Source organism: Dromaius novaehollandiae, chromosome 2 (assembly GCF_036370855.1).
Source record: "Dromaius novaehollandiae isolate bDroNov1 chromosome 2, bDroNov1.hap1, whole genome shotgun sequence".
In the NCBI taxonomy this organism is placed as follows: Eukaryota; Metazoa; Chordata; class Aves; order Casuariiformes; family Dromaiidae; genus Dromaius; species Dromaius novaehollandiae.
Window position 1 is genome coordinate 62,837,259 of NC_088099.1, and position 576,716 is coordinate 63,413,974.

The following is a 576,716-nucleotide window of genomic DNA, read 5'->3' on the forward strand; positions in this document are numbered from 1 at the left end:
TTATTCCAGCTACTTTCTAATGACAGATGTTCACATGAAGCCTTATGTCAAAATAGTTTTTCATTTACATTCACAGTATCTGAAGCAGTCTTGTTTACTTGGACGCAAACATACACAGCCCTAGTAAGCATTACTTACGTACTTTATTTTAAATTCAGTTTCATGTATCTGACTTTTTAATTAAAAAACTGGCATTCTGATTAAGGTTTTTTTTTCCTGAAAAGGTTTCGGTTTCTGCCTGTCATTACTATTATGTCTTTATAAAAAGAATGCATCCTATTATCCAAAACCAGTATTTTGAATTATTGCATGAGCCCTATTATGAGTTACACTTTTGAGCAACTACTAGCTGACCCTGCTTTCCTAGGGAAATGCAGCTCCAGCAGTTCCACTGCTCCTTGAATAGGTTGTGAACCAGACAGTATATATCCAAAATGAGATAGCTAAACTATGAGATAGAGGATCTTTTTCTAAAGCAACCTTGGTATCTAAGGCCAGGAAGGTGCCAAAAAGGTTCATCAAATGTTTTAAAGAGTTCCAGTAAATAATAAGCAATCTACATGCCTGTAAGCCTGACATGCAGTGAACAAAGCCATAAAAAAGGAACCGAATTGGCAAACACACGGCTAAATATGATACGCCTTTACACACACACATCTTTTGAAAAGGGAAGTCTTGTCTCGCAGAATTATTAGGTCTCTCTGAAGGCATCAGCAAGCATGTGAGAATGCTTCCTCTGGTTGATATGCTGTTGATACTTTGCCTTGGATTTCCAGCAGGCTTTTGGGAAGATCCTCCCTTTCCAGTTATGGAATAGTAAGGGAGGTCTTTGCAGTTTTACACACACATGCAAAAAAAGTGCCTTTTTACAGTGACGCATCCCAGCTTCTTCACAAACCCCTTTGTGCAACTGGTCTTTTCCTCTATCACAGAAGTTACTTAGCAAGTTAGTAAAGAAGGTGGTGTACTAGCCAGCTTCCTCACAAATGTGCCAATAACCTCATCTTAAAAGGCAACGAGGAAGAAGGAAAATGCACAGCAAGTCTTTTACTCATAAGATGGCTATAAGATTAAAGGAAACCTGAAGCCTCCAGCAAGGAGGAGGATACTCAGGCTAACAAATAAAAGTCAAAAACAAAAACTCAGCTATATATAATAAATATATATAATAAGTAAAAATATAATATTATATATAAAAATATAATAATAATAATAAACTCACACCTAAAATTCCCCAGGGATCTCTGTGGCAGGATTTAGAGTCATACAAGACAGGTAGCAAGAGAAATCCTTTCAAGAAGTTACAAAACAATTTTTCTCATTATTCATCTCTTTCAAGCTATTATTCATTTCATGTTTCTAGGGCAAAGGTTCTCACTTTTTTTTTTTTTAATCTGATCACTGTGAAAGTGATGGACATAGTACTACCCACACCATGCATTACAATTCACAATTGCCTAGAGTACCTCTGTGGTTTTTAGTGTTGCACACCATTCCTGTCGAAATGGCACGAACAGCTCAAATAGGAAAACATTTAATGAGTTCTCCAAACGCCATTGCACAAGACGACACGACCAAGCACGACCTCCCAGCCATGGTTTTGCAAACAGCAGCGCTCTACGGAGCGCATCCGCTCTGCCTTGGTAGTCTTGCATGTGGTACCAGGAAGGAAGGCTATTGCACGACACAACGAGTAGTGAGATGTTTGTTTTTCCAGGTAACTCACTTCCACCATAGGAATAGTGAAATTCTCCTCTCGCAAGTCAGGCTGACTTGTTCACCTGCAGGTTATGTTGAAGGACAAGGATTTCGTCCCCAGACCAAGCAGTACAAGTTTAAAACATTATGTCCCAGAAAGTCTTTCTACCAGCTTCCTTTTTTTAAAAAAGGGATATGGGGTTGTAGAAAAAGCACAAGATTTTCCAGGTTTGAAACTAGACTGTTTTAACCAAGTCTCAATGAAAAATATTTTTCCCCAGGTGATAATTTTGGCCTCGCAGTTACCATAAACATGATAAATGGGGTCTGCTGTGGATTTAACGCACTTTTGTGGTGTGATTGTTGAACCGTGTTTTGGGACGATGGCTACTCACAGTTGCAATTTTTGTTGTTAATGCTGTTGTTTGAGAAGGAAAGCTGCATCCTGTTTAAATCCTGGATGATCTCATGCTCAGCTCTTGGAAGCAGATATTATTTCATTCATATGGAGTTAGTTCTTCCTGGAAGGCGGGGAGAGAAGCAAAGGCTGTATCTGCTCACAGCAGGCAACCCTGATTAACTCTGGAGACACACACCTGGAAAGCAAACAGCACTTTTGGGGGACACAGCCAGGCTGGATCCAGTCAAACACAGCAAGGGGCAGGTCTCTCCGTCAGCAGAGATTAGAGGCAGCAGAGGAATAAACCCACCTTCCCTCTAGGGGAGGCAGAGATGGTAACTAACCAGTTCAGGGTTTGGGGCAGGTTGGGGCCTTTGGGCTCATTTCCCATTGAAGGTGCTAACGAGTGGGGTGAGGGCCAAACGGGGCAGCACAGCGCCCCCAGGGCAGCCATGCCCTTGCCCCCAGCACCATCCCCAGGGCTGGGCAGAGCTGGGGCCCCAGCAATGGCCCTGACACTTCAAGGGGACAGGCCAGGTCCAGAGTCCAGCCAGGAGACAGGCCCAGGCCCGAGGTGCAGGGCTGGGCAGACCAGCTGCCCCCCGCCCTCCAGCCCCCAGACAGAATGGGGCACCAGCTGGGGCAGGCCCTGTGAGGCCGCTCAGGGCCTAGCGGTGCGCTCCAGGCCCCGACACCACATAACACCTGCCATAATTTTCTTATCGCTGGATTTTACATCTTTCCATTTTGGATTCGACTTCTGACAAGAGTGCTAGAGCCCCAACAGAGCCCAGGGAAACCATTAGATACCCCATCATGAACAGGCTTCCCAGTCACGCAGCGCATGTCAAAATGGCTGCTTGTTCATACCACAGGTCAGACTCTTTTTTTAAGGAAAAAAAGTTTTAGAGCATAGTCTTGACATAATTGCCTTCTCCCAGGATGCCCAAAGGAAACTGACTGAGCAGCACAGCAAATTTTCCGGAGTACCCAGGCCATTCCTTGTGTCTTACCAGAGCAGGCGTTATCAGTGAACTGGGGCATGAAGGGCTGAAGAGAAATCAATCACTTTCCTAAAAGCTGATTCTCAGTCTTTTCTTGTTAAATTCATTAATTTCTCACATGTATCCAAGACTATTTATTTATTGCCTGACCCTGCAGTTCTGGGTGATTCTAAAACAGAGACAAGAAATCATCTGAAATACCAGCAATGTATCCCATCATCCTAGATTCAGACAACAGGGCTAGCTATCTTGGGGTTTTGTTCATAAAACTTAGCCCTTATGTGTTTTAGTTAAATTATTATTTATTTGGTATATTTGATTTCATTTGAAAATCTGCAGGAATTGTAGAAAATATACAGGAAACCTAGCTTCTAGAAAAAAGTTTCAGTTTCTAGAAAAAAGGGGTTTTTTTTCAAGAATAATGCATGAGCAGTAAGGTTTCAAACAAGAACTAGAAAAATAGGTCTAGGCTAATGCCAGACAACTGAGCTTCAATATCCACCCATAAAGTGACCAAGTTGCCCACCTCCCACTGACCAGGCTCCACAAGTCTAAACATTCAACCCAGGAAACCCCTGTTCTACACTGGTTTGCAGGTATCATGCATAAACTACAACTACACTGGTTTTCAGGTATTGTACAGAAATAACCCCCTTTCTTCCAAGGCACAAAGAGGAGGAAGACTATCAGGCCCCTAATTTCTCCTCCTCTCTTCTTTTCCTAGAAGGGACAGGGGAGGAAGGAGAAGCACCAGGGCCTAATCCAAACAACAGAACAGCTTGAGCCTAGGTTTAGGTACCATCAGATTTACTGCTGTATTGCTTCTGTGTTCACTCAGAGGCAACTGCAGCTAATAGCCCTTCTCCTCAGCTGATACTAGGAGTAGGAACTGAAAGAAGGAAGACTAGGGAACTAAGAAGTCACCTATTCCCTTCCTGCAGAGCAGATTTCAGGACAAGCTGAGTGCCTCTAGGCACTGCTGCCTTGCGTGCAGCAATCGAGTTCCTCAGGGAAGCTGTGATGTCAACTAGACAGCAGTGAGGCTAGCTATAGATGCTCCTTGCTGAAAGCAACAGAAATGCAACAAGTGGTTCTCCAGGCCAAAGCCCGGGGCTCAAACCCAGGTTTAATATATAATTTTGCACAAAGTCTAAGTTTAGAATGTTACACACTTAGGTAACTAACTGAAACTTATAATAAGAATTTCTTTGTAAAGTTTTCATTTTATTTGTTGGTAATGTATTTTAAGTAAACTAGAATCAATTTTCGCCTCTTGTTTTTGATTCTTAAAACTCTCAGTAACAACAGCTGTAGTGATGAATACTTCAAATATATTTGCAATAGTTGTTAATAACAGTTAAGTATATTAGCAAGGAAAAGGCCGTGACACTTCAAAAACCTTCACTAACATCACCGAGCAAAGCTCTAAGAGACAGCATGTTTGAATACATTCACACAAAAACTCCCTCAGGTATTTTGCAGAATCATCAGGGTTAAAAAGGATCTCTGGAGGTCAAGTAGTCCAAATTCCTGCTTAAAGCAGGTAGCTCAGTGCCCTATCTATCCAAGTTCTGAATATCTCCAAGGATGGAGATTCTACAGTCTCATGGGACAGTCTGCTACAGATCACCCTCCTGGCAAAATTTCTTTGTCCAATTGGAATTTCCAATGTTGCAACTTATATCTGCTGCTGCTTCTACTGTCACCACACACTTCTGAGAAGAGTCTGGCTCTATCTTCTCTACATCCTTCAATATGTAGTTCATAGACACCAATAAAATCTCCCTTTAGCTGCCTCCTCAGGCTGGAGGGACCCAGATCTTTCAGCTTTTCCTCATATGTCCTGTGCTCCAACCCCCTCACCATACCTTGGTGGCCCTCCCCTGGACTCACTCCAGTATACCACTGCCTGCCTTGTACTGGGGAAGCAAAGTTGGGCACACTGCTCCATACGTGGTCTCACAAGTGCCAAATAGAGAGGAAGAATCTCTTCCTCAATCTGCTGGCTGCTTCCTTGCTAATGCAGTACAGTACATGGCTGGCCTTCTCCACAAGGGCACACTGCTGGCCCGCTTCAACTTGTTGTCCACCAGAACCCCTGGTCCCACAAAGCTGCTTTCCAGATAGCCAGCCCACAGCCTGTACTGGTGTACGGGGTTACTCCATTCCAGGCACAGGACTTTCCATTTGCCTTTGCTGAATAAGCTGAAGTCTGCTGTCCTGGAGTCCAGCACTGTAACTCCACTATTTGTCTTGCTCACTTCTCCCAGGATTTTAAACTCAACTGCCTCATTGCCCCTACAGCCAAGGCTGTCCTCAACTTTCACCTTGTCAACCTTTCTTTGTTTAAGAGTAACAAGTCCAGCAGAGTTAGAGCTAGCTGGTTTGTTCACCTGCATCAAGAAATTATCTTCAACAGACTCCAAGTATTTGGACAGCTTGAGTCCAATCCTATTACCCTTCCAGCAGATATCAGAGCAGTTAAAGTACCCCAGAGTCTGCAATGATGAAGCTTCCTCCAGCTGTCCAAAGGAGGCTTCACAGACTTCCTTTTCCTGGTCAGGTGGTCAGTAGCAGACACCTGTGTTGTTTTGTCCTCTGGCTCATCATAAGATCCAAAGCAAAGCTCTGAGCATTTAAGCTACTCCTTTGCACAGTGTGCAACTCCTTCCTCACCTTCTCAGCCTGTCTTTTCTGAAGAGTTGGTATCCATCCTTTTCAGCATACCAGTTGCATATTATCTCACCCCTTCTCTGTAATCCTAAAGAGGTCATAGCTCTGCAGCCGGACACAGACTTCTAATTCCTTCTTTTTGTTTTCCATGCTTTTATCCATGCATTGTCCCCAGTCATGCTGTTATCACAGGGGAAATTCAAGAGACTTCCCAGCTTGCTGCCCCCAGGCACTTACTCACTGCCCTCGTGCCTTCACTTCTCTTTAGGTCATGACAACCCCTCCTCAACATACATAGTTTAAAGTTCTCCTTACAAGGTTTTAGCAAGCTTATTTGCAGAGACAAACTTGCCCCACTTTGTCAGGTGAATCCTATCCCTGCTCAACAGTCCTCGTTCCTCAAAAATAGTCCCATGTTCCCAGAAGCCAAAGTCCTGCCCTGCGAGGCATGTAGCCAGATGTTAACTGCTGGTTAAAAAAATACATTAAAAAATTCAGCTATGATGAGAGGCATCTTTTATTAAATCAGGGCAACACTGCAGCTAAAAACCAGCCCAGCCATAGAGCCATCATTGAGACAAGGAGACAGCACCTCTTTTCCTAGGCCCACTGCTCCACAACCCCAAGATTTTACCACTGAAGCCTAGTTTTTGCCAAATAACCAGACTGAACCCCATACCTGGGGGGAAGAGGGGGGGGGAACAAAACAAACAAAATTCCCAGCTCCTTGACTTCTGTTCTGAAAGCAAGAACTAAGCCAAACTGCCCTTTCAAGACCACCTACACTCTGAGTGAGGGTGTTCACCACAGTGCAGGGAGAGAAGGAAACAAACTTGCAGCACTTTGTGTCCGGGTCCAAAGTAAATATGCAAGAACATGGCTGCTTAAGATCCAAAAGGGGAACATCTGGAAAAATATATCCTCGAACATGTAGCGTCTATTTTTCTTAAGCCATCTCCCATATGTAGGGCATTCAAGAATTCAGTTCTTACACCTGTAGGTGACACGGCAGTATTCTAAGTACTAGCTTTATCTGTGGATATCTCTGCAGCTGGGAACATCTCCATGGCATTATACAGGAATACAATTTTCATTAAGAGGCAAATAGCAATCTACATTGAAGATGCCAATTATAACTATAACTTTTAAAACATTTTTCTCTATCTGGAAAAAAGCTATATAAAATCTTATCTGTGAACTTTTCAGTTCTCAGTAGAAAGACATGTTGGAACTAAGTCAGTTACAATTATAGAACAGTTGTTCGTGAGCACAAGCCACAAAGAACATTTTCTTTCTCAGAAAACAGTTTTCTTGTATAAGCCAATATATTCTTTTCATCTCCTCCGTTCTCCCTCCCCCAAACACATACAAAAGTCCAGTTGCTATCCAGCAGTTTTGTGCTCCATTTTCTGGCCACCCACAAACAATGGCATTTTTCCCCCCTATCATCTAGTACCAGCAAAAAACTCTTAAGCGACTAACTGTTGAATTCAAGACCAATATAATCTACCAATGGCTGCCCTCAATATGAAGATATAACAGTCATAACTTCTTCAGAGCATTTCTTTCTAAACTGAATCAGTTTAGTCTTACTCACAGCTCAAGTCAATTGACATAGACTACAGGACATGATGTTGTGTTGCAACGTTTATTTGTTTTCTTTTGCTCATGGCAGAAAATTATGTTTCAGAGTTTTAGGTTATGATAAAGATATTATAGTAAGTAAAAGAAAAGTTAGTTAAGTAATAGTTACTTTATTAAGCAGGTCAGTATTTTAATTAAAACCCAAACCTCATTCAGGACACCACCGAAAAAAAGGGCAGTTTTCTGTTCTTTCCAAATATATTCTAAAAAGCATTCACAGCAGAAGGTTGAGCTACAGCATTAGGACATGTTCACAATATTAGCTGTGTTTACTTTCCCCCAAAGTGCCTTCATATTGACAATAAAAATCAGATCAGAACATAGGTTTGAACACCTTACCAAATATTCTAATTGTTTAAACCATAATCCAAGGTTTCAACACCTAGCCTACCCTTTTTTTCAAAGCCAAAAGGGCCCAGACCCTCACACAACAGCCAGTCATCTCTTTTAGGCAATATAAGTGAGTAAAAAGTTAGTCATAGCTCCTCCTCCAGCTTTCTGGGGCTGGGGAAGACCAGGCAGAGAACTGCTCTCAGAAAGGACTGGGAACAGCCTGGACAAGGTAGGCAGTGCAACAGCTGGGAAAGCTTTATCCTTCATCTTTCCAATATCAGAGCTCAAAAACAGAAGGGAAGAAGGCAGCTCCGCAGCCAGGCCACACTCAATAGCTCACCAAACAAGGGTGTGGGGCAGAAGTTCAGAAATAACACAGCAATTGCTGGGCGCCCAGGGTCCCCTAAATGCCATCCTTGACACAACAGGTTCTAGGGAACTGTATCATCAGTCTGTAAGACCAAAAGCTATAACTCTCCACTGCTAAAGCAAAAGAGCGGGAGAAACCAAGAAAAACGGTATTTTTCTTCCTTCTGTGAACATTGAAAGGCGAAGATGTCTCTGAGTAAAACAAAAACAAAAACATACTTCTCTATGTATCTGAGCTGAAAACTTTAGCCAGATTATTACGATAAAGATATGTAAACAGTTAACTCCCATAAAAGAAATGTAAATATGGCAACTGGATGCCAAAGAACTTTATTGGGAATTTTAAATTCAAGTAGGATTTTATAATCTTTATCTGTGACCTGTCATCAGATAAAGTGTAATAATGAAATAGCCTTTAAAAAAAAAAAAAAAAAGAAAAGAGTGCAAGTTAATTGAACAATAGATTTTAACTCATTTTTAAGCAAATTTTAGAGAAAAGTAGATAAAATAGGAAATAAGACACCACCTCCATCACAACATTTGTATGTTTTATCCTTTTTCCTTCACATACATCTTGACTTTTAAATCATAAACTCTGCTTTGGAATAAGCTATTTTACACTAGGAAAATGCAGCTGAAATTCTGTACAAGATAGATAACAGCTGCCCCTCTTATTTTGTTTTCTGAAGCCTCAGCCTGCTAGGAGATCTAGCAAGATGGATAGCAGCTACGTGGTCAGGAGCAAATATTTTTTTCTTTTGTTTTATTGACATTATAAATTACATGAAATAATTTGTTCCTAATGAATCAGATAGGCTCACTGTGGTCTTCACAGAGTAGTATTCAAAGTTAAAATTTTGGGGTATGTATACATTTCTTCACACTTAAGAGCTCATTTTTTCCATAAAAGTTTCAAGAATATTTTAGTCTATAAAATAAGATTGAAAAGGATGTATTGGTAATATGATCCAGTCCAAGGTTACAGGAGATCCATCAAAATGGAGGGAAGCCCTTCTGTCTGCTCTGCCTTCCCACAAACCCCTGAAATGGATGTTTCACCAACCCCTACCCCAATGATGTGTTTTCCTAAAGGCTGCCACAGTGAAAGTAAGAATAGAAATAAAGAACAAGGTCGAAAATACACATAAATCTTTATTTCCTCCCCGTTCTCAGTCATTTCCAAATAAAGAGACAAAATGTTCTAATTCTTTAATGTACAAAGACATGCACTTTCACAAGACCGTTGGGCTAACAGCCACATAAAACAAGTTTGAGGAGCATTAATTGCCTATTTACAGCTAATTTAGGACAGCTTGTTTCCCTAAGCTTCTTTATGCAGAGATGAAAGATAGACTTCCCTGGAGATGATTCAAATCAGAACCCAAATTTGGCTGCTCTATTTCTCAATAGGGAAAGAACCCATGTAAAATGAACCAGTATAAAACTAAATTTAGCTGCAGTGTTTACAGCATCAACACACACAAAAATTTTAGAGAAACACATGAACCAGGAAACTAACATCAAAACAGAGGGAAAAGTCAATATGCCTTCTTAACTTAGCTTTTAACTTTTCCTTCCAGTGATCTATTTCAATTCTATAGCCTACATCACAAATCTAGATCAAACCTTTTGGTCTCAAATAGACTGGGATTCCAAACCACTCTGGCAAAATGGATCCATACCGCTTATTGTTACGTATTTTTGCCTGTCACTTTACTTCCTAACCCCCAGCTGTAATGAAATTAAAGCAAGAGTACAACACAGAATATTTGAAGAAAAATCCTGCTTTCATAAGATTTCCAGCATGTGCAGTCACTTACAGAGCTGAGGTTTCATGAAAGGTATTTGAAGATTCTTACAAAGCATATCAGAGCTTGGCAGAGGTTGACAAGGAGGGAGGTACTGGGGAATAGTGTTAATAGTCAAGATCTGAAATTCACTCATTACAGATCACCATTAAGTAATTTGATTCAAAAAAGCTTAAAGACATCTGTTTTTAAGAATGAGTCCTGTATGTTTCTCCCATGCTTAAACTTGGACACATGTAATTAATCTTAAGTTTGTGCTTATATATTTTGCTTAAAGACACTTATTAAAAGTGAACTTAATGCATTTCCTTGCAACAAATCCCTTCACAATTTCTGCTCTAAGCCAAACAAATAAACAAAAAAGTTCTATGGTGGAATTTTTAAAGGAGGAAAATATTTAATATTAAACTTTTAAGTCCACTTTTAGGCATCCAGCTGTCCTCAGTGGACATTACTAGCTGCTCAGTACTTTCTAGATGTCTACCAAATTTTTTTTCCTCTGTCAGTAAACTACTAAGAATAGTTTTAATGCATGAGTTATTCATTTAAAACATTGCAAGTCTTCACCGATTATACCATCACAAAAAATGTCACCATGTCATCATATTATCACCATAGCAGCATTCATATCCAAAGCAGTTAAGTACTATTCTAGTACCTTGCATAAACAAAAGATACTAACAGAAAAAATACTTATTCTGCAATAGCTGATTTTTCACCTAACTAGTTATAGCCCCTTCTCATATCTCAAAGAGGGTATAGTACAGCTAGAAAGGAGACAGATATGACCAAAAGAAAGAGAGGTGACGAAAGCTACGAGGTTTGTAGAAGTGTGAATAGTAGAGATGTCTACACAGTTCACTCCTTCTCATAACTAAATATTATTGCATAAAAGTATCAGATATTCTTACAGAAGAACAAATCTTTTTTTTTTTTTTTTTTTTAATGAGTAACTAAACTGCTGAATTTACTGCCACTGAATATCGTGAATAACCAGCACTTAGGGACTTGGGGGGGGGGGGGGGGGGGGGAAGGCAGGGAATAAATTCACCATTAAGCTTATGAAAGGCTATTGAACACAAAGGTACAGATGCAGCCTTCAGCATCAAGATACCTTAAACCCCAGCATGAATAGCTGGCAGGCTATACCAGGGAGCATTATTCTATTCACGCTGACCTTTAAGCTTTCCCTAAGCACCTACTGCCAGTGACCAGCAGAGGCAGAATCTCAGGCTACACAGACTTGTGTTCTGAACCGGTATGAGCATTTGTAGGTGGGAGCTATCCTGCAGGCCAGATGTTTTAGAAGTGCTGAAATCAGATCATTATCCCTTCTTCTTCTTCCATTCCTACTTTCAAGATAGATCAGTTTAAACAGTTCTATTGCAATGAAATTATGTTATTCAGTACAGATGTAGATTCCTAATAAGTGCGAGTTGGTCTTAGAGTCCATCAAGGAGTTTGTCTGCCCAGTGAATAATTTCAGATTTCTTTAGAGCAGTCCATCACTACTCATGGTGAATGGCACAGCCAATACAGTAACACAGCCTTACAAGCCACCGTTGAAGATTGTGGCTTTGAAGATGTCTTGGATTTCAGCAGCCTCAGTATTCCTGATGACGAGCTTCAAAGGTTTTGCCCTCAGGGATGCAGCAAGTAAACCAAATATATCAAATGGGCTGAACCCTTCTTGTCCTATCTGTTGTTACTTCTCTTCTTTTTCATCTCAGACCTTAATAGCAGAAAGAAGAAGAAGAAGAAGAAGAAGAAAGAGACCAAATCCAGGCAGGTGGATGTCCCAAGAAAAACTACCTGCTTGTATTCTTGGCCAAGAATGCTATCAGAAGTGAAGCTTTTTTCTGTTCCTCAAATACTGCAGAGATCAGCGCCCAGATCTCTCTTCTGTATGGGTTCTCTTCTCAAGAGGAACAGGAGCAGCTGATACAGTCACAAAGGGAGAAAGTAGACCTTGTATACAGGCAGTACCAAGACAGAAGAATATGCTATTATTGAACAGCATACCATTAGGTCTTTCCAAAGACCAAAGCTAATCCTAGTGGGCTTCAAGGGGTTACAGAGGTAGAATAGGTTCAACTTCTGGAAGCTGAGAGAGATGAAACTGATGACACAACAAGCAGACCAAATCATACCTAGAATACAGGTCTCTTCTAAAGTGAAGTAGCATCATTTGTATCTGTTCTTAGTGGAATTAAGTCAAGACAAGAAAACCAGAAATAAAGATTCTGCCACAATAATATGATCTATATAAGATCTGATCATTGAGAGGGAGGTAACACACTGAGCTAATGAATTTTATTCTTTGCCTACCTTTAGTGTGGAACAATGATAACCGTCTTTTAAGGAAGACTTAGCTAAAGATTAGCAAAAGCCAGCAGAAGGCTACCTGGGTTTGTTAGCAGCTGAGAAGCAATGCACACTTTCCTGAACCTACAAAGCAGCAAAAAGGTAGTAGGGCTGTTTGTTCTACCCAGTGGCCAGAAAGGAGATGCTGGATGGCTAATCAGAGAAAATACGGTTCCTGGGCAGCTGACTGGCCACCAGTCAGACAAGTGTCCACACCAAAACTCAGATGTTGCTTTCACTGTCAGTGGTACAGAATTAAGATATTTTTGAAGATTCAGAGATATATTTCGAAGGAAGACATAGAAGAAAGATGTTAGGGTTTTGCAGTAGGAGGAGGGGGAGAAAAGGTAATGTCGTATGTCAGTAAATTGAATTGCCACCAGCACAATCCTCTTCAGTAACAGGCTCCAACTCTCTACCACTGGCAATAAAAAGGAAACTGAAAAAGGTCTTGCCATTCAGGAGCAAAGTCAGAGATGTATTTGTCCCAAAAATGGCCCATTTGTGACTAATGTGACTAATTACAAACATGTTAACCCCTGCTACATGTCCACACACCTCCAACTTTAAACCAATAGCTTCCAATTCAACTATTTCATATCAAAGAAGAAAAAAAATATAACTTATTTTATCTAAAACCATTTCTAAAGAATGTGAAGTTCCTATGACTCTACGAAAATAATGTTGAATGCAGAGCTAAATTTTACTACTGTAGGTTTTTCAAGTACTATGACTAAAGAAGCCAGCCCCCCAAAAATCTGCTAGGTATCAGCTGTAGAACTGGCTTGACAGCCAAACCATCTGACCAAGATCTGGTACAGGAGAAGGATCCTAGTCCTATTCTGCATAGCCAAAGATAACAAAGGTTGTGTCCAACCTAGATTCTTCTACCATTACCCCAGTGACTCTGAGACATCACCCAGTTATTTATATCCATGTGAATTGTGCTATATGCATACAAACCTTTACATTTTATAGAAGTTTGCAACAGCTGCCTTCAAATTGAAGCTTTTTAATCAAGCACATTTGCTATTTATGGACATTCTTTGTGCATTTCTGCAACTGTGTTTTGACAGTCTACCTTGCCAAATATGCATCATACGAATATTCATTGCTTCTGCAATGGTAGATAAACACTGAAAGTTGCAGCAATTGCAAAAAATTATAATCTCTGTGTTAGTTTATTTATCCTTCCAAGTTCACTGTGTCAGTTTTATCCCCAGGCTTTTTCCTATGTCTCTTTCTTCAATAAGAGTAAGTTTTGGCTAAGTTTTGAGAACTCCGACTAAATTTCCCATCATCTTCTAATTGCAATGATTTACTTTGACTACCACTCAGCTCTATGCTATATCTGTTGAAGAAGATTCACCATAGTATTTGTCTGACCTAACTTTAATGCAGCTTCTCAGCCTGTTGGAAATAATCACCACAGAAGCGTGTGTTTATTAGAAATGATGGAGCACTTATAAAACTCCAATTAGAAGATCTGGAATGGAAAAGATGATGATTTATTATACCTCTTCACCTTTTAGCAAGGTGAGACCAATAGTTCTACATGGCAATGAGTCCTGTGTTGGCAGTGCAGCATCTACATAGGCAAGTATATAGAAAAAACACAAGCAAGTGCCAATTGCTGGTTGAGATTTTTAAAATGCTTGATCGTTTAGGTTTGGATTGCTTAACTAATTTCTTTAGAAAGAGTACAGAGCATATCTGCCGTTCATCTTTCAGCTGTCTGGCTTGAACAGATGTGGAATGGGTTTCTCAAGCCACATTTTGACCATTACTAATGGACTTCGAGCCTCATGAAAAAGGGTGAGAGGGTTATTAAAACAAGCAGATGTCTAAGCATGTCTAATGGATTTAAGCCACCAATCTGAGAAGCACTGTAGCTGCATCCCTGAGACTGCTAGTGTCTCATAGTCTGTTTGAGGTTTGGACATTTTCCAAAGCTTCCTGCTTTGACAAAGGAGATACATTCCGAGGAGTTTGAAGCAAAGTGTTTATCAGCCTGTTAATTTTAGGATAATTGTACTTGGAAAAAGTCTTTTTCAGAGACTAGTTTACAGCAATCCAAAGACGAACATCCGAGGGAAGGGAGAGAGGGCAGGAGCACCGACAAAAGATCTGCTTGTATAACCAAAGCAAAGTTCAGCTTACATGAAAATCACCCTGCTGCCGCAGTTTGCTTTTGCTTACATTTCCTTCTTGTTTTGCACATACACCAACTGTGTGGCAGTAATCAGAGCTGTGTGAACCTGGAAACTTACTCCTTACCAAATTCTTGCCAGAGCACTCAATGTTCTTATTTAATTGGGTCATATTATATTTGCCAGCCCTCTTCCCATCCAAAAACCCTATATAAAGGGGATTTGGAGCCAACTTGCAGCCCAAGCAAGAGAAAGTAAGTCCTGGAGGAAACTCATTTAAGCCCCGGAATACCCCGAAGGAGGGGGCTTCTGCAGTGGTTCTCTGCCAGGGAAGGTGAGGTTGCCATGGGCCAGGTGGAGCGCAGGCAGATTACAGCCACACATCAGGTTTTCCTATGTGGAAAAGGATAAAAACAAACTTCAAGGTCACCAAAGACTGCACACTGTAGAAATATCAAGGGTAAGCAGAGGGGGAAGAGGGGAAGGGGTGGGAGAGAAAGAAAAAATAAAAATAAAAAAAATGAAAAGGGAAGGTATAAAAATATTGCCAGTATAGTTGTTAGGAGAGATATGGATGGCACCAAAAGCTTAGTATAATTTTGCTAAGCAAGCAGGAATTATGGACAAAGAGATAAATGTTCATTTTGCCTTTTTTGAAGATTTTTGATTTTTTCCCCCTATATCTTAAGTAGCCTTCTAAAGCTCTGACATTAAGGAGTTAGTTGTCTCTCATTAATAACTGCTCCTGCAGCAACTTGGCCAGTTTGGAGAAAGAATAATTATTTTGAACAGAGAATTTAAAAAGAATATTTGCATTAAAAAAATCAAAACATTTTGGCCCAGAAAAAATTAACTGGAAAAATGTCTAGGGTTTTTTCCATTGGGCTATGTTTTAATTTACATTGGATATCTAAGATGTTTGCTGTTTCAAGGGACACTTTCTTTAAAGGCATGACAAGGAGTCAGTTCTTCATGTGCATTACTATCTGTCTGTCTTCTTAAACCAACTATCTTCATTTTCTGTGGGAAGACTGGCAGCATTTAAAAAAAATTCTCCTCACTTTTTCCCTCTCTTGATCACTTTCAGTATAGCTGAATCTGAGCACAAAACACTATGGTGTTATCTAGAGCTGACTATCTCTTTGCAGAAAAAATAAATAAATAAATAAATGTCACAGCCCACACCCCCATATTAGGATTCCTGTGCTTGGGTTTAGAAAATTGCCATCCCACCTCAGGATTATATTCCAGGCAGTAGCTTTACTCAGTTCCAGGCACTGGCAGGATCCTAGCCCATTTTCTGTCAGGGTATGAATATACTGTAATCCAGTATTCCTCACATCTTGAGAAACTGTGGATTTTAATAGGACAAAAGGATAGTTAAGAACTGTTAAAACTGGTAAGCTAGTCTAATTACTGACTGCAGAAAACCAGAAAATTGCATTTAATTAATAACAACTCAATTCCAAGATTAAATGATAGTTTTGTGCTTAACTCATCTAGTATAATAAGATAATTTTAGAACTAGCCTAGGATAAAAGTATAGACAGTCAGCAAAACAGGAGTAAAAATTAGATATGGTATATGCCACCTTGGCTTCAGTAAGGGAAATAATATAACTGGGAAATACCAGAGGTGAGAAGATTCAGGAGGAGGTTGTGGGCTGATGGCTTTCAGAGGCAGAGGTCAGAAAGCCATCTGGCCAGAAGAGCCATCTGCCGTATGCATTCGTTTTGTACAGAACAAGGCATCTTCTCATTAGCAACAGCTACCGTTTGCCTCCGTGCAGTCAGGCTCCAAGCTGGCCAGAGCTTTGAAGTGGATGTGTCCAGGTTTCTTCCTCAGAAACGAGTGCACCAAAAGGACATGTTTATACATAACCCAACACCTTCTCTCAAAATTAGTCTCTAACTTAAGTTAGGTAAGAATTCTTCTCATAAAATTGGCTCTGTGTCAGCAATCTTCAGTGTAAACCTTGAGTTCTCATTTAAACCTGTATTTTCTTATTTTTCCCTCTTGTTCATGACCCATTATAATTACAGATTTCATAACACTGTCATAGTAATCTTCATATTTTTTATGTGTTATGTAATAAATGAACACAAAACAGTAGATGGTGAGATTACTAAGTGAAATATTTCTTACCTGCTACTCTGAGAGTCTTTTTCTCTCTAGGGTTAGTTCCTTGATCTCTGTTGCTACCCAGCTCATATCTAGGGAGCCAATATACAATGAAAACTGCTTACACCTGTAGCTAGTAGTAACTATCAGTTCTTACTCCCCAGCCCTAGAAAATGCCCTCCCAGAAAAGGAAGAACTACGTACAATTTAAAGTTTGAGAAGTAGTGTAATCTGAAATGTGTCCACAGCATGGGGAAGCATACCCAAGCCAACCAAAACACCCAATATTATTTAAGATGTTCTAACACAAGTTTCTGAACAATTCAGCTTCTGAAGGCTGCAGCTTCAGAATTTGCAGGAACAATTTAACAACTCACTGCTACTAAAGCGGGGTGGTGAAGTCCTGTTCATGCTACCCACCCTCACCTATCTCAGTCATGAACTCATTCCTGCCCCTGCTGTACTACTACTCATTCAACCTCTCCCTGGGTTGATAACATAGCAAGGCTTACTTCCCCCATTACACAGGAAACTACTTGTTTGGGGGAAAATTGGAATCACGACTTGGCAACAGGAGAGAGCAATTAGATAGGTTTAAGATGTCTGTGAAACTGAATCCTCAGTAAGACTAGCAAGCCCAGGCAGGCTTGCACACTGTTGCAGAAATCATTTCTACTGCTACCCAGATTAATACAGGCTCAAATAGCCCTACCTGCGCTGTGCTTACACTTTTAGATAAGATGGTAGGCATGCCCTTAGACTTTTTATATTGGTGTGAAGTGATATTTCCTCACAAGAATTCCCAGAAGCCACCCAGTTCTGGATCCAAATGAACTTTTAAGAGTCAATCTGGAGACAGCTCTTTGCTTCGTGTCTTTCTTACCTTTTCCTCCAGGCTAATATATGCATCAGTTTACTCCCAAAGTACTGTATTGCCATTTAGCCAGTAAGTGGCCTTAACTACTGCTTGTTACTTATGCCACCAGAAGGTCACAATCAGAGGAAGTTTCACTCACATCAGTCCATCACACACACATACTTCAACAACAAAAACACAACACGCCAGTCATTTGGTCACTAAATCAAAATTTGGACTTTTTGCTTAAAAGTCTTTTTAAAAGCTTTCATTAAAAACTTATTTTGACCAAGCATTTGTTTCACAAAACTACCATGTCAGAAGATTTCTTTATCTTTACAACCACATATCTTTTAAAGATCACTTATGTTAATTACTTCATAATTATAGCTACATAACTGCTGAACCTGACTAAAATTTAGTTTTAAGATTTCAAATGAACTCCAAGAGAAGCTCATTATCAACTAAATTCTTAACAATCCTCGTGTCAATATAGCACTCCATATCCCACTATTTAATGAATTTATATTCATAAATCCCCTGTGAGGTCTCACAGGGCCACTTGTCCCATTGTATGGGGGAGTAGAGGCCAGATGCAAGATGCAATATAAATTTCAGTGATCTGGGCTCCACTTTACTGAAGACAGGAGAAACACCAGAGATCCAGAGTTCTTCCATGCAATGAGTAGATTACTGTAACCCTTAATAGCCAGCTCATTAGCTACACTGACTACACATGATGGGGCTCCAATTCAGCTACAGCTTCAAGGCAAATCTGTCTAAGCCTTCCCTTACAGCAAGCTGCCCAAAAGAGACTGGACAGTTTTCCATCTCAGAAAAGACATGTTTTATTAGATGATTGAATAGGTTATTTTGATGTAAGTGGAAAAAAAACTCAGTGACTAGGAAAACAGAAATTAAAAAAAAAAGAAAAAAAAAGGATTAAACATCAATCTGTTTGTAGTATCCTCAAGTCCAGGCCTCATTTCACTTAATACAATCTCTTTGAGTTGCAGCAAACTAAGCACAGCCCTCTCTGACCCCTAGGAAGGCATTTCCCTAACTTTCAAGTCCTGACTGTTCACTCTCTTCTCTTCACAGCAGAGTCTCAGTTTTTCCTGCACAAATAGCAGGCAGGAGCTCCCTCTTGTAAGTCTGGTCTATGCTATATCCTGCAGGCTTCTGAACCTCCCCTCCACTAGCATAGCCTCCCAAGGGACAAGAACAAGCTCCTCCTTTCTCCAGGAAGGTCTACTTAACTAGTTTCTTCCACAGGAAGGTTAACCCAGACTGAGAACCAAGCCAAGCATATAATCCGTTGCACTATAAATTGTACTACTCTTGATGGCCCAAGTGGCTATGCAACTGGAAGTATCAGAACACCATCACAGGCCTTCTTGGCCTTACTCCATATGAGATAACTTTGCACAGGCTGTATATTGCAGTAAGCAGGTTTTCAGGCTCCATTTAGCATCTGAGTAAAATCTGTTAGAGATTCCCAAACTGTGTTTCTTCCACAATAAAATGAGTAAGGCAGTAACTGCAGTTCTCACCTTTCACACCACTTGTGCTACAGCAGGTTGCATACAGCAGCATGCCTATACTTAACATAACCACAATTTAAAAAACCTTGTTCTTCACACCAACAACTCCATTCTAGTCTTAAAAAACAGTCACATTTCCTCAAGTCATAGACAACTTCAATTTCCCTATTTTTGTCAAATTATAACCATCTTTGAACTGAAGAGAAGTAGAGTCATCTACAAATAAAATATACAGAAAGTATTTTAAGGAATACAGTAACAACCCTTTAAAATTAAGCAAACAAAGATCTTTCATCTATCTTGACTCTTTTTAAGATGTGTGAACAGACTTATAGTCAATGAAAAAGTAGGCATGCTTTTAGGCATAAAAGGCATATCTTACCTGTACTGAGGAAGAGAGAAAAAAGTCCAAAAAAGGTTACATCTACAGAAGAAAAGATGCAGAAGAAAAAACTACAGCTCTACCTACACAGCATACATGAGAAGACAAGCAACAGCAGTGAAGCTGTTGTTGACCTGCTGCTGCTACACATGCAGGGGCTTATCAACTAGATGAAGAACAGCTGCCAATCATCACAACAAAGTCAGTCACCTGATGGCACCTGAAGTCTTAATAAGCCAGCTGACATACTATTTACAAAACAACAATGCTTGCCTTGAATGTTGGTAAATATTACTTGATGCTAGGAAGGAAGAAATAATCACAATTTGGAACCTGGAAAATACCAAGTTCTAGCACTGGCTTTAGCCAAATCACTCAAAGAATTTCCCTGTGAATGAAAAATATGCAATTAATGCACATATTGTAAGAATTCAGGGCCAGATCCTGAAGACTGGAAACTCACCTGGACCACTAGGTTTATTACCATCAAGCTTCAGCAGGATTTGAACATCTTTCAAGAGGTTTGTAGACATTACTTACAAAGATTTATGTAACCTGTGTTGTGATACTAATTGCACAAATAATTTGGATGAGACAACTATCAAATATACCTATGTATTTAGTTGAGCTTTGTTTCTGTGAAGTAAGTCACAGACCTCAGTAGGAACAGTTACATCATCAGTTATGTATGTTAAATACTTTTAAAACAACATTTAAGAGATTTATTTAGAATAGAGTATTGTGACCTTTTGTTAACAGAGTGAAGATGGAGTAAAACCATTATTCCTTTCCCTTTCTCATATTCAGACAACTTGAAAATAGGTGGGGGGAAAAAAGCAGTCTGTAGTTTACAAATAGATCTCTTCTCAATTATGACATTTATCATCTCCTGACAAAGGCATTATGACCTTATTTTTACAGTACTAAAATGTTGTCACTGGTATTGTGGCATTTTTGCATAGTAGTAGCAACATTTACCACTTTTCTGGATGAATTTGCCACTGAATGTTCTCATGCTTCAGTGACATAGTGATTTCACAATTACATGTGAAATCATTCAACTGTGGATATGTACAATGGATGTGAACAGTCCCATTCTATGTCTTGAGACTTGACGTCAGCACCAGGCCCCACTTGTGTCATCACAATTTGCTGCTGAGACTTTTGCAAATGCTTCCATCAGCTAAATGGTGAGCCAGAGGACATTCGTAGAAAACATATGATTCGATTCTGCCTTCAATTGGAGTTTATTCTCTTTTGTAGATACTACTAAATCATGTAGACAAGTTGGCCCTCAGGAACTAGGAAAATACTTCTGCCTAAGTAAAAGAACGCATTGCTTGAGGTATCACAAACTCTTAGGCACTGCTTCTTCTGCAGAAAATGGCATGATTTAACACTCTTAAATGTGATTCTACTCGACAAAATTGTTCAGCTGCAAATGTGGACATTCGCAATAGCTTCATTATGAAAGATGATCTGCCAAACAACACCAGTTATGAGAAAGTATTTTTAAGTGGAGCAAAATATCCCAATTACTTGTTTTTGCACAGCCCCTCTTCTCTGTAGCAAAGCAGCTGCAAAGCAGTTAAGTGCTTTAAATCAAAAGACATATCTGTGTCACAGAACATGACACCATGCTGAGATGTCCGAGTTAATGCTAGTTAAGCTAGCCATCAAAAACGAGGCTAATGAGCCCAACAATAGGTCCATGCTGACATGGTTATTTAGCCACTGAAATCCAAGCTTGTGTCTCTGCTTTTTACGGCAGTGTGCTTCACAGACATACCAGATCTTTTGGTACCTCCTCTAACATCTTTATCACAGCACTGCAACATATAGATGAGGATAAAGGTGACAGAGGATAAAGATTGGAAGGATTTCCTGAGGCAGTAGAAGGAAAGAGAAAACTGCAGCTGTCATGGACGTGGGCAGAACATGCTCTTGTAAAGATGTGAGAAATGCCTTTTTTTCAACCTTTTTCATAGCTAGGCAACTGCTAGTGCATGTGTCTAAGCTAAAAAACACAGATTTGCTCTGGCATTAGGCCCTAGAGCAGGCTGTTCCTGCCAGATGGCAGCAAGAGCACAGATGAAGGAGGAGATAAGAACAGAAGGAATTTGGTGAGGAAGAAAGATGGAGGTGTAATTCTTTTGGGGCTGGAGCAAGGGAAATGTTACAGATGTCAGGAGCTGGTGGATGAAGAGATTCAGGAAGAAGTGCTACTGGTTCCTTGGCTGACAAAAAGTGCAAGGGACTCTGAACAGACAATGCTTGCACAGCAAAATTCCCTAAAGCAATTACATATGTATCTTATTCCCAGTGCTGGAATATTTTAAATTCAGCTGCCCTTATATTTAAAAATACGCATTTGTGGGGCATGGGATCTGACTGCATGTCAGAATCATTTTCATGAGTTTATGAAAATTGCAGGTGTTCTCACAGAGGAACAGGCACATGAGGTGGGGAGGATATAGCGCAGAGGAAAGCAGAGATGTCTTCCTTTCACTTTACTTCTTGGGAAAGAAATAGAAAGCTAAAAATAGAAAGGAATCAGGAAGGCAATAAAATCTTTTAGTTCTCCCCCTTTAGAGGTCAGAGGAGAGTAGCTAACAACTGCACTTGAGCAGCAGCAGAAAGACATATGTTAAGAGTAGATTTTTGAACCTGAAGTTCACACACATTTGGCTCTCACACACATTTGAAGAAAAGTATCATAGAGCTCTATGTCAGATTACACGTTTCTGTCCCTGCTTTACTGCCATTCCCATTTGCAAATTTTCCCAGATATCTAACCTGAATCTTCCTCGCTGCAATTTGAATCTACTAGTAGTAGTCCAGTTCACCACGGCCTTGGATTTCCTTTCTCTTTGCACAAGGTTTTTGTGTGCATTAAGACTATTATTGTGTTTCTTCCCTCAGCCTTCTTTCACAAAGCAAAGCAACCCCAATTCCTTCAGCCCTTTTGTGAATGCTTTGCTAAAGCTATGGTCATCCTTGTTGCTCTCCTCAGAACTGTCTCCAACAGGGCTGCATCTTTCTTGAAGCATGGGAGATTAAAGCAACAACAAAATCAAACTAGGAGATAGGAACAGAGTCTTCATTATAATGGGATTTTTGGTTGTTTTTCTGGTGGTTACTTGCAGTAGCTCCGAGTGATAGATTTTTATTACATGTTTTTATCACCAAATTTAGCCAGATAAGTCCTTATTCCTCCAACAATGCATCACTAAAGATATGCAAACTTTCATACATGAAGCTTTATCAGCAAAGAAAAGAAAGTTATTCACCAAAGGGAAAAATACTTTCCTATGTTTTATTTTTTACATGGCTTCCTAGAAGATTCTTACATATAAGTCCTGTTTGTTAATCCAGCACCATCTTTAATAACTTAGGGAACACAACAACTTTCCAATGCTACATTTTAAACTTTAAAATGTGGAAGGTCACTATCATAAATCAGCTGGTCTAGTATTAAAAATTTGTTCTAATTCTTGCAGTACAGTCTGCAAACAGAGCAAGCCAGTGGAATTATATAAACATTCCTGAAAGCAGGAAGGTTGGAAAACTATAAATCAATTAGTTAATGATCATGAATAAATTGTTCCCCAAAATGCGGTGAATTTTGAACTGCTTCATCTTAACTATCACATTGCCAAGTAGAGATGCCAACAAAAGGGCCTTGGCACAGCTTTCTCACAGTTGTTCTTAGTTTTGGCCTTAGAGTCTCTTTTTCCATCCTCTGTTTCGCTACCCCCACATCAAGAAAATCATCATCTTTCCTGGACTTACTGTGTTCTGACAGTTCTCTTTTCTGATCAGATATTTCAGTTTACGTCCATTCCTTAAGAATCATGCAGTATATAACACCTCATGTCTATTAATTTTTAGATAAAAATGTATTAATTATAGAATATAAAATGTAGCTCTTCATTTCTTCAACACATTTCAATCACTCTATCATGTTGAAACATACTTAATGTCAGAGTTTGACTGCGTAAGTACAATAAACTGACAGCTGGGAAGCATTTACCTAGCCCTGTCTTTATCCCAACTAATACTGTCATTGATACCTCCACTTCTCTCTTTCTCTAAACAGTCTCACAGAATGTTCAACTGCAGAACTAATTAAAATAAAAGACTCTGATAAAACTATAATACAAGTTCTGAATGATATTCTTTTAGGACTGCTATTATTAGGTATATGAACACACAAAAGCCTTTATCCAAGTATGCCAATGTCATTAGGATAGGCACTACAGAAAATCACAGAAGATTCATTGGGTTTATTTTTCAAATATATAAGGCCAGAAAAGGTTGAGAAGTCAGATGACTGAGATCATAAGAGACATCAGCACCATCACCAGAAATAAAAGCCAGATTCCAGTCCACACCATAACCTACACTGAATCTGCTAAAAACCATACTGTATGAATTGCAACACAAGGCTGGACTTGATATAAGATTAAGTTAGTATCTCATCTTCAAAAAAAGATCATGTGCTTCAAAAGGAGGATTTACTAAAAAAGTTAATTAGGTTTGCTAATGAAGCAAGCCACACTAAAATGTCATTATCAGAAATCATTACAATCTGCAAAGGACATTTATATCATCAAACCTATGTGGCTAAATTGGAGTCTTCAAACAAGCCTACACCATTCCATAGTTGCTCAGCCCAGAAAAGCAGCCTCCTCAACAGCAATTTGAAGTACTGAACTGAAGATCTTTCTTCTCCAAGACTTTTATTCTCTTCTTCTATGAAAGGCCATCTGTTTCCTGGACTTTACCAATAGTTTTAATAAGGTAGGGCTTGAACTACAAGTTGTCTATGAGTAGAAATAGAAAATAACAGCTATTACAGTTTTCCCCATTAAAAATTGTTCGTATATCTTTTTTTAGGGAATAACAAATTCTGCTCTGTAGCCTTCTACCACATCAGTCAGTAAAGGCATGTTCTTCTGAGTTCAGTTGTCCCAAAAATTCATCCATGATAAATCCCTAATTCAATAAACGTTTACTCTGAAAAATAAATTGAAAGGAGACAACATCCTTTGGCAATGATTTTAGATTTTATACTCCTGAAAAATCAACTGACTATAAAATTAGCACAGTACTCCTTACAACCAGCCTAATTTTGAATACACAAGATGATGAGTTAATATTTTATGAAGATACCTGGGACATCTTCCCACAGTATATTTTTAAATGCTTGCCAGTTTGTGCAAGGTCATTCAAAATGGAAAAAGAAGTGTTCCTAAGCATTTTTATGAACACCTAGGGATCAGCTGTATCTGGCTTGGGGAGTTTAGCTTTATCCGGAGAGGAGAACTCCAGAAGACAGGGAAATCATTTCAACTCCCTCTCTTTCAATTAGGTGATGGAATTTATATGAGAGCCCAAGCACTGTGTTCAGCTCATCACCATGCTTGGTCTCACAGGAGTACAGCACAACCAACTGCAAGAGCAGCAAACGCTCCCTTCTTCCTGAAGCAACCCACACACAGGAGAATCAAGAGGCTCCTTTCATTTATATTTACATGAGATAAATTTGCCTAATTGTAACTGAAATAAAGCTACACCAAAATAAACCTATGATGAGACCAAACCCAATGGAAATGGTAACAGTTATGAACAAGGCAGAAGAAATAGATTCTAACTTAATAGCATTTCAGATCATGTCACAAAGTCATGAAATATGTCCAGTGACTTGTCACTCACATTCCCCTCTCCAGTAGTACACTGAAGACAAGGATTAGTGTTTTCATTGATGTGCTTGATTAGGGCTGAAGATATGCCAGTTCATTTTCAGCTCCTCAGAGAACTGTGGGAAAGTCATATAACTACTAAGAACTCAGGTAATAATAATCAAGATACCCTCAGTGGAAAAGATAAATAAATATTGCTGCTGTTTTAGTAAGTCACTCATTTTAGTCTAATTTGACTGCTCTACTTATGAGAAACCTAGTCCTCCCCAGGAAATTTTTTCCATCAAAAGTCAGAACTTGGTATCTTGTAAGCCCTTATAGTAATTTTTAAAATCATCCTGAGTCAAACACCATCTACCAATGTCAGAAGAATAACTATGTGAAAATCTATTTTTGTTGGAAGTCCATTAGTGGCTATTTACAGGTAAACAAAAAGTGAAGGAGAGCAGGAGAAAAGCAGTAGAGGCAGAGAGACTTCAAGGCCTTTTCAGGGGCCAAGAAAATCAATAGTAGAACCTGAAGGTTCTGCTCTGCCTCATGACTCCCAATTCTATTGAATGGCACTGTTTCATTTAGAAAGTCCAAAGGAACATGAACAGAACAGAATCAGAGGTATTTTTCAGGGCAAAACTTATCTTTCTAAATATGTCGTTTTTAGTATGCAGTTATTTACCTTTCAAGCTACTCTATGATTACCACTTTCACAGCAGTTTTGTAATCTAGCATTTCTTTCATTTGTTGAAGCTCACAAAATGGCCAAAAAGTTTTAGAAATCTTTTTTTTCTCTGCAGAATAAGCTGCACCTCAGTTTTGAAATGCAGCACAGAGAGGACATTCCCAGGTATTGATAGTTTGAATGAAACTGTCCTGTAGTAGGTTTACCTGAGTTCTACACATTGTTTCTCACCTAACATGAGCAAAGTGGTTATTCAGTCAGCCATTGCTACCTCCTTCTGCAAACTACCCACTCCCTATTGCTTACCAGATCACCAGCAAAAGACTGAAGTGGCTCCTTAGCAAAACTGCCTCTGCTCTTTGGTATTTTTATTCTAATTGTTGCACTTGAAATTCAACAACAGTGCAATTATAGACAGAGACTGTTCTGGGCAAAGGCTCTAATTACTGACACCCTAATATAAGCTAAGTATCAATCCAATGTCACAGGGTGTTCTGAGAATCCCAGAAAGTTAGCTGTAGTGGCATTCCTACATCTAACAGTGCTACTAATCTACAGTTCAGCATTTTCACAGTCCTTCAAAACCTATTAGTGAATGTGATGCATTCTTCTCTTAGATCAAGTCAGGCTTTGACCATTTTTACCCTGGGGGGGGGAGGGGGGCTTGTCCTTGCAGATCACATTTAAAATATGTGGCATTGTTATGTCTATAAAAGCTGCAATGATGAGGAAATATTCTCATTTCTCTAGGCATAGTTTCTGGCAGTCAGTCATCAGCACACCCTGGGGAAACAAAGTGGACATCAATCTGATATAAGTAGGAAGTTAAACAGTGTTTTGGCATCACTGAAGTAGTGTGCTGGTGAATCTGTTCATTATAAAACACAGTCTATTTCCCCATGGGTGAAAGGAAATAAAAAATAATGTGGAAACACTCCTCAGTGGCAAGCAAGAAATATGTACTTCATTACTGTGCTGCTCCATGAAGCAAACTCTACTTCAAGCTACTTAACCTTCCTTCAAATGACCCAGTCTTCAAACATAGCTTGACGCCTAGCTCCTCTTCAAGTCAATATGAAGCTCTAAGCCGTAGCTGCAGTTCACATCTTAGTCTGTACTAACTTCACCTATCTCTTATTTCAGTGTTTTTCTGCCAAGATTTAATAGCTAAAAAGAAAGTAATCAAACAAAACACTGTTATTCTGTCTCAGTGAGTCAAAAACATGTCTGTGCCAAAGACTGCAGTGTAAACTTTTAACAAGTCAGCACAGGTACCAAATCATCTTACAAAAAATGTTTCTTTGCCACAGTGAGATTTCTTTAATATACGAATTTAGCTTTAAATGAGCCAAGTCAGGTGGTTCTATGCTAATCTGTCATTTAAATTATTGACGTATAATTACTTTTGCTTTGTATTATTTAGGAGGAGATAAACATCCAAATCTACTTGCAGAACCTGTTGAAAGGACTGAGCGTCTAATAAACTCATAAGTAATAAAAAGCCAGTGCTAGAATACCTCTAAAAATAGAAACAGATCAACTGATATAGATAACATAAAGTCTGGGTTGCTAATAGAATTATTTGTTCTTAAAATGATGGGTTTAAAAAAAAATCAGTGCTCGAAAGTAGCAAAGGGTAGAAGCTACCAAAGTAAAAGGAACATGAAACACTCTAATAGTCTTCAGAACAAAAGGCAGACTGATGGCAGCAATTACCAAAGCACAAGTCTAGCTGGGGGACTGTAGGACCCATATTAAAAAGAAAAGTCATTCTTTTATATCCATGCTCCACAGAGAGACACATGTGCAATCACATTCTCATTTAGAGCGATTATAACAAGAATCTGTCATTGATATTACTGTCTTCCAGGTTTGTGACAACACAGTTCTTAGGTCCATGTTTCAAGACACTAATTGGACTATGGTTAGCAAGAACATATGTGTAAGATTGTATAGAAAAACAGTAGGCATAATAAAGAATATCTGATTTTTTTTATTAAATATCTGAGGCAGCATTACACAATGTTGCCTGTATAGCTAATTCAGATTGTCTAGGATATGAATATTAACTACCAAAAAGGTTGCAAATCAGCTGAGGCAAAGCAAGAAGAAAGCTCTTGGGCTGCAGAATGAAGTCCACTGTAGAGTCAGCTAATAGCCAGCTCTATTTCACTTGTTCACTAGTAGCCAAAAAGAATTAAATACTGTATTTATAAATGAAACTGCTGTTACCTGATAGGCAAATGTTGCAAAACTGGAATGAAGAAAATACCTGTGGTAAATATGGAAACAAAATAATCTCATTAAATTCATTTATATGGAAACATAAATTACTTATTCTGGGAAGGGAAAAATGAAACAGTCTGAATTGGGAAGATACCTGGAAATGGAGGTGACAAAAAAAAAATCAAAAAAAAACCAAAGCTGAGTTATGCAAAGAGTATTTCCTAAGCTTCTAGTCAAGAATGACACTGGAATGTCCTCAGCACTGTGCAGACAAGTACAGCGACACCAGTCCCAGCCTCTAGAGGTTTGCAGTTGCCTTGTCAGTAAGGCAGATGTGTTTAAACACAGAAAACTGTGAGTGAATTGAGGGAACAAGGTAACAATAAAACAAGAGTTTAGCAGAAAGGCAGCTATATCTGTATTAGATGTCTTTGGTAGAGGAGATGTGAAGCGCCAGCAATAAATGAACTATCCAAGCTGAGGGTGCCCACTGCACTTCCAGCCACAGAGCAGGAAGGCAGGGAGTCTCACTCTGCATGTCTCAGCTGAAAAAATCATTTGTGGAACAATTGGAAGGGAGGAATAAAACCCAACAGCTGAAATGTCTTCATTTTCTAGCATCTGAAAAGGAAACAATAGCCATCCCATTGGTTGTGACTTATAGCAAGAGACTTTAATGCGCTGTAAAAAAGAACTATAATGATTCATTCTTCACTGGCAATGGGGTAGGTTGGAAGTCTCATGGCAACTTATATTGACTTTATTGTGTATTTCCACATTTTTAGAATGGAAATGATGAATGCAAGTAGTTATACATTTACTCTCCGCCACTGGATGTTTTTGGTCTACTCTTCTGGAGGTACTACAAATTAAAGATTTAAGATTTTAAAGATTTCCAATTAAAGATGGAAAAGACATTATTCTCTGTATAGTCTAATAAGTTTTCCTCATACTTTCCAAAACAGCAGATATTCCTTCACTGTTAGTTCTGCCCATCATTTAAAACAATTTGGCCATGACTTCACCAGTGCCTGTTGGCACTTGCTGTTTTAATCACCATGAGCAAGGTTTACCAGGGTCCTATCCCAGCAAACATTAGCCTTTATATGTGCAGCTACCAACCCATCAACATGAGGTCGTGTCTCAGACTCATGTATACAAAACAAGCCACTGTTGGCCTAATCTCACCCATATTTTTGCAACAAGAGATCACTGACTTCTGACTCATTTATCAGCTGCTGAAGTTCTGTTTGTTTGTTTTTCCCTTTATTGTACCAAATGCTTCTTAGATGTCTGCAAACTTTGCTTTTCAATTTGTTTATGTTTTCTGGAAATGTGTTTTCCAACAGAGGTTTCTGAAGCAGTCATCATCTGTTCCTTCCCAGATCTTTTTGTTTTGGGACACAAAATTCAAGTAGTGACCTGTCTACTGCCAGATGTAGGATATCACATTATGTGTAGCACAGGGAAAAAATATGCCCAGAACCACAGATTTCTAAGAATTTCAGTCACTTATTCCAGGAATAATATTCATGGTGTACACCATCCTGAAGCCGTGACCGCTGGGTGCTTCATTTGTTCACATATGCTCACAGCATGGACAGCACTTCTGCAAGCTGTACATTATTAGATCCAGTCAGTTTGCCCACTTACTAAGTCATTTTTTTATGGCTTGTGTCTGGCACTGCTACCCTTTGAAAAACCATCTTCCCACATTTGCTTCATGCCCAAATCACCTGAATACAATTGTCTGTCCAAGACTCCCCATTATACCAACCAGTACTTGCTAACAAAAGCTTAAGATACTTCACTGAACTCATACAAGAGAAAAGGAATGGTGGTTCAAGAACAGCACAAAAAGACAGAGACAGATAAAAAAGATCAGATATTCACTTGATTGATTAGTATTACAAAAACAGTGGCTGAAAAATGCTAAGTTAACCCATTGTAAGTCAACAGTATCACCATGCAAGACATACTTGTGTGATGGATTAATTCAAACAGAATATAATCCTAGAAAGAGAGAGTTCCCTCTATTCAATAACATGAGTTCCTTATAACTATACCTTGTCACCACTCTGGCAACATCCGTAAAATATAGCTGCATTTTCTGAAGTGCAAAATAATTTGCTATCAATTTTATCTCCCTTATGTTGATCCCTGAGGTTAACCATTTCAAACCTATCAATCAAGTCTGTCTACTGTATATGATAACTGAAGTCCTTTGAATAAGGCAGTGCTCTTATTTTTGCAAAATTCTTCCCAAGTAAAGACAATTTAATTATTTCTTACATATACAAGGGGAGACAAGAAACACAAAGAAATCACCAATTTACAGAGGAAATTCATGGCAGAGCTTAAAGCTAAGCCCAGGTTTCTGCCAAGCCACTGTTCTGAGTCTGAACCTCATAGCCCCCTCTTTCAGCTACACTTTTATAGTCAAAAGTATAGTCTATTTAAATACTTAGCATTTATAATATTTGAGCTAGATCCCAGCCACTCTTCTTCCCCACTGTGCTACCATGACCACACAAACAGGGACAAAATGTTTCCATTAGATTAAGGCTAATTAAGGAACACTGAACAACAATAAGTGACTACACTTCTGATTTCCTTTAGTGGACTCTCTCTGGGTGGAAAGATGCAGCCAAATTCAAACAGGTTCCCTCTCATCACCTATTCTGAAGGAGAAAAAGGTGACACGTGCCCATCTGATACACATTTGCTCTAACATCTTACTGGAAAATTAGAAATTTCTAAAAAAGATTTTGAGATTTTTTTCATGTCCTACCAATTTATTCATAGAAGCGTGTGAATGATTCCTCTGGCAGAGCATAATTTAAATACTGAAGTACCAAAGGCAGCAGCCAGATCTGTTCAGCTGCCTAAAGGTGTGAGTAGGAAAAAATATGGCATAGCATCTACTTAAGAAAATAAGGCAAAAAAAGACAAGTGATTCAGGGCTCAACCTTAAACAAAAGCAAGGCACTGCAGCAATCTCAGTTTGCCATGTAACAATCTGCCATCAAGAACAGAGGATAAGACGATCACATGGGAGTTAATCCTACGTATCACCATGTCATAGATGGGGGGGGGGGTATGTAACCCTGAAAAATGCTTAAGATTTCTACATTTTTGCACAGAATATCCCCCTAAATGAAATCCAGTGTAGCCTGTGTCTTGAAAATTAGAAATTGTCCCCTCCCTCTTCTCAACTCAAGAGAGCTTGCCCCAAAATTATATGAGCAGATTCAAAAGTAAGAAGTGAACTATGAGAAAACCTTCTGATATCAGGGAAAAATTCCCTTATTTCCAAACTGCCTTTCCCCTGTAACCACATTCCATATGCAGGCTGTCATAGGAATAACGTGACAGCCAAATGCTCACGAGAGAATTCTTTGCAGGATTCTTGCTTGTATGCAGAAGTTCCTGTGTCACAGATTGGGTTCCATTGCTCTGTTTAGCTGTTTATTTCCATCTCAGATTCTGATGCTATCAAAATACAGGATGCAGGTAGTAGGGAAGGTTCTGGTTTTGCAAAGGGAGTTGTTTGCTGGGTTTCATTTAAAATACTCTTTGTTGTTTTCAAAATATTTTTATAACGATAAATTTCAGGGGAATTGTCTGTAAAGAAACACTGCTGCTCTCCTAAGTGCTTCAGACTGCTGACTGCCAGAAAGAGGGGGTGGAAAGGGAGGAGTTCAGCTGGCAAAAATATGTGCCATGGAAAAAATATTTTCAGTAAAACACTAAACTTTTTTTTCAGTTTAGTACAGTCTTTAATCTTTGGAGAGGTATTCAATGCTATTTTTCATTCTCTGACCCATTTGTAATGTCCTGGAAAGATCTCTTCTGTGTGCTGAAGTAGACCTTTGGCACAATAGAGAAGTCGATCCCTCAAAAATTTATCCCCAGCTGAGAATATGTGTATATTAGGAAAGGGCTTTGGATGTTTTCAACCCACATTGGCCTACATGTAGGCAGCAGCCACATGCACGTAAGGAGAGGGGTAGTCTAGAGGGCAGAATCCTGCACATGCATTCAAGAGACAAGAGGTTCATCTATACAAAAACACTACAAAATAGTGTCAGGCATGAATTTACAGAGCAGTGGCTTCTTCACCCTAGTGCTACACACATATTTTCAGCCCTTTGACAAACATTTATCAGTGAATTAAAATGAGATGGCTAAACCAGTTGCTGATGGCAGGTAACTGACAGAACCCTGCCTGATGGCAAACCCTGAAAGCAGAAAAATTTTCAGCATAAGGTATTAAGAACATTCAGCAGCCGAGAGCTTACCTTGATATGCCGGGCTGCCCCAGTTCATCAGCTGGGCTGTGAAGGGGTTGGGTGTCTGGCTTTGGGCAGCAAGATGTAGTGGGAGATGGGATGTGAGGGTCATGAGCAGCAGCCACTTTGGGGGAGTAGCTAACATGCTGCTAATTCACACTCTGACTTACTGAAGTAACTCTCCAGCATAGACAAACATGAAATTAATTTCCAGGTTCCACCTATGACTGAAGTGAATTTGCTCCATACCTCATCGGTACCCTTGTTAAAAGGAGATAGTGTTATTCTTACTTAGTGGGATGCTGTAAGGATAATTCCAGTGATGTTTGGATGAGGTCATGATGATAAGTCATCAAGGATCATTGGATAAATCCAGATGGAAGGGATCTCGGAATGTCATGTAGCTCAACCTCAGGTGATGAGATGGATAATCTTAGTGCATGGTTAAATCAGGACCTCACTTTCAGAGCATACAACAAAGTTCAGATCCTGAACTAGCGATATGACAGCTAACTCGTTTACTGGTGAATATTGACTCATTCATTAAAAACTTCTTGAACCTCAACTATAAGTATTGGCTCCTAATTCCAAACTTAATTTCATCACCTAACAAAAAACAAGAGTGAAACATAAGCTACACTCCCAAGAAAATTGTGAAACTCTTCTAGTAACTCCATAGCCAGCATTAGGAAACTTTCCACAGTAAACCTGATTTTTCCTGACTTCCCACAAGTTATAAAAATAAATGGCCTTTTCATCTAAAATGCTGCATATATGGAATCCTGAAAAAAGCAAATAAAATTGCCTGTGTCACATGAAGTGAACTATAGTCTTCATTTCCAAATCCTTGGCATCTTTTAGAAGACATTTTGTAAGAATTTGGAGAAGCTTCAGATTATGCTCTTGATAGATGAAAGTAACTCAAAAAGTTATTCTATTGCTTTGATTTAATCAGGTGAAGGACCCACCCCTTCAATGTAAGCGACTAATGCCTACAGTTGGTCATCATTAATATCAAATTTTTAGACATCTGCAGAATAAACTTTCTTTAAAATATATTCTAAATAATTACAGTGCTCACAGCATTACTTAAAAATTAATGTTTACCAGTTGCCTTCTGATCATCTCTGATCTCATACAAAACACCCTTTTTCTGGTTTAAATTATTTTGTCTCTGTACAATGAAGAGTATCAACTTTGAGAAATAACCTAAACTTATCAACGCAAAGTGCCTCCTAGTACACCAACTAGATATTAAGTTCTGAATAGAAAACTGTGTTCAACAAATACAGGTTTTTTAGATCTATAGGATTATTTGGGAACACTTCAAATCTCTGAAAGACCAAATTGCTAAAGAAAGACTCAGTGGAACTTGCTGGAGCAAGAACAGGATAAAATACACACCTTCATCCTAAAAACATGGGAATTTCAGTGACCTAAGTGAAAATATTCCTCTTCCTGTTTTTCCATTTAAGCCTAGCTATACCACACCATCAAAGGTTAACTCCAGTCCTGCGAAATGCCAGGCCTCATGCCCCATGGCTGTGAGAATATAAGGGCTATATAGACTTTTTTCTAACATCCAGAAGGAAATTATATTTGCATAGAAGAATTTGAATTACCGGGGTCTACAACGTCTTCTATCTGTGCTATTGCTCGTGCTGGGTCAAAAAGAGAGAGCTATGAACTGAAAAACAATGGGGGAAAAAAAAGAAAGGGGAAGGTAGTTTCAACACAGCATGGTACATGAGAGAAAGCAGTTTCTATCACCTAGAAGATCTTGGAAAGGTACCAGAGGAAACTGTTCCAATTTGTTAGATTTCTCTTTTTTCCATCCAGACTTTTTACATTTGCAAGTGAACAGAAATATATCAAAGATATGTCTCCTTTGTCACTCTCCCCTCCTACCTACAACAATGTACAAGGCATCAGGCTTAGAGCTAGCAATTCAGGTCAAAAGAGGTAACAATATTTACGTAACAACGTACAATGCCATAGAATATAACCAGTTCTTTCTGTTCTTTACTATTTTACGTCCATTATATTTGACATGATGGTGAATTCAATGAATCATTTATTTTCTCAAATGATTTTTCACTCAGAGTGTGTTGTCTTTTTCATTAGTGTTGAGCTTGATCAAAGTCCTGCTGAAGAGGATGAAATGGCATGGCTAGTTCAAGGGGCTTTGGAATAGGTCCATATTTCCAAATTATTTGGTTGAGTCTCATTGCAAAGTAATTCTGATTTTTCTTTGGTTTAATATTAGCTTATGCCATAGTAACTTCTCTTTGGCTTGCTGCTTAAATAGTATCCATTTTAAGATAAGAGTATGTACTTGTTTGAGATTCATACTGCTATTTTCAGTTATCTATTTTGTGCTGGCTTTTCAAGGTATATTTCCTTCTTCAATTTATGGTTCTTGTGAAGAATACAGTTTGTAGTTTTTGTATTATTTGACAGTTATCTCAGGATTAGCTAAGTTGCAGAACCTTTTCCTTTGGTTGTGATTATTTTCTTTTGGGTAAAATTTTTGAGCAAAGTGGAGCAGCTGTGGGGGAGAAGAATCTGAGTGATGTAGATGTACTTGTGCATGTGTGAGATGAGCAGATCCAGATTTTCATAGGTATTTAGGTGTCCATGTATACAGATTAATGTCTCATCAACACTATCCAAACAGTTGAAATGTTACTATGTGATTCTACATATACAGCTATGAAAATCTAACTTTTTTGTATGCAATTTTCTGACATTGTTTCCTTCCTCTCCTCCCTCTCTCCACTTCTCTCACTTTGTTTAGGAAGGGGGGGGAAATGTCATCAGCCCCCCTACCAATATGAATTAGCAATCATTTTTTGAGATAGCTTTAGGCTATTGCTGGTTCTTTGTGTGGCTGGCTCTTCAGCATGTTAGACTCTTAAAAGACAGAGTTAATAATGAAATATGCAGTAAATTTCATTATATTTTGAAACAGTGACCTGTAAATCAATATTTTTATTTTCACAAATACCCAGTTAAATGTTTTTCAAGAGAGAATATTATTATGCCAAAGAACATTTTTCAACAATTCTATAACTGGCTGTTGGCCAGAGATGTATCTGAAATAATAAGGGTTATCGTAGTTTATACTTATTAGCCAAACAGTTAATGATCCCCATAAATAATCATACATCTGTTTTGCATTTTGAAATCAGTATTTCAATCACAAGATTTTGTTTGTCTGGAAGAGAAAGCAAGAAAATTGTGTTCAGCTTTGTCTAAGGTATCTTTTCAATTACGGAAACATTTAACATTTTATTCATCAGAGTGAGAATCTTATTTTCCATACCTTCTTAAATCTTTCAACAGAATCTTTCAAATGTGGCAAAGAAAACATTAAATATCTGCTATAAATGTATCACACTGTAATCTTTCAAAAGCTGATGATATTTTTATGGCTTGAAATACTACAGGTACTTCAGAAGTACACTAAATTACATTCCCTTACCCTTGTGACACCGAAAAAATATCTTATGCCTCTAAATTAAGTTCGACCCCACAAAACCAAAATTAAAAAGTCCTATTTCAGTAGCCATTGGATCAAGCCCTTAGGACAAAGTTCATCTGCATTGGAGGAGTTTATGTTCATGTATGATCTACATGAACACAATAATTCATTATACTCTTAAACTCTATAGGTCCTCCCACCCCAACCATGAACATTTCCCTGAATTTCAAACACCTAAATCTCTGCCTTTTCAATAATTCTCAGGAGTTTCTTTTTCTAATGAACAAATACATTTTTACTTCTGTGACAGTGATGGATTTTTAATCATTGGTGGAAAAGGTTTTAGAGTTACTGCCTCAGCTGACAAATACAGCTGTAATCCCCAAACCCATGCTTCTGGAAAAGCTTGAGCATTCTTCCACTTCTGTTTGTACCTTAGGCCCAGTTTATGATGTTCATAGCATAAACAGAGAAAACGTCTTACAAACACCATAAGCAGATTTCCTTCCCTGTCAAGAACTCTACCTTACCTGTCATAAACACTGAAGAGTTTCACATCTAACCATTACTTTCTGCAGTCCCCATCATCATACCCATTCTGTCTCTCACCTTAAATCTGCTTTTGTCTATTTTCTTGCCTCTGCCACCTTCTTTAGCAATATAATCGTGTACAGTACAATAGTCTCTCCCCTCCCAAAGAAACTCACATTTGATGAGACTTTCCTCTCTCAAATACCTCCTCTTACTCATCCCTAAACTCAGAGAAAGCATTGCCTGCATAAACTGGTGTTTTTCTCCAGCTTCATTCTGTACTTCTCATGGTTTGGCTTTTTTCATTTACAATCAGCTAAAAACACTCTTAAAGTCCCTGCTGACTCCTTAGAATCATCTTGTCCCTTCAACTTTAGCACAGGTGATGACCGTGCACACTGTTTTTAAAATCTTGTCCTTCCTTTATCTGCGCATGTTCTCTTTGCCTATTTCTATAATGTGATCTTTGTCAGATTTTTTCTCATTCTCCTTCATTTTCTGAAAAGGATTTCAAGGGACTGCCACTAATTCAACTCCATCCTCTTTCCAGATCACGACCGTTAAGGACTCAATACTGGGGTAGACCACAAGTCAATGAAAAACAGTGCCCCATTTCCAGCAGCAGCTGAACACAAATACTAGAATAAAGAAGCAGGGTTTAGCCCTTCCCCCGAGCAATCCCCTCTTTGCAACTGAGGGAGCCAGACATATCTTCTGTGCATTTAGTAGCCTTCAGTAGATTTCTGTGGCATATAATAATCCTGCCTCCCACATAACTGTTACCCATAGGATGTTGTAAATGCAAGGAGCTCCACAGCTTGACTGCATACTGCATGAGGAATTACCTCCTTCTGTTTGCCTTGAACCTGTGACCCTCTAGCCTCCCACTGTGCTCCTAGTTCTTGATTACAGCCTTGTCCAAAACAATCATCCTCTTTCCAAGCCACTAATGTTTTTATACACATCTATCATATTCTTCCTCACTTATATCTTTCCTGGAATGAAGAATCCTAACTCACTTGTCCTGTAAAAGGAAGATATTCCAAAGTTTTGATCAGCCTCGTCACCCTAATTCTCTTCTGTTACCTTTCCAGTTATTCTGAGATGAGAGCACCAGGTGAGGGAACTCACTATTCAAAATATTGGCTTATATAGGTTTATATGGGAATATAATGGGGTTTTGTAATGAGGTTTAGTTTGCTTTTCCTTTCCTAATAATTCCATGTTTTTAAACCACACCTGAACACTTTTTCACAGAAATATTTATCATATACCTAAAATCTTGTTCCTCAGTGATCATAGCCATCTCAGGATCCATCATTTTATACATGAAGATAAGATAATTCTTCTCCTTCTTCTATGTGCATCATTTTACATGTATCTAGACTGAACTTCATCTGACATTTCACTGCTCAGACAGGCAAGTTCCTTTGGCAGTTCTTTGCACTATTGGTCCTCATCTTTGCTACTCTGAATAGCTTAGTAGGATAAGCAAGTATTGTCATTTTACTACTCACCTGCTTTTCTAGATGATTTATAAGAACACTGAACAGCAGAGCTTCCTGCAGAAGTCCACTGACACTGTGCCCCCCACTGATAGGTCTTGATAAAACTCATTACACTCAGAGAATCTGCAAGAAACGGTCCTCTGACCATCAAGATAAGCCAGTCTCTCATCTCGCGCCACTACCATTGCACCACTCTTCTCTAGCCCTGACAGATGCAAACTTAGATGGCAGTTGACTTTCCTCCCTGTTCCTCCTTGGCCATCCTTTTTTCTCCTTCCTTGTTATACCAGACGAAAGCTCTCCTTCCCTACGCATACCATCTCTCATTCCACTACAAGAATCAATTTCTTCCTTTGAGGGACCAGTGAAGCCTTTATCACTTCCTTGATTCTGCACTGTCATGTTTGCTCTGGGCAGAAAAGCTGCATTTAAATGCAGAAAGCCAATCTTAAATAATTCCTTTTCCATAATGCCTCCAAAAAAAACTTGCAGCCAACTTTCTACATAAAGAGTGTACCAGTAGTCCAACTGTCACAGCCTATTATGTTGTCTACAATATCGCCCCATCATTTGACTTCTTTGCCCTACTTACTCCCTTCTAGCTATCTCCTCTCTTACACCAAAGGACAATTGCTTTGCAGAATACAAAGTGTGGGTAACAGGTTCCTAATCCACAGCTGGAATTCCTTGGCACCAGAGCCCATATGAAGGTATTTATGAACCTAACTTTCCAGTGATGTCAGAGGGGAGAAAGGCAACTAAATATTTTTATGGCCTGGATTTATTGAAATAGCGCAGTAAGATACATTTTAAATTTCTTGTATCATTGAAGCAGTTTCAGCCCTATTTAATAAATAGAGGTTAAGAGTTTACATATCAAAGCACTGCTTGTTTTTACTGTTTGTTGGTATGTGCAAGATAGACAAATCTTTATATATCATTTGCATTCTGACCATGTTACTGTCAACCAGCTGATGGATGTCACATGAACCTTAACTAGAAACAACAACAATGTTTAAAATCTGGCTTCTGCCAAACACACATCTGGGTTATACAAAGTATAAATACATCAAACAGATGAAACATCTGAAGGGAGTTCAAAGTCCTCCAGAGGACCCCTATGGCCTTCCATCAAGCTCAGCACCCTACTGTTTAGAAACATATTAAATACTTGCTCTCCTTCTAATGTTTTGCTGTAAAGATTTTATCTGTTTGACTCCTTGACAGTACCTAGTTGGTGCTGTCATTCTCAGCCACAAGAGACTCAAACCAAAGATTAAGTTTATATATCCTTCCTTTAACAGCTGTCTTAGATTTTTCTGCATTTTACAGATTTTTGTGTCTAGTCTTAAAGTTTTAAATCTACCACCCGCTATCTGCACCACTTGAAAAGCTTGCTGTGTATGCAGCCCATTTTCGCCTCACTTCCTTGCTCTTCCCCAACCTGCAGACAATAGCAGCTGAATGGTGAAATGCCCTATTTCATCTCTGGCATATTTTACTGAATATCAAAGATCAGGAGTTCAAATAGTCACACTGTTTGGAAATGTTTTTGTGGCAAAAATTGTCTTCTTCCACCCACTCATACTAATATATTTATTGGTATTTTGGTATCTTTCACGTGTAGTTCTCCCCTTTTTAAAAGATGTTGCATTGTTTATTTTTATTTGCTCTAGAAGAACAATTTCATAACGAACTCATGGACTTCAACAGCATGCCAGATGAGCATTACTGATAGTACTTTTTACAGAAATAAGGAGCTGTGGCTTCAGTGATTTCTAAGTTTTCTTAATGGACATCAGAAGCAACTGCATTTCAGTAGAGCACTTTGCACTTCATAATTAATTAAAAGCTCTTTTTGCTCTGTTAGCAAGTCAGTATATATTGTTACAGTTCATACTTCAACAGAAAGTAACCACACCTGCCACAGGTGGTTCACAACAGATCTGATTATGAATTCAGAGGAGCCTCACTCTTGAAATACTCTATTTTCAGTATCTCAAGTTTATAAAGAAACATGCATCAGATCTGTTTTCTCTCTTTGCCATGTTACATAAGTTATTTGTGGTTCTATTACTACTCAGTTGTTGCTGTGTGTAAAACATAACCATTTATTCTTTGAGGGCCTTTCCTGAAACACACATGTTCGGAAAAATTCAAATTGCCTCTAGCTTTCTCATAAATCCAATGAAAAGATAAGAAGTAATTGAACTGCCTCTGGGACAAAATAAATAATATTGCATTACATGTAATATGCACTAATCAGTCAGATTAGGACAAGAGATAAGCAAGAATTTTTATTACGTGACATAAACAGCAAGACAGAACAGAGACAGGAAAAATCCACCTTGCCCTTGGCATGGTCGGGGCTAAGCTGCTACCGGCAAAGCCAGTCCTTGGGGCTGTGCTTGAGACTTTTTCTTCCTGCTCTGGGACGTCACAAGAAAGAGTATATTTACTGTAACTTTATGATGTCTTTTTAGTAAATCACAGTGGGCTATGCCCTACAATGTTCAAAAGTCTTTATAATATTTACATTTCACCTCAATAACTGTAAGATAATATGTACATGACAGAACCCCTTCTGTTGACATTTTTCATTGTTGTGTCCAAAAGACAAATACTTTTCACAACATCCATTTGGACTACATTTGTTTCTTTCAAACTAACCAATATAAACACTGTCTGGGAGTGATAATCCTGAATTTAAGACTTGTTTTTAAGCACTCAGCTTGAAAACAGGTCATTTCCCTTTCCAGTACATCCTCTACCGTCACCACCATGTGCTAAATATTTTTGGGTATTTATTTACAACACAACTAGAAACTATTTTTGTTCAAATGCTTAATAAGGAACATGGCGAAAAAGTATCCTAATAACACCTCAGGAAAAAAAATTGCTCTGTTGTTGTGCTCTCAATATTAAGAAATATCAAGTTCATTAAAAACTGCTGAGCTCCAAAAAGAACTAGATTCTGTCTCAGCCCTCCCCTACAGGGTGCAGTACTGCAAGCATCAACCATATGGTTTCTGTTTGTATGCCCAAGCCAACAAGTATTGCAATGGTGTAGACCACAAGGCATTTTTCATGTTCTTCTCAGATGCAGGAATATGCACCAAAACTCAAGATCATCAGTTCTACAATATGAGAAAGCGCCATTAGTTGACAGCATCATTGATCTCAATATTTTAGAGTAACTGTTGATAAGATACATACAAAAATGGGAATCAAATCTTCAAGATGTGTTTTTAAAGATATTTAGGCACCAAAAAGATACTGAGTAAGGGCTTGAGCAAGTCTGCAAGTACCACTGAAAAAACTAACTCTACACCTAAATCATGCTACAACTCTTGTCCCTTTTTCGTAGTATATTCCTATGCTTTGTCCCTGGAGTGAACATTTATTAAGCATATATGCTATAGCAAACAATTTTCCTAATATGGTATACAAGGTTTATGTAGATTTGGAGATATTTCCATGACCTTATCCACAGAGGGAAGACCTGTGGAAACTGTAGAGCAAGTGGTCACTCTACGTGTGGCACCAGGGATGCTGGGATGCAGAGACTTAGTAGGGTACCCCTACCTACAGGCATTTCATGTCGTTTGAGACGACCTTCCCACCTTTGGCCCACCTGTCTGTTTGCATCTTTCCTCCTCCACAAAACCATTTCATTTGAGCTGTTCTCACCTGGCCTCCCACTGCCTTCCAACTTCTCCTTTTAGCCTTTCTTTATAGAAGTTCAACTCCTTTTTACAAAAACCCAGTCATCATCCCCAGCTCCTCGCGTATTATCATAACATTTGCAGTTGACATATGGTTCATTCTGTTTGTATACACAAGCCAGTGTACTCCTGCTGCTTTACAGACTGAAGTGTGCGTATCTTTCTCTATACTATACAGAGAAAAGAGCAAAACACCTCCTCCACTTTGTTCATGTTCAAAGAGTCTATAGGCTGAATAGATGACATGGGCACAGCCTCACTACTCGGGGACAGCACTTTGCACTGTGCAGTCCCCTTTTGTTAGTCCCTATGCCATTTCATAATAAACATATGTTTATTTCCCCCATTTAAGCCGTAATTTTTCCCATGCACAAATCCAGGACCAGACACCTATTACCATGTTTAATAGCACAGGCAATACTTGAGCTTGCATGAGTAAGACACTTACTGTGCCAGGCTGGTGAAGAGTCTTGAGAGGTTGCTGTAGGTACATGATCTTTGCTGCCCAAAGATGAGGACCTGGGGTAGACTATTCATGTTGTGGGACATGGGACAGAAACCTGCAAGGACAATCAGGCTGCTTCAAGGGCCGTAAAGGCGAGTCAGCAGTCACAACAGCTGGGACACGTTGTCCCTTCCCAAAGGTTTCCTTCACTGCATATTCCCAACTCTAGACTTTTGGCAGAAACTGAGAAGCCAGAAATGACTACTTTCTGGGCTTTCCCACCCCTAGCTTCCTGCCACCCTGGGCAGCAGCCTTCTTTGCCTATGCCTGCAGGCAGCCCCCAAGCCTAGGGTGTATGTAAACGGTTTAAATCAACACTCAAAAGGCACAGGTCATATGGAGCAATGCAATAGGAATTCATGTCCTAGGGAGACCTGCTTCTTGAGCTCACCGTGAGGAAACAGAGGTTCAGTGTTGTTGTCTATCCATCTTTGAATACTCTATGAGTAATCAATGTGCACAGTAAAATGGAGGGTTTTTTTAAGAGAACAGTGCAAAAAGGCTAAAATTCAGATGTTAGGAAGAGAATTTCCCTTAACCCCCTCCGAAGGATTTCTTCCATCTTTTTCTGAAGCATCAGGTTTTAGTCAGGCTTCTGAGGGATGCATTTGGATAGACTGGGAACATAAAGGGGCTTTATTGATCCAATCTCACAGGTCTTCATACCCTTCTGGATTTTTCTTTAATTGATTTAATAGGTATCACAAGTTTAATAAAATCTTATAATATTCTAAGCATCCTTCCAGATGACCTGATGATTAGTACTACTTCAACCAGCCAATGAGAGTGTCAACATTGTAACACCTTCACCCACGGTGCTCTCCAGAAATTGTTGATTTTCTTTTGCTTGTCCACTAGGTGGTACTGCTGGTCCATGGTGAGAAAATGGACTTCATGGGATTTTAGCAGTCTTAGTAAATGGTTCACAGACACTCCTTTCCTATGATTGCTTGCATTCTCAAAAGAAAACAAATAATAATAACAAAAAGACTGAGGCCTTTTCAATTCTTGAGATGGAGAAAATCAGTCGAGCTCACCACAAGCTTTTTTCACCCACGTTTCATGAAAGGGCAGGTGGAGAGAGTTTATTTTAGCTTATTTTAGGGGGGGAAAGGTTTCTGTGACAAAGTGATGGGTTATTTTGCCTAGCTGGTAGAGCCAAGTAGATGCACAAGACTTTGGTTATCGGTCTGGGGAAAACAGAAGATGAGGTCCCTGCTCTCCTTCGGTCACCTGAAGTCAGGATGAGCAAGGCAGGTGGGATCCATCTGAAGTGCGCTGAGCCAGCATTCTTCATTGCAAAAGAGAAATTACACCTCTCTGCCTTATGGGGTAACAAGACAGAACAGGAATGAGCCTTGCTCTTGAGCTCAGACTTTGAAAGCGTACTTTTGCTTTCAGCACACAGGAGGGGAAAACAACCTGAGAGATGCTACGGGGAAGCTGAGGCCATTTCATCTGGGCTGGACTATATATCTTACGAAACACCAGTGGGTCTTGTTTAACATGTGGGTGTAAGGGCAAAAGCGCAAAAAGCCAACATAAATGAGGTAAAACAGAAGTTTGTGACTAAACGGGTTGCTCAAATTGGAAAACTGGTATTTCTATTGAAATTCTAGTGCTGTAGCACTAAGGATCTAATTCACTTCCAGCAATAATTGTGCAACTGAAAAATCTCTCCCATAATACATTAGCAAAGGGTGGTAAACATGACAGTGAAAGCTACAGGGGTGGAGGGAGGAGGAAAGGTGATATTAAGACACTGGTGTGTAAAAATGGTATGTAGATAGGGTCAGTGACTTCAGCCAAAGAAAAACACAGAAGTGAAGGCTTTTCTGAAAATCTAAAGCACAGCCCCAAACACATGTCAGTCAAGCACCTGCTATTCCCACCATGACTGCAGCAAGCCCTGAGGTCTCAATGACCAATTTTCAACTGAATTCAGTTTGGGGAGAAAACCATACCATGGTATTGAGCCTGTCATGGATTAGATCTTCAGAAGAGCTTGTTTCTGAGACCAAGGTTATCTGGGTTCTGATATCCTGGGTGGTTTCCAGGTCAACTCTCCAGGGGTTACTTCACCTCCTATTTGACAGTTATTTTGCAACCTGAATGCTGCTTTCAGAATCTCCACATTGGGGTTATTTTTTTCTTGCATCTGATAATTATCCCCAAACCTGACATGTCCATACAGACCCTGACCAAAAAAAAAAAAAAAAAAAAAAGGTGTTTCAATATACAGTTGAGAATAAATGTTATCTTTCCTAAGCTGCTGTGGAAGAAACAATGAAAGGGAGATTCCCCCCCCCCCCCCCCCAGCCACTCCAGCAGTTCTAATTAACTTTTTACACTGACATGCCACATTTACTATTCTTCTTTAATTACAAAGTTGAAGTAAACATCCCATGATGCCATGGTCTGTGCTGATACACGCTGCTCAATTCTCTCCTCTGCAAATAGGATGAGAGCGTGAGGAGGAATTAATCACACAGATTGTCACAAAGGCGCTTCCAAAGAAGTGAAGTGGTTACCTTGCGATCTGGAAAAGATAGTGGAGAAAAACAATAACACTCTGCTTTCAATGTTTGGCAAGCAAAGGCAAAGCTGAGCAGCTTTAATCAAGATAGCATTTATTATCTTTGCTGTGGTAATGCCTGGGAGCCCTAGTCTTGGGCTGGTGGCCACCATTCCTGTGTTTCACTCATTTCTTGCTAGGTCCTTACCAGTGCTCATGTTCTGACTGCTGTTTTCAAGTAACCTTGGAAGGAGGCAGAGAGTCCTCATGCCGCATTTGGGGGGCATTATTTTTAGAAAAACAGCATGGTTCTTTTAAAGAAATTATTATAATGAACTTCTTTTCTTACAGCCAACCTAATCAGCTGGAAGACTGTTAGAACAATAGAGAAGATTGGCATTGAAAAGGAATATAACAGGAAAAGATGGGACTTGGTTGGGGGGAGATGTTTGTTTCTTTGTTTTAACTTTGCTATTATTATAAGCTGTTAATCTGTTATGGTCTCTCATGCAGTCCACCTAACACGCAGTCCTGGGGAAGGGCATCTCTTGAGGAATGCATCCAGTGTTACTTTAACTGTATCAGATGTTCCAGGCCAAATCTTCTGTATATTGGCAGAGCTTCAGTGGAGCTTAGCCAGTTTATATTCAGCTGAGTATTTGACCCAGTTAATAGTTTGATTAATACCAGCTGAAGATTTGGCCTCCCATATTCAGTGTTCTTACCTCAATGCAAAGCACATTTGCAAGAACTATCACTTCTCTGATAGGAAACAGTATTTCTGGGGAAAAGAGAGGAAGCAACTGAATTAATTTTAAGTTAGGTGCCATATACCTCCTGTCTAAAGGTAATGAGCAAGCCCAGTTCTGTTGCATAAAATAAAGAAACATCTTAAAATAATAATAATAATAATTGCCATAGACACAGTGACCCAGTTTATACTGAACAATGAAAGCTGGTGTGCTTCACAATTGTATTCTACTGGCTATTGTATAATTGAACATTATTCTCATTTAAACACTGTGTGTCTGTGTGAATCCACTAGGTACTTTGCTTTTCTTTATCATAGCAGAGGGGGCTATTAAAGCAAAAAAATAAAATAAAATAAAATAAGGTAAAATGTTGCTTGTACAATGTTTTACAAAATAAAACCACTCCTTACCAACAATGTCATTTAGAATAAGTGATTATTGGCAGCACCCTTCTTCCTATTGTTTAGTGCTTTCTCCTACAGCTCTTAGTCCCCTCTGTAAAAGAAAAAAAATGAGGGCCAGATTTTACTGTCTGCTGTCATTGCATTGCCTTGTTATTTGAAACTCTTCCATCTCTTCTATATCCATTTGAAAATTAGATTTCCAATTCTGTATTCAAGATGAAGTAGCCAACTCTCTAATTGCTTTCATGCTCTATAATTCTTTCATTGCACTGCTTTACAAACTGCCATTTCTGATTGCTGCCGTACATTGAGCAGCTCTTTCCGCTGACCTGCCTACAGTGTGCTGCAACTGTGAACACTCAGATAACATCTACAGCCTGTCCAAAACCAATCAGTTCAAACTTTGCTCTGGAGGTTGTAACAGCTTCATTTCTGCATTGAATTTAGTGTACCACTGGAGAAAACAGCTTAGGCTAATGACTGGAACAACAATCTTCTGTTAATCACATGTAAGTGAAGACTCAATATAAAAAGTAAATACATTATCTGTGATTTCCTTTGCTGGTGCATCGTGACTAATTTCACTAAGTGAATAGTATTTACCTAAACCATTAATATTTTCCAAAACTTCTGTCCAAACAAATAATTCATTTTCATGTGATTTACACTCCCACTATGCTTGCCTTTAATTAACTTTTTAGAGAAATAGTTTAGTAAAAATGATACACACATGTTGATACTATTTCTAAGCTAAAATGGAAAGTTGATTTTAAGATTATAAAATCTTAAGCCTTAGGCAAGACCTACAAGACCAATTCAGAATTCTTGATGCAGCTCATAACTTATTTTTTCATATCAAGCCTTCACAAAGAACTGCCTGTACTTCTGCAGAAATGAGTACTTAGTTAATAATTTGGAAGAGATTGTAAGAAATCTGATTACCTTCCTAGCTCTCACGAAAAAACTATTAAGTCGGTCCAATTAGTTTTCTTGATCTTCAGAACAGTCTGCAAATATAGACGCCCTTAAAAACTTGTGACATGGATAGGTATCACACTACTATTGTATAGATGAGCAAGCTACACCAAAGAATTTACTTAATGCACCTGAAAGGGCGGAAGAGTGAGGATCAGTAAAGCTATAAGGAGTCAGGAACCTTTTACATTGAAATTTGTCAGCAAATGCACATATCTGTTGCTGTAGCCCATTGATTTTTCTTTACCGCCTGATGCGCAGTCCACTGCAGTGAATGGCAGTCTTTCCCCCGGGCTCCTAACTGGGAAGTACAGTTTGGGAAAAGCGCCTGCAGCCACACTGTATGGGGAAGGCTGGAACAGCTCCAGCATCAGAAGCAGCTCATCCTGGTTGTCAAAGAAACGCCCAGTAATCGGAGCACCACCAGGCAAGTTTGCTGGGGCTGAAACAACGGGGCTATTCAAGTAGCGATTAGATGCACTTCTGCAAGAAATATCTAAATGAAAAGGGATAAAATCTCTAAGGTGGCAGCTTGCCAGATAATCTTTTGGGTCCTAACACTTGTTCCCATGTTTCTTCTGGAAGAAAAAGCAAGGCATTTGGGCACGGGATCCATAGAAAATCTTTAGCTTCAATAACTACAGCAAGTACTAGATTTGCACATTTCATCCTCATAAAAAAAATAAATAAAAGAGCACAAACATTACCAAAGTTGGCGATTGGTAGGTAAATCTCCTGTTCTGGTCTGTAAGGCCAAACTGCAAGTAGCATGAACAAAGATGGATGCAGAGAACTTGTGCCTGGCAAAGGGTCTGACTCCCCCAAAGGGGCAAAGTATGGTGAGGAAAAGGCTGTGCCCAGCGCTGGCCAAGCTATATGTTAATTGGCAGAGTGGCCGCAGGCAGGCACACTGTGCTAACTGGGTTTTCAACTTTGCTGACCTCCATTCTAGAACAAATCCAAGTCAGCAAAAGTTCCCTGGTGGGGATACCAGCTGTAACATCTCATCTACACACCCGGATCACTGGCTATGGCTTTGAGCCATATGTGGTCTTTTTATAATGTTTTATTGGCATAAATACCTCTAGTAATACTACTTTGGCCCGTCAAGTCTTTGCAAATTATTTATTAAACTATTTAGAAAGTTATACAAAATACTATTTCTAACTCCTTGTAACTGATGACATGATGTCAAAACTCAGCTCCTATGCATGGTCGAGTGAATAACTATAGGAGCAAGCAACCTGGCTACATGGAGCTTGCTGGCAGATAAGGCGCTCATGAAGCAAACAACAGCAACTCTACTCCAACTGGGAGCTCAGTACAGCTCAAGGAAAACAAAGTTCAAATCCAGGAGAGGATTAGGAAAATATCCTCTAAAACCATTTCCATGGCTTTAATAGAATAGGAGAACAAGAAGGGGCAGCCTTCAAGTGGATCTGCAAGGGCCTATTACAAAGATTAATAGAAGCTAAGTTATTTTAACTTAAAACATGTGTGTGGCAATGTAAATCTACAAAAACAAGTTCAACTTATGAGGCACTGCTGGACAGCTGCAACCAAACATAGCTTTTTTTCACACGTACCGTGCAGCTATATTTTCACTCAGTAGAGTAAAATCTTTCCCATTGTAACTCCTCTTCTGTACTACTGGTTTTTGGATGAACAGGAACCCATGTCTATCTAACCCTCTCTGTTTTACACTGTATAAGCACAACCCAAACCAAAATCTTTTAAGTACTCTCCTGCAACCAGAAAGGTTATGTGTGGGCCACATCTTCCTCACGTTTGGCCCTTTCAGGTTTCAGAGAGTTAACAAATGGCTTCCTTCCACAACCATTGCCAGCAAGCGCTCCTAAATAATACATTTGTTTCAATTTCTGAGAGAGCCTACATTTTTAAGTAATGCAATAAGATTTGATCAAGATTAATTCTGGGACATTTCAAAGCTTGGAAATGAAGTGACAGCAATCATTCTGATTATCAAAGTCTTCTGTGCTCGATCCTGGACTTGCAGTAGCTGTATACAAACTCTCTCTTGGAAAGTGCAGTACGAAGAAGTTGAGTAGTGACTACACTGTTTTCCTCCTGAGGTTTATTCACAGATTTTGAGGACATCTCCCATGTAAGAGCCATAAAAACTGTACAGATGTGGCTTAGGCTACATTGCTCTGCTAGAGTGGATGGTTTCTCTTTGGGGGGGGGGGGTGGCTCATGTGACAAAGCTGAAAAGCATCCACTCACACATCTGCATTTACACTCTGACTCCATCTTCACAGATGAGAGGAGTCAATGACAGCAATTACAACGTGGAGCTCTCACTGCTGAGTCAATATCTCCCGCTTTCTTTCACGAAAAAGCAACAAAAGTGAGGCAGATGTTGGATTGTTCACAGAGCATTTTCCACTTGCCACAAGTCTGTAATAGAGGACACGATGGGGAAGGAAGGTGGCTATTCTAGCCACAGGCAATTTTTTCAAATATATTTGTAAACTCCGGACTTACCATTAAGCGGCTCATGGTATCAAGAGTTTTACTGTATGTTCAACCCACATACATAGTGACTACTCATATTAGGAGGCAGCATTGCAACTTAACCAACTTTAATTCCAACTTTAATTTCAGCAAATACCAGCTTTTCATATTTCTCATGAATTTCTATAGTTGGCATTTGTACATGCCAACATTGTAAACTCACCAGAAGGGGTAAGTGATGAAAGCAAGAAGCAGTACAAAAGCATACTCAAAGCTTCCAGTTTAAAGTGTAAGAAGAGATAAACAACTCTAATATATGAAATTTCAAAGAGGTAGTTACAAAGGCCTGCATGCAGGATCAGGAGAGAGCCCTGCAGTTGCAGTTTCTTAATTCTGCAGTACGTGTCACAGAGACTTCTCACTTATTTTACCACAAATCACTTCTAAGGCACTGAATATGTATGCTATACACTAATATAAATTTATTACATAAAAAAGAGCTGAGAAACACAGTTTTAGGTCAATGTCACAACTTAAACTCTGTAGGCATATTTGAAATTTGTCAAATGAGTTGGAGCAAATACAGCCCGGTCGTAATCGCATACATAGCAGACAAGAAAAACTTGCATCTCTATAGTAAGGTACTTATTCCTGTTCATAATAGATTTTTCTGCATTCTGTAACACTGGATACATTTTCCTTACCCTTTTGCAGAGAACTTAATAAATTAGTGGTCACTTCAATGACTTGTATCAAGACCCCTTACTACAAGGAAAATTCTGCCACAACTTGCAAAAATCCTTGAATTTTTAGTGAAATTCATGTAGGTGGCTTCTACACATGAAGAAGGTCTTGTCTTCTATTTGTCCTCTTGAATCCACATATTTCATCACTTCTGGTTGTTTTCATAGCAATGAAATCAAGACAAAGCAACAACAAAAAAAAGCCTGCCACAAATTCCTTAATAAACAAAGCCAAAAAACACGGCTAGGGAATACCCACATCATTAACACAGCAAATCTGACTAAATTTCATCTAGGCTTTAGGACCCTCTAGCTTCAATCCCTCCAAACAGTGTTGAAGAAAACAAAGTTTTTTCAATTTGAACAGCACATGGAATATGCAAGTTCATAATTGGCTGTAATTGCACAATAGACTACGACTTTCCTCCAAATGTTGTGAGGCATTTCAGAATAACATCTTGCACAAACTCTGCTCAAAACTCATTTCTGAGATGCTGGGGTTTTTCAATAATTCTAAAGTCTTTAACAAGCCATGCTATGCCAAGGCTTTTAAAGGAACAACCACCTGTATGTCAGGGTGTTCTGGTAAAGGAAAGCTGATGGATTCCAGGATAGAGGCTAATGATACAGGAGGAAGAGTTGTACCCCGTCTCCCCACAGTCCTTTTGATTCCCTCTGGGAACCTCCAGGTTTGACCCTGAGCGGGTGGAAGGAGAAGCACTGACGCAGCTGGCAAGGGCACAGTTCCCAGAAAAGGGGCACCAAGAGCCCAGTGTCCTCCCAGAAAGTTTCTGGCCCCCATTCAGACTCTATTCACTGCCAAGTGTACCAAAACCACCTCCAGCATTTCCTTCATTTTAGAAAACAAGCAACAGAACTCAGCTTAAAGGAAATCGTGAAGTTCTTAAAACACAACTAAAGAGATTATGCTGTACAAAAGGACTATCGCCTCCAAGGACACTAGCAGAAACCACGTTTCTCAGGTTTTCTATGAAACAAGAAGTGTGTGCATATATCAGTGTAATAAATACTCCATGCAATCTTATCTGGCTGCACAGTACCTAGAAAAATGTGTTTTAACTGAATGTAGTTCTCGGTTCCCAAGTAGGTCTCAGGCTCTGTGCAATCATGCCATCTGCTGGGCAGAAATTTTAAGCTCTAAGTGAATGCTCTTCCTGCCTTCCTTCTGGGCTGGTTCTCTCCGACAGCAGGGAGCCAGCCCCTAAAAACAAAAACAAAAGATGAATCTAAACCACCTAAATACCTGCCCAAGTGCTGCCAAGCACAGACAGAACGGTAAAAACTATTCACAGGAAAGAGTTCTGCTTCCAGCCCCACATCTTCTTCCCAGCACGTCCCCTCAGCGGTACTGAAGGCAAGGGCTCCAGCAGAAGCGAGCAGAGACACAGCTGGGCACTGGAGTAATATGACCGCCAGCAGGACTGTCGAGGGCTCCAGAAAGAAGGGCTGGTTTTGGCTCTGTCATCACCTTGCAAGACCAGACTCCTTAACTTTTCCACATTTTTGTTTACCACGATTTCAGTATATACAAAAATATAATACAAGAAATACATATAAAAATATAACAATAATAATCCATCTAGCCCATGAATGACATCTCACACGCAGCGGTCGCCACATCCACCAGCGATAAGCCGCCAGAAGGTGACGGCCCCTGCTGCCCTGCCATTCCCTTCAGCAGCCCACTAGTCTCTCCAGGCTGAACACTTGCATCTCCACTTCACCCATGATGTAACACACAGCTTCCACAACTCCAGCCCCCGTGAGTGAGTACACTGCTCCGTTCCCTGTAAGGGCAGAAATCCTGCTCAGAGCGCCTAAATCCTAATCAAAAGGAAAAACAAAATGGTTAAAAGCTGAGGTGTGCTCTGCCCCCTTAAAGAAATGTGATGTGTCCTTCTGGCCTGTGAGAATGCAAGAAAACAAACTAATTATGTCCTCTAAGATATCTTCTTTATAAAAGCAACGTTTATGACCATGGCCCTTTCCCTGCAGTAGTACTTCCCCTCCGTGCTCATTCCTTTTCCAGGACAGAGCTGTCCAGGTTGTAACAAAAATCCTCAGCTCCTCTGGATAATTTACAATTATCACATGATAGCTGCGCTGTCAGTGTCACATCGTTAAGCACCGATTAGCAGGAGCTAATGGAATAGCTACAGTATAATCAGCCGCTGATGGCAACAATTAAGACCTTCTGTCTACGTGCAGTTTTGAATGGCAGTTGGCACGGGAATCCATGCCTGCAGCAGCAATAAGCAGCACGTGCACAGCCCAGTAAGTTTTAAAGGTAAACAGACAGACATATATATACACCTATACAGATTTGATGCAATTGTATGCATACAATGTGAGAATATTGCTGATGTAGCAGAAAAACGCTGTAATCAAATAGATTCTCTTTGGTACTGTGAAATTTGTATAGATACATGCAGTGTGGCTTCAAGCAACTGAGTCCCATGTAATTGCCTTTAGGACCGAAGTCTGGTGATTCAGGGCATATAACAGTCTAACCTGGCCCCCGACTATGTTTGAGCAAATAGAGATAAACAGATTTGGTTATCATAAATAAAAGCAGTCAATTTCCTAGTTTATTTACGTGTCAGCTTTCTTGCTCCACTGTAAGAGCATTGTAGAGGAGATTACTCCAGGACTACTACAGCTTCTAAGCTCACACCTTTGCCTAGGCCAGTGTAACCCTCCTACGTAGGAAACACCAAGAAAGATGCTTCATATGGGCAGAGGGCTTTTGCTTTACGCGGTTTAACACCTTTTCTAGATAGGAATAAGGGTGAAAAAAAGAAGAAAGAAAAAAGATGCATCTATGCCTTAGCAAAGCCTCACGCACCACTCTCTCACCTCCCTGCATGCTGAGGGACTCTGCAGCACCCACTGCTGTAACAAGACTAAAGGCCTCGTCTCTGGGGTTGTATAGTACCACATTCAATCTGCAGATGCAAATAGGAGCTGCACAGTCTTAAGAGCCTGTTTTGGTTCTAGAAAAACCCAAAGCACCAAATTTTTTCAGGTTTTCCAAACTGAGTATCATTCAAAAACAATCTTTTCTTTTTTTAAAAAAATACTGATGAGATTTGGCAAAGGGTGCAGAGGAGCAGAACCAGTCACCTCCCATTCACATGCAGCGTCCAAACTGCAGCAGCTAGTTATCTCAGGCCGCTTTGGATAGAGAAGGAAAAGAGGCGAACCCGGTCACACCCTCCCTTTGTTTTTCTTGCAGGAAGTTGACTACTCTTTAGCAATCTTTGGCCCTCCAATTTCCAGCCTCATCTAGGCAGCCCATCGAAAAAGCCTCTCAATGCCTGATTTTCAGAGACGCCCCCTTTTGTGCAGGTGTGAGGTAGGTCAGCTCCCTCTTTGCAAAACAGGGAGGCCAAAGAGCAGCACAGAGCTACGCGGGGTCTGGCTGGCCCCTCCCCTGCCCCCTGCCTCGCCGCCCGCGCTGGTTGTTTCTCCCTCCCTAGGCAGCTCCCGCGGCCGTCTGGCGGGCTCCCAAAACCCTCCCGCCCGCAACCTTGGGACCAGCACGCCACGTGCCCGCACCGCCGGAGCCAGGAGCGCTTGCTGAGCGTGCATCTCCACCGGCGCCCATCGCCTCCCGCCTGCCAGGCGGCATCGAGGTCCTTTATCTTGACTGCCGTCCGATACGGGGCCGCACGCGGACTTAGCGGGGAGCTGGAGCAGGCGTGGGTCCTCTCGCACCCCAGTTCACATACGCACAGGCAAGAGTGTAAGCAACATTATAGTAGATCATCCGAGGTATAGTGTCATGCATTGATCTGTCCGGTATAATTACTTGTCTGCATATTTCTAAATATATCCCATGGGATCAGAAAGAATTTCCAGTGACAAACGCACATAAGTCAGATGACTTTTTTTTAATGTCATCCAATTCTGGAACTGATTCAGCAAAGCAATTGAATGTGCTCATTATCTGCTATTCTGTCTTTGTACAGCAAAGCACTGAACCAGGAACTCCAGAGTTGCCATCCCATTAGTATACCTTAACATGAACTAGGTTTAGAATTAGTTACTATTTTACTTAAAAACCCAGCTCCTGGATTATTTATTTATTTATTTTTAGAAAGCTCTCACTATACATTCTAACAAAATAATTCTTCAGTACTTAACCATTAAGATACACAGCTATGTATGACTGTCCTATTACATCACTTTCTGCCATCAAGAAGAAGGAGGTGAATCTCTTTAGCTACATGGATGTGACTATGCATCATATTTACCTGGTGAAATATGTAAACACATTCCCTCATAGTAGGTACCTGAGCTTTGGTATAGATAAGCTGCTAAATGCTATACTATAGAATCACCAGTAGATGGAAGCAAAGTTCATCCTTTGGGTCTTTGCAGGCTCATTCAGAGAGAGCTGGAAGGCTGTTTATGCGGAGAGACCCGCCTTTCTACTGCTCGCGAAAGTGGAGGGAAAAAAAGTTCTTCCCATCATCACGTGAAATGCTGTGAAAGAGAAAACTTGTAAACATTCAAAAAAAAAAAAAAAAAAAAGTAAAAACAGGAGGTTTGAGGCCATCCAAACACTTCAGAGTCCTAGCTGCAATAATAGGGTTGTGAGGAACCATAAGGCAATACTTAATTTAATCCTGATGAGGCAAATTCCAGCCATTTTCCCCTTTCTTCTTTCCACATTTCCACAAAAGATGAATAACAGAACCTTAAAATCTCTTGAATTCATCGTCAATAAACTATCAGATTTAATTAGTTCATTTAGTAATTTCTGAATTCAGTCTGCCAGCCAAACCCTGTGGTTGCTTAGAAGACTTTGCTCTGCTGCCTTTATTTAAAGTCATCACAAAACTCCTGCCCCTCCTTAATAGAGGGGATTTTCTAGTTTCTTCCCTCAACTACTACTATTCCTGTTCCTAATCTATACTTCTTCTGAAACTGCAATTCTATGTTATGAAAAGCCTGATGGCTGCAGCCTGCAGCTGCCTCCATTGCCCTGGTGCTCATCCCACCACCCTTCCTGCAAGGGGCCCAGGCATCCACCTCCATGGGAGCACATAGTGATAGTTCAGGTCAGGAGGAGACAACCAGGCCAGAAAAAAAAAAAGAAAAAAGAAAAAAAAAAGACAAAAAGTTGGTATTTCCACTACTGATTTTTTTAAATTGTAAATATCTGACACAAGAGCAAGTAGAAAAGCAATGCCTAGTCACATGAGCAGCACCCCACAGGACAGTTTCCAGGTCAGGGCCGGTCCCTGACACTCTCTAGGCACACCCAGGGCTAGGGCAGAGTTTACAGGGATGTGAAGCGGAAATGCAAGCCTGAATTCCAGTACGTGCTGTAGGTATCCCATAAATAGCCCCATAAACAATGCTACTGGACTCTCACGATGTTATCAAAGGTCTCATGGTGCTTTGGCTTGCGTTCCCATAAAGGCCTTGCATTGGCAAATTACATGAGAATCAGCTTTCATTTTTAAAAAACAAATACATTTCGCAACAAGAACTCCTGAACATCCAAACCAATAAAACAAACAACATAGAGCAACTTTTAGGAAAATCTCCTGATTTCTTGAGGCTTCATTATTTTTCAGTCCTGAAGGTCAGCAGTTCTTGTCAACCATGCAAGTCTTTTATCTTTTCCTTAATGTCTTGTTTATATCTAAATCTTCTACTGTATTTTTAAGTGTATTTTCAGCTTTTTTTCTGTATTACTATTATTATGTTGACATAAAAAAAATAAAACCTCATATATTCTCCCTTTTTGCCACAACCCACTTTCCGCAAACCCCACACACAGTCCTGTTGCCTCCTCCTTTCCTATGCCCAAACCCAGATGCTTCTCCACTGCATCCCTTGCTGAGCAGTACCCCATCACCACGTGCCCCATCTAGACCACCAGGAGCTTTGAGCCTTCGGTGGTGCCCAGGCTCTTCCCTTTCGGCAGCCTCTGCATGGGGAGCCTCGTGGCCAGGGTGTCCTGACACACAGTCAGGGGGTTGCGATGATCATGGACTCCATGTAGTGTTAGTGATCTGGGCTACAACCTTTCTTTTTCCCACTTTCATGAATATGGCAGGAAGGCCAAGCCCCTCATCTCTCCTCTCTTTTCTTCCACTATTGGCACCAAACAGCCTCCATTTTTGCATCCTCCAGCAACGGGCCACGGAGCTCATGCCCGACGTCCACTGCAGCACACCCCTCACTAGCCAGCTCCAGCTGCCAGAAAATCCTGATAGACCTCAGAGGGCGCAGAACGGTGAATCCATTTTTTTTCTGGAGCATAGCCTGGAAATAATGGTAAAGCTGAATTTTTCAGAAAGTAATTTAAGTAAATATTCATCTTATTCTTGGGCCAAAGTAGCATACATACACATACACACACATTCATGAATTTACTCTGACTGTATGAATGAAGTTAGAGTGTGTTACAACCACCACTGGTTAAAAACTGGTTAAAACCATGGCTTTTAAACAGCTCTGGAACCTACCCAATATGTACAAACATGCATTCAAGCACTTCAGCTCCAGAGATACCAGATCAGGCTCAGCTATTATCATTTCACATATGAGAAACAAGTAAAGATAGGCCAAGGGCCTGATTTTCCAAAGGCTTATACTCAAGACTTTACTACCAACTCAGAAATCAATGCAACAATTCATAAATTAAGCAGGTATTAATGTTTGCAGGCCCAGGGCTCAAGGGATTGGCCAAGAGCATTTGGCACGTTTAGCTTACACAGATGAATTTGAGATTGGATTTTTCAAACAGCAGTCTAAAGTTTTAGACATCATTAATCATCTTCCCTAGGAAAAACTCTGCTAAACGAAGTTTCTTTACAGTGCTTCTCCTTTATGGCAATTCCCGTCATTTCAAAATCCTATAGGATCTTTTGTCTCTCTCCATTGCTTTCTAAAAACCTTACCTACTGCATCTCAGCAACATACCGCTTAAGTCTGAAAACACCTGTGCATTTGTATAGCCTTACGGAGAACGCGCTCCTTACAAAAGTACTCTCAGTGTGACTACTTACCTAGAAAAACATATATGCAGGCTGCATGTCACTGGGCAAACTGGATTCAGGTCCAGGCCTGAACTTAAAAGAGATCCCAAGTCTAACAAATTTATCAGACAGGTAATGACAAGCAAAATTCTGAGATCATCAACAAGTTATTCTAATGAAATGAGGCATGGGATTCCTAAGTTATCATGAAACATGGATTAACTGCTACCAATTACAGAGATATAAACCATGATGTTTGTTCTGCTTCTTCTGAGAGATAAGGGAGATCCTAAGAAACAGCGCAGAACATACACAACCAAACTGTCAAACTCGGATGTTTTCCAGGTCACTAGACAATGCAAGATCAAATATATATTTGACATGAACAAAGGCACATCTACAAGTCTTAATACGTGTGTATACTGTATACTGCTGGCCTGTCACTACATTCTCAATACCACCTTCCAGGACTTTTTAGGCAACTCCCTTTTGAGTCAAGGGCCTGACACATCTTGAGCTTGATTTCCTCATAAAATCCTTCACGGCCTTCGAATTGCTACTTCAGAAGCCTGGTACTTCCTATGAGAAGAGACTAAAGAGGACGCTCAAGTTGCTTGAGAGCTCCCGCCAGATCACAGGGACAAGGATTTCATGTTGCAGTTACTTTGGTGGGGGGAGAGGGGTTGTCCTTCCTTGTCACTTGGAATAAAAGCTGGTTGTACGTGAGAGTACGGCTCAGAGTTTGCCACAGCCCTGAGTCATATTGACTATTTTCACATGCAGGGAGAACTTACAGGTTTGGGGTGCTGGGAAAACTCCAGCTGAGGTCTTAGGGCCAGCTCTCACCACTTGTATATCCTGGATACAAACAGCTATCATCCACTTCAGTGGGAATTTCACATCAACTTGCAAATGCAAAGGCTGGGAACTACTGTTTCAATATACAAAGCAAGACAATTTTGTTTATTTTTATAGCTGGATTATTCCATTGCTGTAAACATAAGCACGCAAATTTGCTGGACCCATTCCACCCCACCTTTCAGTTCCCCATCCATACTGCATTCCTTCTAATAATTTGTTTTCCTACAGTTTCTTTCACACCTACCGTCTGCCTTACGAACAGATCACAACTTGTATGTAACACAGGTGGCAGCAGGAAAAAGCCCATAACTCAAGCTTAATCAGGCAGGATATGAATAGCCACAGATTTAAAAAAAAAAAAAAAAAAAAAGGGGGGGGGGACAATATGTATCCAATACAAGGGAAAAAAAGAAAAAAGAAAACTTGTGATGTAAAAAGCTAATTTTGCTCTTTCAAGAACTTTTTAACAACTCTTTACCCAAGATGTAAGAAGCTTCTTACAACGATGAAAATGCACTTTAATGATTTACAGAAAAGATCTGCTTTTTCCAAGGATTACAGGGAGTGCACAAGCAGTTGGTTGCAGCTGGGAACAGTTTCCATACAGTGTTGCCAAGCTCACATACCTAAGAAGGAATCTTTAAGGTGTGAAAATAGGGGCACAAACATTTGCGCTTTATGCAAAAAGTTAAGACATTAGATGCCTTCAAAGGAAGGGCCTGGTACTAACTTGATAGGCCTTTCAGTGACATATACTGCAAATTATTCAGCAAGATCTTTAAATTCCATCATAGCTCCCCTTTGCCCTCTTGCAGTCTGGCAGAACTGCCAAGTCTCCAGCAAGCTTCCTGTTTCTGATGTATTTTTTGAGAACGTCTTTAGCTATTTGCCCTTTAGTTCCATGTGAAGCCTCACCATTTCCTCTGTGCACGCTGCTGGGGTCGTTCCTGCTATTGTAACCCTCGCACAAGGTGTCAACAGCGGTAGCAGAGGAGGGGTTCACTCTGCCCATCCGGTGGGCAAAGTTTTTTTGCTGTTGTTGTTTCAAGAGTTTTCTAACATAAATATTTTAAAATCGCAGAACAGCAGCTTGCACCCCTTTTACAGAATCTAGCCGTTCACTTCAGGGTCTTCCAAAGAAATTATTTAACTGTTTGATAAAGAGACTAAAAAAGAACAGGCCTCTGCACCCTTTCAAAGGCAAAACTGTGAAGGCTGAGCGCTGGCTTGTGGAGCCTTGCCAAAGGAAGACTGAGGGATGCAAGGGGGGATCTGATCTCTTGCTATAAATACCCCAGGGAGAAAGAGCAGTTATTTATGCTGACAGACAATGCTGGCATAAGAACAACCGAATATGAACTAGCTGTGAATACATTTCGGCTGAATACTGAAAGAACATTTTCATCCGCTGGAGGACAGATCCTGGTGCAGCCTTCCAAAAGGAGTAAGAAAGAGCAGCTCAATGCGCGCACACACACAAATGTAACCGAGTTTAAGGACTAAGAGAGATTTATTATTTTCTGTCAGAACAGGAGACTGGACTCTGGCTCAGAAGACTCACGTTATAGTTATGCCCTTGCCGACTATGTCGCATTGTACGTGATTCTGATAAAGATTCATACATTTTGTGCTACGCCTATGCACAGAGCACATGCATGATGGTCTGCAGCGATGATGGACGTTCAGCCACACCGGACGAGGAATTTCACCCAGCCTACACCTCAGAGAAAAGGCATCAGCACGACATACCAGAGTTTATCAGTCTCAGAAATAATCCCCGCAAAGCATGCATATAATTCAACCTTTAATGGGTGGCTGACACACAGATTTAGTATTCCGAGAACTACTGCAGTTCGGGGTTGGATTTCTCGCCCCCCTCACACTCCTCTGGAAGTTCTTCCAGTGTCGTCACAGTCATACTGTTACAAATATCATCTCCAAGGTGACATCACATATTCATCCTTCTTATACTGACCTAGACAAGGCAGGCAAAAGGCACTTCTATGCAACTCTACTTGCAAATAAACTATGAAAATCACATACTTTACCTAAAAGTGGACAGCTAAAGCAGACGAACCTGTGTATAGTCAACGCCTTGAAAGAAACCTTTTAAAAAAACCCAAAAAACCAGAACCCTGCTTCAGCACTTAACCTATTTTTACTTCACCAAACAGCCCTCCCTCACTAACTGGTTTTGAATGTAGGAGGCCTGTCTCTCAGAACAGAGTGCCCTGTAACGCTCTGTGGTGAGATTTCACATTCATAATTTTATTATAATCTGAATAGAGGTGATATCTGAAGAGCAGAGAAAATGACTATACAAAGAATTTATGGAACATTCATTTACATACTGGAGACATTTTGTTGCTTCTTTACAGTTCAAAGAAAAAGGCAAAAATTTTCACTAATAGGTAAATCCAAGAAGGAAACATTAAAATTTTAATGATACTGTTGGATACATGGGAACCATTTAATTAAAAACATGGCTTTTAGCATTTTTGTAGTTTAACACTGTAAGATTATAGTAGTACATTTAACAAGCAGGTTAATAGGAGCTAGGCTAAATATATGTGTCAACTTGCTGGCATTATGTATGAGACTGCATATACACATCTACCAAAAACCGTGGAAAGAAAGTGCTGTATTAACTATTTAGTCATGTATTTGCCATGAACATAAGTTCCATGAATGCCTTTCTACATACACTACACAACGGTACTTACTGAACTATTTTGCTTTGTGCATTTTTTCAATTCATTAAAAAGCAAAAGCATGTGGTAATATACCATCCAGAGGAATGCATAATAGAAAAGTTCCCTTAGAAACAGGGCAACCTTTTCTTTCCCACTTAGCAAGGAGAGCTAAACTCCCAGGAAACACCAGCAGGAGTGTTAGCCTTGAATTCCTTGTGATCCTGAATTCAGCAGGCCTGGACAACACACAGGGAATACAAAATAAGGCCCCAAATGGAAATGACAATAAAAGGAAAAAATGACACTAGTTTCAGCCCAAAGGCCAACACTTGGTGTTTAACAACACACACTCAAGTATCACCTACACAAGTGGAAAAGATATAACCAAAAATTCCTCCTCATTTGAATCCTCATAACATGTCAGTTTTATCACACATGATTTTTCTTGTAGGAAATCTGACTTGACTCTAGTTGAGATGTCAGCAGAAGAAATTCACTGGGCTCCAACCGGCCAACTAGATCAGGCAACTGGGTTTCTGGTGCATCAAAAAACTATTTAAAAAATAAGTTAAGTCCTACTAAGGAAACCCATTTCTCACATTTCAAAAGAATCAGAGTTGCTAAAAGTAAGAACCGCATTCTCTTTTGGATGGTACATAAACACTGTTTAAATAATATACCTCTGTGTAAGAAGACTACAAGTATTTGGTACAAATCAGAGGCACTTGCCTTTGTTGCTTCAACGGTAGCTACGATGCTTTGGATTGCTTAACCCTTCTATGTACATCCAATGCCTATTTTTACCACTATGCCATTTCCTCATCCACAGACATTATACTTCAAATCTTTCTTCTCTCTCTCTCTTTCTCCCCCTCCCCTTCCCCTTAAAAAGTAAAAAGTTATTTACACGAAATTCATCATTATACAAATCATGTGGTAACATTTTTGGCCATGGTCACTGAATAAGGTTTCCATGGTTCTAACACTTTAGGAAAAGAAAGAAAAGAGCTATTAATAAAAACCAGATCATCATCTATACAGGACAAATACAGTTTAGATGGGTGGAACTTTTTTATTGTATAGCCCAATCAGAGTTTTCCATCCTTTTTAACCATTATTTAGGAGAAGAGATTGAAAGGAGTCTTCAAGACTCCAAATCTAACAATTACTAGTTAATCCAGTGCCTCACGCATCTAGCATGCAGCATTCAGCATGTCATCTTATTGCTCAGATTATTACTGTAATTACTGAAATTAATGTAACACCCACACATCAAAGAAATCGAGGCAATGAAACTTCTCAGCACTGTCCCACTGCAGTTGTTTTATTACCTTCTATTTTGATATGGGGTCTAGGGCTGCTCTTTCTGGAGCAAATGGGAATTATAACAGTAGACCTCAGATGGGTGTCCTTCTTCATAAAGGTTTCCACTGTAACCTACCATATACGTTTTCTGTAATATATAATCGCTGTAAAGCTAACAGTTATGCATTTAAAATACAGACATGCTTATAAAGAGAGAGCGATTTGTACAGGTGTGACAACTGTACAAATCATGACACAAATGCTCTCAAGAAATGGGATAGAGTAACGAAATAAATTCCATTCCCTTTTGGATTTCCTGACTCAAGAAATTATTAAAACACAACTATAAAACATGAAAACAGTCCCTACAGATGAAAAAAAGCCAAAAATCCCCAAAACTCCAATAAAAAGGGGGCCAAAAAGAACCCACTTATGTATGTCGTTATTAGATAGGGGAACAAATGTTACAGCCAAAGCATTATTGCAAACAGACAGTAGATGGGAAGTAGGTCATCACTGTAAGACAAAAGTCAAAATATGAAACACTATTCTCTACAGCAAGGCACATGCAATGCGCTTTTACTTACGCAAAATAGTGCTAAAAAGGCAAAGCTCGACAGTGGCCTAGTAAAAGAATATCCATATGATATACCAAGATCTGAGATCTACTATAAATAATCTGGCATAGGCAAAAATATATAAATTATAAAATTTTCCTCTTTGCTTTTCCCTCATTTTTATCCTGCAATTATTAAAATACAGTATCTTCCCTGCTTAGTTCTTTGTATAAAAAATAATAATACAAAAAGAATTATGGAATACATTTCCATGCAACCATTTTTGGTCTGTCACCTCTCCCCTATTTAAAATTATTCAAGCTAAAACTGCCCAGCCTTCTTTACACCAAATACAGAGAAATCTCCCTGAATATTCCACGTTGCTGTTCCTTTCTTAACAGCAATCAACTTGCACAAACCTTCTCTTCACATACATCTTCCCTTTCTCCATTCAATTCCCACCACTAATCACATAAAGACAAAGAGAAGAGCAAATAGTCCTCCTCAGACCACCTTTCTCTTAAGAGCATATGCTTGCAAGGCCTATAGCTACCATTGATGCAATTATGGCAAGTGTCTTTGTGGTGGTTCTAAGAAACATTTTCTGCACAAAAGAGTAGCACAGCCTAGTGAGTGGGTGAATATTTCTGTTCCAATAAATGTCGAGCAACAGCATGTGAAAATATATTAGAAACCCCTCAGGGGAGAAGTTTTTCATTTATGCTGCATTCAGGTATGGGCTACATGTGTTTAGGTGGCACCCAACTTCTTTTGCTTTGTCCTTTGATATAAAAAGAAAGAGATAATGCTTCGATCGGTCAGAGGCATCTTCAAAGAAAAGACTGTACTCTTCTGAACTTAATGCAGACACACTGTCCTCTGCTTTCCTTCTTGGGAATGACAAGCTTCAGACTTTGCTGCTGAATAGTCTTTCTGCCTCTCACGCTGCTTTCCTTCAAGTCAGTGAAGAGCTCTGAGTCGAGGCTGGAAAGGCATCAGATCTTCTTCTGAGATCCAATCATGACCTTTGATACAAAGTTCACAATGGCACTGGCAGGTTGCTCGGGATCGTGCTCTGCAAATAGGTGGCACACGTTGTCTGTGGCACTGCCTTGCTTCCTGGCAACAAACCCAAATACTCTGCAAAGGCAAAATCACAGCATATTAGAGAACTGCGACACACACATTGCCTCCTTTCATAAACCAGAAAGGATACTGAGGCAACCAGAAGCACAAAGGTCAAAGGGGTTCAAATTGTGCTTTGGCTCTTGCGGAGGAGAAGGTCCTGCATGGCTACCAAACACAGTAGTCCAAAAACGACAGCCAGCTCAGGAACACCCTGAAAGGCTGAGGATGGCCACAATCTGGGCAAGGATAATACTGTCCTGTTTCTTCAGTTCTTTCTACAAGCATCCTGTACTGCTCACTGTCAGAGACATACTTACCGACCTGGGGAGATATTTAATCTGATTCAGTACTGCTCTTATCTGTCTTGCAGATGTGTGTGTGTGTGTGTGCGCGTGCGGGAAGGGAGGTGGGGGATGAATGGCTGGAGTGCTCAAAAAGAGATTTTGAAGGCAACACATCTCAGTGGATGAAGTACTTGAGATCTCTTTCTGTTCCTTTTCAGAGATCAGCATAACCCTGACCAAACGGAGAGCACCTCTCTCCATTCAGGCTTTTTCTTTCAGTAAGAGGGGAACAATGATGTTGGTCTTCGAGAGAAAACACTTGGAATCCACTGGTAATTATAAATTATGCCAGACACCACTAGCATCACTAGGGATTTTCTCCTATGGGTGCCAAATGTGGGATTTATTTTAAAAGCTATTAGTCCAAGTGAGAAGAGTAAACCTATCCAAAGCTTCTGTTAGCACTGTTTGACAAGTAGAGCACAAAACTGAGCGGCAAATGGTTCTGTTTTCATTTCTGAAACTTTAGGTAAATCACAGACCTGCAATCCAAATAAACCACACTAACTCTGGTTCCAAATAGCCCACCATCACATAATTAGGCCCTGACTTGCAGAGGTGCAGATGAAGTAAATCAAGTGTAATGACAGTGGCCAAAGAGACTTTTACTTCTGAATAGCTACTTTCTCTTCTACGTCTCTGACAAAGATGACAGCTCATAATTTAGAAGACTAACAAGCTCATCACTGTAATGATACTCTTAAAACATTCAGTTAAAATGACTGGGACAGGTGTCTACTTACTTTGCAGAAAGGCCATCTTTCATCCATCTTGTTGTCCACAAGAAAGCAGATAAAAAAAAAGCAATGGAGAAATAAAAAGGACACATATGTTAGTTTTCTGAGCTCAACAATATGAAGAACATATTAGAAATAGTGTTTATCTTCCTTACTTTCTGTCCTGTGGATCCAAAGCACAGAAAATAACAGTGTTGACAGGATAATGTCGCCGAAAAAAGAGCCTGGATAGGAAAAAATAATAAAAGTTTCAGGCATACTTAAGATGCTTAAAATTTTAACACTAAATGGAAGAAAAATAAAGACAACAGATTTCTAAATTTAATAATGACAATATATTCTTTTTGCTATCTCTGAGTGACACTTCAAAAACTATAAGATTTGCCCCAACCAAATAAATCAGTATTTAAAATAGGAACATCAGGTTTTGGATGCAAGCTAAGGAACAGAACTAGAAGCATCAAATGCATCTTTCTAAACACTGGCCACTCAGCTACAATGCCAGCGGGAAATGAAACTTCTTGGAACTTGTGAGAAATGGAGTTATATTAAGTTTCTGAATGTAAACACTCCTGGAAATTGTGATTGAAAGTCTGTCCTTGACCTGTTACAAATGCTTGCAGGTTCCCTGGAATTAGCAAGTCTGGCTTTTACCTAGTCATCCCTCCTTTATAATGCCCAGTTTTCAAATCTAAGGAGTTTGCAGTAGCCTTAATAGCCTTAATAGCATTCACCATCATAATAGTTTACAGGCATTGGACTATCCATAGCAGTAATTCAAATACTTGGAGGTACACAGTGGCTGCTTAGGCCAACTCTGCTCAGTGATGTTGATAATGGCTATAGTGAAGATGAATTATTTCAGTGAATAGGCTGAATACCAAATGTTGGCAAAGCCAGTGAAACTTCTTTCTCTTTTTCTAAGAAATAACAACAATGAAAAAAATGCCATGGCAAAGTGACTTTCCAGAAACTGCCACATGGAAGAAATGTTCATAGCTTAAAATATTCATCCTCCAGCACTGCAGATGGTCCGCACCCTGGAAGAGGGAGCAGCCATTATCATTCTTTGGACAATCCTGTTAGTTATCACCTGAGACAGAGACTGCAAAATAAAACTAGGAAAAACAACTCAACAGCAAGTGACATTTGCCTGGGACAAGGCCCAGTATTCTCTTCCCATCCCTCCTTTGCTTACTTTCTTTGATTATCTGTCAGTGTGATTCCTTGCGCAGACACCTTGAAATGGACCACGGTTGAGATGGGCGAAGGATCTTGCATCAGCGTCAGGCTCAAGGCTTTCTGCACTGCCTGGTAGCCTGTGAGGGACTCCATCTCCACCGAATTCAGATACCAGACATTACACGCTGTAAGAGAGAGGGGAAAGACCTTGAGGTCATTACCCAAACAAAATCAAACAGGAATCTTCCGAACAAAACCAAACAAAAAATGAATTTTCCGCCTGCGTAAAGTGACAAGGAAGGCTGACAACAAACTACCAAATTTTCTGTTTATTTGTGCTTCATCTTGTCCCACTGTTGCTTCATAGCTTAAGATGATAATTTCAGAGGGTATAGGCCTTTTACTGTCCCTTTGGTTTAATGCCTTTCATTTAAGCCAATGACCATATGTTACCTTTGACCCATAGATGCTCCTAAAATTTAAATAAATACCAGATAGTAGCAGAGAGAGAGGCCACTTATAGCTGCTACTACAGCAAATGCAATCCTGATGGGGAAGAATGGGGATACTTTGCCTGTAAGTTCAATTACAGAAGCTAAGAAGAAAATACACATTTTTGCAGCACCAGCTCACAGATGTTCACACTTTCAAATGGTGTTTAAACTACCTTTAAAGGAAACTATTCACTTTTTTGGCAAGACAACATTTTCTCCCCACAAAGAAGCTGCAAAGTTCACTTCTCATTATTTCCATAGTGCTTTGAACATTGAGTAATTTTAGAGCAAACAAAACTTCCACAAAGAGGAAAATTAATTACTTCTATATTTTTATGTCTATCCTTTACCTCAGCATGTTTTAAATTTAAGAGCCCTATTCCACTCCCAATGTGATATTCACAAAGCCAGTAGGTTGGGAAAGAAACCACTCTGATTTGTGTTCATATTTGGGACCAGATCTAGATGAAAATCCAAGTTATCGTCTCTGAATTTCAACGCCTAGAGATATTAGAAACTTCTGATATGTCTCTTTACAGAGCAGTTCATTGGTTTCTAAGGCTCCTAAGCAGTTAACCTAATTCCTGGTCTGCAGCAAGCACTGGGACACTACTCAGGAGATTATTTAATAGGAATATTCACATGCTTAAATACTTTGGGCCTGTGATATAAAGTCAAATTTACAAGCAGATTAAGAACATTTCTGAAACTGAAAAGCCTTCTTAGTCTTACTCTACAACACAAGCAAGCATTATTAAACACATCCATGGCTAAATACAGCTACCAACAGACTTGGTGTTTTGGTAAAAACATTTGTGTAGGTGTCCAGGACAGAATTTATAACTCTGGCAGCTGATGTGTGCAAATTAGCTTGCTAATATTTGACTTGTTAACAGTTTAGCATGGCTCACCAACCTTATTATGAAAGCAAAGATTAAATTAAATCTAATAGCATCTCCTTTGATATGGCTATTCTGTAATTTGGGGAAAGCCTTCTCCTACTATTATCTACATAAAATACACAGCTAGACTATGCCACTTGCAAAACAACCAAGCAGCCAGACAGCTGTAGACTGCACGAGCCTAAGTTTGATTCCAGTACGACTGTCAGGCAAATTCTACGCTTGCTTCCAGCCAATAACTCCAAGCTCTGGAGGCTGTCAGTGAGAAAAGGATTTGAATTGTAAGTGAAAAAAATTCCCACACGTTTGTGCATTGGTGTTCCAGTCTCAATAACCTTTGCTTGAATTAATTATCATGTGATTCATATAGAGAGGGATTTAAGAAGCCAAACTCACTGAACGTCTTTCTGTCATGTCGGTCCAAGATTGTAAATAACATTCTAAAGTATAAACTTTCTTCTTTTCACATCATTACTGTATTCACTTGATACAGATCTAAAGCTCTTCATTATCCTGTGAATTTTTCCCACCACAGGAAGCTTGCCTTGTTTCACAGACACATTCCTAACCACTTCTGAGGCTCTTATGAAGGGATTCCCTTCCCTTTGTGCCAGGCATTGCTCTGTTGTCAACAGATTGTGTTTAGGTTTTGTTTCTAAACAAAATAGCTAACCCCTTATTCTAGATTGTCCTCCAATGCGGCAGTTCAAACACAGTCACTAAACACAGTACATGATTCTACCTTCTATTGAATGAAAAAGAATTGATTCTTAGAAGTGCTGGAAGGCACAAAAATATGTCAGGTTAAAAAAGAGATTGCAGGAAAGTGAAGGTTATGGGAAAGGCTGAAAAATTTCTCTTTTAAGAACATGCATATTCTAATCTAGGCAGCTGACATGGAGAATTGAATGGCAGTGATCCCACAGAAACTCTGTTCAAGGCAAGAACAAAAGGAAGAAGTCTATGAAACAGCAACTTTCCTGTAACATAACCATCCCCATCTTCCACAGCTGCTGTCTTGTAAGTCACATCGGTACTAGCAATGACAGCTACACAACGTGGCCATCTTCAGTATCCCATGCTAATTTTAGCTTGGGAACGTAGCTTTGTTTGGAGTGGTTAGTCCCTTGACTGTAGTAGCATATTACAGCGGAAACAGATACAAAGCACTGGGATTTATTTGGGGCACCAATTTTTGCTGCCAAACAAGGCTAGTAAAACAAGGTCTGTTTGAGGGAAAAGCGACTTATGTGTACAGTTCCTAGTCTTCAGTTGTCACTCTCTGGGAAGCAAAAGATTTGTCAGTTAGTGTCTGTATTTAGATAAGGACTGGAAATGCTCATTAGGTTTTTCAGACAGCTATAGAAATGCTTATTCTAGGCCTGCACATCTTCATTTTTTCACTTGTCGAGTGGTGGAAGGTTGGGATAATGTAAGGTTGTGTGGCAGGGAAAAAGGGCATCTGCTTTGACTAAATTGCGGTTCCTCACACAAGCTCCAAGGCTTGGTAAAGAAACAGTCTACATGTTCAGGATCTGAGCGTCCATGTTGAACGCCACACTTGGAAAGTCTGCATGACTGGAGAGAGATGTTTGAAATATGCAAAATCAGTGGGAAATGATGTGTCAGGGCAAAATGCTCTGAAAATGTTTCCTAGCTAACTTCTCTATTCAGGTTCCAAAACCTTGTTTAAAAACAAAAGCAAAAAAAGCTTTACTGTTACTAAATTCCCCAAACAATCCTTGATTTGACAGCCCCCATATGGAGTGATCTGACTGCTGCCCCAACTGAAGTCAAAGAGTTATTTTTCTTTGACGAGCCTTGCCTGAAGAAGGAGAAACCAGCATTTCTCAAAAGACAACACATGCCTGTTCTGCTGAGTTTGTTTACAGAACTTTTCCTCTCTATTTCCTCCTCCTTGGCTTTTGCCCTATTGGCTGCAACAACCACCACCGGCACTGGCGGACTGAAATGCCCACACGTGCTCACTTCTAGCACAGCCTCACCAAGGCTAGCCATTGCCTCAGCCACACATTCCTGCTCGATTACAGCATTTGAAGTGGTACTGCAAATTTTAAAGTCAAAACATATTGCTGCACAAGCAAGGAACAACTCTCCCTCACTTCAGAGCTGCTCCGATTGGCAAACCACCCCCAAGAAGTGCCCTACGAGGGATCAGGGTAACAAGGCAGCACTTGGGTAAAGGCATGCTTGGCCACAAAGCTTTTGCTTAGAGCTTCAGTGCTAGGTTAAGCTCAAAGGACAGTGGCAAATGTAGCATACTCTGCCCTACTAGGGCTAATCGAGTGGACAGACAGATCCTAAGGTGGAACTCAGAGCAGCCTGAAGGCCAGGGTTCATGGGAGGACAGGGACAAGGTCCCCTGGATGTGCTGGCTGTACAGGGGAATAACACAGTGGCTGCATCCATACTAAGGGCAGCCTTAAGGCTACCAAAGGGTACTGTGTCCGATAGTGGTCAGTGATGCCACCAGACTTTTACAGACAAGTTATTCACTAGCCATCTATAGGCCAACTGCATGCAAACAAAGTTGGTGAGAAGCAGAACACACACCTACACAGTTGCTGCAAATACCACTCAGAGTGGTACAGATGGTGTCAGTATGTAGCATTGCACTGTTTGGAAGTAACTTTGTCAGGGCTCTTCTGTCACACCAATAAGCTCAAGGCAAGACAACTTAATTTGCCAGAATGGGATGTGGGTGCTGCAGTACGCTTGAGGATCCCTAAAACAGCATCCGATGGAAAAGACATGGAAAACTTCACTTCCTAACAACATGCGGCACCAAATGAAACACAGGGCAATGGTTTTCAATGTTTTTTCCAATTTGTGGGCTAGTAAGCATGTTCCTGTGGCAATGTTGACTGCTACGCTGAGAATTTAACCCTACTCAACACTTTCCCCAGTCGCCTTTTGCAGACCTCTTAGGCATAGTCCATGAAGTTCTGCAGACCACTTAGGCATAGTCCATGAAGTTCTGCAGACTACAGGTTGAAAACACCTTCTGTAAGTTTGTCAGTTACAAAAGTAATGTCACTGTGTACAAACTGGTGTGCTGGACACAGCCTCTGGGTACCTCATATTCCCCCAGGAGGCAGCACTGGAAAGCAAACACTGGATTGCTGAGCTTGCAAAAAACAGAAGGAACTTGGTACCTATCTTCACAGTGCTCTTTACACTTCTACACAGCACTCTAAATTTAAACTGCTCCCTTTAATCATTTTTCAGCCCGATCTGAGCCTCATGTTTTCCCAGCCTGTAAAATACATAACTTTGTGACAGTCAAATGCAAGGGAAGTTTACCAACCTGCACCCTGTTTGAGAAGCTCTGCTGCTGAGTTTGCAGCAGTCTGTGGAGAAGTTTCTGCTATCTCCTCCAAGGGATCTGCAAATAGAAAACACCATCCACATTTTGATTGTACTTGAATAGACAAATCAATGCCTGTGGTCAAGTTTAAGTCTAGCTCTTGTAATTGTGATCTCATGTACCGGACAACTCTTGGCCAGACACATTAAACAATCTTGTATCTGCAGCAGTAAGCACTCATGCCATATGGTTTTTGTGCTGCATCTCTTTTTTCCCCCAGTGCTACAGGAGGGATGCTTAACTCTTTACCTCCAGACAGTGAAAGATAAAACTATGTACTGCTGAAGGGACACGTGATACTATGTTAAAACAATATCAACTATATTCCCTCATCCATTCTTTAAGCCTTTTAACTAGTACAAATTTAATTATCTAATTTAATTTGTATAATTTACACTAATTTAAGCACAAAGACCAAGATTTTGTAATGAAATCAATTAATTTATTTTGATTCAGAAACTGACAACTTAATTCTTCTTTCTTCATGCATACGTAAAACACAGAAACTTCTGAAGTATACAGACAGCAGTGGAACATTTGCTTCCAAATCTGCGGAAATTAGCGAGAAAACTGCACGTCTGTGTGTTATCTCTGTTATATAAAAGTTAGTAAAAAAATATCTCATTAGGGCTGTATTTGATACGACATAGGCTCTCTTTGAATACATTCGAATGAGCAAGGGTGAGGCAATAATACTAAGTGCAACACTATGCACACTTGAAGTTGTCCACATGCTTTAAATGCTGTGACCTGTGTCTAGAATCATTAACCACCAGAACATCTTTTTAAAACGCTTGACCTTATCAAGATTCCAGAATAAATCCATTCATTTCAGCGCAATATGTTTGTCCAGGAAAAGGCGAATGTTTCAGTCCTGCACCTCTGCCAGAACAGAAGGAACTTTCCATTTTAGGTGAGGAGGAGAAGGGGAAAAAACCCACCCACCACACTGGTTTGCCATATAAAGAGATCTCTGGTCACATCTATGATAGCACGTTTTTGTGCTAAAATGGTTTCATTAATAGATTTGCATAATTCAAGTGCTATGTTTGAACACTGACACATGGCCTTTAAGAAAAGTTTAAAGAGTTCAGTGGAAAACCACAAGAATGTTTAACATTTCAATAATACATCTGGTGTTAACTTCATGTGGGAGAATAAACAGGCAACTGAATTATGGGGCAAGAGCTGCATAACTGCATTCTGCTGTTGTCCTAGAGTGGTTTATGAAGTCGTCAAAACCAAAATTAGAATTACAGTCCCATGATGCAACACAGGCTCTTCGACCATTTACTGAAACAATATTTGGACCTCTGTAAGCTGCTGCTTGTTTCCTGTCAGCCTCACACTCAGGACACCTGCTTTTCTTTATCCATCTTGCTTTCCCTAAGGCCTTTTGCCACCCAGACCTGAAGAGTGGTTAAATCTAACCATACATGGGCATAATTTCATGTCTGAGAAATGATTTCTTTTTTTCCTAAATGCTGGATTACTGCGCTAATTTCCATGACTCATATATGTTTATGATTGGAACATCACAGTACTAGTCTGCTCACAACTGCAGCTTGGATAAGAGCCTGCAGCAACACTGAAGAGCCACTTTAAAAATGCAGCACCCTTCCTTGTGCACTCTCGTTCAGATCTTGACTTCTGACACGTTCACCTGCCTTCAGACACCGGCATTTTGGAGCAGAGCCTTGGCTGGGACATACCTCTGTCTGGGATGAGCAGCTTGCAGGGCAGCGCCAGGGGAGTAATGGAGTGCTGATACACCAGAGCCGTCAAACTCCCTGCAGTCAGAAGAGCAACAAGACATGCAGGATTAACTTGGTGGGCAAAAGCAATGCTCGAGAGTTATACTTGCTTTCAAGTGTTTTATAAGCAGTTCCCCCCCATCCCCCTGGTCCTCCCCATAAGCCACTGTAACAACTATCTTTTTCAGTTAACTTTAATGGATTCATGTTCCCCAGCACCATCCCAGTTGGCTGTACTTTGACTAACCACAACCATATACTCCCCTTCCCTTCCCAACACACTGCTTGAATCCCAAAGTAAATGGCTTTGCTTCAAATGTAGAAAGTGCAAAGATGACAAAAACACTAGTGCATGCATGTTAGTAAATTCCATTTGATACTCTTAATGTGTGCTACATTAAATGTAGTAGTACCTTGTGAAGAAGGTAAGAGCACAAGGGGTTGATGCTACGTGTAGGCAGTGAAAGAGCTAGCAGTTCTGTTTCTTTGTCATCTTCTCTCCACTGTCTAGCTGTTAGTCTACATGTACCTCTGTTTTGTGCTTTTAAAAACATAAAAGTTGGCCTAGAGAAAACCTCCTCCACTCAATATGATGCTGACATACATAACTGTCTCTGTTAAGTTATTCTTCTTTTAACCACTGCTGTAAAATCTGATTATTCAAAGCCAATTTTCTAATCTGCACCCAGTTTCAATTAAAAAAATTAAATGTTAGTCGTCATCATCATCATGGTAGACCATACTTTGAGGAGATGAACGGACAATATTCATCTGTCTATTTGTACAAAAAGTTATCCTTCAGTTCCATTTGCTTGCAAATATTGAACGCTCTATTCATGATAAGTTCTTGAGAAAAATCACAGTTCAGACAATCAATCTCATTTTTACAGCCCATCAAAAATTGCTTTGAAATGGAAAGATGACTCAGTTCTGCAAGGGTCTTGCTGACATTTATATTATTAGTGCTTCAGTGTCACAAATGCCTGATACTGCCTTCCTACCAAGTGAAGCAGTTTGAGGCTGTACACATTTAAAAACTAGGAGATGCTCAGACTAAATGAGTAGTACAGCTACATATGCACCATAAACAGATACTTCAAGATAAAGGTAGGACTGGGCTAAAACCTCCAATTTGAAATACCTCTCATGTCAAACACTGACAAAATTCAATCCACCTTACTTCAAACATAATTTGCCATTCTATACCTTCTTTTTATGGTAGAAGACCTTTCACAGGCGATGTGCTTCTGTTGCATTACATTATGTAACCTGATGCAGTATAACACACTTTTTACTATATGAAAAAACCCATTCTACTCCAGAGTCATTTTAGCTTGCTGCTATACAGTCTAAATATAGTAAAAAGACAAAATCAGCAGAAGATCCTGAATAAATAAGGCTACCTACAGTCATCTAGCTGAGCTCTGTGCCATTGCAGCTGTGCATTGCAGCTTGAAGCTTGCTCCCGTGCATCCATGCTAGAGTGCACTGCAGAGATACTTTAGGTAAATGTGAAGAAGGCTGCTATTACAACAACCTCAAAATGGTCTCCTACAGAAATCTTCAAGACTTAAGCAAAATATTCTCTCATTTCCATTCCATTCAAGTCTATAAAACAGCTCTGGCAAATGCAAAATATTTCCATTTTCTGCATCTCTGCGATGCACAGTACTTACCAAAATATGGTTCATTTGGGCATCCTTTCAAGCGCACCCCCTTGTGAGTGCATTCAATCAGAAAATGCCTTACAAGTTCATTTGACAAATCTCCAACTGTTGCAAAACAGAAAAAGAAAGCACATAAAGAGAATCAATGAACAGACAAGTCTCACAAATTAGAAGGTCTTTATGAGGCAGCTTTCCACATTATCACCAAATGTTTTATACACAGCAGGCAAAGAATGCATTAGAGTTGTTCTGCTGCAAGGTTACAAGCTGGAGTGAAAAGACTATTCTGTAAAAAAAGCAAACAAACAAATAGCCCACTTTAGATAACCAGAGGCAAAGATTCCATCAACAGAAGTAACTGACATCTAGACATATAGAGGTGTCCAAAATGTCCAAGAATGGTCCCAACTATAGATAGGAACAAAAATTTGAAAACCAAAGGGCTAGAAATTCTGGTGTACTTGCCAGTTAGAAGAACCTGTATCCAGTGTGACAACAAGGGGCCAAAATTATGACAAATTACTCAGATTTCTAATGACAGGACCAAAAATTGCTCACAGAAATTTTCCAGATCAGAAGAATAAAAGATCTAGTTGCACTAATGTAACGCTGCCAAGTCTGTTGGTGAATCTGTAATTTTTAAAATGTTTGCAGTCTTCTTATAAGCCTTTGCTCCTGGAAACAAGTGATTACATAAGACTCAGGTTTCTGTAGCTTGCTAGACCTTTTAAGAAAGTTTATATCCCTCAAGGCTCTAGGACAAATCTTTAAACTGTAAGCTGGGAGATAACACAATGAGGAGATTCAAAGTCCGTGAGGCATATAAAAATTCCCTCGAGATCTAGCATTTTTATAAATACACACACACGTGCAAATAATTAAGACAAAATCATTATTTCTCCAAAGGCTTGTTCGCAGTATTTCACACCTGACTACAGACTGGAGCGCTCTCCAAGAAATGAAAGTTAACTCATAGCAATAGGGCAACGCTGCCTGAACATTCAAACCTCAACTAAAGACCTGTAAACACTCTCTTTGACTCTGATTTTTGTCAGCCACAGCCCAGAGGACACGTGACATCAAGGGCCAGTACAGATGAACACATTAGCCTGGACAGCAGGAAGTTCTGTGTAAAGGAAATATTGCAAAGCTCACCTTTTCAAACAGCTTACTGTTTGCCCTTATCCTCTCACAACATTAAAAATAAATGAATATAAGGATATGTGAGAAGGAGAAACCTTGAACAAGAAACTGTGCATGAGATGAAACAAACTTGTGCTCTCCAGGATGAAACAGCGGGAATTAAAGAAGTTAGTATCACAGAGCAAGAAGTGGAGGAATGTTACAGTCCTGAATAACGTTTTCTCTTGCTGTCACCAGTGGTAGCAGCGCAACCAACCAATTGGCTCTTAAAGGCTGATAAAGTTTGGATTTCCATGTCTTCCTGGACTTCACTGGTTCCAATGAGAAAAAAAGATTAATAAGTGCACCTGCAGCCATTCTCCATTTGTCTCCTTATTGATGCTATCACCAGTGCACCTCTATTGCCTGCTTCAAATAAGACATTACACTGGTTCTGCTGATGTTTCTGGACAATAAAAAGAAGGATTAAATGGCATTTTTTTAATTAAAAGTTGTCTTAATATTCCAGGGTAAGTGTACAGAATTTGAAAGTGTTATTGTAATTGAGGCAGACTACTAACCTTGCCCCAGAGGGAGCTGAGTGATCTTTGAAAAAAAGAACAATGGACAAAATTGCATTTCTACAAACAGCACTACGATGCTTTCCTGTCATCTCAGTTCCTTACCTCACCAGGCAACACGTACCAGTGGAACCTTTGTCAAAGGAAAATAGTAGCAGTGAAAACCACCCCACTGCCCTTGTAGTAGCTACCAATGGAGCCACGAACCCTACCGATGCTGCGTTCTGAGTTTCCATACACCGATTAATGCTTTCCATATGCTCTTTTCATTTTTCCTTTCACAGCTAACAAACACAAGTTATACATGGAGGCAATGGAGCTGGGAGAGTAAGTCTATTCCATCTTTCTCATTAAACAGCTATCATTTTCCCTCAGGGATTTATTTCTGATGTAAAACTGTCTCAAAACAAAACCCTGGGGTCAAAAACATTCAACCTTCCAGCCAAGTGAAAACTTTACATGCTGGTATTTGGATCAAACACAGACTTGCTAGTGACAGCCCATTACTGAGATGACACTGGTTTTCTATTAGGTTGATAAGGCACAATATATGAAGAGCCATAACGTGTATACATTTACAACCCGTTGTGAAACTATCAAATACCACAAGCTTCTTATCTGGTCACATTCAACAAGATACATCTGCAAGAAACCAATGGAGCCCTTGACTCAAACTGTATTTACTTGAAGAGGAGTCCCCCAGACTACTACACAGTGATAAAGACTTCCCATCGCGCGTGCCTGGTTAAAGGGTAAGTAGAAGGCGTACAGTACCTTTCTTGTTTAACTGCAGCACAGAAGGAGGTGGCGTAGCAACTTTCATTGCTAGCCCGTAGGCTCCCCGGAAAGAATGACTGTCTCGAACAATGAATGACCCAGGCTCCTTGTCCTTGAGAACAGCAATGGCTGTAAAGGATGCAGGGACAAAGACAGAAAAACATTTCCAGAGCCACATACGCAAAGAAAAGTACAGTTCCAAGTCTACAATTAACAGGATAGTACGGAAAAGCAGAACATCCTCTCTGTCTCCATTGCTGTAGAACAGACATACATCCCCCCAAGCATATTTGGGGGATTGGAAGGGAAACATCTTGTGTGAACCTCACATATGGCAAGTAAAGCCTCATGGTACCACCCACTAGTGATTTTTAACTGAGAAGAATGTGCAGGTCCCACCAGGATTCCTGCAACCAGCGCTTTCAGCAGCAAACACTGGGCCTCTGCTGGTAAGCTGCTGCTATACAGAAAATTAATCAAAATTTATCAGATTAATATTGCTCACTAGTCTGCCAGCTGATCATAAGTTGATTTTTTTACACAACAGCTTTAGTCTGTGCCTTGGGTCAGGTAGCAAATGGTACCCAAGGAAATTAATAGCGAGAACTCTTGGGTAAAGCCTTTCATTTTTGTCCCATGGCTTTTCACGTATCCAGAGTGCTGTGCAAACATTGGTTAATAATTCACGTTGTAGTGCTGAACTAGGTAAATATCAGCAGTAGTAGAAGATAGGAAAAATAAAACCCGAAGACTTTAGGTCTGAGAATTTTGGGGCATATGCATATATAAACTTCCAGGCAGCCAGAGGCAGTTTCAGGCTGACAGTGCTAATGTAGGCTCCCAAATGAAATTAAGTTCAAGTTCACAGCAGAGTATTACCCCTCCCTTAAAAGAAGCAACAACAACAACCTGACCTCAAAAGCACTTCTAAGGCTTATAATTGGCCAACATAGTAAAAGATAAAGAGCTTAAATGTTTTTTGTCCTTGTCTTTCTTTCTGATAAGAGTGATGAGATCAAAGCAAATTCAACAAAACGATGGCAGACTGGCAAACACTGCACCTCACTGGAACACACACACATGCACACACACGTACGTCCAGGCAAAGGAAAGGTGTCCCTCTTCCCAGTCCCTCTGGCCCTGCCTTTTTTTTTTTTTTTTTTTTTTTTAAGTGAAGAGGGAAAATTGATTCCTGCTGATATTTCATCTGTCAGTTCGAAGCATGACAGGGAGCAGAGCTACAATTCCCAGCCGGGCTGGACAACATCATTTGCTTTTCCTGCACAGTCTCAACAGCGGGAGCACAGCGGTTCTCAGACACCACCGACTTCCTGCCCCGCAAAGCACTTGCGCCCTCCCGTTCACTTGAAAGCGAGGGAAGGGATGTAAGCGGTATTTGCCCTCTGAGCACCCAAACACTGAAATACCTTTACCTCTGTATACTGTGGTCGCTGCTTGCAGACTGATCCGGAGTCCCCTCCACCCAGGAGTAACATTTACAGGGAAACTGCCCCTTGCTTTGCAGGAGTCTGCTACGGACTCTGCAATCTGGCAGTCAAAATCTTAACCTCTCTTCAAAAAAGGACAAACAGGCCATCTAATGAAGTGTCAATTCATCTTAACCCATCATATAACTTTAGTACATTTCATTATCTTTTTTTTTCCCTTAAACATTCTGAAAGTACCTGTGGTTGTTTCCAGAATTTCTAGTGATCAGCAAGCCTTCAAAGAAACCCCGGCAAAAGCCCAAACCTGACCCTAGAGTCCTTAGTTGTCTGTATACACAGAACAAGGACATTGCACATTTTGGGCATAAAGCCACATTTTACAAGGCCTGAGGAATGGTTACATCATAAACATATATACAGATATGCACCTGTGATTTTTTTTCCCCCATGAAAAACAAATAACAACAGAAAATGAGGAAAACACAGACACAATTGTCTGGTGTCCTGTTTGAGCGAGCAGAGCAACTGTACGTACAGTCTGCTCTATTCTTCCATAACATGGTGAAGGGAAGAAAACAACTGTTTGTACAGTAACCTATCACATACAGAGAGGAGGAGGAGGAATATATAAAATCCTGCAATTCAGCAGAACTTGCATAATATGTCTAAATCTGCAAGGCAGCAGGAATCATTTGTCACATAAGCAGTAGTGAAGGGGAAAAAACAAAAAACAAAAAAAATACCACGTACTCCCTCTCCTCAGCAACAGCATTTAAAGCATTTTTTAAAGAGGGATTTTACTTGGTCGGGTGAAAAAGGCATACTGAAAGGTTGGGGAGACTATTTTTCTTTCAAGCAGCACCATGCTAGGTTTAATCTTCCTTTATGATCTATTCCCCTCTTTGGACTTGCATCAAGTCAGGAAACTTCCTTTGCACATTTAAACCCTCAGTGCTCACTCTGGGTCAGGGAGTAGGCAAGGCGAAGAGGATTGGAGTGAAAGGACCAGTAAAACACCATGCAAAGATGAACAAATAATCTGTTTTCTATGACCTTCTATTCCCCTGTGCTCGTATTTACCACTACACTATAAGAGGCATCCTCACAGTTTGGGGAACTATGCACCAGACAGACACAGCAATTCATCATTTGCCAATAGCTGAAGGCTATTTTGGTTCTAGTTCAAGCTTGACAGGGTGAATTCCCTTCAAAACGCAGAACTACACTTCATGATGTTTCCTTTTCAACAACCACATTTTAAAAGTCCCTGTTTGAAATTTTGTCGTAACCCGTTAAACACAATCCAGTATACTTGACTCTTACAATACAGACGCAAGGACTGTCAGACCAATTGTATTTGCAAAGCACCCAGCATGGTTTATTTATCCGTTAGTGCAGGGACAAAGAGTAAGTGCGTATGTACACATTTCCACATACGTAATAAAAGCTTTCTCCATCTCACTTGATAACACATCTATATGTAGATGTATTATATCTGTTTAGCACATCATATAGATGTTATTCTGTGGGAGTATTATTTTGTGATCTTTAGAAATAACATAGCTCACTTGCACCTGACAATGAAACACAGGCTACAGAACAACTAGTAGATACATATGCTTTTATGCCAAGTTCTGGCTAATGAAATACTCTGGTATTTAACACCTCTCAACTTATCTATGCAGGAAAATACACGTGGCTGAGCTCATGCCAGAGCAGTACATTTTGTACCCAAAAGGTTTCTAAGACCAGCCCACTGTTTGGCATTACTTCATGCATACCTGCCTTTCCAAAACCTGGAGGCCAAAACAGTTCTGCCAGGCAAGCTGCTGAAGACTCAGCATAACACAGGACTGCACTGATAGAGCATTTTCTGCTTGCCTAATCTCCTTTTTCTTTCAGCATACATTAAAATGACTTTCACTGCTGTGAGGAGGGAACAGACAAACCAGCTTTTCAGTAAATCAAACTTTCAGCAGCTACCACAGGCAGATTTAAATTATTTTGTGGTTAGTTCAGCGAGGCTAATAATTTGTCTGATTAACAAGACTTATTTTTAGGACTACTCAACTGCCTTGCATCCTCAAATTCAGTCTTTGGCCAAAGTAAGTTAGTAAGGTTAGCTCTTGTTCTTATAGGGCTAAGACCAGGTTAGGTTTTGCATTTACTTTAGATGTCAGGTGGGCAACAAGTTTTTAAGGAGGATTCACCATCCAGCCTTTCTGTTAGTGAATATCCCAGAATATACATCAATTGGTATACCTTGTTCTCTTGAAATATCTGGCTTATACCAAAACTTGGACGTGTCCTGGACAAATTTTACAGTCACATGTTTATCAGCTGTGTTTTCTGTGAAATAAAAGGGGGGGGGGGAAGAAATCAAGAAATATTCTAAATACACAGGATATTTTTTTCTTTTCTTTCCCACTTCCAAGCATGTTAATCACTTTAAAAACTCACAGTTAAAAGTACAGTCTAGAGAAGTTCTGAACTGTCTTAGAACCAACAAATGTAATACGTATATTGCCTAAGACTCTGCAAGCCCTCTTAAAGTTTCATTCTGCTCCAGCTATAAAATATAAAAAAAACCCTCTTACCTTTATAAAACTATATTAACTACAAAGCTTTTCAATGGGACTCAATGAATACATACTGAATGACCCCAGCTACATTTTCAACTGTTCTTGACATGAGTCTAGCAAAGATTTAGGAAGAAGCCAGCCTTTATTAAGAGAAGTTGGACTGCACACTGCTTGCTTGTGGCTTGGCAGCTGAGGAGGATGGTTGCCCTTGGCCGACATCTAGTGAAGCGCAGAAAAATCTCTGCAGTTTTGTCCTTAGAACGGATACATCTAAAGCCAGTGACCTGGCGCCTCTTACTGCAAACATTCAAGTCCTCCCTGCCATTTTCATTCCATTTCTTTTTTTTTTTTTTTTTTTCTTTTCCTCCCCATTTTTAAAATCCCCCAAAATGCTTTTCATAATCTCAGACAAACTCTAATATATTACGCATTTCTCTGATGTAAAACCTACCCGGCAATGGGGAAGTGCTTAAAACTTTTGAGAAATCTGGGAGGACGTTTGGGAAGGGGATGCTGATTGTGCTTCCACTGTGGGGGCTAGAGAAGCCACTTGAAGAAGGTGAGATGGAGGCAAAGGAACGGTCTCCTTCAGAGGACCTCTTTTTCTCTGGAAGAGGTGGCTGAGAGTGCAGGTTCCCTCCATGGTGCTGTTGAACCATGCTGTTCTCACCGTTGTGTCCGGAGGCCACCGTAAGAAAGTTGTGCGGCAAAAAGCCATTGTCTTCTGCACTTGCCGCTGATGAGCTCATGGTTTTAGGAGAGAGGCTAGTGTTGGCCATGAAAGTAGCATGCTTCTCCTCTCGGGGGGAGCTGCTGCCCATGTTGCCCCCACTGTAGGTGAGGTAGGCCCGGGCGCTGCTGTTGACAGCAGGTTCTTGCTGCTGCTCCGCTGGTGAATTCTCCCGGCTGCTCAAGGTGACTACTTGCAGTCCTGGGGTTTGGAAATGAGACAAGAGAGAACCATCTTGCATAGGATTTGAAAATTCGGAGGGCACAAGGTAACTTCCTCCTGGCCTGCTGTTTCCCATTGGAAGTCGGAGCGCCGGGGAAGATTTAGGGCTGCTTTCAAGCCAAGGCCGATCTGTTGCAGAAGAGCTGTCAAAAGACCCAAAAATCAAACACAAAAATAAAACAACAGCCAAATCGTTTCCTTAAAATGTCAGCATATAACCCATACTGCAGTCATCACTGAAGGCAGTAAATCACCTTTCTCAAGCCAGTACCTGAGGGTGGCATTTGACAACATGCTCGATTTGGGTGATGTAGCTGACTGAAGAAATTCCTGCCCCACCATGACGACCCACTCCTGCAATGTAGCTCATCCCTTTCTGCCTCATCCGCCCCTCCACCCAACCAGGCTCACACCACTGGTTCTGGGTTTGCACTGTAAACCACACCATCACATTGATCACAGTTAAAAACACTCTTCCTTCCTCCCTTTTTGGAGGGTTATTTTAATATGAATCAATTCAGTGATCCTGCTCACAGCACTGCCCCATAGGCAGTGGTCCTGGAGATGTATACCATGGTGAGCTGCAGGGCTGGCTGGAAAGGAGCAGTGGGAGGCAAGAATTTCTTAAGCCGAGGCTGCCATCAAAGGCAGAGGCTTATGGAATAATACTGCCACCACATTTCTTACATGCAGAATCTCATTGTGTTCATTTTGAAAGAAAACAAACTGAGTAATAAGCTGAGGAGGGAATTGTACACCATCATACAATAAATAAGTAACTATGGTAAGAACACAGTCCAAAAGACCCAACTCTTAGGCCAGGCCCCTTTCTAATATAATTTATACCTAAGAAGGAAAAGAGGCAGGTCCAGTCATTAATTTATGTCCATGGGAGAAAAACAGGACACAAGGCAATAGACACTACCAGAAACACTGACTTTTCCAAGCCTCTTTCTGACTGACAGAATTAAACACTGTAACAGCAGGCATCAGATTTTCCAGTTGGTTAACAGTTCCACCTGCCCAAATGCATAGTAATAAATATCCTTCTAAGCAAGACATGCTAAGCTTCTGACAGCGAAATGCCCTTAGATCATGGCTGGAAAACGTTACCAGCAAGATCTGATGTAGGGAGGAGAAGGGGTTATGAAGAGAGATTGTGAGATTCATTTGTGTAATGCGAGACTCATTGCGAGATACAAAGGGAAAGAGCTGACTTGAGAGAGAAAAAAAATAGAAAAGATTTATAATTAAAAGGGAACTGTGGAAATGGATCTCAGTAGATTTGAGCATATCAAAGCAGAAGGACTATAAAAAAATGGAAGCAAAGCACAGGGAAGAAAATATCATTAGGGGAAAAAGAAAGCAGTTGCAGCTATCTGCTAGTTGAAATGAAAAACAACAGAAAAAAAGAAAAGTATTGAGAAAGAAGGAAACAAATCTTACTAGAGAAAGTTTAAAGTAGGAATGTAAACTTGATAATTACTGTATTGTTGGATGCTTAGCTCTTAACTCTACCCGTTTATAATGAAATGTTACATACAGGTCCATCTCAGAAAACACTCCTAATATATTTTGTTTAGGGGATTATGATTCACATTCATAATCACAAAACAACATCATCTTTTACAGTCCAAGCACTGACAGAAAATGAAACCAGTTAGATGGGAAAAGAAATGGGAAAAGGAATCGACATCATTTGTTTAGGTCCTTACTGAGAGTTTGACACATCAACCAACAGGATTCCTTCCAAATACTTACTTTGAAAAAGCAGCCAATTATCCATGAATAATAATAGGATAACTAGACACAAAGGAATACTGGAGAGGGCACCTTTCCTTGCAGGAGGAAACCCAGTGACCAGCTGTAATCATAAACCTCATCTATTCCTCTAGGAAAACCTTTATTGAATAGGTAAATAATAATAGGGAACAGCTAATGACGTGTACCACTGATTGCCATGCTCTTCTGAATCTTCTAATAGTTACCTGGGATCCCCCATCTGTTTGCTGTGTTTCCCACTCTCCTCTTAAACTCGAATTGCAAGCTTCTTGGGACAGGAGGGGGTATTTTGCAAATTTATACTTTTCAAGCTCTGGTTCACAGCCCTACATGTTTATGGTGATACAAATAGGAAATAATAAAATCTCTCAGCTTGTTGGGCAGGTGAAGGGGAGCGAGCTGTTCACCACCAGGAACAAATCCCCTGATATTTTACTGACTATAAATGCATTTGCTACAATGAGCAGAGTGTTCCCTCTCTCTAAAATACATACTTGGATTTCTTATGAAACAACTTATTTCCATCTGAAATTTCACAAAACACTTTTCAGTAAAGCACTAAAGAAGCTGGTTAAGCACTTAAGAAAATATGTACGAGCTTGTGCTAGCAGATAATAAAGTACCTCAACTATGAACTCCTGTTTAATTTTGCATTCCTACTTATTTTCAAAGCTAAAAATGTTTCTTGGACATATAACTGATATCTGTGTATGCAGTAACTTCCAGCTGGTAGGCAACATCATCAAGTGTCACAACCAAAGTCAAAGTCCTTGATCAGACGCTGTGCAATGAAGATGCAAGCATAACATCTCAGCTGGAAACGAGAGTGATGAGAACTAAACGACAGTCAGGAGGATCGGTTCCTACCTTTCTCCCCCTGGGATAGGACTGTTACTTGAAACAGTACACGAAGATGCAAAAGCCCGCTGAAAGGAGGGATCTGGCTGCATGTTGGTCCTCAACAAAGCAGGGTTGGTGCCCATGGTGCTGTCAGACATCACAATAGAGTGGTTAAGGGCTTCTGTGTAACCTCGCGATTCTGCAGCAAAGGAAATGAAATAAAAGATACATTCAAAAACTCACATTTTCACAGACTTTGTACTGCCTAGAAGAAATGTTTATAAAATGGCCTGTTCTTCTCTTAGTAGGAGTATACAGAAGAATTTTTCCATGTATTTCACAACATTACACTGACTGCTGAAAACATCCACAGGAGAACAGCAGAAGGGATCAAGATTACAAAATTGCACCAAATTGCTTGATCAATTCTCCAGGGTATGTTCGCTAGCCTGAAAGATGGGAACAGATAAGTCTATTTAAAATTCTTCTGCATTCCTCAGTCCACAGTGTAAGACAGATATGTCTAATCAAGTTTCCTACATAACTGTACACATAAAAAGATCTCTTATTCAGTCAGTATGCACGTAAATACCAAAATGATAGGAAACGGAAATGTTAATTGTTTCTCTTGCTATTGCTGTAGAATCCTGCTCATATGAGGACAGAACCAGGGTTGAAAGGTAGCTGATGAGGACAGAGAAAATATGGGTTTAGTTACCAGCACAGCCATGCAGATTTCAGGTGTGCTGTTGTTCCCATCATGCAGGGGGAAAAAAAAAAAGGTAACTGTAAACCTTTCTTTCCTAATACCTTGCAAACAGCATTGGTGCAATTGGTTGCTAAATTGATTTAAGTCCAAACTATGTGCAATTTAATTAGTGGCCACAGATACTATGGGAAATCATTAAAATGGGATATACTTGGATGAGGAACAATGTGGATGCAATTATTAAAGGGCTTGATAATAGTACAGTTTACTCTCTTTCTTTATAGTCACATTGTTATAACTAGTCAAGCTCAAATATGGATTAGATTTAATTATGGTGGTTTTAAGCCAGTATAGTCTAAAGCAATACAAAAACTGTCCAAAAAAACCCAGGTTTAACTGCACAATTTTCTACCACAGACAAGGCCGTGCACTATGATCTTGCAAATGCTTAAGCATCTGAATAGCTTCATACACATGAGTAGTTCCATTGACCTAAACTCTTGCAAGACTGAAACCTAAATAAGGAGATTACAGATGAAACAGCATCTAATTACTGTCTCTTGAGTGAAGAAAGGAAAGTAAAAAAAAAAAACCAGCAGAGAGCTAGGGAACAGCTCCAGCTCTGGAAAAAGTTAAGGTGATCTTAACACATGTTTTCCATAAGGAAGCCTTTTTAACGCTGTAAAAAGGAGGAAGGTTCCCACTACTTCTGTGAGCTCCACTGAAACAAGTCTAAATAAATCTTCCTTTCTCTTCAAATCATGGCAGAGCCTGGCCTGAATGGAGAGGGTGTGAGGTACTTAAAAGAAATGCCTGAGATAAGAAAATCTGCAAATCGGTGCTCTGACTGAAGACTATTTGAATTCCTCACATAGCACACATACTGTATGGAGAAACCATTTAGCAGGATGAGGAAAGCATTAGAAAGCTACCATGCTTTTAACTGTACCGTTCACTTTCTTTTAACCATACCCATATCAGCCTTTAAAGTGAACTCTAAGGAAATACTACAGAAGTGCACATGGTGGGGAAGATCTAGCAAAGTCTGACTCTGTATCTGTCTAACACAGCAGATGTATTACAGTCATTCTCATACTGGTGCAAACACAGTCAGAACACAGCTGCCTGTATCAGCCCATGACTTAGGCCACACTCCTACTAAAATCAGTGGTGCTTGTTTACCCAAGCATTATAAGATTGATGTTAAAGCCTTCAGCAGTGATTTCAAAATATGGTAAAGTAAAAATACTTTAGTATTATAGTAAAGTAATAATACTTTGTCTTAATTATTATGTGAGAAAAAGCTGATCAGTAGAAGGCGGTTTGCTGAAACACCTCACGTCTGATGACCACTACAGCCACCCAAGAAATGCAACTTTCCCTAGGCTAAAAGTAGATAGATCTGAGTGCAGCATCTGTAAGACAAAATATTGTAAGAGCTGCAGCCTCATCTCTGCACAAGAACCTGTGGATGCCTCCCAATTATACCGCAGCCTAGGATGACGCTGCTGCTCTACGGGTGAGGCTAATGCATTCCTTGCAGGCTTGGGAATAACAACTGGAGGCGGAGGCGTAACCCCATATGATCGATCATTTACATGCTTCTGGGCCCATTCCCTTGATATAAGACTATGTAAGGGAGTCACTGGGATCCAGTTACATAGAAGCTGGGGGGAGGAAGGGGAGGGGAATTCCTCCTGAAATCATTTAAAAGCCTGTCCCACTTTTATGCAATCTCAGCTATGCACATGAGAGCTAATCTAAAGCATTTATACATAACAAAGACCTCTCCCTCCCCCCCAAACTAGTAACAGCCCTTGTTCAAAGAAATGAACCAAGACTTGTTTCTCCCCTTCCCCTGTTTTGGGCCTTGGACTGTTGCTGTTATCTTTACAACACTGAACATCACGTGAAGGAAGGACTGCCATCATGCTGATAGAAGCAGCATTTCTTTTTATACTCAATTTTCACAGGTGTAAAAGATTAAAATAAGAGAGAAAGGCTGCAGGGAGCAAGGCTTGTAACCTGCAGAAAGAATGCAAACTTTATACAACTATTCCCAGGCCAGAAACAAGTGCATCTGAAAGGCACTTCCCATGAAGGCAGCTTTGTTTATATTTCAATTAAAAACAAGCTTGCTGAATATTTCAGCTATGTCCTCTCTATTGTCTGATAGAGTCCACACTTGCCATGTCAGCTGTTAACCCTTTATCTCATGGAATCATAAGTTTCTGCAATCTTGTATCTTCTAGGAGATTTCTGAATGCATGGTGGGAACTCCCACAGTATTTGTTTGCTGCAAAGCACTGGCACTTCTAGCTGCAGGCACCTGCTAAGTCTATGCCTTGGTCCTATCTGCAAGAAGGTGAGAGAACCAGCATCTTCCAACCTGCTTTCTACCGCTTGAAAACTCCCATAAGATCCTCAGTTACTCCTTTTGGGGAAAGGGAGCTCTAAGTCACTGTTCAGCTCCCCCAAACCTCAGCTGGCCTCCACCACACTCTCTAAGGGTAACCTAAAAGCTGAATGCACACTGAAAAGCATACCATACTAAAACAAGCCAAAATAACTGGACTAGAAGCAAAGCAAAGTGCAACAGAAGGATAAGAAACTTCCTGTGATACTTTCAAATTTGGCAGTCGCTTCTATTTCTTGATCCAGCCTTTGACAGCTTGCTTCAGCAATGACATAAAAATACAGCCTAATGAAAGGCTTACCAAAAGCCACATCAGACACATCTGCAAAATGTTCCCCATCTCAATAGCCCCATTTAGACTGCACATGGAAACAGGTTCCTCAGCTTTCATCTTTCACTGTTCATCTTCAAGCTGACAAATCCATCCCTTTAGACAGACTTCCTGACAAACTCATCTACAAAGACAGAACTGAGAACACTAAAGTGTAACAGAAGAGTTACATTGGATTTTCTCTGTCCCCTGTTAAAGTAATTTCTTTTTTGGAAGCTTCCATTTCACTAAGAGTAACAGCAACAACTTTTCCTCCCCAGCAAAAAGGCCACATTCTATGAACTTGGTATTTGTTGTTCTCCCAGGGCTCCTCCTGTTACCAGACAAGCATTCGCAAGACCTTCCTCTTCCCTTTGAAACATGTCTGAGAAAAGAGCACAATACGCCCCAGTGTTTAGCACAAACTCCATGTCACTTTGCTGCTCGTCGTCCAGCTGGCTCCAGCTCCCGACTGGCACTGCCAAAGTGAACTCCGCAGTGCTGAGCTGAACCACTGCCATACGGAGACGGGCAGAGAGCAGGGAGCTATGGGGGTGATAGGTTTCACTCTCTCTTTCCCACACCTGGGTAAGAGTTTCTATGACAAGAGTCCCTGCTGGCACAACTGTATTTTTCCCAGGAAACAAAAGGTGAGAAGATGGCCACTGCCCATTTCCGAGATTCATCTTGATTTCTTATTAAGCAAGTTACCCTGCCACCCACCTGAATTTCTTGCAGAAAATTTAGGCTCAAGTCAGAGCTGAGGCATGATATGTACAAGGAAATGTAGAGCAAGGATCTAAAAATGGAAGACTATGCTAGCCTTTAGTATTAAGCATCAGAACAAACTATCTAAAGACACAGTGGATGCTCCATGACTTGAAGTGTATCAGTAAGACAAAACATACAGGACAATAATCTTAGGCACATTTTATGAAAGAAGCTTGTTTAGAAAAGTTTCTTTCTAAATCTTAGAATCTATGAAAAGAAAAAGTAGAGAGACCTTTATTAGCAAAAGAGGAAGGAACTGTAAGGAAGTTTTGGGATACCAAAGGAAAAAAAATCGGGCATTCAGGCAATCCACCTGTAATAAGTTCCCTTTAAGCTCAAGGCCCATTGCCTGAAGTCACATGGAAGGATGGAGAAAAGGAACAATGAATGAAAGCAAAACCACCAACGTGTAAAGTACACAGGTAATGATACACAATAGGCACAATTTTTGCTCTTCTAAGATCTCACATATTTTGCTAATGTTTCAGTGAAGGATTTCCCTTGTTAAGGGAAAGAGTATTTGCAAAATTTACTGTATCAAGAAACAGTTTCAGTGGAAGAGGAGTACCGACGCAAATTTCAGTGACAGCAAATTGGACGGAAGTGAAAAGGAGCGCACAATTGTAATCGCACAGTTTGAGTATGGGGTAGCAGAGGCTCATGTTACTATGTAAAGCCAGAAACCGTGGAAATGGTGAATTCATGACAAAAGGATTTCATTCCCAGGAAAAAGTGTTCCTCCAAGGGCTGACAGAGTGCTAAGAACAGAACTGGCAAGCCTTCCTTTCTGGGAAGCTCTACAAAGCTCCAGGGAACATCAAGATTAAAAAGCCTGCGTATGGAAATAAGAGACAGCAAGATGGCCCACTTAAACCCATTTACAAGATAACACCTTTCCAAATCTGTTAGCATTGTAAGGTTCTCCTGCAGGAGCCATCTTCTCTTTCGCTATCTATCTTTCTGCTCTTCCAAACGTTAAGCTGTCAGAATTAGTAAAACAGACTGAGGTAACGCTGAAACTCTCTCTTGCTTTCAATTAGTCTGCAAACTATTGCCTTTACTGGAACTTTGCTGTTTTGTACTTACTATATTTTGCTTTCAATTTCACAACAATAAATTAATTCCACATTAATTCCTTGCATAAAAACTACCAACTTTGGACCCATTGTTCTTTCCTTTGCACTGAACATGTGAAATGTGACCAAGTGGCCTCAATGAAAGATGCTGAAGGTCTTGCCTTCTACAATTTCAGCTGCCAGGGAATACCTTTATCATCTCTTTCGCACACCATACACTGTCCTTTCCAACATAAGTTGTTCCACCTTTCATCCAGGACTCGATGCTGTTGCCAGCCAACTTCCATAATTATTCTCAAGTGTTTCAAACATGTCTAAGAGCCTTGAGAACAATAGCCAATTTACTGTATTACTATTTCTTCTGTTTGAGAAGAGTTAAACACAACAAGCTGAGGTAAGCCATTCACATAGAAAGCAAAAACCCTAACAAGTCCAAGCAGCAACAAAGCACCTTCCTGTTCATTGTCCTCAAAAGTCAAGTTATTTGTTTTATGCTCTCCACATTTGTGACAAAATAGATTTGGAGTTTTTAAATGCTTTAGAAAATGGGAATCTGTTAAGATGCTTTCCACATAAGAACCCATAGACTGAGAAAATTTCTGTTGTCGTTAGCTTACTTTTTGCCTCAAACTCCCCAAAAACCTCAAAAGCAAAAAAACACTGAGTCTGCATGCAAATCTGTAAGAGTTTCCAAAAGTAGATTTTAGAAATGAACCGGATTATATACTATAAAAGTAGTCCCTTCGACTATGACAACAGGACCCCAATTCTTCCCAGTATTTCTTCAACTCTATAGGTTAAATGATGTAGAAAAAAAATCTAAAATCTAAAAATAATAACGGGTTTTATCTCCTTTTCACATTTGCACTTTTCATTTCATCTTAGACTTTGAAAACAAAGGAATATCAAGTAGAATATAAAGACCTTGTTTTGCTCAGATGAACTTCCCTTCCCTGACTGAATACTACTAATTCAAAAGAAACCTGGAAATGAACATTTTTAAATTTTCTTAAGAAAATCTAAGAACTTAAAACAAGGGGTAACATCTATAGCAATTCTTCTGCTTCACTGAACCGCACTGATAACTGGAAACATGATAATATTAAGTTCATGTTTAAGAATGGCATTAAGGAGGATATGGGAACTGTAGGCTGGTCAGCCTCACCCCAGTGCCTGGGAAGACCGTAAAGAACAAGGAGGTGATCAGGAACAGTCAGAATGGATTTAACGAAGGCAAATCATGCTTGATCAAACAATTGCTTCTACGATGAAATGAGTGGCCACTTATACAATGGGAGTGCAGTGATGTTGTACACCTCAGCCTTAAAAAAGGCTTTTAATGGTGCCTGCCACGGCTTTCTCACTCAGAAGCTGAGGAATCATGGCCTAGAAACATGGGCCGAAAACTGGCTGGATTGCTGGGCTCAAAGGATTACAACTAATGACTTGATGTCCAGTTCCTGGGCAGTAACAAGCAGAGTACCCCAGTGGTTGGTAACAGGCCCTAAATGGTTCCGTATGTGCATGAATGACCTGGATGACGAGACAATGCACTGTCAGCAAATTTGTGGATGATACTAAATTAGGGGGGTGGTTCACACGCTGAACGGTAAGAGGGACCATGACGAACTTGAGGACTGGACTAACAGAAATCTCATCAAGTTCAACATGAGATACAAATCTTTGTACCTGGGGCAGAACCATGCCTTGGTACAGTACAGGCTGGGAGGCAATCGGTGAGAAGCAGCCCTGCTGAAAAGGATCTGGAGGTTACAGTGCATATCAAGCTGAATGACAGTCATGAGGTTGCTCTCCTCACCGGTGAGGTAGACTGCATATGGGGCTACATCAGGAGGAGCATGGCTAGCAGACCAAAGGAAGTTATTACCCCTTTGTACTTGGTTTGGTGAAGCTGCACTGGGAATATCCAGTTTTGGGCCCCCAGTTCAAGAAGAACATGAGAAACTGGAGATGGCCCAGTGGAAGACTAACAAGGCCTACAGCACATGGCCTACAAGGAGAGAAGCAACTAAGTGGGGAATCTAAAAGCAGCCTACAACTACTAGAAGAGGGGGTTAAAAGACAACAGAGAGAAACTCTTCTCAGTAGTGACGGATGATATAAAAAGGGTAACAGCCCTTCAGACTTGTAAGCGCACACTGGACGTCAGAAAAAGCATTATCACTAAGCGGTAGTGCAGCTCTGGATGAGGTTAACCAGAGAGGTGGTGGAACCTCCATCAGTAGGGGTTTTCATGACTCAGACAAAGACAGATCCAGTAGCCCTGTTTTGAGCAGTGGATTAGACTACAGATCCCCCAGAGGCCCCTTCCAACCAGCATTTCTATCTTTCTATCATAACACTAATATCTTCGCTGTGCAGAAAAGTCTAATGCACTATCAGAAGCAGCAGATATGTTGTAATAGAATAAAGTAGTGGTTTGTTGGTTTGTTTTTGGTATGGATGGAACACGGACAGTTCCTCTTTTGCCCTGGAATCTGCCTTCTTTTATACATATCCATAAACTCTTCTTCACAGCTGCCTATCTTCTTTCACAGGGAGAACATGCCACAAGCCTAAAATACTCATCATCCCTGCGGCAGTTGTTTTCAAAGTATCTTTCCCCCCCTTTTCAAAAAACAACCACTGGCAATCAGATTGCAATTCCTACATAAAAGACTAAAAACATAATAAAGCGGGGTGTTTTTCCTTTTCTAAACCATCATTCATGCCTGTGAAAGAAGACAAAGCTACTACTGCTTGGTTCTGCTCAATCCTGTCAGAGTGGATCAACTCCTTTTTGTAAGCAATCAAGCCAAGTGGGATGAACCTGGAGAATGAACAAAGCAATGAAGATGATGGCGCTAACATCCACACACTAACCTCTCCATACTAGGAAGGCTTGCTCTGGACACCTCATTAAACGCTACTGACAAGGAACTCAATAGAATATGTGTTGTGTGCTTAGCTCTTACAGAAAACACAGCAACGGTGGCTGGCAATCTGGAAATCAAACTGCAAATCTGGAGAGATGGTAAAGGATCTCCCCAACAGAGACATGTCTTTGGTGGAATAAATAAGATGTTCGGCAGTTAGTCTGAACCCAAACCACTACTAATTAAAGATAACTTACCCTGCTGTACTGAAGGCTTCTAACTTCATGCAATTATTTATCATGCGTGTTTAGAAAGTGCTCACTGTATTTTGGGAGCCTTCCAACTGTATTTAAAGACAGAAAATCCATTCTTGCCTTACGCCTAAAGAGTGCTGTAAATCACACACACTGCTCCTTGAGGAAATATCCTTGGCAAAGTGGCCCTCCCCAGCAGGCAGTGGGTGAGCAAGGCTGGCTCAATGCCACCTCCGCAGGAGACTCTGGCCTGGGAAGACTAAGTACACAAGTGGGTGCACACTGGGACATTCCTACGGCCCAGCAACTTCAAGCTCACAGGACGGTCCACAGAGGCTCCAGCCAGAAACAAACAAATGCAGCCTCTGAAGCTGTGCCAGGGGTCTGCTTATCTCCAGGCAACCCCAGCATCAGGGAATTAACTGCACTTACCCTCAGCCCCTGTCTGCACAGAGATGAATAATATCAAAAGGATGATCTACCAGACTCCACTTTCCCTATCCACATGCCCACCCACAGTCCCTGCCCTGAAGATCTTACAATCCAGCTTTTCTAATAAACATCCTACTGACAGACAATAAACTACCCGTACACTGTTTAACCTTCCAATCACAATTTAGACACACCATATCACGGATTCATTCAAAAATGCCAAAATATATGTCAGTCATATTTGCTGAATGGAACTTGGAATTCATCATCTTTAAAGCAAGTAAGAGCCATATCACACTTTTCTGAAGTAGTTTTATGCTTATTTCGGTTTTATTTCCCCAAATAGTACCAGGAAAAAAAGAGCTTTCCCCAGAGGCTGAAGCAATCTGTCACACATGTCTTCTCATGTATTTTAAAAGATCTTGCAGATGCGGTGCTACTGACTTCAAGCATAGCTTTGCTGTCTTAGGAATGCAAGTCAGCTGCTAAGGCATCTCCTCCAGTCATTCAGGTCACGTGCAGACATCAGATGTGGTGTTTATTAAACCACTCTTCTTTAGGAGAGCCACTAATACAGTTGTCAGTCCATAATGCATAAACAAGAGCACTAGTATTCTCCTTTTAAGTAAAAGGAGATCATTCCTATTTGAGCAGCCATGAACAAAAACAAATCCAACAAAACAAATAGAATATAATTATTAACATGCCTGCACTAGATGTTCACAGCAAAATAGTTAAGTGCCATCAGAAACAGCCAATTCCATTCTTATCCTGGCTTATCTTGTACTGAAATTTCAGATATTCACATTAGCTCGTATGACAATTCTCACCAAATTGTAATGTTAAACTACAAATACTTTTACGGAAAAAAGTTTAAGAATTGGACGTGTACTGATATCTTCAGAATGAACAATTGTAATTTTTCAGACAGAATGATCGCAAAGCCTGAGCACACTTCAAGAAAGGGGAATGAGGAAAAGGTCTGCTCTGTGCTCTAAACTTCATTAGTTACTGAAATTGCTCGAGACATGGGAGATGCAGGTCTGGATCATCTCTGCTAAAATGAAAAGAAATTCAACTCTTTATGTCTATTGACAGACCCACTGCAAAGACAACACAAAGGGGAGATAAAGGCAGAGCAAGTATATTGAGTGAGCAAAGGAGGGACTGAGCCCAGGAGTGACCTGCCATCCCAGAAGATGAGAACCAAGGCTCACCAGTCACATCTTCAACTTCACAGTATGATCCTATCTACTCTTCCTGGGGTGGAAAGAGGGACAGAGACCTAAAGCTGGGAACAGTGACTGGGAGTTTGAACTCCCCTTTTCCTTTCTCAATCCAGTTCCCTGGTGCCTGCGGCAGCCCAGAGAGACCCAAGGATGCAGTTTTTGATGTCCAAGGAGTACTTACCTTGTCTGAGGAGTGGAAGCAACCAAACTGACATTTGGACCTTATGCCAAGTGTCACACTATGGCCCTGCCCCTCTGCTGGAGCCTGCCAGAGAAATTCTGCCCAAATGTGACTCCATTCAACCTGTTCACTTTAATGGGATCACTTGCTTGTAATAAATGGCTCAACACAATTCACTGCTGTCTGAATGCCAAAAATGAGGGCTGTTTTTTAGTTTTGGAGTAGGATACCTAAGCCATTTTCACTTTAGAAGTTAGAAACCCCCAAAAGAAGAACTGATTTTCAGAACCTGCTAAGAACAAATTCAGTTAATTTTTAACATTGTTTAAAGTTGCGTAACATAAGAATGAAAGGTGAAGCTATTGGGTGTTTTCTTGATCCCATTCTAAAAATAGATGATTCAGTAACTCTCCTCTTTGTGGGTTTACACTGGGTGGATCCCTCCAGTCCTTACACAAGCATCTGCTGCTACTGACTGAATGGAAAAATTGTTTGTATGAAGGCTGTAAGAATTAGGCCATTTAAATTATCCTGGTACATCCTGCCCATCACAGCATGCAAGAGCTGCCCGCTCTAAGACTGTATTTTATTTTGATGAAAAATTCAAAATATGAAATAAAGGGTATTTTACATGTGACTCTGAATACTGCCTGAATTCACATGCAACTCAGGGTACTGCCTGAATTATCCTGCCAATGCTAGTGGCACAATACACTGTTCTTCTCATTAAGCAAGAAGGCAGGGAAAATAACTGATATTCCTCACTCAGAAAAGACTTGTAGCATTTACAAAATCAGTTCATTTTTCATGCCTTTGAAAGTAAATTTAATGCTGCTGTAACCTTGCTAGGAACCCCTCGGGGGAGGAATAAGAATCAGTCTGGACAATGTTTTTGGATGGAGTCAGCAATTGTGTGTGCTCCAGGCAGTCCCCATTCCTTCTATTTTCAAAAAGAACAGAAAGCAAAAAAAAAAAAAAAAAAAGAAAAAAAGAAAAAGAAAAAAATCTCCCCCAAAGAAAAAAAAGCTGCACGAAGCTCATGTGCCCTGCCAGCTGCCCTCTGCCACTCCATTAATGATCGCAGATCAAAACAGTCAAATCTTTGTCTGTAAAGCTTCACAACCTCTCTGTGGACTCCAAATACTGCCACACAACCACACAAGGCATAATTCTTTCGCCTGTTTTTTTTTTCCACAGCTTGCTACCAGTACGTAAGCATACAGCATGTGCTAAGCCCAGTACAAACTGCACAAGCAGCCTCTGGAAGCCCGTACGGCATGCTGTACTGTTGCAGAGCTCTACCACTGAATTGCCAAAGTGTGTGTGTGTGTTTTTTTTTTTTAAACCCCTCACTTCCCCCCCACTGCACACACACGCAGACAGACGTACACCGCAGCACAGATCATGTTTCACTGCCTCCTGCGCCAGGCTAGGAACACAGCCAAGGAAACGGAAAAGCTCCAAAGTGAATTTTCGGACCAAGGAAAACTCAGAAGAAAGAGGGAGAGCAGGAAACCGAGAACCTACCTATGGACGCCGTCATGACAGAAATTCTCTCATGGAGTATGGGCTGTGCAAAAACTTTATTCAAGACAGAAAAAAAATGAGCTTCCTTCTATCGAGCCAATCGCATTGCATTCTTTCTGCCGCTTAAAAGAACGCTGCAGCCAAGCTAGCTGCTCCGCTACGGAGGGGCTGCAGAAAAGCTATTTCCCACATGAGCTAGGAGTACCATTGGCTTTCCCCAGCGTATTAAAACTTCACAGCAAAGACGCCTGCGACGCCTGCACTGAACTAAAACCAGGCTCTGACTCTAAATAAAGTCATTCAGCTGAAGACAGTAAGAGCCCACTCCATCCAGATGGAAAATAATCCACTGATTGTTCAGGTCCGCTTTGCTGCTTGCTGCTCCAGCTGGACTGCCCATTCAGTGCATTCATGCTCTGCTGACTCCACCTCATTTGAATTTGACTTTTTTTTTTTCCCCTCCCGAAATCTCCCCTCTCTCCTCCCCTGCCTCTCACACTCTCTCACACTCGCACACACCCAAGTGCGCACACGGCTGGGCTCCTCAGCTTCCCCAGCCGTTTTCTGCAGTCAGCATGCAGCACGGCGGCCCATGGACTGTAACGGCCCCGTGGGGATTAAATGCTCTGTGCCCTTTTCTTCACTGACCCCTGCCACACAAACCATAACTTTTTTTTTTCCTCTTTATTAAGCTGACCCCCACCTCCCCATACCACTTCACTTCACAGCTCAGCTTTGGTTCTTCCAGAGAGGCGCGGGACGTTAAATGTGGTACCTATGCCTGCTTTTCAATGCGGACCAAAGCCCAGCTGTTTTACAATGCCAAACTGACTCTACGCTCACGATAAATTTAGCATCGAGAGCTCTGAATAAAGTTTGACTCACTTCCCAGGGCTTCTTTGACAAAACACCACGTGCAGCCGTGGCGTGTTGCGTTCACCGTCGCCCTATCATTGTTCAGAGGGGTTTTTATTTACAGGCCAGGAAGATGAGTGGAAGCAGTGCAGCACCACGATGGGCAGCACACTTCCTCCTCAGATTGTTCCTCAGTGGCCCAGGGCACCGGATTTTCTCAAAGGACGGCTATAGGAAATGACTTGATACGAACAGAAACAAATGCTATGATTTAAAGCTTTCCTGTAATGAATTACCCAATTGCTTTCTAACAGCAGTGTATTTTCAATATGCACGTTAAGGCATTTTGATAGTCTGAAAATGCACAAATTGGCTCGAGTACAGAGATGAGTACTGGTAAATTAAGTAGAACTTTGCTTTTTTTTTTTAATAGATAAAAAGGTAAACTTCATCAAACTATTCCTTTATAAGAATATGCACTTCTACCACTGTTTTTTTTTTTTTTTTTTTTTTTTTTTTTTTTTTTATAGCAGCTATTCCTATTGCACAATTTCATAATGGTAGCACTCAGGAGACCCAATTAGGTATCAAGGACTGATTGTGATGGACACTATACTAACATGTAAAAAATGTGTAAAAGAACCATTGTCATGAGGCAGAATAGTTATTAATGCAGCAATCCAGAACAGCCATTAATTAATTTGATTAGTTTATTATACAGTTGCACTTTCTCTTTGTCTTGGGTGTTTCCTGACAAAGACAAATGCAGTTGAACACACTCCTTAAATTCCTATAAACAATAATTATTAGCGAAAATTGCTCTCCATAGAAAGCATTCCTGGCTCTGCATAAAAAGCACAGTATTCACAGGAAATCTTTGGATGTCCCATTTCCTTCCCGGTTTTCAAGTCTTGGAAACCTTGCTTGTTCAGCTATTTACATTTACCAAATTAGAACAGATCATGGAGGATAGCATCTAGACCGAGAAGATGAGAATTTTCTAAGATACCACAGGAAGGTTAGGTTGGTGAAAAGTATGCATTTTTGAAGTAATGAATGAATGCAATATGAGTAAAAAACAGGTACTTAAAATAGTTAATATATTTCAAACATTAAGGGTAGGGGGGAAGGGCTATCAGAAGGAAGAAGTGGAGCTTTGCGTAATACAATAATTATCTTCCTGTAGTTATATGAGATAGTCCAGGAATAAACTCTGAAGTGGCAGGAAAGTATTTCATTTTTCTAAGATAGCATTAAACAAGAAGTCCATAACAAATTATCATCTTAATTCCACAGGCATTTAACCATGCTTCCTTGCTGAAGAGCTTCAAAAAAATCCCCAAATTCTTTATCTAAAAAGTTATCAAAAACTTCCCTAAAATAACTTGCATGGGACTTTCTAACAGAATCAGACTTAGTTATACTTATGGAGTTGTTAATAAATGAAACCTCTTTGACACAGAACACTTAAATGGCAAACAAAAGGCATGTTTTGGTTTGTTTCCTGTGACATGCTCAAAGTATCAACCACCTGAGATGAGTTCCAGGGAGTTCGAGTCTAAGGTGGGGAACATTTCAGCTTTAGATGAGTGCAGTTTCTGATATGCTGCCATCCCCAAAGAGGAAGGTCTGTTATTGGGCAAGGACAATTGGGCTGTGCCCAGCTGGGCAGTTCCTCCACTCTACCTGCTGCTAGGTGGTAGTATTTACCAAAAAAACAAGCCTGTAGACAGTTCTCCTAGGTAAAGTGTAGCAGCTGTCCAGTTTCATCAAAGCCATCACATTGCAAAGTCTAGCCAAAGTAACTTAAAATGCAGGGCTTGAACTGTAATGTAAACTTTTCCATAAAAGCTTACCTGGAGTCATACACACAGGGTGCAGCTCCAGTCCATCACTATGACATTAAAGGTGGCAATAACCCACAGGCCCTATTGCCCACTGAATGCAGCAAACCAGAAGTTCGCAGGCATTCAACCAAGGGATCACTTTAAGCCATTATTTCTTTCGAAGAAGTGCAGTTTTTGAGCTTTCTTCGCCTTCAGCCTTCCTTCAAGCTACATGGGCTACTCTGGCCTGTCGCAGTCACTTAGTGCCACATCATGGCAGGAGGCCTCACCCTGGAAAACTTGAAAAAGCTTGTTTCATGCAACCGCAGCAAGGGAAGTGGTTGTTTCCAAGGACTTTTGTTAATTCAAGCTTTTTCAGACAAAAGGACAAGTAACATCTCATATAAAAATGCATGTTACTCTCGTGTATTGTTAATTTTGATCAACAGGTGCACGTAAAAACAATGCACATCTGCAACAGACTGCCTGCTCATTCAATCTTGTGTTTCTATTAAACTGCTGATAAATTTTTGCCTATGGCTTACCTCTTACATCTTCAGAACAAGCAGTAATTAGTGGTGGATTACATCTTCAGAACAAGCAGTAATTAGTGGTGGAAGTTCTCTCATACTCAGATTCTTCTTCCCTTTTTTTATGTAAGATCTTACCCAAATACACTTTCAAGAACACATACATAGCTAGTTATTGGTCAAATGACAGACCTGGGGGAAGTGCATGCATATTTCCCACTGAAATGGAAAAACAGAAAGCAAACTCTCTAAAACTAAGTGTTCCAAATCTTTCTTTTGTTCAGTCATCAATTGCTCACTCATTCTTAAGAAAGGAAAAAATCCACCAGCGTATTTTCCAGGTGTACTTCAAGTTTAACTGAAGAGGCATATCTACTTTGAGACCATGATTAGGAACTACAATGCAGAGGGCTTGTTTAAACATGTTTTTTCCTGTATAATAATAATTTGATTACATAAACAACATTTCCTTGGCATTTACAACTTCAGAATTACACTGTTTATATTATCACCTCAATTTTAGATGTGATGAGCTCTCATAGATACAGTGAAGACAATGAAAAATGCTATGTTCAGCACCTCTGGAAATGACACAGTCTTTCAAACTCATAGGTGCTTATTCCAAGTACAGTCAGTTATCCTGGATAGCAACTATAAAAACCTTAAATAAATAAATACCAGATAATGCTACTGCTTTCTCTCAAGAGAAAAGGCTTTTGGACTAGAGCCACAAGAACGATGCAAGTTGAACACTGCACAATTAAACTTTCAGACATACTGCTGCTGAATGGAATTCAAAGCCCCAAAGCACATGCCTGGATTTGCCACGTAATAGATGGGAAACGTTAGCTTTGGAAGAATCAGGTTAATTTGGTCACCTAAGGCTAGGTAATAAAACACTGCAGAAGGGAGATTTTACACTCCCTTAGAAAGTTAGCTGACAATTCTGGACCAAAGGAGCATTTTTACACCAGCTTTGCACTCACAGACTTTAACTACTCTATTAGGGTTAGTCGTCTACTCCATTCTGAGGACTTCTGAAAGCCCACAGGTTTGAATTCAACTCTTCCTCCTTTGAGAAGCCTGCTCTAAACCCTGCAATATACGGCAGTTGAGAGGAACATTTCTGTCTATTTTTGAGGAGACTGCTCTACTGTTATTCTCTCTTGTATTAAATAGTACTGTATCTTAATTGAGCAAGAGAGAGAAACCTGGCTCAAAAGCCGCACCGTTTTCACATTTATACAGGAAAGCTGGGTTTGAGTCCTGCTGAGTACAGAGGAGGAAGATGACCTCGGACCTCTCATGTCACACGTGAATTACTCTGACCAACTGGCTATTAGATATGCATAGGAAAGTCTCTTCCTCCTTCTAAATGTGATTTAGAAAACATCCAAGATTTAGGTCCAGCAGGTAGAAAACACAGAGGACAGTCAAGTTTGTAAATCCCACTGGATTTAGCAGCACGACTGCTCAGAGATGTCAAGACTAGAGTGGTCACACACATCCGGCAACAAAAATGTTACTGCATTAAAGTCGCAATGTTTATTTTGCCTGTTACCGCCCTCCATACTGGGCTGTAAGTCAGCAGCAGTTTGCAGATTCTCTCCTTTGCGCCAAGGTGCCCAGAGCTGTGACCTTTGCAGTAGTAACTCCTGCCCACGTCGGTACTTCTCCTCTGGCTACCAACAGGCCTTTTCTGACCTGCTTTTCTCCCCAGATAGAGTAACTCGACCTAAAGTTTCCAAAATACATCAATCCTGAATGACTTCTGAAAACAGTTCTTTGACGTGCAAAAGTCTGTGTGTGTTTTAGTTCAGCTGCTTGGTAGGAGGACTCAACTGCTCAGCAATGATCAAATAGATTGGTTATACTGCACGCTCCCTGACAGAGCAAGTATAAATTGCAATACAATTTCTAGAACAAATATTGCATACAGAAGTGCATATTTTGAACATATTCAACATTCTCTATTTTGCTTTCTACTGTTTTCTTAAACTCTGCCTTCTTTTTCAAACATTCTTTGTAATAAATTCCCCTGCCAAAATATTTGTGGCAACTGAGCACAGGCAGGCAGTTTTCAAACTGCTAGGCTGCCACCCCGACACTGAAATAAATGGCAAGATTAAAAAAAAGAAAAAATCTAAGCACAGAAGAAATGAAGCTTTCTCATTAATATTATACTTCGCTATTCCATATAGTTTTTTGAACTTGATCTTCTTACCGCTTCAAGCGAAGTGGATGTGGGATGACATCCTTCCTACTCACACAGGTTTCAGATTTCACTGAAATGCATAGTTTATGCATACCTTACTAGTAGACAATTTTAAGAATTCTCAGTGATATCTCCCAGCTGGGAGTCAAATTAGTTTACAGAGAATGAAAAGTGACAAACAGCCTTCAAAACTACTGAATGAAAGGTATTAATAATATACTCTCTTGTTACCAAACAAGAAAGCAGCAACATTACAATGTTACCAAAAAAAAAGCCGCAACTGATATGCAATCACAAGCTATCTTTAAAAATTCCCAGCATTTTCCGTAACAAAAATATTTTGATAATCTTTGGATAACCTTTTCTGTGACCAAGTGTAGAATGAGTCTATTAGCTCATGTGCACTCTCTTGGGAAACTATGAGCTGCATCTATTCACTACATTCTATATAGTGGGGTTGTTGAGTGCTCAGGAAGAACTTTTTCTTGACATCATTTATTCAAATTTTTACATTAAATAGTTTTAATTAAAACAAAATAAACACAATATAAACTCTTCTCTCATTTACATGATTCAGCTTTTTGATTTTGGTGGGTAAAATGTAGGTAAATGAAAGTTCAGCTTAGCCCCAATAATTAAAAGCATCTGAATGAAAGCTCCTTTCACCTTCTTAGAAATTCCATTAACTTGTTCTCCATTTATCCATAAAATCTTCCAAGAAAAAAGAAAAATATAAATAAAAATCTGAATAAAATAAACAATAACAATCAGAAATCACAAAATTTTTCAGGCGTTTAAAAAGTGATAAAAATTACATGCTGCAATTTTATCTTCCTTATAAAGCCTATATAACCTTCCTATTACCATTTCTGCTTCCTAAAAAATTATCATCTGGTACACAGAACATTTTAGGAATTCCAGTGACTTTCCCACAGATCCAGAACACCTCAATTGCCTCTGCCCACTAGTAGGCTACTATTACAGTATCTTCACAGCTGGTTTACAGTCTCCTAGCAAAACATTTCATTTTCATCTACTTTTTTCTTGAAGCTTTTTGGACAAATTCTTAAAAGAACATGAGAGCAGTGACACAGACTGATAAGATTTAGGAAATCCAACAATAACAGGTGCTAATAATGTGCTAGAAATACTCAGATTGCCTTCACATTTTTTCCCTGAGATGCAGTACTATTCACACTTAATTTTATTTACTCAGTTTGTACTTTAATACAGTATTTGATGAAGAACTGGAAAAAGCAAGAATCTTCTCAGCTTTCAGTACTAGCTTTTCTTCCTCTACTTTCATCATTTCCATCAATCATAGCTATAGTCATTGTATTCCTCCCTGGCTTCCTTTCCCCCTGCTCTTTACCCCCCGCAACACACACACACAGGCATACTTTTTTCCTCTCTGGGAACTGTTTCTCCCACTTTTCCCGTTCCAAGTGGCGAGCACTCAGCATATCACAATGTTAAATTCTCGTAAGGTTTGATCCCACAGCCTGGCATCCTCAGGAGCAAAAATGCCATTTCAAATGCATTCACTATTGACATTCAGTCATCATCTGGATTACACTCCAGCAACACTTCTGCCATCTTTTACCCACACAAAGAAAAACTCCTGATCACATACAACAAAGTGGGATTGCATGCTTAACAGCATTCAGGACAGAGACAGTGAGAGGTAAGTGGAACCTAGGGACCTGCTTTTCTTTTACCAGTTATTTGAATAGGAACCCACAGCAAGGAACCGTACCAATTCAGCTCACTTTTTTTGCCATACTGGCTTTGAAACTCTCTTGTGCTGTACCTCCTACTATCTGCACGTTTTCTTTGCTTTACATTTTTTGGAAGCTCAGTGAAAGATGCATGGGTTTTAAATTTTAAAGGCTGCTTAGCATGAAATAGTTTGATTGAAATCTGAACTAGGAGCAGTTGAAATCAGACAATAAATGACAATTAAAAAACTAAGTATTCAATAAAAGCTGGGAAAACTTCCTGGTTTGGGAAACAACATAAAATTGATAAGACATTGTTCACAAGCCTTCCTTGGAATTTATATATTACACGGAAGATGCCAAACCACAGACTAATAGCTCACACCCAACCTCCTGGGAGAAAAAACAAACAAACAAAAAAACACCCTCCAAAACCCAACATACCTATGGCCCCCTCAGAGATCCTCAAGCCACTTGGAAAAAGTTAGAGAAATCTCATATACCAATTTTTCAGCTGCGCATGGCCGGGGGGAAGGGGAGAGGGGGCAGGCAGTGAAAATAAATGACAGTCAGCTCTGACTATCCCAAAGGCTACTAAGAGAATTGTGTGGTTTTTGGAAAGTCATGACTTTTTTCAAAGTAAACAATACACAGACGCTAAGGATTGACCTTATACTCAATACTTCACCCAGAAATTTTAATGGTGTGTTGTAATTCTCTGTTCACTGAACAAAATGCCTGTGATGCAATTAGCAAAGAAAAGTCACAGCACCACTTCATCCATTTACAAAGAAAAAGGTTTGATGCTGATGATCATCTTCCTGAACACAGAACTGTTTTTGCAGAATGGTAAACTGAGAGAGAGGAAGAGAAAGCATGTGAGAGCTTGCATGTACACGTGAAAGAGTCAGCAAGCAAGCAAGTGCTGACCACATAATTTTGGTGCAATTTACTAACCATAATGGCAGGTATCTTGTACAAATTTTATTTTTACAGGAACAAAAATATAATAAAGATGATGCTCTAAAAGCTAGATAATTATCACTTGGTAAGCTTAAAATGGATCAAGCGACACTCTCCTAATCATCTAGCATACTGTTTTTCATTTGCTTTCTGAATTGTCAGAAAAACCTGTCATTTATGTTTTGAAAAGTTTTTATTGCAACTCATAGATGTATTCAGCATACTTATTAATAGCGTATTTATGACCTTTAATTGGCAATGTTGACAACATACCGTGAACAGAGATTAACACAACACAGCCTTCTCTATCAGTCAAGAGCTTTTTTTGTGTCATTTTGCAATGGTGGTAAGTCTTCAAATTGCCTATTTCTGACAGCGAATTCAAATTATGAGGACTTCTTAGTCTGTCTCATGTTCATTCTGCAGTCACCAATGCAGTACTTCATCACAGAAATATATGAGAAAAAAATACACACAGGAATTCATATCCCACTTGCACAACTTTCCCTATAGTGTTGGGAGAGTTTTTTCATTTAAATGTGTGGTCACAGAGGAAAATCATGCAGAAGCAGCATGCTTTATAATTTGCTGAGAACGTGACAAGGCTTGTGGTCATCCTGTTACTCACTGTGAGTAAATCCTACACTTGTGGGCCACCTGTGGAGAAAAATCTGTCTTCAGTCCTCACTAGTCTTACTTTTGTGGTAGGCACTTCCATCGTTTCAGCAGAACATAGCTACATGGGGCCTTCAGGGTCAGCGAGGACCTGATCCTTGCCTTCTGAAGAGCTGGGGGCCACCTGCACAGCAGGCTTTGAAAATGAGATCAAAGCCTACACATGATGTGGCGATCGACTGCCAATATACACAATGAAGTAGTGGGGTGATAAGTTTTTTGTGGACTATGTTGCCAAGTATGTGGGTGCTGTGCTTTTTGCATTGCTGCTGGGTTGCAGGTTTTTTTCAGTTAATAGCGCCTTTTGAAAAAAGATAGTTGTTCCATTTTAAGTCTACGGTGTTATAAAAACTGAGCCAAGAGCTAAGAAATGGTAGACAGACTGGACTAAAATGAAAGTGCCCCAAATACAGGATGAAGTCTACAGACTGGGCCTACCTGAAGGAGAACCTATTCATCACCATTAGTTTACTTGCTTTAATGGTGTAAGCGTGCAGTTGAGGAGGTATGACTACAGTCAGACCTGTTGAGCTACCATTGATAGAACACTTATAACATGTAAGAGACTAAAGATATCCCCAGGCATAAATATTATTACATCTGAATTCCTGTAGAACAGCATTTTCATCAGATCTGCCATCCATTTAACAGACATCAACATTTGACTTGAGCACAAAATTGGATGGTGAGAAAGTTCAGAGATTCTTTCCACATTTAAGATGCACCCAACCCCTCCATTTGGCTACTCACTTCCCAGTGAGAAAAGTGAAATCCAGTTTACATTCACTATTTTATGGATCAGAGGATCCCATTTAACTTTTCAGCAGTGTCTTAGTTCAAACAGATAATAAGGAAGCCTCACTAGCCTGTTGGAGAACTGTTGTCTTTTTCTTTTTAAATGGACAGCCTCAGTATTTTCATTTGCTTATCAGTCAGTACTTTTCCCACATGGACTGAAAAGTCATTCAGTAAAAACAAGAAAAAGAGAGAGCAATGTGAATGTGAAGCACGTAGTATAAACCAGAAAAAGAATTTTTTTTCCAAAGCAGTGAGCATGATTTCCCCTGCAGGACAGACAAGATACAAAATTTCTGATTTTGTATTTAAACAGTATGTTAAGGACTCTAATCAGTGGTGCAAAGTGAAGGCAGTCTTTGAAAATTATTGTCAGTCTGTGACAATGCAGACTGCCAAAAATATATCAAATCATCTCCAAACTCTGTGCCTTAAAAAGTTTCCCTAAAGATTAGTTTTACTGAGCTAAGTGTGTCAAAACAAGTAATAGAGGGAAGAAAAGGAGTGATACAGTTCATAACATACTGCATTGACTTCAGTATTTACATTTGGCAAGAATTTGGTTCCTAATGTTTTTAATAATGCTTTACTGAGTTCTGTAATGTCGTTCTTTCCTGCAAGGTTTCTGCAAGAACCTAATTAAATGCATGTTGGTAGAGTCCCAACAGGAGACCTGAGTCCTTTCATACTTACTCCTTTCGGCTGTGGAGGCTAAACATACACTAGTAAATGGCATACTTTATCATACTTAAGAAACGTTAGCTGTTTCACTATAAAAATATTATGGAGGCAAGCACTATATTTTAGCCATGAGATAAACACGGCAAGGTCGATTGCAGGACAGTGGAAAATGTAACACAGACCTCGTCTAACTACCTTGTAATAAACATCATAAATTTCTTGTCTCTACTTGTGATTTTTATAGTGTTTTAATAGCCTTACTGTAAAATAAGAAAAACAAAAAACAAAACACACCTTTGTGTCCAGGAGGACAGAGCTTACGACAAGCATCCACTGAAGTGGATGCACTGATGTACTAAGTAAATAAACCCAGATGCCTGGAAAAGTCCCATACCTGTCACAACTTGCTCTTCATCTTGCCTTGGCCACATATATCTTATGTACACAGGTAAGGGCAAGAGAGGTATGAAAAAAATTATATAAAACCTTTCATATTGTGAAGAATGCTTTTGCACATCATAAACTGCTAATTTTTCCCCTCTCAGAAAACAGCATCACTTCTATCCCCTGTGCTGCTAACCTTTCTGACATGCACAAAAGCTTTCAATTCAGAACATGGACACTTTTTTACTGAATAACTAAGCAGTATGGCTCATTTCCCTTGAAACGCAGTAATGAGAAGAAATGACAATCATGGAGCTACAGTGTGAAATTACAATTAGTAATAGATTTCTGCACTAACACAGAAATCTACTAGGTTGTGCTTTTGCCTTCCAAGAGATTTATGAAACATTCATCACTTCACTGGGTGATGTAACAGAATAAGCATACATGAGTCAATTGGATGGAACTTAGGATTTCAGTGTCTCTGTCAGATAAAAATACAGACTGTGCTAGGAAAAGGGTGGAAATACACCAGTGTCTGGACTTGAGGAGTACTATAACAGCATGAGGAGAAAATATGACCTTTTGACAATTTTTAGAGAAGGTACAGCTTGTACATATACTACATGCATGGAGTGCAGCACCTGGGCTAATGTCAGTGGGCATGAAAAGAGAGGGCCGTACGCACACTTACAGGCTTTGAGATTCCTCATCCTGGCTGTCATTCCACTGCATGCATGACTTGAACTACACAGGCTATGTTTGGAGAAGATGGAAAGGCTATGTTTGGGGAAGGTGGAAACTTAGGCTTAGGCTGTCTAGAGAAGATGGAAAGCCAGGCCACCATGTCTTCTCTTAAACAGTACATGGATAAAGAGTTATAGATAATCTTCCCTTGTTCCACTGTCCAGGGCTTCTGCTGCAGGACACTGCCTATTTGTGAAGGCAGATTTTCTGCAAAGCTCTGTTACACTTTGGCCAAGGCTGAGGAAGGGGCAGCTTTTCCCAGACCGCCGGAGGGAGAGAAGGCAGGAAGTCCCTGAATGTGGATGGGGTGGTGAGCCAGAGCTCAGCTCTCTCAAAAGAGCTTGCCATGGTTTATTTGGTACTTCTATATACAAAGGGACTCAATTAGCTGTATGCTGTGCGAGACAAGAGGGCCTTTATAAGCTTCAAAATGGCCTACAAATAGGGCTTCTGTTCTTTCACTGATGCATAGGACTCTCCCCTTGGATATATAATGACTGTTATGTTACCAGGAGACTGTATCTGTGTTCTCACTATTTGGATCCTGCCTTTTTTGGTGAGGTATTTATAAAACTAACCAATTTATAGACGGCTTAAGTTTGTCTTAAGAAACAATTTGTCTTTCAGATGATCATTTAGACTAAGCTCCACAGGTGCTATATTGCTTGCAAGCCACACAAAGTAAGGAAAAAGGACAACTACGGCAGCAAGCAACAGCACTGGAACAGCAGCACTTACAGCAAGGAACTGCATGCCTCGACACAGAGCGACGAAGGTGAAACCTGCTCACTTCTGAGAACAAAGCGCTGAACAGGAATGTGGTCACCTCTAGTCAATGCAGGCAGGAAGCCTTAAAGAAATTTACGGGGAAAAAAAGAAGAGGTAGGACACAGCTAATGGAAGGGAGATACGTAACAGCACTGAACTGACTTTCCCTAACAAAGTGGTTTCCCCAGGAAAGAAAATTAAGGTTTCTGGGGGCATTTTATACAGGGTTTTGTCAGGTTTCATGGAAGACAGTGCCTTTCACTTGAATAAATAGTTAAAGAATCAGAATTAGAAACATTCAAGAAATAAGGTGCCCAGTGAACAGCAAGAATAATTCACCAAAGAAACAACTTTTAAAAGAACAGATAATTTTGCCACTTGATATACGTGAAGACTGGATGCCACTGTAATTCTTGAATATACTATACACAAAAACATATTATTCTTTCAAAATACATACATCTATTACTTTTCCAAAAACAGTCTTCTAGCCAGTAGTTCTGCCTTGATATGCCAAGTGCTAACTATACTGAAAGTTGTTCTCTACAAGTACATAGGGAGGAAATAAAACCGGAAGACATATAGGAAAATAAGAGGTAATTGGCAACCAGAAAGTGATGGCATCCTCACTGCTATCTTGGAACACAGATGAGTAGCAAAGCCAAGATGTGGAACACAGCTATTTTGAGGTCAAGCGTTATCTGAACTGAGACAAAAGGGACAAAATCTGAATGGTAGAAATTTCTGCCATGATTCCAAAGCCCTCAACTTGTTGAATATCTCTGGATGAGTCAATCTGTTTCCCAACTTCTACCAAAATACAAGCCATGAGAAGCGTTTAAAAGAAGAGCAAGACTTCAAAAGGAAGTACTTGAAATTAGGAGCTGTCAGAATTATTTGCAACTTGTATCATGATGTGAGCATCATCCTTCTGGCATGTGCAATAAAAGTCTTAACCACATGAAACGCTACTTTTGTTGCCTTCAGATTCTTTGCCTCATTCAACGCACAAAACAATGCTCTTGGCTCTAGCCATGAATCAGAGATACGTAGCAAAGGTAGTGGGGAGATGTCTGCTTCACTTCTGGCCAAAGAGATAAGATGCATAAGCAAGTAAATACAGTAAATGGATACTGTAGATATAAGCAGTAAAGCAGAATACTGAAAGGGAATGAAAAAAAAAAAGTGGTTTTATATATAAGGTAGGATTCCAATGTTGCCTCCAACAAAGATGTTTCTGTGCTATGGTGGGAAATTCACCCAATGAATGTTTTTTAGAGATGCTCACTAATGCTATGTTGCATGTTTTCTGGATGTCCAACTGCATACCTTTGATCTTACTGTCAAAGTACAGTGTTAGCAGGTAAAAATCAAGCCAAAGGGAGCTGTGCACTTGGCTCATAACATGCTGTACACAGTGACATACACAGGTGTACTTCTGTTTCAGTGGAAGTATCCTAAAGAGACAAGCTGTCTCCCCCAAATTAGTGGCCAAGCACCATGTGAACGCCTTTTCTCCCTGTTTCAGTATTCCAATGGCAAGATAGGGGTAATATATCCTCAAAAGTTGACAGGAAGTGCAGTAACTATAAGCCCCTTCATATTTGTGATTCACCAAGGTACTACAAAAATTGTAGGCCACACGAGTCTACTGAGATACCAATAGTCATGGCTATAGCTGTGTTTTGGAGAGCGTACACTAAGGCACCAAAGGCTCCCTACACATTTAAAATAAACCAATTCATATAATACCATCCAATCTGTGCCCTGAAAATGCCTACTGAGTAGTATCAGGGAACAAGCACATCTGCCACACCATTTATTACTACTGAACACATTCCCGCCCAAATCCTATTGTCCAAGACTTGACCCCCTCTACTTGATATTTACTTTTGCTAAATATCTCAAACCAACACACAATCATTTCCAAGCAGAAAGCAGACATAACATATTAGAAGAACTGTCTGTCTTTCAGTTCTCTTCTTCTGCCCATCTTCATGGTTGTACTATTAGTCACATCTCTAAGGAAGAATATTGTCATACAGGAACAGAAAAGCCTTGTTATGTCATCTGGGCTCAGCTCAGAGTTTCCACCTCTCTCCTAGAAGGCCTTGACAGTCATTTTTAAAGGGACAGAAAACAATCCTTATTTTTATGTTCCAAGAGAGATTTTTCTGCTTTGTTCTAAGCTAGTCATTATTTTCCAGGGCCACCTTAACTGAGAATCTAAAGCCAGTATCTAAGAGGTGACAGCACTTGGAATTAAGGAGGAGAATCACCAAAAAAATAGAGAAATACACTGAAAAACACTAATCCTTCCAGGGCAAGTCCCAACTGTTAGCAACAGCACTGGAAACCATTTAACAACAACAACAACAAAGTATTCAGTAGGTTAATTCAAGGAAAGCAAACTGTAATTGATTTGCTGAAGCTGACCTCAGGAGTATATTTACTTCAAATTGTTTAAGAGCTGAGAGAGTAAAGGTCAAAGCCACAGCAACTGAACCATAAACAGACATCTCAAACAGTGTAGAAGATTGCTTTATTACTAAAGATAATTTCATTCTGTGTTGATGTTATTTGCTTTTGCTAACTATTAAATGAGGAATATTAAAGAAGGCATTTTTCCAAAGTTAAAGACACAATACTATAGCTATTATTGCATCAAAAATGACCACATCCAACTTACTGGAAACTCTACTATCAAGAGCCTACCTGAAAAGATAGTTGCAGTTTAGGCAATATAATATACTTTATATTTTTATATACACATATACAAAAATATAAAGTGTGTGTGTGTATACACATATATATATATTTATATATATGAATTATTTGAACATCTTCCAATGCATACAAGTTAAATGAATGTTTTTGATTTTTATTAAGGATTTAAATAAGTTATATGAGCATCCTATGACCAGTACTTTGATGCAATCATGTGAAATACCATTTTCTGGTGCAAACTGATTTTAAGACTGTAAGTTTTTTTGGTTTTTTGTTTTTTTAAAGTAAGACTTACACTTTTGTCCAGAAAGTTACAGCTAACAACTTTTTAAATTCTTTTAAAGCAAGAATAAAAAAGTCTTACAGGAAAAAAAAGGCAACACTACAAATATCACGCAACCTCATTATGAAAAAATCCCAAAAAAACAATCCTTTGAAGAACAGAGGAAAGAGTAGGTGACATATATCCTATGTGTGCCAGCTAACACCCACCATTATTATGTTCTCCAATCTGCCCAAAGCCTAACAGCTCAACAGAGGGCACTCTGGCAATCACTGATGAAACTGGAGTAGTAGGAAGCTGAGCTGCCCTCACCTAAGCCATGACACTATATAAAGTTTTTTGCATTAATCTGCTTATACACTTATACAGAGGTAACACAAAACATTTGGAAATTCTGCATTCATACTGAGTGAAATGATTACAGAACAAAGATAGTAACTTATCAATGTATGCTTAGCAAAAATAATGCATGAATTTTGATTCAGAGTTAGAGAGGATACCTGGTGAAGGACATACCATCATATTTTCAGCAGCAGAAAGTTAAGGCCAGCAAGAGTAATTCTTTACTGGCAATTTGCAGCTAGATCACATTAACCCTTTTAATGCTACTTATATAATTACCTATTACCAACTACTTTGAGGCTTGCATATTTACAAACGGTGTTGTGGCAAAAAATAAACCCCAAACAGCAAAAAAAAAACCAAAAAAACCCAACCTGAACATTCATTCTTTTAACTAAGAAACTTCTTGACTTGAGCACAGCTATTGCCAAGCTCTACTGTCAGTTGCAGAAGCATGGCAAGATGGCATCATGGAGCTCACTGCTCTTTGCTCAGATGGAGCCAACACCAACACAAAAATCACAGGGAAATCAAATCTCTTGACAGTACTATTTTGATAGCAGAGCACTACAAGTCTCCGTGGGAAGGCTAAATTCTGCTTCTCCGACTTGCATATATCTACATTCACCAGGCACATGCCCATATGTTTATAAAGGAATAACTACTGTTTGGTTAGTTGCCTTCATACACAGTTCAGTTTCAAATTATTTACGTGTGGGGTTCTTACCAGGACCAGTTCTGTACAGCTCAGATGGGCTGCTGGTCTTTTGACTGGAGGAAATCCGTTGATGATATAGCGGAGGTGTTTTCACTAGAAGAGGCGGAAAAGTAAAGTTATTCTTCAATAACAGGTAAAATGCTAAAAGCACTATGAAAGGCAAAAACAAATGATGCAGACATTTCCTTACCATATGGTGTCTCTGGTGACAGTGGAAAAGCTGGCGTGGATGAGACAGTTTCATTTCCATTTTTGGTTGGGGAGAAGACTCCTCCATCTATTTCATCTTGGTAACATGCCATAGCCATCTAGGAAAAGCACAAAAAAGCAAAATCACAGTGTGAAAACTCCAACTTAATCCTACAACATAGTGGGGTATTTTTCATCATCAGATTTTAGAAGATTTCATGTAATCTGATCCACTTGCCCACCAAAGAGATCTGAAACCACATAAACACATACAGAAGATAACAGCAGGGCAGTCTGCAACATTGAATTATATTTCTGAGCTAACTATGGTCACTCATTCTTATTGCCAGGATGCAAATGCAAATTGTTCCACACTGATTCCACACTGAATATGAATGTGGGGCCCTATTGGCCATTCACTTCACTAAATCTTTCTGAATAATTCTTCACTGTTTACCTCTTTGGTCTCCCCTACAGCAATTAGCGATCCTGGATTTACAGCCTGGTCACCAGCAGGAGACTTCATCCATCCACACCTGGTGTATGTTGGCTGCCCTGGAACATCATTGTCATATTGTCCAACACTCAACTTTCTGATCCTTCCTCCTGATGCATCATCATCCTGCAAATCTGTTGCTGAAAACAAATACATGAACCAATTAATAAATTACTCTCTTTTTTTTTATTAGAGCTGGTGCAAACATGTTACTATTGTACCTTTAATGATTCTGCTCAAGAATGAGATAATTGGTTTCCTAAGTGCTTTGTAAAATCATACAGGGTGGGGGGAGAAGCAGTTGCAATTAGCCTTGTGGACACAGGTGAGGAACATATTTGGAGTACACTGATTTCCAGAGGAAGGAAGCAGCAGAGTTGCTGCTGATGCTCATTTTGGAAAGAGAGGTTAGGTTCATGCTGCTGGACAGCCTGCCAGCAGAGGCCGCTACGGGCAGCCAAATGGGATAACTTGTCCATATTTCCAGCCATAATACCCAGTGGGTTTCAGAATTAAAACCACAGCAGCTTTCCAGGACTGCACTTCCCCAGAAGGAGCAGCTTCTTTTTCAGCCAGCACAGCGCCCAACCCTTATGAACTGGGAGCCAAACCCAGCTCACTAGACACCTTTTGTGGCATACACGGCACTGCACTCCATCACAGAAATTAGATATGATGTATGCAGGGGAGCTGTAACCTTTTGGAGCCCGAGGAACGGAGCGCAGAAGAGTAAGCCGAGACAGCAGAACAATCTGAGATATTCAGGGGAATAAAGTGGTATTTGTTTTCAAAGTCGCTATTAAGAGAGTGTCGTCAGACACAGCTTTTATGATTAGCAGGACTTTATATTTAGTCATCCGCTGCAACCAACAGCTGCTTTCAGAAAATTTCTGCAGCAATCGCTTTTTTCACCCCTTTTGTAAGAATAAGTCAATGCAGAAAGATGCCAACAAAAGGATTCCCCAGCAGTCTTTACTATGGAGCCACAGCACAGTACAAAAACACATGTGTAGCAGCACTTCAGATACTCCTCTGTCTAACAGTTTTTATTGTCTGTACGTGCAGAAATATCTTTAAGAATTAGTTCTTCCTCTCAAAGAGCTGAAAAGTTCTAACAGAGCTTATTTTCATTGCTTGGTCTCACTTAAACTAGGATTTCAAAACCTAAGCATTTGCTGGTTGAAGCAAAGCATGCCGCCTATCCACCGTGACCAGGGAGCTGTAACACAAGGAGCCCAAAGGGTGTCCTCCATCGACACCAGCAGCAGGTCTGAAGCAGTCCCTTTGGCAGAGAAGGACGACAGTCGGCACCTCCCCGCTCTGTCCATTTCCTCATCTGAAGCAGCTGCCAGTAACCACGGTGCAAAATCTGGCATGCAGTGGAACTGCCTTTACTACGGTATACTTTACATTTCACCATGATAACACAGCACAACCATTGCGCATCAATATACAAATAGGTTTCCATACAGGAGAACATTTTTGTTCAAGACTGACAGGAATTTCACTCTAAAACGTACAGAATTTAAGTGAGATTCTGCATTGACATATATATATATATATATATATATATGCCGACTTTTCATGAATTCATTGGCAAGTAGTGACTAATTCTAAAAACATTAACTAATCTCTTGTAAAACTATAAAATTAGACACTTTCAAAAATCCAACCCTGCTACCATCAAAGTCAGTATGATAGTAACTCCTACTACAGTCAGTTTAAAAAAAAATAAATAATAAAAATTGGAAATTCCACTAATAGGGTTAAATTCCAGTGTCCAGACTTAGCCAATTATTTACTTCATCTAGTCAATATAAATATACCTGAAGCTTTCTGGAAAAGACACAGCTGAAATTTTGTTTTTAAGCTATGACTTTGCAAAACTAAAATAACATCCACATTTTTAGGACCCGTATTTTAAACATGTATTTAACCTCTCTTTTTTCTGACTAGAAACTGTATCTGTGGTCTTGCAGGTGAGGAGAACCTCTGAGTACATTATGAGGAAACAAGAGACATCAAACAAAATCTTGCAAGGCAGCAAAGGACATGAAATCACAAGTATCTTCCAAACTATTCTTAAGTGATGCTGAAAGGTCTTGACGGTTTCTATCAAAATGGAAGATACTTAGGACTGTAGAGTTCACACTTGGAAACTTACTTCTTGTAATGAAGGAAGTTTCTGTCATGCCTGTAACAGTACTCCAGAAAATTACCAATTTTTTTGCATTGAAACTTAATTTGGGGCAGGGAGGTAATTTTTTTTTTTTTTTTTTAAACAAAAAATGAGTGGGAATAACTGTATATAACTTTAAACTACTAAAAGATAGTCTGACACCAGGTGCTTCCAGTTCCACAGGCCCTCCATAGGAGGCAACCCGAGAGACAAACACCACAAAAGAGAGACTCACTCTACTCTTAACCAAGTTTTTGAGGTACAGACCTTTTTTCCTGAAACTGTCTCTTTCTTCTACTTAACATGGCCACATAGACAACTTTCTGAGACAGAATGCCTAACTTTTATATGGCTAAAAATGGACATTAAGATGTACTGCAGATTTTGCATGGGATATCCATAAGAAGGCTTCATCATCAACAGTATTTATACACTCATGTCAGTAGTATTCATATACTCGTGAAGACTGTAAATTTCTATGAAGTTAATAATACAGTTTTCAGAAAGCTGCAAATGGATATCTCAGGAAAACCGGACATTTTCTTTAAATACCCTTGAAGTGCTTTACTTATCAAACTCCCAGCAAATGTTGGGCAATAGAGAAGAAAAGTTGAGCTGAATAAATCTTAAAGCAAAGAGCTTGTGTCTAAGGCGGAAAGCTACGTGAAGAAGCTTGCAAAAAATGACTTTTACTTAGTTTACTAGGTCCATGAATGTATTTCAGAGCTGCCTCATTAAAGGCAACAGATGTTTCTTTAATAATTATTGATTAAATAAGTGTTTTTTACAATGAATAATGTAAAGCATCACAAGCCAAGACTTAACTATAAGTCAGCTCGTTTCTTTTCATTCCTATAGTTTAGCTTAAAGTTTTGGCAGAACTTCATACATATCCCTGGAGCACATTTACTTCTTTGAAAGCATTTTACATACTGTTATTTCTCTTTTCCCTTGCGAACTACAAATATAATTTTGGTTTCCCTAAAGAACAAATAATAACATTCCTACAGATCAGCATCAGACATTCATCATGTCAGATGGTTATCGCTGGGCCACTGGAATAGCTAGCAGGAGCACGGCTAGTGGTTAAAGGTTAATCTTTGTTTGGTTTCTTTAGCTGCTGAGCCTTCCTGGAGTACTTTTGAAAGGTATTTATAACTATTACAAAGAAAACAAAACTAAGCTAAAAGTGCTGTCTGCAGTGGCTTGTCAACAGCACGTCACTCTGTGTATTAGTAGTTGCCCTGGTTGAACTACAAAAACTATTAATTAGAAATCTAGTATCGTACTCTTTATGTGTTTCGTGTGTTTGTGTTTACTGAATACATGAGACACACTATGAAGAAGGTCCACATTTACTTTCAGTTACCACAACAACCAGTAAGAAGATGCCTGCATGTCTCCATTTGACCCATGAGGCTCGTGGGCAAGCCTCAAACCCAGCTCCACTCGGGAGCATGGCAAGCACCGCCTACACGGGACGTGCTCTGGGGCGAGCTTTGCTTGCCCAGGAGCAGGAACGAACCTGACCAAAAGCTCTTTCCATTAGCTCTGCCCATTACAGAAGTCCTTACCATTTGTAAAATATAACTCACCAATGGTCATTTCTAAAACCCAGCACCATCAGTGGAACACCTTCCCTTAACTTTTGTATATTTTATATTGTAGCCAACTGTGCTAACTACGATCACATTGGAAAACTGTTACAACAGATAATTGTAAAACAAAGTTCAAAAGAAATATGAAAGTTCCATTCTCCTGTTACCAAATTCCCCTCTATAAAGGGCTATAAATCACATTATGACTCTACTTGTGGATTTATTTTGTACATAAAGAGGCACAGCCCCCTTTAAAGATCTGAATATCACATCAGGCCATTCAATAGTCTTTACATTTTTCAGCATCATTTTTCTTGAAAAAGACAAAAAAAAAAGCAAAGTATTATAAGAAAGTGTTAAATAAACCTTTGAACAATATATCCTTATTTAAATTGGTTTTCAATGCTGTGAAAAAGCAGCACAATATATTGAATCAAAACAGGATAAAAATGCTTCTTAGTTGAGAGTCTCTAAATTCAGGTTATCCTGGTTTCTACTACAAATAAGTAAAAAACATATTTAGCAGTTATGAGCACTTAAATAATCCACAGGCCGCATAATGTCCTTTATATTATAACAATAATCATTTTTTCCTCTCCTTCAGTGTTAAGGAATCTTAATGAGGGACTAGGACTATTAAACTATTATTATTATTACGGATTTCTGTAGATCAGATTAAGGACTTCCTCCTCCCACTTGTATTTGCAAATACACTCTATAGCTTTCCAGTTAAGAAATGCACATAAGTGACATTCAAAATAATCTATAACTTTCAAAATAAAAATACCATTACACTAATTTCAAACTCTAAAAAATGAAATAAACTTTTTGTTTATCTTTACACCTAAAAGTCATGGAGGTTAAGGCAGGTATAAAGAGGAAAAGCTGGTTGCATGAACCTTATGGTAAGTGACAAAGTCTCTTTATGGTCATCTCTGTGGAATGACAAACAGTTCACATCAAGCAAAAAACTAATGCAGGAAACTCCCTTACATTCCTATTCCATCACAAACAAAACAATCACAAATCAGGTTTTTATAGTTTAGATAACTCTCCTTGATTTGTAGCAGCCCCTCAGCCAGGCAAATGTCTTTAAATTTACAGTCTCAAGAAAGCAAAGATGGATTGGCTCCTCATTTTTAAAAATTTCCATTTTTTTTTAACCTTTTCTTTAGCAGCACTTACCCTATACATTGCACCACTGGAGTCCAATAAGTCACTCTTGACACCAAAAATATTATTGATAATATAAAATTACACACTTAAACAGGAACTGAAGGAAAACCAATACTAGTGTTTTTTGCACAGACACTAGAAGGCTTTAATCCAGTACTGAAACACTCTTATGGAATAAACAGAGGTTTGCTCCCAATGCTCACACACAGTGCCTTCCGTCCTGTACCTACTGTGCATAATGTTTTTGGTTCAGACTGCTTTCTTTTCATGTGTCATGTTGTCTGATGAGACAGTACATAACTACCTCATGGTGTTAGTACCTGAAAGTTCTTGTAGTCAAAAATAGTTTTTAAAAATGTACTGTTCCACCAGTAAGTACCTGATTCTACACTTCTTCTAATCCATCTAAACGCAGGCCAACCAGTACATTAATCCCACTGATTCATAACTTCAGGTCATCTCACCTTCAGAACGCTATGACCTATTCTGCTAATTTTAGAGAGAGACTCTTTTAATAAGATTAAAGACACTGAACTTCATAACATGAAATAAAAGTGACATGAAAAACCAGTGCCTGAGCCTTATATTTCAGAAGTTCAGCCAATTGTTTGGTTTTAAAGTGATTATCTTATCTTCACTTACTGAAAGAAAATGATCCAAAAAGTCTCCCTTTCAACAAAAGGCTATACATGGGCTTGCAGTTAGTTGGAAAGGTCACTGAATGCCTGCTATTGCTACCAATGTTAAAACAAAAAAACCTTACTGTTATGTAATACGAGCCCCATCAAAGCCCAGTGAAGCAAATGGTAGGTTCAACAGGTTTCAGATCAACCCTAAAAAAAATTCTTTTAACCTGAAAAAATAGGGTTATTCTTTCTAAGAAAATTTAAAACCTCTGAAGTGGTTTAAAAATAATAATATTGTATTACTACATTTCTCTCAACAGACAAACATAAATAAAAGTTGACTTCTCCGCCAGGTGCTCTGTGGCTCTCCAAATTGTTTAACACCTTTTTTTCCCTCTGTTAAGTTTCTTTGTCCATTAACAACTAGAAAAATTATTCAGTAGGAGAGGTAACATTCACCTGACCCCCTACATAAATTGTCTTTGGGTGGAAATTCACTGATGTCTTTTGTATTATAAGGATATAAGAAAGAGTAAACCTGAGACTGGTCACGATCATGTAAACGGTGATTAACAGGAACTTGTGAACAATCAGTGATTTATACATATCCTCCATTCCATAACTGAAACAAGAATCTTGTCCAAACTGCTTCAGAGTTTCTAGAAACCCAGATTATGATATCTTTATTCCATAAAATGTCTTCCTTCATCGAACCTCTTTGCAGGTCAAAGTCCATTGAGTAGGAGTTAGAGCATCAGGAACTGTTTCTAAATAACACACTCAGGAACTTACAGTTCCATATGCAGGGGGTAGTACCACCAGGGCCCTGTCTCTCTGCAGAATGTATACCCTCATTCACTAAACATACTGAGGTGCACAACGGTTAAAAAAATTGTGAAAATATGAAATGTAAGCAAAAACAATGGGCAGAATAAGAAAAATGATGTGAAAAGTTCCAGCCTTCAGTGTCCCACTTCATTACTAGTCCCTGCTAAGCTACAGCAAGATTTCAGGACAACCTCTGCCTTTTTTAATGCTACTAGCCTCAAAATAAAATGCTATAAAACAAACAAACAACAACAACAAATCTAGAAGTCCCACGATGCTTGGAAGTTTTAAACATTCTATTCCATAATCCAATTTATTCCATCATAACATGTCTCCATGGAAACCCCATTAACTTGGTCCCATAATAACATCTTGCTGTGGCTGCATATATGGGCACAGCATACACAAAGTAGCCACAGATTTCAGTTATAAAATCAAAACAGAAAAGAACAGCTTTCAGATGTTGGCCACAAAAAGTCCTTACCAGCTATACAGCTCAAGTGGCACCACATTTCAGAAGTGCTGGCTTAGATTAAAAAAAAGTTTACAAAAATTCTACATAGTTTACAAATGACTAAACATATCTTTGTACAGCCAGAGAAGTTGTAAGGCCTGACAGAATGCAGCAGACCAACCTCTCTTACAAAACAGTAAGCACCCTCTTACAGTTCAGCTCCTACCTGTAACTATCAAGGGAATCCAGAACTTACAAAACAGTCCAGACTACTGTAAGGATATAGCACAAACCCCACATTCAAAGAGTTTCAACATAGACTTCCCCTGGTGTCTGCAAATGCTTCCAGGCACGATTTAAGTAAGTATCATTTCAGATGGCAAGAACTACTTCAATGCTTTTCTTAACCTATGACTGGCAATAGCTGCTTCTGCTCATACAAGTACACAAGAAAGTTGTGTCACATGCTTGGCAAGGGGACAAAAATGGTTTAAATCAGACTATCCTCTGTTTTAATAACTGCAGTTCAGAGTTTCAAATAACGTTTTCTAACATGTCTTTTAATCCTACAATTGATTTCAGTCTCCGTATGTCTTGTCTTACAATAACCAGCTGCTACAAAAAGCTAGGAATTTTAATCCTTAAGGTACTCTACAGACACTATATCTGCAAGATACTCTGCTTTTTCTTTACCATAGGGAATACTTACAGTAATGGGATGGAATAATCCCATGGAACAGTACAGGCTGGACACCAACTGGATAGAAGGCAGCTTTGCAGAAAAGGATCTGGAGATCCTGGTAGTTGCCCTTGGGGCAGAAGGGCAACTACATGCTGGACTACTAGCTAGATGGTAGCCAGCAGGTCAAGAGAAACGATTATTCCCCTCTATTTAGCATTTGCAAGGCCACATCTAGAGCACTGTGTCCAGTTTTGGGCCCCAAAGTATAAAAACAAACAAAGAAAACATATTGACACACTGGAGTGAATGCAGCAAAGGATTACCACAAATGTTGGGGGCTGGAATACATGATGTAAGAAAAGGCTCAGGGAACTGGGCTTGCTCAGTCTTAGGAAGAGACGGTAAAGGTGGGGGCTAATTGCTGTCTTCAACTATCTAAAGGAGGGATTACAGAGAAGACGGAGCCAGACTCTCCTCAGAGGCGCACAGTGACAGGATGAGGCAAAAGACAGGCTTTGCAGCACGGCAAATTCTGACTGGATACAAGAAGAACAAGTTCATAAGGAGAGCAGTCAATCCCTGGAGCAGGTCCCCCAAAATACCATGGAACCTCTAATCTTGGAGATTTTCAAAACTGGGCTGGACACTGCCCTGCGCAAGCTGATCTAACTGAACTAGCTTCAAGCAGGAGGTTGGACTTGACCTCCGAGGTCCCTTCCAACCCCAAAGAGTCTCTGATTAATGACCTTATAAAGCAGTTTTATTTGCCAATACTGCCTTTAATCAAAGCAGAGTAGTTTAGACAATGCCAGATGGTACCAAATCAGCAAGAATAAACTTCAGACTGGAGTCATAATGTAAAATTTTCACATTCAAATGCAAGACCAAACATATTTTGGTTTAGATTATCTTTTGGAAATTAGGACAGATCTACACTCATCGGTTACACTCAATGTTTAATGAGAAGGTGTTAGATTAAAAAAACCAAACTGCAACATTAAGGAACACTTTATTGTTATCTGCATTTCAGGCCAATATATTGCTGTGTTAGCAATTCATTATCTGCTACTCCTTTACTAAGTTTTGAATTTTTTTATTTGTAATTTTATAACTAAATGGGTGATAGAGCTTGTTTTTGGTTACTATTTGTTTTTCTAAACCAAAGTGTGTTATCAAGCTTTGAACCTAGTATTATTAACTGAAATTTCATATTGTATGTTGGCCTTACAACCTTAGAAAAATTCTATCATCTTGAAAATCTGGCAAACAAGAATTGCTGCAGTCAAAAGGGAAGCAACTGATTATCTCTTTTTTACAAGATGCTGATCCGAAAAGTTCTGTGATGAACCTGCCAGACATGCTGCAGACGTGGTGAATTGTTATGACATTGAAATGTAATTCTTAAAACTTGCCAAACTAATTTTAACTACTTTAATCCTCAATACTTAAATAACGACTATGACTGTTAAAGCTCTATTCAGAGAAGATAATGTTAACCACTGTTTCACAGATGGTTTCTCACTTAGTTAACTCCATTTACTCCTTAAGCAGTATTTTTAGAATATTAAAGTCATTTCAACACCATCCCTTTCACAGAAGGCAAAAGGTAACATCTGTATGTTTAAGACAATCTGTCAAATGTACACAAGCCACCTACCCAACAAAACACACAATTTGATAAAAAAAAAAAAAAAGGAAATCACAAAAACTTTCAGAACTAGAAGAAAGAAAGGAAAGCATATTATGATGTGTGTTTGATCAATCAATCAACTAGTATAACTTAACAGATACTGTATTAAAAACAAAAATATCCAAAGGAATAATAGACTCTGCAGACAGACCACTTGGAAATCACTGCTACGTACAAGATAGTGACACACGGAAGAAACAAAGGGACAGACAAAACAGACAGACTTCAAGTGAGCTCTTCACCACTGCTTTAACCTGGGTGAAAAGCTAGCACAACATAGAAGAAGGTCTGCCAGTTCAACCCACAGATTGATAAAACTCTGGGTTGTTTCAAGGAAGGAATTGTGAAAACTCCCACAAGACTGTTTTCCCAGTGGCCCCTTCACAGACCTTAGCATAGTTATGAAGGCTGAAAGACAACTCTGGGGAGAATCATGTTAGCATTGCAGAAATTCCAGCTGCTGTTGCCTATACAGCAGTTTAGCAATACCTGCCTAACTCTGTCTCCCATTACTATCAAACATAGGGATTCAATCTAAGAGGAAGTTTAACAATTCAACATGAAAAAAAAAAAAAAAAAAAGTCCGTAAGTTAACTCTTAAAAGAGCAGAAAACTACAGGGCTGCCCCACATACTAAAAAAATGCTACTACAACATTATCCACATCAAAAACGATTTCCTTCTCTGGCACCGTTTATCTTCTACAGAGTGTTTCCTGGGAGGCAATTAATGATCAGCTTTAAAAGACAGCCTAGTGCTTAAACCATTAAACCAAGCAAATGCATTTTAATGATTTAGAATCAGTTTTATAATTAATGTTAAAAATTTAAAGGAAAAATAACACCTTCAAAGACAGCAAGACAAAGCTTAAGCTAAACATTGTTGTGTTGAGAAAGGACAAGTAAATGCAGATCCAGCTGAAATAAAATTATAGGTTTATGATGCATGCATTAACGGAGTATCCTGCCTTATGACATGTTTAATGTCAAGTCCATCCAGCCGATGGCCTAACATGAAAACTTGTCTCCTGCCTCCAAACCCTTTTAAATTTCATCTAGAGTAGTAGCATATAAAGGATGAGCTTCTCATTCAGCTTGCTACTTTGCCGCATCCTGTACAGAGTTCCTGAAGTCTGTAAGCAGCTGGGAGTTTTCTGTTTGGACAGGAAATATCAACAGATCAGTGCTGTCAGTCTCTCAGGCTCCCTTAAAAAAGGTGCTGTTGAGTTCACTGGCATCTCCTTCCACAACTGTTGTTTCTGCACATTGGTTCCTGCACTCTACCTGTTTAGTTGAGTAAGTTGTTATTAAGCCAAAAAGAATTTATACCATGATGTTTATATTTTAACTAAACACTCTGTTTATGCTCAGATTTCCAGATTCATATCTCTGTAGAAATACTGTTTCAAAGGGATCAATGAGAACTTGGTACAAAAGCCCACTGAACTGCATTTGCGATGTATTTAGTGCCTCGATCCTTCTAAAACTTAGGAATATATACAATAGCCAGAAAAATCTCTTCATTCATGAAAAAATACCCCTAATACACTTAATAATGAATCACAAGTTGAAGTATTCCTTCTTACTTACCTAGAACGGGTAGCAGGCTAGAGTCCAAACTCCTGAAAACCCATTAGCCTAACAAGCAAATGCAAAGGTCAACATTCCACCCCCAAAGCTGTCCGCATAGGACACAGCAGCTTCACACACCTGGCCGCTTTACCTTCTTAGCCCTTTTACACTTGGTTAATTGTGGATAGTCTTCAACAAAAACCTGTTGGAAAATATGAACTTCTACCTCTAGATTCATAAAGAGCTGGCATAACTATTCTGCTCTCAGACGCACATCCTGAAAGTTACAGGATTGATAAAATTTCTGGAATAAGTACATGACTATTACATTTAATTAGAAATTACTATGCTGCTATATTTAGTTAGAATAGCTTTCCTCTTCGAAAAAGCCACATAAATGTGGTCAACATTAAACCAATATTTACGAATTGTTGAGATGAACTGATATGCATAATAACACAATAATAATATGTAAGGTACAGCACAAAAAATAATGGTTAATGGAAACAGCACTTTTAAATTGGTAATTGTTTTTTTTTTTCTTTTACCCATATACATATACTTTTATGCTCATGCACAGACGGGTTTTGTGCTGTTGGGCATAATACTGAGGAAGTAAATTAGCAACTATTATCTGACCATGCTAATCCTTAGATTTACTTTTGTCATAAGCAAGGGGGGAAAAAAAACACTTCACTGAGACTTGCAGTTAAATATTGCAAAATTTACTCCAGCTGAGGTACCAAAATTTACCTCTGTGATGGAAGCTACAACAGGTCTTCTACTGTATCGTTAGTACATGCAAATAAGGGACACGTGGATCTGGACAAGCTTTGCTCTCCTGTCACTTTACATCTTGTTTCAGATGGGCTAAGTTTGCTCTCCCATGGAACATAAGAGTGAACATTTGGAATAGTTCAATGCCTTTTCTTTTCTTTTTTTTTTTAAAAACAAACTATGAGAATGGTTTTCTTCTCCTCTCCCTTCTGACTGTAAATACACTGTATCATGATTTATGATACTATAATTTGGACCATCTTCAAAGATTTATCTTTCCATAAAGCAAAGACCTCTGAAGCTGTTCCAGACACCTATAATCAGATGTTTAGACACTTCATTTTTATTCATTTTGCATGTCATCTCGAGATGCTCGGATTTTTTCAAGGGAGGGAAGGAAGATGGCTTCATCTACTCTGATGTCCAATTCAATATTTATTGAGGTGAAAAACTGCATAATCTACTTATACAATGTAAGAGTGCATCAACAGTATTTCTGCGTTGTCATCACCAATTGTTTTCTACAGATGGAACTTCATTTTCTCTTGCTTCACTGCGGATTCTTCAGCCCAAATCCAGAAATATTGTCTTGCTCTCTCTGTTACACCCAGGAAGGCATGCACGTTAAGTGACCCACGCATAGTTTAAGATGACATATACAAGGAATACATGCATGAATCTTTTGCATGAAGATGACAATTAGAATTACCTAGAAGCAACAAAAGAACTTCAACTTCTAAGAAAATACAGTCCCCCTTTCATGCTTGTCTATATAGATAGAAATGTGTCTTTTAGTCATGGGAATGTAAACAGGCTACCCTTTGCTAAATCCTCAAATGTTGAATATGTGTTTTCACACGCTATGTCTTAGCTTGATCACATAATTCTTCTCATGTTTCTAAGATTTTCTAAAGAAACAGAAATTATAACATTCCAATAGTGAAAAGATGGGGGGAGTGAGGTATCAGTGGAGGGAACAGAAGGCACTACTGAAAATTAGTAGAAAGCTTTCTGTTCCTTTCTGTTCATTAACAGATTATTGTTTTTACAGTTTTCTAGTTACAAGCAAAACAGTTTGTTCTAGTTTTCCTTCTTTAGACATTAACCACAACCTCTGTGATAACAGGTGGCTGATGAGAGGAAATGAGTTTTATAAATGATCTCTAACAGAGAGATCACTTACACCGAGGTCCTATGTTACTAGGCATGAAAGAATTTACATAGAGTGAAGGGAGGAAGACAGAGCTGCAGAGAAAACCCTATATACACATCAGAATTTCCTCAGGCTACATACTTTCCTGATATTTAAAAACAAGAACTACCACAGCACTGTGTTAGTAGTAAACGTCTACTTCATTCACTACCAAAAAAACGAAACTCGTTTCTGTGTAACTCAGCTCATGCAAGAGCAAACCTGGAAAATCTCAATACACAGTGCACTGATTCACCTCTCATAAGCTAGGTATATAGCACAGGAGGAGGAAAGAGGTCATTAGCCACCCTTCTACATGGTTCCAAAAATGATATCTTAGCAGAAAGTGTTCAAGTATCACTGTCCACTTTTATTTTAAAGAACAATCAGCACTTAACTTAAGACTTGATTTTGGACAGCACCCAGAACTCGACTGCCTCGGCAGTTGGTACTTTGCATCATGCTATTTATAGTTACGTGCCACAGCTTACGCAAATTATAAAAACTACATACATCAATTGTATAAAAGATAGCTGCACATGCAGGTCCAGACACAGTTATATACATCCAGCTGTGAAAACTGGGCCTACTGTGCCTACAGAAGGGACAACAACTTATGAAGAAATGTTCTGAAGGGGGGAGTGAAACAAAAGGAGACTTCGTGGAATGAGAAATGGGTTGAAGAACTTTGCTCAGCTAAGTCTAAGGAAATAGTTCACTTTCATTTTGATCTTGTAAAACTAGTGAACATTCTTTAAGCACAATGTACAACACAAGCATATGTAAAGGATACATGTGTTAAAGGCTCTGGGAAAAAGTGTGAAAGAAGAGAGGTTCCTGCCTACCTGTCAATCAATCTATGCAAAAACATATGAGGGAACAGAGGTAAGAATGTAGGACAGCATACATACATTTCCAGATGACCCACGTACATTTACTTCTTCAACTCGTATTTTCAACTTTACAGTGTTTTGGAAGCGTGCATGTGTCTTCTTGAGGCAAACATTTTCTACACAAGCTTCCTCCTCTTCACACACGCAAGATACCAGACAACCCTGCCATCCTCAAATTATTCAACCGTTAAGTTAAGCACACAGACACAGAGCATGTCAGACCCATTCATTTCCACCACTGTTTGCTTTCTACTCGCTCTGAATAGTTCATATTTCCATTCAACCTCACTCAGGGCCATTAAGCCCTGACCTGCCAACACCATCACACATCAGTGAATTCTCTTAAGTCCTTTTCAGCCCTGCTCCTTAGGTTAAGGACTGTTGAGGCACAGTGAACAGAGCTCCCCCTACAACCTGACTGGTTAAGAGCAACCTTTACTCATCAGTGAACAACTACTGCTTTGGTTATCTTTATTCATGGCTATTTCCTTATCCCTGTGGCAGCCAGAATATTTTTGTGCTATCGATGACACCTCCTGTGCTGCAGCAGCTAATTGCCTGACTAATTGCCTTGGAGAATCTCCCGCTTGCCCTAATTCTGCAAGTCTACTCAAAGGTGAGCTAAGCCCGTATCCAGGAGGCCTGCGCTCTGCTACCACAAACTGGCAACAAACAACAGATTATTATTACAGCTTAAGCTAAATCATCCTTTCAAATAAGGTCATCTTTCCTTTAAGTATAACATCGTTACAGCCTTTCACTGCAAGCATGCAGAGTACTTCCAGCTTTTTTTGCGTGTGGCTGCACAGGCAGGAAAAGGCGGTTAGGAAAAAAGGACCCTGCAGCTGTGCATTAAGGAGGGAAAGCAATGTTAACAAATCTGGGGAGGAACTTCCCACAACATTATACATTTCTTTGTTCTCGCACATGCAGGAATAGGCTTTTGACTTTACCAAACAGTGAGTTATGTTTTTATACAATAACTTTTTTGTTCTACAAGTTCAATACTTGCCATTTATCCTGGTAAGTACTGAGGATGTATCTTGCATTTATTAATTGTACCACAGAAGCACTAATTCTCAATAGGAGTATGAAAACAGACCCTATTAAGTGTTCGGGTTTGCAGATTGAAACTCTAGAGCATGAGACCCCTGCATACCCTAAGGCCACTTTCTCTTCCTCTCGTCACAATCTGATACCGCATAGCTATGATCCCCACAGACAAGCAAACTGTCAAGCATGTTTGAAAAAGGAAGGGAGCTGATAAAGAGCATTTCCTTGTTTCCCAAACTTGAAGCTTGCAGCTCCTTTTCCCACCCACAGTCAAAACCAAACCAATTCTGCTGTTTCAAGGAATCTAGCCATTTTCTCATATAGCTGAGGCTTAGGAGCCTCCTGAGAAAGTAGGTTGTTTTTTTCTGTATTCAGTTATCTGCCTAGCCAATACTGTGATGTTTGAACTACATTTCTGGATTTACCACTTTGAATTGCTGTGCATCAAAGCATCTGCCTTTCAGTGCTCAACATTGTAACCATCATCTGGATTCAGACGAGACATAAAATTATCCTCGTGTTGGCTGTGTGTGATCTATGTAACTGGTATTTTCACTTTGTGGTTCAAAAGCTCCCTTTTAATCAACAGACTCAAGGGCAAAACATTTCAGGTCTTCCTCATTCTTCAAGTCCATTTAGAAGTTATAAGAGTCTCAGTTATTTTAATTAACTTTGATTATATGGTCATTAGTCAAATTGCTTTTTTCCCTTTGTTTTGTGCATGCCATGCACAAATGATCAGTATACAGCAGACAGGACAAGTCCAGATATGCAAATAAATAAATCCTACAGTTCTTGGAAAACTAAAATGTGCTACTGACCTCCTAGTCTCAAGTAGAGATGGCAGCAAGCCACATACACATACTGTTTTACCCCTCTGGGTAGATGGAAGTCGAGCTCATACTATTATAAAATGACTAGTACTCACAAAAATCAAAATATAACATTTCAGCACTTGACATAAAAGCAAAATTTAAAAACTCGTTATTTTTATTGTGCTAAAGTTATGTGAAGGAAGAATTTTTTCTTTAAAGAGAGAGTATTTTTTAATTAAATGCTATCCTTTAAAGGTGCTGTGATGAAAGAAGGACTGGAAAGAATCAGATCCTCCAAGGTATCTAGGTGTCCAATACTGTTGCAATCCAAAACAAGTCATGTGAAATGCCAAAATCTTTTTGTGGTCTTGTGCCAAGGTGACTTGGTCCAGGCTGACACGCTGAAGCACACACACAAAATGACCAGGGAATCCTGATCTCCCCCGTCTTAGTCTAGGAGCTAATGCCCTAAAAATACTGGATTGACCTTCCTCCTAGCTTTGTCCCAGTATTAATCATAATCTGTTACTGGTGTTCAGTAACACAGAATAACAGTGTTCCTCACCATGAAGTTCCTAGAGACCAGGTCCTGTCAGAAAAATATCTGTGTGCAGTTTCATGATACACCTGTCCTATCAATCTAACAGCTGCTGAAAGGGCAGTTCTGCTTCTCTGTCTGCCTCCAGCCGTGTGCCCTCACCACTCCCTTTGCACACTGCAATTACTGATTATTGGTCCACAGTGCAAGTAAGATCTCACTCCCTGATCTGACAGAGAACTAACCCATGACAAAATCCTCGATCCATTAGATCAACAAGCCAATGCACAGTTACCAGATCTGACACAAAGATGAATGTCGTAATGCATATCCAAGGATCAGGGAGGCAGAGCGAGGCCACATCTCTTGGGAACTGTCTGATTTAAAGTGAATTAGGTGCAATAGGAAATTGCATCATTAATCACAGTGAAAATGCTCAAAGGGCAGGTAAAGGTCCCAACACACACCGCTGAAATTGCTGCTTATCACTCAAGAGCAAGGCATGCGATTGTTAGACAAGGGAAACTTCTCAAGACACTACTTACATCAATCACAAGCAGAAATCTTTAATTTTCAGGGCACTCGAATGCACTCAGCTGCCTAAAGACCCTATCTACATTCCAATACCTAAATCCTTCCTACCCCTAGCTCTCTGCCTCCTCTACCAAAAGTTTCTGCCCTCTGAAGTGGCAGCTGTTGACACCAAGGATGTTTTAGGTTAAAATCTCAGCAGTGTAAACTAAAATGCTGATGCATTGATGATCTAGATGCAGAATATCTCATACTACTTGGAGCTACATCCACCAGATCTTATGAGTCAAGTCTTAAAAGATTTATATTAACACTCTGTTTCAAAGAGATGACTAAGGCTGGAAGATGCTACCTGGAAGTAAGAATGCTGAGAGCATAGGACCCTAAGAAATAGAAGATAAAATGAAGGAAAAGCACTTTAAAGGTTAAATTCTTAAAGGAGATTTTCCCAAACATAAATATCTTAAGTGACAGGAAATATGACTAGAATGAGGACCATAAATCCCGATCATGTAAATCTAGCAAGAGAGGCCTTCACTGTTGCATCCTACCTCCTAGATTCCACACATTGCAGGCTCTCTGCAGCACTTAAACTCTAGATCCAGGTCATTCATTTCTGGCCCTAAAAGTATAAGAGTAACCCTTTACTTGCTGCCTTCCTCCTTATGTTTCCATTACCAATGTAAGGCTTTCTGTTGATCTGACTTCCAGACAGTAAAAATGTTAAGGACTACATGTTTCCTCCAACCAAATATTTAGCAAAAGACTTAAAGAGACATGTAACAGTCCATTCACTCCTTGTCCCTTAAACATCATGTCTTTTTGCCAGATGATGTATGCCTAACATGCTGAAACAAAATATCATGCAGAAGTGCTCAAGAAGCACTTCAAGAGCTCAACAAAGCTCAAGAAGCTTGACATGGCTGTACAGTTTTGGTGTTTAGCATAAGGAACTGCAAAGACACCAGAACTATGTCAAGCTGAGATACCATACTTGCAGACAAAGCCACCAACGAAAACTAATTTTTGCCAACATGGAATGCACGGAGGTAGCTAACTCCTTTCATAGCTGCAGAAAAGCTATTTTCCAGTCATTCTTTAATGTGACTGAATTAAAGCCAACTTCCAAGGATCCCATAACCAGCATACTGGATGTATTCGGTACCAGCTATTAGCTGGTTATATTTTTAGAAGATCTCACTACCAGGAGCAATGAATGTTGATGTGAAATATTTGGCCTAATGACTTATCTACAAAAAAATGAAGCCTTTTAAAAAAAACTAAGCAGAATACCAGTCTTTGAACATCTTTTCTAACTAGTGGTAAAGGAAGACTTGAGAAATTACTGACTCTAAATTATACAAACCCACAGAGGAACTCTTAGGAAACCATTAAGGAAGGGAAAGCATTAAGGAACTAGCCTTACATACCTTGAAGCCTGAACTGCTCACAAACCTTTAACCTTAGCTGCATTTGCCTCACAAGATGAAAACTACATGACACGGTTTCTTTCAAATAAGAGAACATGAACAAGAGAGATTCTAGCTCTTCTAGAAAATAAAGCTAATACTTGCAGTTTTGTGCTACATCATGCATGCTTTCTTAGCCCTGAAGACAAGAAGGAACTTTCATACGCTGCCAGAGCGTATGCAAGTATTTCACTTCAGGCCCAGCATTGGAGAACGTTCACTTCCCAAGGCTCTATGCACAGTTGCATTTTACACGTGCTCCACAAACAGCATTGGTTTTCTAGATGGAATTTAATTAACTGATTTTGCTCTATGAAGCTTTTATATATTGAACCCTAGCACTCGCTTCCAGTGGAGGTCATCAGGGATGCTGATCACTTCCAGGAGCAGCAGGTCTCATACCGAGGAATATGCCCCTATAAAGCAGGGAAAGTATGTGGAGGAGGACACAACATGGGAGTGGAGCCAATCACCATCTGAGATGGGGTAGGGAAGGTGCTGTTAGAGGAAGAGCAACAGAAGATGGAGCAGTGGTGAGGAGAAGTGACTCCAAGGAGACAATAAGCAATAAACAGGGCAGGAGCCTCCTGATGCATTGATGATCCCTTGCTCAAGGAACATCTTGACACTCCTTGGAGCTGCTTGCAAGCACAGCAAATTCCATCTTAAAGGATTACTGCAATTCTGTGAAATACTGTTCTGAGCGAAATAGAGTCTTGTTCCAAGAGACCCCATTGCCTTAGACGAAGACACGTTTCAAAACATGAAAATGAAATCTCTCTGAAATGGAGATTTAAAGGGTATGGAAAATTAAGTTGGGAAGTATCTTTGCTGCTATAAACAAACCCAGCAATTTGAAAAAGACTTTAAATGCTGGGATATGGAGTAAGAATGAAGAGAAAAAACAAAACAGAACACTGAAGATGGGAGATAGAAATGACTGGATGCACGTATTGAGAGCTAGGGCTAAAAGAAATGCAACTCAGTTTTTGAATATATAGTTATTCCTCTCCCTTATTTTGACCTTCTCAAAGAAGGTTCATTTCTAAATAGTATACTTAAATGTTTCCATACGAATAAAATTTTTTAAAAGTGCCAAGAGTCCTTGTAAAATAACCCTTTCTCTCTGAAAGAAACAAAACCAAACATAAATCTGTTGCATGATAAATTTTCAACAGTTGACTTGTTCAGAGTTTGACAGAGCGCAGAACTGTCCACAAAATCCTGGATGGCACTTTACCTGTACCTGTTGTTGATTAAATGAAAATGTATTTCAGTGGAAATCAATATTGCTTTGGAGCATTAGAGTGTACAGAAAAAAATCAATTAATGTCAAAAACAGAGTTACTGTAATAACAATTAGCTCTTACATACCACTTTACTTTCAGCATATAAATTGTGTTTACCAGCTCACTTTCAGAAGGACACACTCTGCCTAATTAAATCAATCAGAAGAGCTTTTCTATTGACTTGAGTGGAAAGTGGTTTGGGAATCAGTATGCATAAGCCTATGTTTGAAGCTCAGTATGATGTAAACATCCTGTAAGGATGTTCAATATTTCTGAGAGACAGGTTAAAAAAAACAAAGAAAAACATAACCCCCCCTCTCTTCCCTTGTTCAGGCTAATGAAGAAGAGAAAAATTTACAGAGAGAAATTTGAAGAAGCTTCCCACCTACTAAACTCTCCCCTTGTTCTAATATACCACATTGCCCCTCAGAAATTAGCCAGGAACATCAGTGTTGTTCATATAGTCATATTTAACTCCTCTTTTGTCTGTTTAATCATCATCTTTAACACAAATCTTCTCCCAGTACATGCCCCAAGGACATGCATTCTCCCCAGCCTTTATCAGGGCAGAGAGTTTACCTGGCTTTACAAATGCAATGGAATGACAGTAACTCCCGCTTCCCTTGGGAGAGGACCAGAGGCTGTGAGAAAAATTCAAACACCTCTTTTCAGATTCAAATCTTTAAACAAGAAATAGTAAAGGCTAGCTGATTTTACATTGCTTTCTTTTCCCCTTCACTAACTTTACTGTATGCCAAAGAGAAAAGCTCTCTCCTGCTGCAAAAAAATCTCTTTTTCAGTCTGTCCATCAGAAAATCATTTGGAAAGATTCAAGACAATTATGAATTTAACACTGTAAGGACCACAGAAAACATATTCTACATTAAAACAACAACAGCATCAAATACAGTGAAGCACCTCAACTAAACTCTCTACCACATCTATCACTTTTTTAGTCCCTCAGTTACCCTTTCAAACATAAAATTGTGATTTCACCTTCTCCGCATTAGATCACCATCCTTGATCACATACGCCTGACATGCCCATATAAAATACACAATTCTTAACTGAAACCACATGCTGTGGTTAGGCATAGTCATCATCTAATGGTCTGGCATATCCAACTGGGCTTGAGCTGAAGCAGCTCATTTGTGTCCATCAGGCCACAGACAGATGATCTGGCACACTAGCAGATACTGCAGTCATGCCCTGGAGATGCAGGCAAACATTTCATTGCGCCACTACTGGAAGAACAAAAGTAAGAGGAAGAAGAGGAAGACAGAAGGAAGGGAAGGGTTTATGTTCTGCTGGAGGAGTAAGACCAGATAGGATTTTCAACCATCACAGCAAGATTAACAAGAGCTTGTTCATCACAAATTTTAGCTTAGCATTAATGAAAGAAGTCAGCTGACTTTAAGTAGAGAGAGACTACTCATCCTTTTGCAAAGCTGCTAGTTATAGTAGCATTACTTAGGCAATACAGTGAGCCAGAAAACTGTTGCATATTTAATTCCACAAGTGGATTTCTGCAATCATATCAGAGCCAGAGATAACAGACAAGCGCTGTGACTTCTGAATTTTAAAACAGAACAAAGCTTCTGAAAGAAAATGTTTTAAAATACTTCATTGGCAAAGATTACTTTATTAACAAAAATGTTGCACAGAAATTTAATGCAGAGGCATTACACTAAATTTGATGATAAAATTAAGTTAGGGGTTTCTCTCCTACATTAAACAGGAATCAAAAAATTTCACTACAGATGCTTTCTAAAACCTGCTTCATGTAGTAAGTGATAAGAATTCTGCCCCCCATCACCTAAAATTACAGCAGCAAAAAAAACACAAGTGATGATCTGTAATGCATAAGGATTTGTTGAACAGTGTTTTGTTCAAGTCAAATACATGTATCCAACAGCATTTAAAAATCAGCAAAACATTTTTTAAAGCTAGATGATTTTAGTATGATTTCATAATTTCTTACATTTTTATATGAAGAGGGTACCTGAAATAATCCCTCCTTGATAATCATCCTGAAAGTAATAAGTGGTGGCCTGAGGTCCTGCTGTACCATATCAAGAGCACGCAAGTGTTGGTAAAAGCATTATATTCACAACAGTATTATAATAGCTTACCATGCTGGGAGGGATTCCTGTTCGTGATCTCTCCTTTCTCAAGGAAGCCAGGGCTCCTGCCAAGCCCGTCCATGTCTGCATCAGGACTGCTGAAGCCATTTACTTGATTTGGGTCCCTGGTGACAGTGTTAATGCGGGTCGGGATAGGTTCAAATGTAGGGTCTAATTCCAAGATCAGCCTGTTCAGCTGCTCAATGGACTGATCAATATCCAAAGTTGGAGAAGCTGGCAAGCCCCCTGTATTCAGTCCTAGATCCAGGCCATTTGTGTCCCTCTGAGGCACTAGTCTTGCCTTAAAACTCTCGCCACTGGGGTGTTCTGCAGCTTCGTTGACACCTGGCACGTTTCCAAGCCCCCTCTGCACAGCATCTCTGCTGCTGGAGCCCCGCGTCGGGGTGTCCGGGACCCGGGACTGACTCTGGACACTGCCTGAATTCTCTACAGTGTTATGAATGCCAACCCTCACTTCATTCTCTGGAGCAAAACCATACTGGTGAGCAGTGACCATCTGCTGCTGGCGTACCCACGTCTGCGTAGAGTAGTTACTTGGGCCGTAGGCTTGAGGCTGAGGTGAGACAGAAGGGTTCCTTTGCAGTTGCTGAGTTGGTTTTGGCTCAGTGCTTCCAAACGATCTCTCATAGAGGGGATCCACACCAATTCCCAGGTCTGGGGCAAGAGCACTGTGATGGTCTTCCCCAGTGTTACTTCCAAAGCCATCTGAGAGAAGGGAGTTCTGACTGCTCTTGTGGCAACTGAAGTTCCCAAGGTGGGTGGAGTGCTGACCTTCTGAGGAGGACAAAGTCCCAATGCTGTCCACGCTGTGAAGGTCATGATTGGGCATTTCATCATCCAGAATATCAGTCTCCCTGTCCTTCAGCTTGGTGTCTCCATTCACATGAACCTGAGCTGGCACTATGTGGCGAGTCCCACTATACTTGCTTCGGGCATCAGTCATATCCTTGGCGGTGCTGACAGAATCCTCCAGGCCAAAGCCACTAAGTAGCTGGTCCAGTTCTGCCTTCTCCTGCGGGCTTAGACCTCGTTTGCCTCCTGGTGCAAGGCGCTCCTCAGTTTTGTCTGTCCTGATAGAAGCTGTTGAATGTCCAGAATCACTGCTGACAGAGAGGGTATGATCACTGTGATCGGGACTGCTGGTCACAGGAACACCATGAGCAACACAGGGGATGCTGGTGTCTGAAGAGCTCTTCTTTCTCACTTTTGCATACAGACTGCCATCAATGGGACCTTGGGTATGCAGCACTGTGAAGAGACAAGTAACAGGCAGAGAAAAGGACAAGGTATTACATGAGGGCTCTGACTGGTGTCATACCACATTGCAGAAATACTGCTGATATTAATGCCATTGTTTCTACAAAACTAAATTGGCTCTACAGACCCACCATCAACCAATGGCATTATCTTCTTCCATATTTCAATATATAACAAAGTTCTTGATGAAAACATAACATGACATCATAGCCCAAGATCAAACACAGTGCTCTTTCCTTTTATGCTTTTTTGGAAAGAAGTTCACGGCTCTAAAAACTCTTCATCCTGATTCAAACAACTACACTATTGCAGTGCCAGAAATTTGAAAGGCAGCTACCAAGTTTTCCATTCAGAGCAAGAATGGTAGGAACCTTCAACCTTTCTTGCTTTGAACCTATATCATGCAATTACCAGTTTGTTCATTTCTGCTTGATGGTCTAACTCCACTACAAAGAATCATTTGCTCATTTTCTTGATGGTGCATGGAAACAATAGGCTTTCAATCAGAGCTGCAGTCCCCTGGGAAATACAGCAATTTTGCAGGAAAGTACATCTACCCAGTTCACTAAGGCTGGGTGTTGAAAACATGTAATTGGAAACAGGTATTTGCCTGAGCACAACTTAGCATGCTTCAGTGAAATCAGTAATGCACAGAAGAGCTGGGTGCGCCAAGTTTCACTTTCTTACAGGGCTAACAAACTCAGGTGAAGGGCCTCAATGATGTGACTGCCTTGCTTTTGATCTCAGAACTATGTTACTGGCATCTGTGGATGCTGCTGCCTCTTGCTATCTAGAGGCATCAAATCATGTATTTTTTAAACTGACATACTGATTTTCCCCCTCATCCTACAGTCATCATTCATTGCTTTGTAATCCATCCTCATTCTTTCTTTTCTACAATCAATAAAAGATTACCCTAGAACATAGAGCAGAAAGTCAAGAGAACCAAAAGTTAGAGACAAAGTGCTCAGCCTCGGGACTGTCTCCTATGTACATGCCTCTAAATGTTTATCACGTATGTAATATTTTAGATATTATACTTTATTGCTGACACAAATAACATGAAACATATATTCAACAACAACAAATACAAAATATATACAGGACAGGTAATTAAAGTTGTTGACAAAACACTTTTTGCTCCCCAGACAAAACAAACTTGAGCAGATTTTTACATACAAGTAGGAAGTAAAAAAAAGCCATGATCCATTTGAGTTGAAAATACTGTGAGAACAACCTCTTCCATGTTATTTCAGTACTACCAGCACTGGCAATGGATAAAACCACAGAACACCGAGCACAGTGCTCTCCCTCTGGAACATTTTAAAAGCTCAAGAGTCTACTTGAATCCAGCTTATATTACCCACACCACTTCTTCCTACCTCTGCCTGTCAGGGTTCTTTAAAGATCTTCTTAACATTATAGACCCAGGAGAATAAACTAAGCCCTGGGAGGCACATTCTTATGATGTATGGCCTAATCCTTTACTGGATTTGTTCATGCACCTCCCACAGACATCAAGCAGGTTCCATCAACCAGAGGCAGAGTATGGCTCCTGGGCTCTTACCCAGGACTGAAAATGAATGTGATTCCTAGTTCTGGTCTTATAAAAAAGCTTTATGAGTAAATACTTCTACCGTGCACCAAGCCAAGAAAGTAAAATGAGTGGTTCTGTTTTGGAAGGTTTTAAGGCTCAATTACCAAAACATTTATATTAAGCAGAAGTTTGAGAAGAACTTTCCCCTACCCATAGTTTGAGAATTGTTCGATAGTAAGAAAATTCGACCATTAAAAACTTAGGAACAGGGAGATTTTTGTTAAAGGCAACCAACAGCTTAGTCTCCATCATGGGAATTCCGGAATCAAAAGATCCACTGACAGCCCAATAAATTTTAAAGTCAACTGTACCACACAGTTTCAAATTATATTTTAAATGACACCATGGTCATGAAGCTTCAGAACATTACTAGTTAGCCTTTCTGGTAATGTCATTTTAGAAAACGCATTATTCATAAATTTTACCCACGATGGCAATGAATTCATCAGTTTATAATGGCAAGAAAAGTGGTCTGGTTGGAAAAAGCATTCATTATGCAACATACTGCCAAGTTTCCATCAGTTAAAACACTGTTGTACACTAGAGGTTATATGATAGGCTCAATAGATTTTAGCCAATAATTAAAGGACAACTTTTTCCTTTCTAAAGACTAGGTACTATTTGTTGCCTACTGTTGTTTTTAAAAATGCACAAAAGGCCAAAAACATTCCTTTTTAGAACAAGTCATCAGGCTAGGGGAAAAACAAAAAACCCAATTCCCCTTGCCATAGAATTTCTCTATGGGCAAACTGTTAGAAGCTTGCTGAAGTTTATGCTGTACAACATGTAAATCCCACAGTGACAAAAGCTGCTATGCAAGACGTTGAATGTCTGTATACAGATATTTAAAAATGGTATTTATGGTTTAATGAAGACAAATACTGTATGCAAGGAAAAGACTACCAACTGACAGCTTTTCAATCTCTTTCCTGCTGTGATTTCTCATAAGCTCTCACTGCTGCTAGGACAATGATGCACACTTGGAGTTTCAAGATGAAAGGATAGAAAAACTTTCATATGGAATTATTTAATAGAGTTACCCCAACAAATCGTTAAAGTTCAAAAAAAAAGTTAATAGTAATTCTTAGGTGATTATTTTGTAGCAGGCAATAATTTTCTTGTGGTTAGTTTTCAGTAAAGAAACATAATTAACAAAAATACAAAACACTGCTTTGATTTGAGTAGCTGAGTATCTTGACACAAATAGACTTAGTGTTGGACTGGAATACAGGAATGTAAATACAGGACTAGTACTCTTGAACCATTAAGTCCTCCTGTGTGTCTTCTCTGTTATCCAAAACCAGGTACAGCACTGTAAATCCTTCAAACAGCCAAGAATCAGCCATAAGTCAGCCATAAATATCTCACACCACATGAAACATAACATGCAAATGTGATTCCCCCTATAGAAATGCAAACTGCTGAGGTGAGGATCTGGCACATCAGGGCTCTGCAAGGTTCAGAAATAACCCAGTTCAGTACTCCCGCTAATTCAAAATCCTTAAATTTATTTTGTATGTTGTATGTTATGTTCAACAACCACAACCAATGTGGAGGTCTCATGGACTAGGAACTGTATCAACAGAGGTGCTGTTCTGAAGAAGATATGTTCCACTTTCCAGTAGCATCTCTATTTAAAATTATACCATTTAATTTGAGAAAGAAAAAAACCCCACAAACAAGGAAACAGAGAAAAACCACAATCATTTGAGTAGACATTCTGATTCTAAATATTTTTAAATATTAGGGCTAAATATTTTTAAACAGTGCAAGTCCTCAATACATTTTTAATGGCATTAAGAATTAGCACCATTGGGTATAAATATGAAAACACCTTTTGACATAGGGTAGATCTTTTGTAGCTTATGATCTTTGCTTACTGTTTACATATTAAGTATGCAAAGTAGAATACTCCAGTTTTGCATCTTTCTATTGGGCTTTGAATTGGATATAATATCTTTAGAATATTTGGAAACTTATTTTTTTCAAATACTGAATGATTTTCATTCTTAGAGAATGCTCCTGTACATACTGCATTTATATGACAACACAAAGGTTGGGCCTAACCTGCTTCAGGATGGTGAGGTGCCTTAAATTAACAAGCATTTTTCTGATAGATATAGAAGTTAAATGGCTGTCTTTGAACTCTGAAGTGACCCCATTGCTGACTAAGATATTTAATTCCTCGCTACTCAAATCACAGTTTTAATCTGAGCTATAGTTTGTAGTGAACACTAAGAAGCTGGACAAGTTTCAGGTTTCTCCGAATAGCTACTGCTAACTCGAAAGCACCAAGGAACGGTGTAGGAATGTTTCAGACAAGTAAATCAGATGAAAGGAAGAAAAAATTTGCTACAGGAATCTCTCCCTCCCCCTACTTGTCATGTAGATGAAAATTTCTTCCTTTTGCAAACATAGCTTTCCAGATGTACTTAGAGTATGCATTTCCTCAGAAAAACTGCTACACTGAAGAAGGGCATGTGTACTCAGTAGAAGCCTGACCAATACACAGATACTACCAGACACAACAGGAGTCTTTCTCTGACTTCTCATAGGTTTTGCTTCAGGGTCACTAAATACAAAATTTGTTTAGAACAGACACAACACAGCTTACGAGACTACAAGGTTCATTACCAAAGGAACAAACTTTACACGTGAAACATGGCCGAGGGTAGGGTTTGGCGTGCAGCATTTGTATGTGGTGATATTACACTGAATAAAATAAATAATTCAATGTTCATATCCTTACACTATTCCCGACTGTGCATTTGGAAACGTCTCATTTTTACCTGGAAACTTCAATAAATCTGATCAGAAACAACAGTGGAAACTATCTTTTTGCTATGTTATGGTCCCTGTTAAAAATAAAATCTTTGAAATCTGAAATCCTCCCTAAGGAGACTAGAATCACCTTGTATAAGCAACTGAATGCTGTAAGCTCACTGGGATCCCCTACAGCAGTGCCAATCACTATATATACTAATCAACCACCCAGCCCTGGGAAAACACAACATGGTAACAGGAGGGATGGTGTCTGAACACTGCCATCTCTGTGCCATATTTCACCACCATAAAACTGGCAGCTAGGTTTTCTGGCATTCAGTGTTTCACCCTGGACCCTCGAAATTGCCAGTATGCGGAATATAAGTACGTCAAAAAACTTGAACAGCTGTGGACACAATGAGTGCTATCTTAGTCAGCATCAACATAACTGCCTACTCATATTCAAGTAACAGACCTGGGTATACTATTTATTAAGAAATTCACAAAAAAGCAAACAGTTTAGAAATATTTTATTCACCTTCCATTATCCTCTACTTGATAAATGTAGATTATCTAAATTGAAGGTACCTGTATGTGAGAGAGGGACTATGAGAACTCAGCTTTCCTAAGCGAACAAGGAACTTATCAGGATTCTCAGTCCTGCATTGATCATTTAAGTGAGCACTGAGCCATACAAAACAGGCATTTAAACTGCAAAGGAAAATGCAATCAGTAAAGCGTGGGATCTACATGTCCTACTTAAGTATCCATTTCTGAAAGCCTGGTCCATTGCCAAGCTTTGATTGTAGGCCAAGCTTCACAATCCCTAAGGCAACCTCTCAAAGCAGTGGTTTCCAAACAGAGGTTGCAGCAATTACTAGTAGGATGGTGAGCCTGACAGACACTATTTTTGGTATTTATGCTAGAACTTGAGGGGTCACATCACATTATCTGCCCATAAGTGAAGCTTAAAACAAAAAATTTGGGAACTGCTGATTTTAAGCTGTGAACCAAAAAATGAATACGATAGTTAGATTTCACAAGGAAACACCTGTGATTGTGGGATAAAACAATTTACTTGTACCTAACCACTTCTCTCTAGTAGGCAGCTGCCTTTTCAGAAACCTCAAAGAGTCACTGAAAAATTATGTCACTGTGCATTGTATTCCAGTAAACGGATGACAGAGAATCAGACACAAAGCTAAACAAAAATCCAGCTGCTCCTGAATAGTCTGAATCTTCAAATCTGCAGCTCCTGATCATGAAAACTTACGACAGATACAGCATGTAACAAACTGGAATTATTTTCAAAGGCGCACAGTTGTAGAAAAGTATTCTTGGATTAGTTTCCCCCTCCTTTTTTTTCCCTCCTCATAAACACTTACATGTAGTTCTCCAGTAATTATTATAAAAAAATTCCTACGTCTGGCACTGATCAGTAATCAGGAAATGCACTGCAGTTGGTCCTGCTTAGAGGGTATGTCTCTGAACCACAGTCATTCTTCGGTAACAAATATCCCTCTGTCTCTCTAGAAATGTCTCTCCCATCCATCCACGCCAATCTTTTTCACATTCAGTGTAGATACAACAATCATGCAAACTAAACAGTACCAGGATAGACAGCACTGATATTAAGAATTAAAGTCTCTTACGGTGCAGTGGGAGAGCTCCAGACAGCCCTAACAGCAACCAGGCACACAAGTCCCACTGCAAGCAAATGGAAATCACATGCCATTTGAAATTCATGACTTCGAAAAATCTCTCTTACTATGTCCCATGTGCTGAGCAGCACTAAGAGTTTAGTTTTACCTTAGACCTCTGTAAGATCTTTCACTCCAAGTTCAACAGAAAGAATATAATTCATTGTAAAGGTAAAAAATATTTCTGTCTAAAGCTTCCCTCCCACCCCAGACTTGGTTTCCAAAGATACGAAATGCTGTAAGGGGCAGAAACATTTTACAATATAGCACTTCTGCTACAGGGAAATTAAATATATGGGTACCATGCTCTACTGACAGCCAACATTTATGTCAATGGTTTCACCTAAATGCTATACTAAGCAGCTTGAGGTATGTAAGCAATCCATAGAATATTTAGATATGACTTGTTTAAAATGAACCAACTACCATAAATACATCTCCAAAGATTTAACACGATCCAACCTCAAAGTAGAGAGCATCTAAACTGTCACATGAAATATAAGATTTAGATTTTTTATATTACTGCTTATTTGTTCATAAAACCAGGAGAAATGAACTATTCAAATACTATAACGTTGAAAATATAAGGCTTTGAAGTACTCCCCCCCTCCTATTAAATAAGTATGTAATCTTGTATTTCCCCTTTTTCTAAAGCATATATTTGGAATATCTCTCTACTAAGACTTTTAGACTTCACTTTACTCTGGTTTTCATGCATTTTTTTTTCTAAAAAAATTAATTAGAAATGTGAAACTATGCTTGTAGGCAGGGAACACTTTGGGGGGCAAAGGGAAATTAGAAAATATAGTAGCAAAGCAAAATATTATTCTGTGCACCTTGCTAAGCAGTGGCACTGCAAAAGGCCTCATGCATTAAATACCTCATCTCAATCCCTGCTTTCACACAACTCAATCCCTGCTCTCAGTTTTTCCAAGGAAGCTGCACTCTGTAAAATGCTGGAGTAACACAGCTGTCAAAAAAGAGGGGAAGTGCACAACAGTGGAGCCCTAAGTAGTGCTGGAATTTGGCTACCCAGACTGAAGAGGCCCACTTTCTTCCAGTCTGACTTCCCCTTTCAGGAGGTACTGCAACCCCCTGAACTAACCAGGCTCAAGCCTGACAAAATTCCCACACTGATTCTGAATTACACACACATTAGTATCAGGGAGCCCTTTATAAATGAAAGCCTCAGAGCAAAGGGTATGTGTGTATTTTCATTCCCATACCTAATATACAAAGAGCAACTTATATAGGAAGTAGAAGCTGAAATACCAACACATACCAAATTCAGCAGCTCCCTTCCAAGCCTGTGTTTCCTGGCACTTCCTCTCGTGAAATCCAAATACCTGAAGGCAGGCTTGTCAGTAAAAAGACATTTCAGTCTTTCAGCCTTTTGACTTGTCCCCACAGCCACCCCCTGTCCATTCACCGCTTGTGAAAACACACAGAAATGCAAGCCAGCTAGGTAAACACATACACCACAGGCCTGGCAAGAACCGTTCTGACCCAGTCCACCTGAACAGAAAGCAGAGAAAGGTTGCAAATGCACAAGCTTTTGCACAGTATACCATTGATCGTGTTGCAGCAGGAAACATTATAGGAGATCAGGATTATTTCTTGCAACACCAGAAATAAATATTTCTACCCTCAGGCAAACCTGGACAAGTCCAGAGCTGCATTCCTTCAAAGTTAAATCTTTTTGTGTGTGCTTGTCTTTTCCTTTCTCCCTCTCTAACACAGGCCCTCATTCCTTGCAAACTCTTCCCATATAACTCCTATAAAATTCATACAGAAATACATGTGGTCTGTATTTCCAGCTCTTGAACTGTAAGAAAGCTTCTTACCTCTTTACCAGGCACGTTCAGGAACTTTCTGCAGGAGTCAATCATTGGCTTATGTAAATCAACTAATGCTCCCTTAAGCAAAAGATGGTGCAGAGGAAAGCCAGAGTTAAGGCAAACACCCCGGCTTAAAAAGGCATGAAATCTCTCTGCTCCTGCTGTTCGCACTACAGCTGCTGTTCCTGCTCCTGGAGGTAAATGGTCTTGCTCAGAAGCATAATACTTGTATCAGCCAGAAAAAGCAAATGAAAATGTAAACACAAGGGAGGAGCCTGAGGGGACAATCAGGCTCAATGAAATCTGAACTCCTGGAGCCAAGGAGGAGTGGTAAAGCCTTGGCTGAAAAGGTAATTCAGACTATTTCTTTACAGTGGTCCTTTTCTCAGTCTGTTTCAATATCCTAACAAAGCCGAGTGCGTTTCAACCCCCCGATTATTTAGCCACGCGCTTACGATTGCCTGAGCTTGATGCCTTCTTCCTAAAACAAACAGCTCTTAAAAAACGTTGCTCTCCCTCACTGAACAATCACGTTAGCCACTCTCGCCCGAGCCTTCAAGAAACTGCATGTGATGGAGCTCTCAGGCAAGAAACGCTTTCTGGAGAGCCTGCAGTGATAATGCTCATTTTTATGTAGCAGCTGCTGCTTGCGAGCTCCCAGACCGCAGCCGGCTTTGACTCCTGTCTGCAATGAATCAGCTCAGACAAGGGGGAGCGAGCCTGGCAGTTTCTGCAAGCCCTTATGCCTTTAATAACAGCTGTATCTCACCACACAGCAGCCCACAAATTTCTGCTCTAAACATTAGCACAAATGTACACACGCATCTCCACAAGGCAGCTGTGCCACTAGGCAACATTCGTTTTCTCTTCCAAAGACTGCCGAAACTTTATTAGTCCTCACCAGCACAAAGAATAAAGGTGGCTCTTATACACACAAAATAGAGAATACCACGCATCTACCTGTTAACTCCTAACAAACCTACTTCAAAAAGATACACTGCACCTCTGCTCAAGTGATGCTGCTCTTCAAATCCCTAACTGACTGCGTATTAAACTAGAGTCAGGATTCTGATAAAAGGAATAAATTCCCGCATACAAGCTACACAGCCACTACTTTTTGACAACCAGAGGATGGGCTCTCTCCTCCTTGAGGATTAGTGTGGAATGCTGCTGACACTGCTTGTAAGCTGAAAACTGTAACATCTGTCTCAAAAATGTGACCAGAAACAAAAACGCATATTCAAAGCTCTCAGTGTAAACTGATGAGTCTCACCTAAGAAACTGCTTTTGGTTTTGACTCACTGTGACTGTGAGAGAAAAAAAGAGCTGTATCCCTTGCTTGAATTGCACTACTTCTGCTCATTCACAAACTGGGTAAGCCTATACTGCACATTTTTGGTGATCTTAGGCTATTAGGATTCAGCATATCTAAAAGCAGACTCGGGTGCACTACTGAGACACTTGTGCTATCCAGGGTACCAGTAGAAACCTGGATGAAGTAACATCAGCTCTGCACAAATTAATTCATACTGTGGATAGTTTATCTGCAGCACAGATGAATTCAGACAGATCACCATGCTGCTGTAATTTCATTCCTTCTGGTATTCTGGATAGCCTTAGTGGTAATCCACACCATCACAGCAGGAATGCTTTGAGACTTCGAGCTAGCTTTAAGTAGCTAGAGGTTAAACATAGCCATGGACATGTTCAGAAAAAGGGTTAAGTATCTCTCAACTGGTTTAGCTGATGCTTTGTTGGTAATCAATTGCAGACTTTCTGGGCCGTACCACTCTTGCAGCACTGGGCACTTCTGGTTCTCCGAACATCCATAGTGCAATCTGGACACTATCAGATTACTAGGTGTGCCAATCTGATCCAGCTCAAGCATGGGGCATTTAAATTTGTTAAACTAGACTACAATATAGTCAGTGTTTACACTGACTTTTGAAGTGCAGATGATACTTGATTTGGCATATAGTTAGAGTGGCAGATAAAGGTCATAGAATCATAGAAGGGTTGAGGTTGGAAGGGACTTCTGGACATCATCTAGTCCAACCCTCCTGCTCAAGCAGGGTCACCTAGAGCATGTTTCCAAGGATTGTGTTCAGACAGCTTTTGAACATCTCCAAGGAAGGAGACTCCACAGCCTCTCTGGGTAACCTGTTCCAGTGCATTGTTACCCTCACAGCAAAGAAGTTTTTTCTCATGTTCAGATGGGACTTCTTGTGTTTCAGTTTGCACCCATTGCCTCTGGTCCTATCGCTGAGCATCGCTGAAAGGAGTCTGGCACCATCTTCTTGACACCCTCCCTTCAGATATTTATATGCAATGAAAAGATCCCCCCTTAGCCTTCTCTTCTCCAGGCTGAAGAGTCCCAGCTCTCTCAGCCTTTCCTCATAAGAGAGATGCTCCAGTCCCTTTGTCATCTTAGCAGCCCTCCGCTGGACTCGCTCCAGTAGCTCTATGTCTCTCTTGTATTGGGGAGCTCAGAACTGGACTCCAGATGCAGCCATCTTTCTATGGTTCTCTAAAGAGAGCCACTTAACTCCTCCTAATGCAACCCAGGATACCATTGGCTTTCTTGGCCACAAGGGCACATTGCTGGCTTATGGTCAGCCTGCAGTCCACCAGGACAGTCCACCAGGACCCCCAGGTCCTTCTCCGCAGAGCTGCTTTCCAGCAGGTCAGCCTCCAGCCTGTAGTGGTGCATCGGGTTATTCCTCCCTAGGTGAAGGCCTTTGCACTTCCTTTTGTCGAACTTCATGAGGCCATACAATGAACTGCTCACCATCAACGGATCAAAAGTTTTGGAAAAAAAACATGTATCAACACTGTGAATCTGCATCAGCTTAGACTACTGCATTGTCCAATCATGGTGTTTTCTTGAATTTGCAGACCTAAAACCGGGTTTAGTGGAACTGTCAAACTGTGGTCTAAGAAATAAGTCCTGATTCAGTAAACCAGTACAAGACTGCAAGTCCAGTTCCTTGTTCATAAATATTCCTCTGGCAATCACTGAATCCGTTTTTTGAAAGTTTTTAAAGAATTAGTTTTTGAGGATAATGGAATTGCCTAGAAAGAAAGGAAAAAGGTATGGAATCTTCTTCTACTACTGTTTTTCCTTCCCCTGACTATCCAAGACATCCAAACAAATGTTGATTTTCATATAAGCATTCCATTTTAAAGAACTAGTTTTCCAACATTATTAAAGAGCTCTAAGTACAGACTAGGACTGGACTCTAAGTCATTAGGAAGCTGTTTGGTTTGCTATGTTTCTCAGGTGCCTGAACCTTTAGTAGAAAAATAAAGCAGGCTGAAGAAAATCAGAATGAGGCATGTATCAGAAACAAACAGTGAACACTTTAAAAGGAAACCCATTGGGGGCAGGGGGGTAGTGTTTGCAAAACACTAACATGCAGGAGCCTCAGGCTCACACACAGGGCCCTCGAACCTTGAATTTTTTTGAGAGGCAAAGGAGAGGGCATCCAACACATTACAGTATCTTTATACCGTGCAAATGCTAATGTACATTTCCCAGCCACTCAAAAGGTTCACACTTGTGCTTTAATGATTTTACAAGTACTCTGGAGTAAGAAAAAACTACTTCACAAAGCACAGCTTCTAGACCAGAGGCTGGCTAGCGTCTGTCCAGTCAGCTTGGAACAGAGGGCGAGCAAGGCAGCACAGATTCACCCTTAGACACACTGCTGTAATACACTGTCTGACTTCTGTCCACCTGCGATCAAACAAAAGTAACACCTTATGTCATGATCCAAAGCACACAGAAAAGACTAAATACATTCATTAATGCAGCCTTGTATACATTAGCTAGTACCTGTTGTGCCATTTTGATTCTACTTCCTCAAACTTTTAGTAATTTAAGCATGGACTTAACTAACCTAACTTGTACTTGGATAATCAGCAAAAGAACAACAAAATGTCACGACACAGAAACATCACCACAAGGACAACACACTGAGAAAAGTTTAAGTGCATTACCAAGTCACTGAACCACTTGAAACTATTTCCTTTCTTTTATTCCAAAAAAAAAAAAAAGCCCATCTTTAGGAACACTTCATTAATCTTCAAGTGTGTATTGCAAACGTTGAGATTCAAAATTAATGATTATCCTTTCTTACAGTTTAAATGACACACACTCCTTTGAGTCACGGCTTTTGTCTGTTAAGAAGTTAGGCTTCCTGCAAAATTATTTACAGTCATAACTGAAGTAGTAAAAAAGGACAGATGACTCTACATGGTTGCTGATCTCACCTCTGAAAATGTACAGGACTATAGGAGGGAAAAAAAAGGGGGTGGGGCCTTACATTAAAGGGCTGCCTAGAAGGCTGACATAATGAACTTACACTTTCTGTTGAGTATGGAATGTGTAATTAAGCAGTATTACTGCTATTAATAAAAATACTTCATTACTCTATGGCTCTTTCAATAAATTGCTCTTCAGGTGTTTCTAAACAAGTCTGCTTACCAGAAAGGGGTACAGATACATTTAGCATGGTTTTTTGATTTACCCCAGTTGCTAACTAAAGTGCTAAGATACTGTCCTGGGAATCAAGAGACTTGTGGCTTTGTTTTAGTTATTACAGCAATAGTAGAATTAATATATAATAGTATATGATGATAATGATAATATTTACCTTTCCTCAAAGGGAATAGCTGAAGATGATCTGAACATGCTTAATGTAAACATATACTATATAATAATAAAGTATTTAGTTTTGGTGGAAACTTTCAAATGTGCCTAAGTGACTTAGAAACCAAAATTTCTGCAAATAATATTTTATGCATATTTACTAAAAAGAATACTTAGCTTGAGACCAGAAGCATCACATAAACTTCCAAAGTTTAGCAGGTCTCCTAAATAGATAACTGATTAGGAAATATTTTTCCTGATCCAGAATAAGACAGAGAAACAATACAGGACATGAAGAACCATGTGATGCAATCTAGTCTGTACTACTTAGGAGACAGCACAGTGCTCAGGGTCATCTCAGACACTATGTTTTTCCTATCAAAGCTGAAGGCCTGTGCCACAGTGCTTTCACCTGTGCCTAATACCAAAAAAGACAAGGCCCCTTTTGGCAGGCAACATGTATTTTCTATATATTTATACACTCCAGAAACAGGGATGATAACTTAAAGAGCACTAATACTGCAACTTTTGCCTTTCCAGTTAAATGATCTCCACAGTAAGAAGCAGGCTGGGTTCTGGCAAAACACCTCCCTTCTGCTTACTGGAAGGTGCCGCCTCCTGTTTAATCTGAAATGAGTTTGAATTGGCTGTTCTTCAGCATTCAGATATTGTTCATGTTTGAAAACAAAATCTAGAGGGAGGTATCACCAACATTCAGGCAGAACTGAAGTGTGGCCCATCTTTCGATTTCCTGTCATAGCTGGCCATCTGATCCAAAGCTCTCCAAAGTTAATGGAAGTCTTTGCAATGGATTGATAGGCCTTAAACAGAAGGAATTATAGGTAAACATTTAAGACTTAACAAGTGACACTGTTGAATCAGGGGTAGAGATTCCCTCTTTGGGATCAATCCATGGGTAACAGCAGACCTTGTGTAGCAGAACTCCACTTGCAACTACCAGATACCACTGAAAAACTAGCAATACATTACAGCTGGCAGCACTAAACATCGCTACTATTATTGATACAGCTAAAATTCCACTCATGGTCACTTCGAAAATTTTATGATCACATGCTTGGGGGTATTTATTCAACTATATTTTAATATCAGAAGTGCTTGTGGAGACACCAGCATCGTATGCTACATTCTGTGCAAACTATCCAATATAATATATTCCTCTTAAAAATAAGACATTGAAATCAAAAGTTTTGGGATGCAGGAGGGCTATTCTTTCATCCCACTCTTACAAAGAGCAGAAAAAAACCCCACCAACACTTGTGTGAAGCACCTGTGCAAGTATTAACAGCACTTTGGAAACACACACAAGGGAAAAATCCCATATTTCTATGGTTCTCTAAAGAAAGCCACTACTTGCAGAAGATACTTGCTGCAGAAAGCTTTTCAGGAAGAGTTTGATACCTGCTCCATGTATTCAGCGGCAGAAATTAACATGTCTCATTAATCAGCATGCCTGTGTCACAACAAAATGGCCAGTTCCAGGGCAATCCCAACACTAACGCATGCCCAACATCGTCCTTCAAATACTGATGCTAACTAGAACCCAGCTTTCCTGACCAAAGCGCCTCCACAACAAAAACAAACCATACCCAAAAAAACCCACACACCCAAAAAACCCATGCACTAGCTGTAAGTGGAAACTCCTCAGGTCCTTCTATTCAGCAGAACGTGTTTGCCAGTGGAGAGAGAAGGCTGAACACCGCACCACAAAGTTGTCAGTGGTGCAGGGAGTGGTGCGGCAGCTAGCTGAAACCCTGAAGTAGGACCAGGAGGAGGGAGTCACAGAAAAGGAATCTAGTTAAAAAGGGCAACGCGCAGGATTTTAAAGGCAGTAATTACATCTAAGCCCAAGAATACTCATTCAGAACAACCTGACTGCTGCAGAAATTTACCAGAAAGAGGATAGCTCTTGCTTCAGGGTGGCTTGAAAAAACAGAAGAAACCCCAACCACTTTCATACTGAAGTCTATCTTTTGTTTTGTAAGTCTTCCTCAGAAATATGCCATCTGGGCATTATCATGAATTTTCATTCATGCACATGCATTCATTGAAGAGTTTTTCCAGTTCAAACGGCCCCATGACTGAAGATGCCCTCTATTCACATTTCCATTAGTTGCTGGACTGTAGACAGACCCGGGAGATCAGTGTACGTATGCTCAGCTGCAGACAGAGAAAGGGGATTTACTTGCTTCTCCTTCTGGTTGTATAAAGTCATAGAACAAACACACACCAAATCCTAACATGTGCTGTGATGCTTTCAGTTTGCTCCATCCAGTTACACTTTCCATCTCTGCTGCTGCCATGACAGCTCTACTGCCAGGCAAGCAAGCTGTTATGCGAAAAAAGGATATCCGATACCTAAACCATAATTAAGGTTACTTTTCCTTGCTTTGTTTTAGCCTAATGAAGCTAAGCAGGTGGGATGCCCTATTGCCTTCTCAAGAGAGAAAAGAGCTGTTCAGGAAGCAGCTGCAGGAATGGGGGACACACCTGGGGCACAGGTTTGCCTTTCAGGGCTCAAATTCAACCTGAGGCATTAAACAGATTTTAAGAATGGGTGAAGGGAAGCTTCTTTCTGTGGTACCTGTACCTGGAAGGAGATATCAATTTGGACATCAGTGTTTAAATTAACAATATTAACAACCATAGACTGTGTTTGTTATGACTAAGAAAGAAGCACACGTTACAAAGTGCAAGTCTGCTCAGAAACTGAAATAAGCCGGGCAAAGAAAAATTTGCTACGTATCACTTTCAGCTGTTCGGGCAAAGCGGCAGAGAACATTCTCAGAAAAGAGAGAGAAAGCAGGAAATTTCAACTATGCCTGCAAAAGCCATGTTATACGGCCCTGAGATAACGGCCTATTTAGAGATTATGGGAAGGAGGGAACGTGAGCCACAGTCATATGTGTCGTCTTCCTCATAGATTCTGATTGTCTGAATCCTCCTGTGCTGAAGGAAGCGGTCTTTTGTGTAATGTTATAAAACAGAATTTCAAAAGACATCTGAATGCACCTTGAACGTCTCTTAAACCACTCAAATTTTGCCTCTTGTTCTTTGGGTCAAAAAGGGTACTGAAAGCCGTTGACAGAGGACTGGTGAATACATCCTTGGGATAACAACGTAACACTGTCAGTTATTGCAATAGGGCAGAAACTAGTTGGAGACCATTAAAAAAAAAAAACCCACAGCATGCAATTAAAAAAAAAAAAAAATCAAATAATTAGCTCCCTAGTAGCTTTGAAAGTATTTTTGACACATGCAATCTGTGCCTCAGATAAACCTGTGTACTGTTAATGATATTGGTTCTTCGAGGGAAAAAAAAAAGTCCTCAAATAACCTTCCCAGAATGAAAGGCTGAGAAGCTACTGCAGCATAAATAGCAGCCTACAAAGAATTAAGGACAAAAGGGGCTCCCAGAAAAGAGAAAGGAAAGCAGTGGTATTCAGAGGCAGAAGGCTAATGGAGAAAGCAGGGACTTGGGGTAAAAATCTGGGAAATCCTGCTTGTAAGCTGCTCTTGTTTCTAGATGTAAGACTTTCAAACTATTTATTTTAACTGTTACCATCCTCTGGCTATTGTGTGTTGTTTTTTTCTTTTAATTAGGCTAAATTCAAACTAAAAAAGAACTGACAAATGGTACCTAACATAATCAAATGTCCCAGTGTACTGGGTAAGAGACACATAATTCCTTATTCCAGATACTGCATAATCAATATGCTTGCAGATTGGGGTAAGAAGAAGGAATACATATATTTCTGATGTACATATAGCCTGACGGGCTGATTTCAGGAGTTCAGCTTAGCACTTTAATAAATACTTAAACTTTGAAAAAGGTGTTCAATATAGCGTAAGAGATGCTCTTTAAAAAAACAAACAAACAAAAACAAAAAAAACCAAGAACAGGCCAAGAAAGTCACTTTGATGCAATAAGTGCTTTGAAAGTCTGCCCCCTGGTTTGAAGTAAAAAGAACTTATGTATCTTCTAAATGACATGCCCAAAATATTCATATCCTTCTTTTTTTGTTTACCAAAAACAAACAAACAAAAACTCCCAAAAGTGGAATTTAGAGATTATGGACTGGAGCTATCTTAGTTAATCAAACAGTCCTATAGACGCTTGCCTGAACCTGTGCTCAGTCCCCAATGCATGGGTGTACAAACAGAGCCAAGAGGATATTTAAGCAACATATTTCATTACTGTTACAATCAATACTGCAGTAAAGGAAAAAAAGAGGGATGACAACAGGATACATTTTACTGCACTCCTAGAAATGAAATCTTGTAACCCTAAGTAAACCAATCTCCAATTCACTCTCCGTCTTTGGTTTAATAATAATAACCAGAATTCTTTTAAAAATCCAAACAAGAACACACAAAGCATTAAGAAATAAAAGACACAAAGCTTCCTCAGAAAGAATTAATTAAAGCAGACACTCCATGGCATTTTAGATATTGTTTCAAGCTGGGAGCATTTTATAGGGTAAATCCAATAGCTTGATGTTTCTATTTTCATTGTCAAACAGGAGTAGAGAAATTGTTGCAGGATGTCTTCCCCCCACACACACACCTCCTAACAAATCTCTCTTTGTCTCCAAGAGTATTGCATCTAGCTGGTGATTAAAAGCTGGAATTATCATTTATTCACTACTAATTTATTCTTCAGCTTCACTCACCAGAAACGGCATCAAACCTGCTGCTTTTGTTGGTAGGCATTTGCATTCCTTTTAAGGCACCAAAGCCAACGAGTTTTGTCTTGGCCCTTGGGTTTTGCAATACTGAAGGGGCCCTCTGGGAAAACAAGTGTTTAAATACATGAGAGGGCACCTCCCTATTCAATAACTATTTACTTTGGGTTGAAAAGGGGAAAAAAATTTCAAATAAAGTCAAACATCCCATCTAATCACATGACATGGGTGCATAGCGGAACACTGGCTATAGCCTACCTGGAGACACTTCTCAGATATTTTTCTTTATAAAAAGAAAAAAAGAGCTGGAGCAAGCCAGTTTATATACACTTGGCAATTTATGACTAATCGGTGTTGATTATAGGTATGATAGGCTAGAAAATTTGTTACCCAGCACTCCCAAGATATAAGAACTTGGATTCATTCTGTCCTACTCCATTTAGTTTGAACAAAAACATCCTTTTGCTTCCAAAGTTGTTTCTTTTCTGATTATCAAACACTGTTAGCAAGCAAAGCCACTCTGCTAGGAAATGAACAGCAAGATTCAAATGAGAAAGACATACAAGTTCCTGCCTTGTAAAAGCTTGCTGAAAGTCTTTCCCTTGTCATTTTTAGCAATTTGTAACATACGCCCACGTTCTCTTCTTTCCACAGATTGTAGAGCTGGTAGTCTAAAGAGTGCAGAGGGATCTATCAGTCGTTAAAATAAATGTAATGTCTTAAACTGCTGTACTGAACAAGAATGAAGCACATTCCTGTAGCCAATCCACTGAATTCAGTTAAACTAAAACAAATACTATTTTGGCAAATTATAACCTTTGATGCTTAACAGTTTTCTTTATTAAAAAAAATCTCAAACTATATATGGCAGAAACAGTCACAAACACTCCACAGTTGTGTGGACACAGTTGTGTCACCTTAAGATAGACTTGTTTATTCATCGTTAATTCATTCACTCTTTAGAATAATCTTAATGTACTATGCAAATACTTAGAATAAAGCTGAGATAAAGCAGCTGTACACAACACAAAAGGAAGAACAGCAGCCATCTTTTCTTTCCAGTTATTAATCTTCTCTACCAAAAGGTGTTTCTGCTCTTTGAAAACACATTTTTTAATTTTAATTTTAATACATTCAATTTCAATACATACAATTTCACAATACCTGGGAGCCCAGGCCTGTACCAGGATCCTCTGTAGATTCCATACAAATGGATGGTTCCTACAGTTCCTATCCAAAAGCAGTCTTACATTTTCAGCAGTTTGGAAGTATTTGTTTTAGCAATAGTATCTCTTGCCTGCTATGCCAAGTAATAATCCTCAAAATTATCATTCAAAGGTAATCCCCCCCAACTCAAAAATCCCCAGTCAAAATTTTTCCATTAGTACCCCCACCATCATGCCCTTCAATTGGGGAAAAGCTTTTTTCCAAAAATAATTATTTGGAATGCTCTTGGGATTTGTGTCAGTTTTTGTTTGTTTTAAACAGAAATATTTAAGTTCAATTGATAAAACACATGAAAAAAAGTCTGCAAAATGGGGGAGGAAATACTACTAGTTTCTTTCAACTTTGTTCCCATAGAAAATATTTCCTTTTAGCTTATCGTGAACCACCACTTCCCCTCCCCTCCAAATGCCATAATTACGGACAGCAATTGCTTTTACTATTTTTTAACATAGCAATAGATACTAGACCCACATTGGTCCGGTTCACCACTTTGCTTCATACTTCTCCCAAAACATCATCACAGACAGTCCAAATCCCCAAAGTTCAGTTTAAATATAAAGGAGATGCACATGGCCTTAGCAATCAAAAGGAAGAATAACAGGGAACTGTGGATAAAAGTATATGAACTGCAAAACCCATGTTATAGGGTCCTGACAAAACATGATTATCAGCTGGAAAGAGGACACATTTCAATCTCTTGAAATAATAGAAGATAATACTCGTATGTGTCCACAGGTGACCTGTCTTTGTGGTCAACCTGCTGTTTTGCAGCAAATGAGCAACCTTCTGTAAATCCACACACATCTATTGCATGGTAGTGCTGCCTTAAGGCTGAAAAATAAAACCGTGCTCAACAATATCAAAAGTCATTTCTGTCCTTTCCTGCCCACAACATGCACAAGACTTGATAAGTATCATGAGTCTTAAAACCACAAGAAAAATAATGGTAACCATCACAGACTTTTACCTGGCAGTATGAAGACCTTCTGATTCTTGTGGTCCAAATATTGTATTCAACTGCAGACTTTTAAATCAGCATAATAGAAGTCTCTGTGCAAATGTACCACTTGAGGAGACAGAAATCTGATACAAATTCAGAAACTAGTAAAAGTTTCAATCTATTATTGACGGCTATTAATGCAATATACAACAGACATTTCCCAAGGTATCATCTAAAGAGAAACAGCATTTGTAAGAAGCAATTCAAATCACTTATTTCCTTCCCAATTGTCAAAATATCTATGCTGTTACGAATAAGGGACAAGGAACTAAATCCAGGGAGCAAACTGTCCACAGTCTGTCCTTACTCAATACAGACATAAACAACTCTACCACTACCACCAAACAGTCCAAGATCATTTAAAAGGCAATGGTTTCTTTCTGCAACACTGCATCCTACCAACAAATCAAGATACTCTGGGTACATTTTTCTTTTATCAAGTCCTTTCATCTTTTGTTCTTTTGGTAATGAGGCCAAATAGGTGTAGGATTTCAAAAGAGAGATACTGCTTTCTTCTTCATCTCTATTTTTCCATTTTAACCCATCAGTTTGGAAACAGCCATTCCACACACACATACCTACAAAGGAAATCCTGGCCATTTCACAAAGCTCTGCTGTAGCCTTCCTGCCCACCTTGATCTGGAATTTCACAGGCACACATTTTTGAAATGAACGGTGTATAACTAATACAGAAATCACCTATCGCACTCAATTCTCCTATTATTCCTATTGAAATCCCTGTTGAAAACGAGCACAACTGTGAAGACCAGTCCCTACACAAGGCTAGGACTGCAGCTTGTATGGAACAGACCTGAAACAGGCACTCTGTACAAATCACTTCCACATCTTAAGCATACCACTACTGTTACACAGCCTTCCAATTGCACCAAATCTTGTACCTGAATCTTGTCTGGGGTATAGAAAAGATTGCAACTTCAAGGTTGTAGCCAGAGGCTTCAGGTTCAAAGCTTTTTGAAACTGGCATCTCCTCTTAGTGGTCTCCCACCTGCGGTGAAAACTAGAATTCAACCTGTCTTTCTAATGCAAAAGCATTAGTTATTGAACCACTAAACAAAACATACGAGAAGTCTGTTCTAGTACTTATAAATCCAAGGTAAAGAAAGACCTAAGCAGATTATACTTACCTCAAAGAGCAGACTAAGCTTAGCTTTCTCTTGGGTACAGGTCTCGACCTTAAGAAAAAAAACTAACTGACCCCCACGCATGTGCTTTAGCCTCTCCTGATTGTTTGCCTAAGCTCTGTAGAGACAAATCCTCTGCCTGAAATGTGCTCATCATGCTCCCTGGGATCATACTTATGTTGCCTCTTAAATGTTTGCTTGAGAAGAGAACATCTGGATACACCTCATGTGCTTCTGGTGTATTCTCTAGCAGTGCTTCTGCTGCAGTGATTTCTCTAGAGACACGTAATAAACATTTCAATACCCACACAAACACATTATCTTTATAATGTATCTCAGGTAATTAAAAGCCTATTGTACACACAAATTACATCCAAAAAAGGCTATTTTGTAGCACATGTGACTTCTGAACATCAGGAAGCCAAGTTAATTGCACTTGTGATTGGTCTGTGATCAAGCCTTCAAGATATGAGCAACATACAATTATGTAACTTCCCACAGTGTGCTGCCTACACATTTAGCTCTGCTTTTAATTTCCTGCACTGATATAGCTACCTAAAATATAATGTATGAGGGTGGGAAGGTCACCCTTATCTATCCAATCAAACTTAGCAGTTAAAAATATTCATGACATCAATGCATTGCTTGTTGAGGGCTATGTTTACACATGCTATAGCTCTAAAAAACAAACAAAAAAAACCCTTACCCACACCACACAACAACAATGAAAAACCCACACATGGTCTGGAAACATCCTAGACAGAAACTGAGACATCTGTTTCAGCCAAGATTCAGTCTCTCTGATACCACATCCTGTGAAGACCCTGCACAGTCTCAATCAGCTATAAAGCCCCTGTTGGCTCTCTGTGGAGCGCTCTGTACCAGCATCAAACTACTGTTCTCCTCCCACTCCCTATTTTCTCCTAGTTTGCTACCGATTGGAGTCTACAGTGAATAATCACTATTAGGAAACACTCCTGCACATGAGTGACTCAATGGAGGGGGAAAAAAAAACAAACAAAAAGAAAACACAAGTTCCCAGTATGTCTCTGCCCGCAAAGCCCTCACTGCTGTAGTCATTAGATGGTCAACACTGATCCTAGAAGATTATAAAAATAGATGGAAACTGACCCCAGAGAGAGGCTAATTGAGTATCTTAGCTGTATGTCTCTCTCGTTTCCTAACAGGAGAGTTGTAAAAACAAGGACTTTGGCATCCATGCAGTACCTTCTCTCATGTTTTTACTTCTAACAATGTCAGGCTTGTCTGTGTGCCCATGTGCACACACAAGTGTGACATTCTGAGTCCTCACATGAAAAATATATCCATCCAAAGAGCACAACTGCTCTTTGCACCACTCACTCGAGCAAATCATCAGGAAAATATGTACACTGGAGTGAGAACTGAAAGCTGCTATTGGAGGCTTTCGCCCTCTGCATGCACCACTAGATACAGAAAATAATCTAAGTAGTAAAAGAACAATTCAGAAGTACATACATTTCTGAGGAGAAATATACAAATATGCATACCCTTTGCTGCTCCGTTATCTGTGACTTACCTCCTGCAACATTCCCGCTAACACAGCAATTACTGCATTATATTGCAAAATTAATCTTTCTGTTGCTCTTAAAGTTCCATATCGGGATTCAAACTAGAAGCTTTAGAACAAAAACCCCTCTCAGCAAATTTATAAGTACCAATAACCCATACCAATCTGCTGTCTCTCAGTCCAATTCAAAGCATTAACAAGAATCTCTCTTAAATAACTAGTACAGCTTTCTTTTCATTAGAGCCACTGTGGCCGAACAGGCAAGAGTGGACAGCTACTTAACTCCCGCATTAGTAAAGCTGTATTACGTTCAAGTAAAAGAGCTCTCCTTCCTCCCATTCAAACACTGTGGCACAGTTGCCAAAGGTTTAGCCTTGGCCACTTGTGATAAATTACTCACCTTCCCCATCAGGGCTCACATTTTCATAGGAGTCCCAGCGTATCAGTGGATCTGAGGTATTGTAATCAACTATCACTCCATGGTCATTCTGAAGGTGTTCACATCCTAAAAAATTTACATCTGTTAGAGACAAAAAGGTATCATAGCCACATTTGTAACGACATACACACACACACACACACACACACGTGTGTCCCTCTCTGATAGAAGTTTGCTACCCCCATGGTAACACCATGTTCTGAAATATAAGAGGAAACACTAGGGGAGGAAATTATATAAAGCAACTACAAAAGCTCAATTTACTTTTCATTATAGTAGGAACCAGCAAAAAAATTTATCGTAAGCATCTTGGTGACGCTGTGCTCTGAACTTGAACCAGCCCCTTGCTCAGCTCTGCAGCCAGGTGCAATAAAATAAACAACTTCGCAGAATGAAACCACAAGTGTTTGTAAAAAGATGGTAACAAAGGGAAGATAAAATAAGATTTTGTTGCAGGCTACCATTCTGATACCAGAGAACCATATCACTAAAGCACACAGGAAGAGCTCTAAGCTGTCACTCCATTTTCCCTGCCAATTCCCTCAAGGTGCCAACTGCGTCGTTTCATCCACTCTCTAACCTTCCAGGAGAGCCCGAGGTCAGGCCATTTGCCTTATGTGTTTGACTGCACAAAAGTACACTCTGCCAAACATACCTGGAATTTACAGCAGCAACACACATTTTTCTGTCCTTAACAAGGCAGAAGATAATGTTCAGCTTTTAAATGTATACCACGAGGAATTTAGGTGTGGTCCAGTGATTCAAAAGCAAAGTATGAACATCAAGAACTCATGACCTTGTACTTGGTTTTGATAGGGATTTGATGCAGATACACAGTACTGATCAAATCAACTTTCTCCCTCTGTTCCTCCATCTGGAACAGGGAGGGTTTTTTTTAAAAAAAAGGAAACAAAAAAAACTTAGTTACCAATTCTTCACCTGTGTCTTGAGAAGTAGGTGTTACTGCAAACCGGTCTAAAGAAGCACAGTGCTATGCTTTTCTTTTTTTACTGCAATGCTGTGTGGTGCATGTGCTGTGATTAGTGCCCCTTTCAAAACACAGACAGTTAAAATCAGAAGGCCCTGAACCTTTCTGCACCTGCAGAAAAAAGCCATCTGTACAGCGTCTGTATGATCATATTTATTACAAAGCACATTTAGGAAGTTTTTTACCTAAATATTTAGGTGCTTAATCTTCCTGGCAAGTGCACCCTTTCTTACAAACTGTACCCCAGTAGGTTATTTTCTAGAATACCATGTCCATTTTTGGGCTAGGCAATATATGAAAGGCATTAATAAACTGGAGCCAGTTCAGCAGAGGGCCATCAGGATGGTCAGGGCTGGAGCACTTGCCCTGGGAAGAGAGGCTGAGGCACCGGGGCTCGTTCAGCCTGGGGAAGGGGCGGCTTCGGGGGAACCTGACAGCAGCCCCCCAGGGCACACAGGGAGGTTATCGAGGAGATGGGGCCAGGGTTTTCACTGGAGTGCAAGGTGGGAGGACAAGGAAGAGCAGGCATAAAGTGAAACGAGAGCTTTAGGCTCAGTGCAAGGAAGATGACTTTCACTGCAAGGACAGTCAGACAGCGGAACAGGCTGCCCAGTGAGGTTGTGCTGTCTCCCTCCTTGAGGTTTCCCAAACCTGACTGGACAAAGCCCTGGGCAACCTGGTCGATCTCATGGCTGCCCCTGCTTTAACTAGGAAGATGGACTAGAGACCTCCTGCAGGCTACTCTAACCTGAATTATTCTAGGATATAATTCTGTAGAAATTGTACATAAATATTTCATGGTAATCTCTTCTTCCCAGCCTGTTAACCGCTTAGATAGAAATTGGGTACTAATTTCCAACCAGCGAGAATGTTACTTGCCAACTACTTAGACCTTGCTAAAAACACAAATTTGACCTTCCCTCTAGGGAGGGTGGACTTGAACAAATTTTGATCCTTTTTCAGACATGTCAGCGGGCCTCTCTTCAAGCATAATATGGGATTTACCATCCAGAAAGCATTTAGATCAAGCTGGTGAAATTTATTTATAATACTATTTTTTCTTATATGGCTTTCCAACAAGCTAAGTGAGATCTTTGTGCTCATCTTGACAGAAATCAACTTCTTACTGGCTGCTACTACAAGTCTCTCGGTAATCAAACTTGTGAAAAAGACTGAAGAGGAAAATACGAAATTCTCAGGACACCTAATAGGATTACATATGAGGCACAGACTGTTTAGAATATTTGTTTTTCATTCAGTCTCAGGCAGAACCTATACTTTTTGTAACACAACAAATGAAAACAAAACCCTTAACAGAATCAAACTGCAATATAAAGCACGATTTAAGTCCTTCTTGTTGCAGTCATTAACTGTCTATGATCTTAGATATATTAGAATAGAATATATTCTGGAGGTATACAGGATATACTCTACAAACCAGATTCAGAGCAGAAGCACCTCCAGGAAAAACTAGAAGCATTTCTCTTTATGTTAACTGAAGACAGCCCAACTTCACTACTTAATCAAACTTGATCACTTTTGACAACAGTCAAAAAAAATGTTATGGGATGGACCACTACTGTCACTTACCCTTAAACAAGCTACCTATAATACACTGTGTTTTCTGCAGATATAGAAGTGGTCTCTAGTGGTGGTCAGCCACCGCTCTGGTATACTTTTTAAAATGTTGGATCACTCTTATGCTGATGTAAATGCAGAGGCTTCATTAAACTCTTCACATTTAAGTCAGTAACTATATTGCATACTTTAGCACTGAAAATCAATTTTAGATTTTCTAAGAGAGAAAAAGTGATTTTTTAAAAATATATATTTCAATGCAGTCACTTCAAAAATAAATAAATAAATACATACATACATACAGTATACTGGATACTCACCTTGAATTTTCTCTGGGGTTCCAGAAAACACTAGTTCTACCTTCCCATAATCAGGGAAACGGTCATCTGAAAACAAATGATAATATTTCAGCAAGCTATTTCCCATAGAAATACTTGCAAGGCACTCAGAAGTCAAGATGTTCTATTGCTATTAATACATGTACTTTTGTCACACTTCTTTTCACTTCAAATCTAGCAATTTTCTTCTAGAACAGCCACATTCCCTAAAATAGACCACATAAGTGTAAGCTAGAATTTTGTTTACTTCCAAGAACAGTCAAAAACTGAGAAGAAAAATAGGTCCCTCTTGACAAACATGGCTGTCTGTGGCTGTTAAAGGAAAACATACCTGGGAGCAAACTGTAAGTGTTCAATAATTGCAATATTTGACCAAAAAACTTTCGTATAAGCACACTGCAGGAAAATATATTTGGGTTTAGTTTGTTAGTAACATATGGTAGGTAAGGTAAAATCCTAAAAATAAATACTAAAAAATTAAAGAAATCCTTTGGAAAGTACAGACTAGCACAACGCAGATTTTCAAATATGTCTGAAAACTTTGCCTCCATTTTTGGGCATCCATTCTGAAGCAAATTAAAAGGGCTGCATACTCAGACAAACCTAGCATCAGACTCGGTCACTGTTTTCATCAGCCAAAAAAGGATGCCCTTAGCTCATCTTATTTCCTCCAGTGGTGACTGAGAGAGTCACCATTTTAAAGAAACGTTTGCTGTTTTTACAAACATCGAAAGTTGAGGTAAGGGCTATGTAGGAAAATCTGATCTATTTTGAGCAGTTAACTCATACAAAGATCTTTAGCCTTCATTAGGGGTTTAGCTGTGCTGCAGTGTTATGAGATAACTAGCATACAGTAGTCTCCCTTCTCCTGAAGATAGGAATGGGAACTGAAAAATAAAATATATATAGAAAAGCCCTTTGAAAACAGACTTGTACTCGTGTTGAATGTAACAACCTCTTAAACAGACACATGCATCCACCCCCATTCACACTGACATCCAATGAACCACAGAAGGCAAGTACCTTTGTTGGCGTTATCTAAGTCCTCTTTGCCAAACACCAGGCCATGTCCTTGATTAGCTCCAGTGTGAAACTGAAGACGAAAAACCACATCCCGAGTAGCTGACCGATATTTTTTGTGATAACACTTTAGCTAAAAATAAAATAAAAAAAAATAAAGAAAAGGAAAACATGTCAGTTAGCAATTTCTAAAAATCTGCACAAACCAGTGTGCATGTTGTCCGAATTAGTGTCTAAACAAACCAACCACAGTGCAATTTACTGCAGACACCATTGATGTTGTAACAAGCAGGGCATGGGTTGCTCAATCCTTTTAAAATTATACAGGCCCAAGGCAAGATCAAGTTTTGGATGTGTAAAAATAATAATTACTGCTTTCATCACCATCAGTCACCAATCAGTAGATGATGATTCAGAATCATAACGTGTCATTATAATGTTGGAATGCAGACTTATATCAGTACTTTTTCATGGCACCAATACCAATATGAATCTAACATTTCATCCATCCAAAATATCCATTTCAAAATAACTAAAGCATAAGTAGAGCAGCCTTCTCAGACAACTTGCAAGCTGATTACATCCATTTTAGGACCTTTTTTTTTAAACCTCCTCTACTAATACAAATGTGATAGGATCTTTTATGTTATGGAGGGAAGTTGGTGGTAGTTTTGTCACCTAGCCTAGAACAACACAGAAGTATCAAAAAATAACATCTTGTATGAATTTCAGTGGCTAAATGTGAACATAACACAAATAGGTCTGATTGTGAATCTTATCTGCCAAGTTACAGGGCAAGGGTATTTCAACGCTGAGTTATAAATCCTCCCAAGGCAATTTTTATAAAGAAAATAGCAATACGGGCATAACTGCATTTAGTGATGCTATGAAATGGGAATGCTGATAGCAATTGTTTTGGCTCCTTAAAACCTTCTAGTTTGAGGGTAATTTTGGTTCATAGAAAAACCAGATGGATGATTAAATTCATTTAATAATCTATTCATTAGTATGTCTGCAATGATTTTCTCAATTTATTTTTACAAGAATGCAAAACAGAATAGAGGCTATAATCTAAAAGGCACAGTACTAGATTTTCATTCCATACAATTAACTTACCATAATGTCTCCCTTCAAAAGCTGGGCTGGCTCTATAGCAATGCAGATGCGGCTTTGATTTTCTGGCCCTACGCTACTTAACAGGAGAGAAGAGAAAAGAAAAATAAAATATATAGTTCAAAGAAACAAACAAGGAAATAGATTAAGCAATTCTACAACTGTGAGAAGTAAAAATTGGATTCACTCATAAAGAAAATGGCTAAGACTTACTATATTCCAGATGTATAAACTGGTTGCATAGCCTGGTATAACTTCAGAAAAGGCCGACAAACTGAAAAGAAATTAACAGAATAGACTATTTTTGTAATTATTTCCCTTTTTCATATTATAACAACTAGGAAATTTCATGGGCATCCAGATTGAGCAAAGCAGCATACAAGTGGCACAATGTTGACTGTCAAAACATCTTTCCAAAGAAAACGAACTTTGGCAGATTCATTTCCCCCCAAAATAGTTTTTGATATTTTGTAAAATGAAGTCAAGTTTTCCCTACTCTCTAGATTAGTTCTGAATTGGGGAAGGGGAAGATTTTAAAGGATACCATAAGAAAAGAAAGAGGGAACACTTTGCTCCTTATTAAATGCCTTTTTCCTTCCCATTTTTCTACAGGAAAACAAAATGAATTAGGGAAGGAAGAGAATGGCAAAAAAAAAAAAGAACAAAATAAAAAGCATTTTTGAAAATTAAATGAAAAACTTGTTTCACAGTTTTATTTCAAAACTAGAATCTACCTTAAATCCCTGACTACAATAAACAATGCTTTGTCTTTATTGAAATAGTTATTTAAAAAATAACACAGCCTAAACAACAATGATGACAACGGAGCATCGTAGACTCAGAGAGAGGACATTTCAAAAGACATGTATTAGGTAACTCTTGGGTGATAAAGGGAAGGCGCTGTACTACTTCACTGTATAGCAAGCTGTAGTACATCACCTTGGTTTATTTCAATTTTAAAGCCGCTTATTACAGCAGGCCACCTTAGAAGTCCACCATATCTGCTTTTTTACAGCTTTTTTACAGGAAAAAAAAATCTCAGAAAAGGAAGGAGAAGATGTGAACAGGAAGACACTTGCCCAGGAAACACGAGCAAGTTCTCAGGTCTCGAGTCCTCCAAGAACCGGGAGCATGACAGTTCAGAAGCAGGGCAGACTGCTCTAGCATCGTCTCTGCATTCAACAGAGGAGGAAAATTTTGCTCCACCTTCTCTTGCACGGCCTACACACTCATTTTTACTGTAAGATATTTCCCTTCTCCTGGTTCTTTTATTGGGAATATTTGGACTGATATCAAGGAGCATCAACTCTGACTTTGAGATTGAGGCAAAATTTCTGGAAAGCTCCAAAGTGAAACAAGACTTTGAGCCTATGCTTGAATATGAAAAATTAGGTTATTTACCTCCTCCAGCATCAAAGCTCGGGATGCCATGAAGGATAACATAGTGCAGGAAAAGAGGGGTTGTATTCATTTTCACAGATCCGGATAGAAGGCCACTTAGAAATTGCACATATCTAAAACCACAAAATTTGTCCAAATTAAATAAAAGCAGAAATGCAACTGTATGAGGGAAACAGAGTTTTTACACATTAGTATTTCTAGACCATGGATCATGACTAGCATTTTGTCATTACATGTAACTCCAAAAAGAATAATCGTCATAAAACAGCATGAAAAGACACTTTAATTTACCAGGTTTTAAAATCCATGGCTATTACATTACTACTGCAGAGGTTTTTATTTTACTTATTGACATCACTATTCTAAATAAGAAAGGTAACTCACAGAGCTAGTAAAGCCAGTCAGTTCAATACACATTTCTAGTTACAACTGAAGGTCGGAACTGGCTTTCACAATAGCACGAGATGGGTCCCATTCCATTTACAGTGAAGCGCACTTCATGGAAACAAGAGCAACAAGTGCCCGTGTCAGAAATCTTAGCATAAAAGCCACTGTAGGCAAATAACATCCCTATACTGTGAAGCGATCTCTTTCAGTGCTGAACAAAGGAAAAATGCCATAGCAATGTGAAGATCTTTGGATTGCTGCTATTTAGAAACTGCTTTGGTCCTAAGCTCACAAACAAGTACATGCAAGTGAACACCACTGCTGTGTGTTTAAAAAAAATTCCTCTCATATCCTTAAACAACCAAGTGAAATCAGCCTCCTTTCATTTTTATGCTGTTTTGGAGTCCATTTTTCTTTCATGCCCATAACACAACCTTCATTCAATTTCACTCTCAGGAATGTACAAAAAAAAAAAAATCATCTCCCTTTCCCCCTTCACACACAAATCTCACTAACCCATTCCTTACTGCTCACTCCTGGTGCCATCACAATCAAAGATACTCTGCCTAGCCATGACAGCTCTATTACCCCAGAATGCAGGCTGTGGTGGTCTTGAAGGGACTTTTTTTTTTTTTTTAATACACAGCTAGCAAAGTTGCTTTATTTTGAAATGTTAGAAGTCAGCTTTGATCTTTGTTTTCCCCCTTCAATCTTTCTAAGAATGTTGCAGCAAAAGCACCAGTTTAAAAATTGCTACACCTCCATAACAGCAAACACTGTGGTAAAATATCGCATTAGCAATCACTCAGTCTGAACAGTCTCTCCTTACCCTCACCTGTTTATAATTATTTCAAAAATTCATCAGAATTCTTGAATCTTATTTCTCCAGATAGTGCATTTAAGATGCTTATAGGCAATTTATTTATTTTTGAGAGGTGTGTTCAATTAAACGGAAAGATTTACAGAAAAGTTTTATATATGAAGGCTCCATATCTGCTCTTATTCAGGGAAACCTTCAACTGAAATATCTGAGAATACTGACTAAATATTTCCAGGATGGATTCAAAGCAGAAGTTCTGAAGTCTATAGCATGGCTGTTCTCCTTGCAACTATTACAGCATCTCACTAGCAGTGTGGAAAAAAACGTAAGTGGTATTTTCAGGACTGATGTATATAATAACCACAACTTAATTTTTGAGGACAAAATTTAGTGGAGAAAAAGTTACAAAATACAATAATGGTGTATTTTCACATTATATCAACTTTGAGATTCATCTAAACTATACCTATTTATATATCAATTGTATTTTAACGAGTACATGACTATTTTATTATCCAGCAACAGCTTCACTGGAAAAGCACATGAAAGAGGTGATTCAGGCCATTAGTTGATCAACTTGGAGTCAGAAAGGATTGTAGAACTAGCCAGGAATATTACAGAGTTGGTTTTACCTTTCTCTGCAATACAATTACTAGCCACGGCCTAAAGCAAAGGTTAGGCTTGGTTGGAAAACAGTTTTGACGCACGGTTTGGAGTCCATCCTCTGTTCTCACAGGGAGAGAGACTCCCAAGCATGTGCATGTGTACATGCTTGGAAGACAGTCAGCTCAAGTTCAGTATTGCTGAGCAAAGATGCTAACTTCATCCGTCCGGAAATGAGCCGAGTCCCTCTTGGAGGCCCTAGAGGAACTAAGCAAGTCTCCTGGAAGAGGATGCCAAACCAAGATAGCACCCTTTACACCTATTTTATCTCTAGCTTTAGGGCTCACACACAGTTCACCTAAGTCAGTAGCTACTGAAGCTTCCTGTCAACATGGCTGTAAAAACTGCCACGAGGCACAGTCGCAGAGGATGTGGTGAGAATCCTTCCTTAGCTCCACAGAAGTATGCCTGCCGCAGAGGCGCTCACTTCAAATCAGAACTAATGCACAAGGCTTCTTGACAGGAACATTAGGACCACCTCTTTTGCTCCCACAGTTCATGCCTCTGTATCTGGTACGCCTCACACTCAAATCCTGTTTTATTAAAATACAAAGTGCATATACGCAGACATAAAACTGAAAGAATAATGAGGTCAGTGAACTTCTATTTATGAGAAGTTTATTTACAGTCTAATGGGATGCTGTGTTATTATTTCTTACATGAAAAACAGCTGTGCAGGTCACTAAATGGGTTCAAGAGGCAATGGGATTTTATTTAGACATGAACAGAACCAAATGCTATATGCACGTTATTACTACGTTTTTCTAGTTTAATTACTAGCAAAGCCTTATCCTTTAAACAACTTCTAAAAAACAAATGTATACATGCTGACTAAAACCAAAAGCAATCCATATTACTAAATCAAACCCAATGGATATTTTACGTTTCTGCAAGGTTCAGCAATATCACAGTCAGTTGTCTGATGGATATCCAAAAACTGCTCCCCTCTTTTGGTACTGAATCCTTCATTAACTCGCTTCAGAATCAGGTAAATAGCCAGCCCTAGAACTATTCACTTTCAAACCACTTGCTTTAAGTCATAACTCAACCTCAGTCATGCAGACAGACTGAAGAGGTAAGACATCCGGATAGACAGAATACATAATATGTGCTTTGACAAATATTTACTAGCATGAACATGGGATGGCTGCATAATCTGCAGATCCTCCAAACAAGTGATAATAAGATCTTTATTGCACACTAATCAACATGCATTCCATACATATTTATGCTATAGCAAAATGAGTTTATTATTATCTTGGAGCAATTAAGAAATGGATTGTGACATCTCCTTTCCCTAACAAACAATGCAGTAAGAATGCATGCAGATAACAGGGCGGTACAAAAGGTCTTATCTATGCTGGGCTATGTGCAGGAACTGAAGCAGAGATCTCATCAATCAACGAAGATTAATGTAAGACAAAGTGCTGAGAGTTCAGGAATCACTGGAGGATCTACAGGAAATAGACTTCACGCAGCAGGGGAGAAAGTAAGGAATGAGGGCAGAAGATAACTGACATTTCTTATTTCTTGGTATGAATGAGAAATAAATTGAATACCTTTTTTGGGATGGCTGCATTAAAGCTGAAACTTTATCATCAAAGAATTTCTTCATAGCAAATCTGTCTAGAGCCTGATCAGCACTGTCAAAACAGAGACACAGATACCATGTTATTCCAGCTTGGGGTTATCTTGGAAATTCAGCAGGTTACAGCTTGAAATATGCCAACAAATACTAGAGGGAAAAAAAGTACCTAGGTAACCAGGAACCCCAGCACTTACAGGTCAGACAGGAATGTTTTTTCCACTGACACCTTCTCATTCCACACCTTACGGCAGTTTCCTTCCTGAGGCAAGGCACCTACTCCCTTAGTCAATTATTTGGATTGTACAGCGTAATAAATTTTAGCAAGGCCAAAGCAGCTCAGGCTGTAAAAGACGACTACTTGCCATCATTTCCTTAGAGTGTTATTTGGGGAGTTTTCTCTGTGAAATGCACATTTATTCTCTTTTTAAATAAGGAGCAGCAGCATTATGGAGATGAAAGCCATCCCCTAGCTCTGGTTGCAATACACTATATGAGGTGCAGAGGGTGCACGGGAGAGGATCATATAAGAGTCAAGCAATTGATTCACTCTTTGCTTCCTGTGTCCTGAGCCACCAAGGGAGAGAATGGTTTAAATAAGAATATCGGTCTTTGAAAAAGAAGTGCTTTGTGTCAGGCAACCACAAACTCTTCAAACATACAATTCAGAAGCAACATATTCAGCAAAATACTTCCATTCTCTATCCAGAATGGGAACAGCTCTGATATGGGTCTTTTGTATTTGTGTGAAGGAAGGCAAGAGGGTACAGAAAAAAAAAAATAGAAGTGCCAAAAATCTGTAAGAATGCTCATAATTATACATCCCAAGTAACACACTATGCTCACTCTGCTGTATTTACATTGGATAAAAACAAAAAAACAAAAAAAGTGTTTATTAATGGACATAGTTCATAATATTAATTAGCATCAGGACATAAAACAAGCAGAAGTTCCAATATAACTACACTCTCTGGAATCTCAACTTTTAAATTCCAGGCTTGGTTCAATCTAAAGGAGTTCCAAGGAAAAAAAAAAAAAAAAAAAAAGAAAAAGCATACACATATCAGGCTATCTCAAAAATCAGTCAGAAGTTACTGATTGTTTTGACTGGGTGCTGGATCAGACTGTAAAGTTACGCTTTTCCTTCATGGAGGTTAAAGATTCCATAGTATGTGATTAGAATAGCTTTCTCCCAAAAATTCACTTTACACTATCTCTATGTTCATGTAACAATCCATTTGCTGTAAAAGAGTGCATCATTTCATCTCACCTCTTGGTGAGGAATTTCTGCAATATTTAAGAGATACACAGTTTATCTCAAAATGACACGCACATGTATTGTCAGCCCTATGCCATCATTCTGAAAGAGGAGCATATTGCTTCACACATAGCCCAGAAAATGCCAGAATCTCTTGGATATACAAACATATGTACTTGTATGCAGTACAACAGTACAATGCCAATAATGATGGTACCAGCACAAAACAAATTTGGTAACTGCTGCACTATGCATGTAGCATGAAATCTTGCAGGAAAAAGAAGACACTAAATGCTACAAATGCACACATACAGGACACACATAACCAGCACTATTTTAAGTCTAAAAGATTAAAAAAATAAGAAGAGCAGGAACACAGAACATTTTACACTTCAGTAAAGATTACTCCTATTTTTCCATTGCTTTTTAAAGACTACTTAAAATAGCTGAAGTTCCACTTCAGACATAATAATATCCAAAATGACCTAGTTGGAGAAATCTGCCCTTTCCAGGTCTCTCAACTGGTGACTCATGTATCATTTCTTCAGATGATTCCTGAATGTTTAATTACATTCTTCCCGTCTTTTACCTAAAAATTTTATGTATATATGCACACATACAAAGTAAACTTGTATGCACACACTATTTTACTATGTATTATATAGATGCTATAGAATAATAAGCTGTAGGATAAAAATTATTATCCTACAACATTTCAAATTCTTATTAACTGGTGTGATATGATTTCAATGTGTTGCATCACGTATCTTCACCCACAGTATCACCCAGAATTTAGCCATCCCACTCTTAACTGAACTGGCCAAATATTTTTAGTTCTTTACTTGTTAGAACAAAGTTTAACAACTATTACAAAGAGCCTGGTTTGCCCTAGTTAAATTTGGCTGCACATTAGTCTTTCCTAAATGAGAAAATCAGATATTTATAACGTAAAACCCAAAGGCGGGGCAACCATACATGTTACTTGTAGCTATAAAGATTTTTTTCCCTGCTTTTTCATTATAAAAATATGTTTAAAAAAAATCAGGAACAGTATTTCATCCACATTTAGAATACATTTCATAACTGTTACCTAGTACAACACCTGAAACACAAGTTTTACTACTTAACTATCACCAATATCAAAAGCATTAACTTCAAGCAAAAAAGTAGCAGCAGCTTTTATTATACTCATAAAAGTAAACCTTAAGAAACCTCACACAACATTGATGCACATGCAGCCTTTACATCATCAGGCTTTGTTTCTAAGCCCAGACACTGACATACGCATGGGGCAAGTGGGAACTCTCTAGTGCGAAGGATCCTCAAATCCTTCTCTCCGAGCACTGTTTCTGGCAGGGCAGCCAGCACCCTCAGCAGCAGCATCTGCAATAGCTCCTGCTTCTGTGCTCTTGCTGTGTACCATTTTGAAAAGCCTTGATAACCCTATGAAAAGCCTTGATAACCCTAGTGATATACAAATCCTACTCAGGAAATGTTTTTCCCCTCAGACCCCATCAACACCCAGGCAAGTTAAGTTTTGGATCGGAGTTACCAGATAACCAGAAATTTAAATGAAGGTTTCTACGCTCATGCCTTGCAACCGTAGTTGGAGGAATCTTGAATTTATTTTGGGTAAAAGATGGCATCTTTCAACACTGGGTACTACACCACTGTATCAGACATTATTCTGTTATGACATTACTAAAACGTGTTTACAGCAAGGTACCACCTTTAAAGGATGATACGATAAGATTCAAGTTATTAAAATGGATACTTTTAATGGTATAAAGATGGCATCAGTGTATAAAAAAAAGTTTCTTGCACATTTCTTCATTCATGTAGAATGACCCTTTGGAGAATTTTCCCACAGAATCTTAGAATAACTCAGGTTAGAAGGCACCTTAGGATGTCAGTTAGTCCAACCTCCTGTTCAAAGCAGGATCATGAGAAAAGTCTGTTATTAAAGTAGGCTGTTTTAATATATGCTCCAAGGCTCTTCAGAATCAAGCTGACAAACCTTAAGTGAGCAACTGAACAGCACTGCAATTAAGAGGCATCTTTTTCTGATTTTCTGCTCTCTGATTGTAAAAATAAACACAACACACTTACTTCTTTCCATTATTCACACCTTACCTTGCAGAAACATTGGTGAAGTGCATGTACGATGATATGACTACGCCTATCCTTCCTTTTCCTCCCTGTATTAGGAAAAAGGGAATGATGACTTATTTCAGCTATACCGCACATTATTGGGCATTATTTTATTTAAGACCCATTCTAAACAAAACCTTAGACAGGAAGATCCAGAGAATCCTTTTCGTCAAGCATCGCCTATATTGTTGGAAAGGTGGTAATGATGGACAGCTGTTTGTCTCTTCATTGCGAGCAGGCTGACAAGTGACACAAAAAGCGCCAATTGCGGATTTCTATAGACACGCCAGTCAGGTCCTACTGACCGAGAGCAAGGCTTGCACAAATGGATCCCTACTCACTCACTCAGCAAAGCCTATATCTAGCTCTTCTGCAGTGATGAGCTTTTCGCATCATGTAATTTGCATTAATCCTTCTCCTCTATGTTGACATGTCTCAAACACAGAGTGAAAAAATGTTTTATGAGACAGACTGAAGAGACAACTTTCCTATATCATACTAAAGTCTTTAATATCAGAGCTTAAATTCCTTGCATGTGTTTCAAAACGTCACCCAGTCACGACTTCCCAACTCTTCATTCACATTCAAGAGAAGTGTCTAGTAAACGCAATAAATCTTACATATGCCTAGTCATATTATTATTATGTTTTCTTATTAAGTCTTTTGAACTTAAGATTCAGTAAGTTTAACTGATTTAAACTTTTTCATATTTAATTTAAATCTACGAATCTATAGCTTTGTTTTCTTCCACCTTTTAATTATTTCTTAAATAGAACACTTTTTATATACTTGGTATCTTTTCATTTGAAAACAAAGCTATAAATTAAAAGAAAAAAATCTTGAACAGTAGCAGGACCATTCTATCAGCTATTTTAATTTAGTACTACTCTTTCCAGAGATCGTTCAAGACAAGTCTAGACAATGTTGCAATTTCTGGCATGATGTGCTACAAAATATGGATTTTGGAAAGCATATGATTTCTGACAGTTTTTTTTTTTTTAAACCTCCCTTTCCCCAGCACCTGAGATTTAAAACAACTATTGCTTATTTTTCTATGGAGTATTTCAAAAATGTTTCAAAATCTTACTAAATAGTTTACATGACATAAATTCAGTAAAAATTATTGAGTGGTAATTCTCACTGGTTTCAAGATGCCTTCAGACTCTCAGCTGACACAGGATAGCTACATCAGTCCTCCTGGTTGGAAATTTTTAAGTCATTACCGAAAGGAATTAATCAACACCAATTTGTATGCAAAATGCCAAATAACTTTTTTTTTTTTTTTAAACTAAAAACACAGTTATGACCAAAAAAGCATTATGCTCTCTGCCCTTTGCCATTTCTTTCATGGATTCTCCTGCTATTGTGTCACCATGTATGGGCCATTCTCCTGGCTGCTGTGCTGCAGCTAATAAGAAATCAATGGTGTTTCATACAATCGTGGCATTCTGCCTGCAAGCTATGAATTACAGGAGACTATTCAACTTGAATTTAAGAGAAGACTGGGTCTCACATCAGCCTCATTCAGTTTAAAATAAAATCTGCCAGTGATACGAAAACAGATTTGCCTCAAGTTTCACCCCAGCACAGCTGCCAACTCAGTTCTGAATTCGTATTATTTATTTTTATTAACATTTCTTTTTATTTCTCTTCACTGTGATTAAGCGTGGAGAAGGCAACACCTTGCACAACAATAATGGTGCTACTGTAGGGCACGGCAATTACACTGGCAGTCAGAACCTGTCTGAGCCCAGGAGGTATCTGATGCCCTCATTTCCTATTGATTACAACCATACTTGAGTCTAAAGGAATTACTTATGAGCCAGTGCAGTCACTGTGCTGTATACTCAACACTCTGGGCCACATTTTCCAATATGGACACTAAAACAAGGTCCAGGAAAAGATATTCAGTTGCGCCAGGAGTTGCCCGAACACCCACTTTCGCATACTGAAAGCAGCCTAGACACTTACCTTTATCTGTGAGCAGGACTCAATTGACTGAAGCAAAACCTGTGACATGTTGCTCCCTTATGCAGCAACAAAATCAGTAAATGTCACAGAACATGAAAGGCTTCTAAGGAGTTTGCTATTGAGCTGGAAAATCTCAAGCCTCTAAATATGCTCACAGATGTAGCACTGACCTTTGAAGAAAGTGAATTAACATCACTGCATGCTATGTCCAGAGTACATGTGAGAACTTAGTTTTCGTAAAGAGGTATAGATAACATAAGCATGCAAGGTCAGTGGATTTAAGCCTTTATAACACTGTTTGTTCAACCTGTTGTTATTCTATGCCTACTTAACAGTAACAATATTTAACACTACCAAAAACAGTAATAATGAATGATTCAACTCTCTTGTGATCAATAAAACATTCAAGAAAATAGCCTATGGGTCAATGTTAATTGTATTATTAATATTTTCCTCAGGGATCTTATGTCCCTGTAAAGCTACTGCTATAAATACTGAGGATTTGCCACACAGTTTCCAACATCAAAAACACAGACTTTTTTATTTTTTAATATGAGTAAGAATAAAGGGCAAACTTTTTGAATATGAATTCAAACGGATAGGCAATGAGTATATACAAAGCTCACTTACTCTGCAATGGATCACCACTACATGTTGGGGATCACTGTTCAGCCATGACTCCATAGCCTTGCAGATGGTGCACACCTTATCGAGAGGTGGAGCATGAAGATCAGGCCAGCCCACATCCATAATCTGCAATGGATAGCATTCACAAGATAACATTCACAAGAAACACTCTGTAGTACTACGTATTCTAATTCTAGATTCAAACATTATGATGGTGAAGAGTCTCCTCACTTCTTCCGACCCAAGAGAACCATGTCACAATTATATTACTTTCTAATGCCATAATGTAAGCAAGATATCTTTGCAGGTCTTGGGGGGGGGGGGGGGGAGGGCGGGTGTTTGGGGCAGCTTCCCCCCCCCCCCATACTGACTAGTAATTTTGTCCAAAAAAACCCACTGATTTGTCACATAAAATTCCTGAAGATCTTGATTTCTGAACAATTTTTTAATTAGCTTCAGGTAATTTCAAAAAAATACTTAGCATGTCACAATTACAACAAAGAACTTTGGCGGAGCTGGTCCAATTTTGTGATGGTTTTTAATTATTTTGTGATTTTTTTCTTGACATGCAATGGATTTGACACTAAAATTTTGTCCACAGTTTCTATTCACCTTTAGTCACTTTATAATACTGTTTGTTCAACCTGTAATTATATCCCTGCTTAACAGTAACAATATTTAACACTACCAAAAACAGTAATAATGAATGATTTAATTCTCTTGTGATCAATAAAATATTCAAGAAAATAGCCTATGGGTCAATGTTATTATTAACAACATATCATATTATTAATATTTTCCTCAGGCATAATATATCTCTGTAAAACTACTGCTATAAATACACATCTGTGCTACTCTGGTCTTATAGTGGTTGATGAAGACTATCTACTTTTTTTTTTTTTTTTTTTTTTTTTTTTTACAACAAACATAACAAGTAAGGGTAGGGGAAAGCACTGAGGAAGAACGAAAGACGAAAGACCTCAACAGCTAGTTCTCTTCATTAAGTCTGTCATGCAGAGCAGCAGCTGTGAAAGGTTAATACAAAAGCGAAGTTTGTATTTGAACCAAGTTCCCTAGCTTCAGCCATCAGACTGTACATTACAATACACGACCCTTAATATCCCATGGGTGCACAAAGAAAGTACACTTGGAGTAAAATTGACTTCACTCAGTAGGAATTTCTTCAGAGCCTCAGTAGGCTTTCTTTCTGGTCCAGTGTGCAAAGTTGAAGAAAACAATAGAAGCAGCTCTATAAAGCACAGCTCTAACAGGCACAAAGCAGAACTTAGGAGAAAAAAAACTAAAAGGGATGCACACATGTGGTTTTCTAATGTCTTCCAAAAGTTGTTATCTCACTCTGTACATAAAGGCTTCTATAGCTTCAGGGCTTATCAGGCCATTTAAGCTGCATTTAACACTAGCAAGAGCGGTACGTCATGGAAGAGAACCAGTACCTTTGGGTTAAGCTTGGCAAGGTCATATCTCTTTTCAGAAAGGTTTAACACCTGTTCAGAAAGAAAGAAAAAAAAAAATTAACCATTGAGGCTTCGTAATTTATGCAGTAAACCACTGTATTTGAAACACATGATAATTAGAAGAAGTGATAGTGGTAGGGCTTCGGGCTGCTGTTTTACTGAACCAAATTAACATTTAAAGTCATGTAACACAAGCAAATGTATTTTAGGTGCTCCCCACAGTAAGTTCAGTAATTATAAGATGAAATTAGAAATGAAATTAAATTGAAAAATGACAATAAAATTCTGCTTCTTCATTTTCCATGTTTTATTTTAGTCAAAGGTATACTGAGAGACCTGGGCGTCATGCAAAATTGCTGTACTAGGCTAAATAAATAAATAAATACACCTGTGAGCGTGGCACAGTCCTGTGTATTTGAACTTGAGTGCCTGGTAAGAAAATGTTCATCTGTGAGACCTTCACAGGGAAGATATGACATAGCTATTTAGCTGTAGCTTGGCCTGTGAGATACTTCAACTCTTCTGGTAACCCACAGACAGTAAGCTACTATACAGTTAGTGCTTAACAAGGAGATAGACTGATAAACGAACGTAAATAAAAATAAAGTATACAAGTGTGTTTGACTCTTTCATTAGGAAGTACTTCTAATCAGTATCAAACAGTAACAAATAGCTGAAATATCAATACTGAACAACTAAAACAAGGCTACAGACCTAGGTTCTCATTCATAATATGGCTATTTTACATCACTCAGAGCTAACATAGATGATATTCATTATCATTTTAAAAGTCACATTATGCTGTCAGAATGGGATAAAAAGGCAATATAAATGAGAGAGAAGTTCATTATATGCTTTATTATTACCTATGGAAAACTGAAGGACCCTATTCTAATGAGTACCATCCTATGTGGAATTAGCTAGCACTCTCATAAGCACGCTCAGTAAAGAAGCCAAGATCTGAACAGGCCAAAGAAATGAAATCATTTCGCCTCCGGAAACCGGTGCCTGCTGCTCGCTGATGTGATAGTTTGCAGCAGTTTAATGGGTAGTCACCTCATGGACACAGTAAAAGCAGGAACCCCATTATACTATCTGCAGGAAAAATGACAGTTTTTTGAAGAAGAAATTCACCCAGAGAAAGAAAAAAACCTGAATATTAACAAAGAAAACAAAAAAACAGCTTCTATTTTAAACTGCGTGTCCGGAAACACACATGACCATAAAGCGCACAGACCACTTCTGTTGAGCCCAAAACATAAGAAGAAAGCTTAAAATATCCTTATATGATTAGGAAATGGTCTTTATTCCAATATTCTGTTTGCATTTTAAACAGATTACTGTTAAAGAGAGAAACCACAACCAAAAACTTATGTGTGTGTTGTCTTCCGTATCAGTTTGGGGAAGCACACTATGTAAATGACTAAGAAAAAACTTATTTTTCTATCAGCTTCAATATTTACTATACCCTATAGCAATTTAGTGGAAAGCTGCATTCCCAATACAGAATTCTTAACATTTGATTAAAAAAATGTGTGTAAGAGAAATTACCTAAGAATTTTCCGCAGGAAAAGTGCTATGGTAATTTGGTAAGAACTTTCATTCTTTATTCATCTTCTTGTATTCATATTTAAGATCAGTTTAAAAACCTTGTGCATCAAGATACAGCCCTGTTCATGGTGGATATTTGTCACGGCTGGATCAGGTGCCAAACTCAAAGGTGCCATCTCTCTATCAAGCTATACAGTAGTAGAGATCAGACTGGGATACTATAGGTGTTCTGTCTGCTCAGAATGGGGACCAGGAGCAAGAGGAATCAACATTTCACTTAAGGAAACAAAACAAGAAGTCACTGAAGTCTTTGAACAGAAGCATATGCTATAAATAGATATAAGTGAAAGATTAATTGCATCCTTTTCAGCTGCTGCTTGGTATATCCAAGGTCTGTCTACTTTCATTTTGTAGAGGAAAGACAAGCATTAGCCTTTAATTTTATAAAACTTCAGCACTTTTCTCCTCAATTTCAGGATCTCATTTGAAAAATAAACATGAAATAATCGATCTTTCTTCTTGTACACAGCAGAAAGGAAGACACCCCTAAACCCCACACACACTATTCAATCCTGACCTGGGAAGAAGCTTTTACAAGGGAGGTAACGTTAATTCCCTCACTCCACTGAATGTTCACTAACACCTTGGAACAAAAATAAGAGGCCTTTTAGCCAGAGACGGCCAGCAGACCTTTATGAAGGCACTGAAGAGCGAGACATTTGGCCTGCTCCTCAATCAAGGGACCAGAAGTACAAAATCACATGCCAGAGAACAGAAACGAACAGCGTATGGCTGCAACTTGGGGAAGTGAGGGAGGTCCCGGTGGTCATACGAGACCAGGTACTGCCTGGGGAGCATCTCACCAGCCCACAGCCTGCTCCATTTGGGGAAGAGGCTGGGAGAGCAGGCAGGCAACACTGTCCTCCCGGGGGGACCATGCTTGACTGCTGGAGATCAGTGTTGAAGGCCTGCAGCTGAGCAAAGGGCAGGGCAAATGGAAGGTTTCTGTTAGATAAGTAGTCCAAAACATAACATAAGCTGCAATTACCATGCAGTAAGCAACAGCAGCACATGAGTTTGACTCTATCATTTACATGCTCAGGACCAAGAAAAAAAGCACAGTAAGGTTATGTTACTCTATCCTGTTACAAATATGTGTATGTTAAAATTGTAACGTAATGACTGAAATGTGTTTATAAATGGTGGTAGTAGGTTTGGGGTTTGTTTTGCTTTTTTAAAAAAAGGACAGACCATGAATTCAGACAACAGCATTTGCAGGCAGAGTCCGAACACCTTTGACACAAATGAGTTATTGCTCATTGGCTGCTCTGTATGCTCCCATGTTCGTACCTGCCTAACAAGAGTGAGCTAATTTACAATAGTTTACTCTTCAAGTACTCTGTTACCTTTCAGTTACTGTAGACACAGCAAATGTAACCAGAGTTCACCAATACAGCAACAGGTATAACTTGTTCATTTATCACTGCTCTAAATCTTTATCAAGAGAACTGTTTTGATAGCCATAAATAATAAACACTGAAAAACACCTGTCAGAGACAGTGAAAAGAGCATACACATTCATATATTTTAAACACCAAAGCGTTCTGTTTCAGGAAATGAGCACAAAATCAGACTAATAAACCGATGAGCTGCTAATTTTTTAAGAGCTCAAAATATCTGAGCAATTGAGCACTACTTTTCTCCTACAAATGTAATGCACAGCAGACTTTTTAGTCAATAATACAGGACAAATACATTACTGAAGTTGTCCAAAACATTAGCATAATGGTGAATTTATTTCTGAAAACTGAATCTTTTACACTATTCTCTTTTTTGAGGGATTTTTACACTATGTATATTTTGAAAGTACTTGTGGAAAACAGCATGTTTGGAGTCAAGCCTATGAATCTTTCCTTGCAATAAAATCTGCATTCCTCTGTACCTGACAGACAATTTTATTAGGTAGGGAATAAAAGGATGATTCATTCTATCCTTTAATTCTCCTTACTTTGAAGAGTTTGAGTTTTCAAGTAAGTATTTGTTACAGAAAGGATCTGTCAATGAAAATACATTGCATGAAAGCAAACATATCAATGCGCTACTATTTCCTGGCCACTTTAAAAATTATTTTTTAACAACGCTATTATGGATTACTTTATCCCTCTCAGTTCTTTCTTTTTTCTGTCCAATTCAAAGACTTTTAATTCATGATTATTGTAAAACAATAAAAATAAAAAAAACCTTTTGCTGTTTCTGACATACAAGCTAGCTTTTTATAAAAGACAATTTCTAAAGGCTATCACACTTTAAAGAATAGCTCTTTTACAACCCTGCATGAATATGGACACATTGCCTGGATCACTCTGGGTAAAAATCTTGAGTTTTTCAACATAACATGACCTCCCTCTGCTGACCAAGGCCACACACATACAAACACAAAAAAATACGGCAAATGCTACACAGACATTACACAAATTCAAACACAAAAGTTTTCACTGATTTCTTCTGAGAACTTAACCCTTTAAGTTAAAAAGCAAAAGCTTTTCTTTCTTAGGACAACAAAGCAGAGCAAAGATTAGCTTAGGGTATGCAGAGGTTTCCATCTCTCCATAAATGACTCTGGTCTTGGACTGTCAAAGTAGAATACTCTACTGTTACAGCAAATGAAATATTTGTGTGTTTTTTATTCATACTCTTTGCAATTTACTGTGACCAAAACAGGCAACAGTGTGCTCACCTAATCCTTTGGGTGTTTCATTCCCCTTCTCTGTCCTCGCTATTTGACTGTAGCAACAACAGTTTAACATGTACATAAATCAAGAGTGAGAATAACTAGGTACAAAACAGCAAATGCTGCTTCTATATGTGTTCTGCTAGCTGAGGCCCTGATCCAATAAAAAAGTAAAAGTCTTCTCATCAATTTAAGCAGAACTGCTCACTTGTATACCTGTTTTTTTGGTTTTTTTGTTGTTTTTTTGCTACACAAGTGCCTCTGGGACACACTGAAGGGGTCTTTGAAACACAAGAAACAAAAGATAGAGTTTAAAAATGAGCTCTCCAGCTCTACAACTTGGCTGTGGTTAGCCACAGAGCATCAGGCATTCTTTGCAAATGGATTTCCAAAGCACTAGTTAGAATAAAAATAAAAAAGCAAAACTTTGCAACATAAACTGACTGCAATCCCACTTAGAGGGAGGGCTGCTTCTCACCCTAAAAAAAAATAACCATAAGCACATCACATTTTTATAACACAAGCAGGTACTTAATGAGGTTTAACTGGACTGAGACTGAAAACTTATTACGCAAATACCAAAATACTGCTGTCTGATGGGAAAGGCTACTGACAGCAGGTGAATTTAAACCCATAAAGCCTTGTGTCTAGGTCACCTTCAAACTATTACTATCGTGTGTTTTACAAGCTACAAGTGTCCAATGGAACAGAAGCAGAGGGCAGTAAGGGGGTGTTCTGGGGATGTAAGACAACATTACAAATACTGCAAGTGCATCTTTAGGATGCATAATGCATTTATAACGCCTCTCTTCGTGAGCAAAGGATAATATATTTTCATTGTTGGGTGGAATCATTCCAGAAACTAATTTCTGATATGAATTAAGTTTATGTTCCTGAAGTTGTAGATTTGATTTAAATATTTTACACATGTTGACCTAAAAGGCACTTAACAGACGCAAGTAAGTAAATAAAATACTGGGCCTGGTTTAAATTTCCATTCAGACAACAAGGTCAAACAATACATGCCATAGGGTTTAGACGTATGAGGCAGAAAATAGCATAAGAACATAATACTTTGGGCCATCATAAAAAAAAAAAAAAAATACTGCCCATGAAGCTCAGAAATTTGCTCATGACTTTTTCTGTAGAAAAATGAATAGCAGGAAAAAATGGATCTAAATCAATTTAATGAGAAAGAGCTGGACTAAACACACAAACAGTGACCCTGCCTTTATATACGGTTTCACAAACAGCGGACAGCCAAGGCACGATGGTGACAGACCATCAGATACCCAGCTGAGAATCCAGATGTTGCTGACTGCTAGAAAAAAAATGTATTCTATTGTGTGGCGGGTGGATCTTTTAAGAGCATATTTTCCTCAATGAAAACAGGCCTTACAATTAATCTACAGCATTTGCCTTTTGGCACTACCAAAATGGAGACTGCAGTGCCACCAACAGGAAAGTGCTTTTAATATCTGTCCTTGTCTAATGGCATAAAACACTACTGGAAACTGTGCTCTTCCATGCAAAGCTGTAACCATGGACCAAAGAGAAAGCAGATGAGTGATGTCTGATTTATAATGGCATACGTGAACCTACAAGTCATCCTCCTGCAGGAAAGGAGAGGATGCAGAACAAACCAATGATCCTGCACATACCAAGTAGTTATCCCCATGTTTGGATTTGAGCATTCGGGTTACATCTTGCAAGTTGTGCAGGTACGTTTCCTCAGAACAGCTAGCAGGGAAGGATACAGCAATGATCCGCTCTGTGATGTATGTGAGGTCAAGCTCATAGCCTTCCTCCATAATGTGATCAAAGTCTGCGCTTCTGTGAAGAAAGTAGATATGGCAGTTCAGAGCAGAGCAGCAGAGAACAAACACAGCATGTCAGCGGTAAGAAACTGCAACTTGGACTCAAAGAATGTCAGCATTGCAGCTCCCCGTATTTTCTTTAAAGTTGCAATTTATGAAATGCCTATAAAGCTCAAATTATTCAGTGTGGTAAGCAAATGGAGTTAGACAAAAATCAGAGTTCTTCAAAACTATAGCAGTAATGTAGAAAAGCAATAAAATGAATATAAGCAACTTTGACAAACACCAGTGCAAAAAACATGGGAGTTCAATAACAAAAAATAGATACCCACAGCTGCATGAATCAATTCTTCTGCAGAGCTTGCAAAAGCTTTGCAATCTGGTAGACTCACCAGTAGTCTCTAAAACATTGCAGATATATACCATGTTAAAATCTGTCCCGAGTAAAACTGAGGCAAATCCAAAACTCCTCCTCAAACTGCAACAAACACCAGTGTAATGTAATTTACCTCACAAGCTAGTCTACATATACTGTCTGCTCTAATTCAGGCTTCTTCTTCAGGCTGAAGACTGAACCTGGCACCTTACCTCGTGTCCTTCCTGATAGAATAATCAGCAGACCAGAGTCATTAAGCATATGCTCTGCAAATATGCCTAGCTGTTTTCTCAGACAGGTATTGTAAAATGGTCTTTGCATAACAGGACGTCTTGCACAAGACTGATCTTAGAAAAATCCAGAGCACAAACAGCAAAACCTAAAAGCACCATAGCATTATGTGACACCACTACACAAAATATTTAAAAAGTACTTACCGTGATATTTTGTCACAACAGAAAGACGAGCTTTTTGAAAAACTGCTGGAATTCTGAAACAAACAAAAGCAGACTAGTCAAGCCAGGAGCTTCCTTGCTGCCATTTTTTCCCCTCGTTTTTAGTAAAATTCATCACAGTTTGAAGTACCATGACTTAGAGAAGTGTAAAGACTGTGGCTTTAGGGATCATAACTACATGCAACTCTTCAAAAACCTTTTTTTTTTTTTTTTTTTTTTTTTTTTTTTTACTACTTCTCCATCTCCCTACTCACTAGAGGGCTCCCAACCTTTCATCCACCTGTGGAAGTAAAGTTAAATGAATTTTAATACTTTTGCTCTCCTTACAGTTCTCTATGGCCAAAAATAGGTAAAAGAGTCAATCACCAAGGTTTGCATTATACAGCTATGTATTCCGTAATATTACATTCCTACTGTGGCAAACTATACGAACAGTGGGATAAGAGAGTATAATCTCCCTATGTTTCGCCAGGTTATGTTCAGCTTTTGATAGGGAAACACAAGTGGATTCACTACTGCCAAGGAAAGGCTGGTTGTCTAACACGGTTGAAGTCTTTTGTGCTTTTCTTGGTAATTCTACATTAAGATTAGAGAAGACATCCGCTGAATTTCTGAGTGGAGAGAACCTGGATTTTGGTATAAACCCTCCGATTGCAAAAGTCAGTCCTCTCAACAGATTCTCTTATATTGAAAAATATACTTAACTTATTCATGTAAGATGGCCTTGTGAGTTTGAACAAAAACCTGAACTGCAGTGATTTTGCTTTATGAGAATTTACCACGTGTCTTTAGTAGCTCCGTTTGTTGAATAGTAGTAATTAGGCATTAAAGAGCATCCTTGGGGATGGAAATTCTCTCACCTCATTTAGGTGAGAGAATTGAGCTCAGAACTGAGCACCAGCACCATTGTCGCCTAAGCTCCCTTTGTGTGTAATGGAGAGAAACAGAGACATCTACAGGGGACAGTATTCCCTCCAGACAGGTTTTTAGGAAAAGACAGCTGTTACAACATTACCATTAAATAAACATAAAAAGAAAAAACATTCACTTTTTCTGTATATTGAGACGCATCTCTATACAGAAAATCAGAAGTACACTTTAAAATCACACATCAGTATCTCTGTTATAGAAAAAAAATCTTTGTTCATCTTCCTGTCCCAAATTTATGCTTACTGTACAGAAAAACACATGGAAAAGTTTATAGAAAGGAAGGGAACTCTGATAAACCCTATCTATTTTAGATCTGCACACAACAAATATTCCCAAACTCAGTAACTCATAATAGAATGGAAGAGGCCGTAGGACATTTCATACAAGGACACTGTATATCAGAAGCTGGGAAAAGCTGAGGTGCACACGTCTCTTCCCAAAATTTCTGGAGATGCATTGTTCTGGAAAATTTTAAGCCAGCACACCTGCTGGCATAAGATGTACCTCTTCTATGGACTTGGTCCTAGTTTCATGAGTTGCTGTGAGGCACTAAATATCCCTCCCTCTAGTAACACAGCAGAACGAAAAGGAGGTAGCTTATTGCATTGCATACTATTTTCAGTTTAAGTTAATCCTTTCTCAGGATTTTGAATGCTATAGGTAATACATGATGGGTGCTACTACAATTAAACAACTAATAACCAAAACTGAGGACAAAGTTTTTGGTGGGGGTCTAAGTGTGAGAGGTTTGTTTGTTTGTTTTTTTATAAATAGAAAGAAGTTAGGGGAGCATGCCTCTCCCTCCACTTGCTTAGTTTCTGTTGGTTACACAGATGTATATATTGCTTAAGGAGTACTTCTAGTATTTTTCAAAAATTTTACTATTAATCCTTCATTTAATCTGTATCAGTAGTCATTTCAGGCTTCCTCTAAGGAAAAAAAAAAAAGTAATAAAATGATACTTTATTGAATGTCATTATAGCATATAAACTGAACAGTACAAACCACTAGCATAAAAGGATAACCTGTTAGCAATATCTATATTTAATTGTATGTGTGCTACGTCATCCACTGAAATGTCCAGTAGTATACCTTTTACCACTCTGTGTACCAAACTGGATGTTCCTGCCAACTTCCACAATTCAACTGCTGGTATCACTTAAAACATAAATTTTCAGTGCTATTTGGAAAAAAAAAACTCTCCAAATATAATATAGTCTAAACCCCTGATTGGTTACTTCTTTTATACATTTTTTTATATATATATATATATATATATATATATATATATATAAAACTGTGTGTATATATATATATTTTATATATATATAAAGTAAAATTTAAAAGGACTCTTGTACTTCTAAAGTCTGGCCTGAGCATGAAGTTTTATTGCACAATCTCAATAGCTGCAATATTCTTTAGTCTGTCATTATGGGTACACTTTCATACAAGCTAGAAACTTCTGGAGAGCTCCCAAAATCAACAGAACACCGAGCCTTCAAAAGGATACTTTGATTCCGCATGTGAAACTTTCCATTGTCTACTTATGGCACACTGTACAGCTGAATTTTACCTAACCATTCATAAGGTCGAGATCACCTTGTACATTATATATTGACTACAATCAGGGACTTGTTGACAAATGGTCAAACAGTCAAGGACACACCTCCATTTTTCCATATATCCTCCAAATCCTGGTCCCTTTCTCTACCCTTCCATGGTTTAATCATCTTTCAGGCAGGAATGTATCCTCCTTTTTTTCATTTTTTTCTATGTTTTGTTTTCTTGTTCGCTAATTACCAACAACCAAACCACTAACTTCTCTCCTCACAGCTCAAACACTTTTGTGGTTGCCTCATCACTGTTAACTGAAATCCAATGAAGAAATATGTAGGACCTTGAATATATTTCAAAGCCATGTACTACAGAGACAAAGTACTTACTGAAAAAGCTTTTTAAAGATTTGTAGGAACATGTAGCAATAATGCACACGATCCTACAACATGATCCCAAACAGATGAGGAAGCAGTTACAGAGGGTCCTCATAACAAGCGATCTGCAAACATGGGCAATATCTCACCACGGTCTTGACTGAGTTCAGCCTTAGCAGCCAATTAAAACAAATCTTGGAACTTATCTAACTGCCTTTCTTTTTTCCATGTATTGTTTTAGGGCAATTTCATTGATGAGAGGGGTTTCTTCTTTATGCAGGACTAAGCCATGCTTATCTACCAGCAGAATATGTTTTACCAAGCACACTATTCAAAGAAACACAGCAGACCATCCAGAAAGGTAAAATCATCTCAGTCCATGTATCAAAACAGTTTCCTGCCTTGCTGCACACACTGCAGACGTATGGCAAAGCATTCGGCTAATCCTTCAAGAACAGAAACGCTGACCAATGTCTCCCAGGATGGACAATTACATAGAAAAACTTGCAAAAACTAGACCTGATTTCCACTGTGTGTTAACCAAAGGTAGTGGAGAAAAGGAAGGGGAATGAAAAGTAACGGTTCAAAATGAGGTGTTTAATCAAACAGGGCTGAAAATTCAGCTATGCAAGATTGCTACTTCCATGCTACTGCAAGAAACAACTAAGACAGATCCAGTGGGGACGGTGCTTGATTTGTTGCTAAATAAAACAGACCATCCTGAGATTACATATTCCTGGGGTTATTCTTCCTTGACCTTCTCCACATGGTCCTTGATTCCCTTCTTTCTGGGACTGCCAGGCAACACAGACACTACATACAGCCAGGTAAGAAGTGGGGTTTTGGAAAAACAAAGCAAAACAAAACCAACCAAACAAAAATAAAATCACCAACTTCTCCGATTCACCTATTCATTCTGCTTTTAGGAATTTTTTCACACACACACAGAGGCAAATCGATCCCAAACAGTAACATTTAAAAGTTATCCCTAGGTAAGGAAGCACAAAGGGCCTTTTGGTCAGTTCAGCTGCAATTGTTCTACGAAAGCCAGCAGGGGGAAGCAATTGCTTTTCAAATGACAATGGTCTTCTCTCCAGCCACAGGAAGATGATATCAAGGAGCAAACTCATTCCATCCTAATTAAAGAACCATCACCCTTTTCTAATGAAAACTCAAGCCATGCAACTCTTCCTTCGCATCGTCCTTACTGCTCTTTTTACTGCTTCTGGCTCCTGTACCTAGTCTCAGGTGCACTGCAGGGCTCGCTAAGCCACTTCTCTCAAAAGTGCAGTCTTCAGAGGAGACAGTCCCAGAGTCCCCCACTTTCTCTCAAAAATGCAGTCCTCAGGGGAGATGCTTCCAGAGTCCAGCACAGAATAAGCTTGTCCTGGGAGATGCCAAAGCTAAGAAACAGGCCTATATTTATTTCTACATCTTTCCATTAGGCCACAGCAGCCACTAGAAGGTTAAGTGTCCCAGCGGAGCCTGCTGTCAATGGAAGTGCAGGAAGCAGGAAAGCTATTGCATAGCAGTTAAAGAAAAGCTATTCCACCACTAGTTCCAAACATAACAAGCTTTTGTGATCAGTCCCCTTTATTCACCTTCCTCTGACACCACCACCAAGGGTGAACCTGCTTATGGATTACCTGGTCTGTCTCAAGTAACAGGCTTGTGCTGTCCCTGGTAGCAGGCTGTGGCTCACACAGTTACAATCTCTCTTCTAGTCCCTCTAAGATTTCAGAGGGAAAATAGATTACACAGATGTAACAGATGACACAGGCCATCTGACACAGGTATGAGGCATGCTGGAAGGGTGGCATTAAGACTTGAGCCACTTTCTGCACTAGTCAAGCAGAAAACAGGAATAAGAAATAGCTTCTCTGCTAAGCCTGCATCCCCCCTGGCCCTTGAAGAAAGGCAGCTTTTCAAGAAAAGAAATGGGGACAATCAAGTCCTATATTTGTAAAAAACATATCTCAGCAAGAGGGCCGCATCCTTTCCACGTCCTCAATAAGGGGACTTGGGTGAGAACTAGAAGGCTTACACATTTCATAAGCTAAATTCCTCCCTATTAGGAGAAACAGAGACCAGAAAATCCAGGGAAGGGGAAAAGGAGGAAGGGAGATAAAAATTTTGCCCCAAATAAATTAATTTGCATCGTACCAGTACACTGATACTTTATACTACCTTTCGTGTAACAGCTCTGAAAAAAGTCAAATTCGGTATGTAAGCTGCTAGTCTCCAATACCCAAGCAAAACTACACATGTGGGCCACACACAGGCTCAGAAATGCCAGGCAGAATCAGACTTACCCTTCTTAAGATTACAAACAAAGGCTAAGGAATGCAAATGGAAAAAATCATTTAGTGGTCTTTTCCCAAGGCTCTGTCCCTGGCATTAAATAATCATACATTAACATAGTGTCCACTTAAGGGCAATGTGAGCAGAATACAAGAATTATTGATTTCAAGGACAGAGCTGTTTTAAAACAGCTGAGACACCTCTACAGCAACCTCTATGCAACAGCACTATGGACAATTTGTGGCTCCAGGATCTGACATGCATTTGCACAGCTCATCTTTCTCTCTTATGGGCTCTTCTTGAAGGTGAGCATTAACAGGTGCAAGGGGGTACCTCCATGAGCAGAAGCTACTGCTGTCTGAAAGGCAAGTCAATAAGTAATTTGTGACAGAGGGATGAAGACATATTTAGGAAGAACAGCTTGGATCTATTTGGGATATAAATATTTTATTTGTGCCTACTTTTAATGTTGATATAAGCACCAGGAAACTTAATTAGCTATTCTGTACATAAAATTACATGCATTTTATATAGCTTTTAATTACCTTATGGAACTTGCTGCCAGAGGATTGTCTGAAGCAGCAGCATCATGCCCACAAATAAGAATGTGAAGAGTGAGACAGATCACAGATACAACTGGATGTATTTTTACCAAGTTTGTGATGATTATTTTTGCTTCGCAAACCCTGGATAGAGATCAGAAGAAATACTCTAACCTATTCTAAAGCACAGCGTAACCGTTCCATACACTTCAGGAGACGGCAGAAGAGATAGAACAATGAACTACACTGATAGTTGGATTGCTCCAAGATGATAATTCCTACTGACACAGTAGCTGCTTTTAGAAGCTACAGCAAAACATATGGTTGGATATCTTGGATGAGAATCAAAATTTGCATAATCTTTTGGCCTCTGGCTTTAGAATGATCTCTAATGTGAAAGATTCATGCCTTGTGAATACAAACATCTCTGTGATACTGTGTATCTATTCCTGCCATAAAAATTGGGAAAAAACCTCTCTTTCGGAGCTGACCTTCTGCAGAAGAGATTTATCATTATTTCTGCTGCAAATAGCTATTCATTTGGCTGTACATTTTATTTTTGTTCTGTATACTGTGTTCTGTATAAATAATGATCTGCTTTCCCAGCGTAATGTAACAGCAGGAGTCCACACAGATGTGCCCCTTGCAAGTAGCAGTATCTGCAGAAGTTATAAATCCCAGCTTGCGGTCTCTCTACCAGAAATTACCCTGACTCTTTGCTGCTGGCAAAGCTGCTCACACGAGTCCTCCCCAACACACTTCAACCAAGGCAGGCCAGGCTCCCCTAAATAGCTTAACTGCAGGGCTTCGTAATCTAGCTCATCTAGATTAGGTTTGCGGGGCACTCTGATAAGCAGTTCCAGCTACCAATCTGGAGGGGCAAGAAGGCATCGACTAGGAGCAGGAACATCATCTTTCAGCTCCTTGGATTGAGAGGAGCAGCGCTACCCACAGCCCAACAGTGCCTGGGACACCTGGGTCTTCCATCCACCCCTTTTCCTTTTCTTAAAATAGAAATTCACAGCAAAGGAGATGGCACATAGCAAACTTTTGACACTAATGGCTTTGCAAGCTAGAATACTGAGTGCACCCAAAAGTCCACATTCAAGCAAGAATGAGGCACAACTGATGTTTTTGTTCATACATAATTTTACAGCTGTACCTATTCCACATCTGGAGAAAAACAAAGCTTCTGAAGCGTTAATTCTGCAGTGTATCCAGACAGTTCACACTGAAGCTAGCCGCCAACGCTAGCCAATGCCGAACACTACACCCGAACACCACCCACGGAGCCTGCATACGTGGTCCGTCTCTTGCACACGCAGAGCAGGAACACACCTGCTCAGGTGAGCTTGAATTGAGAGCGTCGACACTGAAACAACACGGGCAGCCTGGGTACCCAGCAGGCTCTTTCAAGCCATCTCAGACTGTTTTGTGATTTGCACATGCCTTGCCCCATAAAGGGTGGCCCCTTTGGTTCTAATGGAGAATGCATCTGATTTAAAGAGAAGAAATTTGCAAAAAAATCATCAGAAAGTTTAAAGAACACTCAATGTCTTATTGCAAACAATCCATAAAATGGGGTGGCAATTTCTTTATCCAGAAGGAGCTTTTCAAACAGTCTAGCTAGCTGAGTACTTCTGAGTAGGTGGTGGGAGACATTAACGCAAGACATGTTTCAACCACTGACAACTACTGCCTGGCACCACAAATGGGAAAGAGAAGGCACTTCACAGACTGAATACGATGGATTTGCAAAACTGCTTGCTGTGTTTTCCTGTTGTTCTTACTGAAAGCTGCAGAGCTCAGCCCTTGGTCTATACCAGCCAGTCACCTTTAAAGAGTGTGGAAAAAATAAATAAAAAAAGGAAATTTGTTCGTATTTAGTGCAGAGACATAGGACATTTTAAAAATGCCTCTATTTTGTGCTAACAGTAACCTACTATCAATGTTAGATAGCAACGGCTGCAGTGTGCGTCTTGCTGCTCAGGTGAAGGGTGGGCAGATGAGGCTGACGGGCAGCTCCTCCAAATTTTTTTTTTTTTTTTTTTTTTTTGAAACAACAGTGGGACAATCAAAATGCAAATTAAAAGTCAAGCAACAATGAAGTTACAAACATCCTTGATGCAGTGTCACGTCAGCCACAACACACACATTTATTTCCATTATCTGTAGGGACAATCTTTGCCCTTAACCGTAAAATATGCACAGTTCCTTTCTGTGGTTAGCACATACTATCTAGGAGCTCTGAAGAAGTAACGGTCTTCTCTTAAGTCCAAGTGAGATCCAAAATACTTCCCCTTCTCTCTGTCTCAGGCTCTTGCTTTTTCCTTTCTTCCTTCTCTCGAGCTCCCCTTTTCTCCTTCAGTCGCACACTACGCAGTCATTCAAATGAACAGAGCCCGGAGCTTTCTCCTTTAAGAGCTAATCCAGACGCAGAGCTCATTTCTGACTAACATTATTAATCTCACTCTTTTCTCTCTATCTCCCAATTTTCCCCTTTTTCTCAGGGAAAGGGTCATGCTTTCCATAGTCTCAGGGTTTTCATTTAACTTTATTCTTTGTGATTTTCTGAGTCAGCCCCAGAGAAGAACAGCACCACACAAGCCGGGACCTTGGCTAGCACACCTCAGGTCAGGCTCACCCCGCCAGCTTCTCCCAGCCAAACGGCAATGGCTCACTGCGTGATCCCAGGTGTGTTTGATCGCTTGCCAGGAAAGGAACATGTCCATCTCCCTTCATACACAGGATCATGTCAAAGCTACAGGATTCACAGCACTATATTCTGCGTTGTAACTGCCTCGGTCTCCATTACAGGTCAGTTAAAACAGAAAAAGTGATGCAAAATACAGATGGATCATTGCATCTGTTCACAGCAGACAATGTCAGGTGACAATGTTGCCCAAAGGTTACTCAACAGTCAGGTTACTTAGAGGGAATATCTAAGGGGCTAGATCACCCAGACAAGACGGCAAGGGAATCTGCCAACACTTCAACACTGCCAGTTACCACTAAAGGGCAACTGCCAGACGGGCAAAAGCCGTTCAGAAGGAAACCAGCTATAACAGTGTTTTACTGCCCTCCTGCCCCAAGGCGGTGTGAGACAAGGAACGCACAAAAAGCCATTCTTGTTCCAGGGGAGATGCCTTCGGGAAGATTTTTATATGAAGACAAACAACGCTTCTCCTCAAATTAAGTAAAAGCTGCTGCAAAGATAACTTCCATACAACCTGTAAGAAGTACCTCAGCTTGCACCGGAGTGGTGGCAGAGATGGCAGAGAAGACAGCAAGGCTAGTTTTATTAGCTTTACATAGCTAGATTTCTTGCAAAAAGAAAGAATTTCCCAGGGAAGTGAAAGCACAAAGTGAGCTTTATGTACTACCTGCATCCCTTTTCCATGGCCCAGCCCACAGCACAAACTTCTGCCAGAGGCACAGTTCTCATCTGACATCTGTTGCATGTAGCTCTCCAAAGAGCAGAGCTCCACTGCAAACCTAAGGGAAACTTATGATGTCTGTATTTAATACGACCCTATTAAGTATTACATACGGAGTTTACATCAACTGACTACAATAATACATATGCTCCAACTCTGGTGGTAGCATAACTTCATACTTACTCCAGAAGTTTCAAACATCTTCCTGAATAAATAACATCCACAGACAATCTAATTATGCACAAGAGAGACAGCAGGGCATAAAAGTTTCTGCATTAACTTCACACCTGCTACAGTAAGTATAAGGCTCTTAATGCAAGTCCCATACAGCATGAGTCAATGGCACCTAACTCAAAGTTTCTGCATGTATGCACTCTACTGTATAACTGAAAAGATACAGCAATATCCACTACATTGAAAAGATAAAAGTGTGGTGGCAGAAAGACTTCAAAATTATTTCCCGAGTTTCTCTCTGACCTAGACAAAGATGCAAGAGATCAAAACTGAAGCATCCAAACATTAATCTCCAATTCAGGACCCTACTCAATAACAAAGTTGTACATACCAATGCACATCTTGGAAAGAAAATGGCAGAATCACTTCTGCTAGTCTTTTGTGTATACTGTTAGAAACATGAAACCTCACTCATTTATTTTCTTTTAAATATTAAGAATAAAATAAGATTGTAGTCCACAAGGGCATGAGGAAGACCTCTAAATGTAAGGAAACGCAATTTGGACTTCCTGCATAAGGAAATGCTATCCATGTCTCAGAGCTATCCCAAACATCAGAATTAAGTTAACCAAACTGTGGTTTTGATGCTATCTTGAATTCAAGCCAAACTCTCTTTGTTGATGTTCACGGCTTTCCTATAAAGCCATAGCGGATGATGCTGGAAATATTCTTTCAGCAGCCACATTGCTGGGAAAAAGCAATGGAGCTTTTCTTTCTTAAACAGCCCAATGCTATGGACAAGAGGGAACAGAGAGGGAGGAAGTGAGGAGGAAAACCCAGAGACAAAAAAAAGGTCAGGCATGTTAATGCATTCCCTTTCCAGTCAGACAATAAAACAAAAAGAGAACAAACACAGCACAAATTTAGCAGGCAGAGATGGCAGAGTGACAAGGAATGCACCTCCTATTAGCCCTGTACGACATGGGGGGTGTGCTGCAGTCGCAGGTCACAGAAGCAGAGCGGCGACAGCCTCATCAAGGCCCTGGCTGCATCTAGCTCCACTGCTGGAGACCACACTTGGTTATGACACCCCAGCTTTACACTCCTCGCTTTTCCAGGCAGGGATGGTCTTCCTACAAGAGTGTTTCAATGGGGAACTTTGTCCTGGTTCCCAATCCCCACGATCCCTTTGCTCCCAGGGTACTGTTCCAGGAAAGGAAGGAGCAAACATTTCAGGTACCGCGCCAACAGGCAAATAATAACCAATATAATATACAACAGGACAAAAGGCACAGCTGAAGAAGCACAGCTTGCCACTAAGTTTGCTTCAAAACGGCTGGCTGTGCATGAGCTACCACATGTACAGAAAAAAGGTGAGGGAGGAAAGTATGGCCCTGGCCTGCATAATAAGCAACCAGGACAAACAGAAAACCCTCAGAAGTTTTCAGACGTTATACAAGAAGCTAACAACTTCCAATTAACAATAGAAAACTATCTACAATTATTTTCACACAATGCATCTCATTATTTTCCTTCACATTTGTTACACTAACAGCAGCTGTCAAAACTGATTATTCATCTACGGATAATGGAGAAGTTTATTCTTTTTTTTTTAGTTGATTTTTCTAGTTAAGGAAGAGGAGAGTGAAGTGAATGGAGAAATAATCTTGTCACAAGACACTTTAGCTGTTTTCAATATTACACACCTTCCAGCAATTTAGAAATAAACGTAACTTTACTGGAAAAGTGTGGATAATAGCATGGATGTAACTATAAAACTGATCTTGGTTGTACTAAAACCATTACTGCCACCCCAAGTAAACAAACTATATTGCTAGCATAGACGCATCTTCTTTGAAGGTCTCCTGTATCCTATAGATAGTCTAGGACCAGGCCTCTTCGAACCCTGAGCAGACGGGATGAGCGACGCCAGCAGAAGCCTGCAGCATGGAGCCACAGGCAGCATTGCAAAGCAAACCCAATGCACACATGCCTAACATCATGAAATAGATGCTCATTTATTGCAAAAGAGAGCTGATGCTCTTTAATTTAAGTCAGTTGGGGAAGACTGTATGCATCTTGCAAGTCCTTCTCCCTGCCTCTTTTTAAAAGTTAAACTCACCTTTACAATGGTGAATCATTAGAGTTGCCTACTGTGATCCTGCCTACAATAATTGATCAATATTTAACCATAGGTATCTCTCATGTTTTACTTCAAAAAAAAAGAAAAAGAAAAAGAAGAAGAAAGAAAAAAGAAAGTCAAATAAACTTGACATCTCTGATAAAAAGCAATGGTAAAAGGACCTCAAAAGTCTTCAAACCTTGCAGAGAATCTGTCACTGTTTTTTCTTGTTTTATTTCACAGAAATTGTCCTAAAAATACACTTAAAAGTGATACTAGTGTTCAAATACGTCATACTTCCCATTCTAAGAACTTTTCACAAGATTTAGAAGATTGGGTTCTGTTGCACTTTGGTAAATGTATTTAATACTAGTTGCACCAGTACTACCGCAGCAGTAAGAACAATGCAGGGTTAGAAACAGATATTTCATTTCTTTTGTAAATAACATCGCACAGTAACTTAAGGAAATAAAGGCAAAAAGATGGACTGCATATTGACCACAATGCAAGAACTAATATTCTTTCTGCTGAAAAATTGCCTTGGATTTCTGAACTCCTCGGAATACAATAAGATTATAAAATTTTAATATTCCTCTTAAATTCTCCCCTGCTCAAGTTAGAAATGCAAAACACAGAGTTCATTTCATTGCACCTGGTTAAACTCTGGGGAGGGGAAAATGAGTGCTCCCACTGTTTACCTTAATCAAAGTGTAATTTCACATAGTACAGAAACCAAAGTATGTGCTTTGAAAATGTCCAGCAATAAATGCTTTGTGAAGATGTAATGAAAACGAACAATCGCAAACAGGAAAGTAAATCAAGTTAAGTAAATGAAAAAGAAATAAATGCAATATAATAAATATAAAATATAACTTACAGTTCTGGTTACATGGCTTTTAAAGGCCTCAGAGTTACTGGGCTGCAAAAGGAGGAAAAAAAAAAATGAACAAAATTGACTTTGTTTTTCCAGACAGTTTGTTAACTGTACTGCACGAAATCCTCTCGTAACATACACATACAACAAAATCAATCATTCAGAAGTACACATACATTCTACAGTATTAACCACCAAACCATCTTTTAAAACAGATACATAAAAGGAATTTATTTCACACTATCATCTTCTGAACTCAGATCTTGTAAGCCAGGATTCAGTTACCGAGGGTGATTCATTCCAAATTACGATATACACAGAAAGGTATATGTTGGTTAACCATGCAAATACTTTTGTGTCTCTCTCATTCTGTGCTTCTTGATGAAAACAAAAGCAAAGGAACCAACTCCTCCACACCTTTATGGGTACAGGCAAAAGAGAACTGTCTGGGATCGTTCTTCAAGCACTGAGTGAAATCTCTGCTTAAGGTTTTCAAATGCACAAAGTTGTATCTCTCCGAATTCAAAAAGAAACCTTTTAAAAAACAATTAGACAATCTTTTATATAAAAGTCTAACTTGAATCACTAGAAGTATAACCTTCCATTACTACCTACTCCTCTAATGATGATTACAATCAGCATTAAATTAAGGAAATATAGTGGGGAAGTACAGCTGAGAAATAGGGCTAAAAGGTCTCAAAACATTTGCTTAAAACTTCAGCTAGGGCAAGACAGCATTTCAGGGGAGAATATACACTCAAGATTAAGGATTTTAACATCTGGGATTCTAACAGGACAATAATAGAAGCATTTAATCTTGAAAAATCCTCATGAAAATGAGAGCACTAAATAGCACTAGAACTAAATAGCTGCCATAGGTTAGAGAAGACTGCGTGAAACTTTAATGTTCCCTATTCTGCAAATCGTGCATCCACTGTGCATGAGAGTTAATGTTTAGCTACCTAAAAAGATTGCTTCAGAAGACAATTTCAAATTCTGCGCAAAAATCAACTAGGTTTTACTCATAAGACATTAAAGCTAAATCATTGCCAGATACGTTGCTCCTGTAATAAATAATAGCTTTATCATTACAAACCATCTTATGGACTCCAAAAATCATCACACAAGCTGGAAAATCTTATGTGCAAATTTTATATCACTTCATGCACCAGTGAAATACAGTCACCTTCACAGTGAAACACAGCAGCTGGTAACACAGCACCCAGCAACACTTCACTAGAGTTTAGGAAGAGAAGTGCAAAACAATACCTTACACAAATGAAACCTCAGCTTCATCTAATCCAATTAAAGCACAAACTAAAAGGAGCAGGAAAGGAAGAGGTAAAAACACATAATGAAACCTCGTTTCTCCTCTCCATAGATTTCATTGGTACACTACCACACACAGACTAAGAGACAGGTAAAGAGCAATTGGTATTGAAACTTACTTATTTGGAGAGTGTGTCCAAGGGGGATGGAGGGAAAAAGTCTCAAGAAAAAGCTTTTTGATTTAGACCATGTCAAAATAGCACAACAGAGAGAAAACCCAATTCTTCCTGTTGAATCACCTTGCTGACCACAGCTGGATCCTCTTGCAACTTCAAGACTGGGCAGTAACTGGCAGCATGGTAGCACTAACAAAGGCTAAAGCAGCACGCACAAACACAGGAACACAGTGTCTGCACAAGCCAGGAGTACCAGCCTCTGCCCAAGGCAGCTTACAAGTACCGCAACGTACCTGCATGACCAGGAATTTCCACAAAATTGCTTCCCAGAGGCATCAGCACAGGAGACACCTGAAAACCTGACTCCAAAGCCTGCCACATGGAAGATGCTTTGACCTAGAGATACAGCTTTGTAACTGTCAACTCTTCTGTTTTTGGCAGGTCACCAAGTTGAGTTTCTTACTAGCAGAGATTTCACCACAATAAGGAAAAGAAAACACACCTGCTGCACATTCAGATCTTATCTGAACTGCAAATGCAGTTAAAGATTTTCAGAGCACAAATTATATTAACAACACCTTACTTAACTCATGGAGCCTGCACACAACTTCACAGGGCATACATCCTAAACTAACCACGATCCTTACTGGGATGCAAGACTGCCTTGAATCCTTGACAATAGGCTTAGAGTGGTTTTATTTTTTTGTTTTAAATCATGATCCAGATAACTGGCAATGCATAGTTATTTCAACCAGCGTCGAGTAATTTACAAGGTACACTTTGATGCAATTTTTTTTTTATTAATTACTGTTCAGGTGATCCAAACACAGTTGTCATCACTGTGAGAATTCTCATCATAGCAGTGCAACACTACATCAGCTAGAAATCTCCCATTCAAGCCTAATGATGATTTATCAAGGCCAACACATAGCTGCAGCAGCAGCTTTATATTTTATTCAGAGTGCATGCAACAGCAAAAACCTCTTTCCTCTGAGCATTGACTGAACTGCTCTTATATAGGAACCAGAATCTGAAGTCAATACATACATTGATTTTCCCCCTCTCCTAAACAACGTCTGCCACTCCCAAGCTCACTGAGCCAGCTGCAGTTCCTCCCACGTACCAGGAAGGGCGAGGACAGCTAAGCAGGCTTCCTGGCACACCTCCTTCGCTCAAGGAACTTCTTCTCTCACTTGTCCCTTCTCATCCCTGCCTCGGTTTCTATGTGGTGCCCGCCAGAAGCTGCACAGGAGGCTGCCGATTTCCACACACCGCGGGAAGCTCCATGTAAGGCAAGTCTGGACTGTGTGGAGCCTCTTTGTGCTCCCAAAACAGACCCAGGCAGCAAATTTCTTCCTTATTTCTATTACCAAAAAAAAAAATTTGAAAGAATTAGTACAGCTCGTCGACTACCCAATCTCTACTGTGTTAATGTGCTATGTACAGACATCCCAGTCAGCAGAACTACCGTACAGACTAACGAGAACTATTAATTCCACCCTAAACTGATTGTGAAACTTCAAAGTTGTTCTTCAGCAAATGAAAGGTGATCCATAAAACAAACACCTATATCACCACAACCTTTAGGAATACTGCTCCACAGTCTCCCTAGGACAGTCACTGTAATCAAGCAGAAATAAACAGGCATATACAGGAAAAGGCCAAAAAAAAAAGAAAAAAAAAAAAGTAATTTTTGGATTTACTTGGGGTTCTCCATGAGAGGAGAGTAGTGACTTCATGGGTTCCCTAAGCTGAAGGCTTGGGAAAGTGCACCATCTGTTTTGTTCTTTTCACCAGCCAGTAGGCATGCTGAACTCGGTATCTGTCCTTCCAGCACAACCAAGAAGCCTATTTCCAGGATTTTACATAAAATAAAATTACAAAGCAGGTTTACGTAATGTCTGTCAGTTCAGAAGGATGTTTTTTGTTGTACTGCTAAGCTTTGCACTGGATTGGTGCGGCATGAAAGGTTTCCAGGCCTGAACATGGAAGAGAAGAAGAAGCAAGAGTATCCTGTTCTCCTCGTTAATTTTCATTGGTCTAAAATGGCTTTCTACCTTGCTGAGCTATTAGTAAGATGCCTCATATTCTCTGATTCTGCTAGAAATGACAGCTCTCTCCATCTTCCCTCAAAGAGGGAACACAAAGCATGATCAGCACACAGCTGGCATTAACTATCTCAACTAGCAGAATGAGACTGTTCCTCTTTTCTTCCTGGTTTGATGGAAAGAGGGCTGCAATGAAGTGTTGGAAAAGAAACATCTCAGATAAAAAACATGTATATAATATGTGTGTACACACACACACAAACAGAGAAAGAGAGAGAGACTGCCCAGTATCTATCTGTTTCCTTCAAACCTCATTCTTCTAAGGATCTACACTCAAATTCACATACTCTCAGATTTATTACATCGCTTTGAAACTCCTAAAGCTGAGGCAAATATTACTACTCCTGCTGCATATTTGTCAAATCCAGGACTAAAATTACAAATGGACACCTCTTCAATGTCTAACTACTGTGGTACATTCAGGGTGTGGAAGATCCAGGTTCAAGTCCCTGATTTGATGTATATGAAATGGGACTTTGAAAGTATATTCCCATATCAAGGCTAAACACCAACAGTAATCAGCTGCATTAAGATGGGTTGACTACTTCTCAATTTTCAAAAGGTTTTAGTGAAAGTTTGACAACTTTTTCTTGAAAAATGGTCATTACTTGCTATGCTGACACGGGGTGACCACTCTAAAACACCATTGTGCCAATTATGAACCTCCCTGTCTTTAAGTCCTAAAAAAGGAAAGGAAAGGTGTCAGCAAGAAGCCAGGCTGACACTAGTCTATGGGACATCCAGGTGAAAAAACCAAAAAAATTCTTACAGGAAAAGCCAAATTTTCTGATCTTAAGAACTCTGAAAGTCATCTGTCACCCCCTCCTTCCTCGCTACATCTTCCTACTCTATTTTCCTGCATCTCCTAAAACAAGAACCTGTATCCTATTCACCTGATGTCCTCTGTTTCCATTTCCTCAGGTCTCTCTCACTCCTCTGTCCAAGTTGGGGGAGACAGTGCAGTAGGCAAAAGACCTGCTACCTTGCAAGGAAAGCATCATTGCGAGTTAGAGTATCCCATCACATCCCATTTTCCTAATATTACCTGTAAAAGGAAGACAGATGTTACTAAACTCCATTGGGAAACTGAGGCCTATATTAATGGAATGATTTGCTCACTGTAACACAAGAAATCAGGCAGAATATGAAATATTCAACCATTTTACTTTGATTCAATATGAAGTACTAAACACTTCAATGATAATACATTATAGCCAACGTGCATTACCTGTGTATTTCACCAAAGACAGCATTTCAAGAATACCAAACACAGCAAAGCATTCTTCTCCCCACCTTCCCATAAAGACAATTCAAAGGAATTTAGATTCATGTGGTCAGAAATAAGAAAAGCTTTGCTGTGGAATGAGTAAAATTATTCAAAGACCAGAGATTTCTTCCAACTTCCATCCCACCTCCTCTTCCTGCCAAAAAAAGCCATCGCAGATTGCTGTCAACAACTCCTTTAAAAAAGCCCCATTCAAAGAAAAATAAAGATAAAGCCATCAAAACAAAAGATAAAATGACACTGCTATTATTAACATACACACACACACACACACTCTATCTTCTTTTTAATAATTAAGAACAGGGAACACCCATCAGCTCTTAAATGAATGGGACAGGAGATGCTCTACCTCTTTGTTCATTCAAAACACACAGTTTCTTCACCTTTGTTAATATCTGGCTAATCAGTAGGGATTAAGTCCATCTTGCCCTTAAAGCTTCCCATTTGGATTCCACTTTAAAGACACTAGAAAACAATGGAGCTATGGCTTGCCTCCCTTCCTCCCCCAAATCTACAGTTTAGTGCCATTACTTCAGAAAAAGCCTTAAGTTTCAATCTTTCTCACTCCAGCATTTAATGACATAAAGCGAGAAGAATCAAAAGCAAGTCTATACACAAACACTTCTACTACATGTACTTTGCTACTTATATGTAAAATTATTGAGCCAATGTGGTAAAAAATAACCTAAAGCAAATTAAAGCAGCATATGATTCCTGCCATGACAATGAATTAGAAGAACTAAGGTTGAATGGGATCTTACAGAGTGAAGGTTGTTAGTTAAGTAAATGAGCAAACATGACCCACTGGTATATGATAAAGTGGCCAGGCTAAACATTATTTAAACTAAGGGAGCTAAAATATACATTTGCTTCACAGTTTTGTCCAAAGAGAAGGGGCCGCACAGATACCCACACTTATTGAAACTAATCCTGACTACAGGAAAAGTTGACTTCAAAATTACCATTACAGGATTAATCTTCTCCACTTGAAAGACAGGTGGCAGCCCTCAGTGGCACTGTAATACTTAGAGTATTAGAGAGTATGATAGAGTAACTGAAAAAAAAATTTTTTTTTTTTTAATGTTTGGCTGCCAGACTTTTTGGAGATGGGATTGCTGACCTTCTTTCCTTCTACATGTTCCACTGTCAAGAAAGCATTTTCAAAGACTAACTAAAAGTATACTTGCAAGGGCTATAGGATCTCTTATTTCTGAAGACCGCTTTTGTTCAAAGAAAGCTAGACTTTAATCTCATTTTGCATTAGATCAAAACTTCATAGTCACTGTATTTCAACCTTGATTAAATCTTGTAATTATCTGATATTCCTAAAACAGTATGTATGAGCTTTCCCTCCTGGCAAAGATAATGACTGGCTCTTGAATATAGTATACACAGCGCACAGCTGATGTAAGGAGCACTATATCCAAATCATACTGATTTTTGTTTAAAACCACAGTTTTTAATTTCTGCTCTGCAGACCTGTGGGGTCCATGGCCTTATTCTGAGGAGCACTTGAAACATAAGAACAAAAAACAACAACAACAACAACAACAACAACGCAGTATAGAGAGGGCCACATCAGCTCCCTTGTGGGGATCTGCAAATCCAAAAAAGTTAAAAAGTAATCATGTCAAGTGTTTTCAGATCAGGCAGCAGCTAACAACTTTTGTCAAGAAGCTATGGCCTCAGTCTCTGTTCCTGCTAATCTGCAGCACCAGAGGAAAGGGGCACTGCAATAGCAAATCAAGAAATCCGGAAAAATAGAAAGGCTATTGATTGATAAAGCTGAGAAACAGGAAAGGAAGAAAAAGTACAGCTCAAAATTTAATAAAGCAAAAATTGAACAGCAAGCAAAAAGTTTAAAAAGAACTTCAAGGCACCTTTGCTCTCTCCTCAGTCAGGAAAGCTGTATGAATCAAAAGTGGAAAAAAACATTTCCATGAGACTCTCTCCAAAGTCCATACATATCCCTCCGCATGGAGGCAGCGGCGCTACGGATGCTGACAAAGCAGGAACTGAACAGGCAAACGTAAAACTCTGCTGGATATTCCCACCCTTTGCAAACAAACTGGACAACACCACCATGCTGTTGCATTTCCCTTTTCATCACGTGCAACCTCTGTCAGAAGACAGGCAGTGATAACCCTGGCAGAGGGGCTCTGGTTAGACTGAGGAAAAGAGGCAGGAAAGATGGTTGCAATGTGGTTAGGTAGAATTAGCATGCCTTTTGCCTCTTCCAATTCATACTCGATTTGTGTCTATCATACTTGATTTCTGTGCATCTCATTGGTCCCATGAACTCAGGTGATGGATTCCTTTAGCTAAAGCTTTGGATGTAGCAGTGGCAGTGGGGAAAAACTAAGTCCATGTAAATAACATGGTTGGGTATTTTCCTAGTTCTCCACACCTAGGATTTCCATTCTCTTGCTTTAAAGAAGAGGGGGGAAAAAAAAAGAACACCAAGAAATGAACTAGCCATAACTGACTGAAATTTATTACAAATCAAACCCACTTGATTCAATTTTCCAGTGAAGCTTTTACTTTTACCAAAATCACAGCTGGCAGAGAGAGTTGCCTATGTCAACCAATTCAGCTTAGTCATTGTCATCATACTGCGGGGTATTCGAAGGTCATATCTGATTAACCCAAGATAACAATCTTGTGTCCCTCTAGGACTCTGATCCCCCTTAAAATGAAACTGGAGAAGGCAATCCTTCATCTACATGCTCAAGCCTTCCCAACATCACCAGTGGTAATGGAGCTTCAGATTTCTCAGCAAATCTCTTGCAGGCTCACATTAAAAACAGATGGACTGTACTCCATGGGAACGACAGATGGCTTCACATTTTTTCTGGGAAGAAGCATTAAAATGAATGCAATAAGGATAAAAATACGTATTGTCATATCTACTGATCTTTCTCAGCCAAAGCATCTGGGGAGGACTGCATTCACCAGTCATCACGGAACAGTAGAACAAGAAGGGCTTTTGCTAAAAAGAACAAAATTTCTTCCAACACTACTGCAGTACCGAGTTTTCTTAAGGTTTCCTGTCCTCCTCCTCGCTTTCCCCTCATGAACTTGTCTTTTTTTTTTTTTTTTTTTTGCCATATCATAACATTTTTGCTAAAAAGTCACTTTTAGTTTCTTCTGAGAAATTTCTGGGACTACATCCCTGGGTCAGATACATGAAGGTATAGGAGGAAGGCACCCAACTGTCTTGTGACTCTATTACTTGCTACCTTCCCATTTTTTTTTCCCCAACCTATTCTTTCCTCCCCTCTGTCCCTTAAGCAACAAAAACTTTTCTCCCTAATTATTTAACTCTGTTCCCCTCCTCTTTTGAGATGGGCCGGAGTACAGTTCAGCTCGCTGTTCAAAATCATGTTTTTGGTTTGCTAAGAGAGGCCCAAATGTGAAAGTCTTATTTCTGTCTTTGCAAGTGGACAACAGGCTTGTACAGTTAAGGAAAACAGATTTAAGCAAAATTTAAAAATAAGCATAATTCCCCCAGTTTTCTATCAAAATGAGTAAGGCTTTGACCTCAGGCTCAGCAAAATAGCTAAATAAAGTTGAGGAAGAAGTGATGTTTTAATAAACCACAAATAGCTGGGTAAGTGTCCTCTTAATCTTCCAGCACTACAAGAGCCAGTTATGAAACGCGATGTTTAAATGGCAGCAACTACAGGCATGCAGACTTCTCTGGCAGCCAGTTGAAAAAAAGAAGAACACTTACAGAGGTTAAATCAGAAATTTCTCTGGTAAAGATTACTAGTTAATTGTGCCTTAAAACTGACAAGTCATGCAGTGATAGGGGCCATTTAACTGATGGAGTCGTTTTAAGATAAGAGCGCATCTATGCCATAAGGTTCAAGCCTTTGAATCATGTTTTGTTAATGCAAGACATGCAGCAGGATATACGAGGGGCCTCTGAGGGAGTAAGCTTTCGTTTTCTTTATTCTTTTTAAAGGTACAGTACCATGAATAAAAAATGAATAAAGGGGACAAACTTGCTATTTTCTTCATGCATCTTAAATTATCCTAGAATACCTCCCAGAATCTGAAAGTGACCTCAAAATAATATCCTTCCTTTGACTCTACTTTTATTTCTATCTTTCTAAGGTAATAACTGAATGGAAAAACATTTGGAGATTCAAAGTCAGGGACTAAGCCTTCTTCCTTGTAGCATTAGGGAACAAGATTTGTTTAAGAAAACATGTGAGTGTTAATAATTGTTTTTTAATTTAAAATGTAGACTTTTTTTAAAAAAAATGACATCAGCTAAGTAACTGTCAAGCTCAAAATAAGATGCAACAATTCAAGAAAATGCTGTTTAAACAGACTTGCCATCTTTGATTTTTCTCAAATTTTTAAGAAAACTATTACACAGGCTAATTCAGCTCTTACATATAAAAGTAGCGATCAGTGGCCATGGCATTTTTATTATATTTGAGTCATGATATATATCTCTGCAGTCTATTGCCACAAATAACCCATTGTGTCTTGATGAAATAAAATGAGGCACATCAGAATACATCTTATTTCACTAAGCATTTGACTTTGATTAGTAGAGTTGGACTAAAATTGTCTCCCTTCTCCAGTCAGAGGAATGTACATGACAACATAAAGCAAGTAGTATTAGAACACTTAGCAGCAGCTGGTTTATATTTTAGCACCTGAAACTCCAAACAGCTGCACTGGGTTGATATACGAGGGTCCTGTTGTCATTACAAAGCTTCAAGATGCATGGCTTATGAGAAATGGGAAGAAAGGGCCTCTTTGGAAACAGACATCCAAGCTGAAAATACTCAATAAAATCCACATTCTAAAGAAAAAGAGCATCTGTACATTTCATCAGGCTTCAATCGTCTTCCAGCAAACATGCCACAGAGTTTAACTACAGTTCTTGCTATAAACCGCTAGGAGAGCAATACAGGCAACCATTACTTTAGCTAAATATACATACCAATAATTTATACCAGATATATGCATCATTTATTTACGTGAGACCTAAAAGCTGCCTAGCTTGGAATGAATGGGGATAATCCATGCTTACGTAGCAAACTGCAACAAAACTTTGGCTGGTTTGAGTAGAGTCCTTCCGTATCAGCTGAAGATCTCAACTACTTGTCCTTGATGTTCTCAATATTTTTACACTCAAAATAGTTACAAAAGAAATTGCTTATGGCTAATATGGTCACAGATGATTCTAGTTCAGGACAACAGAACTCTTCATTAATCAGGTAAGATTTACTTGTCTACAAGGCAGACCCTAACCTAAAAAAATACCAAACACCACCACATCCCACATCAGAAGCAAAACGCACTCTTCAGTCTCAGTAATAAGATACTGCACAGTATATAATGAAAGTATTTTACCTACAGTTTTCCCCACAAGAAAACTATATAGAATTGTAATCTTCCTCCTGCCTAAAACTAGTACATACTTTATTCAGAGACTGAACTCTGGGCTACATCTCTGCTCGTGAAGCAAGCAGGTTAGGCCAGCGTCACACGGCTGCCCACGCTGCCTAACCACTAGCACAGGCCCAGAGCAGCTTGGCCCAGATGAAGCAGTGCTACTTGGCCATGGTTTCGGGGGGCCGCTGGACCATTCCCAAGAGGTGTCGGGTCGGGGCCACCCTGGTTGCAGGGGGTTCAGCCGTTTCCACTGTCTGGACTTGAGTTGCGCTGTGCCAGGTGCCCTCACCCATTTCTCTCTTGGTACAGATGTTGCCTTCAAAGCCGCATAAAACTCAAGCTGGTGGCTGAATGGACAGACCGGTTCCAGTTCTCCCCCAGTAAGTCACTTGACTGAAAGGGTAGAGGAAATACACTTATATAACCCAGGGTATTTCCCAAGGCCTTTTAGGGACTTTCCAGAGGAACTGTTCAGTATAAGCACACAGACACGAAGAACTACCTTCCCTCACAGCCTGAATCTTTCAGAGGCCCTACTTTTCAACCACGGAAATCCATCCAAACTCCCTTCACAGAAACAGAAGGGTGAACGTAGGTTGACAGTCATTACCTTTGCTTCCAGAGGACGTGAGAATCTAACAGGGCAATACCAATTTACAAGGCAGTGATAACATGCTCCAAAGAGATCCGGACTAAGGAAAACAAAAGTAAGAACACTTGGGGGGAGGGGGGGGGGGGCTCACTGAAAGGCCAATGAGCAGTGTCCAGTACAAAAGAGAAAAAAGTAATAAATAAATAAATCCAAACCCTGCAGCATTTCTTTCAGTTTCTGCTAACAAGGGAAGCCATCCTCAACATTTAGACTGCTTTCAAATCCCCCCAAATACATTCTGCAAAAATCCAGGATTTCTACACAACTTGTAGTCTACGATTTAATGTAAGCCCCAAGAATCCCTGCAGGTGAAAAACACTCAGATTAAAAAGCCTCTTACTTCATTTCCAAAACATACAAAACTGCTCACGCACAAAGATCGCTTGAAAGCCAGAAAACTCAGGGACATCTTTGATCCCCAACTGCACAGCAGCGCATTTCTGAATCGCAAAGCTGCACGCTATTTAAGACATTGTACAAAGGTCACCCCTCAACCTCCAGTTAGTTTAACAGTTAGCTCAGTGATTTTGGAAAGGGCCAGGGCATAGAAGATGGCAATAAACAGGAGAGCCTGCTACAGCTAAGCCTGGCAGAACGCGACCGCACACCAGGTTCACCCAGGACAATGACTAGTAAGGACCATACCCTATCCCCCCAGGTGCCACACGCTTAAGTGAGTCCTGAATCACGACAACAGATTTTTCCATGTCAGAATCAATATGCAGGTTGTGTGTACAACACAAAAGAAAGAGCAACCACAGCTCACAGTACGCATCTACTACTGTGAGCGGCAGACAAAATAAAGGACTGCTCTTCTATTTATAATTTTAGCAGTAACATCATACAGAATCCCCAGACTCTGACGTGAGTTAATTCATAAAATTACTGGGCCAAAATTAGGGGAGAGCTTCCATGAGTTCATATTCACATTCCTTATAATACCATGCACCACTGATTTAATCTTTCACCCTTTCTTTTGAAGGATAATAATTAAGAAAAGCATAAGCCAACACTTCCACAGCACCTTCTAGTTCTGTGATTCATACCAAGCAAGAATCACTACCTGTCTTTTGCCAACAGGGAAATCAAGACATAGAAGTATGCAAAGTGACTTGCCCAACTCACGTAGCAAGGCAGAAATGAGATGCTGGATTCCTAATTCCCCCGTGGCTGCATCACATATACACACACCACACAGTTCTCAGCTGACATTCGGACCATCAGCTGTTGACCTAATATTTTTAATGCTGATACTAGCAGGTGGTAGTGCTGTTTCAGTAAATAACAGTTAACACCCCGTCCATCTGGGTATCACTCATGCTACCCTTGGAGCTAAAAGCACCAAAATCAGTTACTGAAGCCTGAAAAGGTTTATCATCTTTTTAATGCCTAGCCTGAACAAGTGTAGGTTAGTCTCTCCTCCTCCACCAAGATCAAAAAAACCCAAAACAAAAAACAACCAAATTGTCCCATATTTGTACTGTCAAACTAATGAGACCACTATATGTTGTAACAATGAATGTCATTCACTTTAAAAGAAAAGTGGAAAAGTGGATAATGTAAGTAAGTACGGCCAACTGCACATGGTTGCTCTATCACAGACATACCATCCAGTTCAGTTTAAAGAGAGTCCTGAAAGGCACAACTCAACATTTCATGCTGTAAACCCTCAACCTTGCAAAATGCTCAATAAAACCAACCAGACTGCTCCATGGGACAAGACACAGCAACAAGCTTCAGGTTCAGAACTTTATCTTCCAAGCACTCCCTGGGGAAAGGGGAAGATACTGTACTTAAATAACAATAAATTATAGGAAGAATAACCTAACAGATAGCTTAATAAAACCTGACTGATACTGATAGTGCCAACAGTACTTACCAGTTTGTAATTGCTTGGAAGAAAGCAGGGTGTCACCACCTGGAATAAAATTATAGTATGATAAGGAAAAGAGATACTTCTTTCTGAAACAATCCAATCCCATTGAATAAGTGCCTTCAAATCCTACGAAATCCTGGCAGAGTGAAAGGGGTGCCAACAAGACCAGGTGCAGAATCTGAATGTCCAGTGCTGCTCTCAGCAGCATTACTTTCTCTCAGTTGCCTGAATAGTTACATAGGACGTGCCCTGCTCACATGCTCAATCACTGAAACAGGTTCAAGAGTAATGCCTTCCCTTAGGTCACATTAGCAGGGAGCATGAGTGGCTTTCTGCCCCCCAAAATCCTTGGCAGCATTCCTCTAAGATCATCTCAACTTTATTTAACAAATAAATATTCTGCTCTTTAAGAAGTCTAGAACTTTGGCAATTCCCACCATCTCATGTTCATCCCCCAGCCTCCCCATGGTCTCCACATCCACTGTCCTCAGATTACAGCCATCCATTTTAGTTTTCCATTATCAACTTGATTTTGGTATGAGGTGTAGGCCAAGCAGGGCATGCTATGGTGGCAAGCAGAACTGATATTGTGAACTTGTGTAATTTCAGAGGTATGGAGTCAAAGACTCAGAGACATGTAATTGGAAGCAACCATCTCTGCCAGAAGGCAAGTAACATAAAACAAGTTCTTTCTCACATGAAGACAGACTGCATTATTACATTTACATCTATACAGCATAGAAACCAACAAGTAAGCTTCCGTGAACAAGTATGTCAAGTCCACTGAAGTTAAAACACTTCAGGACTACATGTTCTATATACATCTCAAAAGGTTCGCATATTCAAAAATCAAAACGTGAAGAAAGCGAGGAAAACCATGACCAACTCTGATTACATCATGATCTCGGCAATAGCAAATGTTACTTTCTTCTACAGTCGTATACAGTTGGCACCCTCAGACCTCACACACACAATCAAATGACTGTGGTTCACCAAGTCACTCAGCTCAGCTGAGCTTCAGTAATAGTCAGCCTGCACGCTCACTTTAACAAGCACCTTGAGGTTAACCTCAGGGAAAGCTGTTTGATTTAACATGTCCAACTTCACAATTATCACTCTCCAGGACAGACTCATCTCTCAGCCAACAAAGAGGGGCTAGTAACTCTCCAACAACACCTGATCTACAGAGAATGTGTTTTCTCTATGAAATTGTCGGTAAGCTGCCCTATGAGCTCTTAGGGCACGGTATACAGAATGGGTTACTGAGCAGAAGAGGCCTGATGTGTAAATTATAATCCTTAGGGCAAAGAAAAGGGAGATCCAGTCTATGCAACACAGCAAGCTGCGAGAACAAAGAGAAACATCTGGTCACATATGCAGCACGGCTGGAAAGAGGCAGACCTGGCTACACACAACAACCTGTTCAGGTCTCAGCTCTTGCAAACAGCTTTTATCCATTAGCATGGGAGGGCTAGCATTTGCCTCAGTAGCTGGGTCCTTGCTTGTGAAAGCTGCTTCTCTGGTTCTCAACTCTTTTCAAATCACAAGGCACGTTTAAGAAGAAAAAAAACATACACAAAAAAAGTAACATAGTTCTGTTCATCCCCCAGCCTCCCCATGGTCTCCACACTAGCCCTAAAGAAAGTAGGACAGACGTGAACCCTCAAGATTTGTTTGCTGCACCCCCCCCCCCCCACACACACACACACACACACTGGGCTTGCGAGTCCAAGGTCTTAATGAGCTGCATTTCTGCAGCTCGTTTCATGACTGCTGCTGGTGACTCACTAATCCATCCAGCTGAGCACCCATATTAAACATGTGGAAGATGTTAACTAAACTGTCATGATTAAGATTCCTGTTGCTGAAAGCAAAAACAACATCTGTCTCTCTGACCTCCTGCCTGACACAGCATGTAAAATGTCATACAGCACCTTCAGTTACAACAGCCAATGCTCCTTTCAAGCCAAAGGGGCAAACCACCAGGCACAGAGGCAGAACAGTCAGTTGCAGGGCGAACCGAAGCAGTGTGTCCCGCATCACTGACAATAGCTGGAGACACCGCATACACGAGCATCAGAGGCTCCCACGCCTGCTCCTGGCAAAGACAGACACTCCCCTTGGGTCCTGACCACCTCACTACCTAGTACGTACAGGATTATAAGCAGTAAAAATCGATTTTGAGTTAATGTTCTCATTAGTAACAGCTACAGTTAAAATAGATAAAGCCAGACATTTTAAGAAGTAATTTTTTCCTCTCTACCTACAGCAGGAAGAAAGGCGAGAATGGATGGAAACCCTGGAAGGAGTGATTAGTTTACAAGATGGTCGGGCAGCACAGTGGAAAAACGGGGACGAACTAATATTACATGCTCACATACTTAATAACTGGAACTATCGTGGAATAAAATTGTCATCGCTGGACAGCATAACTATCATCTCTGCTTTCTCTTCCCCCTGCTGTTAAAAACTCTCCAGGAATCAAGCACCTCCTTTCCCCTGGGCTAACCACAACAGAGCTCTGTTGTAACCTCCCTGCTAATTACAACTAACTCATAGCCTAAGGCAAAGATACAGCCTCTCTCTTCTGATACAAGAGCACCAGGGAGATGCACTGGCAAAAGAATTTCAGAGCTCTACAGGGCTTCTTGAGTAAAGCTACAACATCTTATTCAGGTAATTCACCACAACTCTGAGCTGCAGAGAAGAAAAAAAATAATAAAAAAGGCTCACCAAAAATGAGGGAACACACATTAGGACTAACACTTCCTTAATTCTTTCTTCCTCTGACCTCCAGTAAGCCTATGGTTCCTATACTGTAACCTGGCTTTACAGATAGTCTCCACCTTCTCTTGGTTGTGTGTATTTTGCACCAAGTCCCTCCTTTCACAAAAATCAACAGTTGCGTTTAGATGATGTGTCACCAAAAAGAAACCACTACTGTTTTAGGCCAACCAACCAGTCCCATAACACTCTTTCTAGTGCATACAGCAACCCCTTTGCCCTTTCGCAGTGCTTACTGCAATTAAAGTGCAGACTATTCAAATGAGTCATTCACAGACGATGACTCCTGCCTACTGCTACTGATTTTGAGCTACAAAAATCAATGCAAGACACCCTGGATCACCCCAGGTGCAGAGACTTTTTCCTCTAGCTCCACATACACCGGTAACATATCTCTTCCTAGAGGAAGCAAAATAGTCCAGATGCATTTCAGATCTCACAAGCAACTTCAGCAAATTCTTGCATTGTTAATCCAGACATGGGTGGAAAACAAAGGAGCTGATGTGTTCACAGATACCTGTGAGAGGCTATCATGAGGGCCAATGACCACAGCTGGAGTTATAAGGGTGCCCCCAATTCTGTACTTCCTGGCTTACAAAGGTCTGAGATTTGCTCAAATTAGTATTTAGGGAAATCTTGAGGAGCCACTGATCAACTTCACTTGTGTTATTCGAGGTGTCTGTCAGCAAAAGATGCTCAGTTTCCTTTGCTGCTTATATGGGGGGAAAACTATAACAATATTTAATTATTAAAAATATTTGTAAAGCCACAAGTATTTGTAAAGAAACTGGGGGGGGGGGGGGCCTTATCTATTTTTAAAAATGAATTTATTCCAGCTAACAGTGGGGTGGATGGTGCTTTAGCCTCTTGTTTTTTATTTATATATATTTTTTTATTATTATTATTATTATTTTTAACACAGAACACTGTTTTGAAAAACATCCTTAATATTAAAGCTATGTTTAAATAGCCAGGAAGTTAATATTACCAAGTGGATAGAGCAGCATCCACTCAATGGCTGGCCAAATCCCTGCTCTGCCAGTGACCCACTGGGTGTGATTCTGAACACCTCACATCATGCATCAGCTCTCACAACAGTAAAATGGGGATTTTGAAAGACCTAAAGGCAGCTCCTTTGGAAAGCTGCCTTTAAGTCTTTCAGAATATCTTCCCATAGATAGGGTAGGCATCTGGGCACAATGGGAACAAAAATGCTATAATACATAAACATGGAAATAAATTTAAATGCATCTATGAATTTATTTAAAACAAGGGACTAAGAAAAGTTGAAGTACAGATACATCAAATTTTAACATACTAAATTACATTAATATACTACCCTGAGCAAAACCATCATTATAACTGCAGGGCTTTCAGGTTGTCTCTTCAATACAATACCTATCTCCTCATGAAAGCAAGTTGCGCTGCTCATGAGAATAAGGTGTGCTATGCTCCTAACGACTTAAGCTTCTGCTTTCTGCAAAATATAGAGCTGGAAAGCAAACTTGCGTGATTTCAATCTAATATCAATGCAGAGATGGAAAATAGAATATACTTCATTCACTGGTTTAAAATTACACACACTGAACCAACTGGACAAAACAAACTTCAGAAAGACTTTTCTGATCCCCACAGAATTTACATCTAACCTTAAAAAGGACATTTGCAATCAACAGGCTTGTCAGCTTTTAATACTATCTTGATTCCTGTAAGAAACATACTAGATATATATTATCATAGTATTTCACAGTTCAGCACAAACAAGGCACATTTAGCTTCTGTACTTCTGCACATTCTCCTGTTAACAGGCAAACCCAGACTAAGGAAATCCCTTCTCTGGTTTTCAAAAACAGCCACCTCTTCAGTGCTTGCCTACACGCATACACATACAAATGGACACATTAGTCTACCCACAAAACACCCAAGCAAATATTAGAAAGCCAAACTACCTGTTTTTCCATACACAGTTAATATGGACACACTTTCCTGGTGTGAAACTTCCTGAATCAAGTCTTTGTTTGAAAAAGTCTTGCATTGACAGGAAAAGTCTTAAAATAATTAATGAAGAATTCTGACTCCAACGGATCTGCAGTAATTTTCCTTCCTAAGGCTGTCACGTCAGTCACATATGTTAATGAGTAACGAACGAACATGAGATAAATATGTTTACTCAAACAAGAAAAAATGTCAACAAATGGCATATTACATAGCACTAAGGAAATAAAATACATCCTCACATGCTTTAACAGAGACGCAACAGTGCCCCACTGCTGCAGAACAGGTCATTTGCTGGAATATCCGGTATTTACATTACAGAACTGTTTTTCCACATGATGCATTTTTCATTTTCCTTAGTCTTCATATTTTTGTTTCTCAAAAAGTAGGCAAGCTTTCAGAGCAAGAACCATCTTCAAAGAATGAGCCAAGTATTACCAAAGCTTCACTTCAAAGTTTCTCAAATACTACCATGCTACTTCTGCAAAAGCCATACAACTTACCGATTAGACTATAATAAATCATTTGCTTCCAGGCTACAGTTCTATCAAGTGAGAAATGCAGACATGTCTGCCACAGACATGTGCCTCATCTATACAAGGCTCTGTGTAAAACAAAGGGTTTGGAGACAAAGCAATCTTCAGATATATATGCAACCTGCTAACGAATCTGTCCATTCTAGTACACGACTCATCATTTTACAAAATTGATAAAAAGGATGAAAAGAACGGCAAAATGAAGCCACTGGCATCTTCCAGATCTCCTAACATCAGTGTAACTTTACAAAATCTCATGGTTTTTTTGTATAAATGATTTTTTTTTTTTAATCTACACATATATATTCTCTCCTTTGGATTTCTTCCCCCCCCATCTTTCCCCAAAATGCTCAAATCACAAATCCTCTTTTTAAGAAAACAGGCTAAAGGATGTTTAGTGCAGTGTATCTTCAAGTAACTCTATGCTCTCAAAGATGTCATTTGTAACATGACTAACTTAAAATGCAATTCCAGCTTCCAAAAAGGGACATTACTGGGATGCTAATTTGGGATTACAAAACTACAATAGTAACGTACACTTTTTTCTTTTTTAAACAGAACCTCTCCAGTTGCATGCTATCAGTATCTAACTCGGACATTTGTCCCAGAGATAGCAAGTATCCTCAGCACTTCATGCCAGACAGCAGAACAGCTCTAAGGCATGCCCAAACCCACTCTATTTTCCTCTTTGTTTCAAGCATTTTGGACACATTAAAAAAAGCAGATATAAAGGAAAATTTATCAAACACAGCAGAAACTAAACAAGCACTATGCAGTGGCTATATTTTTCTAATAAACTAAAAATAAAGAGGTTACCCAAAAAGGCAGAATAGGTACACTAAAATCAGTGCAGAGGTACAGTGCAGCTATATATCATTTCCATTTGCATTTAGGAACAGCAAAAAAAAATAAATCTTTTGCCCTATGAAAACAAGCTTCCTACTCAATTAGCGTAAAGCAGCTTGAAGTGAAATTTGGAAAGAAAAAAAATATGTCCAAGTTGCAAAGAAAATTAAGGTTGAAAAATTGTTAATGGGCTTGGCTCACAACTATCAAAAAAATGCAAATATTTATTCATTTTAATCCCAAACAGTGAGCAGAAGCCAAGTAACATCAGAAAAGTTTCCTAACACATTACGTTTTTTCTTGCCTAACTCTGTGATAAAGTTGCTATGGGGAAAAAATGAACAAACACAGCTGGGAGCCCTCTGAATTCCAAACCAAATTCCAAATGTGATACTTTGGTGCTATTTTATTAATTTCTCAGCTTCAGTATTTTTGATTTGCTAAAGTAAGGCTAGCACTACGCTTACTCATTTTATCAGGGTGCTGTGAGGACTAGCTGAAGGTTGGGAAATTCTCCATGAGTTTCACAGAGACAACACAGAAGTAACTGAGTATTGTAATATGTACACCAATGGTCCTGCTGTCCTGACCCACACACTACTCCTTTTTACCTTAGCATTATGAAGCAGAGTCCAAAGTTAGCATCGGAAAATGAAAGTTACATACCTTCAGAAGGTATTTCAAAATTTATCATATATATATATATATAGACATATGCACACAAATCTCTGGTCACCAAGACAGCCACAAAGCAACAGAGTTGCTTCATATGAAATTGCCAAAGCCGAAGGAAAAGAAACTTTTCCCAAATAACTAGGAATGCAGTTATCCCAAGATACAGAAATGTATTGTTCACATCTCTTTGTCACCTCAAAGCCTGGCTTTCTTCCATGCTGTGGTATTTGACTTGGCAAGGTCACAGATTTGACCTACTTCGAGAAAGCTGGCCTCCAACTCCCCAAAGAACATACAGAGGGCAAGGCCTTTGGTACATAGATTATTTGAAAAAGGACAGGATGGAAGTACCTTCTTAAAGCTCCCATGAACCAGAAGATTCCTAGAAACAAAAACGGATGAGTTTTTCTGATAACCGGAAACAGGCAAGCAGAAATGAAGTCCTTTTCCTTATCAGATTATTGGACTAGCTCCAACAGAGTTCAAAAACAAAGGACAAGAAACTCAGTCAGAGCCTGGGTGCCGGGACCAACGGTTAAACTAGCCACCAGCAGGAGCCAAGATCCTAAGATGAAATTTTTCTCTGGACTTTGCACTAACTCTCCGCACTGCTGTTTTGTTTGCTAGTCAGGACTGTAAGTGGAGTACTAGCTACTGTTACGCCAGGCTTCAACCTGTTTACCACAGGTTCGTAAAACACGTTGAAATGCTTTGTAAATGATATGAGACTAGCGCAAAGCCATAATATCTTTACTCAGAATATCTCATTTTTGTTCCTTCTCTAAAGGAGAGTTAGAAAACAAAAAAAAAAAATCCTCTTTTTTGCCAACGGCATGCATCTTTGCGAGACTTTACTTCTGCTTCCTTTGTATCAGCTCTGACCTCTCTGAGCTTAATTAGGTACACATTCCTCAGGGAAATATGCTACCCTTTCAGGATTACAGGCCTATTTATTTTGGTATAATCCCCATGAGAAAATATGCTTCATTTGCAAAGTCAAACAAATCTTGCATCATTACGAGAAAAGGCTCTGGCAAGCAGAAACGATACAGCTCCATGGACGTTTTCCTCTCCCACAGGAATAAACTATTAGCATTGATTGGATTTTCCTGAGAGAAAACAAGCCATGTGCCAGACCTGCTGCACCTCAGGATGTTTGGTCTTTAATGTACATTTTGGTGTGATTTCTCAGGCTTTTGAAGCTGCTTCCAGCACCCACACAGCGCTGACGGAGCTGTGGGCATTGAGACGGTGATTTCCATGAGCACAGACAGCACCACCCAGGAAACGATACAAACGGCTGAGGAGCAGGAGGAGGGAGTGAGCTGCAGGGAGGGCAGTGCTCAGCCCGCACAACTCCTCTAACAGCTGGGACAGGTGTCCTTCTAAGGTAAGCATTAAAGCTAACATGAAAACAATATTAAAATACAACAAGGTTCGGTTAAAATGGGAGGGGGGCGGGGGCTAATGGTTTTATAGCTATTGCAGAGAAGAGGGAGGTGTGGTAGGGTGTGAGGTAGGACTCCAGCAACGCCAGCCCTCTCTATTCAGCATCACAGAAAGACTTGAAGGCAGGAGCCATACAACTGCTTTGCCGGTAAAGTTGGCTTGGGGCGTGGAAAGAGGAGGTTTGTTTCCTTACAGCTGAAAACCATCCTTCTGTAGAGTGTCTCTCTGCACCCCACTACAGGCCAGCCTAACACATAAATACATATATCACAAGGAGGAAGAGGAAGGAAAGGCAGTTCTCCGAATCAAGCAGTCCAAGGATATATACGGCAACCCAGCACGTGCCTCGTTTCAGTCCCCGGCAGAGGGTCTGTAAGACGCATTGTCAAAGAGGCAGAATAGCCTCTCCAACAGGATGTTCACTGAAATCCTTTAGGACAGTTGGTCACATTGCTCAGCAACCCAAGCCCAGAGACTGGCTGCTGAAATGTCCTTGCTTCCAAGCCACCACCAAGGACTTATGTTTACCACTAGTTCCCCTAGCAATCCTTCACAGTCAGGAAATAGTCTAAGAGATTGTAACTTTGTTTTGTTCTCTTTTATTCCACTGGACCTCTTCTCACACTTTCCTCCTCCTCAGCCCCCACATGTGCTTTTATTGTGGAAAGAATGGCAGTTACATGAAAAGTTATTTCTTCAATTAAATGTTCTATTTAATTCATGGAAAAATGTCCACACAAAGGCCTCTGGGTCAAACTGTTCCTGGCCGAGTAGATATGTGCATGTGTGTACAGGCATTCAGGGAGGAAAAATCTCCCTGGTGAGCTTCTCATAACATCGGGGCGGGGGGGCAGGTTACCTACCTTAAGAAAGCAGAAAATCCCCCAGGAAGGCAAAGTTACTTGAAGAGAAGAAGGTACCAGTCTGCAACGTGTACATCGCCTTTCTGTCTGGACTTGGCAGTGGCACCAGTTGAGGTATCAGCACTTCAGTATGAGCCATACCAATGTGCAGTCCAGCTCCAGAACATGCTCCTTGTCCAGGAAGGGCCCCACAGGCAATTAGCACCCAGGTCCGGAGCCTGACGTGGTACCAAGCCTGGGTCTCCCACGGAGAAGTTTCCTTCAGGCCCAGACAGCAGAGAAAGGAAAGGGAAGGAAGGACGGCCATTATCTGAGCCGAGACTCAGAAAAGCCCAACTTGAAGCTCTAGGCTGCCCCACGGCCAGCTGTAGGCCAACCACCTTATCTCCCTACCTGGCCTATTCTGTGTATTTGGATGGTCAGCTCTGGCACAGGAATAAGCTTACTCAGTTGCCCCCTGCAGCCCCAATCTCAACTGAGGCTGTGGGGAACAGGCAGATCTAACATTGTGCCAGAAAAAACAGCATGGGACCCCAACGAGCCAGCAGCGTAACAGTTGCGTTGAACATCATGCTGTAGTCATTTTGCAGGGATTGTTTTACACCAATTAAGTGGTCAAATTATATTTTAAAACAGTAGAATAGGAAAAGGGGGGAAAACACAGGCCTTCATGGTAAATTTATAGCATGCACTGAGAAAAGCAGGAAATATATAACTGCTGAAACCAGGTGTGCCAAGTCCTAACATTCACTCTAACAGCATATTTCCCCAAAAAACCTCATTTTTGCTGTTCAAATTGTTATGGAAAGCAATCTATTACAGCAAGCTTATCGACATTAGTAAAGTTAAATAACAACAACAATCTGTGTACAGCAACCTCCCCGAATGAGCAGCTGACTCAGTGCTCCAAGCGGATCACACATCTCAGGAAAACGGGTCACACACCAGTGCTTGCTATAGTTAAGTGAACATACTTAAACAGTAGGAATGGAGGTTGCAGAAAAGCAGCACTGTAAGCAGTGGCCAAGCATAATTTCCTTCCTCTGCTGCTCAGAGAGGTCACTGTGCCCTTTACTCCACCACCCTCACATGCTGCACCACTGGTGTTCCCAAAGAGCTGTGTACTTGCTCAGGCCCATTGCGTTTAGCAGCAAGTTAGTTTACTCTCCAAAAAGAAGTGCCAATCCTACTAGAAAGCAAAACAGCAGCTACAAGAAGCAGCCACCATTCAGCAAAGCGCATCAACCCATGTCTAGCTATTTACAGGTGAAAGGTACCTTTGAAGTCCTCTGGGCAGTGACACATGCTTTGCTAGGCACATCCTTACATTTCTGCAGGACTGGAAGCCAAAGAGGAATATCCAGGGGAAAAAAATTTATTTTCAGATCTTGAGCAAAATTCATCTATAATAAGTGCCCTTCTCAGGCAAACTTGAAGTCCTAGCTTTGGACCTCTCAATGCCAGGAATAATCCTTCCAACTTTGCTCCTAGTACACAAGGCAACCAAGGAAATCTGTCCTTTTTGATGAGAAGGACTTCCATGGGCCCAAGGAACCATGCTCTTACCTCTCCTGCCTGGCTTAGGGGACTTCAAGCACTTGCAGGCCATACTCACACAACAGACAGTTCTCCCACATTGCACAGTCAAATGCTTTTCCATTTTCTTACTCATGGTCTCCACAGCTACTGAAAAGTGACTTCCTCTGAAGGATCTCCAAAATCCAATTTCTGAGCACACACGTCCCCAGAGAAATCCTACACAGGCACCTTTAGAGGCCTGATGAAAGTTGAGCACGTTGATGCTTTGCCTCTTGCCTTGCCTTCAGCCACCACAGAGCTCAAGTCAGTGGAGCAAATGCTGAGAAACACTGTAGTTCACATGAATTTGACTATCCCAAACTCAGATCTAACCAAGCAGTAGCTTAAATTAATTAATGAACTAATCATTCCTGAAGAGAAGAAAATCAGACTGGGGGGCGGGGGGGGGGAGGGGGAATGCAAGGTCCCCATGTTATCTACAGATACAGGCTTCATATCACCTTAGACATCAAATCACCCACCCCCCATACTTATGAGTTTACAGTGAGCTATACTTTGCTTTCTTCACAGTCGTATATCATGGCATTCCTGCATTACAAAATTACATATTATAACAGTATTTCTTCTGCTGTAAGTCAGCACAATTCATACACATGGACCTATCATTCTTAGTTGAGTCACAACACAAACTAGCCTGAAGGGTTGAGAACCGAACCAAGCAGGAACCCTCCACTTTTTCACCAAAACGTATTCTGGTGTTGTAAGTAATGGCTCCCTCCATCAGGTCCCAATTTGCTCATTTTTGAGAGTAAAACAGTTTTGTTGGAGGCTGACATGAAGACGCTGCAAGTGTCCTAATTTTTATTACAGAATTTCGAACTTTCTTATACAACAATCCTAATTTTCAATTTTCACATCTTTCTAGTCACTTAATTACATGTTTATTATGCTCTCAAAAACATATTTCAAAAATAAAAGTACATTTCAAATATATCTTCAATTTTCCAGCTGTTCAAAAGAGAAACAATGCAACAAAAAGGTACAAAATGTTCTTCCCATGACAGCCTTCAATAAATAACTTTTATTGTCAAAGATAGCTCCTCCCAAACAGATGGTTTTCACCAGAATTGCATTTGCTTTATAATGCTGCAATTGTGGAGGTATTTAAAATGTTTTCTTCAGCAAGATAGAAAGAGACAAGGGAGACAACCTTTTAGAAATAATTACTAGTAAAATACTATGAAATACTGTGTTACCACACAAATGTAGTATAAGCAAATTCTAATGAAATCTAGACATTTCAGCTTGCTGCTAATACAAAACATTCAGGATTTTTTCTGGGATGGAACTCATAACCTTTAAAACACATAGTGCTTCCTCTCATACTATATTTCCACAATATTGCTGCTATCAATGATGTCTCTAGCACAGTTTCTACTCTTTCATCATGTCAGTAAGGCAACTTCTCTCGATCTAATGCTAGGGTTGATCCAACTTTTTGAGCTTCTAGAGTCTGACAATGCCATGATATATCCAGAATATTGCAAGAGGGAACTCATCCAGCTGCTAGGAGCATGTGCACACAAAAACAGCAATACTGTATAAAGCAGTAATGGTGCAAAATGCTATACATCATGGGGACATCTTGCTCACTACCTAATTACTGCCACTGTTGATGTTCACGACACCCTTCAAGATGTTCAAGATTTGCCTTTACTTGTAACAACAGATACAGAAATAAAGCCTCTTACATAAAAGCTATGATCACGTACAGCAAGGGTAAACAGTCTATTAAAAAAATTAAAACACCACACACACAAGCCACCACACAACACACACACACAAAGAAGGGATGGCACACTGTGGTAAGCTATTTGACTCCTCCTTCCAAGAGATGAATGTGACACAAGCTATAATGTGCCCTAAGAGAGCGTTCCAAGCAGCAGCAGTGTCAAATACATCGTTCCTGTGTTCTTTGATCCCACTTTAAAGGCTTGACAAATGCCTCCTTCTCTTTAAAAAAAGGCTTCTATTTTACCAGGGAAGTCTATGTGAACTCTCTTGCATTCATACAGACAGCCCATCAGAGCTAGACAGAAAATAAGCGGGCCAGTGAAGAGGTCCTTCCCAAATTCTGCCAAAACTGAGCAGTTTTAAAGGGAGGAGGAAAGGGAGTTTTCAAGAGAGGAAGAAAACAAAGAAACAAAAAACCCTCCTAAGGTTTTCATGACAGATATGGACCTCCCACTGGAAACTGTAACGTATCCATAATCTGATGGTGAACAAAGAAAAACAGAAATTATTTTATTTCCTTCCCTCACTACATCATCTTACTCTTTTTTTCCCCTTGCAAACCACTGGATTTGTTTTAAGAATTAAAACTGCAAGGAAACAAACAAACCTTGAAGCTGTACATGTACCATCTGGGTCTTGCACAACACTGCCAACTGCCTTTAAAAGCAAGATTAAATGAGGGTTCTTATCTAAAAACATTAGCATACTTTAAAATGCATTATAATTTGGGAAAAGGCCCAGCAAATGAACTGCCCAGCACACAATCCTCCAGCACAGCCCTTCTGCTGCTTCAACAATGCAAGCTTTATACCCATAAAAAGCAATTTCAAATCCTTGTGTCACTCAATACCTTACAGTTTGGATTCAATGAGAAGGCTTATTCAAACAGTTCATTACAGTGATATTAAATCTAGCATAGGGCATAATATTTTGCAGATAGGAGGATCTAGCATTACCTCACTGTACTGCTTCTGGTGCAGCCAGGAGAAATCTAAAGACTGTTTTGAGCTGCAAATCTCATTTACAAAATGCATGTAATAATCCCTTGGCCTTCAACTGCAAACAGATTTTTATTCTAGCCCAATGCCAACCAACATTAAAACGGCTGCATACGTGGTAATATGATATGCTAAACATTGAGTATGGGAAAAAAAATCCTTGAACTATGTAAGCCTTAGTGAATGTGTTCTGATTTACGTATTCCCACAGAAATATATCAACTACAGAGGTTCACATGGTGCTCTCCTGGCAACAACATGGCACAAGTCTTCACTTTAGTCCTGGATTCCCTCTGCCCAAAATCTGAGAGTGTTAAAGAGAAAGGGGACTTCTGAATCCATGCATGCTGAAATCAAAGAAAAAGCTCACACAAGCCCTTTGAGAAGCAAGGTTACCACATATGCATTTCTGCTCATGATAGTTTTAAGCTACACTTTTAACAACGCCATATTGACTAAGGAGTAAAAGCTGACAGTATTTTGCTGATCTCAAAAAAGCAAATCTTCTACACATTGTTAAATGATTTTAAAATTAGAAGTTTTATTTAAAAAAATATACTCAAAAATAATAAATTGATGTTTGATAAACCCTGACTATTCATGTGAAAAGTTTGTAGTATTTTAAAATGCATCTCTTCCCCCAAAAATTCCTTTATTTTTCTCAGAAAATTTGACACATTAAACTGCAGCACATGAACTGCAACTGAGTATAAATATGGTTAACAAGAAAGTTAAAAAGAAATGCTATGTTTAAACTGCAACTACACGAAAGTAGCAGCCATCTCTTTGAAAAGCAATACACATGTTGATCCCCTGCAAATCTGGCTTCTGTTCTGCTTTTGCATTGTTTTAAACATTCAGAGAGGAATTCTTTCCTCCCTTTTGACTACACATGCTGACTTCCATCAATAGCAAGCTGGAGCAGCGTGCGAACAGACAGGAAAGAAATACATTATGATCACCCTCAAAAAAAGAGAATATTGGCAATAGTTTGAGAAATGGTGACATCCAAGATAGCGTAGATGCTTCCATTTCCAAACCGCCCAGGCACCACTGAGAACATACTGCACCAAATCTGACAATGGTGTCAGTGCAGTAATCAAAAAGTAGCAGAGATCAAACACTAGCAGAAACATCACATGGATTTCCCAGATAACGTTCCCTTCTTTCAGTTCCATCTGCCTTCCGGTTGTGTTAAATCACCTCAGAAATCTCAGTGGTTTTGTTCATTTGAAGAGAAAGTGCCTTGCTACCACCTTGAAGAGCCCAGCCTACTGCGTTCTTGCTCCTGCTATCAATCTCTTCTCTAGCTTCACCTTCCCTGTGAAACCTCATAAGCTAACAAGAGAATGATTCAGTTCAGTTCGTTTTTTTTAGTCCCCTCGCCCAGGACGTTGCTGAAGTAAAAGGACTCTTTCTTACAGCATTCATGGAAGTCTAGAGAGGTGCTCCTTTATGTGCTTTATGCTTCAGCAATGAACAAGCAAGCAGTGTATTGCAATCAGGCCATATAGCACACTGCACATAGAGGGAGAAACCACCACCTTTCAGTTCACATAATTTCAGTGGAAAAGAGAAGACCGAGACGCACTGTTCCTGAATTACTGCACTGTACACTTTCAGTGGACGGTGAAGAACTTTTAAACGCAAGATGTACATTTAAATTTCTTGCAGAAAAATCAAAAGCCAAATGTATGTATCTGAGGTCCCGATTCAAACTAAACTCCTGATACAAGAGGCATAAAATTAAAAACAGAAGCAGAGAAGAAAATGCACACAACATGAAAATCAGAATCATTGTTCTGAAGATAAAAGAGGACTACAGGTAAAACATTTGTATTTTTAAGTTTTTTTGGAATTTGGCATTATTTACAAATGCAGGAGAAAAACATGAAAATAATCCACAACCACAAATGAGATATAGATTTGGTTACTATATGACTAATATGAATGCACTGTTTATAACTGCTTTAGTTACCTGATCTGTAGAAAGGATGAACTGGGATGCGCTTATGTTGCATGCAGATAATGGTGAATTTCTGTTCAAGTGCCATTGACATTCCAAATGAATTATAACAGTTATAGTGAATTACAGTGCATTAAGCAGACCGCTGTCTACAGAGAAGCCGGACTGAAAGAGAGAGAGTTACTTCATACAGAGAGTTCCCTTGTTCGCTTGTGTGTATTTATTATAAAGACACACACATACAAGAGAGAGGGAACATGAGCACACATATCTGCCAGCTACTTCATGGGAACTAGTATATTAAACACTGGGAGTCTGCACTAAATTTCATGAAGGTAAACTAAGCAATAAATCCAGTGCTATACTGCCTTGGGATTCTGACAAGTATGACAAAATAAGCAATCTCTTCTCCTCAGCCCTGTACAAAAGGGAGCAGGATCTTTCCCTCTTGCTCTAAAAAGGCGTAAGAGAACTTATCATATGGCAGTGCACCACATTTCTCTCACAAGCGTCCGTCCCTCCAGACTGCCAAGGACTGCTGATGCTCTTCCTAGGGCGAAAGTATCTGCCTTCATGCCCATCTGCCCCAAGGGCCAAAGTGCTAATGCTAGAAAACACCCAGCCTTACAACCTCACAAGGTTCCCTCAAGCAAGGGCAAGGTTCATTCGCAAAGCGATACAAGTACACAAGTGACAGAAGTCAGTGGATCCCTTTGAGAGCCAACACAGCTTGTGCTCAAAATCTCTAAAGTGCTTTAGAAAATATCTGATAAATATTAGTGTGCGTGTGTGTCTCTCTCTTTCATATATATAAATTTATGAAAGGAAGTTCTTTATTTTTGTAATAAAAGTTGAACATGCAACCCAGGACCAAAACCATCTATCACTCCTTGCTTATTTTTATTGCTGTGATTGCTTTCTCTCTCCCCACTGAAGTATTGAAAGTACTGTTTTTACAGTAATTCAAGCTACATTTTTTTATTTCTATGCATTCTTCTGTAATCATGTTTGTCTCTCCTATACTGTTAGAGTCTAAGAAAGAAAAAAATTAGAACATCACAAGGGACTATGGGTTTGGCGGGGGGGAGGGAGGGAGCCTTCTTCCAATCCTTTTTAGTCAGCAATAGCTTAAACAGTTAAAAAAAAAAGAAAAAAAAAAAGAAAGAAAGAAAGAAGAGAGAGAGAGCAGGGTCAAGGGAAGAATTACATTTTCCCAAATACCAATGCCTGGAAAAAAGAATTAGAAAAATGTGGGCTTTGAGAAAAATAACAGGACAAAGTGTCATATCAGAATTTATACCTTTTATGATTGAAAACAATCTTGGTGGCTTTACAAAGGACAGAATGCTAGAATCATGTTATAAGTCTGCTATTTCTCTAGAAAAATAAACTACAGAGTTTGAAGGTAATAAACTGTTTGGTCTGACTTTACCAACATTAAAGTGGCATGCTGCAGCTCAGGAAAGTAGTCTGAACAAGGATTTTAGACCATTAATACAAAATCCTGAAGCTTTGATTAAATCTCCACTCCTTTAAGATGTCTATACAGCTTCTTGAAAGGTGAAAAAGAAGGGAAGTGTACTGAATCAAACCCCATGTATAATTAAATGAATCCTAGTGGAACTGGAAAAAGTCATAGAGCCATCTGCAGTAGTATATTTATTTCTCTGAAACATCATTTCAGACTGGCAAAGAATCAAACTGTATTATGTAACGAAAATGTCATTTTGGCTTAGTTGTAGCAAAAGTATCTTCCAGGTTAAGTTAAGGATATAGGCAGCGCACCCTAGGAAAGCTCGTGGCACTGCACACCCTTGGACATCCTGATTCAGCATGAGTCTTCAGCACATACTTAAATCTATTGATTTTATGAGAATTTAAGCATTTGCTTATGAGCTTAATAAAATCGGGAGTTTATACCGAGTCAGCTCTCAGGGGGGAGAATTAGCATACAAGAAATACGTCCAGAAAATACAGCTCATGAGGTTCCCCCTCGCCCTTTCCATCTTCCCACAGGACAGGGGATAGTTCAAAAGTGGTTTTCAAACTCCCAGGCTTCAAGGAACAAAGTTGGGCTGGAGTCACAAGAGGAAGCCTTTTAATGCCCCAGCTCTGAACCATGATACACACACAACTGACAGAGTGAAAGTAAAAGAAAGATGGAAAAAAATGGTATCCCAAGACAGAGATCTAAATGAAAACCCCATTGTCTGACAGATGAGTATTCCTACATCATAGCAGTAGAGGGAAGGGGGGGGGGGGGAGAAATAAAGAAAAGAAAGGAAGAAAAGCTGCAAGACAATCCTACAAAACAAAGGGAACTCAAGTTATAAAGCTAGAGCAAAGCCCTGGGGCATTATACACGCTGTAGCTTCTGAAACCTCAGAGAACTTTAATTACATACGTACATCTGAACAGATAGCCATACAGAAACGTTTCCAAGTTAACCACGCATGGATTGAGGCAACACGAGATATTAATTACCCAAATTAACTGAGATTTGTACAGCAAAACAAAATTATTTCAGAATTTATTCTTATGATATCTTTTTTTTCCCTAAAAACAGAAAAAGAGAAACAAAAAGCAGCGCCTTTTAGTGACAGCTTTAAAATTTTAAAATACAGTACACAAGAATAGTGGACGCTTTCCTCTAGGATGATTTTCCTCCCTCATCATTTTAATAAAAAGCACAGAAAATAACTATAGCACAAAAAGAGTCCTTGCTATTTTTATTAGTAAATTGACATAATGCTTTATTATGATATAAAATAACAATTGAAAAGGCTAGGTTTACTTCTAAATCAGCGCACTGCAAAACCAAATAAATTACAATAACTTAATCTATGTGAGATAATGACAAGCTTATAAGGGCTTTCTGTAACCAAAAAGGCATCACGACAGCCTGGCAAATTAGCAAGGCCACGATGCCATTCGAGCTGAAGGGCAGCTTTCTTAGGCCCTCTATTTCTGTCAACACAGAAAATGCTTCAAAGTATGGTTCATCAAACCACCTTGATATATACATACATATATGTTAACAGAACAATATGTAGCTTTGAGTAGGTGTAGCCAGAATATTGAAGAAAAGTCACTTTTTAGATACAATCACATCCTTCCATTAACATGTCTCAGACTTCTGAGGCTCAGAGCAACAGGGCTGTTGCAGCCCAGCGCTGCCGACGTACAATGCTGATGAGTGAGGAAGAGACCAAGTACCACATGCAGAAACGGACTGCTTGACAGGCTCTGTGCAAAAACAAATGTTTCTGTGGGCCCCTGCACATTAAGATCTTAGATGTTGTGCTGGCAGGGACGCGGCAGACAGTTTCACAAATCATGGTTTATAAGAGTTCGAGGACTCGTTCAGAGCAGACTGCTCAACTTGCCCATCCGCGGCAGGGAGCGTTCAGAGCTCCATTTCCCCAGGATGGGATTAGATTGCTTCAGTTCTGAGCAACCTCCCTGCTTTTTGTCTGAACAAGCTTGTCTGGGAGACTTCTCCACATATTTGTTGCTTTCTGGATGAAAAAGTGCTTCCTGACATCTGTTCTGAATTTGTGGGTCCTTAATTTCCATTAATTCCTCCCCCCAGTTCCCTCCTTCAGGGCTAAATTGCAAATAGTAATCTGACAGAGATGGATCTCTCTTAAACCTTTATATGCAGTCATCCACTATGCTCACATCTTTCTTCATTTTTTTTCACAGATATTCCCAAGACAGTATGTGGGGGGGGGGAATGTTTAAACTTGCTTTTACAGCTTATCCGATTTTAGCGCTGGTATCAACATCATCTAGTGGATTTATGCTACATAATTTCACATTCTACAATCTTTTTTGCAAATAAGGTAATGGCACTGAATGCAACAGGCTGAAAGTGTAACACTCCAATCCCTGCTTCCATGTTTTCTTTTGTTTTTCTGGTTGTACCCTAGGTTTGGGAGTATTACTACAAGGCTTGCCTACATTTGTTATTCTGTATTCAATGTTATGACAGGGAAAAATGAAAAACCTCACACAAAACTTATTCAGATTTCATTCTAACTTGAAGAAGCCGAAGTCTCAGACAAGTTCAAAATTGATTCTTCCTTCATTTGTACATTTGGAACAAATTCAGAGCCCATCTCATTTTCACGTCTGCATAAACCTTGTACCCATGCATGATTTACACCGTATAAGTTTTACTTTGTTTTTCATTAACCACCATAATATTGGAATTCTCTCACAAAGTCTTGAAAACCAGCATTGTAGCATTGCCAGTGAAAAGCTTGTGCTGCCGTTTTTACCTGAACACATTCACCATGTTATTTGCTTTGTTGGGGAACTTTATGACTAGAGTTGCACAAAAAGCTTTTTATGAACATTCATGACCCCAGCAGTCTTTGGAGTAATATTTTATTGTGCTGATGCAGTATTCTTTTCAAAAATGATTACAAGGATACCAGAAATGCAACTTTCTTTGTTCTCATTCCCTCCCTTTCCGCATAACTTTCAGATGACTAACTGCTTACACATTACATCTTGGGGGATGTTTAACTGATGCAAAAATAGTTACTCTCTATCAGCTGTGAACAAGGTAGTTTTAATAGAAAACACATAGTTGCCTTATAAGTACAATTTATGCTAGGGAGGAGGGATACTTCCCAAGGCAGACAGAGTCCATGAAACTCTTTCCACAAGCCTCAAATAGATCTGAATCAGTGCATGTGATTATGGCTACAGATTTTCTCAAGGTTGTCTTCAACATCCTTAGATGGTCTTAGTATATTCCCAATCCAGCTCAAAAACCACCAGAACCATTCTTATTTTTAATATATATCAAACCAAAAATACAGCAACCATGTCAGACAATAAAGGCAAGATTCAGATCTGAACCACCATGCACAACGTAACACCCAGACCCTACAACAAGAGTCCCAGAGAGCAAGTTGAAGCCTCAGACAAGTAGGGAAGAAGAACAAAGACACGTAGAACAATTCAGGATTTTAGCTACTTGTTGGCTTACTACTACTATGAAAATATGAAAAAAATTTTTTTGTATGAAATCCCTGAGTATTCAATCTAATCTTGCTTACGCATCTTACTCTTCTATCTTCTGTAATACACACTAGTAATTTCCTTTCAATTATTTAAAAATCAAAATATACCAGTATTTCGATGATAGTTATGCGATTACATACTTTTGGCACTCCATATATTAGTCTTTTCAACACCCAACACCCAAATGCCTGACAGCATAAATACTAGCTGAAATATGATTTCCTGTTTATAACATATGGCACATGTATGAAATGATTGATCTCCAAAGCAAGTTTAAAGAATTGCTTACTACAGTCTCCAGCATTGTTTCTGTACCATAACTGCTGGAAACTCAAGAACTACACAGCAGCTACCCAAGCAAACCTGCAAGCTACCAACATCACCAACAAATCATGTTCTCCCCAGTGAGAGTCCCTGCTGTTATCTGTATGTGCCGTTTGGAGAATCAAAGCTGACGCACAAGGAGGGATCAGTTACATCATCTGATCTCATAAAAAGTACTTCTTTGTACAAAACTGTTTTCCTTCTATTTCTAGACTATCATCGCTACATTACTATCACTAATTACTACTAAAATGCCTGGAGCGTATGCATTTAGATGACGAAAAACTTTAAAAAGCAATACCTTATTTGCAAATCTAATTACTACTGTTTGCATTTCACTGTTTTATTTGATGAAAGAACAAGATTTTGCATTTATTCAGCATACCATGTAACAGATATTTCCAAATGTACACGTACAACTTTCTTCTCCAAATGGGAAATTCTCAGCCAATGCCCACTTTTATTTACTAAAACTTCCCAGAATGGCCCAAGAAATCAAAGTACTAAGTACAGGTTCTTCTCTTGCATGTATTTCTATTTCTTGGATACACCAAAACAAACAAATCTGTGCCCATGACCAAACATCAATCAACAACACAGGAATAGATCTGTGGTCTCCAAAAACTCAGTGCTGTAACTACTACAAGCCCAGTCTGCATGCTTAGCAAACGCTGATCAACAGTTTTGGTTAAAAAGCAGGTAACACTGTCCCACAAGGGTGGTTCTGGGAAAGCAAAGTAATGCCCTCCCAGATTGTTATATTTAGCCTGCAAGACTGTTTAAATGTCTTTGATTTCCACAGATCTAGGGATAGGAGAATTTTAAGCCATCTGAGACCCTGGAAGCATCTATCTCATTTCAGCTACCAACAGCAGAGCAAAAAGAAAGGAACTCAGCACTGGTGGATTTGCCTAATGCCTGGGTGCTACTGTATTGGCTCCAGTTTGGTCCAGTCCTGCCAGAGCTTCACACAATACAATCACACAAAATGATGACTTGACAGATCCTAAAGTCTTTCTGGCAATTAATTTTTCAGGTCTTTATATAAACCTGAAAACTTGGGACTGATCTGCACAATGGTTTTCACTCTGCAAATTTAATCAGGCCAGTGCCAATGGAAAAAAACACAAAGGAAAGAGATGAAACACATGTTCACAATAAAAATCATGCCTTTGGGGAAAGGAACTTTATTTTTCTACTTTGATTTTACATATATGTCCATGGTTTTTATTATTATTAAAGAAACCCTGCATCAATACAATGTAAATTTTCCAACAGTGAAATAAAAAAAAAAAAAAGTGATTTATGTTAAAACAAGCTAGTAGTAATAACTGGCACTCATCTTTCATTCAGGTTTACATGGTCCTCCTTCTATGCTGTGCAATGTATAAGCTATTCACATCTATCCTGTCATGTCCTTGTTTACAAGCATCAGAAGAAAAATATATCCAGCATCAAACAACATACTGGATTTTAATCTCAGTTCTTTGGCTATGCACTTAAGAGAAGTAGAAGATGAATTCAGAATGGCACCATTAGTTTTTCCCCTCAGGTAATATTTAGCCATGTTTTAGCTCTTAGCTAATTTTCCTATAGCAACACTTTTGAGTGCCCATATAATTAACCATATACAAAATCCTTATGGCTCAACAATAAAGTTTCTGATCTTTATACTGTCATTATGTTTAATGATGTCTTTATGTTTAATTCATGATTAGTATTAATTTGCTCCTTCACGCACAGATGTCTTTGGATCATGAAAGCGTGTGGTCCCTTGAGTAAGAGAGTTATGCCCCCCCACCACCATTTCAGACTGCTCCTACATGTTGCAGACCAATGTTCTGACACTTACCAGCTGAAAAATAGTCCTTTTGTATATACATGGATTTGTGCTTTCTTGATACTTTACAAATACTCAAGATCTATTTTAAAACTCATTTTAACTTAAACACACTTCTCTTGAGCTTTAAAAATATGACAGTGGCCAGTGACACTTGCTTTAAGCACAGAGTTAACAAAACTTAATCTAAAATGTACAACATTGGGAAGCAATAAAAACTTTGGATAAACTAGGAGGCAAACTGAAGGCAGGGTATTCTTTCACATGAAAAGGGACTTGGAGATTTTAAAAACTAATCAAAAACCTAATAATCAGTAAGAGGCAGAAACATTCTACAGTTGAAAGTGAACATAAATTAGTAATATGCTTACATTTTTCATAATCCTAGGCTCAAAGCTTGCATCTAATTCTCTACTGCTGTAAAATTTAGAACCAGAAGAGCAAAATACACCTCATATACTCCAGTATTTTTTTTTCTTTACTGACACAACTGTGTGGTTTATATTTCATACAATTAGTTTGCTGTTTTCAGCTTGAAACATGTCCTCCTGTGGGAGGAATGAGAAACTAAACCACTGATGCAGATGTTTTGACTACATATGGTCCAAGTTTTACTAATGGCAAGAATGATTCCCCAACAGAAAATGATTCGCTTTTGACAGCTGGCATTTGATTTAATAATCTTTTAAATTAGTTGATACAGTTCCTGTAGTCTAAACTTAAAATACATGCAGATCAGCAGCAAGCAGGGAAGTGAACAGCCTTACCTTCTCTTCACATTTCCTGTGGCAGGCATACTTGCAAACTAAAATAAAACCAAAGAAAATAGATCAGTACAAGAGCAGATGGATTCTCCCTCTGTTTCTTCAGATCAGCCTTCTACTAGAAATCCAGCCAACCTCAAGCCTTTAGATATAAAAATACTTATGCATTCAAAACAAACAAGAAATCTTAACAAGAAGCACACTGTGCATTTAGGTTTTGCCCCATTCTCAAAGATTACTTAATCACAACATTTGTTAGCAGCTCTGGGCATTTTACCAGCTCAGGGTAACATATGTTCCTTGGCTGATCAGCTTGCCACCTACCTTTACAGCTTCTTATGTACCAGAAGCATTATCACCCAAGCAGCACAGAGGGTAAGACCCACTTGTTCCCAATCAATTGCTCGAACCCTGTGAATCTCAGTCACATCCACAGTTCCAAGACCTCAGAAAAGCAGAGTGCGTTCCAATTCACAAGTGAGCATGACTGTTCAGGCTTCAATTTCAGGTTGTGAAATAGAGTTTGCACAATGCTGCAAACAGTTATCTCCAAGAAGCTAATTTTTTTTTTAATTCCCGCTGACCTCAGAGGAGGCAAGGATGACTCATACAGAAAGGCAACACTTTTACTTAAGTACAGATGAATAATGATGTAACTATGAAGCAGTAGCATAATACTAGAATGGTTCTAGAACTGGATACAGCCTGATTTGGATAGATTTTTTTATTTATCCACACTTCTTTCCTTACTCTGAAATTTGCTGTATTTTCATGCAACGTCTATACTTTGGGTTATTGTGAGCTATGTTATATTTTAAATATAGGAAAAAAAAAATCACTTATTCAATCTGCAAGGTGAGTAAGTAGTAGAATGCAACACAGGTTCAGCCAGAAGGTTAAGCAGGCCTAACCTTAGAGCATTAAAGCCAACACGCATGTTTGCTTCGACCACAAGGAAGATATTCTGCAGCCTGACTCAACAGCAAAGACACAACTACCAAGATGCAAGGGCAACAAAGTGCCTCGACTGCTGAATGAAAACACGCTCACACTCCAGTTAGTTTTTTTTCCTGAGAAATAAGGCTTACTGACCCATGTTCTTAAGGAATCTTATAGGTGCTACGTTTCCCAAGGTATTACAAGTTACAAGAGTTCTTTGTTCATAGTGCTTTACCAGATCAAGACTCTCTACCATAAGTGTTATTAGTGTTCATACAAATATCCTGTCCTAACATTGATACCAATCAATAATCATGCACCACTTTCAAACACTATCTGCCTTAAAGCAAATGGACAATAGCTTTTAATCAATAAGGAGAAATTTATTTTCTTGCGTGCTAGCACGGCAGATGCCCAAATTCATTAAGTGACTTCATGCACAGAAAGGGCATATTTAGGAGAACTCAAGTTTTAAAACAGTTTAATTTGCTTTGACATTGTAAAAGGCCAACAGGTGCACTCAGAATATGCATGCATGCTATCCATTCTTCTATAGCCTACATGGAGACCTCCTGCAAAACACAAACACAAAAGTGAGACAAGTAGTACTGTGTTTTACAAGTCTGCACTTTTCAAAAGACAATCACAACCAGTAAAGAAGATCCTCTTGTCACCTTTATTGAAAATTAAGCTGGCCAGCTGGGGAGGGGGGGCGAGGATGAAATACAAAGCCTAAAATTGTATTTCTTGCATGGTAACTTCAATGATTTTGCAGTTGGCTCATGGAAAAAAACATCAATCACAAACATCACAGATAATATACAAAGTCTTTAATAAAGACATAGAGAACAGTAAATGCAGCCACAGAGTTTGTTCCGTTTCCATATGCATCGGAGGTCTGAGAATTTCCCTGCTGTTACGCAACACAGCAGCACTGTCTTTGCTGGAAAAGAAACCACTAAGACAGACGGGAGTTCACCCTGAGTAGCAACTACAAGTCCAAGTCTTGCAGCATCATCACATTCAAACTTATACACAACAGAAATATGGCATACAAGCTCTATATATAATTACAGGGTGAAGACTTCACAAATAAAGCTTTGCTATCTTGACAAGATCCAATGGAAACAAAGAGCATCAAGAGATAATTAGCTAAATACAGATCAGGCAGAGACAGCTGAACCAATCCATGCACTTTTTTCACTATTTAAATCAATAACATTCTGAGGTTAGAAATCAGATTCATGCATATAGCCAGCTTCACTCCTCCTCGGCATCCAGAGATCCCCTATTAATGCCTAAAGCCAGCGCTTTCATGGATCAGACTGAGGCAAGTCATTACCTTCTCCTCCTCACTGTCTAATAAAGCTAAACAATGATGATAAACCTGGATAAAAATAAACACTGAAATGAGATCACTGTCTGTCTGTCCAGATGCTGGGAGCACAAAGTATTCCTTTGTGCTCTGAAGCAAAAAGGAGATTCTTCCCCTCCCCTCCGCGGTGAACGGCAAGATGTTTATGCTACACCACTCCTAAAAGGCAGACCAGGTACATCCAGCAATAGCAGTGGGTCCCTAAGAGTAACAGACCCAAACACCAATTCCCATTTCCTGGCTAGTCTGAATTTCACTGGTAGAGCAGAACTCTGTCCGGAGCAACAAAACTGGAAGTGACTGAGCCCGTTCTGACAAAGACCGTTCTTGGCACTTACCAGATGCTTGGGAGTTCAAAGCATTGCACATTAACTATGTATGCCCCAGCAAGGTTAGGCAAGCTTTACCTCTGTTACACAGAGGGGTCAACAGACTGACACCTACAGGGGTATTTACACAGAGTTAATAAATAGTAACAGCTAGAACAGAACCAGCCCAGCAGCACTCATCACCAGGCCACATCACAAAACCCTGGCTTCATCCAGCACTTGGGAAACTGCTCAAGAAATTTTTTAAGTTTTCATTTGCTGGTAAGTTGCACATTTTTCATGTTTACAAAGATATGCATGTGTGTGAATGTATATATAAATATATATATACATAAATATAAAAACATCTATCTATAGATATATACACTCTCCCAAAATAGAAATGCCTTGTTTGCAGTGAGCATACAACCAGACTTGCTAAAACCAACTGGGGGCAGGGTGGGGGGGAGCTTTTGGCATGAGACAGCTGTTGGGAATTAACATCTGACTGGAAGAAAGTATACCCTGCATCACTGATCTGCAGCCAATTATCAACCTCCAGATGATAACTATTACCAACAATTTTATTGATAATTGTAATAGAGTCATGAAAATCAACCCCAAGATTGTTTGTAAAGTATACTTACAGAGCTGGTCAAAGGACTTTTAAACTAAATTTTCCTTTTATTTTCTTATGTCACCCCTATTTCCCATGCCCTTTCTTCTCCAAAGGAGAAAAAAAAAAAAGGTATAAAACCGAAGAATTATCATTGCCATTAGCACGTGAAAGAAAGGGAGGTATCTAGAAAATATCATGATTTGGGGGAAGAGGAAGCAGCAAGCACCCAGAGCAAGTGAACGGAGTCAGGGCTATGCTGTGGCAGCCACAACTCTCCATGGCTGTAAGCAAAGACAAGTCTGTGGATGGAAGCACCACTGCCACTTCAGGCACACCCCTTTACAAAGCAGTTCAGATGCTTTGTCCACTACAGCTCTTAACATCACAAGCAGTGAGAGATCCCTCCACCACCACTAGCCAATTAACCACCCACACACGGGAGGGGGGAAGCTATTTTCTTGGTATTTATTTACTGGGAATTCATCCTGTCGCAGCTAACATTACTATCTTGCAGAACTGTTCTGCCTGGATGTTTGTGCCCTCTCAGCCCAAGGCTGTTTCAAGCTAGCGTTTACAGCGCTTTCAAGGAGAAGGATTATCTCAAACATCAGACTGCCGGAGAGACTGAATCACTTTTCAATCTGCCAGCTGTTTTTACAGCAACTCTTCAATAATAGAAAGATGCACTTTCAGAAGACTTCTACAGCCAAAAAAGCAGTACCACACCACAATCACACAGCCTGTGCTTTTTCGGTCCAACAAACACGCAATGCAAACACATATGACAGCAAAGCACACTCACAGTACATCAACTGTTAAGGAAAACACAGGCAACTTACAAGAAAAAGATCTCAACAAGCAGCTTCCACCAAATGCTGGCATTCTTCAGGCAGAGCTCACGAGCAAAACAGCACTCAGCTCTTTTCGGGACCACGGCCCAAATGTCTCCGCGTATTAGAACATTAAAATCTGTTTGAAACAGCCCAGAGGATTTAATCAATGTCACACTCAGCAAGGCTACTTCAGCTCCCCAACGCAACAGCTGAATGTCTGCATCCCACACATCAGCTCTCGTCAAATACCAGACTTTCCAAATTTGTGTTTAAGAATTCTGGCATCGGTTCCAAGAACAACTGTCCCAAGCTGGCTGGCAACGAAATGGGGGCCATGCCGTATTTAGTCAATTTACTATACTTCAAAACATTTCCTAAACAATAGCTCTAAGAAGCCATTTTTAACAAAGGGGGGGGGGGAAGTCACATTTCTGTGGATCAAAATGAAAACTGTTAACTCCTGAAAGTTAACAGTACTGCTAACCAGGGTAAAGAGAGAAGAATAAGCAGACTGAATCAAACTTTTCAGATTCGAGCTCCAAAATTTTTATGAAATTAAAGTTCTGTTTCTTACGATAGTCATGCACAGGAGATGCGCTTTGAAAACTAGTAGCAACGTATTTACAAAACAGCGTACTTCTGGAAACTAACCACAGAATGATTTGTGGTTTACCTAAGCTGCTAAAGACACTGTAGCTCACAGTGGTATCACCAGGACAAATACCTGGAGTTTTTTTGTTTGATGAGAGCTACCTACCTGTTCACGTTTTAGCATTTCCTGAATGCACAGTATGGCAATATATTGCCATATACTATTACACTGTACATGCAATGAATACTGGAACATGACTAATTTGTAAGGACAAGCTCACACTTAAGCACAGCTTCTATCAAGTGATTCTCCATGTTTTTATAAGCTCTATCTATAGCAAGGGTACAAACAACGTAATTCAGAAATCCTCTTCAGGGTAGAAACTTATGTTTAATTAGAGAATCTAAGCGATAACTCAATTTAATGTCCAAGTGATTACTACGAAAGATCACTTGCCCTGAAGAGAGATACTGTGCAGCTCCTGATATTCATTTTTACCTTCCTGATGATAAATAATAGAGGAGGATACCGGATCACAGGCTTAGCTGTTTGAAGGCTGCTTTCTTTTCCTCAGCATCTCCAGACTTCCCCAAAATAGGCCCATGCTATTTCAGACAGCAATGCAGGAGCCCCTGACAACCCGCAAGAAAATGGAATGCATATAAAAGCATATAAAAAGATTTGTTTAATTGAGACTGAGTTTTTAATAGTTCTCAATTCCACAGGCTTCTTGGTTAATTCTGCTGAAAGATGAGTGTCAAACAGCTACAGGAATGCAAAACCCTAGCCAGTTAGGTAACCAGGCTTGTGATACTACTACCGAGGAACACCTCCTTCCTGTAGCAAAGGTTTTTGGAGAAAATCCCAAGTCTGTCATTGCTTCCACAGAAAGACTGAATCACGGTTTTCTGACAAATGCATAGTAAAGCCACCATGACAGGGACTTCTCCAGCTTGAGCTTGGTTCAGAAAGGTATCTATAACCAAAATGAGCTCTCCCAACAGCAAATCAAGACAGAACAGTCAACTGAGTAACTTAAGGACACTTTTATAAAACTGCATCAGCTGCTATTACTGAAGATTCACCTATTAATTTAACATAATTAACCTCCCATAAGGTCTTACATATTAAAAATCCCATGGATTATTATTCATACAAATAGGTACCAATAAATACCAAATCAGCATCCTTTAGCTAGAAGATAGAATGTTTCAAGTAAAACAGACATTTGCCCAAGCATCTGTAGTCAATAACCCACCTGCAGCATAACCAGAGTTACCTACAGCTATTGTGAAAGACACAGGCAAGCTTCCCGCACAGAACGAACACAGCAGTTGCCACAGTAAACCTATTCAATGAATCAGGCAACTAGTCCACTTTTCTTTTCTTGCCTTGTTAAATGACTGGAACTATCCACATGAACTACTATTTTCAAGTAACTTTTTAAACTGACAGGATTTTTTCTTTCTTTAGTACCACAGAGCCTCTGTTTAAGAGCAACAACTAACTGTTAAAAATACTTTGGTTTTTTTTCCACTGAACTCTTGAGTCACACGCACTTCAACAGAGGGGGGGAAAAATAAGCGCTAGGAACATCCCTATTTATAGCTTTCAAAAGTCTGCCCTGAATTTACAGAACCACATCATATATTATGTGTCTATTGGAACATTCAACTAATTTTTCTAGTGTCGAGATGAACTCTAAAGCTAATGCACCCCTTTTGTCAGTTCTCCACTTCTAGCAGAAAGGGATTTAAGATACCTCCAGGACATAAAAGAGCCCAATTTCAGTTCTGCCAAATTCAAAGGGAGTTTTGCTATGGCTTCAAAGCCACATGAAGTCATCACAATAATGTTATTCACGCACATATGCTCATGCAGTGTGCAACAGATATGACAAGGGTACTTCTAAGCCTCCCAACAAATGCTAAAGCATCCACTAATTTACCAAGACAAAAATGCTTTTTGGTGGTTTCCACTCTCCCATAACCAACAGACACAGGAACAATTAATCAATCTTGTGTGTGCTTTCTAAAAACAAAATAAAGGAAAATGGGAAGAGAGAACTGTGCAGCCTGCTTGGCATTTATTTTTTGATGAGTTTTTATAACTTTGTGATGAGATGATTAGAAAACACTCCCATAGCCACACACGTGCACTCTTCTGCTGATATGTTCCTACCAGCTCTGCAGCAATACACAAGATAAAGATCCCAAATGAAAAATAAGCACACAGAAACAATTAACTGCAGCATTACAAGTAAGATGACATGTAGCTCTGTGTGGGGCAGAGATACCTTTGAGTCTAGAAAGGAGGGAGAGTTCCCTACCAGGAAACATTGGGCTTCAGCTGCAGAAGAAAGGAAGAGCTTCTATTTTTAAGAATTTATCAGAATCATGTGCCAAAGATGTCACAAGAATAACAGTCACATTATGGCAACATCATCTGCTGGGGCACTTCCTGTGCTCCAACTACCTTTCCAGATTTTCTTTTGGTTTTCATTTTCAGTCATACGTTGTCTCTTCATCTGACTAATGCTCCCAGCACCCCCTGCAACAGGGACTGCAGACACTGTTTTTGAACATAAAAGCTAAAAGACAGTTATGGGAAATCAGTGCAGTCTGTGCATTTTGTCTTGGGGTGGGTATACAATAAACACAGTATCATAGATGAGTTTTCCTGCAGATGGAATGTTCTGCTTGCTATTGCTGGTCATAGTGGAAAAACATTACTAAGAGAAAAATATGTTGGCACTACTGCTGCAATAGTTTGGCTATTCTTTTCCTTTATTCCCATCATCTTCGTATTGTCTAGGAAGTATCTTGACCACCAAGTTTCCTACTGATTTTGCTATGGAATTTATATTCTAACTTCATCAATTTAGCAACCTCCTGAAAATGCCTGCATATTTTTTTTTTAATTCCCCATAGATGCTCTTGCAATGGCAGAATATTAGCATAGTGAAAATATGTTTTCATATGCTATTAAAAAAATCAATATCGATATAGAGCAACTTTTTTCATCTTTGTAAAATAAAGACTTGCAAGTCAGGTAGGACTGGAAGTGGAGGTTATTTTCAGACTTCCTCTCTCTGGCTGAACAACAATGTTGCCGTATTTCATCCAGAAAAGCATTTCAATCAGAATACAGTATATTGTAGCCAGTGACCCACACTAAACAAACAAACAAAAAATTGGCAGAACTGTCTGCAGGTTTTCTTGCAGTTGCAGACAGTGCAGGTAGAACCAGTATCAAAAGATCTGGGAAATGAGCATGCCCATGATGGATCTCAAAAACAGAGCATTTGTAAGTTATGCTAAGAGCATGGGTAATCTTCAAAATCTATGTTGTTAAAAACTAAGTTGTTCACTATGTGGGTAAGACCTAATGGGTCTGCATGTTTTTATTCACAGCTGTTATCAAGCTCTTAAAAAGAAAAAAGAGAAGTGATAAAGACCTTCATCAAAAAGAGAAAACAGCATAGACTATGCAAAGGAAGTCATCAGTATGATCCTTCAAGGACTTAATCAGTTGTAGGCATTTATTTTTCAAGGGTAATTTTTATCTTATTTATGGCAAGAGATGGCAATTCTGCTTAAAATCAGGTAACAATCCCTCCCTTTTACTTATTTACAGGGTTCAGACCTGAATGGATCCAAAGGGAGTTATATTTGTGGCCCAGCCTAGTTTCTTGAAGTTTTCTTCATGTACCAGGACAAACTTAACTTGCTAAAGACTTCTTTCCTTGTCTCTTGTTTATTTGAGCCTTATCTTCTGTAGGCTTCGCTTGGCTTCCCCCTGCTTTTTTTTTCCTTGCTTTGAAGCCCTTTAAAAGTGTGGGATTTTAGCCAAATGCATTGAGATTTACTCTGTAGTTTCTCTCCATATGCGGCATATCATGCTCATCACAGTGGCATTATACACTGTACTGATGGTTGCACTTCTTTTCAAATTTTGCTGTTACAGCAGATACTCTATCTTCAGTACAAATTTACTCTTCAGGGTTCTGGGTTCCCTTCAAGCAGGTTAAGTTTATAAACTTGCAGATATACCAGATCACTTAGCAGTCATGGTGTTGCTGGAAAGCTAGTAAAAGCACCTTTACTTCCTTTCTTTAACTCATTAGCAGTAATGAACAGAAGCTGCAACTTTTCAAAAACCTTAGTTTGAATTTCAGCTTTAAAACAAACCTTATAACCACAGACCAAATCCTGGGGTGACTAACTCTGTCCTTATGACTATGAGGTAAACAAACACAGAGCTCATGTTTTCACTACAGACAACTTTCTCAAACATGATCTAGGATCTGGGATGCCACTTGGCTACTATGAATATTAAACATCCCACTAGAGGTTTTGCCTTGTGTGGGTTTTTCTGTGTTTGTTTTTAAGCGAGTAGGAACTTACCTTAGAGATTCATGCCAAAATTCTCTCCCCTACTTCCCACTGTGGTAACAACATACCACCAACAGGATGTCAATTTTACAGCTTCCCTTAGCTCCAGAGAGGGCTGAGTTTCAGCAAGGATGCTTATGTGCCATTTGTGTAATGCCTAATTACGGCAGGTTTTTTTTTTTTTTATATCTCTGCATACTCTAGCAAGCCTTTACTCATTCTGCTCTTTCATGTCTTCACTGCTATTATGCACACAACTTGCATGTTTCTGCATCTAGGCTCTGCACTGAGACATAAATGCTCAGCTTGTACAGTTGCTTCCATTAGGGTACACTTTATTAACCCCACAGAAGTTGCTGTTTACTGTGTACACCTTTTGTCTGGCGAAGAGGGGCTGACCTTCCCAGGCTTCGGGTGCCAGAGATGGGCTGCGGTGCCCGTTCCTCACCCCAGCCCTGACCCCCGTGCTGCGCACTTGCCTCCTGGACAAGCTCTGCCCATTCCCAAGGGGCTCCTAAAAACACTTCTCTGCCACCAGGGCACTTCATGCAGCCTCACTTGGCCACCTTCCCAGGTGCTGCTCATGAGTGAGGCTGACAGGCAGATGAGGCTTTACGGCAGAGCCCAGTCCCTCCCACAACCTTGCGTGGACACCTGCAATCCCTCCCCCTTGCTGCTCAAAACAGGGACAAGCTGTTTGTCCACTCTAGCAGCAACAGATCACACTCATTGGTCCTACAGCCTGAGTATCTGCCTTTATATGAAGTTGCTTTGATGTCTGTTTGTTGTACCATCAAATGTTGACGGTAACCAAAAACATAAATGCTGGCAAGAGGAAATTCTAGGTCTCATTTTCGCCCAACACCACAAGCTTTAAATTTGGATCTAATTAGCAATTAACTGCTTAGGAAAATAAGCTTTTCTGGTTTGTTTGTTTTTTCCTGTTTCTTAAACAAAGTCTCAGACATACATACAGGAGATACACCATTAGGAACCTCAAAATATCAGCTGAATCAGTTAGCTTAAACCATCTTAAAATAGTCCTACTGAAGCCAATGCAATTTGCTCTACCAACACTCAAGAGAGCACTTAGGAGCACATACAAACTTCACATGGAAAGCAGAAGTGACCTGATGGAAAACTCTTCTAAGCTGATGTCAGCCTTTTTGTTATCTCAAAGATCTGCCTCACTATAGTATTAGGATAACTATATGGGTATGCTTATTGCCATAATTAACAATACATATAGCTTATAATATGCATCTATGAAGCATCTGGTAAAACGGGATCTTGTTTCACAAGTAGAGCTCCAAGGCACTAAAGTAACACAAATTAGCAAATAACCCCAACACAAATACACTCCACACACTCACCCATTTAGAGGCAACTGCAATGTCACTGACCCAGGCAGAACCCAAATTCCTTTCGCATTTCTAGCTTACTCTCCGAGTTTGTCTGCCAAAACTGTAGCTAACCATAGACATGCTTTACACATTTTTAAGATACTAATACGTTGTTACTGAACTTAGCACTCATTGAAAGATAGAGTATTTAAAACCACTTGCTATTCAGATAAGATTACACATGCATATATTTACATACACACAGAGCATGCACAAACAGGCCCCAGCAACAGTTTGTCATCTCCACACCAATATAACAACATATTTCATCTTGCCAAAAGCAACGAACAGCATTTGATGAAATGCAGAGAATTCTTTACACCAGGGAATCCTGACTAACTGAAAACGAGATCTGAAGTGGATCACTAGCCTTCATCGCAAGTATGATCACAACCAAGCAGGTGAATTTCAAAGGAAAATATCAAACCTCTTTAAGAAGGGCAAGAGCTGCCATTGCCCTCAAATCCTGATCTGTGATCTTTAGAGTGGCTAGAGGCTCTAGATTAAATACAGAGATCGTAATTCAATGAGAAAACGTACCTTCAAATATCACTTCATGCTACTTGCTCAAGCAATCAGTCCAGAACTTACTGCAAGCGGGTCAACACTTGCATGGGGATGTATTTTAGCATGACTTACACAAGACAGAAGTAATTATACAGATTAATTTTAATTAAAGAAGGAGAATTATTACATTCAGCTTGCACACAGTACTATGGTAAGCATTTCTGTACCCACAATATAGCCAACAGTACATGCCAACGTAACTTAACTCCTTTTTGGCTAGCTTTGATACATGGTTCAAAACACTAGGAAGAAAAGAAAATTCACATGTATTCAAGCCATCAAGGAAAGAGCTTTCCAGAAAAACAAAAAACTGAGTAATGACAATTCTACAAGTGCTCCTAAAATCCCTCTGAAACATATTCCCCAAACCAATACATTCACAGCTAGGTTAGATCAACAAAAAGATACTCTGTCAATCCACACTACCGTTAATTGCTTTAGGTTAGAAATCTGGTTCACAGAATGCTTTGTATTGTATGTGAAGTCTTGCTTGCAGCATTCAGACATGTTCACTTAATCACATCAACGGTGGGAGGAAGGAGTTTTATTAACAAAAGTGTGTAAAGCATTTCAATTCATTATCATTATTTCATCCGCCCATGCTGTAGAGCTAGGAAACATTACCCTATTACTTAAAACTACTCCAGTTTGACAAACCTGGTCACAAGCTTTTCGTTTGCCAGGAAAGTACTTTTTAGAGACTGGAAAGATTCGGCACATCTAACAAGCTCTGATGTACTGCTCTATACTAACAGCAGTTTGGCTGATGTGTAGTCCACAACCCAACAAAGCCAAAAGAAAAAATAATTTAAAAAAGCAGAGGAAAAAGGAAAACACAGTAGAAATTTACATGGAAAATAGAGAAACTGCATAGTTAGGATAGCTTACTGACAAAAAAGATAAAACACAGTGTTCAATAGACTGGAATAAGCAGGAAAAAAAATTGAAAGGCTTTTGTAACACTGTTAGTCAACTCTTTGGATAACTATCCAAATGTGTATGACTAGGATGTGTATCTGCTTTACGCTGAATTAAACTGAATTGTACTGCAGGGAAAGTGAAAGTATCAAATCGGAGCTCAAAAGGCCGTTGCTCCAGCATGTTTGAGGTAGTGCTCGAAAGCCATGGGGAGTCATACACTCCTCAGTTTACTGCAGAATATGCAGTTACTCTGACTGCAGAAATCAACAGCTGATTGCTCCTTCTTCATAATGAAATGCTGTATCATTACAGCTGCAGCCAGCTACAACCACGTTCAGCAGGCACGGAGGCACCCAGGGGCTCCCCCACCTCTTCAAATCCTCCTTTCCTTTGTGCTACTGGTTTTGCAGAGCTCATTAAGAAACAAATCATTGTAAAGCGTATGCGTTACTGAGGTGAACTGAAGTTGATGAGGACAAAGCGACATCATCATTCAAGCGTCCCTTTGTGAGTCAATCACTCTCGTTTTACAGAGAAAATTTTTAGGTGCTACATTCAGAGCAGGATACTAGCGAAGGACACACATTTTGCAAGAGAGGGCTAAACACACACCCAGACAATGACTGCCACATAGTAATGAAAACTGATCTAACCATTACAACACCCAGTTATGGCTTTTCTTCTTAAAACAGGCAAATGATTCATTGCTAGATAAACACTAAATACTACAGAGTGACCAATCTGGAGCCTTTCCCCTTGCCTCCTTTCTCTTGACACATAGCTTTCTTTTAGCTGATAAGATATTATAGTCTGGAAGGAACCTGCAGTCTGTACAAAGAGCTATTATTTTCTGAGGACAAACTGTTAAAAAGCAAGATTTTCTCATTAATGCACAAAGGAACCTTATCTGTTTTTAACGAAAGCCTTTCTTCTCCCCCCTTCTCCCCCCAGTGCCAGCTTCAGAGAAAGACTTGCTCTCTTTTATTCAGCAAATTCGAGGAGAACTTACCAGAAGCAGCAGCACCAGAATTTGGCTCTGAAACAGTTGGTTTATTTTTCTTCATATTAATAGTGTTTCACTGTATTGGAGATCATTTCAAGTACTGCAGGGCTGGCAGGGGAATAGAGAACTTGTAGTTCTATCTTTTCCAAAATCTCTGCTTTATAAAGTCCATGTTGTAAGTTGAAATACCAATGGATTCCTATTAAAGTGAAACTACTTAGTCTCATCACTCCAATCCATGTAACTCCTTTTGTTGCTCCTATCCCACAGGTAAGTATGAAGTGATTAACAATCAAAATGTACCAGCAGCCCAGAAGTATGGTGCTGGCATCAAAGAGGGGCTGCATGTTAGCTATGCTATTAGTAGCTATGCTATTAGCAAGGGGCTCCTTCTGAAATTCCTCCCAGCAACCTTAAGAAAATTATCCCAAACAGACAATACTTCTTTATTTGAACCAAAACTACTCCACATCACAACAAAAGGAAAACTTGCTCAGACTCATCATGATCATGTGGTCTATCTACAAGACATGCAGTAAGATTCTTAGTACCAATGGAGACAGGGTCACTTTGACACAGCTTTTGTGCACATCCAGCTCTGGGCTTCAAGGACTTAAACACAAAACAAGCTGTCAAACTTTCTATTCCTGCCTCCCAGGCCTGTCACTTCAAAGTGCTGGGTGTCTCCTTGTACACTGCTTCTTACACTGAATCTGTACAAGGGTGTAACAATACTAACAATTTTTCCAAGTTGAAAACAAGTATAACCTAAGAAGTTTGGGGCCAACCTCCAGAAAAACTGATAGAAGAGATATTTTAAAAATTATATATATATACACACACACACACACATATAATATAACTGCTATTCCAGAGATCATTACAGTAATGCTGAATAAGCAAGGTATTTTCCATTTAACTGGTCATCTGCAGAGTCTGCACCTGAGTTCAGCATCACACACACAAGAAAAAGGCCACATTCCATCCATACTCCCGTCTCTCATCATCCTCTTAATCTCTCAGAGGGATCCTAGCCTTTCTGAAAAACGTGGGAGGGAGCAAGGGAGAAGACAGGGAAAGAGATCCATTTAGAACTAGAAAGTGGTGCTAATATCTCCAAGTGAAAACAGCAGTTATGCTTCAGATGAACAGACAAAAGCATTCTCTTACTAGGAGGTAAACCATGCATGTGGCAAGCAGAGAGACTGATTTATTAGCACAGAATAACAGGAGTTGATCATTAACCAGACTAAACCAGCACAGAGGATCAAAATCCCTACTCCTGGAAAGCTTGCAGAAAGGACCTATTGAGCTTTCCCAAGATTTACTTCCGCCTAAGGTCCTTCCCACAGGTATCCCATGGAGAAAGGCAAGTGCATTTACTTCTGCACATCCAGGCCCCACTCCTGCAAAGGCTTCTGGGATCCAGAGAGATCTCGAGCCACTCACAAAAACACAGAGGCCTTCAAATCTCATGTCCTCCTCCATAACTGTGCCCCTGGGACTCTGCTGCCAAATGCCTCCATCGCTGGCTTCCCTTAATTGGGCTCCTCCTCTGTGCAAAAAAGCCCACAGTACAACCGAGTGCTCAGCCCATGTTAGGGTGCATTACTGCTTATGCGCCAAAGAATAGCACAGCCTTTCTCTTTGCTCATCCCCTCCACAACACACACACATCCTACGCCCTGGTGAGATTTTGTGGATGCCAAGAGGGCATTACGTACAAGGGAGAAGAATAAGTGAGGGAAAATAGCACTAAAGAGCAGGTAGCTGTGCCAGGGGCAACTGTGTCTCTGCATTCTGTGCAGCTAGGACAATCTCTTCAGGGCTCCTGTGACTGATTAGACTGAAGGACAGGACTGAAACCTGAGAACATAATGCAACTGGAAAAAGTAAAATAAATAAATAGACGGCTGCTCTTCTGAATTTTAGTAAATTAATGCAGAGAAAGCCTTCATGCCTCAGCGAGTCAGGGTCACTTCCTTGTTTGGAGGTTGAATTCCAGCGGCATCCATCACCCGCTGTGCACACACCACTCATTCACACATGCTCCGAGCAGCGCTGGCACAGACACTGTCTTATTCTGCAACCTGTCCGAAAAGCATAGTAATTTAAGCACATCATTATACACGTCCAATTACCTACTACTAAACAAAAACATGGCACAGTGTTGTACAAAGGAAGGAAATAAGCTGAGGTAACATACATATTTAGTCCAAGGGGAATTCCACAATCACGGATTTCTGGAAACTTAACACTAATATAAAATTAGTTGCTTTAAACAGCAAGAAGGTAAACAGTGCACATATGTTACTCACCTTTGCATGAAATGCCTTGGCCGTCAATTACTTGCTTGCAGATTCCACAAATTTTGGATTTCTTAAAGGTCTTGTTTTTGAAGGTGTGAGAACTTGAAGCTGCTTTTTCAGGCTGGAAGCAAGGGGAATAATGTCAGGATTTTCCCTCAACTTTTGAGTGCTACTTTTAAATTAAACATAAAAGTGGTATGCCAAGAGTAGTATGTCAATAGATAATCTTCTCTCTTTCTCATTTGAGAAGAGCAGCTTTCCGCTCTCAAAGGCAGGAAGCCACAGGGGTGGGAGGTACCTGTCACATATTAAGGCGCAGACCCTGCAAAACGTTTTATATCATAACCCTAGAAGTCTCTATCACGTAGTCTTCTAAGAGCAAATACAGAATAATCTCCCTGTTATGAACCAACAGCCTTCTAACCTAAGGCTTTATCTACATTAAAAAAAACTGCACTGGTTCAGCTTAAATTGGTTAAGAAAACAGCATAAGTAATGCTCTATCTACCATGGAAACAAATTTCACTTATCTTGTGCAAATACAATTTGTTTTTTTTATTTAATAAAATGTAAAGCATCTACGCAAGCTAGACTTTGGCACAGGTCACCAACTTTAAAAATCATTTGTGCTCCTGTAAAGAAGCATAAGAAAAGTACACAAGTTTAAAATAATATTATCTCCATAGTGTGTCACAGTAACTGACATATCATGTTAAAATATAACATAATAATGAAACCTCTGATCAGGAATAGAACAGCAAAAGTCAACACAATATATGCTATGGATTTTTATTATGTGGTATTACCTAAAAAACATTAGGTAACACATTAGATGGGGCTACTGAAAGCCTCTTACTGAGACGATTCTCCATCTTCCCTGAAAGGGTGTAACAACCTTTGGTTTCATTAGCTGACTTCTAGAAAACCATTAATTTTGAAATTGAATGATAATTAATCTTCCTCTTTCCTTGCATTAACTAGTATTCTGGTTAACCAACAAAGCCATTACATGAAAAAGGGCAGTACTTCATGGAATGGACATGTTCACTGAGAAAAGTCTAAGGGCAGCAATATCATAGTAATTATAGGACAGAACAAGTTCCCTCTTTAGACATATCAGTTACTTATCTAAAAATAGAAATACATTGCCCCAGACGATGAAAATCCCCAAATAATTCTTCGCAATTCTCATTCTCACTTCACATTTGAACATTTACTGTCCTTAACCTTCAGTATACCATAAAAGGGCTTGCATCTAACACTGCAGCACTTGTACTGAGCTACCTCGTAGCACACATGTCCACCAGCTGAAAGCTGTCCCTCTCCACGCAGCCAGGCCAAGCCACTGCACTGCTGAGCCTCCATCCATACGCCAGAAAAGAAAGTTTCCCAGCGTGGTGCAACACACAAGTCCATAGCAACAAGGTAACACAGGATTTCTTTGTGGCTTTAAGTAATTCACCATGTGGCTCTAGGCAACATGCTCACCATCTCCAGCCACATGTACAACACAGCTGCTAAGCAGGCACACGAACAGCTATAAAATTGATGCGTCCCAGGACTCAGCCACGTTCCAACTACTGCCTCCACAAGGCCTAGAGGAGGCTTCAAAGCGCCTGCAGGAGCTCACATGGTGGCACGGGAACCTGGGCAGGCTTGGCCACCCAGAGCCCACGGGCCCTAGAGGGGACCTCTGGGTACGTCTCAGGCCAGGCTCACCATTGCGTATGAACAGTGAACCTCATCTTAACACTAGCTTGAGGGAACACTGTCCTGGTATTAACCTCATTGTAAAGTCAAGATAATTTACAGATTTCCATACACACCAGGCATTACTTAAGGAATGAAGGAATTACTTAGAAATTACTTAGAAGGAATACAAGTTAGGTTGGACTTTCTGAAAAGTCTTTCTACCAGTGAAATACATTCATCAGCACAACTTACTGAGGAAAACAGTCAAAAAGTCCATGCCCTTGGAAGGCTGAAACACTGGATGGAAAATTTGAGAAACAAATTTGAATTGTAATTACAATGCCTTAAACAAACATTTGGATCACCAGCTGTAGAAGCTGAAGTCACAGAATTACTAAATCCCCAATCTTTAAACCTCTTGCTAGTGTTTGTTTTTTGTCACTTCATACTAATTGAAAGTATGGTCATAATTGTGATTAATATTAGAAGTACACGATAAACAAAAAGAGGAGCTGTACCCCAGCATTATAAAAGAACATACCTGATGACAAAAAGACCAAATTTGTTGTTTTCAAAATAATAATAATAATAATAATCTCTCCTGACTTTTTTACCCCATTAGAATATGGGGGATGTTTTGAAAAGACTAAGGGTGTTAGGAGCACAACTGTCATTATATCCAGGTAACTCCACTGATCTGATTCAAGGACTTTCTGAACCCCAATGAGTTTAGCCCCCACGTCCAAAGATCTGAGAATCCCCATCTCCACAGCCTCATCTATGTAGAAATTAATAACACCATCACCTCCACTGGTATTCACGGAGTAGCTACAGCTTCTCTGCTTTGTAGCTATACAGATAGAAAGATAAAAACCAGAATTCTTCGTTTAGATTTTATCCACCCCTTCTTCCCCCTAGCTATACAGCTAGATAAAACCCAGAATTCTTCATTTAGATTTTACCCACCCCTCTTCCCGCCAATCTTCTATTTTTGGGTAAAGTTTACAGGCCATTTCTGTGGCACTCTCAGAAAAGGACAGTTTTGCAGAGTTCACAGTTTTGAAGAATTTCTGAGAAGTTGAGGCAAACACAGGAAAGTTTATTCTGTATCTAGACGCTTTCTCCTTATTTCCCACATCCCAAGCTCTTCACCCCAAGCTCTGACATTTCTGTTGTTCCAAAGAAACATAACTGTCACTAAAATTCATTGTTCCGATATGAGTCTTAAGTTCAAGTAGGTCTTGACTCATTAATTGATCAGTCAACCTGTTTATTCCATTTGTAATCTAAAAGTCAAATAAAGCAATTTTCCTCTCGGACATTTTGGAAAAGATCTGCATAATAGCTTCTGCATCTGAATTAAGAAGTGCGCACTTTTCGTGTTCCTTGTTTATTGCAAGCACGTTCCACCATGGGCTCACCAAGGAATTCACTTAAACAATTCATTTAGGAGATGCAGTAGTAACAACCATCCATGTATAATCTACTGTGAAACATGGAGGAGGCCTAGATTGAGGTTTCTTTGTTGTCACCTGGTACAGCTTTCACAGTCCTCTCCTAAGCAAGATGCCAAGTAAAAGAAACAGAAAATCACCATGGGAGGGAACAGCAGTACTCCTACTTTCATGAGGCTCAAGGCTGGAATCTAAACTGCACATAATTGTTAGAGGCAAAAATTGGAAGAAAGGAGTGCAGAACCACAGGTTACAGACAGTTTTTTGCCTCAGGAAGAGGCTGTAATTATGGCTGGTCTCAATTGCTAGAATTATGAGACGTCTCTTTTTCAAAAGGTAAACTGTCTTTTGTTTACCACACGAGGAAACATTTTTGGCCAGATTCTGCTCTCTACAGCACACAGAAAGCCAACAAGGGATGAAAGTTTATCCCAGATTCCATGAACATAACCGAGCATAACAGACTGTGTGAAGATTTAGGTGGGTATGCTCATTTACACTGAATTTCAAATACTACTCATCATCAAGGAGTTACACTAGGTAGCAACACGCTGATCGTCAGGTAAAAAAATCATACCAGCTCTGACAGCAATGTAAGACTTTAGAGACAGATTACATTTTAAGAACACAAATGCTGTTTAAGAAAGAGATGTTCTCCAGATTTCAATTAAGCCAATACTAACTACAGAACTCAAGACAGGCAACTTGGTTTTTGGTGATACTGATACAGCAATTTCTCCTTGGCAATAGAGACTCAATCCTGGATCATTACATTTATGGAAGAGACATTCACAATGTTATTCCCAAATACCATACTACATGGGAACAGTTAATTATTCAATGAAAAGCAAAACCAAGCAACTTTTGTTCATTTTAACTTCCACCATACGTTCCAACCATACAAAGTGCAGAGTGATAATGGTTCATTCTTTAAAAAGGTAGTCACAAGGCTTAGATATTTTCATCAAAGAATCAAGTAAATCTTGTAAAACAAAACCTGCTCAAATACTCTCCAAGAAAAGCATATGCATACACTCACGTACACACATGCTCAATACAACAAACTTAGCATTTACTATCTTCTACAGCATAACATTTACTACTTCTACAAGATCATTTTTCCAAAGTCACCCAGGCAGTTATTGCATTATGTTTGTGAGGAAATATACTCCTAAGTCTAAAGAAAAATAATCAGACTTTTTAAATTTAATTATTAATTCCAGATTGTACTTCATTTGGAAGGGGAAAAAAGGGGGGGGGGGGGGGGAGAGAACTATTCATTAATTATTTCCTTGTCTCCAAAACTTGTAACAATCCGTATTACACACTCCAGCCACGACAAAATTACTGGCATGGGTGTAAAGCCCCATGAGCTTTCTCTACATCAGACTCTACTCCTGCTGAATTTTATGTGCCCTGTAAAAACCCTCTTTGCACAGCAGCAAAATCATAAAAACAAAGATTTTTTTTTCACTTCCTGCCCACAGTCATGCTAACGTGATCCTTGCCCTCTCCTCTCTCTAAATAACTTACCAACCGATACTGCAATTTCCTGGGATTCTGCTCACGCATTCTTCTACTCTCCAAGGCAGCTTTAAATCCACAGGCTGATATAAGGATTATTATTATTATTTTAAATACGAGGGGGGGTGTAGCAGTGTGTTAGCAGAAAGGGTATTGTTGCTTCCTCATGACTATGAGGCACATACACCACACACACACATGGGGCTGTTGTGGCAGCAACCCTTCAGGTAGAGGCAACCTTAAAAAGCAGTAATTAATGCTCTAGAAGCACAGATCCCCTTTTGAGGGCTCCGTTTTTCTCCTCCTCCCCCCCTTTTATGGGCTAAGGAAATGCCCTACTTTGACCTCTTCCTATGGGATGTCCAAAAGAAAGTTCAATTAAGAGATGGCTGAAAGAGGTCTTTATGAAGAGGCTGATCCTCAGTTACAAAACCTTTGTAAAACCAAGCCATATATCTATTCCTGTAAGATAGCTTCAAAAAATAAATCATATGACTAAGGAAAAAAACTGAACAGCTAGCTGAGGGAAATGCCTGAGAACTTGTCCCCTGCAGCCCTTTCTGTTACAAATTACTCATTATTACTTTTGTCACCTTTTCACTTCCTCTCCTCCCATCCCTCATATGAATTCTATGCAGTAAAAATCCCATATGGTTACTAGGCAGTTACTTAGAGCTCCTGTGGAGAAATCAAAGAAGAAAATCCCATTAAGTTGCTTGCAGCTTCCCTGAACAGTCATTCCCTAAGCAGGTAGTGATGAGACAGGAAATTACACTGCAAAGCCAGTGTAACAGTTGATATTACTGATACCTCAAAATAGTTCAGAGTTTTTTTCCTTATGGTAAACAGCATTTTTTGTTTAAAAAACCACTCTTCTACTCCTAAAGCAACGTTCCATGTTCACTGCAGTTTTCACTACCAGAAGACTATTTAATGGTGCCTACTGTGCATACAAGCCAAGTAATATCATATTACCTATCCACCACCTAAGTAGGCTTTTAGAACACCTAGTCTGACCAGAACTTTTTCATCACTGTAGGAAGTAGCTATATCAAAAGTTCTACCCACAAAAAACAAGGATGAATAAAGATTTTTTTCCAAAAGCAGTAAACAGTAACACGAGGTCCTCTGCAGCTTTTTCATATGAGAGTAATTTCTCAGAAGACATATTATTGCTCTGACAGCAGGCACAATATTTGAGCCAAATGACATTAACTGAACATAATACCATCACCAAGTACATACACAAGTACCATCAGCGAACATAAAAATTTTTGCAGAACCCACACCACATGACAGGAATACGAGAAAGTGGCAGACAGCGAAGAACAACAAAGGATTTTTGCACAGATTGAAATAAGGCATTTCTGGGTTGTTTTACCCGCTTTCAGCAATTACTCCTATAGGGCCAATGTAACATACATATACACATGCACACACAGACACACAACAATAAAATGTACATAAATGTCTAGTTATACTATTATCGCTACCATTTGGTTTTACAAATTACTTTCAGAAGGATTGCAAAGATAAAAACAGATTTGTTCAATATCCTGCTTACACCCCATTCAAGGCATTTTACAAAAAGACAGATAAGTAGCCCAAGGCAGAGAAAAGTGACTCAAGATGATGCAGCCTTAGACAGCAATATCCCACCCAGTGTATTCTATTCCTGCCTCCCTAATGAGGCCTGTGACTCAAATGAGGACACATGGACACGTTAGGTGAGGAGAAAAAAGGGGATTGTCTGTCTCAGTGAACCAGCTGTTTATTCAGATTCAGAGTAAGGGGGCAGAGAGGTGCAAAGCAACTTCAAGGGTTACAGAGCACGTCAACAGCCAGCTTAAGAAAATACAGCTTTAAATACAAGGTATGCCTTACTAGGTCAGCACAATGGCCTGTCTCACCCAGCACTTCATCACCACGTCAAAAGGAGGCACTCTTTAAAGAGAGCAACCTAGTCCTGACACTTTCCGTGGTCCATCTGCTTCATATTCCCCCTGCCGTAGTAGGGATGTTGAATGGTACATCCCCGCACAGCCCTCTTCATGCCCATTAATGGACCCGTTTTCCACAACTTTTGTCAAATCCGTTTTGAACTTGCTGGTACTGTCTGTCCCCACGACCTTGTGTGGCAGTGCCAGAAGGTCACTACCTGCTGTGTAAAGCACCTTCTTCTGCCCGTTTTAAAGCAAACTCCTACTAGTTTCAATAAGCAACTCTTACTTTTAGCCCTGTGGGATTTAGCCCTGTTCTGCATTCAACTTACTCACCATCTTTCTGATTTTGTAAACTTCTATCATATTCCCCACTAAAACTGCTTTCCAAATTGCAGAGTCCCACTCTTTTCAGTCTCGTATCAAAAAACAGCTGTACCATTCCCTCGGACCATTGGGGTTGGCCTCTTCTGTACATCCTCGCATTCTACCGTATCCGTTTTTACACGCAGAGATGAGAACTGTACATGATACTTGAGGTAGGGGCATGCCAAGATGTTATTTAGCAGCAAAATGATGCCCTCTGCCTTGTTCTCAGGACTTTAACCATTTGCTGACAGTTAACTCAGCGGTGACATTATGATTAAACCTTAGCCAATGTAAAAATGAAGGCCTTTCTCTCATAAGTTTACTCAAAATACCTTCTAGGTAAGGGCTCAAATGTTCTTGGAAGGTATACGAGTAGATCCACTTTGTGGTTTGCAAGTTCAAAGGAATAAAAACCTAATCTCTCATGATGTGTGAGCAAGATCACTTTGACATGCAGATTACTGTTTTAGCTTGTAATTTTTGAAATGTACATAGGTCTAAACCAAAGCTCAACCATGGACCTGGTTTTATATATAGCTATCATTTAAAAGTGTTGGTTTAAACACAAATACATAGTCATTCAAAGTTTCAAGTGAGGTATTAAAAAAAAGAGGATAGATCTGCACCACAGTCTGTTCGCGATGGCCTATGCAGCCTAGACTTTGGTCTCTAACTCTAGGTCTCCAGGTATGGCTGCTTCAGTTCCAGCTGCCAGAAAGACACACTGGTCATTAGCTGAAAGAAAAATTACACTGGCTCTCACACACGCAGCTTTTCACTTTAGCTCTTTCACTTACAGCTCTGAAACAGAAAGTTAAGACCCAGGCAAATAAAAGGTGCTGCTTTTTGCATTTTGCACTAGCAGCACAAACCTGGCCTGACACAGGACTCTGGAGTAGGAGATGGCAGCCGTAACACCAATAGAAAGCGATCCACGCGAAGGGAGCGCTGACAAAATGTAACAGCAGCAACTTTGCTGCTCTAGCAAGACAAGTCATACATCACCTCTGTTTAAGTATTATCCTTTCATATCACATCTGTTTACATTTTTCATCTGCAGACAGCTCATGTTTATGAAGCACCCTGGTAACAAGAACAGGATCAATACCACAAGACAACTGTCGTCTTCATTCCTGCTATCCTGTCCTTCTCCCCCTGCCTTGGAGGGCACCCTTCATCCGGGTATCAGCTACATGTGCTCTTTTCAAAGCTTTTACAGTCTGAAGACAAAGCTGCACCAGATACTTCAGCTTTCTTTGAAGGATGCTTTTCGCTGGAAGAAGAGGTAACACAAGAGAGTAAAATGCTGTGAAAAAGACAGATCATCAGTTAAATCTCTCTCTCTCCCTGCTCGGCACCTCAAATTTTAAGCACAATATACAGGAACTTTTTCATGTTCGCTGGTTTCCCAGAGAGTTTCAAGTCCTTCCACTTATGATCTGGCAGAGATTTGAACCCAGACACCAGTAGGGTCATGTCTGCTGGGAGGTGGGTGACACCTGCTAAAAAAAGGCAGCGCCCCAAGGAGTCTGAACGCATGTCCATCGGCAGCCCTCGACACCCTTCAGCAGGGCCCAGGCAGAGCAGCATGCCTGTCGCAGACAGGCAAGAAAGCCGTCTTTCCCCCGCTAAATCCTCGCTACTCTCCTTGATCCAAATCCCCTCAGGAATTGGTCTCCTATGGAGAGCTGGTGCTCATTCTCTCACCTTCGCACAAACAGCAGCCTGCAGTCACTCTTCACTCTCTTACTGTAAAACACTGCTACCTCTCACATTTCATTTGACCACTTTTTACATTTTTGTTTCTACTCCTTCGTTTCTCTGCTGCACGTGAATCTGTATGAGTGGAAAAGTGGATAGGAGAAAGATGGAAAGCCCATTAAAACAATCGTTACTCCAGACACAACTCTCTTTTTCATCCTCATCTCATTGGCAAACCGACACTTTGTTCTATGTGGGAAAATACTGTACAAAAGAAATGCCTGAAAGCAGTAAAGCACTGTGTGCATCACGAAAGCTCAGTGTTTGTCAATGGCCTTTTTTTGTTAAATGAACAGGCCTTGACATCTCCGAGACTGCAGCGCTGAATATGTGGGATTTCCAAACTTTGTACGATAAAAGGAGGGCAGGAGAGAGGGAGGGAGGGAGAGACACTAGAGAGACATCTAAAGACTAGACTTCATGTCTTCAAACAGGGACAAAAGGCTATTTCTGAATACACCTGGTTCATCTTTAGGCCACCAAAAAAAAAAAGTTGAAGGACATTTAAAAAAAAAAAAAAATCAGGAACATCAGGAATCTACCCTTGAAATGTTGACAAGTACAACTGTTGATTTTTAAATATTCTTTACCTAGAATCCCTAACCAAATTTCTTCCCACTGCAGCTGAACTCTTGCAGTTATGTAAAAACCACCGAGCACACGAATTATACGTGTCCGTGCAGATTCCCTCCCTCTGTCCTGATAATCCTCGATGAACCTGTTTACAAAGGCAGCAGACGCACGTGGACCGCGCAGCAGCCTAACGCTCTAACCTTCCTGCGGCGTGACGCAGTGAGTCACAAGGCTGAACACCAAAGCACCACTGAGTGCTATCACATGTGGTGAATCATTTTTGGTGTGATAAGGAAGAATCAATCAATCAAACAAACAAACAATAAGGAATTTACCCAAATCTGCAGAGCAAATGAAGAAAGGGAGAGCAGAAGAGGTCAGCAAGAAAGGGGAACCGGGCTGGCACATGGACAGACAGCAGCAGCTGTGTGCCAGAGCAGTGAACAGGAAGAACAGCTGAGCGGGATGGGGATGCACATCAGTAAATCAATTGCTGAGAAGTGGGAGGAATATTATTGATAGTAATATAACGAATAATCTTTGCGATTTCACATAGGTAAAGCTTATTGCACAGCTTGAGCTTTCCCTTCTACCCTCACACCCCTGCTTGAGGCAGGATGCTCACACACTCCATTTGGCACTCTGAGTTCGTGCAGGTACCCCACATGAACAGGCGGTCAGCACTGTTACCTTTCAGATACGTCGTTTATCCTCACTCTCCAGAAGAAACAAGTGTCAAGGCTGAAAGATACACAGACAAACAAGCTTACGGCTTGCACATTTTATATATGAGTCCATTTGTCAGCTGCTAAAGCAGCATATGCACTGGAAGTTCATAAATCATGGAAATACCAGTCATCAGTCAGGATCTGCCCTCCTAATACTTTCACTATCCAGAAAACCCCCCTTAAGTGGTTGTTCCAGTGGCCATTATGGCCAGGTACTTTAATGACAGAGATGAACTAATAATGGTGGAGCAAAGCAATACTTAGTGCTTGAAGGTGGTCTCTTAAAACTCAAGGACATTTAGCGCAGGTGGTTTCTGGCATAAGCATCGAATCCATGCCACGTGCCAGGAAATCCAAACTCATATTGGCTCTCTAAGCCAGATCCCAAGTTTATCAATGCAAAGAAAAAGACAAAGTGTTCATACATAACATTCATAGTCCTTGAGCTCCTCCAGTTAAAAGATGCACTCAAAAACATACTACGTCAAAATGCCATGTTAGAAGCTGACCAGATAACCCTGAAGTCACGGATCGTCTCTTAGGGGACTCTATTTTTCTTCCTACGCGACCTTTAGCTTCTCCAAATCTGCTGAAACATTTCAGAATTATTCATATTAAAATGTTCTAAATGAATCTTTTCTAAAGAAAAATATCTGTTTTGGAAAGCTTATTAAAGCACTTTACTCTTTGGGATTTCAAAGTTAACCTTTCAAAAAGGCTGTTCAGCAAAGTTAATATCATCAAAATCTAGTGGATTAAAGAATTATTTTTACTATGTTTTTCACAGATTTCTAGAATTTTTTTATTTTTTAAATTAATAAAAGACACTAGAGAACTTTTTACATGACAGAAAACAGGGTTTCATTTCATGAACTGCACACAAATAGATTTTTAATAACCAGATCACTGTCTATACTCGCAGAAACAAAGATGGTCTAGATTCAACTCCCTCTCCCCTCTTAGGGCCTTCATAATCACATTTTACAGACAGCCAAGAAGAGCAAAGGCATCAACAAACCGCCGCACCCAGCAAAATAAGACCTAAAACAGGATGATCTCAATGAGAGGAAGGAATTGTGTTCTTCAGTGAAATAGAAAGCACTCACACCCTACATCTAGCATTTCTGACTTGTCTAGTACAAACTCAAAGGAATAAAATTAATTAGTTCTAGCTAGTTCTAGTTAAACTTGCAATTCCATATCTATTATGATCTGCATTAGTGATAGTAGCTCATACATAAAATAGCACTAAAAACATGAGCATGACTGGAATTACGTCCTTAACTGTTTCCTCATTTTATAAAGTTACCTTACTTTATATAGTTAGGATCCCTCCAATCAGTAATCCTAACCCCTTTTCTTTTTTTTTTTTAATAAAAACTTAAAATAGGCATATTTTCTGCATGTCATTAAGCCTGAGGAACAAAAATTTCTGTTTTACAAGATTTTGCATTTCACAACCAAATGAGTAGGGGAGCAAACTGAATGCTGAACATAATGTTTATTGTACACTTTTTGGTATAGCTTCATTTCTTTCACTGCATCCAGTTTCACTTCTTTGGTACAATTTTACTGAGTTTCCATCATCCTTCCTATCAAGCTATAATAAGCCATTTTCAAGAAATTGCAATTTTACACAGACTTCTACACAAAATTCCTGACAAGATACTCTAAGTGCCACTCCAAAATCAGAAATGTTTACTCAAAAATCCTTTTCCAAAATGTAACTGCATTACTTTCATCGGACAGCAGACAACTTGTGGTAAGCCATTTATTTTGTATTTTTCCTGGTGTTCCTGTGTGGTCTTGACAAATGAATCCATGGGAATGAGTTGATGAAAAACACTACTTGCAAGTGTAGATTTTGCGTATCATCTATTTATTCTCCTCTGATATTATGAGATTAGCTGTACCCACCGCTCTGAACAAGTATCTCACCAAATGTTTATCAAATGATAACAGTATACTAAAGCAGAAAGTCTTCATCTGTACATATTTATATTCCCCTGTTGTTATTAACCAGAGATGATACTGTACAAAGTCCATTCCCACCTAAGCCGTAACAGGTAAGCAAAAGAGAATTTAAAGGGAGGCAAAGACCACACAGGCTTGTAATGGGTAGAGGCTTATATTTTTACTGAAAACATGGAAATAAAAAATAAAATACATCCAAAAATGCCAAGTCTTTTGGTTCAAAATATTATTCATGCCACAACACTTCTTTGATGCTCAACTAAAAAAGAAAAAAAAGAAAAAAAAAGAAAAAAAGCTAAGGGAGCAAACAGCAAACTAAGGCTCCCGTTTGGATCCCCACATTGCTTCCGCCTCTCACCGAACAGGCCTAACATCCTTCCCACTTTGGTAAAGGAATCATGACTATGGAGTACCAGCAGGTGGGCTCTGGCACGGACATCACAGCAGCCAGGCCTCGTGCAAGATTCACTGACAGCTTGCCAAATAGAAAGAGAGGAAGTGCTGCCTATGTGAGATTTACGTTTTACCTTATTTGAGGGAGGATCTCACAGTAAATGGGATGCATCAGATGATGTTCGTATGTGATTTGATGTTTGGACTGCAACTCTTGAGAACAGTAGATAAATTCAACAGCAAATACTGAGTTACAGTAAATAACGTGTCTGCAGCAAGCTAATCATCATAATTATATCTATTTCTGCTGAATTGCAGATTTTTATACCTAAAAGCTTTGAATTAAGTTACCCTTATCTCCACTTCATTATCTGTAGCCATTTTCAAAGTCGCTCCAATTATAGCCTGGAGATGGGATAACACCCTTCTCTCTCTGTCCCAGTGGTCTCCACCTTTCTGACTAGCTACTCCCAGGCATTAACCTCTGGTAGGAAAAGGAATAGGAAAATAGCTGTCTTGACAAATGACATCAAATCTGCTCACTGACCAGCAGACAGTGCTGCTAACTAGAAGCCATGTGTTCCCACCCAGTCAGGAAAGATTTGTTTCTACTGGCCTGAGGCTTATAACCTCAACGCCTTCTCGGTCACGTGAATGAACCAGGATAACGTACAACTGCTTAAGCATGAAGACTGCGCTCAACTAAAAGGTCTAAAGCACCTGTGGAAATGGGAATCAAACACAATAGACATTTATAAAGTTATTATACAGCTCCTGCTCTGTAGCTGATTAACTTGCTTGCTCACCCAAGGACAAATGGTTAAACTATTATGTTGAGAAAAACAATTACATAAAATGCAATTGTTACCTAACTCAACAGACCTGCTCCCTCCCCGTAGCTCAAAATAGCTATTCACTTTTGATTTCAAAGTAACTATCCTAGTTATTTCCCTCGTACTAAACCTAGGATCACTTATCACAATAAGGAAAGTAAAACTCGCCAAAATATATGTTGAACTTGACTTTCATGGCTCCTTTCTTTAAAGGGCCAAAGAATCCACTTGAACACCAGATTCTTCCTTCTAACTACCAGGAGACTCTGCAAACCGTTACTCCTCTTCCTCATCAAATACTCTCCAATCTCAACACTGTCACTTTATCAGAGTACCTCAGCTCCGATTCTCTTCTCTTGTACCATGGCCAACCCTACAGATTACCTGATAATTAACTCTCTTGAAAGGAAAAATAGAAAAATTCTCCAAAGATACTCTCATATTAGTACACTGGAAAAACTTTCTCTGTTCACCCTCATCTTCTTTCAGACCAATGACAATTTAATTTAAACATTCAGAATTTTTCAACTATTGTATTTTAGATTTTTTTTTTTTTTTGCACTTTTGAAGAGTTTACTTAAGTTTTCACAGCAGTCACTGCTCCCTCTGCATTGCAGAAAAAAGATAATATTCCTAGAATGGATTCTTTAAATAAAACAATTTCTAGATGACAGCAATTCACTAAGATAACAATCCTGTGATGTAGCTACAAAAACCTGAAATAATCTCATAAGAATTTGCAGCAAAATACACCATCCAAGATTAGCAAGGGCCCATTGCAAAGGCTCGTACCGGTTTTGAAGACCCAATTGTTCTGACGTGTTCTTCATTGTTACAGAGCATATCACATCGGTCAATATTGCAGCTAAAAGAAAAATGAACTTCTGAAGTGTGTTCACTGCCTGGACTCTTCCATCCGCAGATCTGCTAACTAGGCAGATCTACTAATTGATACATTTTTTTTAAAAAAGGATTGTAAAGAGAAAAACAGATATGAAAAAGCTTATATGGCATGAATTAATGAAGAACAGGTCATCTTTCAAAAGCAAGCTACCAAGTCTTGATCTAGCCAAAAGCATTTAGCCAGCAAATACTCACGACTCAACATATTTTGCTCAAAATGCCAGAGTGGTCAGAAGCTTTCTTCCTTCAAGATCTTTGATCTGATAAACTGGGCTTCCTTACAAGCAGCAAGCCATTTAACAAAACCAAGCAACTAAGGGCAATCAATGATACCACAACACTATGCATATAACATGCCTATCGGCATACAGTTACCTATTTTACATTGGCTTTTTAGTACTATATGGCTTTCTCCATATCATTCAGTTCAGGCTGAGAAAAATCTGCACAATTTTCAGTCTGTTTTTGTTGTCCAACCTGACACTGTATATCAAAGCCTCCCTCTGCTTTACAGCACATGTCCAATTTCCAAGCTAGAATCCAGTCTTTCACAAAAACTCAAAGCCTTATTGATCAAACCACAGTCACAGCATAGAGTGTTCTCCAGGTTTTGGGTGTTTCAGAGGATTTTATTTATGTTTTTATATATAAATGTGTGTGTGTGTATGCACACACATGCATTCATACGTATACACACAAACATATATATAAAAAATTAGTATGTATATATAAAGATATAGATAGGTGCTGGTTACATATATACATACATTTATAAACAAATATATTAGCTTCATCAGAACCCTGCTCTACTTTTTCTTTCCTCCCAGCTTGCTAACATTCCTTCAACAAAAATTTATAATCCCTTAATTTTGCCATCCGAACAAACCTGATGCCTCCAGGCATAGAGCCTAGTGCCTGTATGCTTTTTATTGGTTCATTTTCATTACACACATGGCTTTAAGGCAGTAAAATAGTTTATAACCTGCAACCCACAGCAGCAGAGAAACCACAAAGAATTCACAGATGTGACTACCTTCTCCTAAGTTAAAAGCATTACTTCAGAAAGATCAGCATATAAAATAGGTTGATTTGCTGAGGAATGAACATACCTTGATTTGTCCACCAGACAATCCTCCAAACAAAGTGTTGTCAGCCTGGTTTAAACAAAGGGTTGCTTTAATTAGTGAAATATTACTAACTGACAGCGCAAATTCCAAAAATACTTCACTGCAATTAGAAATCTTTTTACACTTTTTTCTCCATTGAAATAATTTTTAAAGCATATTTAACCCCTACATGGCCACATGGGTGTGCTCTAAGCATGCCCATTTCTCCTTTGTCCATCAAAAGGACAATAAGCAATAAAAGTGTCTCCCAAAGCATCAGAAAAAGCTTCCTAACCCATTATCAGAAAAATCAAGGCAACACCACTCCTTTTCTGGTTCAGATCCTGCTGGGACTAAAGTTGTTCCCATTTGGTCCTGCACCCAGTTCAACACTGCCTCAAACAACAGTTTCTTTTTTTGGAGGCAGGGGGATTACGAAGAAAAGCAAAATACCAAGCGACTGTTCAAACCAACCAGTTTCTAGCTCAGGCTAAGTTCAACTCCCTGTTTATGACTACACTGACTGTAGTTGTCACCTTTCCCTAGCTGTGATTAATTTACCATCTTTTCACTCTCTAGAAACCTTTTAGTTATCCTTCGACCACTTTTGACCGAAAAACAGGAGGTTTATTTAGCAAACCAAGAGACAGCAGTTTGCCACATGCCCAGGAGATCCCAACCTGCTCCATGAGGCCCCTCGTTCACTATTCACATACAGTGCACAGCCACCACCAGCTTGTGTTTAAGCACGACAGGAACGTGAACTCCGTAAATCAAAATCATCTCTGCTGTAATTTACTACTGACAGAACAGGTAAGTACATCAATCCCAGATTATTGTTGTTTTGCAAGCAAATAGAGGGTGGAGCTTCGTACTTTTTCTTAGAACAGAACAAGTGATGAAATCTTTAAAAACCAAACCAAACCCTGGGATTTGGTAATCTGAATTACTGTATCCTGTATGCCCAAGTTTAGTGCCCCAGTTACAAGTATGAGAAATGAATCTTTTCCGTGCAAAGCATGCACATGCACACAAGATACTAATTTTGTAAGACCTGTACAACAACACACACAGATGCCCTTTTTTATTCTTACTGTTCACATGTGTTGCATGTCTAGACAAATGCCTTCCCACTAAATTAAATGTTTTGTCATAATGATATTTTGCAGAAAACTCGGCTGTTTCCATTACCGTGCCCCTTTATCAGCACTTGGCTGTGTTTAACTGTATGTGATAACAGAAGAGCCCTCTGTGAAAAGGAGAGGACTGCTTTGACATTTCAGTTTATATAGGGGATTTCGTGAGCCTCCCTTCACTGAGGTCAGGATTTGATTCTTCCAACTCCCTGTTCCAGCGATCCCAGTCCCAGGCAACAAAAATGCCTTACAAGGGCAGTGAAGTGAAAAATTTCTAACAAAATTCTAACAAATACAGAGAAACTACCTGTAATTTAGGCTTACACCTACACTTGTCTAACTCATGTTGTTATTTATAGCAGCCATAATTTCAGTTTTTACAGCCAGCATGAACTTGTGTAGCTTATAACCTACAGCAGTGTTTACTTACATCATGACCTATGCTATGACTTTCTCCTTACCATTGACTTGTTTAAATCTAGACATGCGTATTTCCACAGAGGCAGTAACCCTCAATCATCCTCCAAAGACAACACCACCTATATAGTAAGTTTCAGTACCTACCTCAGTTCTCAAAAGATTCACTTTTGCAAATATTACACAGTGAAGGGTTATCCCTCTAATTTTCCTTCACTCACTCAACTTGCCTTAGCCCCCAGCTTCTCTTGTTCAAGAGACATCTGTTAAAAAAAGCAATTCAAGCATTTAAAAAAATAAATAAATAAATAAAACCCAAACACTAATGTTCCTGTAAAATGGTGCTGGCTACCACCACTACTAGATCTTCTCTGACGGTCAAATGCAGGATTACTCAGTCAAAAAGGAACAAGCATCTATTAGCTGAATTTAACCTCAAATACGCAAACCGCTCTTAGCAGAGGCCCAGCCACTGCTCGGCAAAAGACAGTCACCCTGCATTTGTAGTGGGGATTAAATTTAGCTGTCCAGAGTTTCTCCTAAAAAGGCCTCTGGGTAGTGGGGGAGAAGAGTCCTTGTACCCTTTGCTGAAGGCCCTAGAGCAGCCACAGGGAGCCAGCAACTATAAAAGCAGAGATAAGGGAACAATGTTGCATCTAATCAAATTGGAGAAGGAGAGAGCCTAATTATTCATGTTGGAATGTGGCCAGGCTCCTTGGTCAATCACAATGTGAATGAACAAAACTTTGGGAAACCTTAAAATAACCCAAGAGATAACTGCAACACTCCAAACAAAACAAAGCCCCTAGACATCCCTAAATTTAGATTTATAAGCAATGCAGGGGAAAACTCCACTAAATAAATACTGGAAGCTTATGCCATTTCAAGACAGTCCTTTTGGTTCCCGAAGAGATCAACAGATAGAGAGGGCTTTGGCTATCAAATTCTCTTATTTTGTAGTATTAACATTAAGAACAAATAAAACCTTCATCTGTGGTGTAATATACCTGCACATACATGAAAAGTCCCAAACAACACATGTACACACACAAACCTTTCCAAACCATCTTCTGGGCTGGGGGAGAAGCGGGAGGAAATCAAATCCCTCAGTAACCTGATCGCTGCTACCTTACCTGCAGGATAAGCGTCCAGGCAGAATTCTGAGAAATTCCAGTGTCAAGAAAATTCTGATACTTTTGGAAAATCTTGACTTAAAAGAGCAACTTGAGAGGGGGCAGGGCAATATGAGTTCAACAGAACACAAGTTTAACAGTCTTCAAAAAGTTTGGTTGAGAAACAGAGCATGGTATTTAATAACTGACATCACCACAACCCTCGCCTACTTTCAGACGGCTTCAGTCAAACGTATAGGATTGTTACTAATCACTCATACCTGAGCTGTCTAAAATTAAAATAGACACAATAAACACCCTCATAAGTATCATCAGTTTACTGTGGATTATTGATGAAGACAACTTTCCTAAATGCACCGAAGTTTCTCCCCAAGGTCAATATTCTACAAGTTACCACACCATTGTAAACTGAAGCACAGGGAAGGCAGAGAGGGAGAGAATTTATGCCCCTCATCCTGTGGGTGCTCTGAGTGCAAATACACATGGATCAATGACCATTTCTTAATGAATCACAGCTTAAGCAAGAGTTAGGCAGCCCTGCTCCCACCTACATTTTCCTTGCACTCTCTCTCTAGTCTGGAACTCCAGCTCAGCAGACAGAGAAAGAAATGTCTTCCTGCAGGCAAGAATGAACAGTCTCTCCCCAATTACAGAGCCATGTGTGGGCTATGAGCAATTTTCCAAACATAAAAGGAAAGAGGGAATTTGCTATCCATACATTAACAAGCTAAAACAAGCCAACCTGCAGATGGAAGGGATCAAAGTGTCTATTTGAGTCACCTCAAAACTAATCCCCTGCAGGAATGTTTTTTTCCCCCTCTCAGTCACTATGTTCCCCCTAATCCCTCCCAAGCCAAAAAATCAAGCTCAAAGAATGCATCCAGCTCTTAGATGAATATGATACTCCCCAGAATATACACACCCTCCTTTTTTCTTTAAAGGACTATGTTCTTCCCCTGTCCCCCTCCATCCCCAGGCACGCACATGCAGATAGCCAAGAGTCTGTTCGTCTATCAAATGTGATATCACGTTTCATCAAAAAGATTCACTGCAGGTTTAGGTTGGGAATGGCACCTGCGTAAGCATGGGGTTTTCTTCACATTGATAGATCACACTGATAGAGATATGAATGTCCTTTCCAAATGCTAGAACAGCAAGAGTAATATTTATCATCTGTAATACAGATTCTTTGAAGCAACCTTGCATTATGAAACGGAAAAGAAAAAAGAACACGAGAAGATAAAGATATTAGGAAAAAAATGTAAGCATTATGACAGGTAGGTTTTAATATATCTTATCAGTATGTAATTCAACTTTTAGCTGCCACTGACCAACTTCAGTTGAGACACAATCAGTGAGATATCAAGAGGACATCTGGGACATTAAAAGTCTTGCACTTCTTTCTCTTAGGCAAGCTGAAAACTTGACTATTGATTCTGAAGAGGCCTAAAAAAAGTCTTGTTCTGCTAAATTATGGACCAAAAGCCAAATCACTCCAAAAAGGCTTAGGAAGCTCAGTGTCATCTTAAATGGGCCAGTTCCCTTTCTCCTGAAGCATCCAAACTCCAATTGTTTGCAAAAGGAGGTAGAAACAGACCAAGAACTGTAAAGTAGTAACTGGTGGGGCTGGGAAGAGTTACAGCAGTAACATTCACGCTGCCTATTCTCATCACACTGGAGCACAGGCCAGATCAAGGAGGCAACACTACCAAGAGATAGCAAGATAGATTTGCTTGTAATCACCCATGTTACATACAGCAGCTCCAGCATACAGAAGAAGGCATAATTTTTGAAGTTGTCACCTACAAAATGACATGGCTACAATAATGACAGGGGATATCAGTTGCTCCAATGACTCAGGGAACAACATGAGCTGTGCCAGGCAGTGTTAACAGAGGGGAAGCAATGGCCTGGGAACAGGGGCTTTAGCTTCAAATTCTCCTGCTAATTCCATCCTTGGGCTTGGAAGTTTTCTCATTTCATTTTCACTCGCAAGTTTGCCATGGCTTCCTTTGCAGAGAGACAATACACGAAATTACACAAAAGGAAGGTAAGGCAGACTACTTCAGCTACCATCCTCCATTTTAAGAGAGTCATAGTTCATAGCTCTGGATACCACTTTTCATTTAGATTGCAGAGAAAGCAAGAGCCTAAGGAGCATAATCCTCCCTGGACTGCCCAACAAAACAAAAGAAGGAGAAAACTCTAGAAATTTCAAACTTTTCTCCTCACCAGCAGTAACTCTAGATCATTTTAAGCAGTGTTTTTGATAAAGCTCTCAGGGACAGGATGAAGGCCATGCATTTATTTCATACAGGCCACTGAAGAGCAATCAAATAATAATGACCTGGTTTATAAAGTCTTTCAGAATCTCAATTACATAGAATAATCAAACTATTTATAAACAGAGTTAGTCACACATACCAAAATAGGAAATGGACTGTAGGACATAGATTTTATGAGTATATAAGGGTATAACTTACAAGTATATACAGGTACATAACTTAAGAGTTATATACCATTTATTTGCACTGAGAAGAAAACACATTTCTCAGAAGCAGCACACATCCTTTAATCATTCGAATAATGCAGTCACTACACAAGCAAAACCCATCAAATCTTCATTGCAAGAGAAATTACATAACAAAGGATGATGGGATAATTCCGATCGGAAGGAACTGCAAGAAGTTATCTAGTCCAACCTCTTGCTCAAGATCTCTTCGGTTCAATACCTATTTTCCTTAACTTTTACTATAAAATTCTTTTAAGGACTTGCACACAGACAAGTTTGTCCAATACGGAGGAAAACAGGAGTACTGAGATAACAGAAACCATAACCTAGACTCTTAGGAACATCAAGCTCCCTGCTTCATCACAGACATCTGGGCAAATATGGACAAATCTTAGTTTTTCCATGCAGCTGTGCAATCTCTCTAAAATGGAAGCACCATCTTTTGTAAGATGGGGATGACACGAAGCTAAGTAACCCTAAAAAAAGAGTACAGAAAGAATAAAAACTGCTCAGATACCACAATAACATACACTGTATCAGACAGGGAAGAGGGTTAATATAGTTGTACATACACATACTTGAAATGGCAGCTGTAATCCAGTTTCACTACACCTGTTTCTTTATCATTCATTTTCTCTTATAAATACTCAGAGGACTGGTTTCTAAAATCACAGCGTATTTTTGGAAGCACTGTCTGTATATAGACATCTGACTTAGTAGAAGAGGTACTTTTTCAGTGAGCTAGCATATTTTTTTTCCCCCCAAAGTTTCAGTCATATGGTCATGAAACAAACTTGCATACAACTGTTCTCAATCAATAATCTTGGTGCTAAAGCATGGATAATTAACAGGATACAACACATCTTTTAAAATTTATTCAACTAAAAATAATAAACAGAAATACAAAAGGCATCGTGAAGTACTTCACAAGCTGGAAAACACCCTACAGCCAAATAACCTTTTATTCTTCCAAGTATCTTGCTGAAGGCCAGTATGAGCAAGGTTCCTCTCTCACTGCCCCCCAAAATTTATTCGTTACAAATACATATAAATCTCTAACCCTGGCAAAAAGCAAGTTACTTTCAAGCTAAAGCTACTTGTTAGCTTTAACAAAAGTCAAGAAATGATCTCTCTACTCCTGAAGGATTAAACAATCTTGTTAAACAGGATGTAACTCAGGTCTGCAAACTCTTAATCTCCAAGAAACATGGGCATTACAGTTCAAGCAGATTCTGTGATCCCAAAGTGATCTTGACCAGTGTTTCCCAGAACTCAATATTTAAAGACCTAAACTGGTTGAAAATATTACCCCAGAAATGTTCCCTCCTTTCTTCACAGGGCCTTTCCATATCATTACTGAGCAGGTGTATTTTCATTTTTTCTCTGCTCCCCTTACCTCCCTTTTTGATTCCTTTTCTCTTGCTGAATGCTTCTCACCAATAATTACCACATCTGGGAAACTGTCCGTGCCTCTGGGCTATGTGCCGTAAGTGTGCAACACAAGGGAGACCCTCCCAAGTCTGCCGTAGTAACCAGTTGTGAAAGCCTCAGTTTGTACTATAGTGACCTCAGTCAGATAAATCCACACTTTTTCCGAACATTAAATTTCTACATCGAATAATTGATCCGACCACAAGTGAAACATTTCATGTACAGTCATATCTCACTGACCTTGCAGTGAATCTTCACATGGGAAGATAACTTTTCTTACAGCATTTCCAAAAGGGACAAGTGCAGAAGAATTCAAGAAGTTCTGAATATAGTAAGTAGAGTTATACCTGAACTGAAACTCCAAAATCCATTAAGATGTAAAGCAAATTCCACAGCAATGATAAATAAAACTGGTACCAAAATTCATGTAATTAAGAAATAGAGAAAGCTTACCTTTTTTCTGAGAGCTGTCAAGATAGTTTACAATTTGCAGGAAAAACCTGGATTTGCTCTGCATGCATGCATCATTTCCCTCACCGCTTTAAGTACAAAGTGAAAGATTCTGCATTCTTGAACAATACTACTCAGTACTGAAAAATTTTTCCCTCGTCAGCTCTACACATCTTTAAAGCAGAGCACTTATTCACCAGGAAATAACTTCAAATAACCATAACAGTACCCGCACAGGTAAGCCAAAGCAAGTAAACCGAACAACTGGAAAATACACTACTTTATGCTAAATGTTAAAACAGGCAATGTTTTCTCTACAAAGAAACTGTAAGAGAAGCACCCATTACCTTGGAAGACTTAAAAGGAGTTGGTCCAGGACGCCCAGGGAGGGAACAAAATTCGCAGTCCTCGTAATGGAAGAAAAGAGCATAGAAATGCAATTCAAAGCTCAGCAAAGTGTTGGGCTTTGGAGTTTGGGAAGCGAAGCTACTGCTTCCCACTGACTCTTGGGAGAGGTAAGGCCTTCCAGTTCACAGCTCTTCCCAAATTAGGGTTTAAAGGATCTGCAAGGGCTTCCAGCCATTTAAGAGCTTGTTAGTGCTATGAACAGAACTGCCCAGCCTCAGCAAGCAGGAAGGAGAGAGAGAAGCAGCGGGTGAGAGAAGCAGCATAGTCCACCAGGCCGGCCAGCACACAGAGTCCTTCCTCTTCCTCTCCTCCTGCCACAGCGATGCCTATCACACCACTTCAAACTCAAGACACGCCATTGCATATCGTTAAGTAATAATGGATATCTCTGCAGTGATTACACCTGAAAATCTGAGGTTGCTTTTCAAAAGGTAGGAGTTATTATTGCCTCCTAATAGATGGGAATATGAACTTCAATGAGGCTGTTTCAAACTTTCTAACCGCATAACAGCTTAAATTTCAAGCCATGTTACTGTTGAAAATATCAGCAAGAGTCAGTGACACACAGAACATATGAGAGTAAAGTCTGCTTTGCTTGAATTTCAGTCCTGCGCTGCAAGCATTAGTCACCACATTCACTAAAAATAAAAAACCTAATCAAAACCCATTAAAATGAAGTAAAGTCATTACTCACATCACAAGCTGGCTCACCTTTACCATGATCTCTATTGAGCAGGATAATTGTTTTTTCACATAATCTCATACCTGCAGTGAACAGAGTTTCACTAAAAGCATGTGTATAAAGTGCTACCCAGCTCCACTAAGCATTTACCTGAAGCATTCATTGAATAACCCAGGGTCGAGGAGATGGTTTCCCTATCCCAAATGAGCACAACCTATTCAAAAGCAACTCTCAAAGATGCTTCTGATTATCTACAAGTTCCTTCTAGCAACTTGCTTCTTTAATCACATAACCACTGACTACTTTCATACTATTATCTGAAGCTAGATTATAAATCAACATTTCAACTCTCTTTCTCCCCAGAGCTGCTGTTCTGTACTTGCAGATTCTAGATCGTTGCCAAATGCAGCCACTTTTTCCCCAATTCCTTCCCAGATTTCTTTTACTGTTGAGTAGTGCACTGTCTCCTGAAGACCACAGTTTGAGCTGAGGTTCCTCATGACCTAGCCTCTAGTTTCCAGGAAAGGTCAGCTAGTTTACACTCTTTACCCCTCTAACCTACACAAAGAATGACCATCATGCCCTCAGGAAGGATCACCATCTACATTTCAAAATAAAGCTGAGCCTAACAACATGCACAAGCAGAGGGAACAACTGAAGTTTTTCAGCTGCACAGAAACAAAAAGTCAAAAACTGCATTTTTAAAAATTAATGTTTTTTTCAAAGTACCTTTGCACAGGAGAGAAAGCAGACATTTGCCAAATGAATACTTGCAGCTAAAGCCAAAAGATTTTGGCAACACTACTCTCATGCCTCATGGGGGATGGAGTTCTGGCTGGCTCCTTGCTAGCATCCTCTAGAGACTAATTCTCTATCTAGAACTACAAATCCCATGGTGCACCTCACAAACACGGAGGACAGGAGACTGTTGTGCTTCAGGAAACCCAATTATTTGGAGAGAGTCCAGTGACTGGTGGGGGGGGAAAGACACAAGTGAAGTGTATCCCATGAAGCAGCACAAGAGTAAAAGCAAAACATTAGATTTTCAGCAGACTTTTCAAGTCTCAAAGGCAAAAACTCCACGGAAGAAAAATAAGTTTCCAACCAGAATTAAACCTATTTCTTCCCCTCCCCCCTCGTCAAGCACCTTGAAACTCTCATGTAATCTAAAATAGACAGACAAATCTAAACATAAGCTTCAAGCCTACACACATAAGCTTTTGCACAGCAGACAGACAGAGGAGTGGCAGGATGGCTCCAAAACATTTTAAGCAACCATGGTATATGAGACAGAAAGAAATAACACAGTAAAGGAATATTAGCATCCCTAAACATACTACAGAACATGAAAAGCTCTCAAAATAATGCAGAACAGCTGGATTCAAGCTGCAGCAAAGCCACTGCTGGGTATCTGCTGAAAGGGAACACCTGCAAGGCTACAATAAGCACAAAACATGGGACTTTTTCAAAAGCAGCTAGAGAGTTTTATTAAGAGTCAGCCATTTCTTTCAACGGTCACAACGTATAAAGAAAGTGTATGAGACTTGTCAATATTTACTTATCACATTTTACTTATGGATGGAGGATGTAGTTCTAAATAAAATAGGTGTATTGCTGACATCTGAAAAATGCAATTTTCCTTTCCACAAACCACTACCAAAGAGCAACAGCAGCTATGGTAGAACAGCAGATGCTTATAGATGCTTATAAACTTAGAGCTCAAAAAATGCCAGCATGTGGCCTAAATAAGAGCAAGCAGAAAAGAGTTGTAAGAGAGAACTGTCTAATAACAGTCACAGAATTTTGACTGAAATCTACCAATTTAAAAAACTACTGCTTAGAAGCCAGTCTTTTACTTAAAACCTATACTCCCAAAGAATTTGATGTTAAACACCCAAATGTGTTGAAACTGTCACTGCAAACAATGGCAGATTTTCCAAAAGCTGCACAAATAGGTCATAAATTGTACTTGATTTTTGATCTCCCAAATCAAATACATGTCAACAGAAAAGAAAAATAATTCTGAAGGTTGACAAGGCCTGCTGATGGCTTCAGAAATAAGTGATGACTCCAAGAAGGATAACACCTCAGCAGAAGCTTATTTTTATTAGCGAGGTACCCTGTATTCATAAGGAAGTGTGTTCTGAGGTTTTTCAAACACAAATTAAATTGATTAAATATTAAAAATCAACAACAATGAATTTAACTGTAGAACTAGTCAGGTTCCCGGCTCTCACTTCTTGACCATAGCAACAGACTGTTTATAAATTAAAAGCAGGTAACGCCTCCTTTGTCAAACCCAAAGGGAACAGTTTGTCACTGAAATCTACACAGCTGATGTGTCTTTATAAGCAGCTTACCCACAACCTGGCAAAAGTACAATGTCAACAATTTGAAAAAAAAATTAGATTTGGACTGCTGACACTATAATAGGAAGTCCAAGATATCAGGTAAACAAAACCTAACGCACGTTCAGGAAAGTACATGTTCCCAGATGTACAAGCACACAATACCAACAAAGATATTCTTTGCGCTCACAGTTACTATTTTGAGGACACCAACTACCAGGAAAATGTCCTATAACAAGCCACTATCATCCACTAATTACTAAAGCTAACCAAAAACAAGCTCAGGTGCATATACAAGTTGCATTTCCATGACTAACTCATCTGCTATTTAGGGAAAACTCATATAAGTCTGTGAAACACAGATCACATCTCCCTTTTCACTAGCCCCAGGGGTGGGAAGAGGTGGGTGGGGGGGGACAAGGTTGCCCATGATGTGGCATGGTGCCTAACACTCCTCAAGAAACCAAATCCATTAGAGCTGGGTATTACAAGTCAGCCTGGCTCCAGAAGAAACCTACGGAGATTGATCTCCATGAGCCAGGGCTGGGTACCGGACAGCCAGGAGTGCTTGGGCTATACCTGGCTGCAGCACTTCTCAGTCTCTCCCAGTACAGCTCCTCCACCTCATCCTAAACCACCCAGCTGGGAAGAGGGGAGCAGGAAAACAGCACACAGGGAGGGAAGACCGGGTGGTCCCTAGGTCAGGACACACTCCAGCGAGGTGGAAGGCCCAGGTTCAAGTTCCTGCTCTCCTTTGCTGCCACATCACAGACAAACTTCTCCAACACAGCACTGCCATACCAGGCTCCACCTGGCTCAGTGAATATTCACGTACCGCAGGAGTCTAGTCTCAGACCCCAGAATCAACTTCCCCCCCCCTCCTTCCCAGTGGGATGCCCTCAATTACCCCCCACTCTCCCAAAAAAACAACTTTTCTGCCAGGCAGCAGCAAGCCATCTCCTCTGGCCACTACAAACCAGGCTGCTGGCCTGCAGGATGCATCAGGGCCTGCAACAGGACTTAGGTGAGCTGGGTCAGAGGAGCGAGCTGCTGATGCTGCAGCTGGGGACAGGAGGGGAAGGAGGCAGCAACTTCTGGAAGGAGCAGAAGCAACCACAGCAAGCAGACACTCTCCAGCAGGCTGGAGGCAGGTGCAGGCAGTGGCATGAGGCTGTTGGGCAGCCCAGTCCCTCCTCATCCCCTCCAGAGAAAAGGTGGCAAGCCAGGTGGAAATGTCCCCTAGGCTACCTTAAATCTGCAGCCACCTGCTGAATCACCCCAACAGAGAGACAGACCTAGGGGGGTGGTGGGTGTGAGTATTCACAAGCAACTCTATCCGCGCAATGGTCTGCACTTCTGGCAGGTATAATCACTCCTGTTCCTAGTTCGTTAGACCAGTGCTCCTCCTCTCCTGACTGCCCTATTCCAACGAAAGTGGGAGCAAAGCACAGGAACTGATACTGTTTCCCAGATGTATAGGAAGGTCCTCAGTCTCAACCCCTGGTGAAACCAAGGCTAGACTGGCACCAATCTGGTGCTTCTTTCAGGTTTTAAAAACAAAACAAAGAAACCCAAGTGATCATACAGCACCTCTTAAACTTTTTTTTTTTAACAGCAAGTCCCAATCAGATGTGTGTCCTACTCTGCTAAGAGCTGCATGTTGAGATGGCCTCCTTGTTGAAGAGCTTATGAACTAGTTCAATGCAAAACATGCACGGAGCAGACAGGACAGGGGAACAAAAAACACAACATGCAGGTGGTGACAAAGACAATGGAAACGGCAGATATGCAAATGTAACACTGCCCTCTCTACCTTGTGTCAGTAGCAGTCTAAAATAACACTATCTGTAAACCTGCTTCCCACCTAGCCGATGATTTTTTTCTAATTGCAAACTATCCAGTGAATACTATTTTAAATAATCAAACAAAAGAAACTAGTCAAAGTTGCCACCACATACCAAATCGGAACACCACTTATGTTTATGTTTTTTGAACAGATGGTAGGGATGGAGGATACAATACCAGCAGTATAACTGCACACAACACCAAACCAAAACCAAGCCCAAGACCAGAAGTAATCAGGCATCACTAAATCTCAGCATCTGCATTACTAGCCCCAAGTCTCTCTTTCCACCCTCCTGTGTGGTCTGGCCCAGCTCAGGTCAGATGTCACTGCACCTCAGCTTCCCTTCAGGCCAACAGCAGTTTGAGGTACGTTTCATTCTTTTTGCCCCATCGACAGCACTCATCCCTACTCCCAAAGTCCTGGGACCTGCTGTACGTGGGGTCAATAGCAGACTGAAGGTCTCAAAGGAGGGTTACAAGTCTTGTACAACAGGACCAGGAGAAATGGACGTCCCCTAGCATCACAGTGCAGTGCAGTTTTCACCTTGGGTAGGTTTCTCCAGGAATACACTCAAGTCTCACAGCCAAAGCAGACTGGCCAAGTGCAGTACAAGTTGGTGAAAGGGTAAGAAAGAGAGTATCTTTCTTACCCTTCCCCAGAGGGTACTTGCTGGTATGGTATCATTTGATTCTTTCACAATACAGATCTCAAAATGGGAATCATTCATCAATATTACACAGATAACTATTTTTCCATGGCTTCCTCCAACCATGACAATTCAGTGATGCATACGTTTAACATAAAACCCAAGCTTCTGCTCGTCACCTGTCAAGAAATAAAGCTATACTAATTTAGAAGAATAATTCAGCTTGCATAATCATACATACATACATCCTACTTAAGTACACACGGCTTCAAGTGTTCAACTGATGCTGCTGAAACACACACTACTAGATTAGGCATTTTTCTAAGAGACGGTTTAGCCGAAACAGAAGTTACGGCACTTGATGGAGAAATCCTTGTGTGAGAATCACAGTAACTGTTGAGATGCTCAATTTGGATAGCCTTATGCCATGGATACCTGTAAAACCGTTAAACACATGACAGTTCCTAAGACTGGTGACCCCATATAGAGACCACCCTGGTTTCAATAACCTTGGTTACTTTCAAGGAGGTTTCACAACCAGTGAAGTCCTGTAAGACATGAAAAATCACCTTTATGGACAACTGAGTATAGCATGCAGCTGCACGTCTTTAATGCTGTAATGAAGACCAGTTAGTATCTTCCAAGTTAGTGTGTGCAGAATAGCGAGTCCAAATCACCGCAGATTGTACAGGTGAGTATGGGCAAGCAAGTTTCATGATTACACCTGCAAGCACTAGAAGTCTTCTAATGTAATAAATAGCATTTTCCTATTAAAGTCTCCCACTGTAGTTAGCATGGTGCCCATTAAAATAGCAGTAACAATACCTGGTTCATTTAATTCATAGTTTCTACTGACCAGATGCTGTATTTAAACAGAAGTATATAGCATAGCAGTTTTTCTTGAATGACATTTGCTAGCAAAAATGGAAACAAGATCCTGCTCTTCACTTTGTCAAGTGTGGGATCTTTGCAAATGTCTTCATTTTAAATTTACTGTCCATACAGGAGAACGCCAATACTAACGTATTGATACTAAAAGCCTGTAAAACTACTTAAAATCTTTCAGCCTCAAGTTGCTAAACAAACAGCGTTACCACCTAGCAAAACACCATTAATCAACAGTTTAAACAGCAAAACGTAGAAAAATGCCCTGATTTGGCAGTCTAGAAGCCTTATTAAAAAAAAAAAAAATTTGTCCGAGATTACACTTCCTCTATTTTAGCACATGCATACTTTTTATTATTATTATTATTGGCGCAAAGAAACACTGCCAGAGAGAGCTCCTCTACAAATACCCTCATATCTAACAGGACAGTATTACCCAAATGTAAATTGTCCTGGTCAAATTATACACTGGCTTTTTTTTACATTATCTTCTTCAATGAAGAAGATACGAGCTACTTATTATGAGATACTGAAAAAGCGCAGGCATAGAAAGACTTAGGGAAGAAGGAGGACAAAACTTCATTGCAACTAAAAAGACAATTGTAAACACCCTTCCACTGAGCTGTGGGAATGTGTTTACAGTGCGAAACACAGGAGGCAAGGGACAAGAGGGTAGATGGTAGGTTGAAAGTTTTATATACGATTATTTATATATGATTATATATTTATATTTTATATATAAAAATCATTATATATAATGATTTTTCAAGACAAGGAAGAACTCTATATTCGCTTACATTGCAGGGTTCCACAGCTTACCCAATTAAAATCATCTTCCTTGAAAAAATAAAATAAAATAAATAGCATTTTAATTGAAAATAAAAACATATGCCTGCAGGTTATTCAGTTTATGTCATGATCACTCCCCTTTTCACTCTAGCATACAGTTTTTAACTGGCTGGGTAGAAAACACAGATGCCCTCATCTCTGCATTTCTGTTTGTTTGTTTGTTTCTGTGGTTAAGGCTTAAAAGATATCACCACCACCTTTGTCTTTCAGTAAATACATGCAGGAATGACAGATTAAATAGAAAAAGCAAAGCTTTAGAGCAAGCACCTCCTGAACAGGTAAACCCAAAAGACTGCTCTCTAAACACCACCATTCTCTTTCTTATTCCCAAAAATCACAAAGAAATACATTCCTAAATGCATTAGACATCCTCCTCCTGACGTCCCCCAAGCTAAAAGAGTGTTCATGTAGCTTAAGGAACTACAAAGGCGTAAGAGCATCTTCCCTTCCTCTGTCTCCAAGGCTGCTTAATTTCCTCAGATCTTTTCCAGTGGAGGTGGACTGGAAGCAGGCTGCATCAACACACCTGTCCATTAGATTACTGCAAATCAATCTGTCACCTTATGCCTCCAGCAATTCATTATCTCAATTTTGTTATCACACAGGTCTGTACCCGCAGGGTAATCAGATAGGAGAATGGCAGGGGAAAAAAAAAGTGGTGAGAGCCTGGTCCCTGTGAAGCATGGCAATGCTAATTTCATATCAGCGACAGATCACTACAATAGACCCTGCAGGCTATGGAAATTCTGCCTTAATACATCAATGACAGAACAGCTCTACCCCTCTCCCTGAACTTTACAACTCCTGAGTGTGCAAGTCCAGTTATATTTGAAACTATGCAAAAAGTTAGCAATCTTAAAAGCAGAATTATATTGTGAAATATATGAATACAAGAGTTGTTACCATATCAAGCGGGGGGGGGGGGGGGGAAGCTTACATGTATAAAGTGCATTACCATTATCACCATGGACTCTCCCACACTGCCATAAAGATAGTTTAAACTTAACTCAACCTCCTGGCTCTCTCATTTATCAAATACAACTCATCATGTTTATTCTGCCATTCCAGGCATTGCACTAAAGGATTAATTTTAAAAGCCAAGATGAATACTATGAAGTACACTCCTGTCAGGTTGCTATGAGTTTTACAATGAGCAGGGTAGCAGATTGCTCTATTCCAGGTGTGAAATATCATCTTCCAGGCTGCTTTTCTGAAACTCAGTTTTCATTCATCAACAAAGGGCAGGCCTCACTCTGGGAACACTGACCTGCCAAAATTTTAACAGCCTTGACATTTCCAGGATGCTTGCCTCCCTGCCGCCACCTCAGTATAATAATTTACTGCTAAACACCTGCAAATACTTACACGAAAATCCCCATCCCCATGCAGGCCCACACCATAAGAACTAATTTCCGAGGACCGAACTGACCCTCGGAGAGCTTCTACAGGCACCTGCTCTTCTCTCACCTCCCAGCCACAAAGGCACTGAGGCCAGGGGAAGCAAAAACACCAACAAAAAAAGCCCGAACGGCTGGCTCCCTCCTCCCGCCCCTCCTGTCACACACTCCTTCCTCCATGGCCACCTAGGGAGACTAGCGAGTCTCCATCAGGAGAGGTTTCCAAGAGCAGGTTCTTCAGGAATAGCTTAGGTGTAACTGGTATGTAAAGGCTGTAGTTTGGATTTGGTACCTTCTGGGTGCCTTTAAGCCCTATATTTGAGCCCCCTATAGAGGAAGCCAGGAGCAGAGGACAGCTTGACCTGCAAAGGCTCTTCTTTTCTAGACTTCCCCTCCTTGTCGCTGGTGAGGCTTAGTCACTTGATACATCTCCGCACTAAAAAGGTCTGATGTTTCTGAATGGGAAGCAACAGGGTTTTCTCCATGGTGCCATTTCACTCAAGCAATTCATTTTAATTCCTAAGCCATCAATGTGAGGTAGATAAGTACCTTACTTAACAGCTGGATAAACACTTCCACTGTGACCTTCCCAACTTTACTCAATGACTCGGCCTCAGAATTAGGAATCAAACCAGCCATGCAGTATTTTAGGTTACACTTAAGGGGAAAAAGCATGCCAAAGAGTGCTTACACCAAACACAGTTGCACAACACATAGGGAGGGCACTTTTTGCATCACAAGAACACGGAAAAACAGCAATGTGCCAGCACCTTCAGTACCTCTTTTCCCCCCAAAACCACACCATAAATTTCTGACAAGCGTTGCAAAGCTGATGCATGAGATACATCCAGCACCCGTTGCTAAGGCAGTAACTGTACATTCCCTATAGGATGTACACCTATATTTGCAGTCTTAACCCCACTCAACACCAAGTGTCATGGTGCATACAGACCCATATTCAATTCAGATTACTCTCACATGGTAAGTGTGTAGATGGGGATCAGGAGATCCTCACAGCATGTGAGCGAATAACAGCTTGACCTCGCAACTGACAGCCAGAAAAACTCCCCTAGAAATGCTCAAGTAGAGGCAAGCAGAACACTAGGCCCTAAAACCAAACACCTAACCAACCATCGCATTTCTTTCATTATGTTTTTTGACTTTCAGATTAATTTGCTTGTATTGCAAATGTTTGACTGAGTTTGTTTTTCCTTCATTACACCTGCTCTGCAATTTTAGAACTGCTTGTTATTTTGGTTGCCTTCTCTGTTTTTGTTTTTTTAAAGAGCATGTTTAAGAGATACACAAGTAATTATACTAACATTCTTGCTCAAATAAGCCTCACTGATCTCTCCAAAATACTGCCTTGCTCTCTATCAGTGTGGTCATTTCCAGAGAAGGAAAGTCAGACACAAATGAGATGAAGAACCTCTCCATCAGCTTTTCCGACCTGAAGAAAATTACTATATTCTTCTAATCTGCATCATTCAGAATCTCAAAACAACACTATGTCTACTTCTAGCCATAGAGCATACGGTCAAAGAGACAGCTTGCCTCTTGATAAGCACACGGGATGGACCCATGGTCACTCAGCAAGCAACACAGAGAAAGAACCCACTACAGGGAACCTCCTCTGCTCCAGCCATAAATATTTGCTGCCTGACTGGAGAACAAAACCAAAAACAGGCCAGAGAGGGTAACACCTACAGTGACAGCATCCAAAAATATCACCATCGTCTGGTAAAACAGAGAAAGCATGAACTTCAGGCAGGATCTCTGGACCAAGTCAGAAATTGCAAGGAACACTGATTGAACCACTTGCGCCATTACCTGCCTAAATAATTGTTCCTTGTGGCACATTCACACATATTAAGAAAGGAAATGTTTTAATTTAACCTGTGGAAAACTCTTGGCAATGCTGCGCTGGCTCCTGAGCACCTGTACCTCAATAAATTAAATGATTAATCAAGGTTTCCAATAAACATTAGTTATGAGAAATAATCAATTTAATTCCAAGAAACAAAAAATCCTTTTAGCTATTTAACATGAAAAACTACTTCCGATACTTCAGAAGTTTTATTTTACAACTTCAAAGCCATCAAGAATCTCATTAGTTTCACAGAAAGCTCCATTTGGCCCTCTATACAACAATCCCCACTAATTCACAGCAGCAGTTTCTTTTAAAAATTAGCCAGCTTAAGACATCTGTAATCAGTCACGGTGTTCAGCAGCGCCCAGAAGTTTCCTATCAAACAAAACAGACCCAAAGTCTTTATGCAGCACCAGCCCTCGAGTCTCACCTTTGCTTCGCTTCACACCGAGCAAAGCCTCAACGCGGCTGTTAGGAAAAGCCGTGGCTGCTTCCAGGCGCCCCTCGACGCAGGGATATGAGTAAACCGCCTAACGCACAAACAGTACTGGGGGGGGGGGGAAGGGAGCCAGGAGCACTGCGAGTGCTGTAACCACCGTTCGGTGCCAGGCTCGCCAGCACAACCGCGGGGCCGCGGCGCAACCCCTTACCGCTCCTAACGCGCCCGGGGGCGACGCCGGCCCCGCAGGCCGGGCCGTGCGAGCGCCGCTCCCGCCCGGCGGAGGCTCCCCGAGCCGCTCGCGACCCGCGCTAGCTGCCGGCGGGCGCAGGGCGACCCCACACCCCGGCCCGTCCAGTTTCGGGTGCGAAAAAAGCGCTGGCGAGCAACTAGGGAGCGGGACCGCCCCGTCGGTACCGCAGCTGACAGCGTTAGCCGCCGCCGGCGCGCGATTTGGGCTGGCGCCCGTGGCGACCCGCCCCGCCGCCGACCCGGCCGCGCCACCCCGCGCCCCGGAGCCGCCCGCCCCCTGCCCTCCGTAACAAAGCCCGCGGCGCTCGCTCACCCGCCTGGCCGCCGCGCCGCTCCCGCCGCCGGCGCGGCCAGCAGCAGCCCGAGCGTCCGCCTCGCGGCCGCGGCTCCCTCAGGCGGCGGCGGTTGGGCTGGAGAGCGGCGATCCCCCTCGCTCCGCCGCGCCGCCTCGCGCACACTTGTGTTTATTTCCGACGGTCCCTCCCGCCGGCCGCGGAGAAACCTCCCGCGCCCCGATCGAGGCTGGGGAGGAGGCGGGGAAGCGGCGCGGCCGGCCCGGCCCGCCCGGCCGGCCCGCCCCGCGGGGCGACGCCGCGGCCCGGCTACCTGGCGCCGGCCGCCGCTGCAGGCCGGATCCCTCGGGCCCCTCACCCAGGGGCATCGCGCTGAAGGACAGGGGTCCCCGGGCCGGGGGGGGGGGGGCGTTACCGCACCCTCAGGCATGGCATACACGGCCTCTGCCTCAGGTATGCAAAAAAAGCACATAAAAAGCAGCTTTGCACTGAGGCGCCAGGCTGGGACGCGGGTGTGCGGCGCTCTCCTGGCCCGATGGCCGTGGCTGCCGGCTGGCAGCAGCGAAGCGAAAGCGTCGAGGGGGCCCGCGCCGTCCCCAGCGCCTCAAGGCGGTACATGGGGCTCCAGAAAGATCCTCCAGATCACAGCTCGCTGCTGCCGGGTGCCACGGGTTGCCCGCATACATGCATCCGTGCGGGTATGCTTCCTACCACACCAACAGGTCGCAACTGCTGGCACGTGCGGGACAGGGTAACGTACATGCCATAAAATACACCCGAGAGCCAGAGAGGGGGAGCAGAAGCACCAGCGTCCTTTTTCTCAGCGTTTCAGCAAGCAGAGCTCTCGCCCCGATGCGAGAAGTGAGTGTGTGTGCCCTCCCTATGGTGAAGAAGAATTTAGTCTCAAAAGTTACCTTGAAACTCAGCTGGAACAGGCATAACCTGAGGCTCATTCCTTGCGCAAATAATCAAATTGCACTGAAGCAAAGTGGAATTTAATTAACAGGATTGAGAGGCCTAACCCAGATCATGCTATCAGCTGATAGCTGGGGCCTCTCCTGGGGGATGGATGCGCATTGCTACAGACAAAGGAAATGATTTGATCATTCCCTCTTATGGCTGGGACAGAGAGTAAAAGAGCAGTTGCTATACTGACATGACCTCTTTGTAGCTTCTCTTCAACAGCCAAAGATCCAGAAACAAGCTCATGGATGTGTTTCCTAAGCAGGAATAGATACAGAGGCAAGATTTACAGCCCATTCTGCCCTTAGTCATTTCCTCCTGGCTGATTTAGGCAATAGTGTTTAACATTTGCAAATACGTTTCTTGGGGGTCCTCCTTCCCCCTCAAATCAGGGGCACTCAGCTCAGGCTGGGCTTCAAAGCTTAAATCTACTTTTTGCAGTGCTTCATATTATGGGAATAGGCAGAAAGGTGAACATATGGAAGGCAATGACATCCAAATACTCACTGAGAGCAACACAACAAACGCTGGGCAAACAGAAGACAAACCAGGTCCCCGAAGTGCTTACAGTCTCATTTGCACAAAACTATACAGTATTGCTAGGAAAACTCCAGCATATTTAGAAGGCAGACATAATCAAAAACCTTTATTCACCATCACATCTTAAATCTCTTCTTTCTGTGTTCCAACCAGAGAAAGAGAACACATTACAAACCTTTTAGACACATGCATCTCGCTGTTCTCAGAGACAGAGTTTATCCTAAACCTTCTGCTGGATCTGTGCCATCTGCATGACTGCACAATATGGATTACACTTAAATAATACCTAATGTGTCCCTAAATCAAGCTGAGAGACTCTGGGAATGGGATCCGTCTCTTAATCAGCAGTGCACAGGTGTACACAATCAGCCACTTCAAAGCCTTGCTGAGCCTCACAATATTTGGTGTTTTGTTAAAGCCCCATTACACAGATCACATGATTACTGAAAATTTCATCACTGATTAAAAGAGAAAAACAGGATTACAATCAGCTTCTAGTTTTCAAGGTTGCAGCAGAAGGTTCAAAACTTGAACCCCAAGGACTCCAAAAACAGAAGGCAAAAACTACTATATTTAAGAAATTTAAAACTAGCATGTGATTTTGAACTCTGACACATGACTTTGAAATGCCTGAACTTTGGCAATACTGCATATATATACAGATATCAGCTCCCAGATGCACATACTTTTGCACAGAAATGGTACAAACCAAAAAACAAAAACACTTATTTTTGCATACCATCTGTGATACTGCCACAGCATTAGCTTAGCATAACTTCATGTTCTTTATATATTAAAAGCATGGCTTTGACAAATAATTAGGGGGTTGGCCATATGAGAAGTTATTATATTTATATACTGAATTCCTCCCCTCCTCGCTTTTACTATGAGCGAGGAAGAACAGGAGGGGAGGGAGAAAATCCGTGTGTCTATGCTTTAAAGAGCTCTGATCATATTTGAACCTGCCTAGAGGTGCAGTCAATGACTCAAAGTTAAACATTCATCTCAAACACACACACTGCTGAATCAAGGATTCTGCTGTGTGAAGGGAGCTGCTAAGTTAAACTACTAATCAAAAGCAGGTAGTGTTGTACTTTAATGACACTGCAAACACTTAAAAATTCCAAAGAACAGGGTAACAGAAGTGACTGTAGTGACTCATACCTTTTACAGGCTGGAGGTAATTTGCCCCTGATTTAGAATGGCACTTTATTCTTAGTGATATCTACAGAAGCAGCCAAACTTGAGTAATGTTTTAGTTATCCAAATTCAACTTCTTAAATCAGAATGAAGAGGGACAACTCATCTGATCATCACTGAGCTGAAGCTAACCACACGCACTTGTTAGAAAGCAAGAACGTGGAGAGAAAGTTATGCAGAAGTCAGGGCACAGAATGAAAAATGGTGTTTGGTCATATCTACATGTTGCTATTTTGCTTACACAACACAATTCCAAACCAAAATAGTATTCTTTCATGTACATAAAGTATATACAGATATATTGTTGACATATGTTAGGTTTATAACCACTCATGAGGCATACAGATGTGCATCACATTTGTGTCAAGAGTACTTGACAGATACCAAATTTCCTTTGAGCAAGGCTCCCAAAACCTGGTACGCTCTTTCAAAACAGAACATTTAGTACAAATTTGTCATCTAACCTTAGTGTCAGAGATCTCTAAAGAATAGCTTCTTTGGAGTTTCTTTAATGATTCTTAACATATACAGTAGCATGGAAATTTACAGCATTTCATAAATGTGACCCCAACAGCTAAGTGTTCTGGCATGCCCAGCAAACACTGAAGTCCAGCCTGCACCACAGGCCCACTATTTTTTATTCAACACTTATTTTTCCACAGTAAAATTTTACCTTCCATTGGTAAGGCCTCTTTGGGGATAACAACGACAAACAGTAAAATTTTACCTTTCTACTAGAATATTTTAGAATGGCAATGTTGTAAAATATGTACAGAAAGAAAAGTACATTATACAAATAAAAAAAATCCAGGTGGTAGTATAAGAGAACATTCAATTCAGTAAGAAGATCAGCCCCCATCTTCTTAAATCTGACTTATAGCAAAATACTTAGGTTCCCTCAGGAGAACAGAATATGGTTTGTGGATTGCTCTGCAAATACAAATGATAATCAGTACTTCAGAGTACTGCCAAAATTTGCATTAGTTTCCCAGATAAGCAGTTTAGCAAGTTTTATTTCAGGGCACTTCTCTATGCATCTGCAAGTTAGGCAGCTCCTGGAACCTACTGCTCTGTTTTTGAGAAGATTGTTGGGAAACTGTCTTACTCAGATGCTAGCTAGTCTTTACAAAGCACTGTGAGAAACAATTTCAAACTTAGCCTGGACTTCAGATTTAAAATTATTTCCATGAGCAATCAGTGCAAAAAAGCACTAAATAACAAGCTTACTTTTTTTTTAATTTGCAACAAGAAAAAGCAGAGCTCTGTGGTAACTAGGCTTTTTTGTTTTCTTTCATTTTCAGTAAAACAAATCCAGACTTATATCTGAAATGCTGTACAAGTGACAATCAACTTGTTCATGTATTATTTACAAAATTGCCCTTGCATATGTCAACTGTGGGCATTAAGACACCATTTCATATATTTTCAAGCTACCAATTGACTTGCTATTTAACCCCATGTTGTACCTTCTAGGAATCAACCCACAATACCTGTGTTCCAGCATAGATTTGCTGGTACAGAACATGATGTCTATATGTTGTGGTCAAAAAGCTCATGTTAAATCTGTTGATTCAACAAAAACACTAGTGGTGTATTATAGATGTGACAACATGAAATCCAAATCTACATTAACCTTCTGAAACATTCAGCTGGTGCCAAATGGTACCAAAACAAATACAAAATCCCTCTCTAAACCACATGAATAACTTCAGTCCGGTGAGCTGAGGAAAATCTATGATTAATGTAATTATCATTTTATAATCTGATTCTTTATAAAGCACATAAGTAAGGAGCAGTATCTCGCACAACATTTCCAACATTTTCTCCATGTACTGACTTACCACGTTTTCCTAATAAATGATTGAATTTCGCAGTTATCAGCTTGCAAGGCAAAAGTAAGAGCATGTCTACATCGCCCACTACAGGATAGTATAGGAACACCCCAAATAACCATAAAAAGTACAACTGGAACTACACATTTTTAAAGTAGGATCATTTACTATCCTTTTAACTATGGTACAATGTGCAGTGTACATGTAATTATTCATGTCACCTAATACCTCCAGTACTTTGATATAACAAAAATTTCCTTTACTTACATTATCTGATAAACACTTTGCTATTCTCCAGTTCCCTGCAACTGTTCCTCTTTTTTATTTTGAAAGAAATAAAAAAGCATTAAGAAGAAACTACACTGAGAAACACTATAATTGGCAAGTTTAAAAGTGAAATTGTGAAAGCTGCAAAAAAGCCTCTGATACATCGCAGAACTAACACTTTGTATAACATACTAGCACTAGAATATTCCAGCAAAAAATAAACTCCAGAGATACTTTTTCAACATGAGGCTGGTGGTACTGGGTGCGGTAAACCAAGAATTACTTGACACAGAGAAAATCAGGAGGAAAAAGAGTTAAAAGAAAAGTAATACAGTCCCTGCCTTTTACTCTTCTCAGAACTGAACCAGATCTTCTGACAAGACTTGCACAGAAGTTCCCCACGCAGAGACCAATTGCACAATTCTTTAACCCTTGTGACAGGAGGCAATGAAGATTCAAATGCCACATACTATATACTCAGTGCAACGTGACTGGAAATTTAATGCAGTGTATACAAAAATTGCTGCAAGTGGCCACAGAAAGTTCAAGGGGAAACAGAGAACCAGGAGCTCAATATCACAACAGGCCTTAACAAGAGTCAGTGCATCACTCTGTGTGTATTTTTACCACTGGCGATTTCCATTTTTTTCTCAGAGGCACAGAAGCTTCAAGATGATATATCCCTGTCTCCACCTACGTCCTTCGCACAGCAAAGCAGGCCCAACTCAGAACAATATGCAGGGGACTTTTTATTGGGAATCACCCGAGTACTTTGTGGTTAACCACGCTACACTCCGGCTGTCCACTTCCTCCAGTATTTACATACATCGCCCAATGCCTGTCTGCACCAGCCCCCTGTGTCCAAGACACCAAATTCCCCAAAGCCTCTCTCTGACCTCCTAGAGTGTTCACAGGGCTCCCCGGTCACTCTCCCCCAGCCCCACGTGGTCCTGCACCCTACCTCCTTTGGACTTCTGATTGGTATGGCCAGCAATACTTGGCCTTGTCCAAGACAAATAATTTTGCTGGATTTTTTTTTTTTTTTTTTTTTTTTTTTGCAGTAACAGCTTTGAGACAGAATACACTGTACAATTGTGCCTACGAACAACATAACTGTATATATACACTACTTCTTGGTGGAGATGGGTGGATTTCCTTAAACCAAGAAGATGGCAAGCTTTCTCCATTGCATCCTACCTCTTGGTTATGGTCCACTGGTAGCAGTTATCAATTACCAGTGAGCCCACATAATTCCTTGTAGCTGAGTAGCCACAAGTTTGCATGTGCAGTTAGACCCTTCACAGAGTACAGGTTAGCCACCACTGACTTAGAGAATACGGAGCCAGAGAGTTGGGTTCTCCTTGTCCTTTCAGAGATTATTTTGAAAATAAGATTCTTTAGATAAGGGCAGTTATCAGCACATCCTTCAAGTACTGTAAACCGAAAATGTATTTAACATGGGGTTTCCTTATAATTACCCCTTCTTAAGCATAGTATGATAAGTCTTTGTAATAGGTAAAACCAATGGCTCTGCCCCTGCATCTTTGTCCAGTGGCTCCACTATTGCCTGGCTCCTTTTTACAACCTTACATATTCTCTTCCATTTAAGGAAGTTTCTTCAGCTTTCATTACAATGTCAGCTGCACGAGAGCATGCAGGATTTGAACAGCTCATCTATCATTCATTTAGATTATAGGGCTGGTGGTTTCCCTCCTCAGGGGATCTAATGTCTACTTTCTAATTCACAATGGCGTGATTCAAAGAAGAGCTCCCGAAGATGGGAACCGTACCTGTAAATGTACATTATGAAAGGGAGATCCAACAAGACCAATTTTAAAAAAAATTATCTTCCTGTGAGTTGACAGATGTCAGCCTCCAGGGTCCAGGCACCAAATCCTGTTGCAAACTCCTATATCCTTTCTCCTCCACTCCACATTCCAGTCTTTATAAATCAAAATATTTCTTTCCTCCCTACTGTGAATGATGGGAGAGGAGGACACCCACCAATTTCAAGTCGGGAGCACTGATATTGTCCAATGACTTCAGGAGAGTTGCAGTAACATGACTTAAGGTACAATGAATTAGTTAAAAATCCGTGAGTTAACTATAACAAAATGGAACAGAGGAAAAGCATTACTCTGTGTGTGAACGCGAGACAAAAATAAGTCTGTTGTATTTTCCCAGGACTGCAACTCAGTTCTACAAGGCAAACCAAAACCAGGATAGTTTTGAATGAGAAGGAGGAAAAGTTCTAGCTGCAATTATAAAACACAAGGGAACACATTTGCTACTTGTGCAATGACAGATTCTCAGCATAGCATCTGTCAAGCAAAATTTAGGAAGGAAATTAAAAAATTCTCTCTTAGAAATCTTTATCATAGGGATGAAGATTGTTTTAACAGAATTTTATTACATTTTTGGTACTCATTGCCTTGTCAGTGTATTTAACGGAGACAAAAAACACTTTCTTACAGTTCAAAATTCCCAGTAGGTTCTGAAAAGTTGCTTTCTGCTTACCTGTTAATTTATGCCACTTCTAAACAAGTAGAGACAAAGATATTATTCATAGTAAGTGGCTACTGCCAATCACATAAATAGCACTTTCCTGATATAGTTCAGACTGAGACTTCATGCCAGATTCTCAGATAGTATCGGCTGAATAGTCCCTTTGCCTTTAGTGAGTAGTCTGTTGCTGAAAACAACATAACCTTGTCTGAGGAATGGCACAGAGAAGAAAACAAGGATTCAGAGTCACAGGCCTTTCTGTGATTCTCCTACCAGCCCACCTGCTAAGCCACGGCTAGGTTATTTTAGCAATGCAAAACTTAATCCTCTGCATCAGATCAGTCCTGCTCTATTGCTGAAATGTTGCCCTGACATCATTTTGTTGCCTCAGAAAAGCACCACTCCAAACAAAGCAATTTCTGGACTTACATACGGTTGCCTAGAAAATGTTAGTTTAGCCTCCTCCCATCTCATTGCTAGCAGACAGAAGTCCTGTTCTGCTGTCCACATCTTCCACTAACACACCCATTTACCTCTTAGATTATGCCACTTTTAAGAAAAAACAAGAGACCGAGTCTTTATTCAGAGTAAGAGGCTACTGGCTACTGACTACAGCACATGCAGCACCAGAAAGAGCACATGGACTTCAGCAGCAGAGTGATGTTGGCCACGTAGGCCAACAACAGCTCTGAGAATAAAACTTTATTGGATAGATACAGACTTGGTCATGCTGCTGAATAATGTAGAATGATGAAAAGAACCTGAACAGGCCTCCTGCTCCCTTGTCAGGCATTCTTTTCTCCTGCGCAGAAGGAAGACGAGGCCTCCAGAAGTATTTCCTTTCTTCAGCACACAAACTGGCCAAGTGGGGAGCCCTACAAGACCTGACATGGTCTCTACATTTTTTGTATAGACAAGTATGCATGTGAGGTAGACAGGTGTTTTAACTGACAGAACTAAAACAGTTATAGCATCTCAACATACAGGTATCGTACTTTTTTTAGGTTTACATTGTTGATGAGGACAAAAAAGGTACAAGGTCAAACTGAAAAAAATACCCTTATGAAAACAAATGGAATATTCCAAAACAACCCCTTCCTTGACTGGTTGGGTTCATCAGGTAAGACACAGACCATATTTTCAACCTGAAAGACTGATACACCCTTGTCCCTGTTTGGTATCAAAGCAATAGGCTGCTGCAAATTAAAAAATGACAAACATAAATCTAATATAACCTAGATGTTTCAAAAAGGAAAAATAGATGAATGCAGAGCTGTGTTAACACTAGAATACACTTTTCTACAGAAAATGTCATTGGCATTGAGCTGCTAACATTGCTAACCTGCTAACATTGCTAACCTGCTAACATTGCTCTGCCCCCAATTTAACACTGCTAGAGTAGTACGTGAGAAACAGTTATGCCCTTGCAAATACCCACATATTCACAAGTAAGTAATACCACTGCTGTAAGCATGCAGACCTGTGACAACCAGAATTATCCTTGACAAATCTCATATGTAGGCTTTCCTACCTTTGTATGCTAGTCCTACAGGTTCTATAGCAAGAGCTCCTAAATCTTGTTTATACACCAATTTTGACAGTAGCAGAAGCATTGGCATGAGCTGTTTCTAGGTCCATGCAGGCACCCAAGAAAGCCCTTGACCTCTTAGGCAGAGTATGGGAACCACTAATTTGTACTACCAAACACTTTTGATCTGCTTACACTAACAGAATGTCCTAGCGCAAACTTGCCTTCCACTCCCCTAAAGTATTTCTTCTGCCAGTGCAGCCGTCTCACCTATGCAAAAAACATAAACACACATGCAGAGCTACTCATCCGCCAGAGGCCTCCAGCTACACTGAGGGCTTTGTCAGCAGAGATCCATCAGCTTAGCAGGGATGATTTTTCCTAAAAAGACTCCAAACTGACATGGCTGTGCCCTTCCAACTTTCCAACTTTAAAATGTCGGGCAAGACAAAATTATGAGACACACTCCCTCTTCCCTCAGTCATAACCTTGATTAGAATTCCTTTGCTTTGCCAACTGGCTTTTATGCCTGGAGAGTTCACATTTTCAAGCTTTTCTCTGGAACCAGAAACCTCCTTCAGAATAAAGAAAACAGATTAATGCATTTACCTTCAAAACATGAGCTTTACAAAAATACCAAATAACTGCAAGATTCAGGATAAAATGAACAGTACAATTAAGCATATTCACTTTCCCAAAGTTACAGGCAGAATATGTTGTTGCCTAGAACAGCAGAAAGTTGCTATGGGCAGGGCATATATACTTTTTGTGCTAAGTCAGCAAAAATCATAAGAACAGCTCATGTAAGTCAAACTTACAAAGGCCTGATCTTCCTGCCTTCCTATTATTCCAAAAGCAGCAATGAGCTAAGTGAAGTGCTTTAGTTTCATAAATACAGAGAACAGAACCAAGCCCAAAAGAAGGGAAGTCACCTCATACCCAGATCTTTTGTGCAATAAGGGGAAGTTTCTCTTTCAGCTCTCAAGCTTGTGGCTATTTTGAATCAGTCCTACGCCTACTGCAATAACAGACAAATGCAGAGTGGTAGCCGAACTGCATGACTTGGACTTTTGTGACTGCTTTTTCCAAGTGATTTTCCCCTTCTTTTCTAACACTCACTGCAGTAATGTTAATTTGTTCAGTGGAGGAGAGAGGGTCTAGAAGGAGCACACTTAGTGGGCTTCTCGGTTTCTAATTTAAACAGACTTCATAAAAAAGAACGAAACTCAAACAAGGGGAAATACACAGCAAAATCTGTGTTTTGAGATCACAGTGTTTTATTTATAACTTCACAGAACATCTAAAGCTAAGTTACCAAGCTACCTTGATGCCTGCTAGGAGCAGGTTACGGTAGGAGCAGTGAACATGCCTTTGGATACTTCAGTTAGCATCTTAACAAGCTTCAAGCAGCCTTTCCAGTTTCCAGAAAACAGATCTTTGGCCTATCAAAAAAGGCTCAGCAATAAGGCAACTGTTGACCTTTAATGATTCATTCATATTTCTGCCTGGGAGAAAAATCTGTGTATATATATATTTCATATATATATATAAATATATATATATATACTCACACATACATAATCCTTGTACCATTTAACCAGATTACACAAAAATTGTTCCCCAAGGGAAGCCAGATAAGAACACATTTATTGTTTGCAAATGTGGCCGCAGAAACCTCAAGTTTGCACACCATGCAGCCTTGACTTATGTGCCCTGAGGAATTGTACTAACTACTGCTCTGCAATTTATAGCTATAGAAATGGAGGGGAAATCTCATGTTCAGCATTTCATAATGATATGTCTGAAATACAGCTCAAGTCAAGAAAATGAATGCCCTTGTCCAAAGGAATGTTATTTTCTTCTTGGTTTAGATCCCAGCTCCAGGTTTAACCAGCAGTGCAATATCCTTGCACTGTTCTGCCCAGGTACTTCAACAGCAGTTACTGAACAGATGTTACCTCCTCCATCAGAGAATTGGCCCATTCAACCTTTTTTTACCATTTTGATGAAATGTCAGCATTTTTATGAAATTGCTGAAAGGCCAAAAATGCTAAGTGAACACCATTTCAGTTGGAATTTCAATAATCACTCAAACCAGACACCTGTTCAGTACGAGCTAGGTTAAGGTCACAGCTTATTTTGCATGGATCACTGAACAGTACTGATCAGATAACAGCATTTGCTCACTACTGATCCCTGGCTGCATTGAACGGAGAGAGGAATAAGAACAATTTATCGCAATACCAGTCACTGAGGTAGAATTAAATCCATGTATTTATTCTTGCATCTGAAGCATTGTCCCATTTTTCACTGAATTATCACAATAGTAAGAATACACACCATTTTAAAAAATACAGTGAAGTAAACTGACTTTACAACTACATGCAACAATTTTTCCTGGCATAATATTAATCACATGTCCAGATCTTGTAAGTCCCATCCTGGCAGCCACTGTCAGCCTTCTCCACCCAAATAGTAAGAGGAACTTCTTCAGGTATTCATTTTAGGATGAAAATACTCCCCAAAATTGTGGAGGTAGGAATTTTTGTCCCCCTTTAAGAACATTCTTGATGTGGAGAGAGAAATCAGAGAATCATGTAAATAAGTATTTTGAGCTTGGACTGACTGACTGACTGATTTCGAAGAGTGCCATGGTTTGAAATAAGGTTTTACCAAAAGTGACTATTCATTTCTAGTGGAATTCCCAGTTATACTTTTTGCTGTTTCCACAAAGACCCTTTGGGATCAACACTGGCCCTCATTTCTTCTGTATTTACTGTGCTCCCTTCCTTGTGGCACCTCTTTGTTATCTTTAGCTTTGGTCACGAAGTATGTAGTCACTATTACAGCCTTGGCACTTTGTAATTCATTGACATATAGTACCTGCTTGACTTTTGCCAGAGATGTCCACCTTTTCTTGTTATAAATGTGTCCATCCCCTAGTTCAACAGCACAGTTCATCCTAACTGCAATTAACTCCTAGCTGCCACCCGCCCGTGAGCCTGGTAGGTCTCAAGATTTGGGATGCCATTCTGGCTACAGAGTATTTGCATATAAACTTTGGGTATCACATATAGATGAATTATATTACTTCCTATCTCTTTATTCTGCTTTTACTTCTGCCCTTCTCCTTAGCTCAAGCCTTTGTTTTCTTTACAAACATCTGTATCTGCACAGTCATTTTAAATCTCCCTCCTTTGCTAAGTTTGTAATTTTCTGACCTTCATTCCATTTTTAGCACTATCTCATATTCATATTTAACCTTGCCTTTTGTTTCAGCTAACTTTGATTTTTATAAATAAGATAGCTGCTCCTATTTAATTTTTGTTGTACAAAAATAATTCTCCACAAACACTCTGTGCAAGTGTTGAGAGGAATGAATCTTACAAAAGTAACAAACTAACTCATGAATTAGAAACTTCCCTGAACGCTGCCATCTTTCTTCTGCAAAAGCCTTTATCTGTGGTTTAGAACATTTGCCCTCACTTTGATGACAGTCTGATCTTGACCGATTTGTTTACGTCTCTTCTCTCTGGACCCCAATGCTGCAGGCAGACAACTGTAGCGCTGCAGGCAAGGTCAAGGGCCCCCACAGATACTCTGTGGCACCTGCTTCTGCAGCTCCAAAGGCAGCTATTAAATAGAAGCTACTTCTGTATCTTAAGATACACCACTGTGTGTCTTAAACTACCTACTCCCATTCAGCTCATGCTTCACATGCACCATATCTCTTCCATTTCAATCAATTGTGAACGGCATATGCAAGATAAATGTGCACAGATAACAAAAATCACTGTGAATATAAAGTGAAAGGGGAAGGAAAAGAAAAATTCCACAGAAAGATAAAACATCAACCACTTTTCTTACTCTGTTCACACGAGTATCTTTCTCACCAAGAAAACCTAGAGATATCAGTAATGAAACAGAGAAAGAAAGGCGTGCCAACTAGTAAGAAAAAATCATACTTAAACCATGGATTTAGCCTCTCACAACATCTGGAACACAGTGTGAGCCCAACTAGCTGTGTCTCAGTTAATTACATGGAAAACCACTGCCAATATGCCAGTGCCTGTGCTATGAAGGACATTATCAGCAGTGGATTTCCAGCTTCCTTAATACTGTGGAAATGCAGATAATTATGGCTGACATTTGAGAAAAGAATCTTCTTGAGAAGATGAATTTCCTTCCCTCAGGCCTTCTCTTCCAGTCAAGCTGTTGAGGCTATTCAGATGTTCAACCAAATCATCCTAATTTCTTTAGCTACACTGAGTATTTTGATCTGAGACTCTGATCAGCTCCTTTTCAACCCTGCCAGTCAGCAGCCGTCTTCTCCCTGATGCACAGATGGGACAAATGCTCCCTGCCCCAGAAGGTGGATGCCCCACAGCTGCTCAGCCATGACTGTTATCCCTGTTCTAACTGTTTAGGATAGTTTGGCACAGAGTTTGTGTAATTGTGCCAGTGCTTTATAAGCAAAATAGTAATGATAAAGTCATCAGAAATTCAGAAGCTCTCCTGGAGTCTCTATTATTATTTGGTTCTCATCCTGGATCACCTCTGCCACAAAGATCAGGGGCACTGTACAAAGGCTACTGCAGGAATTAGAACTGGCCTCAGTGGTCCAGGAAAAGCAGCTTCCTCTTCCTCATAAAACATATAGGAAAAAAAAAAAATGTTTGAGGAGGAGTTGACCTGAACAGCATGAGGTATTCAAGCCAACATCTAAAGCATGCCACAAAGAGCCTGGGCAGACATAAACCAGGAAAGATTCCTGGGGATGGGATCCCATGCCATCAAACAGAGACAACCCAGGAGATAAATCAATGGTATATGGGAGAGAGACTTCAGTCTTGGGTGTAGAAATTAAACCTCTTCTGTTCATATGCCTTCCTCCATGAGTCAGGGGCTGGGGGAAAGGAAAGCATTACACACTCTCATATCTGTCCTCACTTGACCCACAGCGGAGATCAGCAAAGCCCAGACTGTCTCGGAGAATTTGCGAGGCAGAATTGCCATAGGAGAGGTTTCAGTGTCATATGGGAAACAATGAGGTTGGACAACAAAACAGAAGATCTCTGTGACTTACTTCCACCTTATGAAGAATAATACCCTGACAGAGAGACTGATAAAAGAAACCAAATAATCAGAGTTAAACCAGGCTAAAAAACGATTAAACTTTTAAAGCAAGATAAAGATTCTAGTGGCACTTTTTCCTGTAACCTGGATATCCTTTATACAATATGTTTAGCAATATTAGACAGTTAATTATCATGAAAGAGGATGTAAATGTGTTGAATTTATACATACTTCTTTTAAAAAGTACCTCTCAGTGGCATCTGAACTTACTGAGCTTTTTTTAACATGCCTGTTACAGACCATCCTCATGCAAGTTTGCCAGACTTTTCTGACTCAGCTTTGACTGGAGCTGTTCATTTATTCCCAGAAGCAATCTAACTTACTATAAAACATGTGCTTGTATGCTTGTGACAAGCTGAAAGTTCACAGCAAGCTGTAGTGTGACAGGCTGCAGAGCCTAAACATCTAATTGCAAGAAAGGAGGTCATGGGGGCCTTCTGTTTTGTTTTGTTTTGTTTTTAGCTTGGTCTCCTAACTGTTACTTGTGAGTACACAAATGCACTTGCTTTGGCTCTCTGACTTTTGTGTCTTCTCTAGCAGCTTTTAAATTCACAAACGTCAACACTGAACATAGTTTGAAGAAAGGGTAGCCTCAAAATAGTCCAAGTTTCCTGCAAACAGCTAGTTAGCTAAAAAAAAAGACCATAGTGGGAGCACATCCTATTTATCATTAAAGAGTCCACTCAGGAGACTGATCTCAAGACACTACAGCACAGGAAAACAGATTTAATCAATTTTGCTTCTTATAGAACTACTTGTTTGAAATGCACTTACTGCTTCTCTTCCCTCCTTCTCCAAACCAAAGGGCATTCACTTAATTGCCTCCCCACAGTCCAAACCACAGAAAAGGAATACAGGCTTCAGCCCTGAGAGCAGAAAAGAGAAAACCAGCATTTGCCAAAGCTGAATTCAAACACAGCATTGTCCTGAGGCGATAAGAGCAACACACATCAACACCTCACCTCTGCCTTTCACAGACCTGCCAAAGATTTGGCTTTTGCCTCCCTGCCCCCTCCTGCCAGGTGCCCTAGGATGTACCAGGGCAAGATGCCCTGAATCACCCCATTCCCACTTGACAAGGGCTCCTTCCCCCCTCCTGCCTTCCTAGCTGCTCCCTCACCAGGGGCAGGATCATAAATTGGGTGGGAACCTGGGAAAGCAGAGTATCTTTAAGGCAGATGAAGTCCTGACTGAACTCTGTGCTAGTGAAAATTCTCCCATTTGCTCCTTCTTCATGTGCTAAGCAGAAGGTAGCATTAAATAGAATCCTTTGAAGGAAATCTTCACCAGCTATGGTTGTGTGTTGCTTTGACAGAGACCAGCATCAACTTACAAGCGCACCAGAGGGAAGAGAAGCTTTTCTGTCTCTTATTCATTTCCTCTGGGTTATAACAATACTATGGCATTTGAGACAAACAAGAGTCCCTCTGTCCATGCTGAACATGCTTTCTCTAATTTTTTGCAGCTCCTTTTCTAGTGCCAGGGGAATTGAGGAGTGTTGTATTTTCGCCAATCAAACTCAGAGAGGTACGAAGTGAATCACAGCAGAGGGCTACAGAAACTAGCAGATGGAGCCTCACTTTTTTGGAGTCAAGTGTTGGCCTTGGTAGCCGAAGGGGGTGGATGGAAAGGGCCCTGGGGTTAATAGCAGAGTGCTACAGCTCCTTCACACTGCAGAATAGAGGCTTGGAAAGCATCACCCTTGCCATATAGTGGCATCAGTTTGACAGTTGACACAATGTATTTTATGGTGGTAGCTTGCTTACAAGTTAAAAAATCAGGAGGAATGCAGGCTGAAAGGAGTAATAAAGCAGGAATATCATCCTGAAGATCTCTGTGCTTGCAGACCCTCAGAGTCACTTCCCCTGCTACGAGTCTCTCATCACCACTAGAGCACAGCATGAAATGGCTCTGAATTTGGTAAAAAGGAAAGTCAGGTTCTTGGGAAAGTGGGGCCTGACCCAGAGAGACCTCTGTCCCCACTACAGAAAGCCTTGATCACACATGAGAAAGCAAACGCTTGGTAAAACCAAAAGCAGAGTATATTGCAACAGTTATAATTATCACTAATGTTTCTGTTCCTGAGGGCAATTTTCAATTGCTTATAAACTTTCTGTTTAGGTTGCAGTTTGGTAGATCCCAGCCTTTCTCTTTTTAAGCATTCCTGCTCTCAGCACAGAAATTGGCCAGTTAAAAAAAATATACTCTTCCAATTATAAAATTCTTTGTGATAGCTGTCATTCATTAGGATTTTGAGGTAGAAACTTGACATTTATCAGGCCACAGAGAAGCTATTTAGATGCCTCAGGAAAAGATACTTGTTTCTCCTTGATGGTGGGTTTGCTTCTTGGTTTTGCTTTCCTTTGGGTTCTTTTCACAGGGAACCTTAACATTGTCATTTCATGACTTACATAATCGTTATCTTAAAAACAAATAGTTTTTATAGGATTGTGTTATTGTTTGTTTTATTTGGGCTACAAAAAAAATAAAGCAATATATAATCACCCTGAAAAATAACAATACAAAGGGTTGTAAAAGCATACGCAGGGAAAGAGAAGGCAGTGATAGTTAATCAGGGAGAGTTAAAAGGATGGAGTAATAGTGAAAGGAGACCAAATTATAAGCTTTCCATGGTAACCACTATGAAACCATGTAAACATGTAAACACTAGAATATAGATAAAAACAGAGCTGGCTTAATTAGTCCTAGAATAAGGAGAAGTTAGCTTTTTGCTGTTAAAAAAAAAATGCTCATTTCCTCCTGAAACTTCAAAATACTTCCCCAAAATGAAAATCACATCTAGAATAATAACAAAAAATGTGTCCCCTGAAGTATCTTTGCAAACTCAGTCTAAAGTCTGAACTGTCAAAGCATATTCTGCTGCTTTTCCTTACAGAAAAAAAAGAGCAAACTTTTTCTGCTACTATAAAAAGCGGGACAAGGGAAAAAATCTATATATATAGATAGATTTTTTAATGTGGTCTACTATTTGAGATAACAGTGAAGAGGAATATACCAGGCAACACGAAAACCCCAGGTAATACTGGTACAGGGGAATGTAGTCATGACTGGTGGGCTCAGCATAAAGTCCAAACAGAAGGAACACCCTGGATCTAACAAGAGCTGCTGGACCCAAAATACTCCTGCCAACCATCCAGGTGACCCTGTCTTGTATTTCTTTGTAGGATGTCCTAGTAGCCCTTGGGGCTATGCTGGCTCTGTGCATTAACGGACACTGTTTCCACATAATAAGTCCTCCCAGAAAACAGAGCAGAGAGGAAAGCACGATGCTGACAGCTCCAGCGAGTGCTGGAGCAACCAGCCCGATCAGCACAGATGGACCACCACTGACCTGGGAGTAACACAAGCAGAGAGATAGTTATCTCCGTACCCTGCTCCCAGCTCTAGATGCTCAATGCTGAAATACCATGGTTGGGTCTGTATTAAAACTAACCATGGGCTCAGTGATACAGGCATCACCCTCCAGGAAAGCATCATTCTGTGTCTGGACCCAGGCTGGCCCAGAGTATTCACATGGTGTGGTCATGAACTAACTGTAACTGTGCTAGATGACCTTGGCTAGCTATGGATTTCTGTCTGTCTGTGAGTATCTACAATGCAAGGGTAGCAGATCTGACTGTATTTAAACTACAGCTTTTCTGCTGCTCTTTGTTGATTGCTGAAACACTCTGAGCAACCTCTCCGGACAGCAAAAACTTCTGGGAATTAACAAAAGTGCACAGATTTGGAAGAGGCTTTTCTAGAAAGGGAGGCTGCTTCCTTAATAAGCTTTCTTCCATTACTGCGTGCCACACATGACTGTGCTAAGATGTGTAACAATCATCACCATAGCCACATATGTATATTAACAACGTATTTTCACTGGCAACAGCAATGCTACAAATACCCACTTCTGAAGATATGCAATCCTAGCATGCAGGGTTTTGGTGCTGTTTCACTGTTTTTAATCACATTGGAACAGAACAGAAAGTTTTTCAAAATATGTTAAAAAGTTGTAATTACCTATCCAATTCTAGAGCACAGATAAAAAAAGTACAAATAAGAAATCTATGGGTTAGAGTCTTCTGTTGAATGCTATTGCATTTTTCCTGAGGGAGGAGGAGCTAAAAGTAGAAGTAAAGAAAGGATGGATTCTTCTCCCAAAGCACTATTTTTTCCCCCAAAACAATATGATAACCCCTTTCTGAGATTCAGTCCTCTTTGCTTGTTTCTTCTATTGGGGCAATACAGCCAGTGCCTGGCAAAATGTCTGGAGACTACTACTAGATTGTAGTGCCCTCCGGTGGCGAAAGCAATTATCGTCCTCAAACTTCAGGGCCAGGGCACTTTCCATTTTATTTTGAACTGTTTAGAGACTTTCCTCTTTCAGCCTGCACTAAAACAGCGACTGACACTTGGTACGCTAACATTACAAAAACCCTCTGTTCTCTTCTAAACATATATGTTGGTACGAGCTGACCAATAGATTTTTATTGCCGCCAGGACCAGGTCAGAGCGTTGGCACCTGAGAGATCCTCGTATTACAAGGTGTTCAAAGTAAAAAAAGCATCACTGCCGCAGCTTTGGTCAGAACAGAGGTGCTGGCTGTGTGGGAAGGAAACGTGGGCCAGGGAGGAAGCTGCAGAAGAAGCACTCACAGGGTGACTACGCACAGTTCAGTGCGGAGGATCCAGCGCACACATGCATTTATTTCAACTTTTGTACAGACTTCACAAGAAAAATCTCAAAGCACAGGTCTGAAATGGTAAAGGATAAATAGGAAAGGCTTTTGGCCAATCTGTTAGCGCATGGCTGCCAGGTTGGATTGTGCTAATTTTATTTGTGCAGTTCAGTCTTTGGTGACGTAGGGAGAAGTACAAAACCATACTGAGGCCTTATGTTCCAGTAAGTATTTTCCTTTTCTGCATAAAATTTTTGTTTGCTTAGCTTTCTTCTTTCAGTTCCCAATGAAACAGTCTGTATCTTTCTCCTTTACTGGTGTTTTCATCTTTCAAATATACACAGTAACCATATTGTCTTTCTGTTTTATCACAGTCAAGGCAAACATCTGCATATATTTCTGGCTTTCCACGTAAGAAGGCAGATGTAAGAGTCAGTTCAATCTAGACTCTGCAATGGTCTCAAATGCACACAAATAATTACACCATTTTAACCAAGTTGTTTATACCCAAACATTTTGTAGCTGGTCCCCACTCAGAGGCTGTAGAATTTTTCAGGGAAGCAATAAGAAAAGTTCCTAATACTTTACCTTGAAACAACTGGCACTGAGAAATACCTGTATTCAACACATTGCTTTAAAACCTGGCAGGTGCGTGCGTGCATGTGTGTGTGTCTGAACAAGCTCTCATTTGTTCCCTCAGAAACAATTAGCAATTGTCTTTCTTCACCATCCTAGATTAACACAACTGAATTCAAACAAAATGCTTTTCCCTCCTCAGCTGGAAAACAAGCCCACAGTTTTCAGTGCCACCACATAAGTGTTCAGAAGTCAGATGACAAAGAAACACAGAAAGATCCCTTAATTCACGTCAAATAAGAACAGGTAAAGTTTATATTTTCAGTCATGAGAGTTGACGTTTTTGGAGATCGTAATTGTGAACATGGAGACTTGAGGCAGTTTATTAACAAATTAAGTCTCTTATATAATTTATCACAAATTTCTTTTATAATTTCCATTCCAAGACACTGTGCTCACAACTTTCCTGTATTTATACTAACACCCCCACAATTTGGTAAGATCTCTAAAAACCTATGAGAGTTGATTCTTTAGTGATATCCAAAACACACACACAAACCAAATACAGTTCTACTCTTCATACACAAATGAAAAAGAAGTATCAGCGTTGACCGAAATACATGACCTAAACAGTTTTTCCTTCCCACCACTAAGGGTACTGACCTGCAGCTCTATCCTGATCCTATGAGAACCCCAAGCTCTCTTCTCCCTAAGAAAACTAGATCTTTTATAGGTTTTAAAACAAAAACATCAAAGTCTCGCACAATAGGCAGAAATCATTTTACGTAATGTCAGCCAGCTAAAAGCTGGCCTTCAAACTTTAATTATTTCTCTGGGCTCCTTCTCTAGTCAGAAAAGAGCAGTAGCCAATCTTAACATGAGTTGAATAAATCATAAATCATCTTATAGAAGGCTTAAGTAGAAAGCCCAGATTCTTAATGGACTGGATGCCTGACTTTTAGATAAATATTAATGTAAGCCAATGTGCACATATTATAGAAATTTATGCAGCTTGCAGCAATTTCTCTCTCCCTGGTTTTCCATCTTATTTGCTTCCTCCCTCCTTTACTCAGTGTTCCTTTCTCTCTCAATATCTCTATTCCTTGGGTATTTTTATGTTTCACTTCTAGTTCACTTTTCAGCCCTTGCTAGACTTCTTCTAGCCCTTCTTGTTCAAGATTTCCTTTGCTCTCCCCCTTCCCTTTTGAATCTCCTCGTGCATGCCATTCACTCCCTGCCACCTACTTTGGAGTGTAACTGTTCTTCCCTCTCTCCTTATTCCTCTCTCCCAGTGGATGACAGTTTAAGCTCAAGACAGAGATCAAGCAGCAGCTTTGTTTAACAGCTGAGGTAGGAAGAAAGCAGAGGGAGCAGGAGTATCTGGTAAAAAACAGTTTCTCCTTCTATTGGGAGCCAGAAAGAGACTCAGGGCTGAGCCCACATGCACAGCTACCAATCAGTATTTTCATCAGTGAAGTCTCTGGCTCAACAAAGCAAGGCGCACATCCTGGTTTGGGATGCACTGTTTGTTCTTTTTAACTCCTGATGCCAAAAGACCCTAAGTAAACATATAACAGCTGCTTCCCTGGCATATTTAGATATAATTCCAACCTGCCTGGATGGACTAACAACCAAAATTGCATATGTTTCAGGGGTGCACCAGATTATCAGCTTGCAGGCAAAGTAGGAAGTGAGAATAAGATACTCTTCCTGCGGTAACTCACAGAGTACAGTTACAATAGCTGAAGAGGAAGGAAATGATGAACTATTTTTTTCTCACTAAAATATTTCAAGCCTGAAGGAGTGGGATGTCCCTTTAAAGCCAAAAATTATGAATGTGATTATAATAAAAATTAGTTAGAACCTGAACAGGATTTGTTTGCCTTTCGGTTTACTGAATACAGTGCAGCTTGGGCTCCTTACAATCTTTTTTTCTTATCCTCTTAAAAAGGGGACAGCCAGGATCTCTAGAATCAGTTTCAGAGGGATATCTTCAAACCTCCCGTAGCAACTCATTTGTACGTCACACCCAACAATCCCACAGCAACCAGTACATGCATCGCAGGGGGGACTGAGCGGCTGCCCAGGAGGAGGCGGAGGGCAGCAGCACTTGTTTTCCTTTGTTTTTCTCTCATGAAACTGCCACGGCCAGTTATTGCATCCGATTCAAGCATAGAGAAGACCTTCCTGTCTGTTTCCACGCCTGATTTCCCTTCACCTACCACCACCACTGTGCTTGGTTAGAGAGGACCCCATCATGTACCAGCTCTGGGGAACAAACCCTGATACAGCCTGCAGTGATCCTACACCACTGTAACTCTGACCTTTCCAAACAGAATCAAGCCCTTTTATTTTTTTGGTACTTAGCCTTAATTACAGTAGATTAAACACTAACTGAAGTGTTGAAAACCATATTGTGGAACTCTTCTTAGGACTCATTTGCCTTCATCCACTCTCTAGAAGCAAGTCTTTCTCAGGCTTTGTTTGCTCCATTTTACCTGGAGCTTTTTAGTATATCTAGAAGGAAGGCCACTGAACTGATTTTCAAAGCACCAAAAGCCCCTGCTAAGTTTAGGTGGAATTTAGGAGGGGGAAAACATAAAAAAAGAAGTTAACAAATAAAAAATACTATTTTTGCAGCAAGAGGCCACAGCATATATAAAAAATTTCCTGGGTGGCAGTACACATGGTAATTCCATTGGTCCCCCTCAACAACATTTAGTTGTTGGGCTTCACACACTGTCCTTGTTGTGGGTCCAGGATGGTCAGGCAGCCAGAATCACTGTCTGCAGCACCCCCACAGTTTTGTAAGGAAAACCTCACGTTCTCAACCCACATCTGCTTCCCAGTACTCAAAAACTTCGACCACTAGCAATGCATGATGCAAATAAATACCGCAGCTATTCAGATAAGTAACCATGCAACAATCAGAAGGATAAGGACCAATTTATAAAGAGGCCTTTCCTAGTGAAAGGTCTGGGATGAAGTTCTGGCTCCAGCAGCCCAGGAAGAGATTTACTACTCACTTCCATGGAGCCAGGATTTCCCCCCTCGATCTTTGTACTTATCTCCACGATAGTTTTGACAGAGGCTAAAAATAAAGTAATTCTTATCTGCTTGAAAATTTTTTTTGCACCTATAAAAACACTTGGCCTTTCAAGCAGTCATAACACTAGGAGAATTTGTGCAAAGTGCACTGAGACAGAAAAAGCCAGGGGGGCAAAAGCCAGAGCACATCCTTGCTGAGAGCGATATTCAGCTCCCAAGGACTGTTTCAAAGAAGGCACAGCATGTACAACAAATGCAGTAAACAACACCCAACTGCTGTGCCAGATCTTAAGTCTATCAGAAAGCCAGACATTATGTTGCTTTTTGCACTAACCAGTTGACAGCACCATATCAGCACAAAAGCCTGAACCCATTTCCTGTTGATCAGCTGGAAAAGCACTGCAGCTAAATCTGGTTAGCCTCATGCTCTTTGTACAGAATGAAATGCATCCTTGTGAACCGACTGCTGGGTGCACTTTGCCACTCAGTTGTAGCCTATGATTTCTTTCACATTCTGAGTTGCATGTTTCTGATGCTGTAATTATCAACTCTTTCCTACACTTGCACTTTAATCCTACATCTCAGATGTCATCCATTTGGCTCAGAAGAAGCCCCTTCCTACAGCTGACTTTCCATTTTTCCCACACTCTGCAGAGCATTCAATTATGAAAACTTGGTTAGCAAGTATTCCATCGCTGATAATGTTATGCCCTAGTAAAACATTTTCATAGGTGATTTGAAAGAAAAAATAAAACACAGGTTATAATCCCACAGTTAGATTAGTACCTTATCTTTACAGCATTGACTTCTCTTGTGTAGGTTTTTTCATGACATCTTTCTAATAAAAAAACAGGGAGCTCAATGGAAGTCTGAATAAGTGCTCCTCAAGATACATATGGTGCAGTAACCCATGAGACTGTATTATAATCATTACACTGAGGTGCTCCTCCAGTCACTGTAATAGCACGGTCAGGATGTGCAGTTCTACTGGGTGCTGTATTTTTCCTCAATCCCTTCTTTTCTGTGTTCCCCTAAGGAATACATGGGATGACCTTCAGCAGAACGAGGGAAGCTCCTTCTCTAGCAACGTGGTCCTATAAGAATTGCTAGCCCATGGAAGCAAAGACTATACCCCAGTGTCACTCCACTAGTGAAGAAGCCACTACTAGATCTACTAGATCTAGGCACTGCTAGAATTGGATGTACTGCAAAAACAGTGAAGGAAGCACCCTGAGAGTCCAGGCCTCTCCAGCAGCATGGAAGCCTCTAAGCAGGACTTTTTTGGAACCTGGTTTGGATGTTGGCAACTCAGCTCCTGAAGTTAAATAGCTAAATTCTCCAGAAGTTAGAACCTTAGTTAGAAAGTCTCTCCAAAAGAACAGGATATACAACCTTAGTGAGGAGGACAGATGAAAGATCAAGGGATACTACAAGCATAATTTTAGGCTGCAGGCTTCACACACATACAGAAAGATTTTCTCGTTTGGTGGGACCAGAAGATGGATAAATGGTTTCAAAAATGAAGAACTCAAAATATAAAAGGTACTTGGATTTCAAACCCACACAGTCCCTAACGACAACATGCACACTCAGAGGGAATCAGGGTAGGGTTCTTCTGTGGTTTCATTTAGGAAGAAGATGATAGAAAATCCAACATCCTAACGTTGATGTTAGGGTCTCTAATTCATAAGACTGATATCCAGTACAGACATTACACACCTCACTATTTGGGATACACCCTAGAACACAAGTAGCTAAATTAAATCTGGGGCACATGTAAGGAAATACGTGAGCTCACTACAAAGGTCCCCAACCTCGGCCTGAAAAGATCCTACCTCAGCATGGAGTGATAAATCCCATTTTTGTCACTACCAGTAACTATCTTCACTAGTACTCCTTTACTCAGTCAACCTCTGCCTTTTTTCATGCAAAGTACCGAGATAGGACAGAAAAAGGACACAATATGAGGCAAAACAGGTCCCTATAGGGACTCCACTGTTCTTTGATCGTTCTTTTGTTATATTGAATTCCTGAACTATCACAGTGTTTTCATTTAGTTAGGCTTTCCAGAAAGACAAAGACAAAATTCAGAGAGAGGGGGGGGGAGAGAGAGAGAGAGAGAGGAGAAAAGACAATAATCCATACAATGCATAAAGCAATAATACTCTCTTCTCTCTCTTTCTCTAAGTAATTTCATTCTTATATTCATTAAGAACATACCTTCAATGAAAACCTGATGGAGTAAATAGTCACAATGTGTCTTGCTGAATCCCCTAAACATTTCTGCATCTCCTACACTCTATTAGATCAATATTTACTCTAGAAGAAAGAGCATATGTGCAAAATAGCTCACACAGAGCAGGCAAAAGTCATGTGGAGGGTGAAAATGCACAGCCTTTAAAAAAGTATTGGAATTATTTACATATTAAATATTTTTTCAGTACAGATTTTGTGTGTTCTTTCTTTTTAAAGTGTAGCTTAAAGCAAAATTATTCCCCCCACCCATCCAAGTAAGAAAACAGTATTAGTATTTGGATCAAGTCAGATTTAACTATAGATTAGTTTAAATTTCTCTGCATTCCAGAATCTAATTCTCCCCTCAGTTGAAAGCACAGTAAGCAGTGGAAAAAACCCTTAAGCAATATGATTTCTAAATTTTACCTCATATTCTGATGGAGTCAGATTTCTAGGAGAATATTATCCACAGCCCGATGTCCAGCTTGAAGGATATTTAAAATGTGCAAGTATTTTCAGACGAATGCTTTCAATGCACTCTGTTTTTCAGCGTTTAAGGCCACAATATGAAAATAATTAGATGTGTAAACTTTCTAATGACACCAGTAATATTTTTCAGCTTTCTGTTTTTAGGATTTCTTGGCAAGGTTTCCTCTTTAATCCTGGCTGCCTGTTTTTGTAGAATGGCCCAAACTGCCAACAGGATTTTAGGGGAGGAATGCCGTATGGCAAGTTTTCTCTGACTTATTACAGGAAGGGCAAAATGTGACTCTCCCCTCACTATTAGCTAAAATAGTGGTTCAAAGAATCTGCAAGAATCCAGCAGCCAGCAGTCCATTCATCTGTGTCAAATCCCTGTGAACTGATGCTCATTCAAGCCTGGGTCCCAGCTTCATACCCAAATCTTTCTTCTCTGTAAACATAGTCTGGACATGCAAACTTTTGGGAAGACTCCAGTTTTCATATCTTCCCTGTCAGGGTTTGACAGGTTAAGCCAGGGTTTAGTTTGCAGTCACATCAGAGATACAAAGGTGTTGAAAGTAAGAATTCAATTAAGCACCTCTTCAGCTTTATAAAAGCTGTGATAATAAGTGATCAAAACGCTGAAGTTAGCACTGGAATACAACTGCAATGCTATTAACAAGGATTCTTGCTCCACTATATTTTAACAGGCTGTAATAAAAACTAGAAATTTTTATATACTTAAGTATAATAGATAAATTCCTTAATGAAAAGGAAGCATATGAAAGCAACATAGAGAATCTGAATACTTATACAGAAATTATTAAACCCACAGTGGACTCCATAACCACTACAACTTTAAGTACTTTATGCACAATCCCGTAGCAAGGCTAATCATTCTCCCTCTAAGATTATATATCATGTTTCAGGAAAAAGTTAGGATGGTATTTTAAATCTTGTGAACCAGTCCTTTTCAGCTAACTTTATCCAAGTTGGGATTACAAGAGGTTTAAACTAATTTGAACTGAAAATAATGTCCTTTGGTGAATTGTCATGTAATTTGTTTTCCATCTAAAGCCCTCCAACAGTGCGGAAATCAGTTCAGGTTTGGTTCAGGTTTTCAAAGCTTCTGAACCACGTTTTTAGCATTTTTATCCTGACAACCTCAATAGATCTGTCAAAGGCAAGAAGGACGGTGCAATGCAGGAATCTCAGTCAGAGTGGCTAAAGGCTGAGCTGCAGCCCTTCGAGAAGAGCCGCTGCCTCTCAAGATGGGAGGCCATCAACAATGAAAACAGGCATCTAGTTCTGGTTGATTAATTCCACATTTTAATGAATATTTAGCATCAATGTCCTTTTAAGATGGATTGCAAGTAAGAAACAAGATGAATAAATAAAACATGTTTCTTTTCTTTCTTAAGTATGCTTCCATTTCTTCTTTTAGGGATGCTGCAGTGCATTCATTGATCCCAGATGATACATTAAAAATACGCTCCTTTTTTGTGGGGAAAACTGCTAAGTGTTATGGTTCAGTGACAAAAGGGCTATTCCATCACTCTTTTGGGGGGATTCTGTCAGTGTTGCTTTTGCCTAGACCCTCAGATCTTGAAAGCCTTCATGCTATGCATGCAAATACATTCCTAAATAGGAATTCTTTCCCAAGTTAGGGCTCAGGAAAGAAATGCCAGCCACATACTGTTCTGACATGGTTCCACAGTGAAGAACCTTACAGCTTCTACCTTTAGATCACTGGTTCCCATCTCACCTGAGAACAAGTTTTAAAACCTCCCAACCCACCAACTCTAAAATCCTGCAAGTTTCATTGAGTTTTAGCCAACAGATTCTTCTTTGTTCCAAAGCGGGGACACACTCGGTGCAATGAAAACAACCTAGAAGTCAACGGGAAATAACTTAGGACCGGCTTAGGAGAAGGTTACGGGTCAAATATCTCACAAATGGTTGACAGAAGTCGCTGTTTTGTGTCAGAGGGTAGCTGCAAACCTCAGCTTCCTCCTTCTGAGGCAGGCTGTAACCACAGCTCCTCAGGGTAGCAGATCGGCCACCAGACTTCCCTCTGCACAACCTTAGCCCTCCACCGGTTACCACTGCCACCCGTGGCATGGCACTGGGAGAGCTGAGCGAAGTGCTACGCCCGCAATCCGTACTGTGAAGTGAATATAGCTGTTCTCACGGTGCCCATCAAAAGCAGTCATGCACAAGATAGCACTTTCTCCTGCTGCAGCACAAAGGCAGGAAAAAACAATTCCAGATACCTTCAAGACAGGCTCAAAATACAACCCTTTGTTGGATAGCTCACCAAAATTACAGCTGGATGAAATCCAGACCCAAATCCCCAGCTTGAACTCAATCTGTAGTCATTCATCTCCCTCTGTATCACCTCTGCTTCTCTCTCTCTCTGTACATGCATGTACACATCTAGGCCCTGATGCTGCTCTGCATCGGTTCAGTGAAGCCCCTGGACCAATGCATTCTTCAACTGCAAGATGTAACCCTGCGTTGCTGAAGCACTATACTGAATACGTGCACTAAAAACCCATGAAGTGACATCACAATAAATCTTAAAACACTGGTGTGGGTAGAGCCTTCAAGGACAAAGACCCAAATGGTTTTAATTTCCCTCTAAGTGATAGCCATAGTTAATACCAGATTTGGCAGGAAGCAGGCATTCCATGCCCGTTGGGCTTATATGGACATGAAAAAGAGTTTATGCTTGACATTTCCTTTAAAAACATAATGAAAACCTTTTGCTCTTTCAAGTCCCAAACTTGCATTAGTTTTTGAGACTCTAAGAAAGCATATGCGTGGCTCTGATTGCTTGGATAACTGACAAAAAAGCATGACAGGGAGGCTTTCTCGTTAGCATTTTGTACCAGGGTGACAGAAAACATGTAGGAACAGAAAGAATATGCTGGACAGCACAGTCACTGTCTGCCCCCTTACAACTGTTTTGGATAAATAAAAATTGGTTTATGACACCAAGCTCTGATTCATCACTGGCAGTTCTCCCTCAATTAACTGAAAGGAAAGTATATGCAACTTTTTACACATTGTCCCAGTTATGGCCACCAGTTCTCTCTTGTATTGCCATGTGCTTTTCCCTGCAGTGTCATACATACATACAGCCTCCTGTCTGGTGCTAGGGCCAGCAATATGACAAATATTGGTGGCAGCAAGGAAAACCTACCTTACTACTATGCAAAAAAAAAAAAAAAAAAAAAAAAAAATTACAAAAGGAATTTTCTCAGGCACAGTAAGTCCATTTTCCATCAGCTGTGTAACACCACGATCCCTGCCAGACATGGAACGGATGGCTAACACCTCCACAATGCCACAAGCATTTGGTGTAGGTCAGGGCTGGGAAGGTTTGTGGATGACCAGTCTTCTCCAGGCAGAAGGTACGTACAAAAGGGCCAAGGGCAGCCCAGTGTGAGATGGGTAAGCAGCAGTTTAACAGAGCTCTTAGAAGTCCAACAGTCAAAAAGTAACTGACCTGGCCCCTCCATCCCAAATTCTACATGGGAACAAAGAAGATATATTTTGCTCTATAGGTGTGGGAGCTCCTGGAAAAATGGCATAGCTTTGCACTACTCCCCATGTAAGGCAGCACACATAAAGGCATAATTCATCTGTAAAAAGTCATGATCTGAGGAAATGAACAGCTCTGCAGTGTGTTCCAGATCTACTGTAATCATGACTTACTGCTTTCTGTTAGGTGATTTAAAAATAATACCCCGCTAGTATAGCCATGTGGTCAGATACATCCTGGGGTCCAAAAACAACTTGAGAGATGAATAATAATGATTGTGGGCATGTGGGTACATTCACACATTTACACACATGTGCACATGCAGATATGTGCTGGGTTTTGTAAAAAAACATTCATATAAAAAAGCTAATCCCTCCCTCTCCCCTTCCCTGGCCAAGGAAACTGCTCATATTCATACCCAGGGAGTTAGGGTGCAACTGGGATTATCATTATAACTGAATTGCCCAAAAAGCGACACAGAAGTCACAGCTTTGGTGACTCAGAAAGGAAACTGGGACCTAAGTTACTCTTTTTAAAGCCCACAGAGTCCAAGGATTTTAGAAAGCAGCATATGACCTCAAGGATGTGCTGTCCATACAGTATGAGCTGGCTCAGGTCAGAAGCCAGGAAAGATAGGGATGGAGGAGGGCTCAGCTCTTCTCTAGGGAGGGAGAGCCCTCTACATCCATGCTGGAGTAGGGCGGTGGACAGATCTCCACACCACATAGACCAGGCATGATGACTCTGAGGATGAAGAACAGCATTGTCAGGGAGCAAGGCGTGCTGGAAGCCCGTCATTGCATGGGGTTTGCAAATGAACTCCATTTTCAAAAAGCCAGTTCAGTAATACCAGACTAAACTATCTCCCTGATCATCATGATTTGAAGTGGCTGGCCTTGTCATGGCATCTCTAGGGGTTTTGTAGGGTGTCTACAAGAAAACATACTGGATGGCTGATCGTAAGGGGGGATCTCAAAGACTTTAATGAATTTGACTTTACCCTATTGCTCTGAAGACTTCCTCCTTTAGCTTTATATATGTGTTATAAAATGAAACAGGTCAGGAATTAACTGATACCACCTATTTACTTCAGTTAGCTCAGGCTTCATTCAGCTTTTCTCCCCAGATCTGGAACAGTTCTGATAAGCAATAGCGGCAGTTTATTCTTAAAATTGTTCATATCTATTTTATTTGGGACAACCACAACAGCTACCTAGGCCCTTAATCCAAAAGACAGGATCCACAAGAGAGTGGTATTTGGCTTTAATGCAAAAAACTTAAAAGAACCAAAACCAGTAGCTAGGAATCCATTATCCTCGAAGGCAGTATTGACTAATGGTTAAAGCCTGAAGTAAGTAACTGAAATAAGAAGATGTTATAAACTGTGCTACCAGATTTTTTTTTAGTAAGTCTCTTTTCTTTGCTCCATTTCTTTCATTACAGCCAAGATGAAAGTGTTGTGTCATGAGAGAGACAACGGATAGTCTGAAAAAATCTGAAGCAAAATGATGGTTTAAAAATTCCCATATGTTTTACAAGCTGATTTAGGTTGTAATTTTGATTCATTTGAAAAAGAATCAATCTCTAGGACTTCGGATGCAAGTTTTATTTGGTTATACTGCTAATTGTGCAGGTGGAGGTACGCTCAACTATCATTCAAACACATTTCAGACAGAACTTTTAATTAAAGTGACAGCTTCAGACAAAAAGCATAAAGATGTCCCTATACATTTCAGATGTTTCTCACACCTATTCTTGTACTTCTCTGGCAAAAATATTTGCACTGTGTCTTCTAGCCTTGTGTCTTCTAGGCCAAACCTCTTTTCCCGTTTGATCTTATAACTAACAGATCCTTTAACAAGGAACTAAGGTTTCATAAATACACTGTAGTAATTCTCCAAACAGAACAAACTACCAGTTAAGCAGAAGAATAATTTCTGACCCAGAAATTGCTGAAATAATAGAACAGAGACTGCAGAGAATCCTAGGCAAATATAAGAAATCCTCTACTTTTTTAACACTTTTTCTAAGAAAGAAACAGTTAAAGCCCTAAATGGGTGAGCTGTCAAACGCCATCTCATAATGCCTTCAGTAGTCATGAAAGGGAGTCATAAACTCCTCTCCCCGCCACCTTGCAAGGAACTACAAAGGGAAGAAAGCAGGACAAAAAGAACCTCAACCCTTTGCAAACACTGAGAAACATCCAGCACACATTCAGCACTAGCAGGCACATACTTACTTTTTACCACGGTAACTCAAGTAAACACAACTGGAATGTAAAATTTTGTCTAGCTGGAAAATCTAATCCTGTTTATTCTGGCTTTTTTTCTATTGAAAAGAGGACAGGCTTGAAGGAGAAAAGAAACAACAAGTTAGTGCATTGCTATCTTCTCTTCATCAATTTTTAGAGAAAGTCTTTTCACATTTGTTTTTTTTTTTTAGCCATACGACAGGAAAAGGTTTTTCCTAAAAATGATCAATTATAGAAAGTGCCAGGTCACACAAATGAATTCTCGACATGAAGGCAGCTTCAACATCCAGCCGTTGGGACTCACTCTTGTCAAGTACTATGTACTGTAACCTCTTTTCTAACAGTCAAACGCATATAGTGAGAATTCACATAAATAAAGAAAGGGAGTGCAGCATATCAGCTTACAGAGTTTCCTGCATGCTTTCGGCTGGCTTCAAACTTAAATCCCCCTTTCCTCCCCCGGTGCCCCCACATACACCTCCCCCACCCAGCCCATACATAAGAAGGTTAACATGAAGGATACTGTGAACAATCACCCCATGCTAGAGATGGGGGGCGGGAAATGAAATCTAAGTCCAATTCTCTGCAGGGTATCTGAATTTTAACTGCTCCCAGAGCACTATATCCTGTATAAATCATTTCCTGGGTAAGAATTATCTTCGCATGCCTGGAAACTTTGAGCAGTCATTATCAGCTGGCAGTTTGTATGAGGCTGAATCAGGATTCTTAATCTTATTTGTGTGTTTTATGTTGTACCCATAGTCTCTCATAATGCTATAGCAGATCTGCAAAGAGCTTGATTTTCACTGAAAGTTTTGTTGCTGTAAGAGATGTAGAATCAGATCCCAATTCAGCAACTGCAGATATATAAACCAGGGCCAACATTATACATAAACGACTAGCAATTCCTTTTTGGAGTACCTAATTCAAGACATCTGAAGTTGGGACGTGGTTTTCCAAGCATCTGATGTCTAAACCAATGTCACTTTAAACAGTATCAAACTGATCACCCCAAGCATTTGTTGCTTTGGCAAACTGCGACCAAGAAAAACATTTCTGAATGAGGAAGATAAGCAAAAGGAATTGATGGAAAATTTCATATGGGAAGTCCAACTACTGGAAGGAATAAAATAAACAAAAAGAAGTCTAAGAAGTACCAGAGTTAAGTAAAGAATTATTATCTATTTCTCAGTTGTTAAAACATGACATATCAGGGTTAAACATGTGGAAATTTATACCAGGCAGGACACATCACAGATACAATTTCGCACCCAAGTATCATGGAATCTAGACAGACAAATTAGGGGGAAAAGGAAGACAGTAGGTGAGAAAGCTGTTTTCATAAGGATATGTGAGAGGAGGCAACGAAGCAAAGGAAACATGAAGATGTTATCTCCTGGGAGGAAAATATAAGAGGGCATAAGGAAGAGTATTAGTATGGTTTTCTTTGGTGGGGAGGGGATCATGACCAGCACCATCCACGGGTCATCAGCCTAAGCTTTAATTCAGCCAAATGTTTTGTCATGTTTAATATTCCTTTTCAGGTTCTGCTGATGACAAGAGCACATGAGCACTTAAGTATTTTACTGTATAGGAACAGGCTTAAGAAATTGCTTAATGTTAACCAATATTCAAAAGTGCTTTGTTGAATTAAGAACTATGTAGTTTGAGCTAGTACACATTCAACCATGGCAGACTCAGCAGAGATACTTCCTTAACCTCTTATATAACGAGAAGAGTAGAGAGAAGGAGAAAGGGAAGGGAAACGCTGCTAACATTTTACATTTCCATGAGAGAGAACAGGGAGCTGTTAAGGCACTAGTGCCATTTAAGCATTTATTAAAATCGGCAGGAGCTGTCTCTGCTGTTGGAAGGCCATGGGAGCCATGTCAGCCCTGAGGAAAGGAGGAAGGAACAGCTGGCAAGAAAGAGAAACGAGAAAAGGGGCATGGATCTCATTCCACAACCCATACAAGAAAAGACATATTTTGAATAACAATGACGATAATTTCATTATTGCTTTGCATGGTTACGCAAGTCCATCACTGATCACGTGACATGTACCATTGTATGCAACTGTGCAAAGCAGCAGCTTTATGAAATTCCAGGGTGACTGGAAGTATTTAACCTCTCTTTTTTTAAACTAACTAGAGCTGAAGCAGATTGCACCTACTTATATTCAACACATACTTTTTTTCCCCCCTCACTATTCTCTTGGATACTTTTCTTCTATTGATTTCCTGGATAACGAGGGACTGTCTACGATCCAGGAAACCTGCCTATTTACATAAAAGCCCCACAGAACCACCTACAAATTTTCTTCTGGGCGAATACAATTTAGCATACATAATCTGTGGGAAGAAACAATCCTGAAATTATAAAGCCACAGCAATGCTCAAAGGAACCCACAAACTCCAAACAACTAGTTTTCCATTGTAAGCTTCATGGGAAAGTTTTTCATCTTACAGGATGTCAGCTGAGGGCAGTAACTGAGCAATTTGAGGATTTTTCTTTTCCTAACGTTCACATAATATTCTTTCGGAGGAAAAAGTGTGTTAATTTCTTCTTTGCTTATAATTTCCTCTAAGGAAATAACTGTTAGTTAAGTTCTGAAATCACATTTATTTTTTCTAAAAAACATTACCTCCCTCCTCCTATAAACTACTACAAAACTGGATTAAGATGAATGGGAAGTATCCAGCCCATTTGCCACAGGACAAATCACAACTGTCAGAAAGAAGGCAAAGAGAGGATAATAAAGTGAAGAGGTAACTCCTTCCAGTAAAGAGGTAACTCCTTCCAGTAACAGCCTTTACATTTCAGTGTATTCCACCTGTCTGGAACCATTTGGAAACCTAAATGCTATGCTAAATAGAATTGCTTGAGGTTTTTGAAAACCCTGCCTTTCTTTTGTTTTCCTTGATCATTAAATATATGAGGATAGGCAATCTGCATTTTCTACCAGGGGCATTCTGCTCCGGCTCCAGTCCAGATCGGGCTGGGAATTCAATAGTCACTTTGGTTCAGAAGCCCCTTGCAGAAGATTGACAAGCCACCAGAAGAGGAGGCCTAACCAAAAAAAAATGTCACCTCAAACCTATGTCACTACCACCAAGTCTAGGGTAAGTTAACTCCATTGATTTCAAGACAAAATAATTGTCTAGCATTAACATACTAGAAAAATCTAAAAAACCCTGAGAAAATCTAAGAAGAACCTAGAAAATACCACCCCCGCAAAAAATCCACTATTTAAAATACCTTTCTTGAGTCAAATTTAGGCTATTTTCCTCCTCAGCTTTGGGCTAAGACTTTTTGGCATACTCTGAAGCAGAATGTTAATGTCTAATATTACTATTATTTCAACCACATAGTGGTAGAAATTCAGATGGCCTGCTGTATAATTATATAGCTTCCTGCTAGAAGGGAAAGATCAATAGGAATTCAACAATATAGAAAGCTCATATTTTAAGCTGTTGCTTGTTGCCTTCTTTTTCATGTTCCAGATGTAAAAGAAAGCCACTGATGTTAATACATCCTGCCCACATGTTTTCTGTTCCATAATAGCAGCACAAATTGGAGCCTATGCCAGCTTTGTAGACTACTCCATCATTTAAACTCATTTTATAACCAATATTTTGAGAATTACTGGCCCAGCTTCCCCTATCACTCACACTAATTTTAAACTGATGAAATATAATTGGTTTCAGAGAAGAAACTCTTGATTTATACTAATGCAAATAAGAGAAGAATGCACACCATCCTTTTCACAGAACTGGGTACTTCATTTAAATCTAATCAGCTCCTGAGGGTGGTGAAGCTCTGCTTATCCCCAGCAGCCCCTGTTATTCATTTGTTTCATACACACGCATGCACACACGCAGGCATGCACGCACCCCTATTTAGAGGTGTTCCCCACTGGGAATTAGGTATCCCTGTGAACAGATGTGAAGGAAAGTACCAGCTTTCCTTATTTTGGTGCTTGTTTTTTCCCTCTCCTTGTCCCCATAAGCTTCACAGAGAGAGGGGTTTATGATCATTTATTCATGGTGCCGGAGCTCAGAGCTACTAGAAAACTGATATTTCAGCAAATCTCTGCAAAAAATTTGTAACAGTAATTTTTTTCTTCATCCTAACATTATGTTTTTCACGTTTAATATTTTGGCTAAAGTGAGAGGCTAATGCCACGTTGCTTTGGCAAGAGATCACTAGAGAGATATCTGTTTTCAAACAGAATAAAGCTCCTCCTTCTAATCCTGATAGAAGGCGAAAATTCAGCGCTCTAAAGGAGTCACTTGTCTAGGACAGAACATTGGCCATCTTACACCTCAAAGGAGAGCAATTCTGGAAGAGAAACATGCACTCTGAGATCTCCTTGGCAGCTTTTTACAACAAAATGGTTATTTGAAGCTGCTTGGTTTGAAATGCTAGACACAGGACTGATGGAGATGGTTTCACAGATAGAGATGGTCAAAGGGAGCCCAAAAGCAGTAACGATTCTTTAGCACATGCATCCACAGTTTACCACTTGTGGGGTGTATTATTCATGAATTTCTGGGAAACTAATCCTAAAAGGTTCCAACAGAAATAGTATGTTTTCAGAAGGGATTTGAAATGAAAGAGCATGCTTATTTAAGCATGCAAGAGGAGAAGGGGGGGAGCGACTGCAGTGCACAGGACCTAAGGCAAAAAAACCATTTAAACACATGCTTGAAATTAAGCATTAATTTAAATCCATGGCTGAACAGAGCTTTCAGAGGTAACCCACGAGGAGGCCGGGGGGGGGGGGGGGGGCGTCAAAGGCCCAGAGGTTTGGTTAGCAGACCCGACACAGGGATGCTTGGAAGGAGCACGCTGGGCTGGGGCGTTCTCGGCTAGCGCTCCAGCAAGATTTCGTGTACTCCTATTTGCCTTTGCACCTGAAAGGCTGCTACTCGGGCAACTTCCCTCGCTTTGCATGGGGTGCAGGGAAGCCTGTGACTGAAATCAAATGTGTTTAAAAAAAAATAGAAAATTATTTGAAGTTGAACAAACTTCGTACCCATGGAAAGCTGGTGTACATCCTTCAGACTTGCCTGCCCCACACGCGCGATAAAGTTACTGTTGCTGAGCGGGGCTGGGAGCTCACCCGCACCACAGAAAGGCAGTGCAGTACATGCAGCACACCCGAAACTCTGGAGTTTGGAGTGGGGGGATAAAGGGGGCAGCGTGGCCCCACCGCCGGGCACGGAGGGCCCCAGGGAGGCACAGCCAGCGAGCCCGCCGCTGCACCAGGCTGCGCCCGGAGCGGGGCAGGCACTGCGGCCGGGCTGGGAGGGCACACGGCTCTCGCAGAGGGGAGAGGGCGAGCTTCCCGGCAGCCTACCGCTGAGGCCAACCCGTGCACATTAATTAACTCCCTTCGGCTCTCAACACGACTTCTTTTCCCTGCTGTGAAAGGGAGGGATGTGCGCTGCTAGCGGGCAGGAAAGACAGCCATGGGGCCACAGCCGTATGCAGCTCCCACCAAAACCCACCAGGACCAAGGGGGTTACACTCGATACTTCTGCTGCTGCGATTAGGGATCATGGGCAAAAAGCCTTCATCTGTTTTCTCCTTGTGGTTCCAAGTTTCCTCCTCCGCAAACGAGCACAACACATAAATCAGTGCTTGCCCTGCCTCTCAGGGGCCCTGAGAAGTTCAAGTCACATTTAATTGACTCCCTTGCTGTAAAAAGATGCCTGAACTGAACAGCAGTGAGAGTTTGTTATGTGTTTCCAAACATTTGAATTTCAGTGTCCTGGCAGCAGCATCTTAAAAGAGATTAGGAGGAACTGGGCTGATGGGTTTTGTTCTTCCACGGCAGGCAGGAAAGATGAGAAGTCACTTCTAAACTTCTGCATGGTGATAACACCTGACACCTTAGGATTTAGTTCAAAGCAACCTGTCTTTCACACAGCTAAAAAGGAAAATCAGTTAAATTGTTTTTAACACTATTGTTATTTATTTCTATCACTTAGATGCTCTAATTGAGTGCTTGGCCCCATTATAGGACTCACTCTACTTAAAGAGATTTAAGTCATTTTGCTTCACAAAATGAGTTGTGTCCTTAGAGTAATCCTCAGATACATAATAATGTAAGTGTTGAGCTCCAGCACTCCTAACACCAAGCAGTGCTTTTCTGGTGCATGAGGCAATTCAAGTACCAGCTCAGGAGCCTTCATGGGGGCGGTTTCTAGGCTGACAGCTTTTTTTCACTGCATAAATCTACCTGTCTTCCCCCCAGCCCCTGCTGTTGCTCCAACGCTGTGTTCAGAGTCTGAATGCACAAATGGGTTATTTCTGCAGGACAAGGAGTGGATTAAAGCAGAAAGGGTCACTGCACCAGAAGTGCTCTTTTTAGGTAATGCCAGGGTCCGATATTGTCATGCAAGCTTCTCACTGAGAAGTCTCAAATCATGAGTAAGAAGCTATATTTGAAACATCCCAAACCCACTGGAGTTATAATACAGGAATGGGAAGGTGAAGGTGACTTTTATTAGCTTGTCAAAAGCAACCTCTCCAACTAGCAGCTGTATTGACTCATCCCCTCCAAGTGGAGTTAGGTCATCTGGTGCTTGCTGACTGCTCCACAAATAAATGACTTTATATAGGAAGAGGAGAGAACTGAAGTCAGTATTGGTAGTTTGACAGTGTAGGAGTGGCTATTTATAAGTTTGAAATCCCTCTGCATGATACAACTGCAGAAGTATCAACTTGAGAAAGAATTTTCAGTGCTTTACCATATTGAAATTATCATTTCCATTGTTTTACTGCTTTAATCCTAAGTTTAATTACTGACAACTTCTGAACATGGCCTGGTATATATGAAATGGTTTGCAAAGCTGCATTACTCAAGTGAAGGTTTCTTACGTCTCTGCTGCCTGTCCTGGTGTGGGGAGTAATTTTTGCTCAAAAGCAAAGTAGAATCAAGTATCCAGCTTGTCCAGGCGTTAGAAAGGGACAGAGGATCATGCTTCTGGTAGATAACATTAAGGTTACACTATCTTGACTAGTGCCACCACTTCTTTTAGCAGACAGATTCTTCAGTGCTGCTGGGCAGCTTGTCTTCTAATCTTGCAAAAGAGACCACAGAGCTTTAGTACAACTTAATTGAACAGGAGCAACTGAAAGCATTTTGCAACTCAAATTCTGTGTTCCTCTCTGGATGAGTTCTTAATTCTAGCATCTGCATGCAAAAGTATTCATTGGTTATTTGTTTCATGATTACAAGAGAATTGCATTTGGGCTCTACGAGATGGTGTGCCTGTCCTTGACGTGTTGAATGCTCTCAGTGTCCAATAATCAGGAATTCAAGGAACTCATCACCACAAACCTGATCCAGTGCAGTACCTGCAATGAAAAGAGTGTCTTTTTAAAGAAAAAACTAAACCTCTTTTTATTTAAAGGAAGGACAAGCAAGCACTAATGACATATTATTTAAGTAAATACGAATGGAAGAAACTCTGGAGTTTCCTTAATTATTCAGTCCCTTCCTCCACCATTGCTAGTAGTTAGAAAAGGTGCGTTTCAGCCTTCTCACAAGCAAAACCAGAGGGAAGTTGGGGAGGAACAAGGAGTGTGGGGAAAGAAATAACAAACAATGTACTAATGTGTAGTGGATTCAAATTAACTAAGTAATTGTTGCTGAGACATAGGTCACTTCCTAGAGAATAATGACCATGGCCTGAGGCAAAGCGAGGGTTATTAGCATCAAGTCTGCCATTAACTCTCCAGGAAATGCAGGGGTCTGGAGTCATTAATGAAATTATAGCCAGTTATTTGGTGGGAGAGGGATTAGTCAGGGAAGATGAACATTTTCCTTCTGGTGCCATTATTTTTACTGAGCAACACAAAAATGATATTTATTTCATAACTCTGCTTCTGTCTTGGAGGATTTACAGAGAAAAAACAGTATGCACAGCAGCTACTCCAAATTCATTCAAAAGCCCAGGGAATTTTTATCATTACTGCAGTGGGAACAGGAGCAGCTCCTAAATTTTGCACATATTGTCAGTGTTGTGCAATTCTCAGTCTTCCGTTCTTCAAATACTTAGCTTTCCTCAGTACCTAACACTTTTGTTATTCCAGCATCTGACTGCCAAAAATCTCCCATTAACCTAAGCAGTATGTGTTAAGGGACTGTTTCTTATTACTCACATTATTTGGACTTGATGAAAATTACTTTTTTTTTTAGAAGAAGAAAAATGGCAGTTCTATCATTCTCCCTGGACTGAGAGTATTAAATCGGAGAGATCAAAGTAAGTATGCAAAAGATATAAAATAAGTATTAAATAGGAGAGATCAGTCTATGAGTGCTTTGAACAAACAGGGCTCAGTCAACAACGTTTTGCATGAACAATAACACACTGCATCTAATGCATTGTGCATTAAATGGCACAATTTAAGAGCCAAGCAAAAATAGAAAGAATGAGCTCTTCCTAACACTTCACATTTTTCAAAGCCTGAATGAACAGTACTGCTTTGCGGTAAGGAGTTTAGAAGCGGCATCTACAGACTGAAGAAACGAGGTGCTCTCTTCTGCAGCAGAAGAAATGCTACTTGGGATGTGCTGAGCCCTGCTAAGGTGGAACGATGGCGTCAGGCACAAGCCACAGGTCTGGTAACCGTGCAGGAGCAGTGCTGGAGTTGATCATTGTCCAAACCCCCCTTTTTCCTGAGCAGGAATGTGAACATGCAGAGTTGAGGGGAAAATAGGTTTTATCAGGTTTAATATTTCCAGACTGAATTCCAGACTAAGTACGATAATCGTTAAATACTAGCTTATCTCAACAAATATCATTATGCTTTAAACAGGCTGGCTCTGGTACCAGCAACATTTTATGCCCATAGCGGCAGGGAGCTCAGCCCTGGATGACTGATGCCCTGGCTGTCCTAATCAGGCTCCTGATCTGAGTACAGCCTGGCTCTCCACCAGCCTCTGTGCCCACATATCCTCTTCCAGGTACAGAGAGGTGGCATAAAACAAGCCTGACCCTCATCCTGAGATGGCTGAAGTGTGCATTAGGGCCTAGAAACTGAAGTCCCTCAAGAGAGACATGGCCACTTTACCTTGCCATAAATCCTCTACGTCCTCTATTCCTCTGCTAAGTAACACTGTTACTGAGGTACTTCTTAAAACTGGTCTGAGTTTTGTTTATAAAGAGCTGCATGAAAGTAATTCTCATTAGCAACGAAGAGCTGTATCTCCCACTTCTCCAAGACCTGTGACTACCCTGGGTCATGAACTGCAACCAGCAAATGCAAATAAACTAATTCCTGTGGACTGTTTTGATAGAAAGAACTGAATAAACATCACATGTTAAAAAGAAATACGCCCTACCCATTCTCTTTTCTCTATTCACCACTTCCATTAACCTCTCCTTTTCATATCTCCAAAATAAAACCTAACTAAAAAAATTTTCCCCCAAAAGGACCAGTTTTAAAAGGCTTCAGAAAAGATGTCAACTCTCCTGCTCTTCTGTTCAACTGCAGGAACATCCCCTTTTCCAGCCTCCACTTCTATTTGTGTGGGGGGGACACTGCTCTTTTACCCAAAGCCAAAAATGTAGGAGGTCGAGAAAGGACAGACAGATGTGGCAGACTTAACAACCTCGCTATGTCTGGGAAATAAAATGAAAAGACATGTTTTAAAATTAATGATATATGTGCCTGGAAAGATTAGAAAGAAAACGGGGATCTGCTAAACCATTTAAACTGCTCCCCATCTAGTTATGTCCTTATTACTGCTTTGCACTCAATAATTCTCCTGCCTCAAAGACAGCCTCACCCTAAAAGTATAGAAACTAACAGTATCGCCTCCTGTCAAAAGCCACTTTACAGTGAGAGTCACCCATCAAAAAGAGAATGGCAAACCTCTGCATAAATCCAGATCTGAATGAGGATTGTTTAGGTTTTGTGTTTATTCTTAAATCAGCTTAGCTAGTCTTCAGAAGTAAGAGCAAACACTTAAAGCTTACTTTGTTATAGTGGTGAAAACATCAGCCAAAAGCTCTGGTGGTACCCTAAAACTTTGAAAAAGAAATAAAAGTTTAAAAAGCCCAAACATGTTACATAACTCTGCTGGATTTCCAACAAAAACACACAGCCACGCAACAGACAGTTAATGTCTGCAAAATTCCAGATTTTTTCTAATATGCCCTCTGGGGCCAATTTAATATTTTCCAGACCCTTTTCTTTCCCCCCTCCTCTTGCTAAAAAACAGCAGTGAAATACCAGGAAATAGTCCTCAGCTGCTGTAATGTTTTCATTTGCCCAGCGATAGCGCATTTGAACTGCTCGCTGGCCCCTCCATGCAAACCTTCTGGGGCTTTCGGCATACCAGGAGCAGGCAGGTGACTGGGGCTTCGTCTCCGCCTGGCCCGCATTGCTCACCGCCAAACCTGGCAGGGCTCCGCAGGCTGCCTTCGGAAAAAAACGGCATGCAAAGAGCTGCTCTGCAGCAGCAGAACTGGGGACAGGTTATAGAAGCTGCTCACACACCAAATCCAACAGACTTTATGCAAGACGACCCCCTTGCAAACCTTTCTCCCCACTCCACCAAAAACACCCTTTCCAAAGACGTTTGCTTGTTTACACCAAAGGAAAAGGAAAGTCCTGTGGTTGACATGTTTATCCTGATATTTTTAAAGAAAAAAATATTAGATATTTAGCATTCATGGTCTCCCGTGGGCTGTTGATGAATGGGTGATAAGACACATGGATCCAGAGCTGTCAACATACCTACAAAGTCAATCCTACAAATGCGTAAGAATAAATACGCAAGAGGAAGAAGGAGAGAAAAGTGAGATTTCAAAGTAAAACAGAAGTAGCTCTCTATGGACAAGAGTTGTGGAGCGTGCGCGTTAGTCTATGGGCCCCAAACTGCCAGCACGTGCTCCTACATGTGTGTGATGCTGCTCTTGAAGTAAACTTCAGTGTGAGCAATCATGGTAATTGAATTTGTATGTGTACTCATGCGTCTCTTTTTGCAAAAACTCTCAGGCAGGCTGCTTGATGTGGACGGCAGAAAAGCCACACACAGTGGAGTCTGATTAACTGCCAAGGCTGCAACCTTAACCTTTGCAAGGCACCATCGCCCTGCTTTCAGTCACTCCAGACTACAGCAGCAAAACTGTTGGTGTTGCGCTCTCTTGCCACCAATCACCTCTCCAGAGTGACAGCTCAAGAGGCCAGGAAGGGCTTTGCCCACTCGGCTGCCTACAAGTGAATCCTGACTTGTTGTCGAGTCGAGACCTCTGTCTTTCACTTCCCTGGACAGCGAGGCGGAGGGAAGAGAGCCCATTTCATGCCTGACCATGAGGTGCATCCTCATAACCTTGGTCAGCCAGCTGCAGGGGCCTCAAGCCCTAACACACTGACAACACCGTACCTATGAAAAATCAATTGTTATGATGTGAATGCACATGCTCTGGCTCAAGGAATAAAACTTCCTTTGCCCCTCTCCATTTTTCCTTCTGGTCTTTTCCCATCTTTGTAGTTTTGCATCTAAGTCTCTCTGAGTTGTGCAACCCAGTGTGGCTGTATTGTCTGTTCCTCTAATCCCCGTGCTCCTGAACACTCCCAGACCCAGACCTCTTGCCTGCCAAGTGCAAGGTCAAAAACTTTCACTGCAGAGACAAAAACTCAGAGTCAGCTGACATAAGGGCATTACAACAGACTACAGAAGACTAGGTTAGAGATGGATGGGCTGAGTTGAAAACAGTCCATGTATTTTAAAGGTTTCGACTTTAATACATTCCTAGTGCAGTTAATGTGTAAGTGAACAAGTTTTGCAGGAAAAATTGAAAAATTAATTGGGATATGCTTCAATACATCAATACAACACATACCCCATAATTCTGGTACTGCAAAAATACAGAACTGATCTGGCTGCATAATTGCAGCCCAGGGCATTTAATCATCACTACCAGAGGAGCAATGCCAACATTTTCTTCAGTTACTTGCTTCCCAACTATTCCATCAATTTTTAGGACATAGTTAAATTTGCATTTGATATTAAGTAAGTCCTTATTTCCTCTACTTGGACACTCTGAACTAGTAAAACTCTTAGGCTTTTTCATATGCTGCAAGTATATGCCTAAGCAAGCAGGCTATGTGAAGAGCAAGTTTTCCACTTCACGTAGAGGCTGGCCATTGTTTCTAAATTTGCTTGAATTCCAAATCAAAACAGAAACTACCATGTTCCAAAATCTCCACCAAAAAACCCACATTTTTTACATAAACCTCTTGGGGGGAAGGGCTCTCAGAATATTTCTTTTCACCAGATGCAAACATTGTCTTGAGGCTTTGATTTTTTAATCCCAAATAGTAATGTCAATGAACATGGACAGTCTCTCCAAAATAAGTAGAAATGCCGAAATAAAAAAAAAAGTCCAAAGCCAGAACTGTAGTTCCCAAACCAAAATTCCAGAGAAACTGACCTACATTTAAGTGTTTAATTTAAAACATAACTGCATGACCTTACAAAACAGGGCTCTGTCAAAGTTTTACCTGATAACTTTGTATGGAATTTTACATTTTTCTCTTAAAATTTCTCTTAAAATTTTATCTTAAAGGTAAAAAGGCTGATTAAAAATCTTGATTACAGAGGAAGTAATTACTCTTCTAAAACATACATATTTTTTGTAGCCAGACTACATCTAGAGCTAAGACAAGGAAATCATGCAGATCTGGTAAAGAATTCAAGGGCCTCTTTTTGCCCAATGGGTATAAACTGTAGAGATTAATTCTGTTGAGAAATCATACCATATTTATAGCAAGGACACTGCAATCAGAGAAGAAAAAGAGTTAGCTGCAAATGCCCATGCACAAACCTCCCCCTAAAAGTGCGTTGCTTAATGCATCTAATTTTAGCCTGGCAGGCTTCACATTAGGGGGTCACATCCTGCATTACTTGTTCCCCCAAATGCTCACTTAAGTTTCCCTGCAATGCTGAATGATCAGATTCTCAGAGTGTTTAGATATCTGGCTGAGTGCAAACAGTAAGCACCATATGGAAGTGAGTTTGTAATGCTTTGTTCAGTTGTCATCAAAGATGGATTGGGGTCAACCACCTAAGACTTATATTCATTCCAATGGCTAATACAGACTATGGTTTTTTGCATGCCATTTTACACTTCTGTATTTAAACAAAGTGAAAAGCATTAAAGAAGGTAATAAAGTAACTAAATCTGCAGAAAATTGGCTTGCTGCATCTCTTCTTACAGTATCTTCTGAAAACATATTTAGAATAAAAGTAGTAAAACAATTATAGTAAATAATAAGATTAATTATGAAAGAGGACAAAGATGTATTTAAATATTAACTGTTTACTTTTCAATAGTTTGCCAATTCATTTTTATTAGTGGTCTTGAGCAGATACTTGCAAAACTTCTACAACTCAAATCTAACACCTGATATCAAGGAATAATGTGGCTTAATGTGTTACAAATGTAATAATAAAGAAAAGTAAACACCCTGAGAGCTGAGTTTACAGAAATCTCAGCATTATGAATAACTGCTTCTCATGTCATGAAAAGTCACTGCAGGCAAAACATTTGGGTATGTAGACTTTGCCTCTTAAAAGCCCACAAGGTAACTAAGTAAGTGGTCTGCAATTTCAGGGATGCTCAGAAGGGCTTGCAACTTCTGAAAATTGGACCCCTTGTTAAGATGTCTAATTTTAAGCACTACCAATTTTGGCTTGAACCTGTCTAGTCTCAGTCCTTTTTTGTGCAAATGGCATTGTACTGAAGTATCTTTCACAGAGTAAGCACAGTTAAGTTACCTCACCATTTTGAAAATTTCAAATGAAAAATACTGTATAATAGCAAGGATGAATTATTCTTGCAAATCCTTCAAGATCCAACCTTATGGATCTAAAAGTACTTTACACATCCATGTGGCTCAAGCAAGCCAGAGAGAGGATAAGGGGAAGGAGGTCCAAAGGATTTCTTTTTTGGCTAGTTTCTTATTCCTTAAGACCTCAATCCTCCTACCATTAGCACAGGTAACAGTGCACATACTCAAGAACTGATGCTCTGTGAACACATCAAACAGGAGAAGCTGCTCTCTAACACTGTGGTGAGCAGGATCAAGTGAAATTAATTTGCACAGCTACATGCCTTCAGTGGTCCCCAAAAACTTAGCTTGTTATTTTCTATAGTGTGTGCAGGTTATAGCATGGGGGACGGACAGATATAGGCATTTTTAAACACATACACAGCTGCTAAAAAAGGTGGGGGAGGATAATCCATTTTCCACGTCCCTAGTGGATGACAAGGAGAAATAATAGGTTTAAATGGCAGAAGTATAAATTGTAGTCAGTCATAAGGACAATTTTTCTTCTGCTAAGGATATGCAGCACTGGACTAGATTGCCTGGGGAAGAGAGGCCACTGGAAGTCCTTAGAAACACATCAGAGCAACGTCTGCCAGAAATGGGACCCAGGTATTCCTGCCTGGAGGCAGAGGTTGACCTGTGGAGAGGAGTTCCCTATCAGTCACATTTATTCCTATTACAGGTTGCACAAAATACTCCTTCAGGGAGCAATAGTAAAACAGGATATGCAAAGTATTCCCTCCACACTGAATTACCCTCATCTTTGTGAAGATAGCATCAATCCAGTTCTCCCACTTCACCTATTCAGGTCTGGAAATCAAAGGACAGAGTTTGTTCTCCATAAAATGTAAGCATGAGATATACACAGTTAGACTATGAACATTAATTAAACCATCATAAAACAGATGGGACATCATTCACTATGTACAAATTGTTTATGGTTTGGTTTGGCTGAGCGTTTGCTCTTAAAAAAAGCCCATAAAACCAAAAAGCAGCAGTTGACTGTCTTGTAGACAAAATATGCTCCTAGCAGAGCACTCCAACACCTGGGAAATACCTGGGAAAGTAACATCCTACTGATGATTTTTCATTTCAGTACTCATGCTACAAGCTGTCCTGAATAGCCAGTAAAATTTACTGAGCTTTTCTATCATGACAGGTTTGGAATGAGAAGTGAGAGATTTCTGGCACTCTGGTGATGAAGGCATGCAAATATAGCAGGACTGAATGATGCATTAGTCAGTTGGAGGGTGACTACATACAGAACGATGTGGCACCCAGGACAGAGAAAGGTAAGCACAAGCAAAGGGCACAGGAAGAGAATCACCCAAAGGAAGAGAATATAACCTGTGTGATTTTCTCCATCCTTCACACCCCTTTTTTGTTCTTAGATACAGAGAAGTGGTAATTGTAGCATGTGCTGAAGAAAGGGGGATGAGGGGAGGTATCTGATCACCTGCAGAAGGCTAGCACCATATCTGTGCCATGCCAAAGGTTTTCTTGGAGCCTAGCTGATAGCAACTTTGGCTGTTGCCTCTACTGCAATACACATAATAAGAAGCCCTCTGCTGCTGTGTCTTTATTTGAGATGAAATTCTTTCCTGTGCAAAAGATAAAAAGCAGACGACAGAGGCTTAAAGAACCCATCTGCCAACATTTGAGATTGATCTACACAATACATGAGACCTTCTGGTTTGTAAAAACAACCATGTCATCCGGTCTTCTGTTGGAGCGCTGTTTCCAGCAGGTCATGGGGAGAGTCTCATTGTGCAGATACATGGCCATGCCAAACCTGTGTTGCAATACTGTCGTCAACAAAATTTACTCACAGACCTTTTGTTCTTCACAAAGAGCTAAGATGTATGGCTACATGCTCCAGACCACACACATACAGTACCCCCAGAAAGTACCCTCCTTGCTCCCAGCACCAGAATAAGCAAAAACAAGTTATAAAAGATTCATGTGGTGAAACATGGTAATGATTTTAGAGAGGGGAAAATATCCTAGATTATAATGATTCACAAAAGAATGAAGTACTTTTTCAAGAATACCTTGGAGCCTGATGAAAGAATCAGTGTTATTTTGTTGCATTCTTCAGCCAAAACTAAAGCTGTCACTTTTGCCTTTTTAGTACACAAAAGCACCAATATCCCAAAGGCTTGAGTCTTAACCATAGAAAGTTTTAATAATAAATGACATACTTCTGTTCATCTATACAAAAGCTCTACAAGGTCAGCACTCAAAGGAAGCAACTAAAGAGTGTGTACCATAATAGAAACACGGCATATAACAACAATGGTCATCAAACTGAGGCATTTTCCTGCCCTGGGAAAATTCATTGTTCCCTTTCCTATGTCTTGCAGGGGAGGGGGGGGTTTAAGACCAAGACAGCACCTTATATTTACAGGCAGCTGTTCCTAATTTTCAAGAAACTGTAAACAGTTTCTAATCTCCTAAGGAAAACAAGTAGTAGTGAAGGTTGAAGCACTCAAAGCAATGTCTGCTCTTGCCTTCCTCCTCACATATGTATATTATTTTTTCTAAGTGAAACCGTGTACCCTTTCCATCATAAGCAATATGGGGGATTCTCCAGCAGTGAGAACAAGATCACTAAACTGTGCCACATGGCCTCCTGCATCATACACCTGAATGTCCTACTGGGCATGCCCTGTGGTCCAGACTGGGATTAGGTTTGAAAGTTGGATTAAAAAAATAGGGAGAGGGAAGAAGATGTAAATCTTCCATTTTACCCTATAGAAGTTAGGGACGGAAAAATACAGTCTGCTATGACTTGAACTGAAGTCAAGGAGCTGTGGTAGGAAATGGCTAGGAGTGGCTTTCTTCTTCATATGGTAAGGAGAAAGATAACAGTTCCCACGGGTTATCTATCCTGTGAAAGGCAATATCCAGAATCCCTCTGCAACCACTTGTTTAGCACACCAGCTATGCAGTGCTGCATTCAGCATCAACCACATACAGCTTTTTTATTATTATTATTATTTTCAATGCACATTTTCCCCCTGAAGATGAAACTGGAATTCATGCTTTCATAGTTTTTCTACAAGAAAGACCAGAAGCTGATAGTACCTGCCTTGCTCTTGCCAACACAGGCTATGTTAACAAGAACGGAAAGTGAAGTTATCTACAGCATAGCTGCTGGCTCTAGGAGACTCAGTTTGTACAATCTTCCTCTCATGCCTTAAAATGTCTTGCCACCAGGTTAACATTATTAAAGTACACAAAGGTGGAATTTATCCCTCTGCTAGTGTTGAGTTACAGATAATGCAATGGATACGTAAGTACTTGAGCAGAACGACAACAAATCTAAATAACTGCACATTTTGCCAGAAGTCATTTTTCCCATAACCAGATATTATTAATCCTATGCATTAAAACAATGTCTAAGCAGCAAGCCAGAACGCAGTCACATTATGCTGGGCACTGTACAAGCCCTGCAAAGTGACTAGCCCCCAAAAGCTTACAGTAAAAATCAACGAAAGAGAGAAGGCACAGGATAAAGGATGAACTAGAGAAGTATGATTATGGCATCAAACATTCTTTTTATTTGAGTGATAATTTAAGATGGATTCAGTTAGTAGATTAAAGTTCAATCAGAATGACTGCATATTTTTCCACTAACATCCATAAACCACTACATTTCTCCATCCACATTTATTTTTTATACTTGAATAAATACAACCCAAGTTGCTGCAAAATATTTCTCAAAGAACATTTAAAATAAAAGACCATAGTAAAATTTGGCACAGCAAACCCAACCCTGTCATGTAAAAAACCCATACTTTTGTGCAACTGGAAAGTTTGTTTGGTGGCTATTTTTTTCTTTGTTTGGGAAGCTTGCATTTAAAAAGAGATTCCCATTGAGTCTTCTTTGACAAGGAAAATACTAGGCACAAACAAGTCTGAAAATAACGTTGACCCTTTCTGCCTATAATTTGGTTTTCCTTTTAAACACAGAATGGGATGATAGGCATTGCTAAAAAACAGGGCAGCTTTTGTAAAGTAACTTTTGTTGCTGCAATTTAAAAGTAAAGAAAAGCTGTTTATGATAAAATAGACTGCTGCTTTTCCCACTGCTATGCTTTCCCGACAAGTAGTTTTACGAAGATAAACAGTTAGAATCTCTGAGGAAACACCATGGTGTTTGCCCTTGCAGTTCCTTAAATTAGTTGTCAGCAAGTAAAGTACAGCTTGCCATACTTAAAAGCCTGGCAAAACACACACAATCTCCTGAGGTGGGAGAGGAAAAGAGAGAAAAACATTTGGCCTGTTCCACTAAGTGATCTGCTCAGGGATTTTTGGCAATTTTAGCTCAAGGCTATGATCAAGATCTTTCATCCATTTTGCTGTAGGAAGGAACATTCTTAGGGATAAGGCTAGGCAAATAATGGGATTATTTGTAGTATACCCAGATAGAATATTTACATTTCAAAACTGCATGTACAGCTGCAAGAAGCTTGTGCCCAGCTCCCCCTAAAGTCACTGCCATTTTCTCAACACGGTAGGGTTCTGAAAGATGCTGAAAGCCCCATATACACACTGATGGCGCCAGGGGAGCACTCAGAATCCTTTATGGACAAATATTACCGTCACGGAAGGAAAAGTTAGAAAGACATCACACAGTTTAGTGAAAGGAATTAAAGCAGACTGCTTTTGATAAGGCCTATGAAAACTTCATGCTTGTTTCTGCCGCCCGTGTGCCAAAACCTCCTCCTAACTTGCTTACCAAAGCCACCGTTTGAGGAGTTCTTTGCATGGCCATGCTGGCTCATGAGACCCACCGCTATTTGCTCCCCTTTCTGTCACCACCACAGCTTTGGGAGGGCTCACATACCAAACCAGTCCAGTTAAAAATGACCATGGGAAGAGTTAGTTTATTTATAACCCAACCAGTAAGATCCTTGGTCTGGTTCACCAGGCACCTTGACACGCAGCTGTGGGAAGGGCAGCACAGAACTGGGAATAAGGACCTGAGGCAAGGGCTAAGCCATTGCTGCGGTCAAACAAAATGCCTTTGGGAAATGCACTTAGGATGTCCTTCAGTACTTGTGCACCACGAGCAGGGACAGGCCTCTGGCATGGATCTGCCTCTAGTCTGTGCTGGGATTCCCACCAGAAGAACTATTTGGTTCATCTGGATGGAAAACAACATCTATAACATAGGGATGATCAAGGGATAGGGACCCCAACATGGGAAACAAGGGTACACCAAAATGACAACCTAGATATGCCCCTTTCTTCTTGCTCTGCTGTCTGTCTATAGCCCTCTGTTGTCACTTGTCAGACATGTAGATGGTAGCTCCATGGGGCAGGAGTAGGCTTCGTGCTCAGGGTTTGTTCTGAGCAAGCACAATGGGGCTCCACACCAGGACAAGGATGACGGAAAGACACAAAAAAACAAAGTCTATAGAAAGCCCACTGTGATAGTACTGAAGGGTCTGGAATCACTTCTGACAAATGGAGCTATTTTTGTTACCTTCATTACTTTTATGAATCAGCCCGCATTTCCTGCTTTCAATAAATGTGTTTTTTTTAATCTTTATTAATATTTTATCTTCATTAAAGAAAGAAACAAGTTTCCCCATTAAGATATATATCTGGCCATACAGAGCTAAATAGAAAAATAGAAACACTGTGTTTTTTACCTCCATCCAACTAGCCTATGGGTTTAGTTACACTATCGTATTACTGTTGTTTAATTATTTACTACTGGCAGAAGTCTGCACCCGTGCCTGAGCTTTTAGCCCTCTAGACGCTGAGATTTAAGCTAATGTGTTTGCTTTGCACTTGCCACTGATCGAAGGCCTTGCAAAGTCAGTTACTCCAGCTCAGCTGAAAGGCAGTACTTCAGTTCAACCATCATATTGCAATTGTATGTCTCATCCCTATGCAAACTCTGGAAGGTGATATGGGCTTGACCTGGACAAACAAATGCTGCCAAGCAATTTATTGGTTAAACTTCCATAACTTGGTTTACATCTCTACCATAGGTAAATACCCAGAGGGAAAGACATGGTTGCCTTTAAGCCATGCTGATTTAAAAAAAAATTATTTTTGCCTTGTGTAGCAAAGTCAAGTGAGACAGCTTGGTCAACATTTGCTGCTGTGTGCCCATGCACTCTGTGCCTTATTTTGACTTTCTTAGAGGTTCTTATGAGAAGAACAAGCTGGTCATTCCTGAAAACCTCGAAACAAGCTCAAAGCCTGGCAGCCGAGTCACCAAGGACTGTAAGATCCATTTTTATCATCACTCTTGGCTAACATTACTGGACAGAGGGCTGTTATAAGATGAAATAGATCAGTTAAGATAGGTTTGCAACAGGAAATATGTACAAATATGTACATAACAAGGAAGGAAACAGGCATCCAAGTTCCCTGGTCCCTGCAGCAGGGATTCTGTCAGACAGCTGTAAAGATCCCTAGGAAACAAGAACAAAATACATCTGCATTAGAGTCTCTCAATCAGAGCTACTAATTCTGTGGGTCCTGGGATTAATGCTCCACCCGAACCAACGAAGGAATTGAACTGCACCTCCAGACCCTGCAGGTGCGGGCTAACCCTTATGTTACTACCTGAAGGAGGGAAAGAGTAAAGGACACATCTTATTTTCATATGAGATGAATGTCTACTTTGGGGGTTTGTGGAGGACACACATTAAACATATCTTAAACATGCTTACTGAGTTGATCCTTAGAGTTGGCATCAGTGAAACTATTCTCTCCTTATCATGAAAATGACATTTCATTAAAAAAAAAAAGTTAGTAAAAGTCTCTTTTGGGGACTTGAACATATACCAAAAAAAAAAAAAATCTTTACCACATCCTCAGGAACCCAGAGCTCCAAAGGCCAGGGAAGAGTGAACAAGTGCTTCAGATTTCATACTTTCTAAATATAAATAATTTAAGTAAGATTACATCTGTGTTGACCAGTATGGAAAGAGAGAGGGCACTATGTTATAGTACACTCTAATTGAAAATTCTGAGGCTCTTTCACACACTGATTTGTTTAACAAATGCTTCCATTTAAGTGTCAAATTAAAAACTAGTTTAAAACATATAAAATATGTGTGTAAATAAATATATCTAGAAGCTAATGTTTATGGGAAAGGACTATTTTTTCCCTATATATAGATATATTGCACAGAATACTGATCTTTCACTGGAACTCTACATCTTTTTGAGATCAAAGAAATATATAAGAATAATAATATGAATACATAATAGTAAAAATCTGTCCAGCTTTTCTATCTGAAATGAGGACTTTGGGTATAATTCTGATTTTGTGCAAGTGTGAAGCACTTCCCTTTCCACTGTTTTTAGTACATTCTGGATTGCCATTATGGCAGCAGAATCTCACCCTTAAATTTTCATGTTTAATATGCTGACCACTATATTTATATTAAGTAGCTTCTTCAATGAATTTGTCCAATTAGTTACTAACTATAGACTTCTGAAACTGAGCATCTCCTTGCCTCACTGAAAGCCTGTGCAGTAAGCCATACTCTTTGCAATAACTTGGTTTTCTGCCTACGGTTATTTTGCTTAGTTCACTTACATAAATGGAAAAAAAAAAGATTTTTTTTCTGTAAAATACAGCTAAATCTTTCATTCAGTTGTCTACAGAAAGGAATAATTTTAGGGAGGATAAGGTAAGTCCCATACAATCAGAATCTCCTTTACAAACCAAACTAAAGTTTTTTCAGCCATATAGGTTACACTAAGTGACAATCAGACATTTAATAAGAAGCTGTAAATGGCTAATTAATGTCAGGGCTTGACAGGTTTTCTCAACACTTCTGTCTTTTAAGAAAAATAAGACCACCCATCCAGACAGCACTTGAGCACTTGAAGGAATAGCTGTAGTTTCTTCAGTACAAATAAACAGAAAGAACATTAAAGCTAATTAAGAAAGGGATAATTAAAATGATTAAAAGCAGGTTTAAGCTTCTATACAACAAAAATAAAAGGGCTAAGGGCCAGGAATCTTATCCAAAGAAATTAGTGATAAAACCACCACTGACTGCACTGAGAAGAGAATCATGCTCTAAATCTTGCACAATTTTCCCATCTGATTATTTCTACCAGTGTCAGTGATAAAGCAGAAATCTGATCAGAACTCTTGATCTCCTGCTTCCCCTTCTTGCATGTTTTTTAGAAATTAAGTCCATTTCCAGTTACGTATTTTGTGATATTTAACTTATTTGTATTTTTCCTGTAGTGTAAACCAGGGAGTTTTTCAGAAACTTGTAAAAACATGTCACATGGAGGTTGAAAAACTTAGCCAAGCTGTATGGAGTCAGAGGAACCTAAGCTTTCACATCCTGTTTCCAATGTTTACTTAATAAACAACGGCCTGTAGGAAAACATGGCAAGCTCATGTGTGGTGCCATCTGTCACGCACTACAAGAAAATGTACTTTTGTGACCACGCATCCTCACCTTCACCAAAGATCCCTGAAGTCAGTGCACTACTGGGAAACTAGAGCCGAAGGGAATGCCAAGGAGCCCGGACTGGCTCTGGCACAGCTGCTGCTGGACATGAGGCCTGACGCAAACAGAATTTCTTGCGGGTTCTTCAGATCACAGGGTTGAGACTTAAACCACTTCAGAGATCCCTTCTGAAGTGCTACAAAACTTGCCTGTGGGTTCTTAGTATCCTAAGGTATCCAGGACAGATTTTTCATACAGGTAGGAATACTGAGAAGAGAGAAGGCAGGTCAGAAATTTTCTACCAACTGATTTCCTAGTAAAAAAATACGCACTTTTGCAAAATTTTAGCTTTGTCAATTTTTTTCCCATGCTAGATAGCTTGGAATAAAGTATTTTGCTTTAGACAGATAGGGTCTGAAGTGAAACATTTCTACTTAGCAACTGTTTTATTCCATGTTAGTTAAACTGCATTTCTTTACAGAAATGCATTGGCTCACAGGAATTGCCCTTCCACTGCCCGTTGCCTCAATCTGCTCTCTTGGGCTGGGTACCGTGTCCAGTAGACATTTCCCCTAAGCTGCAAGAGATTCAGCAGTAGGTTCACCCCCACCAGCAAGTTTTACTGCTTGGATTTTATAAGATGGTTGAAGGTTAAGTCCAGCCTGTCAGGCTTGTCCAAAATTCTGCACTGAGATTTTTGCAGTTGGAACCTCATACCACAAAACCAACTGAGAAGTCAAGATTCACAAATATTTTTACTGCTTTAAACCAGTGCATTTTTTTTAACCTTCTCTAGTTAATGGTGCAACAAAGGTAATAAACTTCTCATAATAAACATGTGTACTCAATCTTCCCTGCTTTCATCTATTTTTCATTAACAACAGCTTCAGGACAAGTTTTCCATAAGCATTTAGTACTTGCCTACCTCTGATCCAGATGAAGTCAACAGGAGTTTTACTACTGATTACTACAACAGCAGAGTTATGCCAACATGGACTACTTTTGACCACTCCTCCATCTAACCATTAGAAAGAGCCCAAAGTGTTGAATTTTATAAATGGGACAGTTTGCTTTGAGTGTTTCAGCTATTTTTCTTTTCTTGTTGTAATGCCGGCTACAACCAGTCTTCTTTCTTTCAATGACATTGCTCAGACATCCTCTGGAAACTACGTACACAAAGACTTGGAAAAGGTCTTTGGGTGGTTATCCTGGCTACAGCTGGCCACAACAGCAGCACCAAGGGTGTAAAAGCTGGGACTCCACAAGCTCCTCAGTGCCCATTTGAGGCTGTGACCCTCCATATCATGACATATTGTGATATAAAATGAAGGATCTCGTTAAACCAGCAAGCGGTCCCACTTCCTCCCACCCTTCTCAGTGGTCCCATGAGGCAGCATAACAGCAGTGTAACTTTCAGGTGTCTTAAAGACTCCTCTATTCTCAAAATCTCTCTCTAAATGTCACTCCTGAACTGTTCACTTTCCACTTCTCAGCAAAGGCGACAGTACAGGACCCACAGCAAAAAGACTGAATTTTCCATGGGCAAAAGTGAAGAGATGGTTTGGAATAATTCCCTCAGCAGCATCAAGTTCTTGGTTCCTCCAGCTCATACTCTAAGTTGATCTACTCTGCAGTTAGCAAATATATAAGCAGTGCAATTAAGAAAGAGGGGAAAACCTTTAAAAACACCAAAGGCAAGATGGCAAAGCAGAAATAGAGATAAAAATCTCTAAAAGGGCTTAACTAGCTCTCAAATGTATTTTGGCTATTCAACAGGTTCAAGGTACAAGATTAGACTCTAGGGAAGTCCCTCACTACGCTATATAGATGCATGTCTCATGTTGGTCTATTTCAGCAAATTTGTTTCAAACCAAATTACAATCAGCAACTTTTTCTAAAGGTTTCTCAGCTTGTTCTGACAGTACAGCAGCCTGTTCTCACCATCTGGCATCCTTGCGTAATTATTATATTTTCTGTCTAGTTGCATTATACAAGTTCCTGACAGGTCATTCAACAAGATCCTCCTCCTAATGGATATTTCAGGCGATGAAATGCCATTTCTTATTACTCACCAGTCATAAATACTCATAGTGGAGAGAGGGTTGTATGCCATACAAGGTGCCATTCCTAGAGATCACGTCTCTCCACTTCAAGAGGAATAAACTGGAAGAATAAATCTTTTGACCAATGTTATGGCTGTTTATAAACTCCACTGGAAGAAGTCAGACTTGCAGACTAAAGAGAGAGGACTGAATGTTCAGCCGAACAGCCTAAGATGCCAACGAACTAAACTGAGATTACATCCTTGGCTTTTTCTGAGTATTTCATAATTAAGGAAGACAAAAAGGAACTCATCAATAAAGAAATCTTTCATAAAGCAAGGCAAAGCACAAATCCTCATCCCCTATTGAATGCAGTTTAAAGCACCATATGAAATGTAGCAGGTCTCTTCTGGAGATCTATGGCATTCCACATGCATATTAAAATAGCATATGCTATTGTACCACTTGCACATTACAACAAATGAATATTTTCCATGTTTTTTAAAATGGTGAAAATTCTATTCTGTTTGAATATCACTAACCTGTATGGACACTTAGGAAAAAATATTCGGTTATTCTAAAAAAGAACATGTGGCTAAAACTCTTTGAAGTTGAAACATTCTAACAGAAAAATTAAAATGAACTTCTATTGAATCACTGAAAGGCACAATCCTGATTGAATCTGGGATTTTATTCAAGTAAAATTTCAACGTTTTATCTCCTCCTCTTTGGGCTTAACGGATGCTGGAAAGAGACAGGCATTGGGCTTTTTTCTTTTGTTTTTAAATACCTCAAATATATCCTCCCTACTGCCCTTTCAAAAACATCTGCCTCCCTTTCTCTCTGCCTTCACAAACAATCCATTTTTTTTAACCAAACTAGACTTAGAGCATTCTGTCTAAAACCTGCTTGTAAATATTATAGGAGAACAGAAGAGGAAATACCTGAAAGCAACTTGAAAAGCCAAAACACTGAGAGCCAACATATTGATTTAATTCCCAGTCATCTCACACGTAAAAAAACTAAAAAGTTGACATGTATGATGCTTTCAAAGCAAAATCTTAAATCTATGCATTAAGCAAGGCAAATATGGCTTAGGCCTGGACCATTAAATGCTTAGCATCATCAGACATGGTGCTTATCTATTTTAAGGGGCTCTAATGATTTAACTGGAAAACTCGCTCGTAGCATCAGGCCCACAAGATGTTGTACTCCATGTGCTGTGCATGCTGACGTGCATGCTGAAGCTCAACATGACCCAGCAGCCTTCTAGGGGAGAGGACTCCCATGACGCGCATTCGGTTCACGTGGACCCCGCAAGTCACCAAACACAGCGTCGCCAGTGGAGCATGCAGAGCCATGAGCCGCCGTCTGCCACAGGTGCTGGGTAATTAGAGATGGCCTTTAGCACTGGCCCCACACTAGTCCTGCTGGTGGGGGCTCCTGCGTGAGACTAGCTCTCAGTGTAGGCAGTCTGCTTGTGGGCAATGCAGCCGTTCAGCAAGCGCACTCCTTGTATTGTGGTTATGGTGCTGGCTCAGTTTTTGGAAAGCAAGTTGCACACCTGGGAGGTCTGTTACCCTGTTTGGAAGTGCAGACATGGACAAGGCTTTTGTTTAAAACAGACAGACTTCAAGGGCCTGCCTAGGCCCGTGACTAAATCAGGATGTGAAATGACCCACCAGCCTGGCAAATACTGCCATTCCAGCAGCGTAAACATTATTTTAATGCCAAGCACATGAAGGAGGTGACCTGGGTAAGAGAAAGAGATACGTTTCCAATACTGGAAGCAAGCTCAGAAAAGACCCCCTTGCCCTCCCTGGCAGCAGGTGGGAATGATGGTTATTTCTCACTAAACCACATCACATATGCTGTCCACCAAAAGGACCCTTTTCCCCTTTGCTTCTCCCCCAGCCCTCCATAATGCTGCCATGAGTGATCTGCCGCCTTTGCAAAGTACAGAACTAGGGGAATAGTTACCATATGAAACACCCAGCAAAAGCTCTCATTGAGAGTCTAGGGACTTGCACACTAAACCCAAGCCAACAGGAGTGATGGCTACAATATAATGGAATACAAGCAAATATCTTCATGCGTGTTTAAGCATAATGTATCTGTTAAGCAAAAATTCAACCTAAAATCTGCAGTCTTTGTTAATGTTATTGATCATGTCTATAGACTGAAAGTGTCATAGCTTCTCTTCAGACTACTCTTTAAATCAGAGGGAGTGAAAGAAATAGGATTCTTCAAGTGCCTGAAATTAAAGGCATATACTGGAAAATAATTAGACAAGATAGGAAAAAGGATGCAAGCAAGAAGAGTCATTGTTCAATATATATTTCACAGAAGATGATCTAAAGCACAAAGTAAATGAGCATCTTCTCTAAGAACACACAAGAAGTCTCTGAAGAACGAGGGTATGAACCCACTTTGTATTATTCCCAGAACTTTTATACAAGCTCATTCTTCATCTTTGAAGTTAAAAGCTTTTCCTTGGGTTTAGGCCTATGGAAGACGAAAGAACTCATTCTCCAGCAGAAAAATATTTATTTCTCCTACATGGCAGAACTTGTAATTAAAATATTTTCTAAAAGGAATCAGGCTTCTCTCTGAAGACAAATTTGGTCAAATTCAATACAAAAACAGTGTCAGCTTTGTCGAGCAGTTTTCTCGTGGCAAGTATCATGACCTTTTTCTGTTTTTTGAACTTTTATAAACAAATGACTACACAACTATCAAAGTTTATCATTATTTTCAGTAAAGAAAATATGTTAATGACCTCTTCATTGTTTACTCTATGTAAAAAAAAGGGTATATACGTTGCATATATTAAAAGAAGAAAAGCTTTTTCTCCCCCCTTTTTTCTCCTTATAACTTTTTTCCCCAATAAGACAACCCACTGTTAATATATCCGAGTGAGCTGTTTTTAAAAGATTTCTCAATTTCCTCCAGACATTAACATCATTTTTTCATGCATTTTAAATGAGGAAATAATTTACTTCCTTCTCATAGCAGTTTAGTACCTTGCTTCCTCCAGAAAGCTCTGACCAGGTGCCTGATCTGCATGTGCTGTTCATAAAAGCTACAGCTCTCTTCAGAAGGCCTTCTGAACAGAGCTCCAAACGCCTGCGAGTAACTAGTCATAATCCCAGTTTCACAATTGTTTTAAAAACTGGGCTGGTGTCTACATCTAGTATTGGGTTTCTGCACTGGCTAAGTTTCACCAGTGATTTGACAGGACAAGATTCATGAGGATTAAGTCTTGGCTCCACAGAAGTTGATGATAAAGCCCCTGTTTGACTTCAGCAGAGCCAGGATTTTACTCCTGGTAAATATTAAGATAATGGTATCCCACTATCTGATGGTATCTCATGTCAAATCTTCCATAAATTAAAGATGCCCTTGTGTTTATTCCTCTGTCACTAAGAGATATATTTGGCATGTTGATTTAGAGGTGTACAGAAGCATGTTATCATCATGTGGGCTTGAATCACAGACAAAACAGCTGGCGCACTTCCCCCACAGCTCTGTAACTTGGCTTTGGAGATGAAAGACGTGCTCCAAGATAGTGCTGCCTGCGCATTTGGGCTTCTACCCCTCCCAAATGAGTCCTCTCCAGGACCCAACACAGAGTACGCAAAGGGAAGCCGAGGAGCTGCTGAGTCCCTGGGAAGTCTCTCTCAAAACGATATCGCTCACAACAGTTGAATGTTCATTCATGAAACAAGCATTTTACTAATTCTACATACAGGAAAAAGCCAGGAAGAAAAGCTTTCCTCATATGCATATAGAATATGCATCTCTTATTTCATTTCCCCTGCCTGAAGCATTTTCAGCAGCATGTAATCTTGGAGACGCTTACAGGTGCTTACTGTTCTGTTTGGCTTCCTACCGCAAGTTCCACAATATGTTAGGTTCGTTCTGCAGACTGGTTGTTTAACCGATCTCTATGCAGAGAGCCAGACTGAATCTCAGGACACAGCTCAAACTGAGAGTGTCATCTCAAAGGGAGCACACATCAATGAGACCATTTTACTGCAATGGGAACAGTATCGGTGTCTCCCTTCCCCTATTCATGATTTTAAGGTCTTAGTGAGTAGAAAAGGAAAATAAGTATTAAAGAAAAAGAAAAAATATCAAAAAAGTTATCTTCACGTTAAGCAATTCTTGGGTGACTGGATTAGTATTTCATAGGAAATGCATTTTATTTAAGTATAAAGTCAAAACAGGTCAGTAATTCACTGCTGAGCATTTAATTCCAAAGAACTGCTTTTGAATCTCTCACAGTCCAGTTCTACTGAGCAGAGAGTGATGTATATAATCAAAGCAGTTCCTCAGTATATTACTTAAGAGCCAGATTTTCAGATCCTTTGGGGAAAGCTGGTATGCCACAGTAAAAATGCAGTGAAAGCTATACTGCAAATGAATTTTTTCACTTGATCAAGTGCAGTGAAGTAACTTATATAAAATGTGGATTAGTGTTACACTTTATAGATAAACTGATGTCAATAAGTACCAGCATTTTCCTAAGGTATTAAAAGGGCAAGAACTCATGTGTCCTCCACAAAATCCCTGGACTTCTTTAATCTTCACTCAGTTTGCCTCAAATCCTGACGTCCCTTATCAGCATTGCCAAACCATGAATTCTCAGTGGCATCTTGCTGGCAGAAAAAAAAAGAGTCTTTCTGGTAATGCCAATCGTTTTTTGTTGAGGAACCTACTTTTGGGAAACAGGTCCTGCTTCCCCTATTCACCTGTGATCCCCCTCCCCAGTGGATCTGATATTGGTCATGGCTTGCAGCCTGCCCGAAAAGACAGAAGGCACCTTCATGACAATTCTAAACTGCATTTGTTCAAATAATCACTCACATCATTAAGAATTGTCTCTGACAGCAGACCAGATTAAGCAGGAATGCCATATATAGCTTGGCATGGCCCAGTTGCATACACTAATAATATATACAGCCCTCTCTCATGTGCTCCTGATCCTAAAGATACTATAGCTGAGTACAAGAAGAAAAAGAAGTTTGCAAGCGGGAAGATAAACTTTAGGATAGGAACAAATTTTGTTCAAGAGGATTAAACTTTCTGAAAGAGGTCCATAAAGACGTCTGACAGAAGAGACGCAAGGAACTCTACCAAATAAAATGGTTGAAGCACGACTGAAGAGCAAAAGCCTACAGCAAGCACCACAAATCAGGATATGCAGGGAAGAGTATAGAGAAGAGATTAGGGAACAAGACAAACGCTAGGGGGAGAAGAGTGTTTTTTTAGAAGAAGAATGATGTTTGTGCTGCTTTGAAAGCACTGCTTTATAGAAAGAAAGTGGAGTTTAACATAATTAAAAACAAGAAAGGGTTTAAGAAGGGGTGGCATACAATAGAAATGCTTATAAGAAAAAGGCCCATTACGGACAAGCAACAACCAACAGAAGCCTGGCTCTGGGATATTTCGAAATCAGTGTGCTCTCCCTGGGGCTCCCTGTGAGCAGTGCCACTCTCTCTCCAGCGCTGTCAAGAGGTTTCGGCGCTCACCCAGAGCCTGCCCCAGCCCCTCTGCTTGCAAATGTGGCGTCAGCTGTCCGGGTTAGCTCCGCTATCCTCCTGCTTGTGAGGGTGCCACAGCTACCACCTCCCCAGCCCCTTAACTGTTTTACTTATTGCCTTAGTTCAGTTGTGACAATTATTCCTTGGTTATAGCAAGGACTATCAGAGCTTATTTGCTATGATTACAGAAGCTACAAATAGAATAACTGAATTCCAGGTACTCTAGGAAAAATAAATTTGTTTTCCTTTGGTGGAACATGCTTTGATACCTGTATTTTCTTAAACTTCCTATTACTGAGCAAACAGGATGGGGGGGGGGGGGGGGGAAGGGGAAGCAGTGCAAATATTCCAAAGCCTTCGCTCCACACCGAGCTGTCATGCTCGCAGGGAAACGCTCCAGGGCTCTGTTATGCAGAGCGAAAGATTGCCCTGGCTGGCCTTGTGCTGACAGATTGAGAACCCTTGCACCAATTTCCCTTTCTTCTGAGGAAGATCTAAAGCATTTTGCCAATTAAAGATGACAAAACACTGCAGGGGATCATTTAGGGTGAGACACTGGAGCAGCTAATTATGATGGAGATTATCCTACTCTGTGAGATAAAATGGTAATAACTAGTAAGTGGCAAGACTAATCAAACACACTGCACTTGGAAAGGGCAAGAATGCGTAGCAAGATATAGGTCCATTAGTAAGAAGAAGATCTGAGAACAAGAAAGTGGACACTTGCTATTTGTGGTCCCATCTTTCCAAATATGCCTTCGCCGGCACTGTCAGAGAAATGCACGCAAGTCAGAAGCCAACCTGATGCCTTATTTATCTTCCATTATTGTGGAAGAACTGAGATCACTGATTAGCTGCACTAATCAGAATGGCCAAGATTCACGAATCCCTTAATGATTCATGAATCCCTTAATCACCATTTTTTCTTAATTTTGCAATGATTGTTTAAAGGAACCCTGATTATTTTATTTTGTAAAATTCTTTATTTGCATTCCAGTTTCCAAACCTTTGACTACTTTGTGAAGTTTGCACTTCTTACACAGTTTTACATCTCACCATATCAAAATCAGAACACTGAGAGAAATGATCATTTTGCTCATGACTAGTAAGCTTTGCTAATAGAAGCACATTTTCTTTCCTGCTTTCATCTGTATTTGAAAGCTGCAGTGTCTTCCCTGGCCTGTAGCTGCCCAATAAGCAGCTATAAGGTCTCAGAGTAATAAGGCTTAAAACACCATCAGAGAAGTCTGTGTAGTCTTTTAGCCAGGTATTCATGCAAAGCCCTGTCATATTACCTGTTTTGGTAGATATTTAAACTAGGGGAAGAAAACGGACAAAGCTGAGACATACACACACACCTCCCTGGTCCTTTTTTAAAGTGGGTATGAAAGGCTTCTCTGGTTTGTGGGAAAGGGAAGCCAAAGACTTCCCTAATATATCTGAGATGTTCCAAAAGAGAAGCCTTTCCCCATCTTGTGGGTTGTGGCTGAACCACTGAAGATGAAAGCGGGGCACAAATAAGCCAGGAGGAATGTACAAAAGAATGGGCGATGGGAGAAATGGAAGGGGCCAGAGGTAAACCACCTAACATTTGGTATCTAGAAAACAATATTCATGCAATTGTCTTAATACTGTTACATGCCTGGCTTACACAACCCCCAAGGCTTTCTGAACACACTCAAAGAAACATCTCTGGAAAGAGCCAAGAGAGATTTGTAGTCCTGACTGTTGAGAAGCTGCAATGAACATATACAGAAAACAAAAGCAACTATGTCTTTTTACTTCCTCACACATATATGTATAGAGTATCTCCTTGTGTCTAAAATGTCAAGGCAGAATCAGTTTTTGCCTTGGAGGTGAACAAGCCAACAAAAATGGCATTGAGGTTATCTGGCCGAGAAATCAGATTTTTTCTTGTGCTTTCCTTTCTCTAATATATTAGGGATTTAGTTTCATTTTGTATTATTCCTTCCAAAGTTGTATTTTTGATACGGTCTTCTAATTCAAACTGAATCTTCCTCCTTCACTGTATTCACACAGTGTCTTTAGTAAGTCCATGTGTGTGTATCCATGCCTCTCATAATCAAAATGTTAAAAAGACTTCAACCTAATGAGCGTAGGCCTGCAAGGATTTAAAGACAACACTTGGTTGCATCAAAGTCACCAGTTTCTCAAATGCTACTTCACACTGAGAAGTCTTTGCTGGGATTTTTTTTTTTTTAAATACCTTACAGCTTCTGCTGCCTGATCTCCATAAAAGGAGATCCGTGAGTAGCATTTAAATTGCTTTGCAGTGCCTCATGGCTGGGTAGCATTTCCAGAACACCAGGCTCTTGCTAAAATGTGATACTTTCCAGGTTGCATAACTGTTTGGTTTGTTTGAGCTCAGAATGAAGGAAGCCGTAAAAAGCAAGTTTTTGAGCACAGAGATCTCTCCCCTCCTCCCAAGTGTTGTACACAGGGACCGAGGGAGGATTTTTTTTTTTCAGTGCACAATCTAACTTTTATATTTCTTTTATGTAATGATAGCAAGAAAAAGCATCCAATCAACAAATTACACTTAACATTTCTGGTATCAGTAAAGTTCTGTTACACAGCTTTTTTGGAGGGGTGGAGGGAAGAAAGGGTCCAATTACTCACATCAGTAGATGTGAAAACTAAAATTTGTTCCCACTTCTGTGTGAAGAGAGAGGGTGGACTTGGGAGATGACTGCAAATGGTTTTTAACTGTGTGTCCAGCACTGGATTCTTCTTAGGACTGGCCAAGCCATTGTCACGTATAACAGTGTTATCATCAATATTAGATTTAAAATTGCAGCCACAGGGACATCTACAGCAAAACTTCCATCTGGCATGAGAGATCCAGTTAGAGATCAACTTGACTGTACAACACCAAGTCTTTCTCATTTTTCCTCCAGTATTCATGCTCCATGCAGTATTCAGCAATATTCTCCTAAACTTGATTTCAATGTGAGGAAAATTGGACTGGTGCTCCTTAGTTGGGTAAAACCTAAACCTTCCTTTTATGTGGGTGCAGGCAGGTAAAGATCAATAAATTGCTCGTTTAGTCCATTCTCCTGTTACAATGTAAACATTTTTTACATTCTCCTCCATATATCTATATCATTATCCATCACTAACTGCCCTTCCCCACCCCCACCCCCAAATTCCTTTCATGGTAAATGAAACCGGAAGCATTTTTCAACCCTTAAAACTGAAACACTGCCTTAGCTAAACAGTCTTTTTTATTAGCTAAGGCTTCTAATTTATGTCTTTGGGCCATTACATGTGACCTTTGGGGAACTGCGATGCATAAACTATACCTCTTTATATTAGCAGCCAGCTGAAAAGCTGACATTCTCCCAAGGTCCCTGCACACATTTATTGGTCAAGTGTTGCCATACATTTAAGTGCTCCTATTCTATTCCCATCTATATTGACATCGTTTAGGGCCTCCTAGCAAATAAAAACTATTCCACACAATGTTCAGTCATGCAAACAAGCAGGAGGGAGATGTGTTTCCCTGTGTGTTACAAAAGTCTCTCTCTCTTATTTTTCCTTGTGTATCTTTTGTCATGCAATCTAAGGCCTGTGGCAAGGATTTAAATATTTGCTTGTGCTGAGAAGCAAGGTACTTAAAAAAAGACAGCTATGAAGGAATTATTGGCTGAGAGCATTCCTTTGCACTACATGTTATTCAAAGGTACTATTTAAGCTCTGGGAAATGCATTTCTTCCATTGTTTTTCCCTTACCTTTGGAAATGTTCAGAGAACTAAATTTGGAAGGAAAGAACCCTGTAGCAAAAGAAGTGCACAAGGAATTATCTTTGAAATGTTCTTTCTAATCACGAAAAGTATTTCTGCTTTACAGACTCTCCTCCTTGCAGCCCAATTTCACTTTAATCATCCTGCACTGAAATCAGAACCCTGAATTATAATACAGACCCTGTTTTGTAGTACTGGCCAAGGCATTCACTTAGGCTGGTTCAAGGCCAGTGAAATTTGAGAGAAGAAAATGTAGCTCTTTAGTGTGACTAGCTCAAATAGAAGATGTAGGTAAACAGTGAGGTAGTAACTGTAGTCTAAACTCAAACTGCTCTCTTAATTAGGCAGTAAAGGGTTGATCTACCCTTGGAGCTGGTTAAGCCTGATGGACTTGATTCTGAGCAAGCAATGATCAAATCCACATAAAGACTCCGTAATGTGATGTGTCCTGCTCCAGACAACATCCTCCAAAGTAAGTGTCTTCCCAGCAGACCCGCAGGACTGTCGTGCCACGGAGAGGCATACAGTGCAGAGGGCACACGGGGCACATGCACGAGAGTTTCGCCCTCTCACTGTGTCCCAAGCCTGGGCTGTTGAAGCAGGTGCAAGATCTTCATCCTGCACAGCTGTTGCATTGACACTTTTCCTGGTGTTTTGTCAACTACCATTTTTCAAAGAATTACACCAGAAGGAGGCACCGCTTAAAAACTCTGCACCCAAATCTGTCAAATTCTGGCACGCCTGCATCTGAGCCCCCTGTGCCAGCACTGGGGGGACATCTCCCAGGCCCTCCGTTCCTTATGGTCTCATCCTGGGTCATATTATTCGATGAAACAAAACATAAATATTAAAAATGTACATACACACCAAAAGTGACCTATCAGACATGGTCTATTCATCCTGTCTTTCTTAAGGCAAGTTGCTTTATTCAGCTTATAGCACTTACTAATAGTAATATTACTCCAGGGCATGATAGGACGGATTTGCTACTCTCTTGGATCTCCTTTTACACTGGTCAGTGCAAGACATACAGAGTAAAAAGATGTAGCTGTCTTTGGAAAATAATTCTCTTTTTTTTTTCCCCCAAGCTTTATAATGTGCTAAGCATGTAAGCTAAATTAGACAGAATTACCACTTCTTTCTAGAGAGAACTAGCATTTGAACTGAATATGAACAGCTTATATGGCTTAGTTTTTCTATAATTATTTTCATAGAAAGTAAGCAATTTATTAGTCACATTTTCTTTTCTATTCACTGAGGAACATGACTTTAATGTGTCAGGCATCTGGCCAAAGAGCACCCTCCATACGACAGGTGTTCCTCTCTAAGAGAGAAAGGGTACCGATACTATGCTAAAGGAAATCAGATTTCTACAGCAGAAGGAAGAGACAAGTAAATAACATTCATGAGCAGTGGGGGAGACCTCAACTTCTGCATCTAGAGCTACATTCAGAAGACCATAAAACTGGGGGTGCTCCCATCTCACATCGCAACTCAAGCCCACCCCAAGTAGGACTATCAGAAACAAGGTTTGAATGTCAACTCACTGCAAGCACCACTTTTCCTTGAAGCCTGATTTCTGAGGACATACAGAAACCCATTCTCAGTAACTACAACTTAATTGCTTACAAAGAACAGCACTCCTCAGAGCCTTTCCTAGAAGTTTACCAAGCTAATGCCTTCCTTCTGGCCTGCCATCACCTTGGATGGGGTCAAGCTTTACCCCAGAAAGGCTTCAGATGAGGCAACAGCACAGACACAAAATCATACAGCACCCTCCCCAGGACAACACGGACACTCAGATGCAGGCAGCTGCTGGCTTACCCATATGGCTTCCCTCCCTGAACCTGCGTCCTGTAGGTGCCGACTTTGCATGCCCTGAAGCACCTGAAATATTCCAAGCAAAGCATTCACTCTACCTCTCAGCTTGTCAGGGGTTGAACGCCAGGAGAAGGTCAGAGGAGGGAAGGGTGAGCTGCCCCCAGGCGCAGGGCGCCCCGCAACTGGGACCCAATGCTTCAGGAGGGATCTCCTGGGAGATCTCCTGCAGACATCACCTTATCCTCCCATCCTGCTCCTCCTCCTCCTCTCACTGCTGCTCTCCGTCTTAGTCGCCCTTTCGAGAGATAATTGACCTTTGCATCATGGTCTCGCCCTGGCTTTTCTGAACTGAAGGCTGTGAAGGGTGTCAAATGTTGGCTTCCACTTCCCACCTGTTCCCACAGATGGTTGCAGCCCTTAATGAGATTTCAAAACCCATGTAAACATGTTGACTAGAAATTAGCCAGACCTCTCCTCGCTGAAGTCAGGGAAGAAAGTGAAACAAAGCACACATATTTATATAGCAAATAAAAGAGCAGTTAGAACTGGCGCTATTCCAGCTGCTGAGAAAAAGATTACATAGAGAGAGGTCTATGTACATATAAGCCTATATCTCTTTGTACATGGCTCAGCATCCTGATGCCTACTGTTGTATCTTTGCACACTATGTAAAGCATGAAAATTGGAAAGGATTAAAGACGCCAGATATATCTGCAAAAAGAAAAAAAATCAAAAAAAAAGAAGAGAAATTGAAATTTCGACTGACAAAATGTTATTACTGTCACTGATTATTGCAATAACATCTTTAAAATGCCAGGAAATTTGAGTTACGTGTTGCATATCCACACACTAAAAAAACAGACCTTGCCCTTAGGAGTATACAGTCTAAAGAGATCAAAAAAACAGCATAGTGGCACAAACAAGTAGACCATTGAGAGGAGAGGTAAGGAATAAGTTGGATGACAGTTTCTGCTGTGTTGCAGACATTTTCCATCAGCCACATTGAAAAGAAATTGTGTCAACATTAAGTTTAATCAAGAAACTATCAAACAATGAATGATTAATGATGGTTGATTCCAGAAGCAAAAAAACAACCCAACACTTGTTACATACATGGTTTGAAAGGGAAGAGGGTGACTTTAGCATTAACTCAGCATAAAATATGTTTCTGCCTTTCTGCAGAAACATTGCTCAAGACTGTGTTTCATTAGTGCACTTTCTTTGTTATAAATCTTGTGATAGCTCAGTCCTCATTTTCCTTTCTGTAAAAACTTCAGAATTTAATATAAAGTGATAACTTTCTATAGATTTTTATATACCATGTGTAGAATTTAATAGAAAAATTGATCCTGTCTCTCAAATTCCATAGGCAGGTTCAAAAAATCCCAACATAAAAGACGACCTTTATTCTTAGGTTTATAAAACTCTACTGGTTCTATCACTATTGAATTCTGTAGGCTTTGTTCATAAATTCTGGATTAAGGTCTTCCAAAACCTTTCAGAATCCATCTGGAAAAGGAATGTAATCAAAATTGCCAGGCTCAATTTATATTTTGCTTTTGTTGTGCTGGATTCAATAACATCCCAATCATAAGGGATGAAAAAGAAATCAAATCACAGAAAAATGTGACTGAAAACCAAGAATTTTTACAGCACTGTCATTGTATGACGGCCGGAAAATATTAATTGATTAGATGAAGAATAGATGGAAGTTTTTAATGGGCACAGATCACATAGCAGTGATTTATTACTGTTAAACACATGGGAAAGGAATCTTAAAATCAAAGATGTTTTAGCTGGAGAGTATGAATTTTGCCCTACCAGCACAGAACTGAGATTACAGAATGAAAGTAATCCCTCCCATTTACAACTACATGCAGAAACCTGAGGTCTAGTATAAATCTTTCAGGAAAGGAAGAAGGAAAATAAGGCGTTGATGCAGGTAATTTTAGAGGAGAGAGAAAGTTTTTCACAATATCAGAGGTATGGGGAATAGAGCTGGGGAAGCTCATCAAGTGGAAAGACAGAAAGCAAGGCTATAGGGACAAGTGGCCTGAGCATGGAAAGCGGTTCAAAAATAGACATTTAAATCAGAAAACAGACACTTAAAATGCAGGGAATGTTGCTGTCTTTACCAGTGACTATACACGCAATTTAAGTGTTGCTCTTGGGTTTTTTTACACAAAGCTAATTTCTTCTCTGTGCAAATGTCCTGTTAACAACTACGTAAAGTATGCAAGATCTGACACTGAAGCCTTGCTGTTAATAAACCTTGAAAAAATCATCAAAAAATTTAAAATTTATGGCAGTCTTGATCCTATCCATTTGAATTTATGGTGCTAAAAGAAAATTACATTTAGGAGTCAAATAGCTAAAAGCTCATTCTTAGTATATGCAATGAGAGTGTTAAGCTCAGGACATTGCATGTGAGTTCCTCTTTTAAATCTGCACTGGTCCATTATTGCCTATTGCAAAGGTCAAACAACAAAAGGGGAATTCAGTATGACAGGAATTCAATCTGAAGAGGTTGTGGGTTCAAATCTCGAGTAACTCTCCCGCATCCAAAGAGCAGGAGCAGTCACTGACAAAGCACTATTAGAACAAGTTATATTCCCTACCCTTGCTCCCCTAATGCCACACGTGGCTCCTTCTGCCCCCAGCCTGAACCCAGCCCTGCAGCTTTCCCTGCTCCCAGCCACCTCAGCCTCCCAGTTACTCTGGCTATGCTGGGGCTGACATCTGAGAGGCAATAATCTCCCTAAAGCCCTCCAGAGGAGGCATACGTTTACCAGACAGGGTGGTGCTTTTCATGGCTTCAGCTCCTTCTCCAGTAGATCCTGGGCATCCCTCCTGACACAGCATACCCCAGGCAGTCATTGGTGGTCATGAAGCCACATGGCGTGTCCACAAGGACACGTAAATCCCATTTGGAATAGTGATGGGAGATGTACTGACACTACAGAGTAAGTGCAAACATGCACCAAGCCAGCTGCATGTCGTGCCAGCTGCAGTGCCACTAATAATAACGAAAGAGAGGAGCTAGAGATGTCCTCCTGGCCAAGCTCCTCAGCAGAGGAACTCTGTTGCCTACTGAAGTTAGTGTGGGCTCCCCTGCATGGAGCGAGCAGGGGTGAGGCTTCGAATAAGTTGGACAGCATGGTCTCAGGGAGAAGGGCTCTATCATCTTTGTCAGCTGGAGTCTGCTCAGGATGGGTTCCACCAGAACTCCTCCCAGACACACCCATGTGAGGGACATCCATGTCTGCAACAGCAGACCTTGGGGCCCACTGACCAAAAGGTCTAACAGTGCCATGATATGCGGTGGTTTATGCCTTTGGGGAAGGAGAGAAGTAGGGGGGAAAAAGAAGAGAGTTTATCTGTATCCTAAACACTTGCCAAAGATGCAGTTTGCAAATACGTGCATTTTTTTTCAGATCTGCAACCTTTCACATGTACTGTAACCAGAATCAGGTAGATGCAGCAGCTTAAAACTGCTTTACCCAGGGGCAGATGAGGTTCTGTGCAGGCCAGAAGTCCTAGTCTAACCAGAAGTGAAAAAAAACAGTAAAACCTCAAATTGCAGCATCAGGGTACAAACTCTTAGAGCATACCATTCTTTGGGAAAATTTGACTTCTTAGTCTATCATAAGAAATGCTATAGTTATCTTGTAGCATCTGTTCATTCCTTGCATCTCATTTTTCAGAAAGCCTTACGCTATCAAGGTCCAGCTGCATCTATTACAGGGAGCCTTGGAGCTTACAGTGCCACTCCAACCGCACAAATGTCATCTGCAAACTGGCTACAGAGCTGAAAGCACACACATAGCAGGAATTGCCCCACTGTACTTGAAAGCTGGATCATTAACACCCTGAAGGAAACAAACGTCCGAGTGTTCACCTCCTGTTTCTTGAAGCATTGCTTTTCCTGAACCCCTATTAATTCAAATCTGGTTATTCCCTGAGGGGATGAGGAGGATGTGAAGTAGAAAAGATAGATTGTGTCTGTAATTACCAGGGGGAATCCGTCATCCTGCAGCTCTGCCACCTGTCTCAACAAACCAGCCCCACAACGAACGGCAGGGAAAGATTCCAGCGCGGACACCGAGGAAGGAAGACAGGACCAACATTTATGGATAGATCTGTTCTCTTCGCTCAGCCTTGGTCTTTAAGAAAACCCATTTGGAGTAAAAGAACAACCTTATGCTTCTACTCTCTGAAGAGACAGTATAAACACAGAAACCAAAATAGTATTCCAGTGATTAAAAAAAAAACAAAAAAAAACCCCACGCTGTCCAGAAACCTGCCGTTGAGCTTCCAAGTCCATATTTAGGTACCTAAGACAGACCCATCTCTGTGGAAAATTTATGTTGGTCTATTATAAACACATTTCTAGGTGGCTGTTCACTCAGCAGTCTTACATTACTCTTCCTCTGGTATATTTTGTTACACTTATAAACAAAAATGAACCAGGAATTGAGTCAGACCATTATGGTGTAAATCTAGCTAGCTAGCTATATGCATTTAGTAAACTTTTTAAACAAAATAATTTTAAGAATTATACTAGTAAAACTTTCTGGTGTAGAAAAGCCCAAACAAAATATCTGGTCAACCAACAATTCCCAATAAAACCAATGTGAAATGCTAAATGCTCAGGAATTTGAAAAACAGGCTACTCATTTACATGCTTAAAAGTAGCATCAGGGGCTTTCATTTATCCATTTAGTGCTCAGAAACTTGACTTAAACTTAGTAACAGAGGAAAATATTTAAAGCAAGTGAGGAAAAAGGTAGTCATATGGTTATTGTGGTGGGTATCAAACTGGCCTATTTTGTTTGATATGTGTTCATATTTCAATCTGAACAGGGATGTTAGTTTGTAGTTAAAAGCCCATCTCCCTCCCCTATTTAGCAAAGCATTCAAATGTTAGAAGGATGTGAAGACTGTGATTATGTTTTAAGCATTTGGCCTTAGCATTGGCTATCAATGCTCCTCTCAACCAGTGCTTTAGTGAGATGTGACACTACCTGCTAACGTGACTGAGCCCATTTTGGTGAATTTGGCCCTCTAACACAAACAGTTAGAAAGAGAGGAGGAATAATTGTAAGGAGCAGCCACAGAAATTGGAGATCAAGCATGACAACACGCCGACTGTGCTCACACAAGGAGAAAGGGCTGTGCACCACTTATCTAGTATTTTTAGAGTGCATTTCTGAAAGGTACCCTAACCTTAGAGCACATACTCAAGGTCAGATGCAGCCACAATATCAAAAGCAGGTACAGGACACTGCAGCAGTATGTATGTAACAGCCCTCCTACCTTCCCTGCCAGAATAAATTTGACCCCGCTCAAACTCTGAGGTTAGCCTCTTGAAACCAGTAGGGAATTTGCTGTTAACTGCAGGAGCCAGACTCTCACCCGGGTCACAGTAGTCCATGTAATTAAATGACCACAGATCTAGAGGCAGCCCTCACAGCCCAGACAAAGCATGGGATTATTTGAATGCAGGCACATTTCTTTCACTTTACTAGACAATAAGAAAACAAAAATAAAGACAAACTCTAGTCTGGAATTTCTTGAGCTAATTTGTAATTCTATCATCAGTGGGACGCATCCCACTTCCCCATAAAACTGGGCACTATAGATGTAGCCAAAGCACAGTCATCTTTACTGTGGAAAAGGAAAAAAGGGACCAGTTCATTCAGCCCAAATATCAAGTTCTGAATAGTGAAGGCTCAACACAACACTCAAAGCAAACAGTGCAGAGAAATTCATAAAACCAAACTCTGCCACAGCTGTGGCCAGTGGAAGGGTTTGGGCTGAAGCCCTCACTTGCAGAGAGAAAGGGTGCTGGCAGCTGTGTACTCTCAATAAAAGCCCCAGGAGTCTGGAACATATACCTTGCCCTTGGTCCAAAATAGCCTCAATCTGATGTACTTCCAGGCATGCTGCAAAAGCTATTTGTTGGATGAGGTGGGGGTGGGAGCCGGGGATGTTTGGAGGCTCTTCTGGAATGTTTCTCTTCCTTATGCCAGCTGGCCGTAGCACGTTTGTGTGTCCATTTACTCACTGAAGGCTTCTGGCTGGCAAATTCATTTGTCTGTAAGATGCTTCAGAACAAACCTCAGTGCACACAGAGGCCTGGCATAGCTCTCTCTTCAATGTCAAAGATGAAGACATAAATAAAGTTACTTAAGCAATTCTAAACAGCAGGAGAATTAATAAAGATCATAGAAAATTCCTGACAAGGCAAAGAACTCAAGAATTAAATACCGTAACTAAACTCTTGCCAGTGAAGTTTCCAAACCTATTTTCTTGTGTCAAAAAAGGTAAAGATATGAACTGACACTGTAGAGATTTGAAATGAGAAGCAAGAGGGGAGAAGAGTGGTGAGGCTCTCCTCCAATTCATTGTGCGCTTCAAAGGCCCACGGTTAGTTCTCATGAGCTGTGGCATTTGCTCTTTGAAGCCACCAAGTTTTGCTGCATCTTATGCATCCTAGTGGGCAGGGGAGATATGGACAGAGCACCACTTGCTTGAGACTCTACAAAGAAAGAGCCATCACTTAGGCCAAGGGAAAAGTCAAATCTGGGCCTCTGGATTAGGACAGATAGTAGCTTGGGCTAAGCAGAATAAATTAAGTTGCTCTAATATTTCACTTGCAGGGCCTTTCTTCACCACTTGGGACCTAACAGTTGGTGGAAAAGCAGCAGATCAGTTAATGCACATTCAGATGCGTCAGAATGATCCTGGACGATGCTGTGTAATAAAACACACATAAGCAAATGCAGCAAGAATTTTTGTAGCACTTTTTATCACTTGTGCCTTCCAAAAGCTGGTGCTGTGTGACCTTGGCATTGTCCCTGTTGGGAAAGTAAACACCCCTGTCTTGCAGGCAAGAAGGCATAAGCAGGCTAGGAGAGAGCCTGCTTTGTCAGGGCACTGCTAAGGAGATGCAGGGGCTTTCTAGAGAAGAAAAGCCTCCACGCAGGTCATTTGATCTCCTAAATATCCTTTGAGATCATCCAGTTTTGGGGAACAGGGATTTCCTGAGGAACCACAGGAAAAAGCTGTAGGGCTGAGATAAACTACTGAAAATTTTAATAAATAATAAAATTTAGAAGAGAATAAAATGATTACATGTATGGACAGAATAAGCCTCACAGCTTCTGGCTAGTATGCTTCTATGCAGCATATTTATTTTTGCAACATTAGCCCTTTTCTATGTTAGCACACCTATACCTGAAGACTGATAGTATTTTCACAAGTCACTGACACACAATAGACTGGCAGATTCAAGCTTGTCCTAGGTTCAGTGACATAAATAACTATCTTGCTACTGACTCTGGCCCCTAATTCATTAACATTCATCCTGGGGACTCCAACTTGCAATTCAGCAATACAAAATCCCTTGCACAAAAAGATTATCCTGCATTCATTCATTTCTTTTCCTCCAACTTGGCCATTTTTCACTTTCATAATGCTCCTTAAGACTCATTTGGTTAACATTTACTTTCAGCCATGCCCTTCCAACATTGTCACTGATCACCATAAGCATTAACTTCGATACACTCTGTTGTATCGACATTGATGTTCTCAAGAGTTACTTCAGATGTTCAGTTGAATAATACCCCATATTTCTGTTTTTCCTGGTAATTCTTACTTGTTCTTTCTGTACCTTCAGTGCTGAGCAGTGCAGAACATGCCGTTACTGCACATGAACTGAGCAAAGGAACAGTAAAATCTGAAAAGCAGACACAACAGAAGTAAGAAACAAATCTAGCATTAATATCTTTGAAAATAGGGAGAGTCAATAGGAGGAAACAGTACTACCCATCTTAAATCTTGAAAAAAAAAACCACAAGAAATCCAAGTGCTAGCTTACCATCACTTCTTTTTCTTCTCTCTACAAAAAAGATTCTCTTTTCTTCTGTTTTTTTAACGTTGCTCATGCTTTTCTCCCACAGCCTTACAGAATACAAACACCCTTTTTTTCAAAGAGTTAGCAGTGTCTTATAAACCCCACTGGATTCAAGGAGCTGAGGTTGTAAGAAAACCACCAGCAATCACGGTATCAACATGATGGGATCACCACAGTGGAAGAGACAAGACTGAAAAACTTGAGGTCTGTCAATTAAAGGAGATAGGAAAGATTTTAGGTAAGTACAGGTGCAACAGTGAGAAAGGATTACTGGTTTTATTTACACCAAAATATAAAGAGGGAACAAGACTTTCATATGAAATGTTATGTGATTGACAGTGTCAGTTGTTTTACTAGTAACATAATTGTCCATTTTGAACTTCTGGCAGTTCCCAGTTATGACTTTATTATTAGCAATTGCAGTTTTGTTATTTATGGGCAAGCAGCTGTAATTAAACAGGTACATTTCAGCTCTGTTGGGGAAGGCTGGGCAAAGCCAGTGCCTTACTCAAGTTGCATTTCAGACCTATTGTGAGGAGACTCTTCTGAGAGATTTTTGCAAAGAGGGAATTTTGCCCTGGAGAGTAACCTGGTATTAAAATCTCCTTAACTGCAGCTTGAAAACCTGAACTTTTAAAGACTTACCAATTTATGGCTTTATGAATGGCGTGTTTGAAATAAGTCATGCCTCCTGCTGACCTCTCTTTATGGCTTTAATCAGGCATCACAGCAAAGTAAGAATTATCCCCATTAGGCTGGTTCATAACAAGCTTGTTAAATTTAAAATAATAAATCTACTTTAACACAAAACCCAACAGGATGTAACTACACAGGAACCTGCAATATGAGAGCCAGATCCAATATATGTATTTATAATAGTGTATTATATTACATATAAGTTCTGATTTTTACGAACATATCCTTGGCCCTAAACTCAAATGGAAGCAGAGACAATAAATAAATAAACCCGGATGGTAACAGTTGCACCAATGCGAACTGCTAGTTTCCTGAAGAAAAGGGGCCCCAGGAGGCTCCCTCAGAGTCAGCATAGTCTGTGCTGCAACCTGAAGCTCTTTCTTAAAAGTCTGGCTGAACTCAGAAAAGTAAACACCACAACTGTGGGATTTTGTGTTCATGATTTCATGCTTGTAGCTGGAACGGTGCTTTCATCCTGTATGTGCACAGCTTGCAGCAATTGAAGAACTGTCTTTCCTAATGCCCAGCCTTGCAAATTCGGCTTGGGGGCAAGAGCCAAAGGTGTTGCTCAAATGCATCATGGTGAAAAGTGGCATTTCCCCTCCCAGGTTATGTCCCGTTAGTAAGCCTTCAGCTCTGTTGCCATCACTGGATTTACCAGCTGAAGCAATCGTGGCAAAGATACCAGAGTATCTCATGGACTCCAGCTCATGTGTTAACTGCATTGCTCATGCAGAACCAAAGGAGTCAAGGAGTTACTGCAAAATACTGTTGTTAAAACAAAGAGCCTTGAACCAGGGAAGTCAGGAAGTGCCATTTTTAAATGGCTACTTTTCAGCACAGAATGTGCCCTTTACCCCTTCACTAGCCTTCCAGTGGGGGCAGCCCAGTGTCCAGGGAGGGCTGCCGGGAGACACCACATCTCCCCCAAGGAGACACAACCTACATTGCTTTGAATCTGCATTTTTATCTCCTGTTGCATCATGCCCCCAAAGCATCTTTAATCATACCAGTTTCTCCTACCTACATCCCATTACCACTAGGGAATGAGCACTCGGAAAGGGAGAAACATTGATTCAAGTGCTATTACATGAAGTAATGAAGTGTCTCAGAACATGTTTCTCCACTAGCATGCAAGAGGACTAATGTGGTTTTGCTTAAAATAATAATTTAAAAAATGAATGAAGGAAACCCACCATCACTTTGTAAAATAATGACACCAGATAAGCACAGCCCACAACAAGGAAAAAAAAAAAGGTCTTTTCCCATTCTCTCTGTTACACATCATTGCTTGGTATTTTGGTTGCAATGGGCCAATTTTCTATGCTTATTTTCTTATTATAAATGATGACCTGCATGTATATGATTTATAAATACATAAAGAAACCTAATACTCAAACCTCACATGGCAGATTGGCTTTGGTAGGACTGTTGGTGTGATGAATGAGACAAGTAATAGTGAATTACCATCAATACTAGTTAGCACTGCCTCTCTGCTAGTGAAATAGTGCTGTAACCAAGTAACTGCAAGCTCTAAAGTTTGGCCCTCAGGTACACCAGCTCTCCATCACTAGGTGGAACTGTACAGCAGGTTTTGCTGAAAGATAAAGACATGAAAGCTTATGTTATTGTGTTAAACTGACTTTTCCCCCCCTCTCTTTCATTTACAAACTTGTGCAAAAATAAATCAGAAGGAAATTAAACCTCACATTTCTGGTGTGAATTTGAGAGAAATATAAAGATGACAAGGATGCCACAATAAGGTCTATTTTCAACATTTTGCTAGTTTCTAATGAGACAAGTTTCCCAAGAGTCACAGTCAGGAGCAGGGTCTGTGCCACCGGAGGCCACTCTACCTAATTCAGGCTCAAACATTAAGCATCAGCTGGGCATCCTTTCGTTCTCCATGCAGAAGCAACAGCACATCAAGGGCTTGGGACCAAGAAAGGAAACAGAAAAGTCTGGACACACTGAAAAATCCTTGAAGACATCTATGCATTTCATCACTAGAATGAGACTGGCTACAAACCGCATCCTGGTTAGTTTAAGGGCACAAAAAGATTATTCTTTCAACAAATCTCAAAGACTAATGCTAGCAGTACGTCTAACTGCTCATGAGAGTGAACGAATAAGAACAAACCTAGGAGAGTTCTTTCCACAGTCCATAGGTAAATCACTCAGTCTGGAAATTTAATTTCTCATTATTCCTTTTTCCAACCTATAATATTTATTTCAAATACCTCTTTTTGATAAACAGCAACGTAGAAGACTTTAGAAGGAAAACCTTAATCCAGCTACATGGCAGACAGTGGAATACACTGATTATGCTTTCAAAATGTCTCACAACATGATATTAGCAGCATCATTTCTCAGAACAGTAAAAGAAACTTAAAACTTCATTTGCCAAAATAGCAAAAAGAATGAAAACTTCCCCTTCAGAAACAAAGGGGAAAACTCCATCAACTCTCAGATGCATAGAGCAGACAGGAGTTACTGTTAACATTGGCTCTCTGAGTCAAGATACAAACACACTTGCTATCCACTTGCTCTTTTGGGAACTTTCAATACACACTTTTAACCCACACCTTTTCCATCTGACAGAAAAAGAGGGTAGAGGTCTAGCTTCATATAAGGTATATGGCACACTATCTGGGATGTGATTATCTAATCATTATTTTTAGAGTAAGTATAAGCTGATATTATCATCAGCCACCTCTGTAATTCCACAGCTTTCATTTCCTTTTGCCGTTAGAGAGGTATCATTTTAACTAGCAGTGCAGCATAGAGGAGTCACTGTCTTGGATGAAGATCCTGTTGCATTAGGGACTGAAAAGACACAGAGCAAAACGATTGATGAACTACTCCAAAAATCGTATCAGTTAAGCCGTGAAGTTAGACAGCTGAAAAGAAAAAAACCCACACATTTCCAAAGAGCTTATTTCACAAGCCTGGCACCCACCTGCATTTTATCCTTAGGGGACATGAGAGCCCTCTCCTGCCAGGCGCAGCGCCACGCAGGGTGCTCTGGCGCGGTCCCTGGAGCTGCGCGGCGTCGGCTGCGTGCGCGGCTTGTGCAGCCCAGGCTACACCTCTCGCCTCGCCACCACACAGGGTGAGGACGGGCAGAGGCAGGCTTAGGCGAAGTGCCGCTCAGCCCAGGGTGGGGTGAGCTTTTAGAGTGGCGCATCCAATAGATGACATAAATCCACTCACGCCGGGAACTCTGCCTTCAAAATCCCTGCATGTGAGGCAAGTAGTAATCATATGACTACCTGCACAAAATCAAACCTTCGCTTGCAGACACTGATGGTCCTGGGAGTATTTCTAACTAAGAAATAGTTATTTCCCCAAAAGCCAAATGAATCAAGTATGATTCTATATTGTGTTGTATTCACTCATTTACTTACAACAACTATTATTAGTTATAACCACAGTGGAGTTTGCAGGCTTGGAGAGCAGAAACGGAGCAAAGTATTGCATTATATGAGTAAAGATGTGTTACTACAAATCAGCATATTTGATGCACTGCAGTTATGTATTCCTAAAAAAGCCATATCATATCTTTAAAATATTTCTACTATGTTTTTAACCATAAAACTTCTAAGCATCCAACCAAAAGTGTGAATGACACCAGCTTTTGAGAAGGAAAAAAGAGAGAGAGAAAAAAATAATCTACACTGTACAGAATAACTATTTTTATTTCGCCTAAAAAAGACCAAAGAAACATACCAAAAAAACCCTGCAGTGTGACAACTGTTTTTATTTTCCACAAGGTGACTGACAGATGGAGTATCAGGCAACCACAACAACTGCAGCAGTGGTTTGAGACAGCATAGTGTGCACGTGACCATGCTAACATCATTATATACAGAGATATAAATATTGTAAAAAAAATCTGTAGAGACACCACACACACTCTCTCTATATATATAATACACACAGTGAGATACATACAGAAGGTATTCCAGTAATGTGATTCCAGTTGCTAGCTTTTCCTTCAGCATCAGTTTGCTGCTATCTCACACTAGTAATAGCTGAAGCAAGGAATAAACTCCAAGAGGGGTTGTAAAGCATGGTACTCTAAAATACAGAAACAAGCAGATCCACTGTATCCCCATACTGCTCCAGCTAGAGGTAAGATGAGCAGTGCTGCTGCTAGGACTGTGCACACTATCGTGCTGATCTGCTAGTGCAAACTCACCCGCCTGCAGGCAGCCCTTACTCCGAGCATCTTGATTTAAAGGGCTGCTGCAGCATCACTCTCTCAGTAAAACCCTGCCAACAAGCCACGCTGTCCCTGAGGAAAGGGCTACCAGCCGAAAGCAAAGCAGAGCCCCCCTCTCACTCTGCACAGCCCTTGCTCTCTCCGAATACCTCCGCAGGCTTGAGGAAAACCAGACGAGTTAACTGTCCCCACTCAGCGGCCGCGGGGCTGCCGCAGCCCCCCGGCACCCCGCCAGACATGCGAGAGCGGCCGAGGCGCGACGTGAAACGCGGCCGAGGAAGGGGCTACGGCCCGTGGCTGAAGCGGCCGCGCGGGGCCGTGGGGAGGACGCGCCCCCGTACCTGTTTCGGGCTGGGCTCCAGCAGGGGCAGCGAGCACTCCAGCGGGGGCTCGCTGCTGCTCCTCCGGCAGCAGCCGAAACCCGCCCCCCGCATCTTCTCCGGGCGCGGGCACCCCCGCGCGTGGGCAGGAGACCGGCCCGGGGGGCTGCAGGCCACACCGCCCGCTCCGCCGCGCAGCGCCCCGCTCCGCTCCGGGGGGCGCGCACCTCCCCTCCGGCAGCCCGGCCCGGCCCGCCCCCGGCCCGCCCCGGCGGGGCGCCCCGCGCCCCCTCGCCCTGCGCTGGGGGAGCTGGGCAGGGGGCGCGGCGGGGGACAGAGGCGGCGCTGCTTTTCAGCAAGCCTCTGCAGACCGGCTGTGTGCTGCCGAATGACCGAAAAAAGAAAAAAAAAAAAAAAGAAAAAGAAAGAAAAAAAAGAAAAAAGAAAAAAAAAAGAAGGAATGACCGCCTGTGCTTGCTTTCCAGGCTGCGAATTTTTAAAAGCTACCTGGTTATTTTTGGTGAGGGTCTGCAGGAATTTTTAAAAGCTCCCTTGTTTTTTTTTGTTTGGTTGGTTGGGTTTTTTTTTCTTTTTTTGGGTGACAGTCTGAAGGTTGTTCGGTGGTTTTCGTGGTCGACATATGCTGGGTATGCATGCATGTGCGCGCTGGGTTTCGGGTACACGTGATCCCGCACAAAGTGCTGCATTTTTCAGAATCCTGCCAGCAATCGTGAAGCAAAAGAAAAAAAGAAAAAAAGGAAAAAAATGCGTGGCCATGCTAAAAGCACAGTACATGTGCACAGGGACAAACAGCGTAAACACCACACCAAGGTCACTCCTCAGAAGAGGCTAGCGCAGCGGCAGGAAAAAGCTGCTTTTTCTTTACCTTTCTCTAACCTTGCAGTTTTCCTTGAGAAATCTGGGTTGTACCATTCTGCCCGGCAGCGTTTCATTGCCTCGCAGAAAATCCTTGAACTCACTGCGAACTTAGCAGCGCTCACCTAGCTCCACTTAGGCTGTACTGCTGCAAATAAACAACTTGCCAGGAACCGTGCAAGCGCCACTGCCATTTTCAGAGTACAGGTGGATGCTGCGGTTCCTCTCAGGCCCACGAGAGACAGCGCGCCATGAACTTTACTATCAATGGTCATGCAAGTAGTTAATGTGGTCTCGATTCACCACTGGGCAGCCCTTCCCAATAGAGCCCCGAGTGCTATTCTCCGCTGCCGTGGTGCCTGAGCATATAAATCTGATGGATTAGTGAGACTCGGCAGGGTCATTCTCTAAATTAACACCAGGCAACCTGAAGGTGGTATTTGTCGGACAGACATCAAATGGCTCCATTCAGAGCATTCACAGACAAGGGGGTCAGGCGGAGGCTACCCATGTAATCAGCATTATTCATGCTCGAGCTGATTACCGATATCACTTAATAGATTTGCTCTAAAACATCCACCTAAAGAAAATTCTGAGGGCTGAACTGCGAGCCCATTCCCACCAGCGCAGGCTGGAAAAATCCTCAGCTTTAGGCAATTTAGATGCTGCATTTCAGGCTGTCAGACTTTGAAGCCAGAATTTCTAAAGCACTCAAGTGAATTGATTTCATTGGAGTTTGGTGCCCGGCTTATTTAGGCCCTTGTTAAAATCCCAATAGGTGCCTAACTACCTTTATAAATATGGCCACCTGGTGTAAAGGGTCCATGCTCTGCTGTGATTTCCTATACAGAACAATCTGTTGCCCTGCAAGGAAGCACACTAAAGCAAGTTTGAATAAGGCGCCATATAATTTACAAAAGAACAGTTTGCCTCAGTGTGTACTGTATTCCTCAAATGAGCATGCTTGCCATCATTTAGCAAGCATAAATATTTATATTAGCACTTGGATGTGTTTGTGCTTCCTGCATTTTTAATTTCAGACTCAGACATCTGCTTAATACAAAACTAATTTTTCTTACAAAGGGGAGATTGGGCAAAAGGTGTAAAAACTAAAGCCAGGGAAAAATAACCTTCCAGTTTTGACTGAGCTGAAAGATACAGCTAAAAGAAAAGCATGGCATAGCTTTAAAAAACTCATTCTATTTTAACTGATCCTTCTACATAAAACAAGCTTTGTATTTTTAGGACAGTGCTTATTACCTAAATTTCTTGTTGCAGCAAAATATAAAATTGAGCAATTAAGACAAGAAGCTTGCTCTTTGAAGCTGGGTTAAACATACAGACAGTTCAGTCCACTTTTACACACTTCATGCTTTTTGACTTCTCAGAAAAGAAAATGAAGAAATATTACAGTATGTGAAAGAAATCTATCTTCCACAGAAAATAACAGCAAGGCTTTATTTCAGTGGAACAAGATTTAAGGCCTTTTCCTGAAAATATTTATCATGGCAAGGCGACAAATACCCCTAAAGCCATGTATATTGCATAGCAAACTAGGAAGAGATGATTTTTATATTAGTTCCTGAGCTACAGGAGAGCTGAAACCATTAAACTCTAAACACCTGAAGACTTTTAAAAGCTCTGGAGAGAAAATGAGACCTCAGATGGCTTCTTTGTATGAAGGACATTTAAAGAAGAGAGAAAATGCAGAAAATAAGTTGATGCTACTTTAAGGAGTATTTTGGAAAGCGCACCCTCCTTTCTGCCTTGTGGCGCAGGATAGAAGGATTAAGTCCCATCCCGTTCTGTCCCCCCACTCACCCCCTATTTCCTACTCTAATTTTAAGTAATTTACATTTATGTTGGGAGAGAAACTCAACCCGCCTCCCCTTCCCAAGGTCTGAGGTAAAAGGCTGCAGTGCTTGACTGCTGGAGACAGACGATGGCTGTGGTATTTTCTCCACCAAAGCAGATACATTACCTCTAAAGACCCACACGTGCTCTTTGCACATGTAAACCATCAGCTGCTGCAATCACAGTAGGGACAAAGTGCAGGGAATGCTAATCATATGCATTTCTCCAAACCACAAGATTCTCTTTTCTTTCCTACACCAAACAGACAAACGCACAATATAGGTTAAACACGTTAAGGAAAGCAACCGAGTTTCTTTGCAGCTAGAATCTCTTAGGACCAGGAAGTTCAAAACTCTGGGAACAACAGGGAGAGAAACTGCTCAGGAAACAGCCGAAACTGCCCAGGTTGCAGCCACACCAGAAATAGGAATACACATGGTGCAGTAACCTTACACAAGGAACTGTAATAACCTCTCTCTTTTTTAGTAATAGCATTGACTACTACATGGAAAAGAAGAGCATGAAGCAAGCCCTTACAAAACAGGTCTCTGCAGGGTTTGGTTATGTGTAAAGGGACAATCACAGAAAAGACTACAGGAGCAAAAGCAGCCCTTTAAGAAGACAAGCCTGCATTAAGAATTAGTAGAGATGAAAGAATTATCAAAAAAAAAAAAAGTGGCTATAAGAAAGAGTCATTTCTGTATGTTTTATAAATCTTCCCCTCTGAACCTACGTAAAAATACTCCTACATAGTATTCAGTTATATTTTTCTATTGCCTGTTTTTTCCTATATTTCACTGAAGTTTGTGTTGGTGATGCAGAATGTGAGAATATGTGTCTAAACAATGCTCTGGGAGGGTCTGAGAGCTTGTGGAGCTGGCAGATGTGTGCTGTCTTGGGGCTTTCAGCTCCAGAACATCAGTTAGCACCAGAAGGAGTCCAGGTCAGAAATCGTAAGAGGGTTGTTTTTATTTTTACCCAGGTGTTTTTATAACGCGAACTGAGGAGAGAAACTGTAGACTATTCCCAGCAAGCTGTTCTTCGTGCATCAGAAACAGCATTTCCAGTTTGGCAGTAATTCCCAAACACAGTGATGAACCTAGCACAGGGGCAGAGAAGGGAATGGGCATGAAGAATGAAATCCTACCTGAGAACTTTGTATGAAGGACATTTAAAGAAGAGAGAGAATGCAGAAAATAAGTTGATGCTACTTTAAGGAGTATTTTGGAAAGCGCACCCTCCTTTCTGCCTTGTGGCACAGGATAGAAGGATTAAGTCCCATCCCGTTCTGTCCCCCCACTCACCCCCTATTTCCTACTCTAATTTTAAGTAATTTACATTTATGTTGGTAAGTCATTGGTAAGTCAAACTGAAGCAAGGTAGAACAGCCTTTAGTTTATCTGTTCATTGCATGTATTCTCCCCTAAGCTTTGATCTATTATCTTTCCCAAATGTGATTTGGAGAATCACAAGCACTAAATGCAAACACACAGTACATTTAATCTACGTTCTTTAGTGGATGAAACATCCCATACCATATAAGCTTAAGGTCATATCAGCTTTTTTTTTTTTTTTTTTTTTGATAGGGATGTTATTTTTCTCCTGTTAACATTGCCAAGCAAACACATTCCATTTTATTCTGCCTAACGAAATAAACAAAGCAAAAAAATCTTACTTGTCCTTCCAGATTCATTATCATTATGATACTTGACTCAAACAAATCCCCACAATAGTTGCATATAGTGGTTTGTGGTAACAGTTTTTGGATGAATCCCCTAGTACTTATATTAAGCAGTGGGTAGACACATCTGGCAGTAAATAAACATTAAACACCAATGTACCACATTTTATTGGACTATATCCAGATGCAAGTTTTGGATGGGACTTTTGAAAGCTCACAGACTGTTTTTATTGAAATCAGGCTAAAACCCTATTAGATTTCAGGGAAAGGTCTCTGCAGACTTTTCTTAAAAACACCACATTGCCTGAGAGGGGATAGACCTGGGATCCAGTCCCTGCTTCTTTGTATACTGTGATTTTTATATCAAGAAAAAACTGAGGAAGACCAGAGTGCAAGTCTTTGCCCTATGACTGTGTGCACTGACCATTATACTGTTGCAAGAAATAGTTAATACTGTCCTACAGAAATGGCTTCTGAAAAAGGGACTGGGTAGTTAAGAGCTGGCTTTTAGAAACATGATGCAAAATCAGCTTCCCCAGGGAGAGGAAGCAACCAAATCCAGATACCTCCAACAGCAAGAAATGAGGAATAGACAGTAGAGGCATCTAACCCTAGAAGAGGGTACACTCAAGACTAATCAGATGTGCACCTCCCTGAAGCTAACACTAATCCTGGGAAAGACAATTCATGACATGCTCCTTTATTCTGCACTTCGTTTTGGCAGAGTTAGGGAGCACCCTGTTCAGTATGGTGTTACACACGGGTACTGTTCTCCAGCTCATTCATCCTCGTGCGTTACACAGGAGGTATTTTGCATCACTCCTCAACAAAACTTCTATTGCTTGGTGTTACTGCAAAGAAGTGAGGTATTCTACTGGCTGGCGCAGGACCACTGCACATGCTCAGTGTTACCACATGCTCAATCTGAACTCAGCATGCTTGGTGTGATAACACACTGGCACATCTCTATGTCGCCAAAGGAAAACAGAAGGAAGGGGTAAAAGGGACTTTTCCTCCCTCAAGTGGGAAGGGAAACAACTGCATAAACAGAGGAAAGAAATGACCAAGAGCAACTCTTTGCCTGCTAGAAATTGCCATCTGCTGCTGGCAGGGGGACGCTGCCCTGGGAGGAGCAGTCAGTCATGTGGCTGCTCCGCCCTCTGGAGAGGTGCTGCGGTGAGAGGCGAAGGCAGAGGGGAAAAAATAGCTATGCAAGGTGAACCTCCTGAATATGAAGAGGTCAAAAGGATATTGACAGGCTTAATTCATTCCCACCCAGCCGTGGAATCACAAGACAGGCCGCAGGCTGGAACAGATGCAGGAAAAAGCAGTCAAAACAGACAGAAATATGTTATGAAAGGGGTTGGTTGCTAAGTCTCCAAAAGCACAGAAATATTTTTTAAACTCTTTTCTCTGTGCAAGTCTGCATGCTCAATACCCCCTTATGGCAGATTCAGATTCAAATATTTACAGCACAGAATGCAAAAAGTGTTGAGGTCCATGATTTCAGTTCAGCCTCATACCTTCATACAGGAACACATCCAAAATTGGCAGTCAGATTTTGAACACAAAATTTGTGAATTTCAAGCATGCATGGGGTACTATTTCCTAGATTTGTCTTCAAAGTGCAACTGAGCCTTTAATTTTGCATAATTACTATTTTAATTGGTATTAAATGCCATATATATATATAAAATAATCATTAATTGTTTTAATTTGATATGTGTTTCCATGAGGTATGTAACACCTTCCTTTTTACAAACTATTTTGGCGTGTGTGGATTTTCAGACAACTGTTTGCTTATTTTGTGTGAAGTAGGGACACAGAAAAGTTACGCATTTATAGAAATCTATGCTGCTCCCCTTGGCAAAAGGCCCTCTTTGCCTCCAGGGGAACAAACTGAGATTCTCGCTGCAGACTCCTGAAAAGTGTCCTAGCAATTTCCACCTTTCCAAATTTGTCTGTTTCCACAATTTTCTCACTGAAATTCAGGTTGTTTCAGGTGTCTGTATGCAACAGCATAGAGATGCCATATTGTTTCCATGATTCTCATTTCAATTTTGTGACTGCTAAGTTTAGCTCTCCCACACAAAGTTAGTTACATGAAAAGCTTGTCCACATCCATTTAGGAGGTCATTTTCTAGCACTAGCAACAATTGTGTTCATAGCTAATATGCACGGTCTTATTTCAAGCTGGTATGCTCTGTCACTGCCAAAAACCAGGAAAAATTCTCCACGGCTATCATACGCTATCAATTTTCTGTTTCAAGCATTAGTTCTGAGGTCTTTTGCTTATTTATATAAAATGCATGCTTCCATGTATTACTCGCAATGCAGTAATTTCAGAGTCTTCTTTCTTGGGGATCACTCAGACTGCCAGATACAGACATATTAGAGAGTACCCTACACATCTGGCAGAGATTTATATAGCCAGTACATGCCTGCTTCCCTATACTCACTCTCACCAAACTTCCAGACTACTGTAAGGAGAAGGAAGGGAAACCACTCCATCAGAGTAACAGAACTGGACGGCCTTTAATTTTTTTCCATGTTATGCTAAATAGGTAAAAAAAATAAAAATAAGGTGAAAGAGTTCTAAATAGAAGTAAAACTAGAGATAAAGTGTAATTGGAGAAAAAGTTTCAGAAGCATGATTGCATATTGATTCATTTGTTACAGGGGACAAGGTAGAAAAGGGATTAAAAAACACTGCTGGAAAGTTTGGTTCTGTAGTCTGAATGTTAGCATTCTTCTTCCAAGTTAAGACATGTTCCTGGTCAAGCCTGGAGTCCTGCCTACCTTTTTTCATGTGTGTGGACTCAGGTGTGTACATGAGCCCCGTGCTCCTGGATTCAAGCTTTAAGTGAGAAAGAAACTTGCCTGTGTGGATGCAAGGCATTTTGGAGTTTGAATATAAGGTGCCAGTTCAGACATAGCATCTATCTGGGAGATTGTTTCTTTCCTTCAGTGATGTCTAGAGTCTATAAAACTGCCTCTTTTCACCCTAATTGGAGTATGCTGGCTATACCCCACAAGGTTGCTTTCTTTACAGCTGCTCTTCTCTCTCACACCCTTTCACTTCTCCTCAGATTGGTTGAATAACCTGCATCACGTTCAAAAATTTGTTTTCTTATTTATTGAAGGGAGAGCTTCCAGGCGGGAAATGCTAAGAGGGAAAGTTCAGTAAGGGTAGGGCATTTCTTTAATCTGCACTTCCCACCTTTTTTTGAAAAGATGGAAACAAAGGGATTTCAAATGACACCTCTAACACTTTTAAAAATGAAGCTATCTAGATAGGAGTAGATGACCAAATAAACATAAATGAAGTACCTTCCCTAAGCGTATTGGAACAAATTGAGGGACAGGGAAGGAAATACGTAATTTGTAAAGTATTCTACAATACTCTTTACTGTTCTTATGTCACACTGATAGTATTGATGCAATAATATATTATTAGGTGTAAATAGCTACTCCTTGTTCCTATGTTATTCTGCTTGATAGGAATGTTTTTCTACTAATATCCACCACAACTAGAACAACTGCTTTACTACCTGGCTTTCAGTACAGGACCTGTGCTAACTGCCTTCCCTCCCCAACAGCTGTTTTTCGAGGCTTCTTACAGTCCCCAAATATACCAAAATGCAGGTGCCCAGTCCTTGCCAGGCATTCCCAGCCTCGGTGCAGGGCTGGTGGGATGGCGCACATCCCACGGGGCCTCGCGCCGGCTTGACCGTTGCAATAGCACACACGTGCCAGGCGCCCCATGGGCTGGTCCCAGCCTGCTGAGCAGGATGGGGAAAGGACTGAGGGCTATTAAGCACGACTGGTGTTTTATCACATCAGAGGATGTGTCTTTAAAATCCATGTAGAAGGAGGTTTTCAGACAGAAGTAATTTAGTTAAAGGGCTAACATGCCAAAGTCTTAATCTCTGTTTCTTCCCATGTTCAAGTCTAGATTAGCCCTGAGTTTATTTTAAGATCATGCCATCATTAGTTAATTACTCAGAAGATTAAGTTTTTCCCTGCAGGTAGGCGAAGGTGACTCAGCTAAGGTGCAGAATACAAGAGGAAATAAAGATTAGTATGATTCTTAGCTAATTTAACATATAAACATATGTAATTAACTACAATCCATGTTGTTTTACTTCACTCAACTTTCTGCTACAGACAGCACAACTCAGACTGTCTATCCGTGGTATTTAGTTACACAGTTTTGCATGGCACGCAGATGCATTTTAAGGATCAGACCTGATTTAGCCCACTAAGGAGACAAACCACGTAATTGTACGCATGTTGGAAAGCAGATCTTCCACCACTTGCCAGACAAAGCCCAAACAAGTCAGCGTACTGAGGCTGCATCTCGCCCACAAGGCAGCCCGAGTCCCCTTGCTACCTCGGGGACATGGCTACTGCACCACAATCTGAGACTGCAGAGAGTCATTGGCTCCACCTTTTGGGCAAAATGTAAGAGAGAAAGTGTAATTGTGTCATTCTGCTTCTACAAGTAGAATCAGTGAATTAACCTTGTACCTAGTGGACTTACAGCTTACTAGTAACTAATATACTAATTGATAATATTAGTACAATAATTAGCACATGTTGACAAAGCTCTGTATTTATAGACTATAAGAAAAATCCAGACCCCCAAATCCAGAGCAATAGAAAAATACAGAGATGGCTAAAAATATCTGGTATACATTTTTTCTTTCCTTCTGAAAAATGTCCAGATTTTTTACCCTGTCTGTGAAATTGTTGTGATTGGCTGTATGTAATGCATGTCATCCTGAACATACTTAAGAATATGCTTAGCTTTTCTGCCATGACTTATAGTTCGTTCAGTTTCATGGCAAAGTATATGAAGGCTTTATGCGCTATAATACATTAAGTAATTTAAAATAATCTTGGTCTTGGGATGAATCTCTCTGACACTTTTTTGCTGTTCACCATTAAACTTACTAAACTAAAAGAAAATTTTAATTAAAAAAATACAAAACACTATAGTAAGTAGTTCTCTAGTTCTATAATTCAACCTTAGGTGTAGGCAGACAGAGAAGCAGGCATTGTTTTCAACTCTTTCCCATTCTCCTTTTTCTGAAGGGATGAAGCCCAACAGCTGCTATGGGAGGATGATGCACATGCGCAGGACACAGCACTCCCAGTTGCTGCCGGCACTCATGGATTGTAGCACAAGCACAGCACAACTGAGGCTACTGCTCTGCTACAAGTTGCTGGTTTAGCTGCCATAAGATACCATTTTTATCCAAACCCTTTGCTTCTCTGTACATAATCCATTTACTCAGGCTGCAGATGAGCAGAGTCCCTGCGCACAGCAGGTCCTGGAGGAAGATGCTTCTGCTCCCCTGCCGTGACTTACCATCACGCATCTGCCAAAGGATACCGCCCTTGGTTTGGCTAGCTGAGCTGTTCATTTCAAAATAAGCCATGTTAGCTGGAACAACTTAAATAACTAAAACTTTGCATGTATGGTATCTTGGTGAAAACATATGGTTTGAGTGCTCCCACACTAGCAGCTTTGCCCACAGGTCTGGCAGGAAAACAACGATGGCTTGCTCTCGGGTGTAATATCCTTCGCCAGCACAGCCAGATTTGGAAAAGGATCTTTGCCCATTTAGCTAGGCTTTCGATGAATTAGCCTGTTCCTCTCAGAGGGGTTTTAACGTTGAACCACAATGAAAATTTAGACATTTCTTCCAAGGACTGGAGGCCTGTGTCTATATCAGGAATTTGCACTCCATGCTTCTGTGAGTTGCACGTGGTGGCTCTAAGGTATAATATTAAAGTCAGGGAGGCTGATGAGGTGTCCTCAGACCTTGTATATGCAAACCCTACAGTGAATGTTGACCATGGTGACTCTGGTGGGTTTCAAAGGCCTGGGAGAGACAGGTGCTGCGGGCAATTCAGGTTTGTCCCAGCCTGTTGTCCACTTCACGCTCTGCAGTCATGTGCCTGCAGACTTCACTGCACGTTGCTGGGGGAAGGTATCTATCATTGTGGAAAAAATGGGGCTGCTGTTCCTAGAAATCTCAGGGAAGGATTGAGGTATACTTCCTAGATAGCATTGTAGGGCTTGCACCAAGGTCAAAAGGCATCTCTGCATACAGGTAAGCAACATTTTGCAGGAAAATAAGAATATACAGACAGGCTGCAAGACAACTGTAAGCTGGAGAATGACAAAATCCTTGAACCAAAAATACCATCCCACTCCAGTGCTGCCTGAGGGAATTCATTTGAGAATGGGACATTGTCTTTAACACATTTAAATTTTTCTCTTCTTCATAAAGAAAAAGAGGAAAGGAAGACAAGGAAATCACTATCACATTCATCGGCCTGTGAGAACTATGCTGCCCTGAGAGGCAGACTATGGTATAGGGGTCCTTTTCTTGCTGTCTTAACAATGTAACAACTTTCAGGGATGCTGCTATTTTGTGGCAGACCCAGTTCTACCACATAGGCCTGATATTAATTTCATTGCTAATACATTTTTGTAAGATAAAATCCCTACCCTAGAACCCTGTTCTTTTGCTCTGTAACTACATGTAAAGTTACGATTCCTTAATACAGGGGAAAGGGTTGGGATACTGATGTGAATTAAAAACACATGCATCAGGAAACGCATGTTTGAAATTAACTGAGCATCCCCTCCTTACTTCTCTCCTTTGGATTCCTGTGAACCCAACTTGCTCTTTGAAATACCAACTGCATCTCCCTGGCATCACACTTCACCTCGACAGAGTACTTAATTGAATGCTCATGCGGTGTCCATGGAAAAGAGCAAGGGAAAGGTGTGTTTCCTGCCAAGACAGGAATGCACGTCTGCTACACAGCTTGTTGTAAGGAGGAAATGGCCTGGGGACAGCTTCAGATCTTCTGGTTTGGAGCCTTGCCCCCCAGTAGGCCTCTTTCGGCCACTGTTGCTTTCCAGCCCTTGGCGTGCTTCCCTGCTGCTCCACTTGCCCTATGATTTGCCCTTCACAGACCGTGGGTCTCTTCCCACAGCCCCCAAATATCCAGGAGTAGCTTTGTGCCCCATCCAGGCAGGAACGTAATGTTTAGGCAATTATCTGTTAACATGAAACCAGACCTTTCTGCTAACAAATGCAGATTAGAAAGAGAAGACATTTTTAAGAGGAAGAAAAGAAAAGAAAAGAAAAAAAGAAAAAGACAGGCCTGTTTGCATGTAGTGTCCTTAAGCTGCCAAACAGCCTCCAGCACAGTCAGCACTGTGGATCGGGCACAGGCACAGTGTTGCGAAGAGAGGCCTGTGCAAGCAGCACAGATAACTGAGCATCGGCGCAGATAGCTGAATATCTCTTAGCACTGTCCATGCCAGGACAGAGCATGTCCTGGGCGGGAAGGGGGTGTTATTCCAAAGGCAGAGAGACTCGGCTGACCAGCTCACATCACACACGTTTGAATGCTCCCAGGCCCAACATTTTGCAATGCAAGTCAGGCTTGGGAGGGTGGGAGGAATACAGTAACACAGACAAAAAAGCCACAGGCTCATCACCAGGTAAGAGGTGTGTGGTTTTAAACCTCCCCTTCGCTTCAGTCCCCAGGATGGAGAAATAAAGGTCATTTTGACATGGTGTCAAAAGGAAGTGCCACATGAAATGTAATGTGATGCACAGAGGGCATAACAGGCATTTCTGGAAGAAGTTACCCTCATGACAGGGCGATCTGAAAGCAATCAAACCTGCAAAATCAAAGCAAACAGTGGAAGGAAAACGGTAGGAGATAGCAGAAAACTATTCGTCCCTAAAAATAAACACGTGGATCAAGCTGCAGCATGACTCATTAACAATAAGCCACCCGGCTGACAGCCAGGGTGACGAGGATCACAGATGTGCCTGTTGCACGCAGAGACCAAGGCTGCTTTGCTCCATGCAACGCCCAGGTTCAGCTCAGCTCCCAAACTCGCCTTCCCCCACCGCGTGTCTTAACACACTGCTCTCCTCCAGCAAAGCAGCCGTGGGGCTCCGTTCCACTCAGTTAAACCTCTACGCAAGTTGAAATATTTCATGTCCTTTTGAAGGGAAAAATACCATGATATAGTCTAATAGGGCTCCATGGTAACCTATTCCTGGTTGCCTTGTGGGGGCTGCCGGGGGCCTCAGCCGGAGAGCACGGCTCCATTGTGTGGCGCTCCGTATAAACACATCAGTGGGCGGCCTCGCTCCAAGGAGCCTCCGAGCCCCGCCGCCTCTCCCGGGAGTTACGGCTACAGCTCCGACCTGGAATCTCTCTCTTCCCTTCGCCTGATGATGTTGGACACACTTTAAAGAAAAGCTGCTGCATAATAATAATAAAAAAAAGTTGTTCGAAGCATGGTATGATATTGCAAAGAAAGCTAGGTCTCCGCTGCTCTCAGCTTGTGAAATACTTATACCTGCTTTCAGACTTGCACATCTCATTGATGCATCTTTCAAGCACAGTTTGTATTAACTGCTAGCTATTTATAAATTTGGGGGTTTGCCTGGTGCTGTGCAATTACAGCATAAAGATATTAAATACTCCTTAAAGAGGACAGATAATGAGCTCACAAGTACCAAAAAAAAAAAAAAAAGATTGCTCTTCACAGTGTTACAGTGCAGACTGGCTTGCAGGAATAGGTCGTTCTCAGAATGAGGTGTAGGCTGTTATGATCAATTTTTGTTATTTTTTTAAAAATATGTTGATTTAATTAAGGTTAAAAAATGCATGTTTCATTAACAAAAAACAAAGTAGCTGGCATACCTCAGTCCTTACAAGATTATTTTTGCCCCCCTTTTTCCTGGGGTAATCTGCAATACAGGGCCCTTACCTGCAAGCAAATAATTACTAGTGCATGAAGGTTTATCTTCAATACACTCTAGGAGCAACTTTCACAGCAAATCTTTCACAGAACTAAATATTATTCTCAGCTGTATTATTAACTGGAAGGAAACTGAGGCAGCTACATGTTAGTTCATATGTGTCTCATGGGGTCCAAGGTCATAACTGGACTCTTACATCACTTCTGTAATACAGATAAAGTTTCCTTTACATGCTAATACACATTCTCATGGTATCCATACTAGTTTTATTCTAACCATAAAAGAGCTGGTTAAATCTATCAGGAAATGCTCAGGAAAAGAGGAAAAGTTAAGTTTCAGAGTCTGGACTGCAAATTGGAAGTTCTTTGCCTTTGGGTCATTCATGCTCCCAACTAAGCAAGGTAATAGTATGTAAGCAAAGAAGGAAAAAAAAACCCAAAACCTGTTTGTAAGCAACCACTTTGTAGTACAAAGACCATGGAAAATGTTGGTTTTCCTACAGAGATGATGATCTTTTTTCACACTTATGGAGAGAAACTGATTCAGAGATTCCTGTATACAAGTACTGGTCTCCATGAAAACCACACACTGTCATCTCCAAATTTTGGAGCATCCACAGCTATGCTTGCCTTTTCAGGTCAGTTATTTCAATATTTTATCTGATTATGGTATTGCTGGTCGTCAGTGTTCAAACACCATGGCTCAGGTCCCTCACACATCGGGAAACTAATTAGAAAGTCACAGTGTTTTAGCAACAAAATCCCTTCTCTTTACCTCCTGTTGGTAAGCTTGAAACATTCCTCGTGTAGCTATAAGGACTGAGATTTTTTCCCTCCTCTCTTCCTCTGCAACAGAAGCAGTTCATGCTTTCAGCAGCTGACCACGGGACTCCAGGAGCCGGGGCTTAACCCCCAACAGCCGCTTGCAGCACTGTAACTCTCCCTCACAACAGACCCCAGGGGCAAGAGCTGCTAGTTCCCATCTCTCTTTTTACATGAGAGAAAGACTCATTTTAGAAAGAGGAAGGGAAAAAAGATTGTTTCTGAATATATCCATCCCCAACACAACTCGCAAAAATCTGCCTTTCCCCCCATCAACTTCCGAAAACACCAAGCTAACACAGAAACTGTGCCGAAACAGAAGAAGCTGCCAAGCTCACTGTGCACCCTGGTTCAGCAGAAGTGACAAGTTCAGCACAGCACAGGGACCCTGACATTTAAAGTATGCCACTCCCTATTTTCTGTGCAACATTACCGAAGCTGGGCCAATTAGCCATTATTCTGCACTAGGTGGGCATTTTGTATGCAGGCTTACTGAATTTCAACATGCTTCCAGCAGCGAGTAGCCTACACAGCCCACATGAGCTGCGCGTAGCGACAGTCAGCAAAGGAGCCGAGCCTGTTAGCAAGTACTTCAGTAATTAACAGACCCCAGAAGCAGAGCCTTCTCCCTCCTGCTGCCTTCTGCTGAGCAGCCCCACTGGCTCCCCAAGTTTCCCTGTGCTGCACCTGGGCTGGGGCATGGGGGAAGATGGATGTCATCTGCTGGGCACCCCATCCATCTCAACAGGAAAAACAATTTCAGGAAATGAAAAATCTAGGAGACAAACACCTGTGGAGGCAGCTGAACTATTCAGGTAATTTTAAGGGTTCAGAAGGTGCAGGCTCTAAGAGGCTAATTGCAGTCCTTGCTGTTTCTCCTAATGTAAATGCAGGAAATCAGGCGTTAAGGATATCTTTATAAACGTCCTCAAGACAGAGGGGTGAGATTTATACAGCTTCCAAGCTCAGGCCAAGATTATCAGACCTGAAAGCTTAAAATTTACAACATAAGCCTATATTCAGATTTCTCAATAACACAAGTCTTTTGACATGCCAGTCCTGTAGCACTTCCTGGGTTAATGCTGGAGAGATCACTGATTTTGCTGTCTCATAGCCATTAGTATGAGACCTAGAGTTTAAATTTGATCCTGTGTTTTGCAGACTTTTGGCTTTAGTCTTCTTAACAGGGAGATAACAGCTACGTTTCTGCTTCCTGCTTCTTTTTTCCAAAGTGATCCCCCAAGCTACTAAATGAATCACTATACATCTACTGAGATCATCTGACCCTAAATTCCAAGTATAATAAATTAAAAACATGTTGATAATTCTAATTTGATGTACTTCAGAGAAGTCATTTTTTTATTATTGCTTATTTCTGTCTCTTAACCAAAAGGATAAAACAAAACAAGAATACTCATTAACTCAAAGCCTAGCATTTCCACATATTATCCCTCATGAAAGTCCTATGGGAAAGTAAGCACAATAAGCCCAGCTTTGCTCTACCAACAGGTCAGCATCTCTCACTCCTTGTTTCTGTGACTTCTTAGCGCATGTACTCAAACCTTACCAAGAAAGGACCCATTTCAACAGCCCTGTTGCCCCCTTTGAGCGGGGTAGCACAGCAGCTGCCCTGCAGGATCAATGGTTTCCCCGTTTGAGTTTCTCCCAAGCCTTGCTCCTATGTGAAGGAGGTCAGGCGCTCCCCCTGCAGCTGCCACCACATTGGTGACCTGCTGCGGAAGAGGCTCCTGGCAACTCTGCCACGGCCAGCATGGCTCTAGGGTACTGAGAAGTGAAAACACAATAAAACATTTTTGCTACTAAGTGCAACCGTGCCTGCCACGCAGCTGACTGACTAAGAAAATGAGATTACACTGGAGCGCTGTTTCAAAGCAGAGCCTGCTTTTCTAAACTTACTGGGCCAGAATTGTCCCTACTTTTATGTATTGACCTGGAGTTAATTCAGTAACTTTGGTAACATTGACTGAAATGAAGCTGAAGCACAGCTGAGCATGAGATACGATAAAATAAAGCAAAGCCACTAACTATAAGTGAACGAAGGCTCTGATTTCAAAGAGAGGGAAAGTTTGTGAGCGGGGAAACGCCAGCTCTTTGTTTCATGGCCCCGGCAGAGCCCTGCCACCTCGCCTGCTGTGCTAGTCACTCAGCACGGCTGCCTGGGTCACATTTGTCCAGCTCCTCGCCTGCCGTCACTGAGCTGGGACAGATGAGGATGAGAACAGCCAGACCTTTCCTGGGCAGCTCTCCCGCCACGTCGCCCCTGTTTTGAAAGCTGAATGGTGACGATGGACTGTGTACACAGGGTGTCTTCCCACAAAGCAAACATCCTGCCCTGTCACTTCCACCCAACACTGCAGTTTGCAAAGCCTTTCTGGAGGTGCAGAGCAAACAGTGTGATTCGGGTGTTTAGAGCAAACAGGCGACTAGGAAAAGGAAGGATGTTATTCCAGGGACAATCCGCTGCCAGTCCAACAGCGCTTGTATTAACCCCCAAAGCTTTTCAGGGAAAACTGTTCATTATGCACTCTGTACACCTAGTAGGTTTACCTCCACAGGCACTCAGGTTTAAAAAAAAAAAAAAAAAAATTTGTTCTATTTCAGCTCAGCTGTCTCAGTTCTAGATGCTAGGCCTGCCATAGCACATCCCATTGCTCTGCTGTTGCACAACAGTGACACAGGCTTATGTCCATCTAGGGCTTTGCAGCGCGGTGCAAGGAGCACTCTTACCTGAGCCAGTATCCCTGGAGTCCTCCTGCTTTGGTTTTCCATCAAAACCACTCTGCTGATGGCAGACCTGGTTGCTCCTAGCTAGAAAAGGCAGCATGGGAAAGAAGACAATGCACGTAGCTTTACCAAAGTGAATGGCTTTTTGCAAAGATGGAAAGAAATATATATATTTTCACTTACATTAGTTAAAGAAGAAAGCAATAATAAGCAATGTCAGCTTCTGCACTTTGAAGCATATAGTAACCATCAGGTACTGGCAAAAGCTTTCTTTGCCAGCAGCTTGTTATTTTATATCCAAGCAGGGTGACCAGAGAGCAAGTGACTCACTTTGAGGAAATTACCTCCTATGGAAACCTCCAGCATAAGCCACAGCTGAGAAGAAGTAAATAGCTGAGGCAGGTGAGCGTTATTCCCCTTCCTTACACATACCAAGAGCATTCATAAGAACTGCCTTCCCTCAAAAAATAAAAACTCAGGTGTTTATGAATTTTGCCTTTTCTTTCTTTCTTTCTTTAGAATATAAAAAAGGGACATTATAAATCCTTTTGCAATACTAGATCCTCTGGCATTTTCATGCAGGTAGCGTGCTGTCACTGCTGATCAGCCACACTAAGGGCTTCAAAGGGCATTGATGGAGCATGTCATCTGAAGAGGCGACCACATATTCAGGGATTGCAAATATGTCACCTCTGAGTAAAGTAAAGGACTTTGAGTAAAGTAAAGACTTTGAAAATGCTTCACCAACAGCCTGAGCTCTCTGCTTTACCTTCCCAATAGGCAACTTTCTCAATAGGCAAGAAAATTAAATAGATATTTATTTTTATGTTTGAGATTTTATTCATTTCTTCACTTTTTTCCCCTTCTCCCTTTCCCATCCTTTCTCTCTCTCACACATTCTTTGACTCAGTTCTTCTTTTCCTCTTTTTTGCCAACCATAGTTTTAGCTGTGGGAAAGCAAGAGTGATACAGTGAATGTTACTTTAATTTTGGGGGTGTAAGGTTCACAGTTACCTTTATCTTACAAGTTGATGAGCTCTCCCCTCCAGTGGTGACTGCTTCATGTCCCTTGAGAATCAGAGCTGCAGACAGAGGCAGTTATTCCCAGGAGATTTATAGGAATATCCAGGCCGAGTTGCCTGGAGGCTCTGGGAAATTGTGGTCCCGAGTGAAATCCAGCTTTGCAGGCAGAGCCAGTCTTATCAGCTAAAGATGGAGGTGCCAGCTGCATTTGGGAAAGTGATGTACAAAGCCATTCATGCCTAACTGAAGTACTTTATTTTGAGATGCAAGCATTCATATGAAGATTGCTGTAATTCAGCCTGGAGGTCCCACAAAGACCTGATTATTACATTTCTAAGCTGCATCTTTTGAGCTTCCAGGAAAAGCCAAAGGTTCAAACATGGTCCACAACTTTGGACCAACATAAAGAATGAACGGGAGACAGATAACCCTGAGAAGGCTTCAGTGTGCACTGCCCTCAGTTATGCATCAGCCGGTGACTTGGGTGCTAGGGAGAAGCATTATCTCTGCTGTTATCACTGAATAAAGACAAGGATATAAAATGAAACATAGCTTCACTATTTCCTGCCAGCATGTGGATCTTTTGCTACCTTTTCCTTGCTCTCTCTCTGGTATGATTAATAGACATAATAAAAGCTCAGGATTTTCCATCATTGCCTGTCTTGGAAAACTAGCTACTTCATCCCAGGCTATAAAGAAGACTGAAACTAATGCATTTAAAAGTGGTATTATCAGACTTCCTTTCACGGCGGGTTACCAGCTTTAGCATCTCTCTTCTGTGCTCTAGGGAATTTGAAAGCAGTTATTTACAAAGCCTTTCACATTTTGACTTGTTGGCTCAAATTCAGACCCCATGTAAAGCACAAGATACTACTATTACAGTTGTATCATTTCAGATAGTGTCACGTACAAGAGGTAGACAGAAGCTGTTGCCAAACAGCTGAATTACTATGTGGTAGGTCTTTTGACCTGCTCTAGCACTACAGAGGCAGCAGAGGCAGGGGACCCTCTACCTGACTTCCCACTAGCCAGCTGGATCACCGTTTGCAAGATATTGGGCTGAATCCTTTTCTGATTAGTCCAGTCTTAGGCTCTGAAGCTTGAGTTGCTTTGGTTTTATTTTCACTGAGCTCAACCATTGTCCATCTTTTCCATGTTCATTGAATCGAGGGACAAAAAAGGTATGGCAGACTCGCTCTCTTTGCTGGTTCATCCCATGGCTGTTGTCTGCCCACCTGGCTTGAGGGTAAAATTTGCTTTTAGTTTTCCGGAGGGAGCTTCAAGAGACTATGACTACATATATCAGAGTGTGGTCATGCCACAGTATGTGCCACAAGTGCAAGTGTGCTCTGAAGCTATTTGAGGGACTCCAAATAAGTACCACCATTTACAGCATATAGTTTGGTAGTGACTCAGGAGTCATTATTCCTGCACTAGTCTGTTTTCACCCATTCTCCTTAAATCCACACTCTTTCTATCAGGGCCACTGGGGAAAAAACAATAGCATCTGAGCACCAGCCAAACACATAATAACAAAATCTAATTTTAAAAAATCACCCATATTGTTTGTCAGCCTGCACAGCATTGCTGACCTCAGCATAAAATAGTCTTTCCTCTTCCCTGGCCTGATTAGGTTGTACTTAAATGTCCCTTTGTTTCATAGGGAGTCCTGTCCACCAACCTGAAAAATCATAGAAAATAGGGCAAGCAGGGGCTTCAGGAGTTTGCTCAGTCTATCTCCAAACCTCAAAACATGTCACTACACCTATGTCATTTTAGAAAAAGGAATACCTAAGCAGTTCTTGAAATCCCCAAGTGATGAAAGTTTCACAGCTGCCCTAGGCAATCTGTTGCAATGCTTTGTCACCCTCACCATTACAAAGTATTCTTCCTAATGTCACAGCTGCCACTCCCAGATGTTATATCAATAAATAAATAAATGGGAAATGATTACCAAGCACTGAAGAGAAAAATGAATACTTACTTGTATTACTGTCTCGTAAATATATCCCCTTGTAGGGCACTGTCTTTAGAGAAACTAACAGATGAATTTGATCTATGTATACTTTCAAACTATGTTTGAAGTCGTTGAAGGTGTCAGTTATTCAGTGCTTCAACAGGCAAATTCTTCATAAGAAATCATGGTTTTGATGCATCATGACCTAATACATTTCTCAACCATCTCCATCAATACGTATGCAGTGAGAGAACCGCTTTCCAGGTAAGCCATCGCATCACTTTGCATTCTGGGAAATGCATCTCAGAACCACTCAGTTGGTAACATGCCACTGTGTGTACTAGGCATTTCCAAAGGTAAGGCATATCTAACATTTTGGCCACAAGCATCGAAGTTTAAACATCAGTTTTCCTTGCAACTCTAAAAAAAAAGATGGATTTAATCATGAGGGCAGGAACATGGGCGTTAACCTTCAGAATTATAAAAGGCAAGCAATAGCTTAATTAATTATGACATCATGGCATGAAAGGTCATGTAAAATTATAGCACTGCCAAGACTATAGTGCCCTTGGAATTTGTTCACCAGATGTGGAAACCAGACAGCAATGCAAGAAGATTGTTGCCAACTGAGAAGTTGAGATACTGTTGTTAGCTTCAGCTCTGCATGCTGCTGGAAGAACAAAAGAGCAAGGAGAGCAGCCCGGGGCATTAAATTAAATAAGAAGGGGTGGCAGATTTGGTTTTGCAGTCACCATTCTTCTCATGCATTGCAGGAAATCACTAAAGATAAACAATTGCAGCTACTCAAGGTGTGAAACTGTCTCTGCACAGGCCCCTTCTGTGACTGTGTTAATGCAAATATTTGGAAAGGGGAAAAAGCCTAGCTGAAATAACTTACATTTCAATTCATATGTTGTGTTACAGGGAGTTTCCTATGTCAGCTTAAGGAACAAATAATTAAACTCATAGTTTAAAAAGAATCTAGACTGTAACTTCATAAAAAAAAAAACAACTTCCTTTTGGTTTGTTCTTATCCCATTTTATTATCTGCCTGCTCTTTGCTGCAAGAAGAACACAGAATGAGTGTTGAGGCACCAGGTGGGGAGACTCTTCTCTCATTTAGCTTTCAAGAGGCAGTTGTGACAACAGGTAACTTCGGCCAGATAATAGCTAGTCTAAGGTAGTTATATAGACTCCCTGTACAGTCAGTAAAGAGATTCATCCATCTTTAGGGGATGAATGATTCCATCCTAACAAAAGTGGTATGGATTGCCATATGGAGGTAGATATCTTTCCGTTTGCCTCTATAGAAAATATTACCAGCTGAAGAAGTTAACTAACTCAGAATGGATGCCTAATCTCTGGATGATGAGATGTATTGCACCAATAGACTGTAAGACTGGCTGAAAATTGGAAATTCTTCAAAGTTACTGAAGTAAAAATGACAGCTTAATGTTTTTCAGATATTTTTTTTTCTGTTTTTTGGTAAACAAATACAAAAGGCATGACTAAATTTACTATCTGCTAGAAAGGTCCAAGTTTTGACAGAATTAACTTAAATGAATTTTTTCAAGTGGTCATTTTGTCCCACAGAAACACAAAGGACAGGAGGACAAATCGTAAAAATGAAAAAAATATTGCTTTCAATTTCACTACATTTGAAGTAAAATGGAAATAAATGCTTTGAAATTAAAATAAATCAAAATGTTTCATTTGAATCATAAAAAGACTTAGACTAATAAAAGTGACTTTTTAATTTAAAAAAAAACAGTCTGTGCTTGTCACTGGCACAGAAAAACATCCTTTGGTCTGAGTCCTCTGGAAAGAGAAAGACTACGCCATTTTTCCATTCTCACATTTGACTTAAAATCACTCCTCAGTAACCTACTGACCCTTTTCTACTTTGTGAGCAGAAACACTCTTCCTTTTCTATGGTTTACAGGAATCATATCTGGGACAGTGAAATCCAAAAGGGGGTGAGTGTGTGTGTGCGCACACAAGTGCAGCAGGCATTGAGAGCTCAGCCTTGCGGGCTGAAAATAGGTGAGCATTTTGTCCTTATTACATGCCATGTGCAGAAAGATTACTGCCATAAGATAGTCACTGGCAGATCTAGATTTTATATGCATGCATCTCCTAAAAGAATTAAAAAAGACTATCTTCCTAACTGTTTAAATCCATATTCAGTAATTGCACTAGTTTGCACAAAGGACCTATGTAATATTTACTTTTGCTGTGACTGTATTTCATCATCTTTCTCTGTAAATTAACTGCTTTCCACAGTTACACAATCCTAAAGAGTAAATTGCCTCAATGTGCTATATGTGGAATAATTTTTTCCCCACAGCCAGATACCAGATGTTACTGCTACCTGGAAAGACCTAAAAGGATAATTTATTGTTTCAACTAATATTATAGTTTGTCACATACTTAACATGCATTCACATGGATAACTTGAAGCTCTTTAAAATATCATTTGTTGGAGATAAGTGGTCACATCATAACCTATTGCAGCTGTGAGGCTCTGCTGGTGGAGGCAGCTGCAGGTGGAGAAGCGTCACTGGCAGAGGGGTGGGGAAGGTGGGGGCAGAGCAAAATTGGAAACAGGTGAATTGGTGGATTTACAGAGGCCCCAAGACCAGGAGATGAGGGTGTTTGCTTTTAACATGTGGGTTATAGCCATGAAAACACAGCAGTCAGTCAGGTGACACAAGTGGAAGATATCTGTGTTCAGAAACTTAATTCTCCATTTCAGTCTTTGTCACCTTCTCTCAACTCCTTTCTCTGTTGTAAAATCGTTAAGCCTATTTCTCAGACTTTTCCAGTCAATCCTGGATACGTTTCAATTCCTTTGTAAAACAAAACAAGCACTTGTTAATACAGTCAGATAATCACCTCTTCACATTAAGAGCTCTTTCATCCCATAATATACCGAATACACCTGTCACTATCTCCCTTCGAAATAATACATTCATTGCCCTAGTTGCCCTAGTCTAACACCATGACTTAAATATCAAGATTGCTGATACTTCAAATTGTAATTTATGAGTTGTCTTTAAATTTTACCAAGGTTTAACTTTCTGAGAGTTTTTTTTATATATATTTGGTATCTGCTCAGGCTAAACTTTTCTGAAAAATTTCTGCCATTTTGGAGAACAAGATTGGGGGGAGGGGGAATTTCTCCCACATTTTGCCTCTATTAATGAGTACCTTTTCTGTCGAGTTTTCAGTGCCCCCCGACTGTAGCAACCTTGAAAGTAGGAAAGCAATGGTGTAGAGGAGCGCATGAAGAGGAAAGATTATATGGTATAATTATACAAATACTTCAAAGAGCTACACTTTGTCTCTGCCTCTGCCAAAAGATCTGTAGGACCCAAAGTCATGTAAATCAAACTTTTCTTACATGGTCACCAGTTAATTGTGATCCTTATTTGTTGAGTACCTAACTGAAGACATTTCTGAATTCTAGATGCAGTAAAATTCTCAGCCAATACTAAACTCTCTGGAAGATGCACTTTGAATATGCGAAAACATCCTGACGACACATCGGGCCCTCAGCGTTCCGAACTGGGCACCCAAAATAAAAGGCTTACCTGGAACTTGCATTAATTTCTCCAAGCCTTTCTCTTGTATCTGTAAAAAAGCTAAGGCAAAAACAAAATAATCAAGTTTTAGAAGTGGTAGAGTGGACTGCGTAAAAGAAGCAAGCTGGTGAACTAATTCAAACCCTGCACTGAAGGATTACTGCCATGCAGTAAACACGGCAGGGATCTAGGCGCTGTACGAGGGAGGCCAGAGAAATACCTCACTGCTGCTCCCTGAGAGAGGAGATCCCAACCACGCGCTGGCAGGCTCCCAAGGAAAACAGTAGCACCCAGTGATATATTTATTGACCATCACAGTACATATGCACAAATATCCAGATCAGGTTTAGTACCCTTAAGTCTAAGAGTTTAGTTAGTCTAATTAAGGGAAATCAGTCTAATTTCCTAATTTACATGGTGTGGATTTTGTAACCTTAATAACCATCTTGTAACCTGATTTTTGGGCATGTATTTAGCATCTATGTAGAGAAAGACCACACATCTAAGTACTAATTTATGTTAAAACTAGGGACCTTACAAATACTTAGTCTAGTCATAGTAGATGAAAACAGAAGGGTATTAAAATACGTTGTTCTGTAACAGGAGAGTTCATTTTCATAACTAATTGTCCTTCCTAAATTTTGCTTTCAAATTCAGTTCACAGGAACTCAAAGAAAAACTCCCCCAAATCTCTCCAGCTCTGCAGAGTTTCAACACATTTCTGGCCAAACCATTATACAGCCCAGATTGATCTGTTTTACTTAAGGAGTTCATAGGTACAAAAAAGCCCTTTCAGATATCACCAGATGAGATTTCAAGTTTGTTTTGGGATACTGAACGAGGTGTATGTTTGGGTCGCCTGGAGAAAGTTACATTTACTTTCCTGAAACAGCTAACTAGGAAAATAATACAGTGAATTGGCAGGAACAATATTTGACTGGAAAACGAAATAGAAATGCCATTATCATGGAAAATTTCTCAAGAGAAGGGCATAAAACTACAGATGATGTATGCATCAGGGGAAGAGTGAATACCTTTTCTTCTTTCTCATGATGAATTGGTAACAACTCCAGCCAGAAATTTTGCTTTGTTATGTTCCATAGACTCTGAAGTTAAAAAGAAAAAAAATCAAATAAATAAAAAGTTTTCCAACAAATAGCACCAGGTGATACAAATACAGAATACTTTCTACACCCACAGGATTAAAGTGCTGCAGGATTTGCATTGCCTCTATTTTAGTGTGGTCAAAAATCCTCTACTAGAACATTAATAATCCTAATTGCTTCATCTGGTTAAACTAAGGGCTCAGTGGATTTGATGATCTTGTGCAACAGAGGTGAGGAAGGGCGTATTCAAAAAGGCATCCCTGGTTTCCATGGTTTCCTCAGCCAGGTACAGTACAATTTCTAGCCATCTGGGTTGTAATTTAACCTTTGTGGACCACTGGAAAGTTTATCTTAGACCCCCTGCTTCCCAAGCAGAAAGGAATTTCTCTACTGGTTTCCTTTCAGAGACCTGTCAGCCTGAATTGCCTTCAGAAAAACAGACTTCAAATGTTTCTTAGGATGGAAGTTTTGTTAGTGGCGGTGCCTTGTTCTGCAACAGTTGTTGCAACAGTTTGACAAATATCTGGTGTCAAATACAAGGCACATGGCAAATTAATTGCTCTCATTTTTTTTTTTATGAAGCTTCCAACCCTTGCTAAAAAAAAAAAAAGTAACTACAGGCACAATTTCTTTTAAAAACATAAATCCCTCACACTTTCCACATTCCTTTGAGTTGCTGAGGGAGAAGGGAAGGTAATCTGCCAAGGTATGCAAAAATTAGTACCACGTGAAGCCATGGGGATGCACTAGAAATACCCCCTACTGCCATTAGTAACAGCATGTGTTACCCTGAACAAAGACAATGGTAATTCTGGAAAAGTACATTGGGGAATTGACTTACATTTGGTTTGGCTGAGTTATGGCTGACTGAAAATAAAAAAAAATTCAAAGCACTCCTCAAATGCGTTATACTTTCTGTTCAGAAATAACTAGGAAATTAAGAAAATAGGAGCAACTTAACTCTTTACTGAAAAGCACCAATGACTTGACAACTGATTCCAAACACAGTGACATTTTTCAGTAGGCTGAGAGTTTCGTGGTCTAAACTAATATTTTAACAAATAAAGCAGTAAACTTTCCTATATCTGTAAATATAATTCACTTTGAGTGCTTTTAGGATTTTCACCAACCCTTTAAAGGAAAATTCAAGTTGCAGATTCAGTGGATGTATACTTTCTTTTTATTTATATATTAACACCCTCAAAGGAGACAGTTGTCGGTAGAAGTTAACTCTCACAGGTGCTTTTGACACTATCAGAATATATAATAACAATAATAAAGTTAATAATTTAAGTTTTATAATAATTAAAATTTTTCATTAGCCAAGTCTTGATTTTAAAATTCCCAAACATTAGAGAGTTTCAAAATAAGATACTGGTCTGAGGATTCACAGAAGCGTAGGGTCCTAAATATTTTTCAGACAGGTCCAATGGGTGTAGTAAAACTGTAAAGAAATTTGTAAAAGTTTGTAAAGTCCATTGAGACCAGAAGTAATGTACAAGACCAACAACAGCCAATACTGCCTGACTAATTCCAATGTTCTAACCTCATCTCGTCTTCTGGATAAACAACTGTGAAGTTTCTAGAGCAAGATGTTTTGAGAGATGGCTTTAAACACTACAATTAGGACCTTGCAAAAGCATGGTATAGCTGGCATGCCAAAAACTCACAGCACAGGAAGAAGCTGTCTGTTAACCCCAGCATTTTGGAAACAGTTTCCCTCTCTTTCAGGTGAGAAGCTTGCCTACAGGATTGGGCGCGGAGGCAATTTTCTTTGAGGGCGCTGCACCGTTGGGCTCACAGAGCACAGAGGAGCCCCCAAAAGCACCCTGCTCTGGAGCGCGGAGCAATGTCTGAGCCCGCATCTACATCAACAGACAGTGCAGACTGGCAGGAGTGGATCTGGCCAGCAGAAGAGCTGATGGTGAGAATCAGACATCCTCACCATACATATTTTAGAGTGTTGCATTTGGGGAAGGAGCATTCTCCTCTTTTGGACTAGCTCCAGAGGGGTCCCAAAGACCAAACGCCCATCTGTGGTTGAAGCACATCTCTTCCTACCTGGTTTCACCCAAAAGAAATCCAGTTCATGTGCTCTGAGACCACTCCACAATGTAAACTAACCCGCTCTAAGATCAGGCAACCAGGAGATTAACATCAACCTCCTGATCCAAACAAAAACCACTATTTTTTCTCTGGAATTACAGGTGTTCAAAGCACCACAGAACTCCCTTGGCATTTTATAAGGTCAGTTGTCATAACTGTAGTAATAACACTTCTGGACAGGGTTTTCTGAAGACAAAAATGACTTCCCAACCATTAACTATTAGCCAAAAAGTTAATAATGGTTCTTCATAAATATCAGTATATTTTTGTAGGAACTTTTCTATATTACAAAAATAAACAGGATGCATAGATTTACACTTTGCTTGTCTATCTAGTGGAACAAATGATCCATCGTTCAGTCCCATTTAACTACAGTGGAGCAGTGCACTGCTGGCTGATGCTTTGTAGCACTAAGAGTGAGTTTTATGAAACCAATTTGTGCGTACCTTGTACATATGCTAAAACATGAAACCTGTAGCACTGCAGGCTGTGGGCAAAAAGCTGTAGGCTGGGGACAAAGCCCCTGTTGGGGTGCTGGAGAACATGGAGGAAAAAGAGTCCTTTGAAAAATAGGGCATAGGCTCCCTCACTACCACTAGAGGTCAAGACCTGAGTTTTACATCTCATTTAGAAGATGACATCTTTAGCACCAGCCTGGGATATTGGTACAAATGAAGCTCAGCAGAAGGTCACATATTGAAAGCATCAAAATCACCTCCTGTGGCACCTTAAATTTTCCTTGGAAGTCTCCCAACCAGTCACGGAGGAGGTTGAACATTGCTTGGAATATGAGATCATTACAGCCCAAGCTGGTGGGGAAGCAGACCATAACAGTGATGTTTCTGAGAAGGCAGATGGATTCGGGGAGGCGAAACACACAATTCAAGTAAGACAGTGATAAAGCAGCTTGTTCTTTTTCTTAATAAGAAGCACAGAATTTCCTCTACTGAACCATATTAGTGAAGAGATTTCCGTCTGGGAGACGGTGCCATGCTTTATCCCTGTTATTCTAGCTACAATCAAATCAAATATTTGAAGTTAGAAACTTGTCTGAAGACTATCTGCAAAGCTTTCTATTTGCAACAGGACATGGTGTTGTTCAGGGCACAGTGCATTGCAGTACTACTTCTGGCTATTTGAATGTTTTAGCCACCGTCATGTGTAGACGGTTGCTATTTTTCCTACCAGACAGAAGAGAAACAGGTGGTGCTGCTAAACATTTTAAAATACTTTCTCCTAATGTGTTTAAAACCTGTTCTACTTGTCTCCACCTTACTGAATCATTATCTAACATCGAGAGCCACAAAAACGTCTCTGCATCTCTGGACAGCATTTCTTCTGCCTACCCTCATTTCTCTAGTTCTTAGCCTGTAAATAGCTAATCTACTTCAAAGGATGGTTTCTAACATTTCAATATATTACCACTCACATCCTGATAAACAGGAACATGGAGCAGAAAAACTGCTATCGTCCCTGACATTAGTAAACATCCTGTGGATGGTCTCTGTGGGAAGGGCACAGGCACATGCCCTTTAGTAATTAGTCCATCTGGATAGAGGTTAAGCCATGAGAGCAAGATAGCTGGGAAAGTTTGCCCTTACCATCGCTTGTTCTGCAGGAGGAAACAGTGGCTGCCTTCTCTCATTAGCACTAGGAAGAACCAGACTTTCAGACTCCAAAACTAGCAATGTCAGCCTCCTATCACAAGGACAAAATCAAATGCCAAGCAGCAGTCCATATAAAGGATTTCAAGTGCTGTGGTCTAAGCAGCACTGCAGCTGTAGGTGGGTGTAAATCAGATGGGTACTAGCCCATCTTCAAGGACTCTACAAACAAGATTTGGCATATAAATAGCCAAGTTGCTGGTAACTGCAGTGTGTCTTGAAAAGGGGGATATACTATCTAGTCTATGTCTTTTGCACTTACTTTTTTCTATATTTGTAAGGGGGGGATATTATTACACTGTTATAAAAGAAATTAGATGTTTCTGAAAGACTCCCTAGTAAAAGAAAAAAATCTCTATAATCAACTGAAAAAAGTAAATTTGATGCTTATTCTATTTTATTTCAGATTCTGCAATCTGTCTGTAAGAGGGATGGCATTTCTGTTTTATAAATATATTCACAGAATAATTATAATCCATTTAACTGTCCAGGGACTGGATGTGGCTTTCTCTGAATCTGGCAGCAAATCTAGCAGACTCCATGAATTTGTGTAGTCTATTATCCAGTATGGACACTTTGTTCTCTTATCTATCTTCAGAGGGTGTTATATTTGTTTAAAAGTCCTTTGCAGAAAGAGGGGATAATCTTTTAATCTGTGTACTTCACTCCCAACCATCAGCTCCAGTGTGTGCCTAACTTTGGAAGCTGCAATCAATATTAGCATCTGTAGGGCTCATTCAGGCAGAAACATTTGGGACATGGCAACAGCTTTGGTCTGTGGGTCACTGTCGCAGGTCCTCAAGACAACAAAGCCTTGCGGCATCTTCATCAGCATCATTCTGACTTCAAACAAAAGCCAGTAGGTCAACATTGTCATGGTGACAGGCAACATAAGGTGCCCACATTTTTAGTTTCTTATTTAGGACAGCTTAAAAGAGATCTGTAGGCTTCCTTCACTCTGGGAATTCATTAAAAAATATTTTAACACAGTTAAGATGGTGCAAGTGAAAAGGTAGAAAAATGATTAGTACTTTCACATAATCTGAGTCTGTTCATGAATCTCAAAAGGGGCTGAGGATGTGTTACATGCCACTGAAGTCAGGGAGTTATTCACCAGTTACAGCTGGCTTCATATCAGCCCTTTACTGCATATCAAATATTTAAAACAAGACATTCAGTCTCTCAAGAGGGTATCACTCATATGTCAAGCATGTGACTTAGTGCTACATATAACAAGTATACACCACCATTCCCACACTCACGTGGAAATGACACGTGCCTCATGTTACTTCAAGCCTGAGATACTGAAAGGAAAAGAGGTCTGCCTCATAATTAAAAAGAAAAGAAAAGAAAACCTTTTTTCTCTGCAGATGGTCTGAGCAAATGGTGTATGTCAGCTTCTCCGTAACAGAAACCAGATGCAGAAAGGCCATCCAGTCCTATAAGTTTCCCTCCAATTTAAGCTGTAGAAATTACATTAAAAGAAATTTCTGGAATTGTTTAGAAATGATGTAATGACCATCCAAACCCAGACTGTAACTCTTTATTATTATTATTCCTGCTAATGCAATCATTCTTGGGTGGCTCAGTGCATGCATCAGACTCAATAAAAAATAGTTGAAATAGCTATTTTCCTGAAATACTTCAGCAGCTGTTATAACTTTGTGCCTTTTGAACCAAAAGGATTAGAACGTGGAAAGAAATTAAACTAACTTTTAGGCATTGAACTATTTAATCGACAGACACAATCCATTTAGATCTTTGAAGAGAATCTGAACCTCTTCAGCAACCCTTGTAGGGAATACAAATGCATCTGCTTTTGGTAGGAACGGTCACTAAAAACTGACTACAACAATTTACAATTTTACAATAAATTTATAATTTCCTAAGGACAAATACAACAAAAATCTACTATCGTGTGCTGTAGTTTGCTTAAGAACAACACAAGTCTAAAACATTGAAGTACTTTCACTTTTCCTTAGGCAGGTATATAAGGAATACCCACTACTGTTTTCAACTTACCTCAGAACGTTACAGAAAACTGGTCTATAGGGGATCAAGCAGCTCTGATCACCTCTGTTCAGCTGTCTGCATTACTCAGACCACAACATTTCACCTTGCCGTTGCTGCAGGATAAAGAATTAAAGCATCACACCATGTAAGCCAGCTGACTGGCTTTCTTCTCTTTCAGTATGAGCTCTCAGGCTTGGTGAGGCCTCCCAACGTGCGCAATACATGTCCTGCTGCCTAAGAGAGAATGCGTGATGCATCCCATGGCATTAAACTATTACTCATTTTAATACTCACACATTGAATGCTAGAAGTGCATAGGTCTTTTCCATAGGACTGAGTGGAATTTCCCCCACAGCATGCAAATTTTGATTTTCCTAATATGACCTCCAATTTAGAATAAAGCCAAAATTCTGACATTGCCCATGAACTGCAATTTCCTTTGAAAATGTTTTTTAATTCTATTCAAACATAAGATTTCAGTATGGCTCTCTATTAATGATCTTTTCTATTAATTTTATCACATTTTAACTATTTTTTCTAGATTTCATTTTTTTTTCTTAAAGTTGGGGCCTTATGCTGTCATAGGTGTTTTGCTTAGTGTTCTGTCTGGTGACTGTTGTTTAGTTTGATTGTAGGTATGTTATCTGGTCATTTGTAATTAATTTCCTTGATTATTTAGCACTGGAACAGCATAATGAAACTACAGCGTATAGTACTATGATTACATTAATAATGCCTAATGAGGATAGTTTGTGCACTTCTGGTTGAGTTATGTGCAAGGAAGATAAGCACAAATTGGAACAGGTGTAAATAAAGAAAGACTAAAGAAATGGTATATCTTATGAACAGAGGTTTAAAGAATGTCTTTGCTTCACCTAGCTAAGAAAAGGTTAAGAGAGGCTTTAAACGCTATTTATAAATATACTGGAGGGAAGTAAGAAAAAGGAAGAACTATTTAAATTAAAATATACCATAGGTAAAAGAAGTTACAAAGCAACTGCAAACAAACTGGTTTAGAATAAACTTAGATGCGAAATTCTAGGAAGAGAAGAATCTTGTCCCACAAAACAGCCAGGACAAAGAAACTGTCCAAGTTTTCAGGTGGAGCTTGATAAGCTTATGAAATGGTTTATTCAATGAAAAAGGGGACTTCAGGAGGATAATGAAATTAAGTGTATCATATGAGACATAAAAATAGACGGGTCCAGTATGTCAGCATGTACCAGGGGAAGGAAAAAGAGAGTGGGTGGCTGCTTGTTTGCCCTGTATTTACAATGCATGACACAGGGCTATACTGATTACCATGAAAGGCTGTGAAGGAAGCGCAGAACTAATACTTGAAACCCACTGGACAAGGTAATCGTTTTCCATTACGCTGATGTAATGAACATCTATCAAAAACAATGGTTATAAAGAAAGTTTCAGTTTTGACAAACTGGACTTGTCAGGGAACTGTTCATTGGAAAATGTTTGATCCACCAGTTCCATCAGAATGAAATCTCTCTGCTGTCTTGTGAACAGGAAGCTATATTCAGATTTCAATAAACATGAAATGTACAGTAATTTAAACAGGATATCAGAAACCAGTGAAGAAAGAGGAAAGTATCATTATACCAGTGACAGGCATGCAGGGCACAGCTCTTTCATTAGCGGCTCATAATTCCTCATGGCCAAAGACCTGTGGCCTTGGGAAGAATCATAATTTGCCTAAGAGTTTCATCTTTGTCGAAGACAGGACTCTAAAACCACTTCTGAAATGATTTATTAACAGTGCATGGGCAATTGCTGTGGGAAAGACTAAGCCAGAAACAGAGCTGCAGTAAAACATTTGCCAAAAGTACAACTGAAGCAACAGTTACAAGGCTCATTTGCTGCTATCTTTTGGAGTCTTTCCAAGCATCCCTTGATCCCTTGAAAGTAGAGAACATCCCAACACAAAGACCTTTGTCTACACTTTGCCTCAGGATGAGAAGCTGTTGTGAAGTCACTGAGAACGCTCACCACAGAGGCCCTTTGCATGAGAACTTTGATTTTAAGACACTTCTGCATGGCTGTATCTGTCTGGGAAGACTTTAGCAAAACTGAGAAACAGTAGCTGTTGGTCCTGCAACAAAACACCTAAAACCTGAGATGAAATAAGTACATCTGTAAAATCTTTTATCAGCCTGGTTTTCCAGGACTACATGATAATCCAAATCTGTTCTTCCTTTCTTTGAAGAGGATACAGTGGAATAGCATGGAACACTTTATCGCTTATGAGAAACACTTAATAGTTTTTATAATTTTTTTAAAAATTTGCACATAACTTGGTTTTACATATAAACTGAGCTTTATTAGAGCCTAAAATATGCAGTTATAATCAAATGAAGAGTAGCTTTTTATTGATAACTGTAGAATAGATTTGTTAAAATTTGGAAGCAATCAGCACATTGAAGTGCCCTACTATTATTAGTTCATGTCCTGGAAAACTGGTTATGAAAAAAAACTCTGCATTTTCAATGAAACAAACCTGAGACAAGACTCAGGATTAGGAAAGAATTTGGTTGCATTATTTTTGAAGCAGGTGGTAGTTCTGGTGGAAAACACAATGTATAATTTAAGGGAAGGAAAACAGATTTAATGGAACTTTGATTCAGCCTCAGCTATTTCCCTTGGCTTAGAACATCAATGCTTCTCCGCATTAACCGTATTTAAAAAACCCAGCCAGCCCCTACCTTCCACTAATTTAGTTTTTATACTTAACTTGCATTTCTATAATGAAAATAAATGAATGAAGATCTATTGAATTTCCCTCTGGAAACAGGATATACTTAAATAAGTAAAAAACAAACAAACAAAAAACTTCTGCAGTATAAATGCTCCAATGCAGTTAATCGGACATGAAACAGCAAAAAGACTTGCTCCTGAAATCCATTCTAAAGCTCCTTTACCACTATCCTATATAGTATGGCCACACTCTTACTGTCTGCATTCACTTGGAACCAGCTCTGGGCTTTAGTGGAACCAGATCTATATGAACATGAGGTAAATCCCCTCTCCCTACCTTCTGCTTCTTTAGTGAACCTAGATACCTTCTGTTTATTGGATGATAGTATTTTATAAATAGTGAATTTTAATGCCTTCTAGTTTTCTTAGGTCTAAATGGTTAAGAGGGGAGTATTTCCAAAAATTTAAAACTAGCCTGAATCTTTGCAAGAGATTTGCATAGCTTAAGCACATATTGTGGACTTCATTGAAGAATCACTTGGCAAGGCTCTAGAGCCTGTGTTAAATTGCAGGTCTGACTGGATGACTCTAACAGACTCACAGGATCTCAAAAACCTGCCAGTTTGTACAGCATACAAGGAAGCCTCATAAGACTGCACTGCTTTTAGGGATTTCTGAGGCAGAAGGTAGGAACTGCCTTTATTTCTGCAGTTTAACACTTAAGCTTATTTATCACTATTTTTACTTTGCATATACCTATGTGTGCGTAGTTTGTTTGTGGAATAAAAGCATTTCAGTTTTTCTGCTCTCTTCTCCTTCCTCTCAGTCCCTGCAGCAAAGCAGCAGCAACTTGCACTTCTGTATCGCCTCTCTGGAAGGGTCAGTGGATTAACCACCCCCAGGGCAAGTGGCTGCACAGAGAGAAGCAACTCATGTCACCTGAGTCACAGCACAGAGCAGCTTGCTGTACTTACATTTTTGGGCAACTTACCCTAGGAAGGAACAGTGTGCAGCCCTCGGCCAGAGCCAAAAACATGCTTCAGACAGCAGCTGCCAGCAGTTACCCCCTGGCTGGGCTGTGGCTATTTTTAAGGGTCCCTGCTGCTGCTTGAAGCAGTCAGTGGGAACGGGATGGAGAGAGGAGCTGTACAACACACAGACACCTGGAGCAGCAGTATCCCCTCATCCTGGTGCCATGGGGTGTGAGGACAGGACAAAACTGGGGCCCCAGATCCCCAGTGGCTGGGCAGGCAACATTGCAGGGAACCAGGCTGGGCAATACAGCTAAGCTGGGGCCACCTTGAATGAGAGGGGCTGAAGGTGGAAGCCAGCTTCAAAGAGGGAATTAACTGTATATTCACTAATCACAACCACTGTGCAAAAATTAAAGATGAGAGGCAACAGGAAATTATGGTGAATTATGGTGACTATTCAAATACCTCCAGGAGCTGCTGCTGCTGAAATGCAGACAAATTTCCACTGTGGCCTCACATTTCCACACAGCTGTCTGTTGAGCCTCCACTCAGGTACTCCAGACAACAAAGTATTTAGTGATCTTAACTGCTGACAGCATTTACCTCCTGGTTTCTCTGTCTGTTATCAGCCTAAGTGAAAAATACTTCTCATAACTATCAAATTCCCAACAAGCATCATTAAAGAAAAGCAATGAAGATTGAACCACCCGTTAAATTCATTGTGGATCTTAGCACAGATACTCTAAGGGGCTCTGGAGGTAGGTTTCTGCTTTGGCCTATAGCTTTCTCAAGAGGAAGTGGGCTAATGGATATGCTGCTCACCTGAAAATATCCACATCTGAATTGCAGCTCCTTTTCAGCTCCTGATTTCTCATGAGATCTTGTCTTCTTCCTGTTTACATTTCATGTAGATTCACAGGGCTTAATGAAAATGAAAGAGCATTTATGTCTATAGAACTGAAATGTGATTTTTTTTCTCCTAAATAAATGAATGTATTTAAATAAATTATGAAAATATTTTCACAAGAAAAAAAGTAAGCAAGGAAAACAAGCAAGGACAATGAAGGCCAAACAGTAAAGAGAAAAGTATAACTGAGTATTTTACATGACTCCGTAACATGAAAAGCCCTTTTTTTAAAGAAAGAAATACTTCTCAGTTTGGAAAAGAAAAAACTGCTGGGAATAATACCTCCCATAAGCAGCAGAGCCCACCAAGAGAACATGATTCTGCTTTTCCCTGGGTATTTCTGTGTGCTCCCTTTATTCAATAATGTAGCTCAGCCCCTTTCCCTGCTTCTTATAATTACTACAGAACACAATGCTTGTCTACATATTACTAGTCGGGGAGAAGCCTGTAATTCTAAACTGTTGGTGGCAAGACTAGTAATTGTTAATTATGGTGAAAAGTCACTGTAAATTTTCTATTAAGTGAGGCAGCTGTCTGAGGAGGAACACTGCTTGTTCCTGTGTGGGAGGAATAAGAGAAGAGGTGTTTTGCTGTGGTAATTTGTTTTCAAATACAATCAAATCTCATCTTAGTCTCTTTAATGCTGAAAAATACTCATGATACCACAAGCAAACATGCTAATGCAACCAGTCTTCTCTCAAGGCAGACAGGAGTGCAGGTGCTAGTTTATGCAAGGTTGACCTGATGTGAAGGAAAGGAGAAGCTGGCATACAGCTCTTGTTGGTCCAATTGAGCAAGTTTGCCTGTTCCCCACTTTATTTTTTTCAGTCAGTGGAGGAGAGAAATAAGCAGAGAGACAGTTATGCTGCACCTTTCCTATTCTTTATTCTGCTCAGAAGATCAGGAAATCTTTGGCACTTGTTCCCTTTTATCTGCAGAAATGATATAACTACCACTTAGCTCAAGAGACCTCTCTGACCTGCTCTTCTAACAGCTAAGGAAGCTTATCCCTCAGCAATGTTGCTGCCTCTTGACCTAAGAGGTTAAAACCTCAATTCTGCTACCACCAGGTTACTGAGAAACCCCTTTGTCAACACACCAGTAATAAATGCCTTAGAGAGCCAGTACTGTACCCTCTGGACACACTCATGGGCTGCCATGACCCAAGATCTGGGGCTGTGAGATGAGACAGGACTTTTCAGGATCTCAGGATCTGATTTTCTCAACTCAGAAAATCTAGCTAGATTACAAACCAAACAAAGTCAAAGTCAAAGTCTAGAACTGATCTCACATTCTTTGAGTTCTCTGTAAGAAATTTATCTAAGGTCATGAGAGAAAGGTGGGGCATAATCGAGTTGTCCTAGCACCATGTCCTAGCAGAGTCTTCTAGTCAGCAATAACTCATTTTCACTATGTTTACTTCATTAAATTTTTCATTAAGACATTGACTGTACTTAACCAAGGTGTTCTTAGATCATAAAAATAAATTCCAATGCTTTTTGAAATTATGAAGAATCCGATAGGTCTATTCCTGTAAGCCTTACCAAAAGAAACTGAAACACACCATCATGCAAGATAATTTACTAGAAAAACATGTCCCTGTTTATGGGATTATCGTTCAAGACTCCAGTTTCCAAGAGTGACTGATTGTATTTAACAGCTTTCTTCTGTTACAGCATATATTCAAGTAAATTTCTCAGGTTCACTACTTTAAAATGGAAAGTACCGGTATTTCCTAGATTGCACATATGCACAAGAATTTTTGAACCACTTGTTCAGCCTGGAGAAGGCTGAAAATTCAGACTTAGACAGTGTAATATAAGAGGACAGTAATATAAACAATTATAGGTTAGTCACCAAAGAAAATAAAAGCAGTATGGTGCAGACAGCAGCACTTTATTTAAGATCACAAACTGAAATAAAAAAAACAGGCCTCTTCAGGCCAATCTTACTGCATTTGTTGATTTATGTCATGCCACTCAGGCTGATGCTTTTTTAACATACAGTTAATTTCATTTAATAAGTTTGTATCGTTTCTCTTGACAAGAAGTGCTAAGTAATTGAAACAGTGGAAGTAGGAAGTAAATAATTTTTTAAAAATGAACTAAACCTCAGGGCCATCTAGCTTTCTGTGGGATGTTAAGCTTTTGTTCCCTGCTCAAATGGCTCTAATCCATGCCACTTCACTAATGAATGACAGTTAAAAGTTTTTCAGTCAATTTAGGATATGATTTCATCAGCATTCATGATAGGTTCAGGAATCAGACTGTAGCCAAGAGATAGATAGGTGTACTTATGATAGCCCATTCAGCTGAACTGTCATTCTTACCACAAAGATAATAGTTATGACATCTAGATCCTATTACAAGGAGAGTTCTCATAAAATTGCTCATTTGCACATCATCACTTCAACTGATCTTTACTCAGTGAATTATATGAAAATTTCTGGTATGACTTGAAGGCAAAGCATTCAGACTTTACTGTAAAAATAACTGAATACCAATACATCGAGACGGAGCTAGACTAAGACTGAGAGAAGACTGGCTTTCTGATGACTTTTATTAGTGTGATGCACTTCCCTGCTTAAGCAGTATGCGTATTTCAAGAGTACTGCACAAATAATCCCCGACTTCTTGTCTTATGCAATTGAATGCAGAGTCTCATCTTGTCCCTGAAATCTAAACATTACATGATTGTTTTAAGGAAAAAATAGAAGCATTTGTGACATTTGTCAATCAGCTGTGCAGCATGAAGTTAATCAGGGACTTATTCCTGGAACCAGGGGGAAGACACAGTCATCATTTTGGTGTCTAATCCTCAGATCTGTCCCTCTCCTTTTCTGGCAGGAATTGGGGATAAAGGATGCCATATGTTTTGGGCCAGTTTGTGAATATAATTAGGGATAAGGCAACAGACTCTCTGAATTTTAGCAAATAGAAGGAGTTTTGATAGAAAAAGTCCGGTGTTTTAAAGGCACTGGTGGAGGGGTTCTGTTGATTTTTTTTTTTACAACAGGATATATCTTTGTCAGGCTGAAGACGTTTCCTTTCTGATACATCAAAACCAAACATTAGTTGGAAGAATATTCTCTTTGAAAAAGCAGAGAAGAAATTAGGAGATATGCTTCAAAAGATTTATTTTGCTAGACATACTGGGGCAGGAGTAACAGGACCTTCTTATTACCTAATATATTTGAAGAAGTCCCAATGCCTTTGGAGACACAAAGCATTTAAAATTGCTTATCGGGGTTCCTATCTCTCTATTTCTGTCTGGCAAATGGTACATTAAGTTTTTACAATCAAAGCTAATACAGGAATTTTGCTTCTGACCAAGAAGCAGACATGGTTTGACAGTCAAATTGTTCATTTAAATTGTGACAGATCCCCAACTCTCCACAAAGGGCTAGAGCTTCAATGTACAGACAGGGCGAAAAGACAGATGATACCCACCCGATAAGTGTAGAGGAAACGCTGCTGATCTGGCACACAAGCATCTCCAGTTCTGTGAAGAGTTCTGCAAAACGCCTTCAGAAGAGCTTTCAAGGGCTCCATCTTCAAACTCCAGTTCTTATACCAACATACACAACCACTCGCAAAGCCCCCTTCATCCTGGAAAGAGGCTCCGAACATGTTATATAAATAACTGGATAAAAGTCAGAAATATAGTTTGGTGATTTATGTGAAAATATCTTTTCACAAAAAAAAAAAAAAAAGAAAAGAAAAGAAAAAGAAAAAAGAGAAAAAAAGAAGAAAAAAAGGCTAGAATCATCCAAATTTGTGGGAGAAGTTGCATCATGAGGAAACACAGGCATATAATCCAGACCAGATATCTGGGATAAGAGGATGGCAACAAAGCACAGGATGAAGATACACTATAATAATTCATGAAGAACATTTTGCCCTACACTGAAGGAAGGGCCTGTTTATTGGAAAACTGGATTATCTCTAATGATGTGTGAGTGCAAAAGCGAGCAGGGCACACATTTGTGTAGGAATTTGATTCCTGGATTCTGTTTAAATCTAATTAAAGCATGGCTACTGGGTGGGCAGGGACAGCTGCAGCCAAGCCAGGGCGGATGGAGCTGGGCCGGGAGCAGAGGGGGTGGCCCAGCTGCAACGTCCCAGTACCTCCTGGGAAGCAGGAGGTGTGCTGTCAGCAGCAATGGCCTCCCAGCCCTCCCTGCGTCAGCCCAGGACATCTATGCCTGGCAAAAGCTGCACCAACGCTATTGCTTTTGATGCTCAAAGATATTTCAACTATGACCAGAAATATTTCTGAAGTTAGAGATGCTGGCAACAAACAGGAACCAAACCTGCTGATAACACTACTTCCATTTATGATATTCTGGTGTCCATGGGCAGTGGAAATGCAAACGAGTCACACAAGATATGAGTAAGATAACCATATAATACAGTCCTGGTACCGAGCAGGAATCAAACTTATACATCAACAACATTCACTTTTTTTCCACTCAGAACTGTAAAAATGGACAGGACATGGGATAACCAACACACTTTATGGCGCAGGGATTAACAAGATCCCTATGCCAAAGTAGTTGTTTGTCACATGTTTCTTAGCTGTCTCTCCTGAAGTCAGTAGAAGTAATTTGGTGGAAAATCACCAGCAGTCTACACAGGATCAGATTCCCATATGCTCCCTAATCCTGCTAATTATTTTTACTCTTCAGCATAAAAATGCTTGGTGGATAACAGTGAAAAGAAGCATTTCTCTTTCTGAAGTAAGAACACTTGCTCACAATATCATTATAAATATTTTGATTTCATGATAACAATAGTTGACAAGTCAGCTTAAGAGTTGTACTGAGGCAAAAAATTTCTGAAAGAGGAAATCAGTATGAAGGACAAAGTTTATGAAATAAGTTGTTGGCATGTTCTTAATTACACAGAAGGAAAAAATATTTAAAAACTTTAAGTACAATATGATATAGTGTATAGGATAGCAACCAGCCAACAAAAAACCCTGAGCTGCTCTCACAGACATCAGTGGGAGTTCTGTTGCTGATTTAAATGGGAGTAGGATCAAATTCAAGTTGAGACACAAGTAATACAGTAAGCCCTCACTATTTCCATTAAACAGTACACTGGATGTCTAGCCAAAAGGGCAGTTTTCCTGCAAATAAAAGCAATACATAGCAATGATAAAAGTTGGAAGTTTTATCCATGTAAAATATAATGAAATGCAGTCTTGTCAAAAGTGAAATTATTATTTGCTTTAAGCTTTCATTTGTCCAGCAGACTGAAAGTGTGGTATAGAGAAGAAAGATACAGCACATGGCTTTTACCTCCTGGGGACATTCAGGCACAGTTATGAGGTACAAACATTGTTTTATAGTACAGATAAGTGAGGAAACTGTTCACTTCACAAACAGATGCCTTATACTAAAAATACACACAAAAACTTCAAGCTTTAAATCTTGCATGAAAAAGAAATGTTTAAACCACCACTTGACTTTTCAAATGAAGATATAACATGAAAATAGAGCTCTGCAGTCAACAAAATGTTGCTAAAGGACTCTAAAGCCTGGATCTCCCCAAGAGATAAATAAGCACATCCTAGTGAAACTGGAGAAGCACGCTAACCTCAGCAGTTTTCCTCTGAATTTAATAATAAAGTCACCATGAATTTTGTGGTAAAATAATTTCCCATTCTAAAGGTCTATCAAATTATCTCCCATCCCACTATTACAAATACTAGCTCCACAATCACCATCACTGTCTCACAGACTTCAATATGTCCCGACTCATTTGGTGAAACCTGCTTACAATTTGAGTAATCTGAACTAATTTAATTTAGGTTTCTGTTCCCTGTGAAATTATGGTTTTCTTTTGCTTACCTTTCCCTTTGCTTTCCACAGGCAGTGTCTGAAGTCTATAACCTGACACTTGAACTATGCTTTTGAGCTGCTGGTCACTAGCCAGCTGTCAAGCTTTCTAGCACATGGTTAGCCAGGTCATCTCTGATATTCAGTACTGCATTTCTGGTCTCCGAAGGCTGAGTGACAGCAGTCTGGGACTGTTTGAGCAGCCTGCCATTGCTGATGACCTAGTGATGATATACATTGAGGGCTCGTTGTTTATTGCACTGTTCATCCACGCCAAATGTAGATGTTGCTTCTCCAGACACTACTTCCCACGCAGTGCAAGCACCCCTCCGCGTCTCCTGGTGACAGTCACTTGGATCTAGGTTTCCTCCTTCCTGCCAGCTCTGAGCTGTGACCTACTGATGGCAGTCAGCAGAGAGGCCACATTTATGCTTCAGCAGCTCCAGAAGAAAGTGTCACTTGAAATCCCGTGCTGGTAAAGTGGGATGTTCTGCGGTTATGGTCTGATGCGCAAAGATCCTAGCTGGCTGGCATGTAGCAGCCTGAAGGCAAACACCAATGGGAGCTCCTAGTGAGTGACTTCTGCAGCCAAGGCAAAGCTGGGAAGTTTTGAGTCCAAGACAAGATCTGCCTTGAGCTGCGTTGGAGTAGAAATGCCCAAAGAGCCTCTCTGCTATTAGCAATGACACTGACTATACAGCTGAACTCAATAAGCTAATTCACAGGCAACTCAGTTTCATGATCCAGAAAATAATAAGAGTAGGCAAAGAATTTTGTCTTAAAAAGAAAGACTTTCTACTTCATTTTCACACTGAACTTCTCATTCTTTTTCATTCAAGCACAATCTGATATTGTGGCAATTGAAAGGGCACACCTCACAACACATTCAATATCTAATGGGTAACACAGGCTCTTAGCCCATCTAAAAGGAACAGTGCAACCCCCATCCCACAAAACTCCACCTCACACACAAAAAGGAAGCACTTTTTAACCTCAGGGGCCTATAGCTGGTCTATTTAAATGGCTTCACAGAGGAGTAAGTGTCTTATTAAGTACTAAGGAAACTAGTAAAAACTGTTAGTAATTTTAAGTGCTAATAAGAGCTGCAAAATTCAAAAGACTCTTTAGTCCAAGTACACTTGGAGTAATACCTGTGTCTTATACTGGCCTTCCATATCAGATGCGTAAACTCCATGACCTAATTTACCTGCATGATAAGCTAGGATGAAAGGAGACCTGCATAGGACCCAGGCTGTTTATCAGTTTATGTCCTGAAGCATAGGACTCTGAAGTAGGTTAAGTTTTTTCTACTGTGGATCCCTATTCAAAGATGTTGTATGTCACCTGAAATATTTCAAGCACTGCAACACAGAAGGTTGCTACACCTGCAAATGTGTACTGAATTTTGTGAGTGACTCATGCTTTGAAGTCAAACTTGTTGCTGTTCCAGATTTTCCTTAATAAACAGGCCTTGCAGAATCACATTTTCCAAACTATGCTTCTAAAATCTTTCATTTATGAGTCCTTGCAAGCATGCGCTTGGAGATGTTAAGTGTTACTCTAGCTGAAGTCAAGATTTTGTAAAACGGTTTATCTTGTTTACATATAATTTTGAAGTCATTTGAAAATGTAGTAAGGTAAAGGTTAAGTCGCTTTTAGATAGATGCACATTCTTCCATTGATTTCAATGGGGAGTGGTTCATCCCAAATTAAGTAAATTATTATGTATATTGTATATGCCATTTGCTGTATGAATTTTCTTGTGTCTGCTGAAATATACAAATTTGAACCAGTGATGACTTATGAGGGCACAAACATCTTACAGGTTAAAGTGTTTTTGAGTTTCCATCTGAAAGGTTTTCTCCTGTTTTAATTTGAAACTCCATTCCCTTAGTCACTTAAAACTGTGGGAAGGCTGTATGAAATACTACTCGGGAAAACTCAACTACGCTTCTATGGAATCCCTAAAATATTCTTTTAAACACTTCTGACACATAAATATTATGCAAGGCTTAAAACTGAGCCCAGATTGCAATGCATACAGAATCAATGCCACGTCCTGCTGATTTCACTAGCACAAGTTGTGCTTACACACCATCTCCAATGCAGCCTTGAGAGATCTTCTCCCGATGGTAGAGCTGATGAGTAATATAATTAAGCTATGCAGGACACTGAAGCAAGTACAGTACTGGATAATCTTTCTGATGTTAGCTGTGAGCCAACTAGATATCTCAATATTGTTCTGTATTTAACAGCTCGAACTGCCACAGACATATCTGGAGCAGTTGACATTTCTTCAGTGAACAGTGACGTCATGCTCAAATGTCACAGGCAGGAGCAACTACATGTCAGGATGTGACCATTCCCCTCACTTTCTTCACTTGTGATGTCCAAGCTAGGGCAGTCGTATCCAAAATGCCACTTGCATTAGTGCTGCATAACATCAAGAGAAAGAAGAAGGTGTAAGTAGGAATATTTTAGGTACTGAGGTATTTTAAGTACTTTTAGACAACTTCTCTTCCACTTTAACTCCTTTTGCTTATTCTAATGGATACTCTGACTTTGTATTTTTTGATTAACAATGAGTTTTGGAATGAGAAATTTCTGCCATCAAGAATTATTTATATTAATGAGCACTAAGTCTCCATCAGTTAATTTTTTCCTTGCAATAATTAGCAAAGAAGAACACCTTCAATCAAGTATAGACTTTGATTTTCTTGATTATTTCCAAGGTTTTGTGTGATTCATTTAAGCACTTAATAGAGACTCCTGAGTTCTGAATGGGGTCGCCCTTGGCTCACACTTCAGTCATCAACTGCCAATTAATAGTTTGGCACTTTCAGCTTTTAGCAGACTTATGCTTTTAGAGTCTACCTTTAACAAGTGATTTAAAAAAAAAAAAAAAACAAAAAGAAAAAAAACCAAAAAAGGTTAAGTGGCACTGTAATCAAATATATAAACAATAAGTAAAACCAGACTGGAAATCAGAGAAACGTTTAAACTTACATTTTTACCTAGTGTTTTTCACAAAAATTAGCTTTAAAAATAGTATAACACACTCCAGACCAAAACATATCAGTTACACACTAGCAAGCTGCAAAGAAATCTGTTGGAAGGACACATTACTTCCTGGGAAAAAACACAGCACTGTCTGAAGGCACTAGGCTATGCAGTCACATAGCTCAAAATTGCACAGGAACATCAACCTTCAAAGAAACAAGCAGACCCCAATAAACAGAGAAAGGAATTTCTCATTAACAAAACTAGAATGGACTGAATTCTGCTTTCCAGAAAGAAAATTAAAGACAGATGTGGAGTGCCAGTGAGAAGGGTTGAAAATCCATCTACTGATTTGAATGAGATTGGCTGGAGTGAAAAATGGACTTCGCAAAAGAAAGACTTATTTCAGAGGTTTTACAGGTACTACAGCATCTGTGAGAGGTTTTTTTTTTTTTTTTTTTTACGGACTTAGCTACTTCACATATGTTCAAGAAGAGCATTTCCATCTTCTGGGAAGACATGGCAGATGACCTAAGAAGCTTACAGACAGTTAGGGAATATTGTAGGGAGACTACTGAGGTTTTAGATACACTACAGTTCCACCCAGTCCTTATGAAAGGCAATTGAATTTTGATTAAAAATGAACAGGTCAAATTGTCAGGCTCAAGAGCAGAAATTAGTCTCAGTGTTTCCTACTGCCATAAAAGTTTCAGAGCTGCTCTGAGCAGAAAGGAGGATATTGCTCCAGCAGCAGTTTGCAGGAGCATCCCTGGTGCCTCAAGCTCTGCTGCAGACAAGATACTCACTGGCAGCCCCTGCAATATCTATTACAGCTCCCCGAGTGACCACAAAGTCCAAACCAGACATGTTCCTTCTGGATTTGCTACAAATCAGATTAACAAGAGAAATACAATAACTTTGTGCAGGTCTCCAAGATGAACAAACACAGAATTTTACTTTAGTTCGTTACGTTTCACATCAATTGAACCAAACAGTTTCTGTATGTTCCAGTAAGCGGATTAAAACTGCTGGAAATAGTTCTGACCAGAACAGGCCAGACAACATATTTCTTTCCCTGACAAAAACATCAACCTTCACATGAAGAATTTAAAGCAAAAATATTGACAATAGGCAAAAATTAATTTTTAAGCCAATTAGTAATATCCAAGGCAAAACAAAATGATAAACATAAAATGCATGATAGGAAAAAGTAGGTAAAACTTTAAAGAGCTAACAGAAAAACCCTAAATCCTAAAGTTAACTTAATTGTTACAATCTCTGTATTTCAATACAAAAACCAAAAACAATGTCTACTATTAGCTGCTTGATGCTGTGAATTACCAGTTTCTTCCTGGGAGATACTAAACACCATGAGAATCCTTAAGCTGTAAAATCTCAGTACAAACTGAAGCCCACGTATCTAAGGGATTTGAGATGAGTAAAGTGAACTCCCTCGGTATTTGCCCGGCATACTTAAGATACCTCATTTCTTAACCATCGCTTAGTGTGTCAGAGGTACGCTATACTCAGGATGCATGCAGATATTATAGTTTTCAGTTCACAAAATGCTTTCGCTAGATAATCAGCTTAGTTATGCCTCCCCTCCCTCCCATCACCAGATAACTGAACATTTAACATCCTACACAAAGTGCATCACTTTGCTCAGATTAAGACATCAAAAACAGATTAGCCCCTATAGTTGAAAAGACAATAAACAAAAGCTATCATTAAAGCTTTTAAGGGAGCAGAGATGTCAGAGAAATCTAATGAAGACCAAAAGTAAAAATAAATCTAGCCTCTGAAACCATGACAGGTTAACTGCGGAAAGAACTGATATGGTAAAACTGACATTATAAGTGATAACAAAGTATATTCTCTGAGAGATAACATTTCAGCCAGCCATAGTGAAATGGTGGGTGGTGAGTGAGGAGACCACACAGAGTAAGCGGCAGTATTTATTACACTTATGTTCTTCTTACCCAACTCTTTAACTTCATTAATATTGAAGAGGCTTCACTCCTCAGAGATGGGGGAAAGGTAAAGTTGCTATTCAAGAAAGATTTTGGCAGAGAAACCTTCAGACTTCACACAACTCCCTTCAATAATGGCTTAAGCTAAACCTTTGTACTTCCCACTGGGCTTACCAAGAACCTGACGGACAGTAATTTCCAGCTGAGGAAACTTTTTCAGACAGTTGCAATTGTGTGAACATCCCCTGTGGGCATCTTAGCTCTCCTTATCCAACAGGCAAAGCTGCTATGCTTAATTCTGCAGGGCCAACAATGATCAGATTTGATGCAGGACTATTTTGCCCGTCAACGGATAAGAGGGAAAAAATTTTATTGCAGCTTTCTTTTCTTTTTTTTTCCCCCAACATCAATTATTTATTTGGGACTGCACTCAGGCACTTGGAACAGTACAGGCAGTTCTAGAGAAGAGATGAGTGATTTCTTGATTGATCTGTCTCCTCCAGTTAGCAAAAATGTTAATGGTAAAAACATGGCATAGAAAAGGAAAGGCTCGTACCAAAGAAATGCTCTGCCTTACCCCATTCTTCCAAAACTATTAAATCAGATTTCATCTACCCATTTTGTCCATTCATAAGATGGCAAGTCTTACAGACAAATAAACTCTCACTTACTCTGTACAGCAAAGCACTTCCCATTCATATAGCAGAGCTGAGCAGTCCAACTGTCTGAAAAAGAAATATTGATTAGAAGCATATTTTGACTACTGGATCAAATTCATGGAACACAGAAAATCACCTAATCCAGGACTGATTTACCATTTACCTTATAAAAAGGCATCCTGTCCAACTTGGGATTCAAATTTGCAGCCCTCCCACAAATCTCATGTGCAAAGCTGGGCAAACTGTTCAGTTCATCTGTCTCAGACATCTACCTATAATGGAGAACGGTATTAGTATCCTACTTCTGTCTCTTTCTTTCTAAAATGTCAATTCTCTGGAATGAGGATTGCCATTCATTATACGTAGGTAGCCTAGTGGGTCCTGTTGGCACTCTCATAAGTCACATACATACTTACTTTGAAAAGCTATTACTTCTTTGACACATAGAAAGCCAAGTTCACGTCTCATTTTGTTCAAATTATGCTTTAATGCGAAACACATTCTTGTACAGAAGTTGAAATATCTTGGAAAGAGGCCATGTTACAAACTGCTGCATAACAATCTGCTGCAGAGTTTCAAAAATAGAAAATACCATTTTTTACTTAAAAAGTCATTATTCGCCAGCACTGTATACCAGAGGGAAAACAGTCCATCACTAAGCTAGGTTGCTTTGGATGGCAGAGTGGAGTCAAGATTCTTTGTTATCCTAAAGCCAATGCATTGGCTGAGGTGCGCAGAAGCCTTTCACATGAGCCTTTAAAAATTAAGGTTCTGTCTGCCTCCTGGAGGCAGTAAGGCTGAGATTTCCCAAAGCACTCACCACTGCTCTCCTGCCCTGAAGAGCTAAGGAAAAGTTGAACGCTCACTTCTCTAGAAGCAGAAGTAGGTCAATACTGTCAATACTGTGTGCATTTAAAATTCACACTGTAAATGCCCATAAAATACAGTGTACTACAAAATGTTATCTGCCATGCCCTACACATAACATGCATAATAAATGTTCCATATGAAAATTGCCCGTATTTAAGTGGTGCTACCTTTGATGCATACCAGTATATGAGAACTTTTTAAATGAGAGGAAATACACTGATTAAAATTGTGCATTACTGGCATTTGTCATAGAATACTTTTCTCTCTTCTGAATATTTGTCAGTTTAAAGGACGGGGCCGATGTGGAACTGCACAGCTTACTCACTGAGATATGCCCACTGACACAAGACAAATGCTCTCTAGTTTCCCCCACCAGGATTTGATTCCTAACATATCCAGTGATAATTTGGCACCAAACATGCTCTTTTTAGTGTCTGAAACGATTTGTTAAAACACTGATGAACACACTAAACAGAATTCAGTCTTGGGTCAGAGAAGGACAATGGAGAGTTACAGGATGCAGCACTCCTGCCCATCTGCAGTTGTCCAGGGGATGCTGGGGGATAAAGCAGTTAGATAACAGGTTTTTTAGTTTCCAGAAACAGGTGGTAGCAGGGAGAGGTGGTACTAAAAAGAAGGAGATGCCAGATCTTAAAAGTAAATGAAATTTATTGTTAGTTTTTCCACTGAGATTTTTTTCTTACTATTAGCTATGCTGCTACTGCAAGCAGTGCCAAAATGGATATCCGATAAAGAAACTCTCAGAGTTTCTCCCAGAGTGAGGACAGTTCATCAGAAACCAAGCCCTTTGGTGGGTGTAAGACAACTGGACTGCAAAGAATACAACACAGCAGCACCAAACTACACCATTAATGTTTCTCCTAGAAGTATAACTTATCTCTTCACTTTCCTAGCTTAAATGGTATGAGCGATTCAAGTTTAAGCAGCTCCTCTGCTGGCCTGGTCTTGCTAGCATAACCCAGTTATCATATCAGAAAATTATTTTTCTCCTAGGTTCTGACAGCTACTTCCTTCCATCGTCTGTCCAAGAAAAGATTACAAGACCATCTAGCAACACTGTCAAAGTCCAGTCCCACTAATCTTCCCTGAAAGGACTCTTGTCATTTCTGTATGTATTTCTTGTAATGTGACAACCATTAGCAGTGGGAAAAGGAAATCCATCCCCTCATTTTAACTCACTGTATGACAGAGATCTGTGATTTAATTTAATAATGAGAAAAGTTGTGAATAATCATCTACACCATTTTACTGACAGGATCACTACAATAGCACAAATGAAATATAGGATATTTTCCAGATGTTCAGAAGTCACAGTATTTTTGGGGGGAGCTCACAGTATAAATATAGACACGTTGCCATAACACTAGGGAAGGACACCAACAGAATAGATTTCTTTGTAGATCTACAGGACTTGCTCCTTTGGAATTATTGCAACAATCCTCCTGCACCTGAGTAAGTGAAATAACTTTTTCTGGTATTTCCACTATTCTTCTGAAAACTACTTCTCTTTATAAGAGTGACATTGGTATCTTGTTATATTCCTTCAGTCAAATTTGGATGTCTGTGCTTCAAAACACTGAACATACCTGCACTGTTCTACACTTCAGAAATGAGGAAAATTGGGTAAAGATGATATGGAACTTTCACGCTGAAGTACTTTAGGACCCCATTCAGCCAAACATTCAGCCCAGCAATTAAACTCATCCTTAACCTGCAGTGTTTCTGTCATTAAAATCAGTGGGTTTCCTAAGCATGTGCTTGAGCTGAGTTAGACAACAGCATGGGGTCAACGCCTTACAGATTCAAATTGCCCACGTATACATTGTACAGGTGTTTGAGCCCGTATACAGCAAGTCCATGGGGAAGGATCGTCTCTCTTTGCTTCACACCTGCACCGGTGATGAGGCAAGGTGCCCAGTCTGCATGGGATGGGATTTCCATGCCACCAGAGCAATCTAACCAAACAGAAGTTCATTTGCCAGGTAGTCTAGTTGCGAGAAAGTGATTTTGTGTAAAGGAAAAACCTAAATGAATAAAATCTCTGCAGCCTCCTTTCTCCTCTCCACAAACTCATACATCCCCTGAGACTCGGAGCCCATCACAGAACAAAGGAGGAAATTTCTGTGGTCATCCCTTATTAAAATATTGGCAACACATCACCGTAGCAACATATACTGTACTTGAGGGAGTTAATTGTTCATTCCATTGCAGAGCCCCCTCTCAGGGGCCCCACCATCTCCTGTGCTGATGCAGTATTTAAGGGCCCATCTGATTGCAAATCGTAATTTCTCTCACGGAAACTCACTGATTTTCGCTAGCTGAATCTTTAGGCCTGAAGAGTCAGATTGTAAACCTGCCAACCAAGAGGGTACGTTCAAAGACTCGGAAAGAAAGCTCACTCACAGAAAGCATCCTGAAGGCACTCTGATTTGATACACATGGAGTAAGGTCAAAACCCTAAGTCTGTCTCCCAGAGACAGAGAGCCTTGAAGGCAGACAGGAAAGGGTCACTGTAATGACTCTTGCTCTCTAAGACTCCAAAAACAATAGAGAAATTGCCTTTAATGGCATCAGTTACAGATCCAGGACACTTAACTGCTATCATATCCTCTGGCTGACTTGAGTACTTGAAGCTGCAGCCAAACTTTTGGACAATGCTACCACCCCTGCCTTGAGGGGCTTGAGCTCAAATGCCTGCACTTCATGAAGCAGGCCAAAAAGATAAAATTCTGAGAATTATTTCTGGAAACATTTGGAGTCAAAATGAGTCTGTGGTGGAGTTTTATTGAGCTCTAATGGCCTTCATTATTTCTACTTCTTTAGAGGTAAACAACCAAAATTCCCCAACACGGGTTGCCTCCCAAAACCAACAAAATAAAAAGATGCATCCTAAGCCTAGAATGAAACAAAACACTTGTCATGTGTGCTCCACACCTCTTTTACTCCCTGATTCAATTTCTGTTGAATGCATGTATTGCTGCCGTCTCAAATGCCCTCTTGAATCTCTGTCTCTCTCAACTGTCTCCAGGAAGACGGGCTTTGCATGGATCAGTACCACGTCCTAACGTCAAACACTTCACCTAAATTCCCAGCTCCTGGAAGGAAGCCCTGGCTCCATCGCCTCAGAGCACCAGAAAAGCCTTTGATAATCTGCAGTCTGCTTTATCTCATTCAGCACACTGGCCTGGGCCAGTGGTTCCCGCAGTACATGTAGGCGCTCTGCAGCTTCCTTCTGTCTTCTAAAACAGCCACTAGGATTAATTTTGCTATAGGGGAACCAAATGCCCTCCATCATGTTAATGTTTGATCTTGTGCTGAAGCCACACAGGATAATAGACAGTTCAGATTAAATAACTACAATTGGCTGGGTAGAAGCCAAGCCAGAAACCCCAAACAAAAACAAAAACTCATGCCAACGGCATGCTGATGTTTGTGTCTTCATCAGAAACTCTTGTGCCTGCTGGAAATTCAGATGCCATGACTGGAATCTGGATTTATTTTCAGCTCCCAGAAGGAATGTCACAAACAAGAACTATAAACAGGGCTCCCATACCACTGGGCAGACCACTTCCTTCTTCTCAATGTCTCAAAGCTTTACAGAGTCGGATCTTTCAACTAGGATAAACTGTCATAACTCTAGCAATTTCAGACGAACTGAGCTGACTTACAGCAGCTGAGAGCTAGCCACTACAAATTAACAAATATTTCTAAGCCTCTCAAAAGTCTCAGGCCTGCGTACAAATTCTTCCACGTTATTATACAAAATTAAAGATAATTTCTGTAGAGAAAAGAGATTTCTGTAGCAACTACAAACATTGCCAGGTTTTTTTGAGCAAAAAAAAAGATCAAAGTTGTTTCCAGATTTTGCTGAGACTGTAGTGAGCACCAACACATGACTGGACATCACTTAAAATGTGTTAGATGCGAGTGTGATTTAACTTTTGCATATATAAGGTAAGACAACTCTTCTCATCAGCTTTCATTTGTTAAAAAGACTAAAGACATTTGACTGATTACATTTAGTGTCCCACGGTTTCCATTTCTGACAGTCTATCTGATCCGTGCATAGTAGCATAAATTACTTGCTTGGAGCTACAGCTTGGCATCTTCCATAGGTATATATGACATGACAATATGCCATAGGAAGCTCATAGGGGACTGACTTTAAATCTGGCAGATGTAAGAAAATTAAGAACTTACCAACTATTTGGTATCGAGAGCAGGAAATTCCTGCATTCCTTTACTGAACTACAGTCGAGGGACGGCTCACCTGATGCTGATTGTTTTTTCTAATTTCTCATCGTAAGACATCACAAGCTTTGAGACATAACCTGTATTATTTAACTCTGTGAGCTGAACACATCTGTCCTCTCACCTAGGGAAAGAAGAGCCAAAAATTTATGGCACCAGCCTGCACACATTTGCACAGCTTGCTTCCTCGACTATTCAGTAAGACATGCACATGGAAAAAAATGATGTCCCTGGGTAAATACATATAAAGTGAAGGCTAGAATTTAGATTTTAGGCATCTAGCACAGAAACCAAATGCACCAGAATCTTTCATGCATTTATTCTCCACAAATTCCATCTAGCTGGGCCATGCAAAGATTCTCATTTTCCTGATGAAGCATTGAAGGACAGAGAGACCTAAGTCCAGATCCTTTAAGCTATTTAGCTACCTAATCTCAAGCGAATTCAGCATCTCTGAGGGTCTGCACCTAAGTGATTTGTCCCAGGTCATTCTCCTGCTCTAGAAACAGTATTTCTTCCATAGCAGACAAAGTTTAAGCAATTCGAATCTAACATTTAGTCGCTGGCACACTGCCCCAACATATTCTTCACAAAACAGCATAAAAAAATCCCCCCTTGCTCCCCCAAGCGTTAACTGAGATCCACTAGTTGTTCTTAGCTTTGCTTTTCTCAGACAAGAGACAAGGGAACTCAAATTGAGCAGAACACTAAGTAATACGTTTTTCCCAGCTCTCTAGCGCCCTCTATTGTTTTTTTTTAAACCAAAAGTTTAATTCTTTCTGCATGCTTTGGCATTAAAAATGAACATATGCAGTCTTCTACTAAAGCAGCATAAAAAAGCACAAGGATCAGTAGTGTAATATCATGTAATCTACAGAAAGTGTAGGAAACAAGAAAGTTTCTACTCTAATTAACTGACACAAAAATGCTTTCCTGAAGGCAGAGAGATTTTTTGCTACCCACTTCAGTAAAGTTAACATTTTAGCTTAAGACTGCAGAAGTCTTATCTAATAAGACCTCAGTAACAGCCGGAGAATTTAATCCTATAAATGTAAACTGGGAGCCAACATACAAAACATTGTATTAGGACAACTACAAACAATATGAACTTGGCTTAAACATTTGTTAGTGTTCTCAAATGCCAAACTTCACTACAACAGAAGTCTTTGTTTTGGATGGTTACAAGAAGGACCGAAAGGCTTGACAGACATGGTTACTTAGCCATTGCATGGCTAGACATTATTATTTCTTGCAACTTCAAATAACCCCACTGAACGCAAGATTTAACTTTGAATTGGACAAAGTATGTTCGCACATGAAGCTTTACAATTGAAGCAACCAGAAGTTTTTTAATTCTCTGAGTCTGCTCAAGAGCAATATTCATTGCTGCCATTTAAAATAATTATTTTAATCAAATTCAAAACCTTGCCACCACTCTCTGAATTAGCTCTTACTATCTTCTAACTGAGGCATAAAAGCATATATTACAAAGTGACGTGCAAATTTGGATGCATCAAAAACAGAGCCTAAGATTTATGGCAGATAGACTCAAGAAGCAAATTCAGCAATCACAATGGGCTCTTTAACAATTTCTATGAAGCAATGCAAAGACAAAAGTTGTTTGGGGGCAGACGGCTCAGTGTGGAGGTGAATTCAAGTGCAAGTGTATCTAGAAAAATGAGGTGCAACTCAGAAGCAATGTAACAAATATCTAGCTTTCTCCTGGGCTTTCTCAACACAACCGAAGACTTGCCAGGGCCCTGCTTGTATCAGAATGCCACACACAGCGGCATGGGCAGCTACAACAACTCAGGTGGCATTGGATGTGGGGGCTGGACAGCATCTCCCTGTCCCTGGAGCAGAGTTGCACAGGAGACAGAGCCAGACTTGGTATCCTCCTCTGTCACCTATATAGCCAGTTAAGGTGGAGAAGGCCAATGCCTTGTCTAAACAATTTGCCTTATATTTAGCATTCACCACTTGGCATTTAAAATATGCCTTCTCGAACAGCATCTTGAACAGTCTTAGGTGGTTCTAAGTCAGAGGAAAATTGATTAAATGGCAGAACTCCTAAATAACAGACCAGAGCAGATATTACAACATCCAAACTTAAACTTATTTCTATCTTAAATTATATAGACAGAAGTGAAATAGCAAGTGAAATGGCAAAGTAGATTATTTCCTGTGTTAACATAATGCCAGATTGGAACAACTGGCAACAAATTTTAGTAATTTCCACAACTCTCTTACCACCTGATGGTTGGTTCAGAGATTTCCATGATACCGCAGTCCCCAAATCTGCTTGAAATATCATAGTTAAGTGGGATTAAAAAAAAAAAAAGTTTTTTCCTTCAAAAGGAAAATGTACATTTCAAGGGAAATTCAGATATATCCAGGGAAGTATAAAAAAAAAATTCAAATTGGAAATATCACTATAGCATGTCACAGAGCTCAAAAGTATGAGAACCTCTAGTTGGGGTGTCTCTACTTTTCATATTTATGAGACAGTCCCTCGATTCCTCGTGAAAATGGAGGTTTGCATCACAGAAAGCCTTGGCTGTTGCATGTCATAGGAAATAGAGTTCAGCAAGGAAGATATTCACACCCCCAAGAGAAGGGAAACAAGTGTTTTTTAAAAGTGAATTATTTCATCTGAAAGGTATTTCTGTTTTTAACAAGAAACTGAGGTTTTTATAAAGCAGGCACTGTGGTTAGCTAAAACCTGTATTACCCCTCAAAAATAAGTTTTATCAAAAAGTTTCAATTGCCTTTACCTACCTTCTCATGTGAACTGACTTCTACTAAAGATAACATGAAGAAAAACTACTTTTAAAGATTCTAGTTTTTCCTATACAATCTTTTCAAGACTAAAGTATACAACCTCTTCAACAGTGTGATACTTATCATCTCTCCCTTTTATATTTTCCCTGAATTTCCCATAAGCTGGAATAAGTTTCACTTTGTATTTGCATTTTCTCATGACAAGCTTTATACTCCTAGATGTCACAATAATGCTATTTTTTTTATATGGTATATTATCTGCTTTGTAGGCTGACATTATACATTTCAAGGCCATAAACCAAAAAGCTGTTTAAATAACAGCATTAATACTAAGACAGTGCAGACATATTATCAGGTTTTGCCTGAGCTGTAGCCATTAAAAATGCAAGTAAACCTTCAGATAATCCATCTTTGCTGAGGCAAAAGTAATAAAAAGCAAAGACTGCATTTTATAATGTGTTCCCCAGTAAGATACACTGAAAATTGCTGAGTGGGACTAGAATAAAAATAAATCCTAATTAAAGGACTGAAGTATTTGATATGACACCATATGGGAAATAAGTTTAGGTGGGGAGCATGGGGATTAGTGCAAGAACTGTAAAGCCAGGAAGAAACAGAGTGGGCTTGTACTGAAAAGTGAACTATGAGATTGGAAGGAGCTCTACAGTGTAGTTCCTCAAGGACCAATTCCATTCAATTTTTTTTTCATGACCTTGGCACAAAGAAAGAATGGACAAATGAAATTTACTGATAACACAAAGCTGGGATTTACTCTCAATACTAAGAAGAATGAGAATATTATGAATAAAACTGGATGGCTTTGAGGAAACTCCAATAACACAACCAAGCTAAAGTTCAGGAGTGAAAACAGCAAGGCCATGCACACGTCTGGGAATCACAGCAAGGTTTTGCTGCTATCGCTTGAAAGCTAATCTCTTGGAAACAAAGAGCAAAGAAAGACCTTGGGGCACCCCTTGTTCCCAGGATGACTGTAAGCCCTGGATACAGCATGACTGTGAAAAAGGCAAACACAGTCCTCAAACGCATCAAGCAAATTCTCTGCCACAAGAATATTATGGCAGCATAAGAGGCATGAAGGCACCTGTATTCAAGTAATGCTAACATACACTGGAAGAAGCTACTGAGAAGAGTCATTACAGTGTTACTAGGGAAACAGGGAATGTATTTTAAAAGGCAAAACAGAGCTTGGCTTTTTCAGTCTAGCAAAGAAGTCTGAAAAAGAGTATGGTTCTTCCAAAACTACTAATTAGCAGTCATCTTTTAATTTTTAAACAGCAAATTTATCAATGAATAGCTTATATCCATTTTGGTCTTATTCCAACACCAGCCTTTAACCTAAACTTACTTTTCATCTCCTAAATGTTTCCTCTCTCTCTTTATAGGTTGCAGTCTCTTAAAAGACTTCCTAGATTTAAGAGAAGTTTTGATCTGTTTTGTGAGCAGGATTATGGTTATTAGGTGATTACTAGTGATAGCTGGACTTGAAGACCCAGGAGATCCTTTCCAATCCTATGCTCCTCAAGGCCTTTATGCTCTAAGATATATTTTGGAAAAGGGGAGAAAAATGAATATATGACAGCCAAAATTGGTAGTTTATCAAAAAGGACAGGTATAATGTACATGTAAGGACTTCTTGAGGACCAAGCTCTGGCAATAGGTAATGAATACACAGTGTCTGGTGCAAAATGGTGGGCATATTTTAGCCAATATCTAATGGCAATAGCAAGGGATTTTCTACTAGTTTTTGGAAGATCAATAGTTAGATCAACATTCCAACCTCTGTAAATTCTCTTCTCTGCCCTCAGCAGACAACTTCCAATTTGTACTGCATCCGGAACAACTCTTTTGATGAATGTTTCTGGGCAATACTGCAATTTAAATATACATCAGTGGCAATCATACTACTTTGAAATGAGTCCCAAAAATTACAGTCAACTCAGTCTGCTGCAAAAAAGAAGCAAAACTGGCACTTCAGCAATATAAACAGAACATCTCTGTCCAAAGCCAATACATAAGCCTTCCAATTTTGGAAATTCCTAGCTTGATTTTTGGAAGTGTTTGTTCCTGGAACTTGATAAACAAAAGGAATAGCAATATGAAGATGTGCGTGGAAAATGAATATAGGGAAAGAGAAGCCTCTTTATCAGATGCTTTGAATTACTAATGACTGCAGGCATGACTAAGCAATCTTTTGTCTCTACGTGGCCACAGCCCCCTTTGACGGGTAGTATATGAGCAGATTCTTGGTGTAGGTATACTTCTTTAAGAATACAGTCTTGGCCAGATCGAGCCCTCAGAAGGGCGGAGGTTGCTCCTACACCTGTCCAAAGGAGAGAAAGTCTGAGAAACTGTACAGGGGGCTAGCAAGGAAGTCACAAGAGGGAGCCTGAACCCAAGGCCTCAGAAGTGACCAAAACACTTCCCATAGTTTGTTGTAACTCAGTCACTGTGAATCCAAAACTAAGCAAAGAAGCAAACCCCCCGCATGAACACTAGACAGGGGAGGACTAGTGTGTAAACTATATTCATTTCTATTCTCTTGACTAGTCTGAATTTTCTCTAAAAAATAACTACACTTCTAAATAAAACCCGGTCCTTCAGTCCTCTTTGGCAAGCTAACTAGTAGAGAAAGTGCTTTTACAGATCCTGTCACATCCGTAAAGCTGATTCTGACCACTGGAGAGCTGAGTCTCTATCTCATGACTAGTGAGCCTGACTGAATGCAGGGAGTTATCAATACTGAAACACTCCAGCTCAAGCATTTGAGATGTGAAGGAAGACCATAAATGGCTGGGAACATGAACTCCAGCACTCCCTTCCTGCCTCCTTAGTTCAATCTGGCTTCAACTATCATGAAATATTCTTTCTATTTGACTCCTCTGTTTTGAATGTTAACTACATCTGAGCTAGGTTTTCAAGCTCTTTGATCGTAATAAACCAGTCAACACTTCTCTGTTATTTTTCAGAAGAAAAATTAAAGCAAAGATTTTCAGAAACTAACCCTAGCTCCAGCCATCGTACTAAGCAAAACAGCAACTATCAGTTGCCACTGTTGGAAATGCTCACCTATGAGCCCAGGCTGAAAACACCCAGCATTGCTGGGAGATTATCTATAGAGTTGTCAACATACCTGTCTAGTTTTATTTAATGAAAGCAATGGTTTACTCATGTCAAATATTAACACATTTTTCTACACAGAGGAAAGTGTCTGAAATATTTAATTCTATGTGTAAATTCAGTTAGTGATGGCTTGATTTTGATAACTGCTTCACCATTCCTGTTTCAGCAACCTTCCTTCTCCTTCAGATTTCAGGATTTCTGTATTCAGCAAGAAGGCCAGACAACCAGAGAGTCTTTCCACAGTTAGGAAATAGCAGTAAGGTCAAACTTCACCAGTGAAAATTCTCTGGATACTCATTGTCCTTATGTAACAGTAAAGAAGCAAGCAGAGAGCAATTACGGTGTAGTTTGGACAACGGGATTTCAAAGTAGTGTAGATAAGGTAATACTTTGTTTTTATATTTATATTAAATCACACGTATATAATCAGATATCTACAAGATCACCTAGAATGACCACGTATCATGCAAACTGTGGATTTCACAAGAATGTCTTTGTGCAAAACAGTTTTTCCATCAGAACTGCTCACCAGGACAAGGGTGAGGAGACCAAGCGAAGAGTCCTTGCTTTACCCTTCTGATCCTGCACATTTCAGTCAACCTCCAGCACAGAAACCCATGTCTCGACCTCTATCTATCAACATGAGTAATAACAGCAAGCTTAGCAGAGGTCTTACAGAAGAGAGAGAGAGAGATTATCATCTTAAAGTTTGCTATGTGGATGCTATATAAGGACAAGCTAGCTACATGGTTGCTAACATCAGCGTAGCCACAGCATTTTTTAAAAATTGTATTTGACATAGGAGAGGGGAACACCTGGACCAGCTATGTATTTACAACTGTTAGAAAGGCTTGTCAACTATTTTCACAGAAAATTGTATCCACTGTTCATAGAGATGTCAGATTCTACCTTAAACCCAAGCAGGGTTTGCCCCTGCTATTTCTACAAGTCACCTCATTCTAAATTTAAGGTCAATTACCACTCATTTTCTTTTCTGCAAAAATGTCTGCCACTTAAAATAGTTCTTCTCCCTCCCCCAGTGTTTAGTCCTTGATGTATTTATTCACAGTAACAAGTCAATCTTGTGACTGATCAGTGTTAAGTGCTAGATGTCCTCCTCTGATTTCCAAATGATGAGAACTCGCAGAATTTGGTATTATAAGCTCCAAAGTCCATTGTCTTGTACTTCAGACTGTTAAGTTCCACCCATTTTCTCAACACTTCTGAAGCACTTATGGTCACCTAATTCCATCTGTAGCACATTTTCTGTGCTAATGTCTTCCAGCTTTACATCATTAGCTAATTTCATTAGCACACCTCTTTTTGTTACATTAATCAATAAGATTTCTTGTAAAATTATTTCCAAAGGCATTGTTCAGTAGCTTCTTCCTGCTAAGACAGCCTACTTCAGCACTACATGTGACTGTCTTCCCTTTATCCAGTTTCTCAGTCAGCTAATTAGCATCATCAATTCAAATTCACAAGATCCAAGTGGGAAAAGACACCTAGTAGATGAGGCCAGCAAACTCAGCATATTAAATAAATAGAAGGCTATAAAAAAACATTTCTAGCTTAGCAAAATGAAGGTAGCACAGAGATACAAGTGGTTTTGATAAATCTCTTGCAGTAGAGAGGTGAGCTTTTCTCTCTAGGAATAGCGAAAAAAATAAAACCTATCTTACTAAAAGGGAAAATATCAGTGCAAGAACATAAGCATGTAAAGCTTTGGTGCATACATTTAAGCCACAACTCAGGAAGGCCACAGGAACAAGGATGATCTGGAAAAGCCCCTCAGGTAGGTGAGCAAAGTTCAGAGGGAACATGAAGAGCTCATGATGCAGCTGGCCAGACCAACAGAGAAGTTAGCACAGGGGTACAGCACCTTCCCTCCCTCAGTGCTCATCTTCATCCTCTCACACCTGAGTATTAACCAAGAGAGAGTGCATGGATATAGCCTGCAGGAGGAATTAAGGAATCTGCTAGCTCAGGTGTCACAAAGCAGGGACAAGGACACCCAGCATCAGTCCCCCAGTTCCAAAAGAGAAGCTCGGCACCATACGAACTCCAGGCAGAACACTGGAAAGTGGAGAGCAACTGGTGTTCGTCAGGGATGGGTGGACAGTCTCTTTTCAACCAACCTTTCAGAACATGAACCACCATCTATTACTTGTGCTATGTGACAAACAGACTATTCCAATCATATGTCTCTCAAAGTAGGGACCTAAAGTGAAACTCAGTAATTTAGACTGGCAGATGCTAGTCCTTTTTCTCTGCATTCTTATTTTAAGCCTCTGGGCTTTTTGCAGATTATTTGAAAAACAAACAAACAAACACCACCACCCCCATACATCCACGAGCCCCATCCTGTCTGCTCTTTAGGCTTTTATAATACACAAAACAGCCATCTTTTAAGCCACAATTAACTTATCTTGGCAAGATCACTCCTAAACTCCTCTTTACAGCTGCATGCCACACTGATACTATACTTATTGTCTTGGTGCAAACAAAATTAGTGCTGCTTAAGCCACTAGGAGAAATTTCCAGCTTAAAAAAAGGTTGGTCATATGGTCATACAAAACCAGCTAGGGCTGTTAGCGAGAAACGCTTTTTCTCATTACTGGAGCCAGGGAGCAGCAAGAGTGGGGCTGCTCCAGGCAGGAAGGTGAGCAAGGAGCAGCAGGTAGCCACAGCCTGTTGCCACAGAAAGGCAAGGTAACAAGTCAGGTCCATGGTCAATCCAGGAAACCCAAACATCAGTTCAGGAACAAGGCCTGGGCCTAGCCCCACCTACAACATAGCTCAGGGCAGGATGGGGTGCCCTGGCCTGAGCTGAAACTGGACCTCCAGTCCACAGGTTGGATGGGGGGGGGGGGGGGGGGGGGTAGTGAGGCTGCTCAGAGCCATTAAGGACCATTAGTGCTCCCAGTAACCTGACAACTAGATTCACAGATGACAGCAGATTTAAACCCGAGTAAACGTCATTTTCCCTCTGATCAGTACCATATGCTTCAACTGGATAACAGGACTGGAGAGCTCAGTCCTTGTGCTGCACTTGGGTGGGAAGGGTAGGAAAGCACTGCAGGCTGGAGAGACTTACACCTCTGCTCATCTGTCTAGCCTCCTCTCCTCAAGGATATGAAAAGGATATCTCACTGCATACTTACAGCATATTACTGACCCATACCAATACTATTCCTACCTTTTTATTTTTAAAATCATTTTCTTGCAATTATGGAGTGTGATCACTTGTTAAAAACAGCAATTGTAGAGCCAACGCAGCTGAGGGAGTAAGTTGAAAGTTATTTTTTGGTCCTTATGCCACACCAGAAAAAGCCATTTCCATTAGGTGATAAGAAATGTTTGTTTTCCAGAGAAGAAAATCCAGATTTCAAAGCCCATTTTCGTGGATCAGACATTGTATCATTAGATAGGCTGAAAGGTTTTCCCTCTCTTCAGAGGGCAACCCAGGAATATTTACCATATACCTCCTACCATGCAAATCCATGTAACTTGACTTACAGTGATTTTGATCGCACACACATTTTGGGGGTAATTGTAGCTGGTTGTGGAGACAGGATTTGGAAGATGCTTTCTGGTTAGGGACTTTGTTACTTAGCATAAAAGAAGGAAAAATATTCTTTCCTGAACAGATAGAGTAAAAAATGGTTAGTTTTAATACAGATCGACTCCCTATTCTGGTACAGTTTACAGCACAAGGGCACACTCACTCTTGAGGATAGGGTGTTGAGACTACTTTTTCAAAACAGAAATAAAGCCTTAGACTGTTTTAAGTATCACAGGACACTACAGCTTCACTAAGTAAACTCCTCCTGGGAGTCAGGCACTTGCAACAACAGACAGACTTCATCTGAAAGCTGCAGAGCCTGTACTATTTCCAGTTACAGCACGCCTAAAGTGCAGTTCTCGATCAATCCTTGGTCCTACACCAGCAAAACTTCTCTTAAGGAACTTAGCCTTTTAGATACAAACACAGTTTTTCAGTTTCAGCTACCTACAGCACATTTGATTCTCTGTAGTGTTCCTTTAGAGCCCATCTTGTCATTTGGTGTTCAGAGGGCAGAAGTAAGATGCCAGGGCAGACTGCGCATTCCACATCAGTTTTTCAGAAAGAGGAAGGAAAAGAAAACAGAGCATGCTGTGACACATCTAGACACAGAGGTCAGGCAGGCACAGGATGGAAAAACAGTAGCAGATCAGACACTTAGAACAACTCCAAACAAGCAGGCCAGAACACTGGTCTCATCTTGCGGGATATTATTTCTACCAGCTAGCTGAGAGGTGCTCTCAGATTTTTTTATAAGACTTGGAATACAAGAAACTGAGGACCAGGGCAGTAATACAGTACAGCAAAAGATGTTTCCACTTGAGTTGCATTAACAACATGAACAGTTAGTTGGTGCTGAACATAACGTACTCCTTGTTACACCTCTAGGACAGACCATTTGACTATCTACACACTTGATAGACGCATTTCAGATTATCTGACCCCTGCTAGCAGCTAAGAACTCTGATGATAGCCTGGCTCCCTAAGATACATATATATGAACCAAGTGATGCACCTCTTCATCTTCCTCATTCTTTAAGAAAACAGCCCAAATGTAGGCTGTTACACAGACAGGTAGCGGGCTCAAGTATTCTACTCTGTGCCCAAGACATAAAACAGCACCTACTATGATACACGAGCCTAGAGGATGATGGAGTTTAGAACAGCAATAATACTTGCAGTGGGCTATAGGAGTACCCTGTCAGCCCTTGTGTAGACCACAGCAGTAAGTCTGCATAACAGCAGAAAAGGCAAAGGGTTACATTGCCAGGTCACTGTCTGTCCTCCAGCCTTCTCTGACTATTTGTATCTGCAAGAACAGCAAGACTAATTGCTCCTGTAACCTGAAAAATACCAACCTGCCAGCTCTGCAGAACACTATCCTGCGCTATACAGATACAACAGCTTGCTTAGGGATCCTTAACTCAAACCTGCAGTGTCTGACACTGAATACATCCAGCACCAACTCTAGAGGTCAATTCTGCCTTTATGTTTGTTGAAAAGGAAAAAAAAAATATTACATTGCCTTTCCCGCGGCTCAAAGCATACTAAAAGCACATACAGATGGCAAAAAGTTCTTCTCCCCATAACACTCTCATATGCCAGCTCCCCAACGTTATGTCTCTCTCTCAGCAGCAACTCTTCACAAAAATGGTCTTCTGGATGAGGAAGTATTTTGGGTAACTTCATAAAAACAGATATAATAACCAGCTGATGCCTGCATCCAACAGCATATCACATGAGAGTACTCCAGCAATTCATACTTGTCTTAGGCTTTGTGGAAAAGGCCTCAGACTGGAAAATGACGGAGATTCAAGAGCATTCATGCAAGTGCCGGAATGAAATACTGAAGTGAAACGTCCTCATGGAGCAAGATGAAGTGGACGATCCTTCTACTTACAATATCTGGAGGGGAAAAATACAAATCCAGTCTAAAGGAAGATGCAAATACTTTAAATGACATCTTCTACAGAATGCCACCATAACAATGCAATGTTTCTACCACTCCTGACAGGTTTACTAGACATATCATCCTGTAATATAGAAGTCCCTGAGGGTCCCTGAAAACTGATGCCAAAAGGGAAATGTGTAATGTATAGGCTTATAATGCTACCTATGGTTTAAATCTTCCTTGAAAAATTTGTACAGGTTGCATTAGAGCATAATGCAGAGGCTTTCTTAGGAGGGCAGAAGTTCTTGGGAGGAGCATATCACATTATCAAAATAGGATATAAAATCCTACACAGCCTTTGCTTAGAAATAACATATATTTGTTTCTCACTGTGGTTAGCAATACTGGCTGTATAAAGTGCACTTGGGTATTAGAATCAGTTCAGTGCCAAATGTAAGAAAGCATCTGAGCTAGTCAGTACATCCAACACCTGAGAGCAGGTCAGATTACAGCTTTGTCTGAAGACTTTGCAAAACCGAAACCTCTCCCTAACGCAACAGTTTAACCTTAAAAACAAAGAAAACATGAAGACCCCATGAGTCAGTCTGGGTATTCAACATGATGCTTTTAAAAGGGCTAGGCTTCATTTTTAAATTTTCTTTTTTTCCAAACTCCTAATGCTTGAAGCTCACTACCTAAATATAGAAATACCCAAAGTTCTCAGGCACAGTAAAAACAGCCAAGTTTCAAACTGTCAGAGGGGAAGCTGTGCTGTTCTGCTAAGACTACAAGTATGGCAGACACCTCCTTAACTAGAGTTTGCAAGCAGAGCTGTTGAACTTACTGCACAAAGCTTTTGTGGGATTGACTTGCTGTCCTGCAAGCAGCTGCAGTAGCTTCTTGATGTCTATCCGTGCCTCAGCCATGCTTTCCAGATCTCTACCTCGAGCAGAGCTTTGACATTCATTGTCTGACGCTACAAGCATAAGAACAGTACACTTAGCCAAAGCCTCAAAAGGGATTTCAATACATAAAAGGACACGGCTGACAATCAGTGAACAGTTGATACTTAAATGTGGGTCTCCATCCTTGGAGATATTCAAAAACTGCCTGGACACAGTCCTGGGCAGCCTGCTCTAGGCAGCCTGCTCTAGGTGACTTGCCTGAGGAGGGGGTGGGACTAAATGATCCCCAGAGGTCCCTTCCAACTGCAACCATTCTGTGATCCTGTGAAATGGGTTGTTCTGGTTTTTTTTGTTTTGTTTTTTTGGGGTTTTTTTGTTTTTTATTTAAATCAACAGCCATTCAAGGAAGAGAAAGAGAGTTTTCTACAAAGTTGTCAAGGATACTGGAAGAGATTCCCCACAAACACCAAACAGCCATTAGCTACTTTTCTTTCTGGGTTTCATTTGCAGACTTCAAGCACCAATGCTATTTTGTAATTAAGTACTGGCAGAAGGTGGGTATTGTTACTGGCAGCACATCTAAGTAATGAGACCAGATGAACAAAAAAGGCAGCGAATGTGGCAACTTACCCCAAGGAGGATTTCCTAAGTCTCTAAAATGTGTTGTTACAGACACTAAATCAGTTTCTATTTTCAAGTTCATTTCTCCACACAAGTTTGCTTCAATCACCTGCAATATAATCAATCTCAATTTTAGGCAAGCTGCTTTTGCACTTCACAATTACAGAATTAACTACTGCTTAGTTCAAACACTAGCTTCCAGAAGGGCTTCAGTAAGCTGACAACTCAATTGCACTTTCTGAACAGGGCTCAAACATTTGAATATTCAGCTACAAAATGCATGATTTTCAGGTGAAGGACCCTAGACCAACCTCCCCGAAATTATGGGAAGAAATTCAATTGCTCTCCAATACCTTCGAAACACGTACCAGCTTTGGGAATTTCATGTGCTTTAGAAATAAGAAACAGGAAAACTGGAAATTTCCCTCCAGCTTTTTCATAAACAGAAAGGGATGCACACACACAGTCCACAACACGTACATAGAAAATTGGATGCATCAAGAGTTGATTTGCAGTTGCAGTGCTGCTCTGCAAGATTTGAAAATAGAAAACAGCTGCACCAGAGTGGCAACTCTGAACAGGACTTTAGTCTGCTAGAAATCCTGGACAAGTGTTGAAAGACTTCAAATTCCATCCTGAGAAAGTTTCCAAGCAGAAGGAGACTGTCTTGACTGTCTTCCACATACGATAAGCAGATCAGAAGATTCCTACAACACATCTAAACCCTTTCTTTCCTGTGATTAGAAGTGTTCTCAATAATTTTAGAAAGGCTCATTCTCATAAGCAGAATTTCCTAATGAATGGGAGATCCCTGCAGATGAATGCTCCCCAAAAATGGCACATTACTATTTAAAAGAACTTCTAAACCCTTTTTGCAGTACTCATCTTGACTAATTTTACTAGCAGGATGCAGATATTACAAATATTTAACTGTGACACTTGATACTCTTGTTCTTTGAAAACGTGAAAACATGTAATAAAAAAACCCACCCTTTGTCCCTGTGCCTGAATGGCTAAAGCGGTGAAGGAAAAGCACAGCCAGTTATTCTCACATCACTGAATTCAAAGTTTGGTGAAGAGCAGATGCCGTAACTTCACTCTGCATCCTCCCTCAGTGCAATCAAAGCTATTTCACAGAGATTTTTTTTTACTTCTACTATACATGTACTTTTGACAAGGAGGTAAGGAACTTTGAAGGGTGGTTATACCACGATACCTGTTCTAAGTGTTGTTGCACACCGAAGTTTAACTCCACCACACAACTACCCTGCGTGAGAAGAGATTCTCAACTCTGGAAACAAAGCAGTTATGCACTGTGCTTAGTAAGTAGGTCCACCAAAGACTTGGGGGAAGCGAGGGAAGGAGGGAGGGAGAAGAAAAACTAAACCCCCTGAGAGGTTTACAAAGGGGGAAGTATTTAGAGGTCACTCTTACAATTACAGCATGATGGCCAATTGCCAAACTGCTAGAAAGCCAGTGTTATCCTCTCAACTCTTCCAAGCCTCATAAGGCTGAGACTTGCTCAACATCAGGATTCACAGTATGTGAAAAATTTCTGTTTATGAAAATTGATGTGAACAGCACACAAGTAAACTAGTCCAAAACTCCACAACTATTTATTTAAGGCCTGTCAGTTCTTGTGACTGCAAGCACTACCACCACGACCAACAAACTCACTCCTGGAAGCAACAGCAGAGGGCTTCTTTCAATGGGAGGCCCCCAAGTGCTCCAGAAAAACATGGTGGTCTGGAGACCCACTGTGTCAGAGTATAAAGCACGAGCTGACAGTCACAAGCCATCAGGGAGATTGCCTCCAAAGGCTGGCTCCAGTTCACCAAAACTTCCCTGACACAGAAACCTCTCACAAGACTCACCAAACAGGCAGTTGTGTAACAAAACCACCTGGAAAGCCTCCAGCCAGCTTCCTGAAGGACCTCAGTTTCCTACCAGCTGAAAACAGCTGCCTGTAGCAGCACACTGCCACGTTCTTTCAAGGACTCAGTACAAAGGGCACGACGTTCAGGTAAGTCCAGGACAAGCTCTTCAGCATCAGTCCTGAAATAAATGCCATCCTCCCCTTCAGCCCTTGCACAGGCCTCAGATAACTTTGGTTCAAAATATGACCTGGCCCAAACACATCACTTGCAAGACATGGGCTCACCAGTTTGGGAAATGGGGAAAGATGCTACAAGGATACACACTTGAAGCTTTTCAGATACGAGACCTGCCTTAACTTACAATGTAATTGCTGAGGTTCTTCATTCTCTCCACCACACTTTTCATTGTTTTTAACACTGGTAGGTAAATACTGACCTAAAAAGACACAAGAATTGCATTCACATGACTATTGCACAAGGGGATGCAATGCTTACTCTCCCTTCAATTCTGTCCTTAAGTTGCCCTCCTCTGCTACTCACTGAGCGTGAGGAGCACACCATTTAAATCAAATCAGCAAATGACCCTTGAACAGGGGATCTGCCTACCCCATTGCACCCCTGGGCCATTGCTCTAGCAAGTGCTTCAGACATTAAAAAAAAACCCTCATTCCAAGTTATTCATCCCTCTACTCTCCTCAGAAGAGCTGTCCCAAGGCTATGTGCAAAATACAAAACACGGTCAGCTTTTGCAGATTGAGTTCTCACATGTACCCATATCAATGTTACCAAGCAGTTAACACTAGACCAGCCAACAAGGAAAAAGAATATGCATTGCTATGTGACTGCATTCAGCTTTGGAATGGCACATGGGTCAGTTTGAAACAACACAACGAAATGCATCCAAGCCTCTGCTGCGCCACATGTATTGAGAATGGAGCACTCTTAGCCATAGAAATATATGACATCTATAACCTCAAACCAGAGCATGTTGCCACTAAGATCTTCCCTCAGGGCTCTACTAAAAGTCAACACAGGACATAGGATAGACAAAAACCAGGAGGAAACATGCTTTCATCTAACTCTGCTAGGTGAGCCATGAATTTTGGATAGAGAATATTTGGGCCACGTGGGATAACACCTGAACAGATGAATTATATGAACCAGGCACAGACATATCTGTGTTTTCAAGATACTCCTGCCATAAAAGTATTTTACTCCTTCCCTCCTTCCTCCCCCCCCCCAACCTATCATCAGCAGATAACAACAGATGGCTACCTATTGTAAACAGTGCCTGGGCTCTCTTGTCATCACAGAAGCCACCTCCGAAACTGCTCCAGTTCTTCCATTTTCCCTTTCTATCCCTTTCCCAAGCTCACTGGCAGCATATCCCTGCACTACTATCCACTCGCAACTTCCCCAGTCAGCAAGGACCATAAAAACAGATGCTTACATCAAAGTCTGGCACGCTGGGCTCTCTGAAGTCATTCCATAATCTTCTGGGAATAACCCCCACTGGAATGTCATGTGTCACAATTCGACTGCTGCTTGACAAGGATGGCTTGAGTGAGAGAGAGAACATTCTTGCAGTTAAAAACACAACTTCAATTCTGAAGGCAGGATTTTCAGCCCTACTCTGGGAAATACTACCATGCCCAGATGCTCTGTTTCAGTTTGCCATAGGTTCAACACTATGAAGTGGATATTCTTTTTGCATAAGGAAGGACTTGTGAGACATGAGTCACTGGTGCCTAGAAGCTATCTTTAGAGCTAAACAGTTCAGAGGTGCTAACACAGGAGATGCCAGAAGACAGCAGTTTGGAATGGATTGGTGGGAAAAGCAAAAACAAAAATAAGAACGAAACACTACATCAAATCCTCCTGCACTGATAGGCTTCAAAGAGAATGCAATCATCCGAGAAGGATTTCAAGGTTCTCAAGGAAGGAGAAAAGGTATCAGATCACAAGGACGTTAGAAAAAGGTACTTAAAGCATGCAACTTGCATTCTTGCTCTACCTCTTCACTTAATTTTAAAGCGTTTTTACTTAACGACAATAAAAGTATTCTTGCACTTACTAGCTCCACAGCTACTGTGAGACACGGACAGTGTTTGTTGGTCAGCTTGATTTTCACTGTCTTTGCATTCTGGGCTGTTTTTAATGCTCTCGACAGGTTCTCAGGCACCAGCTCCAAATAGATTTCATTGTGCTCTGCAGCTACTCCTTCCATCTGGAACTCATCAAAGAAATTCCCCTGTAAGGAGGAAAATAAAGCAGTCAAAAAAAAAAAAAAAAAAAAAAAAAAGCAGGTTTGACATAAGAGATATTAAGTTCAAAACTGAATATCTACAGAGTGAAGCTTTCGTCCACCCAGTGCCACCTGCAGGAATCAATACAGGCTGCATCAGGATGAAGGCCCACTGCAAAAAAACAAAAAAAACCCCACCAAAGACAGCAAAAGCTACTGAATTCAGTCCCTCCCTTGCCACCTATCAGTCCTCAGCATAACTGGTGTGACGGGGAGCTGTGCTTGGCTGATTCTGATGCTGAGCAGGCCCTACTGAGCCAGCACACGGCCAAGGGACAGGCAAGGAAGAGAAGGCACCAGCCACGCGGAGGTAAAAAGCAGTCTTGGAAAACTGAGCACCTTCAGCAACCGGGCAGCACTTGGGACACCTGGTACACCCTGGCTAAGGGCAGCATGTGCAGGAGCTACCTTGTGCACCAGACCCGGCCTGGTGTGCCAGCTGTCACCGGCAGCACCTACCGCCCCGCGCCGCGGGCTCACCTGGCACAGCTCACACCACACGCTGACGCCTCCGTTTGCCACTTTATCCGAGAGGATGAAATACAGCTTGTCGGCCGTGAGGCGCAGGGTGCAGGTCTTGGCCAGCCGGGCCACCGTGTTCACTACTCCTGGAGGGGCAAAACGGCGTAGCAGGAACTTCTTAAGAGCCCGCGCCGCGCCCCGGCCTCGGCAGGCCGCACGCAACGCGATCCGGAGCACAGACACACAGACAAACAACAGGCGGGGAGACGGTCTCCCGCGATCCCCCCGCAGCTGCCGCCACGTCCTGGCCCTGCCGCGGCCCCGCACCACCGCCCCCTCCCCCGACAGCCACTGCCCCGGCAAGGCGCCCCGAGCCCGGCGGCGCCCCGGCACGGCCGGGCCGGCGCCGAGCCACCCGGCTGGCTCACGGCTGAAGTGGTTGAGACAGGCGAGATCCACGATCTTGGCCCGGAAACGCATGATGGCGGCGGCGCGCGTCTCACCACTGCAAAGGAAACGCTGCGCGGCACCGCCTCCGAGCACCGCCCCCGAGGGCTGCCCCCGCCCCGGCCGGCGGGAGGAGCCGGAGCAGGCGGAGACGGGGACGGAGACGCGGGATCGGGCAGGCTGGAGCGTTTTGAGGCAGGAGCAGCCGCTCAGACCGACCAGGTAGCTCGAACAGCAGGACTCCCGTTGCCCTGAGCTGCTTCCGCTGCGGGCATGGTGCACAGGGCTTTCTGCAGAGACTGGCATAGCCTCAAGGCAGTGCCAAGGGAGGGGAAGGCTTGCTTTCCCTGTCGCCATGCCTATCCCTGTGCTGCACGCCCACTGCCTGCCGAAGGAGATGCAGGCCTTTGGCTCGACTGCTCTCGTGCTTCCCTGCAGCCTCTGAAAGCAATGGCACTTGCAGAGATGGTTTCCTAGGGCCACTCGGGGGAGGTTTGCCCACATTGTCTCGCTTGGGGTTGTCACAGGGCGAGTTCCCCAAGTCAGCTGAATTGCCTTGCTTTGCTTTGCTTTTGAAGTGCTCTTGGAAGGCTGCTGTCGAAGAAATTCATAACACTTTTGGGGAGGTGAGAACGCAAGCCTTATTGTTTACGGTAGTGCTATCGGAGAGAGCACGTGGCCGCAACGGTGACAAGAAGCCTCACCACGATGGTCTCCGCCTGCCAAACAGGAGCAAGGCTTTTCATAGACTTTCTTCCTTCTTCCAGAAGCTTTCTGGCCAAGCACAGGTCACAGTCAGAAACCTTTCCTTCTGTGCAAGGCTACACACCCATCCTGCCCCTGCTCAGTGGTCTGAGCTGGTGGAAACTGGTAACCCTGGTTGCTGCTCACAGCTTGTCCATGAAGGGAAAGTGCCAGAAGAAGAGTTAAGAAACATCCATGACAGGCCTCAGTCCAGACTACCTCTTCAGTCCCTAACCAGGGAATAAAGCCTTCAAGGGTATCACATAGCCTGTCTCTAACAGCCACAGCACTGACAGCAATCTAATGCTGCCTTTCTGTGCACCGATTCTGGAAAAGGTTAAAGAGGAGAAAGAAGCTTGGCTCCACCTGCAGACAGAAGGGGGATAGGGCCTGCATAGGTGTGCTGTGGCTGCTTTGCTGAGAGGCCCAGCGCTGCCCCTACAGAAAGCACTTCCCCATGACAGATTCGGTGAGGTCTGGTAAGCAAATCACCAGAGCTGCAGCTCTGTGGCGCGAGTCACTAGTGTCAGCACCTTCAGCTTCAAGTACTCTATGGAGTCAGAGCGCTCGTTCTGAAATGAGAAGAGATGAGCTGTCTGTTCCTCCCTGGCCTTCAACTACTTAGAGCTTCTCCCCTGCCAGCTATGCTTCTCCTCCTCCTCTGACTCCTAGTCCTCCTCCTCCTCCGCCTCCCCCCGTACACTTCTCATGCCTCTTCCTCACCGTACCTTCAGCTGGAAAGTCTGGAAGGGATGTTCTGCAGCCACGTACATGAACTCTCCTAGGAACAGCCCCTGCTCCTCATTTTCCGCCTTCATCCCCTACGGAAAGGCAGGGGTGGAGAAAAGAAGAGAGGGAGGTACACAGCAGGAAGACTCAGCTTCCCTAGGGCAACTACTGAAGCGGCCAGAATTAGGCCGAGGTGGGAGTGTTGGGAAGAGCAGCTTTGGGTGCGCAGGAAAGAGAATTGGCACCAAGGAGGAGAAAGGAAGTAGGGGAAGGGGGATTATTTGGGAGGAGTGGTGGCAGAGCCAGTCTGCCAGCTCCTGTATCTCACTGGTGTACGCACCAGCTTACCATGCTGAGAGAGACCCTCCAGGTGGGGGCTTCACAGAAGGCCCCCTCCCTGCATACAGGGCCCGAGGCACAAGAACACAACCCCTCCATGCCAGGGTCCAATACCGCATCTCAGCAGAACATCACAGCCCAAAAGGAGGACGAGCGGTCTGTGCGCTCAGTCGTTCAAGGTGACTCCAAGACACCTGTCACAGCAGCCGTGCTCTGAGTAAGGCCCTTGGTGAGGGCACCTCCCAAGTCTCATCAAGAGACTTCTCCACTGGCATCCTAGGGTGCGTCTGGGATCGGGAAGGGCCAGCTGCTCCTTAAGGATGGGGAGCCAAGAGGCAAATGCAGGGCCAGGGCATCAGACAGAGGGACACATGCCTGCCAAGGAACTAGGTAGATGAGGTCTTAGCTGCAAGCTGACTGGCTTGTTGGAAGAAGTAGGCGGATGACAGAGAAACTGGTCTTCTCAAACCTTGTATCGCCTATGCACCTCTGTTTGAAAACCTCCAGGTTTCTAGTCTGCGTCCTAACGTGGAAAGGGTAGCAATCCTACTAGCAGGATGTAATGCTTGGGGACAGTTTAGTTGTCACTACCTCAGGCATCAGACAGGTGAGTTGGGGATATTCCCCACGGCCGATGACGCCTGGGAGCTAAGCCGTCCCTACTGCCTCCTGTGGGTCTGAGCAGGATTAGCCAAGAGCCATCTGCCACAGAGGTGCCCAGGCGGCCTTGCTGAAGTGTGGGGAAGTAAGGGTGCCCCCTGGGCCAGGGAGGAGGACCTTGTTGGGAAGGGTGAAAAGCCCCTCTTCAAGGAGGGAGGAAAAAGCAAGGAGCAAAAGGAGTGGACGTGTCCTCTGGCCCGAGAAGCCGAGGTTTGTTGGGGCAAGCTCTGTGAGAGCACGGAGGGGATGCTGGGGATGACTGACTTACTCATTAAGCAAGCTGCCCCTCTCATCAGTGGTGAAAGCCATTGCGAAAATGGCCTTTCTTTGCATCAACCAAAGGCAGAGAGGAAGTGCTCTGCTTGCCAGCAGCTGTTGTTTGATCTGGCCAGTGCTGCAGAAGCTGTGGGGCAAGGAAAAGAGCAGCGTTTACAAACGGCACAAAACAATTGGGGCAGGGCTCCTAAGGAGGCACCAGCGCCATGGTGCGGTGCCTGGCTGCAGTGCTGTGTCTGGGAAAAGGCTTAGAGCAGAGAGAAGCAGCAGCATTGAGTGAAAGTGCCTGGGACCTGGAGACGTGGGATGGGGATGTTTGGGATTCCGAGGGTGAGGAAAGCCCTCTGATACAAGAGGCCAGGGCAGTGAAGGAGGTAGCTGTGGTGGTTATTAGGAGGACAAGACCTGCAGAGCGGGGAAGCAGAGCACCAGTTGCCAGGCACAAGCCACCATGGCAGGAACGGGGACATGGCCAGAAAGGAGGAGGTTTGGAAGAACCAAGAAGGAGCATGGCCTGTGTGGTACAGGTGCTCAGGACTTGAGAGCCGTGTACTCCTTTTTCACACGAGGAGGCTACGCGAATCGTGGCGACAAGAGGAGTGCCTTGGCCAAAGGCAGGGGCACTTCTCTGAGCCCTGCCTGATGATGAGGCGTTAGGGGAGCAAGGGCTGAGCCTAAGAATCGGGAAGTTGGAAGCCTGTGAGCGTGTCAGAGATAAGGGAGAAAGGATGCCCTGGACAGAGGTCCAGGAGGCACCGGCCCATCTGTGTGGCCGTGGGCTGCTGCGAGTACAAAAGCCGAGCCCCGAGCCCCGTAAGGCCTGACTTGGACACTCTGGAGGAGCTGTGGATCGGGGTGATGCAGGGTATGATACAGGCCTGTCACACCCCAGGAGCCCGTAAAGGCTTCTTTACCAGCCGGGGCTGTGCTTGAACCAGTGGAGCCCCGGGTGAGGGTATGGCTCCACTGGAGACCATGGGCTTCCCAGCAGGTGTAGCACAAAAAGGGGAGGCAAAGAAGGATGCAGCAACTGCAAAGGCAGACACCTTTCCTTCCCGGAGGGGTAATTTGGCAACGCTTGGCAAAGCCTCGGGGTGAATGAGGAGGAACTGGATGGTCAGCTTACAGGAGTTTGACTGGCGTGGCGGAGAAAAGCCTTATGAGGAAAGGGGAGGAAATCAGAGGAGGTGGGAAAACACCAGCTCCTCCTGCCACAGAGGAAAACCTACGCGCGTCCTGCACAACCTCCCAGCACTCGGAGTCCCAAGCCCTGGTGCCAGGAAGACCCACCGCCACCACGCTGACACGGGGCACGGGGAAAGGGGTTACTTGGAGGTGCGATGTACACGACGAGGGGCGTGGGAACAGAAAACTGCTCTGCTGATACACACAGGATCAGAAGCCACCTTCTTAGACTGTCAGGGTCCCCTAGTCCCAGGAAAATCAGCCAAACATGCTGAACAAAGCGTAGGAGGTGATGCCAGCCAGAGACCCCATCTTCCAGCCCCTGTACCAGCACAGAAAAGGGCCTGGAGGGGAGACCACAAGGTCTGCTGAAGGGGGGGAGAGGGATGATAGAAGAGGCCAAAAGCTGGGGGAACAGCCCCATCCAGCCTGTCCGTAAAAGCCACGCTGAGAGGAGGATGGGGAGCCACACGAGGAGAGTGCTTGCCCGCATGCAGCGGGAGCCTCCTCCTGCAGCCAACAGGCATCAAGTCATGCAAGGCATAAGGAACCAGGGACAGCAGTGGCTTGCTGTACTGGCCTGACAAACTGCTGCTTTGCTCTGCCACTGTCCTCCGAGTCAAAGAGGATTTCTGCCTTTCCATTTAAAGGAAAGCTCTCTTGGTTTCCCCGCTTTCCTCACCGGTTTGCCCCTTCTCCAGCAATAGCCCATTGCGGTGTGAGAAAAATGCTGGACGGACAGGGGAAGGCCTAGCCCGTCCTGCAGGTGACACTTTAAGCATGGGAACGAGTCGATGAGAGTGCCAAGAACAATCTCAAGAGGTGCTGTCAAGGACAGAGCAGTCTGGATTGAAAGGAGGCAGGAAAGGCACACACAGTAGCCCATCACCACTGCTGCTCAAATCTTGCGAGCTTTAATCAGGGTACTCTGTTGTTTCCAGCAGAGCGCCATGCTGGGTCCTCTTCATTGGGTACCGCGTCACCGTGGACCCTGACTCGATAGACGCATGTGTATTCCGGGTGGCCCCAGTTGCTCAGCACCTTCAGCTTCACGTACTCTATGGAGTCAGAGCGCTCGTTCTGAAATGAGAAGAGATGAGCTGTCTTTTCCTCCCTGGCCTTCGACTACTTAGAGCTTCTCCCCTGCCAGCTACACTTCTCCTCCTCCTCCTCCTCCCCCCGTACACTTCTCATGCCTCTTCCTCACTGTACCTTCAGCTGGAAAGTCTGGAAGGGATGTTCTGCAGCCACGTACGTGAACTCTCCTAGGAACAGCCCCTGCTCCTCATTTTCCGCCTTCATCCCCTACGGAAAGGCAGGGGTGGAGAAAAGAAGAGAGGGAGGTACACAGCGGGAAGACTCAGCTTCCCTAGGGCAACTACTGAAGCGGCCAGAATTAGGCCGAGGTGGGAGTGTTGGGAAGAGCAGCTTTGGGTGCGCAGGAAAGAGAATTGGCACCAAGGAGGAGAAAGGAAGTAGGGGCAGGGGGATTATTTGGGAGGAGTGGTGGCAGAGCCAGTGTGCCAGCTCCTGCAACTCAGGGCTCATTTAGCACTGCGCGGCCCCGGAAATGGGAAGCTTTGCTCTGAGGCTACACCGCAAAGGAAAGGCGTGTGATGGAAATGGAGTAACTCAAAGGAGTTTGTTTCTCCTCCAGGCTCGGAGGAAGTCGCAGGCCAGAGAGAATCCTCCCAGCGTTGCGGGACCTGTATTCACCTGCCCGCTGCCACCCTGCCATGCTTAGAAATGCTCTTCACAACCCCCCCGACTCTAGAGGAAGCACTTACATAGACAGCAAAGTCTTTCGGAGCACTGGAGATGTTTTCTCCAGGGGACACTCTCGCTGAAATATGTTCCAGCGTAACAGCTCGTGGAAAGACTGCTTTGGGCAGCTTGATGAAGACGTGACCCTGACTCCCGGGGAAAGACCAGCAGTTTCCCGGATGATTTTCAGGCTGAAGGAAGAACAGTGCACGCTGTTCATGTGGGAAAGGGACACTCTCCACAGTGGGTTTGGTTCTCCCCTCCCAGCTTGGTTGCTCTCTGTTTCTTGGTGTCCCTACCTCAAGGATAACCTCAGGAGACTTCATGGAGTGCAGCAAGGGGAGCCCAGCCCAGAAGAGTATTCCTTTGGTGTCGCGGAAGGAGGCAGAAGTCTTGGAATGAATGATGGTAGCCCCTGAAACAAGAATGCACTGATCAAGTCCAGTCTTCCCTGGAGGACTGCATCTGTTTATAAGGCTGTGATCTCTCCGGAGGATCTCATGAACCCCGTAGGCTGTGGACCTGTCCTCAGACAAGCAGCAGAGACACTCCCCTGTGACAGTTATTTCAATTCCTGACATGGATGAACTCCGGAGAGACTCGGAAAGAAAAGGATTTATTGAACAGCCATCTTGTACGGGAACCGTCGCAGCCCTGGTACCTGCCTCCTTTCCCTCCACTGTTACTTCCATGGATTCCAATTAGTGCTCCCGGAGGAGGAATCAAGGCATGCGGACATAGCTGTGTCCTAATGAACACTGCCACGGTGACGCCTGTTCCCACTGCACTGTCAACTTGAAAAATGCTACTAGGTATTCCTAGATCTCCAGCAGGGACGTTCCCCTCTGTCTTCCTTGCGTGAGCCCCCCTGGAACACACAGCAGTGGCTCATGGAGCTATGCTAATGGGCCGTGGCAAAGGAAAGCTAACACAGGCTGAAGCACAGAGAGGAGGTGCCCTGTCTTGGTTGTTCCCGTGCTGTAGCCGCACCTGATGATTTGCGGGCCAAATCCGGCATCTGGACTTGGTTATATTCCAGCTTCTCCAGTGCTTCCTCGATTAACTTTTGAACATGCTGGGAAGACACAGAAAAGAGAGCAGCTATTAGAGGCAAAGGGGCACATCCCAGCTCCCTTCCTGGGCCAGCTAAGGTGAACTTGGCTGTTGCACTCTGGCCTAAGGAGCTTGGGAATTCCCTGAAAAGCTCCCAGGTTTGCTTGGCTCCCATTGACCAGTATCAGAGTGGCGGGGCTGCTCACTCCAGTGCTCCGAGCCTTTCTGTTAGCTGTGGCAGGGAACTCTACTAGGATACGTGCCGGGGCGGGGAAGAAAAATCTCTGAGGAGAGCCTTCTGCAATGGTCTCTTACCCACGCTGTCATGCCCTCAGTCTGCTTCAGGGCTTCGTTGAGAGCACGCCGGGCAACGTCCTTTGCGCTCCATCTCAGAGCGTGGAGGACTTCCTGGAGCTCACGCAGCTCTCCTTGGAGGGTCTGGATTTCGCTAAGTGTTGCTCCTAATACCTCATCCACTTGCCTGGAAAAAGTGCGCCACAGAGACAGAGACCACCGTTCTTGCGGGCTGGTGCTATGCCATGGGAATGGGAGAGAGGCAACAAATCTCCCTCGAGGTGCCTGGGAGCATCAAGTGGCTGGACTCCAGCCAGTGGCTGAGAGTGTGAGAAGCAGCTGCAGGATGGGGCCTACCCCTATGCCCCTTCTCCAGCAGCGGAAAGGTGGAGCTTCCAACAGCCCTGCCCTAGCTAAAAGGCTCATGGAGGGGTTGCTCCAGGCCTCGAAGGGACATGGAGATATAGCTGCCCACTAGGGAGAAAGGAAAAGCAGAGAGGCAGGCAGGGCAGTGGGAAGAGCCCTGGGAATTGTGTCGTGTGAAGTTTGTGTGAGACAGGCCTGGAGCTCCTCTAAAGCATCATCTAGCCAAGAGGAAATCATTTTTACCTCTGCGTCTTCACGTGCACGCCAGAGAGAGGAAACTCCTCCTATGGGGACAAGTAAGGGAACGTTCAGTTCAAACACCAACAGACCTGCTGCAGAAAGGAAGGTGTGGGGCAATGGTATGGCCTTTACAGCAACGGGAAGCAAACAGGCACAGACCCCATGCCTCCGGGGACCCAGCTACTCCGCTAGCATGCACTGGGAAATTATCCCGAGAGACTGCCAGGCAAGAGAACACAAGTCACACTGGCTATTGTGCTATTCGAGAAGCACCGACATTTCCTTGAATCCAACGGATCGATTCTTAAAAAGCCTTCTACCATTTGTCGGCCACTGACTTGACAGCTCAAGAGATGCCTACACCACATGCCTTTGTGCATAGTCCTTGAATTTCCTCTGTTCCTGGAGAGCTGGGCCAGTACCACACTGGTTATTGCTCCATTTCAAGGTGTGCTGTCATTACAGTTCCTTTCTTAAGACCACCATGAAAGGCTCTATTACTATAAAGCTGCTGGCTTTATTAGGCATGTGCACGTGCACACACACACAGACAACACACACAGACACACTTTTTAGTGGTTGCTGTGTTGAACGGCTGGGCAAAGAATGAGCCAGACCAAAAGACTCAAGATTTCAGAAACAACCCAGTACTTTGAGGTAACCACGTGCATAACAGCGGTCCATTTTCAGCTGTGCCCTATACCAGGAGCTTCATGTTAAGGCACTGGTGTTTGGGCAGTTTACCTTCACCTGACAGACCTGGCAATGGTGGCTCGTGGACCTTGCGCTAGCCCCCGCAAGAAAGGGCCTTTTAACAAAGCCACCCTTGATGCCCTTGGGTTAAGACTGGCAGAAGCAGCCTGGATTTGAGGCACCCAGAATGTCACCTGCTGACAGACAGGTTGAAAGGAGGAGAAGATGTAGGCCCTCGCTGCTGCTGCGGTCGTCCGGATGCTTCCTTCATCCAGCAGCCCCACGTGGTAAACACCTGTTGGTCACAAACCAAAGCTCTCTTTACACTTCGAACTTGCTCATGCCAGAAGAGCTGTGTGCAAGTAGGGCTCCAGTCCTTCAGGCATGCTGACACCCAGCTGATGTTAGGAAGCTGTGCGTGAGTTGGTGTGCCAGCAAAAGACAGGCTGCAAGTGCTCCTGCGGCTGGAGACTGCTTGGGAAGGGTGACAAGCCAGCACGGGGATCTCCCAGGCTTTGTTAGCGCCTCATGAAACCTTAACCAGCTGCCTCCCTCCATAGGGCTGCCTGCTGCACTCTGAGGGTCAGGCACAGATGCCATCATTGTGTCTCCTCTCTTCTTCTCGGGAAGAGAGGATGATGGAAGAGGGGCCTCTGAAGAGATGAAGATTCCTTCCCCGGGACATGCTGCTCTCTCCTGAAGGAAGCTTCCCCACTTCCTGGGGCAAGCAGGCTAGCCACTGCCGCTCCCCAGGCTTAGGAGACTTAGCTTCAGCTCCGGGGAAAAGCAAGTCACCCTGTGCCCACCCCCGTTGCTCTGAGGCACGTGGAAGCGGGGCAGCCCTCTCTCAGGGCCTTCCTGCTCCTAGTTGGGCTCCTCTGGCCACAGCCGTCTACATGGACCCAAGCAGAAGCAAGCACGGGGTCTCTCGTAAAGAACCACCGTGACTTCGGGGCTCTACAGACACTCACCAAGAAGGGAGGCAAACAGAGCAAGCAGCACCAGGAGAACTGTCTTCCGAGCCTTCTTTTGCCTGTGGAGGAGCATGGAGGAAAAGAAGGGTGAAGCTGGCTGCAGCTGTGCAGGCCCTAAGCAGGCTCCAGAGCAGCAGTAGCAACTGCAGCTCTTGCACCTGGCGTTACTGACTTGGGAAGTGGCCTGCTCGCGCACGAGCTCCAGTCAGTGGTCAAGTTTTCAGCCACTGTGGCAGTGGGGCATTTGGGAGGGTGAGGATTGGCATAGGGGAGCTAGGGATGGAGGATTAACTCCAGACCAGGAGAAGCAGTGCCAACAAAAGCTAGGGCCGTACTTCCTGCCTAAGGGAGTAGAGGCGATTCTTTGGAGACGCAAAGGACATAATTCACACCCGCTTCTCCTGCCCACCATCCAGTCGGTACTTGTGCCGAGACTGTTCTCCCCCCACTCTCAAGAAAAGGTGCTGCCTCAGCTTTACCTTGCAATAGTGCCCAAAACGTGGAGCACAAAGCGCTGAGGAAACGTTACGCTCAGCAGGATGAAATGCCAGATGAGCCAGAAAACTCCTGAGAAAGAGGCAAGATGGAAAAAGTCCAGTGAGCTCGTGTGTAATTCTAGGTTAGGGCTTCTACTCGTCCTCTTTGTGTTGGCAGAGGACAGGAGGCATCCTCCCGTTTCTGTGACTTGCTCCCGCTTCTGTCAGTTGCTCTGCAGCTGCAAGCAGGACAGGGGACGGGAAATGAATTCCCTCCAGTCCAAAAATCACTCCTTAATCAGGTCATATCTCCCTTTAGGGCTACAGAGGGTCGGCCTCTTAGGTCATAGGCAGAGCTGCCTTTCCTGGTCCCCAGGACCTTGAGGCAGAGCCTAAGGCCGGGCTTCTGGGAGCTCTTGCTCTGCCTCTGACAAGAGTTTGAAACAACTGGGGGCTGAAAAGCTCTTCACCAGCTGGAGAAAGTATAGAGCGAGTTTGACCTGGACGAGGAAACCTGCACATGAAAAACAGCAGGCAACCACTGAGTCTTTGCACATTTCAGAAAAAAGGCTTATATGGTCGCATAAAGCCTCCACGTTGCATTTCCTGCCTTTGGATGGCTGAGCCATGCAGAAGCAACAGCTCTCGTAATGCAGTTGTATTTGAGCCGGTTTTTCTCACTGCCATTGGACAACAGCCTTCTCCTTCCATGCAAACAAGCCACACTGTAAATGGTAACAAGCAGAGAGAGCTGTACTGAAGAATCGTGTCAGCTTACTTTTGCCAGGATGCTGAAGCTGGCCTTGGTCCTGCCTGCGGACTCCGGTGCTCTGGAGAACAGGCCCTTGGCTCGCAGATTGCCTACAAGAAAGAAAGGGGCTCAGGCACACAGGACACGTGCTACCTGCTGTTGCCTTCAGCCACCTTTACACTGAGCTCGGAGGCTGTCCTTGTGTTCTTCCCCAGTCCGTCCCCCAGCGCCGGGCTGATTAGCTGCAAACGGCACTTGGGGAGAAGAGAGGGGGATCTCTAGAACTCCCCGAAGAAGCACCTCCATACCAGCGTAGGTCTTGGCCGTGATTTCTGAACATCCTTGCAGAGCTGCAGTTGCCAAACACCCTGTTTGCGTGGGCATGGGCCAAAAGCGCTCCGACCTCCTTGCCTCCACGACAGGGAGTGACCAAGCGGCAGGGGCAGCCCGGAGCTGCCGCCCTGCTCTTGCTACCTCACACAGCAGCGACGGCTTGTGATGTCAATGGCAGGCAGTGACATCACAGTAGACAAGGCAGCGCCGTATTTCCAGGCCAAGCTCAACCTGACAGGACACAGAAGCTGCTCTCTTCCTCTGCAGAGAGGCAGCCCTCGGAAATCACAACATCTCCTCCCAAGTATTAAACTCTCTGAAGTCCCAGGGAGGAGGGAGTGATTTGGGAGCCACCAGCAGCCTTGTCTAGTCCCTGCTTTTGACACTCTGCACCACCAGGGCCTGCAGAGCCAACTGAAGCGAGCAACCACGTACAGTCAGCAGTTCTCTGCCGGCGGCTCAGCTTCATGGTGGCGGCAGCAGCTTTTTTCCTGTAGCCCGAAGAAGGCACAGTGGCATAAGAGAAGGGCTGGGCCTGCACTTTTTTTTCTAGTTGTTGCTCTGGGCAGCAGGCTCTTGACTGCAGAGGATAGGAGACGTGTTTAGAGGAGGGGAAGGGAGCATATCTGAATCTCGCTTTTTTTGCTACCTCATGGGATCTCTAGGGACTGCAGTCAGCCCCCCATTTCCCTATGGAAAAGGGAAGACTTTATTTTTTCCCTTCCCCCCCAGAAAGTAACAATTCACAGAATCAGCAAAAGAGTTTTGTTGCCATGGCAGGACAGTCTGGCAAATTAAATTTGAGGCAAGTCAACAGTGCTGGCTGCCAGTGCCCACCTGTGCTCACTTGGAGCCCCACATCGCTCACACCTCAGGCCTCTCGAGGCCCCATGCTCCTTTACCTTCAATGTAATAATACCAACAGTCTTCACAAGGACTGGGAAGGCAAACCCTGCCTGACCAAGTTCCCCTGTTAGAAGCCACTCAGCACTGAGGACCTGAGGCAGGTTTGCAGAGGAAATACTCCCCTGTAGGGAGACACAAGAAGCAAGTAGGTACCTGCAAGAGCAATGCAGAAACAGAGGCAAGGGTAAGGGAAACCCCTAACACTGGATTAGTGAACCCCACCTTGGCTGCCCTCAGGAAACTTCATCTCACCCAACAATGGGAGCCCAGCCCAGCAGAGTTTTCTTCGGTATTCCGGAAGAAGACAGAAGTCATTGAAAGCAGGACAGCAGCCCCTGAAAATTTAACACAAATGCAATGATAAAGTACTGTCTTCCCTGGAGGAAGGACATATATCTGGATATATATCTGGATATAAGCATTTCATCTGTCCAGAGGGTCCTATGAACCATGTGTGTTGTGGCTGTGTCAACTTGAGAGGTGCTACTACATATTCCTAGATCTCCAGCAGTGATAGCCCCCTCTGTCTTCCTTGCATGAGCCCCCTGGAACGCACAGCAGTGATTCACTGAACTCTCCCAATAGGCTGTGGAAAATGAAAGCTAACACAGCCCTCTGCTAGCAAACAAGGACACCTAGGCTTGAGGTCTTTCATATGTGGTTTGCCACATCACACACCCCGTCAGTCACATCATGCCTTTTGAGCAGGCGGCAGCCCTCAACTTTTTACCCTGTCTCTCCTGCCACTGGGGACGTTCCAATGCAAACCTTGTCCAGCTAGACAGGAGGCGCTTTGGAAGGCGCCCTGCCTCGGTTGTTCATGTGCCGTAGCCGCACCTGACGATTTGTGGGCACAATCCAGCGTCTGGCCTTGGTTACCACCTTCCAGCTTCTCCCATGCTTCATCGATTAGCTTTTGCACGTCCTGGGAAGGAAGACAGAAAAGAGCGGCCCTTAGCAGGAAAAGGAACGGGCCACCGGGCGCAAGCCAGCCCCCCTTACAAGGCCAGCCAAGGTGAACTTGGAGGTTCAGCTCCTCACTCCTCACCTGCTCGCCTAGAAAGAGTGCATCACACAGAGCAAAAGCACTGTTCTGGCCGGCTTGTGCTACGCCGCAGCAACGGCGGAGGCACCAAACCTCACGCGGCTCGACGGGAGCATAAATCCCGGCGTGGCTGGCGGCATCGCTTCTGCGGGGCCTGCACAGCCGACCCCAGCCCGGCCAGGATGCCGCGAGGGCAGGCAGCCCGCACCCCTGAGCACAGCCCCCGCTGAGTACACGCCCCGAGCCCACGCCGAACTGCGGACCAGCTGAGCAGGGCATCAGACGGGCTGCGCCATGCTTCAACCCTCACCGCTACCGCGGCGACGGCACCCGGCAAAACGGCGGCGACGGCAAGCGGCAGGGGACGCAGCTTCCGCGCCTTCCCCACCCGCCTATCCCGCCGCGGGTTCGGGGCGTGGGGGCTGCAGGCCACGCCCCCTTGCGGGCGGGGCGGGGGGTGGTGGCGAAGAGCCCCGAGCCGCCGCCGCCGTTGCCATGGGGACGGCGGGCCGCTGGGGCGGCTTCGCGCGCGGCCGGCCGGTTCCGCCGGTGCGCGGAGCGGTCGGGAGGGAGCTGGGCGGCGGCGGCGGCGGCGGCGGCGGCGAGGAGCGCGCAGCCGTTGGGCGTCCGTTCCTGGCGCGGAGCCGCGCGGCGGTGGGGCGGGCGCAGCCCGGGCCGGCTTTCTCTCTCTTCTCTCCCCGAGGCGGGTCTCCGGGATGAGGCGCGCCGTCAAGGAGCCGCCCGCAGCTCGCAGCCACCGCTACGCTGCTGGCGGCAAGTACCGCGCCTCTGCCGGCCGCGCTCCCTTGTGCCCCCGAGCGGGAGGGCTGCGGCCGCGCCGCGCCGCGCCCTGAGGCGCATCCCTCGTTGCTCGCCCTGAGGCTTGCCTGGGCCGTAAATGAGAAGGCTGTTGGATGGTGGTTGTCGTTGGTTTTCCTAGCTCGTATACCGAAGGTATTCGTGGTCCTTCTCCTGTGGTGCTTACCAGTGTTTCCAGTGCACGAGGCCTTGTTAGGCTGCAGCTAAGTAAGCTCTTCCTCCTGTAAAACTCCCCATCTTTTGCTTTGGGATGGAAGTTAATGGCACATTACACTTCCATCAGTCAGTCACTCCTTTTACCTTGGCGCAGATGTACCTCAGACTGGAGTTTCCTGTACACACCAGCTCACCATGCTGAGAGAGACCCTCCAGGTGGGGGCTTCACAGAAGGCCCCCTCCCTGCATACAGGGCCCGAGGCACCAGAACACAACCCCTCCATGCCAGGCTCCAATACCGCGTCTCAGCAGAACATCACAGCCCAAAAGGAGGACGAGCGGTCTGTGCGCTCAGTCGTTCAAGGTGACTCCAAGACACCTGTCACAGCAGCCGTGCTCTGAGTAAGGCCCTTGGTGAGGGCACCTCCCAAGTCTCATCAAGAGACTTCTCCACTGGCATCCTAGGGTGCGTCTGGGACCGGGAAGGGCCAGCTGCTCCTTAAGGATGGGGAGCCAGGAGGCAAATGCAGGGCCAGGGCATCAGCAGCAAGGGCCCTGTCCCACAGCACCCAAGCAGGACAGGCCCAGAGATCATGGCCAGCTCCAATAAGAGTGCAGAGCATGAGGCAAGTTCAGGACGACGAGGCAGGTCCAAGGGGAAGCCACAAGAGCAGGTCAGGGTCAGGGTCAGGGTCAGGGTCAGGCCCAGTGACTGCCAGGCAGGCCCAAGATGACAAGGCAGCACCAGGAGAAGAAGGCAGAAGGTCAGTCCCCAGAGCAGGCTCTGGGCCACCAGGGCGCTTGGCCAGGGAGGGCCCTGGCTGAGCTGAAGAGCAACAGCTCTCCAACAGAGCTCAGGCAGGGGCTCCAGGCCCAGGCCCAAGCTTAAATAGGGCTTCTGGGCCCATGGACACCTGTGGGGTGAGGTGAGGGGGGGTGTGCTGGTGCAGGCCCCAGGTGAGGATGGTCAGCACTGTTAAGGCCTGCTAGGGCACTTGGGGCCCTGCCAGGTGCTTAGCAGAGGAGCTGCTGGGCTCTTGCTAGTGACTGACATGGCAAGAGTGCTGCCTTCAAGCTCTGAGGGCTGAAAGCCAGCTCTCCAACTGCTATGGAGCCAGTTAGCAAGGGCCAAGAATTCAAAGGGAGACCAGCTCTCCAGAGCCCAGAAGACAGAGGGACACGTGCCTGCCAAGGAACTAGGTAGATGAGGTCTTAGCTGCAAGCTGACTGGCTTGTTGGAAGAAGTAGGCGGATGACAGAGAAACTGGTCTTCTCAAACCTTGTATCGCCTATGCACCTCTGTTTGAAAACCTCCAGGTTTCTAGTCTGCGTCCTAACGTGGAAAGGGTAGCAATCCTACTAGCAGGATGTAATGCTTGGGGACAGTTTAGTTGTCACTACCTCAGGCATCAGACAGGTGAGTTGGGGATATTCCCCACGGCCGATGACGCCTGGGAGCTAAGCCGTCCCTACTGCCTCCTGTGGGTCTGAGCAGGATTAGCCAAGAGCCATCTGCCACAGAGGTGCCCAGGCGGCCTTGCTGAAGTGTGGGGAAGTAAGGGTGCCCCCTGGGCCAGGGAGGAGGACCTTGTTGGGAAGGGTGAAAAGCCCCTCTTCAAGGAGGGAGGAAAAAGCAAGGAGCAAAAGGAGTGGACGTGTCCTCTGGCCCGAGAAGCCGAGGTTTGTTGGGGCAAGCTCTGTGAGAGCACGGAGGGGATGCTGGGGATGACTGACTTACTCATTAAGCAAGCTGCCCCTCTCATCAGTGGTGAAAGCCATTGCGAAAATGGCCTTTCTTTGCATCAACCAAAGGCAGAGAGGAAGTGCTCTGCTTGCCAGCAGCTGTTGTTTGATCTGGCCAGTGCTGCAGAAGCTGTGGGGCAAGGAAAAGAGCAGCGTTTACAAACGGCACAAAACAATTGGGGCAGGGCTCCTAAGGAGGCACCAGCGCCATGGTGCGGTGCCTGGCTGCAGTGCTGTGTCTGGGAAAAGGCTTAGAGCAGAGAGAAGCAGCAGCATTGAGTGAAAGTGCCTGGGACCTGGAGACGTGGGATGGGGATGTTTGGGATTCCGAGGGTGAGGAAAGCCCTCTGATACAAGAGGCCAGGGCAGTGAAGGAGGTAGCTGTGGTGGTTATTAGGAGGACAAGACCTGCAGAGCGGGGAAGCAGAGCACCAGTTGCCAGGCACAAGCCACCATGGCAGGAACGGGGACATGGCCAGAAAGGAGGAGGTTTGGAAGAACCAAGAAGGAGCATGGCCTGTGTGGTACAGGTGCTCAGGACTTGAGAGCCGTGTACTCCTTTTTCACACGAGGAGGCTACGCGAATCGTGGCGACAAGAGGAGTGCCTTGGCCAAAGGCAGGGGCACTTCTCTGAGCCCTGCCTGATGATGAGGCGTTAGGGGAGCAAGGGCTGAGCCTAAGAATCGGGAAGTTGGAAGCCTGTGAGCGTGTCAGAGATAAGGGAGAAAGGATGCCCTGGACAGAGGTCCAGGAGGCACCGGCCCATCTGTGTGGCCGTGGGCTGCTGCGAGTACAAAAGCCGAGCCCCGAGCCCTGTAAGGCCTGACTTGGACACTCTGGAGGAGCTGTGGATCAGGGTGATGCAGGGTATGATACAGGCCTGTCACACCCCAGGAGCCCGTAAAGGCTTCTTTACCAGCCGGGGCTGTGCTTGAACCAGTGGAGCCCCGGGTGAGGGTATGGCTCCACTGGAGACCATGGGCTTCCCAGCAGGTGTAGCACAAAAAGGGGAGGCAAAGAAGGATGCAGCAACTGCAAAGGCAGACACCTTTCCTTCCCGGAGGGGTAATTTGGCAACGCTTGGCAAAGCCTCGGGGTGAATGAGGAGGAACTGGATGGTCAGCTTACAGGAGTTTGACTGGCGTGGCGGAGAAAAGCCTTATGAGGAAAGGGGAGGAAATCAGAGGAGGTGGGAAAACACCAGCTCCTCCTGCCACAGAGGAAAACCTACGCGCGTCCTGCACAACCTCCCAGCACTCGGAGTCCCAAGCCCTGGTGCCAGGAAGACCCACCGCCACCACGCTGACACGGGGCACGGGGAAAGGGGTTACTTGGAGGTGCGATGTACACGACGAGGGGCGTGGGAACAGAAAACTGCTCTGCTGATACACACAGGATCAGAAGCCACCTTCTTAGACTGTCAGGGTCCCCTAGTCCCAGGAAAATCAGCCAAACATGCTGAACAAAGCGTAGGAGGTGATGCCAGCCAGAGACCCCATCTTCCAGCCCCTGTACCAGCACAGAAAAAGGCCTGGAGGGGAGACCACAAGGTCTGCTGAAGGGGGGGAGAGGGATGATAGAAGAGGCCAAAAGCTGGGGGAACAGCCCCATCCAGCCTGTCCGTAAAAGCCACGCTGAGAGGAGGATGGGGAGCCACACGAGGAGAGTGCTTGCCCGCATGCAGCGGGAGCCTCCTCCTGCAGCCAACAGGCATCAAGTCATGCAAGGCATAAGGAACCAGGGACAGCAGTGGCTTGCTGTACTGGCCTGACAAACTGCTGCTTTGCTCTGCCACTGTCCTCCGAGTCAAAGAGGATTTCTGCCTTTCCATTTAAAGGAAAGCTCTCTTGGTTTCCCCGCTTTCCTCACCGGTTTGCCCCTTCTCCAGCAATAGCCCATTGCGGTGTGAGAAAAATGCTGGACGGACAGGGGAAGGCCTAGCCCGTCCTGCAGGTGACACTTTAAGCATGGGAACGAGTCGATGAGAGTGCCAAGAACAATCTCAAGAGGTGCTGTCAAGGACAGAGCAGTCTGGATTGAAAGGAGGCAGGAAAGGCACACACAGTAGCCCATCACCACTGCTGCTCAAATCTTGCGAGCTTTAATCAGGGTACTCTGTTGTTTCCAGCAGAGCGCCATGCTGGGTCCTCTTCATTGGGTACCGCGTCACCGTGGACCCTGACTCGATAGACGCATGTGTATTCCGGGTGGCCCCAGTTGCTCAGCACCTTCAGCTTCACGTACTCTATGGAGTCAGAGCGCTCGTTCTGAAATGAGAAGAGATGAGCTGTCTTTTCCTCCCTGGCCTTCGACTACTTAGAGCTTCTCCCCTGCCAGCTACACTTCTCCTCCTCCTCCTCCTCCCCCCGTACACTTCTCATGCCTCTTCCTCACTGTACCTTCAGCTGGAAAGTCTGGAAGGGATGTTCTGCAGCCACGTACGTGAACTCTCCTAGGAACAGCCCCTGCTCCTCATTTTCCGCCTTCATCCCCTACGGAAAGGCAGGGGTGGAGAAAAGAAGAGAGGGAGGTACACAGCGGGAAGACTCAGCTTCCCTAGGGCAACTACTGAAGCGGCCAGAATTAGGCCGAGGTGGGAGTGTTGGGAAGAGCAGCTTTGGGTGCGCAGGAAAGAGAATTGGCACCAAGGAGGAGAAAGGAAGTAGGGGCAGGGGGATTATTTGGGAGGAGTGGTGGCAGAGCCAGTGTGCCAGCTCCTGCAACTCAGGGCTCATTTAGCACTGCGCGGCCCCGGAAATGGGAAGCTTTGCTCTGAGGCTACACCGCAAAGGAAAGGCGTGTGATGGAAATGGAGTAACTCAAAGGAGTTTGTTTCTCCTCCAGGCTCGGAGGAAGTCGCAGGCCAGAGAGAATCCTCCCAGCGTTGCGGGACCTGTATTCACCTGCCCGCTGCCACCCTGCCATGCTTAGAAATGCTCTTCACAACCCCCCCGACTCTAGAGGAAGCACTTACATAGACAGCAAAGTCTTTCGGAGCACTGGAGATGTTTTCTCCAGGGGACACTCTCGCTGAAATATGTTCCAGCGTAACAGCTCGTGGAAAGACTGCTTTGGGCAGCTTGATGAAGACGTGACCCTGACTCCCGGGGAAAGACCAGCAGTTTCCCGGATGATTTTCAGGCTGAAGGAAGAACAGTGCACGCTGTTCATGTGGGAAAGGGACACTCTCCACAGTGGGTTTGGTTCTCCCCTCCCAGCTTGGTTGCTCTCTGTTTCTTGGTGTCCCTACCTCAAGGATAACCTCAGGAGACTTCATGGAGTGCAGCAAGGGGAGCCCAGCCCAGAAGAGTATTCCTTTGGTGTCGCGGAAGGAGGCAGAAGTCTTGGAATGAATGATGGTAGCCCCTGAAACAAGAATGCACTGATCAAGTCCAGTCTTCCCTGGAGGACTGCATCTGTTTATAAGGCTGTGATCTCTCCGGAGGATCTCATGAACCCCGTAGGCTGTGGACCTGTCCTCAGACAAGCAGCAGAGACACTCCCCTGTGACAGTTATTTCAATTCCTGACATGGATGAACTCCGGAGAGACTCGGAAAGAAAAGGATTTATTGAACAGCCATCTTGTACGGGAACCGTCGCAGCCCTGGTACCTGCCTCCTTTCCCTCCACTGTTACTTCCATGGATTCCAATTAGTGCTCCCGGAGGAGGAATCAAGGCATGCGGACATAGCTGTGTCCTAATGAACACTGCCACGGTGACGCCTGTTCCCACTGCACTGTCAACTTGAAAAATGCTACTAGGTATTCCTAGATCTCCAGCAGGGACGTTCCCCTCTGTCTTCCTTGCGTGAGCCCCCCTGGAACACACAGCAGTGGCTCATGGAGCTATGCTAATGGGCCGTGGCAAAGGAAAGCTAACACAGGCTGAAGCACAGAGAGGAGGTGCCCTGTCTTGGTTGTTCCCGTGCTGTAGCCGCACCTGATGATTTGCGGGCCAAATCCGGCATCTGGACTTGGTTATATTCCAGCTTCTCCAGTGCTTCCTCGATTAACTTTTGAACATGCTGGGAAGACACAGAAAAGAGAGCAGCTATTAGAGGCAAAGGGGCACATCCCAGCTCCCTTCCTGGGCCAGCTAAGGTGAACTTGGCTGTTGCACTCTGGCCTAAGGAGCTTGGGAATTCCCTGAAAAGCTCCCAGGTTTGCTTGGCTCCCATTGACCAGTATCAGAGTGGCGGGGCTGCTCACTCCAGTGCTCCGAGCCTTTCTGTTAGCTGTGGCAGGGAACTCTACTAGGATACGTGCCGGGGCGGGGAAGAAAAATCTCTGAGGAGAGCCTTCTGCAATGGTCTCTTACCCACGCTGTCATGCCCTCAGTCTGCTTCAGGGCTTCATTGAGAGCACGCCGGGCAACGTCCTTTGCGCTCCATCTCAGAGCGTGGAGGACTTCCTGGAGCTCACGCAGCTCTCCTTGGAGGGTCTGGATTTCGCTAAGTGTTGCTCCTAATACCTCATCCGCTTGCCTGGAAAAAGTGCGCCACAGAGACAGAGACCACCGTTCTTGCGGGCTGGTGCTATGCCATGGGAATGGGAGAGAGGCAACAAATCTCCCTCGAGGTGCCTGGGAGCATCAAGTGGCTGGACTCCAGCCAGTGGCTGAGAGTGTGAGAAGCAGCTGCAGGATGGGGCCTACCCCTATGCCCCTTCTCCAGCAGCGGAAAGGTGGAGCTTCCAACAGCCCTGCCCTAGCTAACAGGCTCATGGAGGGGTTGCTCCAGGCCTCGAAGGGACATGGAGATATAGCTGCCCACTAGGGAGAAAGGAAAAGCAGAGAGGCAGGCAGGGCAGTGGGAAGAGCCCTGGGAATTGTGTCGTGTGAAGTTTGTGTGAGACAGGCCTGGAGCTCCTCTAAAGCATCATCTAGCCAAGAGGAAATCATTTTTACCTCTGCGTCTTCACGTGCACGCCAGAGAGAGGAAACTCCTCCTATGGGGACAAGTAAGGGAACGTTCAGTTCAAACACCAACAGACCTGCTGCAGAAAGGAAGGTGTGGGGCAATGGTATGGCCTTTACAGCAACGGGAAGCAAACAGGCACAGACCCCATGCCTCCGGGGACCCAGCTACTCCGCTAGCATGCACTGGGAAATTATCCCGAGAGACTGCCAGGCAAGAGAACACAAGTCACACTGGCTATTGTGCTATTCGAGAAGCACCGACATTTCCTTGAATCCAACGGATCGATTCTTAAAAAGCCTTCTACCATTTGTCGGCCACTGACTTGACAGCTCAAGAGATGCCTACACCACATGCCTTTGTGCATAGTCCTTGAATTTCCTCTGTTCCTGGAGAGCTGGGCCAGTACCACACTGGTTATTGCTCCATTTCAAGGTGTGCTGTCATTACAGTTCCTTTCTTAAGACCACCATGAAAGGCTCTATTACTATAAAGCTGCTGGCTTTATTAGGCATGTGCACGTGCACACACACACAGACAACACACACAGACACACTTTTTAGTGGTTGCTGTGTTGAACGGCTGGGCAAAGAATGAGCCAGACCAAAAGACTCAAGATTTCAGAAACAACCCAGTACTTTGAGGTAACCACGTGCATAACAGCGGTCCATTTTCAGCTGTGCCCTATACCAGGAGCTTCATGTTAAGGCACTGGTGTTTGGGCAGTTTACCTTCACCTGACAGACCTGGCAATGGTGGCTCGTGGACCTTGCGCTAGCCCCCGCAAGAAAGGGCCTTTTAACAAAGCCACCCTTGATGCCCTTGGGTTAAGACTGGCAGAAGCAGCCTGGATTTGAGGCACCCAGAATGTCACCTGCTGACAGACAGGTTGAAAGGAGGAGAAGATGTAGGCCCTCGCTGCTGCTGCGGTCGTCCGGATGCTTCCTTCATCCAGCAGCCCCACGTGGTAAACACCTGTTGGTCACAAACCAAAGCTCTCTTTACACTTCGAACTTGCTCATGCCAGAAGAGCTGTGTGCAAGTAGGGCTCCAGTCCTTCAGGCATGCTGACACCCAGCTGATGTTAGGAAGCTGTGCGTGAGCTGGTGTGCCAGCAAAAGACAGGCTGCAAGTGCTCCTGCGGCTGGAGACTGCTTGGGAAGGGTGACAAGCCAGCACGGGGATCTCCCAGGCTTTGTTAGCGCCTCATGAAACCTTAACCAGCTGCCTCCCTCCATAGGGCTGCCTGCTGCACTCTGAGGGTCAGGCACAGATGCCATCATTGTGTCTCCTCTCTTCTTCTCGGGAAGAGAGGATGATGGAAGAGGGGCCTCTGAAGAGATGAAGATTCCTTCCCCGGGACATGCTGCTCTCTCCTGAAGGAAGCTTCCCCACTTCCTGGGGCAAGCAGGCTAGCCACTGCCGCTCCCCAGGCTTAGGAGACTTAGCTTCAGCTCCGGGGAAAAGCAAGTCACCCTGTGCCCACCCCCGTTGCTCTGAGGCACGTGGAAGCGGGGCAGCCCTCTCTCAGGGCCTTCCTGCTCCTAGTTGGGCTCCTCTGGCCACAGCCGTCTACATGGACCCAAGCAGAAGCAAGCACGGGGTCTCTCGTAAAGAACCACCGTGACTTCGGGGCTCTACAGACACTCACCAAGAAGGGAGGCAAACAGAGCAAGCAGCACCAGGAGAACTGTCTTCCGAGCCTTCTTTTGCCTGTGGAGGAGCATGGAGGAAAAGAAGGGTGAAGCTGGCTGCAGCTGTGCAGGCCCTAAGCAGGCTCCAGAGCAGCAGTAGCAACTGCAGCTCTTGCACCTGGCGTTACTGACTTGGGAAGTGGCCTGCTCGCGCACGAGCTCCAGTCAGTGGTCAAGCTTTCAGCCACTGTGGCAGTGGGGCATTTGGGAGGGTGAGGATTGGCATAGGGGAGCTAGGGATGGAGGATTAACTCCAGACCAGGAGAAGCAGTGCCAACAAAAGCTAGGGCCGTACTTCCTGCCTAAGGGAGTAGAGGCGATTCTTTGGAGACGCAAAGGACATAATTCACACCCGCTTCTCCTGCCCACCATCCAGTCGGTACTTGTGCCGAGACTGTTCTCCCCCCACTCTCAAGAAAAGGTGCTGCCTCAGCTTTACCTTGCAATAGTGCCCAAAACGTGGAGCACAAAGCGCTGAGGAAACGTTACGCTCAGCAGGATGAAATGCCAGATGAGCCAGAAAACTCCTGAGAAAGAGGCAAGATGGAAAAAGTCCAGTGAGCTCGTGTGTAATTCTAGGTTAGGGCTTCTACTCGTCCTCTTTGTGTTGGCAGAGGACAGGAGGCATCCTCCCGTTTCTGTGACTTGCTCCCGCTTCTGTCAGTTGCTCTGCAGCTGCAAGCAGGACAGGGGACGGGAAATGAATTCCCTCCAGTCCAAAAATCACTCCTTAATCAGGTCATATCTCCCTTTAGGGCTACAGAGGGTCGGCCTCTTAGGTCATAGGCAGAGCTGCCTTTCCTGGTCCCCAGGACCTTGAGGCAGAGCCTAAGGCCGGGCTTCTGGGAGCTCTTGCTCTGCCTCTGACAAGAGTTTGAAACAACTGGGGGCTGAAAAGCTCTTCACCAGCTGGAGAAAGTATAGAGCGAGTTTGACCTGGACGAGGAAACCTGCACATGAAAAACAGCAGGCAACCACTGAGTCTTTGCACATTTCAGAAAAAAGGCTTATATGGTCGCATAAAGCCTCCACGTTGCATTTCCTGCCTTTGGATGGCTGAGCCATGCAGAAGCAACAGCTCTCGTAATGCAGTTGTATTTGAGCCGGTTTTTCTCACTGCCATTGGACAACAGCCTTCTCCTTCCATGCAAACAAGCCACACTGTAAATGGTAACAAGCAGAGAGAGCTGTACTGAAGAATCGTGTCAGCTTACTTTTGCCAGGATGCTGGAGCTGGCCTTGGTCCTGCCTGCGGACTCCGGTGCTCTGGAGAACAGGCCCTTGGCTCGCAGATTGCCTACAAGAAAGAAAGGGCCTCAGGCACACAGGACACGTGCTACCTGCTGTTGCCTTCAGCCACCTTTACACTGAGCTCGGAGGCTGTCCTTGTGTTCTTCCCCAGTCCGTCCCCCAGCGCCGGGCTGATTAGCTGCAAACGGCACTTGGGGAGAAGAGAGGGGGATCTCTAGAACTCCCCGAAGAAGCACCTCCATACCAGCGTAGGTCTTGGCCGTGATTTCTGAACATCCTTGCAGAGCTGCAGTTGCCAAACACCCTGTTTGCGTGGGCATGGGCCAAAAGCGCTCCGACCTCCTTGCCTCCACGACAGGGAGTGACCAAGCGGCAGGGGCAGCCCGGAGCTGCCGCCCTGCTCTTGCTACCTCACACAGCAGCGACGGCTTGTGATGTCAACGGCAGGCAGTGACATCACAGTAGACAAGGCAGCGCCGTATTTCCAGGCCAAGCTCAACCTGACAGGACACAGAAGCTGCTCTCTTCCTCTGCAGAGAGGCAGCCCTCAGAAATCACAACATCTCCTCCCAAGTATTAAACTCTCTGAAGTCCCAGGGAGGAGGGAGTGATTTGGGAGCCACCAGCAGCCTTGTCTAGTCCCTGCTTTTGACACTCTGCACCACCAGGGCCTGCAGAGCCAACTGAAGCGAGCAACCACGTACAGTCAGCAGTTCTCTGCCGGCGGCTCAGCTTCATGGTGGCGGCAGCAGCTTTTTTCCTGTAGCCCGAAGAAGGCACAGTGGCATAAGAGAAGGGCTGGGCCTGCACTTTTTTTTCTAGTTGTTGCTCTGGGCAGCAGGCTCTTGACTGCAGAGGATAGGAGACGTGTTTAGAGGAGGGGAAGGGAGCATATCTGAATCTCGCTTTTTTTGCTACCTCATGGGATCTCTAGGGACTGCAGTCAGCCCCCCATTTCCCTATGGAAAAGGGAAGACTTTATTTTTTCCCTTCCCCCCCAGAAAGTAACAATTCACAGAGTCAGCAAAAGAGTTTTGTTGCCATGGCAGGACAGTCTGGCAAATTAAATTTGAGGCAAGTCAACAGTGCTGGCTGCCAGTGCCCACCTGTGCTCACTTGGAGCCCCACATCGCTCACACCTCAGGCCTCTCGAGGCCCCATGCTCCTTTACCTTCAATGTAATAATACCAACAGTCTTCACAAGGACTGGGAAGGCAAACCCTGCCTGACCAAGTTCCCCTGTTAGAAGCCACTCAGCACTGAGGACCTGAGGCAGGTTTGCAGAGGAAATACTCCCCTGTAGGGAGACACAAGAAGCAAGTAGGTACCTGCAAGAGCAATGCAGAAACAGAGGCAAGGGTAAGGGAAACCCCTAACACTGGATTAGTGAACCCCACCTTGGCTGCCCTCAGGAAACTTCATCTCACCCAACAATGGGAGCCCAGCCCAGCAGAGTTTTCTTCGGTATTCCGGAAGAAGACAGAAGTCATTGAAAGCAGGACAGCAGCCCCTGAAAATTTAACACAAATGCAATGATAAAGTACTGTCTTCCCTGGAGGAAGGACATATATCTGGATATATATCTGGATATAAGCATTTCATCTGTCCAGAGGGTCCTATGAACCATGTGTGTTGTGGCTGTGTCAACTTGAGAGGTGCTACTACATATTCCTAGATCTCCAGCAGTGATAGCCCCCTCTGTCTTCCTTGCATGAGCCCCCTGGAACGCACAGCAGTGATTCACTGAACTCTCCCAATAGGCTGTGGAAAATGAAAGCTAACACAGCCCTCTGCTAGCAAACAAGGACACCTAGGCTTGAGGTCTTTCATATGTGGTTTGCCACATCACACACCCCGTCAGTCACATCATGCCTTTTGAGCAGGCGGCAGCCCTCAACTTTTTACCCTGTCTCTCCTGCCACTGGGGACGTTCCAATGCAAACCTTGTCCAGCTAGACAGGAGGCGCTTTGGAAGGCGCCCTGCCTCGGTTGTTCATGTGCCGTAGCCGCACCTGACGATTTGTGGGCACAATCCAGCGTCTGGCCTTGGTTACCACCTTCCAGCTTCTCCCATGCTTCATCGATTAGCTTTTGCACGTCCTGGGAAGGAAGACAGAAAAGAGCGGCCCTTAGCAGGAAAAGGAACGGGCCACCGGGCGCAAGCCAGCCCCCCTTACAAGGCCAGCCAAGGTGAACTTGGAGGTTCAGCTCCTCACTCCTCACCTGCTCGCCTAGAAAGAGTGCATCACACAGAGCAAAAGCACTGTTCTGGCCGGCTTGTGCTACGCCGCAGCAACGGCGGAGGCACCAAACCTCACGCGGCTCGACGGGAGCATAAATCCCGGCGTGGCTGGCGGCATCGCTTCTGCGGGGCCTGCACAGCCGACCCCAGCCCGGCCAGGATGCCGCGAGGGCAGGCAGCCCGCACCCCTGAGCACAGCCCCCGCTGAGTACACGCCCCGAGCCCACGCCGAACTGCGGACCAGCTGAGCAGGGCATCAGACGGGCTGCGCCATGCTTCAACCCTCACCGCTACCGCGGCGACGGCACCCGGCAAAACGGCGGCGACGGCAAGCGGCAGGGGACGCAGCTTCCGCGCCTTCCCCACCCGCCTATCCCGCCGCGGGTTCGGGGCGTGGGGGCTGCAGGCCACGCCCCCTTGCGGGCGGGGCGGGGGGTGGTGGCGAAGAGCCCCGAGCCGCCGCCGCCGTTGCCATGGGGACGGCGGGCCGCTGGGGCGGCTTCGCGCGCGGCCGGCCGGTTCCGCCGGTGCGCGGAGCGGTCGGGAGGGAGCTGGGCGGCGGCGGCGGCGGCGGCGGCGGCGAGGAGCGCGCAGCCGTTGGGCGTCCGTTCCTGGCGCGGAGCCGCGCGGCGGTGGGGCGGGCGCAGCCCGGGCCGGCTTTCTCTCTCTTCTCTCCCCGAGGCGGGTCTCCGGGATGAGGCGCGCCGTCAAGGAGCCGCCCGCAGCTCGCAGCCACCGCTACGCTGCTGGCGGCAAGTACCGCGCCTCTGCCGGCCGCGCTCCCTTGTGCCCCCGAGCGGGAGGGCTGCGGCCGCGCCGCGCCGCGCCGCGCCGCGCCCTGAGGCGCATCCCTCGTTGCTCGCCCTGAGGCTTGCCTGGGCCGTAAATGAGAAGGCTGTTGGATGGTGGTTGTCGTTGGTTTTCCTAGCTCGTATACCGAAGGTATTCGTGGTCCTTCTCCTGTGGTGCTTACCAGTGTTTCCAGTGCACGAGGCCTTGTTAGGCTGCAGCTAAGTAAGCTCTTCCTCCTGTAAAACTCCCCATCTTTTGCTTTGGGATGGAAGTTAATGGCACATTACACTTCCATCAGTCAGTCAGTCAGTCAGTCAGTCACTCCTTTTACCTTGGCGCAGATGTACCTCAGACTGGAGTTTCCTGTACACACCAGCTCACCATGCTGAGAGAGACCCTCCAGGTGGGGGCTTCACAGAAGGCCCCCTCCCTGCATACAGGGCCCGAGGCACCAGAACACAACCCCTCCATGCCAGGCTCCAATACCGCGTCTCAGCAGAACATCACAGCCCAAAAGGAGGACGAGCGGTCTGTGCGCTCAGTCGTTCAAGGTGACTCCAAGACACCTGTCACAGCAGCCGTGCTCTGAGTAAGGCCCTTGGTGAGGGCACCTCCCAAGTCTCATCAAGAGACTTCTCCACTGGCATCCTAGGGTGCGTCTGGGACCGGGAAGGGCCAGCTGCTCCTTAAGGATGGGGAGCCAGGAGGCAAATGCAGGGCCAGGGCATCAGCAGCAAGGGCCCTGTCCCACAGCACCCAAGCAGGACAGGCCCAGAGATCATGGCCAGCTCCAATAAGAGTGCAGAGCATGAGGCAAGTTCAGGACGACGAGGCAGGTCCAAGGGGAAGCCACAAGAGCAGGTCAGGGTCAGGGTCAGGGTCAGGGTCAGGCCCAGTGACTGCCAGGCAGGCCCAAGATGACAAGGCAGCACCAGGAGAAGAAGGCAGAAGGTCAGTCCCCAGAGCAGGCTCTGGGCCACCAGGGCGCTTGGCCAGGGAGGGCCCTGGCTGAGCTGAAGAGCAACAGCTCTCCAACAGAGCTCAGGCAGGGGCTCCAGGCCCAGGCCCAAGCTTAAATAGGGCTTCTGGGCCCATGGACACCTGTGGGGTGAGGTGAGGGGGGGTGTGCTGGTGCAGGCCCCAGGTGAGGATGGTCAGCACTGTTAAGGCCTGCTAGGGCACTTGGGGCCCTGCCAGGTGCTTAGCAGAGGAGCTGCTGGGCTCTTGCTAGTGACTGACATGGCAAGAGTGCTGCCTTCAAGCTCTGAGGGCTGAAAGCCAGCTCTCCAACTGCTATGGAGCCAGTTAGCAAGGGCCAAGAATTCAAAGGGAGACCAGCTCTCCAGAGCCCAGAAGACAGAGGGACACGTGCCTGCCAAGGAACTAGGTAGATGAGGTCTTAGCTGCAAGCTGACTGGCTTGTTGGAAGAAGTAGGCGGATGACAGAGAAACTGGTCTTCTCAAACCTTGTATCGCCTATGCACCTCTGTTTGAAAACCTCCAGGTTTCTAGTCTGCGTCCTAACGTGGAAAGGGTAGCAATCCTACTAGCAGGATGTAATGCTTGGGGACAGTTTAGTTGTCACTACCTCAGGCATCAGACAGGTGAGTTGGGGATATTCCCCACGGCCGATGACGCCTGGGAGCTAAGCCGTCCCTACTGCCTCCTGTGGGTCTGAGCAGGATTAGCCAAGAGCCATCTGCCACAGAGGTGCCCAGGCGGCCTTGCTGAAGTGTGGGGAAGTAAGGGTGCCCCCTGGGCCAGGGAGGAGGACCTTGTTGGGAAGGGTGAAAAGCCCCTCTTCAAGGAGGGAGGAAAAAGCAAGGAGCAAAAGGAGTGGACGTGTCCTCTGGCCCGAGAAGCCGAGGTTTGTTGGGGCAAGCTCTGTGAGAGCACGGAGGGGATGCTGGGGATGACTGACTTACTCATTAAGCAAGCTGCCCCTCTCATCAGTGGTGAAAGCCATTGCGAAAATGGCCTTTCTTTGCATCAACCAAAGGCAGAGAGGAAGTGCTCTGCTTGCCAGCAGCTGTTGTTTGATCTGGCCAGTGCTGCAGAAGCTGTGGGGCAAGGAAAAGAGCAGCGTTTACAAACGGCACAAAACAATTGGGGCAGGGCTCCTAAGGAGGCACCAGCGCCATGGTGCGGTGCCTGGCTGCAGTGCTGTGTCTGGGAAAAGGCTTAGAGCAGAGAGAAGCAGCAGCATTGAGTGAAAGTGCCTGGGACCTGGAGACGTGGGATGGGGATGTTTGGGATTCCGAGGGTGAGGAAAGCCCTCTGATACAAGAGGCCAGGGCAGTGAAGGAGGTAGCTGTGGTGGTTATTAGGAGGACAAGACCTGCAGAGCGGGGAAGCAGAGCACCAGTTGCCAGGCACAAGCCACCATGGCAGGAACGGGGACATGGCCAGAAAGGAGGAGGTTTGGAAGAACCAAGAAGGAGCATGGCCTGTGTGGTACAGGTGCTCAGGACTTGAGAGCCGTGTACTCCTTTTTCACACGAGGAGGCTACGCGAATCGTGGCGACAAGAGGAGTGCCTTGGCCAAAGGCAGGGGCACTTCTCTGAGCCCTGCCTGATGATGAGGCGTTAGGGGAGCAAGGGCTGAGCCTAAGAATCGGGAAGTTGGAAGCCTGTGAGCGTGTCAGAGATAAGGGAGAAAGGATGCCCTGGACAGAGGTCCAGGAGGCACCGGCCCATCTGTGTGGCCGTGGGCTGCTGCGAGTACAAAAGCCGAGCCCCGAGCCCCGTAAGGCCTGACTTGGACACTCTGGAGGAGCTGTGGATCGGGGTGATGCAGGGTATGATACAGGCCTGTCACACCCCAGGAGCCCGTAAAGGCTTCTTTACCAGCCGGGGCTGTGCTTGAACCAGTGGAGCCCCGGGTGAGGGTATGGCTCCACTGGAGACCATGGGCTTCCCAGCAGGTGTAGCACAAAAAGGGGAGGCAAAGAAGGATGCAGCAACTGCAAAGGCAGACACCTTTCCTTCCCGGAGGGGTAATTTGGCAACGCTTGGCAAAGCCTCGGGGTGAATGAGGAGGAACTGGATGGTCAGCTTACAGGAGTTTGACTGGCGTGGCGGAGAAAAGCCTTATGAGGAAAGGGGAGGAAATCAGAGGAGGTGGGAAAACACCAGCTCCTCCTGCCACAGAGGAAAACCTACGCGCGTCCTGCACAACCTCCCAGCACTCGGAGTCCCAAGCCCTGGTGCCAGGAAGACCCACCGCCACCACGCTGACACGGGGCACGGGGAAAGGGGTTACTTGGAGGTGCGATGTACACGACGAGGGGCGTGGGAACAGAAAACTGCTCTGCTGATACACACAGGATCAGAAGCCACCTTCTTAGACTGTCAGGGTCCCCTAGTCCCAGGAAAATCAGCCAAACATGCTGAACAAAGCGTAGGAGGTGATGCCAGCCAGAGACCCCATCTTCCAGCCCCTGTACCAGCACAGAAAAGGGCCTGGAGGGGAGACCACAAGGTCTGCTGAAGGGGGGGAGAGGGATGATAGAAGAGGCCAAAAGCTGGGGGAACAGCCCCATCCAGCCTGTCCGTAAAAGCCACGCTGAGAGGAGGATGGGGAGCCACACGAGGAGAGTGCTTGCCCGCATGCAGCGGGAGCCTCCTCCTGCAGCCAACAGGCATCAAGTCATGCAAGGCATAAGGAACCAGGGACAGCAGTGGCTTGCTGTACTGGCCTGACAAACTGCTGCTTTGCTCTGCCACTGTCCTCCGAGTCAAAGAGGATTTCTGCCTTTCCATTTAAAGGAAAGCTCTCTTGGTTTCCCCGCTTTCCTCACCGGTTTGCCCCTTCTCCAGCAATAGCCCATTGCGGTGTGAGAAAAATGCTGGACGGACAGGGGAAGGCCTAGCCCGTCCTGCAGGTGACACTTTAAGCATGGGAACGAGTCGATGAGAGTGCCAAGAACAATCTCAAGAGGTGCTGTCAAGGACAGAGCAGTCTGGATTGAAAGGAGGCAGGAAAGGCACACACAGTAGCCCATCACCACTGCTGCTCAAATCTTGCGAGCTTTAATCAGGGTACTCTGTTGTTTCCAGCAGAGCGCCATGCTGGGTCCTCTTCATTGGGTACTGCGTCACCGTGGACCCTGACTCGATAGACGCATGTGTATTCCGGGTGGCCCCAGTTGCTCAGCACCTTCAGCTTCACGTACTCTATGGAGTCAGAGCGCTCGTTCTGAAATGAGAAGAGATGAGCTGTCTTTTCCTCCCTGGCCTTCGACTACTTAGAGCTTCTCCCCTGCCAGCTACACTTCTCCTCCTCCTCCTCCTCCCCCCGTACACTTCTCATGCCTCTTCCTCACTGTACCTTCAGCTGGAAAGTCTGGAAGGGATGTTCTGCAGCCACGTACGTGAACTCTCCTAGGAACAGCCCCTGCTCCTCATTTTCCGCCTTCATCCCCTACGGAAAGGCAGGGGTGGAGAAAAGAAGAGAGGGAGGTACACAGCGGGAAGACTCAGCTTCCCTAGGGCAACTACTGAAGCGGCCAGAATTAGGCCGAGGTGGGAGTGTTGGGAAGAGCAGCTTTGGGTGCGCAGGAAAGAGAATTGGCACCAAGGAGGAGAAAGGAAGTAGGGGCAGGGGGATTATTTGGGAGGAGTGGTGGCAGAGCCAGTGTGCCAGCTCCTGCAACTCAGGGCTCATTTAGCACTGCGCGGCCCCGGAAATGGGAAGCTTTGCTCTGAGGCTACACCGCAAAGGAAAGGCGTGTGATGGAAATGGAGTAACTCAAAGGAGTTTGTTTCTCCTCCAGGCTCGGAGGAAGTCGCAGGCCAGAGAGAATCCTCCCAGCGTTGCGGGACCTGTATTCACCTGCCCGCTGCCACCCTGCCATGCTTAGAAATGCTCTTCACAACCCCCCCGACTCTAGAGGAAGCACTTACATAGACAGCAAAGTCTTTCGGAGCACTGGAGATGTTTTCTCCAGGGGACACTCTCGCTGAAATATGTTCCAGCGTAACAGCTCGTGGAAAGACTGCTTTGGGCAGCTTGATGAAGACGTGACCCTGACTCCCGGGGAAAGACCAGCAGTTTCCCGGATGATTTTCAGGCTGAAGGAAGAACAGTGCACGCTGTTCATGTGGGAAAGGGACACTCTCCACAGTGGGTTTGGTTCTCCCCTCCCAGCTTGGTTGCTCTCTGTTTCTTGGTGTCCCTACCTCAAGGATAACCTCAGGAGACTTCATGGAGTGCAGCAAGGGGAGCCCAGCCCAGAAGAGTATTCCTTTGGTGTCGCGGAAGGAGGCAGAAGTCTTGGAATGAATGATGGTAGCCCCTGAAACAAGAATGCACTGATCAAGTCCAGTCTTCCCTGGAGGACTGCATCTGTTTATAAGGCTGTGATCTCTCCGGAGGATCTCATGAACCCCGTAGGCTGTGGACCTGTCCTCAGACAAGCAGCAGAGACACTCCCCTGTGACAGTTATTTCAATTCCTGACATGGATGAACTCCGGAGAGACTCGGAAAGAAAAGGATTTATTGAACAGCCATCTTGTACGGGAACCGTCGCAGCCCTGGTACCTGCCTCCTTTCCCTCCACTGTTACTTCCATGGATTCCAATTAGTGCTCCCGGAGCAGGAATCAAGGCATGCGGACATAGCTGTGTCCTAATGAACACTGCCACGGTGACGCCTGTTCCCACTGCACTGTCAACTTGAAAAATGCTACTAGGTATTCCTAGATCTCCAGCAGGGACGTTCCCCTCTGTCTTCCTTGCGTGAGCCCCCCTGGAACACACAGCAGTGGCTCATGGAGCTATGCTAATGGGCCGTGGCAAAGGAAAGCTAACACAGGCTGAAGCACAGAGAGGAGGTGCCCTGTCTTGGTTGTTCCCGTGCTGTAGCCGCACCTGATGATTTGCGGGCCAAATCCGGCATCTGGACTTGGTTATATTCCAGCTTCTCCAGTGCTTCCTCGATTAACTTTTGAACATGCTGGGAAGACACAGAAAAGAGAGCAGCTATTAGAGGCAAAGGGGCACATCCCAGCTCCCTTCCTGGGCCAGCTAAGGTGAACTTGGCTGTTGCACTCTGGCCTAAGGAGCTTGGGAATTCCCTGAAAAGCTCCCAGGTTTGCTTGGCTCCCATTGACCAGTATCAGAGTGGCGGGGCTGCTCACTCCAGTGCTCCGAGCCTTTCTGTTAGCTGTGGCAGGGAACTCTACTAGGATACGTGCCGGGGCGGGGAAGAAAAATCTCTGAGGAGAGCCTTCTGCAATGGTCTCTTACCCACGCTGTCATGCCCTCAGTCTGCTTCAGGGCTTCATTGAGAGCACGCCGGGCAACGTCCTTTGCGCTCCATCTCAGAGCGTGGAGGACTTCCTGGAGCTCACGCAGCTCTCCTTGGAGGGTCTGGATTTCGCTAAGTGTTGCTCCTAATACCTCATCCGCTTGCCTGGAAAAAGTGCGCCACAGAGACAGAGACCACCGTTCTTGCGGGCTGGTGCTATGCCATGGGAATGGGAGAGAGGCAACAAATCTCCCTCGAGGTGCCTGGGAGCATCAAGTGGCTGGACTCCAGCCAGTGGCTGAGAGTGTGAGAAGCAGCTGCAGGATGGGGCCTACCCCTATGCCCCTTCTCCAGCAGCGGAAAGGTGGAGCTTCCAACAGCCCTGCCCTAGCTAACAGGCTCATGGAGGGGTTGCTCCAGGCCTCGAAGGGACATGGAGATATAGCTGCCCACTAGGGAGAAAGGAAAAGCAGAGAGGCAGGCAGGGCAGTGGGAAGAGCCCTGGGAATTGTGTCGTGTGAAGTTTGTGTGAGACAGGCCTGGAGCTCCTCTAAAGCATCATCTAGCCAAGAGGAAATCATTTTTACCTCTGCGTCTTCACGTGCACGCCAGAGAGAGGAAACTCCTCCTATGGGGACAAGTAAGGGAACGTTCAGTTCAAACACCAACAGACCTGCTGCAGAAAGGAAGGTGTGGGGCAATGGTATGGCCTTTACAGCAACGGGAAGCAAACAGGCACAGACCCCATGCCTCCGGGGACCCAGCTACTCCGCTAGCATGCACTGGGAAATTATCCCGAGAGACTGCCAGGCAAGAGAACACAAGTCACACTGGCTATTGTGCTATTCGAGAAGCACCGACATTTCCTTGAATCCAACGGATCGATTCTTAAAAAGCCTTCTACCATTTGTCGGCCACTGACTTGACAGCTCAAGAGATGCCTACACCACATGCCTTTGTGCATAGTCCTTGAATTTCCTCTGTTCCTGGAGAGCTGGGCCAGTACCACACTGGTTATTGCTCCATTTCAAGGTGTGCTGTCATTACAGTTCCTTTCTTAAGACCACCATGAAAGGCTCTATTACTATAAAGCTGCTGGCTTTATTAGGCATGTGCACGTGCACACACACACAGACAACACACACAGACACACTTTTTAGTGGTTGCTGTGTTGAACGGCTGGGCAAAGAATGAGCCAGACCAAAAGACTCAAGATTTCAGAAACAACCCAGTACTTTGAGGTAACCACGTGCATAACAGCGGTCCATTTTCAGCTGTGCCCTATACCAGGAGCTTCATGTTAAGGCACTGGTGTTTGGGCAGTTTACCTTCACCTGACAGACCTGGCAATGGTGGCTCGTGGACCTTGCGCTAGCCCCCGCAAGAAAGGGCCTTTTAACAAAGCCACCCTTGATGCCCTTGGGTTAAGACTGGCAGAAGCAGCCTGGATTTGAGGCACCCAGAATGTCACCTGCTGACAGACAGGTTGAAAGGAGGAGAAGATGTAGGCCCTCGCTGCTGCTGCGGTCGTCCGGATGCTTCCTTCATCCAGCAGCCCCACGTGGTAAACACCTGTTGGTCACAAACCAAAGCTCTCTTTACACTTCGAACTTGCTCATGCCAGAAGAGCTGTGTGCAAGTAGGGCTCCAGTCCTTCAGGCATGCTGACACCCAGCTGATGTTAGGAAGCTGTGCGTGAGTTGGTGTGCCAGCAAAAGACAGGCTGCAAGTGCTCCTGCGGCTGGAGACTGCTTGGGAAGGGTGACAAGCCAGCACGGGGATCTCCCAGGCTTTGTTAGCGCCTCATGAAACCTTAACCAGCTGCCTCCCTCCATAGGGCTGCCTGCTGCACTCTGAGGGTCAGGCACAGATGCCATCATTGTGTCTCCTCTCTTCTTCTCGGGAAGAGAGGATGATGGAAGAGGGGCCTCTGAAGAGATGAAGATTCCTTCCCCGGGACATGCTGCTCTCTCCTGAAGGAAGCTTCCCCACTTCCTGGGGCAAGCAGGCTAGCCACTGCCGCTCCCCAGGCTTAGGAGACTTAGCTTCAGCTCCGGGGAAAAGCAAGTCACCCTGTGCCCACCCCCGTTGCTCTGAGGCACGTGGAAGCGGGGCAGCCCTCTCTCAGGGCCTTCCTGCTCCTAGTTGGGCTCCTCTGGCCACAGCCGTCTACATGGACCCAAGCAGAAGCAAGCACGGGGTCTCTCGTAAAGAACCACCGTGACTTCGGGGCTCTACAGACACTCACCAAGAAGGGAGGCAAACAGAGCAAGCAGCACCAGGAGAACTGTCTTCCGAGCCTTCTTTTGCCTGTGGAGGAGCATGGAGGAAAAGAAGGGTGAAGCTGGCTGCAGCTGTGCAGGCCCTAAGCAGGCTCCAGAGCAGCAGTAGCAACTGCAGCTCTTGCACCTGGCGTTACTGACTTGGGAAGTGGCCTGCTCGCGCACGAGCTCCAGTCAGTGGTCAAGTTTTCAGCCACTGTGGCAGTGGGGCATTTGGGAGGGTGAGGATTGGCATAGGGGAGCTAGGGATGGAGGATTAACTCCAGACCAGGAGAAGCAGTGCCAACAAAAGCTAGGGCCGTACTTCCTGCCTAAGGGAGTAGAGGCGATTCTTTGGAGACGCAAAGGACATAATTCACACCCGCTTCTCCTGCCCACCATCCAGTCGGTACTTGTGCCGAGACTGTTCTCCCCCCACTCTCAAGAAAAGGTGCTGCCTCAGCTTTACCTTGCAATAGTGCCCAAAACGTGGAGCACAAAGCGCTGAGGAAACGTTACGCTCAGCAGGATGAAATGCCAGATGAGCCAGAAAACTCCTGAGAAAGAGGCAAGATGGAAAAAGTCCAGTGAGCTCGTGTGTAATTCTAGGTTAGGGCTTCTACTCGTCCTCTTTGTGTTGGCAGAGGACAGGAGGCATCCTCCCGTTTCTGTGACTTGCTCCCGCTTCTGTCAGTTGCTCTGCAGCTGCAAGCAGGACAGGGGACGGGAAATGAATTCCCTCCAGTCCAAAAATCACTCCTTAATCAGGTCATATCTCCCTTTAGGGCTACAGAGGGTCGGCCTCTTAGGTCATAGGCAGAGCTGCCTTTCCTGGTCCCCAGGACCTTGAGGCAGAGCCTAAGGCCGGGCTTCTGGGAGCTCTTGCTCTGCCTCTGACAAGAGTTTGAAACAACTGGGGGCTGAAAAGCTCTTCACCAGCTGGAGAAAGTATAGAGCGAGTTTGACCTGGACGAGGAAACCTGCACATGAAAAACAGCAGGCAACCACTGAGTCTTTGCACATTTCAGAAAAAAGGCTTATATGGTCGCATAAAGCCTCCACGTTGCATTTCCTGCCTTTGGATGGCTGAGCCATGCAGAAGCAACAGCTCTCGTAATGCAGTTGTATTTGAGCCGGTTTTTCTCACTGCCATTGGACAACAGCCTTCTCCTTCCATGCAAACAAGCCACACTGTAAATGGTAACAAGCAGAGAGAGCTGTACTGAAGAATCGTGTCAGCTTACTTTTGCCAGGATGCTGGAGCTGGCCTTGGTCCTGCCTGCGGACTCCGGTGCTCTGGAGAACAGGCCCTTGGCTCGCAGATTGCCTACAAGAAAGAAAGGGCCTCAGGCACACAGGACACGTGCTACCTGCTGTTGCCTTCAGCCACCTTTACACTGAGCTCGGAGGCTGTCCTTGTGTTCTTCCCCAGTCCGTCCCCCAGCGCCGGGCTGATTAGCTGCAAACGGCACTTGGGGAGAAGAGAGGGGGATCTCTAGAACTCCCCGAAGAAGCACCTCCATACCAGCGTAGGTCTTGGCCGTGATTTCTGAACATCCTTGCAGAGCTGCAGTTGCCAAACACCCTGTTTGCGTGGGCATGGGCCAAAAGCGCTCCGACCTCCTTGCCTCCACGACAGGGAGTGACCAAGCGGCAGGGGCAGCCCGGAGCTGCCGCCCTGCTCTTGCTACCTCACACAGCAGCGACGGCTTGTGATGTCAACGGCAGGCAGTGACATCACAGTAGACAAGGCAGCGCCGTATTTCCAGGCCAAGCTCAACCTGACAGGACACAGAAGCTGCTCTCTTCCTCTGCAGAGAGGCAGCCCTCAGAAATCACAACATCTCCTCCCAAGTATTAAACTCTCTGAAGTCCCAGGGAGGAGGGAGTGATTTGGGAGCCACCAGCAGCCTTGTCTAGTCCCTGCTTTTGACACTCTGCACCACCAGGGCCTGCAGAGCCAACTGAAGCGAGCAACCACGTACAGTCAGCAGTTCTCTGCCGGCGGCTCAGCTTCATGGTGGCGGCAGCAGCTTTTTTCCTGTAGCCCGAAGAAGGCACAGTGGCATAAGAGAAGGGCTGGGCCTGCACTTTTTTTTCTAGTTGTTGCTCTGGGCAGCAGGCTCTTGACTGCAGAGGATAGGAGACGTGTTTAGAGGAGGGGAAGGGAGCATATCTGAATCTCGCTTTTTTTGCTACCTCATGGGATCTCTAGGGACTGCAGTCAGCCCCCCATTTCCCTATGGAAAAGGGAAGACTTTATTTTTTCCCTTCCCCCCCAGAAAGTAACAATTCACAGAATCAGCAAAAGAGTTTTGTTGCCATGGCAGGACAGTCTGGCAAATTAAATTTGAGGCAAGTCAACAGTGCTGGCTGCCAGTGCCCACCTGTGCTCACTTGGAGCCCCACATCGCTCACACCTCAGGCCTCTCGAGGCCCCATGCTCCTTTACCTTCAATGTAATAATACCAACAGTCTTCACAAGGACTGGGAAGGCAAACCCTGCCTGACCAAGTTCCCCTGTTAGAAGCCACTCAGCACTGAGGACCTGAGGCAGGTTTGCAGAGGAAATACTCCCCTGTAGGGAGACACAAGAAGCAAGTAGGTACCTGCAAGAGCAATGCAGAAACAGAGGCAAGGGTAAGGGAAACCCCTAACACTGGATTAGTGAACCCCACCTTGGCTGCCCTCAGGAAACTTCATCTCACCCAACAATGGGAGCCCAGCCCAGCAGAGTTTTCTTCGGTATTCCGGAAGAAGACAGAAGTCATTGAAAGCAGGACAGCAGCCCCTGAAAATTTAACACAAATGCAATGATAAAGTACTGTCTTCCCTGGAGGAAGGACATATATCTGGATATATATCTGGATATAAGCATTTCATCTGTCCAGAGGGTCCTATGAACCATGTGTGTTGTGGCTGTGTCAACTTGAGAGGTGCTACTACATATTCCTAGATCTCCAGCAGTGATAGCCCCCTCTGTCTTCCTTGCATGAGCCCCCTGGAACGCACAGCAGTGATTCACTGAACTCTCCCAATAGGCTGTGGAAAATGAAAGCTAACACAGCCCTCTGCTAGCAAACAAGGACACCTAGGCTTGAGGTCTTTCATATGTGGTTTGCCACATCACACACCCCGTCAGTCACATCATGCCTTTTGAGCAGGCGGCAGCCCTCAACTTTTTACCCTGTCTCTCCTGCCACTGGGGACGTTCCAATGCAAACCTTGTCCAGCTAGACAGGAGGCGCTTTGGAAGGCGCCCTGCCTCGGTTGTTCATGTGCCGTAGCCGCACCTGACGATTTGTGGGCACAATCCAGCGTCTGGCCTTGGTTACCACCTTCCAGCTTCTCCCATGCTTCATCGATTAGCTTTTGCACGTCCTGGGAAGGAAGACAGAAAAGAGCGGCCCTTAGCAGGAAAAGGAACGGGCCACCGGGCGCAAGCCAGCCCCCCTTACAAGGCCAGCCAAGGTGAACTTGGAGGTTCAGCTCCTCACTCCTCACCTGCTCGCCTAGAAAGAGTGCATCACACAGAGCAAAAGCACTGTTCTGGCCGGCTTGTGCTACGCCGCAGCAACGGCGGAGGCACCAAACCTCACGCGGCTCGACGGGAGCATAAATCCCGGCGTGGCTGGCGGCATCGCTTCTGCGGGGCCTGCACAGCCGACCCCAGCCCGGCCAGGATGCCGCGAGGGCAGGCAGCCCGCACCCCTGAGCACAGCCCCCGCTGAGTACACGCCCCGAGCCCACGCCGAACTGCGGACCAGCTGAGCAGGGCATCAGACGGGCTGCGCCATGCTTCAACCCTCACCGCTACCGCGGCGACGGCACCCGGCAAAACGGCGGCGACGGCAAGCGGCAGGGGACGCAGCTTCCGCGCCTTCCCCACCCGCCTATCCCGCCGCGGGTTCGGGGCGTGGGGGCTGCAGGCCACGCCCCCTTGCGGGCGGGGCGGGGGGTGGTGGCGAAGAGCCCCGAGCCGCCGCCGCCGTTGCCATGGGGACGGCGGGCCGCTGGGGCGGCTTCGCGCGCGGCCGGCCGGTTCCGCCGGTGCGCGGAGCGGTCGGGAGGGAGCTGGGCGGCGGCGGCGGCGGCGGCGGCGAGGAGCGCGCAGCCGTTGGGCGTCCGTTCCTGGCGCGGAGCCGCGCGGCGGTGGGGCGGGCGCAGCCCGGGCCGGCTTTCTCTCTCTTCTCTCCCCGAGGCGGGTCTCCGGGATGAGGCGCGCCGTCAAGGAGCCGCCCGCAGCTCGCAGCCACCGCTACGCTGCTGGCGGCAAGTACCGCGCCTCTGCCGGCCGCGCTCCCTTGTGCCCCCGAGCGGGAGGGCTGCGGCCGCGCCGCGCCGCGCCGCGCCGCGCCCTGAGGCGCATCCCTCGTTGCTCGCCCTGAGGCTTGCCTGGGCCGTAAATGAGAAGGCTGTTGGATGGTGGTTGTCGTTGGTTTTCCTAGCTCGTATACCGAAGGTATTCGTGGTCCTTCTCCTGTGGTGCTTACCAGTGTTTCCAGTGCACGAGGCCTTGTTAGGCTGCAGCTAAGTAAGCTCTTCCTCCTGTAAAACTCCCCATCTTTTGCTTTGGGATGGAAGTTAATGGCACATTACACTTCCATCAGTCAGTCAGTCAGTCAGTCAGTCACTCCTTTTACCTTGGCGCAGATGTACCTCAGACTGGAGTTTCCTGTACACACCAGCTCACCATGCTGAGAGAGACCCTCCAGGTGGGGGCTTCACAGAAGGCCCCCTCCCTGCATACAGGGCCCGAGGCACCAGAACACAACCCCTCCATGCCAGGCTCCAATACCGCGTCTCAGCAGAACATCACAGCCCAAAAGGAGGACGAGCGGTCTGTGCGCTCAGTCGTTCAAGGTGACTCCAAGACACCTGTCACAGCAGCCGTGCTCTGAGTAAGGTCCTTGGTGAGGGCACCTCCCAAGTCTCATCAAGAGACTTCTCCACTGGCATCCTAGGGTGCGTCTGGGACCGGGAAGGGCCAGCTGCTCCTTAAGGATGGGGAGCCAGGAGGCAAATGCAGGGCCAGGGCATCAGCAGCAAGGGCCCTGTCCCACAGCACCCAAGCAGGACAGGCCCAGAGATCATGGCCAGCTCCAATAAGAGTGCAGAGCATGAGGCAAGTTCAGGACGACGAGGCAGGTCCAAGGGGAAGCCACAAGAGCAGGTCAGGGTCAGGGTCAGGGTCAGGGTCAGGCCCAGTGACTGCCAGGCAGGCCCAAGATGACAAGGCAGCACCAGGAGAAGAAGGCAGAAGGTCAGTCCCCAGAGCAGGCTCTGGGCCACCAGGGCGCTTGGCCAGGGAGGGCCCTGGCTGAGCTGAAGAGCAACAGCGCTCCAACAGAGCTCAGGCAGGGGCTCCAGGCCCAGGCCCAGGCCCAAGCTTAAATAGGGCTTCTGGGCCCATGGACACCTGTGGGGTGAGGTGAGGGGGGGTGTGCTGGTGCAGGCCCCAGGTGAGGATGGTCAGCACTGTTAAGGCCTGCTAGGGCACTTGGGGCCCTGCCAGGTGCTTAGCAGAGGAGCTGCTGGGCTCTTGCTAGTGACTGACATGGCAAGAGTGCTGCCTTCAAGCTCTGAGGGCTGAAAGCCAGCTCTCCAACTGCTATGGAGCCAGTTAGCAAGGGCCAAGAATTCAAAGGGAGACCAGCTCTCCAGAGCCCAGAAGACAGAGGGACACGTGCCTGCCAAGGAACTAGGTAGATGAGGTCTTAGCTGCAAGCTGACTGGCTTGTTGGAAGAAGTAGGCGGATGACAGAGAAACTGGTCTTCTCAAACCTTGTATCGCCTATGCACCTCTGTTTGAAAACCTCCAGGTTTCTAGTCTGCGTCCTAACGTGGAAAGGGTAGCAATCCTACTAGCAGGATGTAATGCTTGGGGACAGTTTAGTTGTCACTACCTCAGGCATCAGACAGGTGAGTTGGGGATATTCCCCACGGCCGATGACGCCTGGGAGCTAAGCCGTCCCTACTGCCTCCTGTGGGTCTGAGCAGGATTAGCCAAGAGCCATCTGCCACAGAGGTGCCCAGGCGGCCTTGCTGAAGTGTGGGGAAGTAAGGGTGCCCCCTGGGCCAGGGAGGAGGACCTTGTTGGGAAGGGTGAAAAGCCCCTCTTCAAGGAGGGAGGAAAAAGCAAGGAGCAAAAGGAGTGGACGTGTCCTCTGGCCCGAGAAGCCGAGGTTTGTTGGGGCAAGCTCTGTGAGAGCACGGAGGGGATGCTGGGGATGACTGACTTACTCATTAAGCAAGCTGCCCCTCTCATCAGTGGTGAAAGCCATTGCGAAAATGGCCTTTCTTTGCATCAACCAAAGGCAGAGAGGAAGTGCTCTGCTTGCCAGCAGCTGTTGTTTGATCTGGCCAGTGCTGCAGAAGCTGTGGGGCAAGGAAAAGAGCAGCGTTTACAAACGGCACAAAACAATTGGGGCAGGGCTCCTAAGGAGGCACCAGCGCCATGGTGCGGTGCCTGGCTGCAGTGCTGTGTCTGGGAAAAGGCTTAGAGCAGAGAGAAGCAGCAGCATTGAGTGAAAGTGCCTGGGACCTGGAGACGTGGGATGGGGATGTTTGGGATTCCGAGGGTGAGGAAAGCCCTCTGATACAAGAGGCCAGGGCAGTGAAGGAGGTAGCTGTGGTGGTTATTAGGAGGACAAGACCTGCAGAGCGGGGAAGCAGAGCACCAGTTGCCAGGCACAAGCCACCATGGCAGGAACGGGGACATGGCCAGAAAGGAGGAGGTTTGGAAGAACCAAGAAGGAGCATGGCCTGTGTGGTACAGGTGCTCAGGACTTGAGAGCCGTGTACTCCTTTTTCACACGAGGAGGCTACGCGAATCGTGGCGACAAGAGGAGTGCCTTGGCCAAAGGCAGGGGCACTTCTCTGAGCCCTGCCTGATGATGAGGCGTTAGGGGAGCAAGGGCTGAGCCTAAGAATCGGGAAGTTGGAAGCCTGTGAGCGTGTCAGAGATAAGGGAGAAAGGATGCCCTGGACAGAGGTCCAGGAGGCACCGGCCCATCTGTGTGGCCGTGGGCTGCTGCGAGTACAAAAGCCGAGCCCCGAGCCCTGTAAGGCCTGACTTGGACACTCTGGAGGAGCTGTGGATCAGGGTGATGCAGGGTATGATACAGGCCTGTCACACCCCAGGAGCCCGTAAAGGCTTCTTTACCAGCCGGGGCTGTGCTTGAACCAGTGGAGCCCCGGGTGAGGGTATGGCTCCACTGGAGACCATGGGCTTCCCAGCAGGTGTAGCACAAAAAGGGGAGGCAAAGAAGGATGCAGCAACTGCAAAGGCAGACACCTTTCCTTCCCGGAGGGGTAATTTGGCAACGCTTGGCAAAGCCTCGGGGTGAATGAGGAGGAACTGGATGGTCAGCTTACAGGAGTTTGACTGGCGTGGCGGAGAAAAGCCTTATGAGGAAAGGGGAGGAAATCAGAGGAGGTGGGAAAACACCAGCTCCTCCTGCCACAGAGGAAAACCTACGCGCGTCCTGCACAACCTCCCAGCACTCGGAGTCCCAAGCCCTGGTGCCAGGAAGACCCACCGCCACCACGCTGACACGGGGCACGGGGAAAGGGGTTACTTGGAGGTGCGATGTACACGACGAGGGGCGTGGGAACAGAAAACTGCTCTGCTGATACACACAGGATCAGAAGCCACCTTCTTAGACTGTCAGGGTCCCCTAGTCCCAGGAAAATCAGCCAAACATGCTGAACAAAGCGTAGGAGGTGATGCCAGCCAGAGACCCCATCTTCCAGCCCCTGTACCAGCACAGAAAAGGGCCTGGAGGGGAGACCACAAGGTCTGCTGAAGGGGGGGAGAGGGATGATAGAAGAGGCCAAAAGCTGGGGGAACAGCCCCATCCAGCCTGTCCGTAAAAGCCACGCTGAGTGGAGGATGGGGAGCCACACGAGGAGAGTGCTTGCCCGCATGCAGCGGGAGCCTCCTCCTGCAGCCAACAGGCATCAAGTCATGCAAGGCATAAGGAACCAGGGACAGCAGTGGCTTGCTGTACTGGCCTGACAAACTGCTGCTTTGCTCTGCCACTGTCCTCCGAGTCAAAGAGGATTTCTGCCTTTCCATTTAAAGGAAAGCTCTCTTGGTTTCCCCGCTTTCCTCACCGGCTTGCCCCTTCTCCAGCAATAGCCCATTGCGGTGTGAGAAAAATGCTGGACGGACGGGGGAAGGCCTAGCCCGTCCTGCAGGTGACACTTTAAGCATGGGAACGAGTCGATGAGAGTGCCAAGAACAATCTCAAGAGGTGCTGTCAAGGACAGAGCAGTCTGGATTGAAAGGAGGCAGGAAAGGCACACACAGTAGCCCATCACCACTGCTGCTCAAATCTTGCGAGCTTTAATCAGGGTACTCTGTTGTTTCCAGCAGAGCGCCATGCTGGGTCCTCTTCATTGGGTACCGCGTCACCGTGGACCCTGACTCGATAGACGCATGTGTATTCCGGGTGGCCCCAGTTGCTCAGCACCTTCAGCTTCACGTACTCTATGGAGTCAGAGCGCTCGTTCTGAAATGAGAAGAGATGAGCTGTCTTTTCCTCCCTGGCCTTCGACTACTTAGAGCTTCTCCCCTGCCAGCTACACTTCTCCTCCTCCTCCTCCTCCCCCCGTACACTTCTCATGCCTCTTCCTCACTGTACCTTCAGCTGGAAAGTCTGGAAGGGATGTTCTGCAGCCACGTACGTGAACTCTCCTAGGAACAGCCCCTGCTCCTCATTTTCCGCCTTCATCCCCTACGGAAAGGCAGGGGTGGAGAAAAGAAGAGAGGGAGGTACACAGCGGGAAGACTCAGCTTCCCTAGGGCAACTACTGAAGCGGCCAGAATTAGGCCGAGGTGGGAGTGTTGGGAAGAGCAGCTTTGGGTGCGCAGGAAAGAGAATTGGCACCAAGGAGGAGAAAGGAAGTAGGGGCAGGGGGATTATTTGGGAGGAGTGGTGGCAGAGCCAGTGTGCCAGCTCCTGCAACTCAGGGCTCATTTAGCACTGCGCGGCCCCGGAAATGGGAAGCTTTGCTCTGAGGCTACACCGCAAAGGAAAGGCGTGTGATGGAAATGGAGTAACTCAAAGGAGTTTGTTTCTCCTCCAGGCTCGGAGGAAGTCGCAGGCCAGAGAGAATCCTCCCAGCGTTGCGGGACCTGTATTCACCTGCCCGCTGCCACCCTGCCATGCTTAGAAATGCTCTTCACAACCCCCCCGACTCTAGAGGAAGCACTTACATAGACAGCAAAGTCTTTCGGAGCACTGGAGATGTTTTCTCCAGGGGACACTCTCGCTGAAATATGTTCCAGCGTAACAGCTCGTGGAAAGACTGCTTTGGGCAGCTTGATGAAGACGTGACCCTGACTCCCGGGGAAAGACCAGCAGTTTCCCGGATGATTTTCAGGCTGAAGGAAGAACAGTGCACGCTGTTCATGTGGGAAAGGGACACTCTCCACAGTGGGTTTGGTTCTCCCCTCCCAGCTTGGTTGCTCTCTGTTTCTTGGTGTCCCTACCTCAAGGATAACCTCAGGAGACTTCATGGAGTGCAGCAAGGGGAGCCCAGCCCAGAAGAGTATTCCTTTGGTGTCGCGGAAGGAGGCAGAAGTCTTGGAATGAATGATGGTAGCCCCTGAAACAAGAATGCACTGATCAAGTCCAGTCTTCCCTGGAGGACTGCATCTGTTTATAAGGCTGTGATCTCTCCGGAGGATCTCATGAACCCCGTAGGCTGTGGACCTGTCCTCAGACAAGCAGCAGAGACACTCCCCTGTGACAGTTATTTCAATTCCTGACATGGATGAACTCCGGAGAGACTCGGAAAGAAAAGGATTTATTGAACAGCCATCTTGTACGGGAACCGTCGCAGCCCTGGTACCTGCCTCCTTTCCCTCCACTGTTACTTCCATGGATTCCAATTAGTGCTCCCGGAGGAGGAATCAAGGCATGCGGACATAGCTGTGTCCTAATGAACACTGCCACGGTGACGCCTGTTCCCACTGCACTGTCAACTTGAAAAATGCTACTAGGTATTCCTAGATCTCCAGCAGGGACGTTCCCCTCTGTCTTCCTTGCGTGAGCCCCCCTGGAACACACAGCAGTGGCTCATGGAGCTATGCTAATGGGCCGTGGCAAAGGAAAGCTAACACAGGCTGAAGCACAGAGAGGAGGTGCCCTGTCTTGGTTGTTCCCGTGCTGTAGCCGCACCTGATGATTTGCGGGCCAAATCCGGCATCTGGACTTGGTTATATTCCAGCTTCTCCAGTGCTTCCTCGATTAACTTTTGAACATGCTGGGAAGACACAGAAAAGAGAGCAGCTATTAGAGGCAAAGGGGCACATCCCAGCTCCCTTCCTGGGCCAGCTAAGGTGAACTTGGCTGTTGCACTCTGGCCTAAGGAGCTTGGGAATTCCCTGAAAAGCTCCCAGGTTTGCTTGGCTCCCATTGACCAGTATCAGAGTGGCGGGGCTGCTCACTCCAGTGCTCCGAGCCTTTCTGTTAGCTGTGGCAGGGAACTCTACTAGGATACGTGCCGGGGCGGGGAAGAAAAATCTCTGAGGAGAGCCTTCTGCAATGGTCTCTTACCCACGCTGTCATGCCCTCAGTCTGCTTCAGGGCTTCGTTGAGAGCACGCCGGGCAACGTCCTTTGCGCTCCATCTCAGAGCGTGGAGGACTTCCTGGAGCTCACGCAGCTCTCCTTGGAGGGTCTGGATTTCGCTAAGTGTTGCTCCTAATACCTCATCCGCTTGCCTGGAAAAAGTGCGCCACAGAGACAGAGACCACCGTTCTTGCGGGCTGGTGCTATGCCATGGGAATGGGAGAGAGGCAACAAATCTCCCTCGAGGTGCCTGGGAGCATCAAGTGGCTGGACTCCAGCCAGTGGCTGAGAGTGTGAGAAGCAGCTGCAGGATGGGGCCTACCCCTATGCCCCTTCTCCAGCAGCGGAAAGGTGGAGCTTCCAACAGCCCTGCCCTAGCTAACAGGCTCATGGAGGGGTTGCTCCAGGCCTCGAAGGGACATGGAGATATAGCTGCCCACTAGGGAGAAAGGAAAAGCAGAGAGGCAGGCAGGGCAGTGGGAAGAGCCCTGGGAATTGTGTCGTGTGAAGTTTGTGTGAGACAGGCCTGGAGCTCCTCTAAAGCATCATCTAGCCAAGAGGAAATCATTTTTACCTCTGCGTCTTCACGTGCACGCCAGAGAGAGGAAACTCCTCCTATGGGGACAAGTAAGGGAACGTTCAGTTCAAACACCAACAGACCTGCTGCAGAAAGGAAGGTGTGGGGCAATGGTATGGCCTTTACAGCAACGGGAAGCAAACAGGCACAGACCCCATGCCTCCGGGGACCCAGCTACTCCGCTAGCATGCACTGGGAAATTATCCCGAGAGACTGCCAGGCAAGAGAACACAAGTCACACTGGCTATTGTGCTATTCGAGAAGCACCGACATTTCCTTGAATCCAACGGATCGATTCTTAAAAAGCCTTCTACCATTTGTCGGCCACTGACTTGACAGCTCAAGAGATGCCTACACCACATGCCTTTGTGCATAGTCCTTGAATTTCCTCTGTTCCTGGAGAGCTGGGCCAGTACCACACTGGTTATTGCTCCATTTCAAGGTGTGCTGTCATTACAGTTCCTTTCTTAAGACCACCATGAAAGGCTCTATTACTATAAAGCTGCTGGCTTTATTAGGCATGTGCACGTGCACACACACACAGACAACACACACAGACACACTTTTTAGTGGTTGCTGTGTTGAACGGCTGGGCAAAGAATGAGCCAGACCAAAAGACTCAAGATTTCAGAAACAACCCAGTACTTTGAGGTAACCACGTGCATAACAGCGGTCCATTTTCAGCTGTGCCCTATACCAGGAGCTTCATGTTAAGGCACTGGTGTTTGGGCAGTTTACCTTCACCTGACAGACCTGGCAATGGTGGCTCGTGGACCTTGCGCTAGCCCCCGCAAGAAAGGGCCTTTTAACAAAGCCACCCTTGATGCCCTTGGGTTAAGACTGGCAGAAGCAGCCTGGATTTGAGGCACCCAGAATGTCACCTGCTGACAGACAGGTTGAAAGGAGGAGAAGATGTAGGCCCTCGCTGCTGCTGCGGTCGTCCGGATGCTTCCTTCATCCAGCAGCCCCACGTGGTAAACACCTGTTGGTCACAAACCAAAGCTCTCTTTACACTTCGAACTTGCTCATGCCAGAAGAGCTGTGTGCAAGTAGGGCTCCAGTCCTTCAGGCATGCTGACACCCAGCTGATGTTAGGAAGCTGTGCGTGAGTTGGTGTGCCAGCAAAAGACAGGCTGCAAGTGCTCCTGCGGCTGGAGACTGCTTGGGAAGGGTGACAAGCCAGCACGGGGATCTCCCAGGCTTTGTTAGCACCTCATGAAACCTTAACCAGCTGCCTCCCTCCATAGGGCTGCCTGCTGCACTCTGAGGGTCAGGCACAGATGCCATCATTGTGTCTCCTCTCTTCTTCTCGGGAAGAGAGGATGATGGAAGAGGGGCCTCTGAAGAGATGAAGATTCCTTCCCCGGGACATGCTGCTCTCTCCTGAAGGAAGCTTCCCCACTTCCTGGGGCAAGCAGGCTAGCCACTGCCGCTCCCCAGGCTTAGGAGACTTAGCTTCAGCTCCGGGGAAAAGCAAGTCACCCTGTGCCCACCCCCGTTGCTCTGAGGCACGTGGAAGCGGGGCAGCCCTCTCTCAGGGCCTTCCTGCTCCTAGTTGGGCTCCTCTGGCCACAGCCGTCTACATGGACCCAAGCAGAAGCAAGCACGGGGTCTCTCGTAAAGAACCACCGTGACTTCGGGGCTCTACAGACACTCACCAAGAAGGGAGGCAAACAGAGCAAGCAGCACCAGGAGAACTGTCTTCCGAGCCTTCTTTTGCCTGTGGAGGAGCATGGAGGAAAAGAAGGGTGAAGCTGGCTGCAGCTGTGCAGGCCCTAAGCAGGCTCCAGAGCAGCAGTAGCAACTGCAGCTCTTGCACCTGGCGTTACTGACTTGGGAAGTGGCCTGCTCGCGCACGAGCTCCAGTCAGTGGTCAAGTTTTCAGCCACTGTGGCAGTGGGGCATTTGGGAGGGTGAGGATTGGCATAGGGGAGCTAGGGATGGAGGATTAACTCCAGACCAGGAGAAGCAGTGCCAACAAAAGCTAGGGCCGTACTTCCTGCCTAAGGGAGTAGAGGCGATTCTTTGGAGACGCAAAGGACATAATTCACACCCGCTTCTCCTGCCCACCATCCAGTCGGTACTTGTGCCGAGACTGTTCTCCCCCCACTCTCAAGAAAAGGTGCTGCCTCAGCTTTACCTTGCAATAGTGCCCAAAACGTGGAGCACAAAGCGCTGAGGAAACGTTACGCTCAGCAGGATGAAATGCCAGATGAGCCAGAAAACTCCTGAGAAAGAGGCAAGATGGAAAAAGTCCAGTGAGCTCGTGTGTAATTCTAGGTTAGGGCTTCTACTCGTCCTCTTTGTGTTGGCAGAGGACAGGAGGCATCCTCCCGTTTCTGTGACTTGCTCCCGCTTCTGTCAGTTGCTCTGCAGCTGCAAGCAGGACAGGGGACGGGAAATGAATTCCCTCCAGTCCAAAAATCACTCCTTAATCAGGTCATATCTCCCTTTAGGGCTACAGAGGGTCGGCCTCTTAGGTCATAGGCAGAGCTGCCTTTCCTGGTCCCCAGGACCTTGAGGCAGAGCCTAAGGCCGGGCTTCTGGGAGCTCTTGCTCTGCCTCTGACAAGAGTTTGAAACAACTGGGGGCTGAAAAGCTCTTCACCAGCTGGAGAAAGTATAGAGCGAGTTTGACCTGGACGAGGAAACCTGCACATGAAAAACAGCAGGCAACCACTGAGTCTTTGCACATTTCAGAAAAAAGGCTTATATGGTCGCATAAAGCCTCCACGTTGCATTTCCTGCCTTTGGATGGCTGAGCCATGCAGAAGCAACAGCTCTCGTAATGCAGTTGTATTTGAGCCGGTTTTTCTCACTGCCATTGGACAACAGCCTTCTCCTTCCATGCAAACAAGCCACACTGTAAATGGTAACAAGCAGAGAGAGCTGTACTGAAGAATCGTGTCAGCTTACTTTTGCCAGGATGCTGGAGCTGGCCTTGGTCCTGCCTGCGGACTCCGGTGCTCTGGAGAACAGGCCCTTGGCTCGCAGATTGCCTACAAGAAAGAAAGGGGCTCAGGCACACAGGACACGTGCTACCTGCTGTTGCCTTCAGCCACCTTTACACTGAGCTCGGAGGCTGTCCTTGTGTTCTTCCCCAGTCCGTCCCCCAGCGCCGGGCTGATTAGCTGCAAACGGCACTTGGGGAGAAGAGAGGGGGATCTCTAGAACTCCCCGAAGAAGCACCTCCATACCAGCGTAGGTCTTGGCCGTGATTTCTGAACATCCTTGCAGAGCTGCAGTTGCCAAACACCCTGTTTGCGTGGGCATGGGCCAAAAGCGCTCCGACCTCCTTGCCTCCACGACAGGGAGTGACCAAGCGGCAGGGGCAGCCCGGAGCTGCCGCCCTGCTCTTGCTACCTCACACAGCAGCGACGGCTTGTGATGTCAACGGCAGGCAGTGACATCACAGTAGACAAGGCAGCGCCGTATTTCCAGGCCAAGCTCAACCTGACAGGACACAGAAGCTGCTCTCTTCCTCTGCAGAGAGGCAGCCCTCAGAAATCACAACATCTCCTCCCAAGTATTAAACTCTCTGAAGTCCCAGGGAGGAGGGAGTGATTTGGGAGCCACCAGCAGCCTTGTCTAGTCCCTGCTTTTGACACTCTGCACCACCAGGGCCTGCAGAGCCAACTGAAGCGAGCAACCACGTACAGTCAGCAGTTCTCTGCCGGCGGCTCAGCTTCATGGTGGCGGCAGCAGCTTTTTTCCTGTAGCCCGAAGAAGGCACAGTGGCATAAGAGAAGGGCTGGGCCTGCACTTTTTTTTCTAGTTGTTGCTCTGGGCAGCAGGCTCTTGACTGCAGAGGATAGGAGACGTGTTTAGAGGAGGGGAAGGGAGCATATCTGAATCTCGCTTTTTTTGCTACCTCATGGGATCTCTAGGGACTGCAGTCAGCCCCCCATTTCCCTATGGAAAAGGGAAGACTTTATTTTTTCCCTTCCCCCCCAGAAAGTAACAATTCACAGAGTCAGCAAAAGAGTTTTGTTGCCATGGCAGGACAGTCTGGCAAATTAAATTTGAGGCAAGTCAACAGTGCTGGCTGCCAGTGCCCACCTGTGCTCACTTGGAGCCCCACATCGCTCACACCTCAGGCCTCTCGAGGCCCCATGCTCCTTTACCTTCAATGTAATAATACCAACAGTCTTCACAAGGACTGGGAAGGCAAACCCTGCCTGACCAAGTTCCCCTGTTAGAAGCCACTCAGCACTGAGGACCTGAGGCAGGTTTGCAGAGGAAATACTCCCCTGTAGGGAGACACAAGAAGCAAGTAGGTACCTGCAAGAGCAATGCAGAAACAGAGGCAAGGGTAAGGGAAACCCCTAACACTGGATTAGTGAACCCCACCTTGGCTGCCCTCAGGAAACTTCATCTCACCCAACAATGGGAGCCCAGCCCAGCAGAGTTTTCTTCGGTATTCCGGAAGAAGACAGAAGTCATTGAAAGCAGGACAGCAGCCCCTGAAAATTTAACACAAATGCAATGATAAAGTACTGTCTTCCCTGGAGGAAGGACATATATCTGGATATATATCTGGATATAAGCATTTCATCTGTCCAGAGGGTCCTATGAACCATGTGTGTTGTGGCTGTGTCAACTTGAGAGGTGCTACTACATATTCCTAGATCTCCAGCAGTGATAGCCCCCTCTGTCTTCCTTGCATGAGCCCCCTGGAACGCACAGCAGTGATTCACTGAACTCTCCCAATAGGCTGTGGAAAATGAAAGCTAACACAGCCCTCTGCTAGCAAACAAGGACACCTAGGCTTGAGGTCTTTCATATGTGGTTTGCCACATCACACACCCCGTCAGTCACATCATGCCTTTTGAGCAGGCGGCAGCCCTCAACTTTTTACCCTGTCTCTCCTGCCACTGGGGACGTTCCAATGCAAACCTTGTCCAGCTAGACAGGAGGCGCTTTGGAAGGCGCCCTGCCTCGGTTGTTCATGTGCCGTAGCCGCACCTGACGATTTGTGGGCACAATCCAGCGTCTGGCCTTGGTTACCACCTTCCAGCTTCTCCCATGCTTCATCGATTAGCTTTTGCACGTCCTGGGAAGGAAGACAGAAAAGAGCGGCCCTTAGCAGGAAAAGGAACGGGCCACCGGGCGCAAGCCAGCCCCCCTTACAAGGCCAGCCAAGGTGAACTTGGAGGTTCAGCTCCTCACTCCTCACCTGCTCGCCTAGAAAGAGTGCATCACACAGAGCAAAAGCACTGTTCTGGCCGGCTTGTGCTACGCCGCAGCAACGGCGGAGGCACCAAACCTCACGCGGCTCGACGGGAGCATAAATCCCGGCGTGGCTGGCGGCATCGCTTCTGCGGGGCCTGCACAGCCGACCCCAGCCCGGCCAGGATGCCGCGAGGGCAGGCAGCCCGCACCCCTGAGCACAGCCCCCGCTGAGTACACGCCCCGAGCCCACGCCGAACTGCGGACCAGCTGAGCAGGGCATCAGACGGGCTGCGCCATGCTTCAACCCTCACCGCTACCGCGGCGACGGCACCCGGCAAAACGGCGGCGACGGCAAGCGGCAGGGGACGCAGCTTCCGCGCCTTCCCCACCCGCCTATCCCGCCGCGGGTTCGGGGCGTGGGGGCTGCAGGCCACGCCCCCTTGCGGGCGGGGCGGGGGGTGGTGGCGAAGAGCCCCGAGCCGCCGCCGCCGTTGCCATGGGGACGGCGGGCCGCTGGGGCGGCTTCGCGCGCGGCCGGCCGGTTCCGCCGGTGCGCGGAGCGGTCGGGAGGGAGCTGGGCGGCGGCGGCGGCGGCGGCGGCGGCGAGGAGCGCGCAGCCGTTGGGCGTCCGTTCCTGGCGCGGAGCCGCGCGGCGGTGGGGCGGGCGCAGCCCGGGCCGGCTTTCTCTCTCTTCTCTCCCCGAGGCGGGTCTCCGGGATGAGGCGCGCCGTCAAGGAGCCGCCCGCAGCTCGCAGCCACCGCTACGCTGCTGGCGGCAAGTACCGCGCCTCTGCCGGCCGCGCTCCCTTGTGCCCCCGAGCGGGAGGGCTGCGGCCGCGCCGCGCCGCGCCCTGAGGCGCATCCCTCGTTGCTCGCCCTGAGGCTTGCCTGGGCCGTAAATGAGAAGGCTGTTGGATGGTGGTTGTCGTTGGTTTTCCTAGCTCGTATACCGAAGGTATTCGTGGTCCTTCTCCTGTGGTGCTTACCAGTGTTTCCAGTGCACGAGGCCTTGTTAGGCTGCAGCTAAGTAAGCTCTTCCTCCTGTAAAACTCCCCATCTTTTGCTTTGGGATGGAAGTTAATGGCACATTACACTTCCATCAGTCAGTCAGTCAGTCAGTCAGTCACTCCTTTTACCTTGGCGCAGATGTACCTCAGACTGGAGTTTCCTGTACACACCAGCTCACCATGCTGAGAGAGACCCTCCAGGTGGGGGCTTCACAGAAGGCCCCCTCCCTGCATACAGGGCCCGAGGCACCAGAACACAACCCCTCCATGCCAGGCTTCTGCTGCGTCTCAGCAGAACATCACAGCCCAAAAGGAGGACGAGCGGTCTGTGCGCTCAGTCGTTCAAGGTGACTCCAAGACACCTGTCACAGCAGCCGTGCTCTGAGTAAGGCCCTTGGTGAGGGCACCTCCCAAGTCTCATCAAGAGACTTCTCCACTGGCATCCTAGGGTGCGTCTGGGACCGGGAAGGGCCAGCTGCTCCTTAAGGATGGGGAGCCAGGAGGCAAATGCAGGGCCAGGGCATCAGCAGCAAGGGCCCTGTCCCACAGCACCCAAGCAGGACAGGCCCAGAGATCATGGCCAGCTCCAATAAGAGTGCAGAGCATGAGGCAAGTTCAGGACGACGAGGCAGGTCCAAGGGGAAGCCACAAGAGCAGGTCAGGGTCAGGGTCAGGGTCAGGGTCAGGCCCAGTGACTGCCAGGCAGGCCCAAGATGACAAGGCAGCACCAGGAGAAGAAGGCAGAAGGTCAGTCCCCAGAGCAGGCTCTGGGCCACCAGGGCGCTTGGCCAGGGAGGGCCCTGGCTGAGCTGAAGAGCAACAGCTCTCCAACAGAGCTCAGGCAGGGGCTCCAGGCCCAGGCCCAAGCTTAAATAGGGCTTCTGGGCCCATGGACACCTGTGGGGTGAGGTGAGGGGGGGTGTGCTGGTGCAGGCCCCAGGTGAGGATGGTCAGCACTGTTAAGGCCTGCTAGGGCACTTGGGGCCCTGCCAGGTGCTTAGCAGAGGAGCTGCTGGGCTCTTGCTAGTGACTGACATGGCAAGAGTGCTGCCTTCAAGCTCTGAGGGCTGAAAGCCAGCTCTCCAACTGCTATGGAGCCAGTTAGCAAGGGCCAAGAATTCAAAGGGAGACCAGCTCTCCAGAGCCCAGAAGACAGAGGGACACGTGCCTGCCAAGGAACTAGGTAGATGAGGTCTTAGCTGCAAGCTGACTGGCTTGTTGGAAGAAGTAGGCGGATGACAGAGAAACTGGTCTTCTCAAACCTTGTATCGCCTATGCACCTCTGTTTGAAAACCTCCAGGTTTCTAGTCTGCGTCCTAACGTGGAAAGGGTAGCAATCCTACTAGCAGGATGTAATGCTTGGGGACAGTTTAGTTGTCACTACCTCAGGCATCAGACAGGTGAGTTGGGGATATTCCCCACGGCCGATGACGCCTGGGAGCTAAGCCGTCCCTACTGCCTCCTGTGGGTCTGAGCAGGATTAGCCAAGAGCCATCTGCCACAGAGGTGCCCAGGCGGCCTTGCTGAAGTGTGGGGAAGTAAGGGTGCCCCCTGGGCCAGGGAGGAGGACCTTGTTGGGAAGGGTGAAAAGCCCCTCTTCAAGGAGGGAGGAAAAAGCAAGGAGCAAAAGGAGTGGACGTGTCCTCTGGCCCGAGAAGCCGAGGTTTGTTGGGGCAAGCTCTGTGAGAGCACGGAGGGGATGCTGGGGATGACTGACTTACTCATTAAGCAAGCTGCCCCTCTCATCAGTGGTGAAAGCCATTGCGAAAATGGCCTTTCTTTGCATCAACCAAAGGCAGAGAGGAAGTGCTCTGCTTGCCAGCAGCTGTTGTTTGATCTGGCCAGTGCTGCAGAAGCTGTGGGGCAAGGAAAAGAGCAGCGTTTACAAACGGCACAAAACAATTGGGGCAGGGCTCCTAAGGAGGCACCAGCGCCATGGTGCGGTGCCTGGCTGCAGTGCTGTGTCTGGGAAAAGGCTTAGAGCAGAGAGAAGCAGCAGCATTGAGTGAAAGTGCCTGGGACCTGGAGACGTGGGATGGGGATGTTTGGGATTCCGAGGGTGAGGAAAGCCCTCTGATACAAGAGGCCAGGGCAGTGAAGGAGGTAGCTGTGGTGGTTATTAGGAGGACAAGACCTGCAGAGCGGGGAAGCAGAGCACCAGTTGCCAGGCACAAGCCACCATGGCAGGAACGGGGACATGGCCAGAAAGGAGGAGGTTTGGAAGAACCAAGAAGGAGCATGGCCTGTGTGGTACAGGTGCTCAGGACTTGAGAGCCGTGTACTCCTTTTTCACACGAGGAGGCTACGCGAATCGTGGCGACAAGAGGAGTGCCTTGGCCAAAGGCAGGGGCACTTCTCTGAGCCCTGCCTGATGATGAGGCGTTAGGGGAGCAAGGGCTGAGCCTAAGAATCGGGAAGTTGGAAGCCTGTGAGCGTGTCAGAGATAAGGGAGAAAGGATGCCCTGGACAGAGGTCCAGGAGGCACCGGCCCATCTGTGTGGCCGTGGGCTGCTGCGAGTACAAAAGCCGAGCCCCGAGCCCCGTAAGGCCTGACTTGGACACTCTGGAGGAGCTGTGGATCGGGGTGATGCAGGGTATGATACAGGCCTGTCACACCCCAGGAGCCCGTAAAGGCTTCTTTACCAGCCGGGGCTGTGCTTGAACCAGTGGAGCCCCGGGTGAGGGTATGGCTCCACTGGAGACCATGGGCTTCCCAGCAGGTGTAGCACAAAAAGGGGAGGCAAAGAAGGATGCAGCAACTGCAAAGGCAGACACCTTTCCTTCCCGGAGGGGTAATTTGGCAACGCTTGGCAAAGCCTCGGGGTGAATGAGGAGGAACTGGATGGTCAGCTTACAGGAGTTTGACTGGCGTGGCGGAGAAAAGCCTTATGAGGAAAGGGGAGGAAATCAGAGGAGGTGGGAAAACACCAGCTCCTCCTGCCACAGAGGAAAACCTACGCGCGTCCTGCACAACCTCCCAGCACTCGGAGTCCCAAGCCCTGGTGCCAGGAAGACCCACCGCCACCACGCTGACACGGGGCACGGGGAAAGGGGTTACTTGGAGGTGCGATGTACACGACGAGGGGCGTGGGAACAGAAAACTGCTCTGCTGATACACACAGGATCAGAAGCCACCTTCTTAGACTGTCAGGGTCCCCTAGTCCCAGGAAAATCAGCCAAACATGCTGAACAAAGCGTAGGAGGTGATGCCAGCCAGAGACCCCATCTTCCAGCCCCTGTACCAGCACAGAAAAGGGCCTGCAGGGGAGACCACAAGGTCTGCTGAAGGGGGGGAGAGGGATGATAGAAGAGGCCAAAAGCTGGGGGAACAGCCCCATCCAGCCTGTCCGTAAAAGCCACGCTGAGAGGAGGATGGGGAGCCACACGAGGAGAGTGCTTGCCCGCATGCAGCGGGAGCCTCCTCCTGCAGCCAACAGGCATCAAGTCATGCAAGGCATAAGGAACCAGGGACAGCAGTGGCTTGCTGTACTGGCCTGACAAACTGCTGCTTTGCTCTGCCACTGTCCTCCGAGTCAAAGAGGATTTCTGCCTTTCCATTTAAAGGAAAGCTCTCTTGGTTTCCCCGCTTTCCTCACCGGTTTGCCCCTTCTCCAGCAATAGCCCATTGCGGTGTGAGAAAAATGCTGGACGGACAGGGGAAGGCCTAGCCCGTCCTGCAGGTGACACTTTAAGCATGGGAACGAGTCGATGAGAGTGCCAAGAACAATCTCAAGAGGTGCTGTCAAGGACAGAGCAGTCTGGATTGAAAGGAGGCAGGAAAGGCACACACAGTAGCCCATCACCACTGCTGCTCAAATCTTGCGAGCTTTAATCAGGGTACTCTGTTGTTTCCAGCAGAGCGCCATGCTGGGTCCTCTTCATTGGGTACCGCGTCACCGTGGACCCTGACTCGATAGACGCATGTGTATTCCGGGTGGCCCCAGTTGCTCAGCACCTTCAGCTTCACGTACTCTATGGAGTCAGAGCGCTCGTTCTGAAATGAGAAGAGATGAGCTGTCTTTTCCTCCCTGGCCTTCGACTACTTAGAGCTTCTCCCCTGCCAGCTACACTTCTCCTCCTCCTCCTCCTCCCCCCGTACACTTCTCATGCCTCTTCCTCACTGTACCTTCAGCTGGAAAGTCTGGAAGGGATGTTCTGCAGCCACGTACGTGAACTCTCCTAGGAACAGCCCCTGCTCCTCATTTTCCGCCTTCATCCCCTACGGAAAGGCAGGGGTGGAGAAAAGAAGAGAGGGAGGTACACAGCGGGAAGACTCAGCTTCCCTAGGGCAACTACTGAAGCGGCCAGAATTAGGCCGAGGTGGGAGTGTTGGGAAGAGCAGCTTTGGGTGCGCAGGAAAGAGAATTGGCACCAAGGAGGAGAAAGGAAGTAGGGGCAGGGGGATTATTTGGGAGGAGTGGTGGCAGAGCCAGTGTGCCAGCTCCTGCAACTCAGGGCTCATTTAGCACTGCGCGGCCCCGGAAATGGGAAGCTTTGCTCTGAGGCTACACCGCAAAGGAAAGGCGTGTGATGGAAATGGAGTAACTCAAAGGAGTTTGTTTCTCCTCCAGGCTCGGAGGAAGTCGCAGGCCAGAGAGAATCCTCCCAGCGTTGCGGGACCTGTATTCACCTGCCCGCTGCCACCCTGCCATGCTTAGAAATGCTCTTCACAACCCCCCCGACTCTAGAGGAAGCACTTACATAGACAGCAAAGTCTTTCGGAGCACTGGAGATGTTTTCTCCAGGGGACACTCTCGCTGAAATATGTTCCAGCGTAACAGCTCGTGGAAAGACTGCTTTGGGCAGCTTGATGAAGACGTGACCCTGACTCCCGGGGAAAGACCAGCAGTTTCCCGGATGATTTTCAGGCTGAAGGAAGAACAGTGCACGCTGTTCATGTGGGAAAGGGACACTCTCCACAGTGGGTTTGGTTCTCCCCTCCCAGCTTGGTTGCTCTCTGTTTCTTGGTGTCCCTACCTCAAGGATAACCTCAGGAGACTTCATGGAGTGCAGCAAGGGGAGCCCAGCCCAGAAGAGTATTCCTTTGGTGTCGCGGAAGGAGGCAGAAGTCTTGGAATGAATGATGGTAGCCCCTGAAACAAGAATGCACTGATCAAGTCCAGTCTTCCCTGGAGGACTGCATCTGTTTATAAGGCTGTGATCTCTCCGGAGGATCTCATGAACCCCGTAGGCTGTGGACCTGTCCTCAGACAAGCAGCAGAGACACTCCCCTGTGACAGTTATTTCAATTCCTGACATGGATGAACTCCGGAGAGACTCGGAAAGAAAAGGATTTATTGAACAGCCATCTTGTACGGGAACCGTCGCAGCCCTGGTACCTGCCTCCTTTCCCTCCACTGTTACTTCCATGGATTCCAATTAGTGCTCCCGGAGCAGGAATCAAGGCATGCGGACATAGCTGTGTCCTAATGAACACTGCCACGGTGACGCCTGTTCCCACTGCACTGTCAACTTGAAAAATGCTACTAGGTATTCCTAGATCTCCAGCAGGGACATTCCCCTCTGTCTTCCTTGCGTGAGCCCCCCTGGAACACACAGCAGTGGCTCATGGAGCTATGCTAATGGGCCGTGGCAAAGGAAAGCTAACACAGGCTGAAGCACAGAGAGGAGGTGCCCTGTCTTGGTTGTTCCCGTGCTGTAGCCGCACCTGATGATTTGCGGGCCAAATCCGGCATCTGGACTTGGTTATATTCCAGCTTCTCCAGTGCTTCCTCGATTAACTTTTGAACATGCTGGGAAGACACAGAAAAGAGAGCAGCTATTAGAGGCAAAGGGGCACATCCCAGCTCCCTTCCTGGGCCAGCTAAGGTGAACTTGGCTGTTGCACTCTGGCCTAAGGAGCTTGGGAATTCCCTGAAAAGCTCCCAGGTTTGCTTGGCTCCCATTGACCAGTATCAGAGTGGCGGGGCTGCTCACTCCAGTGCTCCGAGCCTTTCTGTTAGCTGTGGCAGGGAACTCTACTAGGATACGTGCCGGGGCGGGGAAGAAAAATCTCTGAGGAGAGCCTTCTGCAATGGTCTCTTACCCACGCTGTCATGCCCTCAGTCTGCTTCAGGGCTTCGTTGAGAGCACGCCGGGCAACGTCCTTTGCGCTCCATCTCAGAGCGTGGAGGACTTCCTGGAGCTCACGCAGCTCTCCTTGGAGGGTCTGGATTTCGCTAAGTGTTGCTCCTAATACCTCATCCGCTTGCCTGGAAAAAGTGCGCCACAGAGACAGAGACCACCGTTCTTGCGGGCTGGTGCTATGCCATGGGAATGGGAGAGAGGCAACAAATCTCCCTCGAGGTGCCTGGGAGCATCAAGTGGCTGGACTCCAGCCAGTGGCTGAGAGTGTGAGAAGCAGCTGCAGGATGGGGCCTACCCCTATGCCCCTTCTCCAGCAGCGGAAAGGTGGAGCTTCCAACAGCCCTGCCCTAGCTAACAGGCTCATGGAGGGGTTGCTCCAGGCCTCGAAGGGACATGGAGATATAGCTGCCCACTAGGGAGAAAGGAAAAGCAGAGAGGCAGGCAGGGCAGTGGGAAGAGCCCTGGGAATTGTGTCGTGTGAAGTTTGTGTGAGACAGGCCTGGAGCTCCTCTAAAGCATCATCTAGCCAAGAGGAAATCATTTTTACCTCTGCGTCTTCACGTGCACGCCAGAGAGAGGAAACTCCTCCTATGGGGACAAGTAAGGGAACGTTCAGTTCAAACACCAACAGACCTGCTGCAGAAAGGAAGGTGTGGGGGCAATGGTATGGCCTTTACAGCAACGGGAAGCAAACAGGCACAGACCCCATGCCTCCGGGGACCCAGCTACTCCGCTAGCATGCACTGGGAAATTATCCCGAGAGACTGCCAGGCAAGAGAACACAAGTCACACTGGCTATTGTGCTATTCGAGAAGCACCGACATTTCCTTGAATCCAACGGATCGATTCTTAAAAAGCCTTCTACCATTTGTCGGCCACTGACTTGACAGCTCAAGAGATGCCTACACCACATGCCTTTGTGCATAGTCCTTGAATTTCCTCTGTTCCTGGAGAGCTGGGCCAGTACCACACTGGTTATTGCTCCATTTCAAGGTGTGCTGTCATTACAGTTCCTTTCTTAAGACCACCATGAAAGGCTCTATTACTATAAAGCTGCTGGCTTTATTAGGCATGTGCACGTGCACACACACACAGACAACACACACAGACACACTTTTTAGTGGTTGCTGTGTTGAACGGCTGGGCAAAGAATGAGCCAGACCAAAAGACTCAAGATTTCAGAAACAACCCAGTACTTTGAGGTAACCACGTGCATAACAGCGGTCCATTTTCAGCTGTGCCCTATACCAGGAGCTTCATGTTAAGGCACTGGTGTTTGGGCAGTTTACCTTCACCTGACAGACCTGGCAATGGTGGCTCGTGGACCTTGCGCTAGCCCCCGCAAGAAAGGGCCTTTTAACAAAGCCACCCTTGATGCCCTTGGGTTAAGACTGGCAGAAGCAGCCTGGATTTGAGGCACCCAGAATGTCACCTGCTGACAGACAGGTTGAAAGGAGGAGAAGATGTAGGCCCTCGCTGCTGCTGCGGTCGTCCGGATGCTTCCTTCATCCAGCAGCCCCACGTGGTAAACACCTGTTGGTCACAAACCAAAGCTCTCTTTACACTTCGAACTTGCTCATGCCAGAAGAGCTGTGTGCAAGTAGGGCTCCAGTCCTTCAGGCATGCTGACACCCAGCTGATGTTAGGAAGCTGTGCGTGAGTTGGTGTGCCAGCAAAAGACAGGCTGCAAGTGCTCCTGCGGCTGGAGACTGCTTGGGAAGGGTGACAAGCCAGCACGGGGATCTCCCAGGCTTTGTTAGCGCCTCATGAAACCTTAACCAGCTGCCTCCCTCCATAGGGCTGCCTGCTGCACTCTGAGGGTCAGGCACAGATGCCATCATTGTGTCTCCTCTCTTCTTCTCGGGAAGAGAGGATGATGGAAGAGGGGCCTCTGAAGAGATGAAGATTCCTTCCCCGGGACATGCTGCTCTCTCCTGAAGGAAGCTTCCCCACTTCCTGGGGCAAGCAGGCTAGCCACTGCCGCTCCCCAGGCTTAGGAGACTTAGCTTCAGCTCCGGGGAAAAGCAAGTCACCCTGTGCCCACCCCCGTTGCTCTGAGGCACGTGGAAGCGGGGCAGCCCTCTCTCAGGGCCTTCCTGCTCCTAGTTGGGCTCCTCTGGCCACAGCCGTCTACATGGACCCAAGCAGAAGCAAGCACGGGGTCTCTCGTAAAGAACCACCGTGACTTCGGGGCTCTACAGACACTCACCAAGAAGGGAGGCAAACAGAGCAAGCAGCACCAGGAGAACTGTCTTCCGAGCCTTCTTTTGCCTGTGGAGGAGCATGGAGGAAAAGAAGGGTGAAGCTGGCTGCAGCTGTGCAGGCCCTAAGCAGGCTCCAGAGCAGCAGTAGCAACTGCAGCTCTTGCACCTGGCGTTACTGACTTGGGAAGTGGCCTGCTCGCGCACGAGCTCCAGTCAGTGGTCAAGCTTTCAGCCACTGTGGCAGTGGGGCATTTGGGAGGGTGAGGATTGGCATAGGGGAGCTAGGGATGGAGGATTAACTCCAGACCAGGAGAAGCAGTGCCAACAAAAGCTAGGGCCGTACTTCCTGCCTAAGGGAGTAGAGGCGATTCTTTGGAGACGCAAAGGACATAATTCACACCCGCTTCTCCTGCCCACCATCCAGTCGGTACTTGTGCCGAGACTGTTCTCCCCCCACTCTCAAGAAAAGGTGCTGCCTCAGCTTTACCTTGCAATAGTGCCCAAAACGTGGAGCACAAAGCGCTGAGGAAACGTTACGCTCAGCAGGATGAAATGCCAGATGAGCCAGAAAACTCCTGAGAAAGAGGCAAGATGGAAAAAGTCCAGTGAGCTCGTGTGTAATTCTAGGTTAGGGCTTCTACTCGTCCTCTTTGTGTTGGCAGAGGACAGGAGGCATCCTCCCGTTTCTGTGACTTGCTCCCGCTTCTGTCAGTTGCTCTGCAGCTGCAAGCAGGACAGGGGACGGGAAATGAATTCCCTCCAGTCCAAACATCACTCCTTAATCAGGTCATATCTCCCTTTAGGGCTACAGAGGGTCGGCCTCTTAGGTCATAGGCAGAGCTGCCTTTCCTGGTCCCCAGGACCTTGAGGCAGAGCCTAAGGCCGGGCTTCTGGGAGCTCTTGCTCTGCCTCTGACAAGAGTTTGAAACAACTGGGGGCTGAAAAGCTCTTCACCAGCTGGAGAAAGTATAGAGCGAGTTTGACCTGGACGAGGAAACCTGCACATGAAAAACAGCAGGCAACCACTGAGTCTTTGCACATTTCAGAAAAAAGGCTTATATGGTCGCATAAAGCCTCCACGTTGCATTTCCTGCCTTTGGATGGCTGAGCCATGCAGAAGCAACAGCTCTCGTAATGCAGTTGTATTTGAGCCGGTTTTTCTCACTGCCATTGGACAACAGCCTTCTCCTTCCATGCAAACAAGCCACACTGTAAATGGTAACAAGCAGAGAGAGCTGTACTGAAGAATCGTGTCAGCTTACTTTTGCCAGGATGCTGAAGCTGGCCTTGGTCCTGCCTGCGGACTCCGGTGCTCTGGAGAACAGGCCCTTGGCTCGCAGATTGCCTACAAGAAAGAAAGGGGCTCAGGCACACAGGACACGTGCTACCTGCTGTTGCCTTCAGCCACCTTTACACTGAGCTCGGAGGCTGTCCTTGTGTTCTTCCCCAGTCCGTCCCCCAGCGCCGGGCTGATTAGCTGCAAACGGCACTTGGGGAGAAGAGAGGGGGATCTCTAGAACTCCCCGAAGAAGCACCTCCATACCAGCGTAGGTCTTGGCCGTGATTTCTGAACATCCTTGCAGAGCTGCAGTTGCCAAACACCCTGTTTGCGTGGGCATGGGCCAAAAGCGCTCCGACCTCCTTGCCTCCACGACAGGGAGTGACCAAGCGGCAGGGGCAGCCCGGAGCTGCCGCCCTGCTCTTGCTACCTCACACAGCAGCGACGGCTTGTGATGTCAACGGCAGGCAGCGACATCACAGTAGACAAGGCAGCGCCGTATTTCCAGGCCAAGCTCAACCTGACAGGACACAGAAGCTGCTCTCTTCCTCTGCAGAGAGGCAGCCCTCAGAAATCACAACATCTCCTCCCAAGTATTAAACTCTCTGAAGTCCCAGGGAGGAGGGAGTGATTTGGGAGCCACCAGCAGCCTTGTCTAGTCCCTGCTTTTGACACTCTGCACCACCAGGGCCTGCAGAGCCAACTGAAGCGAGCAACCACGTACAGTCAGCAGTTCTCTGCCGGCGGCTCAGCTTCATGGTGGCGGCAGCAGCTTTTTTCCTGTAGCCCGAAGAAGGCACAGTGGCATAAGAGAAGGGCTGGGCCTGCACTTTTTTTTCTAGTTGTTGCTCTGGGCAGCAGGCTCTTGACTGCAGAGGATAGGAGACGTGTTTAGAGGAGGGGAAGGGAGCATATCTGAATCTCGCTTTTTTTGCTACCTCATGGGATCTCTAGGGACTGCAGTCAGCCCCCCATTTCCCTATGGAAAAGGGAAGACTTTATTTTTTCCCTTCCCCCCCAGAAAGTAACAATTCACAGAGTCAGCAAAAGAGTTTTGTTGCCATGGCAGGACAGTCTGGCAAATTAAATTTGAGGCAAGTCAACAGTGCTGGCTGCCAGTGCCCACCTGTGCTCACTTGGAGCCCCACATCGCTCACACCTCAGGCCTCTCGAGGCCCCATGCTCCTTTACCTTCAATGTAATAATACCAACAGTCTTCACAAGGACTGGGAAGGCAAACCCTGCCTGACCAAGTTCCCCTGTTAGAAGCCACTCAGCACTGAGGACCTGAGGCAGGTTTGCAGAGGAAATACTCCCCTGTAGGGAGACACAAGAAGCAAGTAGGTACCTGCAAGAGCAATGCAGAAACAGAGGCAAGGGTAAGGGAAACCCCTAACACTGGATTAGTGAACCCCACCTTGGCTGCCCTCAGGAAACTTCATCTCACCCAACAATGGGAGCCCAGCCCAGCAGAGTTTTCTTCGGTATTCCGGAAGAAGACAGAAGTCATTGAAAGCAGGACAGCAGCCCCTGAAAATTTAACACAAATGCAATGATAAAGTACTGTCTTCCCTGGAGGAAGGACATATATCTGGATATATATCTGGATATAAGCATTTCATCTGTCCAGAGGGTCCTATGAACCATGTGTGTTGTGGCTGTGTCAACTTGAGAGGTGCTACTACATATTCCTAGATCTCCAGCAGTGATAGCCCCCTCTGTCTTCCTTGCATGAGCCCCCTGGAACGCACAGCAGTGATTCACTGAACTCTCCCAATAGGCTGTGGAAAATGAAAGCTAACACAGCCCTCTGCTAGCAAACAAGGACACCTAGGCTTGAGGTCTTTCATATGTGGTTTGCCACATCACACACCCCGTCAGTCACATCATGCCTTTTGAGCAGGCGGCAGCCCTCAACTTTTTACCCTGTCTCTCCTGCCACTGGGGACGTTCCAATGCAAACCTTGTCCAGCTAGACAGGAGGCGCTTTGGAAGGCGCCCTGCCTCGGTTGTTCATGTGCCGTAGCCGCACCTGACGATTTGTGGGCACAATCCAGCGTCTGGCCTTGGTTACCACCTTCCAGCTTCTCCCATGCTTCATCGATTAGCTTTTGCACGTCCTGGGAAGGAAGACAGAAAAGAGCGGCCCTTAGCAGGAAAAGGAACGGGCCACCGGGCGCAAGCCAGCCCCCCTTACAAGGCCAGCCAAGGTGAACTTGGAGGTTCAGCTCCTCACTCCTCACCTGCTCGCCTAGAAAGAGTGCATCACACAGAGCAAAAGCACTGTTCTGGCCGGCTTGTGCTACGCCGCAGCAACGGCGGAGGCACCAAACCTCACGCGGCTCGACGGGAGCATAAATCCCGGCGTGGCTGGCGGCATCGCTTCTGCGGGGCCTGCACAGCCGACCCCAGCCCGGCCAGGATGCCGCGAGGGCAGGCAGCCCGCACCCCTGAGCACAGCCCCCGCTGAGTACACGCCCCGAGCCCACGCCGAACTGCGGACCAGCTGAGCAGGGCATCAGACGGGCTGCGCCATGCTTCAACCCTCACCGCTACCGCGGCGACGGCAAGCGGCAGGGGACGCAGCTTCCGCGCCTTCCCCACCCGCCTATCCCGCCGCGGGTTCGGGGCGTGGGGGCTGCAGGCCACGCCCCCTTGCGGGCGGGGCGGGGGGTGGTGGCGAAGAGCCCCGAGCCGCCGCCGCCGTTGCCATGGGGACGGCGGGCCGCTGGGGCGGCTTCGCGCGCGGCCGGCCGGTTCCGCCGGTGCGCGGAGCGGTCGGGAGGGAGCTGGGCGGCGGCGGCGGCGGCGGCGGCGGCGAGGAGCGCGCAGCCGTTGGGCGTCCGTTCCTGGCGCGGAGCCGCGCGGCGGTGGGGCGGGCGCAGCCCGGGCCGGCTTTCTCTCTCTTCTCTCCCCGAGGCGGGTCTCCGGGATGAGGCGCGCCGTCAAGGAGCCGCCCGCAGCTCGCAGCCACCGCTACGCTGCTGGCGGCAAGTACCGCGCCTCTGCCGGCCGCGCTCCCTTGTGCCCCCGAGCGGGAGGGCTGCGGCCGCGCCGCGCCGCGCCGCGCCGCGCCCTGAGGCGCATCCCTCGTTGCTCGCCCTGAGGCTTGCCTGGGCCGTAAATGAGAAGGCTGTTGGATGGTGGTTGTCGTTGGTTTTCCTAGCTCGTATACCGAAGGTATTCGTGGTCCTTCTCCTGTGGTGCTTACCAGTGTTTCCAGTGCACGAGGCCTTGTTAGGCTGCAGCTAAGTAAGCTCTTCCTCCTGTAAAACTCCCCATCTTTTGCTTTGGGATGGAAGTTAATGGCACATTACACTTCCATCAGTCAGTCAGTCAGTCAGTCAGTCACTCCTTTTACCTTGGCGCAGATGTACCTCAGACTGGAGTTTCCTGTACACACCAGCTCACCATGCTGAGAGAGACCCTCCAGGTGGGGGCTTCACAGAAGGCCCCCTCCCTGCATACAGGGCCCGAGGCACCAGAACACAACCCCTCCATGCCAGGCTCCAATACCGCGTCTCAGCAGAACATCACAGCCCAAAAGGAGGACGAGCGGTCTGTGCGCTCAGTCGTTCAAGGTGACTCCAAGACACCTGTCACAGCAGCCGTGCTCTGAGTAAGGCCCTTGGTGAGGGCACCTCCCAAGTCTCATCAAGAGACTTCTCCACTGGCATCCTAGGGTGCGTCTGGGACCGGGAAGGGCCAGCTGCTCCTTAAGGATGGGGAGCCAGGAGGCAAATGCAGGGCCAGGGCATCAGCAGCAAGGGCCCTGTCCCACAGCACCCAAGCAGGACAGGCCCAGAGATCATGGCCAGCTCCAATAAGAGTGCAGAGCATGAGGCAAGTTCAGGACGACGAGGCAGGTCCAAGGGGAAGCCACAAGAGCAGGTCAGGGTCAGGGTCAGGCCCAGTGACTGCCAGGCAGGCCCAAGATGACAAGGCAGCACCAGGAGAAGAAGGCAGAAGGTCAGTCCCCAGAGCAGGCTCTGGGCCACCAGGGTGCTTGGCCAGGGAGGGCCCTGGCTGAGCTGAAGAGCAACAGCTCTCCAACAGAGCTCAGGCAGGGGCTCCAGGCCCAGGCCCAGGCCCAAGCTTAAATAGGGCTTCTGGGCCCATGGACACCTGTGGGGTGAGGTGAGGGGGGGTGTGCTGGTGCAGCCCCCAGGTGAGGATGGTCAGCACTGTTAAGGCCTGCTAGGGCACTTGGGGCCCTGCCAGGTGCTTAGCAGAGGAGCTGCTGGGCTCTTGCTAGTGACTGACATGGCAAGAGTGCTGCCTTCAAGCTCTGAGGGCTGAAAGCCAGCTCTCCAACTGCTATGGAGCCAGTTAGCAAGGGCCAAGAATTCAAAGGGAGACCAGCTCTCCAGAGCCCAGAAGACAGAGGGACACGTGCCTGCCAAGGAACTAGGTAGATGAGGTCTTAGCTGCAAGCTGACTGGCTTGTTGGAAGAAGTAGGCGGATGACAGAGAAACTGGTCTTCTCAAACCTTGTATCGCCTATGCACCTCTGTTTGAAAACCTCCAGGTTTCTAGTCTGCGTCCTAACGTGGAAAGGGTAGCAATCCTACTAGCAGGATGTAATGCTTGGGGACAGTTTAGTTGTCACTACCTCAGGCATCAGACAGGTGAGTTGGGGATATTCCCCACGGCCGATGACGCCTGGGAGCTAAGCCGTCCCTACTGCCTCCTGTGGGTCTGAGCAGGATTAGCCAAGAGCCATCTGCCACAGAGGTGCCCAGGCGGCCTTGCTGAAGTGTGGGGAAGTAAGGGTGCCCCCTGGGCCAGGGAGGAGGACCTTGTTGGGAAGGGTGAAAAGCCCCTCTTCAAGGAGGGAGGAAAAAGCAAGGAGCAAAAGGAGTGGACGTGTCCTCTGGCCCGAGAAGCCGAGGTTTGTTGGGGCAAGCTCTGTGAGAGCACGGAGGGGATGCTGGGGATGACTGACTTACTCATTAAGCAAGCTGCCCCTCTCATCAGTGGTGAAAGCCATTGCGAAAATGGCCTTTCTTTGCATCAACCAAAGGCAGAGAGGAAGTGCTCTGCTTGCCAGCAGCTGTTGTTTGATCTGGCCAGTGCTGCAGAAGCTGTGGGGCAAGGAAAAGAGCAGCGTTTACAAACGGCACAAAACAATTGGGGCAGGGCTCCTAAGGAGGCACCAGCGCCATGGTGCGGTGCCTGGCTGCAGTGCTGTGTCTGGGAAAAGGCTTAGAGCAGAGAGAAGCAGCAGCATTGAGTGAAAGTGCCTGGGACCTGGAGACGTGGGATGGGGATGTTTGGGATTCCGAGGGTGAGGAAAGCCCTCTGATACAAGAGGCCAGGGCAGTGAAGGAGGTAGCTGTGGTGGTTATTAGGAGGACAAGACCTGCAGAGCGGGGAAGCAGAGCACCAGTTGCCAGGCACAAGCCACCATGGCAGGAACGGGGACATGGCCAGAAAGGAGGAGGTTTGGAAGAACCAAGAAGGAGCATGGCCTGTGTGGTACAGGTGCTCAGGACTTGAGAGCCGTGTACTCCTTTTTCACACGAGGAGGCTACGCGAATCGTGGCGACAAGAGGAGTGCCTTGGCCAAAGGCAGGGGCACTTCTCTGAGCCCTGCCTGATGATGAGGCGTTAGGGGAGCAAGGGCTGAGCCTAAGAATCGGGAAGTTGGAAGCCTGTGAGCGTGTCAGAGATAAGGGAGAAAGGATGCCCTGGACAGAGGTCCAGGAGGCACCGGCCCATCTGTGTGGCCGTGGGCTGCTGCGAGTACAAAAGCCGAGCCCCGAGCCCTGTAAGGCCTGACTTGGACACTCTGGAGGAGCTGTGGATCAGGGTGATGCAGGGTATGATACAGGCCTGTCACACCCCAGGAGCCCGTAAAGGCTTCTTTACCAGCCGGGGCTGTGCTTGAACCAGTGGAGCCCCGGGTGAGGGTATGGCTCCACTGGAGACCATGGGCTTCCCAGCAGGTGTAGCACAAAAAGGGGAGGCAAAGAAGGATGCAGCAACTGCAAAGGCAGACACCTTTCCTTCCCGGAGGGGTAATTTGGCAACGCTTGGCAAAGCCTCGGGGTGAATGAGGAGGAACTGGATGGTCAGCTTACAGGAGTTTGACTGGCGTGGCGGAGAAAAGCCTTATGAGGAAAGGGGAGGAAATCAGAGGAGGTGGGAAAACACCAGCTCCTCCTGCCACAGAGGAAAAACTACGCGCGTCCTGCACAACCTCCCAGCACTCGGAGTCCCAAGCCCTGGTGCCAGGAAGACCCACCGCCACCACGCTGACACGGGGCACGGGGAAAGGGGTTACTTGGAGGTGCGATGTACACGACGAGGGGCGTGGGAACAGAAAACTGCTCTGCTGATACACACAGGATCAGAAGCCACCTTCTTAGACTGTCAGGGTCCCCTAGTCCCAGGAAAATCAGCCAAACATGCTGAACAAAGCGTAGGAGGTGATGCCAGCCAGAGACCCCATCTTCCAGCCCCTGTACCAGCACAGAAAAGGGCCTGCAGGGGAGACCACAAGGTCTGCTGAAGGGGGGGAGAGGGATGATAGAAGAGGCCAAAAGCTGGGGGAACAGCCCCATCCAGCCTGTCCGTAAAAGCCACGCTGAGAGGAGGATGGGGAGCCACACGAGGAGAGTGCTTGCCCGCATGCAGCGGGAGCCTCCTCCTGCAGCCAACAGGCATCAAGTCATGCAAGGCATAAGGAACCAGGGACAGCAGTGGCTTGCTGTACTGGCCTGACAAACTGCTGCTTTGCTCTGCCACTGTCCTCCGAGTCAAAGAGGATTTCTGCCTTTCCATTTAAAGGAAAGCTCTCTTGGTTTCCCCGCTTTCCTCACCAGCTTGCCCCTTCTCCAGCAATAGCCCATTGCGGTGTGAGAAAAATGCTGGACGGACAGGGGAAGGCCTAGCCCGTCCTGCAGGTGACACTTTAAGCATGGGAACGAGTCGATGAGAGTGCCAAGAACAATCTCAAGAGGTGCTGTCAAGGACAGAGCAGTCTGGATTGAAAGGAGGCAGGAAAGGCACACACAGTAGCCCATCACCACTGCTGCTCAAATCTTGCGAGCTTTAATCAGGGTACTCTGTTGTTTCCAGCAGAGCGCCATGCTGGGTCCTCTTCATTGGGTACCGCGTCACCGTGGACCCTGACTCGATAGACGCATGTGTATTCCGGGTGGCCCCAGTTGCTCAGCACCTTCAGCTTCACGTACTCTATGGAGTCAGAGCGCTCGTTCTGAAATGAGAAGAGATGAGCTGTCTTTTCCTCCCTGGCCTTCGACTACTTAGAGCTTCTCCCCTGCCAGCTACACTTCTCCTCCTCCTCCTCCTCCCCCCGTACACTTCTCATGCCTCTTCCTCACTGTACCTTCAGCTGGAAAGTCTGGAAGGGATGTTCTGCAGCCACGTACGTGAACTCTCCTAGGAACAGCCCCTGCTCCTCATTTTCCGCCTTCATCCCCTACGGAAAGGCAGGGGTGGAGAAAAGAAGAGAGGGAGGTACACAGCGGGAAGACTCAGCTTCCCTAGGGCAACTACTGAAGCGGCCAGAATTAGGCCGAGGTGGGAGTGTTGGGAAGAGCAGCTTTGGGTGCGCAGGAAAGAGAATTGGCACCAAGGAGGAGAAAGGAAGTAGGGGCAGGGGGATTATTTGGGAGGAGTGGTGGCAGAGCCAGTGTGCCAGCTCCTGCAACTCAGGGCTCATTTAGCACTGCGCGGCCCCGGAAATGGGAAGCTTTGCTCTGAGGCTACACCGCAAAGGAAAGGCGTGTGATGGAAATGGAGTAACTCAAAGGAGTTTGTTTCTCCTCCAGGCTCGGAGGAAGTCGCAGGCCAGAGAGAATCCTCCCAGCGTTGCGGGACCTGTATTCACCTGCCCGCTGCCACCCTGCCATGCTTAGAAATGCTCTTCACAACCCCCCCGACTCTAGAGGAAGCACTTACATAGACAGCAAAGTCTTTCGGAGCACTGGAGATGTTTTCTCCAGGGGACACTCTCGCTGAAATATGTTCCAGCGTAACAGCTCGTGGAAAGACTGCTTTGGGCAGCTTGATGAAGACGTGACCCTGACTCCCGGGGAAAGACCAGCAGTTTCCCGGATGATTTTCAGGCTGAAGGAAGAACAGTGCACACTGTTCATGTGGGAAAGGGACACTCTCCACAGTGGGTTTGGTTCTCCCCTCCCAGCTTGGTTGCTCTCTGTTTCTTGGTGTCCCTACCTCAAGGATAACCTCAGGAGACTTCATGGAGTGCAGCAAGGGGAGCCCAGCCCAGAAGAGTATTCCTTTGGTGTCGCGGAAGGAGGCAGAAGTCTTGGAATGAATGATGGTAGCCCCTGAAACAAGAATGCACTGATCAAGTCCAGTCTTCCCTGGAGGACTGCATCTGTTTATAAGGCTGTGATCTCTCCGGAGGATCTCATGAACCCCGTAGGCTGTGGACCTGTCCTCAGACAAGCAGCAGAGACACTCCCCTGTGACAGTTATTTCAATTCCTGACATGGATGAACTCCGGAGAGACTCGGAAAGAAAAGGATTTATTGAACAGCCATCTTGTACGGGAACCGTCGCAGCCCTGGTACCTGCCTCCTTTCCCTCCACTGTTACTTCCATGGATTCCAATTAGTGCTCCCGGAGCAGGAATCAAGGCATGCGGACATAGCTGTGTCCTAATGAACACTGCCACGGTGACGCCTGTTCCCACTGCACTGTCAACTTGAAAAATGCTACTAGGTATTCCTAGATCTCCAGCAGGGACGTTCCCCTCTGTCTTCCTTGCGTGAGCCCCCCTGGAACACACAGCAGTGGCTCATGGAGCTATGCTAATGGGCCGTGGCAAAGGAAAGCTAACACAGGCTGAAGCACAGAGAGGAGGCGCCCTGTCTTGGTTGTTCCCGTGCTGTAGCCGCACCTGATGATTTGCGGGCCAAATCCGGCATCTGGACTTGGTTATATTCCAGCTTCTCCAGTGCTTCCTCGATTAACTTTTGAACATGCTGGGAAGACACAGAAAAGAGAGCAGCTATTAGAGGCAAAGGGGCACATCCCAGCTCCCTTCCTGGGCCAGCTAAGGTGAACTTGGCTGTTGCACTCTGGCCTAAGGAGCTTGGGAATTCCCTGAAAAGCTCCCAGGTTTGCTTGGCTCCCATTGACCAGTATCAGAGTGGCGGGGCTGCTCACTCCAGTGCTCCGAGCCTTTCTGTTAGCTGTGGCAGGGAACTCTACTAGGATACGTGCCGGGGCGGGGAAGAAAAATCTCTGAGGAGAGCCTTCTGCAATGGTCTCTTACCCACGCTGTCATGCCCTCAGTCTGCTTCAGGGCTTCGTTGAGAGCACGCCGGGCAACGTCCTTTGCGCTCCATCTCAGAGCGTGGAGGACTTCCTGGAGCTCACGCAGCTCTCCTTGGAGGGTCTGGATTTCGCTAAGTGTTGCTCCTAATACCTCATCCGCTTGCCTGGAAAAAGTGCGCCACAGAGACAGAGACCACCGTTCTTGCGGGCTGGTGCTACGCCATGGGAATGGGAGAGAGGCAACAAATCTCCCTCGAGGTGCCTGGGAGCATCAAGTGGCTGGACTCCAGCCAGTGGCTGAGAGTGTGAGAAGCAGCTGCAGGATGGGGCCTACCCCTATGCCCCTTCTCCAGCAGCGGAAAGGTGGAGCTTCCAACAGCCCTGCCCTAGCTAACAGGCTCATGGAGGGGTTGCTCCAGGCCTCGAAGGGACATGGAGATATAGCTGCCCACTAGGGAGAAAGGAAAAGCAGAGAGGCAGGCAGGGCAGTGGGAAGAGCCCTGGGAATTGTGTCGTGTGAAGTTTGTGTGAGACAGGCCTGGAGCTCCTCTAAAGCATCATCTAGCCAAGAGGAAATCATTTTTACCTCTGCGTCTTCACGTGCACGCCAGAGAGAGGAAACTCCTCCTATGGGGACAAGTAAGGGAACGTTCAGTTCAAACACCAACAGACCTGCTGCAGAAAGGAAGGTGTGGGGCAATGGTATGGCCTTTACAGCAACGGGAAGCAAACAGGCACAGACCCCATGCCTCCGGGGAGCCAGCTACTCCACTAGCATGCACTGGGAAATTATCCCGAGAGACTGCCAGGCAAGAGAACACAAGTCACACTGGCTATTGTGCTATTCGAGAAGCACCGACATTTCCTTGAATCCAACGGATCGATTCTTAAAAAGCCTTACGGATCGATTCTTAAAAAGCCTTCTACCATTTGTCGGCCACTGACTTGACAGCTCAAGAGATGCCTACACCACATGCCTTTGTGCATAGTCCTTGAATTTCCTCTGTTCCTAGAGAGCTGGGCCAGTACCACACTGGTTATTGCTCCATTTCAAGGTGTGCTGTCATTACAGTTCCTTTCTTAAGACCACCATGAAAGGCTCTATTACTATAAAGCTGCTGGCTTTATTAGGCATGTGCACGTGCACACACACACAGACAACACACACAGACACACTTTTTAGTGGTTGCTGTGTTGAACGGCTGGGCAAAGAATGAGCCAGACCAAAAGACTCAAGATTTCAGAAACAACCCAGTACTTTGAGGTAACCACGTGCATAACAGCGGTCCATTTTCAGCTGTGCCCTATACCAGGAGCTTCATGTTAAGGCACTGGTGTTTGGGCAGTTTACCTTCACCTGACAGACCTGGCAATGGTGGCTCGTGGACCTTGCGCTAGCCCCCGCAAGAAAGGGCCTTTTAACAAAGCCACCCTTGATGCCCTTGGGTTAAGACTGGCAGAAGCAGCCTGGATTTGAGGCACCCAGAATGTCACCTGCTGACAGACAGGTTGAAAGGAGGAGAAGATGTAGGCCCTCGCTGCTGCTGCGGTCGTCCGGATGCTTCCTTCATCCAGCAGCCCCACGTGGTAAACACCTGTTGGTCACAAACCAAAGCTCTCTTTACACTTCGAACTTGCTCATGCCAGAAGAGCTGTGTGCAAGTAGGGCTCCAGTCCTTCAGGCATGCTGACACCCAGCTGATGTTAGGAAGCTGTGCGTGAGTTGGTGTGCCAGCAAAAGACAGGCTGCAAGTGCTCCTGCGGCTGGAGACTGCTTGGGAAGGGTGACAAGCCAGCACGGGGATCTCCCAGGCTTTGTTAGCGCCTCATGAAACCTTAACCAGCTGCCTCCCTCCATAGGGCTGCCTGCTGCACTCTGAGGGTCAGGCACAGATGCCATCATTGTGTCTCCTCTCTTCTTCTCGGGAAGAGAGGATGATGGAAGAGGGGCCTCTGAAGAGATGAAGATTCCTTCCCCGGGACATGCTGCTCTCTCCTGAAGGAAGCTTCCCCACTTCCTGGGGCAAGCAGGCTAGCCACTGCCGCTCCCCAGGCTTAGGAGACTTAGCTTCAGCTCCGGGGAAAAGCAAGTCACCCTGTGCCCACCCCCGTTGCTCTGAGGCACGTGGAAGCGGGGCAGCCCTCTCTCAGGGCCTTCCTGCTCCTAGTTGGGCTCCTCTGGCCACAGCCGTCTACATGGACCCAAGCAGAAGCAAGCACGGGGTCTCTCGTAAAGAACCACCGTGACTTCGGGGCTCTACAGACACTCACCAAGAAGGGAGGCAAACAGAGCAAGCAGCACCAGGAGAACTGTCTTCCGAGCCTTCTTTTGCCTGTGGAGGAGCATGGAGGAAAAGAAGGGTGAAGCTGGCTGCAGCTGTGCAGGCCCTAAGCAGGCTCCAGAGCAGCAGTAGCAACTGCAGCTCTTGCACCTGGCGTTACTGACTTGGGAAGTGGCCTGCTCGCGCACGAGCTCCAGTCAGTGGTCAAGTTTTCAGCCACTGTGGCAGTGGGGCATTTGGGAGGGTGAGGATTGGCATAGGGGAGCTAGGGATGGAGGATTAACTCCAGACCAGGAGAAGCAGTGCCAACAAAAGCTAGGGCCGTACTTCCTGCCTAAGGGAGTAGAGGCGATTCTTTGGAGACGCAAAGGACATAATTCACACCCGCTTCTCCTGCCCACCATCCAGTCGGTACTTGTGCCGAGACTGTTCTCCCCCCACTCTCAAGAAAAGGTGCTGCCTCAGCTTTACCTTGCAATAGTGCCCAAAACGTGGAGCACAAAGCGCTGAGGAAACGTTACGCTCAGCAGGATGAAATGCCAGATGAGCCAGAAAACTCCTGAGAAAGAGGCAAGATGGAAAAAGTCCAGTGAGCTCGTGTGTAATTCTAGGTTAGGGCTTCTACTCGTCCTCTTTGTGTTGGCAGAGGACAGGAGGCATCCTCCCGTTTCTGTGACTTGCTCCCGCTTCTGTCAGTTGCTCTGCAGCTGCAAGCAGGACAGGGGACGGGAAATGAATTCCCTCCAGTCCAAAAATCACTCCTTAATCAGGTCATATCTCCCTTTAGGGCTACAGAGGGTCGGCCTCTTAGGTCATAGGCAGAGCTGCCTTTCCTGGTCCCCAGGACCTTGAGGCAGAGCCTAAGGCCGGGCTTCTGGGAGCTCTTGCTCTGCCTCTGACAAGAGTTTGAAACAACTGGGGGCTGAAAAGCTCTTCACCAGCTGGAGAAAGTATAGAGCGAGTTTGACCTGGACGAGGAAACCTGCACATGAAAAACAGCAGGCAACCACTGAGTCTTTGCACATTTCAGAAAAAAGGCTTATATGGTCGCATAAAGCCTCCACGTTGCATTTCCTGCCTTTGGATGGCTGAGCCATGCAGAAGCAACAGCTCTCGTAATGCAGTTGTATTTGAGCCGGTTTTTCTCACTGCCATTGGACAACAGCCTTCTCCTTCCATGCAAACAAGCCACACTGTAAATGGTAACAAGCAGAGAGAGCTGTACTGAAGAATCGTGTCAGCTTACTTTTGCCAGGATGCTGGAGCTGGCCTTGGTCCTGCCTGCGGACTCCGGTGCTCTGGAGAACAGGCCCTTGGCTCGCAGATTGCCTACAAGAAAGAAAGGGCCTCAGGCACACAGGACACGTGCTACCTGCTGTTGCCTTCAGCCACCTTTACACTGAGCTCGGAGGCTGTCCTTGTGTTCTTCCCCAGTCCGTCCCCCAGCGCCGGGCTGATTAGCTGCAAACGGCACTTGGGGAGAAGAGAGGGGGATCTCTAGAACTCCCCGAAGAAGCACCTCCATACCAGCGTAGGTCTTGGCCGTGATTTCTGAACATCCTTGCAGAGCTGCAGTTGCCAAACACCCTGTTTGCGTGGGCATGGGCCAAAAGCGCTCCGACCTCCTTGCCTCCACGACAGGGAGTGACCAAGCGGCAGGGGCAGCCCGGAGCTGCCGCCCTGCTCTTGCTACCTCACACAGCAGCGACGGCTTGTGATGTCAACGGCAGGCAGCGACATCACAGTAGACAAGGCAGCGCCGTATTTCCAGGCCAAGCTCAACCTGACAGGACACAGAAGCTGCTCTCTTCCTCTGCAGAGAGGCAGCCCTCAGAAATCACAACATCTCCTCCCAAGTATTAAACTCTCTGAAGTCCCAGGGAGGAGGGAGTGATTTGGGAGCCACCAGCAGCCTTGTCTAGTCCCTGCTTTTGACACTCTGCACCACCAGGGCCTGCAGAGCCAACTGAAGCGAGCAACCACGTACAGTCAGCAGTTCTCTGCCGGCGGCTCAGCTTCATGGTGGCGGCAGCAGCTTTTTTCCTGTAGCCCGAAGAAGGCACAGTGGCATAAGAGAAGGGCTGGGCCTGCACTTTTTTTTCTAGTTGTTGCTCTGGGCAGCAGGCTCTTGACTGCAGAGGATAGGAGACGTGTTTAGAGGAGGGGAAGGGAGCATATCTGAATCTCGCTTTTTTTGCTACCTCATGGGATCTCTAGGGACTGCAGTCAGCCCCCCATTTCCCTATGGAAAAGGGAAGACTTTATTTTTTCCCTTCCCCCCCAGAAAGTAACAATTCACAGAGTCAGCAAAAGAGTTTTGTTGCCATGGCAGGACAGTCTGGCAAATTAAATTTGAGGCAAGTCAACAGTGCTGGCTGCCAGTGCCCACCTGTGCTCACTTGGAGCCCCACATCGCTCACACCTCAGGCCTCTCGAGGCCCCATGCTCCTTTACCTTCAATGTAATAATACCAACAGTCTTCACAAGGACTGGGAAGGCAAACCCTGCCTGACCAAGTTCCCCTGTTAGAAGCCACTCAGCACTGAGGACCTGAGGCAGGTTTGCAGAGGAAATACTCCCCTGTAGGGAGACACAAGAAGCAAGTAGGTACCTGCAAGAGCAATGCAGAAACAGAGGCAAGGGTAAGGGAAACCCCTAACACTGGATTAGTGAACCCCACCTTGGCTGCCCTCAGGAAACTTCATCTCACCCAACAATGGGAGCCCAGCCCAGCAGAGTTTTCTTCGGTATTCCGGAAGAAGACAGAAGTCATTGAAAGCAGGACAGCAGCCCCTGAAAATTTAACACAAATGCAATGATAAAGTACTGTCTTCCCTGGAGGAAGGACATATATCTGGATATATATCTGGATATAAGCATTTCATCTGTCCAGAGGGTCCTATGAACCATGTGTGTTGTGGCTGTGTCAACTTGAGAGGTGCTACTACATATTCCTAGATCTCCAGCAGTGATAGCCCCCTCTGTCTTCCTTGCATGAGCCCCCTGGAACGCACAGCAGTGATTCACTGAACTCTCCCAATAGGCTGTGGAAAATGAAAGCTAACACAGCCCTCTGCTAGCAAACAAGGACACCTAGGCTTGAGGTCTTTCATATGTGGTTTGCCACATCACACACCCCGTCAGTCACATCATGCCTTTTGAGCAGGCGGCAGCCCTCAACTTTTTACCCTGTCTCTCCTGCCACTGGGGACGTTCCAATGCAAACCTTGTCCAGCTAGACAGGAGGCGCTTTGGAAGGCGCCCTGCCTCGGTTGTTCATGTGCCGTAGCCGCACCTGACGATTTGTGGGCACAATCCAGCGTCTGGCCTTGGTTACCACCTTCCAGCTTCTCCCATGCTTCATCGATTAGCTTTTGCACGTCCTGGGAAGGAAGACAGAAAAGAGCGGCCCTTAGCAGGAAAAGGAACGGGCCACCGGGCGCAAGCCAGCCCCCCTTACAAGGCCAGCCAAGGTGAACTTGGAGGTTCAGCTCCTCACTCCTCACCTGCTCGCCTAGAAAGAGTGCATCACACAGAGCAAAAGCACTGTTCTGGCCGGCTTGTGCTACGCCGCAGCAACGGCGGAGGCACCAAACCTCACGCGGCTCGACGGGAGCATAAATCCCGGCGTGGCTGGCGGCATCGCTTCTGCGGGGCCTGCACAGCCGACCCCAGCCCGGCCAGGATGCCGCGAGGGCAGGCAGCCCGCACCCCTGAGCACAGCCCCCGCTGAGTACACGCCCCGAGCCCACGCCGAACTGCGGACCAGCTGAGCAGGGCATCAGACGGGCTGCGCCATGCTTCAACCCTCACCGCTACCGCGGCGACGGCACCCGGCAAAACGGCGGCGACGGCAAGCGGCAGGGGACGCAGCTTCCGCGCCTTCCCCACCCGCCTATCCCGCCGCGGGTTCGGGGCGTGGGGGCTGCAGGCCACGCCCCCTTGCGGGCGGGGCGGGGGGTGGTGGCGAAGAGCCCCGAGCCGCCGCCGCCGTTGCCATGGGGACGGCGGGCCGCTGGGGCGGCTTCGCGCGCGGCCGGCCGGTTCCGCCGGTGCGCGGAGCGGTCGGGAGGGAGCTGGGCGGCGGCGGCGGCGGCGGCGGCGGCGAGGAGCGCGCAGCCGTTGGGCGTCCGTTCCTGGCGCGGAGCCGCGCGGCGGTGGGGCGGGCGCAGCCCGGGCCGGCTTTCTCTCTCTTCTCTCCCCGAGGCGGGTCTCCGGGATGAGGCGCGCCGTCAAGGAGCCGCCCGCAGCTCGCAGCCACCGCTACGCTGCTGGCGGCAAGTACCGCGCCTCTGCCGGCCGCGCTCCCTTGTGCCCCCGAGCGGGAGGGCTGCGGCCGCGCCGCGCCGCGCCCTGAGGCGCATCCCTCGTTGCTCGCCCTGAGGCTTGCCTGGGCCGTAAATGAGAAGGCTGTTGGATGGTGGTTGTCGTTGGTTTTCCTAGCTCGTATACCGAAGGTATTCGTGGTCCTTCTCCTGTGGTGCTTACCAGTGTTTCCAGTGCACGAGGCCTTGTTAGGCTGCAGCTAAGTAAGCTCTTCCTCCTGTAAAACTCCCCATCTTTTGCTTTGGGATGGAAGTTAATGGCACATTACACTTCCATCAGTCAGTCAGTCAGTCAGTCAGTCACTCCTTTTACCTTGGCGCAGATGTACCTCAGACTGGAGTTTCCTGTACACACCAGCTCACCATGCTGAGAGAGACCCTCCAGGTGGGGGCTTCACAGAAGGCCCCCTCCCTGCATACAGGGCCCGAGGCACCAGAACACAACCCCTCCATGCCAGGCTCCAATACCGCGTCTCAGCAGAACATCACAGCCCAAAAGGAGGACGAGCGGTCTGTGCGCTCAGTCGTTCAAGGTGACTCCAAGACACCTGTCACAGCAGCCGTGCTCTGAGTAAGGCCCTTGGTGAGGGCACCTCCCAAGTCTCATCAAGAGACTTCTCCACTGGCATCCTAGGGTGCGTCTGGGATCGGGAAGGGCCAGCTGCTCCTTAAGGATGGGGAGCCAGGAGGCAAATGCAGGGCCAGGGCATCAGCAGCAAGGGCCCTGTCCCACAGCACCCAAGCAGGACAGGCCCAGAGATCATGGCCAGCTCCAATAAGAGTGCAGAGCATGAGGCAAGTTCAGGACGACGAGGCAGGTCCAAGGGGAAGCCACAAGAGCAGGTCAGGGTCAGGGTCAGGGTCAGGGTCAGGCCCAGTGACTGCCAGGCAGGCCCAAGATGACAAGGCAGCACCAGGAGAAGAAGGCAGAAGGTCAGTCCCCAGAGCAGGCTCTGGGCCACCAGGGCGCTTGGCCAGGGAGGGCCCTGGCTGAGCTGAAGAGCAACAGCTCTCCAACAGAGCTCAGGCAGGGGCTCCAGGCCCAGGCCCAGGCCCAAGCTTAAATAGGGCTTCTGGGCCCATGGACACCTGTGGGGTGAGGTGAGGGGGGGTGTGCTGGTGCAGCCCCCAGGTGAGGATGGTCAGCACTGTTAAGGCCTGCTAGGGCACTTGGGGCCCTGCCAGGTGCTTAGCAGAGGAGCTGCTGGGCTCTTGCTAGTGACTGACATGGCAAGAGTGCTGCCTTCAAGCTCTGAGGGCTGAAAGCCAGCTCTCCAACTGCTATGGAGCCAGTTAGCAAGGGCCAAGAATTCAAAGGGAGACCAGCTCTCCAGAGCCCAGAAGACAGAGGGACACGTGCCTGCCAAGGAACTAGGTAGATGAGGTCTTAGCTGCAAGCTGACTGGCTTGTTGGAAGAAGTAGGCGGATGACAGAGAAACTGGTCTTCTCAAACCTTGTATCGCCTATGCACCTCTGTTTGAAAACCTCCAGGTTTCTAGTCTGCGTCCTAACGTGGAAAGGGTAGCAATCCTACTAGCAGGATGTAATGCTTGGGGACAGTTTAGTTGTCACTACCTCAGGCATCAGACAGGTGAGTTGGGGATATTCCCCACGGCCGATGACGCCTGGGAGCTAAGCCGTCCCTACTGCCTCCTGTGGGTCTGAGCAGGATTAGCCAAGAGCCATCTGCCACAGAGGTGCCCAGGCGGCCTTGCTGAAGTGTGGGGAAGTAAGGGTGCCCCCTGGGCCAGGGAGGAGGACCTTGTTGGGAAGGGTGAAAAGCCCCTCTTCAAGGAGGGAGGAAAAAGCAAGGAGCAAAAGGAGTGGACGTGTCCTCTGGCCCGAGAAGCCGAGGTTTGTTGGGGCAAGCTCTGTGAGAGCACGGAGGGGATGCTGGGGATGACTGACTTACTCATTAAGCAAGCTGCCCCTCTCATCAGTGGTGAAAGCCATTGCGAAAATGGCCTTTCTTTGCATCAACCAAAGGCAGAGAGGAAGTGCTCTGCTTGCCAGCAGCTGTTGTTTGATCTGGCCAGTGCTGCAGAAGCTGTGGGGCAAGGAAAAGAGCAGCGTTTACAAACGGCACAAAACAATTGGGGCAGGGCTCCTAAGGAGGCACCAGCGCCATGGTGCGGTGCCTGGCTGCAGTGCTGTGTCTGGGAAAAGGCTTAGAGCAGAGAGAAGCAGCAGCATTGAGTGAAAGTGCCTGGGACCTGGAGACGTGGGATGGGGATGTTTGGGATTCCGAGGGTGAGGAAAGCCCTCTGATACAAGAGGCCAGGGCAGTGAAGGAGGTAGCTGTGGTGGTTATTAGGAGGACAAGACCTGCAGAGCGGGGAAGCAGAGCACCAGTTGCCAGGCACAAGCCACCATGGCAGGAACGGGGACATGGCCAGAAAGGAGGAGGTTTGGAAGAACCAAGAAGGAGCATGGCCTGTGTGGTACAGGTGCTCAGGACTTGAGAGCCGTGTACTCCTTTTTCACACGAGGAGGCTACGCGAATCGTGGCGACAAGAGGAGTGCCTTGGCCAAAGGCAGGGGCACTTCTCTGAGCCCTGCCTGATGATGAGGCGTTAGGGGAGCAAGGGCTGAGCCTAAGAATCGGGAAGTTGGAAGCCTGTGAGCGTGTCAGAGATAAGGGAGAAAGGATGCCCTAGACAGAGGTCCAGGAGGCACCGGCCCATCTGTGTGGCCGTGGGCTGCTGCGAGTACAAAAGCCGAGCCCCGAGCCCCGTAAGGCCTGACTTGGACACTCTGGAGGAGCTGTGGATCGGGGTGATGCAGGGTATGATACAGGCCTGTCACACCCCAGGAGCCCGTAAAGGCTTCTTTACCAGCCGGGGCTGTGCTTGAACCAGTGGAGCCCCGGGTGAGGGTATGGCTCCACTGGAGACCATGGGCTTCCCAGCAGGTGTAGCACAAAAAGGGGAGGCAAAGAAGGATGCAGCAACTGCAAAGGCAGACACCTTTCCTTCCCGGAGGGGTAATTTGGCAACGCTTGGCAAAGCCTCGGGGTGAATGAGGAGGAACTGGATGGTCAGCTTACAGGAGTTTGACTGGCGTGGCGGAGAAAAGCCTTATGAGGAAAGGGGAGGAAATCAGAGGAGGTGGGAAAACACCAGCTCTTCCTGCCACAGAGGAAAACCAACGCGCGTCCTGCACAACCTCCCAGCACTCGGAGTCCCAAGCCCTGGTGCCAGGAAGACCCACCGCCACCACGCTGACACGGGGCACGGGGAAAGGGGTTACTTGGAGGTGCGATGTACACGACGAGGGGCGTGGGAACAGAAAACTGCTCTGCTGATACACACAGGATCAGAAGCCACCTTCTTAGACTGTCAGGGTCCCCTAGTCCCAGGAAAATCAGCCAAACATGCTGAACAAAGCGTAGGAGGTGATGCCAGCCAGAGACCCCATCTTCCAGCCCCTGTACCAGCACAGAAAAGGGCCTGCAGGGGAGACCACAAGGTCTGCTGAAGGGGGGGAGAGGGATGATAGAAGAGGCCAAAAGCTGGGGGAACAGCCCCATCCAGCCTGTCCGTAAAAGCCACGCTGAGAGGAGGATGGGGAGCCACACGAGGAGAGTGCTTGCCCGCATGCAGCGGGAGCCTCCTCCTGCAGCCAACAGGCATCAAGTCATGCAAGGCATAAGGAACCAGGGACAGCAGTGGCTTGCTGTACTGGCCTGACAAACTGCTGCTTTGCTCTGCCACTGTCCTCCGAGTCAAAGAGGATTTCTGCCTTTCCATTTAAAGGAAAGCTCTCTTGGTTTCCCCGCTTTCCTCACCGGTTTGCCCCTTCTCCAGCAATAGCCCATTGCGGTGTGAGAAAAATGCTGGACGGACAGGGGAAGGCCTAGCCCGTCCTGCAGGTGACACTTTAAGCATGGGAACGAGTCGATGAGAGTGCCAAGAACAATCTCAAGAGGTGCTGTCAAGGACAGAGCAGTCTGGATTGAAAGGAGGCAGGAAAGGCACACACAGTAGCCCATCACCACTGCTGCTCAAATCTTGCGAGCTTTAATCAGGGTACTCTGTTGTTTCCAGCAGAGCGCCATGCTGGGTCCTCTTCATTGGGTACCGCGTCACCGTGGACCCTGACTCGATAGACGCATGTGTATTCCGGGTGGCCCCAGTTGCTCAGCACCTTCAGCTTCACGTACTCTATGGAGTCAGAGCGCTCGTTCTGAAATGAGAAGAGATGAGCTGTCTTTTCCTCCCTGGCCTTCGACTACTTAGAGCTTCTCCCCTGCCAGCTACACTTCTCCTCCTCCTCCTCCTCCCCCCGTACACTTCTCATGCCTCTTCCTCACTGTACCTTCAGCTGGAAAGTCTGGAAGGGATGTTCTGCAGCCACGTACGTGAACTCTCCTAGGAACAGCCCCTGCTCCTCATTTTCCGCCTTCATCCCCTACGGAAAGGCAGGGGTGGAGAAAAGAAGAGAGGGAGGTACACAGCGGGAAGACTCAGCTTCCCTAGGGCAACTACTGAAGCGGCCAGAATTAGGCCGAGGTGGGAGTGTTGGGAAGAGCAGCTTTGGGTGCGCAGGAAAGAGAATTGGCACCAAGGAGGAGAAAGGAAGTAGGGGCAGGGGGATTATTTGGGAGGAGTGGTGGCAGAGCCAGTGTGCCAGCTCCTGCAACTCAGGGCTCATTTAGCACTGCGCGGCCCCGGAAATGGGAAGCTTTGCTCTGAGGCTACACCGCAAAGGAAAGGCGTGTGATGGAAATGGAGTAACTCAAAGGAGTTTGTTTCTCCTCCAGGCTCGGAGGAAGTCGCAGGCCAGAGAGAATCCTCCCAGCGTTGCGGGACCTGTATTCACCTGCCCGCTGCCACCCTGCCATGCTTAGAAATGCTCTTCACAACCCCCCCGACTCTAGAGGAAGCACTTACATAGACAGCAAAGTCTTTCGGAGCACTGGAGATGTTTTCTCCAGGGGACACTCTCGCTGAAATATGTTCCAGCGTAACAGCTCGTGGAAAGACTGCTTTGGGCAGCTTGATGAAGACGTGACCCTGACTCCCGGGGAAAGACCAGCAGTTTCCCGGATGATTTTCAGGCTGAAGGAAGAACAGTGCACGCTGTTCATGTGGGAAAGGGACACTCTCCACAGTGGGTTTGGTTCTCCCCTCCCAGCTTGGTTGCTCTCTGTTTCTTGGTGTCCCTACCTCAAGGATAACCTCAGGAGACTTCATGGAGTGCAGCAAGGGGAGCCCAGCCCAGAAGAGTATTCCTTTGGTGTCGCGGAAGGAGGCAGAAGTCTTGGAATGAATGATGGTAGCCCCTGAAACAAGAATGCACTGATCAAGTCCAGTCTTCCCTGGAGGACTGCATCTGTTTATAAGGCTGTGATCTCTCCGGAGGATCTCATGAACCCCGTAGGCTGTGGACCTGTCCTCAGACAAGCAGCAGAGACACTCCCCTGTGACAGTTATTTCAATTCCTGACATGGATGAACTCCGGAGAGACTCGGAAAGAAAAGGATTTATTGAACAGCCATCTTGTACGGGAACCGTCGCAGCCCTGGTACCTGCCTCCTTTCCCTCCACTGTTACTTCCATGGATTCCAATTAGTGCTCCCGGAGCAGGAATCAAGGCATGCGGACATAGCTGTGTCCTAATGAACACTGCCACGGTGACGCCTGTTCCCACTGCACTGTCAACTTGAAAAATGCTACTAGGTATTCCTAGATCTCCAGCAGGGACGTTCCCCTCTGTCTTCCTTGCGTGAGCCCCCCTGGAACACACAGCAGTGGCTCATGGAGCTATGCTAATGGGCCGTGGCAAAGGAAAGCTAACACAGGCTGAAGCACAGAGAGGAGGCGCCCTGTCTTGGTTGTTCCCGTGCTGTAGCCGCACCTGATGATTTGCGGGCCAAATCCGGCATCTGGACTTGGTTATATTCCAGCTTCTCCAGTGCTTCCTCGATTAACTTTTGAACATGCTGGGAAGACACAGAAAAGAGAGCAGCTATTAGAGGCAAAGGGGCACATCCCAGCTCCCTTCCTGGGCCAGCTAAGGTGAACTTGGCTGTTGCACTCTGGCCTAAGGAGCTTGGGAATTCCCTGAAAAGCTCCCAGGTTTGCTTGGCTCCCATTGACCAGTATCAGAGTGGCGGGGCTGCTCACTCCAGTGCTCCGAGCCTTTCTGTTAGCTGTGGCAGGGAACTCTACTAGGATACGTGCCGGGGCGGGGAAGAAAAATCTCTGAGGAGAGCCTTCTGCAATGGTCTCTTACCCACGCTGTCATGCCCTCAGTCTGCTTCAGGGCTTCGTTGAGAGCACGCCGGGCAACGTCCTTTGCGCTCCATCTCAGAGCGTGGAGGACTTCCTGGAGCTCACGCAGCTCTCCTTGGAGGGTCTGGATTTCGCTAAGTGTTGCTCCTAATACCTCATCCGCTTGCCTGGAAAAAGTGCGCCACAGAGACAGAGACCACCGTTCTTGCGGGCTGGTGCTACGCCATGGGAATGGGAGAGAGGCAACAAATCTCCCTCGAGGTGCCTGGGAGCATCAAGTGGCTGGACTCCAGCCAGTGGCTGAGAGTGTGAGAAGCAGCTGCAGGATGGGGCCTACCCCTATGCCCCTTCTCCAGCAGCGGAAAGGTGGAGCTTCCAACAGCCCTGCCCTAGCTAAAAGGCTCATGGAGGGGTTGCTCCAGGCCTCGAAGGGACATGGAGATATAGCTGCCCACTAGGGAGAAAGGAAAAGCAGAGAGGCAGGCAGGGCAGTGGGAAGAGCCCTGGGAATTGTGTCGTGTGAAGTTTGTGTGAGACAGGCCTGGAGCTCCTCTAAAGCATCATCTAGCCAAGAGGAAATCATTTTTACCTCTGCGTCTTCACGTGCACGCCAGAGAGAGGAAACTCCTCCTATGGGGACAAGTAAGGGAACGTTCAGTTCAAACACCAACAGACCTGCTGCAGAAAGGAAGGTGTGGGGCAATGGTATGGCCTTTACAGCAACGGGAAGCAAACAGGCACAGACCCCATGCCTCCGGGGACCCAGCTACTCCGCTAGCATGCACTGGGAAATTATCCCGAGAGACTGCCAGGCAAGAGAACACAAGTCACACTGGCTATTGTGCTATTCGAGAAGCACCGACATTTCCTTGAATCCAACGGATCGATTCTTAAAAAGCCTTCTACCATTTGTCGGCCACTGACTTGACAGCTCAAGAGATGCCTACACCACATGCCTTTGTGCATAGTCCTTGAATTTCCTCTGTTCCTAGAGAGCTGGGCCAGTACCACACTGGTTATTGCTCCATTTCAAGGTGTGCTGTCATTACAGTTCCTTTCTTAAGACCACCATGAAAGGCTCTATTACTATAAAGCTGCTGGCTTTATTAGGCATGTGCACGTGCACACACACACAGACAACACACACAGACACACTTTTTAGTGGTTGCTGTGTTGAACGGCTGGGCAAAGAATGAGCCAGACCAAAAGACTCAAGATTTCAGAAACAACCCAGTACTTTGAGGTAACCACGTGCATAACAGCGGTCCATTTTCAGCTGTGCCCTATACCAGGAGCTTCATGTTAAGGCACTGGTGTTTGGGCAGTTTACCTTCACCTGACAGACCTGGCAATGGTGGCTCGTGGACCTTGCGCTAGCCCCCGCAAGAAAGGGCCTTTTAACAAAGCCACCCTTGATGCCCTTGGGTTAAGACTGGCAGAAGCAGCCTGGATTTGAGGCACCCAGAATGTCACCTGCTGACAGACAGGTTGAAAGGAGGAGAAGATGTAGGCCCTCGCTGCTGCTGCGGTCGTCCGGATGCTTCCTTCATCCAGCAGCCCCACGTGGTAAACACCTGTTGGTCACAAACCAAAGCTCTCTTTACACTTCGAACTTGCTCATGCCAGAAGAGCTGTGTGCAAGTAGGGCTCCAGTCCTTCAGGCATGCTGACACCCAGCTGATGTTAGGAAGCTGTGCGTGAGTTGGTGTGCCAGCAAAAGACAGGCTGCAAGTGCTCCTGCGGCTGGAGACTGCTTGGGAAGGGTGACAAGCCAGCACGGGGATCTCCCAGGCTTTGTTAGCGCCTCATGAAACCTTAACCAGCTGCCTCCCTCCATAGGGCTGCCTGCTGCACTCTGAGGGTCAGGCACAGATGCCATCATTGTGTCTCCTCTCTTCTTCTCGGGAAGAGAGGATGATGGAAGAGGGGCCTCTGAAGAGATGAAGATTCCTTCCCCGGGACATGCTGCTCTCTCCTGAAGGAAGCTTCCCCACTTCCTGGGGCAAGCAGGCTAGCCACTGCCGCTCCCCAGGCTTAGGAGACTTAGCTTCAGCTCCGGGGAAAAGCAAGTCACCCTGTGCCCACCCCCGTTGCTCTGAGGCACGTGGAAGCGGGGCAGCCCTCTCTCAGGGCCTTCCTGCTCCTAGTTGGGCTCCTCTGGCCACAGCCGTCTACATGGACCCAAGCAGAAGCAAGCACGGGGTCTCTCGTAAAGAACCACCGTGACTTCGGGGCTCTACAGACACTCACCAAGAAGGGAGGCAAACAGAGCAAGCAGCACCAGAAGAACTGTCTTCCGAGCCTTCTTTTGCCTGTGGAGGAGCATGGAGGAAAAGAAGGGTGAAGCTGGCTGCAGCTGTGCAGGCCCTAAGCAGGCTCCAGAGCAGCAGTAGCAACTGCAGCTCTTGCACCTGGCGTTACTGACTTGGGAAGTGGCCTGCTCGCGCACGAGCTCCAGTCAGTGGTCAAGTTTTCAGCCACTGTGGCAGTGGGGCATTTGGGAGGGTGAGGATTGGCATAGGGGAGCTAGGGATGGAGGATTAACTCCAGACCAGGAGAAGCAGTGCCAACAAAAGCTAGGGCCGTACTTCCTGCCTAAGGGAGTAGAGGCGATTCTTTGGAGACGCAAAGGACATAATTCACACCCGCTTCTCCTGCCCACCATCCAGTCGGTACTTGTGCCGAGACTGTTCTCCCCCCACTCTCAAGAAAAGGTGCTGCCTCAGCTTTACCTTGCAATAGTGCCCAAAACGTGGAGCACAAAGCGCTGAGGAGACGTTACGCTCAGCAGGATGAAATGCCAGATGAGCCAGAAAACTCCTGAGAAAGAGGCAAGATGGAAAAAGTCCAGTGAGCTCGTGTGTAATTCTAGGTTAGGGCTTCTACTCGTCCTCTTTGTGTTGGCAGAGGACAGGAGGCATCCTCCCGTTTCTGTGACTTGCTCCCGCTTCTGTCAGTTGCTCTGCAGCTGCAAGCAGGACAGGGGACGGGAAATGAATTCCCTCCAGTCCAAACATCACTCCTTAATCAGGTCATATCTCCCTTTAGGGCTACAGAGGGTCGGCCTCTTAGGTCATAGGCAGAGCTGCCTTTCCTGGTCCCCAGGACCTTGAGGCAGAGCCTAAGGCCGGGCTTCTGGGAGCTCTTGCTCTGCCTCTGACAAGAGTTTGAAACAACTGGGGGCTGAAAAGCTCTTCACCAGCTGGAGAAAGTATAGAGCGAGTTTGACCTGGACGAGGAAACCTGCACATGAAAAACAGCAGGCAACCACTGAGTCTTTGCACATTTCAGAAAAAAGGCTTATATGGTCGCATAAAGCCTCCACGTTGCATTTCCTGCCTTTGGATGGCTGAGCCATGCAGAAGCAACAGCTCTCGTAATGCAGTTGTATTTGAGCCGGTTTTTCTCACTGCCATTGGACAACAGCCTTCTCCTTCCATGCAAACAAGCCACACTGTAAATGGTAACAAGCAGAGAGAGCTGTACTGAAGAATCGTGTCAGCTTACTTTTGCCAGGATGCTGAAGCTGGCCTTGGTCCTGCCTGCGGACTCCGGTGCTCTGGAGAACAGGCCCTTGGCTCGCAGATTGCCTACAAGAAAGAAAGGGCCTCAGGCACACAGGACACGTGCTACCTGCTGTTGCCTTCAGCCACCTTTACACTGAGCTCGGAGGCTGTCCTTGTGTTCTTCCCCAGTCCGTCCCCCAGCGCCGGGCTGATTAGCTGCAAACGGCACTTGGGGAGAAGAGAGGGGGATCTCTAGAACTCCCCGAAGAAGCACCTCCATACCAGCGTAGGTCTTGGCCGTGATTTCTGAACATCCTTGCAGAGCTGCAGTTGCCAAACACCCTGTTTGCGTGGGCATGGGCCAAAAGCGCTCCGACCTCCTTGCCTCCACGACAGGGAGTGACCAAGCGGCAGGGGCAGCCCGGAGCTGCCGCCCTGCTCTTGCTACCTCACACAGCAGCGACGGCTTGTGATGTCAACGGCAGGCAGCGACATCACAGTAGACAAGGCAGCGCCGTATTTCCAGGCCAAGCTCAACCTGACAGGACACAGAAGCTGCTCTCTTCCTCTGCAGAGAGGCAGCCCTCAGAAATCACAACATCTCCTCCCAAGTATTAAACTCTCTGAAGTCCCAGGGAGGAGGGAGTGATTTGGGAGCCACCAGCAGCCTTGTCTAGTCCCTGCTTTTGACACTCTGCACCACCAGGGCCTGCAGAGCCAACTGAAGCGAGCAACCACGTACAGTCAGCAGTTCTCTGCCGGCGGCTCAGCTTCATGGTGGCGGCAGCAGCTTTTTTCCTGTAGCCCGAAGAAGGCACAGTGGCATAAGAGAAGGGCTGGGCCTGCACTTTTTTTTCTAGTTGTTGCTCTGGGCAGCAGGCTCTTGACTGCAGAGGATAGGAGACGTGTTTAGAGGAGGGGAAGGGAGCATATCTGAATCTCGCTTTTTTTGCTACCTCATGGGATCTCTAGGGACTGCAGTCAGCCCCCCATTTCCCTATGGAAAAGGGAAGACTTTATTTTTTCCCTTCCCCCCCAGAAAGTAACAATTCACAGAGTCAGCAAAAGAGTTTTGTTGCCATGGCAGGACAGTCTGGCAAATTAAATTTGAGGCAAGTCAACAGTGCTGGCTGCCAGTGCCCACCTGTGCTCACTTGGAGCCCCACATCGCTCACACCTCAGGCCTCTCGAGGCCCCATGCTCCTTTACCTTCAATGTAATAATACCAACAGTCTTCACAAGGACTGGGAAGGCAAACCCTGCCTGACCAAGTTCCCCTGTTAGAAGCCACTCAGCACTGAGGACCTGAGGCAGGTTTGCAGAGGAAATACTCCCCTGTAGGGAGACACAAGAAGCAAGTAGGTACCTGCAAGAGCAATGCAGAAACAGAGGCAAGGGTAAGGGAAACCCCTAACACTGGATTAGTGAACCCCACCTTGGCTGCCCTCAGGAAACTTCATCTCACCCAACAATGGGAGCCCAGCCCAGCAGAGTTTTCTTCGGTATTCCGGAAGAAGACAGAAGTCATTGAAAGCAGGACAGCAGCCCCTGAAAATTTAACACAAATGCAATGATAAAGTACTGTCTTCCCTGGAGGAAGGACATATATCTGGATATATATCTGGATATAAGCATTTCATCTGTCCAGAGGGTCCTATGAACCATGTGTGTTGTGGCTGTGTCAACTTGAGAGGTGCTACTACATATTCCTAGATCTCCAGCAGTGATAGCCCCCTCTGTCTTCCTTGCATGAGCCCCCTGGAACGCACAGCAGTGATTCACTGAACTCTCCCAATAGGCTGTGGAAAATGAAAGCTAACACAGCCCTCTGCTAGCAAACAAGGACACCTAGGCTTGAGGTCTTTCATATGTGGTTTGCCACATCACACACCCCGTCAGTCACATCATGCCTTTTGAGCAGGCGGCAGCCCTCAACTTTTTACCCTGTCTCTCCTGCCACTGGGGACGTTCCAATGCAAACCTTGTCCAGCTAGACAGGAGGCGCTTTGGAAGGCGCCCTGCCTCGGTTGTTCATGTGCCGTAGCCGCACCTGACGATTTGTGGGCACAATCCAGCGTCTGGCCTTGGTTACCACCTTCCAGCTTCTCCCATGCTTCATCGATTAGCTTTTGCACGTCCTGGGAAGGAAGACAGAAAAGAGCGGCCCTTAGCAGGAAAAGGAACGGGCCACCGGGCGCAAGCCAGCCCCCCTTACAAGGCCAGCCAAGGTGAACTTGGAGGTTCAGCTCCTCACTCCTCACCTGCTCGCCTAGAAAGAGTGCATCACACAGAGCAAAAGCACTGTTCTGGCCGGCTTGTGCTACGCCGCAGCAACGGCGGAGGCACCAAACCTCACGCGGCTCGACGGGAGCATAAATCCCGGCGTGGCTGGCGGCATCGCTTCTGCGGGGCCTGCACAGCCGACCCCAGCCCGGCCAGGATGCCGCGAGGGCAGGCAGCCCGCACCCCTGAGCACAGCCCCCGCTGAGTACACGCCCCGAGCCCACGCCGAACTGCGGACCAGCTGAGCAGGGCATCAGACGGGCTGCGCCATGCTTCAACCCTCACCGCTACCGCGGCGACGGCACCCGGCAAAACGGCGGCGACGGCAAGCGGCAGGGGACGCAGCTTCCGCGCCTTCCCCACCCGCCTATCCCGCCGCGGGTTCGGGGCGTGGGGGCTGCAGGCCACGCCCCCTTGCGGGCGGGGCGGGGGGTGGTGGCGAAGAGCCCCGAGCCGCCGCCGCCGTTGCCATGGGGACGGCGGGCCGCTGGGGCGGCTTCGCGCGCGGCCGGCCGGTTCCGCCGGTGCGCGGAGCGGTCGGGAGGGAGCTGGGCGGCGGCGGCGGCGGCGGCGGCGGCGAGGAGCGCGCAGCCGTTGGGCGTCCGTTCCTGGCGCGGAGCCGCGCGGCGGTGGGGCGGGCGCAGCCCGGGCCGGCTTTCTCTCTCTTCTCTCCCCGAGGCGGGTCTCCGGGATGAGGCGCGCCGTCAAGGAGCCGCCCGCAGCTCGCAGCCACCGCTACGCTGCTGGCGGCAAGTACCGCGCCTCTGCCGGCCGCGCTCCCTTGTGCCCCCGAGCGGGAGGGCTGCGGCCGCGCCGCGCCGCGCCCTGAGGCGCATCCCTCGTTGCTCGCCCTGAGGCTTGCCTGGGCCGTAAATGAGAAGGCTGTTGGATGGTGGTTGTCGTTGGTTTTCCTAGCTCGTATACCGAAGGTATTCGTGGTCCTTCTCCTGTGGTGCTTACCAGTGTTTCCAGTGCACGAGGCCTTGTTAGGCTGCAGCTAAGTAAGCTCTTCCTCCTGTAAAACTCCCCATCTTTTGCTTTGGGATGGAAGTTAATGGCACATTACACTTCCATCAGTCAGTCAGTCAGTCAGTCACTCCTTTTACCTTGGCGCAGATGTACCTCAGACTGGAGTTTCCTGTACACACCAGCTCACCATGCTGAGAGAGACCCTCCAGGTGGGGGCTTCACAGAAGGCCCCCTCCCTGCATACAGGGCCCGAGGCACCAGAACACAACCCCTCCATGCCAGGCTCCAATACCGCGTCTCAGCAGAACATCACAGCCCAAAAGGAGGACGAGCGGTCTGTGCGCTCAGTCGTTCAAGGTGACTCCAAGACACCTGTCACAGCAGCCGTGCTCTGAGTAAGGCCCTTGGTGAGGGCACCTCCCAAGTCTCATCAAGAGACTTCTCCACTGGCATCCTAGGGTGCGTCTGGGACCGGGAAGGGCCAGCTGCTCCTTAAGGATGGGGAGCCAGGAGGCAAATGCAGGGCCAGGGCATCAGCAGCAAGGGCCCTGTCCCACAGCACCCAAGCAGGACAGGCCCAGAGATCATGGCCAGCTCCAATAAGAGTGCAGAGCATGAGGCAAGTTCAGGATGACGAGGCAGGTCCAAGGGGAAGCCACAAGAGCAGGTCAGGGTCAGGGTCAGGGTCAGGCCCAGTGACTGCCAGGCAGGCCCAAGATGACAAGGCAGCACCAGGAGAAGAAGGCAGAAGGTCAGTCCCCAGAGCAGGCTCTGGGCCACCAGGGCGCTTGGCCAGGGAGGGCCCTGGCTGAGCTGAAGAGCAACAGCTCTCCAACAGAGCTCAGGCAGGGGCTCCAGGCCCAGGCCCAGGCCCAAGCTTAAATAGGGCTTCTGGGCCCATGGACACCTGTGGGGTGAGGTGAGGGGGGGTGTGCTGGTGCAGCCCCCAGGTGAGGATGGTCAGCACTGTTAAGGCCTGCTAGGGCACTTGGGGCCCTGCCAGGTGCTTAGCAGAGGAGCTGCTGGGCTCTTGCTAGTGACTGACATGGCAAGAGTGCTGCCTTCAAGCTCTGAGGGCTGAAAGCCAGCTCTCCAACTGCTATGGAGCCAGTTAGCAAGGGCCAAGAATTCAAAGGGAGACCAGCTCTCCAGAGCCCAGAAGACAGAGGGACACGTGCCTGCCAAGGAACTAGGTAGATGAGGTCTTAGCTGCAAGCTGACTGGCTTGTTGGAAGAAGTAGGCGGATGACAGAGAAACTGGTCTTCTCAAACCTTGTATCGCCTATGCACCTCTGTTTGAAAACCTCCAGGTTTCTAGTCTGCGTCCTAACGTGGAAAGGGTAGCAATCCTACTAGCAGGATGTAATGCTTGGGGACAGTTTAGTTGTCACTACCTCAGGCATCAGACAGGTGAGTTGGGGATATTCCCCACGGCCGATGACGCCTGGGAGCTAAGCCGTCCCTACTGCCTCCTGTGGGTCTGAGCAGGATTAGCCAAGAGCCATCTGCCACAGAGGTGCCCAGGCGGCCTTGCTGAAGTGTGGGGAAGTAAGGGTGCCCCCTGGGCCAGGGAGGAGGACCTTGTTGGGAAGGGTGAAAAGCCCCTCTTCAAGGAGGGAGGAAAAAGCAAGGAGCAAAAGGAGTGGACGTGTCCTCTGGCCCGAGAAGCCGAGGTTTGTTGGGGCAAGCTCTGTGAGAGCACGGAGGGGATGCTGGGGATGACTGACTTACTCATTAAGCAAGCTGCCCCTCTCATCAGTGGTGAAAGCCATTGCGAAAATGGCCTTTCTTTGCATCAACCAAAGGCAGAGAGGAAGTGCTCTGCTTGCCAGCAGCTGTTGTTTGATCTGGCCAGTGCTGCAGAAGCTGTGGGGCAAGGAAAAGAGCAGCGTTTACAAACGGCACAAAACAATTGGGGCAGGGCTCCTAAGGAGGCACCAGCGCCATGGTGCGGTGCCTGGCTGCAGTGCTGTGTCTGGGAAAAGGCTTAGAGCAGAGAGAAGCAGCAGCATTGAGTGAAAGTGCCTGGGACCTGGAGACGTGGGATGGGGATGTTTGGGATTCCGAGGGTGAGGAAAGCCCTCTGATACAAGAGGCCAGGGCAGTGAAGGAGGTAGCTGTGGTGGTTATTAGGAGGACAAGACCTGCAGAGCGGGGAAGCAGAGCACCAGTTGCCAGGCACAAGCCACCATGGCAGGAACGGGGACATGGCCAGAAAGGAGGAGGTTTGGAAGAACCAAGAAGGAGCATGGCCTGTGTGGTACAGGTGCTCAGGACTTGAGAGCCGTGTACTCCTTTTTCACACGAGGAGGCTACACGAATCGTGGCGACAAGAGGAGTGCCTTGGCCAAAGGCAGGGGCACTTCTCTGAGCCCTGCCTGATGATGAGGCGTTAGGGGAGCAAGGGCTGAGCCTAAGAATCGGGAAGTTGGAAGCCTGTGAGCGTGTCAGAGATAAGGGAGAAAGGATGCCCTGGACAGAGGTCCAGGAGGCACTGGCCCATCTGTGTGGCCGTGGGCTGCTGCGAGTACAAAAGCCGAGCCCCGAGCCCCGTAAGGCCTGACTTGGACACTCTGGAGGAGCTGTGGATCGGGGTGATGCAGGGTATGATACAGGCCTGTCACACCCCAGGAGCCCGTAAAGGCTTCTTTACCAGCCGGGGCTGTGCTTGAACCAGTGGAGCCCCGGGTGAGGGTATGGCTCCACTGGAGACCATGGGCTTCCCAGCAGGTGTAGCACAAAAAGGGGAGGCAAAGAAGGATGCAGCAACTGCAAAGGCAGACACCTTTCCTTCCCGGAGGGGTAATTTGGCAACGCTTGGCAAAGCCTCGGGGTGAATGAGGAGGAACTGGATGGTCAGCTTACAGGAGTTTGACTGGCGTGGCGGAGAAAAGCCTTATGAGGAAAGGGGAGGAAATCAGAGGAGGTGGGAAAACACCAGCTCCTCCTGCCACAGAGGAAAACCTACGCGCGTCCTGCACAACCTCCCAGCACTCGGAGTCCCAAGCCCTGGTGCCAGGAAGACCCACCGCCACCACGCTGACACGGGGCACGGGGAAAGGGGTTACTTGGAGGTGCGATGTACACGACGAGGGGCGTGGGAACAGAAAACTGCTCTGCTGATACACACAGGATCAGAAGCCACCTTCTTAGACTGTCAGGGTCCCCTAGTCCCAGGAAAATCAGCCAAACATGCTGAACAAAGCGTAGGAGGTGATGCCAGCCAGAGACCCCATCTTCCAGCCCCTGTACCAGCACAGAAAAGGGCCTGCAGGGGAGACCACAAGGTCTGCTGAAGGGGGGGAGAGGGATGATAGAAGAGGCCAAAAGCTGGGGGAACAGCCCCATCCAGCCTGTCCGTAAAAGCCACGCTGAGAGGAGGATGGGGAGCCACACGAGGAGAGTGCTTGCCCGCATGCAGCGGGAGCCTCCTCCTGCAGCCAACAGGCATCAAGTCATGCAAGGCATAAGGAACCAGGGACAGCAGTGGCTTGCTGTACTGGCCTGACAAACTGCTGCTTTGCTCTGCCACTGTCCTCCGAGTCAAAGAGGATTTCTGCCTTTCCATTTAAAGGAAAGCTCTCTTGGTTTCCCCGCTTTCCTCACCGGTTTGCCCCTTCTCCAGCAATAGCCCATTGCGGTGTGAGAAAAATGCTGGACGGACAGGGGAAGGCCTAGCCCGTCCTGCAGGTGACACTTTAAGCATGGGAACGAGTCGATGAGAGTGCCAAGAACAATCTCAAGAGGTGCTGTCAAGGACAGAGCAGTCTGGATTGAAAGGAGGCAGGAAAGGCACACACAGTAGCCCATCACCACTGCTGCTCAAATCTTGCGAGCTTTAATCAGGGTACTCTGTTGTTTCCAGCAGAGCGCCATGCTGGGTCCTCTTCATTGGGTACCGCGTCACCGTGGACCCTGACTCGATAGACGCATGTGTATTCCGGGTGGCCCCAGTTGCTCAGCACCTTCAGCTTCACGTACTCTATGGAGTCAGAGCGCTCGTTCTGAAATGAGAAGAGATGAGCTGTCTTTTCCTCCCTGGCCTTCGACTACTTAGAGCTTCTCCCCTGCCAGCTACACTTCTCCTCCTCCTCCTCCTCCCCCCGTACACTTCTCATGCCTCTTCCTCACTGTACCTTCAGCTGGAAAGTCTGGAAGGGATGTTCTGCAGCCACGTACGTGAACTCTCCTAGGAACAGCCCCTGCTCCTCATTTTCCGCCTTCATCCCCTACGGAAAGGCAGGGGTGGAGAAAAGAAGAGAGGGAGGTACACAGCGGGAAGACTCAGCTTCCCTAGGGCAACTACTGAAGCGGCCAGAATTAGGCCGAGGTGGGAGTGTTGGGAAGAGCAGCTTTGGGTGCGCAGGAAAGAGAATTGGCACCAAGGAGGAGAAAGGAAGTAGGGGCAGGGGGATTATTTGGGAGGAGTGGTGGCAGAGCCAGTGTGCCAGCTCCTGCAACTCAGGGCTCATTTAGCACTGCGCGGCCCCGGAAATGGGAAGCTTTGCTCTGAGGCTACACCGCAAAGGAAAGGCGTGTGATGGAAATGGAGTAACTCAAAGGAGTTTGTTTCTCCTCCAGGCTCGGAGGAAGTCGCAGGCCAGAGAGAATCCTCCCAGCGTTGCGGGACCTGTATTCACCTGCCCGCTGCCACCCTGCCATGCTTAGAAATGCTCTTCACAACCCCCCCGACTCTAGAGGAAGCACTTACATAGACAGCAAAGTCTTTCGGAGCACTGGAGATGTTTTCTCCAGGGGACACTCTCGCTGAAATATGTTCCAGCGTAACAGCTCGTGGAAAGACTGCTTTGGGCAGCTTGATGAAGACGTGACCCTGACTCCCGGGGAAAGACCAGCAGTTTCCCGGATGATTTTCAGGCTGAAGGAAGAACAGTGCACGCTGTTCATGTGGGAAAGGGACACTCTCCACAGTGGGTTTGGTTCTCCCCTCCCAGCTTGGTTGCTCTCTGTTTCTTGGTGTCCCTACCTCAAGGATAACCTCAGGAGACTTCATGGAGTGCAGCAAGGGGAGCCCAGCCCAGAAGAGTATTCCTTTGGTGTCGCGGAAGGAGGCAGAAGTCTTGGAATGAATGATGGTAGCCCCTGAAACAAGAATGCACTGATCAAGTCCAGTCTTCCCTGGAGGACTGCATCTGTTTATAAGGCTGTGATCTCTCCGGAGGATCTCATGAACCCCGTAGGCTGTGGACCTGTCCTCAGACAAGCAGCAGAGACACTCCCCTGTGACAGTTATTTCAATTCCTGACATGGATGAACTCCGGAGAGACTCGGAAAGAAAAGGATTTATTGAACAGCCATCTTGTACGGGAACCGTCGCAGCCCTGGTACCTGCCTCCTTTCCCTCCACTGTTACTTCCATGGATTCCAATTAGTGCTCCCGGAGCAGGAATCAAGGCATGCGGACATAGCTGTGTCCTAATGAACACTGCCACGGTGACGCCTGTTCCCACTGCACTGTCAACTTGAAAAATGCTACTAGGTATTCCTAGATCTCCAGCAGGGACGTTCCCCTCTGTCTTCCTTGCGTGAGCCCCCCTGGAACACACAGCAGTGGCTCATGGAGCTATGCTAATGGGCCGTGGCAAAGGAAAGCTAACACAGGCTGAAGCACAGAGAGGAGGTGCCCTGTCTTGGTTGTTCCCGTGCTGTAGCCGCACCTGATGATTTGCGGGCCAAATCCGGCATCTGGACTTGGTTATATTCCAGCTTCTCCAGTGCTTCCTCGATTAACTTTTGAACATGCTGGGAAGACACAGAAAAGAGAGCAGCTATTAGAGGCAAAGGGGCACATCCCAGCTCCCTTCCTGGGCCAGCTAAGGTGAACTTGGCTGTTGCACTCTGGCCTAAGGAGCTTGGGAATTCCCTGAAAAGCTCCCAGGTTTGCTTGGCTCCCATTGACCAGTATCAGAGTGGCGGGGCTGCTCACTCCAGTGCTCCGAGCCTTTCTGTTAGCTGTGGCAGGGAACTCTACTAGGATACGTGCCGGGGCGGGGAAGAAAAATCTCTGAGGAGAGCCTTCTGCAATGGTCTCTTACCCACGCTGTCATGCCCTCAGTCTGCTTCAGGGCTTCGTTGAGAGCACGCCGGGCAACGTCCTTTGCGCTCCATCTCAGAGCGTGGAGGACTTCCTGGAGCTCACGCAGCTCTCCTTGGAGGGTCTGGATTTCGCTAAGTGTTGCTCCTAATACCTCATCCGCTTGCCTGGAAAAAGTGCGCCACAGAGACAGAGACCACCGTTCTTGCGGGCTGGTGCTATGCCATGGGAATGGGAGAGAGGCAACAAATCTCCCTCGAGGTGCCTGGGAGCATCAAGTGGCTGGACTCCAGCCAGTGGCTGAGAGTGTGAGAAGCAGCTGCAGGATGGGGCCTACCCCTATGCCCCTTCTCCAGCAGCGGAAAGGTGGAGCTTCCAACAGCCCTGCCCTAGCTAACAGGCTCATGGAGGGGTTGCTCCAGGCCTCGAAGGGACATGGAGATATAGCTGCCCACTAGGGAGAAAGGAAAAGCAGAGAGGCAGGCAGGGCAGTGGGAAGAGCCCTGGGAATTGTGTCGTGTGAAGTTTGTGTGAGACAGGCCTGGAGCTCCTCTAAAGCATCATCTAGCCAAGAGGAAATCATTTTTACCTCTGCGTCTTCACGTGCACGCCAGAGAGAGGAAACTCCTCCTATGGGGACAAGTAAGGGAACGTTCAGTTCAAACACCAACAGACCTGCTGCAGAAAGGAAGGTGTGGGGCAATGGTATGGCCTTTACAGCAACGGGAAGCAAACAGGCACAGACCCCATGCCTCCGGGGACCCAGCTACTCCGCTAGCATGCACTGGGAAATTATCCCGAGAGACTGCCAGGCAAGAGAACACAAGTCACACTGGCTATTGTGCTATTCGAGAAGCACCGACATTTCCTTGAATCCAACGGATCGATTCTTAAAAAGCCTTCTACCATTTGTCGGCCACTGACTTGACAGCTCAAGAGATGCCTACACCACATGCCTTTGTGCATAGTCCTTGAATTTCCTCTGTTCCTGGAGAGCTGGGCCAGTACCACACTGGTTATTGCTCCATTTCAAGGTGTGCTGTCATTACAGTTCCTTTCTTAAGACCACCATGAAAGGCTCTATTACTATAAAGCTGCTGGCTTTATTAGGCATGTGCACGTGCACACACACACAGACAACACACACAGACACACTTTTTAGTGGTTGCTGTGTTGAACGGCTGGGCAAAGAATGAGCCAGACCAAAAGACTCAAGATTTCAGAAACAACCCAGTACTTTGAGGTAACCACGTGCATAACAGCGGTCCATTTTCAGCTGTGCCCTATACCAGGAGCTTCATGTTAAGGCACTGGTGTTTGGGCAGTTTACCTTCACCTGACAGACCTGGCAATGGTGGCTCGTGGACCTTGCGCTAGCCCCCGCAAGAAAGGGCCTTTTAACAAAGCCACCCTTGATGCCCTTGGGTTAAGACTGGCAGAAGCAGCCTGGATTTGAGGCACCCAGAATGTCACCTGCTGACAGACAGGTTGAAAGGAGGAGAAGATGTAGGCCCTCGCTGCTGCTGCGGTCGTCCGGATGCTTCCTTCATCCAGCAGCCCCACGTGGTAAACACCTGTTGGTCACAAACCAAAGCTCTCTTTACACTTCGAACTTGCTCATGCCAGAAGAGCTGTGTGCAAGTAGGGCTCCAGTCCTTCAGGCATGCTGACACCCAGCTGATGTTAGGAAGCTGTGCGTGAGTTGGTGTGCCAGCAAAAGACAGGCTGCAAGTGCTCCTGCGGCTGGAGACTGCTTGGGAAGGGTGACAAGCCAGCACGGGGATCTCCCAGGCTTTGTTAGCGCCTCATGAAACCTTAACCAGCTGCCTCCCTCCATAGGGCTGCCTGCTGCACTCTGAGGGTCAGGCACAGATGCCATCATTGTGTCTCCTCTCTTCTTCTCGGGAAGAGAGGATGATGGAAGAGGGGCCTCTGAAGAGATGAAGATTCCTTCCCCGGGACATGCTGCTCTCTCCTGAAGGAAGCTTCCCCACTTCCTGGGGCAAGCAGGCTAGCCACTGCCGCTCCCCAGGCTTAGGAGACTTAGCTTCAGCTCCGGGGAAAAGCAAGTCACCCTGTGCCCACTCCCGTTGCTCTGAGGCACGTGGAAGCGGGGCAGCCCTCTCTCAGGGCCTTCCTGCTCCTAGTTGGGCTCCTCTGGCCACAGCCGTCTACATGGACCCAAGCAGAAGCAAGCACGGGGTCTCTCGTAAAGAACCACCGTGACTTCGGGGCTCTACAGACACTCACCAAGAAGGGAGGCAAACAGAGCAAGCAGCACCAGGAGAACTGTCTTCCGAGCCTTCTTTTGCCTGTGGAGGAGCATGGAGGAAAAGAAGGGTGAAGCTGGCTGCAGCTGTGCAGGCCCTAAGCAGGCTCCAGAGCAGCAGTAGCAACTGCAGCTCTTGCACCTGGCGTTACTGACTTGGGAAGTGGCCTGCTCGCGCACGAGCTCCAGTCAGTGGTCAAGTTTTCAGCCACTGTGGCAGTGGGGCATTTGGGAGGGTGAGGATTGGCATAGGGGAGCTAGGGATGGAGGATTAACTCCAGACCAGGAGAAGCAGTGCCAACAAAAGCTAGGGCCGTACTTCCTGCCTAAGGGAGTAGAGGCGATTCTTTGGAGACGCAAAGGACATAATTCACACCCGCTTCTCCTGCCCACCATCCAGTCGGTACTTGTGCCGAGACTGTTCTCCCCCCACTCTCAAGAAAAGGTGCTGCCTCAGCTTTACCTTGCAATAGTGCCCAAAACGTGGAGCACAAAGCGCTGAGGAAACGTTACGCTCAGCAGGATGAAATGCCAGATGAGCCAGAAAACTCCTGAGAAAGAGGCAAGATGGAAAAAGTCCAGTGAGCTCGTGTGTAATTCTAGGTTAGGGCTTCTACTCGTCCTCTTTGTGTTGGCAGAGGACAGGAGGCATCCTCCCGTTTCTGTGACTTGCTCCCGCTTCTGTCAGTTGCTCTGCAGCTGCAAGCAGGACAGGGGACGGGAAATGAATTCCCTCCAGTCCAAAAATCACTCCTTAATCAGGTCATATCTCCCTTTAGGGCTACAGAGGGTCGGCCTCTTAGGTCATAGGCAGAGCTGCCTTTCCTGGTCCCCAGGACCTTGAGGCAGAGCCTAAGGCCGGGCTTCTGGGAGCTCTTGCTCTGCCTCTGACAAGAGTTTGAAACAACTGGGGGCTGAAAAGCTCTTCACCAGCTGGAGAAAGTATAGAGCGAGTTTGACCTGGACGAGGAAACCTGCACATGAAAAACAGCAGGCAACCACTGAGTCTTTGCACATTTCAGAAAAAAGGCTTATATGGTCGCATAAAGCCTCCACGTTGCATTTCCTGCCTTTGGATGGCTGAGCCATGCAGAAGCAACAGCTCTCGTAATGCAGTTGTATTTGAGCCGTTTTTTCTCACTGCCATTGGACAACAGCCTTCTCCTTCCATGCAAACAAGCCACACTGTAAATGGTAACAAGCAGAGAGAGCTGTACTGAAGAATCGTGTCAGCTTACTTTTGCCAGGATGCTGGAGCTGGCCTTGGTCCTGCCTGCGGACTCCGGTGCTCTGGAGAACAGGCCCTTGGCTCGCAGATTGCCTACAAGAAAGAAAGGGGCTCAGGCACACAGGACACGTGCTACCTGCTGTTGCCTTCAGCCACCTTTACACTGAGCTCGGAGGCTGTCCTTGTGTTCTTCCCCAGTCCGTCCCCCAGCGCCGGGCTGATTAGCTGCAAACGGCACTTGGGGAGAAGAGAGGGGGATCTCTAGAACTCCCCGAAGAAGCACCTCCATACCAGCGTAGGTCTTGGCCGTGATTTCTGAACATCCTTGCAGAGCTGCAGTTGCCAAACACCCTGTTTGCGTGGGCATGGGCCAAAAGCGCTCCGACCTCCTTGCCTCCACGACAGGGAGTGACCAAGCGGCAGGGGCAGCCCGGAGCTGCCGCCCTGCTCTTGCTACCTCACACAGCAGCGACGGCTTGTGATGTCAACGGCAGGCAGTGACATCACAGTAGACAAGGCAGCGCCGTATTTCCAGGCCAAGCTCAACCTGACAGGACACAGAAGCTGCTCTCTTCCTCTGCAGAGAGGCAGCCCTCGGAAATCACAACATCTCCTCCCAAGTATTAAACTCTCTGAAGTCCCAGGGAGGAGGGAGTGATTTGGGAGCCACCAGCAGCCTTGTCTAGTCCCTGCTTTTGACACTCTGCACCACCAGGGCCTGCAGAGCCAACTGAAGCGAGCAACCACGTACAGTCAGCAGTTCTCTGCCGGCGGCTCAGCTTCATGGTGGCGGCAGCAGCTTTTTTCCTGTAGCCCGAAGAAGGCACAGTGGCATAAGAGAAGGGCTGGGCCTGCACTTTTTTTTCTAGTTGTTGCTCTGGGCAGCAGGCTCTTGACTGCAGAGGATAGGAGACGTGTTTAGAGGAGGGGAAGGGAGCATATCTGAATCTCGCTTTTTTTGCTACCTCATGGGATCTCTAGGGACTGCAGTCAGCCCCCCATTTCCCTATGGAAAAGGGAAGACTTTATTTTTTCCCTTCCCCCCCAGAAAGTAACAATTCACAGAGTCAGCAAAAGAGTTTTGTTGCCATGGCAGGACAGTCTGGCAAATTAAATTTGAGGCAAGTCAACAGTGCTGGCTGCCAGTGCCCACCTGTGCTCACTTGGAGCCCCACATCGCTCACACCTCAGGCCTCTCGAGGCCCCATGCTCCTTTACCTTCAATGTAATAATACCAACAGTCTTCACAAGGACTGGGAAGGCAAACCCTGCCTGACCAAGTTCCCCTGTTAGAAGCCACTCAGCACTGAGGACCTGAGGCAGGTTTGCAGAGGAAATACTCCCCTGTAGGGAGACACAAGAAGCAAGTAGGTACCTGCAAGAGCAATGCAGAAACAGAGGCAAGGGTAAGGGAAACCCCTAACACTGGATTAGTGAACCCCACCTTGGCTGCTCTCTGTTTCTTGATGTCCCTACCTCAAGAATAACCTCAGGAAACTTCATCTCACCCAACAATGGGAGCCCAGCCCAGCAGAGTTTTCTTCGGTATTCCGGAAGAAGACAGAAGTCATTGAAAGCAGGACAGCAGCCCCTGAAAATTTAACACAAATGCAATGATAAAGTACTGTCTTCCCTGGAGGAAGGACATATATCTGGATATATATCTGGATATAAGCATTTCATCTGTCCAGAGGGTCCTATGAACCATGTGTGTTGTGGCTGTGTCAACTTGAGAGGTGCTACTACATATTCCTAGATCTCCAGCAGTGATAGCCCCCTCTGTCTTCCTTGCATGAGCCCCCTGGAACGCACAGCAGTGATTCACTGAACTCTCCCAATAGGCTGTGGAAAATGAAAGCTAACACAGCCCTCTGCTAGCAAACAAGGACACCTAGGCTTGAGGTCTTTCATATGTGGTTTGCCACATCACACACCCCGTCAGTCACATCATGCCTTTTGAGCAGGCGGCAGCCCTCAACTTTTTACCCTGTCTCTCCTGCCACTGGGGACGTTCCAATGCAAACCTTGTCCAGCTAGACAGGAGGCGCTTTGGAAGGCGCCCTGCCTCGGTTGTTCATGTGCCGTAGCCGCACCTGACGATTTGTGGGCACAATCCAGCGTCTGGCCTTGGTTACCACCTTCCAGCTTCTCCCATGCTTCATCGATTAGCTTTTGCACGTCCTGGGAAGGAAGACAGAAAAGAGCGGCCCTTAGCAGGAAAAGGAACGGGCCACCGGGCGCAAGCCAGCCCCCCTTACAAGGCCAGCCAAGGTGAACTTGGAGGTTCAGCTCCTCACTCCTCACCTGCTCGCCTAGAAAGAGTGCATCACACAGAGCAAAAGCACTGTTCTGGCCGGCTTGTGCTACGCCGCAGCAACGGCGGAGGCACCAAACCTCACGCGGCTCGACGGGAGCATAAATCCCGGCGTGGCTGGCGGCATCGCTTCTGCGGGGCCTGCACAGCCGACCCCAGCCCGGCCAGGATGCCGCGAGGGCAGGCAGCCCGCACCCCTGAGCACAGCCCCCGCTGAGTACACGCCCCGAGCCCACGCCGAACTGCGGACCAGCTGAGCAGGGCATCAGACGGGCTGCGCCATGCTTCAACCCTCACCGCTACCGCGGCGACGGCACCCGGCAAAACGGCGGCGACGGCAAGCGGCAGGGGACGCAGCTTCCGCGCCTTCCCCACCCGCCTATCCCGCCGCGGGTTCGGGGCGTGGGGGCTGCAGGCCACGCCCCCTTGCGGGCGGGGCGGGGGGTGGTGGCGAAGAGCCCCGAGCCGCCGCCGCCGTTGCCATGGGGACGGCGGGCCGCTGGGGCGGCTTCGCGCGCGGCCGGCCGGTTCCGCCGGTGCGCGGAGCGGTCGGGAGGGAGCTGGGCGGCGGCGGCGGCGGCGGCGGCGGCGAGGAGCGCGCAGCCGTTGGGCGTCCGTTCCTGGCGCGGAGCCGCGCGGCGGTGGGGCGGGCGCAGCCCGGGCCGGCTTTCTCTCTCTTCTCTCCCCGAGGCGGGTCTCCGGGATGAGGCGCGCCGTCAAGGAGCCGCCCGCAGCTCGCAGCCACCGCTACGCTGCTGGCGGCAAGTACCGCGCCTCTGCCGGCCGCGCTCCCTTGTGCCCCCGAGCGGGAGGGCTGCGGCCGCGCCGCGCCGCGCCCTGAGGCGCATCCCTCGTTGCTCGCCCTGAGGCTTGCCTGGGCCGTAAATGAGAAGGCTGTTGGATGGTGGTTGTCGTTGGTTTTCCTAGCTCGTATACCGAAGGTATTCGTGGTCCTTCTCCTGTGGTGCTTACCAGTGTTTCCAGTGCACGAGGCCTTGTTAGGCTGCAGCTAAGTAAGCTCTTCCTCCTGTAAAACTCCCCATCTTTTGCTTTGGGATGGAAGTTAATGGCACATTACACTTCCATCAGTCAGTCAGTCAGTCAGTCACTCCTTTTACCTTGGCGCAGATGTACCTCAGACTGGAGTTTCCTGTACACACCAGCTCACCATGCTGAGAGAGACCCTCCAGGTGGGGGCTTCACAGAAGGCCCCCTCCCTGCATACAGGGCCCGAGGCACCAGAACACAACCCCTCCATGCCAGGCTCCAATACCGCGTCTCAGCAGAACATCACAGCCCAAAAGGAGGACGAGCGGTCTGTGCGCTCAGTCGTTCAAGGTGACTCCAAGACACCTGTCACAGCAGCCGTGCTCTGAGTAAGGCCCTTGGTGAGGGCACCTCCCAAGTCTCATCAAGAGACTTCTCCACTGGCATCCTAGGGTGCGTCTGGGATCGGGAAGGGCCAGCTGCTCCTTAAGGATGGGGAGCCAGGAGGCAAATGCAGGGCCAGGGCATCAGCAGCAAGGGCCCTGTCCCACAGCACCCAAGCAGGACAGGCCCAGAGATCATGGCCAGCTCCAATAAGAGTGCAGAGCATGAGGCAAGTTCAGGACGACGAGGCAGGTCCAAGGGGAAGCCACAAGAGCAGGTCAGGGTCAGGGTCAGGGTCAGGCCCAGTGACTGCCAGGCAGGCCCAAGATGACAAGGCAGCACCAGGAGAAGAAGGCAGAAGGTCAGTCCCCAGAGCAGGCTCTGGGCCACCAGGGCGCTTGGCCAGGGAGGGCCCTGGCTGAGCTGAAGAGCAACAGCTCTCCAACAGAGCTCAGGCAGGGGCTCCAGGCCCAGGCCCAGGCCCAAGCTTAAATAGGGCTTCTGGGCCCATGGACACCTGTGGGGTGAGGTGAGGGGGGGTGTGCTGGTGCAGCCCCCAGGTGAGGATGGTCAGCACTGTTAAGGCCTGCTAGGGCACTTGGGGCCCTGCCAGGTGCTTAGCAGAGGAGCTGCTGGGCTCTTGCTAGTGACTGACATGGCAAGAGTGCTGCCTTCAAGCTCTGAGGGCTGAAAGCCAGCTCTCCAACTGCTATGGAGCCAGTTAGCAAGGGCCAAGAATTCAAAGGGAGACCAGCTCTCCAGAGCCCAGAAGACAGAGGGACACGTGCCTGCCAAGGAACTAGGTAGATGAGGTCTTAGCTGCAAGCTGACTGGCTTGTTGGAAGAAGTAGGCGGATGACAGAGAAACTGGTCTTCTCAAACCTTGTATCGCCTATGCACCTCTGTTTGAAAACCTCCAGGTTTCTAGTCTGCGTCCTAACGTGGAAAGGGTAGCAATCCTACTAGCAGGATGTAATGCTTGGGGACAGTTTAGTTGTCACTACCTCAGGCATCAGACAGGTGAGTTGGGGATATTCCCCACGGCCGATGACGCCTGGGAGCTAAGCCGTCCCTACTGCCTCCTGTGGGTCTGAGCAGGATTAGCCAAGAGCCATCTGCCACAGAGGTGCCCAGGCGGCCTTGCTGAAGTGTGGGGAAGTAAGGGTGCCCCCTGGGCCAGGGAGGAGGACCTTGTTGGGAAGGGTGAAAAGCCCCTCTTCAAGGAGGGAGGAAAAAGCAAGGAGCAAAAGGAGTGGACGTGTCCTCTGGCCCGAGAAGCCGAGGTTTGTTGGGGCAAGCTCTGTGAGAGCACGGAGGGGATGCTGGGGATGACTGACTTACTCATTAAGCAAGCTGCCCCTCTCATCAGTGGTGAAAGCCATTGCGAAAATGGCCTTTCTTTGCATCAACCAAAGGCAGAGAGGAAGTGCTCTGCTTGCCAGCAGCTGTTGTTTGATCTGGCCAGTGCTGCAGAAGCTGTGGGGCAAGGAAAAGAGCAGCGTTTACAAACGGCACAAAACAATTGGGGCAGGGCTCCTAAGGAGGCACCAGCGCCATGGTGCGGTGCCTGGCTGCAGTGCTGTGTCTGGGAAAAGGCTTAGAGCAGAGAGAAGCAGCAGCATTGAGTGAAAGTGCCTGGGACCTGGAGACGTGGGATGGGGATGTTTGGGATTCCGAGGGTGAGGAAAGCCCTCTGATACAAGAGGCCAGGGCAGTGAAGGAGGTAGCTGTGGTGGTTATTAGGAGGACAAGACCTGCAGAGCGGGGAAGCAGAGCACCAGTTGCCAGGCACAAGCCACCATGGCAGGAACGGGGACATGGCCAGAAAGGAGGAGGTTTGGAAGAACCAAGAAGGAGCATGGCCTGTGTGGTACAGGTGCTCAGGACTTGAGAGCCGTGTACTCCTTTTTCACACGAGGAGGCTACGCGAATCGTGGCGACAAGAGGAGTGCCTTGGCCAAAGGCAGGGGCACTTCTCTGAGCCCTGCCTGATGATGAGGCGTTAGGGGAGCAAGGGCTGAGCCTAAGAATCGGGAAGTTGGAAGCCTGTGAGCGTGTCAGAGATAAGGGAGAAAGGATGCCCTGGACAGAGGTCCAGGAGGCACCGGCCCATCTGTGTGGCCGTGGGCTGCTGCGAGTACAAAAGCCGAGCCCCGAGCCCCGTAAGGCCTGACTTGGACACTCTGGAGGAGCTGTGGATCGGGGTGATGCAGGGTATGATACAGGCCTGTCACACCCCAGGAGCCCGTAAAGGCTTCTTTACCAGCCGGGGCTGTGCTTGAACCAGTGGAGCCCCGGGTGAGGGTATGGCTCCACTGGAGACCATGGGCTTCCCAGCAGGTGTAGCACAAAAAGGGGAGGCAAAGAAGGATGCAGCAACTGCAAAGGCAGACACCTTTCCTTCCCGGAGGGGTAATTTGGCAACGCTTGGCAAAGCCTCGGGGTGAATGAGGAGGAACTGGATGGTCAGCTTACAGGAGTTTGACTGGCGTGGCGGAGAAAAGCCTTATGAGGAAAGGGGAGGAAATCAGAGGAGGTGGGAAAACACCAGCTCCTCCTGCCACAGAGGAAAACCTACGCGCGTCCTGCACAACCTCCCAGCACTCGGAGTCCCAAGCCCTGGTGCCAGGAAGACCCACCGCCACCACGCTGACACGGGGCACGGGGAAAGGGGTTACTTGGAGGTGCGATGTACACGACGAGGGGCGTGGGAACAGAAAACTGCTCTGCTGATACACACAGGATCAGAAGCCACCTTCTTAGACTGTCAGGGTCCCCTAGTCCCAGGAAAATCAGCCAAACATGCTGAACAAAGCGTAGGAGGTGATGCCAGCCAGAGACCCCATCTTCCAGCCCCTGTACCAGCACAGAAAAGGGCCTGGAGGGGAGACCACAAGGTCTGCTGAAGGGGGGGAGAGGGATGATAGAAGAGGCCAAAAGCTGGGGGAACAGCCCCATCCAGCCTGTCCGTAAAAGCCACGCTGAGAGGAGGATGGGGAGCCACACGAGGAGAGTGCTTGCCCGCATGCAGCGGGAGCCTCCTCCTGCAGCCAACAGGCATCAAGTCATGCAAGGCATAAGGAACCAGGGACAGCAGTGGCTTGCTGTACTGGCCTGACAAACTGCTGCTTTGCTCTGCCACTGTCCTCCGAGTCAAAGAGGATTTCTGCCTTTCCATTTAAAGGAAAGCTCTCTTGGTTTCCCCGCTTTCCTCACCGGCTTGCCCCTTCTCCAGCAATAGCCCATTGCGGTGTGAGAAAAATGCTGGACGGACAGGGGAAGGCCTAGCCCGTCCTGCAGGTGACACTTTAAGCATGGGAACGAGTCGATGAGAGTGCCAAGAACAATCTCAAGAGGTGCTGTCAAGGACAGAGCAGTCTGGATTGAAAGGAGGCAGGAAAGGCACACACAGTAGCCCATCACCACTGCTGCTCAAATCTTGCGAGCTTTAATCAGGGTACTCTGTTGTTTCCAGCAGAGCGCCATGCTGGGTCCTCTTCATTGGGTACCGCATCACCGTGGACCCTGACTCGATAGACGCATGTGTATTCCGGGTGGCCCCAGTTGCTCAGCACCTTCAGCTTCACGTACTCTATGGAGTCAGAGCGCTCGTTCTGAAATGAGAAGAGATGAGCTGTCTTTTCCTCCCTGGCCTTCGACTACTTAGAGCTTCTCCCCTGCCAGCTACACTTCTCCTCCTCCTCCTCCTCCCCCCGTACACTTCTCATGCCTCTTCCTCACTGTACCTTCAGCTGGAAAGTCTGGAAGGGATGTTCTGCAGCCACGTACGTGAACTCTCCTAGGAACAGCCCCTGCTCCTCATTTTCCGCCTTCATCCCCTACGGAAAGGCAGGGGTGGAGAAAAGAAGAGAGGGAGGTACACAGCGGGAAGACTCAGCTTCCCTAGGGCAACTACTGAAGCGGCCAGAATTAGGCCGAGGTGGGAGTGTTGGGAAGAGCAGCTTTGGGTGCGCAGGAAAGAGAATTGGCACCAAGGAGGAGAAAGGAAGTAGGGGCAGGGGGATTATTTGGGAGGAGTGGTGGCAGAGCCAGTGTGCCAGCTCCTGCAACTCAGGGCTCATTTAGCACTGCGCGGCCCCGGAAATGGGAAGCTTTGCTCTGAGGCTACACCGCAAAGGAAAGGCGTGTGATGGAAATGGAGTAACTCAAAGGAGTTTGTTTCTCCTCCAGGCTCGGAGGAAGTCGCAGGCCAGAGAGAATCCTCCCAGCGTTGCGGGACCTGTATTCACCTGCCCGCTGCCACCCTGCCATGCTTAGAAATGCTCTTCACAACCCCCCCGACTCTAGAGGAAGCACTTACATAGACAGCAAAGTCTTTCGGAGCACTGGAGATGTTTTCTCCAGGGGACACTCTCGCTGAAATATGTTCCAGCGTAACAGCTCGTGGAAAGACTGCTTTGGGCAGCTTGATGAAGACGTGACCCTGACTCCCGGGGAAAGACCAGCAGTTTCCCGGATGATTTTCAGGCTGAAGGAAGAACAGTGCACGCTGTTCATGTGGGAAAGGGACACTCTCCACAGTGGGTTTGGTTCTCCCCTCCCAGCTTGGTTGCTCTCTGTTTCTTGGTGTCCCTACCTCAAGGATAACCTCAGGAGACTTCATGGAGTGCAGCAAGGGGAGCCCAGCCCAGAAGAGTATTCCTTTGGTGTCGCGGAAGGAGGCAGAAGTCTTGGAATGAATGATGGTAGCCCCTGAAACAAGAATGCACTGATCAAGTCCAGTCTTCCCTGGAGGACTGCATCTGTTTATAAGGCTGTGATCTCTCCGGAGGATCTCATGAACCCCGTAGGCTGTGGACCTGTCCTCAGACAAGCAGCAGAGACACTCCCCTGTGACAGTTATTTCAATTCCTGACATGGATGAACTCCGGAGAGACTCGGAAAGAAAAGGATTTATTGAACAGCCATCTTGTACGGGAACCGTCGCAGCCCTGGTACCTGCCTCCTTTCCCTCCACTGTTACTTCCATGGATTCCAATTAGTGCTCCCGGAGCAGGAATCAAGGCATGCGGACATAGCTGTGTCCTAATGAACACTGCCACGGTGACGCCTGTTCCCACTGCACTGTCAACTTGAAAAATGCTACTAGGTATTCCTAGATCTCCAGCAGGGACGTTCCCCTCTGTCTTCCTTGCGTGAGCCCCCCTGGAACACACAGCAGTGGCTCATGGAGCTATGCTAATGGGCCATGGCAAAGGAAAGCTAACACAGGCTGAAGCACAGAGAGGAGGCGCCCTGTCTTGGTTGTTCCCGTGCTGTAGCCGCACCTGATGATTTGCGGGCCAAATCCGGCATCTGGACTTGGTTATATTCCAGCTTCTCCAGTGCTTCCTCGATTAACTTTTGAACATGCTGGGAAGACACAGAAAAGAGAGCAGCTATTAGAGGCAAAGGGGCACATCCCAGCTCCCTTCCTGGGCCAGCTAAGGTGAACTTGGCTGTTGCACTCTGGCCTAAGGAGCTTGGGAATTCCCTGAAAAGCTCCCAGGTTTGCTTGGCTCCCATTGACCAGTATCAGAGTGGCGGGGCTGCTCACTCCAGTGCTCCGAGCCTTTCTGTTAGCTGTGGCAGGGAACTCTACTAGGATACGTGCCGGGGCGGGGAAGAAAAATCTCTGAGGAGAGCCTTCTGCAATGGTCTCTTACCCACGCTGTCATGCCCTCAGTCTGCTTCAGGGCTTCGTTGAGAGCACGCCGGGCAACGTCCTTTGCGCTCCATCTCAGAGCGTGGAGGACTTCCTGGAGCTCACGCAGCTCTCCTTGGAGGGTCTGGATTTCGCTAAGTGTTGCTCCTAATACCTCATCCGCTTGCCTGGAAAAAGTGCGCCACAGAGACAGAGACCACCGTTCTTGCGGGCTGGTGCTACGCCATGGGAATGGGAGAGAGGCAACAAATCTCCCTCGAGGTGCCTGGGAGCATCAAGTGGCTGGACTCCAGCCAGTGGCTGAGAGTGTGAGAAGCAGCTGCAGGATGGGGCCTACCCCTATGCCCCTTCTCCAGCAGCGGAAAGGTGGAGCTTCCAACAGCCCTGCCCTAGCTAACAGGCTCATGGAGGGGTTGCTCCAGGCCTCGAAGGGACATGGAGATATAGCTGCCCACTAGGGAGAAAGGAAAAGCAGAGAGGCAGGCAGGGCAGTGGGAAGAGCCCTGGGAATTGTGTCGTGTGAAGTTTGTGTGAGACAGGCCTGGAGCTCCTCTAAAGCATCATCTAGCCAAGAGGAAATCATTTTTACCTCTGCGTCTTCACATGCACGCCAGAGAGAGGAAACTCCTCCTATGGGGACAAGTAAGGGAACGTTCAGTTCAAACACCAACAGACCTGCTGCAGAAAGGAAGGTGTGGGGCAATGGTATGGCCTTTACAGCAACGGGAAGCAAACAGGCACAGACCCCATGCCTCCGGGGACCCAGCTACTCCGCTAGCATGCACTGGGAAATTATCCCGAGAGACTGCCAGGCAAGAGAACACAAGTCACACTGGCTATTGTGCTATTCGAGAAGCACCGACATTTCCTTGAATCCAACGGATCGATTCTTAAAAAGCCTTACGGATCGATTCTTAAAAAGCCTTCTACCATTTGTCGGCCACTGACTTGACAGCTCAAGAGATGCCTACACCACATGCCTTTGTGCATAGTCCTTGAATTTCCTCTGTTCCTGGAGAGCTGGGCCAGTACCACACTGGTTATTGCTCCATTTCAAGGTGTGCTGTCATTACAGTTCCTTTCTTAAGACCACCATGAAAGGCTCTATTACTATAAAGCTGCTGGCTTTATTAGGCATGTGCACGTGCACACACACACAGACAACACACACAGACACACTTTTTAGTGGTTGCTGTGTTGAACGGCTGGGCAAAGAATGAGCCAGACCAAAAGACTCAAGATTTCAGAAACAACCCAGTACTTTGAGGTAACCACGTGCATAACAGCGGTCCATTTTCAGCTGTGCCCTATACCAGGAGCTTCATGTTAAGGCACTGGTGTTTGGGCAGTTTACCTTCACCTGACAGACCTGGCAATGGTGGCTCGTGGACCTTGCGCTAGCCCCCGCAAGAAAGGGCCTTTTAACAAAGCCACCCTTGATGCCCTTGGGTTAAGACTGGCAGAAGCAGCCTGGATTTGAGGCACCCAGAATGTCACCTGCTGACAGACAGGTTGAAAGGAGGAGAAGATGTAGGCCCTCGCTGCTGCTGCGGTCGTCCGGATGCTTCCTTCATCCAGCAGCCCCACGTGGTAAACACCTGTTGGTCACAAACCAAAGCTCTCTTTACACTTCGAACTTGCTCATGCCAGAAGAGCTGTGTGCAAGTAGGGCTCCAGTCCTTCAGGCATGCTGACACCCAGCTGATGTTAGGAAGCTGTGCGTGAGCTGGTGTGCCAGCAAAAGACAGGCTGCAAGTGCTCCTGCGGCTGGAGACTGCTTGGGAAGGGTGACAAGCCAGCACGGGGATCTCCCAGGCTTTGTTAGCGCCTCATGAAACCTTAACCAGCTGCCTCCCTCCATAGGGCTGCCTGCTGCACTCTGAGGGTCAGGCACAGATGCCATCATTGTGTCTCCTCTCTTCTTCTCGGGAAGAGAGGATGATGGAAGAGGGGCCTCTGAAGAGATGAAGATTCCTTCCCCGGGACATGCTGCTCTCTCCTGAAGGAAGCTTCCCCACTTCCTGGGGCAAGCAGGCTAGCCACTGCCGCTCCCCAGGCTTAGGAGACTTAGCTTCAGCTCCGGGGAAAAGCAAGTCACCCTGTGCCCACCCCCGTTGCTCTGAGGCACGTGGAAGCGGGGCAGCCCTCTCTCAGGGCCTTCCTGCTCCTAGTTGGGCTCCTCTGGCCACAGCCGTCTACATGGACCCAAGCAGAAGCAAGCACGGGGTCTCTCGTAAAGAACCACCGTGACTTCGGGGCTCTACAGACACTCACCAAGAAGGGAGGCAAACAGAGCAAGCAGCACCAGGAGAACTGTCTTCCGAGCCTTCTTTTGCCTGTGGAGGAGCATGGAGGAAAAGAAGGGTGAAGCTGGCTGCAGCTGTGCAGGCCCTAAGCAGGCTCCAGAGCAGCAGTAGCAACTGCAGCTCTTGCACCTGGCGTTACTGACTTGGGAAGTGGCCTGCTCGCGCACGAGCTCCAGTCAGTGGTCAAGTTTTCAGCCACTGTGGCAGTGGGGCATTTGGGAGGGTGAGGATTGGCATAGGGGAGCTAGGGATGGAGGATTAACTCCAGACCAGGAGAAGCAGTGCCAACAAAAGCTAGGGCCGTACTTCCTGCCTAAGGGAGTAGAGGCGATTCTTTGGAGACGCAAAGGACATAATTCACACCCGCTTCTCCTGCCCACCATCCAGTCGGTACTTGTGCCGAGACTGTTCTCCCCCCACTCTCAAGAAAAGGTGCTGCCTCAGCTTTACCTTGCAATAGTGCCCAAAACGTGGAGCACAAAGCGCTGAGGAAACGTTACGCTCAGCAGGATGAAATGCCAGATGAGCCAGAAAACTCCTGAGAAAGAGGCAAGATGGAAAAAGTCCAGTGAGCTCGTGTGTAATTCTAGGTTAGGGCTTCTACTCGTCCTCTTTGTGTTGGCAGAGGACAGGAGGCATCCTCCCGTTTCTGTGACTTGCTCCCGCTTCTGTCAGTTGCTCTGCAGCTGCAAGCAGGACAGGGGACGGGAAATGAATTCCCTCCAGTCCAAAAATCACTCCTTAATCAGGTCATATCTCCCTTTAGGGCTACAGAGGGTCGGCCTCTTAGGTCATAGGCAGAGCTGCCTTTCCTGGTCCCCAGGACCTTGAGGCAGAGCCTAAGGCCGGGCTTCTGGGAGCTCTTGCTCTGCCTCTGACAAGAGTTTGAAACAACTGGGGGCTGAAAAGCTCTTCACCAGCTGGAGAAAGTATAGAGCGAGTTTGACCTGGACGAGGAAACCTGCACATGAAAAACAGCAGGCAACCACTGAGTCTTTGCACATTTCAGAAAAAAGGCTTATATGGTCGCATAAAGCCTCCACGTTGCATTTCCTGCCTTTGGATGGCTGAGCCATGCAGAAGCAACAGCTCTCGTAATGCAGTTGTATTTGAGCCGGTTTTTCTCACTGCCATTGGACAACAGCCTTCTCCTTCCATGCAAACAAGCCACACTGTAAATGGTAACAAGCAGAGAGAGCTGTACTGAAGAATCGTGTCAGCTTACTTTTGCCAGGATGCTGGAGCTGGCCTTGGTCCTGCCTGCGGACTCCGGTGCTCTGGAGAACAGGCCCTTGGCTCGCAGATTGCCTACAAGAAAGAAAGGGCCTCAGGCACACAGGACACGTGCTACCTGCTGTTGCCTTCAGCCACCTTTACACTGAGCTCGGAGGCTGTCCTTGTGTTCTTCCCCAGTCCGTCCCCCAGCGCCGGGCTGATTAGCTGCAAACGGCACTTGGGGAGAAGAGAGGGGGATCTCTAGAACTCCCCGAAGAAGCACCTCCATACCAGCGTAGGTCTTGGCCGTGATTTCTGAACATCCTTGCAGAGCTGCAGTTGCCAAACACCCTGTTTGCGTGGGCATGGGCCAAAAGCGCTCCGACCTCCTTGCCTCCACGACAGGGAGTGACCAAGCGGCAGGGGCAGCCCGGAGCTGCCGCCCTGCTCTTGCTACCTCACACAGCAGCGACGGCTTGTGATGTCAACGGCAGGCAGTGACATCACAGTAGACAAGGCAGCGCCATATTTCCAGGCCAAGCTCAACCTGACAGGACACAGAAGCTGCTCTCTTCCTCTGCAGAGAGGCAGCCCTCGGAAATCACAACATCTCCTCCCAAGTATTAAACTCTCTGAAGTCCCAGGGAGGAGGGAGTGATTTGGGAGCCACCAGCAGCCTTGTCTAGTCCCTGCTTTTGACACTCTGCACCACCAGGGCCTGCAGAGCCAACTGAAGCGAGCAACCACGTACAGTCAGCAGTTCTCTGCCGGCGGCTCAGCTTCATGGTGGCGGCAGCAGCTTTTTTCCTGTAGCCCGAAGAAGGCACAGTGGCATAAGAGAAGGGCTGGGCCTGCACTTTTTTTTCTAGTTGTTGCTCTGGGCAGCAGGCTCTTGACTGCAGAGGATAGGAGACGTGTTTAGAGGAGGGGAAGGGAGCATATCTGAATCTCGCTTTTTTTGCTACCTCATGGGATCTCTAGGGACTGCAGTCAGCCCCCCATTTCCCTATGGAAAAGGGAAGACTTTATTTTTTCCCTTCCCCCCCAGAAAGTAACAATTCACAGAGTCAGCAAAAGAGTTTTGTTGCCATGGCAGGACAGTCTGGCAAATTAAATTTGAGGCAAGTCAACAGTGCTGGCTGCCAGTGCCCACCTGTGCTCACTTGGAGCCCCACATCGCTCACACCTCAGGCCTCTCGAGGCCCCATGCTCCTTTACCTTCAATGTAATAATACCAACAGTCTTCACAAGGACTGGGAAGGCAAACCCTGCCTGACCAAGTTCCCCTGTTAGAAGCCACTCAGCACTGAGGACCTGAGGCAGGTTTGCAGAGGAAATACTCCCCTGTAGGGAGACACAAGAAGCAAGTAGGTACCTGCAAGAGCAATGCAGAAACAGAGGCAAGGGTAAGGGAAACCCCTAACACTGGATTAGTGAACCCCACCTTGGCTGCTCTCTGTTTCTTGATGTCCCTACCTCAAGAATAACCTCAGGAAACTTCATCTCACCCAACAATGGGAGCCCAGCCCAGCAGAGTTTTCTTCGGTATTCCGGAAGAAGACAGAAGTCATTGAAAGCAGGACAGCAGCCCCTGAAAATTTAACACAAATGCAATGATAAAGTACTGTCTTCCCTGGAGGAAGGACATATATCTGGATATATATCTGGATATAAGCATTTCATCTGTCCAGAGGGTCCTATGAACCATGTGTGTTGTGGCTGTGTCAACTTGAGAGGTGCTACTACATATTCCTAGATCTCCAGCAGTGATAGCCCCCTCTGTCTTCCTTGCATGAGCCCCCTGGAACGCACAGCAGTGATTCACTGAACTCTCCCAATAGGCTGTGGAAAATGAAAGCTAACACAGCCCTCTGCTAGCAAACAAGGACACCTAGGCTTGAGGTCTTTCATATGTGGTTTGCCACATCACACACCCCGTCAGTCACATCATGCCTTTTGAGCAGGCGGCAGCCCTCAACTTTTTACCCTGTCTCTCCTGCCACTGGGGACGTTCCAATGCAAACCTTGTCCAGCTAGACAGGAGGCGCTTTGGAAGGCGCCCTGCCTCGGTTGTTCATGTGCCGTAGCCGCACCTGACGATTTGTGGGCACAATCCAGCGTCTGGCCTTGGTTACCACCTTCCAGCTTCTCCCATGCTTCATCGATTAGCTTTTGCACGTCCTGGGAAGGAAGACAGAAAAGAGCGGCCCTTAGCAGGAAAAGGAACGGGCCACCGGGCGCAAGCCAGCCCCCCTTACAAGGCCAGCCAAGGTGAACTTGGAGGTTCAGCTCCTCACTCCTCACCTGCTCGCCTAGAAAGAGTGCATCACACAGAGCAAAAGCACTGTTCTGGCCGGCTTGTGCTACGCCGCAGCAACGGCGGAGGCACCAAACCTCACGCGGCTCGACGGGAGCATAAATCCCGGCGTGGCTGGCGGCATCGCTTCTGCGGGGCCTGCACAGCCGACCCCAGCCCGGCCAGGATGCCGCGAGGGCAGGCAGCCCGCACCCCTGAGCACAGCCCCCGCTGAGTACACGCCCCGAGCCCACGCCGAACTGCGGACCAGCTGAGCAGGGCATCAGACGGGCTGCGCCATGCTTCAACCCTCACCGCTACCGCGGCGACGGCACCCGGCAAAACGGCGGCGACGGCAAGCGGCAGGGGACGCAGCTTCCGCGCCTTCCCCACCCGCCTATCCCGCCGCGGGTTCGGGGCGTGGGGGCTGCAGGCCACGCCCCCTTGCGGGCGGGGCGGGGGGTGGTGGCGAAGAGCCCCGAGCCGCCGCCGCCGTTGCCATGGGGACGGCGGGCCGCTGGGGCGGCTTCGCGCGCGGCCGGCCGGTTCCGCCGGTGCGCGGAGCGGTCGGGAGGGAGCTGGGCGGCGGCGGCGGCGGCGGCGGCGGCGAGGAGCGCGCAGCCGTTGGGCGTCCGTTCCTGGCGCGGAGCCGCGCGGCGGTGGGGCGGGCGCAGCCCGGGCCGGCTTTCTCTCTCTTCTCTCCCCGAGGCGGGTCTCCGGGATGAGGCGCGCCGTCAAGGAGCCGCCCGCAGCTCGCAGCCACCGCTACGCTGCTGGCGGCAAGTACCGCGCCTCTGCCGGCCGCGCTCCCTTGTGCCCCCGAGCGGGAGGGCTGCGGCCGCGCCGCGCCGCGCCGCGCCCTGAGGCGCATCCCTCGTTGCTCGCCCTGAGGCTTGCCTGGGCCGTAAATGAGAAGGCTGTTGGATGGTGGTTGTCGTTGGTTTTCCTAGCTCGTATACCGAAGGTATTCGTGGTCCTTCTCCTGTGGTGCTTACCAGTGTTTCCAGTGCACGAGGCCTTGTTAGGCTGCAGCTAAGTAAGCTCTTCCTCCTGTAAAACTCCCCATCTTTTGCTTTGGGATGGAAGTTAATGGCACATTACACTTCCATCAGTCAGTCAGTCAGTCAGTCACTCCTTTTACCTTGGCGCAGATGTACCTCAGACTGGAGTTTCCTGTACACACCAGCTCACCATGCTGAGAGAGACCCTCCAGGTGGGGGCTTCACAGAAGGCCCCCTCCCTGCATACAGGGCCCGAGGCACCAGAACACAACCCCTCCATGCCAGGCTTCTGCTGCGTCTCAGCAGAACATCACAGCCCAAAAGGAGGACGAGCGGTCTGTGCGCTCAGTCGTTCAAGGTGACTCCAAGACACCTGTCACAGCAGCCGTGCTCTGAGTAAGGCCCTTGGTGAGGGCACCTCCCAAGTCTCATCAAGAGACTTCTCCACTGGCATCCTAGGGTGCGTCTGGGACCGGGAAGGGCCAGCTGCTCCTTAAGGATGGGGAGCCAGGAGGCAAATGCAGGGCCAGGGCATCAGCAGCAAGGGCCCTGTCCCACAGCACCCAAGCAGGACAGGCCCAGAGATCATGGCCAGCTCCAATAAGAGTGCAGAGCATGAGGCAAGTTCAGGACGACGAGGCAGGTCCAAGGGGAAGCCACAAGAGCAGGTCAGGGTCAGGGTCAGGGTCAGGGTCAGGCCCAGTGACTGCCAGGCAGGCCCAAGATGACAAGGCAGCACCAGGAGAAGAAGGCAGAAGGTCAGTCCCCAGAGCAGGCTCTGGGCCACCAGGGCGCTTGGCCAGGGAGGGCCCTGGCTGAGCTGAAGAGCAACAGCTCTCCAACAGAGCTCAGGCAGGGGCTCCAGGCCCAGGCCCAGGCCCAAGCTTAAATAGGGCTTCTGGGCCCATGGACACCTGTGGGGTGAGGTGAGGGGGGGTGTGCTGGTGCAGCCCCCAGGTGAGGATGGTCAGCACTGTTAAGGCCTGCTAGGGCACTTGGGGCCCTGCCAGGTGCTTAGCAGAGGAGCTGCTGGGCTCTTGCTAGTGACTGACATGGCAAGAGTGCTGCCTTCAAGCTCTGAGGGCTGAAAGCCAGCTCTCCAACTGCTATGGAGCCAGTTAGCAAGGGCCAAGAATTCAAAGGGAGACCAGCTCTCCAGAGCCCAGAAGACAGAGGGACACGTGCCTGCCAAGGAACTAGGTAGATGAGGTCTTAGCTGCAAGCTGACTGGCTTGTTGGAAGAAGTAGGCGGATGACAGAGAAACTGGTCTTCTCAAACCTTGTATCGCCTATGCACCTCTGTTTGAAAACCTCCAGGTTTCTAGTCTGCGTCCTAACGTGGAAAGGGTAGCAATCCTACTAGCAGGATGTAATGCTTGGGGACAGTTTAGTTGTCACTACCTCAGGCATCAGACAGGTGAGTTGGGGATATTCCCCACGGCCGATGACGCCTGGGAGCTAAGCCGTCCCTACTGCCTCCTGTGGGTCTGAGCAGGATTAGCCAAGAGCCATCTGCCACAGAGGTGCCCAGGCGGCCTTGCTGAAGTGTGGGGAAGTAAGGGTGCCCCCTGGGCCAGGGAGGAGGACCTTGTTGGGAAGGGTGAAAAGCCCCTCTTCAAGGAGGGAGGAAAAAGCAAGGAGCAAAAGGAGTGGACGTGTCCTCTGGCCCGAGAAGCCGAGGTTTGTTGGGGCAAGCTCTGTGAGAGCACGGAGGGGATGCTGGGGATGACTGACTTACTCATTAAGCAAGCTGCCCCTCTCATCAGTGGTGAAAGCCATTGCGAAAATGGCCTTTCTTTGCATCAACCAAAGGCAGAGAGGAAGTGCTCTGCTTGCCAGCAGCTGTTGTTTGATCTGGCCAGTGCTGCAGAAGCTGTGGGGCAAGGAAAAGAGCAGCGTTTACAAACGGCACAAAACAATTGGGGCAGGGCTCCTAAGGAGGCACCAGCGCCATGGTGCGGTGCCTGGCTGCAGTGCTGTGTCTGGGAAAAGGCTTAGAGCAGAGAGAAGCAGCAGCATTGAGTGAAAGTGCCTGGGACCTGGAGACGTGGGATGGGGATGTTTGGGATTCCGAGGGTGAGGAAAGCCCTCTGATACAAGAGGCCAGGGCAGTGAAGGAGGTAGCTGTGGTGGTTATTAGGAGGACAAGACCTGCACAAGCCACCATGGCAGGAACGGGGACATGGCCAGAAAGGAGGAGGTTTGGAAGAACCAAGAAGGAGCATGGCCTGTGTGGTACAGGTGCTCAGGACTTGAGAGCCGTGTACTCCTTTTTCACACGAGGAGGCTACGCGAATCGTGGCGACAAGAGGAGTGCCTTGGCCAAAGGCAGGGGCACTTCTCTGAGCCCTGCCTGATGATGAGGCATTGGGGGAGCAAGGGCTGAGCCTAAGAATCGGGAAGTTGGAAGCCTGTGAGCGTGTCAGAGATAAGGGAGAAAGGATGCCCTGGACAGAGGTCCAGGAGGCACCGGCCCATCTGTGTGGCCGTGGGCTGCTGCGAGTACAAAAGCCGAGCCCCGAGCCCCGTAAGGCCTGACTTGGACACTCTGGAGGAGCTGTGGATCGGGGTGATGCAGGGTATGATACAGGCCTGTCACACCCCAGGAGCCCGTAAAGGCTTCTTTACCAGCCGGGGCTGTGCTTGAACCAGTGGAGCCCCGGGTGAGGGTATGGCTCCACTGGAGACCATGGGCTTCCCAGCAGGTGTAGCACAAAAAGGGGAGGCAAAGAAGGATGCAGCAACTGCAAAGGCAGACACCTTTCCTTCCCGGAGGGGTAATTTGGCAACGCTTGGCAAAGCCTCGGGGTGAATGAGGAGGAACTGGATGGTCAGCTTACAGGAGTTTGACTGGCGTGGCGGAGAAAAGCCTTATGAGGAAAGGGGAGGAAATCAGAGGAGGTGGGAAAACACCAGCTCCTCCTGCCACAGAGGAAAACCTACGCGCGTCCTGCACAACCTCCCAGCACTCGGAGTCCCAAGCCCTGGTGCCAGGAAGACCCACCGCCACCACGCTGACACGGGGCACGGGGAAAGGGGTTACTTGGAGGTGCGATGTACACGACGAGGGGCGTGGGAACAGAAAACTGCTCTGCTGATACACACAGGATCAGAAGCCACCTTCTTAGACTGTCAGGGTCCCCTAGTCCCAGGAAAATCAGCCAAACATGCTGAACAAAGCGTAGGAGGTGATGCCAGCCAGAGACCCCATCTTCCAGCCCCTGTACCAGCACAGAAAAGGGCCTGGAGGGGAGACCACAAGGTCTGCTGAAGGGGGGGAGAGGGATGATAGAAGAGGCCAAAAGCTGGGGGAACAGCCCCATCCAGCCTGTCCGTAAAAGCCACGCTGAGAGGAGGATGGGGAGCCACACGAGGAGAGTGCTTGCCCGCATGCAGCGGGAGCCTCCTCCTGCAGCCAACAGGCATCAAGTCATGCAAGGCATAAGGAACCAGGGACAGCAGTGGCTTGCTGTACTGGCCTGACAAACTGCTGCTTTGCTCTGCCACTGTCCTCCGAGTCAAAGAGGATTTCTGCCTTTCCATTTAAAGGAAAGCTCTCTTGGTTTCCCCGCTTTCCTCACCGGCTTGCCCCTTCTCCAGCAATAGCCCATTGCGGTGTGAGAAAAATGCTGGACGGACAGGGGAAGGCCTAGCCCGTCCTGCAGGTGACACTTTAAGCATGGGAACGAGTCGATGAGAGTGCCAAGAACAATCTCAAGAGGTGCTGTCAAGGACAGAGCAGTCTGGATTGAAAGGAGGCAGGAAAGGCACACACAGTAGCCCATCACCACTGCTGCTCAAATCTTGCGAGCTTTAATCAGGGTACTCTGTTGTTTCCAGCAGAGCGCCATGCTGGGTCCTCTTCATTGGGTACCGCGTCACCGTGGACCCTGACTCGATAGACGCATGTGTATTCCGGGTGGCCCCAGTTGCTCAGCACCTTCAGCTTCACGTACTCTATGGAGTCAGAGCGCTCGTTCTGAAATGAGAAGAGATGAGCTGTCTTTTCCTCCCTGGCCTTCGACTACTTAGAGCTTCTCCCCTGCCAGCTACACTTCTCCTCCTCCTCCTCCTCCCCCCGTACACTTCTCATGCCTCTTCCTCACTGTACCTTCAGCTGGAAAGTCTGGAAGGGATGTTCTGCAGCCACGTACGTGAACTCTCCTAGGAACAGCCCCTGCTCCTCATTTTCCGCCTTCATCCCCTACGGAAAGGCAGGGGTGGAGAAAAGAAGAGAGGGAGGTACACAGCGGGAAGACTCAGCTTCCCTAGGGCAACTACTGAAGCGGCCAGAATTAGGCCGAGGTGGGAGTGTTGGGAAGAGCAGCTTTGGGTGCGCAGGAAAGAGAATTGGCACCAAGGAGGAGAAAGGAAGTAGGGGCAGGGGGATTATTTGGGAGGAGTGGTGGCAGAGCCAGTGTGCCAGCTCCTGCAACTCAGGGCTCATTTAGCACTGCGCGGCCCCGGAAATGGGAAGCTTTGCTCTGAGGCTACACCGCAAAGGAAAGGCGTGTGATGGAAATGGAGTAACTCAAAGGAGTTTGTTTCTCCTCCAGGCTCGGAGGAAGTCGCAGGCCAGAGAGAATCCTCCCAGCGTTGCGGGACCTGTATTCACCTGCCCGCTGCCACCCTGCCATGCTTAGAAATGCTCTTCACAACCCCCCCGACTCTAGAGGAAGCACTTACATAGACAGCAAAGTCTTTCGGAGCACTGGAGATGTTTTCTCCAGGGGACACTCTCGCTGAAATATGTTCCAGCGTAACAGCTCGTGGAAAGACTGCTTTGGGCAGCTTGATGAAGACGTGACCCTGACTCCCGGGGAAAGACCAGCAGTTTCCCGGATGATTTTCAGGCTGAAGGAAGAACAGTGCACGCTGTTCATGTGGGAAAGGGACACTCTCCACAGTGGGTTTGGTTCTCCCCTCCCAGCTTGGTTGCTCTCTGTTTCTTGGTGTCCCTACCTCAAGGATAACCTCAGGAGACTTCATGGAGTGCAGCAAGGGGAGCCCAGCCCAGAAGAGTATTCCTTTGGTGTCGCGGAAGGAGGCAGAAGTCTTGGAATGAATGATGGTAGCCCCTGAAACAAGAATGCACTGATCAAGTCCAGTCTTCCCTGGAGGACTGCATCTGTTTATAAGGCTGTGATCTCTCCGGAGGATCTCATGAACCCCGTAGGCTGTGGACCTGTCCTCAGACAAGCAGCAGAGACACTCCCCTGTGACAGTTATTTCAATTCCTGACATGGATGAACTCCGGAGAGACTCGGAAAGAAAAGGATTTATTGAACAGCCATCTTGTACGGGAACCGTCGCAGCCCTGGTACCTGCCTCCTTTCCCTCCACTGTTACTTCCATGGATTCCAATTAGTGCTCCCGGAGCAGGAATCAAGGCATGCGGACATAGCTGTGTCCTAATGAACACTGCCACGGTGACGCCTGTTCCCACTGCACTGTCAACTTGAAAAATGCTACTAGGTATTCCTAGATCTCCAGCAGGGACGTTCCCCTCTGTCTTCCTTGCGTGAGCCCCCCTGGAACACACAGCAGTGGCTCATGGAGCTATGCTAATGGGCCATGGCAAAGGAAAGCTAACACAGGCTGAAGCACAGAGAGGAGGCGCCCTGTCTTGGTTGTTCCCGTGCTGTAGCCGCACCTGATGATTTGCGGGCCAAATCCGGCATCTGGACTTGGTTATATTCCAGCTTCTCCAGTGCTTCCTCGATTAACTTTTGAACATGCTGGGAAGACACAGAAAAGAGAGCAGCTATTAGAGGCAAAGGGGCACATCCCAGCTCCCTTCCTGGGCCAGCTAAGGTGAACTTGGCTGTTGCACTCTGGCCTAAGGAGCTTGGGAATTCCCTGAAAAGCTCCCAGGTTTGCTTGGCTCCCATTGACCAGTATCAGAGTGGCGGGGCTGCTCACTCCAGTGCTCCGAGCCTTTCTGTTAGCTGTGGCAGGGAACTCTACTAGGATACGTGCCGGGGCGGGGAAGAAAAATCTCTGAGGAGAGCCTTCTGCAATGGTCTCTTACCCACGCTGTCATGCCCTCAGTCTGCTTCAGGGCTTCGTTGAGAGCACGCCGGGCAACGTCCTTTGCGCTCCATCTCAGAGCGTGGAGGACTTCCTGGAGCTCACGCAGCTCTCCTTGGAGGGTCTGGATTTCGCTAAGTGTTGCTCCTAATACCTCATCCGCTTGCCTGGAAAAAGTGCGCCACAGAGACAGAGACCACCGTTCTTGCGGGCTGGTGCTATGCCATGGGAATGGGAGAGAGGCAACAAATCTCCCTCGAGGTGCCTGGGAGCATCAAGTGGCTGGACTCCAGCCAGTGGCTGAGAGTGTGAGAAGCAGCTGCAGGATGGGGCCTACCCCTATGCCCCTTCTCCAGCAGCGGAAAGGTGGAGCTTCCAACAGCCCTGCCCTAGCTAACAGGCTCATGGAGGGGTTGCTCCAGGCCTCGAAGGGACATGGAGATATAGCTGCCCACTAGGGAGAAAGGAAAAGCAGAGAGGCAGGCAGGGCAGTGGGAAGAGCCCTGGGAATTGTGTCGTGTGAAGTTTGTGTGAGACAGGCCTGGAGCTCCTCTAAAGCATCATCTAGCCAAGAGGAAATCATTTTTACCTCTGCGTCTTCACGTGCACGCCAGAGAGAGGAAACTCCTCCTATGGGGACAAGTAAGGGAACGTTCAGTTCAAACACCAACAGACCTGCTGCAGAAAGGAAGGTGTGGGGCAATGGTATGGCCTTTACAGCAACGGGAAGCAAACAGGCACAGACCCCATGCCTCCGGGGACCCAGCTACTCCGCTAGCATGCACTGGGAAATTATCCCGAGAGACTGCCAGGCAAGAGAACACAAGTCACACTGGCTATTGTGCTATTCGAGAAGCACCGACATTTCCTTGAATCCAACGGATCGATTCTTAAAAAGCCTTCTACCATTTGTCGGCCACTGACTTGACAGCTCAAGAGATGCCTACACCACATGCCTTTGTGCATAGTCCTTGAATTTCCTCTGTTCCTGGAGAGCTGGGCCAGTACCACACTGGTTATTGCTCCATTTCAAGGTGTGCTGTCATTACAGTTCCTTTCTTAAGACCACCATGAAAGGCTCTATTACTATAAAGCTGCTGGCTTTATTAGGCATGTGCACGTGCACACACACACAGACAACACACACAGACACACTTTTTAGTGGTTGCTGTGTTGAACGGCTGGGCAAAGAATGAGCCAGACCAAAAGACTCAAGATTTCAGAAACAACCCAGTACTTTGAGGTAACCACGTGCATAACAGCGGTCCATTTTCAGCTGTGCCCTATACCAGGAGCTTCATGTTAAGGCACTGGTGTTTGGGCAGTTTACCTTCACCTGACAGACCTGGCAATGGTGGCTCGTGGACCTTGCGCTAGCCCCCGCAAGAAAGGGCCTTTTAACAAAGCCACCCTTGATGCCCTTGGGTTAAGACTGGCAGAAGCAGCCTGGATTTGAGGCACCCAGAATGTCACCTGCTGACAGACAGGTTGAAAGGAGGAGAAGATGTAGGCCCTCGCTGCTGCTGCGGTCGTCCGGATGCTTCCTTCATCCAGCAGCCCCACGTGGTAAACACCTGTTGGTCACAAACCAAAGCTCTCTTTACACTTCGAACTTGCTCATGCCAGAAGAGCTGTGTGCAAGTAGGGCTCCAGTCCTTCAGGCATGCTGACACCCAGCTGATGTTAGGAAGCTGTGCGTGAGTTGGTGTGCCAGCAAAAGACAGGCTGCAAGTGCTCCTGCGGCTGGAGACTGCTTGGGAAGGGTGACAAGCCAGCACGGGGATCTCCCAGGCTTTGTTAGCGCCTCATGAAACCTTAACCAGCTGCCTCCCTCCATAGGGCTGCCTGCTGCACTCTGAGGGTCAGGCACAGATGCCATCATTGTGTCTCCTCTCTTCTTCTCGGGAAGAGAGGATGATGGAAGAGGGGCCTCTGAAGAGATGAAGATTCCTTCCCCGGGACATGCTGCTCTCTCCTGAAGGAAGCTTCCCCACTTCCTGGGGCAAGCAGGCTAGCCACTGCCGCTCCCCAGGCTTAGGAGACTTAGCTTCAGCTCCGGGGAAAAGCAAGTCACCCTGTGCCCACTCCCGTTGCTCTGAGGCACGTGGAAGCGGGGCAGCCCTCTCTCAGGGCCTTCCTGCTCCTAGTTGGGCTCCTCTGGCCACAGCCGTCTACATGGACCCAAGCAGAAGCAAGCACGGGGTCTCTCGTAAAGAACCACCGTGACTTCGGGGCTCTACAGACACTCACCAAGAAGGGAGGCAAACAGAGCAAGCAGCACCAGGAGAACTGTCTTCCGAGCCTTCTTTTGCCTGTGGAGGAGCATGGAGGAAAAGAAGGGTGAAGCTGGCTGCAGCTGTGCAGGCCCTAAGCAGGCTCCAGAGCAGCAGTAGCAACTGCAGCTCTTGCACCTGGCGTTACTGACTTGGGAAGTGGCCTGCTCGCGCACGAGCTCCAGTCAGTGGTCAAGTTTTCAGCCACTGTGGCAGTGGGGCATTTGGGAGGGTGAGGATTGGCATAGGGGAGCTAGGGATGGAGGATTAACTCCAGACCAGGAGAAGCAGTGCCAACAAAAGCTAGGGCCGTACTTCCTGCCTAAGGGAGTAGAGGCGATTCTTTGGAGACGCAAAGGACATAATTCACACCCGCTTCTCCTGCCCACCATCCAGTCGGTACTTGTGCCGAGACTGTTCTCCCCCCACTCTCAAGAAAAGGTGCTGCCTCAGCTTTACCTTGCAATAGTGCCCAAAACGTGGAGCACAAAGCGCTGAGGAAACGTTACGCTCAGCAGGATGAAATGCCAGATGAGCCAGAAAACTCCTGAGAAAGAGGCAAGATGGAAAAAGTCCAGTGAGCTCGTGTGTAATTCTAGGTTAGGGCTTCTACTCGTCCTCTTTGTGTTGGCAGAGGACAGGAGGCATCCTCCCGTTTCTGTGACTTGCTCCCGCTTCTGTCAGTTGCTCTGCAGCTGCAAGCAGGACAGGGGACGGGAAATGAATTCCCTCCAGTCCAAAAATCACTCCTTAATCAGGTCATATCTCCCTTTAGGGCTACAGAGGGTCGGCCTCTTAGGTCATAGGCAGAGCTGCCTTTCCTGGTCCCCAGGACCTTGAGGCAGAGCCTAAGGCCGGGCTTCTGGGAGCTCTTGCTCTGCCTCTGACAAGAGTTTGAAACAACTGGGGGCTGAAAAGCTCTTCACCAGCTGGAGAAAGTATAGAGCGAGTTTGACCTGGACGAGGAAACCTGCACATGAAAAACAGCAGGCAACCACTGAGTCTTTGCACATTTCAGAAAAAAGGCTTATATGGTCGCATAAAGCCTCCACGTTGCATTTCCTGCCTTTGGATGGCTGAGCCATGCAGAAGCAACAGCTCTCGTAATGCAGTTGTATTTGAGCCGGTTTTTCTCACTGCCATTGGACAACAGCCTTCTCCTTCCATGCAAACAAGCCACACTGTAAATGGTAACAAGCAGAGAGAGCTGTACTGAAGAATCGTGTCAGCTTACTTTTGCCAGGATGCTGGAGCTGGCCTTGGTCCTGCCTGCGGACTCCGGTGCTCTGGAGAACAGGCCCTTGGCTCGCAGATTGCCTACAAGAAAGAAAGGGCCTCAGGCACACAGGACACGTGCTACCTGCTGTTGCCTTCAGCCACCTTTACACTGAGCTCGGAGGCTGTCCTTGTGTTCTTCCCCAGTCCGTCCCCCAGCGCCGGGCTGATTAGCTGCAAACGGCACTTGGGGAGAAGAGAGGGGGATCTCTAGAACTCCCCGAAGAAGCACCTCCATACCAGCGTAGGTCTTGGCCGTGATTTCTGAACATCCTTGCAGAGCTGCAGTTGCCAAACACCCTGTTTGCGTGGGCATGGGCCAAAAGCGCTCCGACCTCCTTGCCTCCACGACAGGGAGTGACCAAGCGGCAGGGGCAGCCCGGAGCTGCCGCCCTGCTCTTGCTACCTCACACAGCAGCGACGGCTTGTGATGTCAACGGCAGGCAGTGACATCACAGTAGACAAGGCAGCGCCGTATTTCCAGGCCAAGCTCAACCTGACAGGACACAGAAGCTGCTCTCTTCCTCTGCAGAGAGGCAGCCCTCGGAAATCACAACATCTCCTCCCAAGTATTAAACTCTCTGAAGTCCCAGGGAGGAGGGAGTGATTTGGGAGCCACCAGCAGCCTTGTCTAGTCCCTGCTTTTGACACTCTGCACCACCAGGGCCTGCAGAGCCAACTGAAGCGAGCAACCACGTACAGTCAGCAGTTCTCTGCCGGCGGCTCAGCTTCATGGTGGCGGCAGCAGCTTTTTTCCTGTAGCCCGAAGAAGGCACAGTGGCATAAGAGAAGGGCTGGGCCTGCACTTTTTTTTCTAGTTGTTGCTCTGGGCAGCAGGCTCTTGACTGCAGAGGATAGGAGACGTGTTTAGAGGAGGGGAAGGGAGCATATCTGAATCTCGCTTTTTTTGCTACCTCATGGGATCTCTAGGGACTGCAGTCAGCCCCCCATTTCCCTATGGAAAAGGGAAGACTTTATTTTTTCCCTTCCCCCCCAGAAAGTAACAATTCACAGAGTCAGCAAAAGAGTTTTGTTGCCATGGCAGGACAGTCTGGCAAATTAAATTTGAGGCAAGTCAACAGTGCTGGCTGCCAGTGCCCACCTGTGCTCACTTGGAGCCCCACATCGCTCACACCTCAGGCCTCTCGAGGCCCCATGCTCCTTTACCTTCAATGTAATAATACCAACAGTCTTCACAAGGACTGGGAAGGCAAACCCTGCCTGACCAAGTTCCCCTGTTAGAAGCCACTCAGCACTGAGGACCTGAGGCAGGTTTGCAGAGGAAATACTCCCCTGTAGGGAGACACAAGAAGCAAGTAGGTACCTGCAAGAGCAATGCAGAAACAGAGGCAAGGGTAAGGGAAACCCCTAACACTGGATTAGTGAACCCCACCTTGGCTGCTCTCTGTTTCTTGATGTCCCTACCTCAAGAATAACCTCAGGAAACTTCATCTCACCCAACAATGGGAGCCCAGCCCAGCAGAGTTTTCTTCGGTATTCCGGAAGAAGACAGAAGTCATTGAAAGCAGGACAGCAGCCCCTGAAAATTTAACACAAATGCAATGATAAAGTACTGTCTTCCCTGGAGGAAGGACATATATCTGGATATATATCTGGATATAAGCATTTCATCTGTCCAGAGGGTCCTATGAACCATGTGTGTTGTGGCTGTGTCAACTTGAGAGGTGCTACTACATATTCCTAGATCTCCAGCAGTGATAGCCCCCTCTGTCTTCCTTGCATGAGCCCCCTGGAACGCACAGCAGTGATTCACTGAACTCTCCCAATAGGCTGTGGAAAATGAAAGCTAACACAGCCCTCTGCTAGCAAACAAGGACACCTAGGCTTGAGGTCTTTCATATGTGGTTTGCCACATCACACACCCCGTCAGTCACATCATGCCTTTTGAGCAGGCGGCAGCCCTCAACTTTTTACCCTGTCTCTCCTGCCACTGGGGACGTTCCAATGCAAACCTTGTCCAGCTAGACAGGAGGCGCTTTGGAAGGCGCCCTGCCTCGGTTGTTCATGTGCCGTAGCCGCACCTGACGATTTGTGGGCACAATCCAGCGTCTGGCCTTGGTTACCACCTTCCAGCTTCTCCCATGCTTCATCGATTAGCTTTTGCACGTCCTGGGAAGGAAGACAGAAAAGAGCGGCCCTTAGCAGGAAAAGGAACGGGCCACCGGGCGCAAGCCAGCCCCCCTTACAAGGCCAGCCAAGGTGAACTTGGAGGTTCAGCTCCTCACTCCTCACCTGCTCGCCTAGAAAGAGTGCATCACACAGAGCAAAAGCACTGTTCTGGCCGGCTTGTGCTACGCCGCAGCAACGGCGGAGGCACCAAACCTCACGCGGCTCGACGGGAGCATAAATCCCGGCGTGGCTGGCGGCATCGCTTCTGCGGGGCCTGCACAGCCGACCCCAGCCCGGCCAGGATGCCGCGAGGGCAGGCAGCCCGCACCCCTGAGCACAGCCCCCGCTGAGTACACGCCCCGAGCCCACGCCGAACTGCGGACCAGCTGAGCAGGGCATCAGACGGGCTGCGCCATGCTTCAACCCTCACCGCTACCGCGGCGACGGCACCCGGCAAAACGGCGGCGACGGCAAGCGGCAGGGGACGCAGCTTCCGCGCCTTCCCCACCCGCCTATCCCGCCGCGGGTTCGGGGCGTGGGGGCTGCAGGCCACGCCCCCTTGCGGGCGGGGCGGGGGGTGGTGGCGAAGAGCCCCGAGCCGCCGCCGCCGTTGCCATGGGGACGGCGGGCCGCTGGGGCGGCTTCGCGCGCGGCCGGCCGGTTCCGCCGGTGCGCGGAGCGGTCGGGAGGGAGCTGGGCGGCGGCGGCGGCGGCGGCGGCGGCGAGGAGCGCGCAGCCGTTGGGCGTCCGTTCCTGGCGCGGAGCCGCGCGGCGGTGGGGCGGGCGCAGCCCGGGCCGGCTTTCTCTCTCTTCTCTCCCCGAGGCGGGTCTCCGGGATGAGGCGCGCCGTCAAGGAGCCGCCCGCAGCTCGCAGCCACCGCTACGCTGCTGGCGGCAAGTACCGCGCCTCTGCCGGCCGCGCTCCCTTGTGCCCCCGAGCGGGAGGGCTGCGGCCGCGCCGCGCCGCGCCGCGCCCTGAGGCGCATCCCTCGTTGCTCGCCCTGAGGCTTGCCTGGGCCGTAAATGAGAAGGCTGTTGGATGGTGGTTGTCGTTGGTTTTCCTAGCTCGTATACCGAAGGTATTCGTGGTCCTTCTCCTGTGGTGCTTACCAGTGTTTCCAGTGCACGAGGCCTTGTTAGGCTGCAGCTAAGTAAGCTCTTCCTCCTGTAAAACTCCCCATCTTTTGCTTTGGGATGGAAGTTAATGGCACATTACACTTCCATCAGTCAGTCAGTCAGTCAGTCACTCCTTTTACCTTGGCGCAGATGTACCTCAGACTGGAGTTTCCTGTACACACCAGCTCACCATGCTGAGAGAGACCCTCCAGGTGGGGGCTTCACAGAAGGCCCCCTCCCTGCATACAGGGCCCGAGGCACCAGAACACAACCCCTCCATGCCAGGCTTCTGCTGCGTCTCAGCAGAACATCACAGCCCAAAAGGAGGACGAGCGGTCTGTGCGCTCAGTCGTTCAAGGTGACTCCAAGACACCTGTCACAGCAGCCGTGCTCTGAGTAAGGCCCTTGGTGAGGGCACCTCCCAAGTCTCATCAAGAGACTTCTCCACTGGCATCCTAGGGTGCGTCTGGGACCGGGAAGGGCCAGCTGCTCCTTAAGGATGGGGAGCCAGGAGGCAAATGCAGGGCCAGGGCATCAGCAGCAAGGGCCCTGTCCCACAGCACCCAAGCAGGACAGGCCCAGAGATCATGGCCAGCTCCAATAAGAGTGCAGAGCATGAGGCAAGTTCAGGACGACGAGGCAGGTCCAAGGGGAAGCCACAAGAGCAGGTCAGGGTCAGGGTCAGGGTCAGGGTCAGGCCCAGTGACTGCCAGGCAGGCCCAAGATGACAAGGCAGCACCAGGAGAAGAAGGCAGAAGGTCAGTCCCCAGAGCAGGCTCTGGGCCACCAGGGCGCTTGGCCAGGGAGGGCCCTGGCTGAGCTGAAGAGCAACAGCTCTCCAACAGAGCTCAGGCAGGGGCTCCAGGCCCAGGCCCAGGCCCAAGCTTAAATAGGGCTTCTGGGCCCATGGACACCTGTGGGGTGAGGTGAGGGGGGGTGTGCTGGTGCAGCCCCCAGGTGAGGATGGTCAGCACTGTTAAGGCCTGCTAGGGCACTTGGGGCCCTGCCAGGTGCTTAGCAGAGGAGCTGCTGGGCTCTTGCTAGTGACTGACATGGCAAGAGTGCTGCCTTCAAGCTCTGAGGGCTGAAAGCCAGCTCTCCAACTGCTATGGAGCCAGTTAGCAAGGGCCAAGAATTCAAAGGGAGACCAGCTCTCCAGAGCCCAGAAGACAGAGGGACACGTGCCTGCCAAGGAACTAGGTAGATGAGGTCTTAGCTGCAAGCTGACTGGCTTGTTGGAAGAAGTAGGCGGATGACAGAGAAACTGGTCTTCTCAAACCTTGTATCGCCTATGCACCTCTGTTTGAAAACCTCCAGGTTTCTAGTCTGCGTCCTAACGTGGAAAGGGTAGCAATCCTACTAGCAGGATGTAATGCTTGGGGACAGTTTAGTTGTCACTACCTCAGGCATCAGACAGGTGAGTTGGGGATATTCCCCACGGCCGATGACGCCTGGGAGCTAAGCCGTCCCTACTGCCTCCTGTGGGTCTGAGCAGGATTAGCCAAGAGCCATCTGCCACAGAGGTGCCCAGGCGGCCTTGCTGAAGTGTGGGGAAGTAAGGGTGCCCCCTGGGCCAGGGAGGAGGACCTTGTTGGGAAGGGTGAAAAGCCCCTCTTCAAGGAGGGAGGAAAAAGCAAGGAGCAAAAGGAGTGGACGTGTCCTCTGGCCCGAGAAGCCGAGGTTTGTTGGGGCAAGCTCTGTGAGAGCACGGAGGGGATGCTGGGGATGACTGACTTACTCATTAAGCAAGCTGCCCCTCTCATCAGTGGTGAAAGCCATTGCGAAAATGGCCTTTCTTTGCATCAACCAAAGGCAGAGAGGAAGTGCTCTGCTTGCCAGCAGCTGTTGTTTGATCTGGCCAGTGCTGCAGAAGCTGTGGGGCAAGGAAAAGAGCAGCGTTTACAAACGGCACAAAACAATTGGGGCAGGGCTCCTAAGGAGGCACCAGCGCCATGGTGCGGTGCCTGGCTGCAGTGCTGTGTCTGGGAAAAGGCTTAGAGCAGAGAGAAGCAGCAGCATTGAGTGAAAGTGCCTGGGACCTGGAGACGTGGGATGGGGATGTTTGGGATTCCGAGGGTGAGGAAAGCCCTCTGATACAAGAGGCCAGGGCAGTGAAGGAGGTAGCTGTGGTGGTTATTAGGAGGACAAGACCTGCACAAGCCACCATGGCAGGAACGGGGACATGGCCAGAAAGGAGGAGGTTTGGAAGAACCAAGAAGGAGCATGGCCTGTGTGGTACAGGTGCTCAGGACTTGAGAGCCGTGTACTCCTTTTTCACACGAGGAGGCTACGCGAATCGTGGCGACAAGAGGAGTGCCTTGGCCAAAGGCAGGGGCACTTCTCTGAGCCCTGCCTGATGATGAGGCATTGGGGGAGCAAGGGCTGAGCCTAAGAATCGGGAAGTTGGAAGCCTGTGAGCGTGTCAGAGATAAGGGAGAAAGGATGCCCTGGACAGAGGTCCAGGAGGCACCGGCCCATCTGTGTGGCCGTGGGCTGCTGCGAGTACAAAAGCCGAGCCCCGAGCCCCGTAAGGCCTGACTTGGACACTCTGGAGGAGCTGTGGATCGGGGTGATGCAGGGTATGATACAGGCCTGTCACACCCCAGGAGCCCGTAAAGGCTTCTTTACCAGCCGGGGCTGTGCTTGAACCAGTGGAGCCCCGGGTGAGGGTATGGCTCCACTGGAGACCATGGGCTTCCCAGCAGGTGTAGCACAAAAAGGGGAGGCAAAGAAGGATGCAGCAACTGCAAAGGCAGACACCTTTCCTTCCCGGAGGGGTAATTTGGCAACGCTTGGCAAAGCCTCGGGGTGAATGAGGAGGAACTGGATGGTCAGCTTACAGGAGTTTGACTGGCGTGGCGGAGAAAAGCCTTATGAGGAAAGGGGAGGAAATCAGAGGAGGTGGGAAAACACCAGCTCCTCCTGCCACAGAGGAAAACCTACGCGCGTCCTGCACAACCTCCCAGCACTCGGAGTCCCAAGCCCTGGTGCCAGGAAGACCCACCGCCACCACGCTGACACGGGGCACGGGGAAAGGGGTTACTTGGAGGTGCGATGTACACGACGAGGGGCGTGGGAACAGAAAACTGCTCTGCTGATACACACAGGATCAGAAGCCACCTTCTTAGACTGTCAGGGTCCCCTAGTCCCAGGAAAATCAGCCAAACATGCTGAACAAAGCGTAGGAGGTGATGCCAGCCAGAGACCCCATCTTCCAGCCCCTGTACCAGCACAGAAAAGGGCCTGCAGGGGAGACCACAAGGTCTGCTGAAGGGGGGGAGAGGGATGATAGAAGAGGCCAAAAGCTGGGGGAACAGCCCCATCCAGCCTGTCCGTAAAAGCCACGCTGAGAGGAGGATGGGGAGCCACACGAGGAGAGTGCTTGCCCGCATGCAGCGGGAGCCTCCTCCTGCAGCCAACAGGCATCAAGTCATGCAAGGCATAAGGAACCAGGGACAGCAGTGGCTTGCTGTACTGGCCTGACAAACTGCTGCTTTGCTCTGCCACTGTCCTCCGAGTCAAAGAGGATTTCTGCCTTTCCATTTAAAGGAAAGCTCTCTTGGTTTCCCCGCTTTCCTCACCGGTTTGCCCCTTCTCCAGCAATAGCCCATTGCGGTGTGAGAAAAATGCTGGACGGACGGGGGAAGGCCTAGCCCATCCTGCAGGTGACACTTTAAGCATGGGAACGAGTCGATGAGAGTGCCAAGAACAATCTCAAGAGGTGCTGTCAAGGACAGAGCAGTCTGGATTGAAAGGAGGCAGGAAAGGCACACACAGTAGCCCATCACCACTGCTGCTCAAATCTTGCGAGCTTTAATCAGGGTACTCTGTTGTTTCCAGCAGAGCGCCATGCTGGGTCCTCTTCATTGGGTACTGCGTCACCGTGGACCCTGACTCGATAGACGCATGTGTATTCCGGGTGGCCCCAGTTGCTCAGCACCTTCAGCTTCACGTACTCTATGGAGTCAGAGCGCTCGTTCTGAAATGAGAAGAGATGAGCTGTCTTTTCCTCCCTGGCCTTCGACTACTTAGAGCTTCTCCCCTGCCAGCTACACTTCTCCTCCTCCTCCTCCTCCCCCCGTACACTTCTCATGCCTCTTCCTCACTGTACCTTCAGCTGGAAAGTCTGGAAGGGATGTTCTGCAGCCACGTACGTGAACTCTCCTAGGAACAGCCCCTGCTCCTCATTTTCCGCCTTCATCCCCTACGGAAAGGCAGGGGTGGAGAAAAGAAGAGAGGGAGGTACACAGCGGGAAGACTCAGCTTCCCTAGGGCAACTACTGAAGCGGCCAGAATTAGGCCGAGGTGGGAGTGTTGGGAAGAGCAGCTTTGGGTGCGCAGGAAAGAGAATTGGCACCAAGGAGGAGAAAGGAAGTAGGGGCAGGGGGATTATTTGGGAGGAGTGGTGGCAGAGCCAGTGTGCCAGCTCCTGCAACTCAGGGCTCATTTAGCACTGCGCGGCCCCGGAAATGGGAAGCTTTGCTCTGAGGCTACACCGCAAAGGAAAGGCGTGTGATGGAAATGGAGTAACTCAAAGGAGTTTGTTTCTCCTCCAGGCTCGGAGGAAGTCGCAGGCCAGAGAGAATCCTCCCAGCGTTGCGGGACCTGTATTCACCTGCCCGCTGCCACCCTGCCATGCTTAGAAATGCTCTTCACAACCCCCCCGACTCTAGAGGAAGCACTTACATAGACAGCAAAGTCTTTCGGAGCACTGGAGATGTTTTCTCCAGGGGACACTCTCGCTGAAATATGTTCCAGCGTAACAGCTCGTGGAAAGACTGCTTTGGGCAGCTTGATGAAGACGTGACCCTGACTCCCGGGGAAAGACCAGCAGTTTCCCGGATGATTTTCAGGCTGAAGGAAGAACAGTGCACGCTGTTCATGTGGGAAAGGGACACTCTCCACAGTGGGTTTGGTTCTCCCCTCCCAGCTTGGTTGCTCTCTGTTTCTTGGTGTCCCTACCTCAAGGATAACCTCAGGAGACTTCATGGAGTGCAGCAAGGGGAGCCCAGCCCAGAAGAGTATTCCTTTGGTGTCGCGGAAGGAGGCAGAAGTCTTGGAATGAATGATGGTAGCCCCTGAAACAAGAATGCACTGATCAAGTCCAGTCTTCCCTGGAGGACTGCATCTGTTTATAAGGCTGTGATCTCTCCGGAGGATCTCATGAACCCCGTAGGCTGTGGACCTGTCCTCAGACAAGCAGCAGAGACACTCCCCTGTGACAGTTATTTCAATTCCTGACATGGATGAACTCCGGAGAGACTCGGAAAGAAAAGGATTTATTGAACAGCCATCTTGTACGGGAACCGTCGCAGCCCTGGTACCTGCCTCCTTTCCCTCCACTGTTACTTCCATGGATTCCAATTAGTGCTCCCGGAGGAGGAATCAAGGCATGCGGACATAGCTGTGTCCTAATGAACACTGCCACGGTGACGCCTGTTCCCACTGCACTGTCAACTTGAAAAATGCTACTAGGTATTCCTAGATCTCCAGCAGGGACGTTCCCCTCTGTCTTCCTTGCGTGAGCCCCCCTGGAACACACAGCAGTGGCTCATGGAGCTATGCTAATGGGCCGTGGCAAAGGAAAGCTAACACAGGCTGAAGCACAGAGAGGAGGCGCCCTGTCTTGGTTGTTCCCGTGCTGTAGCCGCACCTGATGATTTGCGGGCCAAATCCGGCATCTGGACTTGGTTATATTCCAGCTTCTCCAGTGCTTCCTCGATTAACTTTTGAACATGCTGGGAAGACACAGAAAAGAGAGCAGCTATTAGAGGCAAAGGGGCACATCCCAGCTCCCTTCCTGGGCCAGCTAAGGTGAACTTGGCTGTTGCACTCTGGCCTAAGGAGCTTGGGAATTCCCTGAAAAGCTCCCAGGTTTGCTTGGCTCCCATTGACCAGTATCAGAGTGGCGGGGCTGCTCACTCCAGTGCTCCGAGCCTTTCTGTTAGCTGTGGCAGGGAACTCTACTAGGATACGTGCCGGGGCGGGGAAGAAAAATCTCTGAGGAGAGCCTTCTGCAATGGTCTCTTACCCACGCTGTCATGCCCTCAGTCTGCTTCAGGGCTTCGTTGAGAGCACGCCGGGCAACGTCCTTTGCGCTCCATCTCAGAGCGTGGAGGACTTCCTGGAGCTCACGCAGCTCTCCTTGGAGGGTCTGGATTTCGCTAAGTGTTGCTCCTAATACCTCATCCGCTTGCCTGGAAAAAGTGCGCCACAGAGACAGAGACCACCGTTCTTGCGGGCTGGTGCTATGCCATGGGAATGGGAGAGAGGCAACAAATCTCCCTCGAGGTGCCTGGGAGCATCAAGTGGCTGGACTCCAGCCAGTGGCTGAGAGTGTGAGAAGCAGCTGCAGGATGGGGCCTACCCCTATGCCCCTTCTCCAGCAGCGGAAAGGTGGAGCTTCCAACAGCCCTGCCCTAGCTAACAGGCTCATGGAGGGGTTGCTCCAGGCCTCGAAGGGACATGGAGATATAGCTGCCCACTAGGGAGAAAGGAAAAGCAGAGAGGCAGGCAGGGCAGTGGGAAGAGCCCTGGGAATTGTGTCGTGTGAAGTTTGTGTGAGACAGGCCTGGAGCTCCTCTAAAGCATCATCTAGCCAAGAGGAAATCATTTTTACCTCTGCGTCTTCACGTGCACGCCAGAGAGAGGAAACTCCTCCTATGGGGACAAGTAAGGGAACGTTCAGTTCAAACACCAACAGACCTGCTGCAGAAAGGAAGGTGTGGGGCAATGGTATGGCCTTTACAGCAACGGGAAGCAAACAGGCACAGACCCCATGCCTCCGGGGACCCAGCTACTCCGCTAGCATGCACTGGGAAATTATCCCGAGAGACTGCCAGGCAAGAGAACACAAGTCACACTGGCTATTGTGCTATTCGAGAAGCACCGACATTTCCTTGAATCCAACGGATCGATTCTTAAAAAGCCTTACGGATCGATTCTTAAAAAGCCTTCTACCATTTGTCGGCCACTGACTTGACAGCTCAAGAGATGCCTACACCACATGCCTTTGTGCATAGTCCTTGAATTTCCTCTGTTCCTGGAGAGCTGGGCCAGTACCACACTGGTTATTGCTCCATTTCAAGGTGTGCTGTCATTACAGTTCCTTTCTTAAGACCACCATGAAAGGCTCTATTACTATAAAGCTGCTGGCTTTATTAGGCATGTGCACGTGCACACACACACAGACAACACACACAGACACACTTTTTAGTGGTTGCTGTGTTGAACGGCTGGGCAAAGAATGAGCCAGACCAAAAGACTCAAGATTTCAGAAACAACCCAGTACTTTGAGGTAACCACGTGCATAACAGCGGTCCATTTTCAGCTGTGCCCTATACCAGGAGCTTCATGTTAAGGCACTGGTGTTTGGGCAGTTTACCTTCACCTGACAGACCTGGCAATGGTGGCTCGTGGACCTTGCGCTAGCCCCCGCAAGAAAGGGCCTTTTAACAAAGCCACCCTTGATGCCCTTGGGTTAAGACTGGCAGAAGCAGCCTGGATTTGAGGCACCCAGAATGTCACCTGCTGACAGACAGGTTGAAAGGAGGAGAAGATGTAGGCCCTCGCTGCTGCTGCGGTCGTCCGGATGCTTCCTTCATCCGGCAGCCCCACGTGGTAAACACCTGTTGGTCACAAACCAAAGCTCTCTTTACACTTCGAACTTGCTCATGCCAGAAGAGCTGTGTGCAAGTAGGGCTCCAGTCCTTCAGGCATGCTGACACCCAGCTGATGTTAGGAAGCTGTGCGTGAGTTGGTGTGCCAGCAAAAGACAGGCTGCAAGTGCTCCTGCGGCTGGAGACTGCTTGGGAAGGGTGACAAGCCAGCACGGGGATCTCCCAGGCTTTGTTAGCGCCTCATGAAACCTTAACCAGCTGCCTCCCTCCATAGGGCTGCCTGCTGCACTCTGAGGGTCAGGCACAGATGCCATCATTGTGTCTCCTCTCTTCTTCTCGGGAAGAGAGGATGATGGAAGAGGGGCCTCTGAAGAGATGAAGATTCCTTCCCCGGGACATGCTGCTCTCTCCTGAAGGAAGCTTCCCCACTTCCTGGGGCAAGCAGGCTAGCCACTGCCGCTCCCCAGGCTTAGGAGACTTAGCTTCAGCTCCGGGGAAAAGCAAGTCACCCTGTGCCCACCCCCGTTGCTCTGAGGCACGTGGAAGCGGGGCAGCCCTCTCTCAGGGCCTTCCTGCTCCTAGTTGGGCTCCTCTGGCCACAGCCGTCTACATGGACCCAAGCAGAAGCAAGCACGGGGTCTCTCGTAAAGAACCACCGTGACTTCGGGGCTCTACAGACACTCACCAAGAAGGGAGGCAAACAGAGCAAGCAGCACCAGGAGAACTGTCTTCCGAGCCTTCTTTTGCCTGTGGAGGAGCATGGAGGAAAAGAAGGGTGAAGCTGGCTGCAGCTGTGCAGGCCCTAAGCAGGCTCCAGAGCAGCAGTAGCAACTGCAGCTCTTGCACCTGGCGTTACTGACTTGGGAAGTGGCCTGCTCGCGCACGAGCTCCAGTCAGTGGTCAAGTTTTCAGCCACTGTGGCAGTGGGGCATTTGGGAGGGTGAGGATTGGCATAGGGGAGCTAGGGATGGAGGATTAACTCCAGACCAGGAGAAGCAGTGCCAACAAAAGCTAGGGCCGTACTTCCTGCCTAAGGGAGTAGAGGCGATTCTTTGGAGACGCAAAGGACATAATTCACACCCGCTTCTCCTGCCCACCATCCAGTCGGTACTTGTGCCGAGACTGTTCTCCCCCCACTCTCAAGAAAAGGTGCTGCCTCAGCTTTACCTTGCAATAGTGCCCAAAACGTGGAGCACAAAGCGCTGAGGAAACGTTACGCTCAGCAGGATGAAATGCCAGATGAGCCAGAAAACTCCTGAGAAAGAGGCAAGATGGAAAAAGTCCAGTGAGCTCGTGTGTAATTCTAGGTTAGGGCTTCTACTCGTCCTCTTTGTGTTGGCAGAGGACAGGAGGCATCCTCCCGTTTCTGTGACTTGCTCCCGCTTCTGTCAGTTGCTCTGCAGCTGCAAGCAGGACAGGGGACGGGAAATGAATTCCCTCCAGTCCAAAAATCACTCCTTAATCAGGTCATATCTCCCTTTAGGGCTACAGAGGGTCGGCCTCTTAGGTCATAGGCAGAGCTGCCTTTCCTGGTCCCCAGGACCTTGAGGCAGAGCCTAAGGCCGGGCTTCTGGGAGCTCTTGCTCTGCCTCTGACAAGAGTTTGAAACAACTGGGGGCTGAAAAGCTCTTCACCAGCTGGAGAAAGTATAGAGCGAGTTTGACCTGGACGAGGAAACCTGCACATGAAAAACAGCAGGCAACCACTGAGTCTTTGCACATTTCAGAAAAAAGGCTTATATGGTCGCATAAAGCCTCCACGTTGCATTTCCTGCCTTTGGATGGCTGAGCCATGCAGAAGCAACAGCTCTCGTAATGCAGTTGTATTTGAGCCGGTTTTTCTCACTGCCATTGGACAACAGCCTTCTCCTTCCATGCAAACAAGCCACACTGTAAATGGTAACAAGCAGAGAGAGCTGTACTGAAGAATCGCGTCAGCTTACTTTTGCCAGGATGCTGAAGCTGGCCTTGGTCCTGCCTGCGGACTCCGGTGCTCTGGAGAACAGGCCCTTGGCTCGCAGATTGCCTACAAGAAAGAAAGGGGCTCAGGCACACAGGACACGTGCTACCTGCTGTTGCCTTCAGCCACCTTTACACTGAGCTCGGAGGCTGTCCTTGTGTTCTTCCCCAGTCCGTCCCCCAGCGCCGGGCTGATTAGCTGCAAACGGCACTTGGGGAGAAGAGAGGGGGATCTCTAGAACTCCCCGAAGAAGCACCTCCATACCAGCGTAGGTCTTGGCCGTGATTTCTGAACATCCTTGCAGAGCTGCAGTTGCCAAACACCCTGTTTGCGTGGGCATGGGCCAAAAGCGCTCCGACCTCCTTGCCTCCACGACAGGGAGTGACCAAGCGGCAGGGGCAGCCCGGAGCTGCCGCCCTGCTCTTGCTACCTCACACAGCAGCGACGGCTTGTGATGTCAACGGCAGGCAGCGACATCACAGTAGACAAGGCAGCGCCGTATTTCCAGGCCAAGCTCAACCTGACAGGACACAGAAGCTGCTCTCTTCCTCTGCAGAGAGGCAGCCCTCGGAAATCACAACATCTCCTCCCAAGTATTAAACTCTCTGAAGTCCCAGGGAGGAGGGAGTGATTTGGGAGCCACCAGCAGCCTTGTCTAGTCCCTGCTTTTGACACTCTGCACCACCAGGGCCTGCAGAGCCAACTGAAGCGAGCAACCACGTACAGTCAGCAGTTCTCTGCCGGCGGCTCAGCTTCATGGTGGCGGCAGCAGCTTTTTTCCTGTAGCCCGAAGAAGGCACAGTGGCATAAGAGAAGGGCTGGGCCTGCACTTTTTTTTCTAGTTGTTGCTCTGGGCAGCAGGCTCTTGACTGCAGAGGATAGGAGACGTGTTTAGAGGAGGGGAAGGGAGCATATCTGAATCTCGCTTTTTTTGCTACCTCATGGGATCTCTAGGGACTGCAGTCAGCCCCCCATTTCCCTATGGAAAAGGGAAGACTTTATTTTTTCCCTTCCCCCCCAGAAAGTAACAATTCACAGAGTCAGCAAAAGAGTTTTGTTGCCATGGCAGGACAGTCTGGCAAATTAAATTTGAGGCAAGTCAACAGTGCTGGCTGCCAGTGCCCACCTGTGCTCACTTGGAGCCCCACATCGCTCACACCTCAGGCCTCTCGAGGCCCCATGCTCCTTTACCTTCAATGTAATAATACCAACAGTCTTCACAAGGACTGGGAAGGCAAACCCTGCCTGACCAAGTTCCCCTGTTAGAAGCCACTCAGCACTGAGGACCTGAGGCAGGTTTGCAGAGGAAATACTCCCCTGTAGGGAGACACAAGAAGCAAGTAGGTACCTGCAAGAGCAATGCAGAAACAGAGGCAAGGGTAAGGGAAACCCCTAACACTGGATTAGTGAACCCCACCTTGGCTGCTCTCTGTTTCTTGATGTCCCTACCTCAAGAATAACCTCAGGAAACTTCATCTCACCCAACAATGGGAGCCCAGCCCAGCAGAGTTTTCTTCGGTATTCCGGAAGAAGACAGAAGTCATTGAAAGCAGGACAGCAGCCCCTGAAAATTTAACACAAATGCAATGATAAAGTACTGTCTTCCCTGGAGGAAGGACATATATCTGGATATATATCTGGATATAAGCATTTCATCTGTCCAGAGGGTCCTATGAACCATGTGTGTTGTGGCTGTGTCAACTTGAGAGGTGCTACTACATATTCCTAGATCTCCAGCAGTGATAGCCCCCTCTGTCTTCCTTGCATGAGCCCCCTGGAACGCACAGCAGTGATTCACTGAACTCTCCCAATAGGCTGTGGAAAATGAAAGCTAACACAGCCCTCTGCTAGCAAACAAGGACACCTAGGCTTGAGGTCTTTCATATGTGGTTTGCCACATCACACACCCCGTCAGTCACATCATGCCTTTTGAGCAGGCGGCAGCCCTCAACTTTTTACCCTGTCTCTCCTGCCACTGGGGACGTTCCAATGCAAACCTTGTCCAGCTAGACAGGAGGCGCTTTGGAAGGCGCCCTGCCTCGGTTGTTCATGTGCCGTAGCCGCACCTGACGATTTGTGGGCACAATCCAGCGTCTGGCCTTGGTTACCACCTTCCAGCTTCTCCCATGCTTCATCGATTAGCTTTTGCACGTCCTGGGAAGGAAGACAGAAAAGAGCGGCCCTTAGCAGGAAAAGGAACGGGCCACCGGGCGCAAGCCAGCCCCCCTTACAAGGCCAGCCAAGGTGAACTTGGAGGTTCAGCTCCTCACTCCTCACCTGCTCGCCTAGAAAGAGTGCATCACACAGAGCAAAAGCACTGTTCTGGCCGGCTTGTGCTACGCCGCAGCAACGGCGGAGGCACCAAACCTCACGCGGCTCGACGGGAGCATAAATCCCGGCGTGGCTGGCGGCATCGCTTCTGCGGGGCCTGCACAGCCGACCCCAGCCCGGCCAGGATGCCGCGAGGGCAGGCAGCCCGCACCCCTGAGCACAGCCCCCGCTGAGTACACGCCCCGAGCCCACGCCGAACTGCGGACCAGCTGAGCAGGGCATCAGACGGGCTGCGCCATGCTTCAACCCTCACCGCTACCGCGGCGACGGCACCCGGCAAAACGGCGGCGACGGCAAGCGGCAGGGGACGCAGCTTCCGCGCCTTCCCCACCCGCCTATCCCGCCGCGGGTTCGGGGCGTGGGGGCTGCAGGCCACGCCCCCTTGCGGGCGGGGCGGGGGGTGGTGGCGAAGAGCCCCGAGCCGCCGCCGCCGTTGCCATGGGGACGGCGGGCCGCTGGGGCGGCTTCGCGCGCGGCCGGCCGGTTCCGCCGGTGCGCGGAGCGGTCGGGAGGGAGCTGGGCGGCGGCGGCGGCGGCGGCGGCGGCGAGGAGCGCGCAGCCGTTGGGCGTCCGTTCCTGGCGCGGAGCCGCGCGGCGGTGGGGCGGGCGCAGCCCGGGCCGGCTTTCTCTCTCTTCTCTCCCCGAGGCGGGTCTCCGGGATGAGGCGCGCCGTCAAGGAGCCGCCCGCAGCTCGCAGCCACCGCTACGCTGCTGGCGGCAAGTACCGCGCCTCTGCCGGCCGCGCTCCCTTGTGCCCCCGAGCGGGAGGGCTGCGGCCGCGCCGCGCCGCGCCGCGCCCTGAGGCGCATCCCTCGTTGCTCGCCCTGAGGCTTGCCTGGGCCGTAAATGAGAAGGCTGTTGGATGGTGGTTGTCGTTGGTTTTCCTAGCTCGTATACCGAAGGTATTCGTGGTCCTTCTCCTGTGGTGCTTACCAGTGTTTCCAGTGCACGAGGCCTTGTTAGGCTGCAGCTAAGTAAGCTCTTCCTCCTGTAAAACTCCCCATCTTTTGCTTTGGGATGGAAGTTAATGGCACATTACACTTCCATCAGTCAGTCACTCCTTTTACCTTGGCGCAGATGTACCTCAGACTGGAGTTTCCTGTACACACCAGCTCACCATGCTGAGAGAGACCCTCCAGGTGGGGGCTTCACAGAAGGCCCCCTCCCTGCATACAGGGCCCGAGGCACCAGAACACAACCCCTCCATGCCAGGCTCCAATACCGCGTCTCAGCAGAACATCACAGCCCAAAAGGAGGACGAGCGGTCTGTGCGCTCAGTCGTTCAAGGTGACTCCAAGACACCTGTCACAGCAGCCGTGCTCTGAGTAAGGCCCTTGGTGAGGGCACCTCCCAAGTCTCATCAAGAGACTTCTCCACTGGCATCCTAGGGTGCGTCTGGGACCGGGAAGGGCCAGCTGCTCCTTAAGGATGGGGAGCCAGGAGGCAAATGCAGGGCCAGGGCATCAGCAGCAAGGGCCCTGTCCCACAGCACCCAAGCAGGACAGGCCCAGAGATCATGGCCAGCTCCAATAAGAGTGCAGAGCATGAGGCAAGTTCAGGACGACGAGGCAGGTCCAAGGGGAAGCCACAAGAGCAGGTCAGGGTCAGGGTCAGGGTCAGGCCCAGTGACTGCCAGGCAGGCCCAAGATGACAAGGCAGCACCAGGAGAAGAAGGCAGAAGGTCAGTCCCCAGAGCAGGCTCTGGGCCACCAGGGTGCTTGGCCAGGGAGGGCCCTGGCTGAGCTGAAGAGCAACAGCTCTCCAACAGAGCTCAGGCAGGGGCTCCAGGCCCAGGCCCAGGCCCAAGCTTAAATAGGGCTTCTGGGCCCATGGACACCTGTGGGGTGAGGTGAGGGGGGGTGTGCTGGTGCAGCCCCCAGGTGAGGATGGTCAGCACTGTTAAGGCCTGCTAGGGCACTTGGGGCCCTGCCAGGTGCTTAGCAGAGGAGCTGCTGGGCTCTTGCTAGTGACTGACATGGCAAGAGTGCTGCCTTCAAGCTCTGAGGGCTGAAAGCCAGCTCTCCAACTGCTATGGAGCCAGTTAGCAAGGGCCAAGAATTCAAAGGGAGACCAGCTCTCCAGAGCCCAGAAGACAGAGGGACACGTGCCTGCCAAGGAACTAGGTAGATGAGGTCTTAGCTGCAAGCTGACTGGCTTGTTGGAAGAAGTAGGCGGATGACAGAGAAACTGGTCTTCTCAAACCTTGTATCGCCTATGCACCTCTGTTTGAAAACCTCCAGGTTTCTAGTCTGCGTCCTAACGTGGAAAGGGTAGCAATCCTACTAGCAGGATGTAATGCTTGGGGACAGTTTAGTTGTCACTACCTCAGGCATCAGACAGGTGAGTTGGGGATATTCCCCACGGCCGATGACGCCTGGGAGCTAAGCCGTCCCTACTGCCTCCTGTGGGTCTGAGCAGGATTAGCCAAGAGCCATCTGCCACAGAGGTGCCCAGGCGGCCTTGCTGAAGTGTGGGGAAGTAAGGGTGCCCCCTGGGCCAGGGAGGAGGACCTTGTTGGGAAGGGTGAAAAGCCCCTCTTCAAGGAGGGAGGAAAAAGCAAGGAGCAAAAGGAGTGGACGTGTCCTCTGGCCCGAGAAGCCGAGGTTTGTTGGGGCAAGCTCTGTGAGAGCACGGAGGGGATGCTGGGGATGACTGACTTACTCATTAAGCAAGCTGCCCCTCTCATCAGTGGTGAAAGCCATTGCGAAAATGGCCTTTCTTTGCATCAACCAAAGGCAGAGAGGAAGTGCTCTGCTTGCCAGCAGCTGTTGTTTGATCTGGCCAGTGCTGCAGAAGCTGTGGGGCAAGGAAAAGAGCAGCGTTTACAAACGGCACAAAACAATTGGGGCAGGGCTCCTAAGGAGGCACCAGCGCCATGGTGCGGTGCCTGGCTGCAGTGCTGTGTCTGGGAAAAGGCTTAGAGCAGAGAGAAGCAGCAGCATTGAGTGAAAGTGCCTGGGACCTGGAGACGTGGGATGGGGATGTTTGGGATTCCGAGGGTGAGGAAAGCCCTCTGATACAAGAGGCCAGGGCAGTGAAGGAGGTAGCTGTGGTGGTTATTAGGAGGACAAGACCTGCACAAGCCACCATGGCAGGAACGGGGACATGGCCAGAAAGGAGGAGGTTTGGAAGAACCAAGAAGGAGCATGGCCTGTGTGGTACAGGTGCTCAGGACTTGAGAGCCGTGTACTCCTTTTTCACACGAGGAGGCTACGCGAATCGTGGCGACAAGAGGAGTGCCTTGGCCAAAGGCAGGGGCACTTCTCTGAGCCCTGCCTGATGATGAGGCATTGGGGGAGCAAGGGCTGAGCCTAAGAATCGGGAAGTTGGAAGCCTGTGAGCGTGTCAGAGATAAGGGAGAAAGGATGCCCTGGACAGAGGTCCAGGAGGCACCGGCCCATCTGTGTGGCCGTGGGCTGCTGCGAGTACAAAAGCCGAGCCCCGAGCCCCGTAAGGCCTGACTTGGACACTCTGGAGGAGCTGTGGATCGGGGTGATGCAGGGTATGATACAGGCCTGTCACACCCCAGGAGCCCGTAAAGGCTTCTTTACCAGCCGGGGCTGTGCTTGAACCAGTGGAGCCCCGGGTGAGGGTATGGCTCCACTGGAGACCATGGGCTTCCCAGCAGGTGTAGCACAAAAAGGGGAGGCAAAGAAGGATGCAGCAACTGCAAAGGCAGACACCTTTCCTTCCCGGAGGGGTAATTTGGCAACGCTTGGCAAAGCCTCGGGGTGAATGAGGAGGAACTGGATGGTCAGCTTACAGGAGTTTGACTGGCGTGGCGGAGAAAAGCCTTATGAGGAAAGGGGAGGAAATCAGAGGAGGTGGGAAAACACCAGCTCCTCCTGCCACAGAGGAAAACCTACACGCGTCTTGCACAAACTCCCAGCACTCAGAGTCCCAAGCCCTGGTGCCAGGAAGACCCACCGCCACCACGCTGACACGGGGCACGGGGAAAGGGGTTACTTGGAGGTGCGATGTACACGACGAGGGGCGTGGGAACAGAAAACTGCTCTGCTGATACACACAGGATCAGAAGCCACCTTCTTAGACTGTCAGGGTCCCCTAGTCCCAGGAAAATCAGCCAAACATGCTGAACAAAGCGTAGGAGGTGATGCCAGCCAGAGACCCCATCTTCCAGCCCCTGTACCAGCACAGAAAAGGGCCTGGAGGGGAGACCACAAGGTCTGCTGAAGGGGGGGAGAGGGATGATAGAAGAGGCCAAAAGCTGGGGGAACAGCCCCATCCAGCCTGTCCGTAAAAGCCACGCTGAGAGGAGGATGGGGAGCCACACGAGGAGAGTGCTTGCCCGCATGCAGCGGGAGCCTCCTCCTGCAGCCAACAGGCATCAAGTCATGCAAGGCATAAGGAACCAGGGACAGCAGTGGCTTGCTGTACTGGCCTGACAAACTGCTGCTTTGCTCTGCCACTGTCCTCCGAGTCAAAGAGGATTTCTGCCTTTCCATTTAAAGGAAAGCTCTCTTGGTTTCCCCACTTTCCTCACCGGCTTGCCCCTTCTCCAGCAATAGCCCATTGCGGTGTGAGAAAAATGCTGGACGGACGGGGGAAGGCCTAGCCCGTCCTGCAGGTGACACTTTAAGCATGGGAACGAGTCGATGAGAGTGCCAAGAACAATCTCAAGAGGTGCTGTCAAGGACAGAGCAGTCTGGATTGAAAGGAGGCAGGAAAGGCACACACAGTAGCCCATCACCACTGCTGCTCAAATCTTGCGAGCTTTAATCAGGGTACTCTGTTGTTTCCAGCAGAGCGCCATGCTGGGTCCTCTTCATTGGGTACCGCGTCACCGTGGACCCTGACTCGATAGACGCATGTGTATTCCGGGTGGCCCCAGTTGCTCAGCACCTTCAGCTTCACGTACTCTATGGAGTCAGAGCGCTCGTTCTGAAATGAGAAGAGATGAGCTGTCTTTTCCTCCCTGGCCTTCGACTACTTAGAGCTTCTCCCCTGCCAGCTACACTTCTCCTCCTCCTCCTCCTCCCCCCGTACACTTCTCATGCCTCTTCCTCACTGTACCTTCAGCTGGAAAGTCTGGAAGGGATGTTCTGCAGCCACGTACGTGAACTCTCCTAGGAACAGCCCCTGCTCCTCATTTTCCGCCTTCATCCCCTACGGAAAGGCAGGGGTGGAGAAAAGAAGAGAGGGAGGTACACAGCGGGAAGACTCAGCTTCCCTAGGGCAACTACTGAAGCGGCCAGAATTAGGCCGAGGTGGGAGTGTTGGGAAGAGCAGCTTTGGGTGCGCAGGAAAGAGAATTGGCACCAAGGAGGAGAAAGGAAGTAGGGGCAGGGGGATTATTTGGGAGGAGTGGTGGCAGAGCCAGTGTGCCAGCTCCTGCAACTCAGGGCTCATTTAGCACTGCGCGGCCCCGGAAATGGGAAGCTTTGCTCTGAGGCTACACCGCAAAGGAAAGGCGTGTGATGGAAATGGAGTAACTCAAAGGAGTTTGTTTCTCCTCCAGGCTCGGAGGAAGTCGCAGGCCAGAGAGAATCCTCCCAGCGTTGCGGGACCTGTATTCACCTGCCCGCTGCCACCCTGCCATGCTTAGAAATGCTCTTCACAACCCCCCCGACTCTAGAGGAAGCACTTACATAGACAGCAAAGTCTTTCGGAGCACTGGAGATGTTTTCTCCAGGGGACACTCTCGCTGAAATATGTTCCAGCGTAACAGCTCGTGGAAAGACTGCTTTGGGCAGCTTGATGAAGACGTGACCCTGACTCCCGGGGAAAGACCAGCAGTTTCCCGGATGATTTTCAGGCTGAAGGAAGAACAGTGCACGCTGTTCATGTGGGAAAGGGACACTCTCCACAGTGGGTTTGGTTCTCCCCTCCCAGCTTGGTTGCTCTCTGTTTCTTGGTGTCCCTACCTCAAGGATAACCTCAGGAGACTTCATGGAGTGCAGCAAGGGGAGCCCAGCCCAGAAGAGTATTCCTTTGGTGTCGCGGAAGGAGGCAGAAGTCTTGGAATGAATGATGGTAGCCCCTGAAACAAGAATGCACTGATCAAGTCCAGTCTTCCCTGGAGGACTGCATCTGTTTATAAGGCTGTGATCTCTCCGGAGGATCTCATGAACCCCGTAGGCTGTGGACCTGTCCTCAGACAAGCAGCAGAGACACTCCCCTGTGACAGTTATTTCAATTCCTGACATGGATGAACTCCGGAGAGACTCGGAAAGAAAAGGATTTATTGAACAGCCATCTTGTACGGGAACCGTCGCAGCCCTGGTACCTGCCTCCTTTCCCTCCACTGTTACTTCCATGGATTCCAATTAGTGCTCCCGGAGCAGGAATCAAGGCATGCG

General features: G+C 44.3%; 2 protein-coding genes and 2 long non-coding RNA genes across 37 annotated transcripts; 1 reads left to right on the forward strand and 3 right to left on the reverse strand.

The window, feature by feature from the left end:
- Positions 1-11,001: 11,001 nt before the first annotated feature.
- LOC112997523 (uncharacterized) lies at positions 11,002-19,469 on the reverse strand. Its single transcript, XR_003262719.2, has 3 exons — positions 19,347-19,469; positions 15,677-15,794; positions 11,002-14,836 (listed from the first exon to the last, which is right to left on the reverse strand). It is a non-coding gene; the product is annotated as an uncharacterized LOC112997523 (long non-coding RNA).
- Positions 19,470-59,989: 40,520 nt separating this feature from the next.
- TNS3 (tensin 3) lies at positions 59,990-379,883 on the reverse strand. Of its 20 annotated transcripts, XM_064506663.1 has the most exons (34): positions 379,563-379,883; positions 377,570-377,780; positions 376,559-376,639; positions 246,123-246,234; positions 230,854-230,891; positions 207,444-207,482; positions 194,660-194,701; positions 182,328-182,380; positions 181,359-181,530; positions 175,395-175,445; positions 173,944-174,066; positions 171,325-171,389; positions 167,908-167,991; positions 164,479-164,591; positions 163,291-163,351; positions 163,081-163,156; positions 161,968-162,097; positions 160,927-160,992; positions 158,002-158,121; positions 134,163-135,422; positions 112,632-112,810; positions 112,176-112,293; positions 111,995-112,078; positions 84,005-84,176; positions 80,855-81,498; positions 80,084-80,170; positions 76,371-76,502; positions 73,903-73,998; positions 72,185-72,262; positions 70,413-70,490; positions 65,705-65,873; positions 64,662-64,730; positions 64,513-64,539; positions 59,990-63,437 (listed from the first exon to the last, which is right to left on the reverse strand). In XM_064506663.1, the coding sequence occupies exons 3-34, from the start codon at positions 376,598-376,600 to the stop codon at positions 63,293-63,295; spliced, it is 4,725 nt and encodes a 1,574-aa protein (XP_064362733.1). In that variant the 5' UTR covers positions 376,601-376,639; positions 377,570-377,780; positions 379,563-379,883; the 3' UTR covers positions 59,990-63,292. The 20 variants fall into 20 exon arrangements, with proteins under 20 accessions (XP_064362733.1, XP_064362732.1, XP_064362726.1 ...); XM_064506662.1 differs by lacking the exon at positions 379,563-379,883 and having other exon boundaries at positions 377,570-377,784; XM_064506656.1 differs by lacking the exons at positions 376,559-376,639; positions 377,570-377,780; positions 379,563-379,883 and adding exons at positions 261,367-261,411; positions 359,787-359,937 and having other exon boundaries at positions 163,081-163,153.
- Positions 233,689-235,170, forward strand: LOC135327504 (uncharacterized). The gene is made up of 2 exons (XR_010387709.1): positions 233,689-233,754; positions 234,606-235,170. It is a non-coding gene; the product is annotated as an uncharacterized LOC135327504 (long non-coding RNA).
- A 2,024-nt stretch (positions 379,884-381,907) lies between the features above and the next one.
- Positions 381,908-429,311, reverse strand: HUS1 (HUS1 checkpoint clamp component). 15 transcript variants are annotated; one of them, XR_010387702.1, is made up of 14 exons: positions 428,775-429,307; positions 428,064-428,240; positions 427,440-427,547; positions 426,351-426,425; positions 424,122-424,221; positions 423,431-423,562; positions 406,079-406,132; positions 400,450-402,870; positions 398,045-398,203; positions 394,511-394,609; positions 390,018-390,121; positions 389,351-389,458; positions 384,154-384,225; positions 381,908-383,179 (listed from the first exon to the last, which is right to left on the reverse strand). XR_010387702.1 is itself a non-coding variant. In XM_064506679.1 (9 exons), the coding sequence occupies exons 1-9, from the start codon at positions 429,234-429,236 to the stop codon at positions 404,265-404,267; spliced, it is 882 nt and encodes a 293-aa protein (XP_064362749.1). In that variant the 5' UTR covers positions 429,237-429,307; the 3' UTR covers positions 404,250-404,264. The 15 variants fall into 15 exon arrangements, 8 of the variants coding, with proteins under 8 accessions (XP_064362745.1, XP_064362748.1, XP_064362747.1 ...); XR_010387705.1 differs by lacking the exons at positions 423,431-423,562; positions 424,122-424,221 and having other exon boundaries at positions 428,775-429,309; XR_010387704.1 differs by lacking the exons at positions 423,431-423,562; positions 424,122-424,221; positions 426,351-426,425 and having other exon boundaries at positions 406,079-406,128; positions 428,775-429,310.
- Positions 429,312-576,716: the final 147,405 nt, after the last annotated feature.

Bases quoted from the DNA above. Each gene is read 5' to 3' on its own strand.
- TNS3 (XM_064506655.1), bottom strand. From the start codon at position 359,879: ATGCGGGGGGCGGGTTTCGGCTGCTGCCGGAGGAGCAGCAGCGAGCCC. The intron at 175,446-181,358 runs GTATGTGCAGGA...CTTTCTGAACAG, and splicing joins AACATGGGGATAACTACTTG to GTGTTAAACCTTTCTGAAAA. The intron at 162,098-163,080 runs GTAAGTTAATTG...TTTTATTTTTAG, and splicing joins TTTTGAAGGGAGACATTATG to CTAAAGTGTTATCACAAAAA.
- HUS1 (XM_064506680.1), bottom strand. From the start codon at position 429,236: ATGCGTTTCCGGGCCAAGATCGTGGATCTCGCCTGTCTCAACCACTTC. The intron at 428,241-428,774 runs GTGAGCCCGCGG...TCCTCCTTACAG, and splicing joins TGTGGTGTGAGCTGTGCCAG to GGGAATTTCTTTGATGAGTT. The intron at 404,321-406,078 runs GTAAGTGAGAGT...TCTGATTTGTAG, and splicing joins GAAGTGCTTTGCTGTACAGA to CAAATCCAGAAGGAACATGT.